Source organism: Miniopterus natalensis, chromosome 10 (assembly GCF_054644295.1).
Source record: "Miniopterus natalensis isolate mMinNat1 chromosome 10, mMinNat1.hap1, whole genome shotgun sequence".
NCBI lineage: Eukaryota > Metazoa > Chordata > Mammalia > Chiroptera > Miniopteridae > Miniopterus > Miniopterus natalensis.
In genome coordinates, this window is record NC_142090.1 from 558,233 (window position 1) to 1,084,813 (window position 526,581).

Genomic DNA, 526,581 nt, shown 5'->3' on the forward strand with positions numbered 1-526,581 from the left:
TCTTTCACTTTCACAGAAACCATAAGATTGTTTTTGTGTTTCAGATCAAACATGTTTTTGAGGGGAGAGCACATTACCCAGCTGTCCTAAAAGCCACTACTTATCACTGTTCAAATTTAATCCAAGCCATCTGTTCTGTTCCTTCCCTTCCATTTATTTTTGAGGCATAGCCCAGGAAAACCACTTCTTGACTGTCACACTTAGGCCACAGAGAGGAAAATATGTCAGAAACTTTAGGTACGGTTTCATCTGTGCGTTTTGCATAAATAATTAAAAGCAGTACTCCATTTAGGTTCAAAAACCCAGTGCTTGTTTCTCCAGTCTAAAAAATAAGTTTGGCCTGGCCTATGTGGCTCAGATGGTTGAACTGGTTGAACCAAGAGATTGCTAGTTCAATTCCCAGTCTGGACACATGGCCGGGTTTTGGGCTCGAACCCCAGTAGGGGGCATGTGGGAGGTGGCTGATCGATGTTTCTGTCTCTCCCTCTCCCCTTCTCTCTAAATCAAGAAAAACACATTAAAAAAATAAGTTTGAAGACTCCAAGAAACAAATCCTACATTCATATTTCTTGATAAGGTGGGTCTCAGTCATACGCAACAGGTTAGGTTCTTCCCTCTCAGAGTGATTCTGATCTGAAGACCTGAGACTGAGCTAACGTACCACTCACTGGTCAGGTAGCTGGTAAATGGCACAGCGGGTCCATTTTTATTCTGAAGCCTGAGATTAAAGACCTGGGCCACACAGGCTTAGGGAGGTATATGTCACTCCAGAAATGAACTTGAACTGAAATGCTGATTTCATCATCAGATGAAGTCAGCAGAATTGGGTGTGTGGTCACTTTCTGGAAGGTGTATTGGCTCGACAATGACAGGAAGACAGTGGGCGGCATTTCTCTCTGTGGCTCTTTTGGAACCTGGGGTGCTTCATCCCGAGGGCTGCAGCCCCCATGACACAGTCGTGCTGGGGATGTGGACAGGTCTCACTAATAGGGACCGGGAGGAAACTAACTCAGATGGCCACACCGTCCAGTCTAGAAAGGTGGTTTTGTTCCACGTTTCCTAGGTGGGGGTGCAGGAGAAGGGCGGTGGGAGCAGAGCTGAGAGGTTCATTTTTCTGGAAGCCCATTGCATCAGGGTGAAGGCATTGTTTTCATGACTCACATTCATGACAGCCCTTGTCTTTGGGAAGGAAGAACTCAGAAATAATGCCTACACGTGAAATTGATTAGGCATAGTGTGTGTGAAGCTTGTCCTTGTTGGAATGCCTCTTGTTTGTTTTTACTTATTATTTTTTAAATATGCTTTTATTGATTTTTAGAGAGGGGGAAGGGAGGGGGATAGAGAGAGAGGAACATCAATGAAAGAGAAACATCATCTATCGGCTTCCTCCTGCACACCCCCTACTGGGGATCGAGCTCGCAACCCCGGCATGTGCCCTAACTGGGAATCAAAACGGTGACCTTCTGGTTCATGGGTTGACACTCAACTGCTGAGCCACACCGGCCAGGCTGAAATGTCTGTTTAATGAAAAGCATAAGCTAGCCTTGCAAACATTTGCTGTGATGAAGAGGTGTTAACCCTTCTGCTGGAAGCAGTCCTGGGCCCCCCATCTCCAAAAAGACAGACTCAAGACTTCTGAGAACCCCCAAGAGAGCTGAAGGTGGGAAGCTCGAAGGGAGCCCCTGTTTCCAGTGAGTCGTCTTCCCCAGGGTGGCAGCCTCTTGTCTGTACTTCCTCCCATGGCTGCCTTCTGAGCCCCAGGTCAGGCTGTCTCTCCTGAGATGAACCTGTTTCCTGCTTTGGGAAGAAAACAAATAGTAGCCGTTTCGGGAAAGAAAATGCTTTCTCTGTTCTTTGCTCATTTACCAAAGTGCGTGTACACGAATGTGGCAGAGACATTACCACACGGCTCATTCCCATGTAGCTTTGGAAATGTAACGGACTAGTCATGAGCACAGGAGCATAACAATGACCAGCATACTGGACTTTCAGCAAGTGTTTGTTGCATAAATAATAGTGGGACTGAACCTGGACCCAGTTCAGTGCCAGCATCTACACAAGGAGCTTTCTGTCTCAAAAGCCATGTTGGAGCCCTGGCCGCTGTGTCTCAGTGGTTAGAGCACCAGCCCACTGACTGAAGGGTCCCAGGTTCGATTCCTGGTCAAGGCCATGTACCTGGGTTGCAGGTTCAATCCCTGGCCCAGGTCGGGGTGCGCGCAGGAGGCAACCAATCGATGTGTCTCTCTCACATCGATATTTCCCTCTCTTTCTCCCTTCCACTCTTAAAAGCAACGGAGAAAAGATCCTCAGGTAAGGATTAAAAAAATAATAAAATAAAAGCAGTGTTGTAGAGGCCGCCTCTTTCAGGAGTAGCCTTTGAAATAAAGATTGTACCTGCTTCTGGATTTGGAGATGGTACAGTAATGAAATGCTGAGCTTCTGAGTACATGAAAACATTATTTGCAGTCTTAGGAATCTCTTGGTGGTGAGTGTTGGCAACATAAAGTGATAGTGGGCTTGTTAATTGGACTGTTTACCCCTGAGTGCTCAAGGCAAATACATCATTTTAATTCCCGTTGGCAGTACATTGCCGACTGGCCTCTTGGCACGAAGTGGACGGGGTAGGTCTGTGCAAATCATATCTATTCTTTAGGATAATGATTGGGAGAGAAAGAGCTGATGCTCCTCTGAGTTTCCACATTAGGGTTTTTGTGAAGCTGTGCATTTTTTGAGTCTTAAGGGCCCCCCTAAAGAGCTGGCTGTAGACTTCCTGTGGACTTCTCGATTCTGTGATCAGTAATTAAAGCAGTGAGGGGATTTTGGCTTGTTATAGCATGTGTGATGTTTGCAAAACAGCCATTTCCTGAACGGCAGCCTTCTTGGCCAGAGGTGCTTTATGTTAAAAAAATTCACCAGCCCTGGCCGGCTTAGCTTAGTGGTTAGAGTGTCAGCCCTGAGACCTAAGCGTCCTGGGTTCAATTCCTGGTGAAGGGCACATGCCTCAGTTGCAGGCTCAATCCCCAGCCCCAGCCAGGGTGCATGCAGGAGGCAACCAATTGATGTGTATCTCTCATATCTGTATTTCTCTCTTCCCCTCCCTCACTTGCTTCCACTCTCTCTAAAAATCAATGGGAAAAAATATCCTCGGGTGAGAATTAACAATTTTTCAGGCTGTACTGTCTTCCCAGGGATATTTCAGAAAGGTGGGTGTGCACTAAGATGCTCATTGCCAGTCAGTCATGGGAACCAGCTGCCCAAGACATGTGCTTTTATGCCGGACAGTCTCTCCCTCAACACGTGGCTGGGCTTAAACCCACTGGGTGCTATACTAGGCGGCAAGAGGACCAGAGTCACTCCCAGAGCCAGTACCAGGCGTCCCCACTCTGCCCTAGAGATAGCACAGGGATGGCAGGCACAGGAAGGTCGGCTCCAGCATGTGGGACCCCAGAGAGCAGACATCATAACAACCAGTGGGGATGACTTCACTGGTTTCATGGCCTTTAAACTGTTTGTAAAAACATTAAAAACTCTCTTAGTGTGCCCTGACCAGTGTTGCTCAGTGGTTAGAGCATCGGCCTGTGTACTGAAGGGTCACCGGTTTGATTCTCTGTCAGGGGCACCTACCTGTGGGAGGCAACCAATGAATGTGTCTCTCTCACACCGATTTTCTTTCCCTCCCTCCCTCTCTCCCTCTCTCCCTCCCTCCCTTTCACTCCCTCTGAAAAGCAATGGAAAAAATATCCTCAGGTCAGGATTAACAAAAACAAACTCTCTTACTGTTGGTTATAAATGTATAGGGAAATTAAAAAGCACAGTGACAATAATGCTGGCGGGTAGGCTGTAACTCAGAGTGTTGGAAACATGAGGTTCCAGGCTGAGTCTGGTGGGCACACTGCTCCTGAGCTCCTGCCGCTCACCTCAGCCCTTGGGTGGTCTGAACACATTTCCACCACATGCTGAGCGCCTGCGTTGCGCCGTCCCAAGTTTGGACCCGCTCCCGCATTCTGTCCTGTGCACGTTCGGGGCGGTGAAAGAGCTCCCAGTGCTCCTGGGGAGTGAGTGTTCTTGCTGACATCGCCTCCCCGTGTCTTCCTTGTTCTTACATCCACATCCCGCGTTTACGCAGAGGATTTGCCTTCACTGAGTTGCTGTGGCAGCAGGTCCACCTTCCCCTGAAGATGCTATGGAGGGAATTTTAGAAACTGCTCTGGGGTCACCACTTGTGACTAAATCTAACCACCATCACCCTGATCTGTTTAATTTTTCTTAATAAAACTCCTGTGATGCAATGAGGACAATGAGCGCTTGGCCAAGGAGCCTTGCTGGGGTCTTTGATGGGGTCTCCTCCTCAGGTGGGGGATGGTGACAAGTCACTGTAGGGTGGGGGTAGGAAGTTGTCTGAAGTTATTCTGGGGTTTGCTGCGTCCTGTAATTTGTGCCCACGGGATGGGTGCAGGACTCTAGATCCTCATGGCTCATACAGCCGCCCGGGGAGTTTTCATTAAGCCAAGGCCCCCCCCCGCCCCAGACCGATGGCCTTGGAGCCTGGCAGGCAGGGCCCGGCACCTGCATCCTGAAGGTCCCAGGTCGCTCTGGTGCAGCCAGGGCTGAGGGGGTGCATCTCCTGCGTGGTCTGCTGGAGGGTCTGTTTGTCTGTTTGGCTGCATCCACTGGGTTTTCAGCTACCTACCAATGTGCTGGAGTGGTCGCCGGGCAGTAATTGGAGAGGAAAAATGAATCTGGAAACGTGGAGTGGAAGGTGCGATTTATGGCCGTGCCAATGGGTCAGGAAAGTAAACGGAACGCTCGACCTGTTCGCAGAATTATGCCGAGAGCGCCCCATTAATTTCAGCACGTGCGGCCCCCGTGGCTGACAGCTTCTTCCTTGCCCCTTGAAAGCGGACGACTAAGGACATTTTCCTTCCAACAAGCCGGCCTTTCAATTAGTGTGATGGATTTGTGAGGATGGAGCCCGCATTGCGCAGCCAGGGTATTGGGCGCCCTCCTCCTCTCTTCTCCCCCTCCGTGGCTGTGGTGTCAGTGGGGACCGTGGAGAATCAGGTGTGGACCAGGCAGGTCAGTGAGGCCGAGCAGACAAATACACTGGATTTAGGACCTGGGCAAAGGCTCTGTGGGCCATTGGGGGCTGCCTCCAGCATACTCCCAGCTCCCAGCCAGCCCATTCTTCATGGGAACTCTCCGTGGGTGGCTGACATATTACTTACCGCTGAGCCCCGAGAGCGCCAAATTTCTCTTGCAGTTCCCTTCCTCACAGATGCAATTACTGTAGTGAAATTTGGTCCAGGAGGATGTGATGAGGTTCTATTTTAAGGTTATTTCTTCTCAGGAAGGAGTGGAGAGTCTTTGTTAGCACACAGCTACCTCCCGGTCGGTCCTGTTGGGCTTCCTGCTCCAGCCCATTAATTTGATCTCTAATTTTTCCCAGGTGGGCATGTCCTGCAGCTCCTTCGTCTTAACTCCATGGTTTACCGCCAACCTCCTTACTCGGGGCGCCAAGACGCTCGCCTCGTGCTGGCCCCACTCCGTGCAAGTCCTGCTCCCCGAGCTCAGGATTTAGCAGCCGGGTCCGGCCATTTGCAAGCCCCCTGGTATTTCCTCCCTCACCTGACCAGAACCACCTGGGTGGGGCCCTGGCTTCACACCGAGGTGCTGCGGGGCTGAGAAGCACCAGGCTGTGCTGTGTCGGGAGCAGGATGTCCTTGTCCACCAAGCACTAGGCTGTGTCTTGGTGCGCTGAGTATTGTGGCTGAGCCTGCGAGGCAGGCGGACTCTCCCCAGCTGACAGGTAACCCTCTAGCTCAGGGCTCGGAGACTGCAAGGAAGTGCCCGGTCCTTGGCTGGTTACTCTCACCTCGACCTGCAGAGGACGCCCCATACCGCTTTCTCCAGGGAAGACAGCCCTCTTGTTGCCAGGTGACCGTGGGGGGCCTCTGTGGCTTGTCTTGCTGTGGTTGGGGAAGGGGGCTGGAGAGGCCACCAGACAGGTCCTGGTGGGCGAGGGAAGAGGAGGCAGCACATGGACCGTGCAGGTGCACGTTGTCTAGTAACACGTGTGTTTAAACACAGCGTAACATTTTGTTTTGCTTTTGCCTGTATTTGGGTACAGATACTAAGTGAGCGGCACAGGAAATCCAAACATATACCAGGAATGGGATTATCTTTTTCCTCATAATCATTTTCAACGTATTATAGACAAGATGCAAACAAGATACAAATGGTTATTGAACTAAGCTTTATTATTTATTATTTTTGTTAATCCTTACCCAAGGATATTTTTTCCATTGGTTTTTAGCGAGAGTGGAAGGGCGGGGGAAGAGAGGCACATCGCCTGGTTGCCTCCGGGGCAAGGATCGAACCCTCCGCTTTCAGGCCGATGCTCTAATTGCTGAGCCACACAGGCCTGGGCTCCTGAACTAAACTTTAGTCCAAAGCTTGTCTTTCTTGCTATAGATTTTCTCACAGGTCTTTCACTAGTTTGCTTGCCTGTACTGGATTGGAGTTAGAGAGCAGACGTCTGCTCTGTGACAGAAAAAGGACTTGTCCTCGCCCTGGAGGGGAAGGTGTGGTGGGTGCCGGCAGGGCCCTCCACCAAGTCTGAACACCCGTGATCTCATGTCGCCCCCACAGTGCCTCCACAAGATGTAGACATGGTCCTCCCAAGTCCCAGACTGAGCCTGAGGGGCCCAGCACTGCCTTACCCAGGGCCACGCAGAGGGTCCAAGCAGGGTTGCACAGAGCCCTTGCTCCCGCCTACCTGCCAGGAGCTCAGCCCAACTTCGGGGGTGGGGGGTCCCAACCTCCCGGGTGCTGGACCAAGGTGCGAGGCCAGTCCCCCTCACAGGTGACCTGCAGACCAAAAGGCTGCAGACCCTCACTGCTGTCGGTTCCTCGTTCGTGACTCAGACGAGCTTCAGAGACAGACACAGTCTGTTTAAGAATTATCACCAATTCAAGTAAGCAAATTAGGAAAAGAAAAATTGAGTGAGAACCAAACTGTGTTTGGTGTCTGTAGGAATAGACAAGCAGATGAATATCGACGTAGCCGGGAACCCAGTGTCTATGTTAGCAGCTGTTTATATAAACACGTGACCTTCGATTAACTGAAGTTTCAGTCTGACCCTTCCTTCCCCATTGCACACAGTGGTCACCATGGTCAGACTGCAGAGGGGTGGTCAGACGTTCATGTGTTTCTGCAAACACAGGAACATATATTACAATCACCTGGTCTTATCTTTTGGCTTTTTCCTGAGCCCATTGCATTACCCATTTTATTAATTTAATTTTGACACAGTGTTAAATCCAGTTTTTCAGAACAAATAGTGAATATCTCCTTTCTCCTGATTTCACCACGAAATGTAGAAGGAACATCCCGCGTGTGCTAATGAAGCTCAGTCCGCCTCCTTGTTTGCAGTTTTCACGGGAGCCAGGCCTGGTTTGATGCTGGGACTGATTTCCGCTTCCGCTGCTTTTTAAAATTGTTTGAAAAGTCCCCTTGGGAGGGAGCTACTCTAATCTAAGAAGTGTGGTCCCTAAGAAGGTGTGGTCTGGGAAGAGGAAACCCATGCTTTATTTTTTTGGTTTATTGAAATTAAAAATAAGCATAAAGATGTTATTAATTTCTTATTTTATTAATGTTTTATACTGCCTCTGGTGGTGGTTGCTTTTAATCCCAAAGACAGTGTAAAGATGTGTTTTGGTGAAATGTATGCTCACAGAATTGACACAAAAGACCACCAGATGTCAGTGTAACTTAATGGATAAGACCTCACAGGCCACATGGGGGCCTTCGTCACCAGGTCTGCAGGTGACCTGTTTCTTTCCTGCTGACTCCCAAAACCAGAAGGGGCACGTATGCTCCTCCAAGACTCGAGCTGTGAAACGTTGTGGGGAATGTCCTCTTGTTTCACTCCCTGGACGGTTTCCAAATAAGCATGTTGCTGATTCAGGTTCTATTGCATTTGGCAATGTGACATTTCCCTGTTGTGGTTTTATTAAACCACAAGGACAGCCCTAGATCAGGGCCGTTGCTCTCTGTCTGGGCCCTCAGGGACTTTTGTCTGAATGTTGGGCCCAGGACCCAAAGGGTTGAGCTTGTCCAAAGTCTGACCTCAGGCTGGAGATGGTTTCTCCGGTCAGTTCTGATTCAGGGCCTCTGCTCACAGCCTGAGGACACCCAGTTGTTTGCTTCTCAGGGCCTGTAGCTGAGTTAACCATGGACAAGGAGGTCCCGTGTGGTATGTACTGTGTTTGTTCCATGTCGTAACATTTCCCCCATGCTCTGTTTGAGGGAAGTCACTTAGTTTGCCTAAAGTTACAGTTCTGTCCAGTTCTGTAGCCTGGTTGGCCAGGCTCTGTTTGCTATCAGGTGAAAGAAGCAAAACCAGCTGAAACATAAGCCCGAAACAAAAAACACAAATCAGGAACGTTTTTTGAGTACAGAAGGCATTCATGGAAACTGAGGTTCGGAAGCAGCCAGCTGCTTGCTCGGCAGGACCACGGACCAGACAGTGACCGTTTCAGGGTGGTTGGTGGACAGGGCAGGCATGGGGAGAAGGAGCCTGGCTCAGACATTCAAATAACTGGGAGTCACACAGCAGGTGGCCAAGTAGGAGTTCAACAGGGCGACCTCAGGAGGTCCTCTGCAGGCGCTGCTGCCTGGTCGCTGTAGGGACAGTAACAGCCCCTCAGTGCCTCAGGTGCACCCGCCTCTTCTTTCCTGGGCTGCACGCCAGCTTTCAACCAGGTGTCTCAGGAGTCTTGTCCTTCACTGCCTGGCATGCCGCCTGTCGCTTTGCTGCTGGAGAGGCTCCATGGTCAGCTGTTCACTTTTAAACATGAAAAGGGCACACGTTGGAGTTCAGAAAATTGCATTCTGAACACATCCAGAAAACACTGGACTCCCCGAACTTGATGGCTCACATTTTGCAGCAGGACAACTGTGTAGGTAAAACACCATTTATCAGGAAAATCCTCGAACTTCGTTGTTTGCTTCCTGACAATTAGGAGCCAGGAGCCAGTGCCTGAGGCTCATTTGTGTCCCTGTCAGAATAGCACTGATGCAGAGTGTCCTCCAAGCCTGCTCTGGAGAGGTGTTTCAGAGGTCTTGGTTAGGAAGCCCTCAGTCCTTCGGCACCAAGCCTTGGTCAGGGCAGCATCCACCCTCAGCTCCTGGTGCTGACATTGCAGAGACCCAGGCCTCCTGGGGAATGGGACACTGATGCCCTCACTGTGGAGGTTCAAGGTGCCACCTTCTGGGCAGCAACCCAGCTTCCTGGTGGCGAGTGTGGGGTTGGGCCTGTCATTCTGCCGGCCTTCTTGAGACAGGTGGGCTGTTACAGTGTCCCCAGTGGAAATCTTCATTTCAAGCACTCCCCTGGGAGCCCAGTCCTTGTATGGCCACAGAGCCATCTCCTGATCCGGAGACATCTGGCAAAGGCGGCCGCGTCCCTGCGGACTTGGGAGGAGGGTCCCTCTCATGAGTGGAAGATCTTCGGATATGCTCCATTCTCAGGCCTGCTAGGGGCCATCGCCATCCTTATGGGCTGAACTGTCTCCCGGTAGTGACTTCTGTCTGACGCTGAGCTCACAGCTTCCCTGTCTCTGATGCTCACAGGCCCTTAATCACGAACCGCTTTTAAAATCTGTCTTCCACTGTGCTGCTCCGTCTCTCCTCCCCCTGCCCCAGCGGCACACCCCAGGTCAGAACAACCCATGCTGAAAATTTTGGAGAGATAGTGCACTCTGATGAAGTGATTTTCATAAAATTTGTTTTTCTTATCACAATGATACCTTATATTAAGATCAGAGGGCAAAGTAAGAAGATGATACAGGCCACTGTGACCTCGCTGTCCAGCATCTCCTTACTGCCATGTATGTCCTGTCAGCACTTCTTGCCTTTGGAGCACAAAGGGTCATAAAAGTGAAACCACAGTGAGCTTTGTGACTCTAACCTGTGTATGAGACTTTATGACCTCGAGTTGTTGCATTTTCAGGTTAGCCTGAGAGGTAACACGTGTATTTATTTCCAACTTTTCAATCGTTGTTGGTTGTTACAAAGCGTGTTATCCTAGAGTCAGAACCTCAGAACACGAGAAGTATCGGTTCTATGGGACACTCTTGTCCAAGCCAGTCTGGCTCCCAGTCTGTCCACACTACACTGTCCTCACCCCAGTCAGTCCATTTCGTTTAAGTGGGTCTGTGGTGAAGTTCTCTCAGGAGTTTGGGCCAAACCTGCACTTCATAGGCCCCTGGATTCACAACCTGCTGCTCAGGACCCTGGTGTGCCCTTCCCCTGGCCTGGTCGGGTTGGTCTGCACGTCCCAAAGCAGCCTCTTTTTAAAAATTCTGTTCAGTCATTCTTGAGTGACAAAAACAGGAGAAACCTGTGAACTTCTCTCCAGAGCAGAAGTGATTGCTTGACACACCCATCCTGGTCTGAGGGGACTAATCTCTACAAGGATGTTAAACAGGTGTGTGCTGAGGCATGGTCTCAGGAGGGAGGAGGAGCTGCAGGTGAGGCACTGGGCTAGATAAAAGCACACGCTGTCTACAAGGGAATCACCTGAGATCCAAAGACACAAGCTGGTGCAGGGCTGATGGCTACTCTCAAAAACCAGAAAACAAGGGCTGGGGATGATGTGGAGACGTTGGAACGCTCGTGTGTTACTGGTTGGAATGTGAAATGTGTAGTTGCTGTGGAAAACGGCATGGTGGTTCCTCAAAAAATTAAAACTAGAATTACCATACGAACCAGCAGTTCCACTTCTGGGTATGTATCTGAAGAAAGTGAAAACACCAACTCAAAAAGATACGTGCACTCCCATGTTCAGTGCAACACTATTCACAGTGGCTAAGACGTGGAAGCAACCCAGGTGCCCACCGAGAAATGAAAGGATGAACAAAGTGTGGTCCATCTGTACAGCGGAATATTACTCATCTCAAAAAGAGTGGTTCCACTTCTGTGAGGTACTTAGATTCGTCAAAACCATAGAGACAAAGGTAGATGGTGGTTGCCAGGGCTGGGGAGGGGACAGGGGGTTACTGTTTAATGGATACAGAGTTTCAGTTTTACAAGATGCAAGAGTCCTGGAGAGGATGGTGGTGATGGTTGTACAACAGGGCAAATGTATTTAATTCCACTGACCCGTACCCTTAAATGTGGTTAGGATGGCACATTTTATGTCCTGTATATTACAGCACAGTAAAGACGACAGCGACAGAATCGATGGTGCCACTGTGAGGTACTGAGACATTCAGATGTGGAGAACAGATTTTGATGAATTGCAAAAGCAACAAAGTCATTAGGGAGGAATCGATTCATCCCGCTTAATCTGATACAAGAATGACGTCCAAAATGGTCTTAAATAGTCTTGAGTGGCTTGTCATTCATGGGCAAAGACGTGTGGACAGAGAGGAAGGGAGAGCAGGAGTGAGATGATCTAATTAGTGCTTATGCCGGCAGGGACCCACCTGGCCGTGTGTGATAAGGGGTGCACGCACCATCAGCTGCACGCCCTGCACGTGTGCATCCTCTCCTCCAGGAGGGACAGCCTTTACTTAGAGCTCCTAAGCATTTATTTGCAGGTGGCGGGAGACTTTACAGAACAGAGCCAGTGTGCCCCGCCAGCTCGTTGGTAGGTGTAGTTAATGAGACAGATCTTCAGGCCTGCTTGTGGCTCAGGTCCCAGTTATCTTCCAGGCAAAAGGGAAGGCGCTTGGGTGTGGGCACGCACACACACACACACACACATGCACGCACGCTCGCTCGCTGCACCACTCAGGCATGGTCACTGTGGCCCGCCGACCTGCCTCCTCTGCTTCAGGTAAGTCTCATGGCTGGAAGGAAAGGCTGAAGTTTCTCAAACTCATTTCATAAACTCTACCTCGTTTCTCTCCTCTAAGGCGGGCATAATCGCATTTTCTTTTCAGTAAGCTTTTCGGGTTTATCTGAGCGAGCGTGGAAGGACCGCGTTAAGAACTGGGGTCTGGACGCCAGTTCAGAAGGGGCATCCAGCCTTTAATTCAGTCCTGGAAGTTGGGAGCCTGGCCCCCCAGCATTTGTCTGCCCTTTCTCCCTAATAGCACAGTTTTGCAGTTATGCGCCATTCACAGCTCTCAGGGGAGCAGGCCCCACCCACAGTTGTCTGGTACAGGTGACCCTTCTCACCAGGAAGTGCTCAGGGTTGCTTGCTGAGGCCTCCATGAGGGGTCCCCCACCCCCTGAACTTCTAGCTGCGAGAGCTGGGCAATGCCTTGTTGTTTAAACCAGTTAATGTCTGAGTTTGTTACTAGAACAGGGAGATGCTCTTACTGATGCAGTTAGTTGTGTGCCATTAATGTGCATACAGTTTTGAAAAATCAGATGTGGACAAGCCATTCAGACAATAGTCCCCCATCTTTTCTCCAGGTAAGAAGTGGGGGATGCTGAGACTTCGTGAACAATTCACACTAAGGAGCAGGTTGGCTTTTCAGGGCCTTGCTCAGAGCCAGACACATCGTAGCAGCTAACACCCTGCTGAATAAACAAAGGAAAGAACGAGCCATTGGATGGAAAGCTTGAGAGCTGAGCAGGAGCCGGAGCTTTAATGTTTGTGGTGGCCTGGGACAGATGCTTGGGCCAGTCGAGAACTTGTTCTCAGCTGCCTGAGGCTCCTCTGGACGTTTAAGTCCATCAGCAGATCATCAATGTTTGAAACCCCGGGGAGGTAGGCCTCAGGTACCCTGCCCAGCCCAGGTGGGACCTCGGGAGGCTGCATGACTCCCCTGGGGTTGTCTAGCCCTCGGTGAGCGTTCCCCCCACCAGGCCCTGTGACTCCATCCGCTGTCTTGCATGTCCTGCACTTCCCACACTCGTCTCCACCATCCTCAAAAGTACGCCTGCAGTTGGCAGGTCTTGCATACTCAATGCTTGACCCCACCCCTCCAGCCCTTTTTGTGATGGACCTTTGGGCCCAAGTGCAGCTTGGAGGAGATCCAGGTTTACTGCCTGTTCAGCTTTTACTCATGAAGAGGGAGTATCCTAGGTCCAAGGTATTTTTCCAGGATATGGGGGAGTGCAAGGGGAGGATGGGCGATACGGGTGGTATCTGAGGCACTCAGCCAGAGCCAGGAGCACTGAGACCCTGCCTGGCAGAGAAACAGGACACTGGTGTGGGCCTCTGCAGAACTTAAAGCCCAACTCAGACATGCTTCAGGGGTGACGAGAAGATGCCTCCCATCTGCATTCAAGGCTGGTCAGGACTCGGGGCTTGGCTGCTGGAGAGACACTGCCCACAGCTGGAAAGTGGCAACTTGCAAGGATAGCAGCTTCCATCCGATCATTCTTTACTTTGGTCCTAACTGAAACCAGAGGCCAGAGGTTCATGCAGCTCCGCTGCGTTTATTAGATTTACATCTACTGACCCAGGCGACATTACGATGTCGAGACTCCTTTGCATCTCAGCGGAACTGACTTGCGTGGTCATGGAACGACCCCACTGATCTCTATGGTTATTTTGTTGAGATGTAAAGGGACTCTCCTATCAGATGTTTGAGGAGATGTGTGTGTGATGAACATGCAGCAATAAATCAAAACAAAAACCAAAAAAATCTGCACAAACTCCCAGTGTGAAGATAACAGCACGAGTTTTGTTTGAAAGCACCTGCTCCATCCCTATAAAGTCATATGTGGGTCCCTGCGTCTGTCAACACTGTGACTCGCTCAGTCCAAAGGGCATCTAGACGTTGGCTTCAAAAGAGATATTGGTCAGTTGTGCCTTTTCTTTTGGTAAAATTCTTGAAAGTTGGGGTATGTGTGTCTATTAAGTGTGGTCGTGTTGAGTGGAATGCCCAGAGGTGAAGTTTCAGGCTTACGAGAAAGAGCAGTGGAACACTTTGGGAATTTTTTCCTGTTTGGCCCTTTGCCTCTTGGATTACTCATGTAGAGGCATCTGTCACATGAGAGAGGCACTTCCTTACTGATACGAAAGGCAGGATAAGTGCAAAGCAGGCGTCGTTTTAAGTGGAGTATTATAGTCAGAGCCAGTCTGTAATATTACAGGTAGTTGCCAAACCACTAGGGATACTTGTTGGGTAGATTCTGGCTCCCTGGGCCTGGCCCCTTCAGGACAGCCCCACCCTCTGGTCCTTTGGCTTTGCTCCCTGGTTGGGACTGAAAGTACCAGACACTAAGGAGCCCCCTCCCCGCCCCTCTCACAACAGGAGCCCCAACTCAATGGCAAGGGAGGGTGTGTAAATACTGCAACCACCCACCCCTGTGCGGATGGCTCTGAGGTGCATGGTTGCTTGGGTGCCCCGTTTCCCCATGGGGTCAAGCTCTAGACACCCACCCACAGTGACTCCCCCATGTTCTCAGGTTAGGTCTGGGGGAGAGCAGTGGGGAGGTGGCCTGCAGATGGCCCTGATTTCGCCATGTGGGGTCACAAGTAAGCGCCCCACCTAGTCCTGGGACATCTGGAGGGGGATCTCAGGAGCATCTATTAGCAGGACTGCCCACAGCAGTGTTTCCTGTGGGGCCAGGTGCAGCCCTGAGGGCAGGCCCTGCCTCTGGAAGGTGAGGAGGTGTCCCTGGCGAGTTTCTAAATCTTGCTGGGCTTGCAAAGTACTTAGGGAAGGAGAAAAAAGCCGAAGTTTAAGTTTGGAGAGTACTCAGGGCCGACCCCTTCCGTGGGAGGTGGACACATGCAGGGGGCATAGCTGTTCCCAGGCACTGAAAGCCCAGTCTTCCCAAAGGCATCTCACCTGCCTGTACGTTCCGTCTTCTTGGGGACTTCGGCTCATGAGGGCTCTTTTGGGGACCCTGACATTTTGTTTTGGGAACTGCTATGAGCTATTTGTTGTTGTCACAGCTGTGAGGGCAAAACCTGGGCTTTCATCTCAGGCGTCTGAAGTCAGGGAGACCACAAGGTGACAACATACGTGGCCAGTTTTAACTCTTGTGCGCCTTTCTGAAGGACTGTCTGTTTTGGTCCATTTCACATGGTTGGAAGAAAAAATATACGGGTGGTAATTATTATGATACTTTTATTTGTTTTAAACAGATTCTTTTTGTGGTGAAAATGCTCAACAGGCCTTTGATACTGATGGTGAGAGAATCAACCCTGGTAGACAGCGTCTCCCCTGGCAGAGTTGCTCTTGGTCCCCTGGGCCCCAGTGACCTGCTGATGGCCCAAGCTCTGTCCCTGGGCTATCCCCAGAGCATCGTCCTCATGCTGTTCAGGGCTGTCCCTGGGCTGTGAAGGGGCAGCACCTGGCCTCCTCCTCAGCCTGAGGACTCGGGCAGCTCTGTCCTGGTGTGTGGAGGCCATGGCCAGCCTGAGGGCAAAGGGTATCTGGGAGGGAACTGCCCACCCTCAGCACTCACCTTGGACTCTCTGAAACCATCTGAGCAGCTTGAGACTGTCCCCTCCTGGGCCCCTCACAGAGGGTCTGCCTCGTGACCTGGGTGGGTGGGGATGGGGACCTGCCCGCACCCCTGTGAAAGGCCAGAATTCCTCTGCCTGCAGCCCCGTGCTGTGCCTTTGGGGGGGGGGGGGGGGGGCAGCCACCTGAGTCCCACTCCTGCTTCCCTCCTCCCACCAGCAGGAAGGGGACTGAGGGGCAGGTTCACCTGGACCCATGGGGGCGGGACCCCTCTCCCACCCACAGGAGTGCTGGGCAGTACCTGGGATTTGGGGCAAAGGCCTGTCTTTGCTGCCATCTTGTGTTCACTGTATGGTACTGCAACCCTCCCACCTGCCCCAGAATCCTACAAAAGGGGGTAGAATTAATTTCACTGGAGCCAGAGCTCCTGGATGCACTGCGGAAATAAACCACTCAGATGAGAACAGGCTATTTCCTCTGAGCTGGCTGTACAGGTGGGGCAGGGACAGCTCGTGGTGGCCAACGGGAGGCCCCTGTAGGCCAGAAGGAGGCTGCTGGTCTGGGAGGCAAACTGGGAGCAGCATCCTATGATGGCTTGGGGAGCCCAAGGGCTTCCTCTGGCTGATCCTGACTTGGAAGCTGTGTCACTGACCAAGACCTGGCTGCTCTGGGCCATAACTGTCCCACCATCATTATTGTCTGGCCATCCCACATTGATTCAGCCTGTGTGTGTGTGTGTGTGTGTGTGTGTGTGTGTGTGTGTGTGTGTGTGTGTGTGTGTGTTGGGGGGGCTGCACCTGTACCTGCCTTCAGTCAGGGCTGCGTGTGGTGCCGGGGCTCCAAGTCGTAGTAAGGGAATGGGTGAAGGAGCAGTCCCCCCATGTTTGTCAGTCCCACAGCCTCGATGCCTTTCTGGGGATCAGCAGCTTTCACATTGATTTTTCTCCCCAGGCAGACATTCGGGGCTCCCCTGTTCCATGGTGGGGGGGATTCCTCTCTACTCCCAACTCCCAGTCCTGCCTGGCTGGTGGTTCCACTTTACATTTTTGGGGAAGGCAAGTCCATTTTCACAAAGTGAATTAGTTTGACTGAGACGCTTTCCTGGCTCACCATGGCCTCAGAGAAGTTCTTAGGAGAGACTCCTGCTCCCCCCAGGCTGCTGGGAGCATTGGCTCGGAGGCCATTTCCACTTCACAGCCACAGCCAGGCTGCAGGACAGGGGAGGAGACGGCCCCGGGGTTGTGTGGGAGCCAGGGCGATGCTGCATTAGACACGTTTAGTGTATCGGCAGCTGGGGTGATGGCGTGGAACAGGAGGCTGAGTGGGGGCAGGAGAAAATGGGTTTGGACGAAAGTGGCTGAACGTTGAATAGCGTTTCAGAGACTTGATCCCTCTCAAGTCCCCTCATGTCAGGAGGGACCCTGACTGAGATGGCAGCACCACCAGCACCCCCTAGAGTCTCAGACCAGACTCGGCTCCTCCTGAGGAAGCCTCTCAACCTTGCAGAAAGGCCTTTCCTGTGTGAAAACAAGGAAGACAAGGCAGGAAGGAGGAAGAGCAGCGAGTCTGTGGATTGCTTCCATCCTAGGAACGATAAGCCGCATCTGTAAATAACAGAGCGTGTGTTTGATGCAAATCACTCATGGGCCTTCCACAGCCACAGAGACTGCAGCTGTCCCTTCTAGGAGCCAGGCCCAGAGTCGGGTTTGGAATGTGGCATCTCTTTATTCAGACAGGTTTTTTTAATGTATTGATCCCTCATAGATCCTATTATTTTTAACTTAACCGGAGGAGCATTTGTTTCACAATTCAGAGTCAAAACTGTGATCACTCACATATACTTCAGAGGCCTGTGGGCTGGTGTTTTCCACGGCTCAGTGACCAGAGAATTAACTGAGGCGCCACCACAATGCATCCCTCTGTAATGAACTTGCACCCAGAGTTTAAATCCAGACTAATGACATGTTGTAGCCAAAGTGCATTTTACTTTGTGTGGTGAGTGAATGCAGCGATGTGTGTTCTGCGTGTGTGCTAACATGCTTGTTGATCTGAAAAACAGCTTCACAAAAAAGAGGCGTGTTGTGCTTTGCTTGATGAGGAATTACTCATTGAACGGCGTGTCCCTGCCCCTGGCCCACGTTTGGGCAGTGCCATCAGCTGCCACTGTCCCTCATGCTGGGCTAGAGCCTCTTCTGTGAGGGTCTGGCCACCCTTGGTAATAACCCCTCCTTCAGGCAGATCACAGCCAAGCTCAGCACTGAGAACTGGGGGGAAAGCAGAAGTTTAGTTGGTTCTGTGTGTGCTACAGTACAAAAAGAGAGATCTGGTCTCCTTTTGAGTTAACAGGCTTTACTTTTTAGAGGAATTTCAGGTTCACAGCAAGGTCCTGTGACCGTGCAGAATCCCCACACAGACCCCTGCAGCACCCAACCTCCCTCTGCGTCCTTGTCACGCATCAGCATGGACGCGCCTCAGAGGCACCTATCAAAGCCCACAGAATGAACAAGCACAGGGTGGATGGAAGGTAGACCTTAGGCCATGGAATATTCAGTCTTTGTTCAGCAGCTCCTAAAATCCTTGGACTCTCAGTGATAAATAAGTGTGTCTTGTATGCTAATGGAATGTCTGGAGGAGTCTGGGGGCCCTGGCTGGCTTCAGGACGGTCCCCAGAAAGACCTTGGCATGATTAGAGGGTTAGAACTGTCAGCCCTACTACTGACCTCCAGGGAGGGAAGAGGGCCTGGAGGTGGAATCTGTCACCAACAGCCAATGATTTAGTCAATCATGCCTACATAAAAGAACTCCCGTAAAAAACCAAAAAGCCCCTAAATGATGGGGTTTGGAGAGCATGTGGTTGTGCTGGGAGGGCGGAGCTCCCTTGGATGGATGTGCTGGGAGGGTGTCTACCAACTTTGAGGGTAGGAATCCACAATGTGGATACTTTCGAGCACACTGAGCTCTGGGAGCAGATTTTTTAAAAAATATATTTTTTATTGATTTCAGAGAGAGGAAGGGAGAGGGAGAGAGAGAGAAACATCAATGATGAGAGAGTCATTGATCGGCTGCCTCCTGCACGCCCCCAGTGGGGATTGAGCCTGCAACCCGTCATGTGCCCTGACCAGGAATCGAACTGCGATCTCCTGGATCATAGGTTGATGCTCAACTGGTGAGCCACACCAGCTGGGCTGGGAGCAGATTTTTGATAGGAAATAGGTGACCTGTTTTCAGGAGAATGGCCTCAATTTTCTCTTCATTTTCCAATGTAATCCCAGCTCCTCCCTTTCTTGGGTGCATGTCTGAGGAGATGGGGACAGAGTTACCTCTGATCTCATGGTCTTCGAACTCCTGGGGAGTTGGGGACACCCCAGATGTCACCATACTATAGGCATTGTCACTTCAACATGGCGGGCGGGGCCAGTCGTTTTGGAAAAGGACATTTTCTGAAACTTGAAAATTAACAATGAAATGATTTGGCACCTCAGTCACTAAGAAAAATATTATGGTCCTGATGGTGGTGGCTCTGGGTTTAGTTCACCAGGATTTTGACACTTGCCCTGGAGAATCTGATTTTCCGTTTGAGCACCTCCAGAGAGCTCTCTTTGGTTGCTGTGTGACGAGGTTTCCATGGGAATCAAAACAGGAGGAGCTCTGCTTTGCTGGTCTGTTTCCTTTGGTGTTTCTTCAGATGCCTCTAAAGCCGGAATTCCATCAGCAGATTTTCATGGGCACAAGTAAGAGTCTCTGGCACCTCACCTTGATTGAAATGCACAAAACATAACTGGTCGGGACCTGGTCTCTGGAGCTGCCCCCAGCACTTTCTATTACAGCAGCTTCTGTTACTATGGGACTCACAGAGCCCTGGCTCCCATGGAGGTTAGGGCCTGGTCTGTGTTATCCGCAGAGAATAGAGTCTCATCTTGAGCATCCAGTGTCCCAAGGGCTTTGTGGGGAGTGGGGAACGGAAGTCTGATTCAGGAATGTTGAAGTCCTAGATGGAAGCATCCTGGAGAATTCCACTGCTGGGCAGATGTGGAGGTGGTGTTGGTGGTCAGCAGACCCACTCATTGCATAGCCACACGCTAACATGGACCTGTGCCCTGCTGGGCTTGGGCGCCTGAAAATGCCTTCTGAGCACGGATACCTCTGTGCTTGTCCCTTTGGTAACTTTTCCAATAGAGGCATATTCCAGAGTTAAATATAGTCACTTTTTGGTAAATTAAAATTTTTATAAACCGACAGAAGGGCCTTACTTATGTATATACAGTTGGTGTGATTTTTGATAAAGTGAAGGTTCACTTTGTCCCACAAACTGAACCTCTTTTCTCTGAAATGAGGCCCTGCTGTTCAGGGCTCGTGTGAAGACTTCAGCTGTGTCCTTCCTCAGGACTCAGATGCACATGTTCGCTCGTGTTGCAGAGATCTCTGTTAAGAAACCACCCCCTTGCCCTGGCCAGTGTGGCTTAGTGGGTTGGGCATCATCCGATGCCCTGAAAGGTTGCTGGTTCGATTTCCGGTCAGGGCACATGCCCAGGTTTGGGGCTCGATCCCCAGTAGGGGGTGTGCAGGAGGCAACTGATCAATGTTTTGCTCTCACACCAATGTTCTCTCTCTCTCCTTCCTCCCTCTCTAGAATCAATTTTTTAAAAAAGAGACCGGCCCCTCAGTGTAGATAACTATCATCCGTGCTCAGCTTTAGCTCAGCTCAGCAGGAAAACCCTTTAGAAAAGGGATCACTGCTTCTGCAATCTCAGCTTGCTTTTTTCTATGGCCTATGGTCCCAGCAGCTGGGGTACTTGCTTCTGGTGTCTCTGTCTCGTAAGCTTGTGCTGCAGGGACATGGTGGGACTAGCCGAGAGGCCCTTTCCGGTTTCCAGTCTACCATGAGTCCTCAGAACTAGTGACCTCCTCTGCTTGAGCGTGTGTGATGATGTGTGACGATGCAGACCCTGGGCCGGACGGTCTCCTACACAATGGCCCGTGGACACATATGTGTCATATAATGTTGAATGAGAAAGGCCGAATTCGAGTCAGTTGTCACATGTGACTCATGAGTATAGAACATGAGTGATGATAGTGATGGAGATGGACACTTAGAGTGAGTCCAACAGATTTAATTTGCTACTATAAAAGCGTCTATGTTCTTAATTTAAAATACCTTTTCTCTGAAAATAGTCACAGTTCTCAACAGAACGTAAAATCCAAAACAGGGAGCCTTTTCAGACCAAGGATTTGGTGTGCTCAGGCTTTCTGGATAATAGTTCTCATGCATCAAAGGATTCAGTGTTAACGACCACTGAGTCTCTGGCTCTCTTCCTGAGCACATTGGATGAGAGAGAAGGCGATTCCCCGGAGAGAGCACGGCCACCGTGGCCCCCCTCTCCTGCCGCCCTGGTCTCTGCAGGGCATGTCTGTAAATCACGCTCTCTGGCACTTGAATACAGATCGATACCTGTCTTTCCTGACCATTTAAGTTCTTCCTTTGCCCTTCTCTTTTGATGACTCTATTTAGAGCACTATCTGGGCTTTTGAACTTTGAATTAAATTTCTGACACTCCGGTGAGTTAGCTTTGAAAGTCATTTCTTGGATCCTCTGTAGGCTGTTTAATGCCTTTGATCCCACGTAATTAATGAGAAGTTGAGAGCACGCTCATGGCAAGACTCTGCAACTTAAATTGGCACCTTCAGGGGACTGGGCTGGAGTCCTCTTCAGAGAGAGCTCTTTAAAATTTTAAGTACATGTTATTTCTGTTTTGTCGATAGGAGTGATATTATTTACATCATGGCTGTGTTCTGCAGCAAATGTTGGTTCTGTAGATCGTATCAAACAGAAACGTCAGATAAAGAAATGCCTTTATCTATCTGCCACTTTTGCCTCTGATCATCCCCCCCCCCCCCAAATGGCTTATAAAAATAGTTCTTCAAAGCAGTTTAGTAAGAATTTTACATTAGGCCTGTCTTTTGAACTCTCGTCAGATGTTCGATTCAGAAGGTGTGTCTCAAGGACACCCTGCTCTGTTAGCGTACACGCTCATGCTCTCTAGGTAGCATGGCGCGATGAAGGTGAGTGTGCTGTAGGGTGTGGAGGAGCATGTGTCGTTCATTCATGAATGCCGTTAGAATAGACGGAGGGCACGCGCTTTCTCCAGGAAATGGGTCATACAGTTCTTCTCTTTCGGGTGAATCCCGAGGGAGGGGTAAAGGAAGGAGAAGATGAGCATTTGCAGGGGACAGTTCCGTACAGTTTCATCTACTTTATGTTCAGGACTTAGGAGGTTGTGTGGCTTGTCCAGGTCACAGCTCCAGGGCACAGTGGCCCTGGGTCCTGCCTCGTCCATATCCCAACACCTCTGGTTGCCCTTAGAGGGGCTTCCAGAGTCCCTAAGGCCATGGCCAGCCACCCACAAATGTGTCCACCCCGAGGGCCAAACATTGGGCCCAGCTCACCGTTTTTCCTCTTGGGACATGGCTCTCTGGGAAGTCAGAGAAAAGGGGCCTTGGGATCAGGTTCAGGGGTCAGCCTGGGATGAGCTGCCTCTGCCCAATACTCCCCTGGTTGCAAGTCTCGTGGGGTCCCTCAGAGTTTAGGAGATGTGTGCCTGTGGGGGATGAAATGGGGGAAGAAATGGGGAAAGGGAATGGCGGGGGCTGCTCCCCAGAGGGAGAGCATACACTGGGTCCTTTGTCCTGAGGCTTTTATTTCTCTCTTGCAGGTAGGAATCTTAGGGGAGCTCTCGGGAGGATTTCAGCAGAATAGGTATCAGTTTTCCAAGTGTGCTCCTTCAGGTTCATGGTCTCCACTGATTGGTCAGTGTTAGGACAGGGAGTCATTAGTCATTGTAGCTGGTCCTGGTGTCACCCACCTGGCCCTGCTGCCTTTCTGGGCCTGGAGCTGAAATACAGCTGAGGCCTAGATGCTGTCTCTAGAGAGGTGACCTTCTGTATCTGCTGTAAACTGCTCTGTCAGTTTGCTCAGCTACTTGTCTCAGGTTCCCCGCTCCACTTATCCTGGCTTACTGGCCTGTCGCAGTGCCACCATCACTATTGGTTTGCTTCCGGGTCCTACCCAGCACCTCCCAGGAGCATCTCACTGCTCTCATGTCCCCACAGTTACGGCTGCTGCCTCAGGCAGGACAGAATGTCGGACTAGGTCACAGGGAAATTCTTCACATAGTTCTGGGTTCGAAGGGGCCTGGCATTTGCCCAGGTGAGGAATATTTCCATTTCTTTGTTGCCGAGCCTGCCTCTCCTCTTCAGGTGACTGGTCTGAACACGGTTGTTATTTATCTGAATGTTCCCTAGTCTCGCTCCTTCTTTGGCTCTCATTTGTTCAGAATTGGCTACACTGCAATATAATTCTCCTCAGAGATGGATGAATCCCATTAATTCCACAGAAAACAGCCAAAAAACAGCCCAATGTCTGTGCCAGGGGAGACTTTATTTGATTCGTGGTGGCCGGTGTATTTTTCCTCTGAAGATATTAAGTAAAGGGACTCTTGCTAAATGTGTGTGTGCTGCAGATATGGTGTCAGAGCCTTTGGGCCCCCTAGTTGACTCAAAGAAATCCATTTTTCTTTAAATCAATATACCTATACTTGCTGGAGATAACCGTATCTGAGAACATGCTGGGTAATGCTGGGTTATTAATGCTATTCATACTCCGTCAGGACAGAAATGCCTCCTACCTTTCAGCAGGAGCTAGAGCAAATCATAGCAGAGATTTCACTTCAGAAGCTGCCTTCCTCTGCAGTGGGCTGGGCCAAGGTCAAGCCATCCATTTGTGATTGTGTTTCCATGATGCCATTCATGCTTGAGGATGGCCCATGTTCTCTCACATTAGTTTTGTAAATGGCTATATTAATGCTCCTTCCCTGACAAAGCCGCCTTTGGTTCCTGCCCCAGAAGTTTCTCCTACATGAAGATACTTGATTTAAGATGCCACTGGGTCGCCTTCTTTGTGGCTTCAAGTCTGCTGAGCGCTGGCCCACAGCTGCCTGCGAGTGGCCCTGGTCCAGCTCCGCATTGATTCCCTACAGGGCTGTCCAGACAGGCTGCACGTGTCCCCACCACCGCGAGGCCTCTCAGCAGCCAGCAGGTTTTGGGAATCTGGGGGTGGGGGCATGTTCAGAGGCTCAGGTCCAGGAGAATGCCACGCTGCTCACGTATATGTTCTCTGGGTTGTCTTGTTTAATTTTTTTATCTGCTCTTAAAAATAATACAAACTGGCCCTGGCCAGCATGGCTCAGTGGTTGGAGTGTCACCGCCCACAAGCCACACACCCCCCGCCAAAGGGTCACGGGTATGATTCCCAGTCAAGGGCACGTACCTGGGTTGCAGGTTAAGTCCGTGGCTCTGGTGGGGGCATGTGCAGGAGGCAACCAATTGATGTGTCTCTCTCACATCGATGTTTCTCTCTCTCTCTCCCTCTCCCCTCCCTTCTTCTCTTCCACTCTCTCAAAAAATCAATGTGAAAAAATACAAACTGTTTCAAAATCGAGAACTAAAAGGTGGGACTCCTCAGGAGGACAGTGAGAGAGCGCTTGGAGGTAGTGCTGAACTCGGGCCCCACAGGAAGTCGGTGCCTGAGCTTGGACCAGCCCTGATCTTCTAGCCTCTCTGCCCAGTGCCGCAGGTCCTGGTTCAGCTGCTGGCACTGCAGGTGGAGGATTCGCTGCGTCCTCGTCTTCAGAGCAGCAGGCCTAAGGGCGCCACTGTGGCTGTAGCACAAGTTTATCCCCTTTCCACACAAACTCTGATCCTGGTAGCTGATCCAGGACTCTTCTGATGAAGAATTTAGCTCCCCCTGAACCCCTAAAGCTGTCCTTTCCTATCCTGAATGGAAGGAGACAGAACTTTCTAGCAATGACATGCTTCTGGCTATGGGAACGGGAGATCAGGAAGGGAACTGCTTTGCTCTTTACTTTCCGTGCAATTTTTCAGTTATTTCCAGGGTTTATTTTGCTCATCACACCCCTGGACACAAACCCGTTAGACAGAGGCAGTGTTTGGAGGTCAGGTGACCAGAGGCAAAGAGAAAAAACCGGGATCCCCGGCTGTAAATGGCGGTCAGGTTTCAGAGGAGTGTCCTTGGGCCACATCCACCAAACATGCCAGGAGAGCACGGTGATGACGCTGCCCCATCCCTCACGTAGTTGTGTCAGTCGGTGGAGAAGCCGTTATGGCCCCGTGTGCAGGGAAACGGGTGCGGGTGCTTGTTCAGGGGTTGCCATGGTAATCCCTCATCACCAAGGAGGGGTGTTGACAGTGTGTTTATCCTGCTGCTGCTTCCACTGATTGTGTGTGTGCAGGTGTGTGTGCCCGTGGCCCTGCATGGCTGCACTCACTGGGACGACCCCCACTCAGCGCTCCTGAGAGGGAAGGGGAGGAAAATCACCCCTGTTGGTTGTAATGCATTTAGCATACTTCCATTTTCAAAGCGCCCATTACATCTACTTGTAGCCTGCTGACCGTGGGAGCACTGGACAATTCCCAGTGACCATGCTCACAAGAGGAGGCTTCATTCTACAGTGGGGTTGCACCCAGGGCTGTCTCCACCTGCACACTTTCTGCCCTAACACCTTGGAATCCAGTATTTTGCAGATTACATCTGCCAAGTGGGGAGGGTGCCTGTGGGGGCAAACCCCCCAAATTGACCACACCTCAGATCCTTTAATGGGACAGGAAGCACTGACTCTGTACATCCCATATGTCTGCTTCAGGGTGACTGGAGTGTTGTTTCCTCCGTGGGAGCTGAGCCTGTGAGCCCTCGGATGAGAGCTCCTGGCAAGGGTGAGCATTTAAAGATGGCTGTGTGCTCCGTTAGCGACCCCGCGCACATCAACGGTGTGGACAGTGGCTTTCAGCAGTAGGAGCCAAGCTCCATGGTCGATGCAAATGCAGAATCCTGCATGGCAGCCTTGCGGTCCTACATTGCGAGGTTTGATGTTTAATTGAACGTCTATCAGGCTTCCGTGTGAACCTCGGTGTTGAACTTACACGTGACTCTCTACCTCTGCGCATCTAGGCTCAGATCTTGGGCCATGTTTAAAAATTCATTTGCTATTATAAACCAGAAGAAGAGACTCCTGGCTAAGACAGAACTGAGTATGACGTTAAGGTGGGAGCTTGGGGAAAAGCTGCTCCCATGTGGCAGGTAGATTTATGACTGTTCAGAAGGGTTAGGAAAGCAGGTCTCTCTTGGCCTTAATACCTCGAGTCACCTCTTCAAGTCCCGTTGACTAGAATGTCACCAACTAGGTTAACTTGCAGCTTCTAGAGACCTGAGGACCAGGATAGAGGCTCAGTGCCAGACATAGTACACCTGGAGAGGAAGGTGTCAGGGTGTGTGTGTGTGTGTGTGTGTGTGTGTGTGTGTGTGTGTGTATCTGTATGTGAGTGTCTGTGTGTATGTGTCTGAGTTAATCTCACTTCTCAGTGTTCTTAGCCTGAGTGTAAGTGGAAACAGTGTCTGAGGCCCTGTCATTGTGGCTGTGGGTGGACACAGTGTTCATGGCCCCATCATCCTGGCTATGGGTGGACACAGTGTCCGTGGCCCCAGCAGTGTGGCTGTGGGTAGACACAGTGTTTGTGGCCCCATCATCCTGGCTGTGGGTGGACACAGTGTCTATGGCCCCCGTTGAAGGGACACTGCTGAAGATTGTGTCATTGAGACCTGCACCTGGATAGTGTTGCCCTTGACACTACATGGAAACGTCTCCAGGGCCCTGCGGTCCAAGAGGACATGAGCATCCATCAGTGAGTCTGCTTTGTATTAAAGCCTGTCAGGGAAGGGAGAGCAATTTCACCGGCTCCTCAGGCAATGAGAGCCCACTGCACGTGAGGCGCTTTCCTCGGGCATCTGGGCTCTTGCAGAGGCTGCCACTCTTCATCATATTTTAATTTTCAAATAAATTGCTTTCATTATCCTTCCGTTCACAATGCTGCGTGTGCCTCCCTGCTCATTAATGTTTCTCAGCGCTCCGGCGAGGTCGGCTTTTAAGCAGCCGTGGCTGCAGTGCAGTAATTAAGGGTGATCCATGTTGGCTTACAGGAATTATTATTGTTTAGTCTCTGAGAAAACCACCTAGAGAGTTGCTGAAATTGGTCCTTTTGATGGAGACACTCAAGGCTGTCTGAGGACTGCGACAGTCCTTGGCTTCGATCTGGAAGAGCCACCCTGGTTCTCGCCACTCCTCTGTCAGAGGTCATCAGAGGTCGCCAAGGGCTGGAGGCATCTGCTGGGTCACTGCCGGCCTCTCCAAAGCCTCACAACTTAGGTTGTTTTTGAAAAACACTCTTTAAAAAACACCTCTCCCCCTGGCCCAAGTGGTTCAGTGGTTAGAGCTTCGGCCTGCACACGAAAGGGTCAAGGGCATGTACCTGCGTTCAGGTTCAATGCTGGCCCTGGTCAGGGCAAGTGCCAGAGGCAGCCAATTGATGTCTCTCTCACATCGATGTCTCTCTCTCTCTCTCCCTCTCCCCTGTCTATCCCTCTCCATTCTGCTTTCTAAAGTCAGTGGAAAAAATATCCTTGGGTGAGGGTTAGCAAATGAACAAAAACACACACCTCCCACCTTCTAAGAGCTGATCTTGTCCCAGTTAGAAACCAGCCCATTTTCAAAGGTGAGTGGTGAGCTTTTCCATTAGATTTACTGGTTCCTCATGAAAATTTGGGGTATGGATAATGCATTTCAACCTACGCATGGATCGCTTGGGACTGTGGGGTCGGAACACAGGTCCATCAGGGACCTGAGAGCAGCCGCTCCTGCACCTGCTGCTTGTCGCCCAGAGATTGCAGGTTTCTTGCCCCATCACACGCCTTAGGAGTGGGGAGCTTCTCTCTCCCTCTGTTCCTCGTTTATTTGCTAAATGTTTTATTGCTCCTAAAAAATTGCAGTAAAATACACATCACATAAAATTTACCGTCTTCCTCATTTTCAGGTGCGTTGTTCAGTGGCATTAAGTGCATTCCCATGAAGTCTGTCACCTCCGTTCATCTCTGGAACTTTCTCATCTTTGCAAACAACCTTTCCCTCCCCCCCCCCCCCCGCCCCTGGTGGCCTTTGTTCTAGTCTCTGTCACTGTGAATCCAACTCCTCGAGGGACCTCACGTGAGTGGAATACACAGTATTTGTCCTTTCGTGGCTGGCTTAGTCCATTGAGCACAGTGTCCTCAAGGCTTATCCATGCGGCAGCAGGTGTCAGAATGCCCTTAAAGACCAAATCGGATTCCAGTGGATGGAGAGAACACATTTGCTTACCCAGTAACCCGTTGCTGGACACCGGGCTTGCCCCCTGGTCCTGTGAATCATATTGTATGAACCCAGGCGTACAAATACCCCTTGAGTCCCTGCTTTCAAGTTCAGTAAATTCTTAGTCATTTCCACAGGCGAGCAGTGTGCAAAGTAGGGCTCCCCCTTTCCCACTTGACAGAGCAGCTGGGCAGAGGGGTGACTCCAGAATTCAGGGCTCAATGACACCAGTGGGGCAGAGGGGACAGGAGAGTGGGTCTCGGGAGAGGGCTGAGCGGTTTTCTGCGTGTTCCTGGCCTCACAGAAGAGGTGGATGAATCAGGCCCCAGGGAGGGGACGAGGTAAACAGGAGTGGGGGTCTTCTGTCCACCCATTCCCTACTCCACGCATGGCAGGCTCACAGTGGCTGAGGAAATGGAGAGATGAGTGGCCGTGGCACTCCAGATCCCCGAGCTTCCAGCGTGAGGGCAGCACTAGTGTCTCCTGGATTTGGGGGGCCGTGTGTCCTGGGTGCTGGCTGGACCTGGCATCATAGAGTCGCCTGATGCCTTCTCCAAGCACATGAGGCTGGCTGCTCACAGAGAGCCACGGGCTTAGAGGTCACACAGGGTCTGCAGGGGCAGGACGCCCACCTGCAGAGGGCTGGGCTCCCTGTGGGCCAGAGGGTGGGACTTTGAGGCAAGGCTCTGGCCTAGGGGGCCACTGTCACTGGGTGGTCACCAGGCAGGCTTATGTCTAAGGAGCCTGTCCCCGGGACCCAGGGCCTCTCCTCTTGCCTCCCTGGCCCACTCATCCTGTCTCTCCTCCCACCAGCTTGAGAAAAGAGCTGTGGAAGAGGCAGGGAGAGGCCTCGGCTGGGTGATGGGGGTAGGGATGTCCTTTTGAGGTTCCTGCAGGAGGAGGCCCTGCAAGGTCCTTGGCTCAGGGCTGTGGGTGCACCCGGCCTGCTGGGGTCTCAGCTGTGCCCACCCTGGGCTGAAAGGCACCTGTTTGAGTAACCAAAAGGTGAGACCTTCCATTCTGAGGAGCGCCCTTAAGTCTGTGATTGTGGGGGCTAGTGGGGGAGAGGGAGAGAAAGAGGGAGGAGGAGGAAAGGGTTCCCACCATGAGCCTGGTCATGAATAAGGCCCCTCTTCCCTCCCTCCCTCTTCTCCTCCCCTCCCCTCCCCGCTGCTCCTCTCCCCTCAGGAAGGAGGGGTCCTGCTCTCCTGTTGGAGGAATAGGAATGTATGTGAGGCAGAGATGGACGGCTGTTTTGAGTCGCTGTCACCATGCAGATAAGATGGGGCTCACAGATTCCCTTTTCCCTTGTCCACGTAACGTGCCATTTCCATTCCGGTTGCTTAGGGCCTTAGTGCCAGGCCTTTCTATTCTCGTCTGAATAGTCGGTGGAACATTGAGGGCTGATAAGAGGAGCGGCCTTGGTTACTTGGCAACGGGCTGGCGCAGAGGGCTGCTGATAGGGAGATCGGCTGTTGGAGATAACCCGATAACCCGCCTTTCTCCTTCCTGCTGCTTATCTCCAGGTCCACAGCAGACGGCACCAAACATTGTGGAGATTGGGTGGGATCCGACCTCCAGGCTGAGTGCCCTGGAGCCCACCTCGGTCCCCCTGTCCTGGACCTGGAAGGGCCTGGCAGGGCCTGGCTTCCTGGATGCTCACGCATCCAGACCTGGAGATCAGAGCTGGCCATGCCTCACCCTGAGAGGGACAAGTAGCCTGCCTGTTTATCAGTGACCAGGCTCCTCCTGTCACCTTCATGAAAAGAAGGGAAAACAGCACTGACATTGCCGGAGTGTTGCTAGTCTGTCAGCCCAGTGTAGACCAAGGGCAGGAAACTGGCCCTCTCCTCAGGCAAAGTCACACTGGAGCAGTCACAGACTGGAAGGGAGCCATGCAAGACAGGCACACCTCTGGCTGCTGTGTGGTCTTGTCATCGTTTAATTCAGGCTTCCAACGAACTCCCTTCATGGAGATGCAGCCCCTCACTGCCCGCCATGCTAGGGAAGCCTGCCGTCCTGCAGAGAGAGGAGCCTGGGGTTCCCCTCACTCGCCTTTCCTCGCCCTGGAATCCTACTTGATAGCATCAAATTTAGAATTGATGTTCAGATCATTTGGCTCCACTCTGTTATTTTCAGAAACAAAAACAAACACCGAGGCCCTGAAGACCAGAGAGGTCTCAGTTGCAGGCAGAAGTCACACAGCAGAGCTACCCTGCCAGTCGGGCCCCGAACGCACTTTCTGCTGCCCTGCAGCAGTGATGAGTTTTGGTTGGTCCACCCTTCATGCTGGCCGCCAGTGAGGACCAGCATCCTCACTGGTCGCAGGTGGAGGACACTGGGTTTTGGATGCGCCCAGCAACTCTGCAGAATGTTGAATTTTAGAGATTCTTCTGGTTCTAGGAGAAGCCTCTGGCCCTTAGGTGTCTCTGCCCAAGGGCTGTGCTGTTGGCTGGCCCACATCTGGTCTGCAGCCTCAGCACAGCAAGGAGGGCAGTCCCCGCAGCTCAGAGAAACTGGGATACAGACAATCTCACCCATGCCCTGGGCATTTTCATGCAAACCCAGAGTGTTTGAACTGGATAGGGTCTTAGAAAACATCTAACTCAGCTGTCATATTTTAGGAAACTGAGGCTCAGAGGAGGGAGGGGACTTGCTTCAGATTACACAGCAGGCTGGTGGCAAAGCTGGGACTGGAACCTGGTCTCTTTGGGCCCATTTGGTGTGGTTTCCTCATTGCCCTTCGGCAGAACTCAGAGGACAACAGCTGACAGGTGTGTGGCAAATGCACTTTCCCGCATGAAGCCACGTGGAGCTGTGAACACCATCCTGAGCAAAGTGAATACCCTCCAGCCAGCATCTCCTTAGGACTATTTATTCCCAAAGCGGTGTGTGATCTCTCGACTCCAACCCTGCATTTCATTTCATTGTTTTCTGTCAAAAGAAGCTGAGAGTGCTAGAGTGTCATAGCTGGGCCGGCTGCTGCAGGCGGAGAGAGGAGAGGGGAGACGGTCTCCTCAGCGGCAGGCAAGGATGTGGGACAGACGACCCGACCAGTGGGGCTTCCACCCCTCAGACCTCAGTTTTCTCCTCTGTGAAATGAAAGGGTCTGAATAAAGCACACCGCCATTCCCTTCGGCTCTGTGAAAACCCAATTCTAGAATCCTGGGGCGTGACCTGCTGGTGCATGTCTAGCTGGGGGCTGGGCCAGGGGGACAGAGAAGGACAGGCAGAGCCGCTCCACCCAAGTTGGAGAAAAGCAGTTCAGAGAGGTTAACGTCTCCATTTGAAAATCTATTACTGCTCTCACCTGAAACATTTAGATTCAAGTGATGGAAAGCCAGGGTTGATAATATCGAGAGGCGCATTTTCTTTGCGGGAAGGGCTAAGTGCTTTGAGGCTCAGGTGTGATTCGCTTTTGCCAATCAATGTTGTGCTCGGGATTGCCAATGCCAGCCCTCCCCACCGCCCCTCCTGGAATGCTCACTGCGCTCCTAGCACTCGAGCTGCCAGACCTCGTCTCCAGGGGTCAGGAGCCAATAGACGCTTAGAGGCTGCCTGGGATGAGTGGCCGTGTTGTGCAGACCTAATCTGGCTTCGGTTATTAAGAGGAGGAGGTGAAGGAGCTGTTCTAATGGCCGTCCAGACATTTTCGGAGAACACTGCCTCTCTGCCGACTGTGGGGGTCAGTGGGAGAGGCCCAGTGGATGCTGCTCAGGCAGCCGGGGGGGAGCAAGTGCCTCGGGGTAGCAGCTCTTCCACCTGCCTCAGTTCTGACCATTGCTAGGCACAGCTTCAGGTCACAGACACTGCCACATGAGGGTGTCCACACATGATGAAGCCTTTCCTGAGGAGGGACTGGCGGGCCCTGTCTGCCCGAGAGTGAGCCCCTCTGCAGGGAAGCCATGGGGGCAGCCACGTGGGGCATGGGTGGGGGTGGAACTCCTGCTGGCCTGGGCACCCACCATGATGCCGGTTCTGCCCCGGCTGTGAGCGCTGCCCTGGCCAGCCCCATCTGCCCATCAAAGTGAGATGCCCACAGCAGAGCCCAAAAGTGCAGTTTGGGCTTTCTGTTTGTTTGTTTTTATTGATGAGAGAAAGGGAGGGAGGGGAGGGGAGGGGAGGGGAGGGAGGGAGGGAGGGAGGGAGGGAGGGGGGGGAGAGAGAGAGAGAAGGAGAGAAACATCAGCGTGAGAAACATTGACTGGTTGCCTTGTGCTCGACCAGGGACCCAGCTGCAACCTAGGCATGTTGCCTGATTGGGAATTGAACCTGTGACCTTCTAGCTTATGGGAGGATGCTCCAACCACTGAGGCACACTGGCCAGGACTGGGGCTTTTTAAATGGGTCCTGGGAACTGGTTCTGACTGTCCCCTGGAGGGATTTACAGACCCAGGTGGCACAGCTCACACCTGAGCATGGCTTTGGCTGACATCTGACCTGCATCTCAGTCCCCAGGTTGTGCTGGGAGGAGGGACTGGACAGCTGGCAGCTAAGTGATGCTGGAAGGAGGCTCTGCCTCTCTGGCTTGAGCAGCAATAGGCCAGCAGCCCAGAGTCGTCCTCTGACCCAGCCTCCTGCCTTCCTGCGGACCGTGCACTGCAGAAGCCCTCTGTTGGCAGGTGTTTTGGGGAGGCATGGAATGCACCATGCACTTCCCTGAGCACCTTTGTCCTGCTGACCTGTGAGAAGCAGAGGAGTCCCCCACAGAGCAGAGCCTGAGACCCGGGCTCTCTGTGGCATAGACCTTTCTGGGGTGTGGTGTCCTCTTTCAGCTGGGTGTTCCCACCTCACTCAGTGCCATCCCACAAATGACACATGTAGACAGAGCGGGGTTCCAGGGAAGGACGATTTCCCGTGAGACAGGTACGTGAGGCAGGCATGACATTTCTCATCACGAGTCTTGGATTTCTCCAGGTTCCATCTCAAACACACTTACGAATGCCGCTCATGCCTGCTCCCTGCATCCCTAATCCTGTGCCGTCAGCTTGCCCTTGGGGTTCAGGCTGAACAAAGAGGAAAACATTACCTCTGGTGGTACAGTCTCTTATTCCCTTTCTGGTGCCTCTTTGATTTTTACTTTCACTTATTCTAGAGCTAGCAGGGTCTGGTTTTCCACGTCAATACGCAGCTCCAAATTCCTGCTCAGCATGTCAACCAACATTCCAAAGTGTTTCTCGTATTAAATTCCAAGAGTGTAATTAGCATTCGAAACCTAGATGCAAACCCTGGCTGGGTAGCTCAGTTGGTTAGAGCATCGTCCCGATGGGCCAAGGTTGCAGGTTCAATCCCCAGTCAGGGCGCATACAAGAATCAACCAGTGAATCATAAATAAGTGGAACAATTCATTCTCTCTCAAATAAAACAAACCCAGATGCAAAGTGTTGCAAGAATCACATAATTGTAAACGTGTAACCGTTTTGATATGGAGATGTATCTTGTTGGGTGTAAACAGGAAACAGTCCCCCTTTGCACCAAGTCCTCATGCTAAGTTGGCCCACCTCGCACTTTCCAGTTACTCCCAGGTACTAAGTCAGTCTGTGCTGCAGAAACCAGCCCTCCTCGGGCTGGTGTGGACAGGCCGTCTGCATTGGCCCAGGGCACACAGTGTCACTCCACCCTGTGGGCAGGGGCCGCTCCACCATCCACAGCAGCACAGCCACGTACTGCCCTGGACCCGCCTCCTCCAGAAAGCCTTCCTTGATCCCAGCCCTTCTCCAGGGAGCCAGGCCTGTGTCTGGCCTCTGCTCCGAGGCACTGGTCTTGGTGACCTCATAATGCCCGCGGGTTTCTCATGTTACGTGTGGGAGGGGTGGTGTGTCCCGAGTGTGAACTGCTGGGCTGGAGTCTGAAGGCAAAGCAGGCACCAAATGGGTGCTCACTGGTCTGAACTGAACTCAACTGAACTGAACTTAAGCTCCTCCTCACAACTGCAAATGCATGTGCCCTGGGTGAAAGCCTGCTGCCCGGGCGGGACTGGTTACTGACGGCAGAGAGCCCGGGCCTCCAGCCCACACGGCTCCCTGCTGCCCCTGCTGGCGGCGCCCAGGAAGAGCTGAGCATGTGTCCACACCCCTCGCTTCTCGCTAAGTGTCCTGCTGTGTCATATTCTTTTAGTTTTATTTTGAATTGCTGCTTTTCCAATTTTTAAATTATGGTAAAATATGCATAGTTTTAAATGTAACATGTTAACCATTTTTAAGTGTACAGTCCAGTGGCATTAAGTACATTCATATTGTTGTGCAGCTGTCACCCCCATCATCTCTGGAACTTCCTCATCTTCCAAAACGGATACTCTGTTCCCATCGAACAGTAACATCTCCCCCTCCCCCAGTCCCTGGTTCCACCATCTACTCTCTGTAGAAACATGCACACATGTACACATGTGAATGCATGCACATATATTCAGACACATGCGTGCAGACAGTGCACACCACATGAAAATGCAGTGCACACATGTACACATGCACATATACACGTGTAGCCACACAGGCACACGTTTACACACATTTGTCCCCATAAACACGGACACACATGTAGCCACACGTGGACATGACATGTGCATGCACGGTACACATGCAGACACACCCACACACCCATATGCGTACACATGTACGAAAGATATATACATGTACATACACACGTGTATACAAACCATGTACACACAAACAACACATACCAATCAGAACTCCCTGAGAATATATTTATAACATTGCCCACCACAAACCACACTTAAAGCATGATGCCGTTAGCTTCAGAAGGGAGATAATTTACCTGGAACCTTCCAAAAGGGATAGGCAATGTCTTCGGCCATTTTTCTCTGAGAACCTGAGTGATCTGGTGCCTTTCCTGAGGGAGGTGATTCTTGGGTTCATCTCTGGCAGCCTGGATACCACGGAGGTTAGGGGGAGTCCAGGAGCCTGATTTCCTTCCTGCTGTTCCGCTGCTGACCCCTCGTGGTCTTGGTCCCCACACTCCAGCCTCAGTTTCCTCATCTGTAATGAGGGGTTGGACCATCTTGATGCTCCTTCTAGTCCCTACACTACAATTCTACTTTCAAGATATTTCCATTTGCAAAGTAAAATGAAAGTTTCAGGTGCATTCTAAAGAATTCTTCATTTTCTCCCTTCTGCCCCCTTTCTCCCTCCCCCCTCTTTGCCCCACACAAACACACCAGCCACCGGCACGGAGTTCTTGGCGTGAAACCAAATCAAAGAACAGGGACACTTATTGTCTGTGTGCTCCCTGCAGACAGTCCACGGGAACGAGACCCTCCCTGTGAGAGAACTGCCACCGAATCCCTCTGGGTGGAGGTGGCAGATGAATGAATTTGGGTGAGGTAGTCAGGCAGGGGCAGTGCCAAGACCCCCGCATGGCTGAGGTGCCGGCCAATGGTGGACTCCTCCGTGGCCACTCGTCTGCTTCCAGCAGCTGGTGGGTTATCCTCCCGGAGTCTCGGGACTTTGCTAAGAGCCATAGAAATCCATGAGGTGCTTGCAACACTTAAGATGATTCTCTGCTAATCACGGGACTCCATCATCCAAGCCCATGTGTGATATCAGACTGGCAATTACCCACCCAGCCAGCCTGCACTGGGCAAGTGCGTGTCTGCTAATTAAACCTGTTGCATTTGAATGCCTTTCCTCAGCTACACTGGGCAGTGAAACTTGGGTACAATGAAAGACATTTGCCCCTTCCCCGCCCGAAGTTGCAGATGGCCGCTCCGTGTGTGAAGCACAGCCCTGAATTAGTCTTTTGTGTGCGGGGAAAGGCCGTCATTTGAATGTTTGAAGCCCCACAGGAAGCTTGTCTCAAAGTGAGCAATTCCCGAATAAAGACTCACTGGGGCCTCAGTTAATTGGAAGGTGTGGTTTGGAGGGACGCTGGTGAGCAGGGTCTGTCATTTCAGACAAACGGGGAGGAGCTGTGCGAATTGTCCTGTTCACGCACCCTGTTCCGCGAGCAGCTCCTTAGCTGCGCTCTCAGAAAGTCCCCTTGCACCCACTTGGATGGCGGCCTGGCCACCCTCGTGCCAGCACCTCCCACGTGGCACCTGCATGGGAGATAGTCCACGGTCCTTGTGGCTTCTGCAAGTTAACATGATACTTCCTGGGTGTTCTGTTTCTCATCTGGAAAACCTGCCCTGAATGTTACTGACTTTTTTGTCAAAAGTGTGAAAGTCACAGCGTGGAAATTACAAAAAGTGAGGAGTGGGTAGGGGCTGGGGTGGAAGGGATGGGAACGTAGAATAAAAAATCCATGTGGCACTGGGTTCCCGCATCTCTCCTCTCCAGCTTTGCCTTTGTTTTCCTCGGCACACTGTTTTTATCTGAGTAAATCATTGCTCTCCCAGTGCCCCTGACTTCTAGCAGCTTTGATGACTTGCTGAAGCCGTTTCTAGTCTCTCTGTGGTGCGCAACTGGATATATTGCAGGGATGTGTGCACTAGCTTCCCCCTCTCTGAAATGAGACATCACTTTCTCTTCTCTGCCTGCCTTTTCTTACAGACGGAGTGTTTGGAAGGTGCCAGAAGGTTCCCACAACAGACATCTACCGCTATGAGGTGTCGCCTGGGGTCCAGCAGCGCCTGAGGGCCACCTTGCAGCAGCTGTCCCGAGCAGGTAGGCAGGTGCCGTTGGAGCCGAGAGGGCGTTCTGGTGGCTGTCATTCCACTGGGCGCTCAGCCCAAGCTCTGCTTCTCAGAAATCGGAGGGCATCTTCGGTAGAGAGATGTAGAAACAGACTAGATGAGCCAGTGTGACTGTAGAGAGAAGCGGCTGGGAGCAGGTGGCCCTGGTCATGGAATTTCCGGGACAGGAGCTCCCTTGAGGGGGAAAGGTGGTCGGGTGGCTGCTGTGTGCACAGGAACCACCGCCCCTCCGTCAGTGCTTCCAAAGGGGTGCGGCACCCAGAGCTCACGGGGGCAAGAAGGCAGGCGGGAGGCTCACCTGGGTGACCAGCCCCCGCCCCACCCCCATCAGCCTTGAGAAAATCAGTCATCTCTCCCCACTGCTGTTTTGTAAATTGTTGTCGTACAACTTTTCACAGGAGCATCCTGTTACGTGTTTGCTTCATGGGGTGCTCAGATAATTTTTACAATTTTAATAATTTAAACATTATTATATATAACTATTATTTATAACTTGCATTATGTATATAATTTTTAAATTGAAGCGTGTGTGTGGCCTGCCTGTTACTGAGGTAAGGCCTGGCCTCCTCCTGCCCCCAGGGCCTGGACGAGAGGCTGACTGCGATCACAGGTGAGCAATGAGTGAAGTGCTTGCAGGGGAAGCCATGTGTCGTGGTCAGGACATAAAAGGGCCAGCTTGAGGGCCAGACCTGGAGGTGAGGGACCAGGAGCCACAGCCGGGCCTCCACGTTCACTCTGGGTCACGGGGCTCCCACAGACTGTAAGTTGCTCCATAAAGAAAATGTCTGTGGTCCAGTGAGTGGGAAACGGAGCTTACTCTGTGCCTCCCTCCCACAGTGCGCATTGGCTTGATAAGGCCCCAGGAAGTTCTGAGGAGGGGTTCAGCAGGAGCGGACCCACAAGGGAACCATGTCTGTGATTAGTTACATGATTACATAGAGGACTTGGCCATTGCAGGAATGGGAGCCGCTGAGCGTCTCTGCCAGGCTGTGGTCAGTGCGCTGGGGCCTGAAGTCTACAAGGCAGGCGGGCGGGGGGAGAGCATGGACACGAGGTGGGTCATCAAGGACAGGGGGGTGGGAGCCCGTCTGCTCTCCTGGTAGAAGCTGGACTGAGCACAAGGTGGTGGTTGTTTAAATACTCACTTGAGGATATGCTTTTATTGATTTTTTTTGATTTAGAGAGAAAAGGAGAGAGAAAGAAACATCGATTGGTTGCCTCCCATACGCACCTAGACCATCCCAGTTTCTCTTAGGGCACCCCAGTCTCGGCCTGACAAGGAATGTACAGTGGGATCCTGTGTCTATTCTGTGTTTTCAGGAAGCACCAGACGAACCCTGTGAGGCAATCAGCTGCCACCAGAGCCAGCCTCTCACACAGTTTTGCCACCTTTGGGGCTAATCAAAGTCTTCCTTATTTACATGTGTTTGAGGGTCATGTTTCTGTCCTTCTGAAGATGCTTAGGTACTTGTGTAGGCTCCAGAAATACTTGTGAACTACATCCTACCCTTCCAATTAAACTAGATTTCCTGACTGCTTTAAAAGCTTGCATTTTGCCCAGCCGGTGTGGCTCAGAGGTTGAGCATCGACCCATGAACCAGGAGATCAGGGTTCTGTTCCCGGTCGGGGCACATGCTCGGGTTGTGGGCTCAATCACCAATAGGGGGCTTGCAGGAGGCAGCTGATCAGTGACTCTCTCATCATTGATGTTTCTGTCTCTCTCTCCCTCTCCCTCTCCTAAATCAATAAATACTTTTTTTTTTTTTTTTTTTTAAAGAGCTTGCTTTTTTTTTTTTTTTCCTGAGGGAAACTACGGATTTTAATTTTAATTTGAAGGAAGGGGTCAGATAGACTTTATTCCTGTTAGAACTTAAGCTGACTGCTCAGTGTTAATGAAACGGCATGTGGGAAGGAGGCCAAGCGTCCACTCTGGGCAGCTTGGAGGCTTCATGTCAGACACGACAGAGTCAGATGTGTCAACAGAGGAGGAAATTGAGACCTAGAGGAACCGGAAAGCTTCCCAGATGGCATGAAAACCCTGCCTTTCTGAGAGAAGCAGGAGGTGGGGAGAGGGGACCCATTTATGGGCTGTATGGGATGTAATTTAGCCTGAAACCTCACTAAAAGCTACATAGGTCATAGAGAGAATCAGGCTTTTATTCTCTGGAATAAGTCACGTTATGGGCATATGTGGTACTTGCATTATTAAATAAAAGCCTTCAGACTCGCTTGGACAGATAATTACAGATTGACTCCTGGGCACCTCACTTTGGAAATGGCGTTGACTCTCCTCTTCTCTCCTTCATCGCCCTCCTCCTGCCCTAAATTGTCTTGTGGTTTCGTTGTGTTCCGGGATGTCGACTGGAACTCTGAGTAAATGGCAAAGCTGCGTGAAGATGCCCCTTTTATTTGAAGTCAGGGATTGAATTGCAAAGTGCAGGGACATCCGGTGCAGGCAGATAATTTCTTTAACACTGTATTCATCCCTGAAAGAATTATTACAGCCCAGAGCCATCAGCCAGGCCCAGAGGTCCCCACTCTGTCCAGTGTCTGTCTCTGCTCTTCCTGGGTCACATTCTCGTCACAAATTCTGTTTTACTTGACTCAGTGAATCTCAAATTTCAGGACAACAAGCAGATAGAGAAACAACTTTTGTACAACATTGTAAGCCAACCAAAGTCTAGTTTATTCACCAAAACAAACGGGAGGCACCCCTAGACCTTAGAGTGAAAAAACAAAACAAAGTAAATGCATGCAGTGAATGATGCCCTCATTGTCTCCCAGACCCACACATGGGCCGTTCTTTGCCTCGAGTCTGTCAAATTGTCCAGTGTGAAGACGGTCAGACATGGTAAATAAAGCACAGTGACAGAGCTGGGTCCACACAGAAAAGTGTGGGGATCGAATGGATTAGCACTGGTGAAGCATTTAGAGTTACAGATGCCACGTAACGGAAGCTGGTACGGCACCACCACTCAGACCAGAGAGAAGAGGAGCTTGTCCTGTCACATGTTCGATGCCCCCAGCTCCCGGGGAAATGCCCGTTTTGGAGCTGCTCCCTGCTCTGGGTGCAGCAGACCTCCTCTAGGCCAAGAGTGCCCATGTCTTACCACAGCAGGACAGAGATGGGGCACAAGCTGGTCATCCAATGCTGGGGCTGAGGGTGGAGCACAGACCTGCCGTGGGTGCGTGATGGGTGCATGGACGTGGCTGACCCCCCGACAGGCCAGAGCTCCGCCCCAGCCCTCTTGCTCACCGCCTGCCCTCCTGCACCACACTGACTGCTGACTGGGACGTGGCTCCGGCGCCCTCACCGCTCAGCTCTTTCCCTCTGCTTCTCCAGCCTGGCTGTGGACTGGGCGTCCGGGCCCTGAGAGGCAGGGAGGCCCCGACTAAGGAACGGGGAGAGCAGATGGGCACCTTCCTCGCCCGGCTCCCGCCCGACCCCTGCATCGGGCAGCCCGCCTGAGGAATGGAGGGTGCGCAAGAAGTTGGTAGTCGCGTCTGCTGCGTCCTCACACTGGTGCTAGTTTCTGCGGGCGCCCTGTGGGTGTGACAAACACCCTCGCTCAGCTCAATGGCCACCCCGGCCATTGGGTCCCAGGCCTGCTTACTCTTCCCTCTGGTCTCTTCATTCCACCCTCAGTGAACCTTCCTTTCTCTAATTTTAACTTGGCACTAAACTCTGCAGAAAGCACTTCCGTGGCTCAACATTAGGGAAAATCTTAGAATGGATCACATGGTCCTCCAAAAGAGAGGCATGCGACATGTCTCTCGTTCAGCCAGTGACCCACTCGGGGCATCTGGGGTGGGGGAAAGCCCAAAGGCCGTGTCTGGGCCTGTGTGGGTCCTTCCCCTGCTGTCCCCCTCCTGTCGTCCATCACCCCTTTCATCTGCTGCTTTTTTATCTGTGCTTTTCTCTCCGTAAACCCCTGCTCTTGCTGCCTTTATCTCAAGACCATAATGAAGGGTCTTCAAAGACCTGGTTTCAAATCACAGGCCCTAGAAAGGGCCAATTAAGTACATAAAGATGGTTTGTGTGTGAGGACTGGAGACTAAAGGGCCAGAGATTATCTTGACTATCCAGGCGGGGTGTGGAAGCTGGGAAGAACCTGCAGCTCCCCCTGCAGCCTCCCTGCAGCTCCCGGCTCCTCTTCTGCAGCCCCCCCCCCACACACACACAGGTTCTCTGCAGCTCCCCCGGCATCCCCTGGCGTCTTCCAGCAGCTCCCTCTGCAGGTCCCCCCACACGCCTCCTGCCTTCTCAGTGGATTGTCACAACCCTGCAGGCCTCTGACAGGGGGCCTCCTCCTCCGAGCAGCACTGGTTGTTAGTTGTCCTTTGGCTGGTTTTGAGAGAGCGCCACCACTCTGAGCTTGGGCTTCCACATGCCCCCTCAGGGCTGGAATGAGATGACGGGGAAGCTTCTTGTGCATCCCTTTCCCCGAGGGCGGGTCAGCACAGAGAGGACACATGGGTGCCCCTAGGAGCCCAGGACCCACGAAGGGCCAAAGGAAGGAGGACAACATGGTTGTCTTCTCTTTTCCAGCTCAATTTGGAGATAGGAGGTTAGAGACAAGGCATGCAGTGGCATAGGGTACCAGTAATAATCACTGAGCCCCCCGCGTGAGCACTACAGCCAGTGTCAGCTTCAGAGCTGACCACCACCCTCAACAGAAGCGCCCACAGGTGCTCTGAAGGTGTGCTTTTGTCCACATGGCCTGCCCAGTGAGGTCGGTGTCCGAGCACAGGCCAGGGCCAGCTGAGCCTCCTGACCAGGCAGGTCCACTCGTGGTCCAGAAGTGGGGCTGGCAGTGACCAAGGATGCCGACTCCTCACAGCTCCAGGCTCTCTCTCAGCTGTGCTGTCCCAGGAACTTGATGGGGCATCAGGTGGGTCTGGGGGGCACTCTTCCAAAGTGACGCCTGCTCAAGCTCCATCCTTAAAGCAAACTTAAGGGAGGTCATCACTGCGCCTGAGGTGCACTTTCCTGTCAGGTCTGGGCATGAGAGTGTGTTCCTGTGCACACGTGTGTGTGTGTGTGTGTGAGAGAGAGAGAGAGAGAGAGAGAGAAAGAGGGGGGGAGGTTGGGCCCAGAGGAAGGATCTGCCATTGGGGGGTCAGGTCAAGGCTGCTTTGATTCTTGCTGGTGGGGACTTGAGGGTCAAGCTGCTCAGCAGGCATTGTGCCCAGCACAGCTGCCTCTCCGTAGGTCTTGGGTCACAGAGGACTTGGCGGCCAGGCCGGACTCCCAGGTAAACAATCCATCCACGGGGCGTGTCTCTGAGGAGGGTGTGGAAGCCTCACTGTGGGCCAGGTTAATGAGGAAAGAGGTACCAACCAGGTAGCAGTCGGGCAGGTGTGGAGGGTTCACCGGGCTCGGGAGGCACCCAGGGAAGGAACTGTGCCCTGCAGCAGAGGACGTAATGCAGGCGGGAAAGAGCCCTGGGGTGGGAGGGCTGCATTGGAGAGGGACAATGAGAACCTCAGGAGAGACCCCTGTGGCTGAAGCAAAAGGCTTTGCCAGGTCCGTGCCAGAAGGTAATAGGACCAGAGGCCAGTTCTGGGGATTTAGGGTGATGGATGCTGACCATCACGGTGGTGCTTTCTAGAGAATCTGGGTTTGATTGAAAACAGAGACTCTTTTTTCTCAGAACAGCAGGTGACTGGTGCCCTCGTCCCTGACCCTTTGGGGAAGGTCTCTCTGCCTGTGGCATGGGAGGGGGAAGAGGCAGCTGCCCCCTCCCCGCCTCGCCTGGGCCCAAAGGGCTCTTCTCTCTCCAGGAGGCCAGGCTGTGGCCCTGAGAAGAGAGGGGAGCCCGGAGGTGGGGTGCAGCCTGGCAAAGCATCCTGGGTAATGCAGCACCTTGCCGCTCACCAAAGAACAAAAATTACCAACAATTACACGCAATTAGCAATTTTAAATTATTAACGGTGGTGAAAGAATGTGTCTATTCAACAAGTAATTTGTCGTAATTTTTAGTAATTGAGAGTAATTTCTAGCAATTAAACCCTAATTCGGTGTGTTTTCTGGGCGACGCCTTTGTTCAGGGGCGCCTCCCGGTTGCATTGTTGAGTGCTTTTCCCAGCACTTTGTTCACTAAAATGTGCTAGGCAGGGCCCTCAGGGGAGCCAAATAACCAGGCTCTTGGAAGTGCAGCGAAAATAGAGTGATCCAGGCTGGCACAAAGGGGCCATTTCATTGGAGATGCTGAAAAGACCGTCTTCCCGCCCGCCCATCCGCACAGGCTCCCCGCTGAGGCACCCCTTGTTCAGTTTCTTCAGTCACTTAAAGGAGCTCCACTGGGTGAAGAGCTCCAGGGGTGTGTCTCATCCAGACCACTGCACTGGGTCGCGGGACCCTGGCCCGAGTGGGGGACAGGCCTGGTTCCCCCATTTCCTTAGCTCCCTGAAGCCTGGCTCAGAGGGCAGATGCTGGGGGACAGCGGGTGGGGGGCCCGCCTGGAGAGTTAACCTAATCACAGTGGATTTGCATATGAAAAGCAGCCTCCACTGTCTTTGTCTGCAGAGGAGGGCATCTCATCCCCGACGAAATCTGTCATCTCCTTTGTCAAGTAGCAAATAAATATTCCAACTAAATTCTTCAGAAATGGAAGGGCTTGGGTTTATCAGGGAATGTGCTTCATTCCCCTCGCAAATTAGCCGTTTTAACGATGCGGCTTCTTCCCGCGGCCCTGGAAAGGTTTTCATGATGGGAACCTCAGTGTGGTTGCGACCTTCCCATATTTATTTTCTGTGGGAAACGCTGGATTCCAGGAGCCAGAGACATAGAGATGAAAGGCAGGGCTGGCGCAGGGTGACTCCCCACCCCTGGGGCAGCGGCCCCATTCAGGATGGAGGATGATCCTGGACCCACCATCCCTGGGCAGCTGATGTGAGGCCATCAGCCAGGCACAGGGGTGAGTAGATGTCCACAGGGTCCCACCTGTGCTCATCGCCTCCTCCTGCTCCGTCTCCAAAAGCCCGTCTGGGCCCGCTGCTGACGCCTCGAGGCCCACGTCCACAGCCACAGAATGTCGCTGCCAGTATCAGCCTTGTCAGACTTACTTTTTATTTATTGTTGTTAACCCTCACCCGAGGATATTTTTTCATTGATTTTTAGAGAGAGTGGAAGGGAGGGAGGGAGGGAGGAGAGACACACTGATTGCTTGCCCCCTGCCCCTGCACATACCCCAGTTGGGGCTGGGGATCGAGCCTGCAACCCAGGTGCATGCCCTTGACCTGGAATCGAATCTTTGGCCCTTTGGTGCTCAGGCCAACGCTCTAACCACTGAGCCACACCGGCCAGGGCTCCGGGCCCTTCTATATAACCCATGTTTTGTAATGCCCCCTGTGCTACCCTGACATGAAATGGATAAATCACGGGATTGCCAGCACACAGTAATTTTAAAATGAATATAATGCAGTGGTAGGGAGGACTGTGGGAAGAAGTGTCTGGATGTGTGCACCGTGCAGGGCGCGGCGAGGAGAGAGTCAGGCACCGAATCTCAGAGATCAGCAAAACCAGATGCAAACTGTGTGTCTGCCGTGGGGTCTGGCCCCGCGTCTGAGGCACAACAGGTGCTCGCTCAGTAGATAGGAACAGAAGAATGAGACCAGGCCCCATCACAGGCCTGTGGGTTTGCTGCAGTGACCCTCCCTGGGAGGGCTGTGTCCTGCCCTGAGCGCCTGCTCCACCCCCAGGGCTCCCCAGCGGGGCCACCCTGCCTCCGGCCCCCTCTGCTCTGGGGCTGCTGCTCTGTGGGCTGTCCCGCTTCCTGGCAGCAGCTGTGATTCCCAGAGCTCAGGCGCCGTGGCTGGTTTTAGAGAGCAGTGTGTTGGTAAATTACGCCAGCAGGGAGGCCCCGTGACCCACGGAGAGCCCATGGTGTTGCGCTCAGTTCCGATTGTTTGTAAGGGCAATTCTGAGCGGCAGTCCAGGGGCCACCGCTGACCTTTTCAGCTTGTGCAGATTTGGTCTCTCTGAGGGAAAACAGCAAGCGTACCTGCGGACATCTCTGCAGGCAGAATGGTGTGGGGGTGGAAGGGAGGCAAAGGGCAGGGAGCGCCTTCCCACACGTTTAGCCAGAGAAGCAGAGGTGGAGTTTGAAGATCAGGGTCAATCTGTACTCTAAACAGAAAACAAGAAGAGAGGCGGTGACAGCTCCGTGGGAAGGGCTCACAGCTATTTAGAACGCTTTCCACGAATGCTGAGAGGACAGGAGAGCCTCATGCTCCGGGTAGTATTTACCAAATGCCACAGCGTGCCCCTCTCTGGGCTCCTTGAGAGGGGAGGGCTCTCCCACTCCCCAGCCCTGCTGCAGGAGGCCAGTTCTGGCCAAGCCTCAAGTGAAACTGGCTTAGTAGGTGTCCTTTCCTCCCAACCCTGCTGCAGGTTGGAGCTGTAAAAACCCTCCCCTCCCCTCCTCCTGCCCGGTGAGCAGAGCCTCTAGGTGGAAGCAGCTGAGCCAGGGGAAGGGGCGCCCTGCTTTGTGGTGTCAACTGCTACAGTGTTGGCATTGTCACTATAGTGTCACCAAAGTGGGAGAGTCTCAGCCCCAGGGAGGCTGACACAGAAACAACTTAATAATGCTGTTTGTTTTGTGATCCTTGGAGCAGAGGCTTGGCGTTCACGATGGGCATAAAGTAAGATTTTTGTGAATGCCAAAATTTATTAACTCTGTAGCAGCATATAATCTGCTCCTTAAAATGGTAAAACATAATTTAAGGAATTAAGGAGCGTGTCAGAGCCCTGATGACTCTGTGTGATAGAACTGAGGAAGTCAATAGAGATACATGTGGCCACTAAAATAATCCACGGGCACTGGTCACGCTGTTGGGTGGAACTGCCTGGCATGGGAGCTGCGGTGATGAGGGGCTGAGCGAGGTGCCGTCTGGTTTGTTCCACGAGTGCAGGGGGTGGGTGGTGAGGAAAGATACTGCACGTTGACACTCTCAGAGTTCAGGAAAAGCCCAATCTTCCCAAATCAGCCAGCCCCAGGCAATGGGGCAAAGGACAGAGGGCCAGACAGGGCCATCTAGGGAGCAGGCTGGGCATCCGTTGAAGTTAGTTCTTGTGCAAAACAGAAACTTTCCTTCCTCTGATTACCATAGGAGGGCTTTTCTGGAGCAGTTTTAAGAGTCAATAGCTCATAGGGTAGAATCGGCAGGTGGCACGCAGTGAGGCGTTTGCTGTGGTCCTCGAGGTAAAGTCCCTCGTCAGCCCCACAACTGATTTCCTCTGGGCCAGCCCTCCTGCTCCCCTTCAGCTCACCTGTGTCGACAATGCCCTCACCTGGTACTCGGGGCTCACTCCGTAGCTCAGTGAAGGGAATCCCACAGACAGGCCTCCCCATCACAAAGGGCTCGCTGACCTTGCCACGCCTGGCACACCTTGGTCCTGCAGGGATTTTGTACTCTGGCTCAAGTCCAGACTCGCATTTCGTTCCGCTGCTGTGTTGCTGTGTGAGCCCCATGCACCCCTGGAATGGCGTGAAGGTGGGACCGCGTGCTCCCAGAGAGCGCAAGGGAACCGTGGGGATGGCGAGAGGCTTCTTGACCTGAGCATGCACAGCTGTGTGTTTTCTGAGCAAACCTGTTCAGTGTCTTTGATAAGCAATCTCTAGAGCCCAAAATTCTGTGATTCAAGCTATTTCTCTACTTCTGATAAAAGCCACCTGTGAAACCAGCCAGTAAAGAATTACTGTAGGACCCAGGCTTTCGGAAACGCCGTTCTTACTCTTGACACCAAGGGGTCTGCAGAAGGTGGAGTGAGCAGCCTCTGCATGAAGGTGGCCGAGGCCCAAGAAGTGACCTCCAGGGACCTGGTCACTGTCACTCCTCCATGGCGGGACTTCCCCAGGTGTGTTTTCACGAGGACCCACTCTGCTGGATGGGGGTGTTTCAGCCAGACCCTGCCCCCCTCCACAGTGTCAGCTCTCCCCACTGGCTCCTGCAGGACATGCTATTTCCCACTTGCCTCAGTTTCCTTTTTAAAAATTTTGATTTCTTGATTTTTAGAGAGAGAAACATCGATTTGTTGTTCCACTTACTGATGCATCCTTGGCTGATTCTCATACGTGCCCTGACCCGCACCTGCACCCTTGGCGTATCAGGATGACGCTCTAACCAACTGAGTGCCCAGCCAGGGCCTCAGTTTCCTTTATGCCCTTTGTCCTCAGTAAAGGGGACCCCAGCCAGGACTCACCAAATGGTAGAGTCGGCCAAATTCACAAGAACTGACTAAAGAAAATTATATGAAACAAGGCAATTACCACATGAGAACACAGTAGCCGAACTACGGACAGTAAGCACTGTAGGAGGTCAGTGGTATGGACAATAGGCCTGGGCCTGCAGACACATGAGTGGCTCAGGTGGAGAGAGCCCAGCTCCCGTCGTCCTCCTATGAGGCTGGTGTTCGCTCCCGGGGGCTCCTTACAATGCTCCCCCCCGCGTGACGCCAGGGCCCAGGGACCATCCTGACTGCAGCTCCTTCCTGATTAGAGTCTTTGAAACACACAGCACGGTGTAAACATCTCTGAGCCTCTTCAATTAAAGAGCTTCCTGAGTGTTAGGCGGAAGCTGCAGCAGGTGTATAAAGTATAAATCATTACAAAGGAGGCTTGAAAGTAAGTTAGGTGTCTGTGCTTCAGCTCCTCTGCCCTTCAGCAGCAGAGAAAGTGGGAAATACCAGCACCTGGAACGCGGAGGGGAGTGGGCGCCTGGGCTTGGCCCCGTCTGGAGGGCAGCTGTCCCTGCCCGCTCCTGTGCCAGCGCCCTGGACATTTTAATAATGTCACTGCCCTTCAAACAGTTTAGCCAACAGATAGCATTTTTTAAATCTGGTCCACTTTTTGATGGTGTCCAACAACGATACTTTGAGTTACTAAATGACGAATTCAGTCTTCAGAAGTAACAGAGCTTTGCCCTGACCAGTGTGATCAGTGGTTAGAGCGTCAGCCTGCACACTGAAGGGTCGCAGGTTCGATTCCCAGTCAAGGGCATGCACCTGGGTTGCAGATTCGATCCCCGGCTCTAGAACGGGAGGCAACCAATTGATGTCTCTCTCACATCAGTGCTTCTCTCTCTCTCCCTCTCCCCCTTCTGCTCTCTAAAAATCAATGGAAAACTATCCTCGGGTGGGGATTAGCAACAACAAAACGTGGCAGAGCGCCCGCCTGCGCTGATGGGACACGGGCTGTGTCCACGCCTGGGCCCCGTCTGTGAGGCCCTCTGCACAGCCTGCCTCCCTGAGCTCGGCACTGCCCGTAGTCTCTGCTCACGGTCGCCTTTTGCCAGATGTCCCCCTGTGATGGGTGCTGTCCGGAGTCCCCAGGACAAGCTAGCTCTGGGCCCTGCCGTCCTCCCCGGGTGACTTGGGTCTGATGGAATTTCTGCTTTTCCCTGTTCCCTGCCTCCCTCTCTCGCCTAGTTTGAGCAGCCCCCGAGCCTGGCCTCCTCTCCTTCTCTCCGAGGAGCGGGGACTGCTGGGGCGGGAGCTGAAGGCCCCCTGCGTGAGCCCTGGGCTGTTACATGGTGCTCGGTTCAGGGGCAGCGGCTTTGACCATGGCCGGAGCAGCTGCACTGCCCGCGGGTGGCTCCTGGGACACCCAGAGGTGGAAATGCGGCTCTGCTGGAGCAGGCGCGGCCCTCAGGTCCCCGTTCGCGCCGGCTGCAGTGTGGGCGTCCATGGAAACCAGGTGAACTTTGTGCCAGTGTTTCTGAATATCACAAAAAGCCTGTTTGAGGGTAGGTTTCCATCCAGCTGATCGTTTTCTTTCTGAAGTTGGAGGCAGGGGGTTAGGCAGAATGGGCCGGGATGGGGGGTTTCTGCCAGCACCCACCTGAGCCCCTGAAACCCCCGGCTGAGTGAGCAGGGTGGAGGAGAGGACTGTCCACATGGAGGGAGACAGAGGGAGGCAAAGTTTGGGGCCTAGAAACAACTCTTAGGATTCTGAGGGATGTGCCCAGAGCAGATCTTGATGTAAGCAGTACACTGGTCCGACTGAGAGGGCCACGTAGAGAAATCCCCTGGTAGAAGTTACTAGGAGATAATAGGGCCCCCAAACTGGACAGCGTGGAGTTCAGGCGCTGCTCCTGGTGGGGCAGATGGCGCTGCTCCTCTCCAGGGTTCAGGAGACAGAATCCGCCTCGGCCAACGCAGCTTTAGTGTCAACAAACGGATTGAGCTGGGCCTGGGCTGAGTCCAGCTGGTCTTGCTGTTCTGCAAAGTGGTAGAAACAGACACTTTGTATCTGCAAGGATTTTAACCTAAGTGTAGCAGTTTTAACGTCTGTGGGATGCAGTGTCATGGTTGTTTTGCTTTGGGAGTTGCCGGGGGCATTTTATGGCCCTGCTGGGCTTTATTCCAATAGACTCTTTTTAGGCTTCAGAAAAGTCTCATCCATTGGGATTCATGGCTTCCTTAACCGTGATTTATGGATGTACGTATTACTATACATTACCTGCAAATTATTTATAAAGCAGAGTTTTATGTATAAAATCTTATTTCCCCATGGAATTACTTAATAAAATTGGAGCTGTGTGCTGAGAAGGCAGTCTTGCAGGCGCTGATATGAAACTCTTTGTCAAGCCGGCACAGATACGGGACGGCAGCCCGCAACAGCATCCTGGCTTGGGAGTGCTCGGCACTGGTAATTTGCTTTGCTTTGCTGGGTTTTAGAAGGTCTGGTGACTGCGCTGATGTGCACCTCCAGGCCCATGGACTGACAAACAGGCGTCTCGTGTGTCAGGCATATAGCCATTTGCCTTCTCATCCTGCCAGAAACAGGGTACAGGAGAGTCTTGACTGAGCTGCCATGGGGGCGGGTCCCTTGGGTGGAGACACAGGAATGCACAGCGGAAGGACGGCGCAGCGTTACATTTCTGCAGCAATGAATGGAAATTTATTCCCATGAATCCAACAGGCAGCACCTGGGATGGGGCTTTCCCATTCTGGGTGTGAGCGATGGGGGCATGTGGCTAAATCACTCGTCCTTTCACTGTGGACAGCCACGTGCAGGGGTGATGCTTTTGGAGGTCACAGGCCACTGAGGTGGGGCAGCAGGAAGCCCTTCTGTGGGTTGGAAAGGGAAGAGAGAGAGCCGTGGGCTTCCCTGTGGTATCATGTGGCACCGATGTCCTTGGTGACATGGCACCGCTGTGTCTCCTGCAGAGACAGCCCATCCTCCCTGGGGACGACACTGGCCGTGACCTGCTTCGCTCACTCGGTGGGCAGAAGTGATGCTGCACCCGCTCGGGGCTCCATGTCCTTTGCCTTCTGGGACCCTGAGGCCACCGAGCAGCAGGGGCCAGACTGGCCTCCGGGAGGAGAGAACTGACCCTCCCGGCCAGAAGCCAGCTCGAACCTCTGCACACGGGAGAGAGGTCACTGTGGACCCTCCAGCCCCCGAGCCACTGGCTGACCAAGGCCAGAGGTGTGAAGCCAGGAGAGTCAGCAGAACCGCCCACGGCCGACACGGAGCAGTGAGGAGCGCCTTGTTCCCGCAGGTGTGCGTGGGGTCCCCTCGCTGCGCAAGCCTCGTTACCTGTTCTCCGCATCGGAGCTTTCACCTGTCCTCATCTAGGCTCGTCAGAATGTCACTGTCCACGGTTTTGCCTGTTTTTCCTCTGGAAAAATTTCCCACAGACACTTGAAGACCAGTTGAATTGCTAATACTTCCAGAGAGCAAGGTAACTGAGCTTGTCTTTCCTGACAACACAGTGGAGGAGGCAAATTTATGAGTGGTTGGAAATGGCATAAAATGACGCTGAACAACATGCTAAACATCCGTCGATACCAACTTGACATAAAACATCAGGAAGGTGGCTCAGAAAGCACATGTGTTTTGTGTCACATCCAAAAACAGACAAGAGGGCGAAAATCTTAAGACTTTAGTTTGAGATTCATCATAAGAAATAAAATTCTCTTTCCTGTGGCTCTCTTGTCCTCAGTGTGGGTGCATGAGAGTGTGTGTGTAGAAGTCGGAGACAAGGCTCTCGGGCCAACCCAACTCGCAGGTGGTGTGCATGGGTGCATGCGAATGTGTGTGGGTGTACATGTGTGTCAACGTGTGCACATGGGGCTTTTGTTTTCTTTAGTTCGGTCTTACACGGGGTTTTCATTGCAAACACTTAAAACAGAATCAAACAGAAACCCCGTATGGGTTCTCTGGAGAGAGTGGGAAGCCTGGCCCCTGAGGCTGGGCTCCTCCACGGGCAGGCGTGCCCTGTTCGGTGCGGCCCCCTCCACTCCCTGCTGGGTTGCGTCTCTGAGGCACGTGTGTGCTCCTTTCTCAGAGGACAGCTAGGGGGACAGTGAGCCATGTTTTCAGCTTTTGTTTCTAGCAACATGGCCTCGGTTCCAAGACTGAAGTTGGGGGGGGTGTGGCGTGTGTTGGAAGAAGAGCAGACCGAGCGTGTCCGTCGGGAAGCAGAGAGTGTCCTGCTCACGCTTTCCATGGACCCGCCGGCTCCGCAGGCACTGAGTTGAGCCCTTGATTTAGGACTTGACCTGAAAAGCATATTAGGGCATCACTGGCTCCCTCCTATTTTCAGTGGGATCCCTACTTCTCTACCCTTTGAAATAATGTAACTTATTAGGTAAATTTTTATTTCCCTAATTATAGTCGGTGTGGTGGTAAAAATGCCCCTCCCTCCCTTTCCCCGCCCACCTCTGCAGGTTGGCGCCTTGGGCAGCGAGTAGGTAGAACACGGAGGCGGGAGCTGCCTTCTCAGCCCGGCTCTCCAGTCACTCGCTATGTGCCTTTCAGCAAGGTGCTCCTGTCTCTGTCCAGTTTCCTCGCCTGGACAGTCCCTGTTCACCCGTGTGAGGTGTTGGGTGTGATGCCTGATGCTGCTGGTGGGGTGAGAGCAGGTGCAGATCGAGTTTGTGTCCTGAGCGGTGGGGCAGCTCTTCCCACCGACGCCCTTGGCTCATCCTCTGCTTTTTCTTAGAGACATTTCCCGTGACCACGGGCTCCCCCCTCTGCTCCTCCTTCCTGCCCTCATCCACAGCCTCCTCCATCCCCCAGAAGGGAGGCTCTGCTACGCATCAGACATCGTCCCCCAGACAACACGCCCTAAACTTCCTTCCCCCTCAGCCAGGACGAGCTCAGTGTTGGCTTCCGGGGCTGCTCAGCTCCTCTGCCGTCTCCTGAGCACGCATCTCTCCGCGTGTTGCTGGCTGGCCAGTGTCCTGTGCAGTGAGGGGCAGGAGTGATGTTCAGGAGCCTCAGGGATGAGGTCTGGGGTGGACACCCAACAATGTTGCTCCGACCACTCTTTAACCTGTGTCACACGTCCCCGGCTCAGGCCAGCCCTGCAGCGTGGTCCTGGGAGGAGATGGGTTTGGAACATTGGCGCTAGGCCTGCCCCTTCTCATGACCCCTCATGGCCACCCCACCTGAGAGCTCTGCAGGGCAACTGAGGAATAAAGCTGTACCGTTTCGGCCACGATCACTCTCCATGTAAATCCTTTAAAAAGTCAAAAGGAAAAAACAAGTTTTTTATGTAGGTTGTGCTGCTTTGAAGTCAGGTGAATAGGACAATCGGGACCCAGGGTGAACTGTGACGTGGCCACACTTCCAGATCCCGCTCTGGAGTTCACGTACCTGTCGGTCCTCCTGGCGCTGACGGCATGTACGCCAGAGCTGAGGTGAGCTTAGCCGCCGCCTTGCATCCAGGCAGAGACCGGACTCTGAAAGACGTCACCATGGTCAGAGATGAGGGTCCAGGCATCTCTGTCTCAATCCTTTGGGCTGCAGGACAGAATCCCACAGCCTGGGCTGGATCGACAGACCTTCGCTCCACACAGTCCTAGAGGCCAGAGTCCAAGGTCACGGTGCCACAGGTCCATGGCTGGCAAGGACGGGGCTGCTTGTCTTGCAGACCTGGGTGCTCATAGGCGAAGAGAGGTAGCTTTCACAGGGCCCATCCTGGGGCCAACCTCATGGCTTCAGTGAACCCCAATTACCTCTCAAAGCCCCCTCCTCTAACCCCATCCCACGGCACCCAGGCCTTCAGCGTGTGGATTTTGGGGGACGCAGGCATGCCGTCAACACTGCCCTCTCTCCATCTCTCACCTAGAAGAGCCTTTTCCAGGTCACTGGGAGACACCCCCATGCACCTGCACTGACATTCCCACAGTGCCCTTCCCCCATCCTGCAAGTGCTGGCTTTAGTTTAATCTTTGTGGTGTGTTTATAGTTTGCTATGTGGACCCAGACGCTTTGGAGAAACATGTACTTTCAATAAGTCTAATCAGTCAGTCAATCAATCAATCTGCGAACACAGCCGAGCTGGGAATATCCATTTTTAATGAGTATTGATGTCATACAACCTGTGTCGTTACTGGAAGAAAAGGGCCGTCATGCAGAATTTATTGTTGCAGGGGGAAAAGGTATCTCGGAGAATCTGGCCGCTGCCAGCCACGCCCTGATTTGGGCTTGGCCACAACTGGAAATTGTGTGAAAACTACTTTCCAATAAAGTTCTTTCATAGCAGGAGTCAGGTGGGTGCCCAGTAGAGGACAATCATGTTACCAGGTGATGACAATAGGGACCTTGCACTGAGGACCTACTGTGCGCAACCCTGTGCCAGCTGTTTTGTGCTCCATGCTGTCTATCATCCCTGCAGCCTCGTGTCCGTCTGTCTGATTCGTGGGTTTATGAGACTTCTTACCACCATGGATCTGGTGGTGCAGGGTTCCACTCAGAGCCACCTGAGTAAGACCTGTCTGAAAAACTCACTCAGCCAGTTCACTGTTAAGCTGGGACTAGTCCTAGTCTTTATATGGAGATTTAGTTCTGTTTCAAGAGCTCTGCTTGGATGGAAGTTCTCTGATTTGCCTGGGGGCAGGGGGCACAGGCTCTCTTTTGTCCTTGAACCCGAGAGCCTGCCTGAGGTCCTGGATGCTCAGCTGGTGGTTTTCTGTCTCAATGTGAATGAGGTTTAGGCGGTAGTGATGGACCATTGTCCCTTGGTGTTTGGAGCTGCAGGTTCCTGCACTGCAGGATAAAGCCCCCACTGTGAAATAGGATGTGCCTGTCACACACCTCCTCAGGGACCGGCGGGCATTTGCAGAGCCTCCCCAGGGCGTGGGGAAGCCGGGCTTGCTCGCCTCTCGCTGTGAAACACCTGGCGCCTTGTCTCGGCGGCACCCAGAGGTGGGGAGTGCAGCCGTCACTGGATCTTACTCTGTGCGACCGCCCAGGCACTAGGTCACCAGGAGGAGCACGAAGTGCCGCTGCCATCACTCGATGTGTCCTCGAGCTCTGGAAATGAAAGTCAAGCGGAGAACGTGTGGTGGCCGAGCGGGGAGCAGAAGCTGGCAGACAGTCACGTCCCGTGTGGACCCAGCGGCTGTGAAAGGGGAAGAAGCTGACTGCTCATCCTGACAGTGGAGGGAGGCGTGGACAGTGCGCAGCACAGTGCGGGGCCAGGCGCCAGGCGCCAGCTCCACCGGTGGCAGCTGCTCCCGACAAGGAAAAGCTCAGGTGTCAGACGAAGCTGAAGCCGAGGGTTAATCCCGGCCACAGCTCATCACAGCCGTGATCGGAGCGCAGGTCTGAGCATCCTGGCAGTGCCGTGTGTGTGTGTGTGTGTGTATGCGTGAGAGTATGCATGTTATGCATGTGAGAGTGTATGTGTATCTGTGTGTATTCATTGTGTATGTATATGAATGTATCTGTGTGAGTTTATGTGTATGTGTGTGTGGGTGTGCGTGGGTGTGTGTGTGAGTGTGTGTCTCCAACAGAGCAGCCGCTCACTCTCGTCGGGATAGCAAGTTTCTCTGCCTCTTTAAAAAATGTTTTCAAAGACAGTTTACAAACCACACAAGAAGCCAACCTTGCCATTACATAGTCACACTTCATTCTCACTTTGAAAACTGTGTGATAATCTACTTATTGACTTGGCTGTAAATCTCTTATTTATTGCACCTGGTACCAAACAAGTTCACACGCTTTCCCAGAAACCGGCCCCCAGGAGCCGACAGTCCTTCCTTGGAACGTTTGCAGATGCCCTACACACTCTAGTGAAGGAAGACCCCACGGAAGAATGTAGATGTTTTGAGCAGACATCGTCCCAAGGTGATTGCTTTGAAAAGAAAAATATTTACACTGATACATCCCACATGCTGGTGTACTTGTTCTGAAATGCCCAGGGGCCCATTCAGTCATAACACGCACTCTGCGAAGAGCGGAACAGGTGTGGTCACCTGAAAACCAGCTCAGCATCACACGGAGAGTCTTGGACGAGCTCAGACCTTCCTGATGGACACCTGTCGTTTACAGACATCTTGTTCTACACATCTTAAATCTGACCACCAGTGAAATAAAACGGGAGCCTATTTGTCACTGCAGAAGGCAGGCCAGTTGAGTATTTTTATCTGCACTGTTTAGTTTTAAGATGGTGGAACACAAATGGAACATAAGATTCATGTTGACATCCTGGGCAGAGCAAATTCCACCAGTGTTATTAGTCAATGATGAAATACAAGCTTTATTCAACAAAGAAAAATTGAAACAGAGCATACGGTGGCTAAACTTGGTTTCCACCTGGGGGGTGCATGTGTGTACGTGCATGCACTGTGCCCGTGTGCCTGTGTGCGTGTATGAGTGTGTAATTCCACACTTCCCACCACATGGCTCTTTTCCTTTTCTCCCAAGTATGACCAGTTATTAGTGCTTATCAGCCTGCGAATGAATTACCTCTCAAACCACCCCACCGTAGTCTTTGCTCTCCACCCTCGCCGTCTCGGTCGTGACTCTTCTTACAGCTTTACCAGCTGCTCTTCCCTCTCTTGTGTCTTCATTACTCACAGGTCACAAGGAGTAGTGCGCCTGGCTTGCAGTGAAGGCTCAGCAGGCAGACACCACTGCTGTTGCTGCAGTTCCATGGCGCTGTTTTGTGTCATCTTTCTGAGACCCAGTGGGTAGTTCTGTCGCACTCAGTAAGTTTAGGCTGGCCACTGCACACAGGGAAGCCGCCCTTCCCAGGGTGGCACGAGGCCTCCGGTTGGGGGCCGCCCCCTCATCGCGGCCCCTCTGATATGTCTGTCTGCCGTGGGCACCACTCGCGTCCTGGTGGCTACGGGTGCTGACCGACGTTTCACGAGCTCGTTGCCACCTGTGTGTCCCCTTTGGTCAGATGTCTCCTCATGTCTTTTGCTCATTGTGAAACTGGATTTTTTTGTTTACTTCTGAGAGTTTGTTTCAGACACGATCACTGGTTGGCTCTGTGGTTTGAAATGTTTTTTCCCACTTTGTCTTTGCAGCCTTCTTATTGACAGGGACTTCTGCAGAGCAAAACTTAATTTTGACAAGGCCCAGTTTATCGACTTTTATTTTTTGTGGATGGCATTCGGTGCCAAGTCTGAGAACTCTTTGTGTGTGGGTGTGTGATGCAAACGTTTTATTTTATTTATTTTTTTAAATTTATCTTTATTGTTGAGAGTATTACAGGTGTCCCATTCTCCCCCCCAACTGACCCCCCCACCTCGCTCCACCCCCTCCCCAGGCCTTCACCCCGTTACTGTGTGCATGGCTTATGCGTATATGCATGTAACTTCTTTGGTTAATCTCTTCCCTCGCTCCCACCGCCTCCCGGGCCGCCGCCTCCCCTCCTGCGCTGGCTGCGGCTCTCAGCTGTTGATTCTCACCTTGCTCCAGATCTTCAGCAGACAGCTGCTGGTTTCTCACCTGGAGCTTCTGGCCTTAGAGCGTGTGGGACGCTCTTCAACGTTCCTCGCCATTCCTGCTTCTCTGGGCGTTTCCATCATGAATGGGTGTTGGATTCTTGCAAATACTTCTTCTGCATTGATCTGATCACGTAGTTTTTCTTCGTTGGTGTCTCAGTACGGTGTGTGACACTGATTTATTTCAGAATATTGAACCAGCCCCTCATCCCTGGGATAAACTCCAGGATGTGTAATTATTTTCACATATTGCTGGATTTTATGTGCTAATATTTTCTTAAGGATTTTTATGTGTTCATGAGGGGTATTGATCTGTAGGTTTCTTTTCTCTTTTTTGCACTGCTTGTCTTTATCTGCTTTTGGTATCAGGTGAATATTAGCTACTTAAAATTAGGAACTATTTCTTCTTCGGTCTTCTAGAAGGGAGTGTGTAGAGTTCACGTTAATTCTCCCTTAAATGTTTGGTCGAATTCTCCAGTGAAATCATATGGGTCTGGAGATTTCTTCTGGGGGATTTCCCCCAATGCATGGCTTTTATTGCATCTTTAAAATGTCACAAAAAGGTCTGAGGAGTCATTTGGCATTTGTCATTCATCAGCCTGCTGAACTTTCCTTTTTCAGAAACATAGGAATCACTCTAAAACTTTCCAATACTCTTATTTATAACCGTGTGGCTTCCTGAACCAAAGAGCTGAATTTGATACAAGTTCAGTGTCGTTTCCTTTTAAAATCAACTCATCTTTCTGGGCTTGAGATACTGAACAAACAACGCCTGACCTCATCCGAACCCTGTGGACCTATTTTTCACCCAAGAAATTTCTGATTTCAGCAAGCAAACCATTGTCCCGAGTAACGACATTGATGGGGACCGGAGTGTGCACAGCCCTCACCTTGCGAGGGAGCCCGGTGTGACCCTTTGATCATGTTCCATACGTGGCTGCGGATGGTGGGAACCTGGCCAGTTCCTTTCTATTTCCCATCATTTGTCAACCCGGAGCCTCCTCTCTCTCTCTCCAAGGACACTGAGTTCTGCACTGATGTGACTGAAGTTTCTCCCGAGGTGCCTCCAGGCCCCTCCCAATAACTGTTCGTCCCTCCAGAGGGATGTCCACATTTCCTGGGATGTCGACAGTCTGATTGGTGAGAATGGTCTTTATCCCCGCAGTAGATGCACCAAAGAGCTTTCTTGGGGGATGTTTTTAAATATGAATTCATGCCCAGCCACTGTGGGCCAGTGGTTGAGCGCCATCCTGTGCACCTAGAGGTCACTGGTTTAATTCCTGGTCAGGGCACATGCCTGGGTTTTGGGCTCAATCCCCAGTAGAGGTTGTGCAGGAGGCGGCCCGTCAATGTTTCTCTCTCATCAGTGCTCTATCTGTCTTTCCCTTTCCTTTTCTCTCTCCCTAAAACATCAATAAAAATATATTAAATATGAATTCAACTTTCTTAGTAGTTATGGCCTGTTCCGTACTGGGTGGTAGTGGTGGTTTGTGCTTCCAGGGAACAGTCCGTTTTCCTCGGCAGCCGTAGTTATGTGTTTGCCTGTTCTCCATGGCCTGCAGGGTTGGTAACGATCTCTCTGTTTCATTACTGATATTGGTCATTTGTGACTGGTCTCTCTTTTTCTTTGTCAGTCTTGCTAGAGATCTGTCAATTTTACTAATCTTTTCAGAGGACCAGCTTTTTTTGTTTTTAATGACTTTTTTTCCTTCTGATTTCGATGTTATTGCCTTCTGCTGTTCAGTATTGTCTTCCTCTACTTGCTTTGGGTTTACTTTGCCCATCTTTCCTAGCATTTCTTGTTTTCATACCAAGGGCCCAGTTCCTGCCTACTCCCAGGAAAACTTAGAAGTCTGGCCCGGGGTTCAGGGTCCCCCTCACACATCCATTCAGGACCCTTTATCCATTGTCCATCTGTGGTCCAGGAAGGACAGAGCCCTCCTCACAGGCTCCAGAATTGACATAGCTCAGACTTCTGTGCTCCTTAGATTAAAAAATAATAATAAAATTATTTAAATTAAAATTTTTTTCATGGGAAGTTCCACTTGGCTCTTGATTTTTTCTGTTTCCAGATAGATGCCAGTACCCCAGTCCTCCTTTGGGAATGGCGTGGTGAACACTGTGCTTATTTTCAGTGTACATGGTGTTGGGCATTGTGCTAACATTTCAGCTGAGCCTCGTGCCAGGCAGGGACCTATTATAGCCACAAAAACATACATTGCATATGGGATGGATTTTAGTTGCTTTTAGCAAATGGAACAGACTTGCATGCTATTAAGAATGTTTAATCCTGAACCAAGGGTAACGGTGACCGTGGGGCCAGGTCTCCCTGCGGCAGCCCATTCTCTAAATGTTATGTTTCAAACTGAGCACTCAGAACAGATCGCCATGGGAGGCTGGCTGACTGGGTATATTTTCCTATCAGCTTCCACATTGGGTAATGCCGCTGAGCCTTCTGAAAAATGTTAGAGTTGCATTTGAAATAAGTATTCAAGAGAGTTCATGAAGGAGCTTGTATCTCCTCAGCCATGTTTTTATCCTTCCCAGGATGTCTGGTTCTCAGCAAATCTGAGCCTCCTTGCACGCACGCACACAACACGCACACAACACGCACACACATGCATGTGCATACACACATGTACACACACACGCGCGCACACATACATGCACACAGCACAGAGCCATCCCGATTTGTAATGTGTTTTTTTACAGGGCATAAAAATATATCTCTATAATTACATGATATTTAGTGATTAGATAATTATGGATAATTGCACGGGGTAGTTCTCAGTGCTAAAGTGTTACCCTAAGATCTAAAATGTACAAATTGCATAATAATGATTCTGGGGCGTTATTTGGTAATTCTGAGCGTAATTATCATGTGATCCGCGGCGCGTGTAATTAACGTGTAATCACATGGATTTCGCCAGCGTAACCACTGCGCCCTTGTTATAAATAAGGCTCTTTGTCATAACATTTGAGTATAAATATAATGTAATTGGCTCCCAGATACAGTACATTAAGCCCCGTGATAATTGCTTTCACAGTAAGAATACCCCTTATTTCATTCCAAATGCAGGGCTCTGCAGCGGGGTGGGGCCAGAACTTGTCGCCGGGGGCAGTGGCAAGTGGGCAGTTGTGCACGCGGGGTGAAGACTATTTGCCGTGACCAGAACCATCCCATGTAGACAGGTTTGCATCTTTCACAGAGAACAAAATCTCTCTTCTACCGAAATGCTAAGCCTGATTTTTTTCACGTAGCAGAGCCCCCACCACACTCCTTGCCACACTCGTCTCCAGAAGCTGGAGCTTCTATAAGGAGACGACCTCATCAGCAAAGTGCAGGGGCACAGAGCCTGGCTTACCGACCATGCTGGGGACAGGGGCTCCTCGTGACACTGAGAGCTTTGGCTGAACTTCTAAGCTCATACATGGTTTTCTCACCTCCCCACAGGTTTCACATGGCAGGATGACTACACCCAGCATGTGCTGGCCCAGGAGCTGTCACATGTCCCCAGAACCTACCTGCGGCGTCCGGAGGCTGCCCATCTGGCCAGGTGAGTAGACTTGATTCCCCGTTTCCGTGCTGATGACAACAACCAGCAGCCACCAAACCTGTTTTTCTGTTAGTGTAGCACAAAGCACTCCCTGTCTTTCTGGTATAGAGGTTCCAGAAAGTGGGGATGTCTTTGAGGAAGAGGGGTGCTTCCTTTCTCCACTGTGTCCTAGTCCATGGGAAGAAGATGCACAGGTGACCCTCCTGCGAGGTGCCCTTCTCACCCATGGACACTCCCAAGGGTCCTCCCCATTCTCCCCCTAGACCTTTGTAAAAGCCCTGTGTCTCCTGGTTGAGAGCAGAGAAGTCAGGAATGAGAAGTCAGGCTCATTTTCCCATAAGAATTTACATTCACATTAGTACAAAGAGCAGAATCTATCATGAAAGTTCCTGTTCTCCAAACACAGCGATCTACACTGGAATATTTTATTCCAGACTGTCTCGCTTCATCCCCACTGCTCACAGGTAATGACGGAGGTCTCACCCCATCTTGCAGGGGAGGAAGTTGCAACAGAGGTCGAAAACTGAGTCCAAAGACAGACCTCAGAGGGCAAGCAGGGCTCTCGCTGCTGAGCGCTGTGCAGTGTTGTTCAAGTTCAGGAAAAGTGAAAAGGCCCTTCCCTAAAGTCTTGGTTTAGAAAGCCTGCTTTTTATCTGAGAGTCTGTTCTAAATCCACACTTGGGCATTTAAGCACCAGCCGCTTCTCCTTCCCACTCCGTGAAGATTCACTTGTGGGTCCTGCCAACGTCTCCCTCCCACAGGGCATGTCCGGGGCATCTGGACTTGGCACATTTTCCACTGTCTACACCAGCCAGTGCAATAGTCCTTGGCGATTTTCAAACAAGACAGCTGGTGGTTAGGTTTGATTAAGCCTCAAACCAGGGACCCATCAGGAGGCAGAGGGGAGTTGAAGTGCAGTCTTCAGGCTGACCAGAGGAGGCCCCACGTGGAAAGTCGGCAAAGTGCTGATTATGAAAGGAGCGGGGCTGGGAGCTGAGGGGACACAAAGGGCCTAAGAACCTAAGGGTGCCCTTTGTGAAGCTCCTGAGAGCTGGAAGAGGGGACCTAGAGGCCAGCAGGACTCAGTGAAGCAGTAACATCACAGAGAATGGGGACCAGAAGTGTGGGGTCAGGGTGGTTTTGTGTGACAACTAGTGGCCCCAAATGATTAGTGCATGAGGTCAGGGTAACTGAGAACAGGAGTGAGAACAGGCTCACTGGGTCTTCTGGCCAAGATTTTGTTTATGATATGGATTTTTTATTTCTCCAAATTGTGTGAAAGCTTGAAGCATCTCCCATTATTGGGAGCCTGAATGTCAGTGCATACAAGTGGAAAAGAGAGTAAGGGAGACCCGAGCGTAAACCATTTTTAGTCTTTTTGAAGTAAAAAACGTATACTTACAAAGTTTTGACCTACTTCATGCCTAAGGGCAGGGGAACGTCCATCTGTGAGTTAATGCTACAATGTTGCTGAGTTAATGCTACAATGTTGCTCAGCACAGCGATGGACACTCTCACCCCAGTAACTGTTACAAACAAATCGGAAGTGAACACAGGAAGATGAATAAGACTATTTAAAGGCACATTCATGGAGCGGTTCTATCTGTATTGATTAGCAATTAGTGAGAAACAGGGACACTACCAGAAAAGTAAATTGACTTCAGTTAAATTAGACTCTAACAACACAGGACATGAAATTCATCCATTAAAAAATGGTCAGGGAAACAGTAGCCATGATTTGAGATGCAAAGAACTGTGAGTTGTTGATAAGTTATATGCCTATTAAGAATGAGCCGATGTAACTTAAAAAGTCATTAAAATAAAAATAGGACAGTTTAATCAATGGAGATAATGAAACACAAATATGAGGGTTTTGCAAAGGGACAGAACAGCAGGAGTCAGTGACTCAGAAGTGAATCCACAGGTCTGTGGCTCAGCAGCCCGTTGATCGAATGGTGTTACCACTGACAGAGATGTGGGGTGTGAGAGACTTGACCCCGGTCAGGGAGAGCTGCCTGGCCCCACGCCTGGTGCTTGCAGGGCCTCTGAGGCCTCCCACGTGCATTTTCCCTGGTCTAGCAATGACGCCCAGCAGAGAACCCTGTGGCTGACCGACACCCAGCAGCTGGCTCACAGCGCCCTTTTCTTTGCAGAAGCTGGAAGCCGAGTGTCAATGATGAAAGGAGGTATGGTCTGGAGGGCGACCTCATGCTGGCCAAGGCCCTTGAGCCCTACCTGCCGTACCTGGAGGCCCTGTCCAAGGCTGATGCCTCAGATGTGCTCCCCAGGATGAAGCCAGACAGACGGGCAGCTCAGGTGACCTTCACAGCTCACTCCAGGGTCTGGGTTCGGGGAGGATTCTTTTTTTGGGAGAATTTTTTAAATTAATTTTTTTACAAAATGTATTGGGGTGACATTGGTTAATGGGATCGTGTAGGTTTCAAGTGTACATTTGTACGACACATGATCTGTATATTGCGTTGTGTGCTCACCACGCAGTCAGTTGGGATTCTGGGGCTCACACAGGCATGTTTCCTAGCCCTTCGCTGGCGTCTCCCGGTTCTCCTCCTGCTTTAGCATTTTCATCAGGCTGGTGGGCAGTACAGTGAGAGGTGAGGGGCACCTGCAGAGAAGGGTCCCCAGAGTCCTTGTACAGTGACACTCCCCAAGTTGAGCGGTGGCTGCCCACCCTCAATGCTGAGCCCATCTATGCTCCCCACTCACCTCGGGGTGGGGGTCCTCAGGGTGTCTTTATAGGACAGGCCTGGAGCTCTAGAAAGCCCACCATTCACCATGCAGCCAGGACTCCTGAGGGCAGCACAGAGCGTCGGGTCCACATTTGGGGAAAGGATCCAGGACAGCAGTGGACACTCAACTTCAAGGAAGGAGGACAGGGACCCTGGGTTTGGCTGGGATTAGGTGACCCAGGGTGACCAGCTGTCCTGGCTGCCCAGGCCTGCCCAGGAAGAAGCCCTGCAGCCCCACGTCCCAGAAATCTCTCCTTCCCACGCCCCTGCCCTCACCTCACGGGTATCCCGTGTGGGCTCCGGGGTCTGGGCACCCCATGTGCCAGCTCCCGGGTAGAAGTTCACTTTGTGTCGACTAAAACCTGCCCTAGAGACATCTCAGGATGAGAAGCACATTTGAGAACATTTTAAAGAAACAGAAGCACACCCAACTGCAGTGGTATTCTCACTATCATTAATCAACTGTCCTTTAGCAACACAGTGGAATTAGGTCAAAAGTCTGAAACCATCTGCTGGACTCTTAGTAGGGATGCCCCCTCCACCGAGGAGGATCGGAGGAGAGCAGGGGTGCGCAAGAAGCAGGCCAACCCTGTATCGGGGCCTCGGCAGCCGCCGCCCAGGCCGCCCTCCAGCCCTGTCGCCTCGCAGTGCAGCTTCATTTGTCTGGCCCACATGCAGCGGAGAGGCAGCACCTCTCCCATTCTTGTGAATATCGGCAGTTTCCGTGACACAGACGGGAAACTCCCTTTGCTGCCCCCGTGTCCCCTGTCGTGTCTTCATCAGGACCGAAATGAGGCTTCCCGCTTGGCCTCAGCTCCTGCTGTGGGATTTCTCCTGTGATGGAGACATCGCATCACTTCCCTGGGCCTTGGACACAAATGATCAATAAAGACAAACCTGTGTGGGTCCAGAGGGAGTTTTAGTAACCGGGCGGGAGGGGGTTTTTAAAAGTTCCACAGACTCAGAAGAAGTCAGAGTGAAGGGAAGGGAGCTGAAATTTCTCTGGGGAGCAGTGGATCACGTTTCCACATCAGGAGGGTGCCACAGACCCCAGATTCACCATCACTGGCTTCCTGGGCCTCAGAAATAGGGACAGGGCAGCTGAATCCTCCATGGTACTTCTCTTTCAGTTTTGTTTTTTTATGAACTTGGAATGAAAAAGATTAATATTAAAAGTTGCTCCCTGGAGGAGTGGCATGAAGTTCACCTGGAGGGGTGCTAAATGGGTCCCTCCATTCTCTGCCGTGTGCCCTGCTCTTTGCACCCGACATGAGTGGTGCACTAGGGGGTGTTCACTGCAGGAGCCCAGAAGTGCTGTGGTCATGGGCAAGAGCTAGGAGTTATAGCAGGAGCCCTGAGGTGCTGTGGATCAGGCAGTGAACAGCTGCAGGCAGCTACCTGGAAGACAGACATGCTGCTTCTTACAGCAAAAGCCTCAGGCAGGGAAATAATCCAGCTGCAGCTACAGCACTCAACTGGTTATTAGTGGGTGGGCCAGGCTGTGATGAGTTCATCTTCTCTTCACTAGAGGGTCCAGGCTGGCCGTGGTACACTAGGATTCCAGCCCTGGGACCCTTCCCACTGTGGAAAGTGTGTTTCTGGTATCTGTGGGACCTTTCAGCCCTTCAGGAGCTTACAAGGGGCGTGTTGGGAGGGCTGAGCACTTGGGTGTGGGTTCTTTGGCCCTGATGTCACCCCGGGGTTGCTGGGGAGTGTGGGGGAGGGAACAGCATTCTATCCCTGCCCAAAGCCCGGCCTGCTCTCTAATTCAAGCAATGGAATGGGAAGAGGACCGTCACTGGTCCCTTCAGCAGCCACTGGCCACCTTCCCCCAAGTCAGCTTAGGTGGTCGGATGCTCACACCTGGCAGGGTGACCGACAGCGTGTCAGCCAGGACAGTGTGGTTCATGCCTGTTGCCCCATGACAGCCACTGAGGAGCCATCCTGTCCCTCTCAGAAATGTCCATTTGAATGATGAGTTCCCGGGTCACTACAGTCCACCACAGCCATCTCTTCACGGAGGCCGCAAGGATGACTCAGAAAAAGAGCACTTGGGGGCATCTTTGCTCAGGGATTTTTCTCCTGCCTTAAGATGGATGCTTCTCAACACTGAAAAACGCACAAAAACCTAGAACTCTGTATTTTCTGTGTCCAGTGTTGGAGTGGAGAGAGAGCTCTTAGTCACCTCTCAGACAGAGACTTGATAACGTGTGAGAAGCACATAATCAGATGCAGCCACAGCTGCCACGTGGTTCCTGCCGTGTACGCCAGCCAGCAGAACATGGGCCATGTGTTCTGATCCCCCGCCCCGTGGATGACATGTTTCCCTAGGGGACAAAGCTCTGCACATTGCTGCTCTTTAAAGGGGCAGCCAGTTTTCATCACATCATCTTCTAAATCACCCTTTTCTATGTATCTTTCATCAAAAACCTAACTCTTGCATAGTCAGAGAAAGGCTGTGAATTTATTACCCTGAGGGGCTTTCGGGGTTAACAGTCCATGACAGAGCCAGAGGGAGTGAAACCTTGGCCCTCCTGCACCAGCCAGCTCAGGGCCTGGAGCATCCACCAAGCTCTTACTGACCACTTATTGGTGCCATTAGCCCTCCTGTGCTGTTAGTGGTGGAAACCGGCTCCTGTGCGTATCGACCACGGCCATGCAGGTTCAGTCCTGTGGTCACGAGAGAGGACCCTGCGAACCCCCATTTACTCCACACTGTCGAGGAGGGTGAAACCGAAATCCACCACTTGGCAAGGACAGGAATTAACTGAGCCCACAGCTCCTGTGGCACAGCCCAAAGCAGATGCCAGGGGCTGCGTCCAGCGCTGCTCCTTCCTTGCAGATCATGGTGTCTCGTCTAAAATGGGGATCCTGTGTCCACACCATAGGGTTGTTTTCAGGGTCAACATGGACAAGAGCAGGCAAAGCCAAAGCCCAGCCTGGCACAGCCCACGCTTACCCACGGTGCACAGAGAGAGGGACGCAGCTCTGCTTCAGTCCGATCCCTTTGCTTACTGGCCAGGTACGAGGCTGCAGGTGCAGCTTCTGCAGAGGGCAAGGTGCAAGCCAGGAAGTGTCATGAGGAGAAAGGCAGTGCAGAGTCAGTGGGAAGGAGAAACAGTCTCCTCACATCGCCAGTTGTCTCCTTCAAGCAAGTCCCAGCCAGCATAACGCAGCATCTGTGCAGAGGGCCACGGTCTAACATCGTGCCTCATCCGGCACTCCCTGCAAAAGACGTCGGTCCTGGAGTTTAGAACTTAACACCTCTTCAAGCTCATAGATTTAGTGAACTCTGTAAAAATGTATTTGGGGAGTGACTCTCTTCTCTAACTGAAAGCTCTGTATCTCGGCTGCAAAGATAGCACAGCTATCTCGGTCAAACATAGACCAGCGCGAGGCTCCTCCAAATGCAAAAATTTCTTTTGTCCTGGTGACAGCACTGTCAGTACGAGTGACACCTCCAGCCTTCCTCTGCACGTGGGTGGGACTCCTAGAGCCTGAACACTGTCGAGCACTGACAACCTTTCACTGTTGAGAGAGAGAAGTGGGTGGAGAGGGAGACAGGAAGTCAGAGAGCGAGAAGGTGGGAAGGAGGGAGGGAGAGGGAGAGGGAATAAGTTGCCCAAGTCGCCCCCATGGCCTGAGCACGGGACGGCAGTAACCCAGACTCTACAGTAATGAGCTGGAGGCAGGGGGTTCTGAGCTCCCCACCAGCTCCCAGCTCTCGCTGTGCCCAGTGGCATCGCGGGGCCATCTCATTAGGAAACCTGTGGACAGCCCCACTGCTCTGTGCTCTGTCACGCCAGCCACCAGCACCTCTTGATCAATGTGCTTGTCAATGCTGCCTTCGGGCTGTGAGACAAACTGGAGAAAATGTTTGCTATGTGGTCAAAAGATGGCCCAGTTTGGGTTTCCTAATTTGTTTTGGATCCTTGGCTCAAGAGAATATCTGATGAGCATGAGTGACCAGTGTGTAGACAAAAGTTTCATCCCCTCAGTGTCTGCTAGCATGTGGGGCTGCTGGGGCCTGCAGGCCCTCCTGGCAGCCTGAATTCATAATTGTGCAGGCCGGGACTGGGGCAGGTGGCCTTCCAGGAGAGGGAGGTGGCCTGACTTTCAGTTCTGGGACCCAGACCCCAACGAAGCTGGGAGCAAGGGGTCCACTCCGATGAGTATCTCACTGTTTGGGAGGCAGGGATGCGATACAGGTTGCAGCTCCAGGATGTGTGCCCTCTGGCTGCAGGAAGCTGCCCTGATTTCCCCCAGCTGAATGTACTCCCTTCCTTCCAACCCGTCACCGAGCTTCTTTAATAACACACTCCATTTACAGTTACTAATGTCTGTGACCTAACCTGCATGTCAGTCTGCAGTTGTTTGAAGGCACGTCAGTGTTTTTCCCCATAGAATATAGTCCAGAGCTTGGCACAGAGCAGCCAGAGTGGTGGTGATGGTGGTGACACTGAGAGAGGACATTATGCTGATGGCAGTGATGAACACCTGCTCTGAGCCATGTGCTAAACTAGGCACTTTTACCTATATTCCCCCAAATCCTCACAACTGCTTTAAGAAAAAACAAATTATTTTCAAGTTTGGCAGGTGGTAAAAGTGAAGCTCAGAGAGGTCAGACAACTTGTCCCTAGTGGTACAGGTCACACAGAGCTGCGGGGACAGGATGGGCCCTCCTCCAAACAAGCCTTCTCTCCCTGGCTGTCACTTTTATTCAGCTAACACTGTGGAATGTGTGGGTGAACAGACTCTGCTCCTCTTGTGGAGTTACTGTGGGTTCAGGATGCGCCCACAGCATTTCCGTTTCAGTGAGAACGTCAGGAGCTTTGGCAGCTGCTCTCAGACACTCACACACGCAGGTGGACCACGCCACAGCACCCAGACTGGATTCCCCTGACACACTGTTTAAGGAGTTAATGTGCCAGAAGCGGCCATATCGCGTGCGGGCAATTGGCCAATTTTCACGCTTTTAGGTGACTAGTTTCCATATTTGGGCAACTGCAGTCTAAAAATTATTCACCATTACCTTGGGAAACCCGACATCATAGGTTTGTTGAATTAAGGCTTTAAACCATTTTCAAAATAGAGGGTTTGAAAATGAGTCATAGAATTTTAAACTCAGCTGAAAGTGGAATAAAAGTGCCGTGGACAGCTTGTCCCCAGCGGGGCTATGGATTTCCTGCTGCTTTTAAGAAAATGAGGTGTGAGCAGGTGAAGTCAATAATAGGAGGGGTGCCACCAGCACCTCTGAGATATCACCCCCACTTTACAGGTGACTTAGACGTCAAACACATCCCCAAAGCAAAAGACACTAAGCTTCAGAGGTGGGAGTCACACCCGGCAGCCCTGCCCCAGAATCCACTGTGGGCTGCTCTCCAAGATGTAAGCCACACGGCAGGGAGCAGCCAGGAGAACCCTCCCCTCTCTGGTCATCTTCCCAGCTCCTGGCCTCTTGGTCATGGGTGGGCACCCTCACCCTGAGACCCCTGTAAGCTCCCTGAGGCCACCACCCTGCTGGCCGTTGTTTGCAGGGGGCCTGGTGTGAGAGCTGTGCTCTTTGTTCCATTGTCTCTGTTGTTTGTGCCACCTGCTGAAATGCACGGTTCCCCTCTTCACCTGAATGGGGTTTGGAGCATAAACACCCCAGGAAGGTTGTTGATCCCCATCTACTGTGCAGATTACATTTCACTGTGATCCGTCATGTGCTGCATCCAACTCGGCGTGTCCCCGCCCAGGAGCCCTCCAGGTCGGCTCTAATTAAAGGCCTTGAGTAGAAGCTGCAGGTCAACTGCATTTATACAGAGGGAAGAGGTGCTCGTGGGCACGTTAATGAGGGGCTCGGACGCGCTCCCAGCCCCCAGCGCAGTGACCTGACCAGGTGTTTGGAGATAGCCTTTCTGAGCCGAAGATTGACACTTACACCCAATTTGTGGGAACAGCTGGAGGGGATGTTTGTGGAGGGAGTGTTTTATATTTCTCTCTCTCATGAATCTTAATTACTCTTTTCTAAGGGAAAGCGGTTGATTTCAGCTAGTAGTTAGACAAAATTAAGCAATTTGGAGGACGGCTAAAGCCTCAGCATTTTACAAATAAGGCAATTCTAGATATAATATCTAGCCTTCTCCTTTGACAGAAGAAAATCGTGTCTCAAAAGGGTCAAGTGATTTGCCCAAGTTCAAGGGTGAGAACAGAAGCTGGAGCCCATGTCACCCCATTTCCTAGTGTCCAGCTGCTACATCGAAAGCCATCCTGGGAGGCTGGGCCCAAATGTTTTTGAAAAGAGCCAGACTTGGCAGCCTGAGCCGCTTGTCTTCAATTCAGTGATGGCTATTAACTAGGTCCCAAGGCACGTGCCCTGTGGACTCCACATTGACCACGTGCCCCGGGGGAGGCACGTGTAGGAAATATCAACGGGCAAGATTTTAATACGTGGCCCGTGGACCAGTCCCACAGCATGAGGGCCGCTCTGAGGATGCCTCCGGGGCTGCTGCTACCTTTCTGAATCCCACAGGTGGAAGTTACTGTGTGTCCTTGCAATTTTGATGGTGCTGTAGTCAGAGGTGGAGATTTCTTGTGTATTTATAGCTGTCGTAGAGGTGAGAACAACTTGGCCTCAATTTGCCTGGTAGCAAAACAAAATATGATGAGAACTCGTCCTCCTGGGAAACTTTACAAAATGAGTAAGGAGGAGACGTAGGTGGAGGCTCCATGAAAGACCATGTCGGCCAGGCCGCAGATTCGATATGTGCAGTTATTAAACCCGACACCCTGGCAGTTTCCTTGGTGCAGAATATTGTTGTTAAAGGAGTAAGGTAGGAGGGTGATTTAAGTAATCAGTTAAACCACTTCCTAACCACTGGGATGTTTATAATAAAAAAGGTGACCAAGTAACACCTGCAGCTGAGGAGGTGGAACCATCGGAACACGCACGTGTTGCTGGTGGGAATGTAAATGGTGCAGCTGTTCAGGAAACACGTTGGCAGGTGTCCACCTAGAGAACTGGAACACGTGCCCACATAAGCACGTGCCCACGGGCGTCCACTGCTGTGATTCATTTTGCCCCAACGTGGAAACAACCCAAATGCCCACCAGCTGATGAACAAATAACCAAAATGTGCTGTTATCCTTCACATGGGTTATTTTTCAGCCATAAAAAGGAATGCAGCCCCGACACGATGCCCCTTGAACACTATGCTACATGAAAGAAGCCAGACACACAAGGCCACCTGTTGTAGGCTTCCATTTACGTGCACTGCCCAGAGCAGGCAGAGCCACAGAGACAAGAAGTGGGTGAGCAGTTGCCCAGGGTTGGAGTGGGGTAAGGAGAAATGGGGAGTGGGTACAAGGTTTCTGTCTGGAATGATTAAGATGTTCTGGGATGATCCCTGGCCAGTGTGTCTCAGTGGTCAGAGGGTCAGCCCACTCACCATAGGCTCACTGGTTTGATACCTCATCAAGGGCACGTACCTGGGTTGCAGGTTGGATCCCCAGCCTGGTCGGGGCGCATGCAGGAGGCAACCAATTGATTTTTTTTCTCTCTCTCGCTCTCTCCCTACCCTTCCCTCCCTCTCCCTCCCACTCTAAAAATCAATGGAGAAAAAGTTTTGGGATCAGTGTGATAGTGGAATAGTGTGTGGTGTTTGCACAACTCTGTGGCTGTACTAAAAACAACCAAATTCAGTACATTTCAATGGTACATGAATTCATCTTAAAGCTGTTCTTAAAGACCAATGAAACAATGAGCATAGACGAGGAATTTGGTGCATGACCATGCCTGTGATGGGTGCACATCTCAGGTGCCTGGGGCTGTTCAGTGCCTTGAAAGTCCAGACCAAGTGCCATTCTAGACTCACCTGCTGCTGTTTTCTCTCCCCTGCAGGGTGAGGACCCTCAGGACAACAGCATGCTGACCTATGGGGCCCAAACGTCCGCTCTAGCCTACGCCCCTTCCTCTAGGCCTGGGCACCACTCGGGCCTCCCACTGCAGACCCTCAGCCAGCTCCAGCCAGACGAGCTCAGTCCTCAGGGGGACAGCCGAGTGCAGAAGCGGACACTGCTCCTGAAGCTGATGGCCTACTTGTCTATGATCCCTGCCTCGCCCACCAAGGCTGGCCCCCTCACACCCTACGATCTCATGCGCATGCCATGGAGAATCTCCAGTAAGCGGCTTTCACTTCCAGAAGACCCCAATGACCCCCCAGGCACAGGTGATGGTAAGTCAGCCCTACCACCCTCTGGTATTTTTGTTGTTGACTCCATCTGTCTGTCCAGCACCTGCCCAGGGCTGGTCCTCCACTGTGTCCGGGCAGGGCAGATGCCAGGTACCTGGGAGACAGGCACCTTCAAGGTGCACACTTCCCTGTGCATCCAGAAAAGGGAAGGTGTCATGTCTATGCCAGGTGAATTCAGCAGCTGGTACTGGAGGGAGAGGTGGGCGGCTCCTGGGTGATGGCTCTCAGTGCCTAAACCCCTTCTCTACAGTTCCATGGTTTCATGACTTTATTGAAAGTGATGGAATGGCTGGGGGCCATGGCCACATCTGGCCCCAAACTGTCAGCTGCACAGAGCTCTGGACGGTGGATTATGAGTATATTTGCTTTGTCACACGCCTCACCACTACTGTGGTCAAACTCACCCAGCTCCCACATTTATGCGTATTTGTCCTTCCCCAAAAGCACCCCGCCTGAGACAAGTACCACTCACAACATGGTGTGTGCACTGTGTGGCCTCTCACGTGGCTGACTCTCAGCACCGTGGCTTTCAAGGTCGTTATTTGAGTTATGCCCCTGTTGTGATAGTCTGAGGAAGGAGGGGTGTTGACTGGTTTGTGCTCCTCTGTGAGACGTGGATGCTCTGAGCTCTTCTTTTCCCAGCAGCCTTTTTCTAAAACCATTAAATACAAAGTAAGATCCTGATAAAATAGGGCTTCCCCTTGGAAGACATGCAGACAATAAAATCAAGCTGCCGACAGGTTTTAAATGGCACACTGCCCGAGTCACACTCACATTAGTGCTCTGTTTTTGTAAGTCTGCCCGCCCATTGCTGCTCTTCAGGGAGGCAGCTCTCTCGTTCTGTCTCTGCCCGTATAGCCGCTATGGCACCTTTTAAAGGGAAGAAATGCAGAGTTGTAATTAGAGGGAAGGAGTGTGGCCGTTAATGCTTTCTCCTGTGCCAGTCTCAGAAAAGAGAGGTGTTGTGCAGTGCACCTAAGAACCGTCTTTCTGCACAGAAACGCTCCCTCAGTGGGATTGGCATTTCCACAGGAGTTGCTCCCTGGAAGGGCACCTTTCCCACCAGCATTTTTCCCTTTGGGGACAGTTTTCTCCACTTTAAACCAAGTGCTACTCCGAGATCTGCCTGTGGGCCTGGCTGCTGCCTTCTGCGCTCTCATGGTCAGTGCACTTCACCTGCTGGTTAGGCCTTCCTATGGCTGTTGTACTGTCTGATCTCAGCTCAGCATCACCTCATGCCTCTGCCGTAAATAAGATGCTGAAGCTCACTTCTGCCATCTGATACCCCACAGCCGCCTCTGCTGACTCCCTGGCCCTGTCCATGGTGCTGACTGCCCATCGCCCTTCTCTGCTTCTGCACACCCAGCAATGCCAGGCACCCTGTCTCTAACCACCCTTCTCCCCTCCTATGCCGTCTCCCATAGCTTAAAAATGGCACTGTGGACAACCTCCATCCTCGTTATTAGGAGAGGTAAATGCTGCTGCCCATCGACCGGACTTAAATTCCCCAGAGCACCACCTGGTGCCGGACAGAGGTGACTTGCTCCTCTGTCTCTGCTCGGGCCACGCTGCCCAGAACCCGCCTCCCCACCACATGGTCCCTCCCCACCTTTTCATTTCCTCTCTGCAGATGCTCCCTCCATTGCCCCATGACCCCTCTGAACTGCACAATTTCGTTGGTGTTTCTTCCTGGGCTACGTTGCAAATTGGTCTCTTTTTACATATAGCATTTTCCCAGATGCCTGTGTGTTTTGAGAGGAGTCACAGAAAGTGTCCACCATGAGGTAAATAGATTGTGCAATGAGCCCGCCACGCATCCCTGGCCTTCAGGGAGCAGCACCTCCTGGCCTCTCTCGCTGCTTCTGTGGGCCCACCACCTGCTCTCCCTCCCCGGTCATCAGATGCTTTCACCTGTCAGTATTCCAGAATTGCCTCGTTGAAAGATGGCTCTTGCGTGAGCCTGACCACAACAGCTTTACCCCATATTAGAATTAACAGCAATGTCTTAACAGCACTAAATATCTAATCAGCATTCAGATTTCTCAGTTGTCATAATTTCCTTTACAATTGGTTCCTTTTGGATCAGGGTACAAGAAGGTCCATTGAGTTGGTGTATACATCTGTTAAGCCCCTTTTGTTGTTTTCTTTTAAATTTTTATTTATTGATTTAAGAAAGAGAGAGAGATCTGTTGTTCCACGTAGTGATGCATCACTGGTTGGTTCTTTACATGCCCTTACAGGATCGAACCCGCAACCTTGGCATCCTGGGATGACGCTCTAGCCAACTAAGCCACCGCCAGGACTCACCCCTTTTGATCTACAGGAGGTTTCTCCTTCCTCTTGTCTCTTTCCTTACAGTTTATTAATTTATTTACTGTAGAAACGAGTTTACTTGTCTCGTAGAGTTTTTCACATCCTGGATTTTGTTGGTTGCCTCCCAAAGAAAACATGCAGCTCCCAAAGAAAACATCCAGTTCCTGCAAACTGGGTCTAGTCCAGAGACTCAACCGTTTGTGCTCAGTGTTTGGCAAGAAGGCTTCAGAGACATGTCCTTCTGAGAGGGAATGCTGTCCAGCCGTGTCCCATTTTATCACGCCAACAGCATGGGCCACTAACCTGTCAGACAGATTTCACCTTAACTGTTGGAAGGGTGCTGGACCCCCAGCGAGATTAGCTGCCCCCCCCCCCAGACAGCGCACTGTCTTTCCCCCCAGAACACGGCCAATCGCCCAGTAGTCTGCAGTTTCACACTTGTTTGATCATCTGATCAGTGCCCATCTCCCATGTGGACCATAAGCTTTGGGAAGCCAGCAACTGTGTCTCTTTTCCACTGTTTGCATCCTCAGGTCCAGCAGGTGCCGAGTGGATGAGTGAATGGGTTCTTCCACATAAAGGGTCTCGTTTGCTTTTCATACCAACCTTAAAAGATGGTGCTATTTTCAACCTCACTTTTCTGATGTGGAAACAGTGGCTTAAGAGGGGGGATGATGGCTGACCCAGCATCAGGTCACTGGAGACTGAGTTGGAGTTCTTAAGAGCCAACTGTCCAAAGTGCAGATTTGAACACAATTTACTTTGTTAGTCTGGCTAATTGGTCCTGGACACTAATGTTTTAAATGGCCATTTAGCTCCAGATTCTAGCTTTCTGTTTATTGTGAGCAAAGTTCTATGTTGAACCTGTAGGGGGAGCAGTGGCCTTGATAAGATCATCTGGAGGTAGGGGTGTCTGTTGGCCAGGGTAGGAGGGATCAAGACTTCTCCCCTTACATGTTTAATGAAAACGGACAAGAAAAGACCGACTAAATGTGCAGTCCAGGGCTTCTCAAGATGACCACTCTGGCTGAGTTCACTGCTGGGATTTAATCGATGTTCACCAATAGCAGAAACCCACTTCACTCCACTCCACTCCCTAGGCAGTGCTCATACCACTCCGTGTGGCCACCCCAGCCCTCATGAGAAGTCCAGACAGAATTGCTGTGCCCAGCACAGGATCCCCAAGAAGGCACAGGGTGCCACAGCCCTCTCCACGAAACCCTTTCCCCTTCAAAGTAACCGCAAGGGAGGTGGAGGAAAGTAGGACAGGAGGGCTGGAGGGCAGGTGTGCTCTGACTTCTCTGGGTGGGGAGGCCCTGGAGAGCCCCAGAACCGGGAGGGAGGAGCCTGTGAAAACCTCCATGTGACCCACACGACCTTGACCTTCAGAGCTCAGGCTTCAGACAGAACTCCAGGAACACCCCACCCCTCCGTGCTCCCAGATGTGAGCAACGCATGAGGCTCTGGCTCACTACCTGTGCTAGATGTTCACTCGGTAAAAACTCTGTGGAGGAGAGACCATTGTCCGTCCGTCCTTCCTTGTTTACACCTCGCCCCCTTCCAGAGTGTTGAAGCAACATAAACTCAAAGACCCACGTGAGGTGGGGCAGTGGACAGGACAAGGCCACCGTGCCAGGGGCAGGGTCAGACTCAGATGCCTCGGGTCCGGCCCCCCAGACTCGCTCCCTGGGCCCACCCAAGTGGAGCTCCCCTACTAGAAGCCTGTCTTGTCATTTTGTCACCTGTTAGCTTATGGGAATTAGAATGTGCAAATGGTTGGTGGTTGTTTTACTCGTTATAAATGTAATAAGTGGTCATCTGAATGCTGGATATAAAGATAGAAACACAGTTGCCCGAGGTGAGTGCTATTGGTGCTGGGAGTGTGTCCCTTTCCCTTGGGTTCTCTTGCTGTTGTGCCTCTCACTGAGCAGGGCCAACAGGGGCAGGCAGTGTCAGCTGCTGCATCTTCCCCTCCAGTCCCTTCAGTGTCCTCATGGGGACAATTCTTCCTCCAACTCAGGATTAATACGCAGGCCAGTTCCCATGAACTTGGCCCCTCCTAGGTAACGAAAGGTGCCACATCCACTTTTTATATTTAAATCTTTAAGCATTGTGGTAAAATATACATTGTTTTGGCCCTGAACATAAATTGAGTTCCTAGCTGCAGATATGTGTTAGCCTTCCATGCTGGTCATCTACCTTCTAGAACTTTCCTACTAATAGGAAGTTCGTCAACTCTCACAATGCTGAGGCTATTTCTGTGAGTCAGGTCCCACTACTCTGCTTGTTCAGCCCATTTTGTTAATGTAGACAGATTTCAATTACTGCCCGTGGTAGCCATCCCCGGACAGTTGCATATTCCAGTCTGGTGTTTGGCACCAGCATGTGTCATCATCAGTTACCATTCTGAGTGTGCAGACTCAGGTTAATGTGAGTCTCCCAGAAACATCCTTTAGAGAACGATTTGAGTGCCAAACCTGCCACCAACTGAGTCATAATTAATGTCAAAGCTTATTTGATACTTTCTGCCCTTCGCCTCACTATCACCTGTAATGGAGGGTGAGTTGGACTGGGTGCAGAGTTCTACAAGAACAAAGAAGACAGCCCTCCTGAGCAGGGCCTCCTGACACCCAGGTGGCAGTTCAGCACCTCTCATTTAGCCAGTGAGCAGTGCACACCACTTAGCTGTCAAGCCCTCAGCCCCTCAAGTTGGAAGGAGAACATGTTTTACTGTACTTGTGTTGTTTGCAGTGAAAATAGACAGGAAGCTGACATATGATTAGGCCTGTATCTCCAGGGTGGAGGCCCAAATGAAGACAGAATGAAATAAGCTCCTCCTGAATTTATCCAAATTGTTTACAAATACCTGAGAGTTGTTCTCCAGAAATTGAATGAACTATGTGATCTCTGAACAAAAGGAGCACAGTAAATTCTTCCTGATGATAATGATGGTGGTGGTGATGATGATGATGGTAGTGATGAAGATGGTGATAATGATAGTGATGACAAAGATGATAATGGTGATGATGATAGTGATGAAGAAAGTGAAGATGATGGCAGTGGTGGCGATGGTGGTGATGGTGACAATGGTGGTGATGGTGGTGGTAATGATGGTGATGGCGGTGATGATGGTAATGATGGTGGTGGCGGTGATGGTGGTGATGATGGTAATGATGGTGATGGTGACGGTAATGGTGATGGTGATGGCAGTGGTGATGGTAATGATGGTGATGGTGACGGTAATGGTGATGGTGATGGCAGTGGTGATGGTAATGATGGTGGTGGCGGTGATGGTGGTGGTGATGGTGATGATGGTGATGATGGCGGTGGTGGTGGTGATGATGGTGATGATGGTAATGATGGTGATGGTGGTGGTGATGGTAATGATGGTGATGGTGACGATGGTGATGGTGATGGCAGTGGTGATGGTAATGATGGTGGTGGCGGTGGTGATGGTGGTGGTGATGGTGATGATGGTGATGATGATGGCGGTGGTGGTGGTGATGGTGGTGCTGATGATGGTGGCAGTGGTGGTGGTGATGATGGTGATGGCAGTGTTGATGGTGGTGATTAGTGTAACTCTATTCTTTAGAATGTGAAAATGCCTGTCTTTCACTCTCAAGTTTGAAGGATATGTCACTGGGTGTACACCTCTGAGCTAAACACTTTTTGAACACTTCAAATATGTCATTCATCTGCATGTTATCAAATATGTCATTCTTGTGAGACATTCGATGTCTTTTGGCCTCCAGTTTCTTAAGAAGTCAGCTCCTGCTCGACCGTTTCTCTCTGTCAGTAATGTGTCCTTTGCCTCTGGCTGCTGAGATACCATCCTCATGTTTGTCCTTAGTGTTTTGACTGTAAGAGCTCTTGTGCGCCTCTCTCGCATTTATTCTTGGAGTGGACTGAGTGTCCTGAATCTCTGTATTCTCCAACTTGGGGAAATTTGGGGAGCTTGCTTTTTTTTGGCCCATCCTGTTTTCTTTTGCTCTTGGACTCCAGTTACAGTGTCATGCCTGGTACCCCTGCAGGTAACTGGGTTCTGTTCCATCCTCCAGTCCATGTCACTGTCCTCCAGGTCACAGTGCTACCTGTCTCCACATTCAGGAACCCTTTCTTCCCCGCCGTCCACACTCCCTTAAGCCTGTGCAGTGAGGTCCCACATGTCAAAGGCTGTACATTTCACTCACCGGCTTTCCCTCCTTTGTGTCATGTTTATAGCAGCTCCTTGTCTTTGTCCCTCACTCTCATATTGGCTCCTTTGGTCTTCATTGCATGTCACATTTTTCTGATTCTCACATGTCTATTGCTTTTGCTGCCCACTGGACACTATGTGGGGGTTTGAGAATGTGTCACCTCCCCCTAAACAGTGTTGAGTTGTCATCTTTTTCTGGAAGCAGTCAAATTCTTAGAGGATCCTTATGATTCAAGTCCTATCAGGACAGGTTTTATATTTTGTTTGAGTTGGTTTATTTTGGTGGCTTTTCTGCATTTCCAGGAAATGTTGGAGTTCAGCAAGGTTTCTGCTGTGGGAACCTTAGTGACCTTCAACCTCTACACAAATGGCCCCACCCTCTGCTCAGCCTCCAGGGGTTGCCCTGCACGTGGGCAGCCATCCCTTGTCCAGGGACCCATGGGGACCTGCACACAGATTTTTGGGCACCTCTCTGCACAGCTCCCATAGAGTGCTCCGTTCCTCAATTCTAGTCACCTCACCAGCCCCCAGCCCCGAGCTCTGGGGATTGTCCTGCCCCTCCTTCTATCTGGCAAGTAAGGCACCTCACATGCCTCCCTTCCTCAGTGCTCACAGGTGGCTCAGCCTGCATCTCAGTGTTGGAAAACTGTTGCCACGTCTGTCTTGTCCATTTCATAGTTGCATGTCTTGGGAGATAAGCCTGTTACTTCACCCAGATTGTGTCCCTAAATCCACAGAAGAAACCCTAGCTGTAGACAGAAGGCAGGAGCAATTCCGTGTGGACAGAGGTGCGAGGACTCCCTTCTCTCAACCATCCCCATCTCTCCCGCCTTTGCCCCAGAGCCCCCGTGGTTCAGCCCAGGACTCTCCTCACTCATCATATTCCTTCTGCACAGTTTGTTTATTTCTCTGTTTATTTGTTTGACCATGAAAATGTATTTTATATTCAGAGTAACCAGTCAGAATGCTACCAACCACTTAGGAGAAATGCCGAAGGGGCACCCCCCCCCCCCGAAGGAAATTATTCTATTGTATTTTCTAAGATAATAAAAGTAATGCCCTTCATGGTCAAGTGAATAGATGAGCAAACCACACAGACACTCCCTGACGGGGTCGCATGCATGTGGCAAAGACCTCCCACCCCGTGGCCCCACACCCTCCTCATCGCCGGGGTCCCAGTCTTCCTGCACCCGTCGAAGACTCGCCCACCACTTGCAGGCACAGCTTACATTTCAGGGGTCTTTTTGGAAAAGAGACTTTCTTACCCTTGTTTGGTGCTGTCATCTCCAATCTGTGTTGTCCACTAGACAGCTGGTGCCTTCCTTGCAAAGACAAAGGTGGAAGCTGCAAGGGAGACATCACCGGCACTGGTCCTGCCCCCCCCAACCCCTGCCTCCCTGGCCCCAACAGAACAGCGTGAGCCCCTTTGCCCCCAAAACAGTAATTTCTCCTTATTACCTGCCTTCCGGCAGAAGTGTGAGGAGGGAGCTTTGCAGCTGACCCTGCGTCTTGCACTGTTTCAAGGAGAAACATCTGAGTTTCATGCTGATGCATAAATCAGCCTCCGACACAGCACGTGTGAAACTTGTGGCTGCGTGTGTTGTACAGATTCCACACTGGCCACGGTGCTGAGTTCACACGGGCTTTCCTGGCCAGCGCAGGCAGGAAGGGACGTGGGAAGAGGGACGACGTCGGTGTTCATGTGTTGCTGTCACAGTCAGGGTGCCCTGGGCACTGGGCTCGCAGGTTAGACTTCGTATCTTTCTTGCAGGCAAGAGGGGAAAAGGCTCATTATCATTTCTTTACGGACTAAAGACAGATGAAGCTGCTCAGCCTCCCTTTTCCTGGCTCGTAACTCCAGCTATCTTACCCAAGGTCCTGTTTCCCATCCTTATCGGCCCACGTGTCTGCTCACAGTTCCTCCGTGGGTCCCCCGTCCATCGCTACTCTTTAAAGACTGAGCCATGGTAGTGGTTAGAGGGTCACGTGTGATTCAGATTCAACAAACATAAGTATTTAGGAACACCGCCTGTGCCTGTCACTGGTGGGAGGGTTGTCGCTCAGGCTCCAGACACGTCAGTTTATCTGCATTTGTGTATGTGCCTCTAGGAGCACGTGTGCAGAATCTCCTGAAGGACCCGAGACAACACCACGTTGATGAGGAGACGCTGGGCCCCCTGGACCTCGACGAAGTGGCCCGTGTGACTGCTGGCACCGTGCACGGTGTGGGCACAGCGGGGGAGTGGGATCCCTGGAGAGGAGCTGGAGGGAAGCCAGGGGAGCCGGCAGGCAGCTCAGAAGCAGCTCTGTTCAAAGTCAGCGACGAGCGCGGGGACAGCATTCAAGGTGAGCGCCCAGGTCCTGGTCTTTCAGACTGGTGGAAGGGAAGCACCAGGCTGCAGAGCAGCGGGAAGCCAGCTCCCGAGCTGCAGTGCATCCTCTCTGCAGGGGGCGGGGGCTTGTATCCGTGAGTTTGGCTGAAAGCTTTTTTGGCAGGCGGCCCGCCAGAGCCATCATGTCGAAAGGCAAACTGCTGTCTGTGAGAGACGGAATTCCTGTGCTGAGATTCAGAGACAGCGGAAACTAGACAGAAAGTGTTTTTGGATTGTGTGTGAGGGATCGTCATCAAATATTTGACTAATAAAGTGAAAGGGGTTCATTTGAATGTCTACCTGAGGCTGCTCCAGGGAAAGAGCAGAGGTCCTCTGACTCCAACACACATACACATGCATGCACACACGCGTCACACAAACTCATGAATGTGTGCACATGCACACACATGCACACACACATTTGCACAGAGTGCATATACACGTGCACCATGTGCACACATGCACATACTCACACACACCCCACAGCCGCCTGACCCGTGGGTGGACTTGGGCTCCCCTGACAACTGGCCTTCTCTGTGCCTTATTGCTTCTCAGAGTTGGAGCTACATTGAAGCATGCACACAGTAGGTGCACAAAGAGCGTGTGCCAGAAGCACAGGTGGAGGGTGCATGTCTGTCTCTGTGTGTTGGGACAGAGGCTGGCATGGAAGCTGGCATGTCGCTCGACTCGAAGCGAGAACGTAGGAATAGGTACCGGCTCCACCAGGACAAGGCGTTTGCGAGGCAGTCAGTGATCAAGAGGACTCCCACCCACCCTGAGGGCTGGAGGGTCTGGAAGGTGCCTGGGTGGGGTGGTTGTGTTCAGGAGGGCAAGGTGAGTGGTGCTCCTAGTGTATCGCAGGCAGGGTGTTGGTTTCGGGAAGCGGCCGCCACAGAGAAACAGCTGTCAGTGCATTCAAGAGACACCTTCACAAGAAGGCTCAGGTCAGACGCTTCACTGCCCTTTTTCATGACTACTCACTGTGCTGGCGCCATGGCTGTTTCCTGTGTGAGCTGACACTCGGGAAACACGCAGGTCCAGGAACTAGAGTGTGCTTCCGACTGGCTTCACATTTACTGTTTAGCCAGAGCCCCTCCTCTTCCATGCAGTTTATAGAGTTTAACAGGAAGAGGTACTTTCTAGTAGAAATGAGGATGGTGACATCATGCCGAGAAGGCCCCTCGGTGGCTACGACACCCATGATGACATCCCAACCAGGACTTGGATAACGCCCCTGTCTCCCACAGGCACCAGAGTGCAGGACAGCCATGCTCGAGTTCACGGAGAGGTAAGATGCACGCCTCTGCACGTTGCCTCATGCTGAACCCAGCGCTCTACTGGTCTTCGTTTCGTTCATGGCTGGGGAATGTTCATGAAATACAAAGTTTTGTTTCGCTTTGATTTTCAAGGAAAGGGTGGGAAACCCTCATAATTCCAAAATTTAGAAAAGTGTAAACAGTACATGCAAAATTGTGCATGTTTAGATACATACTAATATCTGTTTTCCGATTTTATAGTAATATTGATCCATTGTAGAAATATGAAAAAATGGTGAATAAAAGAAGAAAATTAACATTCCTTGGAATTTCCCCACCCAAGGGTGTGGATGGTAACATGATACCACCTTGTTATAGGTGAGACTGTCCCGTGTGCTGATCTCCAAGGTTCATTTAACAGGGACGTTGACAGGCTCTGGATCATTGCACCTGCACCACTCAGTGTGGCAGCCACAAGCCACGTGCGGCTGATTGAACTTAAATTCATTAAAATTAAGGAAAAATCCCATTTTCAGCTGTGCTCACCACATTTCAAGTGGCCTTAGTAACACGTGGGTTGTGTGGCTCAGAAACAGATCCTCTCTGTCCTGTGAGAAGGGAATTTGGAAAGGGGTTTAGACACAGTTAACACCTCACTGAGGGGCTTGTTGGTTTTTCCTACGTAAGACCCTTTGCTCATTAGTACAGGTCTTAAGGGTGCAGAAAAGAAACTCGTAAGCAACGACAATGGCTTACATGGCTATATGACTCAGTTGTGGTGGTGTGGAAAAAAGAACTGTGGTTAGAACTTCTCTTGCCCATTTATCCGAGTGGTTAGGGGTAGGGGTAGGGTTACTTAATAAGTTTTCTCACACAACACCATTGCAGTGAGAATACCATTTCCCTCCCCTCAAAGGCCCGAGGATGTGCCTTTTTGATCCTGATACGCTTCCTCCGCTTGGTTGAAAATTTCTCATCTAGATGTGATTCTAAACATGGGCTGCAAATGCTTTGCACTTGTTAACTCTCCGTTTCCAGTGGCCTGTCATTATCCCATGTGATGACCTCGTCACAAATGTCCCTTCATTGTTAGACGTCATCTCATGTGAATTTCTTTCCCACTAGGTCAACCTTGCGAGCCTTGGCCTTGGGGACATCCTGCAGGACCCTGGGTCTCGACTCCCACTGGGAGCCCCACCTGCTGTGGAGACCAAGAAATCAGAGGACCCCGAAGCCTCCTTGTCTTCCGAGGAGGACACTGCCGGCGTGGAAAATGTGAAGAGTCAGACCTACTCCAAAGAGCTGTTGGGGAGGCTGCCGCATATGGAGTCCCAGGTTGACGGATTCGGGGAGTTCCCACACTGGGTCCCCGGGCCCTCGCGGGAGGACTCGCGCCTCAGAGCAGGAGCTCGGAGCGGCCCCAATGAGGGCTTGAGGCTGGAGGTCAAGTCTCCCGAAGAGGAGCACGGCTACATCGTGACAGACCATGAGTGAGTAGAGCTCTGGTCTTTTTTCCGTGACCCACCGAGTGGCTGTGTAGTTTCTGTCTTGCTTGTCTGGTAGGTCCCTGGAAGCACCTCCCGTCAAAACAGTCTAACAGTGGCATTCACATGCTGCTGAGCTTCCAAACGGGAACGTGTTAGAGGAGACACTGCCTGGCTTCTGAAATCCTCCCATCACCAGATGCCGGGCCGGCAGTGAGGCGCCCTCCAAACACCCAGCTCTGACCCGCGCCACTAAGTGCTCATGTCTCTCTTTCCGCGGCAGTACTGGGCGTCAGGTGATGGGGGTGACAGCTGTCACAGGCAGACAGATGAAACTGCACAGGTCTGATCCATCCATTGATTTTGGAGATTAACTCCAACTGCTTCCTAAGGAAGTTCAGGCCACAAAATGACAGATGATGGCCATGTATTTTAAAAATAAAATAGAAATAACTGCATGCTCGTTTTTAGCACAATGAGCACCATCCATTTGTCCAACTCTCTGCCTGGAGTCCTGACAGCCTGTGACGGTGAGGGGGGAAGGGCCAATGGCTCGCACCGTGCCGCAGATGTAACCTTGGTACGCGGCCTAAGGTCCCAGCGTGTGAGTTCTCAGTGGTACAGTTCAACCCACAGCAACACTTTCAGTTTCACTCATTGATGACTTTCTGCCTGTGTCCTCACTAAGCAGGGGCTCGGTCTTTGTTTCCCTTTCCCAAGTCAGCGCTGGGCCCCCTGGGCATTCTTACACCTGCTGAAGGAGTGAGGAAGGACGGAAGGACAGTCGCTAGGATGAAACTGGGCTGTGCAGTGTTTATATCACCATCCAACTGAATGTGCCTTCAAGGTGTCCCTAGCAGCCCCTCCCAGGCAACGTGTGATTCACAGAACTGGGTGCTGGGATTTGGGATTTGTCACTGGAACATTGAACAGCCTCTTTACGTGGTGCTGCTGTGCTGGGGGGTCATCCTGGAATGTACACCCCCTTTCAGTGAGCCCCTGCAGGTGGGTCGTCCACCGCGCCATTGCCTACCCTTTCAGGGGCACTTAAACACCTTCTCATTGCCCTGTGACTCACTTTAGAAATGAATCCATTTAAAAATGTGTCTCCTTTGTCCACTTGCCTTCCCACCTGAGGCCTGCTTTTCAGCATCTGCTTCTGTCCCCTCCCCTCACCCCTCCGTATTATGTTTTTATTGAGGCTGAGATGAGCCCGCTGCTGCATCTCTGGCCCCTTTCATGTCCTGACAATCCCATTTGCACTGAACTGTTTGTCTTATTGCCGGAAAATCCAGGTGATTCATGGTGGCTGAAGAAGCCCCTGATGCCTGTGGCCTGAGCCGGTCACTGTGACAGGAATACAGCAGGGGGCAGCTGTCAGAGCCCCAGGCGGGTGGGAGCATGTGGGGCCCTCAGCTCCTCAGGTGTTGACGAGCTAGTTCCCTATGGCGACACTGCCCCCTCTGTTCCTCCACAGCCCCCTGAGCCTGGAGAAAGGGAAGGAGTTGCTGGAGGACATCGCACGTCTGCTCGAGATGCCGACCAACATCGTTGCAGACACCGAGTGAGTGTGGGCACAGGCCTTCGGGGTTTATTCTCAGCCATAGCAGGTTCCACTTCATAAATTGGTTTGCGAGGGAGAGACCTGTGTGCCTGTGGTTCCTGTCAATTACACCAGCAAGAAACTGTTTCGGGAAGAAATGAAAGGAAAATTCCAGTGGGGTTGGTGAGTTATTTAAACACAGCTGTAACCTGAGTGTAATTATAGGAATTATAATCAGCAGGAGCGGGGCCCACCGGGCCATGGCTCCCAGCCCTGCGGCTCCTAGAATCACCCAGGAGGCTCCGGAATGTTCTGCCCTCACCCGCCCCTCTGCACACGAGTCAGAGCCTTGGGGATGGCACGTGCCAGGGAAGCCTCAGTCAGCACCTAGTGGGCCTGCAGGGTGCCGGGCCCTGTCGTGTTTCAGTGACATAAGGGTGGAGGGGCGCAGGCATGCTGCCAGGTCACGTGAGGGCTGCCTCTTCCTATTTCTTGGCAAATGTGGGGAGCACTGAGGACAAGCATCGCATAAAGGAAACCTGTGAGTGGGGCCACCGAGTGCAGGTGTAGACAGCGACAGGCCCAGCCCAGAGAGCCTGAGCGTGGGCAGAGCCAACAGCGGCAAGCGTTGCTGAGGACTAAAAGTAAAGCTGAACTGGGCTCACGTCCACAGGAACCTGGACGTGGAACATCACCATGGCCTGCAGACGCTCAGGTATCCCTGTGGTTCACAGGCAGGTGTTTACTGAGCACCTGCTGTGACCTGGACATGTGCCAGGAGCTGGGGTACTGCGGGGGTGACACCGCCCTGCACAGATATCTCACCATTTCTGGGAAAGGCAGACCATGTGCAAGCAGCTAGTGTGGAGGGCCCAGGAGACATGAGTGGGGAAGCACCTCACCCAGCCCGGGGCCCGGAAGCTTCTGGACGAGGAGGGCTGAAGGACAGGTCGCAGACAGGTGCCCAGCATGGAGTGTGGGGCCCACACAGCGAGCATGGATCTTTCCTGGGAGGGCCCAGAGACGCTGTGTATTCATCTCACCTGCGTGCATACACCTGGTGCACAGAGGGGGCTGTGCAGGTGAGGAGTGCTGAGCAAGGGAGAGAAGGCAGACTGTGTGCTCAGCAGGGCCCAGAAGAGGGGCTGGGGCAGGTCGGTGGTGAGGAGGGGCCCTCCCCGTTCGGGCAGGATAGGAGCTAAGGGAGGAGGACCTGGTGTGAGGCGCCTGCCCAGGAGGCAGAGCAGGATGGACACAGGGACACGGGGGGGGGGGGGGGGGGGGGCGAGGGCAGGACTGAGTCACACCTGCAGTGACCCGCAGGCTCCTCCTCCACAGTCAGAACAGACATTTGGACTGAGAGGACTGGGCCTCGGGGCTGTGGCGGGGCAGCAGCTGTCCCAGCAGGCGGAAATATTCCGTTTCATCATCGGATGGCTGCTGTCTGGCTTGGGGCTGGGTGTGTGCAGTGGCATTCAGGGAGCCAGGGACTTGGGAGGGGAGAGGGTTGGGGAGCATCCTGGAGGTTCTGATGGAATGGACACGGGAGGACTTCCAGGAAGCTCCGTCCAGGTGGCTGGGGTGGGTGTGGGTAATGAGGCTGCGTAACCCTAATGCAGTGGGCAGTGGAGCCGTCTGTGGTGGGGATGGAGAGGGGTGTGTGGAGGGGACGTGGGCATGGGGGTGTGTCTCCTCACATGTGTGCTCCAAGAACTGCACAGACAGGCACGTTTCCTCAAGATGAAGCTGTGTGGTCACTGCTTTGGGTCCCCAGGGACGCAGTGTTACCTCTATCGGGACTGTGCACAGAAGTTGGCAACAAATCTTACTTCCAGGACTTGAGTGTGTTCCAATGCTTCTGGCATCTCAGCACATCTGTCCCATGTCCCCATGCTGCTAGGACAGAGACACACAATCAGAGGACCTGGGTTTGGGTGGCCATTTGCGTGGCCAGGAAGTGACTTTCCCTTCAGGGTCTCACTTGTATCGTCTATAAAGCAGGTGTTTACCTGTTTTACCTTCAGGGCTTGTCCCAGCTACGCCCTCCTGGGAACATGTAACCAGGGCAAAGTCCTGTAACAGGTACCATGTTGAGCACCTGGGGGCAGAGCAGACTCTGTGTCACAGGCTCAAGTCCCCACCCAGCCTTCCCCAGACAGGGTGACTGAGTGTTCATGAAATGACTCTTCCTTCTGCCCAAATCTCTCCCTGCCCTCTCCTCAAGTTGGCTTTTCTGCTATCTCTGGAGCTGGAGCAGGAGGGACCTCTCAGGAGAGGCCCAGCTCCAGCCAGCTGCTCGGTGGCCAGACCAGAGCTTTTATTAACATTACTCACCAGTCTTTTCCCTGCTTTAGGACACTGGGGGCTTCCTACCTCCTACGGAGCCAAACCTGACACCACTGCCCTCTCTTTAGGCCTCCAGGAATCTAGTCCACAGCTCTCCTGCAAGCACTCAGGATGGTCCTTCCCCAGAGGCCTTGCCCCAGCTGGGGTGTCCTCAGCACCCCACTCTTAGGTATGTTCATGTTTCAGACCTGAAGTCTGGGGTCTTGGTCCAGAGGCTCCTCTGAAACCCCCTTCCCCACACTGTCCTGGCTAGTTAGTGTTGGTACTACACCCCAGGGTCTTAAATTACTGCCCATATGAGTACGCACACGTGCATATGCATACATATGTGTGCATGTGTGGCGTCAGCTTTGTCCCTCCTGAGCCCCAAGTGCAGGTCCCGTGTGTCGCCCAGCACTGATAGGCAGAGGCTACCTGAGGAGGGATGCTGTGCGGCCCCGCATGGCTCTGTGTGGCCCATGTGGCTCTGTGTGGACCCACGTGGCTCTGTGTGGCCCATGTGGCTCTGTGTGGACCCACGTGGCTCTGTGGAGGAGCCAGTTCTCAGCCATGCTCATTGTTCCAGGAGAGGGAGCGGCTGTGCTGGCACTTTGAGAGATTGTCTGTGTTTTCATGGAAGAACTAGTTATGCCTAATATGCTTTGTTAATGGTTATGTAGCTGTCAAGTAAATCCCATTATTTCTTATTACATCATTAGAGACCATTAAAACGGCATTAGCATGCTGATGTAATTATGCCAGCAGACGCACAACGACCGCAGTTATGACTTTATAATCTAATCACGGCTGTCCGCCCGGCTGATGGATGTGGGGCTGCTCCGAGCGCTCCATCGGGTGGGTGGCGCCACGGGACCTGCTCCTGAGCAAGGTGGGGATCAAGTTGCCGCTGCTGCTAACAACCTCTGCTGAGCCCCGATCGGCCCAGGACCTGGCTCAGCTGAGGGCAGCCGGACAGCCTGATTCTGTGATCGATCTTCCGTGTCCTCCCGATGCACGAAGCAGTTTTGTTTCCGCCTGTGTGTGGTTCACCGAATTGATGAGAAGACAGTGCTCACAGTGCTCTTGTTTTCCAGGACAGCTGCTGAAGGTGCAGCGGTGGGAATTCACAGCCCTGACACTCGTTAGTTCTCCGTGCCCAGGGCGGGGCTGCCCGAGCTTAGCTCCATCCCTAACAGTCTCAGCAGCCCTGAGGTCCCCCCATCCCTTCCCCTGGTGCCCACCCCCTCGCCCACTCCCACACCTCCCTCCACCTGTGAGAGGATCCCTGGGAGCTTGGCAGTTTCCAGAAAGTGTGCTTTAGTCTCCTGGCGCAGAATTGTGGTCATCGGCCTCCTCCTGTCGCCCTGATTTATGAAGACATTTAACATGAGGCAGAAGTAGGAAGAAGGCTCAGAGTGGCCGTTAGCCCACTGGGTGTCTTCAGAGAGGACTTGGGCACCAGAGGGAGACTTCAACTTAGGGAATGGGGTTTAGGTGGGAAGGGCCCTGAAAGTACCTGTGAACCTGAAGTCCTGTGGCTGGGACGTTAGCGGATGAGGGTGCTCCCGACAGCCAGGAACCCCCCGATTTGGGAGATGCAGCCTTCGGCTGTCACCCTGAGCATGAGGCCCTGGAGGCAAGGTTGCACTGCCCTGAGAGCCCACTATCCACTCCAGAAGTTTTGAATGATCTGTAAAATAACCTGCAATTTAAATGCTAAATGTCAGGTGCTTAGAAGATCTTGGAGAGACAGAGGTGCTGCTGTTGTCAGAGGGCTTATGGGGAAGTCAGGCCGAGTGGGGCTTTGGGAGGGGGGGCAGGTGTAATGTCACCGTGGGGAGGAACTGAGGTGGAAGTACCATCATTCCAGGGCCAGAAGAGCTTCCGGTGGGAGTAGAGGGTCAGGGCTTGGCTGGGTCACTTCAGATGCAGGACCTGCAGATGTGACAGGGACATTAACCTCGATGTGAGCAGAGCGAGGGACTTTCCTGCAGAGGGTATTTGGGGAGGTCAGTCTGTGAAAAGCTGTTGTCTGTGGGTGGGGTCACCTGCCTTTGAGACCAACCCTGAAATCCTGCTCCATTCTGAGAGTTCTGTGCATGTAACATACATTTCTGAAGTATACGAGGTCTTCAGACAAGTCAAATTGTTAAAATAAGTGATGTGTTTTTCAAAATCATGTTCAATATAGTGTTTAAAAGCTTTGGAAATTTTGGATAATTCCTGTCTGCCAATTCCCTGCCAGTTATTTTTATAGTGAATGTTTCTTAACGACTTTGATAAGTTTTTTAAACGGTTGCTGTCAAAGATTTTTAAAATACTCGTGTCTTTCCTTTCTGCTTTCGATTCCTTCTGCTCCCTTGAGAACCAAACACTAAAATCTGTTTCCATAACATTTTTTTCGATCGCAAGAGTATCTACTTGTTATTGTTGGGCTGTTGGGGCTGAATTTTTTATAAGAGCACCGCTGTATGTGTTAGAAGAGCAGAGGCTGTCAGCAGAATCCCTGGGAAATGGAAACAAAGTCAGTGTCAAGAACACGGTGGCCCTGGCGTAGGTGTGTAGGACATGGAGACCCGGCGAGGTCACGCGTGGGGAGCAGTGGCCCTGGGTGCACGTGTCTGTGAGAGTGTCATGCTGTTGTGCATTATCAGAGGTGGCACTGACCCTTTTCTGAATGGTCTCTTCCAGTGTCCTGGGACCAGCAGTGACCTTCAGAGTGGGCGCCAACATCCAGAATGTGACGACCGCGGATGTGGCGAAGGCAGCAGGTAAGGTTCTTTCAACATAACTACACATGTGCGCACACGTGCACTCGCGTGCACCCCAGGCAGAGGGTTTAAAGTACAGTTTCCTGGGCACCCTGATACTTATGGGAAGATGGTGAGGTGATAGCACATCAGTTAACATGACTTCAGGTGGACGGTGGTCACAGTGCTCTGAGGCACTGGGGTACAAAGGCCCGTGTGTGGGAGGTGGTGGCGTGTGGATGGAGCGGGTGCGGTTTTGCTCCTGGTTTCCTGTTTCATACCTGCCCACAAGCTCCAGGCGCATGTCTGTCACCCACATAGAGGTAACATGAGGAGCTTTCAGCAGAAACAAGCGACTCAGTCATAGCTTCCCAGTCAGAACCCAGCCCTATCAGTCCCCCTCACTCAGCCGGGACCTGCAGGGTGACCCCAGTTATGAGACTGGCGTTTGTCACTGAGTGGAAACCCAAGGTCACGGAGGAAAGTGCTAGGGGGGGGGGCAGTTTGCGTTGCCCTCCACCTGGAGTCTGGTTTAGCTCACTGAGAACTTTGTGAGCTGTGTGCAATCTTTCTGCCTCGTGAGAAAACAGAAGACATCACAGAGCCTTGGTCTGATGGCTCCCAGGCCTCTGCTCAGCTCAGCCACGACCACCACACCTGCTGTGTGGTTGCTTGTGAGAGACGTGGCCGATGCCATGGCCCAGACACAGCAGACGTGATGCTTTGTCTCGCCCAATGCCGTGATTGCTAAATGTATAGACTATTTTTTAATGAAACGTATATCCTATTTTCCAATGTAAAATGTGGCAGAGTATTTGGCTGACTTAGAGGTTTGATTGCTTGGTTCTCCTTGTTGAGACGTCACGTGTCGACATCTAAGAACATGGTCTCTACCCGGTGACTGTGGACAGGTGTCAGTGCAGCTCTGTCCCATCAGTGGGATGAACTCCTGCTCTGATCCATTCTGGTTCCTGCTGGATTTTACTGGTAGGAAATTTCGGTGCCCTTAATAACTCCCGTTTGCTGAAAGTGTTGATTTTGGGCCAAACATTTTTAGTTAAAGAAGGATTCATAGCAAAGTTGACTGCACTCGGAAAACCTCACTGATATGATCTCTGGAGAGCTGACTTCCCCCAACCACCCCTCCACTTCCTTCACTGTCGTGTTTCATCGCAACTCAGGCCCAGGGTGTAGTTCTCAGAGCTGCAAAGCGTCGTCACTGCCTCGAAGCAGCCTCATGGTCCTGGCGGGCGGAGTCGGCACCTGTCATTGTAAATGCTCAGAATTTAGGACTGGGATCTTGTATTTGTGGCTCAGCCCCTTGTGGCTGCAGGCTGTACCCTTCTCAGCACAGCATCCATTTTACAGTTTCAGGTCCTTCGTGCAAGTGATCAGTCACTGGGCACATATGAGGTCAACTTGGGCATCAGTTTTTGTGCACTGACCATTGCTCCACACTGGCCATTCATCCCAGGGCTGGGACATAGGACTCTCAGAATTGGGTTTGCTTAGGATGCTGTGAATGGACAAACAGAATGAAGTGTGTGCTGTTTTCTTAAATCCTCACCTGAGGGTATGTCCATTGATCTAGAGAGAGGGGGAGAGAGAGAGAAAGAGAAACATTGATGTGAGATGTACCGATTGTACCTGCGACCCGGGTATGTGCCCTGACCAGGAATCGAACCCTCAACCCTTCAGTTTATGGGACAACACTTCAGCCAACTGAGCCACCCGGCCAGGGCAGAGTCTTTCGGCTTAATCATGACAGCACACTCACTGACAGTGGCCTTTCGTTGACCTTATTGCTTCCTGGGGAAACGAGGTGGGTTATCTGAAACCTCGTTTCTGGTCACTGTCGCTGTGTTCGTGTTGTGGACTCCCTGCTGCTCCAGAGGGAGTCAGACACGAAACATGGTGTCTCGTCAGCAACTTCCCAGATACCGAATCTGCTAAATTATACCAATGCTTTCACGTCAGCTGTCATAGCTGCTTCTCGTATGTGTGAAAAATTAATAACGTTCATACACAGTTAAAAATTAGCTCCTTTGTATTTCGAATAATTTTAAGATGTTATGAATTACCTGATGCTGAGTAGGAAAATGATCGTACAAAGTAAGCTTGTGACATAAGGATCTTATTTTGGGGCAGTAGAAATACCCCAGCCCTGGCTGAGCAGCTCAGTTGGTTAGACCATCATCCTGATACTCCAAGGCTGAGGGTTCGATCCCCAGTCAAAGCACATACAAGAATCAGCCAATGAATGCATAAATAAGTGGAACAACAAATCGACGTATCTCAAAAATTAATAAATAAAATTTAAAAAAAGAAATAACCCAGAGCAGTGGTGCCTAGACCACGTCTGCCTGGCGAGAGTGTCTGGGGCCATGGGGAGAAGTGGCGTCCCTGAGGGCAGTGTCCACATGAGGCCGACTTCCTCACCTGCCAACAAGGGAGAATTGCGAACTCACAAGGAATTTATTTGTGGGTTCTCACTTTAAAAGATGGCGTGGAGTCCCAGCCGTGTTGTTGCAGCTGGCCTGGCAGTCTTGTTTGCACTGGGTTCCCTCTCGGCTTAATGACCCTGCTCTGCAGCCGTCTTGTGTGATTATTAATGAAGGGAGACACAGCCCTGTGGAGGGAATTGATAGGGTGTTTATATTGCTAATTTTATACAAAATGATACAAAACGTAATGAATAGGCACAAGGCTATTAATCCCCATCGAACATCTCGTGGTGGAGATGCTGAGCGATGAAGGCGCCTGTCCCCATTGCTCAGAATCTGTTCCGCGAGGTGATTCTCTGGAAATCCTGCCTCACTCGCGGACATGGGCACAAGCATGAAGTGCTGGTGGACAGGACAGTAAGTGGTGTGCGCAGAGGTGCTCACCAGATTGTGGGCAGGTACTTTTTAATTTTTATTTTTTATTAATCCTCACCTGTGGATATTTTTTTCATTGTTTTTTAGAGTGGAAGTGGGGGAGGGGGAGAAAGAGACACATCGATTGGTTGCCTCCCACATGTGCCCCAACTGGGGATCAAACCTGCAGCCCAGGTAGGTGCCCTTGACTGGGAATCAAGCCCACGACCCTCAGTGCTCGGGCCAACACTCTAACCCCTGAGTGCACCGGCCAGGGCGGCAGGTGCTTCTAGTCTTTGTAGCGGAGGCCAGTCTCCCTCTTACTCCCACTTAGTCTTTCAGCGCTTACCTGCTGGAGGTGTGCAGGTGCCAGCGCTGAAAGGTGGGGTGCTGGGGAAGCAAGACAGAGCTTGGCCCTGCGGGGAGGGTGGAGAATGGGGAAATCAGCGTGTGATGCAGGGGAGGGTGGTGTAACGTCACATAGCAAAATAAACTATATGCTGCGTATCAATTATGTTACATATTATGCATAATGTTATATAATGTAAGCATTACTGTTCCATAACCTATAATACATGCAGCATGACCTCACTTGTCATGGTCGTCAGGGTCACCTGTGCAGGAATGCGTGGCAGACGCTCAGGGCGCGGTTAGGATAGCGGGTGGACTGAACGCTAGGAACTGTGTCGTTCCACGCTCGCTGCGTACACAGACAGGGACCGGAGGCAGTGGGTTGGTGAGGGGCCAGCTGGAGGGCACCCTGGTGTTGGTGACAGGTGGGTGAGGGGAGGATGGGTACACTTTCTGGCCTGGTCAGACAGAATGCATTTGGGTAGATGCACAGAGGGGAAATGGGACCTGCATTTGGGCCTGTGCATCTCTAGGAGATGGGGGTATGAAGGGCTTGACCCCACCTCTAATCCCAGTCAAACTTCCTCTTTGCTTACGCCCAGTGGGCTCCTGTGTAAAAGGTATGGGAATACTGGTCTGCGGGACTGTCTAGTGTCGGGTGAGTGTCCATCCAGGCGGGGGCGGGGGGACGGGTGCATGTGGACACCCAGTGAGCAACGCTGTCCTGGGGGTCTGGTGCCCACATTCTGAGAGCTGCTCCTCCTTGCAGGCCGTGATTGTGCCCCATGGGTCAGCGGCCAGCTTGAGGAATCTGGGCTAGCTCGGTGGTTGGACACCACTGGCCGCCCCATTGGTGACTGAGGTGGTGCTGGGGGGTGAGCTGCACGTGGGAGTTCAGACGGCAGCTGTGCCCGGTGATGGGAGCACCCCTGGGTGCGAGCCAGCGTCAGGCTCTGGCCTCACAGTGACGCTTAGAACTCACCACTGGCTCTCTGCACCCTGAGCTCTCCCACTTAGTAGGCGTGTTGAACCTAAGTCCTTCCCAGACACGGGGGACGTAACTGTTTCCATAGTCATCGTACCTCTATCTGCACAGGAGTGGCACTTCTCCTTTCTCCCACCATCTTAGCGGAAGATCTTTGTGCCCAAGTAGGGCCGCTCCTCCTGAACACAGGCTGTGGGCTACAGCGCGGCTCTTACAGACCCTGCTTCCGGATGGACCTGAGGAAGGGGCCAGGGCCGGCCACCTAGGCAGTGAGCAAGGGGGCTGGTGTGGCCTAAGGCCAGGAAACCAGTGTCTCCCCTCCACCCTGCCAACCCTACCCATAGCGCTGTCCTCCCCAGCGCGGGGCTGTCTGAGCTGAGAGAGTAGTGTCTGTCAGCAGCCGCCTCTGGGACTCCCACAAGCACCAGTCCCCATGGCAACCGGCAGGCGAAAGCAGCAGAGCCGAGGGTTTCCTGCGGCTGCTGCACCCAGGCTTGGACGTCGGTCTGGGCCTGGGGCGTTGGAGGGTCTGAGTGGCCGGGCTCTCCCACAGCCCAGCCGCCCCTGACCCCTGACCCCTGGCCATCCTCAGGACCTCGTCCTGCAGCCTTGAGGAGCATCTCAGGCGGGCCTTTCTGCTGGAGGTGCACCTACCAAGCTCAGGACCCTGACCCAAGAACTGTTCTGACGTTATTATTGAGAGGCTTCACAGCACCCAGCCACGTAAAGACACCCCCCCTCTGGGCCCACCAGTATCTGCGTGCACTTGTTACTCCTGGACACGTGTGCGTCTGACCTTGCCCTATTCACTAGCTCCCACTGCACATGGCGTCTGCGCTGAGTTGTCCAAATTAATGAATGGTACCTGGCCTAGGGGGGTAGGGGGGACCTGTGTGGGTCCTGGCACTGGGTCAGGAAAGCCCTGGGGCCTGTCTGTGGGGAAATCTGTTGTCAGCAACCCTTGTTGGTCAGGCAGCCGAGGACATCTCTGCCTTGTCCAGGCTTGGTTTCCTTCCATCACCCACGTTTTCCTCTGGCACAGGGACACAGAGGCTCTAATTCTGAACCTGCTGATTGACACGAGGCTGGCGGCTTGGCCCTGACACGTTTCTCTATGAGGGAGTGCAGGCAGGGACACCAGGTACACCTCCAGGGTGACACCATAGGCCCCACTTTGTGGGACAACATTCCTCAGTAGTAACTGTATCAAGTGCAGATCAGTCGGGAACAAAAGGGGCTCCACTGGATGAGTTTAATATGTTTTTACTTTAATTTTTATTGATTTCAGAGAGAGGGAGAGAGAAACATCAATGATGATAGAGTCATTGATCAGTTGCCTCCTGCACACCCTCTACTGGGGATTGAGCCTGCAACCCGGGCCTGTGCCCTGAGGAATCAAACCACAGTCTCCTGGTTCATAGGTTGACGCTCAACCGCTGGGCCACACCGGCCAGGCTGGATGAGCTTAAACCTGGCTCCAGCAGCTCCACCTTTCCCTCCACACAGCCCAGTCTTGTCAGTGGGGCTGAGAGTCGACCTGAGTCCTGACTTGGAGGCCGGCACCTGTGTCCCTGTTTTGAGTGACTGGCTGTAGTGGATCAGCCCAGAGTGATGAAGAATCTGGACCTGTCTGGGTATCTGTTCTGGGGGGTCAGGAAGCTGAGGTGGAGGCAGAGTGGGCGGGGGGGCTGGGGCCGAGCCTAGTGCAGGCTCAGGGCCACTACTGTTTTTTTCTTAATCCTCAGCTGAGGGGCCCAGGTTAGAGGTGCAGGCAGGGGAGCCGCCACTTCCCGCAGGTGGGTGCTGCCCAGGGCCAGGAGGCCGAGGACCTGTCCAGTCTACGCTGGTGCTCAGGCCGTACAGACAGTAAATGGCCTGGTTTTCAGGGAAGAAAAGAAAACTTCTTTATGCAGATTTACTTGTGGTAGAAACTTTATTTTCAGACAACTGCTTATGGGGACAGCACTTCCTTTTTGGGCTGGGAGTTGTGGGCAAGGACTGAAGAAAGCTCTCACATAAATAATGTGGGATTTCACCTGGAGTTTTAAACAAGCTGGAAACTAGGAAATGTGATAACATTTTACTCCTAGACCCCAGGAATTTAGTAACTGTTTGGGGTTTGGGTTTCTCTGGAAGGCGTGGTGTTTCTTGCCATGTCAGACAGTGTGTGTAGGTGTCGACAAGGTCAGGGGAGCGTCGGGCACTAAGTGATTTGAGCAGCTTTGATGCAGGTGGGGTCCTGCGTGTGGCAGGGACTTGCTGGCACCCGCCTGCTCCTAGAGGACAGAGACTCGATGCTTCCCCTGGAGCCTGCATGTTTCTCGTGGTGAAAGGCTGAACCCAACTCATGTCGCTTTGTTACTTTAAGCATTTCCCCCAAATCCCCCACAAACCCTGTGGTCACTGCTTTTAGAGGGACGCAGTTAGGGATTTCCCTGTTCCTGTAACTTCACAACCTAATTTCCACACGTGTATGTTCACCATCTTCTAAAAGTCAGCAACCCACAAGCAAATGAACACATCAGAGGCAGTTGCTCGTGGTAAGAAACGCACAGGAAACGTCGGCGCACATCCTATAGGAGAACTTGTTCCCATGTTAATTCCGCTGTCTGAGATAATCTCTCTGAAACAGTCTCAACGCGGGTGCCCAGGGACTGTTCCTGGATCACAGGCTGCCTTCCCGTCACCTGACAAGCTCGTCTGACGTGACAGCCTCTCGTGCGGAAGGGGGGTCTCCTGCCGACAGCTTTCAGCAGAGACAAAGGGGACGCACATCCCTCTCTCCGTCCCTTCTGCACGCGTGAGCAGCAGCGGCCCTTCCTCCCTGTTACCTGGTCGCCAGGCAGATGGAAGTGCAGCTTTTGTGTGGAGCTGGCTGTGCCTGCAGAACTGTGGGAGCTGGAAGGTGATTCTGCCGCCACCTGCCCGTGGAGCTCTGACCCTTTCCTTCATCCCCCCACTCCGCCACCTGCACGTTCAGGGTTTCAGCGAGTGTTTCGAGTGAATGAAAATTCATTCATCTCTTACATTTTAGGAAATGGTTATATCCTGGGCAGTTACATGGGCTTATTTGTGGTTCTTCGAGACGGCCTAGTGTCTGCCTCATGGCGAGTGACCTTTGCGAGGCAGCCATGGCTCTTTTCTGAATGGTCCCAGTTTCAGGGCGGCCGGCACCCTTTGCTCCCTGGGCTTTAGCACAGAGGTTTGTGGGCAGGTTGGTAAATGTCAGTTTTCCCTCCCTGGGAACCTGCTCGTGCTCCAAAATGGGCCTGTCCCTGGCGGGCGGCCTCGGAGGCAAGGTCACACCTTCTGTCCTCAGCAGTGTCTGTGGCCCAAATGCCACCCTTGCCGTGTGGATATGGTGGGGACACAGTTGTGCTAAGGAGTGTTTTTGTTAAAAAGCGTAGCACCCCTTTAACGTCAGGCAGCAGGCATGAAAGCCCTGACATCCCCATCCCACTGTTGCTGGCCAGGTGGGGCTGGCCACGTTTCTGTCTAGGACATGTGATTTAACTGGGGTGGTGGGGACATCATCAGGGATGATGACTTGTGTGCACAGGGCATTAACACCCAGATCAGAGGCCGCCTCCCTCGCTTCCCCCACGGGCCCCACACCCCTATCTCCACCTTAGGGTGGTTCATGCTTCGATACTGGAGGTTCCAGAACCTTCAGAAACATGTTTTGGTTTGTATGGAAGCATGCAATTGACGGGGGAAACCGGCCACCTTTCCTTTCAGTAACGCTATACTGAGCATAATACAGGTACATTCGTAGGTAAGCCCTCGCTCTGTTCGATGTGGTACCGGCCGCAATCTCCTGAAGCTGTTCTTTCTCCCCAACGTTCTTACAGCAGGTGCCCATCGCTGTGGCCCATGGTGCCAGTTGGGATTCTTGACCACAAGTGTTTGTCAAGTGCCAGTTGAGCTGGCGAGTCCCTGTCCTTGGGAGTTTTCACTGGGGAGACAGCAGCAGCCCGGAGAAAAGTGAGCTAGTGTGTAATCGGTGGTGAGGCGATGTGACCAGACACTGACAGCCACGGGTGTCACTAGAAATAGTCACAGTGTGTGAATCTTCACCTCTCTCTGAATTACTGATTCGGGTACTTGGTGTCTCCCTCCCCTCCCCGACGTGCCATGGAGAACACCAGGGGTCCTGCCCCATGTGTCCACCAGAGCTCGTGTGGCGTGTGCTGCTGTGCTTTGCACTGGTGACTCGCCTTTGACTAGATTACAGAGTTGGGGAACCTTTTTTCTGCCAAGGGCCATTTGGGTATTTATAACATCATTTGAGAGGGCCATACAAAATTATCAACTTAAAAATTAATTCTGAAACATGCACACACGTGCACACACACACTTAACACACACGCATTGTGGATTCACTGAGCTGACGTGGTTACCTGACTTGCTCCTACCCCATAGCACCTCCCCAATGCTGAAACTTTTCAAGTGGCCTTTCTTACTGTTTTCCTCTAGAAATAATTACGGCTTCTGAAATTAAATTTGAGGCAACCTGGACACCTGAGACCCATAACCTGGACTTGAAGTTGCCCTGGCTGCATGTCTGATGCCCCAGGAAACTCAAGGCTACGTGCTTGCCTCCACCTCGTGGGACAGGACAGGTTCTCACTGTCCACGACCCCCCGTCTGGCTCCATGCCCAAGTGTCAGTCTGGAGGTATTACTCTGGTAAAAATGTTACACCGCAGACACTCATAGGGCCTTGTTTAAAAGACATAATGCACACTTTTGGTTCACTGACACGTAGCGCTGTATTTTATATGTAGATAAGCACATGGATTATATGTTTGTGCGTTTGTCCTGTTGGGAGCTGAGGGTAAACACCTGTTATGTGGCCTGATCACTGTGACACAAAATGGGATTTCCTGCCTGAGTTCAGTGCGTCCAGTGGGAACCATGTTTCCCATGGACAGTGGTGTGGGCGCCCACTGCGAGCGTGTCCACGTCGAGTCCTGGGCGCTCTCCAGCATAGAACTCTCTGCCTCAGGGCTTGAATGTGTGGGGCATCGTAGGGTGGTCGGTCCCCCGTTCATCACGGGAGAAAGCAGCCAGAGGCCCCCTAGGGTGGAGGCTGGGTGGCTCCCGCACCTCCTGTAACAGGAGTGAGAAGCAAAGGGAACAGAAGCTTCAAGGGTCTCCCTGCGTCCAGAGCGTCCGGCTTCAGAGCCCCTTCCCGCCTGTCGTTTCCTCTGACGATAATTAACACCCTTTGCGTATCACACTGAACACCTCCCTCCCTCCTGCGCGGTTTAGTTGTCTTCCTGCCGCTTTGTCTCCTGGCTCCGGACCTGTCCCTCTCTCTCTCTCTTTTATCAGATGAATAGCACATGCGGAGACCAAAGTGCCTCTGGAAGTGTAGTGAGAATGCGGTTCCTAGGATGTATCTTTGTCCTTCATTTGTTTATTTTTAACCAGGAAAAGACATTAATTTCCCAGTTCCTGAATATGTGTTGCTGTTATATTTTTCTATTTTAAAAACAAACATAAAGCAGCTTCAATGGTTTTTTAAATTATTACGTCTTTATTGACTTCAGAGAGAGGAAGGGCGAGGGGGAGAAACATCGACGAGGGAAACATCGATCGGCTGCCCTGCACGTGCCCTGACCGGACGTCAAACCCGGGCCCTTCAGTGTACCGGCCGACGCTCAGCCACTGCGCCGTGTGGCCAGCGCCCCAGGGCTCTTCTTTACACCACTCGTGTGACATGTTTTATTGCCAAGTGGCCGCATGTAGCACAAACGTCTGGTTCTGAGTGACCCTCTGATCATGGTGACATGTTTCTAGGGCTTTTCTGTTTGTCTCTCTGCCCTCAGGTGAGACCCGTCTGTCCTTAAAAAAAACAAAAAATAGGCCCCGAAGGTCAGTGTGGGGACCTGGTGAGGCAGGAGCGGGGGCACTCAACCGGGTGAGCGTGGCTGCCGCAGCGTCGACGGCCCGCCGGGGGGCTCGTGGTGCCCGCAGGCGCGGCCTCCAGAACGGGTGGGCGCTCCTGTTAACCCGGCACACCCGCAGACCAGGGCAACGGTGAGGCCAGCAGGGGCCTGGGGGGCTTCGGCTTCTCCACCAGGCCTGTTGAAAGAAACGTTATCTTTGCCTCATCAGCACGTGGTACAAACTCAACAGCCACACAGTGGAAAAGAGAGACTCCCAGAAGGAGACCACATGCAGGTCCTGGGGAGGGCCCGTGGGTGTGGCTCCCTCCCGAGCGCCCTGTCCACCGAGAGTCACCCCGTCACAGCAGAGGTGCCGCATCAGCCCTACCACTCGGAAATGCAGGGCTTGAGGAGTTCTGCCCGGAGGTGGGGACAAGGACCCGCATCGCTCTGGGATGCTGCCGGCAGCCCTTACCATTCGGAGGCCTGGGGGTGAGAAACGGGGCTGGTTGCCTGCCTTGGGCTGCGGAGAGTGGGTGGGAGGGACGTCACGTGATTGGCCCACACGGTCGGAGGGGCCCCAGAGGAAACAGGTGTAGGCACCGAGGATTTGCCCTCCTGAGAGGTGGTAGGACGGCTGTTGCAACAGGACAGATAGCTGTCTGCTGGCTTTTCCACCTGTTTCTGAGTGTTCTGAATGGAGCTTGGAGCTAATAACCGATGCTGTGACTTAAAGACGCTGTTCTCCCCGGTCGACAGCTGTCCAGCCAGGTGCTCTTGGCTGTGCGGCAGGCGGGTCCTCCACCCCGCAGGCGCTGCTCTCCTGGCTCCCTGCAGCGCTCAGCGGCCGCTCTCCTCCCCCGGGTGTGGGTTCCTCCCTGCAAGGTGCTCACTGTGAGTCCACGTAGGCCGGCTGCCCCCCATCCCGTTGTGGGTGGCGGCCCTCAGGCAGGACACAGCTGTGCGGGGGGAACAGCCCCTGATGGGTGTTCCAGAGACTTGGGGCCTTCCCACAGCTACGATTCAGAGCTGCAGTCTTCCCTGCGACTAGCATCCGTCCCTCTTCCGTGTTCCTAATTTTGCTCGATTCCTCTGTGATCTCTGTGTTTTCAGGCTGGGCTGTTCTGCCTGTTGTTTCTTTGTCTGTTTTTCCTTCTCTGTCTGTCTCTCTCTGTATCTCTCTCATCTAGAATGACTTTCTCCCTAGATCTAGGGGAGAGAGGGGATTGGTGATTGTCACTCAAAATACGATGCAGATCTAACCAGTCCCCAGAGAGTTCAGGAAAGTCCTGTGAAGGCAGGTTCCCTTGTGGGGTCTTCACCTGTGGAAATGTCTAGAGAGTTTTAATATGACGGGAGAGGAAATGGTTGCCCTGGCCAGGTGCTCGTTGGTTAGAGCGTCAACCCGAAACGCCAAGGTTGCGGTTCGACCCTCAGCCGGGGCACGTACGAGAATCAACAGTGATGCCTCAGTAAGTGGAGCAGCACACCCTTCTCTCCCTTCCTCTCTCTCTAAAATCAATAGCTTTTATTTGTTTATTTATATCTTTATTGATTTCAGAGAGAGGAAAGGAGAGGAAGAGGGAGAGAGAGACAGAAACATCAATGATGAGAGAGTCATTGATTGAGCCCGCAACCCGGGCTTGTGCCCTGACCGGGAATCGAACCCCTATCGCCTGGATCCCAGGTTGATGCTCAACCGCTGAGCCACACCCGGCTGGGCGTAAAATCAATAATTTTTTTAAAAAGATTGAGCAGAAGGACCGTAGCAGTCATCAGAGTTGTTTGTTGCTGGCTGATGTGGGCTTAGGACCCACCCCAGGTCACAGAGAGGTGCCCACCGAGGTCTCTGATTTTCTGTGCTCCCCAAAATCAAGCCCTGCCAGGGCAGAGGGCTATGCTGTTTACAGGAAACATCGCTGTCATTGACCTGGCCTTGAGTGTATAGAAAGTTTACCGTCTTCTCGTGGGCAGTGCGACCCGTGGGCCGAGCCATCTCTGCCACAGTCTAAACAAGGGCCGGCTCAGAGCAAGGCAGCAGTGTTCCCTGCGACGGGGCCTAGCAGCCCTGGCTCCCCCGTCAGGAACCCTCAGTGCCCCTGCTACTGGCAGATCCTTGATTGTGTCTTTCGTCGGTTCTCCGTTTCAGTTTATGATTGTGTAAGAACTGTGAACAGAAGCACTACCTGAGTTTGTGTCTGCAAGTTCTTAAGTGGGGCAGTGTTAGGGATTTTAACCAACACCAAGCGTGTAGCGTCTTTAAACAGGTCCCACGTTAATCTGCAGATGCTCTGCTCCCTGGAGTCCAAGGCAGGTCCCAGTCCACCCACTCCACTGACCCCTGACCCTGACCCCTGACCCCTGACCCTGCACTGCAGCACAGAGTCAGACCAGGCCACCTCCGCTTGGATTTTGTGCACATGTCAGTTCCACATCCCTGGCGTTTTAGTTGGAAATTGATATTTTAGGGAATAGGTCAGCATCCAGGGTGCAGGCACGTTGGGACTGGAACACACACCACCCGGTGCATCCAGAGGCCAGAGGAGTGTGTTCTAGTCCTGTGGTGCCCACAGCCCCGGTGGGGGTGGTGACCAGGACCAGGATTGGAGCTCAGGACGGAAGCTGAGTCAGCACGTCAGAGTGGGGTCTGAGCTCTCCAAGGCCAACACTGAGCATGTGCAGACTTCAACCCGCCAGAGACCCTTCGTGGCAGAGGCGGGAGGGTGGGGGAGTCTGTTCTACATCAATCGCTGATGTAGGTCCTTCTGTCTGTGTTCTGTAAGGACGCCCTGCTCTTTCTTGAGGCATCTCCTTTACACGTTCTCACCAGCTCCCTGAGCGAGGTTCTGGTGTCTCCCTGGGCTGGGAGGGTGCTCGGTCCATTGGCCTTCGTCCTGACCCTTTCTCTTCCTCTCACTGCGGTCTTCACTCAAGGCTTTGAACTTGTTTTCCATGGTAATTACTGTGGCTTGAATGACATCCAGCTCCTTCCTGATACCTGCTGTTATAACAAAGTGAATACAGGCATTTAAACCAGGGAAGCCAGAGGGTGTCAGCAGATTGGAGGAAATTCAGAGGAAAGCACAGAGATGGTTGAGAGGCTGAAGGGGTATATATATATATGTGTGTGTGTGTGTGTGTGTGTGTGTGTGTGTGAGAGAGAGAGAGAGAGAGAGAGAGAGAGAGAGAGAGAAGAGAGACGTGTTTGTAAGTCTGTCTTTGGCAGAGGGGTGTCTGAGGTGGGTACAGATGCAGACAAGGTGGTCAGTGTAACAGTCCCAAGGAGAGAGAGAGTTTTGGGTCACATCCGGCCAGAGATCACTGGAGTAAAAGTCTCCCTGTGAATCTGGGCCCAGGGAGGGGAGGGAGGAGGTGGACGGAGCAGCCCCGACCCACCAGGTACAGCAGGAAGGAAAGTCAGGGAGGGAGGAGGGGAGTTGCCACCTTGAGAGCAAGCCCCACTGTCCTCAGCTCAGCTCCTTGAGGCTTAAGATGATTTTCTGTCCTGCATGGTATTTACCGGCATGCAGCTCCTCCTCGGCCCAGACCTGGCATCAAAGTCCCGCTGTCTCTATCCCTTACTCCCTTTGAGCACCGATCTCTGCCGTAATCCTCAGAGCACTGGCCAGATGAGGTTTGGGGACCTCAGCAGCCACACCAGCCATCACCATCTGATTTTACCTCCAAAGTGGTTCTGAGGCCAGGCCCAACCCCTGACTGCTGACCACATCTTCACTGCTGACCCTGCTCACAGGCATCCCCATCCCTCAGCCAGTCAGCATGTCCTGTGGGACCCCTTCCTGGGGTACAGGGAGGTCCACACGTGGTATCCCAGAGCCCCCTCCTGGAAGCGAGCATCCGTGGGTTCTGAGGACCTGGGGTGTGGCATGGACGAGTAGGGAGCACTGTGCTGTGCACCTGGAATGCCTCAAAGAGCTGATCTCGACTATTCTCACCAAGACAAAGAAAAGAGGTAACCTCTCCGAGATGGCCGGGGTGCTAATTATGTGATTGGATGGATCAGTCTGTGCATGATCCAGTCACCATGTTGCACACTTCAAATGTACTGCAATGTTGTCAATTATGCCTCTGTAAACTGGGGGGGTGACCTGGGAATGGACAGGAAAGGTGTGAGGGATCAACCTGGCACCTTCAGCTCAAGTGGCAGAAGGAGCAAACAGCACTGTGAACCTACCATGTGGAAGCCACCAGCCACCTGTCCACTGCAGGGCCTGCACTGCAGGCAAGGCCTCATGTTTTTTAACTGAACAACCAGCATCTTAAGTAGCCCACCTGCTTGAAATGCTAGGTAAGTGGCAGACAGGTATAAGAGGAAGGAGCCTCAGGGATGGTCCTGCCTGGACTTCCCTGGGCCCCACAAGGGGCTCCCACAAGGACCTGTGGCCTGGCCAAGGGACAGGGCTTCATGCCTCTCACCAGCTCTTCTTGTGGCTGCTGGCTTGTTCATCGATCGCTGAGAGTTTTAACATGAACTTAAGCAGAATCTGGCAGTTCATATAGAAATGAGACAAAGAATGTTCATGCTTTTGGGGGACTTTAAGACCAAACCTACCCCCAAAGTGGCCACACCCGTTCAGGACTGCTCTGTGGCTCAGCCCTGGGCTCCCAGATTTAAGTGTTGGCCAGCACCTCTCCCCAGTGCAGCCACGAGACCGAGACCAAGACCGAGGTTAGAGACGCCTTTGTGCCCTGGGCCTTTGTCTCAGCCCGTGCCTGGGTGGTCTCTACCGTGTCCCCAGCCCGGCTGCTGGCACTAACCAAACACTCTGAGCCTCTTGTCTCCCTTGATTGAGGACGGCCGCCTTGTTGGATGTTTCTAGTCAGGAAAATCAACGGTGGCTAATTATCGTGACCCTTTCTCCTCTAACGAGCTTGTTCCACGTGAGCCACACTTGTCAGAATATGCTGGTGGTTATTTGCAAATGCACCTTTCTATCAATTTAAAGCAAAAATATATATATTTCAAGAAACACCACCTTGCTCTTTGCCAGAGTGTTTGTTAACATTATTAATCCGATTTAAGTGAAAATTACTCTTTATATTGCTTCCCAGAAATACAAGCCTTCCCCCCCTTTAAGATGGGAAGGTTATGCCCAATGCTACGTTTCCCTCTCCTGCAAAGATGCATGGGGGCTGTTTCAACACAGATTAGTGGCAGAGCCACAGCAGGGCCCTGTAGGGGGTGAAACTCCGTCATCATTTATATGATTAGTTTCACCTTGTAGCCGTGTCTCCCAAAATGCAATTAACAGTTTCATAGTCAGCGCAGCTACCTTTTATTCCTGCTGCAAGCTGTGCAGCATTTGCATCATAAAAAAAAAACTAATTGGTAAACACAGTCTCGCCGGTCTCTCCTCGATCCACCCAGTTCTCCTCCCGTTAATTGGCTCAGCTTCAACACACGGGATGGAATTTCAAAAGGAGGGCAGATTAGAAAGCCGGCAAGCACTTGTATCTCAGAGAACCGACTCCAAGGAGACTGGGGGAAAATATTCTAAATTAATGCCAAATTGCAAGCGACTCTCTTGTCCAGCCGCTGCCATGGAAACCGTTTTGTCTGCTAATCCGATGGGGCTGTAGTGCTTATTGGGATTCGTCCTAATGACCTTCACAGAGGAAGTCAGAGTGGTGGGCTCTCCAGCCCTGGTCAGCAGTAGCTGAGAGGACGTCCCGAGCTCCCCTTTGCATTTCAGCCTGGCCTCTCATGTTCTCCTTCTCTGCCCCAGCTCAGCCCCAAGCGTGTTGACCCATCCCTGCGTGTGTGACCCCAGGGGGCAGTGGTGTGAAGCTTATGTTACTGGAGAGATGAGGCCTCGGTTCCTGTCTCTTGAAGGAAAGATTTCAGTCAAGAGACAGTGTAGTCAAGAATTTATTGGCTGCAGCAAAAATATATTCAGGACAGTGAGATAAGGAGGGGCCCAGAAGAAGCAACAGGAGAGCCGGGCAGGGCTGCATTGGCTCCCTGAGAAGTCAGAGCGAAAGGGCCCTGGAGACAGGCTCAGGGGGCTAGCCTGGGACGATCTGCTGCTGCCCATTGCTCCCCCGGTTGCAAGTCTCCTAGGGGTCCCTTAGGGGGAAGAAGGGAAGGGGATGGTGCTGGCGGCTCCCCTGGGGAGAGTGCACTGGGCCCTTCATCCTGAGCGTATTTCCCTCTCTCTTGCTGGTGGGAATCTCAGGGGAGGGTCTCAGTAGAATATTCATTAGCTCATGTCTAACTGCCTGCAAAACACACACACACGTGCCACAGGAGAAACCCGTGGCTTGTGAAACGTGGACACGTGCCAGTTCTCCGTGTGGAAACGTCACTCAGCCCCTCCCACACGCAGTCCTCCTCCCTCCTCAGTGATTCTGAACAGCCGGCGCCGTGCAGACAAGCGTAGTTTTCTGGGATGACCTGGTGTTCTCTGAAGTGCTGAATGTTGGCCTGAAAAAAAAGTTCTTGGAAGTGGTCCTTGTCCCCAGAGTGAGGAGTCATCGTCTGTGCTGGTCTGTGCAGTGCTTTCCACGGAGGCCCACGGGGCGGGGAGGCTGTGTAGGTAACGAGCCTCGTCGTTCCTCAGCCGCTCCCTGTGACGTGAGAAGGAGACCCAGACGTGCTCTGTAACGTGGCGGGGGGCTTACTAGCCCAAGCCTTTTGTCGTCTTTCCCTCGTCCACTCCCCTCCCCTCCCCTCCCCTCCCCAGCTCCCAGGTGCTGTCTCTGCCGGGCCTAATGAACGGACGTTTTCCCCAGTGTTGAACATGGCGACTGTCCGATAGCTGTAATAGACGTGTGTGTTTTGAACTCACATAGCTATGTGCTTAATTGCAAAAAAAAAAGACCTCATGTTCTTTGCTGGTAGCAAAAGGTTGCTCTTTTTAGTTAAAAATTAACAAAATGAACCGTGGTAGGTAAGGTGGACATGGCAGTGCTTTCTCTCTGAAAGTTTATTCAAATACGTAGATGGCGGGGGGGGGGGGGGTAGGGGGTAGCAGGTGAGGCTAGAGAAGGTGGGACGCAGAACTGGGACTGGGACGGACAGAGGGGCCTGGAGCGTCAGTGCTTAGAGGTCGGGTTGCCCAGGGTCACGCCCTGACCTCCAGCCCTCAGTCATGTTCTCTCTCTCTCATTCTCATTCGGTCCAAATGATCTGAAAGCACCTTGTTTTTTTATCAGTAGACTAGGAATTTGTTTATTTGAAGGTTTTAGGTTAGAAATAAAATGAACAAACATAAACAATGAGAACAAACGGAAAGGAGGTAACTGAAGACACTGCGGCTTAGAGAAGCTCTGACGGCCGACCCAATGGTCAGATCCAACACGAGCACCCTCGGGCCCAGAGGGACGCGCGCCTTGCTGGAGGGGGGGGTCTGCTCCGCATGGGCTCCCAGGGCGTTTGCAGCTGGAGTTGTTCCCTCCCCACAGTCCGGGCTCCCCTCCCAGTGATCCCCTCTCTCTCTGGGATTTGCAAGATGAAAGGGAAGAAAAAAGAGAAACAGATGAGCTGGTGGAAGGGGAAGAAAGACGTTCTGGAGAGATTTGTATTCTCTAAAAAATTAGAAAATGAAAGTAAGCTTTTGAAAAGAAAAAGACTTGGCATGAAAACGGCCTAAAATCCTTTTTTTTTCCCCGAACAAAGGGAAAGATGGATGGATAGAGGTAAATGATGGATGGTGGGTGGGTGGACACGCGAATAGGTAGATGGATGGTGGGTGGTTGCACCCATAGTTTCAGTTTGGGCATGTGCACCCCATATGTATATCCTGCATCCCCCAGCCCCCCTTTCACCCAGGTGTGGCCACTGGACTACGTTCTGGTCAGTCATCCCTGCTTCCAGCACACGAGGTGATGGCTGGGACTGAAGCCACACTATTGCCCGTGACATGACCTGGAACTGAGACCACGTAACAGCAACAAGAGGAGACGGGGCGGGGCCGCTGTGGTCAGACTACCTGGATTCCGCAAACTGCGCACTTCCCGATTCACACAAGAAAGGTGAATGGGCCGCGTGGTGACGCTGTTCTCGTTGGGGTCTTTCCCGTCACCCTCAGCCACAGTCAGTGCTGCCAGGAAGTGCACTATGTGTCCCCAGCATGGAGTGGGTGCAGGGGGAACCCCGCTCACCCCGTTCCAAGTTAACTGCTTGACATGTCTTAAAAAATATCTCCCTTCTACAGTTTGTGAATTTTGGCAGTTCTTCCCTGTGGATTCGTTACCCCCTTTTCCTTCATTTATTTTCTCTTTTTGTTGTTTGTTAAATAAGGCATCATTCATTGCAAAGGAATGTATGCTATCCTTTAAAAAATACATGTAGGTGCCCTGGCTGTGTGGCTCGGTTGTCTGATACACCAAAAACAGGTGGCGAGTTCAATTCCTGGTCAGGACACGTATCTAGGTTGTGGGTTTGATCCCCAGTTGGGGCGTGTACGAGAGGCCATCGACTGATGTTTCTCACATCCATGTTTCTCTTTCTCTCTCTCCCTTCCTCTTTCTAAAATCAATAAGCATGTCCTCAGGTGAGGGCTATATACATATATATGTCGGTTAATTTTATATTTGCTGCTGAGGATACCAGCCCCCAGCTGTGGGGCAGAGGGACATGAGGGGGGACACGCAGGATCTATTAGGCGCTGCCCTGTCCCTCGCTGGATGGGGCGAGTGGGCATCTCCACCCCTCATCCCCAGGAGACGTACAGCAGGCCCACAGCCCACGGAAGTCCTGTGTGCTTTTCTCAGGCAGAAACTCACTAATGGTCTCTTTTTTGGGTGATAAAATCCACCCTTTACCCCCAAATTGGACACCAGCAGCATTAACAGAACAATTTCTGCTTTTTCCATGGCTGCAAGTCACAAGGCGTCTTAAACGAGGGACTAAAAAAACAGCGTGGAACCGGCTCACACTTAGACTGGGTTTATTCTGGCTCTGAGGAGATTTTCTGAAACTTGGTGGAATGAGAAACATCGCAGTTTAACAGGCGCGGACAGGTTTCCTATAATGATGTGACAGCAGCGAGTGATTTTTGCAGTTTATAGAATTGCAAATGAAGTTGGCTGATTAAGTCGGCAATAGTGATGGAATTAATAGATACTCTCGAAGCAATTAGACAAGCAAGCTGTTCTTAAAAAGAGAGCGAGCGAGAGCCTGGAAAAATTTTATTCCATTTTATCGATGACCTTAGGAGTGCTGGGAAGGGAAGGGCTGATAAGCTCAAATTAAAAGCTGTGGCCACCACGGAAAGTGACCCCCACTAACGACGCACAGAGAGAAAGACCAAGTGAGGCCTTCCCTCCCGTCCACTCAGCATGGGCCCCCAGGCAGAATCCCACAGCCGGGGCTTAAACACAGACACTTCTCTCTCTCAGGCCTGGGGGCCAGTAGTCCAAGGTCAAGGGGCAGGCCAGCCGGCTTCTCCTGAGGTCCCCGTGGCCATGCAGGTGGCATCTCCTGTCCTGGTCCTCATGTCATTCCTTTGTGCAGGTCTGTGTCCTCACCTCGTCTTACATGGAAATCAGTCCTGTTGGGCCAGGGCCCTTCCACTTGACCTCATTGAACCTTCCCCACCTGTGTAAAGACCCTGCCTCCAAATACAGCCACATTCTGAGGTTCTGAGGGTTAGGGCTTCAACACATAAATGTGGGGGTGCAGTTCAGCCCAGGTCCATTCGACTGCCCTCTTCTGTCTTTTCTCATCTGTGTTCTTGTTTCCAGGTCCTACCTTGACTTTAAGGTCCCTGTAGTGGACGTGGTCCTGGGACACCAGACCCCCCAGGCCAGGGTGGTTCCAGGGCACCCTACCAAGTGTGCCAAGAGGGTTTGTGCCCATGGCTCACAGCTGAGCATCTCCATTGGCTCTAACCCACCTGGGCACCGAGTCGGGAGGGTGCAGAGGCTCAATTCAGGGCGTCTCTGCAGGGCCCTGCAGGTGCTGGGCTCCGTGGACTGGCTGAGGCCTTGAGGGGCCCTATCCTGGGTGGACTTCTCTGTCTGCCCGTCCGTTTCTCTCACTCCCAGTGAGCCTGCCCAGTGTCCTCAGGCCTGCTTCCAGTGGGCAGAGCCCAGACCTTGCTGTAATGTTTATTGAAAGAAACTAGTAAGGAGACGCATAGGGTGTGGTTGCAGCCAATGAGGCTGGAGAGGTGGGCAAGGTGGCTTGGAGCAGGTGCCAGGACCATGAGCGGTGCAATTCCTCCTCCCCCGCAGTGGTGCGTTCTGGTGGCCCCGGGCTGAGCATTGCGGAGGATGTTCGAAAAGGAAGAACCTGAGTGATAGGTTAGAGCACCCAACACTATCTGGTGACATTGGGACCTAGCAAGACATTACTCAGCCACCATTCCCTGTAAATTGTCATCATGCATGTGGACATGAGACAGGACAGTAACGCCCAGGAGTGTGGTGACATGTGACGTGCTCTTTGGAGAGCCTGGCAGGATGGCCTGGGGATGGTCACCTTAGTTTGGTCTCCCACTGGCCACAGGTACTTTTTGGGGAACAGGCCTCTGGCTCCAGACCTTTGTGGTCACTCCTGCGTCCCTCAGTTCCAGTGGTGGGGGCATGAGTTACCATGGAAAATGGTAGTTTCCAGCCTAGGATGACCGGCCCCTGGTCCTGGGGCCCTGGCGGGAGAGGGGGGCTCGTCCTGCGTCTGGGGACATGGGAGGGGACAGCTTTTCTCGGTCAGTGACTTCTCTATAGGCCAGCAATGGTTAAAATGGCATCTGCCCTCCCTCCCCTGAGGATTTGGGGGCTTTGCAGGCTTCCTGCTGTGCTTTCTCTCCCGCTGGTTCCTGGTCCTGTGTGGACATGTCGTAGAAATATCTTTTCAAAAGGAAAGGAAAATCAGCCTCCCAGGGAGCGTGTCAGCGCTGACCCAGTGCACGGCAGACTTGTAGGTTTTCTCACCGATGCTCATCGCTGCTTAGATACTAATTTTTTTTTTAATTTTGTCAAATCACCTACCTAGGGAAAAAATCCGTTTCCTGTTATGTCCTCGGACTTAACCTTGACACCGACACGGGACCCTGCCCATCAGAGAAATCTGAATCTGTCGCGTTTTGGTAGACGGTTTCGCAAGTAGCCCCTGGTATATTGTGGGAAATGAGACTGAGCTACAGCATCAGAAAGTGGACATTGCAATGCATGGCCCAGTGGAAGCAAACCAGCAAATCTCTGAGAGCTGGGTGTGCTGGGCAGGAGCGGTGGTCACCTGGGCCCCACGTGCTGGCCAGTGATGGACCCCCAGCAAGATAGTGCTCTGCAGGGAAGCGCCCTCACCCACGGGGAATCACTGTCTCCTGGTCTGTTCATCCCCTTTCAAGGGCACCCCAGTGGATGACATGGAGGTGTTTTCTTTTTAAATCCTCACCTGAGGAGCGAGGATATTTTTCCCCATTGATTTTTAGAGTAGAAGGGGGGGGGGGGAGAGAAACATTGGTTGGTTGCCTCCCGCAAACGCCCTGACCAGGGCAGGGAATGGAACCTGCAACCCAGGTGTGTGACCTTGACTGGGAATTGAACCCGCAACCCTCCAGTGCACAGGCCGGTGCTCTAACCACTGAGCACACTGGCCAGAGCTAGAAGGTATTTTCTAATGTTTCCTTAAGGAAGGCATCAGAGGATCTTTTTGCTCAGTGTCTGTCCCTAACATTTAGATGTTTGTGTTAATTAAGTCTGGACTCCAGAGGTGCCTGCAGAGATGATCTGGAAACCCACGGAGATAGATGCTCCTGGCCCCGGGTCTGCTGGCTCCTGGTCAACCTTGGTCTCCATCTCCTGCCCCTGCCCCTGCCCCTGGGCCCACCTGCCCTGGAGCCTCTCGGCCCTGGGGCTGAGAGCCGAGCCCGAGATAAAGGCCTCAACTATTGTCTTCCAGAGAGGAAAGCTGTGCATCACTGTTACTTTAGCCCGTGTATCACTGTAATTCATTATTAAGAACCATGATTTCACAAGCACTACTCTCTGGAACGAGACAAGCCACAGAGTACGTGCTCTGCCTCCGACGATGCGTCTTCATGCAGATGGCTCAGAGGCCACAGGGCCTCCTGCTATTCCATGACCCTCCCTGCCGGTCGGCCATCTCACAGCTACTGAAACAGAGCCTGGGAGGCGGTTAGAGCCCTGCATCTGCCCCACCACCCACCGGGACCAGCATGTTTGCTTTCTTGGCTTTCTCTTGTCCACGCTCGAATCACCTGGTACATGCCCGCTCCACATCCCTCCACAGGGGCCTCGTCCTGGGCGATTTCCGGACACGGACTGTGGAAGCCAGCGAGGGCTCGTTCCATTACCCGAGGGGCTGTGTGGCCTGTGGGTCCTGCTCAGCACTTCGACGGATGGCCTCTGCCGCCCGCCTCCCAGGAGCTGGCTCAAGGGCAGCCGCCTGTGCAGTCTGGGGAACTGCGAGAAGAAGGGGGGGCACAGGAGGAGGGGGGGCCGCGAGACCAGAGATGGGGCGGGGTGGCCGCGTCACAAGCACCGTCGTCTTCCTGCCAGCCGAGGGGTCCAGAGCATCCCTGCCTCAGCTCTGCCCCCAGTGCTCCACGTCCACATCTTATTCCCTCCCCTCTCTGAGTGACACAGTGTGATATGCCTAATGACAGCTAGAACCAATTCTGGTAATGAGGTCACCTTGGGCCCGTATTACTGTCTGGTTGCTGTTTTCCATAGAAATTATTTGCGAAAGCGCCTCCACGTGCTCAGAATAACTTCCTCCGCGAAGGCGTGGGCGTTGCCGGGCAGATATGTTAAAACTCGCAAGAGAGGAATGGTGTGCGGTGGCCTTTGTGGTTTAGACCCGTAAATTGGCCCGTAATGAGGCAGATTCTGGTCTCATCGTGAGGAAAGAGTGATTGGTTATGGTCACATTATTTAGCTTCCTTCAGATGCAAGCTTTTTAAGCAGAATGTAGGGCTGTTCAAAAGTAAATGGGCCCCAAATATCTTACTAATTTTTTTAAAGGGAGCTTTTAATGAGCTCGTACGATGTTCCTGGAACTGTGGAGAGGATTACTGTCCAGATGGTTGTCAGGAAAGGCTCGTGGAGCAAAGAGGAGTTGCAGGTGCCTGGGTAGGTGGGTGGCACCTGGAAAGGTGAAAGAGGGGTGGGGTGGGGCCCCCTAATTTGCATTTCTAACGATTCCCAGGGAACACCTGATCTGGGGGCTGCACTGGGAGAACCATTGTTTTAGGAAACCTTGGAAAAGTTTCATTTGATGGGGGAGCTACCATTATATTAATGTGAGGTCTTGTACCCCCTGAAAGTGTCGATTAACTTGGAAATGGATCCTTCCTGATCCCCGAAGGCAGTGTTAGAGCAGGAGTTGCTCATATGACAGACGTGCATCCCAATAGTTCTGAGCCAATAGAACTATGGCGCTTGAATCATTAAATCATCCGGCACTTTGAGTTTTTTTTTAATTTGATCAGCTGAATTATTAAAAAAACAGACCTGAAACAGCTGCCTGGTTAAATCAACTCAAAGGGAAACATTCCTTTTAAAGCAGGGAATGAATTACTGTTCACAAAAGCCGCCTCCCTCTGACGAGTCACTGTCTTGTGCGTCTTTATATTTACGCATCAGCTGTTTTATTGGAGTGAGCTCTGTCTGTGCAGGGGTGGGATTCTGAAGCTGCAGGGAAGTGTCCCCATTTTTCATCAGTGGAGCAAGTGCCCTTCAGACCACGGACCCCAGTTCTCTCCTGAACTTGTACGAAGACCGAGAGAGGTTCAGGTTCTCTCCACATGGATCTCTCTAGGGGAACAGCCTGTTTCGCCACAAGGCTGATCTGAACCTGGTGCCTGAGGAGTGTGCAGTGAGGTGTGGGGTCTCCGTGCACCAAAGGTACGAGTGTCCATCCCCAGCTACCTGCCTGGTCACTGTGCACAAGGCAAGCTCCGGCCAGCCCCGGGCGTGGCCCCAGGTGCCTCTGCTGTGCCCTCTTGGTGCTCAGAGCCCATGCTACAAATCCAGCAGTTGCCCTGAAGGACCCACAAGCATCCTCTGCCTTTCGGACGGTGTCAGCCTGCTGGTGTCCTGGTGTCTATCAGCACTGTGAGGCATCGCTGTGAGTAAGGATCGTCCCTAAGATCTGAGACATCATCCCTGCATCGCACATGCCTGTTGTCCCCAGAACTCCAGGCATCTGAACCAGCAGAGAAAAAATGGCGTGATTGACGTGACTTTTGACGCAGTTTTTGTTGAGATGTGAGCACTGCCGTTTACTGGGAATCTGCTCTAGCGAATGCCTTTTACCCTTGCAAGGTGCTTACATCCCGAAACACTCCCTGCTGCCACCTCCGCCTCTGAGTGCCTATCGTCCAGAGGGGATTTTGCTGCACTGAGGCAGATGCAATTTACCTGCTAGGAGTCTGGCCTTTACCTTAAGTGGTAAAAGGTGTTTTCTGTACTGCGATGCGAGTTGGCCTGTAAATCCCTGCCTTCCCGCATCGCGTTCATGCACCCTGAGCACGTGTCTCTGCACATTAGCCTCGTTTCGATGGGATGTTGAGTACACATTTCCTAGTTGCGTCTGTACATGTGTAACAAGTTAGAGTGCAGGAACGGCGTCTCCGCCACACCTCGTGCTCTCTCCAGGTCACGTGGTGGCTGGTGTAGCCGCTGGCAGCGCAGCTCAGCGCTGCCAGCTCTCCCTGCATCCGATGAGCTCTGGTTTTTTTCTTTCCCACGTTCTCTCTCTATTGGCTCTGGAGCTGCGTCTTAATCAGTGTGTGAGAGACGCACCTCATTGCAAGGCAGGCAACTGTTCCGCACGGCAGTCCCTTCATCAGCGCAGTCGCCTGGGAGTGTGCGGGAGGACTCCCAACTTGCCAGTTACATCGAACGGTAGCCGTGGTTAATGCTATCTCAGGAAGTACCAGAGGAATTAACAGTGATTAGGCAGTTCCTCCAAGTGGTGCTAATACTCGGAGATCCTCACTCATGACAACAAGAACTCAGAAAACATCCCCAACTTTACCTTCCCTGTCCTGACGTGTCGAACTCGAGTAAGCTGGGTCCATAGACTCACCAATGGGCATCTGCTTTTCAGTTCATTTTCCAAGTCTTCAAATTGGGGTTCTTGATGGGTTGGGAAAGAAGAATCTTGATTTGTGGAAGTTACTGGTTAAAAAACTCATCTGTTCATTCCAGAAAATATCCAGTACAAATACAAGTGAGTGTGACACACAAGGCCCTGCTTGGGGCACTCCGGGTGAGACCGAAGATGGACATGACAGGATCCCTTTCCTTGGAGAACTAAGGGAGAGAGTCATGGGGACAAGATGAGCCACCTGGTGTGGTGTGGAAGCTGCACCAATGCCCAGAGGTGTGGCGGGCACAGGGACAGGAGTGGTGGCCTTGGACTCCACACGACATTTAAGCTGCTTCTAGAAATGCCAAGGGGTTTGCCACGGACAAGAGGGTGTTCAGGGGGCACGGTGACCTTGGATGTGTGGGGGCAGCTTGACCACGGAGAGAAAGGTGAGCTCACCATCCTCTGAACAAGAGTGGAAAACATGGGATGAACCCAAATCACACAGCACACAGCTGCCACCTTCCCAGCCCCCCAAGGCCTGGGTGTCCTGCTGCATCGAAGCCAGGAGCCCCGAGGAGGGAGGGGGTCCAGGAGGCAGCCTGGGGGACATGCAGCTCCCTGGACTGGACAGTGGGAACCAGTCATCAGTGAGCAGCCTCCAGATGGGACGTCGGTGTTGATGGCGGTTTCCCTCAGGCTGTGAGAGCCTGTCACCCGAGGTGACTCAGCTGAAGACGGTCAACCTGGGCGTCTGTGGCAGGGATGGCGTCATGGCCCTTGGTCTTTCTCAGACATTGCGTCCTCAGACGGAAGGTGAGACGGTGCTTCCTTGGCCGAGCCTGTTCTGGCCCTGCCTCTGCAGCCACCCGTGGACTGTGCTCCTAGGATCCCCACAGTCCATGTCCTCAGTGGGCCCTGCTGGTGCCTGCGCCTCCCGGAATCCTGCCCGCCTGGCCCCCACTCTGCTGGCTCCTCCCGCCTGCACTGTGGTCCTCCTGCTTCCTCCCCTAGCTCCTCTTTCTTCCACAGGGGTCTTGTCCCCACCCCAGGGTTCAGGGCCTCCCCCCTCAGCCATGGCTCCCCAGGCCTCCCACCCCTTGGGCCACAGGCCCTTCTTGATCATTTCCATGTGGGCCCAGAACCAGACTCACCGGCATTCCCGCCCATCCTGGATACTTTTCATCCACTCTGGAGCACAGGGTCAGCCCCTCGCTCCCCTCCACCACCTTCCAGGCTTGTGTCAGGCCTCTCTAGTCAGGCCTCCTCGTTTCCATGGTTACTGTATCCCTGGAGGTCTCAGGAGGTGCAATGAAGCCCAGACTGCCCACCACTGGCCTGTCAGCTCTCCCATCAGACCATCCCTGCTGTGGCTTTGCTTCAGGTTTGAAGGAGGAAGAGTGTCGGGAAAGCACAAATGTGATGCCAAGGGGTTGCGGACTCCACATCCACATACGTGGTCTTTGGAGGCTCTCTGAATTTAGCTGCGTTAAAAGCCTGAACACGTACAGAGTTAGGAAGGGAACGACTGTGACTACAGGACGGGGAGATCCCTTGCTTTTTCCCTGTGGCCTCCAGTGAACTCAGGACTCGAATGGTGATGTGGCCACAGGGCCACACTGCACCGTGGCCTGTGCTGTGACCTGCACAGCGTTACTGAGTGAACTGTTTGATGAAATTAATTGCTCATTAGGGTGGAAAGCTGCACATCTGATCAGTGTAAACCAGGTCAGTTCATCTCAAACCCAAACTGTCTCCCAGCTAAATCAGGATCCTTCTTAGAATCTTTTCTGGTAGGCCAGCAGCCACCTCAGCGTCTCCCCACCAACTGTCGGCCAGGAGTCCCCACTCTGGCTGCCCATAGGAATCACCCAGGAAGATGTTTAAAGGCTTAATGTCCAGGGCCACCCCAGACCATTGAGTCAGACTCCAGCCATGGGGTCCAGCTTCTGTCCCCTAAAACTCATGTGATCTCACTGTGTGCAGAAGGGCAAGAGTCCTGACAGAAATGAGGGTGCTGAGGGCTGGGAGCTCAAGCACAGTGGTGGGGACCCGGCTAGCCCTCAGCACCCCTTCTCCGCCTTGTCCCCCCAAGTGTGCTAGGGGAAATGGTGAGTCCCACGCAGAGGGCCCTGGGCGGGATGGGTTAGTTGGGAATGAGAGTTCCCTTAACAGCCTCTTGCAGATGAGTAAAGTCCACCAGGGATGGTCTTCATCCAAGAAAATAGGTTGTTTGAACTTAACCAGGACAAGGACCTACTGATAGAAATTACACAACATCCCTGTGGCAGCCACTTCTGCTGCATCGGAACTGGAGATGGAGGTCAGTTAGTGACCAGAATTCATATCGATTGGGCACCTTGAACCCTGGCACAGAGGGTGTGGCTCTAAATCGGGGGTTGTCTGTGGAACCACATCGGGGGCTTTGGGAACAAGTGCGAGGACCCTACCAAGGCGCTCAGTGTTAGGGCTCGTGTCCCAGGTTGGAACTGTCTCAGTCAAGGCTGGTGGGTGCCGTGGGGAATATACACTGTGGAGCTCTCTGGGAGAAAATGGGAAGTAATTAAGTCCAGGCTAATGGGCTATTTAGCAGCCAAACTGATGTCCATAACACGTAACCTGTGTAATTCTTAAGAACCGACTCTCAGCCGTGGCCACGGTGCATAAAGACAAACAATGAAACTACATCGATTCTTAATCATTCAGTCCTGGAACACAGGGATGCTCGCAATAAATAAAATCCGTAGACCACTCAGAAACCTTGTATCTGTCATTAGTTCCAGTATTTTGCACCCTACGTCTCCCAGGTGACGGGTTTGTCAGCTTCCCATTCTCATTGCCCCCCACCGTGGAAACGCACGTGTGGGCCCCGTGGCCACACCTGTCCACAGAAGCTGTAGGGGTGAGGGTGGCTCTCTACTGAGCACGTGTGAGCTGAGCACCATGCCCTGGGCTTTGCGTATGTTAAACTCGTTTGTCCTCACGCGTTCCTGTGAAATGAGGACATCAACCCACTCGAGAGAAAAACACTGCAGGGGGCCCCTGTGCCTCTCTGGCTAAACAAGGACATCTGTCTTGTCAACATAAGAAACATTCAAACCTGTAAGAATTTCTATGAGTTTATTTGAGCCAAACTGATGACATCTTCCGGGAAGCAGAATCTCAACAGCCTGAGAGAATGCTCTGGAGACTGGCAGTTCTGCCCCTTGTTTTACACATTACAGTCAAAGGGGGAGACGTGCGCGGGGTACGTGAAATCCATGGGTGACAGATGAGGGGGCGGGAGAAAGCAAAGCGGGAAACCTCTGGGATCGGACAGAAAGTAAAACGAAGGACACACACTTTTACTCAGGTGGGTGCAGGAGAGTTAACAGTCGGCAGTTAACTCGGTAACAACGAGGGGATGTGTGGTCTCCGCAGAGCACTGCCTCTGCCCTGGGGGGTCCGGAGAAAGGAAAATTCCTTTGACTTTCCAACGATATGTTATCATAGATGCAGAAAGACAATAGGCAGGCTCGGTTCAGGTAAAGATGGACCTTTGTCAGGGGAGATGCCGGCCTTGGACGTGACTACAAACCACAAACTACTTTCAGTTAAACAGTTTTAACTTCAGACCCTCCTCTGTGGTTGCTTTAGGTCTCTGAGTTTGCAAGGCCTCCTGAGCTCGTCAGGTGAGCTGTGGCCCCTTTTTGTCTCTAGGCCCCTGCCTAAGGTGGGCGAGGGCTGCTCAGGACCCTCACGGGGGGGCTGTTGGGGACAGACGGCAGCCTCTGCACCCCTCAGGCAGGCAGGTCCTACCGCCTGCCAGGGACCCAGCAGCACGGGCCCGTCCCCCTCACTGTACCAGCCCCCTCCCGCTCTCGCTGCCCACACCCTTACCTGTGTCCCGGGGTCGCCTCCCGGGCAAGTTACTTGCGTCCATGTCCTTCATCCATGGTCTGTTTGGGGGGATCCAAACTAGACCAGCCTCTGCCTTCCTGCTTCAAAGCGTTCAATCCCTGGGTGCTGGCGTCTGGGCACCTGTGGCTCGTGAGCTCGACCTTGGCCAGCATCGTTCAGCCGGCAGGTACTTAATAGGGCAGCGGGGAGCCGCCTGTGCCCGATCCTCGAGTCTGGGGTCCCCAGCCGCTGGTGTCGGCCTCGGCATCTGAGTTTCACATTAGAAATTAAAAGCCTCTCGTTTGTGTGCAGATGTGACGGGGGGGCTGCTGAGCACTCGCCTTGGGACAAAAATAGGACGTGTGAACTGGAGTGGGAAAATGACAGCATGTCTTAGTCCCCAGTGAGTAAGCAGTGTTTTCCTCACTGAGTTTCCCAGACGGAAGATGCCGTCTCTCTGAGGATTAGCAGGACCTTCCTTTTCTTTCACAAGTGTCTTCTCAGGAAGAAGACCTATAAAAACTCCCTCGAGGCTCAGGCCGCTGAAGCCACTGCCGATAGCTGCTCCGGGTATTTCATGTGAGCAGGAGAGCGGTTTTTCCACATCCCCTGAAATGAGTCTCGGAGGTCGGGGTCGCCACCCTTCCTGGGTCACTCTGAGAAATGATCGACTTTCTCTCCTTTCCGGTGGCTGCTGCGGGCTCTGCTCGGACCCAGGCCGGCCCATCCCAGAGGCCAGCAGAGACCTGTTCTGTTCTTTCCTGTTTCCCTGGGGCTTGTACGTCCCACCCTGAGCCCTGGGTTCACCCGAGACGGGGGAGCAGGGCATGGGCTGGTGGGCGGTGAGGCCAAGGGGTAGAGACAGACTTTCCAGTGGCTTTTCTTCAAACTGTGACCCTGGACACAATGTCCCTAACACTGGGACCAGAATGAGGGCTCGTGACGGGCAGAGCACCCCTCGGGTGGGAGTGGAACACCTCTCAAGGCAGGGATCACGAGCCCGGGGTCAGCAGTCCCTGTTGCCCCTCTGCTCTCCCGTCCAGCTCACCCTCCCCACTCCCGCCCCCCACTGCACGAGCCTGTGCCCCACACGCCCTCTGTGCCCCAGCTGTGGAGCTCCAGGTAGAGGCTCCGGCCCACAGTTCTGCTGGTGGTTCTGGCAGTTCTGGTGGCAGCTCCGGTGGCTCCTGGGGACAGGCAGTCGGCTGTGACTAGACAGAGTTGGTGTCTCGTGATGTTTGTTCTGACAGGGTCTCCTAAGAGCAGATGGTCCCTGTGGAGCAGCGAGAGCTGCAGCTGAGCCCGGTGTTCACAGGGAGGGGAGGGCAGGAGGGTGAGCGTAGGTGGCATCTCGCGTGGTGTCTCCCCCACAGAGCATCCCCTCAGCTCCCTGCCATCTCCACACAGGCCCAGGTGGGGCCAGGGGTTGACATCCGGGCCCTGCCAGGTCCTGGGGAACCAGATCGGGAATCTTACTCCATAAATCAACCCTCCAGGCTCCACTGTGGGGACTTAGAGGGGGGTGGACAATGGAGGGCGGAACCTCCTAGAGCCACGGTGAGGCTTCTGCATGTCCAGTGCCCGGTGTTGGTGTCTGTGTCTGACCCCGAGCCCTCTCCTGTGCCATCCCGGGTCCCAGTCCTGGCCCTGCTGGGATTTGGCTGAAGCCACCTCTCAGGAGGGTCTGGTGGGCAGAGGAGCCTGAGCATGTGGACCCTTGTGCAGGTTGGAGTGTCGGCTAGAGGACAGGGACCCTCAGCCTCCAGGGAGCGTCTTGTTCTTTCTTATCACCATTCCCTTCGACACAGCCTGGTCCCACGTTCTCCACCCCGATCGCCTACGTTTATTTCCCGCCTAAAGCTCCCCTTCCCCGGCCGAGCCTCTCGAGGGGAGGAGCAGACAGAGGGATGAGGGCTGCTTCCCGTGGCTCCAGCGCTCTGCCCCCAGCTTCCCACCCGGACCCGGCAGATCCCCACCAGCAGGGCTCTGGCCTGACAGTGCATGTGCATGAGAATGAGTGTGAGCGTGGGGGGGTGAGTGTGTAAGTGAATGTGTGTGAGTGTGAATATGGGGGTGGGGGTGTAAGTGTGTGTGAGTGTGGGGGGTGGGTGTGTAAGTGAATGTGTGTGGGTGTGAATATGGGGGGTGAGTGTGTAAGTGAATGTGTGTGAGTGTGAATATGGGGGTGGGGGTGTAAGTGTGTGTGAGTGTGGGGGGTGGGTGTGTAAGTGAATGTGTGTGAGTGTGAATATGGGGGTGGGTGTGTAAGTGTGTGAGTGTGGGGGGTGGGTGTGTAAGTGAATGTGTGTGAGTGTGAATATGGGGGGGTGAGTGTGAAAGTGAATGTGTGTGAGTGTGAATATGGGGGTGGGTGTGTAAGTGTGTGAGTGTGGGGGGTGGGTGTGTAAGTGAATGTGTGTGAGTGTGAATATGGGGGGGTGAGTGTGAAAGTGAATGTGTGTGAGTGTGAATATGGGGGGTGAGTAAGTGAATGTGTGTGAGTGTGAATATGGGGGGTGAGTGTGTAAGTGAATGTGTGTGAGTGTGGGGGGGTGAGTGTGAAAGTGAATGTGTGTGAGTGTGAATATGGGGGGTAAGTGAATGTGTGTGAGTGTGAATATGGGGGGTGAGTGTGTAAGTGAATGTGTGTGTGTGAATATGGGTGTGTGTGTAAGTGAATGTGTGTGAGTGTGAATATGGGGGTGAGTGTGTAAGTGAATGTGTGTGAGTGTGAATATGGGGGGTGTGTAAGTGAATGTGTGTGAGTGTGGGGGTGAGTGTGAATGTGTGGGTGCGAGTAAGTGAATGTGTGAGTGAGTGTGAGTGTGGTAGGAGTGGGTGTAAACAACTGTAAACAGCTAAAAAGAATCCAGTTTCCACAGCTCACTGCAAAACTGGAGGTTGTCGTGGCCTTTGGTGCCATGTGACCATGTTGCCGTGGCACATGTTCTCTTTGTGTGTTTAAAACGCTCATTTCACTATTAGAGGTTGGGTCATCCTGCGTAAGTGCTGAACCCCCAAAGGAATTATTTTCATTTTAAAATGATCGTGTTTAGAGCATCAGAAAGCTGTGCCTTTGATATTAAATAGAACTTTTGAGAAAAGAGTTGCCCATGATTCCACCCTAAACTTAAATTTCTAATATTTAATGTTTTGATATGGGAGGTCTAATACTGAACGTGGTGGTCTCTGGTGCGAGACAGACTTGGGTTCAGATCCCCCCTTTAAAGGCCTCTTGTCCTCTGGCATCGTGAAGAGAGACAAACTCCCTGGGTCCCGTTTTCCCATCTGTGAGGGAGGAGCCGTCTGAGCACCACACCTGGCACGTGGCAGGGCATGGACGGTGGCTGAGCCTGGCAGTCTGCTTGTATTGCGGCTGGTTTCTCACACCTGCCCCACCCCACTCCTGTGCTGACGTGGCTGAGCGATCGCCCAGACAGAACCAGGTGTCCCCGAGAACCTCACCGGATGACGCTCGTCTGCTCTGCGCCACACACGCCCTCCCCATCCTGGCTCCTGCTCCACTGCTGCGTTTCCCCTGCGTCTCCAGTTTTTAGTTAACCCAGTGGGTGCCCCAGCTTTTCTGAAACAGCAAAGGAAACCTTTTATAAGACTCACTGACATGCATCTGGCAGCCCCGTGCAATTAGCCCAGCCTGCTTTGGAGGCCGCCTCAGCCCAGAATGCTCCCTCCACCCCGACAGCGGCTCCGTCACTCTAAGCAGCCGCGGTCACGTTCTGCATAAAAACATATCAAGACGGCCTTTGCTTCTGATCTGAGAGGTTCCGTATGTCACACTGTTTCCAAACTTTACCGTGGTGTTGTCAGAGGAAAGCGAAGCGAGAGGCAGAACAGGGGACGTGTCAGACGGTTATTAACTTCCAGCGTCACCGCGGTTGTAAATGGTCCTGCCGAGCTCAGATTATCGCTGGGCTGTCATCGTCAGCGGGGAGGACAGATGAAGGCAGTTAAACGGTACACGGGCTTCCAGGAGGACTCCACGGCTCCTGTATTGTTATTAGTCCATTCGTCTTCCTCCGGCTCCTGGGCTATTAGGCGGCGGGTCGTTTCCAGGTCTTGACGCCCGTGGAAACTCAGGAGGTGCCTCCTTCCCGTCGGTGAACGGACCTGGTGACAGTCGGGAGTGAAACCTTTGCACTAATGAGTCCAGCTCCTCTCTGGCTTTTTACCCTCCCCCCCCCAGTGCAGGAGGTGACGGCTCAGTGTGAGGCCCTCTCACCTGAGTCACTCCGGAGCCTGATTCCAAAACACGAAGCCAGCAGCGCCGTGCGGCAGGGGGTGCTAGTCTCTCTCATTGGACCCCTTTGTGAGGCCCTGGACTGGACGACAGGGACCTAATTGTCGCTGCACCATCCCCCCAAAATCGAGGGTTAGCATCTCTCATAGCTTTTTAAAATTTTTTAAAAATTTATTGATTTGAAAGAGAAACCTCGACTTGTTGCTCCACATATTGAGGCATCTTTGGCTGATTCTTATATGTGCCCTGGCCAGGGATCGAACCCGCAACCTTGGCGTATCGGGACGATGCTCTAACCAGCTGAGCTACCCGGCCAGGGCCTTCTCATCAGTTTTCATCTCTTCAGTGAAATCCTTGGGTCTCCTTGGCCCAGTAGGGACAGATCAAGCATTGCCCTCGCAGACCTTTTTGGGTTTAGTCACCTATACATGATTAGTTCCAGATTCATGCAGTCTCTCGTGTGAGGGGCTGGCAACACTGATGCAAAGAACCCCAGCTCTGCAGACGTGGAAGAGCATCCAGGCCTCCTCAGTCCTGAACCTCTGCCCTCAGGCACATGGGTGCCAGGAGGGCTTCCAGGAGGAGGCACGAGATGAGCTCTGAAAAGTGAGGAGGAATCACCCAGGTGAAGGAGGCAGGCAGGAGAGTGAGGAGGATGGAAGACGTCCTACAGGAGGCAGATGTGGGCAATAGGATGCAGACCTGAGTGGGACTAGAACATGCTTAAGAAAATGGGAGAGTAGAGCAAGGAACCTGAGGGCCGGGGCGATGCAGCAAGTTTTGAACTTGCTGGAGGACTCGGAAATTCTCAAAAAGGCAGGGGAAGCCTTTGGAGTTCTGCACAGGTTTTGTGTGACCAGATTTGCATTTTAGAACCTCACCGTGGCTTCCAAGAAGAGCTGTTAGAAGTGAGAATGACTGGAGTTGGGGAGAGCAGTGAGGCGTCAAAGTGATGGTCCAGGTCGGCAGAGCCCCTCAGGAAGAGAGAAGGGACGGGGTGACGAGAGAGAACAGGCAGGATGCTCAGGAGGACTCAGGGAAGGGACTGGACGTGTGGAGAAGGGAGAGGAAGCAGGCCAGCGGGTCCAACATGGGAAGTCACGTGGATGGGGTGGTACTCACAGGGCCTGGCATCCAGTGACTGTCCCTCAGGAAAACAGCTTAGCCCAGTGAACTTAGTCTTTTTAAAAAATTAGTTGAGGCAAAATACCTTTTCTTATCAATTCAGACTTTCATGTAGTAATGTGGTGGTCGTTGCAGTAAAATTCAGTGATGACTGTTAAGCATCCCTGTGCCAGAACTGTGGTAACAGGTTAAAGCAGGAACTACGTTGTCATTTCTTTTAGTAACGGGCAAGAGCAGGCACTTTGGATTGCAAAGCACACGTGTCAAGACAGTGTTGGTGCAAGTTCTAGGGATCACCAAACAGCTCTAGAGGAAGGAAAATGGATACTAATAAATGTAGCTACTAGCAATGAGGCATAAATACGTTCCTATGATGCCCCAATCAAAATGTCCAGCATTCAATCAAAAATCACTGAACAGCCCTGGCCGGGTGGCTCAGGTGGCCCAGGTGGCCCGAGCATCGTCCCGTATGCCAGAGGCTGTGGTTCTATCCGTGGTCAGAGCACGTGTGGGAGGCAACCAGTTGGTGTTTCTCACATCGATCTCTCTCTCTCCTTCCCTCCCTCCCCCCTCCTCTCTATAAGATTAAAAAACACCTCTTACTAAACATGGGAAGAAGCAGGAAAATGGGACCCATAATTTAAACAAAAAAGAAAAAAGTAGCTCGTAGACACAGGCAAGGACCTTAAACAGCTGTTACAGATTTGTCGAGAACTTAAAAGGAAAACATGGCCCTGATGAGGGGACACGTGGGGAACCTCGGCAGAAGAGCGGAGACTGCAGAAGAACACAGAGTTTAAGAAAAGCCCACCGTGTTGATGGGAGACTCTGGGTGGACTCGCCTCAGGTTGGAGGCTGCGGAAGGAAGGGTCGGCAGACCTGAGGCAGACGAGTAGAAATTATCCGATCCAAGAGCAGGGGCATACTGAAAAAATAAGCAGGGCCTGGAACTAGAGTCCTCGTAAACACTGGCCACTTACTAAGTTCAGTTTATAAAGCTAAACGTTTAGCAGTCTCAGCAACTTACTGCAAACAGCCATCAGTCATAGACAAAAATGAGAGTTTATGGAATTACCCATAAAAATCTTGCAAAAGGGCTTGCATTTTTTCATTCACCTTGAGTCGCGGAGATAGCCCTCAGTGCTCCCGCCCCGGGCGTGGGATACAGCTTACGAGCCCGTGCTTATAGCGGTGCAGTCCCGTTTCTTTACTTTTCCCTTGTTTCCCTTCCCCTCAGAGAGAGAACGGTGGAAATTCTGCTACGTTGAGATGCCTGAGATTTTGCCGCCTACGTTTTCTTCTAGGATTTTTATGGTTTCATGATACATTTAAGTCTTTTATCCACTTGGAGATGATTCTTGTGTCTGGTGTAAGTTGGTGGTCTAGTTTCGCTTTCTTTGCATGTACCTGTCCACTTTCCCAGCACCATTTATTGAAGAGACTGTCTTTACTCCACTGCGTGCTCTGTCTCCTTTGTCAAATATTATAATTAACTGTAAAGGCTCTTGGGGTGATAGGCGCACGACGCAGTGTGCAGATGATGCTTTGTGAGTTGTACACTTGAAACCTGTATGGTTTTGTGAACCAGTGTCACCCCAATAAATTCAATTGAAAACAAAGAATTAGTGCTTTAGCCCATGTGAATGCATATGCTTCCTGAGAGAGGAGTGGACTAACAATCTAGCTCCCATTAAACCACCTCTCTTTAATCACCTGTTCAACACTTATTTGGGAAAAGACAGGATGCTGTCGGGAGAGCAAAGAAACCGCCCAATCCCCCTTGTCCTGGCAATCCCACTCACCCCCAGACTTGCATGTACCTTCTTGGCGAAGCCAAAACTCTCTCTGGACCCACCTTTCTTAGGAGACTTGGTTATGTGACCTTTCCCCTCTGGAGACCTCACCCTCACCCACGCAGCTTGTGTCAGTCAGAATTCATGTGGATACTCAACAGAAGCCTGGTTTAAGCACCAGATCTGTTTTGGAAGGTATTGGCCAGCTCACAGGCACACTGGGGGAGCCAGGGAACCAGGCTCAGACAGCCTGGAGGACCCGACACCGTGTCCTTGAACCACAGCCATTCCTGTGAGCCAGGCACAGCTGCTCGTGCCACTGATGGCTGCTCCACGGCACCTAGAACCCCATCTGGCCGCCGTTCCGCGGAGCATGGAAGGGAGCATGGACATCACGCACCTGCCCCTTGCTGGGAGGAGAGTCACTGTGTGTCCCCGCTGGTTCTGCCTCTTGCAAAAAAAAAATCTCTGAACATAGGAAGCCAATCAGATATTTTGAGCAACAAAACAGCTTCTAATGTTCCGATTAAAATATTCATTTCATCCACGAGTAGCGATTGCCCTGTGCGTGGTCTTGGGAAGTACCACGTGGCCCATCCCTGCCCAGCCAGCGGGAGGCAGGGGGAACAGGTCACTCTCCACAGACACCCCCAGGGAAGGCTGGTGCCCCGCAGCCTGCCCAAAAAGTCCCACCTATGAGAGCAGGGAGCCCACTTTGGTGAATTGTGGAGCATAAATCCACCCACAGACATTCTGGGAGAGGGTTCAGACCGTGAAGGGGCCGTGAGGAGCAGCGTTTGGAGAGCTGAGTGCAGCCCCTCCTCCCCAGCTCGGCTGGGAGAGGCCATGGGGACGCTGGATCCCGCTGCCTTTCTGATCAGATATTCTCCAGAGCCACTCTAATTGCTATCATTTAACACATTGTCCCCTGTGAATATTTTAGAGTGTGGGCAAGGGAAGCACAAGGGGGAGGGATGACTCTACCTGACGCCCAGGACGGGGTTCCTCTGAGGCCAGCTTTCTCGTCAGGAAGGCCCTGGGTTTGCCTTGAGAGGAGCCAGGAATTGAATTTCTGTGTGAGTCATCTGACTTCCCCTCATGTCAGGGAGGGCACTGTCTCCATCCCCGCTCACCCACGCGGACCATGCCATGGCCATCCCCGCTCAACTATGTGGACTGTGCCACGGCCATCCCCGCTCACCCACGCAGACCTGCCACAGCCATTCCCACTCATCCACATGGACTGTGCCACAGGCATCTGTGCTGTCCCCCTCGGAGAGGGTACAGTGGGATGGCCGGTCACTTGGATAGGATAGAGGCCCCAGAAAACAGACTTCTGAATAGCATGTCCATCATCACAGGAAGTGTTTACGGTCCATGTTTCTCTCTTTTCCACAATCCCCTGGATTCAGGGGGAGGCACCAGAAAGGTTCCATCTCTCTCAGGGATGTGGGACATGTCTGTGGGTGAACGATTACCAAAAGACCAGGGGGCACAGTTCTGGGCGCAGTCTGACCATAAGGATTAGCCTGAACAAGGCAGTGATTCTGTGGACGTAGCCACGACTGTGGCTGTGCATCTGAGTGTGGGTCCCCCAGCGTCATAACCTGGGAAATCCCCAGTGTCCTTGCTGGCTCCCTCCTTCCCGAGTTGCCGTAGACTCACACAGAGTGAATTCACAGCCAGCACTGGGCAGCCCACGTCCACGGTGAGTGCTCAGTTAATGCCCCTGCAATTGTGGCCATTCCCTAAAGAACTGCACTGGCCACTCCCAACTTGTAAATGGACATAATGACATCCCCTCACATCCTCACGAGGGAGCAAGGGCTGAACACATCTTCACACACACGTGTGGCTAAATGCTCAGCCTGGTGACAAACCCACAGACATGGCAGCAGAACCACATGGAAACATTAACCCCTGCTCTGAGTAACAGGGACACGGAGCAAACACCCAGCCCTCCTCCTGTTCCCCACCCAGCACATCTGCCCTCCTGCCGTTGGCCTCCCCTGAGCGATCCCCTGGAGCCAGCCCCACACCCACTGACCTGACTGAGGATGGCAGTGTTAGGGCTGCCGGCACAGATGTCCCTCCCAGGACTGAGCCATAGGCTGTGGGGTTGGTTAGTAGAAGTAGCGCCCAGTTTTTAGGGGGGCAAAGGGTACTGCAGGGCACTCAGAGAACCAGCTCTGAGGCCACTCTGCTGCTGAGACCAGGTGGCCACCGGGCCCTGTTTCCCTTCTGTGGAATGTGTGCATATATGTAATGATTGCTAAGATCCCTTCTTACTCACTTAGTTTTTTGTTGAGCAGTTACTATCTCACATGATTCGGGATTTGAGATGCTGTTTGTAAAAGTCCTGCTACAGCACCTGCATGTAGTGGATGCTCCACGAAGCTGGCTTCGTCTTTCAGCACGTCGTGATGTGACGGGGGGTGGACAGGTGATGGACTCATAGATATAAAGTGTAAACGTAAATCACACCCACTCATTGTGCCAGTGTGTACTCAAAGCTTAACAAAGTCTACACCAACATGCCGTAATTATAGCGCATTTTGAAAATTACAAAAAATACCATAAAATATGTTTTGTAGGGAAATAATTCCCTCATCTCTGGGGGATGGTTTTAGAATTACCCAGAAAAAGAGAAATCTGTGGATATGTTTTCCTCCAGTTTCCCTTGTTTGTTTAACGCCATTTCACTACTGCAGGGTGCGAGGATTAGGGGCTAGTCTCTCACTGCCTCAGCTCTGTGGCCCTGACCAGCGTCCCTGGCTTCAGGGAGAGTGTTGGGATGAGGGTCTCAGCCCCTCCTGAGTCTCCCCCTGTGCATATCACAGCTCGAGAGGCCCCACCAGGACATGGGCTCACCCCCAGCAGGCAGCGTGTGACTCCTGCCACCAAAGGGGAGTCCAGCAGCCTGAGCGTGGAGCTGAACAGAGAGCCGAACCCCCACGGCCACTCTGACAGCAGCAAATGCAGGCAGTTAGACAGTCAGGGTTCCGGAAGGTTCTGGAAGGTTCTGGAAGAGATTTAGCAGCTAACGTGAAGTGCTAAACGCAGGTGCCCCAGGCACATCTGCAGCCACACTTGCTTGTTTGAACTTCAGCTGCCTGTCTCTGTCGCCGAGACCGTGAGCGTGAAGGTGGTGACTGCCTGTTGGGCGCATCTGGTCTTAAATCTGCTTACAGAGGGCGCATTCCCTGGCGTTGCCAGGATAAACCGGAGGCACCCTCTCCGCAGCGTGTGAATCCCATGCCCCATATTCTTCCAGCTCAAGCATGAAAATCACCATCACAGGGTGGCAACAAATGCTGTTGGCCTCAGGTAACCAGCTCTGACGCGGGGCCTCGGAGGTTATCCTGGGAGCAGGGGTCCCCGAGTCAGAGCAATGGTTTCTCTGAGCCTAAAGGCGGAGATTTCACTTTGTCCTTCAGAATTTCCTCTCGTTGGCTCTTGGGATCAGCAGTTCTACCTGCCAGGCCATTTGCAGAAGTGGCAGCCTCCCGAGTTCCCCCTGAAAGACAAGTTACCTCCACACGGCGTTTCCTGTGGGTGGCTCCAGTGGGCGGGGACCCACCCAAGGCTTGATGGTCCCCCAAGGGCTCCCCACACATCCCTGTTCTAAGGATCGCAGAGAAGACTTGCCCTTTGCTCCCACCCATCCTGGCAGGCAGGAGACTCCTGGTGACCTACCTGATTGGTATAGTTGGGGCTGGAAAAACTTCCCCGTGGGCTGCTCTAGCACTGCAGCTGCAGAGTGCTGGGAAACAGCTGAACACCTCAGACTGATGTTTTATTTATAGACCTGTATTGAAACACACAGTTTGGGCTAAATTTCACATGAAACCCCGGCTACAAACAAATGCGTTTACCTGAGTAAACAGTCTCTGGGGCATTTATCCAAGTTGGCTCAGGAGAGGGAGGCGTCCTGTAGCCGCCAGTGGAAGGGAGCCATGGGATGGCGTCCCGGAGCCCGGGTGGCACAGTGGCCTCGTCTGTAACATATATTTTCATTCTGTGTTGAAGCAGAGCAGATAGGTTTTTGTACGTGAACGACCTTACGGATTAGCTGTGTTATTTGCAACTTAGTGAAGCAGTCAGGTGAAATAGGGAAAATGTTTTCCCAATTCAGGCTGATCTCAGGCAAGGAGGGTGTCTCTCCCTCAAGCAGTAAAGACGCTCCTCTCAGGTGTCAGGAGGGAACAGAGCCTGACCTCATCACAAATGCCACCTCCCCACCCCCAGCCCCTAGCAAGAGGGGCTCACGTGGAGAGAGCCGTGGAAGCAAAACCTCACTTGCCACTTGTCCACGACTGAGACAGTGCTCACCTCTTTAAATCAGCTGTAGCCGTGGATGCAGGTTTCCTCATGTGGTGTCCACCCATTATTTTCTGTGTAATCCCAATTCTGCGGAGTTGGTGGCATGGCCCACCCTGGCTCAGTGCTGAGGACTGTGGCCCAATGTCGTCTTTGCCACATGTCAGGACACAGTGCAGGGCCCGTGGCTCCCTGGGGAGGAGCCAGCCAGAGCTCTGCCCTCCTGCAGGTCACCCCCCTCCTCTGTTTCCTGGTCTCTAAAAATTAAAAATCCCACAGTGAGATGTTAGACACAGAGCACCAATCAGTTGAGCTGGAAAATAATTGCTCTTCGAAATTCTGCAGTAATAATCTTCCTGCAATAGGAGCCCTTAACCTAAAGTCCTTGCAGCTTTCAAACACCTGCCCAGGGATGTCACTTCAAATAAGAACAACTGACTGCTTACCTTTGCTGTTTATGGTTTTTATAGGTGTTCTTTTTGGAGCAGTTTTATGTTTATAGGCCCATATGTTTCCTCCACTCCCTGCCCCACAGTTCCTCCATTGACATGTTGCAGTAGCAGGTACACTAACTGCACTTGATAAGCTAATATCGATACATTGTTATTGACTAAGGGCATTTGATGAGCCGATATTGATACGTTGTTATTGACTAAGGTCCGTGGTTCACCTTGGGGTTCGCTCTTCGTCATACCTTCTGTGGGTTCTGATAAATGTGTCATTAATGATGTGTACCCACCGTTGTGGTAATACTCCCTCTCCTCTAAAAATCCTCTGTGTCTTTCTGAAGTGCTTTGTTTTAGATGCATTTCCCATAGATAGTGAGTTTGTCCTAACAGGATAATTTAACCTATTTACATTTATTGCAGTAACTACATCCTCATAGTTTATGCTTCCTTACTATTTCTCCTGTTGCTGGTCTTTTGCCATGTAGGTAATATTCTAGTTTGGTTTTATGTGGCTTGGAGAGTAAATTCACTGATTCTAGCTCTTCAGACTTTTCAAAAAGAATTTGGGCCTGCATATTTCTACTTATCAGCTTCAAGAATAAAACTAATTCTCTTGTTGTAGAAGGGCAGCTGAGGAACCTAATTTAAGTTCATGTTGGCTGTTATAAAAGGCATGTGTTTACCAGAATCTGTACCTATCTGAGAGAAAAAAACACCAAAGTCTGACAAAATTCAGAACCTAAAACTGCGACAATATAGAGGGGAAGAAGGATCTTTTAGGGACAGGTTTGAGGCTTCCTCACTGAAAATTATCAGAAAATGTGTTGGTGATAGAATACGGCTGTTTATTCCAATGCCTTGTAATTAAAAAAGAAACAAACATCAGATGTCACTGAAATTTGCACTGGGAAAGCCAATTACACAGTGAAATTGGGGGCAGATATAATTATTATGAGCCTCTGGCCTTCCCCATGCAGTCTAGAGACAAATGATAAGAAGACAGGTTTCCATCCGTGTCCCCAACCCCGGGGCTCCCGCCTCGTCACTCCTATTGGGCGAGGTAGCTGCCCCGCCCCACTCGCTGACAACGTAAACATTGCATCTTCAGTGACTCCAGGCAACCGGGCAGACTGGGGAAAAATCATTTGCACAAATTGGAAACTGAAATGTTGATATCAGATATTAAATTAATGTAAGTGAGATTGAAACAATATCTAATTAAAATAATTTGAAAAATGACTTGAAAATTGAAACTGACATTTGCCGTCCCTGCCTGTCACCGTTGTTACCTCGCAGCTCAGCTCCGTGTCCGCCGGGGCCCCGCCCGCTCTCGGGAGACTTCACAGGAGCCCCACAGATAAAAGGCTCGTTTATTTACTTGGTTATGGCTGGAAAACAGGAGGAAAGGGCCTTTCTCTTTTGCCCAAGACGTGGGCTTGACAAATTGACCTTTCAGTTTCCAAGGAGAGAGAGCCTTTCAGACCCTGTGCTCTTGGGTAAACATTTGCGTTTGAGGTTCGGATGTGCTCGGAGCCTCCCCTTCAGACAGGGCATCACAGAGGAGAAGCCTCGGGTTTGGAGTGGCAGAGAGAGTGCAGCAGCCCTGGCCGATCTGGCTCACTGGTTGCAGCGTCGGCCCAGGCACTGAAGCGTCCCAGGTTCAATTCTGGTCAAAGGCACGTACCCGGGTTGCAGGTTGGATCCCTGCCCCGGTCAGGGTGTGTGCAGGAGGCAACCAATGGATGTGTCTCTCTCACATCGATGTTTCTCTCTCTCTCCCCCTCCCTCCCTCCTTCCCTTCCACTCTCTCTAAAAATCAATGGAAAAATATGTCCTTGGGTCAGGATTAACAATGTGCTGCTGACGTCCCTCAGCCACCCTGGGAACCTGCTGTGTCAGCAAACTCGGCCTCTTAGAGGGGCCTTGGCTCTGCTGCTCTGGGACTGGGCCCAGGTCTTGCTTCGCTCCAGGAGCTGTTGGACACAAACTTAGTCTACAGAAAAGATCACAGGAAGGAGACCTGCGTCCCTGCTTGAGGAGGCGCTAAGCAGAGGGAAGATCTCCTGGTATCTCTCCCAATAAATGAGTTTGTACAGCAAGTGGCAAAAAAACACACTAAATAATCTACCAATTTTATACACACATTAATGTTTAGTTATGTTTATATAACACGCACTTGCCAGCTTATTTAATGTTTTACACACTTTGTACTTGGCTTGCCACGAGGTTTGGCTCCGTGAGCACAGAGCAGCTGGGATGGGGGAGCTTCTCAGAGGGTTTCTGGGGTCTCCCTGTTTCCATCAATGCACCCAGAGAAGTAGATACTGGGACCGACCCTCATTTAGAAAATAACCAAAAGTGCTGGAATGTGAAGCTGTAGAGATACAATTTTAAACATGTTGGTGTCTGGAGATGTTGAAATTCTTGGAGGTCCCCGACTACGTGAAAGCAGAACCCCTAAGTGGATGCTGATGTTGACCTTCTCTTGAGGGTATTTCCAAACTGGGGTGAACCTGAGCTTCAGGGTGCATGACCTCACGGACTAGGGGGCCAGACCCCGGGTGAGGCTGATGGAGGACCTGCCACATGCAGCTAGAGTCAGCTCAGGATGCAGCAAACCTCCCCGTGGACCCAGCGGCTGGGAGCCGCCTGTGTTCGCATTGTCACTGGTGTGTGGGGCGGGAGGGTGTTTGCCCCCAGGGCTTGAGCACAGGCATGCCTCACAGGAACACGCCGCCCAGGTGTGCACCACCCATGTGGTCCCAAAACCCCAAGCGAGGAGTTTCGTGTGAAAGAGGAAACATGTCCTCATGGGAAGAATCCACCTCTTTCTCCGTCCGCAAAGGATCCCCACAGTTAAAATCCAAGGAAAGAGGAGTTTACAGCAAAAAATCAGAACATGTGGGGACAAGGTCTCATGAGCAAAGATCGGCTGAAGGAACCGACAAAATAAACCTCAGAGAGTGTGGTGAATGGACCTAGAGCATAAATTTATGTATTTTTATGTGTTTCAAGGCATCCACAAGAGGGAGGCAAAATACGACCCAAAGATTAAGAGCCTCAAAAATGACCAAGAAATTTAAAACAATAAAATTTTTTAAATGAAAGATACAATAGAAAGTTTAAATTCAAGGGATGAGTGTAAAGACAGATCAGAGTCGCAGAGGGAATTCGTGAATGGAAAGATAGAACTGGAGAAATCTCCCAGAAGGTGGCCTAGAGAGAGAAATACAGGGTGTCCCAAAACATGTACACACCCCCTGTGGGTAATTACAAGGCTGTGCTTATTACAATACATCTCATTCTCAAAGTTGAGCTTTCAGCTGTTACAGTGTGTATACGTTTTGGGGGACACCCTGTATATGAATTTGAAAAGTGAGGAGTCTTAGAAGACAAGGTAAGGAAACCTCACATACATTTATAATAGAGTCCAGGAGAGGAGGGTTGTCCGGAGACAATATCTGAAGAGACAGTGGCTGAAAATTTCTCACTGATGGAAGACACCAGTTCTCAGACTCAGTAAGTCTATTGGAGTGGAAACGACTCTGCATCTAGATTCATATCAGAGAAACTGCAGGACACCCCAGACCAAGAGGGAATCTTAAAAGCAGCCAAGGGGAAAAGACAAGCTATCGGGAAAGGGGTGGAACTGGACTCCTGGCTCACTTCCCGGCAGCCAAAATGAAACCAGGAGGCAGGAGAGAAATGTCCTTGTAGGACCAAGGGGGAAATGTCAACCTAGGGCTGGCCCGAGAGAAAATGTCTTTGAAAAATGAGGACTTAAAGAAAAGGAGTTGAATAAAGATACTTTACAAAGGATGAGCTTGTCACCAATAGACCCTCGTTTAAGCTAATTCTAAAAGACTACTACAGACGAAGGAAAATAATCCCAGGAGGAAGGTGTGAGATGCAGAAGGAACGGCGAGCAAAGGAATCAGTACGTGTGGAAGCGCGTCCACGTTTCCACGGGGGGATGGCCACGGGGAGGTCGAGACTTCAGGGGAGGAAGTCACCACAGAAGTGGCGGAAACTGCAGGGGAACTGGAGTTAGACGTGGAGCCTGGAGACAGGGCCGAGTTGCCGTAGCCCCTTGATAGAAATCTGTTGGATGAGGGGTTGCTTCTCATGGGAGAGCAGAGAAAGGGGTTTCTTGAGATGGAAACTACTCCTGCCCAAGATGCTGTGAAGACTGTTGAAAGGACAACAAAAGATTTAGAATATCATATAAACTTATTTGATAAATGAGTGGCAGGGGTTGAGAGGACTGACTCCTCTTTTGAAAGAAGCTCTCCTGTGGGTAAAATGCTATCATACAGCCTTGAATAGTACAGAGAAATCGTCCACGAAAGGAAAAGTCAGCTGGTGCAGCAGCGTCATTGTTGCCTGATTTTAAGAAATTGCCACAGCCACCCCTGCCTTCAGCAACCACCACCCTGATCAGTCAGCAGCCACCGACATCGAGGCAGGACCCTCACCAGCAAGGACACTGTGATTAGCTGAAGGCTCAGATGATGGTCAGCATTATTTAGCAATAGCATTTTCAAAACTGATTTTAGAGAGAGAGGAAGGGAGAGGGAAAGAGAGACATCAACATCGACTGGCCTCCCCCTGCACACAGCACCGGAGCCCAGGCATGTGTCCTGACCAGGAATCAACCCAGCGACCTCCTGGTGCACTAGATGGTGCTCAGTCCTCTGAGCCACAGTATGTACATTGTTGATTTTACATAAGGCTACTGCACACGTAATAGCCTCCAGCAAAGGATAAACACAGCTTTTATATGCACTGGGAAGCCAAAAACTATGACTCGCTTTGTTACGATACCTGTTTTGCTGGGGTGGCCTGAACCAAGCCCGTGGTATCTCTGATGTACACCCAGAGTGCAAACCTTATATGTATAATGTGATGAGTTAGACTGTAGTGAAATTTCCAAAAGCTGAACCACACACAGGCGAGGTAGTGGTAGCCCATGTGACTGACAGTATTCGTGGGTGGAGTGTTTAAAGACTCCTGCAAAGCAGCAAGAAAAAGACAGCCCTGCAGAAAAATAGGCACGAAGCACTGACAAAAATTCCACCTAAGAGGAAGCAGGAATGGTGGTAAGCACAAAGATTAGTAGCCTGATCAGTAATCACAGGAATGCATGTTGAAGGCACCGAGATACAAAGCTACGATACAATGTTGCATCTACCAAACTGGCAAAGATGTTTAAGTCTGACAAACAGGGAGGATCTGGAGCAACAGAAACTCTTAGAAGTAACTCATGGGTGAGCTCGAGGTGTGGCGACTGCCGGGGAGGGGGTGGGGAGGCGGAGCAGCTGCGGGGGATACCTGGTGATGGACGGAGACTTGACTTGGGGTGGTGAACGCACAGTATGGCGTACAGGTGCTGGAGGGTTGCGCACCTGAACCTGTATGATTTCATTAACCAGTGCCACCCCAATAAATTCAATTTAAAAATTTAAATGAATTATTTAAATAAAAAGAAACTTATAAGCTGATGGCAGGAGTGTAATTGATAGAATCACTTTGGGACACCTGTGTCCTTGTGATTCCACCAGAGGAAATTTCCTGCGTGTGCCTGGAGACGTGGGCAGGATGCTCTCGGCAGCACCGCTGAAGGTGGCAGGAAAGGGGAAGCAGCCCAGCTGTCCACTGAACCAGACAGTTGGCTGGAGGAATAGGTCATATAACACAGCCACACAGCAGAGGAAACGAGACCCACAGGGATGTGCAAAACCAGGAGGAGCCTTGGACACAGGGTCAGGAAGGGAAGCAAGTCAGAGAGAAGCATGTTATCACTTCCTCTTAAGTTCAAAATAAGCAACGGACACACTTGCGAAAAAGTCCACAGAAAAGGAACCGAGCGACCCAGGATCCAGGGGAGGAGGGGTGGGACCACAGGGCTCACGGAGTAGCGAATGTAATTTGTTGTTGTTTGGGTAATCCCCACCCGAGGATATTATTTCCATTGAATTTTAGAGAGAGTGGAAGGAAGAGAGGAACATCGATGTGGGAGAGACACAGTGATCGTCTGCCTACCGCAGGTGCCCCAGTGAGCGCCAGGGATGGAACCTGAAGCCCAGGTACAAGCCCTTGACAGGTAACCAAACCTGTGCTCAAGCCGACGCTCTGACCACTAAGCCACACCGGCCAGGGCTGGATGCACATTTTGTGGAAATCTGTACGGATGCTGATCTGTGCCCAGGACAGTTCAGCTCCTCCAGGAACCAGGCTCCAGATGTACAGACCACAAGCTCCTCTCGGGTCTGGAAGGAGCCAGGTGCCCGCCTCCCTGCCCCCTCTCCTCCTCGCGCTCTGCCCCTAAGTGGTGCCCACGGCCAGGTAGACACAGAAGAGACGCCTGCTCATCCTTCCAGGTTAGAGTAACGGGGAGAGGGGCAGGATCACCCCGCCACCGCGACGTGCTTAATTGTGCAGGATGCCACACGAATTGTCAAGTGCAGAGAAGTATTCTGATAAATTAAAACATTAATTAAATGGACTGTCGCAGAATTTCGAGAACGTCGCGGGGCTCTGCTTCTCCGGGTAATTTGCATATCCTTCATCTAGCGGCTTTAATTTTAAAGGGCTGCTTCTTAGTGTTTGGAAACCCTTTTGTCTCCGTGAAGATAAAACGGGCTTTATGCACTGTCCTCGCCTCATCAAAGCCGCTCTCCCGTCTCCGCGTCCTGCCTGCCTGCGCTCACCCCCGCAGCTCCAGATCTGCGCCCAGCCCTGACAGTGAGTCAGCGGCATTGGGTGGAACGTCTGGTGGAAGCCGGGCTCACCTTTCCCCCAGAAATGCCTTGGCAAAGCCTGTCACTGTCACCGCGGAGGCCACCAAAGGTCACGGTGACCCTCCGCTCGGCACTTCAGAGAGCACAGCTGTGTCTGCAGGTCGACACGGACCCGTCCCCAGGAGGCGGATCCCGTGCCTGAGGGAGGCACGCGTGGCAGGCGGGACACCGTCCGTGGGAGAACGTGGACATCCCGGTTCCACCCCCAGAGGGCTTTATAGAAACAGGTCCACGTGGCTGTGCAGGGCTCTTGGAGGAAACAGTGACAGACGTGTGAGAACAACCTCAGAAAAGATGTTGGATGGTCCAAGGTAACAGACATCAGATGACTACTGGGCACCTTTTTTATTTTAGGCATATTTGAGAGAAAAATAGAAAGGCCATGCATAGGATAAACCGTGTAGCTTTTGCATATGCTGGAAAAAGGTGAACTCACACCGAGTCTCTGCTTGTTGTCACCAACGAGATGATGTCATGTCTTCATGGAGCTGAGGCCAGTGGTGTGTTTCCATCTGGGACAAGGCCTGCCGAGGGCCTGGGGCAGGAGGCCAGCCTGGACCGCGGGGACTGGCCAGGCGAGACCAAGTTTGTGGGAGACACGGGGGACGGGCCTGGAGGCTCTGGTGGGAGCCTGGACCTCACCCTGCAGACGGGGCACCGGGGGGTGTGCAGGAGAGGAAGGGCCAGCACCCAGCCGTCTGCAGGTCCCGGCCATCACCTGCTTGTGGATGAAGTTCGGCTGGGGCACCACCAGGCCAGCTCCCTGTCCCCCATGTATTGGCCTGAAGTCCTTGCGCTGTCCGGCCCGCCGACCCTCGCCTGGCCCTTCGCTGGGAATCTGCAGACCCCGCTGTTGTCAGCTGCTGTTCCTGTTCCTGAGCCTGAGGCACTCGTCACTCCTCCGTAGCCATAAATGGGTTGTTTTTAAAATCCCACGTCCCTGTACTTTCTGTTTCTCCCCTATTTAAGAATTCGCTGCCATCCCCCAAAGTAGCTTTTTGTTTGGTAAAATGTATTTCTGTTCCCAGCAGGACGTGAAACCAATTGCTTTACTCTCTGTCTCTGAGGTGAGTTCTCTCCACTCTAGGTCTCCGTTTGGGCCACGACCCGCTCCCCCCCCAGGGTCAGGTGTTTTAGGTTCTGTTGCTCCAACCAGAGGGGCTGCGTCGGCCTCGATCTTTCAGTGATGGGTAGTTAATTACCCAGATGTGGGAAATGTGCTCATCTCGCCCTGGCCGGTGTGGCTCAGTGGTTAGAAAGGGTCTCAGGTTCGATTCCCGGTCAAGGGCACGTACCTGGGTTGCAGGTTCGATCCTGGCCCAGTCAGGGTGCGTGCGGGAGGCAGCCAGTCGATGTGTCCCTCTCACATCGATGTTTCTCTCTCTCTCCCTCTCTCCCTTCCACTCTCTAAAAATCATTGGAAAAAATATCCTCAGTTGAGGATTAACAAACAAAACAAACAAAACAAAACAATGTTCATTTGAGGGAAAAGCCTCCCCCGAGACGATGGGGAGGCCCCGGAGGTGGGAAGGAGGCGATGGCCGCACTGCTCCGTCCCGTGAAGGTCCTGTGATCCCCACGATTGACACACCTGCCCCCTGAGAGGCGGCTCCTCGCCATCGCCCTCTACATGAACCATGTTGTCAGGGTCCAAAATAAAACCCTATTTTTCCTGGTTTTCATTTCCAAAATGACAGGCTCCATCCAAAGGACTATTTCTACAGGACCGCAGCCAAGGCCATTGCTTCCTGACGCCTTCCTCCAACAGCGTGGGGGCGGGCGGGCTTGCGGTGTGAGCCGGGGGGACCTGTGCTCATTGCTTCCAGAGCTAATCGTCCTCTGTCCAACATGGGGGCGACTTGTTCTGTGAAAGCCTGGTCATCCTGCGTCAGAGGCAACTAGGGTGAGGCCTGTATCGGAGCTAAATTATTACAGTTTCTCGTGGGGACAGGAATACGGGGGAGTCTAACAGCCCCCAGCAGGAACGGGGTGAGCGCACACCCTGTCCTGTCTCCCAGGGGTGCTAGTTATTGGGACTCATTTCCCAGTGAGTATTTAATTAACAACCATCATCTTGTTCTAAAATAAGACTTCACAGTTTGCAACCATGTCCACATACAGTTTCTCACCCAGCAGTTCTGTGAATTTCCCGCGATGGTGTCTTCGTGAAGCTGAGGGGACGCCGGCCCGTCCGCCCTCGGCTCCCAGTGGGAAACGGGCCCCGGCTTGAGGTCTCCCCCCCCAGGCTCGGTCCCAGCACTGCCGTCCAGCTGGGCGTCCAAGCTGTGATTTAATCAACGTTTTCCGTGGAGGAAAACGCTCAGTGTGTGTTGGGAACAATCCCCGCCCCGAGCTAACTAATTCCTGTGCTTCTCCGTTTCTCCCAACAGTCGACAACAAAGACAAGCTGGAAAGATCATCGGGACTGAAAATCCTTCAGGCCGGAGTGGGGTCGGTGAGTGACCGGGAGGGGGCAGCTGCCCTCTGGCGAGATGCGTCGGTGCGTGGTGGCAGCCTGTCCGCGTCGAGGTTTGCCGAGCGATGTGGTTGGTCCAGTGGTGTCGTGACTTAGGGCGGCCGACTGGCTGGTGCCGGGGGAGCTGCCGGACGGTTGAGGCGCCGACGCTGGTGTCTGGGGAATGTGACTCCGTTCATTGCCTTTGGAATCATAACTCACATCTCCCTGGGAAAAGCAGTTGTGGGTGAAAAAAAAAACGGAAACCGGCGGAAAACGGGTACATTGTTTGTAATTGTTAAATTTGTGGACCTGAGCAAGCCGGGGAGCTTCCTTCCTCCGGGGACTCAGTGGGGCGTACTTGTGCCTTAATTACTTAAGAGCCGCTCTGGCCAGGTTGGCTCGGTGGTTAGAGTGTCGTTCTGCGCACTGAAGGGCCGTGGGTTCGATTCCCGGTCAAGGGCACGTACCCGGGTTGCAGGTTCGACCCCAGGCCCTGGTTGGGGCGAGTGCTGGAGGCAGCCGTTTGATGAGTCTCTCTCGTATCCGTGTTTCCCTCCCTCCCTCCCTTCCACTTTCTCTAGAGAAAAATCAGTGGAAAAAAACATCCTCAGGTGAGGATTAACCAAAAAAAAATTATTTAAGGACCCACTTGGGGGAGAAGCAACATAAGAATAGATGCTTCCTAATAGGATTTAAATCTGTCAGAAGTGGTCACGTCCGGACATCGCTGTGTTGGTGTCGGAGGAGGTCCTTGACCTAACTCTCCACCTGCAATTAAGCCGACGGCTCTCAGCTCCCGAGGCCTGGCCGGGCCGCGCCCCCGTCTCCGGGCACTTGAGTGAATCGCTCAGGGGTCCCTCCCCGGAGGGCGCGTTGCCTCTGAGGCAGGGTGGACCCAGCCAGCCTGTGCTCGCCCTGCCACTGTAGAAACTGTAGGCCTCACGGCCCTCGCCGTCTCGGATAATTAACCATCGGGGCGGTTCGCTCCTGAGGGCTCCTGGCTGACGGCAGAGTGTCCTCCCTCTGTGCAGCCGCTTAAGGTCCGCCGCCTTCGCCTTCGCGGGGAAGTCTCTCCCGCAGCCCGAGTCCTGCTCTCCACACAAGAGCCTGTCTAACTGGCCGTCTCCACAGTCAGCAGCTCCGTGCTCACCGAGGAGCAGGCGTAGGGGCGGCTTACAGGGGAAACGCACATGCCTTGCAGACACGCGTGTGCCCGCGAACAGCACGCAGGACAGGGGCCCAGTGACTGACAGACCTTGTGGGAGAATGTGGGGGGGTGACTGGGTTAGCAAAGCGTCTGAGGGTGAGGCCGTCCTGGTCTCCTCCCCGTGGACCGGGCTGTACCTTCAGCAGCCAGTCAGGGCGAAGACGTGGGGCCCCGACACCAGCTGCCCACGGAAGGGTTGTTTCTGCAGGAACCACAAGCAGACCTGAAACGGGTCCTAGCCTGGGGTTGGTGGCATTATAGCAAGTTACCCGCTTTTCCAGAATTTCCTTCATCGTCATTTTTAACTTTTTATTTTGAAATCATTATAGATTCACAGGAAGCTGTAAGCACAGTAGAGAAATGTCCTGTGGACATTCCGCGTGGTCTCCTCCTGGGTTACATGTCCGTAGCCACAGCACCGTAGCTAAACCGGAGACCGATGGTTGTAGCACTGTCAGGGTGTGTGTCTAGTTCTCTGTCGTGTCTTTAATGCCACTTTTGACAGTTTTAATAAACGTAAGTCGTGTGACCAAAGTAAACTGGTGCATATTCACGTTGACAAATGTGCGAATGTGAGAGGAAACCCCACCCCGTGTGGGGGCGGAGCCAGTCCCTCGCTCCCTGTGAGCTCACCTGTGTCTGTGTGAAAATGTCGACAGGAACTCGGCCGTCACTGATTTACAGGCACCGTGCTGAGCCCAGGCAGGACGTGTTAGTAACTGAAACATCCCTGGCGTGTAGACAGGGCGCGTGCTGGAGCTGACGAGAAGGAGCCTTGGGTGTGGATGGTGACCGTGGACAGCAGAGGCTCACGAGGGGGCTGCTCTGAGCTGAGGGGGTGACGGGTCCCACGTGTGCAGGGGAGTTCGGAACATAAATGGAGCATGAGCCATGGGGACGCGTCGCGGTGTCTGTGATTGACAGGCAGGAGAGGCGCGCGTGATGCCGCGGTTGCTATGGCAACAGATTCCATTTTTATTCTGTATCAGAGTCAGTAGTCACACAAGATGAAATAAGTAACGTCTGCATCTCACCCACCCCACCCCCTGCCCTTTTCTCGCATTTTCACCTGTATTTTTATAGAAATGCATTAGATAGGCTTCCTCCCAAGGCCTGGGCTGGCCTGGGCGGGGGCCTGGTGGTGTCCCTGTGAGTAAATGGAGGGACATTTAATAAAGTGTGAGCTTGTCCCCCGGCCTACCTGCAGAGCCGGGCACGTGGCATCAGGGTGGGGAAGTCCAGAATCCCCCTCTCAGGGCTTCAGCCGTGAGACGTAGAATGGCTTGGAAGTGAGGAAATCAGAGGACATACGTCACCTCCACAGCTTCCTGAGAACACGAGGCGGCCAACACTGCCTACCGGTCAGTCAGCCGGGCTCTGTCCAGACACCGTGCGTCTCTCACCCTTGTCCCTGCGAGGGGGACACGGTCGCAGACGAGCACACAGACCCAGAGGCTGAGCGACACAGCGGCTCCCGCTCACCTGCAGGCATCTGACGCGAGCCGGTGACCTTGTCCCTACACCCCACTCGGGCCTGAAACCAGAAGGACTGGGCTCTGCTCTCCCGTGGCTCCCAACAGGCTCCAGAATGGCTTAGGGTCTGCGTCAGACATGCTGGTGTCCACCTGGAGACCCCCAGTGCCGCTGGCCCGAGCCCTTCACTCCTGCCTCAGTGTCACTGGGGGAGGCCCAGCCACTGCTGGGCACAGCTCTAGTTTTTTGAGAACATAAAGCAAAAGGAATGTTTTTAGGAAGTAACTGTCTTCCGTTCACCAGTGGTTAGAATTAACACCACACCGAAAATGTCAGATTTCCTCCTGCCACGTGGTGGGCGCATCCCTGTAATCACGGGAAGGGATCGGCGGCAGATGTCGGACACGTAGTCAGACCTCGGTTCTCAGACGTCTCCCGTCGCCAACAGTTTGGTTCTCGACCAAGTTGTTCATGGATTAAAAAAATGTCTCAGTTGTCGAGCAAAACTCTGGTTCTTGACCCAACAACCCTTTTATGCTGACACCTGTATGACCAATCACGCGTCTCCCAGGCGACAAGCGAGAGGATGCGCGAGTATGAGTCAGTTTACGGCCAAACCTCACATTAACGTCTCAGGAAACTGTGCCGTGATGTCTATTGAGCAACGTCACCCTGACAAGTAGCAAGCCCTGCGATACGCTTGTTCAGTGACAGTGCAGCGAGTCACTCCAGGCCCATGTAAAACGCAGCGAAGCAGACACCTGGAGGGGTTCTTAGTGAGACGGGGCTGGCGAGCCTGGGCAAGTTCCAGCGGAGCAGACAGAAGAGAGAAAGAACCAGAGCAGCTGCCTGACTCCCCTTCCAAACGATGCCATCCCTGCATCCCGGCCCCTGCATCCCTGCCCCTGCATCCCTGCCCCTGCATCCCTGCCCCTGCACCCCTGCACCCCTCTGTCCCTGCACCCCTGCACCCCTCTGTCCCTGCACCCCCACCCTTCTGTCCCTGCACCCCTGCACCCCTCTGTCCCTGCACCCCCACCCCTGCACCTTCCACCCTCCTCTCCATATTCGTCATCAACTGCCCTCAACATTAAAGGTGAGCTCTAGTGTGTACGTAGAATTTCATTTTTTACTGTACATTTCATGTCCTTTTTGATTTTAGAGTTTATTTACCGAGTGAGCAGTACACGCAACGTGCACTGTGTGTAAGAAAGGGCTAAACGGGGAACCATTGGGGTCTGGGATGGATCAATTCGAGCTACAGGATCTCTAATGGGGGAACAGACTCAGTTCTTGAACAAATCGCTTCTCAAACTGGCTTCCGGAAGGAATTATGTTCGAGCACCGAGGTTGCTCTGGACTAGGGGGTGTTTCTTTGGCAAATACATTGTTCCCCAGAACTCCCAGTGAGGACCACAGACCAGGTGCTTGAACACGTGAGTGTGTGCTCCCCCATCCTTCCGGGTGTGGGCGGCTGGGCTCCTCCCGAGGCCTCTCTCCTGGGCGCGTGCCCGGCCGTCCTCTCCCTCTGTGTGTCTGTGTCATCTCCTGCTCCTGATACCAGCCACATTGGATCAGGGCCACCCTAGTGACCTCATTTTAACTTAAATCACGTCTTTAAGGGCCCCATCCCCAGCCCTGGCCAGTGTGCTCAGTGGTTAGAGCGTCAGCCTGAGCACCGAAGGGTCTCGGGTTCAATTCCCGGTCAAGGGCACATACCTGGGTTGCAGGTTCATCCCAGGCCCAGGTCAGGGTGCGTGCTGGAGGCAACCCATCCATGTGTCTCTCTCTCCCCTGCCCTCCTTCCACTCTCTCTGAAATTCAGTGGGAAAGGGTTAGGGTTAACAAAATAAGAAAGTAAAAAATAAAGGCCCCATCTCCAAAGACAGCCTCATTCTGAGGTCCTGGGGGCCTGGACTCCAACATATGGATTTGGGGGGGCAGTCAGCCCACAGCACCGACCCTTAGTGAGATCTGTCCTGTCAGCGTCCCCTTGAGCTCTGGGTTCCTTCATACGCTGGTTCCAGAAGACAGTGTCTGGACAAATGCCTTCTCGGGAACACACCGGGGCTGTCGGCTACACTCTGTCAGACAATTAATGGAAAATTAAAAAATTCTACCAAGTCAATCGGGGAGATTAAAAAATGAAAGAAAATGTAGTGTGTTATTTTAGAAGCATAATGGGACACTTTTGTCCAAAATCCCATCAAGGCCATGGTTCAACCTGCAAAAATTACCACGGTGCTTCCCCAGGGAGGGTGTTCGTATGGGCGGGTGGGCCATTGCTGCAGGTCACAGGTGGGCTGGTCCCTCCGGCAACAGGGCCTGACACCCTGTAGCGTGGGGCCCAGAAAAATTCCTGACGTTGAAACAGTGTAAATGGTGTCGCCATTTATTTCTTTGGCAAAGGGCTGTGTTTCCTTTGGCTGATTTGCCGATGGAGCCTTCTCCTGTTGGCGTTCGGCAGGTGGGCTAACGCATTTATTTTAGGAGCGTCCGTCCACAGCAACATACAGGGAACTGATTGTTAAACGGCTAATTCACAGATCTCCTCTAAGCGAATGCAAACAAATTCTCGTCCTCAAAGCCCTGCTAATGTACAATGTTCGATTTTTAATTTCCAGTCCATCTTAGATTATGGGGATGAAAAACAATATTTAATCCCTCGTTAACACATGAATGAGCGGAAGCCGTCATTTTCAACCAGACAATAACGGGATTATCTCGAGAACTGTCAGTTTATGTGAAAACATTATGTTGCCCAAATTTTCATAAAAATTAGCAGCGGATAATATTGAAGATCAGAGCGATGGGAGAGGAGAGTCTGCCTTCCTGGTAATAAATATTCATATTTGTCTGCTCGGGAGATGAAAATCTAATCAAGGGGCTATTGATGCGCTGGCTTTTTTTCTTTTTAACCCAAGAGTTTTCATCTAAATTGGGTTGGATATGGAGATTAGTCCCACCGGGCCCTCCAGGCCAGGAGCGTGGGGGCATGGGCTGGGTGTCCCCATCGTGTCCTGCTGCTCAGGTGACAAGCACGGCCAACGTGGGACGTGGGACGTTACCCCCTCGCTTCTCTCAGCGTCCTAAGCATTTCACGGGATGGAGTGTTTTGGACCCTGTTCCCTTTTTTTTTTAGGAGAAACACAATATAATTTCATGCCAGTTAACTCCTAGCTCCTGCAGGGTTAAAAATCGTCTGTGTTTTCGCTTTTATTGACAATTACCATAAATCAGAAGACACCCTGCATGAAGCTTAATGAAATATGTATGATTTTAGAAAGGCTGGGTGGTGACGGCAGGATGTTCCTGTGTGTGTGTGTGTGTGTGTGTGTGTGTGTGTGTGCATGCGTGCATCTGTGCTCATGTGCATGTCCATGTGTGCATCTGTATACCTGTGTGTGTGCACCTCTGCATGTGTGGCGTGCGTGCTTGAGGGCTGTACTTTTCCCTTCACGTCAACAGGATTTGAAAACACTGGGTTTAACAGCCCCTCCTTAGTAAACAGGTGCAGGTGGCTCCCACTGACATTTTGGTCCTCAAAGGACGGGTGTTCCGGTCCCTGAGACTCCCCTCAGTGCTCAGGGGCTCCCCTTAGACCAAGGGGAGCCAAGCCTCTCTGGCTACACTTACAAATTCCCTGAGAGCAAGAGCAGGACCTGCTCCTCCCGGCCTAGCCAGGGACCAGCTGCAGGCGCCAGCACCAGCAGTCGAGCCTCGACGCGACCTCGGGGAGCATCGGACGCCGCTCACCACAGACAGGGCCCCCTAGTTCACTGTTAGTTACGCCGGAGAGCAGGGCGCTTGGGCTAAGTATGTTTGTGACGCAGGGCCTTGCTGACCAGTCACTTCTACCCCGGCTCAGCAGCGCTCATTATGGGATGGTCGGATTATTTTGGAAAAGTACATGGGATGTTCACTTTCTGAAGACAAACGGTTTCCGGATGGAAATCCTCTCTCCCAACTCCTCTGCGACACAGGCGGAGCTGAAGGAAAGAGAAGCAGAAGGACCAGGGCCGGGAGGCGTCCCTCCCTTGCATGTTGTGTCCAAACTCAGCACGTGTCGCTGGCGCTGAGGCCTCGAGAGCTAGGCTCACACCCATCCCCCCACCTCTGCACCGCGGAGCCCTCCCATTGATGCTGGGTCGAGACACTTCATTCCTCACTGGGGTGGGGTGGGGTGGGGGTGGGTGCCGAGAGGACGAGGGAAAGAACACAGGAGACAGGTCATCTCCTACGTAGGTGAGGAGTTGGTCAGGAGAGGACAGTCCCCCTGCAAGTCAGGTTGGCGCGCATCCCTCGACCACTCTCCCCTTGGGGTCCCTGACAGCTGTCCCTCGGCCCCAGCACACAGACCTGGGAGAGCTGCTGTGTGCACTGCCCAGTCCCCCACCCTCGATCCCCAGCCGCTGCTGCCCTCTCGGGGGGAGTCGGGTCTTCCACGCACATGGCAGGTAAAAGGGAGCTAACCCGTCCCAGCCATCAGGTGCCGGGCCAACAACCCCAATCCTGCTGTGTCAGGGCTCCACAACCAGCGGGACACAGGCAGGTAGAGAGATTTATTACGAGGACCGAGAGGCTGAGAGGTCCCACGATCACCCTGTGCAGGCTGGAGGCCTAGGGGAGCTGGTGGTACAAGTTCAAGATCAAACCCAAAGGCCTGGAAACCAGGGAGTTGATGGGGCCCCAACCCGAGTCTGAAAACCAGGACTTCAGAGCACCAATGACCGAGCACAAGAAGATGGGTGTCCCAGCTCAAGCGGGGAGCAAGCGGCCCTCCGCCTTTCTGTTCTGTTCAGACCCTCAACGGGTTGGACAAAGGCCCATGGGGGGGGGATGACCCTACTCACTGAGTCTATGGATTATAATGCCGATCTCTTCCAGAAACCACACAACCCTGGCCGGTGTTGCTCAGTGGTTAGAGCGTCGGCCGGAGCACCAAAGGGTCATGGGTTTGATTCCCAGTCAAGGGCACGTACCTGGGTGCAGGCTGATCCCCGGCCCTGGTCAGGGCTTATGTGGGAGGCAACCAATCAATGTGTGTGTCTCACATCAGTGCTGCTCTCTCCCTCTCCCCTCTCTCTAAAAAAAATCAATGGAAAAAAATCACGTGAGAATTAACAAATTTTTAAAGAAACACCACACAGACTCACCCAAAAATAGTGCTCACCAGACGTGCCAGGGGGCATCCCTTAGCCCAGTGAAGGTGACACAGAATTAACCATCACAGCCCTGACGCTGGTTCTCTTCCCAACCGCCTCCCCGCGAGGTGTAGGGAGACTTCCTCGCTGCCTCGTGAGCGAGGGCGGCGGGGATTTGCCTTGTCTCACACTACGCTGTGTCCACGGTGGGTCCGGCTGGGGAGCTCCAGGGACATCCTTGGAGTGAGGGACGGATGCTCCTGAGCCCAAGGGACAGTTTCCTGTGACCTCCAGGTTGGCCTTTTCCGGGAAGTGGGAACCTGCTAGCCTGCAGCTGTCTGGCTTTCTGCTGAGAGCTGTCCCCACTGGCGGGACCCTGCTCCCCACGGAGGAGGCAGAGCAGGCAGGGGCTCGGGGGAGCGGCAGGTGAGGGATGGAGGGCGGGGGCCTTGCAGCCACCTGCGGGGTGAGGTCTCCGGGGCCTGAGACGGGGACTCGTCCGTAACTGCCGCGATCGGCTGTGTTTTAACATCAACTCCAGTTTTCCTAGGAAAGAGAGGATCTGCCACAGCAAAAGCTAGTGTAGCGTCTAGACACCCACGAAGCACAGCAGGTGCCGGCGTCTGTCCTGGACCACAACCCGGGCGTCTCTGCCTGGTGCCGAGAAAGGCGGCTGTCCTCGAGGTGGGCACGGCCTTGGCACCTGGGACGCCTCGGCCCAGAGAAAACCCAGGGTAACTGGCATTTTCTAGCACAGCAGAGACAGGGAAGGGCGTTACTCTCAGGGGCGAGTATTCGTGGGTCTCCCCCTCAGGTGTTGGGTGAACGAAGGTCGGGACAGGCAGGAGCAGGGTGGGAGCAGGGGCTCCTGTTCCGGAATCCGGGTCGTAGATTCAGACCCTTGTCAGGGAGCCTGAGCAGAGCCAGCCAGAGAACTTGCTCAGCGAAGCCGGCCAGACCCCCAGCCAGAACACCCTAGCCAGACACCTAACTGGACCCCTAGCCCGAACCCCCCAAGCCAGCCGCCAGCCACACCCCAGCAGCTGGAGGAGTCGCCCTGCCCCTCCTTCCTGGGGACCCACCAGCTGGGCCTCTGCTGACCTGGGCTGGACCCAGGGCCGGATGGCTGTGTCCGCTGTAGCCACTAGGGGTCACACTTACATCTTCTCCAGAGCTAATGGGATCCTAAAATTAGGGTGTCTCCTCCGACCAGGGTTGGCAGGGATTTACCAGGATTTAAAGGACGGGTTGGAAGGGACATGAGGAGGAGACAGAGAAGCAGGAGTCTCTGGGGTGACCTGCACCCCAGCACCACGCCCCCGGGACCACAGAGAAAGGGTTACCGTGACTGATCCCTGATGTCGCTCGGAATTTAAATTCTCTGTCACCACATCGGAAAGATGCATGACCTTGAGCAAGGTTATCCGAATGGCAGGCATACCCTTTCCCATCTGCTGCTATAAATAGCTGAAGCCGATGTAGAGAAGGTGGGCACGGGCTCCCTCAGCGAGTGTGAGCCAGTGTGTGTGCCCATGAGCGTACCCGTGTGAGCTTCGTGGTCACGTGTGCTTGTGTGTGCGTGAGCCTGTGTGGTGAGCCTGTGAGTGTGTAAGCAAGTGTGTGCATGTAGTGCGCGCTGGGGCTGTGGTGTGTCCTTAGCAGGGAGAGCAGGGAGTACTGGGGGGCAGGAGCCTGTGGTGCTTGAAGGTGGGGGAGGGAACAGAAGGAGCCTGGAGACCAGCCGTGTGGGTCCGATTCCGGGGCCCAAGGCAGGGCCTCAGAACGTCCCCATGATACTCTGAGCACCTGGGTCTTGCAGGTGAGATGAGAGGGGAATTGGAACCTGATTCAGAGCTAACAAGAGGACCTGAGAAGCCCAGCCTCCTCCAAGGGCACAGTGATGTCATATGTAGCCAAGGGCACCTGTGGCACAGGAGAGAACCCCCCAGAGGGTGCCGCCCCCACCCATCGCACAGAAGAGCCCCCTGGTGGGGACATTCTTGGCATCTCAGAGCCCAGCTTAGCCTGTTCCGTGTGTAGCATCAACCATCCATCCGCAGGGCCTCGGAGAGACCGGCTGTGAGGTGCTCTGAGGAGGTACCCGCCGCAGAGGCTCTACCGCAGGCAGCTGGCGCCCCGCTGAGGACCAGAGGAGGGCGTGCGGGTGGGTGGGGGCCAGCTGGAAAGCACCAAAGTGTCCCGGCCCCCCCACTCCTCTCTGTTCCTTTTCTGAGTTTATCCAACACTGCCATCATCTAGCTTTATGACATGTTTGTCCACTAACTAAGGGGAAATGTAAACTGCTTTTTATTTACGTTGGGACGAGGTGTAGAGCCCTAGACTCTTGTCAAATGAAACACTTCACAGGATTCTATAGAAAAAGTGACAGAGTGAGAGGCACCGAGTCCACAGGCCCAGGGCTTTCCTCCCAGCAGGGGCCCCTCGGCCCCTCAAGACTTCCTCCAGGCCAAGGCCCTGCCGGGTGGCCTAGAAGGCACCCTGGTGCTAATTTGGGGGCCTGGCAAAGTGGAGGTACCAGGAATTGTTTGTAGAAACAACTTGATATTTCAATTAAAAATCATCTTGGCATCAAGGGGGAAATCAGAGCTTTGACTTCCTTGCGCTCATTTTGAAAGTTAATGCTTATAATAATATATAATTGCATGCAGTAGGGTGCCTGGGGGTGTTGGGAGGTCTGTAATCTTCATTTCAAAGGCCTTTATGAATCTTAATTTAATCCTACAATGGAGCCTAGTCTGAAAATGACTGCTCTTGTGGCAGGAATGGTGGATGAGGTGTTGGGAGGCCTGGCCTCGCCACCAGCTCCCTGATCGTTTTGAACTAGTCACTGACTCCTGTTTGCCTGTTTCCTCATGTCTGCAGTGGGAGCAGTGGGAGGAGGATCCTTAATTACTCCTCCGGGGGAACATTTAGACTCCACTGGCCTAGGGACCCTGTTTGTCTCAGGTGTCTTTGCATCTCGAGCATCCAGCATAATGTGCACCCAGAATACGGTTTCCATCCGTCTCTTTTGGATGGTGGATGGATGGACAGGTGGATGGATGGATGGATGGATGGATGGATGGATGGATGGATGGATGGATGGATGGATGGATGGACAGGTGGGTGGATGGATGGATGGATGGATGATGGATGGACAGGTGGATGGATGGATGGACAGGTGGATGGATGGATGGACAGGTAGATGGATGGATGGGTGGGTGGGTGGATGGATGGATGGATGGATGGATGGATGATGGATGGGTGTATGGGTGGATGATGGATGGATAGATGGACAGGTGAATAGATAGGTGGATGGGTGGATGGACAGGTAAATCGACAGATGGATGAATGGATGGGTGGATGGTAGATGAATGGATGATGGATGGACAAGTGAATGGATGGATGGATGGTGAGTGATGGATGAGTGGTGGTTGGATGAGTGGATAATAGATGGGTAAAGAAAGCATTTTGTGTTTGATGAGAAACCCTGGGCATTTTTGCCCATTTGTGACTATTAAATATTCATTCATCCCATAGTATTTTGTTAACTTCAGGGACTATGCTTGACTCTGGAGATGAGATGGTAAATGGAACATGGTTCTTGACCAACCGAACACTCACCTGAGGTTCCATTCTCAAGGCATCTTGAGAGGTAACAAATATTTGTTGACCTTTTGGGTGCCAATTTCTGTTCTAAAAATAGAGGTAAATATAAAAATGAAAAAGTAATGGATTTTGCCTTAATTAGCTTGTAGTCTAGTGGGAGAAATACAACAAATGCTTAAAAATTAAACAAGTCGGCAGTGTATGGTGACAGCCTACGAGTGAAACGGGCAAGGGACTCTGTTTTCAGAACAAAGCTCGGTGCTGTGGCCTCTGGGCCATCCAGGGAACTCCCGGAAGGGAAGGAAGGGACTGCGGCTGGTGCTGTGGATGGCGTTGGGTCCGCCAACAAGATAGGTCAGTGTCGTAGCCTCCAGCACCTCAGACTGTGACCTTACTTGGAAATAGGGTGGTTCCAGATGTAATTCAGTTGAGGTGAGGCCATGGTGGAGGAGAGTGGGTCATTGACACAGTGTGATCTGTGTCCACGTAAGTGAGGAGGTCGCCCTGTGAAGTCAGACACACAGGTAGAAGCAGGGACTAGAATGACGCATCTACAGGCCAAGGAACACCAAGGGCGCCAGCAGCCCCTGAAGCTGGGAGAGGCAGGAAGGACCCTCCCCTGGAGCCTTCAGAGGGAGCACAGCTCCGCTGACAGCACCTCGATTTCAGACATGGGGCCTCCAGGCTCTGTTGTTTTAAGCCGCCCATTTTGTGGGTTTGTAACAGCAGCCCCAGGAGACAGCTGCAGCTGGACTGAATACTATGTAGTGTCTGAGGGTAGACACAGGAGGAAACCATAGTCCCCTGTGGGCAGGTAAGGAAACAGCCTAGAGCCAAGGGCTGGTTCAGGGAGGTAGCTGGAGAGCAGACTCCAGAGGTCCGGAAAGCCACGCCTAACGAAATCAGGAGCCAGGCACAGAGCCCGTGACTGCCAGACTGAGACAACACAGCTGAGGGACCTGCGGTCCCTCCCTCGCCAGCCGTCGAGCCCCTGGACCAGCTCCCGACATGACTCTGGCCTCCCCTCCTCCCTCAGACTCCTCGCAGAGACCCCCGAGGCAGTTGCCTGATCTTATAAATTCCACTTACTCAAGAACTATGAGGACTAAGCTCTTGGACCCCACAGGGTGACGTCACAGTGACCCAGACAGGGCGTTTGGGAATCAGCACCTCCCCTGTGGTGGGAGCATCGTCAAGGTGGGAGCATCGAGCTTTCTGCCCACATCCCACACCCTCTGCTTTCCCCGCCCCGGGCTCCTGCCCCTTTAAAAACCAGAGCCCGGTGCCCCCTTCCCTCCTGCAGCCCCCGGACGAGCCCCCGCTCCTGACTTCTAATTAGCCCTGGGCTGGTCCAGCTGTGCCTGTTCTGGACTCCAGTTTTGACAACCATTGGCTGAACTGCCTGGTCAGGTCCATGAAACAATAAAAGTGAGCCCGGCCAGCCAGTTGCTGATGGAATCGACCAGCCAGCGCCATTTGAAGATGTCTCACGTCGCCTGGTGTGGACGGGCCACCAGTGCAGCCGGCGTGTTTCATTCAGAGCTTGTGCGTCTGTATAAGTGTGAGAAATGGCCAGCTCCCTGCCCACAGAGCCATTGTCTAGCTCCATCCCCTAATCATCTCCACACGTTTGGGGAGTGAGATATGAAAGGGGAAGATTCGACATTAAAAGGCATCATTAAAGCACAGGAGTGAGATTTGAATAGAGAGACATCTAATTACAAGCCGGAAATGCACTCACCGAGCTCAGGCGGAGGGTCCAGGCCCTGCTTGGAGGCATCATTCAGAGAACAAAGATGAAGTCATTATGTGTCCAAAAATGTGAGCCCTGCCACTTTATTAAACAATGCAGTGTAGGGATCTCCAAGGATGTTTGATGACACACCAGGTGTGGGATCCTGTTTGCAGATGATGGAGAGAGAGCAGGAGGCTGTGGGGGCAGGGCTGCTGCGAGGCGGTCACGTCCCCGGCGTCGGGAGAGGTGCCCGTCGTGCTCGGCCCTGGGCCTCCTGAGTCCAGTCGTGTGCAGCCTGACTGTGTGCTTGCAGCCCGACTGTATGTGTGCAACCTGTGTGTGTGCAGCCTGACTGTGTGTGTGCAGCCTGACTGTGTGCTTGCAGTCCGACTGTGTGTGTGCAGCCTGACTGTGTGCTTGCAGCCCGACTGTATGTGTGCAGCCTGTGTGTGTGCAGCCTGACTGTGTGCTTGCAGCCCAACTGTGTATGTGCAGCCTGACTGTGTGCTTGCAGCCCGACTGTATGTGTGCAGCCTGACTGTGTGCTTGCAGCCCGACTGTATGTGTACAGCCTGTGTGTGTGCAGCCTGACTGTGTGCTTGCAGCCCGACTGTGTATGTGCAGCCTGACTGTGTGCTTGCAGCCCGACTGTATGTGTGCAGCCTGACTGTGTGCTTGCAGCCCGACTGTGTGTGTGCAGCCTGACTGTGTGTGTGCAGCCTGACTGTGTGTGTGCAGCCTGACTGTGTATACAGCTCCTAACAAATGGAAAGCGATGTCCCCTTTCAGCATTGATTTCCCTACACGTAGCAGGGAAGGGAAGGCTCCACACGTTATTTGTGTGACTGTTGATGGCAACACCAGTTTTATCGGGGAAGCATTTCCATGGAGACCCCTGTCCTGGCTTTGTCCCCCGTCTGATCTCCCCACCCGCCTGGCACAACTGTGGCCCGGGGCTTCTGGTGGCAGGAAGGGCTCAGGTGTTGCTGGAGAGGGTTAAACATGGTTCTGGACCAACCGAACACTCACCCGAGGTTCCATTCTCAAGGCATTTTAAAGCAAGGAAACAAGTATTTGCTGACCAGTTGGGTGCCGGCTCCTGGTCAGGGAACATGCCTAGGTTGCAGGTTCGATTCCAGTCGGGGCACCTATGGGAGGCGGCCAACTGATGTTTCTCTCCCTCCCTCCCTCTCCCCTCCTCTCTCTAACCATATCCTCGGGTGAGGATTTTTTTTAAGTAATCTTTTATTCATGACCAAAAACACCGTCCTCAGCTGGCCTGTGTTTGCCGTGTGGAGAAATCCCACTTCCTCAGCGTTGCTTTGGGATTCCAGCGCCCTGTGGTCTGGCTCCTGTCCGCCTGCCCAGACAAGCCCTTCCTGCTGGACACCTACCACCCTCGTGGCCAGTCTGCTCTGGCCCCAGGCCTCCACGCAGGCCACGCCTCTGCCCGAAACATGTCCTTTCTCCCCGAGTTTCAGCTCAAGTGTTGTTTCTTCTGCCTGCCATCCTCCACTTCCTGATGGCCTGTCCCCTCCTCACTGGGTCAGGCACCACTGAGCCTAGGGCAAGCGTCCCCCATGTGGTGACAGGCTGGGTCTAGGGACTGGACAGCTCAGCACAGCCCATGTGGTTGTCCAGCCTCATCTCTGTGCCCAAGTCCCTGCTCCAGAGCCCCCAAGCCCCAATCCCGAGCCCAAGCTCCAATCCGGAGCCCCAATCTCAAGCCCCAGTCTCAAACCCCCAATCCTGAGCCCAAATCCTGAGCCCCCATCCCAAGCCTTCAGTCCGGGTGCAGCACCTACTCACAAGAGGCCCAGATTCCTGGCTCTGCAACTTTCTCTCTGGACGGTTCACCGAGCCTTCAGCCCTGGCAGCTGTGGGAAATGGCCTCAGATGAAAAAAATCTCTAATGGGAGACACGTGAAGCAGGCAGTGATTGCCCCACGTCCCCCTCCTGCCCTCCCCGCTTTGTCAACAAATTAGCAGCCTGTGCATTAAGCCTCGGTCCCTAAACCGTCCGGGGCCGAGTGGAGATTTCCTTTTAAACTCTGTGTATGAGACAAAGAGCTGTGTTTGTCAGCAAGTTGTGAGAGGTTAGCAGAGAACCCGAAAGATGTTTTCGGAAGCTGAGGTGAGTTCATTTTCTGCAACACCTGCCCCCAGGGATCCGTTGCTCAGGGTCCATCCCTCTAACCTCTGCCTTGAGCTCAGGTGCCCTCCCCAGAGCGTCCATCCGTCCTCAGTGGCCGAGACGGTGGCTCTGAGGACAGGGGAAGTCCTCATCCACTGAGGGGGTAACTGCTTGTCCGGGGCACAGGCGGAGGAAGGCGGGGCCGAGGGGCAGGGGGCAGAGCCGCTGACTCCACACGCCAGGCCCTGGGGACGGCTGACGCGCTGAGCTGCAGACCAGCCCGGCTTGTTGCCTGCCGATTGCACACCCTTACCGCCAGCTCCGGGAGACATTAGTTGCATGATCGGTTTTATGATTTCTTCTGATTACCCATTAAGTTACCTTTTCTGCCTTTCACACCTACCATTAGAGTTTATGGCGCGGCTCCTTTAATTTCTCACCTAGCAGGGGCTCCCGCGCATCCGAGGGCTGCGTCCACCACTCAGTAAACAGAGAGGGCTTAATTTTCTGTGTCAAGTCTCAGTGTGGACTTGGGAGGACGATGCTTCAGATGCTGTGCTATCAGGAGTGACATTTAATTTTGCAGGGGGGAAATCCTGTTTTTCACTGTCAAAACGATGTTCACAGAGCGTGATTCCGGAGAGGTGTGGAGACCGGGCGGCTCGATGGAGCCGGCACGTCCTCCTGCTCTGAAGGAGATGCTGCCGGTCACGCTGTCTCGCGTCCTATTTGCCGAAATCTTTAATTTGCTTAGGCCCTGCCTCTTCCCAGAGAGGACTCTGACGCCGTTTGGGGCCTTCAGTGTCCCACCCAGTTGTGTGTGCGCCTGTGGGTGGGACGTGCCTGCTGCATCTGAGAATCGGGCTGGTTCTCACAGTGAGTCCCAGCAAGCGCAGACCTCGTGGGGTCCCGCCAACTGTGTGTTATGAGGTCGGGTGAGCAAGCCCAGTGGCCGGGCTCCTTCCTGCAGCTGCTCAGAAAATGACACTCGAGCCGTGGACCATTCTTGCTCCAAAATCTCCTCCCTTCCCCCAGGAAAAATAAGAGCAGGTAGATCTGTAATCAACAGAAGGTCAGGTGGACAGGATGCCTAATTGGATCTCGAAGAAATTACTCCATAAATGGGGACTGTACAGGAGGGCGGCCTGATCCTTGGGAGTGTTGCTGCCCAGCTCCGGGCACAGGGGCCGGCAAACACACCCTTTATGATATGATGTTTGGGCTGGAGACCTTCCTGGAGATGTAAAATGTGTGTCTGGTCCAAGGCTCTGACAGCCAGGTCACCCTGAAGGGGAAACCCTGGAACATCTGAAGTACTCTTAATTGGATGTGGCTAGAAAGAGAAAGGTCCAGTCTGGATGTTGATTCGTCAAGTGTTAGCCCCCAGAGCTTCGTATTTTGCTGGAGAGAGAGGAGGGAGGAAGGGGAGGAGCCGTACACAGGCCACACACTCTCCATGGGCCACACGCTGTCCACGAGCCACACACTGTCCACGTGCCACACACTGTCCATGAGCCACACACTGTCCACAGGCCACACGCTGTCCCTGGGCCACGCACTGTCCTCGGGCCACATGCCCTCCCATGGGCCCCTGCAGCAAAATCAAAGGCGCCCCCGAGATAACCACAGCTGGCCTGGCCCCTCAAAGCTGCCGCTTCTCATAAATGAAGGGAAAGTGGCAGGGATTCTTGAGGAACCTTTCTTTCCTCCTGCGTCCCTTTTTAACCGTAGTTCCTCTTTCTTTTCCCAGTCGGCTTCATTTGTTGTCCCTCCTGCTCCTGAGTGATATGTGAGCCGGGTACCCGTCCAAGAGGAGCGGCGGCCCCGGGGCTGGGGCTGGGGCTGCGCCTGTGCCGGGGTCTCGGGACTCCAAGGGAACCCCCTCCCGCAGCCTCCGTCAGCACTGTTCCCGCCCTTGGTATATTTGTGTCTATCAGGGGACCCTGCAGAGGAGCTTTTTTTAAATCCTCATCTGAGGATATGGTTTTTTTTGTTGTTGTTTTTAATCCTCACCTGACAATATTTTTCCCGTTGCTTTTCAGAGAGTGGAAGGGAGAGAGGGAGAAACGTCGATGTGAGAGACACATCCATTGGTCGCCTCCTGCACGAGCCCCGACCGGGGCTGGGGATCGAGCCTCCAACCGAGGTCCGTGCCCTTGGCTGGAACTGAAGCCAGGACCCTTCAGTCCTCAGGCCGGTGCTCTAAGCACTGAGCCAAGCGAGCCAGGGCTGAGAGTATGCTTTTGTTGATGTTTAGAGAGAGAGAGAGAACCGGATGAACTTTCACTTTGGTGCTCTACAGGCCGGGTTTCGGGATGTACTGTTGGGCTTAAGGTTGGCTGAGAGCCGTGTGTGTCCTGGGGGGATGCAGAGACGAATGAGGGAGACAGCCGAGGTGGCTAAGGAGAGGGTGCCATGGGAGCCGAGGGCCGGGGAGCCAATACTGCGGAAAATAGTCCACGCCCCCACATTCCATGCCAAACACATCACTAACACCCACAACCCTGCGAGAACCAGGGTCTACACCTCCCTGCTCTTTGCAAACACACCCTGTGCCTGGCTCATCGGCAAACTCCTGCCAACCAAGACCCAGCCCAGGGGGTTCCTCCGTGAGGCCGTGACGCTCTCTTCTTCGTGTCCAGACTTCCGCACACGGTCCAGATGGCAGGACGGCTGCAGACCAGGCACAATCCCCTCGTCTAAGGTTTCGTCTCTTGTGAAGGCAGCTTCTCGTCGATTTCATTTGCAGTCTGATTCCTCGTGAACGTACCGTATTGCGCTCGGTCAGTCGTTGCCTCGCTTCTGGGAAAATTTACCCCTGAGGCTTGTCATCCCCTCGTGGCTGATGCTCTGCCTGCGCCGGCGGCATCTCGGTTTCTGTCGTGCTCTCTGAAGTTCGGAACATCCAGCTTTGGTTTCGTCCCGACATTCAGTCATTTCTGCTCAGATTCCGTGGCTGCTCTCGCGCGTGGAAAGTCCTTCGTGGCCCCAGGGTCGGTTATATAGTAGTTTTTTAGCTTTTCTGTGGCTCATATTGTTCCACTTCCTCTTTTCGTGCCTTTGGATCATCTTCAGTTGTTACATGTTGTGACGTGGATTTCCCCCCAAATACGCCACCGTTTGTGGAGCACCGGTTACCTGCCCACCAACGTGCATGTTCCCTTCAGTGTGTCGTTAGTTTTGCCTAAAACGCGGGTCCTTGCGCAGGGAGCTGTGCTGGAGGCGCTCGCACACCCTGACGACGTTCACACGGGTGGTTTCTCAGCCGGGGGCGTCGTCTTCGAGTGAACGTTTGCCGCTGTCCCTCTGTCGCCTGGTCTCCCCCGTCCACTTCCCCCAGGCCCCTGGGGCCACTGAGTTGCCTCATCACCTAGTCCTGCCTTTTCTTAAATGTCATGGACTGTCGTCCTCCCTTATCCAAGTCCCCCAGGGGACACCTGAAACTGCAGACGGTACCAAATCCTACTGACACTGTTTTCCCTCGGCACGCATACCTGTGATGAAGTTTCACTTATGAATTAGACACAGTGCGAGATTAATAGTAAGACAGTGGTAAGAACAGACAGCAGTGAAGTTTTGTGACCGTGGTCTCTCTCTCTCTCTCTCTCATAATACCTTGCTGTCCTGCACGCACCTTCCTTGTGACGACGTGCGATGACGAGGTGACAGTGTGAGGTGACGTGAGGTCCTGGCCGCAGGTGCTGTGACTTCACACTACACACTTGACCTCAGGACACGCCAGGAGGGCCATTGGCTCCGGTGATACTGGACCATCGGCCATGGCGAGGTCGAAGGCCGGGTGCCAGGAGCTGACCCCGTCCGTGGTGCAGGACCCTCGGTGGTTAAAGGCTTTCTTGTTGAGACCTTTGGGAAGGAGGCTGCGACCTGAGGCAGTTGTCTCTCCCCTTTAACTCATCACGGTGCCGCCGCCGAGGTTGTGACCCTCCCGTGATTGTCCGGGTGACTTTGGCGCTTCGTCCCGTCCCAGGGTCATAATCTCTAATCTTTGTAGGATAAGAGTGACCCGAACACAGGCACTGAGACACCAGGACAGTCGACCTGATCGCCGGGACAGCTCCTAAGTGACCGACAGGCAGACTGTCTACAGCGTGGAGACGGCGGACAAAGGGCTGGCTCCCGTGTCGGGCAGGAAGGAGCGGGACGGGAGGAGATGCAGTCACCCTACTCAGGACAGAGCAGTGCACAGCTTACAGCCTCTGAGCTGTTTATTTCCGCAATTTTCTATTTAATATTTTCAAACTACCTCTGACTGCAGGTAGCAAACAGTGGAAGTGAAGCGGCGGAGAGGGCGGCTGCGGGACAGTGCGGGAGGCGGTCCTCTGTTCCTCCGATTTCCGTTTAGCACGTGGTCTGGACAGGCCACGAGTTTTCTCCCCTTCATGGCTGCACAGGGTGCTGTCCCATGGACGTGCCACGGTGTGTCCCTCATGGCTTCACGCTGCCTCGTTCCGCTCGACACCATGAACTCTCCTCTCTCCCTGTGGGGTGTCTGCCACTCTGAGCTCGTGGGAACCTGGGGACCTGACGGCAAGAGAAAGCTCCTGTCCGCCTGTAGCAGCACCTGGGGGGACGCCAGCTCCCGAGCGCCAGAGGGAACAACCCAGCCCTCAGGGCCTCCTCCCAGTTTCCTGCCCGAGACATTTTGTGGAAACTGAGGCGGATTTGCATGGTTTTTTTTCCCTCCTCACCCCCCACACGGTTCATCTCCTTGTGTTTTTCGATTTCTTTTTTAATGAAGATCTTGTGATGTCCAAAAGCAACACAGAGAACATCTGGGCTGGAGGAGAGCGTGTGCGGCGAGCAGTCGGGCTCCCTACGGATGACCTGAAATCGTGGTGTTTCTCTCAGCTCCCATGGACCCCTTGCCCCCACTTCATCCTCAAATTTACATTTAAAATAAAAGCAGAAGTATTCCAGCTCCAGCAGACGAAAATGCAGCCATTCTCCCCCCCCCCAAGTGGATTAGCACCGCTGGGTCAGCCAAGCCCGCGAGCAAGTGTGAGGCAGCCACGCTCACGGTAATTTGCAAAGTGTGGTTCCCCCACCCCTGGGCAATCAAAGAGCAATCGCCCTGAAATAATCCTCCTGTTTATTAAACAGCACCGGAGACGCAGCCCCAGCCAACACCAATTACACTGTGACGGTTTTAAGTGGCACCCAGCCCCCAGGCCAGGCCTCTGAGCGGTGGCTCCCAGGGCCATTCCCTTTCCCGTCCTCGAGCCCCCTGGGAGCCATTTCCATCCCGGGATATAACGGAGACACCAGGCTCTGTGAGCACTGTTAATCCTGCTGTGCTGGGGCCACAGCCACCCACATCTCACGCAGATGCGCCGGGCACACCCCTCCACCCAGTGTGTGGACAAGCTCAGCTCTCTGTCTTTGCAGAGCTGACCTCCCCGTGTAAGGAGTCTGGTGACTCAAACCTTTGAACGTCACTGTGTCCCAGGCTTCAGTTCTAGCTCCACCCCGACAAGGGACACCACCTGCCTGGTAGGTGGTTGGCGGGATCCCGGGGTCCAGTGTGGAAATGTCAGGAACAAGACCTGGGCTGGACTAACATGAGGCAGCCTCAGGCAGCCCCTCCAGCCCTGGGGGCGGCTCCGGACACCGTGCACGGTCGCTGTTCCAGCCCCAAAGCAGAGGAACTCGACTGGAATATTTGCGCAGACAGTTATGGGGCTGTCTTCCTCCATCTGCCCAGCTGAAGATGGCTCTGGAACGCTGTCCCGAGCAGTCTCTGACCATCGCTGACCTTCCTCGGTCCCTGCTCAGGGGCACATAGGGGCTCCAATGTCTCCGCCCCACCCCGAGGTGAACCTCTCGACGTCCCAGCCCTGTCCACGCCTCCCTGGAAACCCTAACCACAGGAGAAGGGCCCCCGGGCATGGCCTGTTTGAGCAGCAAAGCTCTCCTTATCATTTTTAAAGACTTCTACCCACCAACCAACCTCATGAATCGCCAGTAAAATCTAATCTATCTTTCCTGCGCCACCAAATCCCGTGTGGAGGTCGCACCTGCCGAAACAATTACTCTGGGAGTGGAGTCCTTGAATGTTTGCTTTAGACTCTAAATGGCTTCTCTTTGTAGAGGAAACATATTATCAACTCTTTAAAATACATTTCTGAGGAAACAAATGTGGCCATCCTTATTAAAAATGTATTGCATGTTTCAGAATTGTAGCCGTGTCCCTGAGCCAGCTGGGCTGCGCTGCATCCGAGAACGGACACAGAAGGAAACACTGTGGATACATTGAAATTAAAATCGTGTTTAGTTTCAGATGGGGATGTAATCAATTTCTCTTAGAAAATTGTAAAAAAGTGGGATGCGGGAAGAATGGAGTTTGGAGAAACAGTGACGCTGCTCTTTACTGAATTCATGACTCCCAACGACTCACCCCTTGGTGATAAATTTTTTTCAGGGGCTGCACCAATAAAACTGAGTGACATCAACAAATTCAATTTTCTTTTATTTTTTAAAATATATTTTTATTGATTTTAGAGAGAGGAAAGGAGAGGGAGAGAGAGAGAAACATCAATGATGAGAGTCACTGACCAGCTGCCTCCTTCACGCCCCCTGCTGGGGATGGAGGAGCCCGCAACCCAGGCGTGTGCCCTGAGCGGGAATCAGTCCCTGACCTCCTGGTGCCCAGGATGATGCTCAGCCACTGCACCCCACCAGCCGGCTAGACCCCCTTTAGCTGCATGGGGCCTATTCAGGAGCCCATGACCCAAACAGGTCCCCTGAAATTTGTCATCTGTTTTGCAGGAAGTTGGCACCTTGCTGTCGATTTGAGGTGCACGGTTTGTTTAGCTTCTCGTAGACAGGTATTCAATTTGCTGATTCATCTCTGCAGTGACCGGAACCTCCACTGGGGTCTCCTCGTGAGTAACGTAACGTCTCCGCGCATTCCCTCTGCTCAGTCCTCCCAGTGCTGACGACATGGATGGCCACGGGGTGGGGGAGCCATGCTGATGGACACACAGGTCCCTAAAACCTGTCCCTGGCCATCCACCTGTTCAGGGCAAACATGGGGCCAGATCGTCTGGAGAGCACATTCGACTTGGTGCCCCTGACCTGTGAGCCTCTGCCGTTATAGAGCGTGACTAGGAAATTGCCTTGGTGTTGGGCTGATCTGAGAATAATCCGCTTACTGGCAAACACGTGTGTGTTACTCGGGATTAATGTGGCTGAGTGTGACAGAAAATCCAAAATAATCGTGGCTGAAACAACTAGAAGTTTATTTTCATTTCTTGGGAAAAGAAAAAGAAGTCTGGAGTCAGGCAAGCCAAGAACTGCGTGGCATTCTGAGGCGCTTGTCATGCCGACACCCTGGGCATGTGACGGCCTCCTCATGGCGCAACGTGGCTGCCAGGGCTCCCACCATCACATTCACATCCCAGCCAGCAGTAGGCAGGGCAAGGTCAGGAGCATGAGTCTCCTCACTGTGAGGCACTGCCTGGACTCACCCACAGGGGTCTCACATTGTATTGACCAGAACCTACTCACATGTAGCTGCAAGAGAGGCCAGGAAATAGAATTTTATTCTGGGTAGTGATGTACCCAGCTAAAGACCAGGGTTCCAGGAAGGATTGGAGACTGGCAGGTGGGCCTGGTGAGTAGCCCTTGCTTTCCTCGGGCCAGGCCACCTTGAAGTGGAGGTGAGGTCCATCCAGAGCCTCAAGGGATATCAGTGGCACAGTAACATCGTGGGAACCCCAGGGGCCCAGGCCTCACTCTTTCCTCGGTGAAACTCAGGGCACCATGCAGACCTGCTGTTCTCCTGCTACTTGGTGGCTTCGTTCAGTGTCTTTGTCCCACCAAACCGCCACTGGCTCTAGGCAAGGTGACAAGGGGTCAGGGGTCAGTGCTGGTTGGGGTCATTGAAGTGACCATCCAGCGTCACAGGCAAAACCCTCCCAGCAGACAGACACCAGTGACCCCACAAGAGCCCAGTCTCGTCTCAGCCTCTAGTGTGGGAGGCAGCCTTGCTCTCTGCATCATGGGAGCCGGTCACCTGCCTACTGTCGGGCACTCGGGCCGAGTCCTGGAGTCCTGCTCTACCATGGGGGGTGGGAGTCTCGAATGGTATCACTCATGCCCTGTCCCATCTAGAATTCAGATTGTCCAGCTGCAGGGGGCCTGCTGGGGTGTCCCCGGACCCTTTCAGCAGGGTCACCGATGCAGTGTGTTCTTCCCAAGTCGCCTCCAGTCACCTGCCTGGGATAGGTGCCCAGACCGAACCCTTCCAGCTCTTGGGAACAAAGCCAGGCCCTCCCAGCCCCTGGGTCTGCGGTCACCAATGGTGGGACTGAAGTTACATTGCTGAGCTGATCCGTTAATGTTTCCCTCTTACTTAAGTATTAACGCAGCCCTGCCCGCCCGGCCCCTCACCTGGTAACCGAGGGAGGGGGACCCCATGAAACAGTCCTAACCCCCTGAAATGCTGAGGCCCATGCATCTGATTTTCCTCCATCCCATTTAAATTCTTTTCATGTTTAAAAATCGTATTTCTTCCTTTCCTATCTCCCTGAATTTTACTCTCGCCTAATTTAAAAGAAAATGGGCTTGAACTTCCCACGAGGACGTGGGAGCCGCCCCCCACTCTCCATAAGCCCACAGCCTTCCCTTTGCTTTAAACCCTGAATTGCTGACGAACAGATATTTTTTCTTTACTTCTTAAAGAAACAGCAGTGTTTAAAAAGGCATTCAGAACGCAGAGTGTAAAGCGCACTGCCCTGGCCGGCGCCTCAGTTGGTTAGAGCGTCATCCCCACACGCCAGGGTTTCGGTTTGATTCCCCAGTCAGGGCACATCCGAGAAGCAACCAGCGATGCCTCAGTAAGTTGAGCAAGTCGATGTTTCTCTCTCTCCCTAAAATCAATCAATAAATAATCAATAAATAACCACAGAGGGGACAAACGGAGTCCTCACCCTGGACAGTGGGGAGAAAATGAGACCTGGGGCGGGGTGGGGAGAGATGGCACCGTGCTGTCTACAGAAAGGGCCACTGTGAAGTCAGGTCTTCAGTTCAGATCCAGTGATGGGCCGTCAGTCTCTACCTTCACCTACTTGCCCCTGACAGGGTAAGAAGGGCTCGAGGGGAGACAGAGGAGGGGGGGGGCGAGGCTTTGAGACGGAGGAGGAGCTCGGACCCAGAACCAGCTCCGCAGGCTGACGGGGGGTGTGGTCCTGCCCACTCTGTGATGCCAGCCCAGCGAAGTCGGCCTGGACGTCTGCCTGCAACACCAGGAGAATAGCTTTCAGGAGTAGAAGTCGCGCTGGTGTCCACCGCGTCTGCCCTTATTCAGAGGGAGCCCCTGGAGCGGGCGATGCTCTGTGTGGATCCGCCCCGGCCAGCACCTCGCTGCCTCTGACACCGAGGCGTCCACTGCGTGCGCTGAAACACCAAGAGCACGTTCCCCCTGTGCCCTCAGGTCTCTCAGCCCAGGGACAGGAATGGGGGCTTTTGCTGTTTTTCTGTGGCAAGTGACCTTTAAAAAGCCCGAGCATCTGCCCCCGGGGAGCACAGCATCCCCCTCAAACGGATGGATCCGGGACTCCTGGCTCATCCCCGGGTGTGAGGACCCCAGGAATAAATCACTACAGTACTTCCTGGAAATGGGAAAACATCGGTCATCGGTAACGACATTTATTCGGATTCAATGATGTCGCTCCGGAGGGAGATGGAGGGACAAGTGTCTCAGGGACAGAAAGCACAGTCACTCCTTCCTGGTCTGAGCTCAGGTCCCACTTTGGAGGGACGTCCACCTGCCTCACGGAATCAACTCAGACATGCAAACGCGTCGTGATGTCCCGGGAACACCACTGCGCAGAGCAGGCTGTCAACAGATATTTTGTAAGTTCTTTTAGAAAAACCCTTTTTCTTCAACAAGGTCTTGGTTAAACACTAAAGGATCAAGGCACAAGAAGAGCAAAACCAACATCTGTCTCCACAGAGCGTCTCCCACGGGGCGTTCCTGTGGGCACAGCGCAGGACCCGGGCACCCAGACGTGGCAACTGTGTGCACATCTGTGTTCAGGGGGCCAGGGCCCAGTGGGGAGCACACCTGGTGAACCGGCCTCATGATGGAGCCCAGGCTTTAAATTACTAAACAGACACAGGTGTTCTAGATGCTGAGTGATGATGCGACAGATGTCGGCTGTGGGCAGAGACCTCGAGAGGCGACCTGGGCGGACCAGGCATGGTGAGAAGCCCGCCTGGGAAAGATCTAGCAGAGAAAATCCAAAGACCAAGTTGGCGCCAGCCTTGGCATGGCTGAGGCCCAGCTGGGAGAGGTGGACCTCGTGGGAGTTTCACACAGGTGCCGGCCGTGTGCATTGATGCCACTGCAGAGCTGAGGGCAGGAGCTTTGAGAGCCTGGATCGGAGTCCCCAGATGTACAGGTGTGGCTCGTCCTGGCAGCCCGAAGGCAGGTGCATCCTCACCCTTTGCCAGGTGGGCGTGGCGCTGCCCCAGGGGCTGACAGGTGCGTCAGGTAGTGCTGGTTTGCGGCCTGTGAGGTGAAGGGCTCCGTTGACGTGGCCACCAGCACAGCACTTGAAAGCAAAGTAGGAGGGCCAGGCTCCTGCGTTACGTCCTGGCAGGGGCTGGGTGCCTCTCATTTGGGGCACCTGAAGGAACCTGAAGGAATGGGGGTCACAGGCCTTGGTGGTTTCTTTGGGCTAAATTGGGAGCTTAGAGTAAAAGGACATGGGGCTTGCCCTCGGCGTGGGGATGGGGTTGAGGGCCATCTGTTCCGTGGCCACCTTTGCGGGATGGACTGGAGACCGAGACACACGTGGCAGGAACGTGGGCCCACACCCAACCCGCCAGCACCCAGTGGGGGCTCATCGCCCTGAGGCAGGAGGGGGAGCAGAGCCTGTCATGCTTCAGAGCCTCGGAGTCTCTTCATATCCGCAGGCAGGAAAGAGTAATTAATGATGAGCCTGAAGCTCTAATTACAGGGTGTAAACATCTCCTCGGCGTCGCTGAGAGAAGTGGGCTGTGATGAGCAGGAGGAGGAAATAACCTACTTGAGGGCTGGAAGGGGCAGACGTCCTCAGGCCAGGAGAGGGGACGTGCGTGTGAACGCGTATCTGCCTGTGTGTGCACGTGTGTGCATATCTGCCTGTGTGTATGCACGTGGGCGCATATCTGCCTGTGTGTGCACGTGTGCACGTATCTGCCTGTGTGTGCACGTGTGCGCGTATCTGCCGGTGTGTGCACGTGTGCGCGTATCTGCCTGTGTGTGCACGTGTGCACGTATCTGCCTGTGTGTGCACGTGTGCGCGTATCTGCCTGTGTGTGCACGTGTGCGCGTATCTGCCTGTGTGTGCACGTGTGCGCGTATCTGCCTGTGTGCACGTGTGCGCATATCTGTGTGTGTGTGCATGTGAGCATATCCGCCTGTGTGTGTGCATGTGTGCATATCTGCATGTGTGTGCACGTGTATACCTGTCTGTGCGCATGTGTGTGTACCCGTCTGGGTGTGTGCCTGGGTGTATGTGCCCACCCGTGTGCTTGAGTGCCTGTGTGTGTATGTATATGTTATTGCCTTGTGTGTGTGCCCATCCGTGTGCGTGTGTGCACGTGTGTGGATGAGTCAGCACTAGCGACCGTGCGGTCAGAGGGTCGGGCTGCTCTGTCCTGATGCAGACGAGAAACCAGCGTGGTGACAGGGTGTCGGTCCAAAGGCACAGGGGTTGGAGGCGGCACAGCCTGGCACCTCCAGGAGGTGAGAAACCACAGGCCTGTGTCAGGCGTTTCACGTCCTGAAAGACGGGAAGATAATTCTTAAAAGCAAAGTGGGAAGACAGACCTGGGCCACAGAAATGAGAAGCACGTCCCACGCTCTCGGGACTGGACGCTGAGTGGCTCTGGGGGGTTGGGAGGGTCTCGAGAATGGTTCTGAAGAGGCAGCGACGGTCCCAGGGGAGAAGAGGAAGAGGGACCCAAAGAAAGGAGCTGGGGTACGTGGGAAACTTTAAACAGAGACAACCCAGCCTGGCCCGGCGCAGCCCCTTGGCCACCCGATCAGTGGTCTGAAGTTAGGGAGGAGAAATTGCTAGAAGGAAACCTCCCTGTCTCACAGCCCAGCACAGCCAAGGCTCCAGCAGGGGGTGCAGCCCCCAGTCCTGGTCCTGGCCCTGGCCCTTGTCCAGCCACCTACAGCCCATCCCAAGGGCACCAGGGCATCGGACAGGACCACCGGTTACCCCTGGGGCAACGCGATGGGAGGCGGGCAGGCGTCAGGTCCCACGGGGCAGGAAGAAGGGGAGAGGCAGACTGCCCCTGACTGGCTCCCAGGAATGGCTCCAGGGCATTGTCACCAAAGAGGCTCTTCTCTTACAAGGACCCTCCTGGCGTCAGCGTCTGGGAGAGGCTGGTTGTCAGTCCCACCCCTGAAAGTGAGGAGGGACATGGGAAACCCACCCATACAGGGGAGCCCAGACTGGGTGGGACCTGTGCAAAGACCTGAAAAGCTTTTAGAGCTGTGGTCAGAGCAAGAAAAAGGCAAGAGGAGCCTCTGCCGAGGGCCACGCGAGTAAGAGACAAAGAAATGGTGCCATCCAATCTTATTTCTTCTGCCAGGAAACGAGAGGGCAGAATAGATGTGGCCGGAGGTCACAGACGCTTGCAACAGGTGGAGGCACCTGGACAGAGCACCTGCGTCTCCCAGGGCTGCCCGGGGCTCCTGTCCTGCGGGAGCCGGGCTGCGAGGGGCGAGGTAAACTGTCGACAGAGTACTGGACGATTCTGGGGGATCGTTTAGACATTGTGGGGAAGGTGCTCAAACACAGACAAGTAAACGTCCAATTTCATGAGGGGGGAGGGAATTTGGTGACTGTGGCTAAGACCTTGGGCAAAGGCAAGTCCATAAAACCAGGCGCTGAACGGTGGCCGGTGAGTTTTAGGAGGGAAGTGTGAGCGTGGGCACCGGTGCGCTTGGAGTCGTGTCAGGGGCTCTTTCTTGTGTTCAAGCTGCAAGGCAACTTCCTGGGATATTTGGACGTTTTGAAGACATTTACAAGATCTTTTTTTATATTCTTGAGGGAAACCGAATCGTGTGTACAACTAAGTCAACTTACAGCTGGTTGAATAGCTAAAGTGTCCAAACCCACGGCTGAGTGTCAGTAATTGGACGTTTCCTGTGGGCTCATTACGGGACGGGCCTGTCTGACGGCTCATCACGGACAGATGGAGACAGAGTCACTCTTAGCCGGCACTCGAAGTGAGGCAGGGACTCGACTTCCGACAGTGAAACCAGGATCTTGGGTCATGAGTCAAGGAACCAAAACTGAAGGCTCCTATTGGCCTCCACTCGGCCCCCTACCCTGAGCCCCACCCCGAGGTCAACCGCGGACCTCAAGGTCAGCCCACACCTTCTCCAGCTGCTCTCTGGTGCCCCCTCCTGTCTGATCCTGTGGACTACTTTGGTCCCCCGTCTCTGGGCCCATGGGGTCAATCCCACAGCCTCCGCCCCACAGACACCATTTCCCAGCCAGCCGGTCTTGCCGGGGTAAACCTGGCACCCACATAAAACCTGCGTTATCACACACGGTCCCCTTACGGTTCCACCACAGGCCAGGGGTCCTCAGAGGTGACTCACGTGTCTGCAAGAGGACACACCCTGGGACTGACTGCATGATTTTGCATAGTTGCTGACTTGATGTCACACATTAAATTTCATCCTAAAGTGTCACTGGCCTTACATATTACAGTAAACCTGGGGGGGACAGTCTTGTTTTTTGGTTTTATTCTAAGTCCTCAATGGTGCAGCTGTGAACAGCATTGAAGGTTGGGATGTGGGTGCTGTTTAAAGCCCAAGCACGTTAGCTCAACCCCCAGCCCCCAGGACAGGCCCGCCTTTCATGGTGTGTCCTGTGCACATCCACATATTTACTCCATTCACTACAACTCAGGCCGGGTCGCTTTCCACTGTCCAAGATGGTTCCAGTTCGATCGCTTCCTCGCTCCGACTGGACGGTTTCCTTCCTAGAGCCAGGTCACATCTAACTCCCTGCCGGTCCCGGGAGCAGGACAGTGACGCCCACTCTGAGTTCTCAGCACTCCCTGGTTGGCTCCACTCCCTGCGTACGGTCCCGTGTTCGTCCTTGTAGACCGGCAGCCTCGCTCGGACTGAGTGATCACGTGGACCGGAAACCCCCCCAAGGGACGTTGCTGCTCCGGTCAAGCCCATGAGCCGTAACTATTCCGCCGGTGAGGTGGTCACCCAACCCACCACGGATTCTTTCCTTTTCAGCTGGGGTGTCTTCGGGCCCCTCGGCTACTTTGGTGTAAATAACACCATAAAAAATAGAAAATGCGTCAGAGCCGACTCTACCTGTGATGGTTTTCCTGGGTGTTCTGGAGCAACGTGCAGGCACAGGTCTGACGTGAGGGAGGGGCACCGGCTGCCAAAGAGGCACTGCTGGGGCTCAGACGCCAGGGCCCCAGGCCCCTCCATGATGTGTCCTCGAGGCTCAGGCTGCTCACCTGATGCCTAAGGCACCACAGAAGCCGCTGTCCGGTCCCCTTGCAGGACAGAGGTCTGTGGGTCTGTCCACCAGAGGGGAAATCATGAGAATTTCACATGGAGTCGACTACAAGCCCCCGATACCCCCTCCAAGGGACTGGACTAGGAGACCTCTTGGATCCCTTCCTGCCCCAAATTCCTGCGTTTCTGTGATTGTCATTTGTTTGCACAATTTGAGAGTGAAATTCCACCTGTAGAGACAGAAATGTCTGCAGGGCTGGCCCGGGAACCCCAAATAACCCGTCACTGCCATTGTCCTTTGGCGTAGGTACCAAGGTCTGTGGTCTCGAGGAAAGTACCAGCTAAACTTCTCTGTGAACCTGTGACATTCACTTTAGGTGCAAATCCAGCCCCAGAGACTGACGGGTCAGACCCAGGCCACCCCCACACAGCGCACCAGCCACGGAAGGCTCCCATTAATTGGGGTGAAAAAAGCCTTAGGAGACCTATGGAGAATTTATCTCATTTATTTAAGCTCATTGCTGTTGATTAATCCCAAACCCAGGTCCCTAGCCTCAGCTTAAAAAAAGAGATGAGTTTTAAAACTGCATCCGTGGCCGGTGAGCATGACAGAGAAATTGATCCGCCCGGGCCTCACTCTGAAGTTAAAAGGGAGCGTCCATCGATCTCTTGTGTTGAATGACCGGCGATGCTTTGAAATGGAAAGCTTGGGAATGAGAACTGGCCACACACAGTCGCTAGAGTTCCCGTGGTCCCACAGCCATGGCACATCCCCCCGTGGCAGCAGAGAGGAGCATCGTTCACTAAGAAACTGCCCCGGAGCTCCGGGGGGCCCCAGGGCCCTGTCCGAGGTCTGCCCAGTGGGCTGGGAGGTGGGGAGGAGTGGAGACATCACAGCTGCCCCGGACCTGACGGGAAAGGGGGGCCATGCCCTGGCCGGGCCCCTGCCCCAGCCCCTGGAAACCCCGCCTGTGCCAAACAGCAAAAGATGGTCCAGCCGCAGAAACTCCCAGAACAATAACCTGTGTTTTCTGCAAAAGCAGGAGCTGTGGAGGCTCTGACAGAGCTACAGCTAAACCTCTTCTTGTCACCAAATCAACGCAAAGGCTCGGAGGAGGGTCTTGGTCAAAAGGGCGGTTCTAGTGGGGGAGGAAGCCCCGTGGAGTGGCTGCCATCCTTCCTGACCTGTGCATGGGGTCAGTGGTGGAGCCGGGGGTGTGGAAGGAGGAAGTGGGTCCTCGGGCGGCCCCCGTGGAAACGTGGGTGTGGCCCAGTGGGCAGATGTCTGGGTCCCACCCACCCTGTGCTCCCCTCTGTCCACGCTGGGTGCCACCCAGCTCCTCCGTGAGGGTGGGCCCCACACATTCCCTCCCTCTCCCAGGGCCCCCACGCTGTCCCCCCATCCGCACGCTCCGTCTTCGCTGCACGGGGCCGCGAGTGAGCGAAACAGAAAAAGACAGAAACGGGCAGAGCCCTTCCTGCTGCCTCCCGACCGCGCCCTGAGAAGTACCCAAAGCGCCCAGGGTCTCGCCCACTCGCCCCCAGCGCCCCGGAAGCTGAGTCAGGGCACCGGCCCCCACACCCACACCCTCTCAGATCCCCCCTTGTCCTCCTGCGACTTTGTTCTGTTTTCTCATCAGATGTGAAATGGGGAGTTGGCTGTTCCATGATTTGCTTAAAACCGGCGACTTTCAACCAATGCGATGCAAGAATTTTTAAACCGTGTGCATCTGACTATGAGTCAGGGGCCCTGACCTCTTTCCTCTCGACTGTCAAACGAAAAAATGACCACAGGCAACAGCACAGCCGCCGTCCGTGTGAACGAGTGAAAACTGCACCGATTGTCAGACCAGCAGAAGATGCGTTTCTGGTGTGCGCAGTCTAGTAATTACGGGCCGTGAGATGGGCGAGGCTGGAATCACTGCCTAGAACACTTAACAATAAAGTAAAGTGAGCTCTGGCCGGTGTGGCTCGGCGGCTAGAGCGTCGGCCTGCACCCCGAAGGGTCTCGGGTTCGATTCCGGTTGAGGACAGGTACCTGGGCGGCAGGTTCGATCGCAGGCCCCGGTTGGGGTGCGTGCGGGACGCAGCCAGTCGATGGGTGTCTCTCACATCGACGTTTCTCTCTGTTCCTTCCTCTCTCCCTCCCTCTAAAATCAATAAAAACATACCCTGGGGTGAGGCTTAACTAAAAATAAATAAATGGATGAGTAAGTAAATGAACTCCCTGAAGGGGGCTCGCCTCTCCGCTCCTCCAGACTCGGGTCCCCGGGTCAGGCGTGGGGCCGCCGAGCCCCCAGGCCCTCCCGGCGACGTGGTGTCCCCGTCCTGACTTTCTGAGGGACGCCCTCCGTGGGTTCCGGGGCCACCACTGAGGACAGTGTCCACTGAGATCGGATTTGCATTTTTCCTGCAGACACTGTGAATCGTGAGGCTGGTCATTCTCGTTTCCGCTTCTGGCCCCTGGACGCTCAGGCCAAGTTCGGAGCCGAAATGGACTCGAGACCGGGCGCTGCAGCCTGACGTCTGGCCTCCTCCATTTTTACCACTATTTCCCCTGGGCTAGCTTTTCGTTTATTTTTCATTTCACTGTAAGCTGTCTTTTGTTGAACGAGAAGATATCTAAATTAACTTCCGTGCGCGAATAAATGGGTCGGTAAACATAAAACGTGGGCGTGGGCTGTGTGAGGAGTTGGGGAGGCCAAATCCACATTATGCCTTTAATTTTTTTTTAAGACTTTTTGTTGATTTTTAGAGAGAGGAAGGGAGAGGGGGAGAGAGAGAGAAACATCATCGATCAGCTGCCTCCTGCACGCCCCCAGTGGGGATCGAGCCCACACCCCAGGCCTGGGCCCTGACCAGGGATCGGACTGCGACCTCCCGGATCCTAGGTCAGTGCCACCACCGAGCCACGCCGGCCGGGCCGCCTGTGATGTTCTCGATGTGGGCGTTCAGTTAGTGCCGGGCGGGGAGCATGCTCTGTGTCCGTTCAACACACGCTATCGGGCGTCTCCTCCGTGCTGGGCCGGTGCCGACGGCCGGGTCCCCGCTCAGTGTCCGGCGCAGGGGACAGGCTTCAGCCCCGGACTAGCTGCTCTGACAGACTGAGCGGGAGGGAAAGCTGAGCCCCGAAGCTGACAGGAGGCGCTGGGCAGGTGGCGGACAGTGAGGCAGGCAGATGGGCAGCGTCTGCAGGGGACACGCAGCACATCCCGCAGGAAGGGCCGGCGAGGCCCAGGGGTCACGCGGACACCGAGCGTCGGGCCGGGGAGGCTCCCCGGGCCCAGGCGTGTCTGAGCCGTGTTGGGGTGCAGGGCCTGCACCCCAAAAGCAGTAGCAAACTGCTGCAGGTCTGAGCCGGAGGCAGCACCGTCAGATGCTGTTTCGCACCGGCTGGCTGGTGGTGGGAAAAATAAATCGGGTGGGGGCGATGGCGGAGCGGAGGGAAGCCAGGCGGGGTCTCCACAGGGTCCGGGTGCCGGTGGGTGGCAGCAAGAGCTCAAGACGCAGAGTCCGGGCACCTGGAGAGGAGAGGCCGTGGTGGGCGCGGGCGGCAGGAGAGTCAAGGACGACCCTCGGCATCGGGCTCACGGCCCTGGAGGGGGCCCCGAGGGGGCAGGCGGAGACGGCTGGCTCTGCCGTTCGGAGGTCGCGGGGAGCAGTGGAGTGCGGTGCCGGCCACAGAGCCGGGGCCAAAGCCCTGCCTGTGCGCCCGATTCCGCTGAAGACTCGGGGTGCCCCGGGCCTCAGGCTGCCTCTGGGAGGCCCGTGGGGTTCGTGGTGGCAGAATCCCCAGACTCTGCGGCGCTGTGTTCACTTCCCGATGTCGTCCTGAATGGACAGCTCTCCAGCCCTCAGAGTCCACATCGGCTGAGTCCCCCCGGGACCCCAAGCTCAACCCGCCGCCCCCAAACCAGGTGGAGCTGTGGGCGGGGCCCGGGGGAGAGGGCGCCAGGGGCCCGCGGGGCGCGGTGCCTGGCTGCCGGGACTGCTGGCAGCTCATTAGCTCTGCCCCTTCAGATTAGCAGTAATTAAACTGTGAAATCGGACCAGCGTCGGAGCCCGGACGCCGTGCCAGGCTGTCAGGGGATAAATCACCGGCCCGTGCGCTGCGTCTCCCCCTTGGCACGGGCGCGGAGCGCGGGGCGGAATAATGGGGACATTCAGCCGCTCCTCTCGGGTGGACAGTGGGCAGCCGGCTCTCGGGGCGTTGTCATGACGATGGCGGGGCGCAGGCCAAGCCTTCCCCTCGCTCAGTTAATGAAGACGGTCGTGGAAAATTATGCCAACGCTAGGCCATCTTTTGCAGGTCGACTGGCACACACAGCCACACGCCCAGACGGCGCACAGTGGTGACAGTAATTGTGTGGTGACAAATGGGGCAGAGGTGCCGGAAACGCCTGGCGGGGAGACGTGGGGCCGCGGGGCGATCTCCCCCAGAGAGCTTGGCTCCCTGGACCCTCCGTAGGTGGCCCAGTGCCGTGGGCGCCAAGACCGGTCTCTAATCACTTTTCATTGTTTGCTAAAGAAAAGACTCTGCAATTAACGTGAAAATGGCCCCTCAGCAGAACGAAGGAGAGTGAAAGTTAAGTGTTTTTCAAATTGAAGGACGGCACTGTCATCCCCAAGTGATTTCTCTTGTGGACATTTTTACGTTTATTTTTTATAACTGCTTTTCTCTCTCGGCTGGAACACTTGGAGAGGGGCGGTCAGCCCTCGTGGCACACGGGCCCCCAAGCGTCTCCATGAGCCCGAGAGCCCCCCTTCCTCTCCACGCAGGGCATACGGCCGCTGTGGCCGGGATGGTGGGTGCCCAGGCTGCGCTGTCCCTGGGGGGGGTCACTTTGCTCCCAAGACGAGTCTGGTTGAGAGTGTGAGCCCTGCAGGGCTCCGAGTTTTGGCCACACGCTCATGTTGCACAAACAGTGCAGGGAGCCCTCAGAGGAGCAGTGAAGGCTTATTTACCAGCAGCGAACTCACTGGACCTGGTCCGAGCATCTTCCATGAAGCCCCAATAGTTCGGGGGCCTGGTAGAGACACACACGGGCTCTGGCCTCATCAGGAACCTCGGTTGCCGGTTGGTTGAAGGCTTCTCAGGGGCTGCACCTCAGGTGGGGGTCAGCTCCGCCCGTGTTTCTGGTTCCGAGTGGTTTTGGAAGCACAGCTCCGGCTGCCACACGTGAGCTCATGACTCGTGGTAGCAGCTGTGTCTGGTGCTCGGCATCAGCAGTGAGCAGGGTGTGGGGGACCAGCTTTCCATGGCCGTGGCTTCCAGTCCTCAGCACCCTCCTTGGAGCCTCCCGCGTGTCCCACTAAAGCACAACCCACAGCCGGACCCGGGTTCCAGGCCACTGCTCGGCCTGCGAGCCAACGTGACCTGGGCTAGGGCCATGCTGGGCTTTCGTGGGGGGGATTGTCACTGCAGGGATGTCAGGGGGGACTGAGGCCACATGGGGACCCACCTCCAGAGGGCCCCTCTGCCAGGTTTGCTTAATGGTGCCCAGACCCCCACTGATCACAAGCCACTTGTTTGGCTTTTAAAGATTTTTCCAGATTCCAGACGCCGCTCCTTCCCTGGAAGACAGGAGACTTAGATTCAGAGAGTCCCCACTCTGCGGAGCGGCACCTGGGGCACCCCCAACACCGTCTCCGCCACGCTGGGGACACCCAGCGTCTACGAGTTGGTGTCTCTGCCCTGGAAACAGACAGCGTAGCCGGGGGGACAGGCGGGCGGATTGCAGACAGGGGCCCCCGGCAGACGCACCGGCTCTGTGGGAAGCGTCCAGCCGCCTGGGGCCTGGAAACTGGAGTCTCTAGCACGTCTGAACCCCTTTGGTCAGGAAATTGGCTGGGAAACCTCGCACAGCTGGCTTTTCCCCCAGGGTTTGGAGTCCCGTGTGGCCGAGAAGCACTACGTGGTCCACATGCGGAGCCAGGGGCCGGGGGTCCCCTCCCTGTGTCCCCTACCCTTCCTCCCGCCTCCTCCTTGCCAGTCCCCTCAGTTTAAAAGCGGGATGTGGGGGGTGTTACTGGAAAACTGAAAACAAAGGCCCGTGGCCCCTGCCCCTGCCGGCTCACCCTCCTTTGCTGGTGCCCACGCAGGCAGGCTGCCCTCCTGGGTCAGACGCGAGCCCCTTGGTCAGACAGCCCTGGGGGAAGGGGAAAGCGCCTCCTCCACACAGTCTCGTCTGTTCAGCAGCCCGTCCGGTTGTCACCTTTGCAGAGACCCTCCCCAGCGGGGTCTTCTCCACGGGCCTCGCCCGAGGCTCAGCAATTACCGCTTGGGAGGGCCTGGCCCACCTCCGCGGGTGAGGCCTCGATGCTAAATTGTATCTGACATTTAATTTAGATTCACGGCGCTTTCATTCAGAAATAGCCTGGCCGCCTCCCTCAGGTGCTCTGGGATACGTCCCCCTCCCTCGCCGCCCACCCCCGGGTGCAGATCACACAAGCCGGAATTCAGCTCCTCTTTGCAATGCCATCCTCAGAGCCCCCACCCCAGGGTGTCCCTTTGCATGTCAGGACATCTCCGTCTGCAATTTGTAAGCAAGAGAGAAATCGATTTCTCGGCATGGCTCTTGCACGTGGCCCCCAGCCCATTAGTGGGCACAGGAGGCCTCTCCCCTTCACACCTTTGCAACAGGAAAGCGGGGGGCCCAGCCCACAGGCAGGTCGATGGTTTTGCCCAGAGGGGGGCAGGATGCTTATTGGCCAGTAATTTGTAGGGAGCCCCTGGTGCAGTAACCCTTTCCACGCAGAGGCGGACGTGGCGGGGACATTCGCTGCCTGAGGGGCCAGGTCCCGTCCAGCAGGACAAGCAGGTGCCCCCACCCCGCGCCCTGCGTCACAGTCTGGTTCCCCACAGAAACCACCAGGGCAGCTCGGGGACCGTTTGTCTGTCCGGACACTTGACTCAACGCAGCGGAGTGGGGCAGCACGTGGGAGGGACGCCAGGACCCGGAGTGCGGGAGGCCGTTAGCCCCACCAGCCCGAGGCCCAGGTGTGGGCGTGTCCACTGCGGTGACCAGGAGAGCCTGCGACGGCCGGCCTCACAACCGGTTTCTTGCTGGGACTTTAAACTGTTATACGGGATTCCCGATTTCTCCCCTCAGGAGAGAACAGATGAAACGCAGGTCCTCTGGGGCCAGGTGACACGCGGGCCGGCCCACCGGGCGTGAAGGGCTGATCGCGGACACCTCCCAGGGCTCATAGGCCCTGGTGCCTGGAGGTGGGGGTGCAGGACAGGAGGCCGGCACACACGCCTCGGGCTCCCCCGGCTGGTCCCGGGCAACGTCACAGCTGCTGCTGCTGTTATAGGGGGTCCCCAAAAATGTGTACACACTTTAACACCTGATAGCTCAGTTAATGTTCAAGCCTTTTCAGGGTTAACTGATTTGAAATAATGGGTGAAGCCAGACTAAGCTTTGAACAAAGAAACTTTACCCTAAAGTGCCAATAGGCTTTTTATGGGGACACATAAAAAATAAAGTTTACGGTACAAAACCCGCAACAGTCGACGCACTGAGGGCCCACAGATACCGAACGAAATGATCCTTGATGTTTGCGATTCCACCGCTTCGCGTTATCAGCAGGGCCTGGGCCAGCACGGCCGTCAGGCGTTGACAAAAAAAATTACTCATTTCTGTAGATTCTTTTACATTTTGGAAATGAGCAGTGTGTGAATAAATGAGGACTTTATAATCATTCCAAAAGCATATACATTTTGGGGGGACACCTGTGTGTTCAAGCTGCTGTTACTCAGGCGATTCAGGGAAGTGAGCTTCCAGGCCCTGGGAGTGCGCCGTAGTCGCGGGACATCGCGGGTTAGCTGAGTGACCTCGAGCGGGTCTGGGCTTTGCTGCTCCGTCTGTAAATAGTTTACGCAGCCGCCTCGGGTTCCTGTCTCCCAGGGACAGGGACAGGGACGGGGACAGGAGGTGAAAACTTAGCATGAAGTGTGCTGAGCTCCCTGGGTTAGAGATACTGTCTGAAAGGGAGGAGCCCATGGAGAACCTAACATGAAATTACACCTCAAATTCAGAGGGTTGAGGGGCGTTCCCCTCCCGGCTTCCACCTCTGCCCTAACCCCTCCCCGTCTCCTCCAGACCCAGGTAGACACCAGGGAGAGCAGAGAGTCGGTCCAACAGCTGTGTGTGTGTTTTCTTTTGTTAATTCTCACCTGAGGATATTATTTCCATTGGTTTTCAGAGAGAGTGGAAGGCAGGGAGGGAGGGAGACAAACGTCGATGTGAGAGAGACGTCAACTGGTTGCCTGCCACACAAGCCCTGACGGAGGCCGGGGTTGAACCTGCAACCCAGGTGCGTGCCCTTGACTGGGATCAAACCCAAGACCCTTTGGGAGCAGGCCGACGCTGTAACCACTGAGCCACACTGGTCAGGGCCAACCCCCATATTTTGACTTGTGATCATCTCAGGACCTGGTCTCCCTGCCCTTCGTTTAATTAAAACCAACACAGACGGAGCCACAGATGCCCCAGAAGCAGCACCGAGCTCTGCTCTTTCCCAGGATGACTTAGGATCCTGACTTTGATGCTTAAAACGGCAACGATCCAATTATTTCATTTAAAATAAAAAGGTGTGGGTGTCCTCCACCTATGAGTGACGCAGCCTGAGGGTCACGGAGCCAGCCTGGAGCCACCGCAGGCAGAGCCTTGCTCAGGCCCTGCCCCGCATTGTCGGTATCTTGAGCGTGGCCCAGGCGGGGGGAGGCTGGCACCGGGCACAGACCTTCCCCGAATCCCACGTTCCGCCTGTGAGTCCCAGGCCGCCGTCCTCATCGGCTGCTGCTCTGATGACCCCTCACGCCACAGCCAGCTCCTGCCCCACCCGGTGCCTCCTTCCCCGAGACTGTGTCCTTCCCAGAGTCGGGTCTGCGGAGAGCTCAGATGCGACGGCTGAGCGCCAGCCTTCCCGTGTCCGTGGTCGACACGTAGTTTACTGTGGAACCGCCACGTGCCAACTGGCTTACAGTTCACTGACCACGAAACCCTTATTCTAATTACTGCAATAAAAATAGATTTTTAAAAAGAAACACAGTGCCAGGAAGGCTTAATATTGTTTAGAAGTGAAGGTGTTTGTGCCCTGGCCAGCGTGGCTCAGTGGTTGGAGCGACGGCCCACAGACCAAAGTGTTGTGGGCTCAATTCCCGGTCAAGGGCACGTACCTGGGCTGCAGGTTCGATCCCCGGCCCCGGTCCATCCCCACGCAGGAGGCAGCCCATCGATGTCGCTCCCTCACATCGATGTTTCTCTCCCCTTAATATCAATAAAAACATGTCCTCAGGTGAGGATTTTAAAAAATGGGCGAGAGATTTAAAATGCGTGCTGAGGCTCAGGGATTACCTGTCAAATTAACTTTTCAACGAATGAGCGGAGTACACAGCCGGGACCGGGGCCTCCGCTGACTGGTGTTTGTCCAGACGCCGCTGTGCTGCTCGGGAAGGTTTCTCCTGCTGAGAAGATGTGCTGCCCAGGGATGCGCCCCTCCACAGCCTCCGCAAAGGGCGGCAGAAGCCAGACAATGTATTCCACCCTCTGAAAATGTCACCTCCCGCCCCACCCGTGTGGGCAGAGCTCTGCTGCCCCGGCCCACGCCAGTGTGTCCAGCCTGGCCCCGGGAGGGTCATGCCAGCTCTGGTTCTCTCTCAGAGGGGGGACTGCACACGACGCAGGAAAAACTGTGCCCTGGGAGTGGAAACGTGAGGCCCCACAGGGCCTGAACGGTCCGCACTCTCCCTCCCCGGAGGGGGGTGGCTGTGTCTGTCTCCACCAGCTTGGCTGCCTGTAACGGGGGCCACACACGCTTACCGTCTCAGGACTCTGGGGGCTGAAAGTCCGAGACCACAGGGGAGCGGGGGGAACCTCCCGAGGCCTCGCTCCTTGTCCTACGGGTGTCCGTCTCCTCCCTGTGTCCTTCCCTCTTCTTGCGAGGTCACCTGTCCTACCAGGTTAGGTCCCAACCCTTAGGACACCAAACCTTAATTATCTCCAAATACAGTTACATTGGCAGTTAGGGCTTCACCATGCGGATTTGGGGGGCACAATTCACATAAAACCATCTAAAACAGCAAGGCCAGAGTTGAAGCCCAAATCCTGCCCAGGGTGAGCCTGGAGGACGTGGGCCTCCCAGCCGAGGGCCCCCTTCCTCTAGCAAAGGGGAGGCCGGGTCTGACCAGGGGAGGCCTCCCGCTTAGTGGCATCACGTGGTCACTTCACACTTAGAAGGATCACGTGGTCACTTCACACTTAGAAGGATCATGTGGTCACTTCACACTTAGAAGGATCATGTGGTCACTTCACACTTAGAAGGATCATGTGGTCACTTCACACTTAGAAGGATCATGTGGTCACTTCACACTTAGAAGGATCACGTGGTCACTTCACACTTAGAAGGATCACGTGGTCACTTCACACTTAGAAGGATCACGTGGTCACTTCACACTTAGAAGGATCATGTGGTCACTTCACACTTAGAAGGATCATGTGGTTTACCACCCAACCTGAGAAACTGCTGACAGAGCAAGGGGGCCGTCGCCCATTCTACAGGGACAGCAGGTACCAGGCCCGACCCAGCAACCCCAGGGCATCGCTGTTTCCCCAGAACACCGCTCCCAAGGCGAGGGTCCCGGCTGTCTCTGCTGAGGATGGGCACTCAGCTCTCATCCCAGCTCCACATTCAGTCCTCTCTCTCGGCCATGGATGGGCAGTGTGGTCATTGTGATCCACTCGTTTGGGACTCGCTCAGCATTCGCTTCCGGGACAAACAGATGAACCGAGAAGTCATCCGTCGCCGGCACCGGCTGCACACCTTCCACGTACGGGACATAAGGTTGGCAGGCGGTGCTCCGTGTGCCCCGTGGAGTCGAGTCTGTCAGGAGCTGGTCACACCTGTGATTTCGAGTGTGCTGTCCCCCTTGATCCCGTCGCCTGTTTAGAAATAACCCGTTTGTTTTGGCCCAGCTGCTCCTGTAAAGAGCTCACTGTGTTCTGGACACCTAATCACTTCTGAGGGGCAGACTCAACCTTGTTTTCAAAACCAACTCACACACACTCTGCGTTCCCTGGGTGACTGTCCCCAGCCGACAGAGCCCAGGTAAGATGCTGATCGCCCAAGAGATCAAATCACTCTGAGCCTGGAGCCTGGACAGAGGGACAGCAGGCAGAGCTGCCGCCCACCCACAGCCGGGTGGCATTTACCCAGCAGCTCGCGGCTCAGACACCTTGACTGATGTGCCGGCCAAGGTCAGCCCCGTGCGCACGGCCAGCCGCACCGAGGGCCGGCTGTGGGCTCCGTCCACCGTCCACCAGCACGGACACGCTTGAGATGCTGCGTGCGTCGCACACGGTCCCGGCTGCACAGCCGGTTTCCAAACTGCAGCTAACGTAGGGAGACGCCTCTTCCTCCACAGTGGCGACAGGGCTGCTCTTCAACAACCTCAGGTGGGCCCCGCCAGTGGTTCAGTGGTTAGAGCATCGGCCCAGGCACCGGAGAGTCACGTGTTCGATTCCCAGTCAAGGGCATGTACCTGGGTTGCAAGTTCGATCCCCGACCCCAGAAGGGGGCGTGTGGGATCTCTCTCACATCGATGTTTCTCCCTCCCTTCCTTCCACTCTCTAAAAAAACCAATGGACAATATATCTCGAGTGAGGGTTAACAAAAAAGTGTCAGATGTGTGTCTCCCAAGAGCGCCCCGCGGCCCCCACGCCCACATCAGCGCAGGAGGGCAGAGCAGGCCCGAGTGCTGGGCGGCCGGGTCTGCCCCTGGCAGCTGGCCTCTGCGCCCACTTTCTTCGTCGACGCCGTGGGGGTGAGTGGGTATCTCAGCGGCCCCTGTGGTCCCAGTCACCCTGACAGCTCCCTGTTGGCACCGCTGAGCCGGGAGAGCGTGGCTGGGTTCCAGGTGTCCGCGGGGCGCCGAGGTGAGACGAGACAGCCACTTACTCGGGGAGCCTCGGCTGAGTCGTTGCTTAGTGGCCAGGATGATGTGGAGATGTTTGCTCATGGCTGGGACCAGGAGGCGTCGAAGCGCCGTCTGCCTCCCTCCTTCCTTGTCTGGAACCCGAGGAGCTGAAGTCACTGCCCAGGCGAGCCTGCCACGGGCGGCCACGCAGCCTGCGCCCAGCCGGTCGTCACTGGCTGAGCCTCGTGCTCCTGGGACGGAGACGCATGAGCGTCCGCGCTGTGCCCGGTGCCCAGGACGCAAAGACGATGGCAGTGCCCGTCCCCGAGGAGATGGCGCTAATTAACTCATTCTGCCAATAACGTCGTTGTCGTTTACGTCCAGTGCCATTGTCGTAGCCACACAGTCACTGCAGGAAGCAGCCATATCCCGTGTGAACCCGTGTGACCCTGTGTGAGCCCGTGTGAGCCCGTGAGCTGTGTGACCCCGTGTGATTCCGTGTGACCCCATGTGAGCCCGTGTGACCCCGTGTGAGCCCGTGTGATTCCATGTGAGCCCGTGTGACCCCATGCGAGCCCGTATGACCCTGTGTGAGCCCGTGTGACCCCGTGTGATTCCGTGTGACCCCGTGTGAGCCTGTGTGACCCCGTGTGATTCCGTGTGACCCCGTGTGAGCCCGTGTGATTCCATGTGACCCCGTGTGAGCCCGTGTGATTCCGTGTGACCCCGTGTGACCCTGTGTGAGCCCGTGACACTAGAGCTTTGCACTCGGCTGGGAACGGGGAGGGGCTGTGACCTGGGTGCGCAGGGCGGGCTCTGAGGTGCGTGCGCCGGCTCCTGAACACGGACACGGACTCGGCAGGTGCACGGGGCTGGCCGAGCTTTCTGGGCAGGATGCCGGCAACGGTCAGTGACGTGAGTGGTGACGTCACAAGTCAGCCTAGCGTGTTACGGGAACCGGTAACTACGAGAGTTTTACTCCAAAAGGGTGTAAGCTTTGAGGTGGAGCCAGCTCAGACACGACGGCCAGAGACGGGACTAGACCGGCCTCAAGGTCCACTCCCGGGCCCGGCGTCCGGGTCACGTCGAGAGCAGGGACGTGGCACTGAGGTTTTAGCTCGCAAAAGTAATTTCAACAGCCCGGCTGGTGTGGGTCAGTGGTTCGAGCATCGGCCTGCACACCAAAGGGTCTTGGGGTCAGTTCTGGTCAAGGGCATGCATGTGGGTTGCAGGTTCCATCCCTGGCCCCGGTCGGGGGTGCGTGAGGCAGTCGGCGTGTCTCTCTCATCCACGCTTCTCTCCCTCCCTCCCTCCGCTCCCTAAAAATCAATGGAAAAAATATCCTTGGGTGAGGGTTAAAAAATAAATTAAAAATGGTATGAACAGACTCGCATCTTGGGGGGACATCTGGAGGCTGACTTGAAATGGGGAAGGCCGGGGGCGAGGGGGCCCCCCGGGGGGGTGGAGTTGGCCGCGAAGGGAACGGCTCACCTCGAACAGTGTAGTGACATGGAGCACGTGACCGGCACAGGCTGGAGGAGGGACACGGGGCGCAGGCGGGGCGAGCCACTGGGCCGGCTCTGTCCCCTGGTCAGGGACCCACGGCGCCGGCCCCTCAGGCACCAGGCAGCAAAGCTCAAGCCGGAGTTGGCGTCGATCCGGGAGACGGGTCGTCCGCAGGTGCGGGGGGAGGTCGCGTAATTCTCTCGGAAACCGAGGGACCGCGGACGGGGCGGGGGTGAGGGACGTGAGGAGCCAGACCTCTGGCTGCTGCCCTCGCGGGAGCCGGCGAGGAGGCCGAGCCTCCGGGGGGGCTGTGCTGGGCAGGGTCCCGGGTCAGGCTCACGGCTGCGGCAGGAGGGTCCCCGTGCTCAGGGCACCCGAGAGCCCCTCAGGGCCCCTCTGGCCCCCCGGCTCCCTGCACGGGGCAGGTTTGGGTGCGTGGAGGTCTGGCGCTTGTTCCGTTTCGTTTCCCCTCCGCCTGCGTGTGAGGAAGGAGCGGCTCCGAGCAGGGCAGAGGCGGGAAGAGGACCGTGGTCAGAGGGCAGGTCTCAGAGGGGACTGTGGGTGGACAGGGGCTCAGCCAGGTGGTCGGGGCAGAAAGGGGGCTCCTTGACTAAAGGCGGGGTGCCATGGGGGAGGAAGACACGGGACTCGGGGTCACCTGCCAGGAGGAGGGGCTGGCGGTCGGTGGGAGTCTGGGAGACGTGGGGACTCTGGACCAGCCCAGAGGGGACTGGGAGGGGACGCTCACGGGTCAGGGTCCTGGCAGGGGTCCCGCCCCCAGACCCTGGGCTGCCAGCACCCCCACCCTCCGCCCTCCACCCTGGGAAACGGGCTCCAGGCGAGTGCACCTCCCACCAGACCCAACTTTCTTGTCGCCAAGGAAACTTCCAAGAGCAGGGCCGTGACTGAGGTGTCGCCCCCACCCCCGGGCTCGGGGGCTCACGGACGTCCCTCCTGGGGCTCCGAGCCTCAGGCCCGGCTGGGATTCTCTCCTCTTTGTTCCGGTTTCATTAACCTCCCACAAGAGGCTGGTGAGCACAGTTTATACAAATCCTTTCTCCAGTTAAGACTTTACCTCCTGATAGCTGGCCGCCAGCCAGAGACACAGACAGGTGCATTTTGAGGCCCAGTTTAAAACTCGAGCCCCTTTTCTGGGCGTAAGATAAGAGTGTAATCCCCGGGTTGGTGCAAGTGTGTTGAGACTGTTTCTAAAATCCAATTGGAATCAGGCGTGAACTTAAAAGCCGTGTGTCTACTGAACCGAGGACTCGTGTGGCCGTGAGATGGTCCCCTCCCCGGGCTCCCCTGACCTCGCCGTGTCCAGGAGAATCGTCCCCAGGCAAACGCACAACTTCGGGAAGCTGCCCCGCCCGCCCTGTCCAACAAAGACTTTCGAGCTTCCTTCCCGCAGACCTCTGGGTCTTACGGCCTCGTAGCCACACACGACCAGTGCCGTCAGTGCCCTCGGCCGACCTCAGGCCTCACAGGGAACGCTGTGGCAGAAACGGCTCCACTGCCCTTTCCCGAGTGGGCTCTGCCTTCGCCTGGGCCTCCTTGCAGCTCTGGGCAGCATGTGTCCCCTCGAGGGGCTGGCTTCCCTGCAGGGCACTCGCTGGGGGCCTGCTGGGTCCCAGGTGCCACCCAGGAGCCTGTGTGGGCCTCAGGTGTAGAGTGAGGGCCCCCAGGGCTGTGTGGGGTGACCGGTGCCAGTGGAGAGGGGGACGTCGCTGGCTGAGCAGGGCTGCAGCAGGGCAGGGTGGCCTGGTGCCAAAGGGGATGGACGCCTGCTGGGCACAGGGACAAGCAGGGGCTCAGGATGTGACCCCAGGGACTCGGGGACAGGAGGGCGGGGCAGTGGCAGACGAGCCGGGCCCGGGTCCCCTTTCCACCCCCTCGCCGACGCCTGTCATCTCCGGTCTTCGATGGCGGCCACCCTGACAGGCGTGTGTGGCACCTGCACTGGTCTGACCTGCGTTTCCTGCTGACGGGGGACACTGAGCACCTCTCCAGGGCCTGTGCTCGGAGCGCAGACAGCGCTGACTTTCTTCAGGGCTCAGACCAGTTTCCTGAGGAAGAGAATAGTTGGACCCTGCCCTCGGCAGCAGCTGCAGACCACGATTTCTGTATTCGTGCATTTTTAAAAATTTATTTTACGCCTTGTTGTCCTCATGTCCCCGAGCTTGTCACCCCTGCCGGCAACTCTACCTGACAAATGGTCCCTCACTCCATAGGGGTCCGGCCGACTCCAGGGGTCACAGCCCCGCCCGAGGGTCAGAGGAGGGACCACTCTGTCCCAACCTGAGTCACCAGGCAGCCTGGAGCCCACAGCTCATGGAATAGGAGCACGTCTTGGCCAAGAAGCCCTGCGTGGGGCCCAGACCGCTGAGCACCTGGGGCCTCGGTGACGCTCCTGGCGAACCGTGAGAGGAGCCAGGAGCCCCGAGTCCACGCAGCCCCGGGTCCAGCAGGAGCAGAGAAGAAGGGGCCCCTGCCGGAGGAGCAGAGCAACACGGACACCGTCTTGGGGGCGAGTGCTGTCCAGGGCAGCCTCGCCTACACAGAGGGCACAGGCTCTGGGCGGAAAAGTACCAAAGGCAAACCTGCCCCTCGGTCGCTGGGACTGGCCATTTCCCTTGGCTCCCGCGGAGTAAATGTCACCTCTCAGGACGGGGGCTGCACCACCTTTCCGGTGACATTTGCTGAAATCGGGATTTATTTTTGAGAAGCCGAATTAACGGTATTAAGTCTCTTGCTGTGACTGTTTTCCAAGCCGAGCAAGGAGCTGCCTCCGCTCTCGCCCTAACCTGGCTGCGCCTGGCCTGTGGGACTCCCGCTGCCTCCTCAGCTCTTCACCTCGGACCGTCCCTGGTCGCTGCCGCCACGTGTGTCCAGGGAGTTCGCAGCACCAGCAGCGCAAGACAGCAGAAGCCGGGCAGCCCAGAGTGAGGGGCTGCGTCCCCAGGATCCGAGTAAGCACCTGAGTCAGGACGGAACTGCTCCACGTTCCCGTCAGACGCAGGCTCGGGGAGGCTTGTTCTGCAAGCTTGTGGGGAACGCGCTGGTGTCAGACCCCCCCGTTCGAATCCCACCCTGACACTGACCACAGGACCTTCACTGAGTTACACAGCAACTCTGCGCTTCGGTCTCCTTGCTGGGAAGCGGAGATGACCCTTGTTCCCTCTCTGTGGGATCTGGGGGTTGAGGGGGCACCTCACTTGGCCATGCACTGGACTGGCACAGGGCACAGAGCTGGGGTTCCCAGCGTGGCCCTCAACGGGCATCCAGTTGGGAAAGGGCTGTTCTTAGGCACACACTTGGGATGCGGGAAGATTGCATTGAGTGTTTAGCATATTTCAGTTCTAAAGGAAACAGTTTTGCTTCCAAGGCAACGAGAATGACAGAATGGATACAGTAACCACAACAAGTGCAAAATGCTGCCCCGTGCCAGACCCCAAATGCCTGTTCCTGTGCCTTCCCGAGAGGCACCAGGGAGCTGGACTGTCCGAGCCCCCCTTCCCTCTGTCCTTCCCCGTGGCCCCAGGCGATGAGCAGGGACCTGAAGTGAAACCACAGTCCGACCGTCCGCGCAGCTCCGACCTGGTGCCTGAGACAGCACGTCGGCCAGGCGCCCTTTATTGGGGACGGTTTTTCCCCTTTGCATATTTATTACCAAATTGTATCATCTTAAAGTGTAGCTTCGGTGTTTGTCTGGAAACAGAGTTTCCATTTGCTTTGTGGAGCTGAAGGTGGAGAACAACCTGGGAAGCCCGCTGTGGACACCACTTTGTCCCACGCTGTGCCACGCTGTGCCTTGCTGGCCTGGGGTCCCTTCAGTGAGCCCCATGAGACAGGACCATGCTGTCCCGTTTCCAGACAAAGAAGCTGAGGCGCAGGACCATCAAGCCACCTCCTCGGGTCACAGGATCAGTAAGTGACAGAGCCAGCGTTTGAGTCTCTTCATGGATTCACTGCGCCTCTGAGCCCTGCAATGTGAGCAGAGCAGGAGCCGTTTCTCTACGGGGAGCCTTAGAAATGCAAAGAAACTGACCACAGGTGCCGCCTTAACCACACACAGGACAGCCGTGGAAACCAGCTGGAGCATAACATGGCCCATCACTCAGCACCAGGTGAGACTGTCAGAAGATGCTTGCCGGGGATGATGCCTACAGACCGGCCCCTGCGCTCGGCCACAAGGGCATGTGCTGAGAGAGCATGTAGTGGATTTGCAGAGAGGCAGCCTGCCAGCAGCTCCCGGGCACCTGATGTTGGAGGGACCACGGGCAGTGACTGGCCTTCCCACGGTGCTGATGGCTCAGCAGACAAGGCTGCTGGGCTGGGGCAGACAGCTGGTCACTCCCCCGGGAACCTCCTGCATAAGTGGCCCGGGACTCACAGGTGGCCCAGGACTCGCACAGGTGGCCTTGTTTAGCTGGGATGAGCACACGGCCTGTTGAGGAAGGTCCATTTGGGACATTCCTAGCTGGTCCTCTCCCCACAGCATGATTCTGCTTCAAGGTCATTCCCAGCTTTACAGTGACCCTTTGCTGCCTAAGAATTATGCCAAAACTTAGCAGCTGAAAATAACAGGCACATCCCCACAGGCTGCAATCCGGCTGTCACCTCAACGCGGGGCCACTGCCCTGAGGCATCTTTGCTCAGCACGGGGGTCTCTCCAAGAGCAGCTGCCTCTGGGTGCTGTGTCCCTCGGAACAAGAAAGACCTGTAACCCATCCTGGGAGGGGCCTCCCTTCACTCTGCCACACACCACCTGCTCAAGCCAAGAGAGACAGCCAGACAGAAAGAAACACCAATGTGAGAGACACATCGACTCGTTGCCTCCCGCACGTGACCCGACTGGGGCCAGGGATTGAGTCTGCAACTGAGGCACGTGCCCTTGACTGTGAATTGAACCCTCAACCCTTCAGTGCTGATGCTCTAATCACTGAGAGCACCGGCCAGGACACCTGTTTTTATTCGATTGCTATGTGGCAGCTATAGATGGGTTTGTAGGGAATTCGGAAGTTCCGGGAAGGACTTTTCAGGGCAATACCTGACCCCGGACCTCTGGGCCCCATGTTGGGTCAGAATGAGAAACACCTGGCTGCCTCCAGAATTTCCGTCCCCATTACCTCTAAGCACGCGGACACGTATTTGCAACATAAAATCACAGCAACTCCTACTCAGCTGCTTCGTCGGGCCCCGGCCGCTCCGCCGTTTAATGGGAGCCTGTTTTGCTGCATTAAAACACACCGGCGCTTTTCTTAAAAGTACGTGTGAAGCCTGCAATGCTGGATTATATAATTGTGCAGTAAACGTTTACTTTCATTGTTGTTCTACTTTTAATTCCAAAGCCATTTAAAGGGGGAAGAAACTGTTTCCAAACAATTATAATGGACCTGTCGTGTGTAACTGACAAAATACGGGAAAGAGCTTTTAACCAAAAAACAGAGCGAACCTGACGGCTTTCGCAGCAGGATTTTGTTCCCTTTCCTCTGACGGTAACGGTGTCGTGTACCCATTTCCAAAAGTTAGATCCCCATACACGTGGGGACGAGCCTTCCACAGACATCACACTGAGGAGCTTGGCTCCATTTTGTGAATAAAATCTCACGGTGAACCTGCAGCAGAGACACTGCTGAACATCAGCGTTTACATGTGCGTCCGTACGGCCTCAGTTAGTAAATAATATAAAGGTCCTACCTTTACAAAGAGGGAGACTGAGCGCAAGGCACCGTCGGACCCTGGGACCTGCGGGAGGCAAAGCAGGTCCCTCCGTGGGGAGCCGGGGTCCCGGGAGCAGCGGGCTCTCGGGACAGGCAGCTAATAACAGTGAGTGAGGCCGGAGGCCTTGTCCTTTCAGGATCTGTCATTTCAAAGCGTGAGGAAGGAAGTCGGCATCCCCCACCTGCCTCTCCCCCGTCCTTCAAGCATCAGCTCTTGCTGAAACTTTTTTTTTCAATCCCCACCCGAGGATATTTTTCCCATTGGTTTTCAGAGAGTGGAAGTGGGGGGAGAAACATGGATGAGAGACGTGGGCGGGTCGCCTCCTGCCCGAGCCGGGACCAGGGCTGGGGATCAGACCTGCAGCCCAGGTGCCGGCCCTCAAGCAGGAACTGGATCCGAGACCCTTCGGTGCTCAGGCCGACGCTCTACCCACTGAGCCACGTGGGCCGGGCTGAAATGCACCTTTTGTGGTTAATAAAATGGTTTTGGGGGTCATATTAAGCCGTTGGAAGGGGTATCGACCCTGTTTCATCGGAGAACCCTATTTTTTATTTCAGAATCCCTAGACAATCTGAGTGTGAGCCCGCACGAGAACCAAAGGTAAAGCCTCAGTCAGGTCGCTCTTTTTTTTTTCTTTTTCCCAAAACAAAAAGCTGACTTTTTTTTTTCCTGTTTCAAGTAAATAGCTCACATTTTTCTTGAAATAAAGTTAAAACATTTTAACCAATAATTTCGCCATTTCTCAGTTCCTCTCCATTTTAAAGTGAGGCAACGATTTTCCAGCCACATCTTAAAGCTGGTGCCAGAGGAGCTGCAGCAGAACCTTGTCCTGTCGAATGTCCCCCGTCGGGAATGTGGCCTCTCCCGTGGGCTAAACTGAGCGGGTGCTGAGGAACTGACTAAAATGCAGGTCCCATGATGATGACCATGGTGGCTGGGGTCCAGTGCTCTTCCAAACAGTGTCCTGGAAAAAGTAGCTGTTTATTGGCAATTGATGGATTTCAATCTAGAGGCATCTCTACGGGCCTGTGCACGTGTCTTTTTTTTCAAATTACCTTGGTGCCAATCACTGTGTTGCAGCAGGAGGCTGGCCAATGAAAACAGCTTGCTTTTCAAAATTCACCATTCATATAAAATGCCATTTTCTTTAACATTACAGGTGGATGAAGATTCCACATACACGTACCAGTGTTCAAAGGATCCAATTTCATTTTTATAATTTAAAATCACTTAAGTGGGCTTACTGATCAAAAGTATTTTTTAATCAAACATATTTTCAATACAATTTACATGCCATTATTATAAAATTGTTTTATTTTTAAAACAAAACTGGTTCAGGTTTTCTGAAATCAAGCAAGTGTCCCATAAACAGTTTTTATCGATCTGCCGAGCACGTAAGGGTCACAGGTTTGGTTCCCGGTCGAGGGCACGCACCTGGGTTGCAGGTTCAGCCCCAGCCCCGGTCGGGGTGCATGCGGGAGGCAGCCCATCGATGTGTCTCCCTCTCTCCCCCTCCCTCCCTCCTTCCCCTCTCTCTAAACATAAAAAATGGGAAAAATATCCTGGGGTAAGGATTAATAAAAAATAAAAATACATCTTCTTTGATGACTTAGTACCTTGGAAATGTACTCTCGTCACTAGCATGTGTGATCTGTAACAGCCTGGTTTCCCTACATTGAAAATGAGGTTCGTAACACAGAACATTAGCTTTTAATGAAACGAGTGTGACCTGCACTTTTAAAGACGTATTCGCAGGACCCACCACCGTCCTGAGCGTTCATGTTGCTCCGCTGCGTCCTGGGTCTCGGGGAGGCTGCACACACGCCACAGTCCTCACTGGTTCGCGCACAGCCCTAAGCCCTGCAGGAACGGTCTCGTTTCGCACCCGGGGCTCCACCCACAGGCCTCTCAAGAGCCGTTTGGGCCATCGGTTCACAAGTTTTCTCTGAAAGTGTCATCGAAATCGTAAACTGAAGTTTGTTATTAAGTGAATTCTAAGCTCTCGTGACAAAGATTCCTGGCGTCATTCATCCCTCAGATATCCCCCGAATCTCGTTTTACAGTATCGTCAGGACGCTTTTCTGAGGCCTTTCCGAGAACGAAAAAGTAGAGAACAGCTTCCTGCCCCGGAAGTAAGAAGGTTTTAAATAAGGAGACTGGGCGGCCGGCGTGGCTCTTTCCGTGGAGCCGGGCCTGTGCACCGAGCGTCGTGCAGGAGGCAACCCATCCCTGCTCCTCTCTCCCTCTCCCTGCCTCTCTCTAAAATCAGTAAGAACGTATTTTTTAAAATAAACAAAGGAAAATAGAATGAAAATCTGGTGGGTGGATGTCTCAGCGCCTCAAACAGTAGAAGGACCGGCACCTACAAACGCGCGGTTCCAGTGGCCCCTGGGCAGCCCTTGTTTCCGCTGTGAGTTGGGGCGAAACAGTCAGGCTGAGGGCAGGCAAACCTGGGGTGTGGGGGGGCCGGGAACAGGCCCAGGCGGGGCGCAGAGAATAGCATGTGGGGTGCACCGGGCACCCTGATGCGAGAGACTTTCCCACTTGTGCCTAAGAGGGTAACGCCCATGGGGCTGTTAGAAAAGTGACCACATCAAAGGCAGACAGTGTGGCCTCCGGCCCTCCGGCCGGGAACGTTAGGAAGGCAGGTAGTCATGGGGGGCAGATGAAATGGGGGGGGCTTTGGTGTTGGACATGAGAAAGCCTCTGGTCAACTGAAAAACCAGCTAAATAAACGTCTTTTTATTTATTTACTTATGTCACATTCCTGAGGGAAGAGGAACCGTCTCTCCGGCCCTGGGCTGCACCCCTGTTCTGTGCTCCCACTTTCTCTGGGGCCCGGGACCCCAGGACTACAAAGCCAGGGTGCTCGCTGCCCTAGAGCCAGGGTGGCCACCTTGGTGACTCAGGGGCTGGCCGGCCACAGGCGGCCAGGGCACCCCGGGGGCCTGTCCCTGCCCAGCCGAGCAGGGCGCGCACCTGGCAGGGGCTCCCGGCGGTGGAGGCGAGAGACATCGAGCCTCAGAGGTCTAGCCTCAGAGGTCGAGTCTCGGACCCGCCTGGCCGCTTGCAGGCTCCCGGGCGTCGCCACTGCTGGGCGCTCCGGGTTCCCTTCGTGAGCCACGCGGCGCAGGAGCCCGGCCGCTGCCCCCGCCGCCGCCCCACGCGCGCCTCTGCTCCAGGTGCGCCTGGAACCCGCGCTCGGACGCAGCTGGGATGGAGGCGAGGCGGCCGCGGGGCCGGGCTCCCCCAGCCGTGCCCAGCGCTGGGCCGTGGTGAAGACACACCGCCCGCGCGGCTCCCCAAGTCCCAGGGCCCTGTGACCAGTGCAGCGCGTCCAGGGCCAGGCGCCTGGTGCTCCGACGGCGGAGCGTGGGGCCCGGGCGGGTCCCCCACCCGCGCCCCCGCCTTGTATCTGCGCCGCCCGGAGCCCCACGATGTCCCCAGCCTCTGAGGCCAGCCCTCGGGTCCTGGAGGGGACTTCCCAATTCTTCGCCCCAGAGTTCTGTGACCCCCCCCGGGGCTGGGGAGGCGGCGGGGCGCCCGCCGCACGCGTGCGCACTGCACTCTCACAGGCTCGGGAACACGCGCGCGAGGCCGTTGCTATGGAGAGGCCGGTTACCAGCGAGGCTGAGGGCGCGGGTCCCCTCCTCCCCGCCTCCCTCCCTCCCCTCGCTGCCGCCTCCCTGCCGTCCACCCCTTTCGGCCGCGGGGCTCCCAGGCCTCGTCCTCCCCCTGTGCACCCCCAGCCTCCGCGCCACGACCCCCCTTTCCCCACCCAGGGTACTCCAGGGCCCGAGGAGGGTGGCAGGGAATGACCCGAACCACTGCCGCTCGGGCCTTTGCGCGAGGAGGGCGCTCAGAGGGTGGCCCGGGGCCCAGCGTGGGGCGGGCCCTGGGTGGGCTGGCAGGGGGAGGGGCAGCCGCGCGCCCTGCCCGGCAGGTCCACGGGCCCGACCTGGCGCCGGCGCGGGGAGCCTCGGGGGCTTCCTTTCTCCCCGCCTGCCGGGGCAGAGGGGCTGCGGGTGGGTGACTCGAGGGGAGCCGCGTTCCCCGCTGTGGCCGCCCCGGACTCGGTTTCCCCTCGCGCTCCTCAAAGCCGAGGAAAGCGACCGGCGGGCCTCCTGCCCCCGCGAGCTCGGCCCGTGAGGCCCCCGGGAGCTGGCGCTCGGAGGCGCTGGCCCCGCCGGTACCAGCGACAAGCGGGACCCGGCCTAGGTACACCGACGAGCATTTGCGGGCCCTCGAGACGCGTCTGTGGGCGACCTGCCCCGTGAGCCTGGACCCGGGTTTCGGAGCCTCGGTTTCCAGGAGGGAAGCGCGTCGGCGAGGCCCTGGTTGGGCGCAGGCCTAGGGCAGCGGCCGGGGAAGGGCGGAGGGAGGAGAGCCACAGGCCCCGCCCGGTCCCGCTGCCGGGGTGCGGGGCGGGGTGCGGGTGGGGGTGCGGGGTTTGCCCTGGAGGGGCCGAGCGCGCTCAGGGCCGCCGGGTGTGGGGCCTGAGGGGCGTCAGGTTAGGAGGGGCCACCGACTCCAGCTGTCCCGGCCGCAGGAACAATGGGGAGGCGGTGGGAAGGGGACTGGGAGGAGGGCGCCAGGAGAAACTAAAGAGCCCTCGGAGACTGTCATCTGCATGTGACAAGATCCCCCGCTCCTTTCTTCCTTCCCCTTGTTCCTGCAGCTGTGGGTCTCGGAGGGCGCATTGTGCACACAGATGTTGCGTTTCGGCTCTCCACTCTCCACTGCTCGGCGGGGGCGCCGCGCACCAGGGGTGCCCAAACCTGTGGCTGCCACGGGGGCCTTGGGCTTGGGGAGGGAGAGTGGGGGGAACGGGCGGGGGGCGACCGCGGGGCGGAGAGGCTGCGGGAACCAAGCCCAGGGCCCGGTCGCTCCGCAGACTCTGCGCGGCCTGACCCGCGGCCAGGCCCTCGCGGGGCTCGGGGAGCTCGGGGAGGTGCGAGCGACCGAGGGCCTGGCCCTGTGCCCCGCGCTGCTCCTCCGTCCGCGGGCAGCGGTCCAGACCCGGCCTTGGACCGGTGGAGGCGCGGACACAGCTCGACTCCTCCGTCCCGCGTTTGGGGCTGCGGCCCGCGGGTCGCCTGGACCTAATGGTGGCGAAGTTCTCAAGTTCCCGCGTCTGGCGGGCGCTTTGTGCGCGCAAGTGAGACTTGAAAGCTCGGCCGGGGTTCGGGCGGAGGGGGAGCGGGGGCGTCTACTCGCCGGCTTGCCCTGGGTAATTGGCTGCTTCAGTTTGGGAAGGGGGAAAAGGCCGCGACGCGCAAGTGGAAACGCTGACTCGAAAGCGCGACGCGGCGGGCTCGCCCGTAAAGAGCTGCGAGGCCCCCGCCCCTCCCTCGTGCGAGGCCACGCAGCGCCGCGCGGGGGGCGCTTCTCGCCGGTCCCCTCTCCTCGCCGCGCTCCCCTGAACTTGCCCAGTACGAAGTGCGGCTCGAACCGTGGAAGGGAGAAAGGCCGGGGAGAAAAGGCGACCGCCCGGCCGCCGCGCTGCGCAAATGACTGACACAGCCCGTGTCCATTCATAGTCTCGGGCGGGAGAGGGTGTACCGAGAGCCACGGCCCCTTAGCCAATTGCTGTCAGCAACACGTGGGGGGGGATCGCTATAGCAACCGGTGGCTGGGCCGCGAGCCGCGCCGCCGCCGGCCGGGTGCGCGCGGGGCCGGATATAAGGCGGGGCGCGGCGGCCGCGCAGGATGGAGCTGCGCGCGCGGCCGGCGGCCCTGTGGGGACGGTCCCGTGCCCAGCCCTGCGTCGGTCCTCACCGCGCCCCAGCCCCGTGCGCCTCGCCCCGGGGCCCGGCCTGGGCGGAACGCGCTGAGCTGCCCGCGCGCCCGCGGGCTCGGAGCGGGCGCCGCCGCCGCCGCCGGAGCTCAGCGCTCCGCACCTTTGTCTCTGCCGGCCGCCCGAGAAGTTTGTGGTCAGAGGCAGAATGGCCCCGCTCCGCTCTGCCTCCGGCTCCGGGAGAGAGATGGCCGTGGTGACGGCGCTGCCGCCTCCCTCGCCCACCGCGCCCCGAGGCCGCTCGGCCCGGAGCCCACCCCACCCTCCTCCGGCTTGGGCGCCCGGCACCGGCGAGGCTGCAGGTAACCAGGGGCGCCCAGTCGGGGTGCGGGGCACCAGTGGGCTGTAGAGAGGGGAGAGGGGCTGGGGTGGGGGCGGGAGAGGGAGGGAGCAGGAGGGACCTTCCGAGGGCATCGCCAGGCGCGTTGATGGCAGGGCGCAGAAGGGGAGCCTGGGAAGGTAGGGGGTGCGCATGGGGGCGGGGGGCTCGGGTGGGCAACCGAACGTCGGAGTGCCCAGTCCAGGGGCCAACTCGGACTCGCCCCAGGTCACCTGCCAATGGCTCTGGCTGGCAGGGCAGGGAAGGTCTGCCCGGAGGTCATTCCACTAGTGGGTCTAGGTGGGCGCCCACGGTGATCCAGTTGGTGGCAGCTCTTACTGGGCGCAAAGATTAAGAAGGGGGCAGCTGTCCGAACCCACAACACCCCCAGGAGACATCCCAGGTTGGGCTGAGGACGTTGCCTCTCGGACTTCTCTTGTGCCACTCAGGGCACTCCAGGCCCGGGGGGGCGGGGGGGGGTGCAGCTGGGAGGAATAAGGGGGGGAAAGGACAGGGGTGAGCAGTCAGGATGGAGAGGCGCCAAAGTGTAGGCCTTTCCCTCCCAGACCATTTTGGGGTGCTCCTTGCCCTCTTAACTCGGGCCGGGAGCGCGCCTCTGTGCCTTGGGGGTGTCCCAGTCAGAGGACCCTGGATAGACGCAGGGAAGAGCGTTGGAGGGGCAGGTGGGGCAGCGAGTGAGATTGCGGGGTCCTCTGAGCCCCCCGCCTGCCGGAGAAACGCCTCGGAGAGGCCCCCTCCACGCCCCGAAAGGAACCTGCGCTTTCTCTCCCCTCCCCCAGGCGAGGGGCCGCGCGCTGGCGGAAAGAAACTTCTGTCTCTGAGCTGCTTAGGGGGCCTTGGTCTCCTCCTCCCGCGGGAACTACCTGCGCGGCTCCAACCCGCGGCTCGGGGCTTGAAGGAGCCTCGCTCGGCTGTCGGGCGACCTCGAGTTCCGGCCGGATCCTCGGCGGAATCGGCTCTTAGAGCCGGAGCGTCTCCCGCCCTTTTGTGTCCTCGGTGCGCAGAGCCCGCGGCGCTCCACGCTGGACCTCCCGGGGGGGGGTCTCCGTCGCCGCCGCCAGGGCCCCCCACCCCCACACGCGCACCCAGAGGGCCACGAGGAGCCCACCCTGCTCCCTCTGGGCGCCGCTGCCCCGGCCTCGCCCGCAGCCTGCTCGGGCTCCAGTGGCTAAATCCGCCGACAGCGGTCCCTCCTCGCCCCGGGACCTCCTCCCGCCCGGGGTCGGGGCTGGCGTGTCTAAGCGGCCTCCCCAAGCCAGCCTCCCCTGGATTTAGACGCGAGCCACAGTGCTAGGAGGTAAAGGTTTGTGTGCAGAGGGGAGTTCTAGCCACACAGGAGGAAACGCCCCCGCCCAGCTGAGTGCCCCCCACTTGGCTCTCGAAAGGGGGTGGCCTTGCTGGGCTAGAGCGGCAGAGGTGGGCAGCGCCGAGCCCGTGCGGCTCCGGGGACCCTGGTGGACGCGGCGTCTTGGGGATATCGGTGCGCGCCCCAGGCAGTCGCGCTCTGGCGGCTGGGGAGGCCCGGCCGCGGCTTTGTCCGGGCGGGGAAGGGGCCGGAGCCTCCGCGCTGTGGATGCCCGCGGCTCCCCGGCACCTTCAACCCTTTGTGCGCGCGCCGCGGTCTGATCCTCGGACCTCTGTGGGATCTCAAAGAAGTCCGGGGGCGGGCCTGGGAGGTCGGGGAGCAGCGGCCCGGGGGCGGGGAGCGGCCGGGAATAGAGCCCAGAAGGCGCGAGGCTCCCCGGCCGCGCTCCCGGGGGCGCCCAGGCGGCTCGCGACCCGCGACCTAGGCAGCGAGTCCTTAGGGCCCGCGCTCGCCTCCGCGAGGCCGGGCGTCGGAAACCCCGACCCTGGGGGCTCGGGGGGCTGCGGGCGGCCTCGGTCCACGCGGCCGGGGGATGTGGGAGGCGCGTGTGTGCGCGGCAGGCCTTGGGGACCAGTGAGGTGCCAAAAACGCGGCCAGGGGCGGGCGCGCCGCGGGCACCCGCGCAGTTGGGGTCTGAGCGCCATGGAAACGCCGCCAGGGATCGGAAGGGCGGCTGGGGCTGGGGCTGGGGCTGGGCCTGCTCTGGGGCCCGTGCTTTTGGGGCTCTTCTTAGCTGGCCGCGCTCCGTTCTCCCCGAGACAATTTGCTGTTTATTAAGCTCTACTGAGAATCAGTTCACACGAAGGTTTTTTTCCCCCTTTTACACGTAAATACCTTACATCTCCCCTGATATTTTAAAACAGATTATTTCCCCAAAAGTGATGTTCTAGGAATGCTTAAAGATGGCAAATAGACCATTTATTATCTTTTGTATGTTTACTTTTATGCCTATACCTGAAAAAAAAAAACACCTCAACAAATAGCCTATGTTAAAACTGTATCCTAACTATTTTCATTACAGTTTATATTTAAGAATAATTATTCCTTGGAGATTCTTTTCTTTTGCCCAGATAGGCTTTTTTTTTTTTTTTTTTTTTTTTTTTTTTTTTTTTGACTACTTGAATGGCAGATTAGCAAGTACAATTTCATCTGCAGACCAACAATAGCTTTCAGTCGCACAAAGGGCTTCTCCCACCCCGAATTCAGACCGCAGTGCCTCTTGCTCTGATAATAGCTTCTGAAAAGATTTTGTAATGCAGAGAATTAATACACGATTATTTCCGCCTGACTTCTCTCATTTATTAGAATTCTGTAGCGAATTCCAAATTAAAAATAGTTCAGTTAACAGCATTAAAAAATACTTTTAAAATATTTTAAGACAAACCCTCCTCCCATATTTTTTAAGTTGGTCATCCCCATAGACTGATAACTGTTTTAAAAATTTTTTTTTGACCAGCTTTAAAGTGATAGTATATTTTAGTAGATATATTTTAGTAAATTTAGCATGAAATTTCCAAATATTTCTAAGACGATTCATCTGGGAAACCAAAAAACAGACTTGTTATAGCAACTCATTAGCAGTTTCTAAAACTAATTTCTAAATGTTACTGGGGAAATGGGCTTCACATTATAGTAGCTGTAAAAGTGCCGAGGAACACAGAATAAGACTGTTTGCAAATCAGATTCTTTAGAAATGATACAAACAAAACAGTCCATGATAGAAGTTTAATATTCATGAAATTGAATGCCTGTGTCCCTAAGTTTTTTTGATACAAGTATGTTTCAGAATTGAACTCAGTTGCTTAGATACTGAGTAGCTCTTGTTAACTGGCTACATGCGCAGCATTGGGAAGGGAAAATGCTACATTTTGCTACCTGTTAACAAATATTTGTTACCATAAAGTTTCTACTTTTTTGTGTGACTGCCTCAGTTCTCACAATCCGGTTTGGGTATAGAATGTTCTTTTCCTGTCTCTCTTCTTTTCTTTTAAACTTTTCACATGGACAGCTGACACTGTTTTTTGAAGATATTTTTCCATAAATGGCTCAGAAGATAATGTAAGGGGAGCTCATGTACCTTTCACTTATAAGCACAGATCAAAATAGTTTAAATAGGTCAGGACATTATCTGTAGATTCTAATCTCTAAGAGCAACTACAGGAATCATCTCTCTGGTCACATTTATTTCAATCACAGCTTTTGCAATATTTTATACTCTAAATTCGAGGAGCTGCAGGTGGAGATGGACGAGTGGAAGAGGCAAGCAAATTGTACTTCAGTTTACTCTCGAGATACATCGAACCTGATCTAAAGTTGACTCAATTATTCCTGATTGTCTCAGACGTCATACTTTTCCTGCATCTGAAAAACGGCATTAAGTGCTTGTCTGTGTGTCCCTCCACCCTGAGGTCCACAGACACCCCCTGCTCCCTGCCGGCCCTGCTTTTCCCAGGGGACTGCTCCCCCCCCCCCCCAGACTTCCAGGGAGCACACTGCCGCTGTACAGGAGGTGTTCCACTTGTAAAAGACGCCTGACTGTAAATGTCAGAGTCATAAATATTTAAACATTATTTTCTTTCAATTTCAAGTTGAGACTGGCAAGATGCCTCTAATTAGTCGTGGGCCCTCTGCAAGGCTCAGCGACAGGAGGAGGTTCAGGAGAGCACCTGTGGTTTAAGTCCTGCAGCCTTGGGGAGCAGGGACCCGTGAGGGGAGGGGTCTTGGGCCCAGGGCCCACCCATATCACACATGGGCAGGAGTGTGGACCAAACTCACTTTTGGGCTGTTAGCAGACATTTCTTTCTCCTCAAGCTTCTAGTTAGTAGGAATTTGAAGTTTTGTAGGTTTTTTTAACTCCACGAAAATAAATAAAATAACGATAAAGTTATTTAAACCCAATCATTATGCCAAGAAGGGGAGTTCATGCTCTATTTTTTCCTTTTTAAGAAAAAAGAATTTCTGTAAATTTTTGTTCCTTCCGGGATTCAGATCTGACTTACAGACAACAGTGCTTCCTCCCTCCTGACCTTCCATGCAGCCCTAGGTAGGACATTGGAACTATTAGGGGGAACCCCAGGGGAGACTTTTGGGGTTCCCCCTGAGTTGCCCCTGGACCACCCATTGGGACAGAGGGTTCCCAGCCCGGGCCTAGGTCATACTGGTGGAACCCAGCAGACTCCTCCTGTCCCTCACCCCAGGGCTGCCCACCGTCACCAAATGTCCTGGTGCCCAGACCACCTCACCCCACCAGAGACCCAGTGTCTGAGGTCTCGGGGACCCCTCCCCTGGCTGAAGGAGGGGCTCTTTGCGGGTGGGGCTGCAGGAGGTAAATGGTCCCACCCGGCCTGGGGACCATGGCCATCCCTTCTCTGCCAGGACAGCTCAGGCCAAGGCGGGGGGGGGGGGGGGGGAGGGCGGGGGGGGCGGGGGGGGACCATAGAAAATGGGACTCATTGGGGTGGGGTCTCCTCCGCTTCCCTCCCCTCCCTTCTCCTCAGGGAGCAACTTGGACCCAGCCGGGACTGGGCAGCTGGGCGGAGGGAGGAGGCCCGGCGGGGGGCCCGGAGCTCTTTGGGCAGCCACTCTTCTTGACATTTTTCTTTGACCTTTGAGTAAATTCCAAGCGCTGCGGTGAGGGGCAGCCAAGGAGGCTCCATTAAGCTCCCCGCGCGGCCGAGTGCACTGCGGGTCACGGTGACTGTCGGTTTCCCACGACGAGACCATCCGGCCCTCGCCGCGTCACTGCAGCCGCCCTGCCTCCGGGAAGGAGCTTCGGCCTCGGTGCGCGCCCGGCCCGGGGCGTCTCCTCCGTGCGGCTCCCGCGCTCAGGGCCGCCCACCGAGAGCCGAGCGACCACCGGACCGCGTGGGGCCCGGCTCCCGGCCTTCGCCGCTCTCACGTGCGACCGTCCCTCGGGTGCGCAGTGATGCGTCCGACACACACCGGGCACTGCATGTCCCCGCGGAGCCGGGATGGTCGCCGAGCGCCTGTGAGCCTCCGGTCGCTGGGCAGGAAGGTTGGGAGTCGCGTTCCCAGGCGCAGCCGGCCAGGGCGCGCGGGGGCCTCCGGTCGCCGGGGCGAGACCCTAGGTGGCAGCGCGGGGCCTCCGGTTGCCCGCGCAGTGGCGGGATGGGGCGAAGTGCGGCCCCGCGGGCGGGACCGTGAGGGAACAGCGGGTGCCCCTTGCCCCCTCCATCCGCCGCGCTGCCTCCTTTGTTGTCGTTTGGCTCCGTCTGCCGAGGCTCCGCGGTCCCGCCGGGGGTTCGGACGGTGTGGGGGCGCAGGCCGTGATCCTGGAGACCGCCCCCCACCCCGGTGTCACTCGGGCCTCCCTCCGGGGGTGCAGGGATGGCCCCATCCGCGAAATGCGACCCTCGGCGGAGGCCTCGAAGGTGCCCACCGGGAGCGCCCTGGGCCCGGGCTCCCCGCCTCGCGCTGCGGTCCCTCGCGCCGGCCAGCCGGGAGGGAATGGGGGCGCTTCCCTCCAACCCGCCGCCACCCGGGGGGCGCGACCCCCAGCGCCACGCGCGGCGGAGGAGCGGGCGCGGAGGCCTCTCGGCGTCTGTGGGTTTGGGCTGCGCCCGGCGCAGAGTGGGGACTGGGCACCGAGGGAGCGGAGGCGCGAGGGCGGGGGCCGCCGGCCGCCTTTGGGGTGGGTCCCCCAGTGACTTATTTCTGGAAGCTGCTGTGTGGCCTGGAGGGAGGGGCGGGGATGGGGAGGGGTCTCCGGTGCTCCCTCCACGCCGAGGGCACCGCCACCCAGGCCCCGCGGCTCAGCGCGCTGCGCGCCCCCGCCCCCCGGGCCGCCCGCCCCGGGCCCCCCCCCGGCCCCCCATCCCCCACTTCCCCCGGCCCCCACCCCCCACCTCCCCCCGCCCGCAGGAACCTCGCCGTCCTCCGGCGGCGCATCCAGGCAAGAAAATCCAGCGTCTTTTCTCATTTAACCCGCGTTTTCATTAACTCAGTCCGGGCACCGGCTAATCCGCGGCGGCGAAGGCAAAAGGAGGCTAATTAATGACCAGCTTTTCCAGTCGGGACCGGCGGTAATTGCTGCGGCGCTTTGTGGTTCCGAGACGGACGGGCGGCCCCACGCGAGGCCCTGAGCGCGGAGACCTCGGGCAGGAGGCCGAGCGCGGAGCAGACCGTGGAGAGACCGGGCGCCGGGCGTGGGGGCCGTTGTTACCTCGCGGAATTGCGTGGCGGCTGGCGGTCGTCGTGTGGCCACGGGGCGGGGCGGGCCGGGCATCCCGGTGCCGGTGCCCGCGGGGCGCGAGCGCTTTTCACGGTCGCTAATGCGCCTCCGGGCGCCGCCAACGAGGGCGCGCGCCAGGCCGGGTTTTGCACGTGGAGACCAGAGAAATGCGCCGAAAGGACCCCCCACCCACCCCCAGAAAACAGGGAGAGTTTGAGGGCCTTGGCTCCTTACTTTTCCCGCCCCCAGAAGTGAGCTCCTGGGCCACTGGGTCCCCAAGGTCCTGCGGTCCCTTCCAGGGAAAGTGCCGAGGTGCTCGGTGCCCAGTCCGGCCGGCCAGTCCCGGGAGGGCGGCCCCCAGGCGGCGACCCCGGAAAATCCCCGTGAAACTCGCGACCAGCCCGCTCCCTGCTGCGCTGCGGGGGAGCCCGCACCCCGGAAAGTGCCGCGCGCCCGGGGGCAGCCGCGCCGCCCTCCCGCCTGTTGAAGGGGGACCGACGCCTGCTTTTACTGAAGGCGCCAAATGTCGGGTTTCCTTAAGTTTGAAAAATGCCCACAATTAAGGGGGAAAGGGACGCCTTACCTCCCCTCCCCGGAACACTGCGTCCTGTGCGGCTCCCCGGCCCTCCTGGCATCTGTTGTTGTTAATCCTGACCCAGGGATATTTTTTCCACTGATTTTTAGAGAGAGTGGGAGGGAGGGAGAGACAGAGAGAGGGAATCAAGCCCGCCACCCTCCCGTCAGGTGCTGGGCCAGTGCCCTAACCACTGAGCCACTCCGGCCAGGGCCCTCCTGGTGTTTTAATGCCAACACGGTGTTGTCTCCTGTTTACATTTTAAGCTTTGTTTGAAAAGGGTGCTGTGTAGAGGCTCCTGGTTCCTTGGGTTCTAACCGGCCCCTCTCTCCTGCTCCACAGAAAAGCAAACTCAGGCTCCTGCCCCACCCGGCAGAGCAAGAGGACTCCACCAAGTTCGCGGTGCTCACCCTGCTGTCAGTGGCTGTCATCCTGGGTGTCCTCCTGGCTTCCGGCGTCATCTACTGCCTGTGGCACAACTCTCACCACCGGCTCAAGGAGAAGCTCTCCGGCCTCGGGGGGGACCCCGGCCCAGATGCCACCGCTGCCTACCAGGTAAAAAGACTTTTCTGTTACCTGTGGCTCCGGGTTCTTAGCTGAACAGACAAGTTAGGGACCTGGTGTCGGCCCCTCCCCGGCCCCAGCAGTGTCCGTTCTTCCTGGTCCCCGCTCCCCTCTGAGGACAGTTTAGGAGTTCTCCTTAGCACTCTTGTGAACACCCCCAACCTCAGTTGCCCTGCTCTGTGTCAGTCCTCGGCTGCTCTTGGACAGTCTCCCGTTAGCCGTGAGCGAGGTTTGCTCATTAGGAACGTGGAAGAAGCACAGTACGTGGATTGCAGGTTCTCTGTTGCTTCACTTGGCAACCACCCATGAAAACGCCAGAGCTGGGAGATGGATCAGTTGTGTGGACGTCGGAGGTTGTCCTTTAAATCACCGACGTCCTGGGTGTCTCGTATGAGAAGATCCTTGACCTGGTCCGTTGGCACCCTCTGCTCTTATTTGGATAAAGTGGAATCTAATGCTGGAAATGGAAAGCAAACCAAAGCCGTCTCCATGGGAACAGGCGTGCAGCTGTGTGCTGCGGATGCGGAAACATGACGGGCGCCAGCGAGGATGTGAGGAAGGCGGGGTCACACCGACTGGACATAAACAAATTCACGGCCATTCTGGAAGCTGTACCACATCCACGCCCACGTTTAGTCGTCCATGCCCACGTTTAGTCACTGCCACGTTTAGTCACGGCCACGTTCAATCATGTCCACGTCTAATCACGGCCACGCCCACACCTAATCATGTCCTGTGAGGAACTAAGCCTTTAGCATGAGCAGCGGCACCAGCCCAGAATGTAGACAAGTTAGGGCATCTGATTTCTTTCCACATAAAATATCATTTCACTCCAGTATATTCCTCACTTGGGAAAGTAAAATAATTTACTTAATCATTGTTTTAAAAGTCTAATCAGGATACACTTGTCAAAGGTTTTCTCCCCCTGGACTAGCCTGTGTTTTCTCTAATCACGTGATTATGATGTGTAATAGGTCTTGTAAATAATGCATCATATTTTATAACCCTACACAAGTTAGTTATTATTATTCTATCATCAGAGTTCCATGCGGTGGGGGCCTTTCAAGTTTTTTCTAGAAAGTGCTCCCAACAACTGTCCTTCAAGGCGCCTCCGTGACTCCTCCGAGCCGCCCCGGCCCCATCCCCACAGGGAGCAGGATGAGCTCATAAAACCTCTATGCTCAAAAGAGACCAGGACTTAGCTTTCTTTCCTCATTTCAAGATTCTTGGTACTGTCTTTGAACGGGCAAAAACCTCTCTTTTTCCGGAGGGGGTCAGGGGCCTGGTCACCGTGGTCTCTTTCTTACAAAGAAATGGCAACTTCAAATGTGTGGGAGATGGCATTTCAGTCACTGCGCATAGCTTTGCTTGAAAGCAAAAGAAAAAATCACGTTTGAAGGAGCCTGGAAAAAAAATGTCACTTAAACTACTAAGAATTTACCCAGAAATTCTACTGAGTGAGGCCATCCGTGGAGGGCGCCGGCCCTCTGGGCCACGTCTGAGCAGGACATAAATAAATTATCACACCCGCTCTCTCCTGTGGCAGGGAGACGGCCGATTTTAGAGAGCGTGGCATCCTTTGATACACTTTGAAATTCAAATATAAAATATTGATAGAGTGGAAAGCTCGGACTTGCATGCAGAAGTAGCTAATTTTGACCAAAATGCAGGTTGAAAATGCGTACTTAGAACTGAGTTTCTGATAATTAACGGGGGGGAAAAATCATCCCGGTGACAGCGCTAATTAATAGTATCTGTAATTAAAATCATGCCCTTCCAGCAGGAAAACTGTTTGAATTTCTCGGAGTGACCTTTACGAGATTCCCCTGGGGGCATGGTGGTTAAGTTGATATTGATTTTATAATGAGCTCTGGTTTGTTTATTAAGAACCTGTAATCCAGACAATAAATGAAATACGGGCGTTCCTTCAATCCAGATTCATAAAAAGAAAAAAAAATTTCCTTTAGAAATACCATCTAGGAAAATTTAGAAATGAAATTACTTAAAGGTTTTTCTGGCCAGCTTGGTTCTGAAACCGCTGTGAGGTGCCTTTTGGGAAACACTCCGACTGAGCGCGGAGGTTTGCCCCGTCAGCGAGGACTGTTTGCCGGGGAGAACGCGAAGGCGCCGAGCTGTTGTGTGGCTTCGATTTATTCCAGCTGAGCAGCGTCAGCAAACAAGGTCAGGGGTTTCTCGAGTTTGGGCTCTAAGTTGAGCTGAGTCATGTATCTCGTACAACACAGGGGTTGGGGCTCCGACCCCCGGAGGTCAAAAGTCCATGGATAACTTTCTACTCCCCCAGAACTTCAGTCGTCCTCAGTATCCACAGGGGTGTGGTTCAGGCCCTCCAATACCAATATCCACACATGCTCAAGTCCTTTATATAAAATGGCCTAAAACGGCCCATACAGCCAGCCCTCCACATCCACGATTCCCGCACTCGAATCAAAAATTCTCTTTCAAACCTGGCCGGGTACCCGCCCAGTTGCTTAGAGCATCGTCCCGATACGCCAGGGCTGGGGGTTCGATCCCGGGTCAGGGCACGTTCAAGAATTAACCAGTGATGCGTCGGAGCAGCGAGCCGAGGTTTCTCTCTCTCCCCCTCTCCCTTCCTCTCTCTCTAAAATCAATAAAAGCGTATCCTTGGGTGAGGATTTTTTTAAAAAATACTGTTTCCCACCCGTGGTTGGTTGTATGCGCAGATTTGAAACCCGGGGACATGGGGCCGACCGTCCAGATGTCTGAGCGGCCGGGCTCAGACCGTGTCGCTCAGGGGCAGCTGCAGCTGCACAGAGGGATGTTCCCATCTGTAAACAAAGCCCGTGTCCAGCAAGAACCGCGTCTCGTGCTCGGTCTCTGCAGCTGCCACTGAGACCCCTTCGAGTTTCAAAATGCCTCGGAGAGGTCTTCTCTTTAAATATTGGAAACCTAAAACCATCATTTCTGGAAAAGGTATCTTATTGCCTCGACGCTTTATTTCTTTTTAAGTCTTGGAGCGTCTGCGCTTTGCTAACTCTGACAGGAGTGAGGTTACGGAGGACCTCGTGCCTCATCGCCGGGCCACAGGGAACGTCGAACGCTCAGTATTCTGCTTTATTTCATGGGGACGCGACGGAATCGCTCAGTTCATTTTAAAGATGATGGTGTGAGCTGGGTTAGACGCGAGTGCCCTGGAGTGAGGGCGTCCTCGCTTACTGCCAGGATAGGAAGTGATTTTTTTTATTTTTATTTTTTATAAAAACACCCAAGAATATTTTTTCCATTGATTTTCAGAGAGAGTGGAAGGGAGGGAGGGGAGAGAGAGAAAAACGGTGTGAGAGAGACAGCGACTGGGCCGGGGATCAAACCTGCAACCCAGGCACCTGCCCTTGACCGGGAATCGAACCCAGGACCCTTCAGTCCGAGGGCTGATGCTCTAACCACTGAGCCCCACCAGCCAGAGTGAAGGCAAGTCTTTCTTGATAGACCCTGAGACTTTGACACTTAAGACGTCACCAGGTAACCTGTCAAAGTTTAATTTGTTCAAACTTGGAAGAGCTGCGTATATTAACTTTCTGAATAATTGAAGCCCATTTTTAAAGGCCATTTTCTTAATGAAATACTGCCACCAAACTTTTCTCCATTGTTCTAGTGTTATTTTTTTCTCCTAAATATATAAAACATAATATGTTTAGATTAAATTTGTACTTCATTACCAAAAAGAGAATTTCTTTACTTCCTTTTATCCTCAAATTGGCAATGTCATGATAGATAGAGATCTAGATAAATATAGGTATAGATCAGATATAGATATAGATGTAAGTGATATAGATTATAGATATAGATGATATAGGTATAGATATGGGTGATATAGATATGGATATAGATTAGCTATAAATACAGTTAACCCTTGAATAACAACCCCACTTTGAACTCCCAAAAACCTTAACGACCAATAGCCCACCAATGACCAGAAGCCTCACCGGTAACATAAACAATTGATTAAAAGATATTTTGTATGTTACGCGTGTTACACATGCTATTCTCACAATAAAATTAGCTAGAGAAGCCCGGCCGGCGTGGCTCAGCGGTTGAGCGTCAGCCTAGGACCCAGGAGATCGCGGTTCGATTCCCGGCCGGGGCACAGGCCGGGCTGTGGCTCGATCCCTGCTGGGAGGCAGCCGACTCTCATCGCCGATGTTTCTCTCTCTCTCTCCCTTCCTCTCTCTGAAATCAGTGAAGATGTATTTTTTTAAAAAAAAAGAAAAAGAGAAATAGCTAGAGAAGACGAAATGCTATTAAGAAAATCCTAAGGAAGGGAAAATAAATTTGCTGTATTTATTGAAAAAAATCCACGTAGACGTGGGCCCTGCCATGGAAACCCGTGGTGCTGGGGGGTCGGCTGTCTGTGTGTACACACGTGTGCAGCTACGCGCTCACCAAGGGCAGCACACAGGCCGTGAGGAAGGGTGACACTCGGCGCACCGTGCGGGTCACGCATGTTCACGGGGGCGCCCGCTTCTGTGGCCGTGGTCGGGGGACCTGCAGGAGGAGGTTGTTAGGCGGTCGGGAGGCACTCTCCCTCCTTCCGCGTCTGAGTGTTGCGTGCCCTGCTCCGAGGCTTTGATCGCCTGGGGGCAGCATGTTCCCTGCCCCGCCCGCCCCCCCGCCCCGCCCCGGACGGGGGCACAGGCTCCTGAGGAATCTCCAGCAGTTCCCTCTCTCTTTTTTCAATCCTCACCTGAGGATGTTTTCTCCTTTGCTTTTCAGAGAGAGAGGAAGGGAGAGAGAGAGAGAAACATCGATGTGAGAGAGACATCAACTGATTGCCTCCCGCACCTGCTCCCACCTGGGGCCGGGATGGAGCCTGCAGCCCAGATACGTGCCCTTGGCCAGAACCAAACCCGGGACCCTCAGTCCGCAGGCCGACACTCCAACCACTGAGCAAACCAGCCAGGGCTTTTTCTTTAATGTTTTATTATTTACTTTTATTAAATTTATTGGGGTGACATTGGTTAATAGGATCACACAGGTTCCAGGTGTGGGCTTCTATGTTACCCGATCTGTGTGTTGCACCGTGCTCACCACCCAAAGCCAAACCATCCTCCGTCACCACAGATTAGGTCCCCTCCAAGCTGTTCTCCCTGGGCCCTGAGGACCAGCAGCTGCTGGGAGGAGCCCCAGTGGGGAGGGTGTCGGCCTCTCTCGTGCCCTCCCCTCTAGTCTCTCTCTTCCTGCTGCACTTTCCAGTCTCTAAATGCCTTTCTTTCCCAAACGGAGCTCATGGGAGAGAGACGATGTCATACTCCCCAGCCCAGAGCTCAGGCCAGGCACCTCCCTGCGCCCCACGCTCCCTGCGCCCCGCGCTCCCTGCGCCCCCCGTGTCCAAAAAGTGGAGGGAAAGAGCTCTGTGCTCCTCACTGGGCCACTGAAGGTCAGTCAAGGTCACGCAGGTACCAGGGTCCTCAGCTCTAGATTCTGCCCGGGGACCCACTGTCGGTGGCTATCAGGGGCTCAGAGATGTTTGCCGGTGGATTCGGGTTCCTCTGACTTGCGTGGGCCCTGGTCCTCCCGGCCCCTTCCCAGGTGTCTCTGCTCCATGGCCGCCTCACACTGCTCTCTCCTGTGGGCCTGAGTCAGACAGGTGAACACGTCTTCTAAACCAGGCTTAGGATGTACTATCTGCAAAGCAAGCGTGTGCTTCTAGGGAAAACCAGAAACCGAGCCTGTTCTGTGAGGAGCAAAAGCTTTGAGGCAGGTGCTGGAGGAGGGACGTGTACCCAGGTTTGTGGCGATGTCATGTGGTGCTTATCCCGTCTCTTGGGGACCCGCAGTCAGACCAGTCACCCCAAGGATCCGCGCCCACGGTGGGGAGGGCTGGAGGGTGCAGAAAAGTCGAGGTCATCACCTGTGGCTAGGATCACCCACCCCCCACCCGTCCCCGGGGGAGGGTGTCGCTCACTCACGTGGAGGACGCAGGCGGGAACCCTCAGTGGGGAGAGGCGTGGTGTGCGGGCAGGCGGACTGGGACCTTCTACGGGCAGGCGGACTGGGACCTTCTACGTAGGGAGAGATGCTGAGCTGCCCTGACACCACGTGCCATTGGGAGGAGGCACTTAGAGGAGCAAGGGGGAGGTAAAAAGTGGACGAGACCGGGACTCAAGACAGATGGGGGGAGGGGGAGGGACTCTGGAGGGTGGGTAACGGTGCTGAGGATGGGCCTGGGTGAGAGGGAGACGCTCCACTGTGGGCGCAGCAGACCCAGAAGAGGGGCCTCCAGGTCCAGGGCTCATCTCCAGCCTCCTCAGCCCCAGGCCTGGCTGGGAGGGGCGCCCGCGGCCTGAGCTCTCCCTAGGGGGCAGCCCGTGCCAGCAGCTGTGAGCAGAGCCCCACAGGCATGCGTGGGGTGCGGGCGCCGGGAGGAGGCAGGGGAGGGGGGCTGTCCCCCTGCCCACTTCACCACGAGCCTCTGAGGGGCATGGAGAGTGTGCTCTGTGCCGAGAGCGGTACCTGCACTGAAATGCATCGGCCAGGCCAGGCTCTCAGCGCAGGATGTGCCAGGACATGAATGATGTGAGAGAGGACAGGAGGGGGTGGATGAGGGATGGTGGCTCCATCCACGGGGGGGGGGGGGGCCTACAGGAGCCGGGCGATTGCAGGGAGAGGAAGCGTTGCAAAGAGCAAATGCACAATCAGACCCAGGAGAGGTGGGCAGGTGACAGTGGCTTCCAGATGTCAAATGAAGGACATTGAAGGACATGAGACTGGACCAGAGGACTCAGCACGGGAGCCCGAGTACAGGACAGACCCTGGGTGCAGTGTAGTCCCACGGGTCTGGCCAACCTCCTGCCCAGGGACAAGACTGACCTTCACATCACTTGACCTTGACTAACCTTGACATCACTTGACCTTTTACACCCGAATCTCTTTGGTGTAGAGTTCTCTGTGGCTCTCAGCCCCGAGACCTGCACTCTTCCTTCCCCACCCCTGGGTGGCAGCGGTGTTGGGTGTGGAGTTTTGCCTAAGGACCCACATGGGTGTGTGTGGAGGCCCAGGGCTGTGGTTGCGGGGGATGGATCCGTGTCTGCAGAAGATGGATCCGTGTCTGCATCCATGTGGACATATGGGTCACCCTGGAGAGAGCCTTGGAAAGGCTGGATGGCCAAACTTAGAACTGGCCCAGCAAGTCTCTTTCCAGAAAGCTTATTTCTCCTAATGATAGAAAGAACTGTGTTTTGCACTAGAGTTTACACTGTGATAAGTGTGTGGTCGAGACAAGCAGCACTGTGATCGTCCTCAGGGAGGCTAGGGTAGTCAGGGAGGGCTTCCCAGGGGAGGTGAGCAAGAGGGCTCAGAGGGAGAGAACCCGAGGTGGGGGCGTCAGGGAGAAGATGGAGCCCGCGTAGCCAGAAGGACAGAGCAGCCTTCTTGGGGCTGAGGTTTACACCGAGGAGGCCGGAGATTAGCCTGGAGAACGCTGAGCCCAGGTCCGAGGGGTCACGGATTCCAGGCACCAGGCAGGGCTGTGTCTGTCCTGGGTCTGTCTGCTGAGGACGTCTGTCTGTGCAGCTTCACAGCCATTCCTGCAGGAATGTAACAGTCGCAGCTTCTTTGTTACATTCGAAATGCTACATAATAGGGTTTCTCTTCCCCAGTAATTAGCTGTTCTTAAACTTAGTTGCTAAAATATCAAGCTGGTCTCATCAGGGCCTCTGCTTTGGGAGGATGCTGATGATCAGGGAGGGAGTCCTGGCCAGTTCTTTCTCTGTTAGGAGTGTGAGATATTCAGGCAAACCGTCTCCCTGGGAAGGAGTCAGTTGTGGAAAAGTATTCTCCCAAGGATCCTAAATGTAAACAGTAATGCAACCAGCAGAATTAGGCGTCTGGGCGTGTGTCTGTGTGTGTGATTATTTGTGTCTGGAGAGCAGGAAAAGGAAGAGTCACAAATAATTTTATCTTATTTTTCATTTCTTAAATTTTTTAATTATTAATTTTAGAGAGAGAAAGGAAAGGGGAGAGAGACTTGTTGCTCCAGTTACTGACGCATCACTCGTTGGTTCTTGTACGTACCCTGACCAGGGATTGAACCCGCAACCTTGGCATATCGGGACGACGCTCTAACCAACTGAGCCGCCCGGCCGGGCACTCACCAGTGATTTTACTAGCAAGTGAGGCCTCCGGCTCTGGAATGCACAGTTCTGAGTGGTGTCTGAGGAACATGGACACGAGCTCGGGGTTCAACTTGGATCAACTTTATGATGTTTAATCACAAATCACTTAAAAGAATTTATGGGGTAAAGTTCGGGATTATTAACATGCACAGAATGTCAGTGTCGATATGTACCCGGACTTAAATCCTCTAAAAGGGCCGGATTTGTTCTAAAAGGACATATTTTATCATTTTTCACGCTCTGTAAAGACAACGACGTAGACACAAAAGCCACAAAGGAACATTCCTGGGGTTAGTTTCCATAAACCCGCAAAGCACAGACTTTCATCAGAAACCCAGGTGCCCTTGAGTGGGAGGGAATAAAGTGCAGGTTTGTTGGTTAAAAACAAAACAAACGAGCAGTCGGAGGGAAAATCTCAGGCAGGCGACAAGCAACCCAGTCTGCGCAGTTCAGGATTCGCCCCTCCCCAGCCGCCGTCTCCATGTCCACAGAGAATAAAGCACCACATGAGGGACAGGCGAACTCGGACGTGAAATCCAAGGGGACCAGGAAGCACCTCAGATTCTTCTCTTGGGTGCTTTCGAACTGTTTCTTTTCTGACCCGCCCCCCCCCCCCAATGCTTCTAAAGATGGAACCTCAGGTCCATCTTGAGTCTACAGGTTTCAAGTCGACTCCCAGCAGAGCAGCAAAGGAGAGCTGGTCCTGTTGTCCCTCCACCCCCCGGTCAGCAGGGTCCCTGTGGTCTGGTCCCTCTGGGGTCCTCTCCCCAGCACGTTTTCCAGTCTCCAAGCTCACCTCCCACAGCCCTCTCCTGGGTCGCACGATGCCCACCTTGCGGTCTCACGCAGGGGCCATTGGAAAGGGCAGCTTTCCGTCCAAGCTCGGCGTCTGGCTCCCTCTCTGTGGTGAATGACAGACTTTTAGAAACTCTTCCAGGCCTTGGAGGTCAGAGCCCTTCAGCTCACAGCTGAGGAAAGGGACACTAAGCGTGACTTCCCCACGTCCCCGGCTGGCCGGGCTCCCGAGTTCTGCCAGAGGCCCTCAGAGCTCTCCGGGGCCCCGGCGGCCTGGTCGCCACTCACATCTGCTTCAGATGGAGTAATTGGGCCCCAGAATGACCTGCAGTTTCTGGAAGCTCAGAGGCAGCTGCTGGGGACCTCCCCCGTTGCCCCCCCAGTCCAGACCTCGGCCCCTCCCCCCTCCTGCCCTTTGCCTTAATTAGGCCTCGGCCGGAATGAAAGACCTGAATACCTTTTGTGTTGCTCGCTGGGCCCTCTCAATGCTGGGATAGCCCTTGTGCTTTTCCACCCCTGCACCTCTGTGTGGGCTGCCCCCCCGCTGTCACCCGGATCACCCATCTGCCACCTGCAGACCCCACACTCTCCTCCTGGTCGCCCACCAGGACGACCCCGCAGCTCCAAACGCCAGGGCCCTTGTCCTCCTGCCCGTGTCTCACACTTAAACCTGGGGCGGCTTCTCCATCACTCGTCCTGTGTGTGGAGCCCCTTGCTCGTGACTGTGGGCCAAGGCAGACCTGGGTTCAGAGCCCGGCCTGGCCTGGCCTGTTCCCCCGGGTTCCCTGCGAGGCCTGATTGAGTGATAAACAGCAGCACCCAGCAGGGCACCTTCGGGTGCTGGACTGAACCAGTCGATACTTTGAACTGAGCGACTGTGAGACTTGCCAGGTTGGGACAAAGCCACCAGAACTCTCAAGGACCGTGGCCTGTGGCTGCTCCCACGTCCTAACAGTCGTTGCTCCGGAAGCCACCAGTAGATGTGGGCATCATGGGTGCTGACAAAGGGACAATGAAGTGATGATTCCTTATCTTTTGAGCAAGAAGGAAACCAGGGATGGGACAGGAGTTCCTTGTAGAAGCAGCTGCTCATTCAGGGCCCAGGGCCCAGGCCGGCTGCTCAGAGGGGGTGATGATCGGTTTCCGGCTGACTCAGCCGATGCAGATTGGCAGCTGTGACACTGGAAAGGGAAGCCGTGCCTGTGGGGCTGGGCACTGGTTGGCTCAGGGACGTCAAGCTGAACCCCAGAAGGTTGAAGGCGTCGCTGACTTCCTAGGAACCCTTGAGGCTTAGTTTTGGGGTGAGTCACCAGCTGTAGGAGCCCAGGAAGGCAGGGTCTCACAGTTGGCGGGGGCGTTGGAGCTGCAACCAGACCCCGCAGGGAGCCACTGGACGTTGTGCAGGACCGCAGATCAGAGATGCTCCCTTGTGCTCCTAAAATTCAGCTTCCCGCTAAAGCGTCACGGGTAATGGCAGGAGCCCGAGTTAACTACGGGTTGTAGAAGGGAGACGCTCGTTGAGATTTCGCGCTTCCTTCCTGTTTCTATTTCGAAAGCTCAGCCCTGGTCTCCTTTCCGATCTTCATCAGGGCAGCTGAAGCAAAGAGAATGCGCGTCCTCGGTGTGTCCTTGGTCTTCCGTGGCTGCCGCCTGTTCCACTGAGGCTCATGGGGTGCATTTTGGGTGGAGCTGAGCTAAATAATTCTCCTTCCCAGTCTCACCTGCCAGCAAATGCCAACAGCAAACCTGATGAGACTAGGTTTTTCCTGCTCCTTAAACCCGGGTAGAGTGAGAACACGTTAGAGCCATTCCCCGGGGGGTCCCAGGTGATGGGGGGCGGCCCTCACCATGTCAGAGGAGGAAGCCCGGGCCTTTGGTGGCAGGAGACGAGATTCCGGATCCCCAGGCTGCACATCCTGCGAGCCAGTGGCCTAGTGGCCACTGCCCAGGAGGACGCCCCTGGGGCCCTAGGCTGCCAGCTGACGGGTGGGCACAGCAGTGAGCCAGTGCTATTGCAGCCTCCGATCTGTGCTTGAGACTGAGGTCGATGGGAAATACACAAAAATGAGCTCTGTTCTCAGGTTTGGGAGACGGTGTTGCTGAGGTGACCGCAGCTGGGGACAGGGCAGCCTGGCGGCGAGGGGCTTGTGTGCAGGGGGGCGCAGAGGGAGCCCCAGGCTGGGGAGACGCAGCCCTTCTCCCCCGACTCCGGGCTACTCGAAGCTTCTAGATTTAGATGTGCATGGAGAATTGTTTTCCCTTCGTTAAAATGTGTCTCTATCGCTAAGTTTTATTTTGAGAAAACATCTTGCAAGATGGGGGGAAATTACTCACCACCGCTTGGTAAACAGTGTTTAGCTGTTTGGTTCGTGTTTGAATGTTGTGGATGCAGCACTTGGCGGAAAGCAGCTGGGTATTCGATGGTATCCGGGCGTGGGTGGCAGCCCCGGTGGTTATTAGGGCGTCAGGTTGGACGAGGAGCACTCGGGCCTCCAGGGGAAGGTCACAGTGAGCAGCCTCCCTGACCAAGGTCTCAGCTGGCTCAGGGGTCACTCTGGGAAACGCTCCTCCCGTGTGGGCGTGGGTGTGTCCACGTGTGTCCTGTGTATGTCCATGTGTGGGTCCGTGTGTGCACGTCTGTGTGCATGTGTGTTCACGTGTGTCCATGTCCGTGTGTGTGCATGTCTGTGCCTGTGTGTGTTTCTATGTACACGCATTTCCGTGTGTGTGCGTGCATGTGTGCACATGAGTGCGTGTTGTCCCGCAGTCAGGTTTAAGTGTTATCCCGGCATCACTGAAAGGCCCGTTGGAGGGGGTGAAGCCACGACTCAAGAACTTAAAGTGAGAAGGCTGTGAACAGACCTCCATCCAGGGGCCGCCTGCCTGGTTCAGGTCAGGCACAGGGTCGCCCGGTGGATGTGGTGTGGCTGTGACCTCTGGGGGGTAAGGATCCTGCGTCCTACTCAGGAGTGGCAGTGGCCCTGTGGCCCCGTGGCCCCACCTCTGGGAAGGACGCGCAGGGGCCCAGAACACGGGGGGCCCTGGCTCATGCGCCCGTCTGTCCCAGGCCCACGGACCAGAGAAGCTGGCCGTGGCCGGCGCTTGTGCGGCGCTGCTCCCCAGGCCATCCAGCGGCCCCGCCCGCGCCCAGCCGCGGAGCATGCGGGGCTCCTTCTCCCCGCGGCCTTTATGATGAAACACCCGCCTGAGCGAAGCTGCGAGGACGGGGGTGGCCCGGGCGCTGACCGCCCCAGGCCCTCCCGCGCCTCCCACACCTGCCGGCACGCGTGGCGCTTCAGTCCCATCCGCGCAGATTTTACGTATTTCAGACACGCCCTGCATCGGCCCTTCCCACAGAAGGGAAACGCCACGCGGAACACCCCGGGGGCGCCGGGAATGGACCGCCGGCCTCCTCCCACCGGGGCCGCCCGCGGCTGAGCCCGCGCCGGACGGTCTCTGCTCGCGTTCACCGCGGGTCCCGCCCCGTGGCCGCCCCGTGTCCCCCCCGTGTCCCGCCCCGTGTCCCCCCCGTGTCCCCCCCCGTGGCCGCCCCGTGTCCCCCCCGTGTCCCCCCCGTGTCCCGCCCCGTGTCCCGCCCCGTGTCCCGCCCCGTGTCCCCCCCGTGTCCCCCCCCGTGGCCGCCCCGTGTCCCCCCCCGTGGCCGCCCCGTGTCCCCCCCGTGTCCCCCCGTGTCCCGCCCCGTGTCCCCCCCGTGTCCCCCCCCGTGGCCGCCCCGTGTCCCCCCCGTGGCCGCCCCGTGTCCCCCCCGTGTCCCGCCCCGTGTCCCCCCCGTGTCCCCCCCGTGGCCGCCCCGTGTCCCGCCCCGTGTCCCGCCCCGTGTCCCCCCCGTGGCCGCCCCGTGTCCCCCCCGTGGCCGCCCCGTGTCCCCCCCGTGTCCCGCCCCGTGTCCCCCCCGTGTCCCCCCCCGTGTCCCGCCCCGTGTCCCCCCGTGTCCCGCCCCGTGTCCCGCCCCGTGTCCCCCCCCGTGGCCGCCCCGTGTCCCCCCCGTGGCCGCCCCGTGTCCCCCCCGTGTCCCGCCCCGTGTCCCCCCCGTGTCCCGCCCCGTGTCCCGCCCCGTGTCCCCCCCCGTGGCCGCCCCGTGTCCCGCCCACGCGATCCTCCCGGGGCGCCGGAGCCCCGCCTGCCGCGCGTCGGGCCCTGGCAGCGGGAGATGGTCCCCCCCCCCCGAGAGGCCGCGCGTCCCGTTCGGGGCCCCCCGTTGCATCCCGTCGCAGCACAGGTGCCCCCCGCACCTGATGACCGTCTCCCTCCCGTCTCCGCGCCCCGCGTTGGTCCCGGGGGCGCGGGGCCCTCGGCAGAACCTGAGGTCCCGGCCTTTCTCTCCCGCGAGTCCCCGCCCCGCGCGACGAGGGACTGAGAGGCGGAGGCGGGGCCTTGCGGGCGCGCGTGGGTCTGCGCCCCGGAGCCCCGTCCCGCGTGTCCCGGCCCCGCGCCGAGAAGCGGGCGTTTCACAGAAAGTGGCGGCCGTGGGACGCGACGCGGGGGTGACCCGGGGGGGGCGCAGCGGGGGGCGCGCGGGGGGCGCGCGGGTCACCCCCGCGGTCGGCGCTGGGGGCTCGGCCCGTCCCCGCGGGGCCCGCCCATTTGGGGCGCCGACCTTGGGGCCCCGGCTCCCTTCCTGCGCGAGCAGCGTGGGGTCCGCACCTCCCGTCGGGCTGCGCGCCGGCCGCTCGCTCACCCCTCGTGCGCCCTCGGGGTCGGGCCGCGTCGGGAGAGGCCCGGGCGCCCCGCAGCCCCGCACCTGCCCTGGGCTGGGCCTCGCCTGGTGTCCCCGCTGCCCCCGCCCCCCGGGAACCTGCGGGGGGGGCCGGTCCAGCGAGGGGACCGCTCAGGCGCCCAGCTCCCCGCGTGCCCCCCGCAGCTGCCCAGCGGCCCCGCTCCACGCGCCAGCCGAGTCCGCGCCCTTGGGTGGCGGGGCCGCGGGAGGTGCAGCCCGCGGGTGGCGGCCCGTCCCCGCCCGTCTCCCGGGCGCGCCTCCTGCCCCTGGGCTCCTGCTCCCGGGGGCAGCCAGTCCGTGCGTCTCCCGGCAAGGCCCGTCTGTCTGTCTCCCTCCCTCCCTCACGCTCCCTCTGAAAATCGGCGGGGAAAGGCCCTCGGGTGGGGATTAACCAAAATCAAGGTCACTTGGCGGACCTGCTCCGGAACCTCCCCTCCTGGTGCCCAGTCCCACCAGCGGCCCCGGGGCCTGGCCGCCTCCATCAGCTCCAGGGCCTCGGGCTGAAGGCTCAGGGCCGCTCTCCCTAAGTGGCTCTGTCTCCGCTCCGTTAAGGGGGAGTCGGCCTGGACCCCAAACATCGCACAGATTTGTTTAATGGGGGACCCGGGAGGTCCTGCACCTCCCTGTCCAGCCGAGAGGAGACACCCCCTCCCCGGGGCCAGGACAGGCACTGGGTGGGCCTGCGTGGCCTACGCTTCCTTTTGGGGTCTCTGGAACCTTCACCCGGGACTTTCCGTGGGTTTTACCCCTTTTCTTGCTGCCAGGATTATAAATTAGGAAAATTTTAAAACAGAATTGGGCCCGCCTGCACGTTTCCTCCGGCCTGCGGTTTACCCCACAAGTGCTCGTTGTCTTTGGCCTGAAGGCAACGCTCTCCCTCGGTGATCACACCTCTGTGCTTTATTTTTTTAAAATATGTTTTTATTAATTTTTTTAGAGAGAGAGGAAGGGAGAGGGAGAGAGAGAAACATCAATGACGGGAGAGTCATTGACCGGCTGCCTCCTGCGCGCCCCTCACTGGGGATCCAGCTGCAGCCAGGCCTGTGCCCTGACCGGGACTCGAACCCTGACCTCCTGGTTCATAGGTTGATGCTCAACCGCTGAGCCATGCGGGCCGAGCTCGGCTCTATATTTTAAACTCAGCAAACAGACTATTACGCACAGAACATGCACCTTGGAGGTGGCCGCATCTGTCACTCGGATGCATTTCCTGTCCTGGGAGACACGTAATTTGCGCCCCCACGTAAGTCGGATAACAAATGTCGGCCACTAGACGCAGGGAAATGCGTGGATCCGAGAGCAGTTAGTCCCCAAGTAACAAGAACCAACGTCGTAAACTTCAAATTACACTTTAAATAAATGTCCAGGCCCAGCCCATTCGTTCCCTCGCTGCCCGGGGGTTGGCGGGATCCTGCCTTCATTCGTCACTGTGGGGACTGCGATTGCCTTTCAGGGGTAGGTGGCACTTTTTAAATGGATGTGCCGCCCGCAGTGCAGGGAGGGGCCGGCCCACGGCTTGTCTGACAAGCTCTCGCCCGTCGCTGTGTTCAGAGGTCAGCTGTTACCCAGGGACGTCAAACCCATGGTCTAGTCTCCTTGACCTGGGCAGACTGTTATCAGGCACTAGTCTACATTTGTTCCCTGTTTTAAAGACAAGTTGGGCCCAGCCGGGCGTGGCTCAGCGGTTGAGCATCAACCAGGGATCCAGGAGATCGGGGTTCGATTCCCGGTCAGGGCACAGGCCCCAGTTGCAGGCTGCAGCCGATCAATGACTCTCATCATTGATGTTTCTCTCTCTCTCCCTCTCTTTTCCTCTCTGAAATCAATAAAGATATATTTAAAAATAATAATAATAAATAAAGACAAATTTGTTTTTCCTTAGACATATTTATTTTGTTTTGGTTAATCTTCACCTGAGGATGTTTTTTCCACTGATTTTGAGAGGGAGGGATGGGGGGGCACATGGACTAGTTGCCTCCACGCTCCCCGACTGGGGCCAGGAATTGAACCTGTAACCCAGGTACATGCCCTTGACCGGGAATCAAAACCCTGACCCTTTGGTGCTCAGGCCGACACCCTAACCACTGAGCTACACCAGCCGGGGCTCCTTAGACATTTTTAATTATCAAGTAATAGCTCAGAGAATGTGCAGAATGTGGACGTTTTTTGTTATTAATCCGCAAACTAACCAACCCTACGGACTGACCAGAAGGACCGCGTGGCGATGTCCCTCGGGGGTTTCTGCAGAGGGGCGGCGGTTTGCCTCCTGCCTGCGCCTCTGGGGACACTGGGGGCTCCTGGGACGGCCGGGGGGACGTGGCTGTAGGGAGGAGGTGAGACAGCTTCCAGCCGTGAGGGAGCGAGGCTGGTCCCCGGGTCGCGGCCGCACTGTGTGGGGGACTCCGTTTGCTGGGTGATGGGCCAGGCCGATGGAGAGAGCGCTGGGGAAATGCCACGGCACTGCCCACAGTGAGGCCTCCAGCGCCCCGGGTTCCGACTCATCTCTGCTGCTGTCGCAGACACAGCTGTGGCCTCCCTGTGCCCGACCCAGGCGGGACTGGCCCCTCTGTACGCCGTGTGTGCACCTGGCCACCAGCACCATTCTGAAGCCAGCGCGGGGAGTGGCCGTCACTGTGCCCCCAGCATCTGTGTGAAGCTCGTGCCACAGCCTGGGACGGGGCGAGCACGTTGTCCATTCCCACGTCCCAGGTCAGGACGTGAGGCCTGCTCACAGGAGCGGCAGAGGGAACACAGCCGCCTGCTGCATCTTCCCACCTGGGGTGCTTGGAGCCCAGCCTGTGGACGTCCTAAGGTGTCCTGAAGTGCCTCCCTTGGGTGGGTCCCGGGAGAGCTCAGCCACGAGCCCGCAGCCGGAGCAGCAGCTGGGATGCACAGAGGTGCAAACGGCCGGTGACTACGTGGTCCTTGGACACAGAAAGCCCGTCATTCGGATGGACCGTGAGACCCTCCGACCCTCACACGCACCAGAAGCTTCGTCAGGAAAGTCGTGAGTCACCCACACAGATGACCTTGGTGTTCATGGTGCGGACACTCCGCGATCCCACGGATTGCCTTTTGTGGACGCTCTCTGTGGCTCAGCCCTTTACACACGTGAGCTCTCTGCCTGCCCAACAGCTGTGCTGCCGCTAACATTTTACAGTGGAGACTCTCACCTTGCTCCGTCCGTGTTCAGTGGACAGTCTGGCCACTCAGGTCCAGGACACTGTGCCCACGAAGTCACGAGGGGGAACAGAAACTCGGGTTCCCTTGTCCTGCACCCCTGGCGGTCCCAGGACTGACAGGAGCTACTTGGTGTTTTATTTTGAGTGAGGAAACCTCACATCTCCACCGTCTCCCCAGAGGAGCCTTCTTGGGGGGCACGTCCCGAGCCCCTGCCTGAGCCGGGTGTGTTCACACCCCGGTCGGACGTGTTCTTCACCTAGATGAACGCACTGAGCCATCGGAGTGCCCGCAGAGACACTTTTTGGTGTGCTTTTTCCATAATCAGGTAACCTCCCCTGTGCATAAGTGGGAGATAAATGCGAAATGTACTTGGTGACTAGAACCATTCGCCTTATTAAATTACCCACAGTGTCTGGGCTTTTTTGTCTTAAAGATTCTGAGAAACCTTGGGCGAATGTTTTATACAAACCCATTGTTGAAAGACCATCTGTGAGCCCCGGAGCCCTGCAGGCGGCGGGCAGGGGGCGGTGGAGCCCCGAGCCTGCTGTATTCTTCTCGGTTCTTCCCTTTTGTTGGAGACGCCCTGGCCTCGCAGGCGCCCCTTTTCACGTCAAGTTCACCTTTTCGCCCTTTGTCCCCAGACGCCCACAGTGACTTTCCACAACCAGCTGCTCCAACGGGGCTGAGGGTTTGTACAGGACACGTCCCCAGATGGGGCTCCTCCTCAAAACACCAGAGGGGCAGGGCTGGTCACCGGGCCCTGGAGAAGGGCACTTGGGGTCACACCTGTTCCCAGGAAAGCCGAGCTGAGCAGGTGTTTCTATGTGGCGTCAGCCGGCTTTATGAAATCTTTAACACCAAGGAGAAAAGCAGCAGCGAGAAGGGAGGAGGAGACCGTGTCCGTGTCCGTGTCCGTGTCCGTGTCCGTGGTCCTCAGCTGCTGCACTGCACACAGGCCTCTGACAGGTTTCCTGGGGGGCAGGTGGGTGTGGCCTCCCCTGGGTGGCACCGAGACGACAGGGAGGGGCACATGGGACCCGCGGCTCTCCAACGCTGTCCCTCTCTCGTGACACGTGTTTACCTCCTCCTGAGCTCCGGTCCTCTTATAACCTTTTTCTTGACAGTGGTTTATTTTGCTGGCCCTGGTGACAGTGATACTGTCACTGGGAAGAACAAGGAATTCATGTCACGACTTTAGGATGCTTCCAAATGACATGTTGTTATGGAGACATGCTGGGGAGTGTCGGCTAAACCCCGAGGTGACAGGAGCTGGTGGCCCTCGAATCTGAGCACTATAGGCCGGTGCTGTGCAGGGCCACGGCCTTGGGCCACGGCATGTTTGAGTATCACCTGTGGACAAGGCCCAGGACACTCCGTGGCCTGTCGCTTCTTCAGGCCGTCACCCTGAGAGCTCCCCTTGAACCTAGAAACATTGTCTTTGGTCGTCTAGTCAGAGAAGCAGCCCCCTCCCACCAGGTACCTTCCTCCCCACACGCCTCCAATCCGTTCTCTCCTGTGTGGGCTCTTACCAGTTTGGTGGTGTTTTGGGGGGAAAAAGAACCAAAAAGGATATTTTCCCCGAACATCTGTGTGGGGTGTGTATGTGTGTGGATGTGTCACGGTGACTTCCCCACCCACACTGTGGCTCTGAGGACAAGCAGGTGGGTGAGAAGATCCACAAAGCCCACAGCGCCGGGTGGGCACTGACTCCACGCCTCCCTCTGTCTCCCAGGAGCTGTGCCGTCAGCGCATGGCCGTGCGCACGTCCGATCGCCCGGAGGCCCCGCACGCATCCCGGGTCAACAGCGTGTCCTCGCAGTTCAGCGATGGGCCAATGCCCAGCCCTTCCGCTCGGAGCAGCACCTCCTCCTGGTCCGAGGAGCCGGCACCGCCCAACATGGACATCTCCACCGGCCACATGGTCCTGGTAAGGCCCCGCCTGCGCCGCCAGCCCCGTCCCCCACACGCAGCCTGCGCGTGTCCTGTCGGTGACCACCGCTTGGTGACCAGCCTGAGCTTCCTGGGCAGCTGCCGAGCAGGGTGCAAACCCGATGTCCAGCCCATCTGCTGGGTCTTCTCAGTGTGAGTGGCCAGTGTGGACCCGGCGGCCTGTTCTCCTGCCCCTGGTAGGAAGCCCGAGGGGCTGGTGCAGAAGCCTCGCCCTGGGGACACGTCCACTGGCCTCTTTGCAGGGTGGACCTGCTCCCTGCCCCGTCCCACCCTCCTCAGCCGTGTCAGCCTCAGAGGGACCGTGATTGCCCTGGCTGTGTCCTGCCCCTGGTGTATAATTAACATCTGAGTTTTATTAAGCGAGGCTTTCAGAACCCGGCTCTTCTCACTGCCGTCTCCTCAGGGCCCTCGATCCTGCTGTCTGGGTCTCAGGCTGTGTCCTCAGGGCCCTTGATCCCAGTGTCTGGGTCTCAGGCTGTGTCCTCAGGGCCCTTGATCCCAGTGTCTGGGTCTCAGGCTGTCTCCTTAGGGCCCTCGATCCCGCTGTCTGGGTCTCGGGCCTCAGGCTCCTTCCTGTCTGGTGCTTGTACAGCTGGAACACAAGCACCTGGCCGTGACCTGTGACGCTGATGATGACAGGCAGCCCCACCCTCCTGGGTCTGGGATGGTTCCCACTGGACAGTTAATTCCGCAGGCTCGGTGTGAGATGCGCCTCCAGGTGTCTTTGTTGTTGTTAAGCACTTAGTCTCAGTGGAAACTGTTGTGAGTTATTTATTAAATAACAGTATAGACGATACAGTTGAACCACAGACAGCTGGGGTCTCAGTTTGCTCGGCTCCTACAACAAATACCACAGACATTTGATTTTCACGATTCTGGAGGCTGGAATTCTGGGGCAGAGGCACCGGCAGAATCGGGGTCCTGCGAGGGCGACTCCTCACTCCGTCCTCACACGGTGGAGGGGTGAGGGGCTCTCTGGAGTCCCTCTCAGAGGGCACTAATCCCATCCTGAGGCTCCACCCGCAAGACCTAAGATGTCATCTCACCGGGGGTTAGGTTTCAACATATGAATTTGGGGGGACACAGACATTCAGCCTGTAGCTGCCAGGAAACCAGGCTTTCGCTTAAAAGTCTGACTGCAGAGCCCAGAGATGGGGCCTGGGGACGCCCTGAGGACCCCGATGGGGCTATGGTGCACCCTGGGGTGCTGTCAGTCTTTGGGTGCCCAAGTCCGAAAGGCAGAAAGCACAGGATGCCAGACCGTTTGGACCAGATGAGGGAGTTGGGTGAACACAGCCGCTGGCTGGGAGGTAACCTAAAGTGAGGCAAAGTCAACAAGTTCAGCCCGGCCGGCGTGGCTCAGTGGTTGAGCGTAAACCCATGATCCAGGAGGTCCTGGTTCGATGCCCAGTCAGGGCACATGCCTGGGTTGCGGGCTCATCCCCAGTAGGGGGCGTGCAGGAGGCAGCCAACCAACGACTCATCATTGATGTTTCTGTCTCCCCCTCTCCTTTCCAAATCTCCCTAAAATCGATAAAAAAACATTTTTAAAAAATAAAACTTAAAAAAAAGTTCAACTTCCTCATCAGCTGAGCAGGAAACAGCACATCTTTGCTCTGCGCCCCCCCAGCCAAGGGCCGTGCGGGGCGGGAGGATGCCCGCGACAAGGCTGCCTGTCGTCACGCTCTCCTTTACGGCACATACGTGGCAGGATAGCGAATCCACTAGACTGTTTTCAGCAGTACTTGTCCCTTCTAGAAAAGGAAACTCAGCCGAAAGTTCGGATTTTTAATGAGATTCTTTCAGAGAGCTTTTATACAATAAATGTTCCCAATATTTTTATATTTCAAGACACGAGTTACGATTTGATGGTATCTCACGTCCAAATGGGACGCGAGAATATTGTACTTTTCATAGAGAATCGTGTTTGGCGTTTGCAACATGAGAGCAAACGTAGTGGTTAGTTCTTCAAGGAAATCCGCAAGCAGTCACGTGGCCACGGCACTGCCGAGCCTAATAGGAGGTGTCCCTGCAGGAGGTTGGTAGCACTGAGAATCTGACACCGCGTGTTTCTGAGTGCACCCCACACACGCCTACCCACCCGTCAGGCATGAAGTGTGCTTGGCCTGTTCCCCGGACGCCCTGCACACACAGTGCAAATTCAAGGGTCTTTCTCATGAGCCAGCACTTGGCCTAAGTGGGATGTTAGCAGACACATTCCGGCAGGAGGAAGCTGGGCAACGAAAAGGAAGCATGTGCTCCATGGGTGCGACCACGTGGACCTGCATGAGCACTGGGGCCTGGAGGTCTGTCCTCGCTCCGGTGCCCTGACCATCTGTCCTTCTGTCCACTGTGCAGACAGGTTCAGGTGCTGTCTCCACCCCATTTGCCCCAATCTTCCTGTGATTTCTGAACAGAAAAATTCCTGTCTTCCAGCAGTTCTAGAAAATGACAAACCACTTATAGTCTAAGCGTGGCTCCCCCCTTCTCCCCTCTCTCCTGTAACGGAAGCGTGTGGGGCATCCTTAGTCCCGCCTCTTCACTCCCTCCATTTTCTTCTTGTCTGTCTGTGCCGCATCCCGGGATTTCCTCAGGTCTGTCTTCCAGTATGCATTGCCTCTCTTCAGTGGTGTCTAATCTACTATGTAACCATCCATTGCATTCATCATTTCAAGGCGTATATTTTTCATTGGCAGTCGTTCTATTTATTCTTTTTAAAATCTGCCTGCTGTGTTGGTCTTGTCATATTGTTGATCCCCACTTTAAGATTTTCAGTCATTATAAATGCAGTTCCTCACCCAGAGACTCCCAGACCACGCGTATATTGTAAATCTGAGCCTCAATCAACTAGATGAGGCTGAGGGTCCAAACATCTTCCTATTCTGAGTCCATGCGGAGACAGATACGCTTGCTTGTGTCCTGCACCAACCCTTTTACCAAGAGTGTGATCTGCTGAGAGTCCTGATTTATGTGGGGGTCTCACATCCAACCTCTGCCTCTTGCATGGCAGGGTTTCCCCTGGGGCCTCACATGGACAGAGAAAACCAAGGTCTTGCCCTGCCCCCTCCCTGAAGGACTTGAGCAACTTCAGGTCACATGGCTCCGACTCTGGTTTTCACTTCCCTCTCATTTTGGATTCCTGAGGATTTTCTGTTGATCCAGCAGCTCCAGGTATCTTGCAGAGGAGGCTCTTCAGGTCACTCGCTCTTCATGTCTCTGGGGACATAAGTCCATGCAAGTCAAACAAAGACAATGGTGCAAATGGTGAGCTGCCATTTATTGCACCTCCCTCGATGGCCACATCTAAGAACCGACTTCATGTCCTGCAGAATAAAGACAGACGTCAGACAGCTGACTTCCCCCACTTACCTTTCTGGAGGCAGGCAGAGGCTTTACCTTGCTTCAGGGAGCACCTGCATACCTGTGTGTCTAAAATGAGCCATCTGGGCCGGGCCAGTGTGGCCCAGATAGTTGGGCACCAAAAGATTGCCAGTTCAATTCCCTGTCAGGGCGCATGCCCAGGTTTCAGGCTCGATCCCCAGTAGGGGGCATGCAGGAGGCAGCTGATCAGTGACTCTCATCAATGTATCTCTCTCTCCCTCTCCCTTCATCTCGCTCTTTTAAAAAAAATCAAAACATTTTAAATAAATAAGTAAATAAATAAATAAAATGAGCCAACCAGGTGAGTGAGGACAGGAGCCTAGGCCGGCAGGCAGGTGGGCAGGGGGCCGGACCCTAAGTGCTCACAGCTGGTGGCCATGGAGAAACTCCAGGTGACACGTTGCGATGGTGCTGTCCGCTGGGTGCAGGCTCCGGGTGCTGTCCCTGCTTTGTGCTGGGACCGAAGAGCACAGAGGGTGACACCTGAGAACCACCTTCCACTCCCACAGCACCCACCACACCTGGAGAATACGCGGGCCTGTCGCTCAGTCCACAGCATGATTGACAGCTGAGCTGGAAAAAAGATGAAAACTGTATTTGCTGGTCTTCTCTCTGACTTTTCACCCTAAGAGTGAAAATGATTTTTGAGAGATCAACTCTCTTCGCTCTTCTACTCCGAACTCCATGTCAACGCAGTTGGATGAGGAATGTTCGCCAGCCGGTGATCGTGGCTGGCACTTGAACCCTAATTTTCCCGCTTTCTCCACGGTGTTTTAGCCGCTGACAGAAGGTCTGGGAACCAGACCCAGACCTCTAGGCTTTGTTCCCTCCGAGCAGGTGTGGTGGCTGAGAAGATAAGTGTTTGAGTCTTGTGTGAGCTTTTCCGGTGTTGCTGCATTTCTGTCCCCTCCCGTTCTTGTCTTATTGCTCATGAGCATGTAGCTCGTTGGTTTTAGGAAATTAAAAACCAAAGCACTCTGCCCGGGCCAGGCCGTACGCTGAAAGGTTGTGGGTTCGATCCCCGCTCGTGGCACGTGTGGGAGGCAAACAATTGATGTTTCTCTTTTACATCAGTGTTTCTCTCTCTCCCCCTTCCCCTCTCTCTAAAATCGGTAAACATATCCTCAGTGAGGATTAAAATAATAATAATTAAAAAGCCAAAGTATTCTAATTCCAATGAGCACTTTTAGAGTTTCTGCCAATATTTTCTAATGTGTGTGGAATCCAGTGTTTCCCATCTGGATACAGGAGAGAAAATTCCTGTCTGTCGCTCTCCTAGGCACCCTCACAGCACCCGCTGGAATCCTTTCTTCTTAAAATCTTCATCGGAAGATCGTAATGAGCACATCACTGGTACAGGACATAAAAGGCTGCTGCTAAGAAAAGATCAGTGCTTCATAACGGGCGAGAAGCTGTCTGTGTCGCTAGGCAACCTCCCTCCCCTCCTCTCCCCTCTTCCCTGAGGCCCCCCGATAACCGCTTTCGTCATCTTTCGAGTAAAAATTGCCGTCTCTGGGCTCCTTCCTGTCAGTGGGTGACAGTGACGGTGGTGGGTCTCTGAGAGGATCGGCTCCTACGACTGTGACTTGGAAACGGCCGCCCGGATTCCGTAGGTGACATCAGCCGGGGGGAGGGCGTTGAACACGAGTGGGCTGGTGCACAGCACACAGACGGCTATTCGCGGCCTGCTTGCGAACCAGGCCCTGTAGCAGCCGGCACCGCCCAGTCGCCCGATGCCAGAGCAGGCCTGATGGACGCGCCCTCGTTTCCCCATCACGCGGCGTTTCCTCGCCCGGGGGCACCGCCGGCCCCTCGGTGCCTGGGGTGCGGTGATGCTGTTTGTTCTGGAAGATCTGGTTTCCCCCTAGAATTTGTTAACGTCTCAGAGGCCTTCCCAGGGGCTGGTCTCCGCAGCTCTTCCCCCCACATCCCTGCCTTTCCCATCAACTCTCGAATCCCAGGCTGGTTTGCAGCTGAGTTTTGTACATAAATGAGGGGAGCTCTGGCTTAAAAGTAAATTTCATGTCAAAGGGACATGGTTGAGGCCAGAATCAAATTTTTTTGTTTGGTTGCTTTTGGGGGTCTTTTTGTGTTAATCCCAACCTGAGGACATTTTCTTCCATTGATTCTTTTAGAGAAAGTGGGGGGGGGGAGCATGGATGTGAGAGACACATCGATCGGTTGCCTCCTGCACGCACCCCGACCAGGTTTGGGGCTCGAACCTGCAACCCAGGTACGTGCCCTGGACTGGGAATCGAACCCTGACCCTTTGGTGCACAGGCTGATGCTCGAACCACTGAGCCACACCGGCCAGGGCCAGAATCAAGTTATTTTCTCATTTAATAAGGACTCTGTGTTCATTTATATTAGTAACATTTACTGTAAGACAAATACTTGCAAATGCATCTTTCCTCTTTCCAAGTCATGTGTGAGAAGCAGGCAGACATGGAGCTTTTGCCAGTTCAACCACCTTGCTGTCTGTTCCACATCAAAGTCCTGGAACCGCCCCCTTTCCCCGTAAAGCTCAGCGGTCGTTTCTGTGCTAAAAGTTCACAGACTTGATCCAGATGGAAGGAGGGGGTTTCACTGTTGCTGAGCAGCCAGGTGTGACCCAGAAAGGACACAGTGAGAAGAGTTTAGTCCAATGGAAGGACTGGATCGGCCCTGGCCAGGCCGCTCAGTGGTCAGAGCATCGTCCCACGGCTCTAAGTTTGCAGGTTCAAGGCCCGGTCGGCACATAGAAGCAGCAGCCAATGCAGCAGCAGTAAGTCGATGTCTCCCTCCCTTCCTCTCTCTCTAAAATCAATCTTTAAAAATTAGAATGATTGGCTCTGGCCACCGTGGCTCAGTGGTTAGAGCATTGGCCCTCGCACCACAAGGGTCTCGGGTTCGATTCCCGGTCAAGGGCACGTACCTGGGTTGCTGGTTCGAATTGGGCCCGGGCGGGAAGCAACCAAGCGCTGTGTGTCTCTCACATCGATGTTTGGGTGTCTCTCTCTCTCCCTTCTACTCTCTCTGAAGAGCAATGGAAAAAATATTCTCGGGTGAAGGTTAAAAAATAAAAATAATTCTAAAATTGGAATGATTGGATGTAGCACATCATCTTTCCTGGGGTTTCTTCCGAGTTTTCCACCGTTTCCCTGTCATCCGTGAAGGTGAGCATATCGTTGGTAGAAACAAGACGCCTCACCTGTGATGTTTTGTTTGAGAAACAGCTAGTTCGGGAGTTTGAGATGCTGCGGGCAGAGATGTTAAACTTTTAAAAGACAAAAATTAGTACAATTATCATAAAATCTAATGAATTTTCCTCAGACCTGTGTTCATTAAGGTAGCTGCAGGCTGCTGTTTAAAACCACGCACTGTCACTGACGGTGTTTTTTATAGTCTGTGGACCACATCACAAAAGAAGAGAGGCCCAGGAAACGTATTTGGTAAAGGCAGGTGGCCTGGATGAGCAGCGGCCCTTTCATTAACACACTTCCCTTGTTAGCTGTGTAATTAATTGTACGCAGCCCAGGGAAGCTGTGGAAATTGCATTCTGAGATGTATCAAAGCTGACTTACGCTTCAGACGTCCACGCAATTTGCCATTAATGAATTCGAGATGGAAGCCTCCAATCTATAATTATTCCTTCCCGTTTGAATGACAAGCGAAGAATTTTATCAGCAGACTTTTAAATGAAAGGGGATTAGCAGCTAATGTGGAAACTGTTCATCTTCCTAATGAAAAATAATTCTGAAGAAAATGTTTAGTGCAGAGAGAGGTTTGATGAAAGCATTTGCCATTAAAATGGCCATTTTCTGATGCTCCGTATGAATTTGTCTACGTTTGTCAGCAGGGTGCAGATATTTCTGAAAGTGAATGAATATTTTATAGGATCCAGAGCTGCTCGTGCATCCCAGGAATGGATCCTGCGGTATTCCCAAATAGTCCGTCCAAGGTGAGAGAGTCTAAGAGCCAAAGCTGGAAAAATTAAAATACGTAAGAATGCTCTAGAAGAAATTAAAGTTTGTTGCTTAGCCTAGAAAGCTGCCTTTAGCCCCTTCCGAGCACCTATTTAAGACTGTAGACAGTACATGTTGTTTTTTAAAAAAAAACTGTTAAATGGCCCTGGCCAGTGTCGCTCAGTGGTTAGAGCATCAGCCCTCCCACCAAAAGGATGTGAGTTTGATTCCCGGTGAAGGGCATGCACCTGGGCTGCAGGGTCGATCCCTGGCCCAGTCGGGGCACGTGCAGGAGGCAACCAATCCATGTGTCTCTCTCACATCAATGTCTCTCACTCCCTCCCTCCCTCCCACCCTCTCTCTAAAAGAATCAATGGGAAAATATCCTTAAGTGAAGATTAACAAAGAAAACTCTTAAATGAAGCACTGGCATCCATTGGTCCAAAACGTTTCCACTGGCATCACTGCCATGGCTCAGTGTCTCACCTCCACCTGCAGTGACCCCGACCATTACCTTTGCCCTCATGTCCGACACAGAGGACACACGGAGATCAAGTCAGAGGCCAGGGAGCTGCCCCCCTTTCCTAAGGCGGTTCCAGGGGGTGGTCATACCCTTGATTCATTCAACAGATATTTACTGACCACCTCGGGTGAGCCCAGCTCTCCACCCAACACTGGAGAGACCTCAGGGACTAAGTAATGGGCTTTGAGAAGTGCCTGAAAACACACCTTGTGTTTATTTCTTTGTCCTGATTTTTCCCATGGCGTTAAAGGCATGGACCGAATCCTGATTTAAGGCCTCATCTGGTTAGAGCCCCATGTCACTGTGAACAGGAGAAAGATAGCGTCCAGGTTTCTCTGGAAACTTGACCTGGGAGGGACGGGCACTTCTATGGACCTTGAATGTGTGTCCCAGGGCAAGGCTGGGCTGGAGGCAGGCTGCTGGTGGGCACAGCGGGGCCCTGAGCTCTGCCCTGGTCTTTCCCGAGTTCTGAGCTCCCCCTACACTTGGCAGCCAAGGAGGTGATGACGTACGGTGCAGATACACAGTTTCATTTCTCAAAGATTTGTTTTCTCAAGCCCAATATCTTGTTGGTTTCAGTCTGAATGTCTTTTTTTTTTTTTTTTTTAATATGTCTTTATTGATTTCAGAGAGGAAAGGGGAGAGAAAGAGAATAGAAACATCAATGATGAGAGAGTCATTGATTGGCTGCCTCCTGCACACCCCCTGCTGGGGATCAAGCCTACAGCCTGGGCATGTGCCCTGACCCGTAATCGAACCATGATCTCCTGGATCCTAGGTCGATGCTCAACGGCTGAGCCATGCCGGCCGGGCTAAATGTGTCCCGTTGGCTTCAGCCTGAATGTGTCCTGTTGGTTTCAGCCTGAATGTGTCCTGTTGGCTTCAGCCTGAATGTGTCCTGTTGGTTTCAGTCTGAATGTGTCCTGTTGGTTTCAGCCTGAATGTGTCCTGTTGGTTTCAGTCTGAATGTGTCTTGTTGGTTTCAGCCTGAATGTGTCCTGTTGGTTTCAGTCTGAATGTATCTTGTTGGTTTCAGCCTGAATGTGTCCTGTTGGTTTCAGTCTGAATGTATCTTGTTGGTTTCAGTCTGAATGTGTCCTGTTGGTCTCAGTCTGAATGTATCCTGTTGGTTTCAGTCTGAATGTATCTTGTTGGTCTCAGTCTGAATGTGTCCTGTTGGTCTCAGTCTGAATGTATCTTGTTGGTTTCAGTCTGAATGTGTCCTGTTGGTTTCAGTCTGAATGTGTCTTGTTGGTTTCAGCCTGAATGTGTCCTGTTGGTCTCAGTCTGAATGTATCTTGTTGGTTTCAGTCTGAATGTGTCCTGTTGGTCTCAGTCTGAATGTGTCTTGTTGGTTTCAGCCTGAATGTGTCCTGTTGGTTTCAGCCTGAATGTGTCCTGTTGGTCTCAGTCTGAATGTATCTTGTTGGTTTCAGTCTGAATGTGTCCTGTTGGTTTCAGTCTGAATGTGTCCTGTTGGTTTCAGCCTGAATGTGTCCTGTTGGTCTCAGCCTGAATGTGCCCTGTTGGCTTCAGCCTGAATGTGTCCTGTTGGCTTCAGTTGAATGCGTCTTAGTGTGCTCAGCCTCCTCCAGTCTGTCTTCCTCTCACAGACGTCTGTGTCACGTGGAGCCCAGTTCGTGATCTTGGTAGTGATTCCGTCACCGGACCCCAGGGGTCTGCAGGGCTAGTACAGTTTTCCCCACCTGCCAGGGGTAATCTTGCCAGGACTGCGTTTTTCACGGGGCCATGTGCTTGTTACAGACACTCATGTGCTCTCACACCTCTGTCTTTCCAATCACCTGAATAAGTGTAAAAGTATATCAAAGCATCCCAGGTTAATTGAGTTGTTTGGGGTTAAGCTACTGACTGTTACTTTTCCGTGATACTTTGGGCAAACTTATCTTCCGTGAGATTTCATGGGGTGGCTGAGAAGAGTGATCAGATATCCAGATGTTTCTGTCCATGTAACGAAAGACAAAAGCTGTTGGCACTGGTGGGTTGTCGATGGAGTTTTTCAGATGTTGATGCAGACCTTTGGCTTCAGGTTAGAGTTAAGGCTGTGACTGAGATCTCTCCCGGCTGTGGCTGTCGGAGGGGTAAAGAGCTGAGAGTTATGGGATAGTTTGCAAGCTAAAGGGTTGCAGAAATTTAGGAGTATAAGCAAGAGCAGGTGCGACAATGAAATCAGCTGAATCTATATTCAATAAACAAAATCCCCTAATTTACTCTATAGCCAATCCTGGCAGCTCTGCCTATTTCTCCCCCCCACACTCTGTCCTGGAACCTCAGTCTCTGGAGTCCACATGGATGGTCCCAGCTTGTGCCGTCGACTCCGCCTGCAGCCAGTGCCTTTTAAAAGCATCTTATCGCCACTTCCTCTTTGCCTTGAAACTCTCTATGGCCTCCTGTTGCTCTTAAAGTAAACGTTTCCTTAAAGACGACCAGACTTGGGTGGGGAGCACACAATAGAATATACAGATGTCATATTGTAAAGCCGTACACCAGAAATTTATACGATGTTATTAACCAGTGTTACTCCAATAATTTAAATTTTGTTGTTGTTAACACTCATCCGAGGATGTTTCTTTCATTGGTTGTTTTTTTGGAGAAAGTGGAAGGAAGGGCGGGATGGACAGAGAGAGAGAGAGAAACATCGATGTGAGAGAGACACATCCATCGGTTGCCTCCCACACAGGCCCTGACCAGGGCTGGGGACTGAACCTGCAGCCCAGGTGCATGCCCTTGACCGGGAATCAAACCTGAGACCCTTCTGTGCTCAGGCCGATGCTCTAACCGCTGAGCCGCACCAGCCAGGGCCCAATGATTTAATTTTTTTTAAAAACTTCACACTTCTCCCCTGTCTGACAAGCTCCTTTTGCTCCATCGGCCTGGCTGCCTGTTTCTGGAATGTGTAGGGTCCCTTCCTAACCTGGGGCCCTTGCCCCTGCTCTCCCGGCCCCCTGCAGCCCCCCGACAGTCCTCTGTGTTATGAGTCCCTCCCCATCTTTCCAGATGAGCTCAGGAATCAGCTCTCGCCCCCAGTCCCGTTTTTATCACTGTCTAAGCTTTCTCATGGATCCTGCTATCTGACGTTGTCTTTCTCAATTAGGCTTATTTAGCTTGTATGTTGTCTGTTCTCAGATAAAGAAACCAGCCCCAGGAGGGTCGAGTCTTTCAGCAGGAACACACCACAGCCCCTGACACATACGATATACTTAATAAAATTAGTCGAATGAGTGAATAAATAACTAAAACCAACACTTGAACAGGAATCTGAGATTCTGTGCAACTCTTAACTCTTCCAAAATTAGAGGCGGAATCCAGCCCTGGCCAGTTTGCTCAACGGTTAGAGTTTGGCCCAAGGGTTGTGGGTTCAATTCCCAGACAAGGGCACGTATCTGGGTTGCAGGTTTGATCTCGGCCCAGTCGGGGCAAGTGCAGGAGGCAACCAATCGATGTGTCTCTCTCACCAATGCTTCTCTCTCCTCTCCCCTCCCTCCCTCCCTGCTGGCACCCAAGGGTGGCCCGGTGTGGGACTAACAAGTGGGGTTACTTCCTTAGTGACCCTGGAAGCCGACCTTCAGTGTTGACACTATAAACGGTGCCCAGGACAGTCTTGGTTACGGCGTGACCTTGGGGGCCGTCAGGAGCTCGCTCCCACGTCGTGTCTTACACCAGCATCTCCCAGGAATTCCTCGTCTCAAGACTGGTCTGAAATACTTCCCCCTCCAAACAGTAATAAACACAATAAATAAGCGGAGAGCGTGGAGATGTTCCAGAACCACCCCTGGTTCCACGGAGGGCCGTCGAGCCCGCTCGGCTCAGCCACGCGCTCACGTGTTGGCTTCACCCGCACAGGGAGGCGACGGAGCCTGGGGCAGAGACCAGCAGCCCGGAAACCACGGGCCTCACGGTGTCGCTGGTTCCTGCGCCCCTCACGGGATGACCGATGCTGTCACCCGGTGACGTCTGGCGGAGGAGCCTCCACAGCGAGGGCACTCCTGCCGTCGCCCTTAAGTTCCGCGTCCACACCGCGGCCGGTGGCGCGTGTCTGTGGGGACTTAATGTGCCACGTTCCCCAGTCGGGGGGAACGTCCCCAGGACTGTAGTGCAGCCAGGACCCGGGAGAGAGTGTCGGTTCCTCCTCGTCAGTGAGAAGCTGAGACCTGCCGTGACCACCGCCCCTCCCGCGTGGGTACTTTGCATTTATGAAAAACGCGTCCTGAGTCACCACTGTCAGCCAGCTTCACGAATACCTACGCGACCCATGATTTCTTTCTTTACTTTGGCTGGTCCTCACTCGAGGGTGTTTTCTTCCCATTTATTTATTTTTAGAGAGAGTGGAAGGGAGGGAGGGAGAGAGAAAGGGAAACACCGATGTGGGAGAGACACATCCATCGGTTGCCTCCCGCGCTCGCCCCCCACTTGCTGGGGATTCGAACCTGCCACCCAGGTACGTGCCCTTGGCCAGGAATCGAATCCACGACCCTTCAGTCCGAGGGCCGGTGTTCAAACCACTGAGCAACACCAGCCAGGGCCGATTCCCATTTTACGAAGCCGTAAATAAAGGTTCGGTGAGGCTGGATGGTTTCCCGCAGGTTCATGGTGGAGAAATAGCCATGAGGGGACCCAGCCCTTTTGTTTATTGAGTTAAGTCTTTTGGATCAAGCCCAGTGCCATCTCCACTTTATTAGAGTTGCTCCTCCAGGCACCATAAAGGCCTGTGAATAGTGTAACATTATCCAGAAGATACAATGTGTTCTTGTGATTATTAACAAAACCCTGTTATGCTCCAGAGCGTCCCAAATGCTCCGTTTTCCTGGCAACCGCTTTCCTGTCCTCAGGGGGTTGACACTCCAATCAGAAAATATTGAGGCCAAATCAACGCATCGTGGGTTCGTCTCCGTCTTGGAAAGGCAATGACACTTTTGTTCCAAGGGCCTGGGACGCTGTGTGAAATGACGTGTGTGTGACACACGGGGACTGTTTCCTGAAGAGTCATCCCGAGGCATCCAGTCCTCATAGGTTTTCTGCCCAAATGGTCCGATCCTGTGGGCTAGAAAAAGGCGGCAGGAGATGGGGGGCTGGAGGGAGGAAGTGTTTGGGTTGGGTTAATATCTCATAAATGGGGCCAATGAAAGCTGATATTATTCTCAAGGGGCAAAAAAAGCCTCAAAGAAATTCAAGTGCGTCTCGGCTGTTGTAGAAGATAATGCCGCTCGATCTGAGGGCAGAGTGTGTGTTGGTTTCTAATTCAGAAACCTTGGGCCTTCCCCCCCCCGCAAACATTTTGAGCTGAGGATGATCCTTCCTGCGAGCGCAGTGAGCCCAGGTCCTTGGAAGGGACCAGAATTCAAGGTGTAGACCCTTCCCACTCAGGACTCGTCTGGAATCAGCGGGGGCACCGCTCCCCTGCTGGGCCTCACAAGTATGAACATGGCCCTGGACGGCGGATGGCATGGCTCAGTGGTTAGAGCATCGGCCCACGCACTGAAGGGTCGTGGGTTCGATTCCTGGTCAAGGGCACGTACCTGGGTGGCAGGGTCCATCCCCGGCCCTGGTTGGGGTGCGTGCAGGAGGCAACCAATCAATGCGTCTCTCTCACATCGATGTTTCCCCCCTTCCACTCTCTCTAAAAAAATCAATAGAAAAAATATCCTCAGGTGTGAGGATTAACAAAAATAAAATAAAATAAAATAAAATAAAATAAAATAAAATAAAATAAAATAAAATAAAATAAAATAAAATAAAATAAAATAAAAAAACAGGTGGAGATCTAACAGGTTGGTGACAGGCGTGTCTCGAGAGGAGGTGCACTGGCACTGACCCTGAAGTCTGGATGGGCTCGCGCAGGAGGATCAGCATGAACAGGCCAGAGGGTGGTGATGGGGGGAAAGTTACTGGGACAGTCGGAGGTTAGCAACAGGACGTCTGGACAAAGGCCGGGGCTCACCTAGGCACTGAGGGTGGTTCCAGAAATGGGTGGTATTTTTAACCAGAACTGGTTACGTGGCCGCCCGGTGAAGGAACCAGGAAGGTGCCAGAGGTGACCTGCAGCAAGTGGGCTGCACACGTGTGAGATGAAGCCGGCATCTCGGACTCGAGCCCTGTTGCCTTCTGGGCTGCTGGGGACTCTGGGTGCCCTCAGCGGAGCAGGAGGGTCAACATGGTTGGTTCTGTTGTTTTTGCCTCTGTTTTTTGTTAACACCACCCACTGTTTAATATTTTGCACACAGCGAGCAGCTCGGTGTCTCAAATACATCACACCCAGAGGATTCGGAAAAGCAGGCCAATTACAGGGCAACTGACATCTGTGCAAACAGAGGCGGGAACGAGGGACGGCCGATCCAGAGATCGCCCGCACTCGGGCCCTGGAGTTAACATATAAGACGTGACGAACACCTACCTAATATCTGGGGGTGGGGGATATTAGGACCAGGGCTGTGGTGTCCCCATTTCCTCTGTTAGCATGCGCCCCAGGAAATGGCATCTCTTTATTAAATAAAAGCCATTGGCACCAACCGGCGTGGCTCAGCGGTTGAGCATCGACCTGCCATCCAGAGATCGCAGTTCAGCTCCCGGTCAGGGCACGTGCCCGGTTGTGGGCTCGATCCCCAGTCGGGGGCGTGCAGGCGGCAGCTGACTGATAGTTTTTCTCTCCCTCTCCCTTCCTCTCTCCCTAAAAATCAACAACAAAAATTAGTAACAGCCGTCTGTCTGACAGGGTGACGTGCCTTCCCCGGCCGGGGCTCTCACCTGGCCCCTCCAGCCGCCCCCTCAATGCTCTGCCGAGCTCTGGACGGTCTTGTGCGATCCCCACTCCCGACCTGACCTGCGGGGCTTTGTGAATTAACTGTCTCCGCTTGGTTCCGACTGGATACATGAAGTAGTTTAAAAGTGTGTTGTATACTTGCAGTGGAATAATTTCAAACGATCGTTGCAACATAGTATCTGTTTGTAACTAGTGGTTCTCTGAGAAAAAGGAAAGGACTTCCAGTGCCAAACACTATTTACTAAGGTGTTTCCATTAGCGGCTTCGTTCAGCCCTATTTCTTTAACCCACCCACCGCCTGTGTCCCCCGCACGTGACATTGTTTGTGCGACTGTATCTGCCACAAAGCAGCCTCCCCTGTTCCCAAGCCCAGGCCCTGCTCCCAAACGCCCGACACCCCAGCCAGAGTGAGCCCCACGCCCTGAGTGCCTGACGTCCCCTCCAAGACACCCCTGCACCCTCGCCTGTCCTCCCGGCCTGCGTAAACCCTGTCACCCCTCCAAGTACATGCAGCGAACCTCCCCGAAGCCTGCGCCCCACTCGCTTGCTCCTGGCTGGGCACGTTTTCCGCCCAGTTTTCGGTGGCTAATCAAACCTGGTCTGCTGTGGGCATGTCCGTTCCCCCTTCACATCGCAGTAGCCGAGGAGGTGCCATCGTGGTCTGCGTGTCCTGTCGGCCCAGCCTCAGCACCAGCACCGTCGTGAACGGGGACGGACACCTTTGCCCCCCCGACAGAGTCTGAGCAAAGCGTCTGCGTGTTTCGTGGGTCTGGGGAGTGTGTTCACCTGAGCAGACCTGGGGGAACCGGCTCCCTGACTCGCGGGCAGGTGGAACGTGGGCTCCGCCCGCACCTGCCACCAGGTACCCGGGCCCCGCCGGGGGCCGGCTGCTGCGGACGCCCGACTCTGTCTCCCTTGCAGGCCTACATGGAGGACCACCTGAAGAACAGGAACCGGCTGGAGAAGGAGTGGGAGGCGCTGTGTGCCTACCAGGCGGAGCCCAACGCCGCGCTCGTGGCCCAGAGGGAGGAGAACACGCCCAAGAACCGCAGCCCAGCCGTGCTGACCTGTAGGTACCCGGGGGGCGTGGCGGGGGGCAGGCTGTGCCCCGCCCTCATTGTTTTCTGGCTCCCATCCTCGCCCCGCCCCTCGCTGCAGCGACCTGTCCTCCCACTGCGAAGCCCAGTGCGGACGGCCCCCCGTGAGGCTCCCCCTAAAAACACAGGATCTGTGCCTTCCTTTGGGGTCAGGACAGGTGCCCCCGCGTGCTGGCTCCGTCGGCTCTCGCTGTGCGACTTGAGACTTGTTGCTTCACCTCTCTGAGCCTCTCCTTCGTCTGTGGAAGGGGTCCTCCCGTCACCCTGGCAGCGTCACAGCTGCGAGGGCCGGAGGGCATTAGCGTGGGCGCCGGCACCCTGTGGCCACGGGGTGCATAGTGGTCACTACGGCAGCGGTCTCCAGCCTCACAGTTATTTCAGCAAGTGTCACTGACGACCAGCTGTCCGGCCAGAAATCACTGCCAGAGAAAAAAACACACAAAAAATGAGTCCATTGGACCAACTAACATTTATTAAGCACCTACTGTGCGCCAAGGACTCCTGACAGAGACACCCAGTGAATCAAATGACGCCTTTGACCTAGAGGGGGACAGGGAGAGGAGGCTGGTTGGAGCAGGCCGACCCCAGTAGCTCACATGGCAGGTCTCCCGTGGGCTGGGTTGTCTCCTTGGAACATCGGGTCTCGTGTGGTAAATGTGAACAGTCGGAGCCTCTCCCCGAGCTCCCCCTCCCACGTGGAAACCAGAGCACAGCAGGTGGGGAGGGGCGTCCCTTCCACGTGCTCACGGCCCACGTGCTCCACGGCCGGGCTGGGCGCTGGGCTCTGCCTGCCGTGTCATCGGTGGGTCCACAGCCAGGACCTCGGGGACAGCAGAGTGTCCTGTCCTCAGCCACGCAGGGACAGGGCCGGTTCCCGTGACAGCCCCTCTGACCCGAGCAGGAGCCACCAACAAAAGACACTTTCTTCCTGGGACAAGGCCGGAGGATTCTCAGCGTCAGGCTGCCCAGGAAACTCAAGAGTGGTGAATCATCTCAAACAAAAAATGTTGGGTTCTGTGTTATAATGAGAGAGAAATAGACAAAGACGCAGAAATTCTCACAGATGAGACAGAGGGACTGAAAAGCGAAGGACCCAGACACGTGAGGACGAGATGACCGCTCAGGCTCGGGCCCAGGCACGGCTGTTGGCTGCCCCCCTGCAGCCCCGGCCAGGGGAGAGCCCACAGGACCTGGTGGCACCAGGCTTCAGGTGACCAGCCAGCCACCAGGACCAAACGTATCGTGTGCCGCCAGCGTCCCCGACGTGCCCCGTCAGCTGTACCTCCCGGGCCGCCCCTGTGTGGGGTCACCCCTCTAATTGACAGGCGAGGGCATCAGGAGTTAAACCCGGGTCCCCTGTGCTGATGGGGCGCTGCCTCCAGGGCCCTTAGCGACTCACCCAGAGGCTTTCCTGGTGGGAACCTTCCAGCTGCACAGGTGACTGAGACACACACAGGATGCAGCGGGTGGCTGAGCACAGCTCTGCTCAAACCCAGAACATAATTTCTTCCCAAACAAGCCTTTGGCTTAAATTCTTCCCAAACTCTGAGCAGGATCCCCATGCAGGACTCTCCGGTTTAGTCACTTCCGAGGGACCACAGCTTGTGCCAACAGAGACCGTGCCCTGGAAAGTCCTACGTCTCACAGGTGAGAGGGGTTTTCTCCTCTCACCTCCCAGGAGAGGTACGTCCCTGGCTGGCTGTTTTCACCTCCTGTTTTGTTGATAATGCTCACCTGAGGATATTTCTTCCATTGATTTTTTTAGAGAGTGGAAGGGGGAGAGAGAGAAACATGGATGTGAGAGAGACACATCCATTGTTTCCTCCTGCACACGCCCTGACTGGGGCTGGGGATGGAGCCTGCAACCCAGGTGCGTGCCCTTGACCAGGAATCGAACCCAAGACCCCTCAGTGCTCAGGCTGATACTCTAACCATTGAGAAACACTGTCCAGGGCCACCCCCTCTTTGGCCTCAGCTGAGTCTGCTGCAGGGTCTGGGACGGCTGCTGGCCTGTCGGTGCAGGACATACCAGCAGGTTCCATGGGGACTTTTCTCTCTGCTGCATCGCCGACCAAAGCCGCCCTGCGTGGCTGAACTGCTGAGACAGAAGGGTTTTCTTCCTAAAGAAAGCGGCAAAAACTGCCCGAGAAGCAGAGTCCTCCTCGTAGGCCCCGAGGGGGAAGAGCACCTGCGCCTGGAGCCATGAACTGTGGTGGCACCTGCACCACCGGGAGCCACGGTGTGTCCAAGATGCAAGGTGGCCGGTGCTCGGGGTGGACGCCACGTCGCTATCTCGTCTCTGAGCCCCCAGGAGTTCAGGTTCTTCCTGAGGCTGGACCGAGAGACTCACGGGATACCTGGCCTCGCGCTGCCCAGTTGTCCTCCTCACCACGGGTGTCCCAGAGTCACCTGTGGAACCTGGGAGTGTGCAGACAGGACCAGCCTCACTGGACAGGCCCGGGCAGTGGACACAGCCCTCAGGCGGCGGTGTTTCCTCCTCGCCGGGGCCTTCTCACCCCTCGGGGTGAGTTTACACTCACAGGCTGGCCCCCTGAGCTCGGGGTCTTCCGTGAGGACCGAGGGTAGACCAGACGCCCCCACCCAGCTTCAGCAGAGCTCACTGCCTGGTCTGGTCATGACTGGTCCTTGTGACTATCAGGAAGGTTTTCATTCCTGGTTCCCAGTTCCACCCTCAGTGCCGTCCATCGGCACATTTTATAAACACATTTCAGCATCTTCCAGTCGTTGATAAAAAACACCCAACAGGATAAACGCGGGCCTCTGACCTGGAGCTGGAGGGAACATCCTGGTGGCTGCCGCGAGCACCAGGGCTTCACGTGGCTGCACCTGGGCTAAGACCTGTTTCAGACTCTGAACTACAGCACTCACGGCACATCTGTGGTGTTTAAGCAGCGGCCACGGGACCTTCCTACACTAAGGGCGAGACCACAGCTAGAAGGTCACAGCCATGTCCCCGGGACGTTCACACACTGTCGTTTCTGCCACGACTGTGAGAAACCGATCAGGAGAATGTTTGTTTCTGACTGAAGAAGCGCCCTGGTTAGGATCCCAACAGACCTTCTTGCGGGGGCACAATTCACCCTTTGACACCAGGTGCCTCTGCAGAGCTCAGTGGTCAGCGGGCGGTGCCAGGCCACAGCCCCCAACCCTTTGCAGCAGGTTCCCACGCGCACACTGCTCAGCCCACAGGCTGTGCCCGGAGCCCAGTCGCACAGCCGTGAGGTGAGTGTGCGGTTAGAGCAGCTTGGAGCCTGGGCCCTTGTAATCCACCTACACGGCCTCGCGCCTGCCGAGCGAGTTGTCAGTCCTATTGTGGGATTTCTTTTTGAGAGATCTGCAGAGGTGCTGGTGAAACTAGTTAAGAAATGAGACACACCCTGGCTGGTGTTGCTCAGTGGCTGGGCATCATGTGCAGCAGGAGGTCACCGGTTTGATTCCCGGGCAAGGGCTGTGCCCGGGTTGCAGGCTGAATCCCCAGGAAGCAGCTAGTCAGCGTTGCATTCTCGCATCGATGGCTTTCCGCAGGCGGCCAGCTTCCTGGGCGGGGGACTGGGGCCGGTCTCGTTTTCTCACCATCTTCAGATGTCTGGGGTGCTCCGAATCCAGGACCTCAGCCCTCCCAGTTTGCCCAAGTGCAGCCTGGTTCTGACCCGAGGAGATGGTGGATGGAACCCTATTGCTTCTCTTCTTAAGTGTTTGATGATCTTTATAGTTTGAGCCAAGAGTTTCCCAAAAGCTTTGCAAAGGGCAGAACATCTGCTCTCTCACCCCGAGGAAGGGGCGCTGGGGGGAAGCGGGAGAGGGAAGCCTTCTCTCCAAAGGGGACGCCCCCCTCGGAGCACACTGCTGCCTTCAGGCCCCAGGTCTGCAAGTAAAATGACGTCCCTTTAGCTCTCAAAGTCCCAAAACAAACATGATATAAAAAAGCATCGCTCTGTCCCAATACAAGCCCAGATCATTGAAGACATTTCTGTGTGTAATGGGCTGGAATCCTTAGACCGCCCTGCACAGCCGGAGACTGACCGTGGTGGAGAGCTTCAGGTTACGTTTTTGCAGGGCAGAAACCGTCTATGGACCGTGAAACGTGGTCACTGGTGTCATTGAGCTGGTCCCAGGACACAGGCCTCCAGGAACGGCTCCGAGCCCTGACCCTGCAGAACACTGAGGGTTGTGGGTTCAATTCCTGGTCAAGGGCACACACCTGGGTTGCAGGTTCAATCCCTGGCCCTGGTCGGGTGCGTGCAGGAGGCAACCAATCAATGTGTCTCTCACATCGATGTCTCTCTCCTCCCTCCCCCCCCTCACTTCCACTCTCTCTAAAAATTAGTGGAAAAATAGCCTTGGGTCAGGATTAACAACAAAAAAGAGAGAAAGAAGAAAGAAAATGGAGGCAGCGGGAAAGCCCTAAAGGAGCTCTTGGCAGACCACTTGGACGACCAGTGATGCCACAGACGCCTGATGCCACCAGCATCACCAGGTCTTCATCTTCTAGTGACATGAAGATGACAGGCCCACATGTATCATCCACTTAGTCAGTGGGAGCCACACGACCAGTTACGTTGAAAACACCGTCCGTAGAGATCCGTGATATTAGCCTCAAAGGCAGCTTTTGCTCACTTTCCATGGGTGAACTCAGGTGGAATGTGGGACGGTTCTAGACGATGGCCAGTGCTGGCCTAGATCCATTAATGACCAAGCCGCAGTGGCCTCCAAAGGACCCTCGCTCGCCTGCCTTCCAGGGCTCTTTGCCCTCATAATAATCTCAAAGTTTCTTCCCTTGGCATTTAGGAAAATCATCTTCTGTTTACTGACAATACCATGTGTCCTAAATAAGTCTTGTCAACTCAACTGCCTTTTAATTGGTTAGGTAGGTATTTACCTATAATCCTGACCTTGTCCCTAAATCCCTTGCTCCGTGATGACAGTGAGCTTTATATATGCCATTTATCACGACAACCCTGGGAGTTAGACACCATTATCCTACACTCTGGATGACAACTCTGACACTTTAAGGTATTGAATAATTGACCCAGACATCACCTGGTTAGCAGGCAGGGGGGTGGGATTCCAATCTGGACTCTTAGCTGCTGGCCACGTGGCTTCTGCCAAGTCATTCGTGGTCTTTCTGGGCCTTCGTTGGTGTTTTTTTCAACCTAAAATGGGGGACTAGTTCCTGTTCCATCTGTGGCACAGTGTTGCAGGAAGAAGGCAGATGATATATGTGAATTATTCTTAGAACGGACAGAATGCTAGAGAAACTAGAGATATTCTTGGACCAGGCGGTGGTGCAGGAAGAATGCTTCGGTTCATTCAAGTGTGTTTGGGTTTTTTTAAGAATATGTTTTTATTGATATTAGAGAGAAAGGAAGGGAGAGGGAGAGAGAGTCATGGATCCGCTGCCTCCTGCACGCCCCCTACTGGGGATCGAACCCGCAGCCTGGGCATGTGCTCTGATGGGAAATTGAACCGGCCACCTCTCGGTTCACACGACAGTGCCCAACCCACTGAGCCACACCAGCCAGGACTCCAGGTTCTTCTTGAAAGGTGTCCTCTTTCCCTCCTTGACAAAACTGAGGACCGCTGATCTCTTTAAAGTTACTGGGGTGACGTTGGTTAATAACACCGGATCATACAGAAGCCGGGGGTGTCCCCACCACAAGGCCTGCATCACAAGAAATGCTGAAAGGAGCTCTTCCCCCTGAAACAAAAAGACAAAAGGATCCAGAACTGTGAGTAAGGTGACAAATGACAGAAGCAGGACGTTGCACCTCTTGTTTGGAACAGGTTATTAAACACTTAAATATGACGTAACGGTTATAGGAGATAAAAGCATTCTTTAAAAAGACAATAGCTACTGCGGATCTTGTTAGAGGAAAATAACTGAGTTGTAGGGCCAGGAAGACACTGCCTGAATTTCCACGTTGCTTGGCCTCCGCGTGAGGTCGGACTAAGCCCTTGACGAACACGCCCACTTCCTAATGGAACCGTAAGTGCCCAGTGGTTATGAACCCTCACTCGTGGCTGGGGCCCCTGGGTTGTATTTGCTCCCGGGGCAGGTGTGTGTGCTCCCGGGGATTAGGAAGGAACAGTATCCAGTCCGTGGGGCACAGGACAGGGGATGAGCCCGCTCCACCTCCAGCTCGCCTTTTGACCCTGAGTGAGTCACAGCGATCCTGCCGGGCTGCCCTCCCACCCCCATATCACCAAGGACACCGGCAGCCACTGTCAGAACCCAACGTCATCACGCCGACTCTAGTGACATCTCTTCAAGAACCGTGAACAGGGAGAGTGAACCACAGAACAGCTCAGAAACTTGCTCAGCTGAGTGGAATGTCCACAGACTGCCCCTGCCGAGTGCATCCAGCCTCCGCTGTGCTCTGGCCACTGGCAGTGGGTGGGGGCGGCTCCAGGTGATTCAAACGTAGGTTCAACGTGGCCTGATATCAATAACTAAGTAAGTTCACTGTTCATTTTAAAATCAACATGTTGCCATGAAATCCAGTCTGCGATTGGAAGGGAGCAGAGCTCCGAAGCGTGAGAAGCCCCCATCGGGCTCCTGGGAGGCCCCTGCGACCCTCCAGAAGCTGTTGGAATTCTGCCCAGGCTGGGACCACGGGCCTTGCAGGAAAGTGCATCTGCTTCTGAGCGACTGTCCCCGCAGGCCTGATGTGTTCGCTTGAACTTACCTCCAAGGTTGTGTTTATAACATGGCAGGTGTCAAAGTTGACCGATTTTCCTGGTAAATTTTATTTTGATCTCCTGCCACTGCCCATTTTCACACTCTCAACAATAAACTTGTGCAAGAGCCCAAAGCCATTGCACCCGCCGGGTTTTTGCACCCTTTTTCCTGCTTTAGTGGGTGGTTTGTCAGCCACCACCGTAAATTCTGCAGACCACTCACGCCACACCTGGGTACATGCAGCAGACGCGTCAGTGAGCACCATGCAGTGTGACCTCGTCCCAGACTCTGGGCGTTTCTTACCTGTCTTGTCTCTCCCGGGAAGAGCCAACACTGAGATCTTAGTAAGACCAACAGGACAGCATCCGGCCTGGTAGACGTACTTCCCAAGTTCAACCAGCTATAGGACTCACCCATGTCCCAGGATCCAGAATTGTGAAAAAATTAAGTAAAATCTCCTAGAGGGATGAAAGAAACACAGACCACAGCAGCGTCCGTGGCCTCCCCAACCCCCGCCCAAGCTGCTCGCAGGGTCAGCAGCCATTCCGCCGGGAGACCCTGTCCGAGTGCAGGGAAGTGGGACGAGGGGTGAAACCCTCTCACTCGCCGAAGACCCCGGCTTCCCAGGCTCCAGCCAGGTGGTCATTACCTTCCCAGAGAAGAGGCAGGTGCATGTGTACCTCCAGCAGGCAGTCACGGAAACGCAAGGTTGCAGAGCCAAGTGCTCCTTGAGCCCCGTGAATCTCTGTTCCCAACTGCACCTGTAGAGGGGAGAGAGATGGGGCTGCAGAGCCAGGGAGGCTGGACAGAGAAGGGGTGCTCCATGGGTGACCCGCCCTGCCCCCCATGATCCATCCTCCACTCCCACAAGGTCCCACTTTGAAAGTTCCTGAAAACAGGCAAACAGGGATTTCACTGTGTGCAGCGGGGTGGTTGTTCCTGACCAAAGTTAAGAAAAACTCGTGTATCAAATGTGTTTGGCAAGTTACATGACCTCGATCCCCATGGATGTTCTGGTTTCAACATTAGTCACAATATTTTGCCTGTTTAAGGACATTTTTTGTGTCAGAGAGGCATCTCTCTCCTCTGTACATCTCTCCTCTGTTCCCTCTATCTGCATTTTCTTTTTCTCTTAATCGCCTTTTAAAATGAAATTCTGTAACCTCAAGGATTTAGCTGTCTGTAGACAACAAAACTTTATATATTGAATGGTGGCCTAATAGTGTGTGTTGATATTTATTTACTATATGTTGCCAAATATGTTTAAAGGCAGATACTATGTCAAAACGTTGCTGAGGATACCTAACCTTGGTATATGAATTTCACACAGAAAAACAGGAGCCTGTCCAGGTTGTACCGAATGGGACTTAGCATCATGTCCCCACACAGCCAGATTCTCCTCTTCTTATGGTGACCGACCATAAATGGGGGGGGAGAGAGGAAAGGTCACATTCATCAAACTTTGGGAGGGCTGGCAGCCTCCGAGGGGGACGCTGAGTGGCGGCGGGCAGCCACAGGGCACTTACAGCCATCATTCCACACACACGCTCCTCGGCTGTGCGAGCTGTGCAGACCTGACTCTCTGCTCCGGGCTTGTTGCAGATGACCACTCCAGGATCCTGCTGAAGTCAGAAAACAGCCACAGCAACTCGGACTACATCAATGCCAGCCCCATTGTAAGTACCTGTCTCTGTGGAGGCCACCAGCCTTTCCCAGGGCACCACCATGGGCGAACCACGTGAGGTTTTCAGGGCAAAACAGGCCCTGCCCTATTCCCAGTACACAGCTAGTAACTAGTCTCAGCTGAGTAACTAGTCTCAGCCAGTAGCCAGCCTTAACCAAGTAACTAGTCTCTACCAGGTACGCAACTTTAAGCAGGTAGCATGTCTCTATGAGTTTACTAGCTTCAACTGGATAGCTAGCCTCAACCAGTAACCTACCTTAACCAGGTAACTAGTCTCAGCTGGATTACTAGTATCAACCAAGTAACTAGTCTCAACCTACTGGTTGAGGCTTACCCAGGTAAGTAGTCTCAGCCAGGGTACTAGTCTCAACCAGCAACCAGCCTTAACCAGATAAGTATTACCTGGGTAATTAGTCTCAACCACGTAACTAGTCTCAACCAGCGAACTAGCCTTAACCAGGTAACTAGTCTCAGCCGGGTTACTAGTCTCAACTAGCAACCAGCCTTAACTAGGTAAGTCTCACCTGGGTAATTAGTCTCAACCAGTAACCAGCTTTAACCAGGTAACTAGTCTCAACTGGATTACTAGTCTCAACTGGGTAACTAGCTTCAATCAGTAACCAGACTTAACCAGGTAACTAGCCTCAACTGGATTACTAGTCTCAACCAGCAACCAGCCTTAACTAGATAAGTCTCACCTGGGTAATTAGTCTCAACCAGGTAACTGGCCTCAACCAGTAACCAGCTTTAACCAGGTAACTAACCTCAACTGGGTTACTAGTCTCAACCAGCAACCAGCCTTACCCAGTGAGCCGAGCAGCTGTGTCCTGGGCTGGAAGTGATGACAGGGAGGGTGCCAGCCACCAGTGACCTAAAGATTCACCGACTGGAACCCGTGACCATAAGGGGAATCCAGAGTTGGTTGCATTGCCCTTTTCTAGGCCTGGTTGTGTCTGGTTTATTCAGGGGAGATAGAAACATTAGAGCTGCGCCTGGCACTGGGAGCTGTGCCCTCGGGGAGATGGAGTGGAGGTCAGGTGAGGGAAAGGTGGGTGCCTCCTGTCTCTGAGGGATCCAGCACAACCCCTCAACCCCTCAGTGTCAGACCCCCATGACCAGCAAACCGTCCCAGCTCCTGGGGGGCTCCTCACAGCCCACAGCTTCTGGCCTTGTCCTGCCCCGTCTCTGTGTGCGGCCCCAACAGTCCTGTCCTGGACCTGGAGGCAGGGAGGGCCTGAGAGGGGCTGCAGCTGTGGGAAGAGGCGATGTAATCACCCAAGCAGAGGACACTAGAGCCTGGTTGATGGCATTTAAACCAGCAGCAGGGAGGAGGGGCTGGGTTATGAGGGTGGGAGGCTGGGGCGGGCTCGCTTTAGACATGTTTCTCCATGTTGGTCTCAAGGGAGGGGTCCAGACGTCTCCCCAAAATCTCAATTTGCCTTGCGTCAGGGACAGTGCGTGTGGGGTGCTGCGCCAGCTGTGATTCATAGGCTGGGACGGAGGTTTGGGTGGGACGGGGGTCATCTCTGGATTCATGAATGGCACCTGCGTGCTAACAGCCCCTCTGACTGCATGAGAGCATTGCCACGTGATTTCAGGCAGCAGCTGCCGACGGTTGGCCATGTTGACTACTTTTGCTGGTTCCGCTCATTTCAAAGGCCCTGTTGTATAAATGCTTATTATTAAGACTCCGAGTGCCGGGGGCCACACCCCACCTCCTGACACTTTTCACGCACACTGGGCGAGCACAGCGCAGAGTGAAGACGGGCCCGTTGAGCCTTGTCTGCACCCAGCCGAGCCAGGACCTCGGTTTGTGGTTCTGTGTGATAAGATTATCCGTAACTGTTTCCTCCGGCAGGGGTGGCCTCCAGACCACGGCCATTTGTGCTCCCACGGTCTCACTGCGGCCGCTCAGTCTTTCTCAAACGCACTGCCATGTGTCTGGTATTTTCTGGTCAGCTCTGATTCAAACAATCAAGCCAGAGCCTCACTGACTTGCTGTCCCTCTCTTGATGGGGGAGCATTGTTTCCGGGGAGGCCAGGTCTGTAGTTGCCGGGACCCAGTCCCAGCACGATGGACCATGGCGACGGAACCCAGACCACCTAGGGGCAAGAGGAGTCACATTCTGCTGTTGGCCCCTCGTCCCCGGAATGATCCACATGAGAACTAAAGCAATCGACCCAGGTCTGAAAGACATGGGGTCAGAGTGGCGAGCCCCCCTCATCCCCATTCTGTGGGTTCCCAGTTCAGGTCAGCCTGGGCTGAAGTCCAGCGTCAGTGTGAACAAGGCCACCCGGTGCAGAAGCAGCATCGTCCTTAGAAACCGCCCAGCAGTTTCGTGCACACACATCCAGCACCAGAGGGTTTGTCCAGGTCAGGGGCTCCACGAACCCCGAACTTCTGTGCCATGCCCAGGCTCGCTTCTTCTTGTGAAATTCAGAGCAGCCCCAGGCCTCTGCTCAGGGACTTGGGTCAGAAGGCGACACCAAGAGAGAGAGGTGGGGGTTTTTGTTTTCTCCTTTATTTGATACCACAAGTCTTTTTTTTAATTTGAGTGTTAACAATAGAAGAAATCCGTGGTGCATCTTCCTTCTGAAATAACAGAAGGTCGGGTGATAATGAGCTTCCTGGCAGCAGCTGAATGAAAAGCCTACAGTTAGAGCCCAGAGATCCCTGGCTGTGCAGGAGGAAACCGATAACTACACCTGTCATATTTGTGCTTCGTCTTCATTAAATTCCAGGGATGTCACCCGTGGGCAATAGTGGGCAATCTTTGCTTTTAAATCAGAGGTCAGGAAAGTGAAGGAGAGCCCGGCTGGTGTTGCTCAGTGGTTGAGTGTCGGCCTACGAACCAGGAGGTTGCCGGTTTTATTCCCGGTCAGGGCACATGCCCGGGTTGTGGGCTCGATCCCCAGTCGGGGGCGTGCAGGCGGCAGCCGATCCATGACTTTCTCATCATGGATGTTTCTGTCTCTCTCTGCCTCTCCTTTCCTCTCTCTGAAACCAATAAAAACTTTTTTTTAAAAAGAAAGTGAACAAGAGCCCTACGTTCCCGCACGGGGCATCGGGGAGAGCCACCAGCTGGGTGCTCGCCGAGGGTGAGGCTGGGCGATATTCATGAGAGCCTGCTCCAAATAGCCCGACCTCGCTGTGGGAACGAGGCTGAGGTCTCCAGCAGCACCTGAGAATAGCCTTACTCTTTACTTCTCAGTTTATTAAGGGAGGAAAAACCAGTCAGTCTCACTTATTTAATAGTTGTGGTTCTACAGCTTAAGGCAGATCACAGGGGGTTAAACTGTGCATTTAGGAATCCACAGGAACACTCCTCGCTGGTGCCTAGTTCATCTGGGCCCTTCATAGACTCGGTCAGCCCCGTGGACAGTGGGTTCCACGCAGAGGGTTTTACCTTTTCTGAAAAAGCCCGGAATCCGGGATTGAAAGGCACATAGACCTCATGTTGTCCATGCCCCTCCCCTCCCACCCATCTCACAGACACAGGGACCGAGGCCCAGAGGCAGAATCTCACCTCTTCCAGGGTCACAGAGCTTGTGTTTGTGAACTTGGCATTTTTACAAATAAAAAGTGTACTACCAAAAAAACACACCAAAAAACAGAAAATAACAAAAAAGAGCAGGGGAAGATGAAGCACAGAGGCCATAAGAGCTGCAGATGCTGCTTTTCCCACCGGGAGCCGGAGACAAGGACACACGTCACCATTTGGGGCTTGTCAGCCACCTGCACATTTGTCCTAAGAAAAGTCTTGTTCACCAAGACTTGCTTGATTTCCTCTAATTACACTTATCCCGCCTTGGAAATCTCAAATGGAATGAAATTTCTGTTCTTTTAGTTAAGTGTTTGCTTTACTTTTATTCAGCTGAAAACAGAACAAAACCCTGGCACGGGTCCCGTGGCCTGACATTTGCCGCACACAGAGCTCCTGCCGGAATTGTCGTCTGTCCCACAGAGTGTGTGTGGAAGCCGGTCGTCGTGCTTGTCTTCCTGGCTATTGTTCAACTGAGGACTCATTCCCCCACTGTGACCCTTAGGCTGTTCGCTGCCTTCCGCGTGGCAGCCACGTGATGGCCACGTGGCAGCTATGTGGCAGTCACGTGGCAGCAAGGGGGATGGAGAATGATGGCGTGTCCCATCCTCTTTGGTGTTGGGGGCTCCAGCAGGCAGGTGACAATAATTGAAACACCATGACAGTTAACAATGTGACAATAGGGGGCCTCCATTACCCTCCTGAAACCAATTTGAATTTTTACTTTTAGTCACGTTTCTCATTCTGAAAGTACCTAAATGCTAGTTTGAACATACTAACAGTTCAAACTGTGTTACTCTCTAAGTGACTTCAGGCAAAGAAGCACATTTGGGCAGGAGGTGGGGACTGCGCTTGTTGGGAAACCTGTCCCCCAACACATGCGTACATCGAAAATCAACACTCATTCCTGCTCAGCATTTTCCTGCTGAAACATCTTAACCAGGGCTTTCAGCAAGAGTGACACCATTTTACCTATATTGTGTATTGTGGTGAATTTCAGAACGAGGTCCGGTTTTAATTCCAAATCACTGAATTAGGTGCACAAAAGGCATTTTCCTGCCCCCAGCCCCCAGCTAGCATCAAACTGCAGTTCCCTTGGAATGACTCCAATCTGTTCTTTCGTCCCCTCCCTTTGTGGCGTGAGTAATTATAAGGTGCTTGGTGTGAGCTTTTATGCTGACAGCCACCATCTCTGCAAGTGTTGACAGGCAATGCCCTAGTTCTCCAGGTTCCTGCCCAAGGAGGTGGGCCTCACACGTTGCCCATCAAACCCAAATGCCTGGCAGTTGTGTTAGGGTGACACCAGAGTGACTATCTGATGTCCTCAGGTGTCCCCATAGAATCACCTGTGGTTGAAACGCTCTAGCTTCTCACTGGTTTGGGAAACGTATTTATAACCATGACCTTTAAAAACAGAGCATCTTTAATCCTGGGCGTTGAAACCCTGGCTTCCATCGCGGGGTGGAGCTGGGCTCGGGGGGTGTGGTCCAGCAGTGAGCAGCTGTCTGCATGGAGCAGGGCTCCTCCGGCTCTGGGGTGTCTCTGTTGCCCCGTTGGGCTGTAGGAGGGTAGAGGCAGGGGCAGGTAGCTGACACCAGCCTGCGTGGCCCCGTCCTCTCTGGGTGGCCAGGGCGTGGCGTTGAGGGGACGGCCTGCCCCTTTGCCAGCCCCGGGAATGTGTGTAATCCTCTTTGCTTCTCCAGGCTTTGTTCTCGTGGTCTTTTCTTTCTTTTTCTGCTTAGTCAGTCTTTCAATTAAATGTGATAATTAAGGCCTTTTGAGCACAGCTTCCCCTACGGAGGCCCGCAGGCGGCCTCGGACAGATCTGCGAGCCAGGGAGCGGGGCCTGCGTGCCTCTTTGTTTTCAGTCCCCTGTCTGATAGGAATTAGCTGCTGGGAGGCCGGGCCCCTCTCCCAGGATGTGCCTGCCACTCAGAGCTTCAGACCCCAGGACTTGGCTGTGCCCAAGCCCTTCGCGGTAACAAAAACAAGTGCCCACATGGGCGTGTTAATGCTTCCTGGAGGTGGAAGCAGCCGGCTGTTCATGAGTGCTTCCCGGACCAGAGATGGGTCCGGGTGACCCTGCCCTCCTCTGCCAGGAACGAGGCTCTCCTCTCGCCAGCCCAGCACCTGTAGGTATGGCAGCCAGGCTGGTTATTTGAACCCTGACCCTCCACGTGGCCTGTGGTGGCATGGAAGCCGATCGCCCTGCTCGTGCTGACCTGCTCTGGGATCACGAGCATCCATGGAAACATGGCCCTGGCTGGCCCCACCCGTGTCGTGGTTCATTTATTGGCGTCTGGTCTTTGGCTGACTGGGCCTCACCTCTGATGCTGCTCCCATTACCTGCATGTCAGGTGTGAGAAAGGCACTCAGACGTGACACCCAGGCTCTGTGGCTCTGCTGTTTGGGTCAGGGAGGGGCAGTCGGGGAGCAGCCGGCACATAGGCGTGGTCACGTGGCCTTGCGTGCGGGATGTGCCCCCTCAACCCCCCTTCACCGATGTTTCCCTTCCTCGTTCGGACCCTTTTCTGAGCTAACCTTTGTGAATCTGGTCTCCACAGATGGATCACGACCCCCGAAACCCTGCCTATATCGCCACCCAAGGACCACTGCCGGCCACCGTGGCTGACTTCTGGCAGGTGAATCATTTTTAACTCATTTATTTTTCTGAAAATAAGATCTTCCATTGATCATGAATAATATTGTGGGTTCAATTAAGCCAATTCTAACTTGTTCACAGGTTTTATCAAATCTTATGTGATTCCAGAATTTAGAGGAGGCCTTTAATATTTTTATGATCAATCCATTTTTCAAAACTTGAGTATAAAAAAAATTCCTCCAAGAGATTTAATGCTTTAAAGACACTTTTTTAGTGATTCTAAGCGACAACTCTCCCTGGGGTCCAGGGGCCCTCTTGTACAAATACTTGGGTGAAAATGTTACAGCCGGTGGGAGACGTTCCCGAGCCTGTGGCTGCTGTTTGTGTGTCTCAGATCCTGGCTGTTTGACGAGTTGGGCTCAGGCCTAGTCTGAGCATTTTCTCTTGCTCTGGGCACCAGCCTCCAAGTCAGCACCCCTGCAGTCACCAAGTCCTGCCTCTGAAGGGAGCCCACGCTGACACCCATTTACTAAAACGTTTTAATTTACACAAATGTTTTTATTTATCCTGGTTAGGCAGGGGTGTCTGAGTCACCCACAGAAGATGGAACGAAAATCCCTGCCCTTCACTGAGTTAGTGACCAGCCCCAAAGTTTGACACAGAACCTGTGACTCCGTGACAGAAACAGGACCAGAGCCTGAAAGACTGACGGAGTGATGTCCCCCTGGGCTCTGTGAGAGTAGGCTGGGGGGGTCTCCCCTGCAAGAGGGGGTGCAGGCACTGTCGCTTTTTCATCTTCAGTCTAAGGCCACTCAGTTTCAGTGGGCGACAGTGGCGAGTTCACAGGAGTGACATGCAAGTGTTCACAGGCGCATGAGCTGACTCCTTACATTTTGTGTTGGTAACCCTCACCCAAGGATATTTTTTCCACTGATTTTCAGAGAATGGAAGGGGGGAGGGAGAGAGAAACATCGATGGGAGAGAGACGCATTGACTGATTGCCTCCGCATGGGCACTGACCGGGGTGGGGGGTCAAGCCTGCAACCCAGGTACGTGCCCTGACCGGGCCACCTCTGGTGCTCCATGTGGGAAGCTGCCTATCCCAGTGACTCCACCGAGATCGGGCAGGGCCTCTGGGCCGATAGTCACTTCCTGGGAGAGAGGGACTTGGATCTCTCGGAGATCTGTTGCAACAACAGCACCTCCTAGTGTTGGCACCACCCTGCAGAAGCCAAGCCACGTGGACCAAAATACCAAAACAGGTGCCTGGTCAGAAACGGAGCCTTAGTTGTCCCGCCAGTGTGGCTCAGTGAGTTGAGCAATGTCCCTGCACCAGGAGGTCACTGGTTTGGTTCCGGTTCAGGGCACATGCCTGGGTTTCAGGCTCAGTCCCCAGTAGGGGGCGTGCAGGAGGCAGCCAATCAATGTTTCTCTCTCTCTCCAATGTTTCTCTCTCCCTCTCCCTTCCTCTCTATCTAAAATCAATTTTTTTTAAATATTTTTTAAAAAGAAAAGAGATGGAACCTTACTTACCTGGGATTTTCACAGGCACACTGCGTACCCACCAAAATCCACGTTCCGGTGTTTGCTGATAGCCAGCCAGGCCCGGGGGTGAAGGTAGAAGGCTGGGCATGCCGTTGTCCTCGTGCCCGGGCCCCAGACAGGTGCTGGCGCCAACGCGGGTGCCCAGGCCAGCTGCCTGTGTGTCTCAGTTAGTAAATTCCCCTCTCTGCCTTACATGCGGTGACCTACAAAGAGATATTACCCCCAGGAGTGCCTTTGGAACTGTTTGCTTCAATTAGTTTCATTTGGATTTAATCTCACCCAGATCTTCAGAGAGCCGGGGACCCCTGAATGGGCGCGCGGCCCACCCGGAAGCGTCCCTGAGCGAGGGGGCTTCCTGATGTCACACTTGGGTGGCTCGGCAGAACGCTGGGTGATTAGTTTATGGTCATGATCATTGTGTTTTTATTACACTCATAAAATCTGTGTTCCTCCTCATTTTCGTAATGGCTTCCGTGAGCCCCTCCGCCTTCCAGAGGCACATTACGCGGTTAGAAGCTGCGAGGCCCATTAGCGGGCCAGCTGCAAAGCCCGGACGCCGGGAGTCCAACTCGGGCTCAGTTCTCATCTTGTAGCCGCATTGGCACCGAGGAAAAGAGTGTGTGGGCTGGAGCATAATTCACATTTATTTGTGGACTCTTTCGTAAACACGTCAGCGGGTTCCATTAAACTCCACTATAAACGATATTCGGCGAGGTGCCCAGGAGTATTGACGATCTCTGTCACGTGGGACCATAAATCAATATTAAAGGGGGAAAGTGTTGTGCGGTGTCTGATTTTTAAATTATAATTTAAAGGGAGGGGTTTAATAGCATGAACTATAAAGAGAAAGCATTTTATATTTGAGACATGTGGATGTTTTAAATAACAAGATCTTAATTGGATAGTTATGTGGGTGTTTAAAAGAAGCAGACGCTCTCTTGCTCAATTTACATCCGAGTGCAGTTGCTTGTCAGTGTTTCTGTGAGCTGCACGTGCCCCTGCAGGGACAGCAGGCCCCCCTTGCCATGACTTAGATGCTGATACAGTCCAGGCACCCAAAGGACCCTGTTCAGCCAGGAGTGTCCTTTTCTGCTCAAGTCACAGAGCTCAGGCTCCCAGCCCAGCCCTGAGAGACGAGTTCGAGGGTTTTCATGTCTTTGGCATTTTTGCCACATTTCATGTGTGTTTATGTGGTTGCTGGATCTCGGAGTTGTCTTGAATGTGGCCATTATGAATTATTAAATCAGTTTTGAGTGTGTTTCCGCTGGAGTAGCTTTGCTGCATTTTGGGATGAGTCTGTGAAATTCCCGTGGTGAAACGTGGCTTTCCCTAATGCTTTTTCTAAAGCATCATGGCATTTGTCTCTTGCGTCACACAGAATGATGACAACCCTGAAAAATGAGCATGTCACCTGACCGAGTTGGCGTGGCACGGGCGTGGCACCTGACCGAGTTGGCGTGGCACGTGCATGTCACCTGACCGAGTTGGCGTGGCACGTGCATGTCACCTGACTGAGTTGGCGTGGCACGGGCATGGCACCTGACCGAGTTGGCGTGGCACGGGCATGGCACCTGACCGAGTTGGCGTGGCACATGCATGTCACCTGACCGAGTTGGCGTGGCACGTGCATGTCACCTGACCGAGTTGGCGTGGCACGGGCGTGGCACCTGACCGAGTTGGCATGGCACGTGCATGTCACCTGACCGAGTTGGCGTGGCACGTGCATGTCACCTGACCGAGTTGGCGTGGCACGTGCATGTCACCTGACCGAGTTGGCGTGGCACGGGCGTGGCACCTGACCGAGTTGGCGTGGCACGGGCGTGGCACCTGACCGAGTTGGCGTGGCACGTGCATGTCACCTGACCGAGTTGGCGTGGCACGTGCATGTCACCTGACCGAGTTGGCGTGGCACGGGCGTGGCACCTGACCGAGTTGGCGCAGCAGGGAGAGTGTCATTCCCTCCTGCCTATGTCAGCCAGAATGGGACGTGGATGCCGGGTCTGTTTTGTGTGTCTTTGTGGAAAGTTTCCTTTGCAGAGAAAAACTGGGGTGTCCGATTGCTGAACAAGAACTGAGAAGGTTTCAAAGGCACAGATTCACCAGATTCTTTTAATATTTCATGGAACACACACGCCTGGGCGAGGTGCTCAGAGCTGGGAAGTACAGAGCAGGTGTCTGATGACAGTGACTCGGTGTCCTGGGACTGCAGTAAACGCGGACGTGTCTGTGGGTGACCCACTAGTCACGCACGGCCACGGCCCTTCTCGCTGCAGATGGTGTGGGAGAGCGGCTGCGTGGTCATCGTCATGCTGACCCCCCTGTCAGAGAACGGTGTCCGGCAGTGCTGCCATTACTGGCCCGACGAAGGCTCCAACCTCTACCACGTCTACGAGGTACTGGGCCACAGCCCCTGAAGCCACGCTGTGCGGCCGGGTCCCTACAGGAGCTAGCTAGTGGGCCGGGTGTCCCCTGGGTCCTGTGGTCAGCACCCAGGCCTCTGACTGTCTACCCTGCTAGAATCCGGACCCTGGCGTCAGTGGCATGCTTCTCATGTTTAAAGTTTTATGAACCCAAATGCAGGCAGAAAGGACGAAATGACAGCCTCGCAGGTGGTCCGCTCAGGCAGGCCCTGAGAGGAGGCCAGGTAGGGGCTCAGTTTCTAGACAGAGCCTGCCCCTGCTCTCACTGTTTACTGACCCCACCTGCCACCCTGTGGATCTTTTTATTTGAGGGGAACCTGCTGGTGAGCATATCGCTCTTTCTGGATTTTCTATCTACATCCAAGATGAAGCTGGTAAACTTGGACAGTTAAATAAGAACCATCCTTTGGCTCTGCTTTGCATTAGAATTGGTCAGAATGCTCATGTCCCAAGGTGGGAACCACATTAGAAGCTTAAAGATCAATCCTGAGTCACATAGTCATGGACCCTGGGTCACCAATGGGCTTCCACCCAAGAAGGGCCAGCGCCCAGGCCATGGTGTGTCTGTGAGGCCTCCTGCTCCTCTTTCCACGTCCACGAAACGTAAGCTAGCGTGGAACCCACTGGTCTTTCTGTTCAAAAGTGGTTTTCCTCTCTGGTGATTTTTCTGGAAGGTTTATATGGCCTAAAATACAAAAGACAAAGACACTGGAATGGTTTTGGATTGTAAACCATCTTTCTAATTATTCGAGTATTATGACCCTATAGGACATTAAAAACGAACAAAAAAGTTACCTTTTGTACGAACCCTGTTAAACTGAGAAGGTGGGAGGGGCCTTTAAGCCAGCGGTCCACCCTTGTGCGATGTGAACCGTGTGGCCTTCGTGTCGCCGACGCCTGCCTGTCTGTCCCCTCTCCCCCTGTCCCCTCCCCAGGTGAACCTGGTCTCCGAGCACATCTGGTGTGAGGACTTCCTCGTGAGGAGCTTTTACCTGAAAAACCTTCAAACCAACGAGACGCGCACAGTGACCCAGTTCCACTTCCTGAGCTGGTATGACCAGGGAGTGCCGTCCTCCACGAGGTCCCTCCTGGATTTCCGCAGGTAGGACCAAGGGCGCGCCCGCAGGGTAGTGCGTTCAGTGCGACACAGACAGGAGGGGGCCGGTCCCCCGGGCCTGGGATGCCGCCCGCTGTGAGGGGGACCCTCTGTTTACATGTACAGATTATAAGTATGTTTTACAGAGGCAAGGGGACTGGAGAGGAGGGAAATTATAGTCACTACGTATGAATTACCGGAAGTTTTTTAGTTTTAAAGATGTTAAAACGAGGGGAGAATCGGTATCTTAGAACTGTAGAAAAATCGTCATTCTGGGTTTTTTTTCACTTACAGTTGCCGTTCAGTTTGATTTTATACTAGTTGCAGGTGTACACATCGTGGTTAGACGATTATATAATTTACAAATCAGCCCTCCCGATAAGTCTAGCACCCGCCTGGCACCATCCGCAGTTGCTGCAATATTATTGACTCTGTTCCCTGTGCTGGACTTCGTTCATTCTCTCTCTTTTTTTAGACACACTTTCTTTTTTAATTTTTGTGTTACTCCTTACCTGGGGAGACTTTTTCTGTTGCTTTTCAGAGAGAGAGGAAGGGAGAGAGAGAGAGGGGGAGAGGAACATGGATGTGAGAGAGACACCGATTGGTTGCCTCCCGCACGCACCCCAACCGGGGACGGGAGCGAACCTGCAACCCAGGTACCTGCCCTTGACTGGGAATCGAACCCGAGACCCTTGGTGTGCAGGCCGACACTCTAACCACTGAGCCACACTGGCCAGGGTGACATTTTTATTTTTTTTTTTTAAATAACTTTCCAAGTGACTCAGGGTCCTAGCCTATTTCACAGGATGTTGATGAATAACAACCAGATTTTTAGTTTAGATACTTGTCTGGTTAGATCTGATGAGGAGACTTGACGAGCAAGCAAAGGCCCAGATTCTAACGTGGACCATCTTGCCCGAGCGCCTGGGTCTAGTCAGCACATGACTATATGTATTTTTAGTGCAGTTTTGAAACTAACGGTCGAAAAACGTCCAGTCTCATGCTCACGCTCCAGTCACCCCGTGGGCCGTCTGGCTTTAAAGTGTGTGTATCGGGCCGTTGGGATGAACGCTAGACTGTGTCCATCTCGTGGGAAGATACTGACCATGCAAAAAAAAAAAAAAAAGCAAAATTTAAGACAAAAGTTCCTTGTGCATCAGATTCGATGACGAGAATTTAAATCACTAACTACAGAGAGTAAGGCTGAGCAGCATCGACCGCCGAGTCTAAGTTTTACAGAACCTCTTACACGCAGCCGCCGGGACCGGCCTAGTGAGGAGGTCAGATGACCGTCCGGAGCAGGCGTTCGAGGGCGTGGGCACAGGCACGTGACCCAGCGCCTCACACGGGCGGAGGGGCGGGCGGTGTCTGCGCAGCTCCCCAGCCTACGGGCTACACGTCCGGATTTCCTGATTCGCGTTTTAACAGATTCTCAGGTTCTGATGATACTGCTTCTCTCGCCTTTGAGTCCACTTTGAAAAACAAACGGATTTCCTCCCGTGAATAGCTCTTTGGACCTCATAGCCTGTGAAAGAGCCGCAGGGGAGGCATGCATCTGGTGTCACGGAGAGTGACCCGTCCCTCCCAGGTCCTCTCCGGAAGAGGCGGGGACGCGTCGAATCCCGGACGCACCCTGACGCCGTGGCTGTGCAGCGTTCCTTCCTGACCCCCTGCCGTCCCAGGCATTTCCTTAACACAGACTTATGTCTAAAGACCTGCTGTCCAGAAATCTTACCCAGGGGGTCTTCAAACACTGGACATTGCTGGCAGGTGGATGTAGCTACAGAGAAGGGAGCTCGCATCACCCTGGGTCTTCGTGCTCACCCGTGGTTGCTCCTATGTGCATATGGACACATTTCTATATCCATGTCCACATACGGAATTAACAACACACAGCCCACCGTCCGCACTTAGAATCCATCAGGAAGAAACGCTGAAAGATTGGATTCTCCAAATTCCCTTCCTCTAGCGTTAGGAGATCGGACTCGAGAAGGATTTTGTTACTTTGAAGGGAACACGAACCCCCAGGCCCAGTTTTGAAGTGTCATTAGGACGGAAAGCGTCCCCTGCCGGCCTCCTTGTCAGCGAGGTCCCGTTCCCGTAGGAACCCGACAACGGGTGTGAATGATCTCACTCTCGGGAAGGCGAGGCTGCTTCTGGGGACACTGGTCACTCTCACACGACGGAGGTGTCACCTTCCCATGAACACCTCCCGCCCGTGTGCGCGTCAGGCACCAAGATGTGTCGCTAAATAGCTCTGGAGCCCAGAGGGAGCCCATTTGCCCTTTAAAGAGAAGCTGCTCAGCCCAGGGACCGTTAGCACCGCACGCGAGGGCCTGGCTCTGAAAACCTCTCTCTGTCTCTCCGATCCGCTCACTTCTTCCTGTGTGCCATGGCGCTCGCTAACGCTGCTCACTCTAAAACTGGACAAACCCTTACTTTTGCCAGCTAATTAGCGGTGGCCGGTGTCATTTTTGTGACGTTGCAGCTAGTAATATGAGCCCAGTTGCATAGTCACAAAAGTGATCATTGGAAACTGTGACTTTACTGCAGGGGACAGTGTGGGGATCCCTTTCTGAGCCTCTAACGACCTCTGACCTTGCTTGCTGCTCCTTGCCGCCCAGTGACCCGAGGGTTGGTTTGTATCACTAACCCTTCTTCCTCCGCGAAGCCCTCCTGTGTCTCTCCGTGTGCGCGGCCTCTGCTTACTGACCGTTTGTTCTAATAGCGTAAACCGACACAGCCGCGCCTTGCTCGTCCTCACAAATAACCCGCCTCCATCTCGGGCCGACCGGATGAACGCTTCTGTTGACTGTGTGATGCCATTGCCTCTGTGTGTTGGTGTTTTACTCTGTAACAAACCGAGCACTCTGTAAATAAAATCCTAAACCGTAGCAGCACCTTGCATTTGCCCTGGTGTCTCCTGGCTCTTTGCAAATAGGTTTAGCGTGGGCCGGGGCTGGCGTGGATGGGCAAGGCAGGGATGGAGCAGCATGTTGAGCCGTGGCAGCCAGGGAGGCTATTCTTGCTGCATTTGCCAGACATACTGACCAGCCGTGAGGGACTGTGTCCCAACAATGCCCTACGTCCATGTTTTCTGAAACCACCAGTTTAAGGAAGGGCATCTGGTTATGTTTACTCCTTTTTTTAATGTTCATGTTTTGTGCTTGGTCCCATCAGAAAGAATGACCAAGACCTGGTGACTGGCCAGTATGTGAAAATGGAAAAGTTGAGTTTAGTCCTTGCAAATGAGGCTGGGCTGCTGAGCAGAAAGGTGGAGGTGCACAGCTGAGCCAGGTCACGTTGGAAGAGCCAGCAACCAGGAAATTTCCAGTAAAATCTTCTGTTTGAAAGTGACAGGCTTGTAGAAATAGTGCCGCCCTAGCTCTGGTCTGACCAGTGAGCCTGCTCGATCCTGCACACGCACACAAGCACAGTGTGTATGCACATGCACAAATGGACATGAGCATGGTGCACAAACATGCACACACGTGAATAAACATACACGTGAGCACAAATGCACAACATGCACACAAGCCCCGCACAAATATGTGCACATGTACAAACATGCACACATGTGTATGCATGCACATGCACAAACGCATGTACATAAACATGCACACATGTACCAGCACACGCACAAATGTGCACAGGACCATGGAGAGCGCATGTGTGCGCATATACACATGCATGTGCATAGACATGTACACAAATGCACACGTGCATACACACATGCGTCTGCATAAGCATGCACCGGCGCGTGTGTGCACAGGCATACACACTTGTGCACATGTGTGCAAGCATGCACGTGTACACAAACATGCACATGAGCGTGTGAGCGCATGTGCACAAATGCGCACGTGTGAGCACATGTGTGCACAAACATGCACACATTGCATGTGTGCGCGCGCACGCATGTGCTTATAGTCTGGCATCTGTTTTGTTGGAGATGATGCTCACGTTGCCCTTACATCCCGAGTCAAGAATGGGAGGTTTTAGGAGAAGTGAACGGATCTTTCTTCCAACCTGCTTTATTCTCAAAGGGCCAAGAGCCTTTAAGGCCTCCGGCTTACACGTGCCATGGATTTTAATGGGTTCACCTTGACTTCCCCACCGTTCCCCCCAGACATAAGGTTGCAGTGTACTCCAAAAGCAAGGAGGGCTCTGCAGGCATGCGGACGGGGCCACGGGGACACTGGGCAGCTTGTTCACCCACATTCCAGAGTCTCCTCATTTTTAATCCTCCTTTGGGTGGCCTGCAGGCTTTAAACGCTGCGTGTCTTCAGAGGTGAGCAGCCCGGTCCCAGAGGGGGCCTATGCGGGGCATGTGGCCTGTGCAGGGCACATCTTGTCTGTCCAGGGGCTGGGGCCTCACCTGAGAAACACCCCACCTGCTCACTCCATAGAAGAAGGAAAAAGCACTGATGCTCGGGCTGCACGATGTCATGTGGTTGAGCAGCCAGGCGGTTGAAATTTTTTTATTGATTTTAGAGAGAAAGGAAGGTAGAGGGAGAGAGAGAGAAACATTGATTGTTGCCTCCTGCACACCCCCTACTGGGGATGGAGCCTGCAATCAGGGCAAGTGCCCGACCAGGAATCAAACTGACGACCTTTCGGTGCACGGACGACACCCAATCGCACCGAGCAGACAAGCCTTTGCAAAGAAACGTGATACTTTCCCGTTTCTGGGCCGAGGGACAAGATCCTGGCCTGTTGTCCTTTTTCCCCTTTGGCCTCCCGTCTCCTGAGGCACATTTCAGACACCCCCTCACCCCTTTCCTTCCAATAGCCAGAGCGGCCTCTTCTGAATTCAGAACCATTTTGCTGAGAATTCTCATGTGATTCTTGCACAGGTTGACTTGTTTCACCGACATAGATTGTGGAGTTTGTACAGTGAATTTCAGATGAGCCTCTGTTTTGATGTAGTTACAAAATCTTAATTGATGCTTATGGTTGATTTTCACAAATTTTGACCTAAAATCTGCACAGTGAAGTTGTTTCTGAACATCCCCAAGTTTATAAAAACGGGAAGACTTGTCCTGAATACAATTGAGGTCTCGTATTTAGATAACCTCTGAAAACCCACATATCAGAAAGCATCTGCGTAAGGTACTGTTGGGAGAGAAAATAATAATATTGCATTCCAACATGATGTCTAGATTGTAAGAAACTATGAGCATATACTGTAAAACTCAAAAAATTCAGTAAAGAATCTGGACACTCATATCACAACCAAAAAAAAGTGAAATTAACTGTAGGAACAAGAGAAAGGGGCCTGGAGGCGAGTTGATGGCCCGTTGACCTAAGGCCTTGAGTTTACACCTGTGAAGGGAAAAGAGAAATTGTGAAAGTGCAAGAATTGTTTTTAAAGTTGTGCTTAACAACTGAATATTGAAAAGAAAGAGACACCTCTGAAAATGTGTGTGTAATCTTGATTTTCTTTGTCAAAACAGGCTGTCACCAAAGGATGTCCAAGCTACGGTGTATTTGCTTTGGTTTATTGGTGGTTTTGGATAACACGGCAGAGATGTTGTCGTGCGTAACCGTAATTTCTGTGTCTCTTTTTATTTCAGAAAAGTAAACAAGTGCTACAAAGGCCGCTCTTGTCCAATAATTGTCCACTGCAGGCAAGTACAACTTTTCACGTGGGTTAACGAGAGTTCGCTACCTCCAAAAACAATGCAATTAAAGACAGAAGTCGACCTTCCTAGTGGCTTCATAATCACACCAAACCAGTGCTTATAAAGGAGACCAAAGATATAAACTGAAATTTCCAGCCACTTAACTAAACAAAGTCCTGTATTTACCTCACGGTACCCGTGGCACCTGCACGTGGCCCATGTTCTTTCTGGCAAGCCGCTGTGCGGGGTACTCCAATCTGTCTCCACATGCTCGTGTCTGCCACCCTGGTTTTTCTTAAGCCCCCGTGGAGCCACCGCACAGACACTGGGAGGCGGTATTTTCAATCTGTTGAGCTGTCTCCGCCAAGGTTGGGACCCGGCGCAGATGGTGAGAAACACTCGGTCCGGTTGTGAGCAGGACAGGACCTGTGATTATACGAGGAGTGACCGCTTCTGCTCACTGTGTGCGTCTGGGCCTTTGGGTGGAAATACAAGGCTCGTGCCCTCATGGTGGCCACATTCAGGCCAGTGAGAACAGCCACGCACAGCAGACCCCCCGTGAGGCCTGAGAGCACCTGCCTTGGTGAAGAACCACATCCATTCCCTAGAGTGGCTGGTAGTTTCCTTTCTACCTGGGAGACATGTCTCCAAACGCCAAACACCAAGCCTGTCGACTCAGTCAAGAAGTGTGTGTCTGTGTGTGTGTCTCTGTGCATACCTGTGTCTGTGTGTGTGTGTGTCTCTGTGCATACCTGTGTCTCTGTGTGTGTGTGTGTGTGTGTCTGTATGTCTCTATGTATGTCTGTTTGTGAGTCTGTGTCTGTGTTTCTGTCTGTGTCTGTGTGGCTCTGTGAGTCTATGAGAAGAGGGAGAGAACAGAGACGGTTTGGTTTCTTGAGAGACTAGAACAGGCCATTTTTACCCACAAGTGCCCTGAGACAGGGAGCAGTTAGTTGGAAGGTTCTGTGGTAGATCTCGAAACACTCGTGTGAAGAGAAGTTTGCATAGACGAGAAGTCCCTGGCCCCTGGCCCCTGGTCCCACAGGAGGATCAGACAGAGGCCAGCTCTGCCGCGCCCCCAGCCACGCGGTACAGGTGGGGTGGGGGAGTATAGTGTGAACAATAGTCCTCCAGCAGCAACGTTTTCAACCATTTGTTTGAGAAAACATGTCAAAGCCAAACACAGTGAGTCTTGATGATAAAAGAACATCTACGGGCACACCAGCGACTCTCAGGATCACCAGCTGCCATTCTAACCCGACACTGAAAACGTGGTTTCTCCTTTAGCCACGTAATTCCTCAGGCCTTGCAATGGGAACATCCATTTTTTCCCGAAGTCACCATTGGTCTTACCAGGAGTATAAATGTAAACCCTCCGTTGGAAGCAGCTCACTGGTGGGAACACCTCTCGGGGACACGTCGTGTGGGGACAGAAATGGTCTTATAGGAAAGGGTGACGCTGGGCTTCCTGTCTCCAGAAAGGGAATCTCGTTTTCTCCACGTGCTGTTGTCGAGGCCCCATTCAGACATGTTCACCTGGCCCAGGTGGTAGACAGTCCGATGGCAGCGGGGGTGAGGAGATGAGAGGAAGTGCTGCCGGAGGGACCAGGGACATGTCTGCCCTCTGCCGAGAGCAGCGGGTCCTGTGTAGGTAGCGCCCCCCCCCCCCGCCCCGCCACTCATATGGACGCCCAGGCCCCACGTACCTGCCACAAGGTTATGGGCCTCACAGAGCACGGTGCAGACGCTGCGAACCGGACGCCCTCAACGCCGACGCAGCCAGAAGTCTCCCTGTTCACTCTCCTGTGGCAGCATCTACGTCTGTGGTCAGAGGGGATAGAGGAAGAAAGGGACAAACCTGCGCAGGCCCATTGGCCAAGCCCCACACTGCCGGGCTCAAGGCTTCCTGGTCCCTTCCTCCTCCTCCTCTTCCCCTTCCTCCCCCTCTTCCTCCACTTCTTCCTCCTCTGCTTTCTCTTCCTCCCCTCTTTCAGTTCCTCTTCCTCCTCCACTTCCTCCTCTACTTCCTCCTCTTCCACTTCCTCTTTCTCCCCTTTCAGTTCCTCTTCCTCCTCTACTTCCTCCTCTTCCACTTCCTCTTTCTCCCCTTTCAGTTCCTCTTCCTCCTCCACTTCCTCCTCCACTTCCTCCTCCTTTCCCTCCTCTACTTCCTCTTCCTCCTCCACTTCCTCTTCCTCCCTTCACTTCCTCCTCCACTTCCTCTTCCTCCCCCTTTCAGTTCCTCTTCCTCCTCCTCTTCCTCCTCCACTTCCTCCCTCCCCCTCCTCCACTTCCGCTTCCTCCTCTTCCTCCTCTTCCACTTCCTCCTCCTCTTCTACTTCCTCCACTTCCTCTTCCTCCTCTACTTTCTCTTCCTCCTCCACTTCCTCTTCCTCTACTTCTTCTCCTCCACTTCCTCCTCTTCCTGCTCTTCCTCTTCCTCCCCCTCTTTCAGTTCCTCTTCCTCCTCCTCTTCCTCCTCCACTTCCTCTTCCTCCTCCACTTCCTCTTCTTCCTCCTCCTCCTCCCCACTCCCACCCGTGATTCCCCCCGTTTCCCCTTTCTCTCACCCACAGCCGCGCTCCCCCGCGAGCCCCGAGACACAGAGGAAGTGCGCTGCCTTGGCCGGCTGCGTGGGGTGACCGAGGCCGGCCTGTTCTCACCTCTCTCCTTCTGTTGACAGCGACGGCGCAGGCAGGAGCGGCACCTACATCCTGATCGACATGGTTCTCAACAGGATGGCCAAAGGTGAGGCACGAGCGAGCTGCCGCTTTGTTGTGCGCGGAGCCTGGGATGGCGTTGCTATGGCAACCTGGAGCCGTGCTCACAGAGGCCTCGGAGAAATTAGCCGTTGTCCCTGTTCTGAGTGGTGTGAAAGCTGTTTGCAGCAAGCACGCCGGTTCCTGAGCTCCCTCCTTTGTTCCCGGCGTCCGTAGTGTGAGCGCCGGGCTTGGCGCACAGTGGCCGCTGGAGAAGCACTCGCCTGACACACTGTGCGATGTCGGGACCACAGACAGGAGGCCTTGGGTCTCTCGGCCCTAAAGCAGTCCAGAGCACCCCTAACGTGTGTTGCCTAAACCTTCCCTGTTATGAACTGTATTTGCAGGAACACTAGAGTCACCCAAGACCCCTGGTGGCAAGGTTGTCCCACTCAGCCACCTTATCTCCCATGAAGCTTTGCATACCTGTTTCCTTCTCAGCGAGGGCATGTGCCCTGCGTCTCTCCCAGTGTGCCCTGGACAAACAGTGGGTGTCTCCTTAGGGACCAGATTCATGGTACCAGTGGGAAAGGGGACTACTGGGCACGCCTCTCAGATGACCCCGTGCCTTTGCACAGAGACTCACGGGTCCTGTGGGGGAGGGAGGCTTGTCTAGATTCTCTGACCCAGCATTTCCCAAACGTATCTGGAAGACACTGTCATGACACGGTCAGCATCCCAGGCAACTTGGGAAAAAAACACTGAGATGGTGACACACTATGGTGTCTTTTTGCCTGTGAATAAACCATTCTTTCTCAACACGTGCACACACGCACACATGCACTCACACATGCACATGTATGTTCTGTTGAGCCTCCCGCCTCCCAGAACATTGTCTTTTGCCCAGATTCTAATGACAGAAATGAGTTTCTACACATTTTCACAGGAGCACCAGCAACTCTAAAATAGGCATTTTCCTTACTCCATTTTTTTCTGCCTTAAAAAAAAAATCTTTAGCCCAAAGATACAGATGCATGAAGATGAAATCATAGCCCATTTTCCACCTAAGACGGGAGAGCTTGAGTAGTTGCCCAGTACCCTACGACCTCTGCCCAGAGCTCTGCCCTCCCACTGGGGGGAATGGTAGGTTTACTTTGAGCCCTGAGTGAGCTTAGTGCTGGCGACCAGCAAACAAAGAAACAACCAGCACAGATGCATAAGCTCTGATCCTGCTTTTACCAGATTTTTTTATTTTAGATCATAAAAAATCCAACATTTTTAGTGGAAGGTTGGTTGTTCCCTGTCCACTGATGCCACCAAATCTCATCACACACATCTTTTCATCGGGAATTTGCAGAACTGGGACTCTGAGCTCTCAGTGGAAATCGTATTTCTTCCCTTACCATCCACCCTCCCTGCTCCGTCGCCTCACACAAGTATTTGCCTTCTGTTACACCAGCTACTTCCAAAGACAGTCAGCTGGTCTGTTGGAGATGCTGCCTGTTTGTCAGACAGGGGACATGGGAACCCGCTGGGCACACGGCCACGTCTGAGGGAAGGTGCCCACAGTGGGACTCGGCTGGCAGCATCTCAGTATTTGTGGGTCCGCCCTGGCGTTTACCCAGTGGGTGGGATAGAGCCTGTATTTTAGGGGCGCAGGTCTGCTGCACAGAGAAGCACCCTCAGGGCGGCTGACCATTGTCCTCACGGTGCTGGCTCAGGTCCCTGCACTGTCAGATTCCCCTGCACGTGTGGACTGCATGCACAGTGCCAGCCCAGCCATGCAGAACTGGCCTGAGAGGACAGTCCCCGGGCCTCTCCTGAGGTCCCTCACCCCCATTCTGTTCTTGACCTGCTCCCCTCAGCCCGGGGCCTGCAGTGTCAAATCCCCTGACCCGGGCAGCCCCGGTCTCAGGGGAGATCAAAGGGCAGAGCGGCCCCTCCGAGGAGAGGGGGCCTTTCCCAGGCCGCCACACTGAGCTGCCGCCAGGGGTTTTGTTCTGGCCCAGGCTCGGCTGGCCACTGCGGCCCGGCGCCTTTGTCTGGCCTGAGAAGCTGGGGGCCCTCCGAGGACCCCACGTTCATCCAGTGATCAAAGGCCCAACGCCCGGACACGAACCCTTTCTTCCCATTTCCTTTTCTGAAAAGGAATGAATTGCGTGCGGGCCAAAGAATGTCTTTGCAAAGCCTTCCTGCACCCAGCCCAGCTCAGGGCCCTGGTCCAGCGTTCAGAGTGTGCAGCTGGGCCAGCAGGCGGCCCCTCATTCACACAGCCCCCGGGGATTAAGGCCTCGAGCTCCTTTAGGGCCTTTGAGAAAAAAAGTCTAGTTTATTAGCAAGTGGGCGATGAGGGGGAAATAGGCTCACGGTCCAGTCTGGTCAGTCGCACGGGGCTGGTGGCAGGGAGATCGGCACCAACCTGGGAGCGTCTTCGGCACGTTTTTTTCATGGCTGCAAACACGCTTCTGGCTCGTCATTAATATTTTGCATCAGGATTAGTGTTTGGGTTGCATGCTCCTCTCTCATGGAAAGACTTAGCTACGTGAAGCAGTAATCTCTCTGCAGCAGGGAGGTTTCCAAGGTTGCGCTTTTTAGCTTTTTGTCAGTGGCATCTCTTTATGCAGAGTTTTCCTTTGTTGTTTCATCAGTTTGGGGTTTTTTAAGGAATGGATGGTGGAGCTTCCCAAATATCACGTTTGTGGGTCACCCCAGGTGGCACTGCCCTCCGCACACCCAGGGCCACCCACCCCACCGCCGCCATTGGTACCAGAAGCCAAAGTGCGCCTGGGGAGGCGTTTCTTTTGTTGGCAGGGCCCAGGGACGGTGATTTCACTTCAGGGTGTGAATCACCTGTGAATCGCCCAGCAGGTGTGCCCGGAGTTGCCTTTTAAGCTCAGGCTGCTGGAGGTGGTGCTGCCCTGGGGATGTGAGCAGGTGTGGGGGTGTGGGCGGCCTGGCCCTCTGTCCTGCTTCCCGGTCCCACCTCAGTGATCAGACCTGCTCTGGCCCAGCCCCACGGCCCCACGGCCCCACGGCCCCACGGCCCCACGGCCCGAGCATCTCCTGTATAAGACGTGCTAATAGGTCTGACGACTGTAGCTCCCTCGTGCAAGTGGACCATGCAGGACTCGTCCTAGGGGCCTGGCTTATTTCACTCAGCCTAATGTCCTCAAGGCCCGTCTGTGCTGCCGGAAGGGCCACGGACGGGTCCTCTTTAAGGAAGGTCAGATTCCGTTGTGTGGAGGGACCCGATGTTGTCCCCTCACCTGTCATGGACACCTGGGTGGCTTCCGCCTTTTGGCTGCGGTGAGCGTGGCTGAGCAAACCTCCCTAGGTTTCCGCTTGCGTTTCTTTCGGGGTCCACCCAGCCGTGGAATTACCGGGCTGTATACTAATTCCACGTTTTACTTTTTTTTTGTTGTTTGACCCAGATCCGGGTCAAACCTGCAACCCAGGTACGTGCCCTTGACCGAAAATCAAACCCGTGACCCTTCGGTGCTCGCGCCGATGCTCTAACCACTGAGCCACACTGGCCAGGGCCAGGCGTTAACTTTTAACGGCAGATCAGAGTATCGGATGGGGACCAGCTTTGCGGACTGAGAGATTACAGAGCAGACTCGCCCAGCAGCACCGCCCGTCACTGCGCCGGTACCTCGCGACTCACCGTCTCCTGTCCGTAACGGGGTCAGACGCCCCTCTTACTGCCGTGTGGCTCGGCGTTTACACCCAACACTCCTCCAGAGCTGCCCTGCTCAGGGCTGTAGCCACTACCACACGGGGCAACTGAAAAGAATGAAAATGTAAAAATCAGCTCCCGAGCCCCAGCCAGCGGTGCTCAGTGGTTCGAGCGTCGGCCCGCACACCAGAGGGTCCTGGGTTCGGTTCCCGGTCAAGGGCACGTACCTGGGCTGCAGGTTCGATCCCCAGCCCCGGTTGGGTGAGTGCGGGAGGCAACCGACATGTGTCTCTCCCACATCCATGTTCCTCTCCCTCCCCCTCCTTTCCACTCTCTCTATAATCAGTGGAAAAGTATCCTCAGGTGAGGGTCAAAAAGTAAGTAAGTAAATGTCAGTGCTAAAATGGAGGTGCTAATTTTTCATTTCTCTAGTTAAAAAAAAATCCTATGCCATCAAAATTAAAGCCCCTGTGCTACTTTCTGGGATTTAAAAGACTCTTTAAAATGCCTCAAAACACGAATTTATCACCTGGTGGCGATGGGCTGCCGTTGGTAAGTTTCGACAGAGGCTTCAGATACCATTGCTCAGCCCAGGTTCCCGGATTCCCAGGTACAGAAGCCCGGGCCTTGCCTTCCTGCGTGAATGTGGGGCCTGCTGGGGGACCAGCACCAGCACCAGCACCTTAAAGTGGCCTCTTAGCCCGAAGGGGACCCGATGGCACAGGAGAGAGGCAGCTCGGGGATTGTCTTGTGTCTGAATTCGGCCCCATTTGTTTCTTGCAGGCGCTAAAGAGATCGATATCGCTGCCACCCTGGAGCACTTGAGGGACCAGAGGCCAGGCATGGTCCAGACAAAGGTACTGCCCCTATCCTGGGACGGGTAGGACGAGCCGGGCCCCCTGGGGCTGTCTCCCCCACCCGGGAACTGTGCGGCACGGCCCGTCTCGCCGGCTCCCTGCCCTGCCGGCAGCTTCTCTGTGCCAGACGTGAGGCTAACACCACCAGAAACCCCAGGAGTGGCAGGGTCCTCTCCTGTCCACAGAAATCCCCCCGCCCCGCCTGTCCTTTTCTGAACAGTGTCCTTCTGCCACCCTAAGCCGGTGTGGCTCAGTGGTTAGAGCGTTGGCCTGCGCACTGAAGGGCCCTGGGTTCGATTCCAGCCAAGGGCACGTACCTGGGTTGCAGGTTCCGTCCCCGGCCCCGGTCAGGGTGCTTGCAGGAGGCAACCAGTCGATGTGTGTGTGTCTCTCTCTCCCTTCCACTCTCTCTGAAAAGCAATGGGAAAGAAAACTTCAAGTGATGATCTTGGCCGGTGTAGCTCAGTGGTTAGAGCATCGGCCTGTGGACTGAAGGGTCCCGGGTTTGATTCCTGCAAAGGGCACCTCAGTTGCAGGCTCCATCCCCGGCCCCAGTTGGGGAGCACGCGGGAGGCAACCAGTCCATGTGTCTGTCTCACGTGGATGTTTCTCTCTCTCCCCCCTTCCACTCTTTCTGAAAAGCAGTGGAAAAAATACCCTTGGTGAGGATTTGAAAAAAAAAAAAAACCTAAAAAACAAACAGAAAAACATTTCCCCCTGCCCACGTCACTCACGCCTCCCTCTCTTGTCCCCGCAGGAGCAGTTTGAGTTTGCGCTGACGGCCGTGGCCGAGGAGGTGAATGCCATCCTCAAGGCCCTCCCCCAGTGAGCGGAGCCCCGGGCGGCCTCGAACCTCGTGGGGAGACATGATACCGATTACGTGTCTTCAGTGTAACTGCTTAGTAATAGGTCCCGAAACCCCCATAGTCACTACAGCTTAGCAGTTAAAATGTGTATTTTTGCTCAATCAAATAATAATGAGAGGGTTATGGGAATGTCCAGTTCCGGGGGGGCGACCAGTCCATCCATTTTCACTGTCTTAAAAAGAATTCAGTTTTTCCTTAAAGCTCAACTCGCATTCTCAACTGCCAACACTATTGTGTTACAACTGCGTGGCTCACGCATCCGTGTGGTCCTGGGAGTCGGCCTGTGACCTGAAACTCCTGGGGTCGGATCAGCCACGGGGAGGGGCCCAGGGGAGGCCGCCAGGCGTAGAAACACATTTGCCATTTGTCTTAGGACGACTCGTCCCAGGGAGAAACCACCGGCTTAGCTGGGAGTCAGATGGACAGAAGCAGCTTTGGGACCAATAATGAAATCGTGGCAGCACCTCCATTCTGCTCCTATGGGGGCTGCTGACACCCTCCCCCAAGCACTGCTCACCGCCCAGCACCCTCCACACACACCCCAGGATGGGCATCCTGGGGGGGCACATGCTTTCCCACCCTGGGGGGGGTGGCCAGCCACCTCAGGCGATGGTGAGAGGTCACCTTGGCGAGGTTGCAGGTGAGCCCCAACCTTGGGACAGATTTTTAACTGTAGAAGCGGATTTGCACGTTGTAGAAACAGATGAAAGTTTTCCTGCAGGAAAACAGAAATCAGGGGAACCAGTCCGGGCGTGGCACGCTCTGCGAGGCTCCCCGAGAGCTCACGTTCCCGACATGTGCCTGTGGCCCGTCTCAGGCCTCCTGGGCCCTGCTGGCATCCCGAGAAGACCACGGGTGCTTCACCCACTCCTAGGAAAGGGAAACGCAGGGACGCCCATGATTTTTCTTCAGCTAAGTGGGGTCATAGCAACTGGGGGAGAAGTGGGAATGCAGAGACGGCCCCGGGCCTCCTCGTGGGGTGTCAGACCCGGTCACTCAGGTCGGCCACCCGTCTGACGTCACGTGGACATGAGCAGCTAGAGGTGGTTCCGATTTGTCAAAATGACCTGCGAGCGTCAGACTGACCACCCCACACCCTGGAAAGAGAAGAATTTGTCTCATTAAACTCAGAAAGATCCCGCCTAAGAAGGGGGCTCCGTGCGCTGCGGGTGTCATTTGGGGTTGGGCCCAAAGGGACAGCGCTGGCCCCTCTCCCCCCTGCGCACCCTTCTCTCCATGCTGAATAGATGCGACACCCCCAAAGCGGGCAGGCTGAGGAAGGTGACCTGCTGAAGGGGGGAAAGATGCCAAAACACTGTCTGTGTCTTAAACGACATCCTGTGTGCTGTAAAATCCCTGTCATTTCCCCAAAGCTGTTTCTCTTTATCTGCAAATCTAAATAATTAATAGAAGCTAATTTATCTGAATATAGGAAGCATATACCAGCTTGTAATTTCTAACCTCTTATGTTGCAAAGGAAACCCTGCGGTGTGAGGTATATAAATATATTTAATTCTGCCAGATTAAAGTTCCAATTTCACATCTGAATGGTCTTCATTTGGGGATGAGAGCGCGGCTCCTCCCACCCGTCTGCGTCCTGGGCTGGGCTTCCGGCCGCGGAAACATCCCGTGTCCGAGTGTCCGGGGGCCTGGGCAGGGGTCCTTCCTCCCTCGGTCGTCCCACCAGAACAGGGCCGGCCCAGGGAGCCAGGGGACGGGCCACCGACACGCCTCCAGCTCACAGGAGAGCACGCTGGGGACATTTGCGCCCTGACCAGGGGCCGGGGGGGCACCACTCGACTTTTTCCAGCTGCTAGAGGCAGACGAGGGTCAGTGGAGCAGACTTATCCAAAAACTTAGTAATTCCTGAACAGTGCCCAGGAATTTGGGGGCCGGTTGTCCGTCAAAACCCTGGTGGTCGTTCCCCAACCCGTTACACTCGCTGGCTCAGTGCCTCTGAGACCCTCCCGCCCCAAGTAGCTTCCTGCCACGGTCCTGCCGGAGCAGCCACGAAGCTCTGCTTCCCACGTGGTCACTGGTGCAGGTGACACTGACGTCCCTGGGGGCGCGAACCACAGAGGTAAAGCTGCTCGGGATAAACCTGCGTCAGGTAGAGCCCCTCCCACCATGGATACGGAGGGACGCTGGACAGATTGTACTTTTTAAAAAATATTTTTATTGATTTTCAGAGAGAGGAGGGGAGAGGGAGAGAGAAACACCGATCAGCTGCCTCCTGCACGGCCCCTGCTGGGGGTGAGGCCTGCAACCCGGGCGTGTGCCCTGCCCGGCACTCGAACCAGTGCCCTCTCGGTGCCTGGGACAAGCCCCAACCAACGGAGCCGCACCAGCCAGGGCTGCTTTGGGGTTTTGCGTGGAGGTTTTCATGACATACACGGGGCGTTGTAGGTGGGCCCTGCTGATGAGCCGCCCAGAGGCCGTCGCTCCCCGGCCTCCATCACAGCTTACACCCGGGAGGCTGCCCCGGGGCGGAGGCTTCGCGATTTCAGCAGCATCCTCCCCTGGGAGCAGGAGCATGGGCACCGGGAACCCCTGGGCTTTGGGGCAACCTGGACTTGCAGAGCAGAACGAATGCAGACAGACCCCCACCCCAGCTGAACAACACCGGACCCCCAAAGCTTCAGCTTCTCCCCGTAGAGCCGGTGCCTCCCCACTTCTCCTGTCTTTGCTACGTGTCTGCTGTCCTTGAGTGGGGACATGGCCTGGCCCGTTGTCCCCTTTTCCGCCCTGGCACATGCTGGGGACATTTCTGGGTGCGTCTCCAGGACCCCACCTTCAGGTGTTCCTCTTACCGTGTGGGGCCATGGACTCCTCTCGGGCTCCAGACAAGCTGTGCCCGAGCTCCACCAACCCGTGTCCCCCGGCTGGGCCCAGGGCTCCCGGGGTGGGTCTAGAATGGACACCCCCTCCCACTGGGTCCCAAGACGCTGGGACCTGGACCATGTGGTTCTGACCCCAGGGGCGAGGAGGAGACGGCACCTTGAGGACCCGCGGACCCAGAGCCAGGAATTCTGTTCTCAGCCCGGCCTGTGGGGCCTCGTAGGAAACGGGGAGGAATGGGGATAGCGGGGAAATGAGGGACTTACGACCACGGCTTGACTTGAGTGCCAGGAATTCCTGGGACTCGAACAGTTAAGGTGTAAAAGGTCCTTATACTTCCACAGAAAAACAGCAAGTGGCAGCCCGGCCAGTGTGGCTCAGTGGTTGAGTGTCCACCCACAAACCAGGAGGTCAGGGTTCGATTCCCGGTCAGGGCACAGGCCCGGGCTGCAGGCTCGATCCCCCGTCGGGGGCGTGCAGGAGGCAGCCGATCAATGACTCTCGTCATTGGTGTTTCTCTCTCTCCCTCTCCCTTCCTCTCTGAGATCAATAAAAACATTTTTTTTAAAAAGCAAGCGGCATTTGTAAGTAGCATCGTCCGAGAGAAGAGAAATCCCCCTCCAGTCACCGCGCGATCTCCGCTCGTCCTTGCACACAATCGCGTTTCGTTCCTCACTGAGAGACGTCGGGAGACACGTTCTGCACGCTCCTCCCCAGGCGCGTCGGGGACACTTCTGGCATTTAGCTTGTCATTGTCATCATTGCCTTCCACGGGTCGACCGGTCCAACCCCAAAACCTCACGCTGTCGCTCATCACAAGTGAATTTATCAACACGTACGTAATGGGAATGCTCGGGAGAGTTTTAACTGTTTGCATATGAAATTACTTCTCCACGCTTCAAAAAAACTCAGTTTTGCATAATCAGTGATGATAAGGGCAGTTGACAGTTACGTGGGTGGGAGCGGAGTGAGGGTGCGAGTGGAATCTCAATCAGTTGGGGGAGTCTGTCCAGAGGTTGCGAGAGGAATCGGACGCGGGGCTGGTCCCTGGTGTTGGGGTTAAGACAAAGCTCTTCAGGTCCTATTAGCAGCCTCCCTCCCCTGCATGGAAAACTGGCACCTAACCTGTTAACGTTTCCCTCGTGACACATCCTCCAAATCACCTGGATGCACGGCCGAGCAAATATTAAAATTAATGAGGCCATTATTTTAATGCAGGGGAAGCAGCTTGTCTCAAAAAATATCTTACAGGGACACATGCATGCACACAAATGTGCACGTATGAACACACGTGCATGAGTATATACTTGCACGTGTGTTTACACGCACACTCATACACATGCACACATGTGAACACGTGGACATGCTGACACGTGTGTGGGTGTGTGCGCATGTGCACACGCATGCACACACATGTACGCTCACCACCCCAAACAAATGCCACTGCCGCCTGGCCCTGCACAAAGGACAGCAGCCGCCGCCTACAGACGCGCCACCAGGCCCAGACGCTCTGAGTGACGTGGGTGGGAAGCCACCACATCCAGGGAGAAAGCAGAGCAAACTGCATTCTGGGAGTTTCCGTGCACGCCAGTCCCCGCAACACACGAGAAGTCGTGCTTCAGACGTGGCTTTACTTCCGATGACAGCGGTTCAGGGACAGGGCTGCAATGTGGCTTGTTAATTAGACGCCTCTCAGGTTCTAACCTAGTTCCAGCATCCAGTGAAGGGTTCCCAAAACGTACACTGTCCCCCTAGACTGTGTTCCCCACCCCACCCCACTATCAGGCTGAGAACCAAGCGCATGGGTCCCAGAGGCGGTGACACCGACAGTGGACATCAGCCCTGCACCCCAGATGCCCATGGCTACTGTGAGGGGGGTTCTGGGGGCCTCTGGGAGAAACTAACTTTATTTGTGGTCAAAAAACAAACCCGTACACGCTTACGTAACCTACGTGGTGACCCTGAGCTATCTTTCCCGTTGAATGTGCACTGTCTGAAGAGCTGAACTGTCTGTTCTCACCTAAAAAATGTCTTGGTCCTGGCTGGTGTGGCTCAGTGGTTAGAGTGTCGGCTGAGCACTGAGGGGTCGAGGGGTGGACTCCCGGTCAAGGGCATGTACCTGGGTTGCAGGTTTGATCCCCGGCCCAGTCAGGGCGCGTGCAGGAGGCAGCCCGTCCGCGTGTCTCTCACATCGATGTTTCTGTCTCTCTCTCCCCCTCTCCCTCCCTCCCTTCCACTCTGTCTAAATATCAATGGAAGAAATATCCTCAGGTGGGGATTAGCCAAAAAAAAAAGAGAGAGAGAGTCCTGGGATTCTGAAGACAAAGCATCCATGCGATTCCCTCAATAAAAAGAGAGAAAGGTCGAACGTCTGCCGGCCACACATTCTGGGAGGAGCGTTAATAGCTTATTCGGTTAATGCATCACCTCATGTCCTGTGTCTGAAATGCCTTGTCCTGCCCCAGCCACCACTCAATAAACACCCGGCTGGGGGGTGACAGACGCAATTCTCACCTTCGCGGCTATTCCATCGTCCTGGAATGAAGATGTTTCTCTTTGAAATAAGGTTATTTTCCTCCCCTCTCTTTCCTGTCCCAGCCCCGGTCTCTCTGTGGGGTGAGAGGGCCTGCTGGGTGCAGAGCTAAGACCGGTGTGGGAGGGCAGACCCGCCTTGTGGGAAGGGACAGGAGGGGAGCCCGGCCCTCTGACCCCTCGGGCCCCTCGGGCCCAGTGCCGAGGCCACCGTGCAGATGACATCTGAGCCCCACAGGCCCTGGTGACCGGGGTGGCCCCGGGGGAAAGGAGCACAAAGCCCCTCCCAGCTGCAGGCGCCAGTGGTCTCCACTCTGGGCCATTTTCCGACAAGTATTTCTCTGCCTCTGGGGTGGAGGTTGGAGCTGGGGGGGCCCTACCTGCTGTGCCAGCCAGAGACGTGAGCCCCCAGCCCCTGGCCCGGCCCAGAGGGAAAGTGTCCAATACTCAGAAAATGCCACGACTCGTGTTTCTGTCCCATCTCGCCTCTGATCACACACACAGAAAAGGGCGCCCCGAAGGGTCGCGGGGTTCAGTGGCAGTCTCACAAGCTTTTCCAGAACAAATCGCAGACACCGACCTCTGGCCCGCTCTTTGCATAAGAATTAACGCCCCGGCCCGGCCTCTGCCAGTGGCACCTGGGGCTTCGCAGCGCAGCTTCTGATTGAAAACTCGGGGCTTTTTCTCTGTCGTAAGAAGCGAGAAGAAAGGGGGACGCGGCTCATCTGCATCGCAGATCAGCCCGGCGGAGAAAGCGGAGCCTCCGCGATTCCGCGCACGTCTCCCGGGGCTGGGGCCGGCGCCGTCCTAGCAACGGGGTCCTGGCAACCGCGCAGCCAATCGCGGCGCTGGCAACGGAGTCCTGGCAACAGCTCAGCCAATCGCGGCGCCGGCAACAGAGTCCTGGCAACCGCGCAGCCAATCGGAGCGCCGGCAACGGAGTCCTGGCAACCGCGCAGCCAATCGGGCGCCCCCGCCCGCGCGGGAGGGACAGCAAGAGCCGTGCGGTTCTGTCCACGCATCTGCACCGGCCTTTTATGAAGAGTCACCGGGCGGACTTGGGGACCGGGGGAGAAACACGGGCTCTGCCGGGAGGAGGTGACTCCGAGCCGCTTGAACATCAGCTACAACCCGGAGCAAGGCCGGGTCTTCTAGAGGCGCGGGGGCTGCCGCGCGCTCCTGTGATGGCCGGTGCGACGGGCCAGGGTCTGAATTTAAAACACCATCGCTCTCCCGCAAGTTTCTTGCCTGTTGTTTGGTTTTTGTTTTATTAATTCTCACCCAAGGATATTTTTCCCATTGATTTTCAGAGGTGGGGGGAGGGAGGGGGAAGGAGAGGAAGAGAGGCACATGGATGGGTTGCCTCCCAAGGGGGGCTGGGGATCAAACCTGCAACCCAGGTACGTGCCCCTGACCGGGCATCGAACCCTCAACCCTTCGGTGCTCGGCCGACGCTCTAACCCCTGAGCCACACCGGCCAGGCCTCTGCTGTGTTTTAATGAAATTCGTCCCTACGCAGACATGCCCGGGGGGTGAGGACCGGCAGGCGTGGCCTCTAGGGGTGAGGTCGTCAGTGCCCTGCTTTTGTCTCTCAACCTCCCGGCGTTTCCAACTTTTCTTACATGAGCATTTGCCTTCTCGGGGGACCTGCGCAACCAAGGAGGAGCCGCCTCCCGTCAGAAAGCTCTAGATTATGGCCCAATGGCCGCGGCTGACAGAAGGTTCTAGATGGACGCTGGATTTTCAGAACTGAGTGTCTTGCAGCGGAATCCACGGCCCTGACGGCAGGATAGAGGGACACGGGCTCTAAGGGCATCTTGAAGTCTCCAAGGGGTCGTCAGGAGCCTCAAGGCCTTGCCACCCTCAGATTCTATTTTCTAAGGAAAAGAGGCCCCTGGGTGCCATCCCCTTGAAGGAGGCCCATGAGTGCCTCCTCCCAAGGGCACTAAGGGAAGTGACCCCGATGACCCTGCTCCTGCAGGCGGTGACATGATCGTTGGAGGGGATGCTGTGGTCTCTTCCTTCAAAGGCGCAAAGACACGCTCACCGCCCTGGCCCCGTCTGTCTTCTCAACGCCATTGCTTTCTCTCCCCTCCCTTCCTGTCTTCCAGGCTCAAAGCTGACGCACCAGCACAGGGCACCCAGGAGGTGTTTCCTCCAAAGACAGACAGATGCTGACTCTAGGCACTGAAGGCCTCCTGCCTTCTGTCCTTGCTACCAGGGCCATGAGGAGGACACTTCTCAGAGGGGAGCTGAGAAAAGACCCCAGCCCTTGGCTTGGTGTGGGGGAGAGGTTCCAGAGAGGTCAAGAAAGGCCCTCTGGCCCTGGCCTGCCCCTCGAGGTCGGGGGCGTGCAGCATCAGGGGGAATGCCAGCAAGTGGGATTTCATGGCTCTGAAAGGCAGGACGCCCGTCCGTCCCCCCGCAGGGGAGCCCCACCCAGACAAACCCCCAAGCCCAAGCCCGAGCCCGAGCCCGAGCCCGAGCCCATGGGAAGCAAGAGTGAGTCTCAAAGGCTCTGACCCAAAAATCAGGGAAAGAGCAGAGGAATTAAATAAATCACGGACACTCCGGGTGTAATCAGGACTCCAGGCCTCGAATTGTAATGGTTTTGATTAAAGAACAAATTGCCAAAGTGTAACTACCGCCTGGGCTCCTTGCCTCGAGTGACATGATTTCCCCTGGTGGCTCATGGCTCGGAGGGGACACGGGTGACAGGAAGGGGAAGGGGCAGTCGCCTGCCCGCCATTCACCCGTCCCTAAAGCAGAAACTTAATTAGAGCTGCTGAGGCCCCCTCAGCCAGCTGGGGGGATGTTGGGGCAACTCACTGACCATCTGCAAGCCTCGGTTCCCCTTCTGTACAATGAGGGGTGAAGGTGCCAGTGCACAGGACTTTGTGAGGATCGAAGATCACACGTCGGAAAGCGTCACCAACAGCAGGTGCTGGGTCAGCTAAGGAATTGCTATTATTAATAATCATAATGTAGAAACAGCTGCTGGCAAAGTGCAGATGGGATTTTTATTTTGGGGGCCATCTCAGGGTCCAGGGAGTCACAGAGTTCTGGCAACTCTGGAACTTACAGAGGACGATGCCATTGATTCACTGAATTACATGTTTTACTGGACAGGAGGTGGGCGTAACCACCTCCAAGGAGGGTGTTAATGGTTTGGCCTAAAAGTACTCTGGGCGTCTTGGCAAGAAGGTGAAAATACTTTCCGAAGGAACCTCACAGCCAAAACTTTGGTGGAAGGGGTGGATCCTAGGACATGCAATACGAGAAAACATGTTGACCAGGGTCCCAGAGACCTCGCTTCCCAGAGATTGGGAGGGTTTGTTGTTTTGTTTTTAATCCCAACCCAAGGATATGTTTGTTGATTTTAGAAAGAGGAAAAGGGAGAGAGAGAGAAACATGGATGTGAGAGAAACACCCACTGGTTGCCTCCCGTACTCGCCCGGACCAGAAATGGAACCCGCACCCCTTTTGGTGCACAGGACAGTGCTCCACCAACCACAGCCAGGGCAAGACTGAGAGTTTTAAAGAAAAGAATATGAGCGTGTGCATGTGCCCGTGTGCATGTGTGTGCATGTGTGTGCATGTGTGCCGTGTGTGCATGTGTGCCGTGTGTGTGCATGTGTGTGCATGTGTGCCCTTGTGCGTGTGTGTGCCCATGTGCATGTGTGTGGCTGTATGCATGTGTGCGTATGTGCCCCATGTGTGTGCGCACATCCATGCATGTGTGCCCGTGTGTGTGTGCATGTGTGCATGTGTGCCATGTGTGTGCCCTTGTGCGTATGTGTGTGTGTGCACATGTGCGTGTGTGCGTGTGTGTGGCTGTGTGGCTGTGTGCATGTGTGAGTATGTGCCCCGTGTGTGTATGCACATCCATGAATGTGTGCGTGTGTGCCCATGTGCCTGTGTGTGCGTGCACAGCGTGGTAGAACATTTGAGCTACGACTGTGAAATGTCAAGCACACTATCTGTCAGCACACTCGGTTACAGGTGTGGCCCCTCCTGGAGGACGCTGGGATCCCGTCACAGCCGGCACACTGCTGAAACTCCCTCCTCAGACACAGTCTTTAGAAAACCCAGCTCGGTGTTGGTTCGGTTGAAGCTTTTTGGATTAAATGTCTTCTCACTCACATGCCCTGCACATAGTACCAGGCGTTTCTCCATCAACTTTGCAGACTTGACCGGAGCCTGATCGTTGCTGAGGCTCCAGGCCAGCAGTCACGCTACTCACAGAGACTGGCCTCCAAATAGCTTCTGGTTGCTCCCAAAGGGAAGCACTCTCACCAGACAACACATTTCCCCTCCTGATACTAATCCAAAGACTCTTTAGTTGACACATCACTGGGCAAACACACGCCCTCCCAGGGTGGCTGCTCTGAGGGGCAGCAATTTGGGTGGGTAATTTCAGTCTCGACACCACGGCTAGGCCAGAAGTAGCTTGTCCCTGCAGCAGCCCCAGCGTGATGGGACTGAACGTAAGGATGGCCACTGGTCCACAGTGCGTTTCCTGGACCTGATGCTTTACGCAGATGAACCCCGGGCTCCGGAGGGACAACTGGGCGTCTGAGGACACCAGACACACCTGTATGAGCTTGGCTCCCACTTCAGTCACCGCCATCAGCTCAGACCCACAGGCAGGTGCGACCGTATCCCCGTGGCTGCAGACTGGGCTCTCGGTTTCCCTGTATGAGTCTGAGCACCATTCATCCAGGGACAAAGCTCGGCTCTCTGGTGATGAGCTGCTTTCTAAACACCGTCCACACAGGCCCTGGTCACCTGCAGCCTTATTTTAGGCTCCTGGCAGACGGCACGCACCTGACCGCTGGGTCTGACTCCTCCGTGGAAACATGGAGCAATCAATGGAGCGAATTAGAGCTACGTGCTCAGCCCTTCAAAGTTAGATGCTGTTCTAGACACGTTCCTTGGACCCGCTGCAGAAACTCCCTCCACCCTGAGAAAAAGTGCTTTCCGCTCTGGCCGGTGTGGCTAAGTGGTTAGAGTGTCGGCCAAGCACTGAAGGGTTGAAGGTTCGATTCCTGGTCAGGGGCACATAGCTGGGTTGCAGGTTCGATCCTGGCCCCCGTCAGGATGTGTGTCTCTCACATCAATGCCTTTCTCTCTCCCTCCTGCCCCTCACGTCCCTCCCTGCCTTCCACTGTCTCTAAAAATCAATGGAAAAAAATATCCTCAGGTAGGATTCACAAAACAAAAGAGAAAGAAAACAAGTTGCATCGCCCCCCAGACTCGCCACAATGTATCTGATGAGAGGAACGTTAGCACCTCAAAGCAAAACTGTTTCTGTGTCATCAGATCAGAACGACTTGCAGAAAGGAGACAAGATTCTCAGTTTGGGGAAATCTCTGAGCTTGTTGGTAACCAGCTCCCTCGTTAGTCACCACAGATGGTGTGTGACAAACGGGAAGCTGGCGGTGTCCCTGCTGCGTCGTCACCCAAGCCGACGGCCCAAGGTCACCTCACACCACTTGGGTCGTTTATTTCAAAGAAAGTTCCTGTGTTTTTTTAACTTCGGCTTTTAATATTTGCCACATTGTTTAAAAATAGGTTTTTATTGATTTCAGAGAGAGGAAGGGGAGGGAGAGAGAGAGAAACATCATTGATGAGAGAGAAACACCGATCGGCTGCCTCCTGCGCGCCCCCCTCTGGGGATCAAGCCCAGCGTGTGCCCTGATGGGAAATCGAACCCGAACCTCCTGGTTCACGGGTCGACGCTCACCCCCTGAGCACACCGGCCGGGCTGGAAGCCATGGTAAGGAGAGTGTCACTTACTCCATTAGTTGGTGACCACCGGGAGTTTTCCTGGGTTTTGAGATAGTGTCTTAGTTTGAATTAGAGATTTTGTTTTGACGCAGTGGCTGCAGCAGGCATGTCGAATATTCCAGAGCCCTCTCTGCGTCTGACGCAGGACACAGGGGCCCTGGCTGGGCGGCTTAGTTGGTTGGAGTGCCATCCCATGCTCCAGAAAGGTTGCAGGTTCGATTCCCGGTCGTGGTGCGTGCAGGAGGCGGCTGATCAGTGTTTTTCTTTCTCTTCTATCTCTTTCTCTATAAAAACTAGTGGGGCCTGGCCGGTGTGGCTCAGTGGTTGAGTGTCGTCCCATGAACCAAAAGGTCACCGGTTCGATTCCGGGTTGTGGGTTGGATCCCCAGTGGAAGGCGTGCAGGAGGCAGGTGATCGATGTTTCTCTCTCATCAGTGGTTCTTTTCTCTCTGTCCCCCCTTCCTCTCCCTAAAAATAAATGGGAATATATCCTCAGGTGTGGATTAAAAATAATAATAAATAAATAGGACACGGAGGGTGAGGGTTGCCGGTGGCGCCCCCTGGAGGATTCCCGGGGCGGGACAGTGCGGGCGTTCCCCTTTGCTTTGTCTTTCTTTTACTGCCCAGGCCCTTTGAGATTTTTTTTACCTCGGTCTCCATAGCAATTTGTCAGAAGTAAAGGACAGCAGGAGACACAGAGGTCACACTCTTTGATGTTGTAAAGTGTCAGCAGAGAGAGACACCATAGGCTTAGGCGAGAAGGAAACTGGGAGAAACAAAGACCCCGTTTGTCAGGATGTTGCTCTGCACCTGCAGAAGCTGCTCACAGTAAACGTCTGGGCTGAGCAAACACCCGCGTGTTCCCACCGAGAGCTTCGGAAACAAAAACACGGGTGAGGTGACCGGCTTCCCTCCGTCCCCGCGGTGGGACCAGCTCACTCCTGAGGGCTCCGAGCTGAGGCCGGTGGGCTTGCCGTGAGCTCCGTGTGACAGGGACGGGGGCCATGCACGGCTCGGCTTAGCTGGGAGGTGCTAGAAATATTAATAGATTTTTCTTTTTCTCTCTGAGCCCAGGAAACCACAAATCACCATTTGTCATGTTATGTGAGTAAAGGTGTAGAAATGTCCTTGGCGTGTGAGTGTAGAGAGGAAAATGCTGAACTTTTGGTGGAGCCTAATGTTATTACTGAAACTTGTGTCCTCGTGAACCCTTATTTGAAAGGGTACGGACTGGATGGCAAACTCCCCACGGCCCAGCGAGCGTAATTACCCACCAGGGGGCAATGTCCGGGCTCGGGTGCCCTCCCCCCACAACTCATTCAGCCTTAATGAACATAATTAGTAAGACTAATTTACTTTCCTGCACGCATGTGCATGTATGTGCACATGCGTGTGGTGCGCGTGTCTGTGCACACGCGTGTGGTGTGCGTGTCTGTGCACATCTGTGTGCGCCGTGGGTGGAGGTGGGTCTCCTGACCACAGCCCTGGTTTCTTTTGTAGAGGCGCCCTCCTGTGGCCACAGGGAACATTGCACCATGAAACGCCACCTTGCCCAGGCGGACCCCCAGCAACTGATTTCCATGCCAAGACCTGCGGTAAAAAAATTCCCACGAAGCTTTTTCCGAAAATATTTTATTTGGGGTTTGAAAAGTTGGGACACTGAAATACTAAGGCACAGAAACCCCATTGAAGCTGGATTTCTGAGAGCAGGGTCTGCGTGCCAAGACGGTGCTGGCGTCTGGGGCACTGCAGCAAATCGCCACACGCTGGGGCTCACGACACGGACACTCGTCCAGAGTCTAGAGCAGAGGCCAAGGTGCCACGGGAGCTACTGTTCGTCCCACAAACTACTCTGCTTCTGGGGTCCCCTTCTCTGCAGAGTCCCGCTAGGCGGCGCTGAGCACGGACTTCTGTCTGTCCTGTAGCGTGGTTAGTGAGGTGCTGTCCCCTTCTGGCAGGCTCATGGTTGGCTCTTAACTGGCGGCTTCCCAAGGCATGGTGGGCGAAGGGGGGCGGGGGGTGAGGACAGAGAAGAAAGGGCCACCCGCAGGACCCGCACCTGGTGTCCAAGGCCACTAACACCAAGGGCGACCTGTCAGATGACGTGGCCCTTCCAGGCCATCAGAAGACGCAGTGGTCTCCCGCCCTGAAGCAGCGGCACCTCGTGAGTGTGGCACCCGGGACGTCACCTCTCTGGACTCCACCCTGGTTCCAAGCGTGGGGGACGGTTACAGGTTTACTTAAATGTCATAGTCATGACTGCCTATACTAGGTATGCATGTACCTAGCGCATTTATTCATATGTGTAGTAACATGCTTGTACGCACTGACATGAGACGAACCCAAAAGCAGACAGCAGGAGCCCGGAGGCAGCGCCACCTCCCCGCCGCCCTGAAACGTGGCGCTTTGTGCAGATCCGCCAGCCTTGTGCAGACACCAGTTCTGTGCTCAGAGTGGCCGCAGGGCCAGCTGTGTGGTAGCAGAAGCCTCCCATCGACTGGCCAGAGCTCGGGCCCCACGCGCACTCCGAGGCCCGGAATGTACATGATTTCCTGGGGCCTGTGTTCTCAACGGTGGCAGGTCAGTGACACAGCCGAGCTCAGAGGACGGAGAGCTGAGGTCACAGCGCTGCCCGAGCTCCTCAGCCTCCAGGAGCCCACGCACTCCCTGCCCACCACCCGGGTTGATGGAGGAGATTAAGGACATGTTGGCAGAGGTGTGCCAGGCCAAAGGGCACAGCCTGGGCCGCCCCCAGGACAGGCAGGGTTCCAGAGGCGTGGGAAGTGGACTTGGGGGCTCAGCCATGCCCTGGGCCCTGTCCTGTCCCATCTAGGGCCCCATCAAGCAGACCTTCCGGACCCAGGACTCCATGAGCTGAGCCCCAAGGGTCCAGACCCGGACAGCTGGCCACCTCGCCGTGAATCCGATACACTTTCTCGAGACGGAAGATTCACGGGCCGGTGTCATCCGGGGCTATCCCGGGTCGCTGTGTAATGTCTTGTCAGAGAAACAATCATTTTTATGCCATAAAACCCGGGTCCTGTCTGTCCACTGAGAATGAACGCAGTCAAGCGGAAACCTATAAAAAAACCCCAGGGACAGAGGCAGAGTCGCGGCTGCTGACCGGCCTGTGATCAGCTGCCTCCACTGCGGTGTGGGGGTCACCGCTGCTCGGCCAGAGCCCGGCTGGTGTCAGGAGAGCGCGGGCGCTGGGGCCTCAGCAGACAGGACTGGCCTGACGGAGCAGCTGCAGCTCAAACGTCTGAAACGTCCCCGCTGACCTTGCCACCCAGTGCTGCCTGGTGCCCGGTGACACCCCCTCCCCAGGACAGAACTTTTGGTGGCATCACTTCCTAGCTCCCCTGGGGAGAAGCTGGGAATTCTGATAAACACTCGGCGATTTTCTAAAGTTAGGGTTTATCTGAGAAGCTAGCCACTCGCTCAGGGTCACCTGGCCAGAGGTGAGGAGCTAGGCCGTCCTGTGTGTGCAGTGACAGTGGTCACTGTGATGAGCTCCAGCCGTCAGCCACAAGAGAAGGTGAAGATGCCTTAATTCCCATCGCACCCTGGGCCGGTCCCAGAGAGATGCCCATATGGCGCCTTCAGTGTGACCTCAGGGAGGGCCCCCGGTCACCCCCACCCCAGTGACAGCCGTTGACTGGAACACGCTGATGGGACCATGAGAGTAAGAATGGGACAGAGGGGGTACTGGGTGCCAGGCAGGTAAGTGTACTCCGGGGGACCCTCTGTGGGTGGCCAGTTGCCAGGGGACCTGTGAAAGCTGGAGGGGACAGGGAGGGAGAGGATCTGAACTAGAGCCTGGAAGGGGCCCAGCACCCAGTGTTGTCCCTCAACAAAGCCACTGCTGGGGCCAGGGGCACCTTCCTGTCTGCCCAGCACCCCCAGCAGCTTCAAGATGGGCAGGGGACGTCCCCGTGGTGGTGACATTGTGGTGGGACCTGCTTAGGACAACCCCTCCTCACAGCAAGGCCGGGATGTTGGGACAGAGCTGGGACACGTCCATGGCCAGGAGAGTCCGGAGTTCGTCCCCTCAGTGTCCCCCCACCCCGTCCAGTGTCCCCCAAGAGGGTGGTTTCCCACGTGTTCAGTGGGGTGTCAGTTTTAAGGAATTTCCTCACCCAGCACACAGCTCAGGACCCAGCCTTCTGCCCCAAACACCAGCCTTTCATAACTGAGATGGTGCAGAACTGCTTTTATTTAACAACTAATGACAGGGCAACTCACAACATGTGTAAATGATGGCACGTGAGCCACAAGTGACACTCACACTTTATTTACGCTGGTGGCAATACAGGTCACGCTGTCACGACTACGTTCCCACAACAAGCGTCACACCAGGGGCCCCGTCCTGCAGCCCCCCCCCCCACCAAAACCAAACAAACAAAAGCGAACGTCCCTGGGACAGTCATGTTAGAACCACAGACATCAGCTTATCGGGCGGCCCGGCCACACGGCTCAGCCACAGCACCCTGGCCTCCACGCTGCGGGTTCGAGTTGCTGGCATTTTTATGTCACGTCCACGCTTTGCGCACCCCCTTGTTTCCACGAGAGAGAGGAAAAGGCGGGTGAGCAGCGGGCTCTCGTGTTAGTGGAGGAAGCGTCACCGCAGGGGGCAGAGGGTTAGGCGGCAGATCATGCAAAGAAAGCACCACAGAGACGGCGAGAGTCTGGCTACAGCAGGATTCTCGCAAAGGAGCCGATGTTTACAGACTGAAATACTGAGTCCCGAGTACCTGCTGGTACCTCTGTGTGTGTGTGTGCGTGAGTGTGTGTGTGCGTGTGTGTATGAGAATGTTTGTGTGCGCGCGAGTGCGTGTGTGAATGTGTGCGTGAGTGAATGTGTGCGTCTGAGTGTGTGTGAATGTGTGCGTGAGTGAATGTGTGCGTCTGAGTGTGCGTGTGAATGTGTGAGTGCGTGTGTGTGAATGTGTGCGTGTGAATGTGTGCGTCTGAGTGCGTGTGAATGTGTGAGTGCGTGTGTGTGAATGTGCGTCTGAGTGCGCGTGTGTGAATGTGTGCGAGTATGCGTGTATGAGTCTGAATGTGTGTGTGAGTGTGTGTGTGAATGTGCGTGAGTGCGCGTGTGTATGAGTGTGAATGTGAGTGCATGTGTGTGCGAGTGTGTGTGTGTGAGTGTGAATGTGAGTGTATGAGTGTGTGTGTGCAAACAGCCTAATTTTCCGCGGCACACCCTAAACTCCGAGCCAGAGATGGTTTTAAGGAACAGAGTTTTGCAGAGCCCTGCACACATGCTACAAGGAACAACTATGGGTCCAGAGGGAAAAGGTGGGATTTGGCAAAAATTAAAGAATACTTGAAGTCAAGCTGGGCGACTCAGAGACGACCAGATTTAAAACCACAGATACAGGTGACCCACGAGGCCAGGCGCTGAGGCGCGGCTCTGCGACCTGAAGCTAAGCACCTGCCGGTCATGGCTCAGGCGTGATGTGCGACACCTGGGGGTCCCCTACACTCCGCCGCCTTCCCATCCCCGACGCCGCGCAGCCTCGGGGAAGGAGCCGTTCTGCGGACACTCACCCAGGGACCTGTCTGGACCTCACTGTCTCGCCTCTAAAGCTACATCAGGAGTTTGCACAGCAGCTGAACCGCCGAGAAGAATGAGCTAGAGCCTCACCCGCGCTGCAGGAAACGCTATCTTAGTGCTGGGAGAAACGCGGAAAGAACGGGCGGCTCACGCCACCGCCACCGTGGTCGTCAGGCCCGCGGCTGCCCGCTGGCCTGATCCAACAGCCACCGGCGTCCAGGTGCTGTGGGGAGGTGTGTCCCGGCCGGGCGAAGCGGTCGCCCCACCTAGCGTGGGCACCCCCGCACAGCGCCGCGACGCCCGGCGGCCCCGCCGCTCTAGTGCTGCCCCTTGGCCGATTTCTTCTTCTTGGACTCGTCTCTGTGCTTCTGCTTCTTCCGCTTGCTGCCTTCTTTCAGTCCTAAGGAAACACGGCGTGTGAAACACTGCGCAACGGCAGCCGGCCCCCCACCAAGAGCCAACCATGCTCCGATGTCCCCACGTTAACAAAACACACGACGAGGGAAAGTCACGCATCTTCACGTCTCCAGGGTCCCCGCCTAAAGCTCAGCGAGACACAACCGACTTAAATTGTGAGAAAAACCTTGAACACAGTTCACAGGGGGCCTCGGCCGTCACGTGACCCTGTCCGGGGTCCCACCTGGCACCCCCCAGCTTCCTCCTCCAGGGTCTGCTCCGCGGGAGAGGCGGCGCCTCCGTGAGGACGAACCGCCCCCTTTCTCCCAGGGAGCCTGACGGAGGCCTCGGGACAGACAGGTGACTGTCCCCGCTCACCCTCCAGTCTAGAGCCAGCACGAGGACCTCTGAATTCAGTTCTGCAGAAACGGAGCCAGGCCGGGGTCGCTGCGGCTCCAAGGTCACCTGAACGCATTCTCAAGACTAACTTTCAAACTAATTTTACAGCTTAACCTCTGGTCCTGAGCTCACCCATCCTAAGGACTCAGCTCAGGGTCACAGTCACGTGTTCCCCACAGGCAGCCCGCGTGACCCGTGCCCACACCTGGCTCACGCCCGCTGTCCCCCTGCTACCAAGTGGAGGCCAACAGAGTGGGGCCCTCTCGTGCTGGGACAGCCGCAAAGACGAGGCGCCAGGAGCCCCTCGGTTCTCACCCGTGACACTCAGGGCCCTGCTTGCCAGCCTCCGCCAACGACTCAGAGAACTGGCCATGCCAACTCCCCTGCGAGGGCTCCGAGCGCCCTCCCAGTCCTGCCCGCCCTCGCCATGCCACCCAGGCCACGTGTTCAGGGGGGTTCCTCCCAGCGTGCGTGGAAGAAAAGGCGTGAGCTGCGCAGATGGCGAGGGTGGGAGGACCCGCTCACAGCCCCAGAGCCAAGGTGACGCCACCGGACCTGGGGCCAGGAAAGGAGAACCTGACAGAGGGAGACGGCGGAACACGCACGGGACCAGGGCCGTTTGGGAACGTGTGGTGTGTCCTACACCGGATGTGATTACTGGTGGCAGGTGGAATGGAGGCGACGCCAGGTGGGCCACGGTCGGGCCCACACAGATCCTTCTTCAGTGAAGAAAACTGGGGACCAGTCCGGGTCGGCTAAGAGGGGGGCAGGTGAGGGCCCACGGCTTCCCGTGGGGGGTGGATGCCCCAGGAGTTGGGAAAAGGGGTGGATTCCTCACCTACATTCTTATTAAATAGGACCCCAGACTAAAGGGGTTCAATGGCCAGACATGGGCCTCCCCCGGCAGGTGCCAGATCCCTGCGTCTGGGCAAGTCCCAGACCCGCAGCCCCAGCCGCAGACCAGCCAGACCAGCGGCCCAGGGAGCCGGGCGGCAGCAGGCGCGGAGCCTCGCTCTGGTGGGGAGGTTTCTTCAAAATCGTGAGAGGAAACGGACGTCTGACCGAAACCCTGTCCCTGTCTGATTCCAACGGGCCGGACCCACAACTGCGTTTGTGTCCAACGTCTCAAACTGGGGGAGCGCAGTGAAAAAAGCTGGTGTCTGGGTGCGTGCCCACCCCTAGGCGCACGCACCAGGCTCTGCAGTGACCAACGGGGCCGCTTAGGGTCTGAGGCCTCTCGGGTCCCCAACCCTCCCGAGCATGGCTCGGCCACGCGTGTCGCACACCCCACGCCTGCCGCCATCTCGTGTCCCTAACCTTCAGCCAAAACAGCGCCAACCAAGGCCGCAAACCAAGAAATAAGGTGCTCGTGGGAAAACCCGGCCTGTCTGACGCGGAGGAGCCTGGAACTGTAGAGACGGGGTCCAGGTTAGGATCCCAGGGACCCTGGGAGGTGTGGGGACACCCTCATGCTGCCGGGGAGGCCACGCTGTCGGGTCTGCGGGCGGAGGGGAAACGGGGACGGGGGTCTGTTGTAAAACAGAATTACTCTGCTAGTTCCTTAAAATGTTCAATGTTTAAATCAAAATAAAAAACACAAGAAAACGTAGGGCCTCCCATCCTCCGAGCTCCCTGGGAAGGACACGCCTCCGCCACTCTGGACTGTGGGTGTCACAGCCGAGGGCCCTCACCGGGGCCGCCCCTTCAGGCCGATGCTCCCTCTTTCAAGGTCCCTTGGGGAAGGCGGCTTTGTAAGGAAAGCAAGTTCTCAGCGGAGAAGCAGAGACAAGCAAGTTAGTTTCACTGAAAGACAAGCTCCCCAGCCTCTCAGCAGCTCCTGCCCGGCCGTTAGTCCGTGAGTGGCCGTTCGTTAGTCCCGAGAGCGAGGGGAGCGTCTGCAGCATCCCGGGAAGTGCTTCTTCAAGTCAGAAAATAAAAGAGTTAAGGAGCCCGGCAGGGTGTCTCCGTGGTTAGAGCGTCAGCCTGCATCCTGAAGGGCCGCAGGTTCGATTCCGGGCAAGGGCACGTACCCAGGTGGCAGGTTCAGTGCCTGGTCCAGGTCCGGGCACGTGCAGGAGGCCACCAATCGATGTTTCTCTCCCCAACCCCTCTCTCTTCCTCTAAAAATCAATTTAAAAAAATTTTTTTAAGACTTAAGGATCAACGTCTTTCACTCCCAAGTGTTTTTCACGTGGAGTGATTTCTCACTTCCCTCCTCGCAGTCACGCCTGCGGGAAGCTGATTCACAGAGGAAAAGCACCGACCCTGCTCAGCGTCTCACTTGACGATCTGCTGGTTCCTGGGCCGGCCAAGGACACACGGACGTGCCTGTGACGTCAGGAACGCAGCAGGCAAGTCTTACAGGGTTAGAACGTAAGTAAGGCAACAGCACGTTAAGAAACCAAATGCCAGCAACTGACGCCCGGGTCCCTTCCACCTGCCGCCTAGGCCAGGCCAGGCGGCCCAAGCCTCGAGCTGGGGGCTCGGGCTGCCCGGGTCCCTCCCGTCACATCCTGATGCAGCTACGTGGGCCGTGAATGCAGGACCTGCTCACACCAGCAGCGAGCTCAACGTCGGGGGAGTGTACCTCATCCGTTTTGGCCTAAACTACCGCTCTCGAAACTGCCCGGCTGCCTCCACGCGTCACTGCTCCCCAAGTGCCAGGGGCACCTGTGTCCGGCGGCCGGTCAAGTGGCAAAAGTGGGGACACAGGACGCCCTGGGTAACAAAGTCCCTCATTCATACTTCTTTTTAAGGAAAATTACCCGAGACTTTGAATAGGGCGGGAAGGTGACGGGCCACCCTTCCAGGCCACACGGGAGCCACCCAAAGGCTACCTAAGTGGAGGGCCCCCGACTAAAGCAGGAGCATCCCGCGTCTGCGCAGGGCGAGCCCGGCCCACGCAGACCCTGTGGACGGTCGTTCTACTTGTAGGACGGAGACCCGTGGACACCAGGCCCCCCGCCCTGCAGGCAGCAACAGCTCAGAACCACACTTGACAGTTTCCTCCACGTCTTCCCCTCCCTGCCTGTTTCGCGAGTCTTCCTTCGGGGCAGCTTCCACTGTCTGTGACACCAGCTCGCTGTGTGTTTGTGGGAGAACCACGCCTTTAAACCCGTGGTCGCTGCACACGGACGGTCTTCTCAAGGTCTTGTAATTTGATTTGAAAAAAGGAAACGACAAAAAATAGTCTGACTCCAACGCCGTTCAGAAATGCTCCCACTGGTGCTCCAGTGCACCCACGGCACCAAGGAGGCTCCAGGGCGTGAGGCAGCCCCCCTCCCCAGCCACAGAAAAGGACCCGGGAAATGGAGTCACTGCCGCGGGAGGACTCGCGCCAGCATCCCCAACTCGATGTCCCCACTCAGTAACGGTGGCAGATGACTCCAGTAGGTGACAAAGTGTCCTTCACTCAACAAGGCAGGAGCCTCCTGTCGAGCTCAGGATACGGCTTCAGGCCCAGGCCGCTGGCACTGGCCCTTCCTTCCGGGAGGCTGGCTGTGCTCAGGCCCGGACCACACACCTCACTCCTAGGAAGCGGGGCGTCCCGACCTAGGAGGCTCAGGGTGCCCCTCCGACCAGAAGGTGTAGCCGGTTAAATCCCTGTCAGACGGTGTTTGTTCAGGAAAACAGAGCCTACAGCCCTGGCCTGGCCGAGACTCCTGAACGTCAAGGTACCTCCCCAGCCAGCCCAGGGCCCCTCCGTTCCAGGCGAGAGTGAGTCCAGTCAAGGCCACACGGTGCTTCCCGAGTCACACAGCCCTTCCAACTGCCTGTCTCCTACTCCGCCACACAGAAAAGGCTCACATCTCCACGGCCCATCTGCTTTGCTGGCAGCAGCCGGGCCCGGGGGTGGGGGCTCTGAGCCGTGGCTGGAGCCCCAGGACACCCACCTCAGGGTGGATGGGACATTTCCCCTGTCCTGACACCTGGGCTTCACCTAAGAAGGACCAGAAGGAACCCTCAAGGGACAGATTTCAATAGAAAGTTCTGGGAAATGAGCTTATTTCTGAGACGATGCTGCTTTGCCCTAAGTCCACGGAATCAACCTCACCACGTCCCTGGACACAGAGGACCGAGGACGAACCCTGTCCTCCGACACAGCCTGTGACGGGGAACTGGGCAACGCCCAGGGGCCGAGCCCTCGGAGACCACCCGGGGCCTGCTATGGGGAACTCACGTAGAAGAGCCACCCGGGCCCTGTGACAAGTCACAGGTCTGGAGGCCACAGAGGCCACCAGGTCCATGGGAGACAGCGTGGCTCAGCAGCCACCCAGCTGGTCAGAGGAACCCAGGGAGGGCCTTTTTTTTAACCAAACACGAGGAAAGGCACAAAGGTAGAAGAAAGAGAACGCAGGACAGAACACGTGGCACGGAGGCTGCCGGCCGGTCTGGTGAGCGGCCCGGGGCCCGTGTCCCACCTGAGTCGCGAGACCGCAGCAGAGCCGGAACTTACGAAGGGATTTAGGGTAAAAGCAGCACCTGGTCACTCCGGGGCACCGTCCCGTGTGCCCGAGACAACACGCTTCATACCGTCACAGAAGGCTGGCGCCCCGTTTAATGTGGGGGTCTCGCGGAGGCACTGCCCCTACCTGCCGGGCGGCTGACGGGCCCCGCCCCCGCCCCCGCCCGTCAGGTGAGGACACAGCAGCACAGCAGCGATTTCTGTCCTTGCTGGTCCCGCGGGCCTGGCGGGCCTTGGGCAGCAAGGGGCGCGTCCCCGGGAGGGCGCTCCGCCTCGGGTTCCCTCTGCACACCTGCTGAGAGCGCGGAGGGGTCCCAGGTGCTGGCGGCCCGATGTCGGCCCGAGTCGTCCTCGTCCTCACAGACGGGAGGGGACACGTGTCTGGGCAGCGGGGCGGGCTTGCTCGGCCTCTGCGGGCGGGCGCTGGCGCTGGTGCTGGCGCCGTGGGAGTGCGCGGGCAGTGCCTGCTGGCCCCTGAGCCGGCACGCCTCCAGGAAGGCATCCTCGTTGGCCACACCTGGAAGGACAGAGGGAGACAGGCGTGAAGCGGGCGCCGAGGGAGGGGCGCGGGGGTCTGCCGGGACCACCCTGGCTCTGGAGCGGGAGGAAGGCATCACTTCGTCTCGCCGGGGCCTCAGCATCGCCTTCTGAGGGAGGGAAAGGCCGTGAGAACCCTCCCCCGGCCCCAGGGCCCGCGAGCGATTTCTGCAATCGGTCAGGACTCGAGCCCGTCCTCAGAATCAGCCCAGCGGTACAACCCTGGACAAGGCTCCGGGTCCAGCCTTCGGGCTCATTCTCGGGCGACGCTGATTCTAGAACCCGCACCCAGGAGACGCTGCGCCTCCAGCGAACGTTCAAATTGGTGTTGGGAGGGCGGAGCTGGCCGGGGGGGCCTGTCCCTGTTCCTGCCAGAACCCACAGCCCGGCCGTGTCACATCAGACACGCACCCTACACGGGACGGCCCCCGTTGTTCCCAGAGGTGTGTTTCTGTTGGAAGTTTTGCCCATTAGGGGGATGCTGGGAAGCAAAGAAGGAAACATAGGGTAGTACCCGCTGACTTCAAATTCCCTCCCTTTAGTTTCTGACAAAGCCCCACACCCTTTCAAGTGTCCACTGAAGGCGGGACGCCCACGGGCTCTGGCCAAGCACAGCACCAAGTTCGTCCTGCACTGGCCGAGCCTCCGTCAGTCCCCCCTGCCCCTCTCCCAGACCAGTAGGATCCTCCTGTAACCCTACCTGTTAAGAAAGAACCGCACCCTGAGGAGCTCTGACAATTAGAATTGTTTACACACCATTTGTTAGTGGCCGAGCACCAGGCACAGTGCTGGGAAGGGGTGGGTGGCACCGTCCTCTGCAGCTGTTACCACAAAACACAACTGAACAGTGAGCACAGCCCCTAAGTCCTGGCCCTCAGTCCCAGGGCACGTCCTCAACAGCAGCCCTGGCCGCTGGGGACCAAGGGCGTGCTCCTCTGAGAAGGGCGCCGTCAGAGGACGTGGCCCACCCACACCAGGCAGGAAAGACTTCGGTGGCCTCCAGTTTGGGGCTTGCATTTTAGGGGTTTTCCAAATTAAGTCTCAGTTTTATAAAACCTCTGATCTGCGCAGAACAGGGCAGGGCCTGCAATCCGCAAACCTGCTCGTGGGTCTTACAGCTCAGGCCCGGCTCTGTGGGTGACGCACTCTACGCCCCTGGGCCTCACCCCTGCACCCGTAACAGCCCCACCTCTGCACGTAAGGGAACCGACGTTATTTTGAGGGCTTCCACCAAGTGGACCTTGGAGCTGGGAGGGAACCCCCGGTGCTCCCAAGCACGTGGCCCTGGCAGACATCACCAGGTCAGAGATCACGATGTCACACCCCAAAGTTAATACTTGACCTGAGGACACCTGGCCGCACCCACCGCAGGTTCCTCAGCACCAGATCTAACTCTTGACGGAGCAGAAACCAAGCCGGGGGCCTGGAGGTCTTGGAGACAGCCCTTCCTGGAGGGCCCGCTGCCCACTGTCAGATGAGCAAGGGGCCTGGGGCGCCCAGGACCTCACATCTCCCAACACTGGCTGCTCAGGGAGGCAAAGCAGTAACAGCACTAACTGCCCCAGGCCTCACTCTCAGAGCAAGCCCCAGGCACACATCTGTGGGGGAGAGGCCAGGAACGGTGCCAGGACTCAGGCCACTCCAGGAGGCGATGAACTGCTGGGCAGACAACACGGAAGCACGTGTCCCAAACACTCGGAGTGGTAATCAGTTATGTGGCGACTTCAACCACCACGTTCGAGGGGGGAGGTGGAGAGGAGCTGGGAGGAGCATGAGTGGCCGTGGTGGGCGCAGGTGACCTGGGGCTGCATCCTGTGCTCAGAGGTCCGTCACCACGGCGCCCAAGGAGGGCAGACACCGGGAGAAACTTACACTAAAGCCTACCCAGGTCACACGTCGTCCCATCCCCCCTGGGAGACAGAAAGCAGGTCCCACGTGACAGCAGGGGGTGCGGCCCCTTGGGTTGAACCTCGGAGGGTTAGTCACCCTCCCTGCCTGAGGCAGTCACACCTAGTAACTTACAGGATCCTTCCACGTGTCCCTGCCCACCCGAGGGTGACATTTGAGAAAAGAATTCAACATCCTGTACATGGCACTGAACATGAAGGTATCGGACTCTAGATCCGAGTTTCCGTCCGTGATTCCGACGCCCTGGGCAGCACACAGGTGGATTCCCGGTGTGTCCACCTGTCCACTTACCTCACCAGCAGGGGTCCTGCTCCTCAGGTGAACTGGGGACCATCATCCCTGCAGCCCTTCAGTCACGGACAAGAGGGAAGGGGTGGCATTTCCCCCACTCTCCTTGGCGGGAACTCAGTGTCCACAGGCGCCTGTCACCAAGTTCTGCACAAGCTGTGGCTGCCGGACGGGCCTGGTCAGGCTCGGGGCCGCACGGCCTGTGATCAGAGAAGGGGGAGGACCGCGTGCCCTGGACATCCCCACAGAGCCAGCACCCAGGGCGGGAGCTGCGGGCAAGCTGTTGTTGTGGGTTCGCTCATTAGCCTGGGTCCCGCGAGCCACTGTCTGGAGGAGACGCCTCAGGGTTGGGGGCAGCTCTGACATCACCATCCCCTTGCTCAGCCGCTTACTCCCAGGGGCCCAGGATGAGCTCCCTGGGCCACTATGTACGTTGTGTTTCTGTTTAAAATTAGTCACTGCAATGTTCAGCTTGATGTTCTAAGAAAAAAACACCCCGAATACACAAAAACACCAGACACTCTCCACGTTATGTCCCCAGTGGTGGGCACGGGTGGGGCTCGCCTGTTCCCCTGGGTCCTGAATGCTCTCAGCACTCCCAAGGCAGCCAGATCACTGGCCAGAAATGACAGGCACCAGGAGCGACAGGTGCACCTTCCTCTGGAGCAGCCAGGTCTTGGGGACGAAGGGCAGTGACACGGACGGCGGGGTGTGCTCAGCCCTCTGAGGGCTCCTCGGATCTGACCTGCTGTTCCACCTGCCTGTGGACAGCCAGTTGCAGCCAGAGGTCTAGCAGTGATGGGGGAACTATGGCGTCCCCTCCCTCTGCTCCTGGGCAGCCCACCCAGGCCACCCCAGCCTTGCCTCCATGAAGCCTTCCTGTGGTGGAGCCCTACAGAGCGTGCAGCAGGGTTTCAGAACTGGGCCTGGGGTCTGGCTTCCACGGGAGCCAGAGGAAGGGGGGTGGGACACACTGAGTGCCCAATGAGAGTCCCTGACTTACCTGCACGGTCAACCTTGAGGACACCGTGGCCTCTCAGAGCCCCAGGCCCCTCCCAGCCACAGGATGAGGTCCAGGGTCTGGAGCAGGACCAATTATGCCACTTGCCCCACAGGGACCCCGTGAAACGTTAGTGTCTCAAGTACCAGGAGAAACTACTTGAGGAAAGGAAGTACCAATGCAGAAGTGAGAACCATAGAGTAAACCATTTCCCTCCTCACCCAATGCTCTCGCTGGGCACCCTGCACCAGTCGCACGGATCCCAAGCCCGCTTTAACCCACTGCATACGCGTTACTAGGTGTGGACGGGTTTACAAAAGAGGTGGCCACCACCCTCAAGGTGACACTGATAGAGCACCTGAGTTTGAGGAAAGGGTCTTAATGAGGACAACTTCCACCACTAGTGTCCAGGGCCAAGAGCGACTATGGCAGCCGTGGGCGTGGCAGTGTCCTGGTCTCACAGTGAGGTCAGTGAAGCTGTGGCCCAGGCCAGGCCTGCATGGAGTGAAGCTGTGTACCACCTCCCACAGTTCCTGAACAGGAGAAATGAGAAGGGGCCCACGGGAAAGAAACGCTATGTGGCCACCACTACAGCCCAGGTCACCTGGAGGTGCTGGTCTTCCCACCCCAGGACACAGCCTGGCACAGACATCTCATCTGTACAGACCCCCAGGGACTCCCAACAGCTGACCAGAGACGCCTCTCAAGCCTCTTCAAGAACAGGTAAGCCCAGCCGGGCGTGGCTCAGTGGTTGAGCATTGACCTATGAACCAGGAGATCGCAGTTCAATTCCGGGTCAGAGCATTTGCCCGGGTTGTGGGCTAGATCCCCAGTGGGGAGCACGCAGGAGGCAGTGGATCAATGACTCTCCCATCATTGGTGTTTCTCTCTCCCTCTCCTTCCCTCTCTCTGAAATCGAGAGATATTTAAAAAAAAAAAAAAAAAAAAAAAAAAAAGGTGCGACCAGAGCAGAGGCGGCTCTGCCTCCAGTGCCCACAGTGCTCACCTGTGGCATAATGCTGAATCCCAGCCACTGTTCCCTCATACTTAGGGAGGTGCTGGGGCTGCTGGGTGCTGCACCCGGGGGTGAGGAAAACCTCCGCCAGCAAGACTTGAGACAGGCCACACACAGCAAGGACAGCACAGCACTCAGCCGCCCCCCCCCCCCCCGCCCCGACAGTCACACTTCTGATGGCAGAGTCGTCTGGGGCAGACACCAAGACACAACGGGACTCTCCAGCGTCCTCCTTTGACTGTGTCTGTTACGAATCCCCCACCACACTGTACTTGTGGCCTCCGTCCATGTGCCTCAGGCCCTGCGGACTCCCAGGGACTAAGGAACCTGCCCCAGAGACAGGTTTCTGCTTCAGCTCCGATCATGCAGCCTGTCCTCTTGTGTTGGAGACCACCCGACACCACAAGGGGCCACAGGAGCTGGGCCATCTGCTATTTAACCAGTGACCAGGGCTTGTCCCAGCCCTGCAGGAGAGGGAGGTGTGATGGGAACTTCCAGAATGGAGCCTGAGTTGGGGCCTCCCTTTGTCCCTCTCGGAGCCTGGCACTCAGCAAAGCACCTGCAAATTTAGAAGGCAACCTACTTTTCAACGCACACTGGGCCCGAGTCCAAGGGGCCCCAGCAGGAAGGATGGTTAGGGATGGGACACCTGCTCCAGGTCGTCCCGTTTCAGATGACCAGCTGTGCAAGATGAGCTGAGAGCTCAAAGGGCACAAGACACTGTGGCCCCCAAACAGACCAACGATGGAAATCTACGTCCAACTACCGGTTCCCACATGGAAACACTCACTGTTACCTCCACAATGACTGGGTGCTACAGGTAAACAACAGAGGTTCTCCTGGGCAGAAGCGCTGCCCAAAAGGTAATGACCACCAAGGGAGACAATGCTGCCTGCGAAGATCGCAGGCTTACAGACTGACTGAAAACTCAGACCAGCCATGCCCACTTCACAGCTGGGCACTGCTTTTCTCCAGTCCCTTATTGGGCACTCCTCCCACCTTGCCACCAATGCAGCCTTCACGCCTTCCAAAATTGACCTTCCTCGTCTTTGTGATGAGAATTCCAGCAAAGCACTTTTTGAGATGAGGCACACCAATGTCACAGCGACCCGATCCCTGTCCTTTACAGATGCAGGGCCCTGTGACTGCAGGCCCCATCACAGCCCCATCACAGCACCTCCGGCCCATGGGGCATCGAGCACACAGCTTGTCCCCTGTGATGAGGGCATCTGAGTCAGGGCCAGTGGGAGGAAAGGTCCCTCAGAACATGGACAGTGGATCCACGTCTATAAACTGCTCCACGAACTTCCATTCAGTTCAGTCTGGTTCCTTACAGACATTAACTACATAAAAACACAACTGACACCAGTCAAGAGACAACCCAGGAACAGTGAGGACTCAGTTCCTAAAACAGGCAGGGCAATGTTTTCCTCGGGTCAGAACAAGTCGTGTCACAACCACACAGTTGAGACGCTGGGGAGGCAGCTCCAAATGCTTGCACCTCATGGTGACAACACAGGGAGCCGAGAGGAGTGAGCCCCATGTGATCAAAACGAGATTAATCCCCCAATTTTTTTTTTTTCCATTGAAAGAGAGAGATTGAGAGAGACACATCAATTGGTGCCTTCTCTACTCGCCCTGACCAGGGCCAAGATCAAAAACCTGCAACCAAGATACATGCCTCTGACTGGGAATTGAACCCGGGATCCTCTGGTGGTGCACAGGCCGATGCTCTAGCCACTGAGCCATGCTGGTGCCTGGAGACCACAGACGGTGCCTGGAGAATGTCTGGAGTCCCGGGGACAGAAGACCTGCCTCCCATACCATCTCCAGGAAGGCTCTTTGTGCCTCACAGGAATCTCATCTCAGCAAACAAAGCTAAATGACATCTGAAGTTTCACCAAAGTGTGGGGACCTCTGGCTGACCAGCACAAAGTCAGTCAGCGTCCCTGGGGCAGAGACCCTTGAGATACCAGCCACAGCGGCTAGTTACTACGGCCGGGATGAGAAAGGAGGTAGAGTGCCAAGAGAAAACACTTCCATCCGCTCCGAAAGAAATTTAACACCTTAAGCCAACCCAGAGCATCCAACTGCATTTTCTCATTAGAAGCTCCTCACTATCAACCTTACACCCGTCTATCAAATTAAACGCAGTAGACGGTGGTGACAGCAGTGATGTGACATAAGTGTGGCCCAGAGCAGACATCCAGTGGGTCCCCAGCCTCTAGGGCACCCCAGCCACCAGGATGATGGGAATGGAGCCTGTGGCTACACCTCATCCCCACACTGAGCACTTATCAGAGTGCCCGTGTCTAGTACATGCCCAGAGGTCAGCTCACAGGGAGTTCAGGTCTCTCCCAACAGCCCCCTCCCTCCCCTTTAAAAAGGTTGGCAGGTTCTCTCTCTTATCCCTCTCCCTTCCTCTCTCAAAAAATAAAAACTTTTTTTTAAAAAAGAAAGAAGTGCAACATATTCCTACGTTCTGGCAAAAACTCTCCACACACCGCCCCATGCAGGCCCCACCCCAGGGCAGAGGCTGGGAGGGTATGTTTCTGCAACTGGGCCCACCCAGCCCTGGCACCAACAACCCCCCTGCAGGCTAACAATGACCTTACTTGATTTCTCTGAATCAAGACTGGAAACCCACACGGCACCTCTGGGAATCACCGTAAACTCCAGGACTTAAAACCACTGATCGCCGCCACACCCGGCACCCACTTTTTGGCGTCTTTTACAGCCTTTTCCAGACTTTCTATACTGTCCCACTGACCACTAAGTAATTCCTTCTATGAAAACTTAACCATTCATTAAACCATCTGAGGTTGGCAGCCTGTACCACATCAAGGCAATACACGTTGGAAAAGCAAGACACGTCTAATTCTACAACCATACAGAACTCACTGTCATGGTGTTTTTCTACCAGCCTTTCCTTGTGTGTGAACTATCCAAGCCTGTCAGGTTTACGTCAGTTGCAACAGCTCAAGCATCCTTTTTACCTGGAAAACTAAATATATCAGGAAACATCCTGCCCTGAAGCACCCAGCTAAGTAAAACAAAAATAAACCCACGATCTGCCGTGGCCAGGCCAGAGCACACTGAAGTCACCGAGAAGCTATGAGAGGAATGTCCCAGCAGCTGTCACATGTGCTGGGGCACCACAGCCAGCGTCTCCCTTTCTCCAAATGGAGTCCAAACACAGCGTTGGAGCCTGGCTGATAACATGAGAGTGAAAACAAACTTCCACAGATAAAGTCACTTTTCCCAAATATGTACAATCTGAGCGCCTCAGTTGTAGATGGATCTTCGTTATTGGGGGGGGGGGGTGTTGTCAACCCCACATGCACTCAGATCCCTGACTACCACCCACACAATGTGAGATTACTCAAGTGTCCAAAAATGCATCCCGGGCCCATCAGGAGATGCGTCCAAATACTGAGGGCTGGCCATGCACCAATGCTGGGACTCCAATGAGGGACACTCTTGCTCACATGGAGCTCAGTGATCCCACACACAAACAGAACTCAGCAACAGGATGAGGGCTATGGCACTGATCGCGGGCTCTGCAAACACAGGCTGGTGGCTCAGCGGCCAAAGGGTAGAGAGGAAAATGAAGCAGATGCAGGAGGAAGGCCAGCGAGAGCCTGCCAGGGGATGGGCACAGGCCACAATGTGACTTTGGACACAGCGCAATGAAGACACAGGCACAAGACCAATTCTGACCGGTCTCATGAGCCAGGAGAGAAGGGGCGATTTAACAGGAGCATGCTTTAAGTTTCTAGCGACCAGATCATGGACACGACAGAGGTCAGAAGTGAGGACGGATGCCATCACTGCCATGACTATTGTCAAGGGCTACTGACAAAGACACGTAAGGACCAGTTGTCAAAACAACTGGAGAAAGATAATGGGAAATTACATGAAGGGGAGAGGGTAGAGAGGGTGCCCAGGCCTGGGAGAGGGCAGCGGTTGGGACAAGGCGAGGAGGATGGAGGTTAAGAACACTGAAGAAATCCTCCTGTCCGGACCCCCCAGCACCTGCAACAAGGCATTAAAACCCATGCCAGGGCCACAAGGAGGCGTCCACAAGCTTCCCCAGCAGTTCTTCAGCTTAAGTGAAAGGTGTCCCTTTTGTTGAACACCAGGACACCAACTCCTCAGCCGTTGCGGGCACATGCATCAGGCCTGTGTAACCATGTCCATATCTAGAGCCGAGGAGACTTCCTGTCTGTCCTGTACTTCATGGGCATCCAGACACCCAACTCTCACTCGTGGGAAGGCAGGTGTTGATTATGAAATTGTAGACAGTTACTCCTCAAGGCGGTTCATGAAGCAAAGGGCTGGGGACACCTATGCAGCAGCATCCTGGGAGGAGGGGCAGGAGGGCTCTGACAGGCTGCCCTCCAAAAGGCTGAAGGTTATAGCTCCACCTGAGGGGTGCTGTGCTAAGCAACGTTAACAGTGCCTGGAACACGGGTAACTGCCGACATCCCATGTTCACATCCTGGGGGCAGGTATGGTTTAAGGACAACTACAAACCAAGGAGTGGCCCACCAGCCTCCACTTCCTCGCTGGAGTTCATTCGCCTACAAAGCTGGACACTGGGCTTGTCTGAGGGCCCCCCAGCTTCAGGCCCTGCCTGCTCTTCCCTGACACCCAGCACACCCAGAGGCAGCAGAGGAGGCAGTAAAGCACTGAGAACACGCCGGGACTCGGACCCACACCCTCTCCCTACAGGGACCTTAGCTGTGGCCTTGGGGCCACTCACCCCTACTTAAGATGACCCAACCCAGGGCCTCGGGACAGAGTCAGGATCAGTTAGAGGAAGGAGGTGGGGAGAATTTCTGTGGGCAAAGGAAGAAAAACCAGTTCCCATCGACTACAGGGACTGCAGTACAATTCACATCCAAATGTCCCTGGAACCCAAGTGCCAACACCCACAGGATACCTGCTAGCCCAGGGAGGCCACCCACATCCTCAATGGGTGTCCAGCGCTGCCACAGCAAGGGGACTGTATGTAGGCTGTCGCCATAAGCAACTGAAACAAATCTTGAAAAGGCACGTGGCAGAACAGAATGGACTCATTTTTGCAGGGTCATGTTCATAAAACCTGTCTTTTCTGAAGACACAGCTGAACCCACATAAAAATTTCATGACAAGTGCTTCTTGTTTCTTCTAAAATCTTCCATCTTCTTTGAAATATTAACATTGGTTAAACACGATTTTTTAAAAAATCCTCTATAGGCCTCTTTAGACTAAGCAAGACATGTGCCAAAGAGCTCCTGCAGCCGTTTTGATGAAAAGTGACCCACCAGGAGCCAACAGCAGTGAATGTCACCCCACGTGCCACACGTCACCGCGGGATACCTGGGAGCCCAACCCTGTGTCCATAACAGAGCGACAACTACTCACCTAACAACATCCCTGTGAAATCCTCTTCAAAATTAAAAGTCAAACAACAGATTGTGTCCAGTGAAGGTTTTACACTCGGGCCTGCTGCAGGTCGCACCACAGGCTGCAGAGGCTCCTCTCAGTACAAAGGCAACCCACGGACAATCCCCCCCCCCCCCCCCCCCATTCTGCACTAGGCCTTCCCATGACACTTCACCTGTGGCTAGTCGGGAGACAGCTCACCACACCTGTGCTGGTCACTGCATACCTGTAGATGGAGGAGGGCATCTTCCTTTGACATTAAGGGCTACGGTATTCTCTCCGTCTTTAAACCTCAGCCCTTAATGAATTTATTCACTAAGGGAGAACCTGATAAGCTGTACACACACACCCCCCTCCCCAAAAAAATAAAATCCAAAGACAGGACAATTAAGATGTCAGTCACACTGCAGTGGGGCAAGGTCAAAATAACCATCCAAATAGGACAATAAACATTAGACTCCACACTTCACTGGAAAATTCTAGCTGGATGTGGCTCAGTGGTTAGAGCATCAGCCAGCTGACTGAAAGTCCCAGGTTCGATTATGACCAAGGGAACGTACCAGGGTTGCAGGCTAGATCCCAGCCCCAGTCCAGGCACATGCAACCAATCGATGTGTCTCTCTCACATCAATATGTCTCCGCCCCGCCCCCCCGAAAAGCAATGCGGGGAGGGGGGACTCTAGGTGGATTAGTATTTTCTATACCATCAGGAACTTCTAACCAACATAGAAAAGCCCAGCAGAAAGTTCACAAAAGTTACCAGGTAAAAACGTGGGTTCCTGAACCCTTCATACTCCGAACAGATTTCCATGGACCGTGTTTTTGGAAAGAAAATTAAAAATTACAACTGACTCAGAAATCAACCAATATGAAGACCATCTCCTAAGTCAAACTCAAAAGTAATTTCAAAAATTTGCATTGGTGGACAAGAGGGCTACAAATATTCTGCAGAAGCGCAATTAACAAAGAGAAGGAAGGAAAGGGGTTAAAACTAGATGCCGGCTAATAAAGAGGCTTGAAATATGAAAAGCTACTGCTTGGAGAGGGACTACACAAAACACACAGATGCGCTCTTTAAACACGCTGACAGAGGATAAGCTAGTAAGACAGAAATCCATCAGACCAACCAGCACTTCCCAATCCCAACAGCGGACACATTTGGTTGAAACAGAACTTACTACCCTGATGACAAGAGAAAACCTGCACAAACCAGTCCTAACAGGCAACTTTTAAAGACAGTCACTAGACACCACACCATGCCGAGACCAGCTGACTTGGGGACAGGAAAGCTCGAGGATTCTGAGTGGTAAGATGCATGCTCACTACCTGCCTGAGCCTCCTGACATGAAGAGGTCCTGCCTGGCCCTGAGGTTTTTTCCACAAGAAGAAACAGCAGGAGGCCAAGGGCATAATTCCCCAGTGGAACAACTGCAATCAGCCTCCTGGGGAGCAAGGGAAAAGGTGCCTAACACCTGTATCAATGATTAGGTAAAAAAACAGAGTGGGGAGGGGGGTGTTGGAAAAAGTGTGCGGTTTTCTAGCTATAAATACCTCTTTCCACTGTGACATGAATTTGAGTGGGCCGTTTAGAGCTGGAGTTGCATTAAACAGTAGGGAGGATCCCAGCATGTTCACAAATGGGAAAGCGCGATTACAGTGAAATGCTTCCTGGGAAATCAACCACCACGGGGTAGACAGACCTCTTAGTTCCCCAAGTTCCCTCGGGGACCATCTGGCCTCTCCATCAAACGGGTCCATCCCACCTGCTCAGAAACACAGATAAAACTCTTTAAGGTTCAGGCATCTACCTGACTTTCGCACACGACAGAGAAACCACCTACCCTCACAGCGTATGTGAAAAGCAGGCTTCCTGGTGCTGAAGTTCCAGCCTGTGAGACTAGGCCTTGCAAACACACAAGCATTTTTCATGGTTTCCTGAGTTCAATTGCCTTTGAATACTTACATTAAATTTGGCGATGCTTTATTTCTATAGCTTCTATGATATTCTAAAATACTTTGGCTCGTTCTCAATGACCATACATTCAGGTTCTTTACAGACTGAAGGGAACAGAACTGCAAGCCATTTCCATATGCTTCCCACGAAGCCATGTCTGGTGGGGAAACCCTTATTCTAACAGTTCCATCCTTCCCGTGTTCAGAACAAAGCCGAGTGGGCTGGTTTAAATCCAAGTCCCAGCACCCCTCTGGCGGGGATCCTAGTGATCAGGAAGAGGTAGTTGGGACAGATCTCACAGACTGGAAAACAGAAGCAGCACCTTCATTTTCACCACACCTACATCATTCCGCGACGTCACTTGCACAGTCTTGATGGAGCTGGCGTCAGACATAACCCAAAAACCCAGGACATACTTTGAAGAACAAAACACTAGAGTTGTTTCTTCCCTCCCCGTAGGCGTGTCACCAGGTTAAAACGTTCAATAAATTGTGAGTCATTATTTAACATAAACAGGAAGTCTGCACACACTCTTCAGACAACCTGAAGAGAACGAGCCCAGTTTTAGTGAAGGTGGGCGCCCCTCGGTGCACAGGACGAACAGTCAGGAAGCGACAGAGCCCAGGCACAGAATCACACAGACACAGGAGGCTACAGCCACGCTTGGGAAAGAATGCACCAAACACATCGCATTTATTTTCTTTTTTTTTTTTTTAAAGCAAATAACAAAGACCCAGTTTACCAACTTTACTTTTTAAACCTAAGCTTAACATTACACATTTAAACAATTGTCAAAACTTACTAAGTAGCCAGCATTCATGCAGAACTAGAAAACATCCTCAATTTATATTAAACCAGAAATGTATTACCATTGATGCATTAGTATCTTTCACTACTCAACACTGGGAAACTGAAATTATGCGGGAGACCGTCCTGGCAATGTTAACTTCACAGCAGGCCGCCACTGCCCGGCTCACGTGTCAACACAATGGAAGCAGGTCCGTGCTGGTGTTAGTGCATGAAGTCACGGCCACCTCGATTACGTTTAATAAAAATCAAAGTGCATACAGAGATTTACAACAATTTCAAAGACCAAAAAAAAATTAAAAAATGGTCCTATCATGTGGTCCCAACAATAAACTCAACAGTCTATGACAAACAGGCTCCGACGAGCTGTGTATAAATACTTTAGATTAGGTACAGTTATACTGAAAGTCGAGTTCGTCTGAAATCTTCAAAAAAAGGTTCCTGTTAATCCTCAAACGGTGCTTGTTACAGTTAACATGTCTGTTACATGCGTGCGTTGAGCTACTTGTTATCCAAGCGCAGCAGCTGCTCCTTACCATTTATCGTTAAGGACTTTAGCTGGCCGTCTTCTTCAACTTCTACTCGTTCCTGACCGTTCTCGACAATTCTGGAGAATAAAATGCACCTTAAACTAGTTTTGTAGTAAATACGTGTGAATATGTATGTATTTTAAAAACATAATTGCCCAGACATACATGAAATCACCAACTTTGAGGCTGGAAAACAGTGGAAGCCACCCTGGGCCATCCTTCTTAAAACAGACTTACTCTGACAGACAGCACCGCACAGCTGCACGCTAAATGCAAGCGGACACCAGGAATGGAACAGAAAAGCTCTCTGGGAGCATCTGAGAGCGGGCTCCCCAGCATACGTTGTCAGACTCGCTCAAAAAAACTGATAATTTTTTTTTTAAAAAAAAGGTAAAGCTTTTACTACTAATGGTGTTTTCCAGTTACATTCTAACAGTGCCAGCAAACGGATTACACCCTTATCACATTACTGCACATTAAAAAGGGCTCTAAATGGAGATGGCTGCGAATATGTAGCATTAAACAAAATCTGAAAGGAAAAGCCCTAATTCTGAGATTAAGATTCTCAGGTGCCCAGTTTAACATACACCCTAAACTTCACACTCAGGGCGGCAGGGGGTGGCAGGCATACATCATTACACTAAGTAAGAACATGAAATAGACAACTAGACAACTGTACCTCTTTGTAGTGATTTTCCTTCCATTAACCATTTTGGTGGAAGTCGATACAGACTTGAAGTTGCCCATCCCACCACCACCAAATGACGTGGAAGAGAATGAAGTGAGGCCCCCGTGACCTATTGACCCGAAGGAAGAAAATCCTAGAGGGAAAAAAGAGAAAAAAGATCAGACACTAGCATGTGCTGCATTTAGTGCAAAAACTTCCGAGTGTCAAAATCCCGTAGCAGACCTCTCCTGGAAGCACGGTGCTGGCCTGGGGCAGCAATGCCGGGGCCACAGGAAACGAGGGGGACTACACAGAATCCAGGGGATGGACAGCAGCTCCTGCTTCCTGTCACCCCCCCACCCTTACACCTGCTGTGCAGGGCCTCACTGCGTTTCCCCTGTTTATGGGGATCCACTAGGCAACATGCGCCTCGGAGGGACTGGGATGGCCACACGCATCTGCCTCTCACAGGAACACACGACCACTGGAGAATGGCAAACCGGACCCACTGACCCTCCCCTTGCAATGTGACCACAGGGGACAAGAATCTGAATTAAAAATACAGCTGTGTGGTTCCTGGACAACATTCTCAATCACGTGGACAGTACACCCTGCTGCCCACAGGTCCCATGGGCAAACCGCTCTGATGCTGAGGCGAGTTTCCTCGTTCCTTAGAACACACACCCAGACCCCACACGGGACTCATCATCTAGGCTCTATAAACACTAGGCTCAAAAGGAACAGAATGAAAGTAAAATATGTCATTTAAAATTTTCTAATGGCCCCACTAAAAATCACAAAAGTGGCAAAATTTAACACTATTTAATCCAGAATAACCAAAGTATTATGTGCGATATAAAAAACTGAGTCAGTCTGCACTCTCATATTCTGTCTTTGAAATCCAGTGTCTATCACACTTTAAGACATGTGGGTGTGGATGGGCCACATTGGGAGGCTCAGCAGAGCTCCACATGGCTGTGGCCACCATCTGGGACAGCCCAGGACTAGAGGGAGCCTGGAGCCACAGCACACGTCTGCAAGGCCCCTCACAGTAAGGACTGCTTCCCACACATCTCTGATTTTTACCAGCTGTGTTTTCCTCTCCCTGAAAATTGAGCACAACAGTTAGCATAATGTGTGGTATCTGAGAATCGGCTAGAGAAAAGCGTGTCAGAACAGCACTGTGTTCAAAACCCAATCAACCCCCTCCACTAGATGCTATTAGCACGACCCTTGCAGGAGGGACCTTCTGAGCTGTATTACACAGGGAGCCTGTGTAACAAGCACTCCCGATACTTACCACAGAGAGTTCAAGACAAAAACAAGACCCAAAAGACAGCAGGAACTAGGGAGCTTCCACAAGATGCTCCTTCTTGGGGTAAAGCAGTCCATCATGCCACCACCCATCCCTGAGCTGCTGGCCTGCCTTACTGAACGCTGACACTGTGCACATGGCTGGGTACGGCCCTCATGGCTGCACAGGGCACGTGGCATGGGCTGTGTTACTGCCCTGCTTTGGCCTCCATCAGTGGACTCACTGCCCAGTGGACTTAACTGCCCAGGGGATTAGGTAAAGGAAGACTTAGTAAGACTGAGTTATTTTGCAAGTATTACCCAAAAACATTACTCCTTAACCAGGCATTTCATTATTTACTAGTAAGAGGAGAAATGGATTTTCAGGTATAATGTTCTTGGGTCAGTAAAGCAGAGATCTGCACATGTAAAAAATACCTGCGAATCTACAAGGCTGTTCTGCTGAAAGGAACACACGTGTCAAACTGTTGATCAGCACTACTTTCTGTTCAGATTCAGAGATTAAATCTGAGAATTTGATACCTGTATCAAAAGCAGGAAACCCTCCTCCAAAAGACGGAAATCCGGTGAAGGCAGAGAAGAACGAGCCCGAGCCCCGGTTCCTGCTCCCACGGGAGCCCCGCCGAGTCCCAAAGAAGTCATCAAACGGATCTTCTGGAAGCAAACAAACACATTTTATAAAATCTTTGTTCAAGGTTATTGCTTCATGGGAAAGCTGCAACAAGGGAAAATGGGTTAACGCCTTACAACCTACTATTTACTGTTCCACGGGGAACAGAAAGCCTAGGAGAAATCGTGGTCACGTAGCTCATCATCTAGAGCAGCGGCGCCTGTGACTCAGCCAGAGCCAGAGGCACTGGACAGACACCAGCCTGCTGACCCATGGCCCCCTCGCTGCTCGGAAATGGCCTCCTCTGAAAGCTGTCAGACACCAGGCGCAAGGTCAGCACGGGTCACTCAGGTACTTAGGAACCAGTACTCCTTATTGCCTGGGCCGCCTTCTCCAACATAATTCAAACATAAAAGCAAAATGGGTTAGTCATTTCATAACATGTTATGTTGTAAACATTCATTTACAACGCCCAGGGAGAGGCTGGTAATTCTGGGCCTCGGATTTAAGAACTCCTTTTAACTTTTCTATAAACTTGACACCTCAAAAGTATTTTTTAAAGGTTTGGTCAGATCAAATCTGACTACATGTGAATTGCAGGCATGACACTGTGCTTTAACAGGACACCACTAGCACGAATTGATGTCATCTTGCTACTGAAGATACCAAAATGCCCCTGAAAATAAAAGGCAGACTACATGAGTTTAGAGTTCTCTGGTTATCAATAACTTACTAAAAACACAAATCATAAAAATTTTTTAAAAACACATTTTGCTGAACTTCATCAGCACTACTCTGAGGTAAATGGGAATTCTTTGAGAAACAAAAAAGAAATCCCGATGTACGATCAGCTAGAAAAGCCTGCAGAGAAAGAGAAAACCAGCCCATCAAGGAAACGGTTTGTCTGGTGCACCTCTAACGGCAGGGTGCCCGAAGCAGGGAGCAGTGACAGGGAACAGTGGCATGCATCCCAGCACGAGGCCCTAGGCCACGTTGTTCTGCGCACCACACACATCACGCTGAAGCAACGCTGTGTCCTTCTGCAATGGCCTGGTCACTGCTAGAGAGATCAGTTATGATGTCTATAGGTTCACACAGCAACTAAATCCTTATACGCCGTTTGCAAGGCTTTCAGGTGCATGCCTGTGGGACATGTTGCTCTAGCTGAATTAAGACTTCCCTCGTTATAAAGTCACCCTCTTTAGAAACTACTTCGGAAGTTGGTTTAGAAGTATGTTATAAGAGGAAGCTCAGTGGCTTTCCAGTGACATTTTCCTGTATTTTAAGTAAATAATACTTGCTTATTTTTCTGTCTGTATTGTGTAACCTAAATATGATGTTCAGGTATTCACAGAATTTTAACACATCATTTCAAATATTAAAGTCACAAAAGTTAACCCTGAAAATAAAAAGTCTCATTTATAATAGCCAAGTAACTCTAAGAAACACTTTTTTCTAACATCATAATGAGTTTGTTAAAAGGTGCCACTGTGAGATTCAAGAAATCCTCCTTAAGAGCTTCCTATCAGCCCCGGCAGGCAGCTCAGTTGGTTGGGGCATCATCCCCATGCACCAAAAGGCTGCGGGTTCAGGTCAGGACACATGCCTGGGTTGTGGGTTTGATTCAGGGTCAGGGCACATGCGGGAGGGGGCAACTGATCAATGATGCATTCTATCCTCAGGTGATCAAAAAAAGAGAAGGAAAAAGGCTTCCTATCCCTGGTTCCTACCGGTTTCTGCCATTTTAAAAAGCAGCCTGGGAGTATGTCTTATGAGCTTTTAAAATCTTCAACCCCAAAACTAAGTAATACTTTTGAAAAACCCTCAACCCAGGAATTCTACTTCAACGGAACACAACTCATCTCAAACTTGGAGATAACTCACCACATTAAGAATTCAAAGCAGCATTTATAGTGAAATAATTTTCCAACAGAGGAGGAGATACAGAAGTGTAGTGTGTTAGATGCACATTTTTACATGGGCATAGCGTTTAAGCTTTAGAAAAAACAGGAGAGAACTTGAATGCACACGACCCAACCAGCATCTCTGAAAAACGCTAGCAGAGCCTTTCACAGCCGGGAGCAGGACCAAGGCCGATTCCTCCCTCCTCCCTACTCACTCTATGTTCCAAGTTATCACACTGAGTGCGCATGTTATTTTTAGTGTTAAAATGGTAATTATTATATACTGATATTTCAAAAATAAATCTGAGTAAGACACTTGGAAATAACCAAATGTGCTGCCAAGTCCTTTTTCTCCCCGACTGGGTACAGGGCGCCCCACCCACCAAGCCGCCACCCCCAGGGTGAGGGGATGGATGTTGGAGAAGGCAGATCTCACACCAGCTGAGACCATCACAGAATCAAGGAACTAATCACCATGAGCATCCCTCCTCAATGTGTCAGGAATGTGGTTTGTACAAACACTACCAAACATCTGTTTCCCTGCCTATCCCCCATATTGTGTAAGGCACGATTGAGACCTGACATCACAGCTGCCACCTACGGGGAACCTAGAAGAGGAAGTCAAGGCCACACCTCCGTGCCAGGGTCTTGACACAAAGCTAAGTACAGTTTAAGGAAACGGTGAGCATGGGTGCCAATCTGACAAGGGGTAGACTTGTAGTGGTAATTGTATGTGTCAAGTTGAAGGGTTTTAGGATGAAATTTAACATTTAGGTCAGTAGACTGACCCTCCCCCAAGGAGAGTGTCTCCTACCTCCAGGCTTCTGAACTGCAACCCCGGCTTGTCCAGCCTGGTGGCCTCTGGACTGAGCTGGGGCCTCAGCTCATTAGGTCCTTGACTTGTAGCCAATCACAGGAGTCAACTGATGACACTAAATGTCTTCAGACACAGAAACAGAAATGGAGGCAGAGATACAGACCCTGCCATTCTCTCTGGAGAGCCCTGATGCAGAGTCTAGAAAGTAAAAATGTACTTTTGATCATTTTACAAGTTTTCTTAGTAATGATATTATTCTAGGATCCATGATATTAGCCAAGCATAGTAATTCCTCCCTTTATCTGAGGTTCTGCTCTCTGAAAATTTAAACGGAAAATTCCAGACATAAACAATTCATAAGTTTTCAATCACAAGCTGTTCAAAGTTACACAATGAAATCTCGCTCCATCCTGCCTGGGACGCAGATCACCCCTTTGTCCAGCATGTCCACGCTGTACGTACAACACAATGGACACTGACAGAGACCATTCACAATACTTTTAGTACACTATATTGTTACCATTGTTCTCTTATTAGAGTTCATCTCTTACTGTGCCTAATTTTCATATGAAACCTTTCAAATAGATAGGATGTGTATGTATATACGGTCCATACAGGGTTGGTGCTGTCTGTGGCTTCAGGAGCGCACTGGGGTTTGGAACAAATCCCCAACAGATAAGGGGAGACGACTACTAAGTTAATCGACTGCCTAAGTCAAACTTCCGACGAAAAAATACACTGAGCTGAAAGGTGTGAAAAAAACTGAGCATAGAACACCAGTGTTTACACGCACACTCCAACGCAGAACAGCCTTTAAAAAAGTTATGAGCGACAGACATTTCAACCCATACATCCGTTTTCCTAAGTTTTACCAAGATTCAGTATCTGAGAGCAATGCAAAGGAACCAACGCACATGTAGTACTTTCACCCCACAACAAATGTAAGCACCACCTGCCCCTCGACACAGGCCTGCAGGCATGGTGTCAGGCCTCACGCCGAGCACACAGAAAACTGGCACAGAGACAGAAATATAAAAGCATCTAACCCAGAGGTAGGGAACCTTTTCTGCCAAGGGCCATTTGGATATTTATAACATCATTCACAGGCCATAAAAAGTTATCAACTTAAAAGTCAGCTAGGAGCCCGGCTGGCATGGCTCAGCGGTTACACACCTGCCTATAATCCAGGAGATTGTGGTTCGATTCTCCCCATGCATCCCATTACAACAAGCTAGAATTACAACACTGCACTACAACTCCAATTTTAAAAATGTCATTTCTTACATATTCAGAAGGAGAAAATCTATTTGGAAGGAATGTGAAATAAACAGAAATGGCAGCAAATTCAGAACGCAGCCATTAAATTGGAGCTCCCAGGAGAATGAGCTAGGGGGTGCCTGGCACTCAACAGCAGGCTAAATATCCGCCAAACAAGTGAACGTCGCACTTTCGACTCACGACAATGCCTGTTACAGAATATAACTTCTAGTTACATCCCAGGTCTGGCTGCAGCACTGTATTTTCTAAGAGTTACAAAAATCTATCCAAAGAACCAAGATACAGGCACTGGACCCCAATAGTCCCATTTTAAGCTCCATGAACTTGACTCCCGCAGAAACGACCTCCTCACAGAAGGAACCCACAAGGAAAACCGTGTCTCACCTTGTGGGTGGCCCTTTCTGTCCCCTCCTCTCCAAATTACAGGATTCCCCTCCTCCTGCCTCAGATCTGCCTTCACTCTGTACCTGCAGCCACAGGACACCTGCACCACCTTCCAGAAGTAGCTCCCTCAACCACGGGGACCAAAATTCCAAGACATGAGCCCAGCCTACAAGGGATTCAGGAAAATTCCGACCCAAGAGTCAACTGCAAACTACAGAAAAGAATGAGGACCAGCCCTAGGCAAGTGCTGGCTCCCCAGTGGGGAGAAACAATAGCTGAGGGCAGAGGGCTGGGCTGCCCTGAGACTTAGACACACCGGCTGCGCTGTAGGGTGGCCATCACTGCTAGTCCCATGGTCCAGGAACCAGCCCATTCTCAGGATGAACAACCTTCCCCAAAACCATCCATCTCCCTATTTTGGAAGGAGGGCGGTGTCAGGGGAACAAACATCTAGAAAACACAAAGTACACACTGGCTACAACTGAAGAGCAGCTAAGCATCACAAGCACAGCATCCACTTCATTCCCCAGGGGGATCACAAGTGAAAAGTAACTATCTTCAAGCAAAGTTCCATGGTCTCACGTGCGCAGCCATGTTTCTGTTCTGAGATAACATCTCACCAGAGCAATGACCGCACCACCAGTGAGAGAAACAGGTGAGGCTGCAGAGGGGCATCTGTTCCCCCCACTGCTCCCCACACTCACGACCGTGGCTTCGCAGGAAATGACTAACACTTCTACTTGGCCTGTGTATCTCCCACTGTGTCCTCCACATCCCGTGTACAGCGCATGCAGGTGCCTTGTTGCAGACAGGGCCACGCAGGCACAGGTCACTCCTGGGCTTCCTCCCCCCACTGTGCCCACCTGGCATTGTCTGGGCTCCTGATTCCTCTCCAGTCTAACTTAAACATTCCCCTATGATTCCTTTTCAATCCACAGTTTCTGAGCTAAACGAACAACTTGGTCAGGAAGACAACATTCTAGGATGGACTGTGGCCCAAATATGCGCCTCAGGCCGACCCCAGGACCAGCGAAGTCACTCACTTGGAAAGAGGTCATAGCATGGGGCCTAACCCACCACCCCTGGCGATCTGGACAGAGGCAGCCCGCACAGAAGGGCCATGGTTCGCAGACATCTACACACAGAGGGGCCCTGAGGCCAGCAGAAGCTGGAGAGGCCTGGAGGGGACTCTCCCTTACACCCAACACCTTCAGGCCCTGACCTCGGGCTCCCCACCACCAGCACTGTAATCCTGGCCCTGGGACCCCAGCACAGGAAAAGACTCCTGTACAACAGCTGTTCCCAGCCCCCCACCAGCGCCCGATGTCTTCAGCTGTCGCCACACCAGCGCCATGTCTGAGGAAGGGCAGCAGTAGCAGAAACTCTTTATTCTAGATACACTCTCCACAGCCGGCCCTGTGTAAGCCGGCTGTCCCATCCCGGGTGCGCCAGCAGCACCTCCAGCTCTGGACCACTGTCCTCGCTCAGCAGCTCCTCACAGTCCTCGCTGAGCTCCTCCACATCCCCTGGGCTGGCCTCGTCCTCCTCGCTGGACATGAACTCCAGCTCCTCACTGGGCAGCTCAGCCTGGCCCAGGCTACAGCCCTCGCTCAGCTCGTCTTCACTGAAGCCCTCGAGCTCCTCACTGGAGATCACTTCCAGTGTGTCGCTGTTCCCCTCGCTCGGGGCATCCTCCGCTGGCTGGTCCCTGCCAGGCTGCTCCAGCTCCTCCCGGGGCTCCAGCTCCTCACTGTCCACCTCCTCGAACCCTGGAGAGCAAAGTGACGCTCACTACACCACACGGGCACCAGGCTCAGCAACACAATTAGCTTCCTCCAAAGGCTGCTTTCCCGGGTCTACAGGCCATATTATTTCTCCATTAGTTTTTTAATTTACCAGGGCTTACAAAGACAGATGCCACTATGAAGGGAAAATGCGCTAACATTAACAGGCTCTCTGGGAACAGTTTTGGGTTTTCGAGTCTGGCCGTGGCTTTCCAACATGAGAATGCAAGTAGATAAAATGTCAGTCTACACCCAGACAGTTCTCCCAAACAGCACGTCCTGCCAGGACTTTTCTGTGAGAGCATCATTTTACTGAGTGCCCTGTAATGATACACAAATGAAAGGGGTCCTCTTTCAAACTATGCAAACCCTGCTCATTGTGCCAATTAACGTTCTGGCAGGGCTGGTGCTTGTGCCGTACTTATCTGGGAAGAACTGCCAGTCAGCAGCCTCAGCATTCAGCTTGTACCGTGTGTCCTTGCTGGTTTGAGTCAGCCTCCGCTGCTCTCCTGGGAGAGCATCTACCATCCAGAAGGGCTTAACATCAGATCAGCAGAACCCAGGCCAAAGTCCTCTCTCTGTCATGTGACCATTCTCGCAGCTTGGTCCTCAGGCACAGAGCTGCTGTCTGTCCAACACCCTTCATCCCTCCATTCTATCTGGGGAATCTAGGTCCCACCTGAGACTTAATATTCTAATAAATAGTAACTTCACCTCAGAGTGTCTTATAACAGATATTTAACTACTTTTTTGGAAGCCAGAATAGGCAAGAGAAACAGTCATATGGAAAATTGAGACTAAAAGACAATGTGCTGCTATAAATGGGATTACTACAGGGCTGAGCCCATGGGAGTCAGATGCTGATCACCGTCCGCAGACTCCCTGCCAGTCCCACATACCGCCAGGAGGCTGCAGTGTCACTCCGTACATGAAGTAATCGTGGAGCAGCTCCTCCTCCTGTGTGTAAATCCTGAGAGCCTGAAAGTGGAAGTCCCCTAGGACACCTACAAGAACGGATTGAAGAGGTGTCACTGCCCCACCATGTGTGGGGACACAGCAGTCCTGCTGCTAACGTAAGAGCATCGCCCTTGACACACAGCCTAGGAGTCTAGAATCACAGTGGGACCAGCCACCTCCAAAACTGGGCTGAGGCCCACAGGAGAAAGTGCCAACAAAGTGCGCCATGTGGCCACAGTCAATAAACTGTCTATGTGAGACACACAGGCACATAAGGATTTCTTTACATATACAAATCTCCGTTTAGGAGACGTGATGGTCAGAAGGCTTGAACAGCTTAGGGTGGAACAGCTTGGGGTGGTTAAAAGGACATGTTCCTTATCATTCGCATGTAACTGGAAGCTCTAGAGAGAGCTGCTGAGGGAAAAGCACCTCAACAAGGAAGCTTGGACTGTCTATCAGATTTTTCCCAACAACACAATCTAGCCACAAGCACTATGGGACTCCTCCCTTCCACTCTTTCCTTTAAAATATCATGAGACATACATGTTCAAGTAGTCCCAGGATGCTTCCTTCTCTGCTGCCTCCACCAGGTGTACCCGAGACCCCAAGCCCAAGGTGGCCAACGGTCAGGCCCAGCCCTAGCACAGAATGTCACCAATACTGCCCTGTTCCCCAAAACAACACACCTGGAGTTTGCTAAGGGCTGTACTGAGGCACAGGAAACTTTCAGATGGGACAGATAGCTCTACATCCACTTACAGGGAGTAGTTCCACACATTTTATATTTAAGGCAGCAGTAACCAGAGCAAGTCTTCAGAAGGACCACACAGTCCCATCCCGTCCCATCACGTCCCGTCCCGTCCTCCCCCCCAACTTCCTCTGCTTAGCTTTCACGGTCCTATTTGTGAATTAAAAGGCTAATAAACGAACACTAACATAAGCTACCTTCTTATAGCCAGGCCACACACAGCAAGGGAAGTCTCTGAATCCCCCTCGGCAGTGAGCAGAAGGAAGGCCCAGCACCTACCGGCCACAGCAGCAAGTTGCTCCTCTTCCAGCCATGAGGTCAGGGGTCTACTGGTCCCCGTGTGGTCTGCAGACAGAGCTGCTCTTCGTTTGTCCCTCCTGGGGGCCTGCAGGTACTGTTCCGTCCCATCAACCAGGCTCCAGGAAAGATGGGGTTCACACGGGATGTGTTTCCCCCTCAATGAGCCAAAAGACGAAAATGACATTGGCGGCACGTATCCTGGCCTCACGGTTGCCCGGCACAGACGCTCCAGACATGGCTGGCTAACAAGCATCCCCAACACTGCCGGTGTCTGAGACACTCGTGGACACAGAGAGGTGGCGGGACGAGCTACCCCGCGTCTGTGAAGTAGTGGCAACACTACAGCCTTCTCTAGAAAAACTGTCCTCTGGATCAAGGACGCTGTAAGGCCCTGACTAGAGCTGGCTCTTTTGAATCCTGAGTCACCATGACACCACCACACCACACCACACCACACACCACTGAAAAGGCAGGCAGGCGGGCGGAGAACCACCGTCTTCCACACTGTGCACTGTGACACTTCAGGTATTCATCAGAACCTACTCGCGAACTCAGAGTTCAGTTCCTACAAACAGGAAAGAGCATTCCGAGCCCAGGCAACCACGCTCAGACCACTGTCTAGGTGGCAAACAGAAGTTAATTAGGACCATACACAGTGAAAGAATACGTGAAAACCCTCATTTTTACGTGAGAAGCATGGATTCAGAAACATCTTCAAAAGAGAAAACGAAAGACTTGTACAACTCCTGTGCTGCTTAAACACAAAGTTAAATGACACACTGCACAGTGATTACACAGAGGACGAGCTACCAGCCTCCTGGGAGGCACAGGCACCACGCAGGCGGCAGCCCAGGCGATGAACTTACCAAAGAAGTCAAATGAAAACGGGTCCCTTCCACCAAAGAACTCCCTGAACACCTCCTCTGGGCTCCGGAACGTGAAGCCAAACTCGAACTGGTGATCAAAAGGACTTCCACCTGCAAAAGCACAGCACACTTCAGTTTATCAATCCTTGTGCTGCTCCAGGGCAATCATTTGTCTACAGAACATTATATAAATCAAGACCTTAAAAAAAAACATTTCAGCCCAGTTGGTGTGGCTCAGCGGTTGAGCATCAACCTATGATCCAGGTCACGGTGGGCACATGCCCAGGTTGTGGGCTTGATCCGCAGTAGGCAGCCGATCCATGACTCACTCTGATCACTGAGGTTTCTCTCTTCCATCTAACACTCAAAACCTAAGCCCCTTCCTGACTGGAAGCACTTGTGCCTTGAGCTGACACGTGCTTGGACTTTGGGGTTCCAGAACGTCACAGCAAAAAGGGGACGCTGCTTCCTCACCATCAGTGTGTCCTCAGCACACAGCCTCACCCGTGCTTGTTTTTGTTAGGAAACTTCATGTAAACCAAGTGTGTCCACAGCCCCTCACAACCTGTCTAGGGTTGGTTTGGAGCACTGATTTCCAAATGCACTCTGTGGAGCTGGCTGGACCACAGACCGTTACAGGAACGTCTCATCCAAGAGCACACCTGTCTAGCCCTGGTCCAGCGGCTCGGTTGGAGGATCCTTCTATTCACCAAAAGGATGGCAGAATCAATTCCTGGTCAGGGTGCCCAGGTTGGGATTTCCATCCCCAGCTGCGTCATGTACAAGAGGCACCACTTCTCTCTCAGTGAGAATAAAAAAGGTATACCTGTCTAGGCCTTACCACCCGAGGAGGTGAGCCGTTTCTCAGTAGAATCTCTCTCTAAACCCTAAGGATATTTTGACATAACGTCAGGTATACGAACTTGCTCACAAGATAGTATTACTTTATATCTAGTCTAACAAGACTCCCAGTAGGCTCTGTAAACGCCGTCAATCATCCTTCCACTCCCCACTCAGCTCAGGGTCTAGGCTGCACCTGTACCTACTCGAGCAGGACTCTGTCCAAGAGAGCTATCAAATTCATCCCCCTCTTTCAAGACCTTTTGATGACAAAAAGAAAAATAAGCATTTACGTACCTACACCTACACCTCCACCATTTAATCCTTCTTTGCCGTATCTGTCATAGATGTCCCGTTTTTTAGCTGTAAATTTAAAAAGAGAAGTCACTAAAGACCGAGCTCCCCTCCCGTCGTCCAAGTCCAGTAGATAAAGGAACCCTAGGTGCAAGTGAAAGGCCAGCACAGTTCTCCGTGTTCACAATCACTGGTAAGAAGTGGGCCTGGCTCACTTCAAATCAAAGGGGTGCCGGGAAAATCTAAGCACATCTCTCCACAAAATACTCAGGAAAATATTTAAGTATTATGACGTTTAAAACATGATTATAAACATTAAATATTTCACTCCACCGCCCACACATGCTACACATGCTACATTAAATCACAAAATTATTCCTAGAAGTGAGGGTACGAAGTACATGTACTGAAAGCCAGAAAAACGCCAGCCCGGGCCTGCAGGCTCAGGGCCCCTGGCGACAGCCCGGCACAGCCAAGTCTTTGTGATCTGTTGCGCTGTCCTCTTTACCTTCCGGAATGGAAACAATGACAATATAGCCCTTATTTCCACAGGTAGGTTCTTCTGATACAACATGTGTTGCCCACATCTCACATTCTACAAAATCATAGGGTTGTAGGGAAATCGGGCACAGGAGCAAACCGCTCCCCACCAGGTTTGGGAACCAGAGTCCTGGTAAGAACAGTAACTGTTCCGTTGAAGGTGATTCCGGCATCCCGGCTGGGGATCACAGCCATGTAGGGACTATACTATAAAGACTAAGCTATCAAAGAGAAAGCAGCCATGTTCCTATGGGAGTTTAAAGTTCTCTTCCTGGTAATTGCGAGTTTGGGCTCAGTCCTCACTTTTTCTAGAGTTCCTGGTCTATGAATCCCATGACTCCGGGAGGGCGAAGTCAGCACACAAACGAGACACTGAGGCCCGGTGTGTTCACATCAGTCCAGCCTAAAAGCGCGACCACCAGTGTAAGACCTCAGATGCTGCATTATTAAGATGACAGGCATCAGTGCTCTTGTACTTTGGTAAATAACAGAAATTACTTGTGAAAGATGCCTGGTCCTTCCTTTAAAATAAAGGAGGGAGATGTTAATGGACACAAGGATGCTCATGTGTAACTACTGACATGGGTGGTGGTCAAATGGAGTTCATTCCAAAATCCGAAATGTCTTTCAACAGTGCCCTGAGCTATGCAGGCACCCAGAGCAGGCGAACACCCCGTGGTCAGTGAATCAGCCTCTACCCTTTCAAATGCCTACACCTTGACTCACGCCGGGTCATCTAGCACTGCTTCCTGGCAAGGAGGACCCAGTGGTTTTACAACTTCCTTACAGAGCTGCACACTGTCCTCCCTACCCCAGCACGTGGCACGAGTCTCCCCTCCACCAAGAACTTCGGCTGGATAAGCTTCTGCATAGCTCATGCAACTAGGCTAATGGATCTGACTTTCATTAGCACTCAATACCTATGCACGAGACCGGGGGTGGGAAAAACACACCTGAAGTCTCCATCTCAGCTGTGTACTCAATTCCTTAGGTGCTTAAACTAAGGAAGATCTCTCAAGTGGTGAAAATCATATATGAGCACAGAAGTTTAAGCAGGGCATAGGACAGGAGCAGTCCTTACACAACAAAGGATGCACTATGCAGTGACTCACACAGATGTCTGATTTCATCTGCCCTGTCAGCCCTCAGACCAGGATATCAGTCCTGCTGCCAGCACCTAGAAGTCACTGGAAGCCCAGGAACCAGGGTGCTCCCAGCACTCATGGCTAGGAACACAAGAGTCAAACCTCCCGAGGAAAGTCAGAGGCTTTCTTCTCGGGCAGCCATACTACTGCCTAGCAAGATGCTGCCCTGCGTCACTCACCATCTGAGAGCACCTCATATGCCTCGGCTACTTGCTTGAATTTCCTTTCAGCTTCTTCTTTATTCTCAGGATTTTTATCTGGATGCCACTTCAACGCCAGTTTCCGGTACCTTAATAAGAGTAAAAGGGTATTCATCTAAAAGTACAAAAACCCAAAGGGGCCCGGCCGGGCATGACTCAGCGGTTGAGGGTCGGCCCAGCATCCAGGAAATCGCGGTTCGATTCCCCGTCAGGGCACATGCCCGGGTTGCGGGTTCGATCCCCAGTCGGGGGGCATGTAGGAGGCAGCTGATCAATGACTCATCATTGATGTTTTTATCCCTCTCTCCCTCTCCTTTCCTCTCTCTAAAATCAATAAAGATATATTAAAAAAAAAAACACAAAAACTAAAAACCCAAAGGGCTCTCAAATGGAATGAGGCAAGAAAATGGCCTCAGAATTGCAAACTGGTGACATTAATGGTTTCAGTTATAAAATCTCCTTTCCCCCCAGAACAAAATAAAGAAATTCTAAAATCCAGAGATCATAATACAAATCCTAAAAAAGTGTTAAATGTTTGAGAAAGAAGTGTGCACAGCATGAGCTTGGGTGTTGAGGCAGGAAAGCACGTGGGCGGAGGGCGGCCCTGGTCACTGAGCAGGAAGAGGCCCCACACAACTGTCCTGCCCTCACGTCTGCATCTCCTCAGCAGCCACGGCTTCACCATCAGTGTGGCAAAGGTGGGGCAGTCTGGGCCTCAACAGTCAGGTGTTCCAAGTCTTTCTCAGAGCCGCCCCACTCTGAATGCAAGTCTATGACCAAGGTCACTCATTTCCAAAATACCAGTTAAGATAAAAATCAAGTGCTGTTTGAAATCAGGAAAATCCTCTCTCCTTTTTAAAAAAAATATGTCTTTATTGACTTCAGACAGAGAGAGGGAGAGAGAGAAAGAAACATCAATGATGTGAGAGTCATTGATGAGCTGCCTCCTGCATGCCCCCTGCTGGGGATTGAGCCCACAACCCGGGCATGTGCCCTGACCGGGAATCAAACTGATATCTCTTGGATCCTAGGTCAATACTCAACTGCTGAGCCACATCCTTCCAGACCAGAAAAACTCTTCTAATTAGCTAAACATAAGCAGAATATGTTACTACTAAGACATTAAATGGAGAGGGGCTTGCCCCTCAAAATCTAAGACTAAAACAAGAGCCTTGCAGTCCTCTTAACACTGGGGAAGTTATTAACATGAGGTTGCTGTGGTTCAATTTAATTTCATCATTTTAACCAAAATCCTCATCTTAACTTACTAAAATCTGATTAAAGCTGAGATATGTGATGGTAAACAGTCCTTTATTCTCACATCTCCAGGACCTGACCATGGAGTAGCAGATCTCAACCCCTAAAGGGCTTCCAACCCTCCTCAAGAAATGACAGACCACATGGAGGACTAGAGAGAAGAGCTGTGCCAAATGTGTGAGGTCAAGAAAACACACCAGCACCCGGACAAGCTTGCCTACCCCCACCCAGTAGATGTTTTGAAAAAACATCTAATGAGGCCAAAGTGGCTGTGGTAGAGCGTCAACCTATGAACCAGGAGGTCATAGTTCCATTCTCAGTCAGGGCACATGCCCAGGTTACAAGCTCCATCCCCAGTAGGGGACATGCAGGAGGCAGTGGATCAATGACTCTCTCATCATTGATGCTTCTCTCTCTTCCTCTCTCTGAAATAAAAACACATAAATAAATACATGTATACAAAAAAACATCTAATGAATCAAAATAGATCCAGGTCACCTGGACCATGCCCTGGTCAGAGGTACAGGCCGGGGAGTCAGTAATGGGGACTTTAGGTGTCCACACAGGAGGCTGTGGCAGCTCAGTCCACTCCATTTCAAAGTCCAATGTCAGGGCTCCCTGAGATTATCTCATTCTTTCAGCAGAAAGAGAATCCACTGCCCCAAGGCAAGGGAGAGAGGAAACCATGTGGCCTTATTCCCCACCCCACCACCACACCGGGAAGTCTGAGAATACAAAAACTAATTTGTTAGGTTAGAATTAAACTGGGCATGCAAACAGAGACTGCTGCTCTACACTGAATGCCAGTTTTACAGGCAACACAAAGTTATACTGCCCAATTACCCGTGTCCAACCCAATACTCATTACAGAAATACAATTACTTACGCCTTTTTAATATCCTCGGCGGAGGCATGTCTCTGCACGCCTAGAACTTCATAGTAATCCACCATGTTTTACAGGCTGTTGGAACGAGTCCTGCAATTAGAAATCTAGGGTCAGTGACAACAGGGCAAGGCTGAGTTGTCATGGAGTGGGAGTGGCGCAGAAGGGAGTGGAGGGGCCATCCCCTCAGCTCTAGCTAGTAGCCTGTCCAGCTGTGGCCTTTTCTGGGAACTGATTACAAGCCTTGTACCCTAATAAGACCCTTTTGATACAGGGGAAAAAAGCCCTGAAAACCATAACTTAAACCAGCAATTTCCAACCTTTTTTATCTCATGGCACATGAACTACTAAAATTCTGCAGCACACACACAAAATGTTTTTTGCCAATCTAACACCCCCGCCCCCAAAAAAACAGGTATGATTTTGATTCATTCACACTGGAAGCCTAGTGTTGTTGGCTGCTGTTTATTTGACAATCTAAGGGAAGAGGTCAGTGCCCTGACTCAACAGTCAGGTGTTACACGTTCTAAACATTCTTGAAACCCACCAGCTGAAAACCACTGACCTAAATGAAATAAAACAGGTGATTCTGGCAGAGACATGGTGCCCACATGAGCAACCGCTGACAGGACCCTGGTGAGCCTCCTGCTTTCCCACCTCAGCACACTCAGAAGCTTACCTTGACCCTTCAGTGCATCCCTGGGCCAGCCACTGGGGCCACCACGAAGAACAATGTCCTGCCCAGAGGAACTTGGCATGGAACCACACACATCGCCCTCGTCACATCCCGGGAGGGGAAAGGAGGCTTTCTCTGACTACGGGCTATCAGTGTGATCAACTGTCTAAAGTGAAATTCAGAAAAGAATGTATACCCTAAAGTACACTAATGAAAGTTCCAAATGTTAGAAGGTTAAGAAACTCAGTAACAGACTACAAATTTTCCATTTAGAATACCAAAATATGGCCTGGCCATCGTGGCTCAGCGGTTGAGCATCGACCTAGGATCCAGGAGATCATGGTTCGATTCCTGGTCAGGGCACATGTCCAGGTGGCGGGCTCAATCCCCAGTTGGAAGGATGTTTCTGTCTCTCTCCCGCCCTCTCTCTGGAATAGACATATCTGAGCCCTAGCTGGTTTGGCTCGGTGGTTAGAGCATCGGCCCTTGTACTGGAGGGCCCGGGTTTGATTTCAGTCAAGGGCATGTACCTGGTTGCAGGCTTGATCCTCAGCCCCCGCCAGGGCAAGTCCAGGACTCAGTCAATCAATGTGTCTCCCTCACACTGATGTCTCTCTCCCCATCACTCCCCTCCACTCCCTCTGAAAAGCAATGGAAAAGCATCCTCGGGCGAGGATCAAATAATAAATTTTTTTAAAGGCCATGTTTTTTAAATATTATAAAAAAATGTATTTCTCAAGTATAGTCCAAGAATGTGTTTTAAATTACAAATTAGGGGGGAAAAACAATATGATAACTATTTTCTATTAATTCCTCCAACTTGACATTGAAGCCCAATGAGCTATGAGAAAGACACCAAAAGCGGCACAGCAATCAGGGGAGAGTATGCCTGGGTCCATGGTTGTTCACAGTAATTTTTCCCCATGTTCAAATATGTTCAACGCAGAACATTAGGGAAACTGTTTTAAATGCAATCAGAAGATATGGGAGTGAGCAAACAATTATAAAAGTTTCTCGCTGGTAGTTACATCACTCAAAGTGCAGTGGCCAGCGGGTGAAGTTCAGCCTGGAGATTACTACCACAGAAGAGGTAGGTAGCTGGTTCTCGTGACCAGAGGCACAACAATCTGAAACCTTCAGAAACTAAAAACACAGCCACTGGTCACAATACTGCAACGGCAGCCTGAAAGCAGAAAACCAGCATCCCTTCAGCTAGGCTCAAAGGGCTAAGAACTACATATGGCTACTTCCACTTGGGGCTGCTTGTTGCCACATGGGTCTGCGAGCCATCTCCACAGTGACCAACGGGATGGTGCCAGCCCACTGTTACAACAAAAGGGAGAGGTCTCTGCACAAAGCTCCCACTTGCTAACAGCCGGACCACTGCCTGAGCCACATGTGGTGAGAGATCATCTGGTGTGTCAGAGACCATGCTTAGGCATCTTTGCCACCAATCCAAAGCCCATGCCCATTTCTCTGAAGTCCCAACAGTTTGTCTTGTATTTACAATAATGTGCCGTGTTTGTGAAAACAATCATGGTTGTATGGCAGCCAGATCCTCAAGGCAGTTGGTGCAGCCATGGGAAGATGGGTGGAACTCAGGAGGCCATGACTGCCAGGAGGTGCATGTGTGATTGCTCAACCACCTACCATCCCCCTGGGAAGAGTCCTCTAACCCCGGGGATTCCTGTGAGCATACCGGCAGCCCTCCAAGGGTCTTCTTTCCAAAGGAAGACCACCCCAGGAAGAAAATTGGAGTGAACTGCATCAGACCCAACGTCTGACGAACAGCCTGACATCATGCCCTGCTGCCCGCCCCTTTGCCAATGCTGACCCTTCTCTACTCCCTTGGCCAGCACTGGCCAGCTCCCACCCAACACCTGAAGCATCTTATTTAAGGTCAAAAGGAAGAGCTAGCCTCCCCCATTGGCATCCTACAGACATTCTGGGGGATCATACTGTGTGACTTTCCAAAACCCTGAGCACAATGGGGCTCTTTCTGGTCACGGTAGTCTCCTGGTTTACTTTCCTTGCCATGCCAGCTCACTTCCCTCAACCAGCCCTCCCGTTATTTAAATAGCATTTATTTAGCAACGGTTTCCCGATTTTAAGTTCCAATCCTAAGTCTCTCTTGGATCTGTCACATGAATAGACAGATGGGTGCTTGACATAGCCACCTGGACATCTGACAGACATCCCAAATAGAACATGACCAAATCTGACTCTTGACCCTCCCCACTCCCACCTGGACTTTCTCTTATTAAATTCTACCTTGAGCTCCCAAGCTGCAAGACTGGAAATTTCACCACCACTAATATCACTACACAACCCCCCCCCATACAAAGTGAATTAACCCAGTGTTGCCTGGTCTCCAGCAAACTAGCTCCGACCCCTTCCCTTTTCTCCATCTTCAATGGCACCAGGCCCCCCAAGCGCACACACTCTCCCTCCCTCTCTCTGCAGGTACCTGCTGATTCAAGTACATCCTCCCCTCTCTCAGCCGAGGTGAGCTGACCAATGCACAGATGGCATCACCCACAGCACTGGACAACCAGCTGCAAAGGGCACGGTCAGTTCCAACTGCACTGTGAGCACAGGACTCCAGTGCTCTGTGCTACAGGACAGTCTGTACACCTCGATGCCCTCACCTTGACTGGGGAGTAAGCAGATGGAATAAAATTAACTGTCCTGCTCATGTTACGTCTGGGGCAGGAGAGATACAAGACCAGCCTAGAACATGGGTCAGGTGAGAAAGGAAAGAAGCTGCAAAACTTACAGGCCTGGTCAAGAGACACAAGGAACGGCTGCAGAAGGTGACTAAGAATAGACACTAAATGCCACCTGGGCTCCTGGAGCAGAGAAGGGACATGCATGGACACATGGTGGGATGTGAATGAAGTCTGGGTCAACAGTTCTGTAGCAACATTAACCCTTTCACAAGCTGGTGTAGTGAAGAGAGCTGGGTGAAAAGCACACAGGAAAGCCCTTACAACTCCTCTGTAAATCTAAAATGATTTCAAAATGAAAAGTAAAAATAAGTCAAAACAAACAAGTACGGCCATGTCAAAAGGACATGGGAACAAAACCGATGGAACAGCCAGGACCAGGAGTGTGTGAGAGCATGCACACCAGCCACAACCAGCAGGGCTACCTTTTTACTTTTTTAACAAGAGCCAGTGCCCAGCCGGTGTGGCTCAGCGGTTGAGCGTCGACCTAGGATCCAGGTGATCGGGGTTCGATTCCCAGTTGGGGCACATGCCCAGGTTGCGGGCTCGATCAATGACTCTCTCATCATTGATGTTTCTATCTCTCTCTCCCTCTCCTTTCCTCTCTCTGAAATCAACAGATATATTTGAAAAAAAGGAGCCAGTAAGACAACTGTAATATAAACTCTAAAACAAGCTTTATAAAGAGATTAAATGACAATACCCTGGGGTCTAGACACTAAAGTCCTGGACATCTCCTAGGACACCTTCAGCGCTGACATAAGTACTGATACCACTACCATGTAGAGTGGCCACAGGGTCACTCATTTCTCATTGCTTCAGACTAACCAGGGTCAAAAGAAACAATTAAAATTTGACAAAATCCACCAGTGATGGGCAGGGAGGGAGGAGCGAGGAACTCCTGTTTTCATGAGGCGCCTGCCGGACGCTAGTGTTCCGAGACTGTACAGCTGGATTAGCACAAACTCTGACCACCAGATGGAAGGTTAAAAGGCCCATTTTATCGCTAGTTCACTTGACTGTGCTTCACAGATTTTTTTTTTGCAAACTAAAAGCAAGACCCTCACTAGCAAAACGTTGACTGACTCCCTTTAAGGCAATGCTCACCTTACTGCAGTGGTCTGGAACTAAACCCCCAATATCTCCAGGTCTGCCTGTGTAACAAATGCTAAGAAAGGACAGAAAACGAAACTGTATGAAATGTTCAATTAAAACCCAAAAGTCAGCCCAGCTGGGCACGGCTCAGTGGTTGAACATCAATCTAGGATGCAGGAGACCATGGTTCGATTTCCGGTCAGGGCACATGCAGGCTCGATCCCCAGTTGGGGGCGTGCAGCAGGCAGCCAGCTAATCAATGACGACTCTGGTCATTGATGTTGCTCTCTCTCTCTCCCTTCCTCTCTCTGAAATCAATATTTAAAAAAAAAGTCAGAAAAAAATGTGTAAGACAAAAATAGCAACAAATAAGAAGAGCTGGTGTGGCTCAGTGGTTAAGCATCTACCCATGAACCAAGAGGTCACTGGTTTGATTCCTGGTCTAGGCAAATGCCTGGGTTGGGGGCTCGATCCCCAATCTCTATCCCTCTCTAAAGCCAATAACAGTATTTTTGAAAAGAACAAGGGCCACACGTAGTGAACAGGAACAAACATGGGAAAGGGTAACCCAGCTAAATCAAATCGCTACCAACATCAATGGTCTGAAATGTCGACACAGCTCCCATGACACAGAGGACACACCCCACCGAGGATCTCCTATACTCCGTGTTCCAGCCACATCACCCACTCACCCAGCTGACCCAATGAGAAACCTAGGGGTGCCTAATATATACCCTTCCTCTAACCTACATAACCAATGGCATATTCCTAACCAACTACCCCTGTACCCTGGTTTAGACCCTCACATCTGTCAGCCACACCACTGCCAAACAACACACATTAGGCAAGTCTGTTATTCAAACCCTTCAACAATTTCCTAGTTTAGTAGGTGCTATCAATTTCTGGTCTGATTCTTACTCGACATGCCTATCTCCTTTACTTTCTTTTACATTTCTGAAAATTGATTTGTTAATGGGCACACTGTAATGCCCACAAGTCACAAATTACAAACATCAGTTATTTGTCCTGCAACAACATGTGACTATTAAAATGAAATAAACTTCCTTAGTGTACTCCCAAAACCACATGTGGCGCCTTCCAGGCACCAGCAGACTCCCCGGAAGAGCACCAACACTCCACCCTCCCACTGCCTTCCTGTGTGCAGATTCTGCCACCTGCTGACTCCAGACTGGGCCATGTTCTGACCCTCAACCCTCACCCTACCTGGAATGCCTACCTGTGCACCTCCCACGTGCGTTCTTACCCACATCCCAATGTAAGTTACCTCACCTCTCCTGAGGACAGACTGCATGTACCTTTCCTTACGTGGTTGGCATGTTCTACATGCCTCCATTATAATAATCATATGCATTACACATGACACTGTGGTTTTTAAAATGTTTTTAGATCAAAAGCTCCTTGAGGTCAGGACCCACACCATTCAATCTTTAATTCTCAGGAACATAATCCCTGGCAAAGAATAAGGGAGCTTACTGAATTAGTGGGTAACACAAAAGAAAGCTTTTGACTACAGAATGCCCAAGAGCTACTAAAGTCCCCTCATATTCCAGTGGGTGAACAAGCTCAAAAAGGCCCATCTATACATCAATGTGCGTTTACGGGTGTGCTGTACTCAGTGACGTTAACAGTGGTGCATGAAGGTTTATACAGTCCCAAAATCTTCTTTAGCAAGTTAATGAATATTCTGATTGACCTGTTCCTGCTATCTTCATAACCCTTTCACTCTGTTGGTCACTAATTCTCTCTCAGGACCTCTATGGAAGCCACCACTACCTAGTCTCCTGGTGAGTCAATTCCTTGCTCACTATCTGAAACATGCTTTTAAAGTCATTCTATGTTTTCTGTTCAACCATAAGGATACTACACATGGCCTGAATGCACCTACCGCCTATGGAAATAAACGGCATCAGTGAAATAATGAGCTTTAACTGAAGCCATTTAAAGTAATATTGCTCTTATTTTTTAAGCCTTTGGTAGACCAGGCAAAGTTGAATTTGGCAAATAAAAAGCATATGAAATAAAAAACACACAAAAATATAATTGTGCAACATAATAAAGGTATTAGCTTAACTCCTGTAGTAATCATGTTGTCATATATAAATGTATCAAACCAACATACTGTACACATCCAACCTACACAAAGTTGTATGTCAAGTCCACCTAAATAGAAAAAAAGAATGCAAGATTAAGTCATCAAAATAAAAACTGTGTACACACACGAACCAAAAAAATGTGAGAGCAGAGACAAGAGAATTGGAAGATGGAAATTAGGTACTAGTTCGGTACACTCATACACTGCAGAAGCCCTTAAATGGCTTAGGGATTGGCAGGGCAATTTCAGGAAATACTACTACTTACAGACCACAATTTCCCCTTTAAAGTAGGCAGAGAGCATGGTGAGCGGGGGTGTCCACACATGGCTAACACTTGAGCCCTTACTGTTCCGGCACCTCCTTCCTTCTGCCTGGGGAAAAGGGAGATCCGCGGCCCAGGAATGGGGCATCCAGTGCAAGCTGCCCTCTTCATCACTCCAAGCAAGTTGCAGAAATTTCTGCATCAAAAATGTACACATTGGACCGGCCTGTGTAGCTCAGTGGTCGAGCATCAACCAATGAACCAAGAGGACCCTGGTTGAATTTCTGGTCAGGGTACATTTGGGGGTTGCAGACTTGATCCCCAGTAGGGGGCATGCAGGCCTCTGATCCATGTTTCTCTCACCAATGTTTCTATCTCTCCCTCCCTTTCTCTCTAAAATCAGTAAGAACGTATTTAAAAACGTACACATCACACTGGCCAGTGCGTCTCAGTTGATTGGGAGTCGGCCCGAGCACCAAAGGTTGCTGGTTCGATTCCAGGTGAGGCCATGTGCCAGGGCTGCAGGCTTGACCCCCAGTAGGGGGCATGCAGGATGTTCTGCTCTCACATTGATGTTTCCCTCTCCCTCTCTCTAAAAATCAATTTTAAAAAAATCTTTTTATAAAATACACACATTTTTTTTGAAGACATTGTCTGGCCTGTGTGGATCAGTGGTAGAGCATCAGCCCACAAGTCAAAGGGTCACAGGTTTGATTCTTGGTCAAGGGCACATAGCTACTAGGTTGCAGGTTTCATCTCCAGCCCCGGTCAGAGCACGTGCAGGAGGCAGGAGGGCAATCAATGGATATGTTTTTCTCACATTAATCTCTCTCTCTCTCACACTGAAGCCCCCCCATTTCCTTCCACTCTCTCTAAAAATCAATGGGCCCTAGTCGGTTTGGCTCAGCAGTTATGAGTGTAGACCCGTGGACTGATGGGTCCGGGTTTGATTCTAGCCAAGAGCACATACCTCAGTTGCAGGCTCAATCCTCGGCCCTGGTGGGGGAGCAAGTGGGAGGTAACCAGTCAATGTGTCACATGGATGTGCCTCTCACATCGATGTTTTCATCTCTGTCTATCTCTCTCCCCGCTTCCCTCCCTCCCCCTCTGAAAAGCAATGGAAAAATATCCCCTTTCCGTGAGGATTAACAACAAAAAGAGAAAAGGAAAAAAAGTGCCTGGCTGTGGCCCAGAGGCTGTGACTCCCACTGTGCCCAGTACTCCCAGCCCTCAGAAGCCGTCGCTAACCTGGGCCTGTCCCGTGTCCCTCATGTTCAGGTGCTTCCTGCCAACTGCTTGCTCCTCTATGGCCTTGGTCCATTTTCCATCCAGCTGTTGGCCTTTCTGAGTTTTTCTGACCAAACCTCGCAAAGCCTTTGTGGGGACTAGTGAAAACCAAACCTGAACTGTTGTCTACTCACAGTCAGTCTTCGACACGGGGGTGCCCATGGTGTCACACATTACTAGGACCAGAAAAAAGTGGTAAGTCAATATACTGCTTCTACGGACATGACTGGGAACAACTCAGGCCTCAGAAATTACTCAGGGCCAGCACAGAGCAGGTCCACAACCTGTGAGGTTGAGTGCTGTGGGCACGGCCTCCAAGAACACAGGAGCCTGTACAAACACAACCTACCAAGGTGGCAGTCTACAGATTAGCACGCATGAAAAATGGAACTTGTCTAAACGAGGATTCCTAGGCCCACTGGAAAAGAGGCCATTTCACCCAGTGGTGTGTTAGCCTGTGCATCTACATTTTAAATTAGCATTTCAGGTGACTGATGCAAACATTTACCTAGAAAGAGAACCCACACCTCTTGTCCACGTAACAAGATGAATTTAGAGTAACTGCCAGATTCTACATGTCCTAATCGAGTCTCCCCTTACCAGAAGCTGCAGCCACTCACTGTCCCCACAATGAGCACGGACTGGTTTTCCCTAGAGCTCCACTTCAGCAGTCGGCCCTACAGCGCAGCAGTGAGCTGGGTCTCAGGCTCGGGCTCATGTGTGAGAAGCTGCTGGAATGGAGAAGTCTATCCTCACAACACAGCAGACCCATCCCACCAAGTGGGAGCACTTAATGAATTAGCATATCTACTGTGATTACTACACAGGTGAATTAAACTGCTATTACTTGCATTTAAATGTTTTATTACTAGTTCTTAAGGTAGAACTCTGGGGAAAATTAGTCTAGATCACTCTTGCTAAGTCTCTGAGAGAGAAAAAGTGCCTAGATCTCCAACAAAATCACTGTCACTAACGTCTATTCCGGAGATCACTGAGGATGTACTAGAAAAGCATGTACAGGACCCCACACCTCCTGATTACCTTCATGCCCCGTGCTCTTAATGAAACCTAAAAGAATACAGTATGAGCCCAAACATACCACTCTCCCAGACCCTGCAGAGTCCCAGAGTTCCTCAAGCATGGTGGGGCTCAGACAACTCCATATTCCGAGGTCTTCTGCTCCTCTACATCCCACATCTTGGTCATCCACACAAAAAACAAAAGTGACCGTCTCTCCACCCACAAGACCTTTCTCAAATCTCTCTCCATCTGGACTCAAAGAAACCTTGCTCTGCTTGCAGAAACAACAGAACAAACTCCTTATAGCTACTTTCCAATCTGAGGTTGCGCTTTGAAAATGGAGGTGAAGCCCGGCCCGGCGTGGCTCAGAGGTTGAGCGTCGACCTAGGATCCAGGTGATCGGGGTTCGATTCCCGGTCAGGGCACATGCCCGAGTTGCGGGCTTGATCAATGACTCTCTCATCATTGACGTTTCTGTCTCTCTCTCCCCCTCCCTCTCCTTTCCTCTCTCTGAAATCAATAAAGATATATTTTAAAAACAAAACAAAAACGGAGGTGAAGTGGGGAGAAGTTCCTTCTTCCACAAAGCCTTTCACTGTTATCCACCCACAGACTTTTACTCATCATATGTTGTGTTTGTTTTGTTACTTAGTGATTTGAGAGAGGGGAGGAGAGAGAGAAACATTAATTCAAGGAAGAAACATCAATACAGGGGAGAAACATCCATTGGTTGCCTCCTGTACACCCTGACCAGGGATGGAACCTGCAACCTGGGTATGTGCCCTGACCAGGAATCAACCAGAGAAATTTTGGTGTATAGGATGACATTCAACCAGATGAGCCACACCAGCCAGGGCTATACATTTTTGTAAAATATATATATATATGTCTTTACTGATTTGAGAGAGAGGAAGGGAGAGGGGGAGAGAGAAACATCAATAGTGAGAGAGTCATTAGAGAGAGAGAGAGAAACATCAATGGTGAGAGTCATTGTCCGCTGCCTCCTGCACACCCCCTACTGGGGATCAAGCCCGCACCTGGGGAACTGAGACGCAATCTCCTGGATGATAGGTTGATGCTCAACCGCTGAACAACACAGGCCAGGGCTATGTAGTTTAAGTAACATAATTCAAAAGATGTTATGTCGTCAATTTGAAGACATTCCCTATCTTTAGCTTAAAAAACAGCAAATCAAAAATACGTATTACTTCTAGAAAAGAAGCAATTTTAAGTAAAATGTCTTTTAAGTGTTTAACTCATGTTGTGGCATCACACTAATTTGTTACACTACTACTGGAATGGAAGCAGGCAAGAAGTTTAAAAAGCAATGGCAAATCTGGAGCAGCTTCCCAGGTGCCCTTTCATTACCTGACAACTTCCCAGAACAAATACACCGGTGGGAGAAAGGGACTGTCTACTTAAACCTTTTGTTCTTACGCAACATCCCCTAAAGCATTCCTGAAACACACAAGGGAAGTTTTTCCTCTGACTCAAGATGGAGACAATCGTCAATCTAGGTTCCTTTCCTTGAAATGAAATAGAGCACACCGGTAAGTACTCAGTCTCTGCTCCTTGTGAACTTAAATTGGATGTTTTATATTAACTGCGAAAGGGAAATCAGAATGCAAACAAAGAAGGGTCCAATTCAACCGGTATTTTCTGAGCACTCTGGCTGGGACGAGGCTACAGGCACAAAAGAACACAGGCACCGAGGCCCACCCTGAGGAATGCACAGGGTTGCCGAGCACCCGCACACAAACACAAGACAAACTCTAAATGCCTCTGGGGAAAGGGAGGAGGAGCATTTTAAAGGGCACAAACCACATTCTTCCTGAGGAGAATCACCCTTCCAAAGACAACCGACACTGGCAACTGAGCCTAAGGATCCACTAGGCAAGAGACGGACGCAATCTCAGTGCTCACCCATAGATGAATGGATATGGTGGTGCAGACAGACAACGGGAGCTTACTCAGCCATAAAGAGTGAAATCTCTGCCATTTGTGACACAGAAGGACCTAGAGGGTACTGTGCTAAGTGAAATAAGTCAAATACCATACCATTTCACTGAGATGTAGAACCTAAGAAAACAAAACAAATGAATGAACAAAACAGAAACAGACCCATACAGAATGGATCAGATGGTTGCCAGAGGGGAGGAGGCTGCGGGGGACAAAAAAACACACACAAGAAAACACAAAGGACCCTAAGACAGCCGTAGTATTTGGATATACTACTAACAGTTCTACTGCCTCACAGCCATAAGCAATGGTTGCCATTGTTTTTCATTTAGAATGGCAGAAAATTCCTTACAAACTTTATATAAGGTAAAAAACTTTAAAAGAAAACCAGGCTATGCCTAGATAAGATAAAGCTTTTGAAACAAGATACCAAGGGGAAAGGGTATAAATACAGCACCTTCTCTGCTTTGATGTACACCGTGAGCCATAGAAACATAACTGCTCTTATTTTTCAGAAATTAATTTCCCCACCATAAAAAGGCTTTTTAAATTTACTTCTTAGGTAGGCTATAACAAAAGGGGTCAGCTGTGATTTCTTAAGTCCCCTAAAAATACAAAGTTTGGAAAAACACCTTATAATCAAAACATAATAAAATCATCAAATTTTCACTACCTGACTTACCCAGTAAGCCATTTCTCTGATCAGGCTTTAGCACTGTCTTCCCGTTTCCATATTATCATTTCTATCACTGTTCTTTTCTTCACCAGCTTTGCTGTTGTTCTCATTTACCTCTTTTCAAGTTTATAGTTCTCCCAAATTCTATCCACATTCCAAAACCGTTTGGGCTGGGGTGGTCTGTTTTTTTAACTACAAAATGTTAAATCTTGTCACCGATCCCATCCCAGTTCACTAATCAGCCTGCAGTTACCTGCCTTGCACCACGAGGTGGTGTCCTGGACACGTTTAAATCAAACAAGATGTTTAACACACCACCATTCTAAATTCTAGACTCATTTCCAAGGCAAAAAAAATGAAATTTCTAAAATCCTGTTAAAATAATCAGCTTACAAGGGCTGACTGTGCTCACTTACTCCTCAGCAAAGACACTGAAGTGCCACACAATCACCCTTAAGCATCAACCAACAGGGGAAGGGACCGGTCACACCAACTAAGGTGACAGGGCATTACATGACAATCCTGAAAAAAATGAATTAAAAATATTTGCCAAGTTTTAAAGTGCCCTCTAAAACTGTTTTAAAAAAACAGACCACCCCAGCCCAAACGGTTTTTGGAATTTGTTAAGTAGGAAACTTGATAGTGGTGACTAGTACGATTTTGTTTGAAACTGTCTAAAACAGTTATTACAAGAGAGAATGTTCTTGGTTCTACTGCTTAAAAATAATGGGCGTGCTTACCCAGGAAAGCTATGGTACACGCCACTTAGCTGCAGGTGTCAGACTCGAAGTCCCTCTCCACAACTCAGTTCACAGTATTGCTCAACTCCCCACCCCTGGCCTGCAGCCAGAAATGCCTCCACATCTACCACTTCCAAATCCAAAACACTGACATTCTGAAGAAAATGCTGCCCTCATCTGACCTTCTTCCTGAAGGCTCTGAATTCCCCCTTCTCATCTGCAGCTCCACGCTAAACCCGTGTCCTCCCCTCCCACTTCCTGTCAAGTCATTCACACCTCCCCAAATTCAGGTTCTGCATAATCCAAAAACCCCCGGCTCTCAGTGGTGTGCAGAGCACACACAGCCTAACCCCACACAGGGCCGACATCTCTTACTGGAAACAAGTCGGATTAAACTTCCCAGAGAACCCGGTGGGGGGTTGGACTGGGGAAGATTGGGGGGGTACATAATCCACAATGGATATTCACAACTATTTTTTAAAAACAGACTAAACCTTAAGGACAAAGCAACAAACAAGTTCAAATTAAGGGTTTATCTTTCCCTTGTGTATGAAAAGGGCCCACATACTAAATCTGACCAGCTCACGGGAGGCCTGACAAATTAAGAGACTTAAAGTTAACCACACAGGATGGTCTGAAATTAAAACTTTTTTAACTAAAAGCAGTTCACGGTGGGTTAGTCATATACCCTGAGGCAATATTTTTCCCTAACAAAGGTCAATCTTCACCTTAACTGAGCCTGTCTTTTTGTGCCTACAACAACAAACCTGATGAACAAGCCTTCGCAATAACAAAGTGATTTCCTTTCTTCTGGACCCCTCAAAGCCCAGGAACCGCCCCGGAGCAAAGGTGGCAAATCCCCTCATTGTCATGACCATCGAGTCAATTGGCTGTTAACTACCCAGCGCCCCTCGGTAGGAGGAAGTGCACATGCTACTTCTCGCCCGCTCCCCAGGTTTCCCACTCGGCTTTCTCTCGCCCATGGGTGTCCCGTAACCCACTTACGTCTCTTTCCATTGTCATGTACAAAAACGTGTGAAAAGCTGCCATTTGCCAGAGCATTTGCTCAATCCGTGGAGGTTTTGCTTCCCAGCAACTGTCCTCAGTTTGACTCAAACAAAACCGTAAAAACCCTCTCCAGGCCCGAAGGTCGCTTACGCTGACGCCCCCCTCGCCCACTTAACTTTCCTGCCAGGTCAGCCACGCCAGCCTCCAAGCCTCCGCGGCGCCCGCGGCCGGAACGAGAAGGCCGGACACCGCCGGAAGCGCGCCCGCCGCCCGGGGCAGCCCTGGGGGCGCACGCGGCCCGAGCCTCTCCCGAGGCGGCGCCGAGCCTCCCGGCAGCTCCCGCGTCCGCCCCGCGCTCGGGGAACGGCGGGCGGCGGGTGCGCGGCCGCGGCGCAGGAAAGCGACACCCGGGCGGCCGGGCTGCGGGGGAGTCCGCGCCCCGCTCCGGGACCGACGCGGGCCGCCGGCGGGGAGCTCCGGACGCCGCTCTCGCCCTGCCCGGGCCGCCGGCGGGGTCTACGTGCGGCGCCTGAGGAAGAGGAGCCGGCCTCTCCGGCCCAGGGCCCGGGCGCCGCGGAGGGCACGGGGCGGGCGCGGGCGGGACGGGCTGGGACAGGGACAAGGAGCGGACAGGGACGCGGCCCGGCCGCCCGAGTCCCGCTCCAACCGCCGGAGCGGGCTGGGACCCCGGGGCGGGAAGGGGCGGCCTAGGCTCGGAACCGGCCCTCCGTGCCCGGGCCCCGACTACCGCCCCGGGCCCGCCGCCGTCGCCCGGCCCGGCCCCCGGCCCCACACCGACCACCGACCCCCGGCCCCCGGCCCCCGGCCCCGCCGCCCCATCCAGGCCGGGCCCCGCCGCCCGCCCGCAGCCCAGGCCCCTCAGCCGCCAGCCGCCCGCCGCCTGCCGCCCGCCTAGAGCCCCGGCCCAGGCCCCTCAGCCGCCCGCCTAGAGCCCCGGCCCCGGCCCCTCGCCGGCCCGCCCCCCGGCCCGGCCCACACGCCGTCGCAGCGCCGCCTCACCAGCACGCGGAGCCGGCGGCGGCGGGAAGCGCAGCGCGGCGGGGCGGCAGCCCGGTCTCCTCGGCTCCTGCGCGGCGGCGCTGGTGACGGCGGCGGCTCCTCGCGCTTTCCTTTCTCCTTTCTCCAACAACAAACAGGAAGTGCGTCACGCGCCGGCGGCGCGCCGCGTCCACTTCCGCCCGGCTTGACGCCGCGCATGCGCCCCGCCCCCCCCAGCCTTCCCGAAGGTTCTGGGCCCCTGGCCGCGCGGCGCCGCCGAGCGCGGCTTCCGGCCGAGTCCCCGCCCCCGGGCCCGGCGGCGGCTCCGCGAACGCTGGGGGGCGGCCGGGGGTCCTGCGCCCCGGCCTAGGGCGTCGCCACGCGCGTCCCGCCCCCTCTGGGCCCCCTGGGTCTCCATGGGTCCCACCCCAGACCCGCGCGGAGCATGCGCGGGGGGGGAAGGGCGGGCCAAAGCACGACCCCTGACCCCGGGGAGCTGGGGTCGGACTCAAGAACGACCTCTGACCCTGGGGAGCTGGGGTCAGAATCCAGAACGACCTCTGACCCTGGGGATCTGGGGTCCGACTCAAGAACGACCTCTGACCCTGGGGAGCTGGGGTCTGACTCAAGAACGACCTCTGACCCTGGGGAGCTGGGGTCAGAATCAAGAACGACCCCTGACCCTGGGGAGCTGGGGTCAGACTCAAGAACGACCCCTGGCCCTGGGGAGCTGGGGTCAGACTCAAGAACGACCTCTGACCCTGGGGAGCTGGGGTCAGAATTAAGAACCGCCTCTGACCCTGGGGAGCTGGGGTCAGAATCCAGAACGACCTCTGACCCTGGGGATCTGGGGTCCGACTCAAGAACGACCTCTGACCCTGGGGAGCTGGGGTCTGACTCAAGAACGACCTCTGACCCTGGGGAGCTGGGGTCAGAATCAAGAACGACCCCTGACCCTGGGGAGCTGGGGTCAGACTCAAGAACGACCCCTGGCCCTGGGGAGCTGGGGTCAGACTCAAGAACGACCTCTGACCCTGGGGAGCTGGGGTCAGAATTAAGAACCGCCTCTGACCCTGGGGAGCTGGGGTCAGAATCCAGAACGACCTCTGACCCTGGGGATCTGGGGTCCGACTCAAGAACGACCTCTGACCCTGGGGAGCTGGGGTCTGACTCAAGAACGACCTCTGACCCTGGGGAGCTGGGGTCAGAATCCAGAACGACCTCTGACCCTGGGGATCTGGGGTCCGACTCAAGAACGACCTCTGACCCTGGGGAGCTGGGGTCTGACTCAAGAACGACCTCTGACCCTGGGGAGCTGGGGTCAGAATCAAGAACGACCCCTGACCCTGGGGAGCTGGGGTCAGACTCAAGAACGACCCCTGGCCCTGGGGAGCTGGGGTCAGACTCAAGAACGACCCCTGGCCCTGGGGAGCTGGGGTCAGACTCAAGAACGACCCCTGGCCCTGGGGAGCTGAGGTCGGACTGGAAGCCGTGACCCCTGACCCGTGGAAGTGGGGTGGGGCTGGGAGCTGTCGCCAGGCCCCAGGAAGTCGGTCAGTGCAGAGCAGAGCGGGGTCTGAGTTCTGCTCCTGGCACAGGTGTCCGCTGTCCCCCCGCGTGACCCCGGGCACCGCGGCCTAGTCAGGCCCCTTGGGGAAGGAAGGGCTGGTGCATCTTCCCCTCGCCCCCCGGGCGCTGCCGCGGCCAGCCCCAGCCACCTCTCAGCTGCCACCCCAGCTGCTCCTCAGTCCTCCGCGCCCTTGGCACCTGACACTGTACAAAGGGTGACAGCACCTTCGTGTCCAGCGTCAAGGACGCTTACGTTGCCATGGCTCTAGCCTAACCTATTTCGAAACAAAAGGTGCCTCCCGATGCTGTCCACCTGAAACTGACCCACTGTATGTCAACCGTGATTGTAAAATAAACTTTGAAAAAAGATTGCTTTCTATTGTGTATATTTATTCCTCACGTTTCCTGAACTCTTCTTGTATTACTTAGGTCGTTTTTAGCAGACGACCACTTAGCAAAAGAAATCAAAATTTACTGGAATAAATTCTCTAGGTTTGATAAACCCGTGGTCAAAAGGAAGGAATAACTCAGTATCTGGTTTCAGTATGGACATCTCATGACAAAACCGAAGAGAATCCCAGCGGAGGCTGGAATTTCATTCAGATATATGCACTGTTTGGCGCGGTCACATGTAACCATATCTCCCAGCAGGTTGATGGAGTTTTATTTCCCTCCCGGTGTTGACAGTACTATCATGTGACACTTTGCATTTAAACCAGTCCCTGCAGCAAGTGTGAGCTAATCTTGAAAAGCAGACAGCACAGACACATGAATTTTAAATAGCAAGCGGCAGGCTAGCCACAAATAACTTCTTCCTCCCAAAAGAAAATAAAAATATTTACTGAAACATCTGTCAGTGGGGCGAACTGTACCGTGAGGAAAACCAACTCGAGTACAAAACGGGGTGCCACCCCTGGTGAACGCACATGGTATCCTGGATAGCACGGGAATATTTAAGGAACTCTGAAACCACCCACGAGCTCTTTTGAGATAAGATTAAGGATTTATTTCAAAATTAATGTCAGCCGGGAAGGTGCTACTGGAAGCTCTACTTCAGAGGATAATCATTTTAAATGGAACAGCAGGTCCTGGCCGTTTTCGCTCAGTGGTGAGAGCACTGGCCCTCAAACCGAAGGGTCCTGGGTTCGATTCTGGCTAAGGGCACGGACCTCAGTTGCAGGCTCAATCCCCGGCCGCAGTCGGGACGTGTGCGGGAGGCAACCAATTGATGTGTGCGTGTGTGTCTCTCTCTCCCTTCCACTCTCCCGAAAGCAATGGAAAAAAGAATATCCTTGGGTGGAGGTTAAAGAATTAAATAAATGGAGCAGCAGGATTTAAACGGGGGTGTCAGTCGACGTGTGCCTAGGGAAGGTGAGGATGTCAGTTTGACAGGAGCAGAGACTATGAACCATGATTGGAGAGACAAAGGTTGATGGGTGGGCCCTGGCCGGTGTGCTCAGTGGTTAGAGCATTGCCCTAGCTCAGAAGGGCCCAGGGTTTGACTCCCTGTCAAGGCCATGTACCTGGGTTGCAGGTTCTATCCCAGGCCCTGGTCAGGGCACATGTGGGAGGCAACCAATGGATGTGTGCCTCTCACATCGATGTCTCTCTCTCTCTCTCTCTTCCTCCCACTCTCTCTAAAAAAAAAAAAATCAATGGATAAAAATATCCTCAAGTGAGGATTATCAAAAAAAAAAGGATAGAGGCATTTGGGGGCCAAGGACTTGGCATATTCTCTGGTCAGGGGGGGAAGCCCAGCAGTGACTCCTCTGAGGTCCATGGGACGGATAGTAGACGAGTCGGGAGACTGTTTCTGTAGAATGTGGGTAACAAGCTGGCCGTGAAGGTTAATTACATGTGCTTCCCTCCGTGCCTGGCACTTACACTCAGTAAATAATAGCTCTTGTGTGTCATGCCCCTTTGGGAAACTGATAGAAGGTACGGGCTTCTCTCCAGCAAAATGTGCCAGTGATACGCAGGAGCCTGCAGGCGCGCTCGGTACACAGCAGCCAAGCCCATCGCCCGTGAGCGCAGGAGCCTCCGATGAGGATCCTTCCCCAGCGACATCTTCTCAATTTTTACCCAACTGTGAAATCTGCCTTTGACCCAAGGGTCACGTTTATAGAAATTTCCCCTGAAACAATAAATGCAGTGTTAAAGGGGAAAAACACAGGCCCGAAATGGCCTCACTTGCGCTAAAGCCCATGAGACAAAACCTAGACTTAATGCCTGACCTAAGTAAGTGATATTTCAACCTCTCCCTGAAACATAATCAAGTATCTGGAATTTTCTGGCCAACACCAAGGAGATAATCTGTCCTGTGGGCCTTCTCCATCCCCCCACGTCCCCATAGAAAGAAGAGGCAACCTGCATGAGACAGCCCTGGCCGCTCCCTTCTCCCCAAAAGACGAGCTCCTGGCCTAAAAATAACACTTTCTTTTCTTTTGCTCCCTTACCCTACTTTTCTTCCTATAAAAACTTTCTATTTTGTACTGAGACGGGACAAGCGGAAGAGGGAGACTGAGGCAGGCAGTTAAACAGCAGTTTGCAGCCATCTAGAAAATCCTGCCTTCCCTAAACCAGGGACACTTAAGAATAAATGGTTTGCATTTCTCCTCCGTAGGCAGAGAGTAAATAGCTCAAATCACCCCACTCAGGGAGGCAGAGAACAGAAACCCAATGAGTGCCGTCTGCCAACCACCCCAAGGACAGATGAAGTTAAGGGTACAAACCTCATTTGGGTACCAACATAAAGCTGATGAATGTTCTATTGGATCCTCCCTTAAGACCTCCCCTAAACGCCCAGCCTTTATTTTATTTTATTTTTATTTTATTTTATTTTATTTTTAAATATATCTCTATTGATTTCAGAGAGAGAGGAAGGGAGAGGGAGAGAGAGAGAGAAACATCCATGAGGAGAGAGTCATGGATCGGCTGCCTCCTGCACGCCCCACACTGGGGATCGAGCCCGTAGCCTGGGCATGTGCCCTGACTGGAATCGAATCCTGACCTCTTGGGTTCTAGGTCGATGCTCAATGGATGAGACACACCCCGGCCGGGCAACACCCAGCCTTTAAAAACCCTCAAAACCAAGGTCCCAGCACAGGCTCTTCCCCCCAGGAGCACGTCTGTGCCTCCCCCTGCCCCCTTCTTTCCCCACAGGCATCTCCTAAATCCTAAGGGGCCCCAGGAGACTTGCAACCAGGGCAGCAATGGGCAGTGGCAGTTCATCTTGGGGAAACCCCCGAGCCTGCCCCCTTTCCTCCGGCTTCTTAGTGACCCAAAGCAGCCCAGCCTAGGCTCATTCCCCAGCATCCTCTAAAATTTAAAAAAAAAAAGAAGACGAAGAAGAAGAAAAGCGGCCTGGCCGGCGTGGCTCAGTGGTTGAGCATCGGCCTAGGATCCAGGACATCGAGGTTCGATTCCCAGTCAGGGCACATGCCTGGGTTGCCGGCTTGATCCTTCAGTCGGGGTCGTGCAGGAGGCAGCCGATCAATGACTCTCATCATTGATGTTTCCATCTCTCTCTCCCTCTCCCGTCCTCTCTCTGAAATCAATAAAAACACAGTTAAAAAAAAAAAAAATGCTGGGTGGGGGAGGTCTGTTATCAGGAAAAGTGAAGTAAATGTGGACGGAAAGGGGCCACGTACTAAACCTCACAAGCTCAGGAGAGGCCCGGGTGGCAGCCTTACAAACTCAGAGGCCTAAAAGGAACCACAGAGGACCGTCTGAAATTACAACTTTCTAGCTAAGAGCAGTTTATGGCAGTTAGTCAAGTCCTAGGCCGGTATTTTCCCTGACAAAGGTCCATCTTTACCTTAAGTGGGCCTTTTGCATCTAGCTTAGCATACCTTTGGAAAGTCAGGGTAATTTCCTTTTTTGCAGGACCCCTCAGGGCAGAACCAACACCCCAGAGCAGAAACCACAAATCCCTTCATTGTTACTGTTATTGTGTTAATTGTTGGCAGTTAACTATCCCGCACCCACCTGTGTAAAAAAGGTCCGAGTCTATTAATTTTACTTTTTACCCAATCCCAGGGATTTCCCCCGCTTTGCTTTCTCCCGCCTCCCGAATCTATCACCAATGCATGTAACCCACACACACCTGACTGTGATGTATAAATCAAGGTGCAAAACTGCCTTTCTCTGGAGCCTGTTCTCAATCCTTTGAGATTTTGCTTCCCAGCAATTGCTGACGGTTTGGCTCAAATAAACTCACAAAAATTCTTACAGGTTTGGGCATTTCTCACACAGGTAGTTCTGCAGTTTTCGGCAGGGGCTGCCTTCCCCGTCGAGAAGACCCTCCTGGGATTTACAACGGTCCCCCTCTTCCGGGCACCGAGGGAGACAATTTACAAACGGAGATTTCCCCTCCGAACGTAAATTTCCCTCGCAGAGGGTAAACGTCCCGGCAACTGCCGACAGCTTGGCTCAGATAAACTCACGAAAGCCCTTTGCAGGTTTGAATGTTTCTTACGTGGACACATTACGTATAAAATATATTCATTGTGTTTATTATTACTTTTCACGACCGATAAAATAATTTTTATAAAGTTGAAACCCTGAGTGACGAGCGGTCCCTTTAGAATTAGCAGCCATGCCCGGCCGGGCGTGGCTCAGCGGTTGAGCGTCGACCTGGGATCCAGGCGATCAGGGTTCGATTCCCGGTCAGGGCACATGCCCGGGTTGTGGGCTCGATCAATGCCTCTCTCATCATTGATGTTTCTGTCTCTCTCTCTCCCTCTCCTACCCTCTCTCTGAAATCAATAAAGATGTATTAAAAAAAAAAGAATTAGCAGCCATGTGGTGCAAGAGGCTGAAGCGTGAACAGTGTATTTACATTTATCTGTTTCTCGGACATGTATTAAACACCTACTGTGTACCAGCACCCTGCTGGGCTCCGAGCGCCGCTCCGAGAAGACGGGCCTCCTTCCCTGGAGGGGGCGCTTAGGGTCCAGTGAGGAAGACGGTGGGTCCAGTGTCAGAGGAGGGCATCCAAATTGGGGGGGCAGCAGGGTTAAGGAAAGCTTCCCAGAGGAGGCAAAGCTTGTGTGAGTTGTTTTTTAAAAATATATCTTTATAGATTTCAGAGAGGAAGGGAAAGGGAGAGAGAGAGAAACATCAGTGATGAGAGTCACTGACTGGCTGCCTCCTGCTCGCCCCCTGCTGGGGATCGAGCACACAACCCAGGCACGTGCCCCGACCCGGGATCGAACCTCGATCTCCTGGATCCCAGGTCGATGCTCCACTGCTGAGCCACACCGGCCGGGCAGTGTGTGAGTTTGAAAAATGAGTTCACAGTCGAAGCCCTGCGTGGGTGCAGAGAATTCCGGACAGAGGAAACATTTCCAAAGATGGCCAAGGCAGAAGGGAAAAGAGGGGCTATTTTTAAAGCTTAACCTTTTCTACGGTCCAGTGAGACAGGCCCGGAAGTCTCCTTCCCAGGCAGAGGGTAAGAAGCTCAAATCACCCCACTCAGGGCGGCGGAGAGCAGAAACCCACTGAGTGCCGTTTGCCAGCCACACCCAACGACAGGTGAAATTAAGAGAATAAACCTCATTTTGGTGCCAGCATAAAGCTGATGAATATTCTATTGAGATCCTTCCCTAAATGCCCAGCCTTTAAAAACCCTCAAAAGCCAAGGTCCCAGGTGTGTTCCTCCCAGGAGCATGCCCGCACCCTCCGCCTCCCCTTCTCCCCCCACAGGCATCTCTTAAACTCTAAGGGACCCCAGGAGACTCGCAACCAGGCCAGCAATGGGCAGCAGCAGCTCATCCCGGGCAAACGCCCCAAACGTGTCTTCTCCGTGAGCCAAAGCAGCCCAGCCGAGGCTCATGTCCCCAGCCCGCTTTAATAAACATCCTCTAAAACCCACCTGGACTCGTGCCGGGAAACTTTTACTGCATGAAGTCAAGAACCTGCACACTACCCGCTGGCCCTCGGCAGACCCACTCAGGGCCAGGGGCCACAGTTTCCACATTTTTTCATTCCTTCTGTCACATCTCAAACCTTCAACCTTTACAGCCCAGTGGTATCATTTTTTTTTTTTTTTTTTTAAGCCAAAGGGAACCTCCCAGTCCTTTCTTTCTTTTTTTTTTTTTTAATATGTTTTTATTTATTTCAGAGAGAGAGGAAGGGAGAGGGAGAGAGAGAGAGAAACATCAATGATGTGAGAGTTATTGATCCGCTGCCTCCCTGCTGGGGATGGAGCCCACAACCCTGGCATGTGCCTTGACTGGGGATCAAACTGGGACTTGAACTGGCAAATACTTTGGTTCATGGGATGGCGGTCAGCCACTGAGCCACCCGGGCCAGGGCTTCTTCCTGGTGTCTTTCAAAGCCATGGCCTCAGCATGACTCCCGGACCTCCTGACTGACTTACAGGTTCCTGCAGGAGAGGGAACAGCGGTGAGTCAGGAGCAGATGGAAGGAGAGAAGTCCACTGTGGCTGCCATGTGTCCTCCTCAAAGAGCAAGCCAGCTGCTTGTAGGTGGTGACCTGATTCACCTCTGTGCCTGGCGTCCCCTGAACACCCAATAAAATGTCAGTGTTGATGATGCCCCGGCTTTAACCACGCACAAGCCTCAGTCTCCCTGTCTGTAAAATAGGAATCGTGATCGCTGCAATATCTTATGTGGTCACTGGGAATGATTAGCTCGTTGAGATCCCCAGATAAAAGGTGTGAAAGCACGTATTCTATGAGAAATGGGCCATTGCACATATTTCACAAATATTTAAGGCGTTTCTCTAATGAAAACACGGCCTCCCAGGCCTCAGAGGAATATACGTCAATCAGAAATCCCAAAGGAGGCCCGGCTGGTGTGGCTCAGTTGGTCGAGCATCATCGGTGCACCAAGAGGTCCCCGGTTCAATGTCTGATCAGGGCACATGCCCCAGGTTTCGGTTCAGTCCCCAGGAGGGGGTGTGCAGGAAGCAGCCAATCGATGTTTCTCTCTCTCCCTCTCCCTTCCTCGCTCTAAAATCAACAAAAACTTATTTTATTTTATTTTTTAAACATATCTTTATTAATTTCAGAGAGAGGAAAGGAAGGGGAGAGAGAGATAGAAACATCAATGATGAGAGAGTCATTGATTGAGCCCACAACCCAGGCATGTGCCCTGACCGGGAATCGAACCCCGATCTCCTGGATCCTAGGTGGACGCTCAACCGCTGAGCCACGCCCGGCTGGGCAACAAAAACTTATTTTAAAAAAATAAAATAAAAATCTCAAAGGGTACCAAGATTTCACAGGATCCTACATTAATAGGTAGTGTATGTTTTCAAAACAAACTGCCCAGCTCCGGCTGGGTAGCTCAGTCGGCTGGAGCACCATCTAGATTCGCCAAGGCTGCCGGTTTGGTCCCGGTCAGGGCACATACAAGAATCAACCAATGATGCATCGGTAAGTGGAACAACAAGTCGACCTCTCTCCCTCCCTCTCTCTTCCTCTTTCTCTCTCTTAGACCAATAAATAAAATTGAAACCAACAAACTGCCCAGAGTTCATACTAGAGCCAGCAGTTTAGTCCCTGACAAGTGAAACCCATTAAACAGAAACTTTCTCTGTGTTCCTGTCCCACCCACACATATATTCCTAGAAATCACGTTGCCATAAATAACCTCGGGCGTGTGGCTCAGTGGGAAGAGGCCTCGGTCTGGGGCAGTGTGTACACTAGGCGGCCTTTTCTGAAAAAAGGGGAAAACATAACAATAGTTTGGGTTTGCTTAAGGAACTCTGGCGTTTCACCCCAGACACTGGGGAGGGGGGTGTGGGGGGTGGATACGGATGTCGGGGAGGGGCCGGGGTAAAAATGAGACTTTTCTCAATTTAGAGTTTTCAACTATGTGAATATGTTATCGATTGAAACATTTTCCAAATTAACTTTTTAAAAATATATCTTTACTGATTTCAGAGAGAGGAGAGAGAGAAACATCAATGATGAGAGAGTCATTGATCGGCTGCCTCCTGCACGCCCCCCACCGGGGGTCAAGCCCTTAACTGGGGCATGTGCCCTGACCGATAATTGAACTGGGATCTATGGGATCCTAGGTCAATGCTCAACCGCTGAGCCACGCTGGCCAGGCCTCCAAATTAATTTTTAGATAAAGCACTAGAGCCCTGGTCGGTGCGGCTCAGTTGGCTGGGTGTCGTCGGTGCACCAAAAGGTTGCTGGTTCGATTCCCGGTCAGGGCACAAGCCGGGGTTTCGGGCTCCATCCCCCGGAGGGGGCGTGCAGGAGGCAGCCGATCCACGGTCTCCTCTCACATCAGTGCTTCTCTCTCCCCTTCTCCCTTCCTCTCTCTCTAAAAATCAATAAAAATAAAAATAAGAATCAGAATAAATCACTAGAGAGGTTGACCTGTACGTAGCCAGGCAAGGGGCCTGGCCAGCGTGGCTCAGTGGTTGAGCGTCGACCTATGAACCAGGAGGTCAGGGTTCGATTCCCGGTCAGGGCACAGGCCCGGGTTAGAGGCTCGATCCCTAGTAGGGGGCGTGCAGGAGGCAGGGGATCGATGACTCTCTCTCTTCCCTCTCCCTTCCTCTCTCTGAAATCAACAGAACATATTTTTTAAAAATATAAAACAATAAAAAAACAAACAAGGAAAGAGGTCTGCTGCTGGGCCCAAGACCTACAGGAGACAAATTAACATTAAGTAGCGATGACAGTGAGTGGTTAGAGGTCCCCGGGCCCTCCGAACAGGCTGGTGCGCGCTCCACACGCCACTTGGCGTGACTGTAAATGCCCCGGAGAGAAACCACAAACCACCTCCGGAGACGAAAGAACAGCTCGGCGCCCGAACTTCGCTGTAGGTTCCTCTTAATCCCAATCGCTTTCCTTTGATCCCTGCATGGCGGCCCCACGCCACGGCGGTCACGGCGCCAAACCAGGCGTTAGTTTCAGTGACGAAAACACCGTAAAGCTTTTCTTATTTAGTTCACCCTGCTAAGCGATGGCCGGTGCACCTTCGGCAGCCACAGTGACCTTCTCGGCAGGTGCTCAGTAAGGTCAGTGATGAGTGAGTCCCAGAGCTCCCTCCGGGACAGCGGCCGGGAGAGTCACCTGGGGTGGGCAGAGCCCGGTTCCCCTCAGCCTGCCTCCCCTGGTGGTCTGTGCACACCTGCCTGGGATCTCAGTCCCTTTGTAAATCAACCCTCCGGACTTCTGGTTGGGGCCAAGCCTTTCCTCCTGGGACACCGGCTAAATGGGCCCCTCCTTCTGCACCGTGCCCGAGCCTCCACGGCGTCGTGGCTCCTCCAGACCACGTCCCCGCTCCCTCGCCTGCTCCACAGTTGGAGACGCATAGTAGGTGCTCAGCAAACACATGCACTAATGGGGTGAGGGCGTGGGTGGCTATATTCTTGGATGGTGGTTCGGCTCAGCTGCGAGGCTAGAGATTTGTGTGTGAGTCCCAAGGGCTGGGAGCTCCTGACAGTTGGGAAGGACTGACAACCAGCAGGGGCCCACGAGAGCAACCAGGAGCACAGGACCGGGGTTCCTGCCACGCTGTGCGGGACAGAAGGCCGGGGAGGAGAGGGATGTGGGAAAAGCCCTCCAGTGTGCACGGGGCAGCCTGCTGAGAGGGAGCTGAAGGCCCGAGGACCCAGAAGGTCCCAGGGCAGCCCTCGGGGGGAATGCGGGTGGGGGATCCTGCTCCCCTGTCCTGAGACAGGTAGCTGAACAAACTAGCCCAGCGATTTACAGCCAGGTGCAGAAGATCACAGCCCTAAGGACAACATCTAGGCCTCAGTTGTATTTCTGCTCCAGGCCCAGAAAAGCAGCAAAACCAGGTGGGTGACACCAGGACCAGCTGCAGTGACCAATGACCCCCTGCCCTGGCTCTGACCAATCCATGGAGACCAGGACCCTAAGAGAGCACACCTGGAAAACTGATGAATATTCGGCTGAAACCCTCCCCTGAGAGCTCCCCTAAAATCCTTCCTGCAAGAGAGATAAAACCCTCAAGACAAAGGACCCAGCGCGTGCTCTTCGCCTGGGAGCAGCCCCACCATTCCCTTCCCCTTCTCCCTCCCCCACTGACACCCGTCTCCTAAACTCTAAAGGACCCCATAAGGCCTGCAACCGGGGGAGCAATGGGCAGCAGCAGCTCGTCCCACCCTGACCCCCTGACCTTGTCTCCAAGGCCCCTTTGCTCTGACTTCCCAGTGAGCTAAGCCAGCCCAGCCCAGGCTCCCCTGCTGTTCCTTCTATGCTAAGCCCTTCCCTGTTTCACTGTCCCCAGTTTTAATAAATGTTCCCTCATAGTCACCCGGACTCGTGTTGTGAGGGTTTTTTTGTGTTTGTTTTATTAAATATGTTTTTATTTATTTCTTTTTTAAATATATCATTGATTTCAGAGAGAGGAAAGGAGAGGGGGAGAGAGAGATAGAAATGTCATCATTGATGACCTGGGCATGTGCTCTGACCGGGAATCGAACCTCGATTGCCTGAATCCTAGGTCGACGCTCAACCGCTAAGCCATGCCCAGCCGGGCTTAAATATGTTTTTTATTGACTTTTTCAGAGAAAGAGAGAGGGGGAGAGAGAGAAACATCAATGGGAGAGAGAAACATTGATCGGTGGCCTCCTGTACAAGCCCAGACCAGGGCTGCAACCCGGGTACGTGCCCTGACTGGGAATCGAACCTGCAACCTTTCGGTGCACTGGACGACCGTCAACCAGCTGAGCTACACCGGCCAGGGTGTGAAGTTTTTCCTGCACAAACTCAAGAACCCGCACGCGAGCAGCCGGCCCGAGGCAGGCAGACCCGGTGCTCAGGGCCAGGGCTCCCGTCCGGTAACAGTTGGACAGACAGGAATCCCAGACTTCACAACAAAAAGTAGGGAAAGGCCTTGTTTGTCTCCATTTCTTCAGAGTAAAAATAGTTCCAAAGTTGGAAAATCGTAGCAATTATGCTCTGCATTCATGAGAAATGAAATCATAATGTCCTCATTGTTAGTTTGCCCCTGGGGCCAAGTGGTTCTCGTTCAGTTAAGGGAAACGGAACAACGGCTGCCTTTCTGTCTGGGTCAGGCCACCAGCGTCACGGTTACCTGGCAGGTGAGAAAGCCCAGCCCTCCCGATGCCCTCCAGGGGCCTGGTCGCCTCGGTGCCCCTGGACTCAGGCCACATCATTTCGTATTTCACGGGGCCTCCCAGCAGCTGCGCGGCCTCATTTTTCCCGGGGGGCCCTCCTCACTGACGAGGCAAATGTTTACGATATTATCAGGACCGAGGGGTCAGGACGGTCGAGTCTCAGGAGCAAAATCCCACTGGAAGAGCCCTGGCCGGTGTGGCTCAGTGGCTGAGTGTCGTCTCACGCACCACAAGGTCGCGGGTTCGATTCCAGGTCAGGGCGCATGCCCGGGTTGTGGGCTCAATCCCCAGACGGGGGCGTGCAGGAGGCTGCCAAGAGATGTTTCTCTCCTCTCTCTAAAATCAATAAAAACATTTGAAAACATCCAACTGGAATAGATGATGAGCCAGAGTGGCAGCCCCGCTTGAGGCCACGCAGGAAGTCAGGCAGAATCCTGGGGACCTGGGCTGGCGTCCTGGGGACCCAGCCTCCTCTGTGCTCTCGTCAGCTGGTGGCTGCTCCTCCTGGGCTGAGGCCTTCCTCCTGGGATTTTCTGGAACCCAGGACCCCAGGAGGGAGGCCTCAGCCCAGATGGGTTAGAAGATAATTGTTTCCGGAGTGGATTTGTCCGAAACTGCCACTGTCCCCAGCACCCATTTCCCTTGTTCCATAGGATAAACCCTGAGTCCCAGGTCCTCGGCTTATTAGAACAAAGTCTGCATCCCAGGATTCCTGGGGGCCGTGCTCAGGCCAGGGTCAAGGTTAATAGTTGTGGGACAGATTTCCAGCATTTTCTTTTTTTTGTTATTTCTCACCTGAGGATATTTTTTCCATTGCTTGCTAGAGAGAGTGGAAGGGAGGGAGAGAGACAGAGAGAGAGAGACATGGATTGGTTGCCACCCGCATGTGCCCCGACTGGGGTAGGGATTGAACTTGCAACCCAGGTATGTGCCTTTGACCAGGAATCGAGCCCACAACCCTTCGGTGCTCTAACCACTGAGCAACACCGGCCAGGGCTCCAGCATTTTCTTTAAAACGTAGCCTGAAGACCTGGGACAGCCCCCCACACCCCCAACCTCCGTGTGAGAGAGGAGTGCGAGCTGTGTGCAGCCGGTCCTGTGGGCCTCAAACTCCCACCTGGTGACTCCCGTGGGCTGTGCCTCAGGATCCCAGAGATGACGGCGACCAGAACCCAGGAATAGGCCGGGCACCGGGGACAAGTGTTGGGGAAAGTAATTAAGAGCAAACTCTCCTCCCAACCTCGGAAACAGAGGCGGAAAAGAAATCAAGCATCAAGTCGGAACAGCTGCACGGCACAGGCGGGGAGCAGAGTGGAGTCAGAGCCCCTGCGAGCGGCAGACACACCCCTTGTCGGGCGGGCTTTGCACGCGGGACTCGATGCCCCTGAGGTCAGGAAACCGTGGCTTCGCTTCCTGGGTGATCCCACCTGGAAGACGTGCTGTGGGTCCCGGGAGCAGCTCTACAGGTGAGACGGCCGGAGGCTACGAGCCACTGAAAGATCTACATACCTTTGAAGGTCAGAGGAAGGACACGGACGGGACCAGAGACCACCATCTCCTGCCGGTGGCTGGAGAAGACCGAGTGGCCGAAGAGGGGGCCGGGGCAGACTGGTTGTGCTGGGGAGGCTTTTACACAGCCAGGAGGAAATGCTGAGCAGGCAGGTAGATGTTTGGATCTGGAGATGGACGTGTCGGCGAGTCCTCAGCAGGCGGGCTACAGGTGACGGCGGGTAAAGCCTTGGGCCTGGATCCGCTCACCCGGCCTGAGCCCTCACTGTCCTCTCAGAGGTGACAGGGAGCAGCCCCCAGGGACAGTAGGAGTGGCCTCCCAGGCAGGAGGGGCAGGAGAGGGCAGGAGGGGGGGCCCCTGGAGCCCAGAGAGGAGGCTGATCCTAGAGGACCAGGAAAACGGCCAGGGTGGCGAGGCAGGGACGTGACCAGGACGGGAGCACAGCCCCTGGGCTGGGTGTCTGGGCTCAAAGGCCTGCCTTCCATCAGCAAGTTGACTTTTAGGAGCACATCACAGCCGGCTTGCCTCGCTCTCAACCCCGGAGGGCCCCGGTCACACCCAGACCGCACCTGTCACCTGTGGCATCGGAAGCCCCCTCTGCCAGGCCCCTCACGTGGCTGTGGAGGGCCACCGGGTTCGTGCCCCATGAGCCACAATTTCTATGAGTGACTGTTCACTGTCCTGAGAACGCACCGAGCTGCTGGACTTACCTCGGGGTTGTCCTGCTGTCGTCGTGGAAACAACCCCTATTTAAAATGGAAACAACTCCTATTTAAAATGGCAATTTAGCCCAGCCCGTGTGACTCAGTGGTTGAGCTTGGACCCATGAACAAGGTGTCACCGGTTTGATTCCTGGTCAGGGCACAGGCCTGGGTTGTGGGCTCCATCCCCCCATCAGGGGCAGGCAGGAGGGAGCTGATTGATGTTTTCCTCTCTCATCAATGTTTCTCTCTCTCTCTCTCTCCCCCTTTTACTCTCTCTGAAAATCAATAAAAACATATCCTTGGGTGAGAATTTTTTTTTTTTTTTTTAAAAGGTAGCCCTAGCTGGTTTGGCCCAGTGGTGAAAGCATCGGCCTATGGACTGAAGGGTCCTGGGTTCAGTTCTGGCCAAGGGTGTGTGCCTCAGTTGCAGCTGGATCCCTGGCCCTGGTTGAGGTGGGTTGAGGTGCTGGGGTGCGTTTCGGGAGACAATCAATGTGTCTCTCTCACATCAATCTCTCTCTCTCTCTCTCTTCCATTTTCTCCCTTCCACTCTCTCTGAAAAGCAATGGAAAAAATATTTAAATCCTCCAGTGAGGATTTAAAGAAATCATTTAAAGAAATAAGAAAGAGAATATCGTAAAAGACGTCGGAGTGGGTGGAAAGTGATTCCAGGGTGCCCTGAAGCTCACTCACCAGATAGTTAAGAGATATTTGGTGACTATAATTGTAGAAAACTCATAATGCAAAGGATTTAAGCCCACAGAAATGCAAATTAATTATGCCCAGTGGGGTGGGGTTGGTTACTGTCCTGGGATGGACCAGGCAATTCATCTGGGAATCCCAGTCTTGCTCTGTGAACCTGGTTCCTGGATGTCTCTCTGGAACCAGCTGTAACGTCTTCGTGAGTTAGATACAATCTGGACTCATTAATTTTATGTCTACATGAGTCATGATTGTATCTTCTTTTAAAAATCACTTTTTACTCTCTCCTAAGAGTAAATTCCTAAAATAGAACCACTGGGAGGAAACACAGATACACTTTTTAATACATATAGGGTCAGGTTGCCTTCCCTGCAAAGGTTCTGATTTACAATCCCACCAAACAACGCATGAAAAGCCCGCTTCCTCGAACTCCCAGCAAGATCCAACCTGTTTATCCTAAATCTCTGGCAAGCTGATAGGTGAGAAATACTGCTTAGTTTTATCACCTGGCATAAATTATTTTTATTACTATTATGGGCGTTATGAGTATTGTACTTTTTTTTTTTCCTAATCTTCACCCAAGGATATTTTTCCTATTGAGTTTTAGAGAGTGAAAGGGAAAGAGAAAGAGAGAAACACTGATATGAGACACGTGGATTGGCTGCCTCCCATACAGGCCTCGCCCCAGGCTGGGGATCAAACCTGCAACCCAGGTGCATGCCCTTGACTGAGAACCGGACCTTTGACCCTTCGGTGTGGGTGCCGACACTCTAACTACTGAACCACGCTGGCCAGGGCCCTCCCAGACTCTTTTTAAAAAATATATGTTTTGCCCGGCCGGGCGTGGCTCAGCGGTTGAGCGTAGACCTGGGATGCAGACGATCAGGGTTCGATTCCCGGGTCAGGGCACATGCCTGGGTTGTGGGCTCGATCAATGACTCTCTCACCATTGATGTTTCTAGCTCTGTCTCTCCCTCTCCTTTCCTCTCTCTGAGATCAATAAAGATATATTTAAAAAATATATATATATGTTTTATTGATCTCAGAGAGAGGAAGGGAGAGGGAGAGAGAGAGCAACATAATTGATGAGTCATTGATCCGCTGCCTCCTGCAGGCCCCCTGCTGGGGATCCAGCCCACAACCCAGGCCTGTACCGTGACTTGAACCTTGATCTCTTGGATCCCAGGTGGACGTTCAACCGCTGAGCCTCGCCCACTGGGCAGCACAGGCTCCGATTCTAACCAGCCCTTCGAATTCCTCATCGCTGAGTTCTCCCACACACAGTAACAGACTCTGTTTCTTTTCCTCCTGTTAATCTGTCCATCCTCAGTTTAATTTGCAGGGTCTCAGAGATGGAACCTAAGAGGGTAGAGAGACAAGTTTCCCTTCCCCAAATAAAGACAAAAATAAAATAAAGTAACTTGAATGTTATTAGCCTCAGCGGCATCTGCATGTATTTGAATTAGTAGCAGGTGTCCCTGTGAGACGGATGACTCAACCGGCGCTTAGAGGAAAAACATAACCTTTGACCCAACAGTCCTACTGCAGGGGAACTTACTCCTCAGGTGCATTTGCACAAGGGGCAGAGCTCTGTATGTTTTACATGTGCTGAGACATTAAACGAACTGGGATTAACCTAAGAATTCATTATTGGAAAACTGGTGATATAAACAATGGGAGAGCTGTGTTGTGGAATACTATGCAGCCATGAAAAAGGTAGATCAGCCTGGCCGGGCGTGGCTCAGAGGTTGAGCATCGACAGAGGATCCCCCATCGGGGGCATACAGGAGGCAGCCGATCATTCATGACTCTCTCATCATTTATGTTTCCATCTCTCCCTCTCCCTTCCTGTCTCTGAAATAATATATTTTAAAGTAGATCAGACCCAGCCACTGTGCTCAGTGGTTAGAGCATTGGCCTGAGCACTGAAGGGTCCCGGGTTCAATTCCCAGTGAAGGGCAAATACCTGGGTTGCAGGTTCAATCCTGGCCCAGGTTGGGGTCCATGCGGGAGGCAACCAATCAATGTTTCTCTCATATCAATATTTCTCTCTCTCTCTCTCTCCTCCTTCCCTCCCTTTCTCCCTTCCACTTGCTCTAAAAAAATCAATGGAAAAAATATCCTCAGGTGAGGATTTAAAAAAAATTAAAAAGGCAGATTATTATGTCCTGACTTGGAAGGTTGTCCATTTTTCGTTATGTTATAGAAACATATTTTTTAAAACTAGAAAGAAAAACCAAAGCAAACACAAGGCCACAAAGCCCCACATGCAGACGACCAAGGAAAACCACACAGGATGTTCGTCTAGAAACCATGGCAGTAGGTGCCCGTTCAGGGTGGCCAGAAGCCCGTCTCTGAGATCAGAGCCCGACCGCTTCCCGGTGTCGGGCGTCCCAGGACCTGGTGCACAGTCATCGTTGCCGGGGGGACACCGCCCCGAGCAAACGGAAGTGCCGGCTCTGTTGACTGTTGCTGCTGAGTTTGTTTGGTTTCCAGAACCACAGGGTTTTGTCTCCGGGCCCCGGAAAGACAGAGGCTGGACTCCCTCCCCAGCACGAGCCCAGGGCCTTAACCATGCGCGTGCCACCCGGGTGAGGCCCCCTCCCCGCTCCCCTGGAGGCCCCTTTCCCAGACGCAAGGATCACCCCGCTTCCCTTCTAAGGCAAAGTCTCAAACTTTCCGTCTGAGGCTGTGTCAGGGGCTGACCTTTGCCCCCTCAACTGTGTTATGTGTTAGGAGCCTAACCTTTGATTCTTGGGGTGTGACCAGAGACAGGTCCACAGAGGTGACCAGGTTAAGAGGAGTCACTGGGGGTCTTAGGTCTCCAAGGGGGCCCTAATGCTGTGTCCACTGGTGTCCTTGTGAGAAGGGAAATACGGACACAGGGACACACACTGGGAGGTGATGGGGAAACACGGGGGGAGGTGGCCACGCACAAGCCGAGGAGGGGGGCCTGGAACCCGTCTCTTCTCACTGTCTCAGAGGGAACCAGCTCTGCCACCACCCGGATCCAGGGTGTCCGGCTTCCAGGCCCGTGAGGCAGTCACCCGTCGCCTAAGCTGCCCGGCGCGTGCTTCCTTGCAACGCGGTGCCTCTGACCTGCGCAGGCCCCACCGGCGCAGGGAGCAAGTGCCTCAGCTCTCGTGTTGAGTGTGAATTCCCGGGATGTCTGCCTTCGACCCCGACACGGGCACGGCTCTGTGCCTAACACACCAGCAGTGATCTGCATCAGTCACTGGCTGCACTTCCTCCCGGGCATCCTACGGTTTTGTCACTCCCCGGGGGCATGCCGCCCAGCGCCGGGCAGTGTTTGTCTGCAGACACGCGTCTCTGCCAGGCTCTGACATTACTGGGTGTGAGTGTTTCCTAAATCTTCTCAGAATTTTTTCCATTTTTTGCTGACCTCACAAGTTTAGAATAACCCGTGTCCGAGTCTGTGGGGCTGCAGACGGCCCCTCGGCGCACTGGACGATGCCAGGACTGCAAACTCATTTTAAAAAAATATCTTTATTGACCTCAGAGGGAGAAAGGGAGAGGGAGCGCGAGACAGAAATATCAGTGAGAGAGTCATTGATCGGCTGCCTCCTGCACGCCCCCGACTGGGGACTGAGCCTGAAACCTGGGCACGTGTCCTGACCGGGAATCGAACCCCCACCTCCTCCTTCACCGGTCGATGCTCAACGGCTGAGCTGCGCCGGCTGCAAACTCATTTTTAAATGTTACTGAATTTATAGTGGGTTTTGAGCCCCTTGGAATTCTCTCTGTCAATAAATAACCAGACTATAAACGCTGCTGCTCGAGGAGCCGTGATAATTTTGGGTGTTAAACGTGGTTCTCACAGTCAGAATACGGACGTGCCGTGTTCACGGTGCCCGACACGTCAAAAGCAACCATGTTATGCCATAAATGCCTTGGCAAGACAGCTGGGGGCCCAGGGGCCCGAGACCGTGTCCATGACCGTGACCGTGACCATGACCATGACATACCCACAGGAGGTGGCTCCTGCCTGGAAGCGGCTCTTTCCCCAAAGGTGTCATCGAGCTGGTGGCCCAGATGTTATATAAGGGAGGCTCCCGCCCAAGGGAGTCAATGTTGCCCAAGTAGAATTTCCTTGGTGGAGACCTGCCCGTCCGTGGAGCCTGGAGGGGTTTTCCGCTGGAAGACGCTCTCGTTTTTTGGCTTCACAGATACTTCCTTGAATGTTTCTGGGGAATTCTGAGCTTGCCGATGGGGAGATGGGGGGATACCGCTCAGCGTGGGTTGCTGGGGGTTCCCTCGGAGTCATTAATAACCTCAATCACTGGTGCATCCGCCATCCTGCCCTGCAGTGGCCCCAGGGTGCTTCCCTGTCACAGCCTGCGGAGGCCGGGCACCCGTGACCCACTCTTGGGGCAAATGCCCAAGGCTGTCTGCCCAATAAATGGCTGGAAATGGGATTTGGGGACTGAGACGACAGGCATTTTAATTCCGGTGATGCCAAATTGAGTCTTTAAACATGAGCCGTGCTGACGGCTGTGGCCCAGGCCAGCCCAGGGGTCGGAGCTCAGGTGGCGCAGGTCCCCGCAGCACCCCAGGGTCCCCAAGAAAAGGCAGCAAGCTCGCTGCTGCTGCTTTGCCACGTTGACCTTGCTGAGGCGCACAGCTCCGCGGCATTGGGCACGTTCAGGTTGTGGAGCTGTCAATGCCATCACCTCCAGAACCTTCCGTCTCGATTAACTGTTTACTCCCCTCCCCTCCTAGCCCGGCACCACCCACCACATCTCGTCCCATGGGTCTGAGGACTCTGGGGACCTCATTCATGAGTGGGATCCCACAGTCTTGGTCCTTCTGTTACTGGCTGAGCTCACTAAGCATCGTATCCTCAGGCTCATCCAAGTCACAGCAGGTGTCCGAGTGTCTGTCCCCATTAGGGCCGGGTCACCTGGGGACCTGAGCCGATTCTTCCCCACGTCCTCCGAGCCCATCTGGCACGACTGCCCTGTGGAGATGGGTCCCTGGAGTCCTTGCAGGCTCCTATCTCTTCACCCCCCCCACCCACGCTGCAGCTGGGTCAGCGGCCTTCCAGACTCGGCCAAGAACAGCCACGAAACAAGACATCGTGTATGACCCACACTTGGCGGCCCTGCGTCTCCCAGCACCCTCATCTCACGGTGAGAGAGCCGAGGCTCCCGGGGTCGAGGCCTTGGCTCCACAGCTGCATGGGGATCCCTCCCCCCAGCGAGCTGAGGTCCTGCAGGCCCCAGCCCATCACCCGCACCTTCACCCGACCCCACCCCTTCATCCAGAGGGGCTTGGGGCACCCACGGGTCTACCTCCAGCCGTGCTTGGCAGGCGCGCTGACCTCCCCGACCTCTAGCTGCAGGCTGTCCAGGTAAACCAGCCGGCCAGGTGGCTTGGCTGTGCTTCCTGAGATCACATTGGCATCTCACCTGGAGCCTCTGAACCCTCTGGTCCACGTGACTGGTAGGGGGGGGTGTTTAGGCATGGAGCCTGCAGATGGGGCGATAGTTGGGGACAGAGGTTCTTTCAGGCGGCCCTGGCTTCCCAGCTCTGCTGAGTGACATGCCCCACCCGCTGTGCCTACACTGCCATCGCTCCCCGGCAAACCTGTCCATCCGCTGGCCTGGCCTGACTCACTGCCACTGTCCGGCTCCACCCTCGGTTCCCAAACCAGAACTGCTGGGCCTGCCTCTGACTCACCTGAGCCCCTCCATCCCTCCTGGCCAGGGCGGGAGGGGCAGCCACCCGGCCAATACCCTGGGAAATATTTCCTAAGCGCCCCTGGAGGAAACCCTCCCATGGCCGGCAGGCTGGAGGGAGGCTGTCAGTCATTTACATGTTAGCGAGAACAAGCCGGCTTTGCTTGACAGAGGGACCCCTTCAGGCCAGGGGCTTGTCCCTGGAGCCGGGAGGAGCCGCGGGAGGGAGCGTGGGGTGCGGCACAGAGCTCGGGATTTCCCAGAGAAGTGTCTGGACACGATGAGCCCAGCGGTTCTTGGGAAATATGTGTGTTGTTCTGAATCCTGAGGAAAGATCAGTTGAGAAACTATAAAATGGGATCAAGGACGATCGTTCTCCTGCAAGAGTTAGAACTTCATCACTGATGTAAAGACACCCCAGCTGGGGGACCCCCCCCATGTCCGTCAGGAGCTGGAGAAGGAAAGTAGAAGTGGGGGGACGTTTTGGGGGAAGTGGGGCAGTTAGAGAGGAGCCAGCCGGCTCCGGGCACCTTGCTGGGAGCTGGGAGTGGGTGACGGACTGTCTGCCACTGCGGGTGAGTCATCCCTGCACATAAAACCTGCCCGAGTCAGCCACCCACCTGCAACACCCTTCAGGTCCTGACAGGTGTCCCCCGAGGACACTGCGGGGCCCCTCGAGGGGTCTGGGCCGGGTGCTCCCTGGCTGTCGGATGGAGCGTCGCGTTATGTGCACGGTGCCCAGGGACGTTCAGGCGCTGGCCCCGGGCTAAGGGTCCTTGTAAACACCAGAAACTCAATTTTCCTTATGAAACAACTTCTTAGACATCCAGAGTCTGAGAACTGGGAGCATTTTAAGAAAGATAAATAAAATCAACCAACTCGTGGCCGGAGCTGCTTCGTTTCTTTCTTCCTTTTTTATATGTTTTTATTGATTTCAGAGAGAGGAAGGAAGAGGGAGAGAAACATCAGTGATGAGCCCGGCCGGCATGGCTCGGAGGCTGAGTGTCCCCCACCTTTCTCTCTCTGAAATCAACAAAAACATATATACGCATAGAAGTATAATGTTCCTAAAAACAAAAAAAACATCAATGATGAGAGAGTCACTGACTGGCCGCCCGCCTCCTGCATGCCCCTGACTGGGGATCCCCCGGAAACGGGGGGCGTGTCCTGACTGGGAATCGAACCTGTGACTTCCTCGTCCAGAGGCCGACGCTCAGCGACTGAGCCTCACCGGCCGGGCCAGAGCTGCTCTTAGTCACTGCTAACCAAGCGTTTATCATCGTGTTTCTTCTATTTATTTTTTATTATTTTTTTATACCATCGTGTCTTTGTAAAACAGACAAGCCCCAAACTGCTTGTGTGACCCTGTCGCAGAAACACGTGACGGGCGATGGTCCGGATGACTTGCGGCGGGAACGCGAGGTGGCAGAGGAAGGTGACGGACGAACGTGTGATGTCAGGAACCTGACCCCGGTCAGGAATCCCGGCTTCATTCCCGAGTCCTGAAGACGCATCGCTGTCTGGGCTGGTGACTAAGGGCCACCCACGTCACCGCCCCACCTCCAGCGACAACAGGCCCCTTGTTCATTCGACAAACGTTTCTTGAACTCGGACCACGTCCGGGGCTGGGTGAGGCCCCTCCTCCGGGACAGGCAGGGGACGTGCAGTGACCAGGCATTAGAACAGGACCCGTGTGCCGCAGCCGGGGGCAGCAGGGTGAGCTGGGTTATCCGCTCTGTCCCCAAAAAGCCGTGGAGAGCACCAAGGACACCGGCCTGGAAGGGAGGGTGTCCTGGGCACGGGGCGGGTGCAGAGCTGTAGGAAGAAGGGGACAGAGAAGGTGGGGTCGGCCTGAGAACCCCACGCCCGGGAGACGGCCTCCTGGATGACCGCCTGGTCGGGGACGCCCACCGCCTGTGGGTCCGGAGTCCCGGGCCCGTCTGCGTAGCAGAGGCTGAAGCCAACGCCATGAGGTCATGGAGTCTGCGGCCCCGCCCGGCCGGCTGCGGCCCTGACTCAGGTGCGGTGTGCCCGGCCCGAGCAGCCTGCAGGGTTCCCACCTGGCCAGGAGCCTGGGGGTCCCTTCCCGACAGGGCCACAGCCGCCGCGTGCTGTGGTCCAGGCTCAACAAGCCTGCACGTGGGTCTTCTCGTGGCCGGTTTACAGAGGGGAAACTGAGGCACGGAGCAGTGGGGTGACTGGCTCGGAGCTGATACGCTCGGGTGTCTGGCCCCAGCTGCGCTCTCCTGCTGCCCCAGGGTGGACCCCAATCCTGTGGGGACTGCGGACGAGGCTGGACCTTTGGCTTTCAGTGCAGCCCCCCAACCCCCGTCTCCTCCCGAGGGGGGCCACGCCCCAGGGTTAGATGTCCTGAGAGCCACCTGGGCACAAATGTTCTGGAATGTTCTAGAACCTGCCGGGGCATTTCCATCTTTCTTTTTTTAAAAAAAAAAAAATCTTTATTGATTTCAGAGAGAGGGAGGGAGAGAGAAACATCAATGATGAGAGTCACGGATCGGCTGCCCCCTGCGCGCCCCCCGCTGGGGATGGAGCCCCCAACCCGGCCTGTGCCCTGACCTGACTCGAACCTCAGCCTCCTGGATCCCAGGTCGCCGCTGAGCCGCGCAGGCCGGGCTCCACCTTTCCTTCACCCTCCCGCCAGGCATCCCGCGGCTCCCATCGCAAGTTGGGGGCCTTCTCCCTGGTCTTGGGTGTTCAGGGACCGTTGGCTGGGACACGAGAAATAAGCCAGCCTGTGCTGCTCCGTCCCAGCCGCCCGCCCACCGTGCCGGGCCCTGGACCGGCCGTGGGGGCCAGCTGGGCCTCGGGTGTCCTGGCTGTGCGCCCAGCTTTGGCCTCCAGGTAAAACACAGGACACCGGTGGCGTGAGCATTCCAGGTAAACAACTTGGGGCGCACGCGCCTGGGCTAACAGGTAATAGTCAGTGTCTGCCTGAAAGGCCCACCTCGCTGGGCGCTGGGCTCCGTGGGTCTGCGTGGCCCTGACCCGGCCGCCTGAACCCCGTGCAATGGGCCTTCGAGAAAGGCGCGGACCCACAGCGGGGCCCTCAGGGCGGTGCCAGCATCACGGGCCCGGGGGCCACCCGCGGCGATGGCTGCAGAAGCCAGGCTCGGCCGCGCCCCACCCCCGTCTGGACCCGCTCTCCTGGCCCACAGAACTGTTGAGCAGGTTACTTAACACGCCCAACGGCCTTGCCAGAGATGTAAATAATTAAAGCTCCGTCTTAAGTTACCGGAAGGATTAAATGTGTTTTACGCTCCCACATGGCCTGGCCTCGGCCACCTGTCCATAAAACGAGATGCCGCACCCGAGGGGACACCTCTGGGCAGGGGGGCGGATCGGGTGGAGCCGGGGGCGGGGGGCACTGAGGCCCGGGATCCAGTGTCTCCCATGAGACAGTCGTCCACCATTCAGTCACCCATCCCTTCAGCCAAGGGAGCTCAGGGCAGTTCCGGCCCAGGACAGGCACTCAGGTGACCCCCCCGTTTTGTAGGAAGGTCTCAGCACCCCTGGCTCCCACCCACCGATTGCCAGGAGCTATGCCCCCTCTGTGTGTGACAACCTGAAGTGTCTCCAGGTGGCCAGATCGCCCCCCCCCCCCCCCCCCCCGTTAGAGCCTCTGTCTGGAGGGAGAGACTGGGGAGTGGATGGCGGGTTGTGACATCGGGGACTCAGTGCCTGAGGCAGTGGAGATGCGACTGGAACTGGGGTCCGGGGAGGCCCCACTTGGCTGGGTCTCAAGGGAGCGCAAGGCGGGTGCCTCGCAGAACCAGACGCAGAACAAGCTGAGGGACGGTGGGCCTGCGCAACCTGCCTCCAGTCCCACCCCAGGAGTAGCCTGGTTCCCAAGTCCCTAAAACACCGGGGGCAGCCCTGCCCAGTGCCTGCCTGGCATGGGTGTTCCTAAGTGGCTTGGGCAGCCACCCACAGCCCCAGGCAGCTGTGTTGACGTTGGGGCCCTGCTGAGTGTGGTCACTAAATAGCTCCCAGTGCAGAGGTGACCTCAGCCGGTTACTCGGCTCTCTGTGCCTCAGTTTGCCCATCTGTCGGTGCTGCTCTAGACAGGTCTGTGTTCTGGGGTTGCCGTGAGCTCCCCCTGGGAGCGGCGCCTGGACCCTCCGGCAGTGGGACGTCGCGGGGTCCTCGCCTGCTAACTGGTCCCTCTCCGTCTCCCCTCACCTGCTTCCCCACTGCAGGGGCCACCGCATTGCTTGAAACCCCCTCCCTCCCTCTGAATCCTTCCGTGGCTCCCCAGTGCTCTCAGCTGCTTGGTGGTGTCCACCAAGTCCTGTCTCAGGACAGTGTCTCCTTGCCCTGCACAGCTCCGGCCTTCCGCTCCCTTGGGCAGTGCCGGCTGCCACCCCGGTTTCAGATTTCAAATCCACCTTCCCTGGAAGCCCCGGGACCCTGGAGAGGCGATGAGGCTGCTGTTCCCTCCCTGGACTTGACCCCCCCCCCCCCCCGCCATGGTGTCTCTTTAGCTCGTGGTGGAGGCGGCTCAGCGCCTGGGGCAGGCAGACAGGCAGGCTCAGTAAACGTGCGCTGAGTGGACGCACGGACAGGGACTTGGTCGGCCCCGTGCAGTCCAGGGGCAGGCAACACCTGAGCAGGGCTTGCTGTGCGGGGGGGACCTGGAAGGGTCCCGGGGCCCGTGTCCCACAGGGAAAAATGGCCCACGGGGTCCCGGCAGCACCTGAGACCCCGGCGGGGACCCGGCTCCAGGTCAGGTGGTAAGTTGTTCACCTTACTGGGGCTCCGGGGGCCGTGCCTGTGGAAGAAACGGCTGGACGCCAGGCATCCCGTCCAATACGAAGGCCCGGTGAGGTGAGAGTCCAGGCTCGCCGCGGACCGCCCGGTGGTGAGTTTTTCCCAGGCGCTGCGCGGACAGGCTCACCGAGGGCACCGGCTGCCCACCTGGGATCCAGCCCTGCCCAGTCCTGCGTCGCCCTCTGCTGCCCGGCTGGGGTGGCCGAGCCCCAGGCCCCAGCGCCTGCCCCTCAGTGTCGGTTTGGGAACCACCTTTGACCCACGTGTTGGTACAAAGATTTTTTTTTAACCCTCACCTGGGGTCATTTTTCCCATTGCTTTTCGGAGAGAGTGGGAAAGAAACCTCGACGCGAGAGAGACGCTGACTGGCTGCCTCCCGCACAGGCGCTGACGGGGCCCAGGATCGAGCCTGCAACCGAGGTGCATGGCCTTGGTCGGAACTGAGCCCGGGACCCTTCAGTCTGTGGGCCGATGCTCTAACCACTGAGCACACCGGCCAGGGTGGTGCAAAGATTCGTTTTATAACTGGGGAAACTGAGGCCCACGGGGCCTGAGGCTCTGAAAAAATGAATTAAAACTTAAAATCACCAAGAGGGTGTCCTAAGGGGTGCCAAAATAATGTAAGGGGCGTGGTGACCTGGACGGTGCCCTGGAAGGTGCCCGCCCCCCGGCTTGGAACCTGTGGATGTCCCTTCACACGTGACGGTTCTGCTGGTGGCCTGGTGAAGCTGAGGGCTTCTAGGTGAGGCGACCACAGGGGTCCTGAGAGAGACAGCAGAGGGAGACAGGACAGGCCCAGGAGGCAGAGCGTGGGAGCGGCCACTAGCCCAGGCCACAGGGCAGGGAGGGGAGGGGCCCCACCAGCTGGGCGGGGCCGGGGGACCGGCTTCTCCCCTGAGCACCTACAGGAGGCAGGGCCTGGACGTCCGGACTGTGGTCCTGGGAGCAGGGTGAACTCTGGTCTCTAGAAGCGAGAGAGGCCAGGCTTTGCTGTCTCAGGCACCGGGTCCGTGTTCTCGTTACAGCGCCAAGGAGGCGCGACCCAGGCTCAGGGGAGACGGTGCAGCTGCAGGAAGCGGGGGCGGCCTGGTGACCGGCTCCTCGGTCCCTCAGAGCTGGACAGATGTGACTCCGGGCTCAGCACACAGTGCACGGGGTTCTGCTCTCGTCCCACCAGCCAGGCGCCCCTGGCTGGGCCCCTCAGTTGGGAGCTGGGGCAGGGCTTTCACGGTGTCCTGTAGGTCTGACCTCCCTTCTAAAGGCCGGGCGACCCCAGCCCGCTGAGCCCCGCGTCCCGGCCGCACTTCAGGTGTCTGGGCGGGGCCTCACCCGTCCTCGCGTCCTGGGTCCGGGTCCAGTCTCTCCCCACGCTGGGCCCCTCATGGGCGCTGCCAGGGACTCGAATCCCTCTCTTGGCCTGTCTGTAGTCACCCTCCCACCTCATCTCCCAGGCAGGTTGGGGACAAAGGATGAAGCCCCTCCCCACCTCCACCTGTCCGGGTCTGCAGGTCTGGGCACCTGTGCAGGACGCACGTGTCCCTGCTCCCTCCCCGCTGCCCAGTCCCCACTCCTCTGACGTGGGGCGTCCTGCAGTTCTGTCTGACACTACACGGCGTTAGTGCAGACCCCCCGGGGGCTCCGGCCGCCTCGGCAGTCCCCCCGGGAGCCGGTGTGTCGCATGTACACACGGGTGCGCCTGTGTGTGCAGCCCCAGCGCCTTCCACTGGCCACGCCGGGGCTGGGGAGCACATGCCCAGGGCAGCACACGCAGCGGCTCAGCGGGGCAGCTGCCGGTCTGCAGGGACAGGCTGCCGGGTCCCCGGGACAGCGTCTATCAGCCACGGGCTTTCTCCTCCACAGCTGTCCTCGTGGAACCACGTGGCCTGCACGGCCCAGGGCAGTCCTGCTCGTCTCTCCAGGGACCCACCTCCGGGGGCTCCTCCTGCCCCTGGTACTCAGCAGCCGAGCCCGGGGAAAGCACCCCCTTGGAACGGAGCCGGAACGGTGCAGACGTGGGCTGCACCCCAGCGCTCAGGAGCTGGCCGTCTCCTGCCCCTTCTGAGCCTTTGAGTTCCTGGGCAGAGCTGTCTGCAGTGTCCCCCCCCCGTTGTCCACAGACTCCGTGTGGCCTGGCTGCCCCTCCCATCCTGGGGAAGCTGGGCCTGGCCCACCACCTGGGCCGCGGGCTGCTCACCCGTCCCTCTCGGCCAGGCCCCCCACCAGCCCCATGTGCAACGGGCATGCCCCAGGGGTGAGCTCCAGCAGTATTTCGTGAGATGTGCCCCGGCTCCGTGGCCCCAGGGACACTGAAGGGGACGACCCTCTGCTGCCCAGCCAGGAGCCGTTTCCTGGTCATTTCCCCATTAACGACCGCACCTCCTCACAGCACCCAATCGTTACCATGGTCTGAAGCCTGAGCGACAGCCCAGCCAGGCCACCGACAGTCAGGGCTGTCCCTTGCCTCTCCCCAGGCAGGCTCAAGGTCGGTCAGCAATGACTGACCTGTGGGCTGTTGTGCAGAGGCGGCCACGTGGGAGTTATTTATAGGTGGTTGGTCTCCTAGATCTGAGTCCCATTTAGACGATTCAACCCGTGCAGTGGGGTGTTGGAGCCCGACCCCTGCATGGCCCACGACCCTCACGGTGAGGGTGACGCTTCTCCCAGTCTTCCTGTGCGTCCCCAGCCCTGCCCACCTCCCCGACCTCCATGCCTCCTGCAGGGGCTTCATTTCCTGGCGCCTCCCCACCCCCACCCTGCTTGTTGGAACCCACACACCCTGCAGGGCCCTCTCAGGTGCCCGCCCTCCCTCCCTCCCTCCGGAGCCTGGCCTGGCCTTTCTGGCCTTGGTCCAAAGGTCTGGGCATTGGGAAAACCTGGCAGCTCTGGAACCTCCTGCTGATAATCACCTTCGTGCCGGAGGCCAGGCCCAGCGCTAACCCTGTGACAGGAGGAGCCGTCTCGGGGACATCTGGGTTTGTCAGGGGCTCAGCCTGCTGCACCAGTCTGCTCTGAGGGGCTGCAGACGCCGGGCAGGGCTGGCCAGCGAGGGGGCGTCGTGCACAGAGGTGACTGACCCCAGCAAACACCCGGGACGGGGCTCCTGGTGGGCCCCTCTGCTGATTTGACCGGCACCCTTTCACTGCACAAAGTGTAGCCATGAGTCCTGGAGAGTCACTAAGCCCAGGGTGGTCTGGGGACCCCAGGCAGTGGGGACTGGAGATAAGTCTGAGTGGTCACGATGTGAGGGGGAACAGGGGAGGAGCCCACGAATGTGGAGCTGAGCCGCTCAAGTGTGAGCACACCGTCCATCTGTCCATGAAATGAGACATCACTGACCAAACTGCGGGCCTCCCCCACGGTCACCTTCCAGGAGAAACACAATACCTGTCACAAACGTAAAATAAACGGGGAACACACGTCTCATCCTGTTTACTCCCCAACTGTTTCTCACTCCGCCCGCCTCTCCCGGACGGTGTCTGCACAGTGCTGTGCCCCCGACCAAAAGCCTGTCCACGTACCTGCTGTCCAACGGCACGTTTTCCATGGAAAAGCATCTATTGAGGTCCCCTGTCCGTTTTTTTGCTGTGGGTCCCTGCACATTCCGGGGCGGCCACGGGCAGGACCAGAGGCATCCCTGCTGTGTGCAGCGGGCCTCTGACCTGCACCCGGTGACGCTGAACCTGGGAGCTCGTGAGGCGCTCACATGGATGCTACTTGGCTGGGGACCTTCCTCCACAGATGGAGCAGATCCAGTCCTGTGCCCCGGGCGGCAGTCCGGGTGCCTGGCGTACAGGTTTAGGAACAAACTCCCGCCTGAACGACACTTTCATTCCAGTGGGGGTGGGGGGACCTATTCGCACGAAATGAATGAAGGACAAACCAGTGCCCCGGAGAGACGTGGGCAAGGACGGGGTGCTGGGGACAGCGGCGGTAGGAGAGGTGACACCAAACGAGGAGGGGCCTGGGGACAGCCAAGAGGCAGCCACGTGCCTGTGGCACAGCGAGTGCCGGGGCCCTGGGGCTCTGGAAAGAGACCAGGAAGCCGAGGAGCCGTCAGCACAGAAGGTCCGGGGGAGACGGGCCTCCCGACAGCCCAGGGCGCCCGCTCTCGGCGATGCAGGCGCTGGGGGGCCGCGCTGGGGCTCAGCCTCGGCGGCAGGGCAGCAAAGCGAGGCTGTAAGGCTGCTCTGCGAATCACACGCGGCGCTGGTCCTTCCCACAGCCGACGACGCAGGTTCCATCGCCCAGGAGGGGCCGCCCCGGGGCACTCGAGTCGCCCCCGAAACAGCGGGGTGGGGGTGCAGAGGGGTGAGCACTGAGGGTGCTGGTCCCGAGCCGGCTCTGCGGGGGGAGCGCCTTTGCGAGGGCGCCGGTCGCCCTGCGGTGTGCGGGCGGCGCTCAGGCTACAGGAGGGACGTGTGCAACCTGACGCCACCCTGCGGTAGGGACGCTGAGGACTCTGTCACTCGCGTGACATCCTGTGTGGTGCCCCCAGACGTGCAGCGACACAGCCCTCGGGCCTCACGCTCGCCGCAGAGCCTCGGTCCCTTCAGCTGCCTGCGCTTTCCCAGCTGTCCCCGGCCTCCGAGGTCACCAGCTGTTGCCCCCCGGCATCGCCAGCACCAGGAAAAGGCCTCTGGAGCCAAGAGCCAGCCGGCCCCAGAGCCGATTCCAGGACCTGCCGTGTGGGGCGGCTGGAGCCACTGCTGTTCCGACACCATCACCAAGCTGCTGTAACTAACTCTTTCCGACCTGGAGCTGGTGAGTGTAGGAGCCGGTTGTTTTACATTTGTTTTTTGCTTTTTGGGGGGCGGGGTGGGGGGGTCTCGGCTGTAAGAAATCAGCTCCTAGCTGTGGTGAGCTTCCTGGAGTCTCCGACCCCGGGCCCCGAGTTTGTCTATCCGCCGTTTGTCCTTTAGCCTCGGCAGCTTCAACGCTAGGTTATCCGAGCTCAGGGCCCTCGGGAGCTCCCTGCGCGGTTGGTTCCCCAGCCCCAGCCTCGGCTGCCCTGTGGCTTGTGGTCCAGGCTGTGGACCCAGCGCTGCAGGCTGAGGCTGCCAGGCCCCCGGGGCAGCATCTGCACCTGGTGAGGTAATGGCGCCTGAGTGTTCCCAGGACACCCACGAATGTCCATGTGCAGTTAACAGCCTGTGAGAAATACCTGGAACAACCTCCCCTTAAGCTCAGCATTTGGGTTCAAGCACAAAATCACCAGCAATGAGCAGAAAGCAGAACAGAACGGAGAAAAAGACAAATGGCGAGGAGAGGACTCTCCCTTTAGGAGACTTTTCTCAGCACTGTGATGCTAGCAGCCCCCAAGAGCCCCGCTGGCAACTGTGAGCCCTGCAGCCCCGGCTCTCAGCTCCAGGCACCGAGGGAGGGGACACAGGGCAGCCTGCACAGCCTTGCCCAGCGCGCCCCGCACAACGGGCCTCGCCGCTTCCACCGCCTACCTGATGACAGGTAACCGCCCGTGACAGGCCCAGTGGACACTGAGAAGCTGAGGCTTTATGAGGTGAGAGAACTACCTACAATGACAGGGGTTCCAACACAACCTTGGAAAAAACATTTAATGCAAACATTTACCACTAGAACATACACATAAATAAATAAGCTCAGGAGAGCTGAGGGAAAATAAAACCCTAAGTGTAACTGCCGTTTCTCTCCAGCCCCAGGTGCCCCCAAACACTGGAGACAACCGCACACATCAACCAGGGAGTGAAGGACATTCAACGTACAACCACCTGAAATAAGAATAGAACCAAGGACAAACCCTAATCACTTTATTTCTGTGTATCAAGACTACAAATAGCATTTAACACTTAATTTATTATTCCAATTAAGAAATTATACAGGTTTTGATAATGGTCATTGTCTTAAAAGTGTCGCTCAGTCCCGCATTTAAAAGCATATTGCTAATCTGGTTGTTCAGTGGGACAGCCCGGAGCCCCCGACGGGGAGGAGAGAGTCTGAGCCGGACCCGGCCAGCATCAGAGAGGCGGCCCTGCCTTCGCAGCCAACGCACTGGGCGCGTTGTTTCCAGAGACTGAAGTCACCCAGCAACCAGTCAGGTCCTGATAAAGTGCCTACTACGCGGGAATTACCGACACTCCTCCCCTGGATGCGCGTCCGGGCCTGTCCTGTCTTCCTTCAAAGCAGCACCATTGAGGAAGCAGAGGGAGCAGAAGCGTGGCGAGTTACCCCACGTCAGGGAGACGCCGGCCCGGGGCGAGGGGGACGGCCTGCAGGGCCAGGGTGCAGCCGCCACTTTGGTTCAAGTGACCGGATGGATCTCAGTGTCTGCTCTCCCGAGCCGTCCCTTACTGTGGGTCACACACAGGTCAAGGGAGCTGGACAGGCCCCTCTCCCGAAAGCCCTCCAGGCACAGAGTGGAGACACATGGGGAAGAATGAAGCACCCTCCTCACCTCCCGCCCAGCGATGTCCCAGCGCCACGGCGAGGCCAATGGTCGCCCAAAGCGAGCGCGCCGTCCCCTCGGGAGAAACGGCTCACAAAGCACGAATAAAACACCACATGTATCTCCTCCAAACCTCGCCCCTCGGGGAAGGCAGCAGGGAAAACGCCTCTAGTTTGAACAATCAGGCTTGTAAACAGCTCAACCACACGAGCAGCAGAGGCCCTGAGTCAGCACCCACCTCCCAGACCCCGCGTCTCTGCAGACCAGAGCCACTCCCACTCAGCAGCAGTGCCCGGGCGCCCTGCCCAGGGACGCCCAGCCCAGGGGCGCCCAGCCCAGGAAGGCCTGGAACCCACCAGCAACGCCAAAGCTGCATCTTTGGTTAATTTCACTGAGTTGCCACTAGTCTTAAACTGTGCTCTTGGCAAAATTACTGAATGAGCCGCGTGGCACATAACATCTGTTGTTTTAAGTTATTTGAAAAGCATGTCCACCTAAATGCTTGACCGTGACTGAAGTCATTTAAAGATGAAGGGAATGACAGACGGGGGGAGGAGAGCTGCGGAGTCCAGCCTGAGCACCCGCGTTGGCCTGGAGGAGCTACTTACGAGGGAGGCGGCGAGCTTCTCTGCGGAGGGTCAGCCCCAGCCGCTCGCTCGCTCGCTCGCTCAGCTCAGCTCGAAGCCGGCGGCACATTCGATGGCGTAGAGCAGCTTGCTTCGCAGGAGCGCCTCGTCCTGGAACTCGGGGAGCTTCAGCAGGTTCATGCAGGTGCTGGCCGTGGGCAGCCGCTCCAGGTCGGAGCCGCCGTTGTGGATGCAGAAGGCGGGGTACAGCTCCTGGAAGACAGTGGCAGCCAGCTGGCCCTCAGCAGACGTTTACACACCGAGCACACAACGCAGCCTAAACGGCAGAGACGCACGCTGCACGGCGCAGGCACGCGGACAAACAAGGACCTGCGGGCCAGCGCAGGGAACCCGGGCACCTGGACCCAAAGCCACCGTCCTGCTCTGACCGGGCACCTGGGCCCATCCCAAGCAGGACAGGCTGCCCCGGCCGAACCCGCGTCAGCCGCGTGCGGTTTCCCAGGCGTGGTGAATGGAACACACGTTCCGCGACGCGGGCAAACCGAGCGGGAGCACAGCCCAGGAAGCCTTCGACAGGGAGACTCCCGCGCTTCTTACCGCTGGCCCTCGCACTTTCTCTACCGCTGCACTGAACTCCACGCAGACGACACACGTGGCAGGCGATACGGGCTAAAGCCCAGCCCCTTGTTCTGTTTGTAGTTTACACGCTACTTCAAACGTCGCATGAGCACGTCCGAGCAGAAGGACAGGGGGCCGGGGCACCCCTGCCTGTGTCCTACGTGGCCTTGAGCACACCGAGGGCAACGCCGCTCGGCCGCTCAGCGAGGGCCTGCGAGGGCGGGTCGTGCGCACAGGGCACACACACGGTCGTGGGACTGGCTGGGTCGAGGGGAGCTTGAACATATTTTGCAGCTAAATGCCACATTTCTGTGTTTCTCTCATAATGCTAATTGAATTTCCTACTTGGAGCCTTAAAAGTAGGAAAAATGAAGCTCTTTGCTGAAACCGGCATCAAGGGCACCGCCTCATGCATAATTAAACAGCGAGACGGGAATCTGCATTAATTCAGGGAGAAAATCCTCCATTCATTATGTGGCCTGATGGCAACTTAACAATTTTCTACAGCACTTTAATGATTTTTTTGTCTGTAACAATCACATTCATTAAACACATTAAACTTTAATTAGCTTTAGCAAATGCTACTCTTCAGTAACTGGCGCTAAGGAGCGTCCCAGCTGGAGTTACGCAGCCGCCTCCTACTTGTGGAGCTTCCGCGGAGACCGGCTCCCCTTCCGTCTGAGCTCCGCCAGCCCTTCACGGGCACCCGGCCGACTGGGAAGCACCCGTATGAGGGTGAGTTTCTCAAATGTGAGGTCTAACTTATGACGACTGCAAAAACCTTTGAAAACTCTTAAATTTCACATTTAACATATTTTAGATCATTGAAGAAAATCTAAAATAGGAAGACAGTCTTATGGCTTCTGAAAAAGTATTTTTCAGCCCTGGCCGGGTAGCTCAGTAGGTCAGAGTGTCCTCCCGACACGCCAAGGTTGCGGGTTCAACCCCTGGCCAGGCACATACAAGCAGCAACCAGGGCTGCACCCACCAGTAAGTAGAGCAACAAATGGATGTCTCTCTCTAAAATCTATCAATAAATTTTTTTTAAAAAAGTACTTTTCGTAACACAGTGACACTCTATTATGGTACAGGGGTCGCCACCAGGGGACACCGTCCGGGACTGCTCAGGGGAGTCCAGTCCCACATGTCTAGACCAGTCGGCCTTTATCACCTGCCGGGCACTGCACCCAGCCCTCCTGCCCTCCCACCCCTCCTGCGTTCTCTGCCCAATTCTTGCAACTTGTCCATAGGTTTGAAGTGCACAATAAGGCCAGGTAACAAAATACATCACCGTGAACCAGGACAAATGTGCTTCTGCTCACACACATTCCCCCCCACACCCCCTCCACTTTCAGACCGTGTTTCCTCAGCTGGGGTAAAAACAGCCTAAGACACAGGACAGACACCATTCCACCAACAGGCGGCCTGGGAGCCCAGGACAACACCGGACAGATGGATGGTACCAGGGGACAGAGGACACCAGGGACGTAGCTGAGAGCCTGGGCCCACGAGGCTACCCACAGTGCCAAGCAGCACACCTGCGGCCAGCTGCTGCAGGTCCACGTCCTTCCCTGACACAAAGCCCGACGCCACGTGCCCCATGTGGTCTCCCGCAGCCTCTCTGTCACAAGGGGTTTTAAAAGCAAATGCACAAAGTGGTACCTTAAACCCTAAGAGCGGGGGCCGGGAGCAGCTGGTGACGAACTTGAGCAGCTTGCGCTTCTCCGAGTCCGTGAAGCCCTCCACGACGCGCCAGAAGACTCTGATCACCGGGTGGTCGGCAGAGTAGCCCCCTGACAGAGGGAACACGTTTCATCAGAAACCAGCCCCGTGCACAGCGGGTGCTCCCAGGGGCCAGAGCACCATGTGCATTGTCTCCACGGAGGCGGGCGGCCACCTCTACCAATGCCTGTCACTCTGTCCCTGGGGTGGTGGCAAGTTCAGAGGGGAGACAACCTCCGGAGGGGTCAGCGCACCAAAGGCCAGACAGGGAACACCCTGCTGTCCCAGGAGAACCCTGCGAAGGGTCTGAGCTCCAGGACCTCTGCTGGGAGTTCACGGGACCCCACTGAGGAGCAGACCCTACGTGACAGGAGTCACACGGTGGTCGCTGTCGGAAAAGGGCAGGTGTGGGGACGGCTGAAGAGCCAGCAGCCCACGATCTCAGTGTCGACGTGTCTCATCCCCTGTGCGACACTGCGGCTCGGGTGTGCCCATGATCACTGTTCTATTTTCCTTTTCTTTTTTTTTATATCTTTATTGATTTCAGAGAGAGGAAAGGAGAGGGGGAGAGAGAGAGAGAAACATCAATGATGAGAGAGTCATTGTTTGGCCGCCCCCAACTGGGGATCGAGCCCGCAACCCGGGCATGTGCCCCGACCGGGACTCCAACCCCGATCGCCTGGATCCTAGGTCGATGCTCAACCGCTGAGCCACGCCCGGCCGGGCCAGACCACTATTCTAAAGCGTAGCATCTGCTACTTACAGCTTTTAATCTGCTTAAGTGCTTCCTAAAACTGAAATAATTGCCCTATATTGTTTCCTCATTGTTAATATACTACAGAAATAACATCAATAAAGTATCTTAAGTGCATTAATTGGCACCAGAGTGAATACGGTAATATTTTAAACCTATTTACTGGAACAGCGGCGATCAGAGGTAGAAGCCTGTGCAGACGGGCAATGCAAACAGCCGAGGCAGCTCCTTGGCAGAGGAGAGGCTGGACTGATCTCACTTCTTAACACTTGTGACTGGAGAGTGGGGACAGTGTGACCGTAGTCTCCCTTTACATAAACACAGGTTCAAGTTCAGAGCGCTATGAACTAGTTAGAGGGAGATACACGCACACAACTACGTGTATATAAATACACACGTGTGTGAGAGTGTGTGTATACAAGTAAATGATTTTAGCAAATTTATAGCCATCGCAACCATCGCCACAACCCAATCTTAGGACGTTTCCTTTCCTCCAGGAAACCATGTGCCCCACACACAACCGTGGTCTGTGGTCTCTAGAAGTGGGCCCTTCGGGGCACTTCACCCACACGGAGTTACGCCCACACGACCAAAACCTCTTTGAAAGTTACCCTGGAGGAAAGGCTGGGAAACAGCGTCCAAGAGAACAGAGGCTCCAAGGTTGGATTCATTTTTTTAAAACGGTGGTAAAATAATATAAAATTCACCACTGAAGCCATGTCTAAGTGAACGATTCAGCGGCATTCACTAGCCACAGTGTTGAGCAGCCATCAGTGCTGCTTCCAATCAACTCCCTGGCCCCCGCGGCCTCTAACCCTTTCAGCTCCTCGGAATTTGCTATTCTACTCATTCCACAGCGGCTGAACCCTGCAGCAGGAGTCACCTGGTGTGCGTGGCTTACTCACTTAGCGTGACGTTTCCAAGGCTCATCATGTTGGGACGTGACGTACTAATCTCCCACCACATGCACAGACCACAGACCATGTTTGTCTACCCCTTATCCGGACGGACATCGGGGATGCTTCCACCTCTGCCTATTGTGAGCCACACAGGTAAGAACCAACAGGTGCGCCCAGAGGGCGTGGCTCAGCGGTTGAGCATCCACCTAGGATCCAGGAGACCAGGGTTCGATTCCTGGTCAGGGCACATGCCCGGGTTTTGGCTCCATCCCCAGTCAGGGGCGTGCGGGAGGCAGCCCATCACTGACTCTCACCAGTGATGTTCCAACTCTCTCCCCTCCCTCCCCCTCTCTGAAGTCAATGAAGATTTCAATGAGGTCCGATTTTTAGTTTTTCTTTTCTTACGGTGGGATTTTGGGGCCAGCACTGCTCTTAAAAGACTGGAAGAAGCCCACTGCCCGTGAGCAGAGACCTAAGGAGACCTGTTGCGAAGAGGAAAACCCCACAAGGTGCAGAATGTGTGTAAGAACAAGGAAAGGAACGGAATCTGTATTTTCCTGTAAACGTACAGAGGCAGCAAGCAGAGTCGTGAAGAGGGAAGGGAGGAGCGGCAGATGGGACCCAGAACGGGGCTGTCGCCTGGGCCCCGCTACACACTCTGGGTTTCAAGCCCACAGGGCTAAAAATGTGTACCTACAGCCTTGGCCAGTTTTGCTCAGAGGTTAGAGCGTCAGCCTGTGGACTGAGGGGTCCCGGGTTCGATTCTGGCCAAGGGCACCTCCCTCGGATGTAGGCGCGATCCCCGGCCCTGGTCAGGGCGAGAGCAGAAGGCAACCAATCGATGTCTCTCTCTCCCCGCCCCCCCCTCCATCAATGGAAAAGACATCCTCAGGTGAGGATTAATAAATTAATAAACAATAAATAAAAATATGTCACCTACATAAAAACACACTGAAAATCACTGTGGGAGCATGATCACCGGTGACATTTTCAGGAGTAAACAGCGAGCAGCCGAAACAAACCTGAATAGTTGGTAAAGGATTTCAGGTCCTCTAGGCTTATGGGAACTTGTGCACCAGAAATCAGTACCTGAAAAAAAAATGCAATTCATAAGCCTGGAGGCAGGTGTGCAGAGCAGTGTGGCCGTGCCCAGTGCCCAGGCCCCAGGCGCAGCGCACCTGGATCTCCTGCTGGTCGAACATGCGCAGCCACTCCAGGTTGACCACATTGGCCAGGCCCTGGCGGAAGGCCAGGCAGTGCTGGCGGATCTGTTTGTTCAGCCTGTAGTCGGCCACCAGGTGGATGTACGCAATCCGGTTCGCGCTGGTGACCGGGATATCCTTCCCGCCAAACTTCAGTTCAACTACCTGGGAACATGAAAGCAAAGATGTAAAAACTCTCGAGGTAGTTCGACAGGGTCAACAAGAGCCAGAGAGAATGTCTCGGGGAAACCGGACGGTGAGCTTCGTAAACCTGGGTCTAAGCAGCAGGCGGCCCACCGGGCCCACCCAGTCCACGTGACTGCCCTGTAAACGGCGTAAGTAACAGCCCCGCACCCGCACCCCCAGCCACGTGACTGTGGCCCCTAGGGCTCAGCGTCTCAGCCAGGCGTCAGGACCGCTGGCCACCCCGCTCTCTCCACAGCACTAAGAATGGGGCTGGGCAGTCATGGCACCTTCACTGGAAAACCAGAAGCCCCACAGGGCCAAGACACGGACCCGTGAGGGACAGAGTCAGAGGGATTTGCTTTGGGGAAACGGCTCAGGCGCTAAGGCTGCAGTGAAGGGGTGACCCACACTGGGGCGCAGAATACATGTGCCTCTCTCTCCAGTGCCACTCCTGCTCCAGCTGAAAGGCGGTGGGAAGGTCATGGGAAGGATTAGAGAACTGACCCGTCACTTCTGTGCATGTGAACAGAACCGGGAAGAAGAGCTGGGTCGCTCTGTGACGCTCCCAGAACCTGCAGGCCTGACGCTCGGTCAGGAGCACCTGTGAGAAAGTGTGGGGCCCATGGGGCGCCCATCCTGGCTCCCGGTCCTTACTTCCACATGTGGCCACACACGTCCTCCCCCCAGCCTGTCGTTAGTAACATGATGACGTGGCTCTGCCTACCTTGGACCTGTGACTGCGTGAGCTCCTATCAATGACGGTGACGGACAGACACCAGGGACAACTACACACCCCTACGCCTAACGCCCAGTGCCTCGTCTGCTGGCACCGCAACAAAGGGAGAGCACCGTGGGTGCTGTGACCTATGCCAAGGATGGAGACGTGCCCAGGAACCCCAGACGCACTGAGCACAGCGCCGAGTGACCCACAGAGCAGGAGCGGTAACTGCCTGCAGGGGGGGGGGGACACACGGCAGGCGTCTGGGGTAAAACCAGAGAGGCTCGGGCTGTGAGCGGTGGGAAGCCATCACCGTGCAGAGCCATCAGGCCCGAGAGGAACAGGACAACAGGGTTCGCTCTGGGCAATGGCTTTACCCCAATCCCCCCTTACAGAAGGTACCCTGAAATTCGCTGGAGAGCTTCCCCTAACTAGGCCACCGAGTCCGACGGTTACGGGAGCACCTGCGTTGTGATGGGACGCGGCCTTAGCAGGTCCCGACACCCCCCAATGCTGCCCCCGCTGCTCCAGCTGACAGGCCATCCGTTACCAGCTGCTGCTGCTCCCTTTCAATATGGGAAATGCCACCCATCCCTTAAGTGGATTAAGGGCAGGTAACAAATGCTGATGTTCCATGTGATTCAAAGACAAAGGACCCTGGAGCTGATCCGTTAAAGACCCTCCCCCACATCAGACCCAACTGGACAGCACTGACTTTTCCAGGAACTTTAACTTGATCCCTCGGTCACTTAATTCCTCTCAGGCTACACACACCTAAACAACTACAACTACACAGGTTCACAATCGTGTCAACTCTCCCGAGATGTCTGGGGGGGTGTCTCTGCATCTCTACGCTTGGACCCGAGTGGTTGTACGTATAGCAGAGTGGTCTCCTCCACACCTGGGGGAGTCCGAATTTCATGGTGGCTCAGGAGGCACCGGCTCTCCCACCGCTCACGGGGCTCACCCGTCCCCGGAGCAGCCTCTGCCCCCTGACCTGGAGGAGGGGCCTCTGACTAGTCCAAGGTCACACAGTGAAACAGCAGCAGGAGCTACACCAAGGTCTCCTGAGTCAAACTGTTCACGGGATATGATTATGGGCCCATCGTAAACCCTGAGCTCGCCTCAGGGAGATGTGGACATAATCAGCCTGAAACTTCCGAAACGTCACGGTCTCCGTTCAGCAGGCTCACAGCCGCGCTGCTTACGGAGGAAAACACGCCTGAGAGCAGAACCGCTGCCTAACGGGATCACCTAACAGAACCCTCCCCCCGATGGAGGGTTTGTGCGTCAGACCTTCCCGTCGTCAAGGCCGACAAACCAGGCCTGCAGAGAGGGCCACGGCTTCACACCTGTCCACAGAAACCTGTGAGCTCTCCCAGCGGCTTCTGAAGTTTCCCCGCTAGGTCGTCGGTGTCATTCCTCTTACGCGTCATCACCTACAATCTCCTCACTCGGGGAGATTTCCGCGAGTAGCTGGAGCACCCTAGCTCCACACTCTGCTCCGACAGACCCCAGCGCCGTCGGGCGCTTTAAGGGGCTCTCACCGTCCCCGGCTCCTCCGGGAGAAACGGGCACTGGTCCCACCAGCACGGGCCTCCCCCTGCCCTGAAGCGTCAGCCCCGCTCAGCCGCCACCAGGGGGAGCAGCGCCACCGTGTTCAAGTGTCTCAGGACCGTCGCCAACCTCACCTTCAGAACACCCCAACACTGCGGGTGAAGTTTCAGCTCGGGGTTCAGAAGGAAGCGAAACAAAGCAACCAGGTCACACCCAAACGACACGGGTCCGTCCTCCTGGCCCTTACGTCACCTCGCAGTGCGGGGTGTTCCCAAAACCGCCTCAAGATGAACACGTGCGGGGAGGGGAGGCCGAGGCAGCGGTTTCCTTTATTCCTACCGAGGGTCTGACCCACACCGATTTCTGAAAACAGCAGCTCTAGAGGCCAAGAATCAGACTGAGAATTCAGGTGCCTCAGAGATGACTATTTAAAAGCACCCAGAGCCCTGGCTGGTTTGGCTCAGTGGCTGGAGCATCGGCCCAGGGACTGAAGGGTCTCAGTTCCGGCCAAGGGCACGTAGCTGGGTTGTAGGCTCGATCCCGGGCCCTGGCTGGGGCGCGTGCAGGAGGCAACCAGCCTGTGTCTCTCACATCGATGGTTTTCTCCCTCCCTCGCAGTCTCTCTGAAAAGCAATGGGAAGAATACCCCTGGCCTGGCGGGTGTGGTTCAGGGGCTGAGAGCTGACCCATGAACCAGGAGATCGAGATTCGATTCCTGGTTGGGGCACATGCCCGGGTTCGGGCTCGATACCCAGTAGGGAGCGTGCAGGAGGCAGCCCATCAATGACTCTCTCTATATATTAAAAAAAAAAAGTGTTGACAGGATGTGGAGGAAGCCCGGACGCCTGCCACGGCTGGAGGGATGTAAAGTGGTGCAGCTGCTGTGGAAACAGTGGAGGGTCCCCGAAAAGACAGAGCTGCCACGTGACCTGACAGCTCCACATCTGGGCGTCCACTCAAACAACTGAAAGCAGGGACAGTCATGGCACTAAATTCATGACTCCTGACGTCCATCGGCAGATGAATCAACACATGGCCGTACCTGCAGAAACATTACTCGGCTTCAAAAAGGAACAAATTCTGGTACCTCCTGCATCTTGGTGAAGCTAAAGGACACCGTGCTCAGTGAAATAAACCCACCACCAAGGACAAACGCTGAGGGTTAGAAGAGTCGATTCAGAGCCAGGAGGTGGGCGGCAGAGCCGGGGGCTGTGCAGCTCAATAGTGTCCTGGCCCTGACCCCCTCGGATGCACAAAAACCCACTTAGGTTACGACACTGCCCTACAAACATAACGTAACATGACCATGACAGAAGTCACGTGTCTCTACTCCTGGAACCACCCGACCCATGAACAGCCAGGGGGCTTCCAGTCCTGCCCGACTTCCCCAGTCAGAACCGCAGCCTCCTCTGAAGCAGCTCAATGTTCTCTTCCTACCAGGCGTGGAGAGGACACGGGCCGTTCTGAGCCTCACACCCAGGCCCTGACACACCCGGACCAGCTGTAGAAGGGACACAGGCCTTTCTGAGGACAGGGTCAGCCTTTCTCAAGTCCAGGGCCTTAAATGCTTCTCCACGAACCACAGGCTAAAGCCCAGACATCCTGGAGGTCATCTAGCCGCCCGGCTACACACCCTCTGAACCTCAGCTCCTTCTAACTCTCCCACCGACCGAGGCAGCGTCTGGCCGCAGTCCTTCGGCCTCCGTGAGCGTCCGCTGCGCCGTGTCTTCTTCCACACACACCTGCCTCCTGCTGGCACGCGGGGGCTTGCACAGGCCGGCTTCTGCACCGCACAGCGGCTGCACACGGAGCCCCGTGGACGCCCCGAGTGAACCAGGAGGTGCAGCCAGGCCTGGCGGCCACCACACATGAAAAGAGCCAACTCGTTAGAGGTGCGTCCATCCCGGCGAAACCCCTCTGCCTCGCCTGAGGCAAGGTAAGGAGGACCCCGTGTGGGTCGAAGCCTTTTCAAGGGTGAGTCCACCCAACGCCAAGCCTATCTGATACGCACTTGCTTTAAACGAGCAAAGCCAATGATTTCTGAAAGCCTGGGTCGGAAGCCAAGCAACAGTGAAGATTCGGAGAAACAAAGTTTAAAGACAACCCTGTTTTTGTACTGAAAATCCAACTTCTAGATCTAGAAGGTTACTGATGGACATGACAGCAGGGAAGATGCTCCTTCCCCGTAAGACACATTTGTCTGAACACAGCGTAAGTGAGGAAAGCACACTGGCTGCCTGGAACCTGAAGGACGGCGGGCTGCAGTGCCCGGCACCGGAAGGCCCCGCCCCGCCCGCCCCGCCCGCACCTGGGCCTCCCCGAGATCGTTGTTCACGACGGTGAAGTTCAGCCCCAGCTCCTCCACATCGCCCTCGTAGCTCTTGAGGAACAGCAGGTTCCTGTACACCTCGGGGTCCAGGGACGCCAGGTGGTGGATGTCCACGTCGGCGCTGGTGCCCAGCAGCTTGGACAGGAAGAAGCCGGCGAAGGGCAGCTCCACCAGCATGTTTTCGTAGAGAGCCTGCAGGGGAACAGGGCGGGGTCAGCACCTCACAGCATTCTCTCCGTGCCCCCGGAAGACAAATACACGCGTGCACGCCGGTGTGTAAGAGGCTAAGACAGCAGACGGCTTCCCTGTCGTGAAGGGAGGACGTGGCAGCTCGTATTCGGTATATTTAGTGAGTGTTTAACTTACCACGTGCCAGGCGCAGTCCAAGCACTCAATGTGCTCAGGATGTGGGAAATTCTACAGCGGACTGCGTAAGAATTGAGGGCTGAGGTCACAGAATGTTAATACCAGGGGAGATTTTTAGGGGCTAACCCCTCCTCGCTACCACGGAGGTGGTAAAGGGCTTGGCAGGTGTACCGGTCTCCTGGGGCTGCCGTGACAAAGTACCACTAACTGGGAAGCTTAAAACAAGAACTTATTGTCTCACAGCCTGGAGGCCAGAAGTCCAAAGTCAAGGTGCCTCAGGGACACGTGTGTCCCCGAAGGCTCAGGTGAAGGACCTCTCCTGCCTCTTCCAGCCTCTGGTGTTGCCGGCGTCCGCGGTGAACCCGGCCCTGTAGGGCCTCCCTCCGACCTCTGCCTCTTCCCGTGGCCTTCTGCCCTGTGTCGTTCCGTGTCTGAACCCCCATCCTCCTCTTATAAAGATGCCAGTCCCTGGATTTGGGGACCCACTCTAACGCAATGTGACCTCGTCTCAGCTTGACTACAGAGTGAAGACCTCATTTCCAAGTGAGGTCGCACTCACAGGTACGGGGTATTAGGATCTGAGCTTATCTTTTGTGGGGGTCACAATTCAACCATCTCGTGCCCCCCTCCCCCGTGCCTTTGCCACACAGAGGACGCAGCGCAAAGCAAGCGAGGGCGAAAGCTGGAGAGCTCACATAGCTTCCAGTGGGAAGAACGCCCCCTCTCCACGTCTGTTTTCCAACCACCAAGTGGAAAGGCACCCTCGGCACACCAACCCCCGCTGCCACCTGCCCACCCCACTCTCGGACGAAGGAGCCGGGTCCTAGGGCCCCGGGGGACGGTCCAGACACTGAGTTAGTAGGTGCAAAACTGGTACCAAAGCCCCACCCCGATGCCAGACACACGACGTTTCCACTCTGGAGTTGCTGTCCACCTTTACCTCTAAGGACTGCGCTGCACAACTACTTTTGCATTTATTTACAGTCAAGTATAACTTACATACAGTAAGAAACGTACAACCCACAAGTCCAGCGTGTACGTGGCCACAGCTGTGTCACGCGCTCTCTGAGACACAGCATCTGCACGCCTCCCACAAGCCGAGGGTTTCCCCCTCCAAGCAGCACCCAGGCCCCCCTCCTGCCGTTACACAGGCGAAAGTGCTCGCCGCGGGGCCTCTCGAGGGATGCGCAGGGCTCGCCCTCCACACCTCCTCGTGACACACTGCTCCGGAGACGCATGTCGTCTGCCTGTGTGGGAGCTCCACCTGTCCACCGGACAGCTTCTGACTGTAAGCAAAGCTCTGTGGGCAGCCACGCGGCCTCCCGGGGCCTCTGCTCTCACATCTCACTGGTACCCGCCTAAGGGAAGGTCTGTGGACGGGACGTTCTGGGTCACCGGGCTCTTCCCAGGATGCAACGCAGGAGGGCTGCACCTGGTCCCTCTCCCCGCCAGGGACCAGCGCTGTCACTCGCTCGGTTTGCATGTCCCGGTCGGTGCGCAGGTCTCCCTGACGACCAGGGGTGCCGGGTGGCATTAAGTGTGGGTCTCCTGGGCCAGCCTCCAGGGCCCTTCCAGCACCAGTGGGCGGGAAGGAGAAGTCTGCAACTTTCCCAGCGTGACACCAGGTCCCCCGCACGGTCTGTGCTCCTGTGGCCCAGGCTGCACCAGGGACCCAGCAACGTGCACAATTTCCAGAACATTCCTATTACTTCACTCCAACAAAGGGTTGAGCGGGAGGCCACAGCAAACCCCTCTGGTCAGACAGTGCTACTGAGCCCGGCTGGGTGAGGCTCAGCAGCTGAGTGTTGGCCTGGGACCCAGGGGATGGAGGTTTGATCCCCGGTCAGGGCACATGACCGGTTGCCAGCTTGATCAATGACTCTCTCATCATTGATGTTTCTCTCTCTCTCGCCCTCTCCCTTCCTCTCTCTAGAATCAATAAAGATATATTAAAAAAAAAGTGCTGCTGAAAGCACCCTCCCCCCCCACCCCACGCCCGCGTCCCTGCGGTGCTGGTGCTGCGCTGAGCTCGCGCTTCAGCTGCCTCGCTCCCCCCTGCGGCCTGCGGCTCCCACGGTCAGGGCGCCTCTCGCGTGGGGCTGGGCGACCTGGGCTCCTCCACACGGCCTTTCTGGAGACATGTTTACCACGACCCCCGACACGTTCCTCACACCTCGGGCAGTCACCGGGCAGCTGGAGGCGTGGCCTTGTGCCCGGGGGCCATGAACACAACGCTCTGTCTGGGGACAGCCCGTGACTCCTGCCTGAGACGGCGCGACCCCAGAGGACGGGGCGAGCGCTGCAGGAGCCCCCCGAGGGGGGTGAGGTCAGCCGCGTGGGCGCCGCGGTAACGCTTCCTCAGGCCGCCGTTTTAAGGCTCAACACTATTGCGCTGCACACGGAATCCAAACATAAAACCAGCACTTGCTCTAAGGTAACCCTTCGCAGGAAGCGGCGCCTGACTTCAGACCGCTCCTCCCACACACCAGACGAGGCACGAGCTTGGGGACACGGACGTGTGGGACTCAACGCAGCTGGAGCTCGGCGCCTCCAGCCCAGCCGAGAGGGAAGAGCAGCCAGCACAGTGCTCACCCCGGCCCAGAGAACCGCTCCCCAGCCAGCTCCACGGAGGCACCGGAGGCAGCGTTCCAGTGGCGCCGTCGACGGAGTTACTCACTGGCGAGTGTCCCCGCCCAAGCCCCCGGAGTGCCCACACGCCCTGAGATCCGTGCTTGAGTCTCACACTAACGGACTGCAGGGCACTGGACCCGGCTGGTAAGCGTCCCCTCGAGCACACACCAGGTGCACGGCCTCTGGTTCCAGAAAGGCTGCGAGGCCAAGACTCCGACACACCTGCCACCCACGGGGCTGAGACTCGGGAACGGAGCCCCTAGCTCTTATTTCTGACCTGAAGACTAAGGACGACCCAATTACTTCTGAAAAGACAGCAGCAAAGGACTTATTCACGAGGGGCACATCGGCAGTGAGGCCACTGAACGCAGAGAGCGGCTCTGCTGAGTCGAAGCCACAGTCTGCTCAGTGGCGCGTGGCTGAGACTATGGACCTGCAGCACCTGGACGCACGATGTCAGAGCCAAGGAGACCACTTGGCAGAGACAAGACGGATCCCAGGTGCCGAGGGCACCTCATCCGCACCGTGACTCTGAAGTGAGCACAGGTGTAAATCATCCACGGTCAACGCTAAGGTCACTGTTTGCCATTTCTGCATTAGTAACAATAAGCCGGTGAAATTCGTCACACAGATCTGAGCTACCTGAATTTTAAACAGAGTCCCACTGTGACTCATAAAATGCAAATGCATAGGTATAATTTTTTACAGAAGGCAGCTTTAAACCTTCAGAGCATTTAATATACAAGCACTAATAAATGATAGCACTAAAAACTATGATCGCATCAGCTAAATGGATTATAAATTAAATTTCCATAATGTATGCACCCGAGATACAAATGTAAGCATAAATCAAGGTATTTTCTAAACACAGGTTAATTATACAACTTCAAAAACTGCCTATTTTTTATGCAAAATAATCCACTTAGCATTTTTCATCTGGCCTTCATCGCAGCCAGCTGGCCACGCGGGTTCCCGAGGCCCATCAATAACCACCTGTCAGGGGAGGTAGCAATAGGTATATGGAAAAAACCTGTAACGGATTTTTCAACTGTCTGTCTTTTATGAGGGTTTATAGCTAGAAATTGTGCCAAAATGATCTGAAGTAGAAAGGATTAATTATCGCAGAAGCCTTTTAGCTGAGTGCAGCTGGTGCGACTGATGCAAACCGTGGCTCCTCCAGGAGCACAGACGCGAGCCTCACCACGGCCATTTCTGTTTGCTGCCAAACAACGCCGGTAATTTACTACATTAAGAATCAATAAAAAAATAATGCTTTTCAAATGCATCTTTATCAATCTTCAGGTGGTTCTAAAGTGAACATTTATAACTTAATCTGAAAACTATATCAGAGATGTCTTCTTTAAAGGCCGCCTGGTTGAGCAAGAAAAGCTGACTTCAGATCCCACTGCCCTCGGAGAGCAAAAGATGAAGAAGTGTAGAAAGAGGGGGCCGGCTGAGAGCAACACACTCCCCCGTTCAACAGCTGAGCTGCCCACGAGCACCTGGGACTGGCCAGCAGGGTCTCTGGCTGGACTGCTGACACTGGACCGCAGGCTCCCGGAGGGCAGGAAACCTGCCATCGCACACGGCCCGACCATTTAACAAGCCCTGACTAAGGCGGCTGTGGGCAAGGGGCCACTTCACGCCCTGGAATCTGCACCTGCAAATCCTTTTGCATAAAACATTTATTCTGTTTTGGGAAGTTTCAGGCTACAAAAATCACCTACCTGTCCGGATTCACTGCAAATCTGTGGCCTTCCCGACCCAGCTCCAGACACCCCCCACACTCACCCTTTAACCCCTCTGCACAGCCCTGCGTACGGCCCGTAAAGACCTGCGCACGGCAGGGCGGGGTCCACGGTGCACGTGCGCAGCCACCCCCAGGACCCCGAGGGCCTGGGCCAGGCGCAGCCTCCCTCCCCTCCCTGACTCACCACGCACAGGGCACACGCAGGCTCCCTGGCACTTCCTTAAGCGTGGACGGAGCTGAGCGGCCCGCTCACGTGCGACTCAGCAGCGCCCACTGGCACGCTGCAGCAGGGTCCGGAGTCCAGGGGTGACAGGAAAGGCGCCGCTGGAGGCCCCGAGGCACCCAGGACGCTGGCCTGCCTCCCCCAAAGGCCCCCTTCCCCGGAGGTGCCCGTGCTCTCCTCCGAGACCGGGGCGCAGGGCAGGCCGAGGGGCCGCGAGCGAGACCACCCGCCAACGCCGCAGGGAGGCTCCTAGGACAAGAGCTGCTCCTGGTTCACTGACTGACAATCGCACTTTGGTCTGACAGCTTGCTTCTAAAAACAGCTCTTTCCCGTCAGAAAATCCTGGGGATGCTGAGGGGAAATGACAGCTCACTGGTCACACAGCCTGTGTCCCTCACGGGAGGTCCAGGGGTCGGCCCCCAGGATGACACTGCTGCTGACCAGCCAGGGCCAACCCTCAGAGGAGAGACGGTCTCGGCCTCCTCCCACCCTGCCCGCCACCCCTCCGAGACGGCAGGGACCCGCCTCGCATGGCCCCCGTGCGGCCCCCCAGCGGGGACCGTGGGGTCGAGAGCAGCTGGCGCGGCCCTGCTGGAGAGGAGCTGAAGAGGGAGGACGCTGGGCCCAGGCAGGCGCCTCACGGCAAGGACACGTCACTAATGAAAAAGAAACACTGTTGCCCTGGCCGGGGGCTCGGGCGGTTACAGTGTCATCCTCACACCAAAGGGCTGTGGGTTCCATCTGCGGTCAGGGCGTGTACTGGATGCAACTGATCCATCTCTCTGTGTCTCTCTAGAATCAATTAAAATATATATATATATCCTTGGGTGAGGATTATAAAAAAATTTTTCTGAAAAGTATGCCGTTGGCCCGCCAGCTTGGCTCAGTGGTCATAGCGCAGGCTGAAGGGTCCCAGGCTCAATTCCGGCCAAGGGCACCCACCTCCGTTGCAGGCTCATCCCCGGGCCCGGTCGGGGCACATGCAGGAGGCAGCCAGTCGATGTCTCTCTCACATCCATGTTTCTCTCTCTCTCCCCTTCTTCCTCTCTCTCTGAAAAGCAATGAAAAAATATCCTCAGGTGAAGATTTAAAAAAAAAAAAGTATGCCCTTGACCGACAAGCAGACCTGTGATTGCTTTTCTTATGGAAAAGGCCGTAAATCGTGGTAACTAGGACGCTACAAATGCAGGTACAATTCTCAGAAGGGGTCAGACTCAAGTAAAGTATCATCTGTAAATAACAATCTCTGGCTTTTCTGCTTACAAAAACCTTGAAGGTCAGTCAGAGCAGGCTCACAAGGCACCAATCATTGTAACTGGGAGGCTCCGCAAGGGCGAGTGTGAAATCTGCTGGCATTGGAGAAAGTCTTTCTGTGTGTTTTTTTAAGAATTTATTAATTTTAGAGACAGGGAGAGACATCGCTTGGTTGTTCCACTTGGTTGTTTCTCGTATGGCCCTGACCGGAGATCGGACCTGCAACCTCGGCGTGTCAGGACGACACCGAACAGCTGAGCTACCCCGCCAGGGCCAGAAGTGAGAAAGTCTTACCGCTGATGGGAAGGCTTGTGCTAAACACAGAATGACTATTTGCTGAATGTTGTGTTTGAAACCTCAGGGAAGAGATGCACTGACTTCGGCGACCACAGTGCTCGGTCTGAGGACAACCCAGTGGAGAAGCCCGACCGTGCCGATCACGCGTCAACAAGGCACAAGGAAGGGGCAGCCTCCCCACTTGAGGACCAAGGTGACCTAAATTACTAACACTCGCCTGGGTCCTGTTCTAAAGCCTCCGTAGATTCAGCAAGCACCGAGAAAAGGACACTAATGACGCTGAAGAACACATGTCCCAGCTCTTGGGACACACGGCTACCCACTCTCTGTGATCCACACGGGCGCACTGAGCTCGCTAACACACGGGATTATAAACTGCACCGACGGTCCACAGCCTGCTAATTAAAACCCTGAAATATATGAGCAAGGTTTTATCAAATAACTTGATTTATAGGCAAGCCGCTGTTCCAATTAGATCAATAGTCTAAAGTAAGGAGAAAAGCCGTTTCCAAGTAGAATTCAAAGATGATAAAAGATTTCCTTCAATAAATATTCTGAACTTAATTGGCTTAAATGGACCTAGGTGCTTCTGTCGGTAAAAACAAGTTTGAGATGACATTACCACATCCCCGAGCTGTTTATTTATCCCCGGTCGGGCTGATTTACAGGCGATAAATGCGTCCCAGCCACGGCAGGCACAGGAACCGTCGCTAATGGAACTCCTCACTGAGGAGCGGCCACCCGTGAGGCAGCTCCTCCCGGGCAGACTGCTCCCGGGACCCCGCCGCGCTCCATCACAGCAAACAATCACTAACCTATGCATTAGGGAAATTTAAATACATTATGACCCAATAAATACCACAATCCATCAGTACACAATTTCTCCTCTTGAGATTTAGTGTCCAGCACAGCACTATTAGTACGGCCGTCACCCCCCCTCAGGCCCCACGTCTCCAACACGCCAGCCGTTCGTGCAAATGACCACCCGAGAGGGTCAGAAGCTAGTACCCCTCAGGAATTTCCACGCAGAAATCTATGGAAGTCTCAAATACGGGGGAACCGCCACACGCTAACCATCACCCTCAAACAACTATAGTTTTGTTACTGGTTTTGTCTCAACATCATTATTTTACTTAACTTGTTTTTTTATATGTTTTACTGACTTCAGAGAGAGGAAGGGAGAGGGAGAGAGAGAAACATCATGATGAGAGTCATTGATCGGCTGCCTCCTGCGCGCCCCCTGCTGGGGATCGAGCCCACAACCCCGGCATGTGCCCTGACTGGAAATTGAACTGTGACCTCCTGGTTCATAGGTCAACATTCAACCACTGAGCCACGCCATCTGGGCTGAACATCATTATTTAAATAGCTCGCCTGGCCGGGCGTGGCTCAGTGGTTGAGCATCAACCTAGGATCCAGGAGGCTGCGGTTTGATTCCGTCAGGGCACAGGCCCGGGTTGCGGGCTCGATCCCCAGTAGGGGGCGTGCAGGAGGCAGCTGATCCATGACTCTCTCATCACTGATGTTTCTCTCTCTCCTTCTCCCTTCCTCTTTCTGAAATCAATAAAGACATATTTTAAAAAAATAAAAATGAAAAATAAATAGCTTCACTAAGAGAATTTACATAACTTCATTGCTGGGAGAAAGGCTGAGACTACAAATTCTCCTGCCTGGAACCTGCTTTAAAGGGAGGAGTGAGAAGCACCTACCGTCCCCCGAGTCTAAGACACCCCAAGACATCACCTTCAGCCCCATGACAGCCACCAGGTGAGCACACATGAGGGGGTACCGGTTATGAACCAGGAAGGGGGCCCCCATAAGATGACACCTGTGGCACCCTCATCTTGAATGCACGGCCTCTGGAACTGTGAGAAAAAAGTTTCTGTTGTTTGTAAGCCTCCAGCCTGCAGAATCTTGTTACAGCAGCTGAACGGGCTGAGACAGGCGAAGGCCCATCCAGAGGTCAGTGACGAGGGGTCGGCATCGGTGCACACCCTTGTCTGTGTCAGAATCTAACGGGGAGTGTTTTGAAAATTTCAACATTAAATAGGAAGTTTCCACCAGGCTGTGTAATGTTTTCCTTCCATTTACAACAGGTGAGTTGCACCTGTATGGATGTGGCAGGTGCAGCACCGTGGCCACCACAGTATCCTCGAGTAGCCCATATTCACGGAATTGCTGACAACACCTGCAGCACCAGCCACACCGCACACCTGGGTCTTCCCACTCCCAGCCTGTGCAAGGTACAGAGCCTGACGAGAAGCCGTCACACCGAAACCAGAGGGAGCACCGTGAGAGGACCCCGGTGCACCACACACCGCCTGTGCTGGGGACCTAAGTGCACGCTATGTCCCCATGTCCCCTGCACCAGCCCAATGCTTTTCTGTGTGTACATCAGGTATAAAGATGACCTGCAGTTGTCAGTGGAAAGTGCTCTTCAGGGCTCAACAGGGTAAGTTGATGAGAATCCTGAACAGAGACGTCCACTAAGGCCGTCGACAACCACGCAGACACACAGACCGTCAACCTCTGTGGCCAGAAACCACTCTTGCGTGCCAGGGTTACCTTTCCGAGCATTCTGCCCAGGAAGTAGTAATGTCTGGCGAAGGAGTCCCCCACGAGCATCTGCGCAGCGGGGTTGGGGTACAGGAGCCCCTCATTGGTCGTCTTGAAGAAGCCCTGGTTGGGGTTGAAGCCTGACTTCAGCAGCTCGTTCAGAAACTCCCTGAAGATGCCACCGCCATCGATGCCGGCCTCATCCAGCCCATGTGCGTTGAGCAGGTGGACACGGATGCGCTTCTTCAGGTCGGGCTCTGGTGGGGGTGAGGGAGAGGTTTTAAATGAAGCAATGCGGTAAGGTGAGGGGAGGAGGCAAGGAGAGGAGAGACCCTTTAATGCAGGGCTGTAAACAAACCAGTGCCCCACAGCCCACGGGGGAGAGGTCCCTCTGCACCCACAGACGAAGAAGGCGGGGCTGCGGGCGGGAGGTGAAGAAAATAGCCACCAGCATATACCCAAGGGCCATGCAAACAGGTACCAGGAGAGGAGGTGAGTGGAATTGGGACACAGGATCACCGTGGAACAGAGAATTACTACCAAGAAAGGGGAAAGGGTGAGCGAGTCAAGATGGCAGTGAAAGGACTTTCTACACGACCTGTGGATGAGGCACACGCTACAGGAGGAGAGAACAGACTCTATGCCCCATTCACAGCTGATATCTGGCTGAGAACAGGACACGCCACAGAGACTGAGAGGCCCCCACCCAGGGCCCTCAAGGACAGCACCGGGTGAGTGGGACTAACGTGCCAACAGGCCCCCACAAACACAGGAGCCTCCATCCCGTGTCAGCATCTGGTCAGCACCCAACACAAGTCCTCCTCCCTTCCCACCACTGTCCTTCGGGTGCTGTGCAGAGGAGGGGAGCGGGAGCCCCCAGGAGTGCGCACCCAGCAGAGCCTCCGACCCCATGACCACAGGGTCAGGCACTCTGAAGTCAGGGAACCCAGCAAATGTTCTGCAGTTTCACACACAATGTGCCACGTGGGTCCTTCCTGCACAGCAGTGACGACCATCTCACTGAACGGGTGCCCTACCCCACCAGGACTAAGGTGCACCAGGTGTGCCAGGTGAGGCCTGCCTTAAAGCCCAGGTGCCCACGGGGAAGGTGAACCCAAGCCGCCTGGCCACAGCTTGCTCCTGTGCTCAGTAAGGGAGCCACCATCACTGAGCGGTCACCCCACCAGAATCCATGCTACAATTTCACATCTGTCGCTCCAGCTCCTTTAACTCCTTCTGGGTGAAGAATCCCGCCCCCCCCCGCAGTGAGAAACTGAGGACGGACAGCCGAGTTATTTATCTCCAGACTCACAGCCAACACGCAGGGCAGCACTGTGCCTTAGACACACTGTCGCCCACAGAGAGGGGCGCTCTTCCCATTTATTCTTAAAATCTAACTGCCGTGGCCAGGCCCGGGCACAGCCCTGGCTCGGCTCAGGGTGCCTGGCTCCGAGGCCGCAACACAGAGCGTGAACGACGCACCGGGCGCCCGCACGCAGCACCTGGACCAGAGCCCAGGAACAGCCACGGGAGCCCTCCTCACGGGCCCCACAGGATGACGCTAGCTCTTTGTGGAAAATACAAAACAGAACCACCCAAACAAGAGGCTCTGCTTTCCTAGGAGAAAAGGCAGCTGTTATTCCCACCGACAGCCTCTATCACCTCCCACGCCTGTGACCCGTCTCCTGCACTGATTTAACATCGATTTAATGCAGCACCACACACTCCACATTCTGAAGCTAAAATTATTAAAACATAAATTAATACTGAAACTTCTAACACTGGGTGTCAGACACCAACCCAAGACAGCGCATGTCACGACCTCTAGATGCCACACAAATGACCTGACAGCAGTGTCATCAAAGCCCACGATCTTCCTTAGAAACCTGGGGCAACGGTGTTTCCTCCAGGGCACAGATCTGGCTAACAACTGACGATATTTACATCAACAGGTGATTACACAGGAAACAGAACTTAAACGGCCAGAATCTCAGGGACGACGCTCAGGTGATCAGCATTCGAGGCCCTGTTGCGATCACTATTTGTCAACCCCAGCAGTCTTACTTGACAACATGCACCTCCCAAATCTGAACTTCTACATTTAGTTTTAAAAAGTCATTAGAGAACAAGACGGTGGAAACTAGTTTTTAAAAACAATTCCCCAGCCCAGCCGGGCGTGGCTCAGCGGTTGAGCGTCGACCTGGGATCCAGGCGATCGGGGTTCGATTCCTAGTCAGGGCACAGGCCCGGGTTGCGGGCTCGATCAATGACTCTCTCATCACTGATGTTTCTATCTCTCTCTCCCTCTCCTTTCCTCTCTCTGAAATCAATAAAAAATATATATTTAAAAAAACAAAACAAAAACAATTCCCCAGCCCGCCCCCCCACATGCCCACAGAGGAATATGCATACCGTTTTCTGGGGAAAGTTTGTCATAAGCATCTTCATAAATATAATTCCTTCTTATTGTGACATTAATTCCATCCAGAAAGGGACCTTCTCCTTGGACTTCCTGCTTATCTGCGTAGATCAACCTCTGAAAGATCTAACACACAAGGGAAACTGTAAGGTTACTTGACACAACAGACCTTTTGTTATAAACATAAGCTACCAAAAAAAACCTGCTAAATAAATTTTAACTTTTGTATCTCCATAAACCCTAAAGCCAATTTTAAAGGCCAAGGTATCAAATGCTGATTTTACGCCTTATCTATAAAGGTGTGATACTTATGCATTTGTAACAATGCTCCTTCTCCCCATTTCACGACTAATTTTAAAAATTCCATCCTACACTGTCTTTGCAGTATTTTCTTTTGTAAACCCTTTATAAAAACCCAGGTGGTAGAGGGAAGGGAGAAAAACAGCTCTGTACAGCTGCAAGTTAACATGAGTGATAAAATTTAACTTTTTAACGTGAACCAGCAGAGGGAGCTCGGGACCTGTGCACGTCGGTGCCCGTGGCCAGGGCGGGCGGCCTAATGGAGGCGCAGCAGTGGCTGCAGGAGCAGAGCAGTGTCCAGCCGCGGAGGGGACGGCAGCCCAGAGCCCTCCCTAGTTGGTAAATACGGAGGAACATTTAAAATCATACCTGGAAACACGTCAGTATAAACAAAGTTCTGTACATTAGTCAGAAGTCAGATATAAAGTACAAATATCTTTAACACAATGTACAAAAAATTGCATTTCCAAAAATAATGCAACAGTCACTGGACAAAGGGCACCTACAGCTCCCACTGCAAGGAAACAGCAGCCCAAGAGGCCTTTTAAACAGTACAGCTAAAGAAAAAATATTTCCAGTTTGTACACAGGGATATCTGGTGGGATTACACGTTTACAGATCACCGTTAACTATTACAATCTAATGGGAAAAGTATACATTATGTGATTACCCGGGTACCAGGCTACTGCAGAGACTTTCCCTGGTGTTACCTTTCACACTGCAGTGACACAGAACACCGCAGTCCCCTTAAAGAAAGCCGGCATACCTTGACCCGCTCCTCAAACGGAACCACGAAGGGCAGCTCCGTCAGGATGGCAAGCTGTCGCTCCTCAGACACAGAGAGCGGCGGCGACTCCAGACCCACTGCAGCACAGCAAACCTGCGTTAGGTGCGTGTCCTTCCCAGACTCCCAAGGACACGCACTGTGTGTTTCAGCTTAGATATCCCAGGAAGGGCAAAGTCATGGGACTAACCCAAACCCATGGCGGCCGGGGAGGGGAGGGTTTGGGCTGGGATACAATGGAGCTTGATGTGGTTTGTGGTGCAGGTTCATCAAAAATCACAGAGCAGGACAAGGAAAAGCTAAGTTCCAGGGTCTGTGAATGGCCCCACTGGACCGGAGGTTAGAGAGCGCTCACCATCCAGGGTGGACTGCAGGGGGCCGATCCTCCCCATCCGCCGGAACCTCCACACGTGTCTGGCAGCTGGCACGTACAGCTGGGTGACCTGCAAGACCAGCAACCCTGCTTAGGACTGCACGTGAGCTGGTCCACACCCACCTGTCCCACGTGAGCTAATGGGTGTTGATATTTACTGGAGTTAGCTAGGTCCCTCTCTGACCTCATGTCCTTTTCAGGTGACCTGTGCATGCCCTTGCACACCTACTGTGTGACTGTTCTAACACACACCAGGGAAATCTCTGCTTGTTCCATTTGCTGATGTGTAACACTGGACACCGTGACCACCATTAATAAGACTGCTTCACAAAGCAAACATGTCACACTTAAAAAAAAATTAACAATTTCTTACTGTGACCAAATAGTCACTTTTCTGTAATTTTGTAAAAAGTTAATTTGTCTGCATTATGTAGCATCCAAATAAAGCTGGTCCAGTGTCCTGTCCGGTGAACCCTCCAGCCTGACCCGTCCCGTGACAGTGGTGAAGCTGCAGCAGCTCCGTCGGGAGTTTGCCGACCGCACCTTCCTGGTGTCGTCCACATGCATGTGTGGCCCGCTTCCTGCACACGGAGCCACGTCTGGGTCACCCCAGTCGGGTGAGGAGCGTGCGTGGTGGCTGCAGGTGGGTGACGCATCGACAACTGTGCCATCACGTGGACCAGTGATGTCACTAGACACCCTGTCCGTGGTCCGAGAGCAGCAGTGGCCTGTGTTCTGGCCCCAGACCCTCATCTCACAGGACCTCCCACCCGCAGCCTCCACAGACCCAGTGTGTGGATGGCGCCCTGAGAGCATCACCTGGGCTGCTGCTTCTCGGAGCCTGTGGAGAGGAGGTTCCAGCTTGGAGAGGCCTTTGTGTGTTATTAGCCATTAGCGGGAAGAGGTCTCTGTGGAGACGGAGCTCCGTCACCTGAGGCTTGGTTAGCCCGAGGGCGGGTTCATAAAGGAAACACAGGCCAAATGCAGGATTACTTTTTCCAAACAGTTTTCAAAAGAACAGGGTTGGTCCTTAGCATCTGCCCCAGTGGCTGGCAGCTCTGTTCCTCTTAGGCTCAGAGCTCGCAGAATGAGCGTGCCTGGGGCCTGGTCGGCTGCACCTGTTCTGACCGAGGCTCACTGTTCACCTCTGCCTGGCTGGAGCCCCTCCCACGGTCCCAGCTCTCACACCTCCTTCTGCACTTCCTGGCCCCCCAGCAACAAAATGCTCCACACCAATCGCGTCAGGCCTTCCCAGACCTGGGTCCAAATGCCGGGCGACGATGGCTGTTTTCTTTTTGGTGGGAGATGGTGTTTAGAGGCCAGCCCCGGCCCCGGCCCTGCTCACTGGCACAGGACCTGTCATGGTCTTGACCCGGCCAGTGGGCAGGGACAGAAGCACATGCTTAGTTTAATTTCGTGGGACACAGTGACGCTTCTGAAACTGTCCCAGACACCGTTTCTTCACTGTTTTGGTAACGTCCTTGTATCTCCTACACCCTCGGCTCCGCCCCACCCATCATTCTGAAAGGAACCATCACGCCTGCCTCTCACAGAAACGAAAACAAATCACGTCCTCCGTTAATGTTACTTAGTTTTTTAAACTATAGTATTGAATCTACTTTAGACCCAAATGTCAGTAATACTCAAATGTGTTCCTTTAGAAAAGCAAGGATACACTCTAAGTCCTAAATCTGATATTAGTGACACCAGTAAAAGCAAAATCTTCTCCAACCCCCACAAAGAATTGCCAGGGTTCAATACAATTTGTGGTTAAAACATCAAATTAAAACCAATAAACTCAGGATATGTGTCTCAGTCAATGAAACTGCTCTATATGTCATGTTACCCAAGAGTTAAAATGAAAAACTCCGCTGTTACTATTCAGCTACATAGTAACAAACCAACCATGACAAAGGGTTTATTCTTTTCCCCAGAAAGATGGGGGCTGAAAGCATGTGTTTAAAGAAAACATTAAGAAGGTCTCCCAGCAACACCTTATCTGCTCTGATGTCCTCCTGCTCGGACAGCCAGTGGTTCGGGGGACAGAAGTTCCTCCTCGTGTCTCTGGACTTCAACATCTTCACCAGGTTGGTGATGACCTGGGGAGCAAGAGCAGGCCCACGTCACACAGACAACCCGGCACTGCCACCGTCGGAAGTCAAAGGACCCCGAGCGTGTGGGCTTCGGTGACCACGGCCGGGCTGGGCCACCAAGCATAATAAAGTTATATGTCCAAATTTTAAACCTTTACCACCAGTATTTGATCACACAAGTATTATGTAAAGTTAAGACTATGATGGTGTTTTCTGAAAAAGTCAGCCTGCCTTTTATTACACCCCGCCTCTAATTAAGTAAAAGGTAATTGGGGCCCAGCCGGCGTGGCTCAGCAGTTGAGCACTGACCTAGGATCCAGATCATCAGGGTTCGATTCCTGGTCAGGGCACAGGCCTGGGTTGCGGGCTCTATCCCCAGTCGGGGGCCTGCAGGAGGCAGCCGATTCATGACTTATCAGTGATGTTTCTCTCTCTCTCCCTCTCTCTCTCTGAAATCAATTAAAAATATATATATTTTTAAAAAGGTAATTAGGATAAAATATAATTTGGATAGGAATGGTAAAATTAGAGTAAGGTGATAAATTTCCAAATATACCCACCAGACAAGCAAGACTAAATCATCTCAATCGTTAATAACAATTTCCCTTTAAAACCCCACAATTCAGCATCCACACAATAGAAACACAGATGCTTCCCCTATGACATGACATCCCAACACCCAGGATACCAGAAACTCTGTGCCCCGTGAAAGTGGCTGGTACCTCCACCAGGGTAGCAGGGACACCACCTGGATGACATGCCCACGGACAGAGAAAAAGCCATCCCTGACCACCGGGCCACGCAGGCCCCACGCATTAGGGAAAACCTCTCCGGGTCTGGAGCACAGCTCTTTCACTGATGGGTATCTCTTGCCAATTTAGCCATGACACCTGGTGGCATCTTTAAGCCCACGTAATGCCATGGAGTGCCCTTTCCAAACGAGCAGACATCTTAGGTAAGGCGGCAGGTGGCCCCTTCGCCACTGGCTGGTTGTGCAGGGGTTGCTCAGGGGCGAGGTCACCCAGATGCAGGGTTTTTGGGACCACTGCCTTCACGGTGGCCCAGGACACAGGGAGAGCCTAGGTTAGGGTTCCCCCCAGTTAACTGCTGTCAGAACCAACCATGGTCGTGACCACACGCTGCACCTGTGGAAGCCTGGGCTCCACGTCCCGCAGAGGACTGAGCGCAGGGAGCTGCACTGCCCCTGCTGCCGTGGTCGGGGGTTCAGGGTGCTTGTCCGGTTCGCTGTGTAACGACACTAGAGGCCACGGAATCAATCTGGCCTCAGTTCCAACCCTAGCACAGGGTGCAGTCAACGTTCCTGGGGCAAGTACTGTATTTATTTATTTAAATATGTTTTTATTGATTTCAGAGAGAGGAAGGGAGAGCGAGAGAGAGAAACATCAATGATGAGAGTTATTTATTGCCTGCCTCCTGCACGCCCCCTACTGGGGGCCGAGCCCACAACCCGGGCCTGTGCCCTGACTGGGAATCGAACCGAGATGTCCTGGATCCCAGGTCGACGCCCAACCCCTGAGCCACACCAGCTGGGCAATACCACGAGTATTTAAATAGTGACACCCTCACCTGTAGTCACAATGCATCTGATGTGGACAACTGCTGTCAGAGGCCCACCGAACTTATCCAGCCCTCAGGTACCACGTGCTAAAGACAACCGTGTTCTCCAACGTATTTCCATTCTACCTCGTAGTCACACACAAAGCAGACAGACCCTTAAGACAGGAAGGACGTGCACAGCTGCACCAGGACATAGGCCACTGCTCTGTGCCCCTCAGTGAACAGACAGCTGATGGTGGCATGTGAGGCTCACAGCTAGAGTCTGCTGTCGTCCTGATTCTTAACTTTTTAAGAAATCTTTTTGAAATTGAAAAACACAAACCACTCACCAGGACAGTGAAATACCTCGTACTGTGCCGTGTCCAGACAGCTGTGGTAAGCAGGGCACGAACCCCACCGCCCCAGCACACTCCTACCATGGGGGAGCCACACACATGCATGTTGCCCAGGAGCACACATGGCAAAGCCATCAGAGCTACAGATGACACGTCAGGGCAGTTTACAAATCTGATAAGTGCATCCATTGTTTTAGCAGCATCGATGCTGGTCTGAGAAACTGACCTCAGTTCCCAGAGTGACAGAAAGATGACTCTTCCACTTAAAGTTCTACAGCCTCTCCCAGAAATTAGTTCGCGAGGACCAGCAGGACTGAAAGAATGGCCAGCAGCCGAGGAAGTCAGGTCTCATCACTGCAATTCCGTCAGGTCAGCGGAAGACAGGAAGTCACTGGAAACGCTCTTACCTTCTTGGTTGATTCTACCACGAATTCTTCAACTAAAACGTGGCCGTGCGACGTATAACAATCGCCGACCGTTTATCCAGTCTTTCTACCCACAACCTGCGCGACCACGGCTGTAACTCGGGAGACCTGCGGTATCTTCCTCAGTCTCCCCACTGAACCCACCAATACACGCACACTCTGAGGACACTGTCTGGAGCAGTCACCGCGGAGGGGAGTTCTTGTTATTTCATGGCAAAGATCATCTTTTCTGCACAGAACGCTAATAGCAGCTGAACTTTCCCCCTCAAAGATTAGGCCTTGACCTGTTTCTCATTTTTAGGCCTCAGCTCAATGAACAGGTAGTATAATTTTTTTCCCCAAAGAAAAGAAATCCTGCTAAAAAGAAATCTTCAAACAATCCTGTTCCAAACTCAGAAGAGCTTTGTAACAACCCAATTTCAAATCTAAAATAATCGTTTACCAAAAAAGTGAACTTTCGCCTTGGTTCTCAAAAACTCTCAATCCCAACAAAGTGCCAATGAGTCATTTTGAGGCATAAGAAAAAACTCAACATGAAATTTCCATTAATGCTTAAACAAGGGGAAAATACACAGCATTATTAAAGCCAGAGACGCCTAGGTCCAAAAGATAAGGCTGTCGTGAAGATTATTAAATTCTCAGTAGGTGCCATAAATAGTGAGGTTATCGGACACTGTACACAATGCCTGATATCTACGAGATGGAAAGCTTTATTAACCAGATCCCAGGGTTTAATTAAACACTTGAAGGAAAACACATCTGCTACCACAATACACATATCCAGGAAAAGTTTACATAAGAATTATGGGTTTTAAATGGGTGAATAGCTTATTTTTAACTTAGAAAAGTTGCAACATTGTCAGTCTTTAAGAAAGGATATATACCAAGGGCTCAACATGTGACCTTCATAGTTTACTTAGGAACACAGAGACAGGTAATTAAAATAAATTGTGCAAACACATATTACATCAATCTGCACAAATTATAAATTCAACGATGCATTAGGACTGTATTCAGTGCAATCAAAACATTATCAGTTACTCTCTCTGCTGCTAATGCCTGTGCTCGTAAGTGAAATGTGTTGTAAAATCAGGCGAATGGGCTGGACAGGGACTGCTCGCTCGCAGGATGAGTAAGCAGCCCTTAACGAGCCCATCGGGTTAAGTGCGAGCATTAATGGGCCTTTCCTAAAGTCTAGCTCGACATCTTTCTCCAAACACGGCCAAGGAGAAAGCTCCATTAGCAATATTAATACAAGCTTAGCTGATCATTTTCATTCAATTAACTTCTTTCAATTAAATAGATAGCTTGACAAAAGCAGTGATAAAAGACCTGAAGGGACAGCTGATGACTCGGACGGAGCATTAGTGCGCTCGAGGTCGCCAGTGCTAAACGGACTGTAAATCTAGCATCCAATTTGGAAAATGCGTTTCTTCTGCTCTCACTCCTTTAATGAGCGATTTTAGCTGACGAGATGTGTTTGCTGCAGAGATTTCATGGGAAGTCAAGCACCCTCTCTCTTTTCTTTTTTCTGCCCTGATAGTTACAGGCTCTCTCGGTGGCGGTTTCCTGCCAACATTCCAGCCTCAGAAACTCCATCTCTACGTGGCTAGAGATGGAGATGGTCTAAAATAATTTATACTCAACTTCCATTAAATCGATGACCTTACTCCACCTGTTAATCAACTTCTTAAAAGATTAAAAAAGGAAGTGTGTAAGAGAAATAAAAGCGAAAACATTAAGCATTTTATTTGTATTTTACGTTGTCACCAAAAGTAGTTACTGCAACTTGTAACAGGTGCATTTAACAACTAAAACTGTGGTTTTAAAAGAAGGTAAGCCCTGGCCAGTTTGGCTCAGTGGCTGGAGCGTCAGCTGAGGACTGAAGGGTCTCGGATTCGATTCCAGTGAAGAGCACGTACCTGGATTTTGGGTTCACTCCCCGCCCCCCAGTTGGAGCAAGTGTGGGAGGTAACCAGTCAATGCGTCTCGCTCACATCACTGTTTCTCTCTCTCCCTCCCTCCCCATTCCACTCTCTCTAAAAAAAATCAATGGAAAAATATCCTCAGGTGAGGATTTAAAAAGAGAGAGAGCGAGTGCGCAGAAATGGCAAACGCTGGGGGCAGGAGAGGCTGAAAAGGGTAAAGGGCCAAGTACGTGAAAAGGAAGGTGGTGGGCACAGAGCGCCACGCGCAGGTCGCTACCACAGGCATGTACCAATATGGTACTAGAACCAATATGATGTTATTAACCAGTGTTACCCCAACAAATTGAATAAAAGAAAAGTAAAAGAAAAAGGAATAAAGAATATCTAAAACAGCAGCAGAACAGAACAAAAGGGAAGGAGAAGCGAGCTGTCTCCAGGCCTGTGACTGCGCGTCCCGCCCACCGAGGGGCACCCCTGCCCCACTGACCTTGAACAGCTGGATCCACCGCTTCTGCTCCACCTGGACGCACTGCTGCACCTCGGCGCTCGCGGTCACCCCGATGCTCTGGAACGCGGTCGCGTACTCCTCGCGCACCTCGGGCCTGGTCTCGGGGTACGCCAGCTTGATGATCCCGAGGCAGGCGTCCCGGAGGCAGCGGGACAGCACCACCAGCTCCTCCAGAGTGAAGGGCATCAGGGACGACGGCCTCTGACCTACGACTGGAGAACAAGCCCAGGCCCGTCACAATCTTCGGAAGCTGCCCACACACTAACGCCTTCAGAGGATGCAGACCTCTGTCCCCCAAGGGCCGGCACCAGGGGGCCCCTCAAGTCTCACCATCGATGGGGTCCCCGAAGAACTCGTTGTCGTGTATGGAGATCAGCGAGTGACTGAACAAGGAGCTGAACAGGTAGAAGAGGGGGATGATGCGGCCAGAGTCCTCGAAGGACATGGGCGAGCCCCTGGATATGACCTGCAGCAGCGGCACCATGGACCTGGGTGGGGAGAAGACGTGACGCAGACAAGAGTCAGGGAACCCGACATTCATACGAGCAGTGCACCCACGAAGGGCGGGTGAAGTCCTAACAACACAGCTAACAAACAAGTGAAAAACCAGGAACCGCCGGCCACTCTTCACTCATGGCCTGAGCCAGGTCCTCAGATGGCCCTTAGAGGAGCGGCACAAGGAATGCCGCGATTACAGACACACACTTTACTTTTACGCTGAAACCCCCCTATTTGACACATTCAATAAAGGCAGACCACTCTGGTGCCATGAATTCGCGCAGGGGAATACAAACTCCGGTCAGAAGCTTCAGGAATGAAGCCTCCCCTTCTCTACCCTCGGTCTGTTCCTACTGTCCAAGTTCATCCCCAGCTGTTACTGCTCCTGCTTCTACGAGGAGTCACTGACCACACAGGGCAGCCTAAGGTGAGGTGGTCCCGAGCTCTGGAGTCCCCTCATCTGTCAAGGGCTGTGATGTGTTATAGTTACTTCTCCCACCTCTAATCAGGTCCCTTTCTCTTGTGGTTAATGTGGTCTTTTGTATTACTGAACTTTTAGCTAACACAGGTTCACCCATGAGCTCTTTCCAAACTCTAAGGCCCCATGGTCCCTAAGGCATGTCCAATCAATCCTGGGGTAGTCGATGCTATGGGCACCATGAACATCTATTTCCACAAAACCACACTCAATGAGATGTGACCAAGAGTCAGGAACACCCGTTATCACCTGGCTGCCCAGCAGGCCCACAGTTCTACAAGAGAGCACAGCTGGTGAGGCCAGCAGATGGTCAGTTATTCCCAGGGGGCTTTGCTGGGCTTGGCTGAAGCCCTGGAGCTTCACGGTCTCCAAGGTGCACAGCTCAGGGGAGAGCAGGGCTGAGGACAGGGACCCAGGTGAACTCTGCTCCCATGAGAAGAAACACTCTGGCCATTGTCCCATCTGAACATGCCCAACTCCACAGGCAGTCCTAGCATTGAACACTGAGCTCAATGAATTAATGAACCAAAGGGATTGGTCCAAAACTGAACACAGTGAGGATACTACAGGGCCAACTATCCCACGTCATGGACAAAACCAGCGTGACAGGAAAAGGCTGTGCATGTGCAAGATAAAGAAGGGTGGGGCTGCTTAACTGCATGACAGCGGCTACCTCCACAGGACCGAGCCCTGTCTCCCAACTTAGTCCCCACCAAGTCTACTGGGCCATCCACTCAGTAACATTTCACTGACATACGGAAAAAAAAATTTAATGTCATGTTTTGTTGATACTAGTAAAAATAAGTTTTACTTGCCTTGCCACTAAATGCAGAACTACAAAAATAACAGATAATATTGATGAATAAATATTATTAGGGGAACATGGTATAGGTTGAATTAACCACTTGTAATGTGAAGAAAATATTTCCTGAGTCTAGAAAAGTGATAGGCCAGCTTTCAGCTATTATTGCAGTCAATAATCCTTGTACTCAAAATCACCATCACCACCGTCCTCACCATCACCACCATCCTCACCATCACCACCATCCTCACCATCACCACCATCGCCACCATCCTCACCATCACCACCATCCTCACCATCACCATCACCACCACCACCACCACCATCACCACCACCACCCTCACCACCACCACCATCCTCACCATCACCACCATCCTCACCATCACCACCATCCTCACCATCACCACCACCACCATCACCACCACCACCACCATCCTCACCATCACCACCATCCTCACCACCACCATCACCACCATCCTCACCATCACCACCATCCTCACCACCACCACCACCACCACCACCACCACCACCACCACCACCACCACCAGCATCACCATCACCATCATCACCACCACCACCACCATCAGCCTCACCATCAACATGGGTTTACCCACATGTCTGTCAGGATGCATAAAATTCTTATATTGGTTCCCTAAAATAAGACTGGGGCAATTCTTTAGCATTAGCTTCTTCGTTCTCTTTAACCCACTGTGGGGTTGCAAGAAATTAATCATTTTCATTCTATTGACAAAAGCTGTGCCTGGCAAGAAGGGTCAGCTATGTGCCTGTGTTGTGATGCAGCCGGGGCATAAATGAAACATGTCTCTTGATTCTCTGCTGACTGCTCTTTCTGCCATAAACACTAACTCAAATATTCCCCTGAAAGCAGGTCAGTTTCAAAGGCTTATGTGCAAATGAAAAGCCTATGACTTTACTGTAATGGAAAGCACTGAGTGGTAACGAGCGGATCAGGAGCACCGACGAGACCTCAGGCAATCCCGGGCCTCTCTGTATCTGCCTCTGAACCAGGGGCCTCAGGCTGGGCCTGGCTACCCTCCCCCACCCCCCAAATGGAAGGGCCTCTCTCCCACCTGGCAGAAGCTTCTACGGAACGTGTTCCTGCCTAAACTGCTTGGGCTGCTGGAAGTTCCACTTACTACCAGTGACAATGACAGGGAAAGCAGCGGTCACATGCGACAAGTGCAGTCCCTGCTGAGGGAGACACAGCAGGGGCCACGCCAGCCTGGGCCGAGGGCCCGCCTGCTGGTTGCACACAGAGGGTCCCCCACCTCCGTGTGGTTCAGCTAAAGGATGTCTGACGGAGAGTGGAAACCCCTGGCCCTGGTGCCTCCACCTTCCCCTGCACCCCAGTCACCAAGGAGCCCATGAGGAGTAGATCCCAGGCCTCCAACCCCATCCCCGAACCCAAGGCTCGGGTGGGACAGAAAAGGAACAGCAGACCCGCCCTCGGACGTCTCACACCCACTGCAGCTCAGAGGCCCCAGCTGGGCTCGTCTTGCTACAAAACTGCTTTTGAGTTAAAGTCATTGCCTTTTCCAGAAATATCAGGCATTTTTTCCAAAAGTCAATATGATAAGATATAATCTAGGATTGATTAACACACTGAGTTCGAGAGAGACTTTATTTTAATAAATTAAACAAGTAAAAAGAAACTCCAATTCTCACATTGGCTTTTTAAAAATAATTAGTTTTTTAAAAATGTGTAGAGTCTCTCGTCTTTCTCTCACACACCACGACTCCATCCGCTCAGGAGGAGACAACTGGGGAAACAAGCAGGCAGCCCGGGGAAGGGCCTCGGTTGCTAAGCGGAGACACTCGCAGGTCAGCGGTAATTTCCTGTCCCAGTGACCCCCAATCTCCCTTTGCCTAAACAAACCTGTCACTCAGGAAAGCCAAGGCTGAAATGCACCCAAAGTGAAACAGAACATCCCTCAAACAGTACACTCCAACCGAAAATGCAGAGGACGGAGGACACCGCCCGGCTTCCCTATCTCGGCTTCGCAGCCCACTGTGGACACAAGACAATGAAGCAACCTCTGAAAGCTGCCATTCAAGTAAAACGAAACAGAAAGAACAGTTCTGTACAGAGGATGTGGACCATGGCTCCTCGCAGGGCTGACTGTCCCTGATGCTAAGGCACTAAAACGGCCTCCTTTCTCTACAAACCACACTGACCAGCTCGAGGCCAGAGCCCTCAACACAGACTCCACCGAAACGTCACACCCCCAGCCCCAGTGCCAATGCCCACGCCCACATTCTGGACACTCCACCCTCACCCCCAAGCATCCCTTCTTTCAACTGCTTGTCCCTCTCCTTCAAAAAAACATAACACACCAAAGAACAAAAAAAACAAAACAAAACAAAAAGAAACACTCTTCTGCCCAGTCTCGCTCTCGGCCTCAGTCCTGCTGAGTCTCGGCCTCAGTCCTGCTCGGCTGGCTCCCGGCTGGGCCCCAACAGCAACACCGTCTCCAGGGCAGGGGCCTCACAGCAGCTTCATTCTGAGGTTCCATCTCCAGGAGACCGAGCCACACAGGCCTTTCTGGGGCCAGTGCAGAGGGACCCTGCAGACCTCTGAGGGGCCGTTGCACACGGAGCCGGCCATGGCACTCTACACACACATTCATTCTGTGCCTGCTGCTCATGCGATTACAATGTGTAAAGAAACGAATCCCCCCCCTCCCCCCAGCAACACAGCGATTCAGACAGGAGAAACCAAACTGCTTCAACATGAAGTTTCAGCCCAGCCGGCGTGGCTCAGTGGTCGAGCATCACCTATGAACCAGGAGGTCAGGGTTCAATTCCCGGTCAGGGCACAGGCCTGGGTTGCAGGCTCCTTGATCCCCAGCAGGGGACGTGCAGGAGGCAGCCGATCCATGACACTCTCTCATTGACGGTTTTTCTCTCTCTCTCTCTCTCTCCCTTCCTCTGAAATAAAAACATAAAAAAAAGTTTTAAGGAACCAGCTTCTACAATATTTGACATCTTTTAAGGTTCGAAATGGTGTGAAATTTGCTTCAAACCTTGTTTTCACTCTCAAAAGCACAGGAAGATCATGAGGAGCAAAGAATTTTGAAGCCTCTAGTTTCCAAAATGACTAGATTTTTAAAACAAATTTACCCTCAGATGAAGCCATACTCTTAATAACATGTACAGATAAACAGCTGCAAAATGGGCATTATTTCTTCTTGTGAAGTTCGGACCATCTAGAAGTTATCTTCTAACATGGAATGAGCCAGATCTGAGCAGGACTTAAAAACACCTCCCGCTATTCTGCATTCACTGGCCGCTCTCCGTCCTCAAGCTCCGTCCAGGAGACCCGGGCACCTACCCTGTGACCATCCGTGTTGTCATGGACGATATGAGGACCCAGAGGTGCCGCAGGAACCTGGCGTTGAAGGCTAAGCTGTAGAGGAGCCTGGAAAGGAGCCGGGAAACGGGAGTCAGCAGGCCCTTGCCCAGCGCATTCCCTCGAGACGGGGGCACGCCGAGGACGCTGCCCAGCCCGGAACACGCCTCTGTCACCACCGCCAGTGCGCGTGCCCCGCGGGCTGCACCACCCGGGCCACGAGCAGTGGGCCTCGCAAGGACCCCCGCTGCGCCCAGAGAGCCACCAGGACAGCCGAGCCTGCCCCTAAGGTACAGCTCGAAGCACGCCGACACCCTACGCTGTTACGTGTCACTACTGTTACTGCCAACGTGCGTTTAAGGAACTTCAAATGTTTAGTGACTTTGAGTCGCCCTTCTTGAAACAGGACATAAAAATGTTTTTTGTGTTTTTTTGTTAATTCTCACCTGAGGATATTTTTCCTATTGCTTTTCAGAGAGAGGGAGGGAGGGAGAGAACACTGTGAAAGAGACCCAGGAACGGCTGCCTCCCACAACCCCGACCAGGCCGGGACGAGCCCAAAGCCCAGGTGCGTGCCCTTGACCGCGAATCGAATCCTTGACCCTTGGGTGCGCAGGCCAGCACGCTAACCGCTGAGCCACACCGGCAAGGGCGGTTCCATATTTCTTTATACGGCCTAACAATCAATGTTACACAGAGATTAAAACTTCAAATCCCACCCGGCCAGGCACAGCTCAGCGGCTGAGCATCGACCTGGGATCCAGGAGACTGCGGTTCGATTCCTGGTCAGGGCACATGCGCGGGTTGTGAGATCGATCCCGTCGGGGGCGTGCAGGAGGCAGCCGATCCATGACTCTCTCATCACTGATGTTTCTCTCTCTCTCCCTCTCCCTTCTTCTCTCTGAAATCAATAAAGATATATTTAAAGTACAAACAAAAAACCTGCAAATCCCAACTCTGGGAACAGAGGGACTGAAGTGAGCCTGGGAGAACTTGAGAGCGACCTACCGGCCTGGGAATCCACTAACCCTGCTTTAAGCACCTTTTAAAAAAGCTAAGACCTGGACGGTTGGCTCAGCTGGTTGAACGCCACCCTGTACACCAAAAGGCTGTGGGTTTGACTCCAGGTGGGGACACATGCCCAGGCTGCAGGTTCGGCCCCAGGCTGGGGTGTGTGCAGGAGGCAGCGTATCGACATATCAGTGTTTCTCTCTCTCTTTCCCTTCCTCTATAAAATCAATGAACATGTCCTCAGGTGAGGATTACAAAAGGAAGTTGAAAGCAGTTAAAAATCCTCAGCTGTTAAGGAAAGCCTACTTGCTCCTTTGTGAACTATGGGGAACAGTCTCAATATTTAAAACCTAATACATTTAAAACAAAAATAAGACTCCTGGAGCAGTTTCTTGGAGGAAACAGGCGCTGTGCTCACAGCCAGCCCACATGGACACCCGCTGGACAGGGCTCCCTAGGAACCCAGTGCAGTGATCACGGCCCAGCCGGTGGACTTTGCCCTGCAATAAAAGCAAGCAGCCCACCCCGCTCCAGCGCCGTTCCCTCAGATCTCACATCCTGCTCTCATGCAATTAGCCCCAGGAAGCTAATCACCTAATCGAAGATCACAGCTCCCTAGCACCTGACTTCCTCCGCAGCAATAAACACCAGCTGGCTAAGACAGCACCTAATTAGCTGCCCGCATCGGTGCTCACAGGCAGCTTCTGTAGGTGACGCCCCTACACGGTTCATTCCAAAGACTGTCCTCACCAGAGCAGCGGCTCTTTCATGCTGTGGGCCAGCGACTGATAAAGGGGACGCAGGTCACCTGACACAGCATAGGACCCACTAGAGACAGCTGTCCAGCAGGTGGCCTGTGGCCTGTCTCTCAGTTCCTACACCTGCTGCATATTTCGGCACTTAAATATTTTTCTGTTGAATTCCTAAGAAATTGCTAAACTGTCACTTAAAACAGAGGAAAAAATAGTTCAAGATTTCAGTCACAGTGACCCTAGCACAAGTCAGCCATTTTAACAGGTACATTTTGTTCCTCGTGAACGTTTAATTCAAAAAAACTTCTAATATATATTCTATCTATGTCAGAGAGGAAGGGAGAGAAATACCACTGACGAGTCACTGATGGGCCGCCACCTGCTCGCCCTGCTGGGGATGGAGCTGCAGCTCCGGCCTGTGCCCCCACCGGGCATCGGGCCCCGACCTCCAGGGTCCCAGGAGGGTGCTCGACCGCTGGCCACGCCGGGCTGCGCACATTAGGAAACCAAGCTCTCAAGTGCCCGAGCACACTGCCAGGGGCGTCTGATAGAAAGCATGGAAAGGCCTAAAACAACATGTCATATTTGGGGTAACTACAGGCATGAGCCCAACTTTTAAAATGCGGGCTAGGCCCAGACTTCGCATCCCCACGACAAGGCGGCTGGTTCATCTGCTACCCGGACCTGGCCCCCCGGCGCCTGCGGGCCTAGAAAGAGACCCGAGTCCTCCCCACGCATGCCAGGGTGACCACCCCGCACCCCAGCGGGGGCCCACAGGGACGGGGGCCCACAGGGACAGAGGCCCACAGGGATTGGGGCCCACAGGGATTGGGGATCCACAGGGATTGGGGCCCATAGGGACGGGGGCCCACAGGGACGGGGGCCCACAGGGACGGGGGCCCACAGGGATTGGGGATCCACAGGGATTGGGGATCCACAGGGATTGGGGCCCACAGGGATTGGGGGCCCATAGGGACGGGGGCCCACAGGGACGGGGGCCCACAGGGATTGGGGCCCACAGGGACGGGGGCCCACAGGGACTGGGGACCCACAGGGACTGGGGACCCACAGGACCGGGACCCAGGCGCTGACGGGATGGAACCGCCCCCGGCCCCGCCGCGCCCCCCACGTGCCTGACACGCGGCACCACGAGGCGCTGCTGCACCAGCAGCGAGTGGCAGATGCCGGCCATGAGCGCGAAGGCCTCCTCGCCGGCCGTGTCGCGCCGCACGAGGCTGAGCAGCGTGTTGGTCTGGCGCTTCGAGTCGAGCTTGCGCAGGCACTCCTCCGTTATGTGCGGCAGCGACAGCCTCCCGTCCGCCTGCAACACACGGGTCTCAGCCGCCCGCCCGCCCGCCCGGCCCTGCGCAGCGCCCCGTGACCCGTCCCAGCCGGGGCTCTCGGCCCGAGTGGACAGACCCCCGAGGCGCCCTCTCTGCCACAGCCCCGCGGCATGGAGGCCGCCTCACCCCCGCTGATGAGCGCCCGGCCCTGTCCCTCCACCGCACCTGCTCCGCTGCCCTGGCCCCTCCCTGAGGTGAGGCTTCGTACTGACCCCACAGAAGACGTGACGCCTGTCAGAGCCACATCCCAAGTCACTTCAGTTGTGTGATTAAAAAGAGAGAGAGATCGGTGGCAGACACACCGCTTAAGACACACAGAGGATGTGTGTGTAACTGGACACACAGCGGCAAGGCTGGGCAAGACGGGTGTGACAATGCGCTAAAGTAAATCGTGACATGTGCCATCCACAGTGTTGCCTGGTGCTCACCCGACAGCGTGAGAAGGAACGTAACCTGTTCCCTCCCAGGGGCTGGGGCCAGGGGCCAGGGAGCGATGCTAATGGGCCCAGGTTCTCCCTGGAATGGAGAAATGTTCTAAAATCAGGCCGTGGTGGTGGCTGCCCAGGGCTGTTACTATACTGAAAAAACCCACTGAATTGTACATCACTTAAAAGGGTGAATATTATGCTCAGGTGCACCTCAAAAAAGCTGTAATAAAAAATTCTTATAACAACAGAGGACTGGCTGGCTGCCTGGCACACAGTAAGGGCACCTCCGAGAACTGGGAACTAAATTCATGTACAATCCGACCCTACTGTGCACAGGAACCAAACCCAGAACTCTACCCCGCACGAGTCCTCGTGTGTGGCCTGCCAACCGCAGGACGGCCCCTCTGGGAGAGGAGAGCGGGCGTGTGCAGGTGAGGCTGGAGTGCCTTCATGCACTATGTACATCCACACTAAAGCAGGTGGACACAGAGTCAAAGACAACTTCCCAGTCCACTGCAGCCGGGGCTCACCGGCACGCTCCTCCGCTGGTCGGCCTCCCCGCTCTCATCTTCCGAGTCACTGGCTGAGTCCTGGCAGCTCGCACTGGCAGGTGCGACCGGCAACTGGGAAAGGAAGGTCTGGAGCACACGCAGGTACAGCAGCAGCCCTTCCTCAGAGAGGGTCCCTGCGTGAGACAACCAGCGGTAACGTTCAATCAGGACGACCCAAGAGAAACGGAAAGGAGCACTTTCCTTACACTCAGGGGGTGCTGACCAAAAGTCACTGAAGCTCTAACGCTTGTGTGGACGTGTCAAAGCGTGTCGGACAAAGAGGCTAGAAGCTCGAACATTACAATTTAGCATAAACGGGAGGCACCCTGCACACATCCCTGTTCTCCCACTCGATGCTGACATCCTGCTACCATGTGGCCCGTCAGGTGTCTAAGCCTGACATCTGTGCCGTGCCCGGAACCTCCCCAGGGACAGGGACGCTGTCCTGACAGTCCTACAGCCAGTGTGCCCTCCCAAGAAGCTTCACTGCAGAGGCCACGCCAGCAGTGACCCTGCCCGGCACCGCCCTCTCCCGACCCACCTGCCAGCACCACCTACGCGTGAGCTCAGGTGAAATGCAGCTGCTATTCGTACCCAGATAATTTTCACCAACAGTTAAGACGAAGTAGAAGAGCCATGGCGCGTGCCCCCTGGTCCTGGAGGCCCCGCTCTCCACCGACAGCAGTGCATCCAGGAAGGGCTCGAAAGGGAACGTGGCCTGGGCGTCCGCCAGCGCGGGGATGAGGAACTGGAACACCTGGTCGGTGAGAGGAGCCGCCAAGCACTCCCCCGTGAAGGCCGCGAACACCTGCCGCCTGAGAAGGAAAAGCGCGGCTTACAGAAACCACAGCACACCATTCCCAAAACCCACGGTCAAACCACCCTCCACACTAATCAGAGCTAAGCACTCGATACCCACGGGCTGCCCAGGAAGGAACCCCTCGCTGTGTCTTCTCTGCTAAAAAACCTGCAGTGACTGTATCTTTGGAAGCTGCCAGAAAGCGGGAAACACCCAGGTCTTCAGAATTATAAGTTTATGTTAGGGTCCAGGCCACACAGAAAGTAATTTTCCTTTAAACCAATCACATGAGTAATGAAGACTCGGACTTTCAAGTCTATTATTTAAGATAGCACCCTGTGTCAGAGTTACTGGTAGACTCAGATCTCGTGAAATTACGAAATAAACTACCCCGCTCTTACCTGGCGCCTTCAGGGCAGGAGTTGTAGGTAAAGTGCAACGGTTTCAGGACATTGTCTAACAAAGTTTTCGCTATAGGAACTCGAGATAAATCAGAATACTCAATACTTGATGGAAGCTTGCTGTTAATTAACAAATAGAGAGCTCTATAATACCCTAAAAGAAAGGAAAAAGACCTTCAAAATGTGGTACCTTTTCTTATATGAGGAAAAAAATGTCAGTTTTAAAATGCTTTTTATAAAACTCATCTGTCCAAACTTAAGTGAACTCTTCAACATTTTATTAAGGAAAGCTTTATAAACAAATACGAAAGTCGCCTGAAAGGTATATAAACTCCATGCACCCAGCACCTAAATGACGGCCACAGCCGCCCCCTAGCCCCAGCCATCGGAAGCAAGTCCAAGACACAACCGCTTCCCTGCGCTGTCCAAGACGAGGGCTTCATCTTTCTCAAAAACACCACTATCGCAGCTAAAAGAGATCAACAGCAATTCCTTAATATCACAAATACCTAGTCAGTGTTCAACTGCCTCACGTTACACATTTTACTTAACTAGTTTGCTTGAATCAGGATCCACATAAGGCCCACATAATGGGATTTTAAAAATCTATCTCTAAAGCACCCGCTGCGCTGTCCTCACTGACACTCAGACTGTCCTCTCTCCGGCCAATGGAGTGACTCTGGGGGGCTCCTGGGACCCAGTGGTCACCAGGGGCATCTCTCCTTTCACTCATCCAGTCTCACCTTGTCGCCTCCTCACTGGGACCTGGGTCGGCCTTGTCTCCAGGACTTAAGTCCTTTAGAGGAACCTGTATCTCTTTGGGTCACAGACAGGCACCGAGGACTCAACTGTTTAGAGGCAGAAGCAACGACGCCCACGGCCTGTCTGAGCAGTCGGTGGGAGTCCTGGTGGTGTCCCAATGACTCAGATCACACAGCCTTTTAGACACGCCTGCCCTTCCTCGGACAGGCGCAGCCTGTGGCCGCCTCACTGCCGCACAGACACACGGGTGCGCCTGAGAAACAGCCACTGCTCCGGCTTGGAAAGCAGCCCGTCCAGCTGTGCACCTGGGTCGTGCTCACTAAGCAGTGACCCCTCAGCGCTCTATCCTCAGACCCACTGTGCCAACCTCACGGACAGTGATGACCAGTGAAACCCAACAAGGGAGCTCCAGAGCTTTTCTGCTGTAAAACTAAGAAGATGCCAACACAGTAAGAACGAAACGTGTGCTGCTATACTGAGGACACACTGAGGGTCACGGCAGGAGCACCCACGAGGTGCACGCAGCTGATCTGCTGGAGCACGACACTGCCCGGCTCAGCAGCAGCCCCATGCGATGTCAGCACACGAGGGCGGAAACCGTGCGGCTAACCCCGGAGCTGTAACAAACAGGCTGGGGTGCCAGGGAGCAGTCTAGCGACACAGCTGGGGGCCGTGCGTGGGGATGGAGGCAGCGGCTTCAGTGCCTGGCTCTGGAGCATTTCCAACCTCTACACATTTCAAGCCAGGGCGTGTTTAGTTACCTTTACACTTAGAAATGAGAAAAGTAAACATTCTAACTGAATGCTTAGCTTTAAATCAATATACTTGGTACATCAATAAATACAATGGACCATTTCTAATGATCACTAATTTGTTTTAAAAAATCAAATTTCAATTTACTTTTAATTAATTCCCCAACCTTTCAGCAAACTAAGTAGCGTTCCTTTTTTTTTAAAAAACCTAAGCCAAACAGTAAGGTTGGGGTGTATAAGAGTTTCATGTTTACAGTTTTAACCCTGAGGATTTAATTAGTAGATTTAACTTAGATTACCCTATCACTTCAAGCAAACAAAAGTGAACTTACTTAAGCTTTTGTCAGCAACCACTGCTTCCCAGAAGTACCACAGCTCGTCTTACAACTAAGAACAAGTATTTTTAATGCTTACTACACTCTGTAGTACAAGCCCTGAAGTATTTGACTTTCTACCTGGGAATAAGACTTAAAATTTTTTGTTTTATTTCATATTGTTTAATTCATCATTAAACTCTTAAAATCATAGGCATTTCATAGTCTTTCTCCAAAACGGCGTCACCGGTGTGTCATCAGCGCCCTCATCTTAGGAAGAGGGTCCTTGCATAACAGCTTTAACGGTGGGCTGGGAGAAAACCCAAGTAAACCAGTGTCTTCCTCTCCTCTGTGAACCGAGGTGATGGCATATCTCCTCCCGCCCGGTGCCACCCAGTCACGGAGGGCTGGCGGCTGCACCGCAGACAGCAGGACCAGCGTGCCGGGGCCATGGCTGGCAGCAAACTTACACTAACCCGCCTCCTTCACAAGCGAAGGGACAACGTAAGTGCAGAGACCAAATACTAGGCCAGGTGGATAGGAGGATGGATATCAGGGTGTGCAGCCCCAGCAGGCACCCCGGCTGAGCACACGCTTCTGTGCCAAGTCCCATGCACTGCTCAGAGAAAGTGTGGGAACCGCACCCTCACCCAGGCCAGCCCGCCCCGCCCGCCCCGCCCACCACTCACCATTCTGAACCATGTAGTGCAAAACTTGCTCAACCACTGACACCACGTAGCTAGCATCTGGTAAAACAGACGAGTAAGTCTTCTCGGATGAAAACACCTCAAGCATTCTCATGGGAAGTGCAACATTCAAACTGTCATCGTTACAGCTTTGCAGCAGCCTGTAAAAACGAAAGTGTTCACACGCTTACTGGGTGGCAAACGTCGCCCAGTTTCCTCCAATCACTGTCACTCAGTACAGTGAGCGTTCGAGCCCCTCAGCCTGGGACCGGAACATCTCTGACAACGGGCCCCACTCAGTCAGACAGGAGCATAACCAAACTTACCGTCGTTCACACTTTATGAGTCCTAATTTATTACCTGTGCCACACAGCACGTTGGCACTGGGTTTACAGAGACGACAAGCACACAACCACTAGGAAAGAGACAGACGGGAAGCGCGAGGACCACGGGCGCAGCGTGAGAGCCGCTGTGGGCGCCCCTAATGCCAAGCAGAGAGGGCCTCTCCTCTTAGATGCTCCATCCCTGCAATGTCCCCTGCAGGGAAGTTAACATATTTTTGGCCCTAAGTTATTATTATCTTGACTAAAGAGAATTCTATGAAAGTGACAGGCAAAAAGGAAGGCTTTGCTGTCACATAATTAAGTCTCATTTAAATCAACTTTCCACAGACAGAATTTACACACATCAATGTACAGACACAGAAGCAGGCGCTGGGATGAGTCCTGACGGACGACTCTGGGCCCCTCGCGTCAATCCCTCCCTCCAACTCCCACCAACCAACTCTGCCTACAGACCAGCCTGCATTTTCTACTAGTTTATACAGAAGGAGTCGTACGGGGTGGACACGTTCACGTCTGGGTTCTTTCTCAGATTCGTCTCAAGTGTTAAAACCTGGTCTTCCTCCCGGCCGTGCCCACTGCACGGACCAGCTGCAGGACCTGCGCACGTGCTGCTGGCACCTGGCCACTGGCTGCTGGCTGCCGCAAGTGAGGCTGCTGCGAAGAGGCAGGACGGGCCTCTGTGGGAACCTACGTTCCACGTCTCCCAGGGAACTCCTGGGTGTGGAGCCGCTGGGTCCCACAGGGCAACACTTAGCTTCACAAGGAACCACCAAGCCCGGGACAGCCTCCTGGTTTCACGCTGACCATCTCAGCCACTCTAAGGGGTGTGGCTAAACTTCAGTGGGGCCTGAATTTGTATTTCCCTGGTTGCTCATGGTGAGACCATCTTCTCAAGAGTCTACTGGTCACTCGTGTCTCCTTTCGAAGGTGCTCAACCTTTTACCTGGGTTGTTTCTTCAAAATAGGAGTGAACTGCCCTTGCCCCTATCCAAGGCCAAGCCCTGGGCCCTCCCCCTGCTCCTGGGGGCCCCTCACACAGAGACGGGGCTCCAGCACCCCGGTGTCCGCTCATACTGGGCCACCCACAAGCACACATCAATTTTCCCACTTACAGATCATCTGCAGGCCTCACTGCTTCCCGAGTTCAGCTCCACCGCCGCTCCCTCTGCGGGACTCCCCATCACCCACATCCCCCCTGCCCCCGGCACTCACTCCCTAACACTCACCTCACCTGCGTAAAGACGTTCCCCTTTCACTCACTGACGCTGCTCTCAGTCTCCCAGACAGCTGTCAGCTCCAGGAGGGCATCACCCTCCTCTGCCTGTCAACCCCGGGACTGAGGACAGCGTCCAGCACACAGCGGGAGCCACGCAGTTCCCTAATCAATGAAGAAACTAAAAGCCGACCCATGTTGTGAATGTAGGCTCACCTACGAAGAGATGCCAGTAATACCAATATCCACTAGCCTCTAAAAGTTACCTTTATTTTCAAAATAAGGATTTAAGCAGGTAAGTGGTGTGTGCAATGCCAGTGGCAAATACAAACGCCCCGAAAGTGCATACTCCAAGAGCTGCGCCAATGCCAGCCCCACCCTGCCCGCAGTGCAGAGATCTGACTTCCAGGCCGACTCCTGGAACATGCAGTGCTCAGGAAGAGGAAACAGGACGCTCGAGGACCAAGGTGACCGGAGACCAGCCTTAGGGTTAGCCACCAGGCCAGCTGGCGAGCAGGGCACTGAACTATTGGACGAGAAGGACCGCCTTGCCCGCACCCCTCCCTTTATGATGACGGAGCACGAGACCCTGTACCCCACACCCAGCCCGCTGGCTCCCCAGAGGCAGCGAGTGCTTGCAGCCCCAGCCCTGGCCTCGGCCTCAACACAGCACTGCCCAGTTCTGCTTATCCTAATGTGACGTAGCACCAACTCCCATGCTATCCAGGAATTCACGTATCTCATACACAGTGAGGCACAGGACCTCGCAAACAGAGCTCTCCTTTCCTCGCTCTGACAGTGACCTTAACCTCCCAAGAGAGGGGAGCTCCTCAAGAGCGGAGGCAGCACACGCCCTCTCCCTGGGACCCCAGAGCACCTAACGCCCCACGTCCGTGTGCAGGCAAGGCTACTGGCTTGTTAATACTGCACACCGGAAATAAACCTGCTAATTTCACCTTGGTCAAGCTTCATGCCTCATCAACACAGCCAGGTTCTTCCGAGGAAAGAGCCCTGGGCCTGGGCTTCCCGGGGAGGACAAGCCGAGCCCAAGACAAGTGTGGTCACAGAAAGCAAAGATGCTCCCAAAACAAGCTTGGGGCTGCGCCAATAGGACCCAGAGCTCCTTGCAGGGCTCCCTCTGCCTTAACATCACCATCAGAAAGGTAACTGTCTGTCACATGCTGTATTTTTAAATACACGAGGCCTTACTGAGACTAGAGGGGAAAGGCACAAATACTGCCAACTAACAAACCCTGATGAAAAACAGAACGCAGAAAACCGTTTTATAGCCACGGATGTTACAATGGACTCAGGTACAGATCATCGCCATATGCCACACCCACAGGGGGAAGGTGGTGTTGCCATGAGGCCAAGCACCAGCCCGGACCCCACTTCCACAGGAGAGTGGTTTCTGCTCCCAGCAGCCTAGTAATCCCAGGATACCCCCCGGAGTGTGTCTCGGGGTGCTACGCTGCAACTCACACACCTGCCGTGACACGCTCTTAACAGTGTCTACACTGAACCAAGCAGGGAGCCACCTGGCAGTGTCTGAGACAAGCCTGGTTGGGCGAAGGGGGGGCCGCACCACCACCACCTTGTGGGTAATGGACAAAGGGCAGGAAGCTGCCCATTCCCCTGCAAGGCAGAGGACTGTGCTCACAACAGAGATGTTCTGGCCCCAAAGGTGCATGGGACAGGCCAAGACCTCTGATGCGAGACCAGTCACACCACATTCACGCACACTGCCAACTTCAGGGGCGTTTACCTGCAACAGAGGCTCATCAGCCTCTTTATCTGATATAAGCATGTAAGCCTGTCAGGTCCATCCAACTGCTGGACAAACAGAGAGCTGTGTTTAATTAGGTTCTGATACATCCATATCTGAAACAGCAAAACACACAAATTACAACTCAACCACAGAGCTAGTTGTTCACCAACCACCACCATTTCAGATCCCTCTGGCAGCAAACACATAACCAACACTGATCAGACGTGGTGAGAAGTGAACCCTCGGGGCAGGTTTACCGAGCAGTGTACACACACTGCCAACTGTTCCCCTTAAAATGGCACGTCACGCCTTGGCCGGTGTTGCTCAGTGGTTAAAGCGTTGGCCCGTGCACCAAAGGGTCACAGGTTCGATTTCCGGTCAAGGGCAAGTACCTGGGTTGTGGGGTCGTGCCAGTCAGGGGGTGAGCAGGAGGCAGCCCATCAATGACTCTCATCACTGATGTTTCTCTCTCTCCCTCCCCCTTCCTCTCTCTGAAATCAGTAAAGACATACATAAAAAAAATAAAATGTGTGTCGATCTTTAGGAGGTAAAACACGTTACCACAAAGGGGCCCCACGCCAGCTGGCCGAGGGAAAGGTCACAGGGCGAGTCACTGGAGGGGCTGTTGACCACGTTTTAAAAGCCTGGGATCAGGTAAACACTGACACGTGAAGATGCAGGTAACACTCACCAAACGCTTTGAGTCTTCATTCTGTTTGTAAAAAAACAGAAGCTGCCTCACCAACAGGGTGAGGTTGGGACCACTGGCAACAGGAAAAGTGCCCCCAGACTGAGAGGAGCTGGCCCCGCGGTCAAACGCAGCTCTCTGGATGCAATACTGAAAGCAAAACAGCGCACGCATCAGGACACAGCTGTGACTTGCGGTCCAAGTGGGCATGAAATGTTCCCACAGGAGGGGAGAAACCGACAGCCGTGAGTTACCGGCCGCAGGTTAAGGGAAACCCAGACGCCTGGGATGTAACACCCGCTAAGAGCCTCCTGCCACTCACCCTCTACTGACATCTTTACCTGTGGTCTGGCCTGCTTGTATTTTACTATTTAAAAAACCCTCACCTACCTACAGGTCTTTACATAAATCTAAACTAATAAAGTTAGTTATTGGGGGAAATACTATTACCAACGCTAATGCTCATTACACAGGTATACAAAACTATACACAACACGGGTTCCACGCCCAGGAATCCAAGGTCGCTGTTTGAAATAAGCTCTCACATGCCTTCCCGGCTCTCCTCGGGTTATGGACGGACTTACTTGCTGTTTCCTGTCTCGATGGCCTCGAATAAATGACTGAATAATTATTGCGTTTTTCAGTCTTCGCCTTTCTTCCTGAATAGAGGAGGAAGGAGGGAGCGACCAGTCAGATCCGTGAAAACGACACTTGGTAAGACTTCAAAACCACAGCCGCGTAACTCACATACACACAGTTCACTCTTCTAAGTACACCACCAGCAACTCTTAATGTACTGAAATGTGTGTGACCATCGCCACTACTGACGTTTAGACCACGCCCACCACCCACGCCCCAACACCAGGGCACCCATCAGCAGTCGCCCTCTTCCCGCCCGCCCGCCCGCCTCTCACGGCCCTGGTGGCCGCCTGAATTTCCCGTCTGTATGAAACTGCCTATCTGCCACTTCCTGGACTGGAATCTCAGGCTGTGGGGCTTTTTATGTTGGCTCTTTTCACTTAGTGTGACATTTTTAAGGTTCACCCCCAGTGTATCACACATCAGGGTCACGTCCTTGTTTCAAAGGGGGAAAACTCCAATTTTTATTGGCTCGAGACCGTCCTCAGTGACCTAGAGAAAATATGTCCTCTTCACCATCATTTAAACACTGCAGGTGCACGTCCGACAGGCGCACTGCATGCCGGCCCAGGAGACCCTTCACGTGCAGCTGGACAAGAGCCTGCCGGGTGAGAACTGCGCTTGTTTTAAAGATGCAGAAACTGAGGTTTCCATAAAGATTAAACTGCTGAAAAATTGAGAGTCGGGATTCAGACAGGGTGGCACTGAGATGGGCACCCGTCCCCTGCGTGGCACTGCTGCACGCCCTCTGCGAGGGCCTCCTAGCCCGCAGGCTGCCGTCCGCCCGTCTCTCCTACACTGGCATCAGGACAAAGGCCTCCCTGTAAACTCCAACAAACCCAGGAGACGTTCCAGGCTCCATATACGCACACAAACAGACACGTATTCCACCACACTGAACACACACCTCTCTGCCACACAGGACAGCCCAGATTACTAAGCGGGGTGGGAAATGCTTATCTACGGACTATCACAAGCCTGTCTTTACCTCTCTCTTTCTTCTTTCTTCCTGAGTACGATGTAAGAGAGAAGCCTTTTCCTCCTAAACACAAAGAAAGACAAAAATTATAGAACGTTTTGACCCAAAGAGGCTTCTACAGATCATCCAGTCAAACGACCTGACTCAGTGAGAAGCCTGACGCACGACAGGTTAAATGGCCCCTGAGGCCACAGACCCGCTCGAAGTCAGTGCTGCAGGAGATTTCTAAGAACGAAACCAATTTCTTCACACAGTGAGCTCCTCTGGAACTCCGCCCCCCTCCCACTCTCACTGAAAAGCAACGGGGAAAATATTCTTAGGTAAGATTTAAAAAACAAAAATCACTTTCTTTATTGTTACCAAATTAAATTTTCCCCCCCAAATTTATGTATTTTCTTCATAAGTAAAACTAAATTTTGAACAAAGTTACTTGGTATGTAGAAGAAACTAAATAATAAATGGGAAAGTTAAACATTTCAAATAAAGTAAAAATACGCTCCCATCCACAGAAGGGTTCCAGACTAGAGTATCGACGTTTTATTTTTGTAAATTTAATCCAAAATAAAAATCAAAGGTCCAAGGCATTATAAGTGAATCATTAGAAAAATTAATAAAGCTGAACTTCTTAACAAAACCATACACCCCATCGGAAGACTGTTGGAAAGCAAGTAATTACCAATTTAAAATTACACACTGATACGTGAGCGCACACAATGCTGAAAATGCAAAGTTGCTCACTGACAAAACGTAAAGTCAAAGAAATAAAACCTCCAGATATTTTCCATTGTAGAAAATTTCATTTCTTAAATTTCAAATAAAAAGCCTTTATCTACCACATGTCCAAAGTCAGGAAATACTTTGTTTTGAACTTTAATTAATTAAGAGGAGGGGGGGAATGGAAAGTCTAAAGTAAAAAGTACAGTCACGATGTCCAGGACTATGGAAAGCTTACAGATAAAATGGTCCTATTTCTGGTCATTATCTTTATTTATGAATAGAACTGGATGGCATGTTTATATCAATAACAGTTGCAATATTTTAAAAATCAAAATAGGTACTAAGTATCAAGAAGCTAACAGGGCTCTAACGGAATATTGGACTTTCTCGGAATTTGAGCTGGAAGCCCATGGTCCATAACATAAGCCTAGTAAAGTCGGAGCAGAAGCTGGTGGGAGTGGGACACAAATTGGGAAAAGCAACCACGAGCTGCACCTTTGTGCAGTAACGAGGGCAGAGGGTGGACAGTCGGAGGACCACCTACCTCAATGCCCCTGGAGAGGGAGGGAGGGGCAGTGATGGGGACCCCCAGGCCTGGAGACCCCCTGCTCCTCTGCCTACACCCGTGCCTCACAGACGTCTCTTTGCCACCTCCACAAGGTCTACCAAGCCTCTACCATCTGTACCACTACCTACTTAATATTAGTCTTTAAACTGACTTTCGAAACTTTTATTTTGAATTTTGACAAAGAAAATTTGCAAAATGATCCATGAGTTCCCTAACCCCTTTTCTCTTTTACCCATTCCCCCCATAACTGAAGTGAAATTAGCAAGAACAGGAAATTAACATTGGTACAGAATTACTAACCACACTACAGACTTTATTAGACATCCACCAATTTCCACTGATGATTTTACTTGTTCTAGGATCCCATCCAGATCCTCACTGGACTTAATTACTATTTCTCCTTAATTCACACCAATCTGGAACAGTCCCTCCATCTTTGTCTCTCATATCTTGGACTCTGTCCCTCGATTTGGGTTTTTCTGATATTCTCACGATTACAGGTTATGCGATAATGACAATACTGGATTTTAATCACAGAATGAAACATATATCCGTGCCTCCAGTTACACAAACAATCAGATCCATAAACAAAAGAGCCCAGCAAGGCCTGGCTCAGTGGCGGAGCCTGGACCTAGGATCCGGGAGACTGCGGTTCCATTCTGGCTCCATTCCCGGTGAGGGCACAAGCCTGGGTTGCAGGCTCCATCCCCAGTCGGGGGGGGGGGGGGGGGGGGGCAGGAGGCAGCCGATCAATGACTCTCACTGTTGATGTTTCTCTCGCTCCCCCTCTCTCTGAAATCAATAAAGATATATTTTTTTTAAAAAAGAGAGAGAGAAGAAAATCCTCTTCCTCACAGAATTTACTCAGTTAGTGAATGTAGAGGAAAGAGGCAAATAGTCACCAAACAGCCCAGTAATAAATGTGGCAGCAAGACCTACTTCCCTGTGCTAAAGCCAGTGGGCCAAAGCCTGAGCAAAAACAAGAGCTTTCTGATCTCCAAGTATCTCCCTCAAGACATTTAGCAGCCACCAAAGGAAAGACAGTAAGAACCAAGCTGACACCAATCGAGAGACCAGGGGCATCTCACCAGGAACAAGGCACAAGGCCATCGGGCACCACTTGATAGACGCAAAGGATACAAAACTTCTGTGTTAGTCTTGACAAAAGACTCCTTTCAACCTAACTGTATTCATCTCAAGAGGAAACCGTGTATCCACCCCTCACTACACTCAATGGAAAAACTGTAACTGACTAAGCTGAAGGTACATACTCCTGAAAATAAACACAATGAAAACAAAAGTGCAGTTACATTTTCAATTAGCTAAATTAAAAAATAAACCCTGATCACAATAAAAACCTAATACATTTATTTCTGAAAAGCCTCATCTGAAATTAAATTCCTCAAAGCAAAGGACTATGAGGAGCTACATAAAGTTTAAGAGAAAAACACACTAATTTTTTAAAATTTTGATATTAATTTACTTGTTTATCATTAGCTCAGGCAAATGGTATTTAACGCCCTTCTCCTACACAACTGGATTCTGAACATGACCTGCTAACCAAAACACTAAGCTGATTTTGGTTCAACACACTTTTGTTTCAGGAAAGCATCCGGGATCTGACCTTTGGAATGTGTCCTTTACTCAGCATCATTCTCAGTGACATTTAAGAGGAGGTGGGGCTTGTGTCCACCCACTCCCCACACTCATGGAGAGCTCACTCTCAACTTTGTGAATGTGGGATGCAAAATGCCCTCTTCAAGTTTTTCACAGTCAAGGTGTGTATCCCATGGCTCTAGGGGAAAGGTTTTCGTGATGATCCTCTCGAAGCAACAGTCACGGGAGACCTCCCTGCTTCCAGCATGGGGGGCCCGCCCACATCCTCCCAAAGCTGGAGGAGGAAGGCCGCTCCCTGAAGAGGACGGATGCACCGACACTCTATTAGGTGCTACTCTGAACTTACCCTCGCATTCGTGAGGTTCACAAGACTGCGGTCTGGACACAAAAGGTCAAGCTTCTGGTGCTGGAACCACTGGATCAAGCCCCCTTATTGAACCACCATGGCGTTTTGGACCATGTCTGCGTCTCCCGTGACATCACACGTGTGTCTATGTTACTGTTTTTCATGAAGCCATCAAGAGATTTCCTCTAATTTATGAGTTAGAACAGGTCCTTAGGGACTTGTTTACTCAGCTCATGGCTGATAAACAGCAAAGAATTATTGGAATTAAAAACATCAGAGGCTCCTCAGTTTGCAGGGAGCCGAAGCAACCCCATCTCCTCTGGGGATGAACAGCTGCCCCACATTCCTAGCCTCTCTATACGTGGACAAGGCACTAAATTACTGAAGGAGCTTCATCAATTATGCTATCTGCTGTCATCAGTCACCACAACTTTTATGCCTTTGGCCACTGGCAGCTCCAGACTGCAGTCAGACACAAACGGAGGGAGTGTTCCTGGCTTTCCAATTCCTGTCACACTGTGGACCTGCTTCCAGGCTGGTTCCAAGTCTTTCCTGTTGTTCCCAAGGGTCTAACAGGTTTTCTGTGCTATGCCTATCGCTTTAGCATAAAGCCTGAGGGATGGTTTCCCACTGGAATTTTGCTCCTGATGGGATAGCTTCACTCTCTCAGCTAGTCCTTGAAAAATCGGATTTCAAAATCGTCATCACACTTGTTTGTGATTTCTATGCAGCCAGTAAGTTCACAAGACTGAAAGCCCACCCAGCAGGCCCAGCCGTGGTCCTCATTACACACGAAGACAAAGCCACAATGGAACCATCCTTGGCACCCTCCCTCCCGGAACACGCCCGCCCTTCCCTGCCCATCTCCTCCCCCAGGCGCCTGCCTTTTACCTTTCCCTTTCTCTCTCCTAAGCTCCAAGGGTCCTTCTTTTACCTGTTACTTTCTATATAAACTCTGTCTTACTAAAAATAAAATTGTAACTAACCTTAGTACCTTAATTTATAAGGCAGCCTTCACCTTTAGGCTTTAAAAAAGACAGGTTTTTTTTAAGCCCTAATCCAGGTAGGGCCCAGCAGTCAGGTGGAAAAAACTAAGGCAGAGGCATGATCCTAACTCGAAACTACGGATTCCTACATGTGGCTCACACTGGCGAGGAACTGTCAGCTTATGAAAGTGAAACCTCACGGCGCTGCTAATAAGATGAAGGAGGAAATGAGGCGGCACAGGAGATGCAGCCACGGGAGCCCACACCAGCGACAGGGCCGGGCACACAGAGCCCACGTGGCGCCCGCACCCTGGCTGAGCCAAGGCGCCCTCGCTGACCTCCATGAGCAAGCACCTCAGGGAAATCACAGGCCTCACATCCTAGCTATGCTTCTCGGACACTGAAATAAGTGCCACCGAATTTTAAAGATGTTTCTTCACACACCACCTCACTCAGCACACACAAGACTTTGGGACAAACACTGACCTGCACTAAGGAGGTCAACCCTGAGTAGAGAGGTCGGAGGTCTCCAGGGAGATGCAAACAGAAATGGAGATAAAAATATGAATCTACAGAGAAAGGTGTACGATTCAATAAGCAGTGCTGGACAACTGAGTGGCATAAACAAAGGACATCATATACCCAGTCTTCACATCCAATGGCTTCCTCATGAACCTGAGGCTCATGTGCACACACAGCACTATGCGAAGAGCACATGGAAATAAATAAATCTCAATGAGGAAGAAGCTTTCTAAGAAACATTTCACACATTAAGTCCAGGTCAGTTTGTCATTAAGTTATTTAAGCCCTTAAGTTACTTAAGAATGACAAATTTGACCACATAAAAATTAAAACTTTCTGCACAGGAAAATATCAAAACCAAGGTTTAAAAGAAGTGACAAGTGGTAATAAATATTTGTAACACTGCAAAACCAACTACTTGTAAAAGCTCTCAATCATTTTAAAAGAGTGACAATTAAATAGAAAAATTAGCAAAAGTTATAAACAGTGCGTAGAGAAATAAACAAAAATATCTTTTAAACATAAGAACTTTATCTTTACTCATTTTAGGAAAAAAATGCCATGAAACACAGTGAAATCGGCTTTTTTACCTATCTAATTGGCAAGCTTGGCCCCTCAGGACAGGCGGTGAGGAGCAGATGGACAGCAGCCACTGCCAGCACAGACAGACACCCCCCAGCGGGCAACCCGGAAACGTCCGTTAGAATCCACAGCGCACAGCCACCGCCCGAGCACTTCCAGGCACTTACTACACAGGGCAGGCACGTGACAAGGACACGCACTCAGTGCTGTTTAAATCAGCAAAACACCGAAGCCCCCTCAATGGCCACCAAAGACGGCAGCTAACGGAGCTACGGGCACTCACTGCAGGGAGGGCCGCAGCTCCTTCCAAGCAGCCAGGGGACCTGCGTGTGCGGGCCTGGAACTGTCCGCAACTGGTCTTACCCAGGGGAGGGGGAGCAGCAGCCTGTCCTCAACCCTTCTATGTGCAGAAAACCGCTCTGCGGGGATAGCGACAACCCGGTGACAGTCTGACCGAAGAGGACAGGAGGTTGGGGGATGCGAGCGGGGTGAAAGGCAGGGAGACGTTTATTACTGTACTCGAATCTTTTCTACTGCTTGAATTATTACCCAAGTACATAGAATACCTTCTCACTTTTTTAGAGTAAAAAACTAATGAAGCTGTATAAAACATAAATTTTAAAAACATGTCAACATAACCAAGAATAAGCTCATAATTAAGTGGCTGTGAGGAAAAGAACAGTAAGGTGTCAGCAAAAAGCAAATTCAGGTTTTGATTCTTAACAAGTTTTTGGTTTCAGTTTATAAGAAAACATCTCTTACCTTTAAAGTTCCACAGCCTAGAAAAGGCAGGGGTCCTGGCAGCCCTTAGAGACCCTTCCATAAAGCACACTGACCAAGTGTTTTTGGATGACGAAGCCTACGGTCCTCCCAGCACCCACGAGGCTTCCCACGATACTCTCTCACCTCCCTGGTGTGGCTCTAACCCTACCCATCAATACGTAAACAACAGTAAACAACAGCAAACTTCTCTACTTGATCTTTGAGCTTTAGGCACATTATCTTATCTCCTCTGAAAATCAAATATGACCAAACTTCACAAATACCATGAACAGAGATGTTTTTATATGGGAGAAAATACTTTCTTCATGCAAATAAACTTAGTGGTAACAAAAAAGTTTTCAGAAAAGTCACATATAGTTTAAATTAGATTTAATTAACCATCAGAATAAAAAAATTATGGTAAAAATGAGTATAGGTCAAACTAAATTTATATAACGTAACAATTTCCATAAAATCAAATGCTCAAATTGACTGCTAACCATTTATAAACAAAAATACCTTTATCACGTTTATCGTCTTGATTTAAAACACAAAACAAAAACAGCTATGAGGTTTCCACTGAATCATCTATTTGGGTTTTCATTAGCAATTTCCTCCACTTACCAATGTAAATAGAATGATCAGTTTCACATCTGTTTCAAGTTAGTCTTTTTCAAGCACTGACAAGATACTAACAGTTCTACACAATTCAAAGAGCATTCAAGTAAAGCACGTCCCTGGAGCTCATTAGAACAGCCGTGGGGGGGGGGGGGGGGCGTACCGGTAAACGGAGGACCTTCGCCAGCCTTCATCAAACCCAGAGGACGGCCAGAGCAGCCCAAGTATCAATGCTGGTTCACCCACTGTCACAAATGACCCACACTGTTGCAAGATGCTGATGACGGGAAATGTGAGGTGGGGGAAGGCGGGAAGGAGGAACTCTACCATCTGCTTTACTGTCTGTAAACCTAAAAAAGCTCTAAAATATAAAGTCTATTCATTTCTTTTAAAAAGCAATGGACAAACATTAAAGAAATATAAATTCTGCCACTTTTACCTCAGCTATCTATGAAAACTTGGAGAAGACGCTTATTTTCCTTCCTATCTATAATGTCTTCTGCACCCACATCCATTTCTTTCCTTAAATCTCAAAAGTATTTCCCTCTTCTGCTCACCGGATTCTTCCCACTGTTGCTTCCACCAGGACCCTGAGAGCCTTCAACCTTCCCTCGTCTAAACTTGCTCAAGTTTCTCCCCCAAAACAAAAGCCTTCCTTAGACCCTGGCTTCCAATCACCCCTCAATGTGCTGCCATCTGATTTCCAACTCCTACTGCCCTCCAATAAGCTCCCTCTAAAGTCACCAACTCTTCCTGTTGGTTGGTATTCCTCACCACACCCCTGCAGCACTTGGCTCTGTGGTCACCCCATCCCCACCCCACCCCATGCAACTCTTTTCTAAGGGTTCCCCTTACATTAAATGTTGCAATGCTCCGCAAGTTCCACTTCGTCCTAAACTGTGCCTTCTCTCTAGGTGACTTTATTCTAAGCCTCCCTTCTGCTGAAAAGTCCCAAATCTGCACGTCTATCCCAGATTTCTCCTGAGTCTCACACATGCACAGTCAACAGCCAGCTGGACATCCCCACTCACGCCCTTCATTCAGCAACCGCTCCCCCTCTTGGCGCAGGGACCCCCCACGCCTTGCACTCTAGACTGCTCTCTGTGCCCAAGGCCCCAGCTCCTGCCCAGACTCAGCTCATCAGGTAGAAACCTGCCCAGGCCCATCAGATTCCCTCTCTGAAGAAATGGAATTGAGATCCAGCTGTCTCAGCTGACACCTGTACTGGGAAATCATACTTGGCCAAGATCATTTGCAGGTGAAAGAAGAAAGCCAGTCTGCAGAGAGCCAAGAACACAGGAGATGGCCCAGTCCAGGGAGAGGAACCGCCTTGGTGCTGATGGCCTGCTGTCTGGATGTGTTTCCGTCCCATTCTGTGAGCTACTGTCCTGTCCCCCCATACACTTTTGTTTTGTCTACTAAGCCAGTCTGGTGGATTCCTATACTTGTAATCAAATGGCCTGAGATATGCTTCAATACGCTACCAAAAATGGAAAAAAACGACTGCCAACAAACTATGTCACGCCACCATGATGTTATCCGGATTGCAGAAATGTTAAAAAGGAGAACACGGTGTGCACTTACTCCATGCACACCCTTCCACCTGCTGGGATACCCTTCCCGTCCCCCCCCACCCCGATCTGACCTGCCCCCCAAGACTAAGCCCCAACCAACTCTACCTTCTCCTAGACCAGTCCCAAGGGAGACTCAGATGCTGTAACTACTCTCTCCTATAATTTCACCTTTACCTCTCTAAGCCTTACATCCCCCACAATATTATAATGACAGCACAGATGTTTCCTCATGTTTCAGATCTCACACAGAGCCTTTAGAAATAACCACTAAGCCTGGCCTCTGAGGCTCAGCGGTTGAGCATGGACTTAGGATCCAGGAGATCCCAGTCTGATTCCCGGTCAGGGCACATGCCCGGGTTGTGGGCTCGATCCCCAGCAGGGGGCGTGCAGGAGGCGGTCCATCAATGACTCTAATATCCATGTTTCTATCTGTCTCTCCCTCTCCCTGAAATCAATAAAGATATACTTTATTTATTTATTTATTTAAATATATCTTTATTGACTTCAGGGAGAGGAAAGGAGAGAGAGAGCAATAGAAACATCAATGATGAGAAAGTCACTGATTGGCTGCAGCCTGCAACCCGGGCATGTGCCCTGACTGGGAATCGAACCCTGATCGCCTGGATCCTAGGTTGACACTCAACCAATGAGCCACGCCCAGCTGGGCAAAGATATATTTTAAAAAAGAAAGAGAAAGAAAGAAAGAATGAACCACTAAAAATACCAGTTTATTTTGGGGGGGAAAAGTATGTATCATAAAAAAGGCGACAACTATTCAGTTTCCCACTAAACTCAAGAAAGAAGATTTCCAATAACTTACGGCATGGGAAAGGTCATCGTAACCTCTTCTCTAAATAAGGGAAAGGGCTCAGAGAGAATTAGGGGAATATGCGTGTGCAGGCATCACAGCTGTCAGGAAGCAAAATCAAAACTACAACGAAACTACATCCCCACCAGAATTGCCAAAATTAAAAGGACTGGAAGCACTAAGTGTTGGCGAGAAGCAGAGGTGCTGACACCCTCAGGTCCTGCAGGGGTGGCCCACAAGGAGGGCGGAGGGTGCCCGCGGCCAAGCCCACATGCAACCAACGACCGGGCATCTCAGTGTGTCCACCCTCAGACCGACACAAATGCCCATAAGAAGAATGGGCCGACTGTGGTGTGTTCGCCCAACGCACAAAACCAGGTGCATGGATTCCACCTCTCAGACAGAACCCCGAGGGAGCCAAAGACGCCAAAAAACGGACAAACTGTACGAGACTCCGTTCACATGACCTTCAACAGCGAAAACTAATCTGTGGCAACAAAGGTGGGAATACAGTTATCTCTGGGAAAAGCATGGCAGGGATGGGGCAGAAGGGAGCCTAGGCATGCTGGGCTGGTGGTCACACCGGCGTGTTCATGGGTAAAATCTTTCAAGCTGATCCTAGTCGATCCAAATTCCTCCAGGAGCCGGCGCACCCATTCCCCAGGACGGCAGGTTACTGCTACCTCCTCAGGAGACTGGCCTCCAGGGGAGGGGCCAGCGGTGGGACACCATCACCCCGGGGCAGCCCGCTGCCAATGACTAATATGGGGATACAAGATGCCAGCCTCCCTCCAGAGTGCTCGGTCTATACCTGAGAAGACCCCTCCCCTGCCCTCCTTAGGTCCACCTGTACAAGGAGGGGCATGTAGTGACCCTGAGTGATGTTAGGTCTATATCTCAATAAAAAGGACAACTGTTTGCACAGCTTAAAAAAAAAAAAAAGAAAAAGAAGCAAGACATGCCCCAGCTCCTTTCCTTACAGGCGAGATGTTACCTGGTGATAAAAAAGGGTCAGACCCCTAGCGCCAGGGCACACCTGTCAGTGGTGCTTGTCCCCAGGCGCCGCACAAGCGGGGGGCACGGATTCTGGGGCGGGGACCTGCCGCTGGCTTGCTGTGTATGTGCCGTTACCATAGCGGGCCCGCCCTTCTTCTAAACAACTGTAAGAATCGTAGCAGAAATAAAGCCCTAGGGTCTCCAAAATTACGTTTCCAGGGGCCGGTTGAGAATAACTTCGGAGCCTCGGACCCGAACGCGCGGCACACGGCGGGGCCGCCGGGCCCTCGGAGGCTGCGGCCGCGGAAGAACGCGGCCCGCGTCCTGCCCGCCACAGAAGGACCCCGCGGGCGGCGGCGCCGAGGGAGCGCGGCCCGGGTCGCGGGCGACAAAGTATCGAAGCTCGTCTCCAGGAAGCAACATTGTGTCCTTCGCTGCGCGCCCCGAGCAGGCTGCGCACCGCCCGCCTCCCCGCGGCGTCTGCGGCGCGGCCCGCGGGCTCCGCCGGCGACGCGGCCCCGCCGCACCTGCTCAGGCCGCGGGCAGGTGACACAGCAGCGGCCGGGCCGGTGCCGGTGCCGGTGCCGCCCGCCGCCCGCCCCGAGGCCCCGACCGCGGCGCCGGCGCGCTTACCTTCCTGCTGGCGCCCCCGAGGGACACCTTGGGCCTGGTTTTGAACTCCCCTTCAAAGCTGAACATCTTTACAGCCTATCCCATCTAGGAGGGGCCCGGGCCCCGAGAGCGCGGGCGGCGGGAGGCCCGGGGAGGGTCCCGGCGGGGAGGACGGCGCCGCGCCGGGAGGCGACCGCGAGCCCACCCCGGGGGCGCTGCCCGCCGGGCCTGCCCTGGCGTGTGGGGGCGGCGACACTGAGGGGACGGCTCCGCCTCGCCTCCCCCCTCATCCACGCCCCCCCGCTGCTCCGGCCGAGGCCGCGGGCGCCGCAGGGAAGCCGAGCCGCACAGGCGCCGGGAGCAGCCGCCGGGAGGAAAGATGGCCGCCGGCCGCCGCCGCCGTGCGCGCGCCCGCCATCGACGCCACGGCGCTCCTCCCTGCGCCCCGGCGCCGTGCGCGCGCCCGCCATCGACGTCGCGGCGCTCCTCGCGGCGGCCCGCCAGCGTGCGCGCGCCCGCCAGGGACGGCGCGTCGGCGCTCGGGCACGCGCGGCAGGGACCCGCCTGGGGCCAGAGCGCGGAGGTCGTGGGCGGGGCCCGGGCTGGACGCCGCCGTTGCCCCCGCACCTTTCCGGGAAGCGGGCGGGGAGGTCTCCCGGGAGGTCGGAGGGCCCGTAGGGAAGGAAAAGGGCGAGACGCTTAGTGCCCGTCGGGTGCGTCCCTGTTCCATCGCGACCTGGTTTGCCTGTGTACTTCATACACACGCACACGTGTGCATGCACAACGTATACAGGAATGCATACCAGGTACACGTGTGTGCACATGTGTACACGCACATGTGTACATAAATCTCTCTCACACACACGTGCGTTATGAACATATGGGCACGTGCATATACACAAATATACCACACATAGATATCACATACATGCGCACAAATGTATATCATAGACACATGCATATGTGTTACGTACACAAGACAGAAACTGACATTTTAAAAACGGATCCTTAGCATTTCTGTGAGGGATGCACTGATTTTTTTTTTAATGCTACGTGCAAATTACTAAGTACATTTAACAACCCACTAATGGATTTCAATCTCAGAAAAATCCTGCCACACGCACCCACACAATGTATATATATGTGTGAATTAGGTCACAGTACAGCGTATATTTTATTATAAGTAAAGATCAAAAAACTTTGAAAGCTGCTGGGTTACTGTGCTGTTTCCCGGTTACTAGATACATCCACTCCGATATGTCAAGAAATCCTTGATTCATCAGAAATGTCCAAATTTTACCAATTTTGAAATCTCACAGATTTTGTAAATAAAATATGCTTTTTAAAAACCTGTCGGAGGGGCAAAGGTTAAAAATATTGGTAATGTCCATTATGTTCTCTCAGTAACTGATTCTGCTCTGAGGTCTCAGATTTTGCCTCCAGCTCTCCCGAGGTCTATTCCAGGAGTGGGGCGCAGGGAAGCCCCATCGGCGGGAACACCTAGCCCAGCTCTCCAGTATCCGCTGTGTTGGTGATTAAGGTGTGTTGTCTCCATCTGCTGGGTATTATTCCAATTTTCTAACTGGCCCAGGACATGGGCAGGGAAGAGGGTACTATTTGCTGGGCCTCTGAAAATCCCTCACTGCTGAGCCTCATTTGGTCCTAGGTCCCCTGGACGGTGGCGTGAGCATCCCTGTGCTATTTCGGGGCTTTAACTTCAGGCCTTTCCACCTGAGGCTCACTCCATTGAAGAATTAATAACCTGCCCTCATGCTGGAGGGAAAACTGGCTTATCCAAAAAGCATTTGTCTGTAGCATGATTCCTACTGAAAGATTTTCAAGGATTTTTTAAAATACCTTTTTTTTTTAAATATATCTTTATTGATTTCAGAGAGAGGAAAGGAGAGGGAGAGAGAGAGAAACATCGATGATGAGAGAGTCATTGATTGGCTGCCTCCTGCACGCCCCTGACTGGGGATCAAGCCCGCAACCTGGGCATGTGCCCTGACCGGGAATCGAACCCTGATCGCGTGGATCCTAGGTCAATGCTCAACTGCTGAGCCATGCCTGGCAGGGCTAAAATACCTTTTTTATAGACAACTTCAAGCCTAATAACTCAGAAAGAGTAGTGTAATCAGTCCCCATGACCCATCACCAAGCTTCAACGGCCGATTCTGCGTAACGTGTCCCCCACCCATTCTTCCTACTCCCCTTCTCCAAATGAATCTCACGTAAAATATGCAACATATTCCTAAACTATTGTTTTTGGAAGCTTGTGAGATCCTCTTGTGAGTCATCTGAAGATTCCAGCTGAAAATCAGACACTTCCAGAAGTTCCTCGCCACCCGCGGGAGAGAAAGGAGAAGCGGCACTTCCATCAGGAGAGCCATCTGCTCACCTTCTCTCTTCCACACTCTCTCGTCTTTGCGACCTCACAATTCAAACCTTTGGAAAACATGGGTCATATTTTTACTGTAAGAATTTATTATTTAGAATAGTCATGCATGTTCATTATTAAGAAAAATTAAAATACCAGCGCAGCGACGTATACAAAACTTTCTATCTGCCCCACGTCCCTTCATCTCTCTGCCATTGATTGAATCATCTATCATTTATCTATCTTAGTTTTCTCTCACTGCTGTGAGAGCAACGACCACAAACTCAGAGGCTTGAACAACACACATCTGTTATCTCCCGGTTGTGGAACTCGGAAGTCTCAGTAAGCTAAAATGAGGGTGTCTGCAGAGCTGTGTTCCTCCTGGAGGTTCTGGGGAGAGTCCATTTCCAGCTCCTAGAGGCTTCCAGCGCTCCATGGCGCACGCCCCTTCCAGCAACAACATCACTCCTGCCTCTGCCTCTGTCCTCACATCTCTGACTATAACCCTCCCGCCTCCTGCTATAAGGACCCTCTGATGACGTGGGGCCCACCTAGATAAGCCAGGGTACTTGCCCTACCCCAAGATCCTTAAATTAATCACATTCGAAAAGTCCCTTTGCCATGTAAGGTAACCTGTTTACAGGTTCCAGGTGTGAGGATGCGAACATTTTTTGGGGGGGAGGGGCATTATTCTGTGTGGTTGGAGAACATACTTGTATAACATCTGTCCTTTTGATGTACCAAGATTCGTTTCATGGCCTAGCATCTGGGGTCCCCTGGAGAAGGCTCCATGAGCACCTCCTGGGGGGCGGTCTCCTGAGGTCTGCCAGTGGGGCTGGCTCAGAGCTGTGTTCGAATCATCTCTTTCCTTGTTGGTCTCTGTCTAAAGGTCCTACCCACTATTCAAAGCAGGGGACAGCCGTCGCCAGCTTGGCTCAGTGACTAGAGCATCAGGCCTACGGACTGAAGGGTCACGGGTTTGACTCCCAGTCAAGGGCACGTACCTCAGTCGCAGGCTCAATTCCCAGCCTGGTCGGGTCTCCTGCAGGAGGCAGCCCATCTGTGTGTCTCTCTCACATCAGTGTTTCTCTCTCCCCTGTCCCCTCCCACTCTCTCTAAAAAGCAATGGAGAAAATATCCTTGGGTGAAGATTGAAAAAAAACAAAACAAAAACGGGGCTGACGTCCACGACTATTGCTGTCAAATTGTCTGTTTCTCCCTTTGTTTCTGTCCGTGTTTGCACACTTAATTCTTTTGGACTTCAACGCCTTTGGATTTTAATCTTGGAAAGCGATTTAAATTTTTTACTTTAATGTCTCCTGGCAAATGTTGATGGAAGAGGAGTGTATGTTCAAATTTTGGGCATCTTATTGTTGCCATCTTTTTTTTTTTAATCCTTACCAGAGGATATTTTTTTTTTTCCAGAGAGAGTGGAAGGGAGGGAGGGAGAGAGAGAGAGAAACGCTGATGTGAAAGACACTTCAATTGGTTGCCTCCCGACCGGGGCTGGGGATGGAGCCTACAACCGAGGAATGAATCAAACCCGGACGCTCGGTCCGCAGGCTGATGCTCTAACCACTGAGCCAAACTGGCCAGGGCTGTTGCCATCGTAGTAATGACTGTTACAGACTGTGTCCCCCCATCTCCAAATTTATATGTTGAATCTAACCACTAAGGTGATGGTATTAGGAGGTGAGGACTTTGGGGGTGATTAGGCCACCGGGGTGGAGCTGTCACAAATGAGATCAGTGCTCTCATGAAAGGACCCACAGGGCTTCCTCACCCACCCGCCACATGAGCACATGACGAGAGGGTGCCGGCTATGAAGCAGAAAGCGAGTCCTCACCAGACCCCGAACCTGCCCGCGCCTCAATCTTCCAGCCTCCGGAACTGCAGGAAATAGATGTTTGTCTATTGATGTCTGTTATGGGTGCTGGAACTCAGAGACAACGAAGTTTCTTTTCCTAAAAGAAACATATCATTCAAATGATACACACAGAAAGTGTATTAAACATATGTCTACATTTTAAAGAACAATACCAAAGTATACACACTCACACCCCCCCTGGAAAGACCACACAGGTTGAGAATCGATGTTGCCAGCACCTGGAAAACTCCCTCCAAGACCTTCCCTGATCACAACCAGCATCCCCCAGGCCTCCCCACCTGCGTGACATTGGGTAAGTCATTTAACTTCATTGCCTCCATCCGCCAAACAGGCAAAACGCGTCCCCGGGCTGAAGGCCTAGGCCTGGCCCTATGGCTCTTGAGACCTGTAGTTGGGTGATACAATGTATCGAATAAGCCTACACATTTTAGACTTGGTGTTAGCACTAAACATCTGAATTCGAAGGGCATTTGCTAAGTTCATAGGCCACAAAAAAAGTTCAGCAATCAACACTATAAAAAAACACACACAAGTACTGAAAATAGGCTGTTAACATTCTGAAGATTCTATTTTTATGTGTCATCATCATCATCACGGTTTTAATCATCTAAAAAGGTTAGACAATTAAGAGTGTGTTTGGCCGCCAGTCAGCGGGTGGGAAGCAAGAGGCCAAACTGCAAATGTCCCAGATCCCCTAGGACGTCAAGGACAGCTCCTCCTCACGCAGCTCGGCTCGGGTACTGACTCTTCCAGCGCGCTGGGTTTTGGAAAGACATACACTTCTGTTCAAAGTCACCTAGCGATAATTAAGTGCTGGACTGTACAAGCACTCGGGAGACAATAGAAGCTTCTGTTTCCTGAGCGCTCGCTCTCTGTCCCGCATGCACCGAACGCTATCCAGTCTTCTGCTTAATTCTCACGGCAAACCTATCAGGTAAATATTATTTATCTTCCACTTAAAAAAAAAATTCTCACTCAAGTATATGTTTTTATTGATTTTGAGAGAGAGAGAGAGAGAGAAACATGGATCGGTGGCCTCCCTTACAGGCCCTGACCGGGACTCGAACCTGCAACACTTTGGTGTACGGGCCCAACCAGCTGAGCCACCCGGCCGGGGCTGTCCTCCACATTTTACAAGTGCAGAAACCGAAGCCGAGAAAGCGAGCGAACAGGTGTGACAGCTGGGACCCAGACCCACGGAGACGGTGTACCCAAAGCCCGCGTTTTCCCCCTAAGATCCATTGCGTCCTGATCGACAGTCGGCCAGGGTTTAATTTCTATCGATGCAGATGAAGCCTTGCCTCAAAGATTTCCATAAACCTTTTTTTTGTTTACTCTGAGGGGGAAAAAAAACACTGCTGGGAAACACACAATGCTGTAAAGACTAGACTGTAAAGAGGACCGCCCCCCACCCCCACAGCCCCAGTACTTCCCACAGTTAAACAGCTGCTGCCAGACGATGGAGACATTGTATCTAAAGTTACACAGGTGAAGGCCATCAGAGTATCCTTAACATTTTCGTTACACAGAGACACAGAGATAGTTGGGTAGTAAATCTCCTCTGACACAAGTTGTTCACTTGAGGGCCTAGGTTCTAGGTGAGCAGGAAGGAAAACCCAGACCCCCCAGGCCTCTTCGGAGCTGTCCACCCGCGTCCAGGCCACATGGCCTCACTGCAACTGGGACAAGGCCTCGGCTGTGTCCTCACTGATGTCTCACCTGAATGTCTGGGGCTCATGCATCATGAGTGTTTGGGGGGGAGTGGGGAGAGCCAGGCTGGGCATCTGGTCTACCACACAGCAGCCCAGTGAGGCCAACAGATCAGGAGACCACCGCCCCTGGAAGGACAGTGTTACTCTCAGGTCCAAGGGGAGGGGCCAGGCCACACCGTGGGGGACACATGGATAGCACCAGGTGGGGAGGGGGGTGAGCGAGACCCTAACGCTGTGGCCTCTGCAGGAAGGAATGGGCCAGGCGGGTGAGCAGGCTTAGGACTGGCTGGTTTGAGTCCTCAGCAGGCTCTGGGCCCTGGTCGTTGGGGCCTGGCCCTTGGGTGGTTCGTGGCCCCGAGTGAGAGCTCACAGAGAAGGTGACAGGGGTGTGGGTTCCACGTGGGCGGCTTGGCATTTGTAAGGTGCACTCACGCGTTTACTGTCTCGGGTTTTTCCCGACCGTCTTTTCCTCTCTCCCCTTTGCTGTCTTGCTTGCTTACAAAATGTAGGCATGGCCGTATGTGCTGCATTTTGAGGACGGTGTTTGCTCTTAAGATACTGTCCAGGTCTAGGGTAAAACCTGTCCCTCTGCACATCGTAGCCAGTGTTCCCGCCCCCCCAGATTTCCAGCTCAGGCGGGGAAGGGAGCGTGCCCGTGGGAGTCTCCCTCCTCTCCGGTTGTTGGAGAAGCAGTTCTCTGTCCCCACCCCGGAGGGTTACAGGGACACGGCGGAGAACCACGAAAGTTTCTCACAGGCCTCACGTGGGGTTGCATTTCAGAGAGAAGTCGTCCTGGAAACGCCATTCGGACCTGCACCTGCCTGTCTTCGGACCTCGCGCAGAGACGTGGTAGGGTTGTGAATGGCGTGGCTCCGCTGTCGGTGGGACCTGGGGTGTCACTCAAGGTGGCACCTCTCTGGGGGGCCCACCACCAAGCTGTCGCAGCCCCCCAATCTTCTCCCCATTAGCCCCCTAGCGCCCTGCGCCTGTCCCGTGGCTCATGACATTGTTGTCACAGAGCTTATTTACTGGGGTTCCCTCTCCATTCCCTCAGTGTCCCCTCTTTCAGGGGCACGGAGCTGACCTCATCTCTGGGCACCCAGAAAAATGGAAGAAATGCTCTTGACTGTCCAGTTAACAAGTTAAGCTGAGAGCTTACTCAATGGAGACAACACATGCTCAACTAGCAGACGGCTAGCGGACAACTACCAGCCAGCTAGCTGGTAGACAACTAGTAAACAATTAGCACACGGCTGGTAGAAAGCTAGTAGACAACTAGTAGACAGCTGGTAGACAGCTACTGGACAACTAGTAGACAGCTGGTAGACAACTGGTAGATAGCTGGTAGACGGCTGCTGGACAACTAGTAGGCAAGAGTCTCCTTCGAAATAAGGGATTCGATCCTAACTCCTACCTGCTATTATAATCTAACTTAAAGCAAGAAAATTCTTAGTGACAGATGATGACCCTTGTGGCACGTCTACGCGAAAACGAGAGTTCGTGATAAATGAATGCAGAGCCGCAAACGCACGTCTGATCGTCAAACGCGGCTCCGGGAAGCGAGCCTCCGCCACCCACTTGAGGCTCCCCTTTCAAATTAAATTTGGTAAGTAGGTTTATGATTGTATTTTTCTGGAGGGCACGCGCTCCCTTGAAAATATTTTATGTATTTTGAGACGCGAAGACTGACGTACAGATTTGAAATAGATCAATATCGAGCAAAACAAGGATGGATCGCGATGGACGCCGTCCAGCCTCTCATTTTACAGATTGCAAACTTGGAACTCGGAGAAGTTGAGAAAATCTACCCGAGTGGGTGCCATTTCCAGTTCTCATTTTTTACATTAATATCACGAGGCCTTGTTTATTACCCTAAAATTATCTCAATCGTGTTCCAAAAGAGAGACTTTTTCTTTCCGTTCCGGGACTGGGAGGACACTGAGCAAAACACAGCCAGGCCTGAGCGGCAGACGGCCAGCCGCTCCCTCCCTCCCTCCCTCCCTCCCTGGGTCCCTCTCTGCCCAGGACCTCCAGCCGATGCCCCGCCGCTCAGCTGCCCAGGCCCCTGGCAGCACCCCCACCCCTGGCCGGTATCCACTTCCCTTCAGCAATGACAGTGAAGTCCCCTCTGTCAAGGGCACCCCAGTTCCTACACCCCAGTTCCTGGATCCCCCGCCTTGGCCGCTGATCCGGAAACGAGTGAAAGTGAATTATTGCTTCATCTGCCTGGGGAACATCATGGGATTTATTTATTTTTTTAATTCTCACCTGAGGGTATTTTTTTCCATTGCTTTTCAGAGACAGAGGGAGGGAGAGAGAGAGAGAAAAACATCGATGTGAGAGAGACACATCGAGCGGTTGTCTCCCTCAAGCGCCCCTACGGGGAATCGAGCCCGAGCCCTTCCAGTGCATTGAAAGGTCGCGGGTTCGATTCCCGGTCAGGGCACGAGCCCAGGCTGCAGGCCGATCGATGCCCAGCAGGGGGCGAGCAGGAGGCAGCTGGTCGATGTTTCTCTCTCACATCGATGTTTCTCTCTCTCTCCCTCTCTCTCTCTAAAGCCAATAAAACTATATTTCAAAAAATACAGTTTCTGAAAGATTTCAGAATTTTGAAGGAAGAAGGAAACATCTCCAACCCTGTTTCGGGCAAGGCCTGAGTCTTCCTGAGCTCCATGATAAAGTCACTGACCCCAAGGAGAATTTCATTTTCAGAAATTATTTTAAAGATCCGTAAGCTCTTCCAGGAGTCTCAGCGCATAAATCACGTCTCTCCGGAAAACCCATAAAATACACTCAGCCTGTGAGATTAAATGAAATCAAGACAAACCTAGTAATCTTCACAGCCGGGCTCTGTGCCTGTGGACAAACAATTCATAAACCACAATAACAACCTGGTTTTTTGCTCTAGGCCAGCAATTTCTAACCCTTTTCGTCTCATGGCACATAAACTAATTACTCAAATTCTGCGGCACACCAATATATATAAATATATATATTTTTTGCCAACTTGACAAAAAATATATATAATTTTAATTCATTCACACTGGACGGATATTGTTGCATTGGCTGTTGTCATTTTTTAAATTTGACAATCTAAGGGAAAGAGGTCAGTGCCCCGGACTAAACAGCCAGGTGTTGCATGTTTTAAAAATTCTTGGCGGCTCACTGGTTGAAAATCGCTGCTCTAGAAATTGCCGTCCCCGACACCCTTCAACCGCCCCTGCTCTCTGGGACACATCTGTTCCCTACACCTGTGACGTGTCCCACTACAAAGCAATTTTCATCTCATTTCTTATTTTCCTGATGCCGAGAATTTGTCCAGACCTACCTCATAACAATTTGAACGGTACTTTGTCACCGAAGCAGTGCATGTTTCAGATTTTCCCATAGTATATTTGTTGTTGTTACCGTTGTTAAGTCTCTCCCCGGGATCTTTTCCGTATTGATTTTTTAGAGAGAGTGGAAGGGAGGGAGAGAGAGAGACACATCGATGGGTTGCCTTCTGTTTGTGCCCCGACCAGGGCTGGGGGTCCAACCTGCAGCCCAGGCATGTGCCCTAGCTCGGGAATCGAACCCGAGACCCTTGGCTGTGTGGGCCGCCACTCTAACCACTGAGCCACACCGGCCAGGGCTGCAAGTGTATTTTTTATTTGGAGTATTTGGGAGACTGTCATACTGAAGGAGAGTTTTCTGAGGGGCTTTTGGGGGGTAGAATTTAGTATTTGGCGGAGTGAACGCCTGGTGATACTGTGTCAGGATGTGTCGCTAGGGCCGCCCCTAACCCCAGCCAGGGGACGGCGAATGATTCCGCCCCAGACCCCTGTGGGTTGTTTCACAGTAATGTCTCACCAGAAGAGCCGTCAGGGTCTCAGACCAGGAACAGTACCGCTCAGGGGACGTCGCCGAGCAGACCTACTGTGTGCGATGACCGCGGGACACCCTGTCCCAAAGAAGCTTACCAGACTCGTTCAAGGTCGCACAAGGTCGCAGCGTCCCGAGAACCATACACAGAGAACTACAAAGAAACCAGCCTGAGAGGTGAGGTCAGGAGAGGCTGCCCTGGGCACAGGGGGACAGCCGGGAAGGAGCGGAAGGAGCAGAGACAGAGGGGAGACATGGTCCTTGGGGTCCTCCGGTGGCTCCTTTCCCGCCTCCACCCGGGGCAGCCCCCGCCTGCTGGTCCAGCTCAGGGGCCTCCGAGCTCCAGACACAGCTGCCCACCTGCCGGGTGCCCCCCGGGGCCTCGAGACTCAGCGTGTGGGCACCAGGGCCATGGGTGCTGATCCCGGCGGCCCGGGCCTGCTCCCGGGGAGGGGCGCCTGCTCTTGCAGCAGCCCTGCTGGAGCCCAGCCCTCAGCCGCGTCCTCCTCCGGGTGCGCTGGGGGGAAGCCAAGGTCAACACCGATGGGCCCAAACGCGTCCAAACAACTGCCGCCTGAACGGTCAGAAGAAACGCCAAGTGCCGTTACAAAACTTTATTTTGGCCGTGGCTGGTTTGGTTCAGTGTGTTGGCCTTGGACCAAAGGGTCTCAGGTTCAATTCCCGGTCAAGGGCATGTGCCTGGGCTGCAGGCTGGATCCCTGGCCTGGGCGTGGGAGGCAACCAATCAGTTCCCATAGGTATTTCTCTCTCTCTCTCCCTCCCACTCCCTCTCTTCTACTCTCTCTAAATTAAAAAAAAAAAAAAAATCAATGGAAAGGAAAAAAATATCCTCAGGTGAAGATTAACAAAAAACGAAACGAAACGACTTTATTTTGAAATACATTTTCACGGCGCACGCAGCAAGAGGAAACCGCGGCTCCGGGCACCAGGCAGCCCCCTCCCGGCTCTGGGCCAATATTCCACAGTCGGGTTCCGAGCCGCCCGCAGCCACCTGATCTAAGGACCCTTCGTCGGGGCAGTTTTGGGCTCACCCCAGCGGCCCTCCCGAAGCTAATGCATCGAGCTCCCGAGCGAGCAGACGGGGCGGATGCCAGGGCGATGAATCAGTTTGTGCACCACCCGCGGGATCACAAAAGCAGAGCAGTTACAATTAATGGGTTTAATTTTCGACGCAAGGGCCTCCGTCTCCAAGTGCTGGGGAGTCCATTTCGGCTTCTCATGGCTCTTTAATGGTAATTGATGTACCTGGGAAAGATGTCAGCAGCGCCCGATTTTACACAGGTGTCAGCTGCCCCCCCCCCCCCCCCGGCCGCCGATCACTCCCCATTCTTGCCGGTGAGGGCCCGTGATGGGCAACATGGTTTTGACAAAATCCAAATTTATGAGGGTGATTAAACTCATTAATTATTTGGCACCATCTAGATTTCATTTGCTTTGCCCTTAATGAACACTGGCAGCTTTATATTTTTAGGTGTAAAAACTGGGATTTTGCTTTAAATGCTTCCTGTCCTGTTCCCACGGCTGTAGCCCCCCTTCCTTCCCTCACTCCTTTCCCTCGCCTTTGCTCCCCTCTTCCCCCTGCTCCCCTAATATTGATTTGTATGCCTTCTCCTTGCAAATAAATGAGGAATTCATCTCCCCCCCCCCCCCCCCGCTCCTTTTCACCTCCCGGTAGAAAACCCCTCCAAACCCAAGGCCGATGGTTTCAGTCCAGACGCGAGCTCCCTCCGAGGAGAGAGGAGAGAGCTGAGAGTCAGCGGCCTCGGCACCCAGAGGGGCGTCACCTCCCACCTGACCTGCTCAGGGAAGAATGTGGCCCAGGCCGCGTTTACCCCGAAGAGTGTCTGTGAGCCCTGGAGGGTGTGGCTCAGTGGTTAGAGCGCCGGCCTGCGGACTGAAGGGTCTCGGGTTCCATTCTGGCCAAAGGCATGTACCTGGGTTGCAGGCTCGATCCCAGGCCCAGTCAGGGCGCGTGTGGGAGGCAACCAATCGATCTCTCTCTCTCTCTCTCTCTCTCAATTTCTCTCTCTCTGAAAAGCAATGGAAAAAATATCCTCAGGTGATGATTAAAAAAAAGTGTCTGTGGAAGGCGTTGGCTGGAGACGGACACTCTGGCTCACATGGCGCCCCCACGTGTGTGGGCCGGGTCAAAGTCCCCTCTCCTTGGCCGGCCTGGGCCTCACCCAGGTCAAGGAGCGCAGCCATCGGACCAGGGTGGTTGGCCCCGGACAGGGCACAAGCAGCTGGTGCTTAACCTCCTCGTGGGGGGGGGGGGGCGGTGCCTGGCCGGGGCCACAGCACCACGCAGACCTCTCTGGGGGACTTGTCAGGAGACCCCCCAGCCCCGCTAACCCCGCGGTTAGGGGTTCACAGCAAAGCCACGAATTCTGCCAGACCTTCCAGAGACGTCAATCGAATCACGTACGACCTGATTCCTACGTATCACCCTACGTTTCCTAAACATGTGCTCACAGACTCAATTTCAAAACCATCCTACAGGGTAAACAACATTCGTCCCATTTCACCGACAGGAAAAGCCGCAGGGCGGTCACAGTGACTTCCCTGGACGGACAGGCAGGGACCCTGTGAGGCAGCGGGAACCGAGCCGCGCGGACATCGGGCAGCGTCCACGCGACTGCGTCCTGTGACCACCCAGGTGCAGACAAGAGAAAGGCCTTTCTAGACCTTTCTAGACCTTTCCAGATCGGCCCCCAGTGTGGCCGTGTTGGCTGTCACTTAGGGGGAACCCAAAGAAACATTGTCGACGTGCGTGTTTCCACCACCCGGAGCCCGGGCTCCACCCGCTCCCACCTGCCGTCTGGGCCAAGCTGGCTCCCGGGCACTCCCGTGATTCTCCATTAGGTAGAAATTTTTAGGAGCAACAGAAATTATGAGAGAAATGCCGCTTCATTAGTCATTTTCCTGCGAGAACAGTGGCAATTTGAAGAGTTTTAGCACTGTGAGGGTCAGGAGTAAAACCCGAGCCATTTATTACCACTGATTTAGAGATTAACGTGGTGCCAATTAATCAATTACTCAAGGTGACGAATTGACAATTAATTGACATTCCAGTTCCCATCTGGCAGAGCTTTCTGGTTTCCAGAGTGAATCATATAAAAGTCTCTACGGGGGAAGGTTAGGAGGGTTTCTTCCAAGACCAAAAGGAAAAGGAATGCAAGGGGACACTTGAGAATCACCGTTCGCAACGTTTTGATGGACGAAATGCAGGTCACTGCTTTACCAGCAAGGACGTCAATGTCACCGAACACGTCTGCTTGAGCAGCGTGACAATGGGGACCGTCTCTTACTGCGCCGCGTTTGTCCTGTTCACCCCTTCGGGCGCAGGCCCTGGAGCTTGAGTGGCACCCACAGCGCCCGCCGCTGCTTAGACCCCCGTGATCAGCTCTCTCCATGCTCATTGGAGTCAAGGTCGGGTCAAGGTCATCGGAGGCACGGCCGGGTCAAGGTCATCGGAGGCACGGCCGGGTCAAGGTCCCGGCAACCGCACTCTAGCAGCTGCTCCCTCCAGCGTGGGAGGCGACAGGTTTGCAGTGGGCGTGGGAGGGGCAGGTCCGAGAGCTCGGGGAGGTCACAGCGAGGGACGGCCACAGCCCAAGGGCTGCCGTGGCACAAGGAGCTGACCGACACCTTGATTCTCAGCAGACGGGCAGACTGTGCTCCCCAAGGTCACGTGAGAAAAGGAGGAACGGGGAGGCACCTGGAGGGATTTTTTGGTAAATCTTCACCCAAAGATATTTTTTCCCATTGATTTTAAGAGAGTGGAAGGGAGGGGGGGGAGAGAGAGACAGTGATGTGAGAGAGACACATGGGTTGGTTGCCTCCAGGGTGCAGGATCGAACCTGCAGCCCAGGCGTGTGCCCTTGACCGGGAATCTAACCCTCGACCCTCTGGCGCTCTGACCACTGAGCCACACCGGCCAGGGCAGCACCTGTCGTTTGGAAAAGCCCTCTGCTCTCTCCTCTGGTTCCTGGGCTCCCTTCCTGTCCCGGGTCACCCGTGTTCCCAAGCTTGCCTGGCAACGGCTGTGTGACCTCTTTGGCTGCTGACCTTGACTTGCGCCCGGAGCCACAGCCGGGAGTCCAGGCTGAGGTGGGAAACACAGGACTGAGATGCTGTGGCTCAGTCGGTGCCTCCTGCTCGCCGCCTGCCGGGGATCGAGCCCACACCCAGGCCTGTGCCCTGGCCCGGAACTGAACACGACCTCCTGGTTCATAGGCCGACGCTCAGCCGGCCCTGCCTGTCCCACGGAGCAGCCACCCTCCGGGAGGGCGCAGGACGGAAGGAAAGGAGCGGGAATCAGCAAGGCCTTGCCCCAGAAAACCGTCACGTGGGACCCACGGCCGAAATGACATTCAGCTTCCAAGAACCTGAAGTGCAATGAGGCAAAGGGATGAGTAACTCCGTTGCAGGGAAAATTAAATTCTTGACAAAAATAGCAGGGAAATAAAATTAAGAGAGTCATTTTTAAACGTGCGCCGCAGTGAGCACGGTCTTCCTCCCAGTTTCAAGGCATTGACCTGAGACCCCAAAGGACGCCACAGCCAGTGGGGTGCAACAGCCGTTTTCTGCCCCAGGGCGCTCTGTTTCCTCAAGATCCGCTCTTTCCCTCAGATGAGCCGAGCGAGTCAAGTTCCCAGACGGGGGCTCGGGGAGGAAGGAAGCCACGGGAGGGCTGGGGCAGTGCTCTGGGTTCGGGGGGCACAGGGGGGGCCCGAGAGCACCCACTGCAGCTCTGGGTCGTCTGCTCCTTCCCTCGCTCTGTCTCAGCCACAGCTTTGCCTTAGATGGGTCGGCTGCTGGGGAAGGCAGAGACCGGGGGTCCCACCTCCCTCAACCATACAGCCAGGACTGTCCGGCCGGCGCGGCTCAGTGGTTGAGTGTCGACCTATGAACCAGGAGGTCGTGTTCAATTCCGGGTCAGGGCACAGGCCTGGGTTGTGGGCTCGATCCCCAGCAGGCGGCGAGCAGGAGGCAGCCGATCCATGACTCTCTCATCATTGATGTTTCTCTCTCTCCCTTTCCCTTCCTCTCTCTGACATCAGTAAAAACATATTTATAAAAAAATTTAAAAAAAGATACAGCCAGGGCTGGAAGCTGAGGCTGGAACATAAGATGCTGGGGAATGAGAGAGGCCCCAACAGAAGTTCCCGTCGGGGGCTCAAGAGGTGAGTTATTGCCAGGCCAGCTCGGGTCAAGGGCGACCAGGACAGGAGGAATGGAGGCCGCAAGAATCAAGTTCATAGCACAGCGGCCCTGGCTGATCCTCGGTCCTATGTCCTATCCAGTCTTGTAGAGTGATCGCTGTTCCTGCAGCCCAGGAGAGATCAGAAAACCTGCCCAGCCCTGGCCTGTGTGGCTCAGTGGCCTGGGCATTGTCCTGTGCGCCAAGAGGTCACCCGTTCCATTCCCGGTCGGGGCACATGCCCGGGTTTTGGGCTGAATCCCCTCGTAGGCAGCCGATTGATGACTCTCATCATTGATGTTTCTCTCTCTCCCTCTCCCTTCCTCTCTCTGAAATCAATAAAGATATATTTAAAAAATAAAAGTAGCCCGGCTGGACGTGGCTCAGCGGTTGAGCATCGACCTGGGATCCAGGCGATCGAGGTTTGATTCCCGGTCAGGGCACATGCCCGGGTTGTGGGCTCGATCAATGACTCTCTCATCATTGATGTTTCCATCTCTCTCTCTCCCTCTCCTTTCCTCTCTCTGAAATCAATAAAGATATATATTAAAAACAAATAAATTGAAAAATAAAAATAAAATAAATAAAAAATAAATAAAAACATCTGCCCAACAGTGTCTCCAACACCTGGGGACCATCTCACGCTATGAGACAGGTGACCTGAGCAGGTGCAGCAGCTCAGAAATGCTACCAGAGACTCGGCTCCTGTCTCTCTGCTCTGTCCTCTGGAATCTTCCTACCAGGAGACTCCAGACTCAGGCCCATCACCCAGCGGCTTCGGGGTGCAGGGGGCCTGTCCAGAGTGCAGCTGCCCTCCTGCCCCGTTGGAAGAAGGGAGGGAGGGAAGGCAAGGGCGGGGCAGGAAAGTGCCGTCTGGGTCAGGCTGGTTGAACTTCCCCAGGAGTCGCACCCAGGCTTCTCCTTGCGTCTCCCTGGTCAGAACCGTCTCACGTGGTCACATAAACTTTCCCAGGAGCCTCCTCCGTACTTCTGTTTCCATCTCACTGGTCAGTCCCGTGTCACACGGCGACACAACCTGCCAAAATCAGAGCTCTTTCTGTGAGGGAGGGCCTGGGTTAGGAGTTCGAATCCCGCTGGCGTTAAAGAGTCTGGTTAAAGCTGGCGCGGAAGGCGGGGCGGTTACAGAGGACGGGCAGGGGCCCCCGGCGTGCGGGGCGTCCCCCCAGGCCCGCGGCTCGGCCCGTGAAACATCCCAGTCATGCCCACGGTGGGGACTGTGACCTGGAAATGACAAGTCTCCGCGGGGACGCTCAGCTTCTGGATCAAACTGTTCCTTAAGCAAATTAGAGACAGAGGCCAATTGCATCATTTCTCTTAATTAGCAAACCGATCTCTTCCAGGGGCGAAGAGTCCAAAAGTGGAATCCGTCATTCCAAGCTCTCGCTCGGCTTCGCCCCCAGGCAAAGAGGGAAAGGGGTGGATGTGACCCCCCCCCCCAGCATCCCCGGCTCAGCCCAGGAGGTGGGAGGCGTCAGCGTTTCACGAGCCTGTTACCGGCTGGAAACCCAGCAGGCGCAGAACAGCCATAAAGGGCTCTTCAGACGCTGCTGGGGGGCGTCCGCGGGGAGGGTGGGATGCGCAGGACTGCCCGAGCGGGCGAGGATAACACAGTTAATGTATTGCTTCTTTTATTATTTTATCATCTCTCATTAATTGCTGGCGGCGTGCCTGCGGGAGTTGGTTCTGTGGAAAGGGCTTTTAGTTAAATGTCTTAAATGAAACGACCACTTAGAACCTGCGCACAAGGTTGAACCAAGGTTCACTGACTTCAGTAAATCTTGTCTGGAGGTGGTGCCGAGGGGGGAAGGGGGGGATTCTTTCTGGGACAGCCGAGCAGGGCAAGGGCTTAGGCACCCCCAGCCTCTCAAGATTGGAAGCACAAGGCCCCCCCCCACCGCCCCCTAACCCGCTGTGTGGCCCCGGAGATGTGACTTGCAGCCTCGGAGCCTCGATCTCCTCCCATCTGCACCTCGCTTGGCAAAGACGGCCCCTGACACCAAGCCAATTATCTCGCTATTTAAGGGTCCTCGGATCACTGTTAATTAGTGGGAAGGCCGGGAAGGTCGGGGAGGGGTGCGGGGTGTCACCCTAGACCAAAAGACGGCCCCAGAACACGGATGCGGCTGCTCAGGACAGCACCACGCCCCCAAACACTCACGACGCTCCCCACACTGCCCTGGTCTCCCCATGTGCTCCGTCCGGCCTGGGTGCCCTGACCTGGGCGGGCCCCAGGTGCCAAGAGGCTCTGGCCACTCGGGCCCTTGGTAACCCATCAGCTTCCTGGTCCCACCAGCCTGGAGACAAAGTATAAAAATGCTGCCGACTCCCAGTTTCAGCAACTTCACGCCCGCCCCCCTCTTTGGGCACATCTTGGCTACGGCTCCTGTTCGCGTAAAACAAACATTTGTGCAGCGGCTCCTGTTGCCTCGCCTGGGGCGTCGGAGCTGGACCCCAGGGGGGGGGGGCGAAGGAGGGAGGTTGGGGACCCGTGTCGGCTTGTCAGGAGGTAGACGTCACCCCCCCGGGTGACCACGTAGACGGAAAGGTGGAGGGAGAGGAAGGACCTGAGGAAGCTTCTAGACTAACTTTTCCGGGCTTGGCCTCCGGGTCTGCTGGACGTTTCCCCTCGGGTGTCCCAGCAATACCACCAGGTTCCAACCGAATGACCGAATTTCCCCCCAAAAGCAACTCTCCTGAGACATGCCAACTTCATCCATTGGCACCCGAACTTTCTTATTCACCGGCCTTTGTGCGCCCCGTAATCTCTGCCCTCCACTCCACCGGCTCCACCCAGACACAGAAACTACAATTCGGGGGGGGGTGGGGAATAACAGGGTGGGATTTGGTGTCACAATGAGGTCACAGGTGGGGTTAACCGTAGGCAGAGGTGACATCAGGAAGGTGCAACAGCCAGGCCTCCACGCCCGGGCCCTGTCCCCCCACCCCGGGCCTGCTGGCCTCCAATCTCCCTGCCCCTCACCTCCCGTAGCAGCGCACGGTCCTCAGCAGGCTCCCGGGCTCATTGATTTTTAGAGAGTGGAAGGGAGGGGGAGAGAGAGAGAAACATCAATGCGAGAGAGACCTAGCAATTGGTTGCCTCCCGCACGCACCCCCACCGGGGCCGGAGATCAAACCTGCAACGTGGGCTCAACCCCATGAAGACGACAGCAGCGATGCGTCGCCCTCCCCAGCCTCCCCGATGGGGACGCCTGACTTACATCACTGTAGCCCAATATTAAAACCGGGAAGGGGACGTTGGCACAGCCACAGATGTCACCAGTCGCGGTGCACTCGTATGTGTGCACGTGTGTGTCTGTGTGATTTTTATCACACGTGTAGCTTCGTGTAACCACCACCATTGAGACGTTGGATTGGCCTGGCCGGTGTGGCTCGGTAGTTAGAGCGTCCGACCCGCACACCAAGGGTCATGGGTTCAATTCCCGGTCAAGGGCACACACCTGGGTTGCAGGTTCGATCCCCGGCCCTGGTTGGGGAGCATGTGCAGGAGGCAGCCGATCAATGTGTCTCTCACATCAATGTTTCTCTCTGTCTCCCTCTCCCTGTCCCCCTCCCTCCCTCCCTTCCGCTCTCTCTAAAAATCAATGGAAAAAATGTCCTCCGGTGGGAATTAACAAAACAAACAAAGACATTGGACTGGATACCACCGCAAGACCCCTCCATGTTACCCTCACCCCGCCCCTGCCTCCTCTCTAACCCCTGGAAACCACTAATCTGTCAATATGTTACCTCACAAGCCACGTGCATCCTCCATGCAACGTAATGTCCTGAGGTTCGTCCAGGTTGCCCCAGGTGGCAACAGTCTGTTCCTCTTTGTTACTAAATCCTGTTGCTTGGTGCCCATGGACCAGCTGTGTAGCCATCCACCTGCTGAAGGACACCTGGGAGTGTCTAGTTTGGGGGTATCACAAATGAAGCTGCTATAAATATTTGTGTACCTGTTTCTGTGGGAGAAAAAGCATCTATCTCCCTGGAGCATATGCCCAAGAATCCCAGTGCTGGGCTGCAGGAGAAGCCCGTTTCCAGTGTTAAGCTGTGTTCCCCAGCAGCACTCCCACCAGAAGTATATGACCCAGGTTCCCAGCGTCCCTGTCAGCATGTGATTTGATGGCCTTTTTTATTTATTTTTATTTTTGTTAACCCTCACCTGAGGATATTTTTTCCGTTGACTTTTTTTTTTTTTTCAGAGAGTGAAAGGGAGAGAGAGAGGCATCGATGAGAGAGACACATTGGTTGGTTGCCTCCTGCATGTGCCCCGATGGGGGCTGGGGATTGAACCTGCAACCCAGGTACGTGCCCTTGGCTGCAAATCGAACCCGAGACCCTTTGGTGCGCTGGCCGACGCTCTAACCGCTGAGCCACGCCGGCCAGGGCTGGATGGCAATTTTTTACCTTAGTCGTTCTGACAGGTGTGCAGGGAAATCTCACTGAGGTTTTCATTTCCACGTCTTCAACGGCTGATGACGTTGACCAACCTCCCACGCGCTGGTTTGCCACCTCTGCGTCCCACGCGTGGACTGTTTGAAAACGTGCGCACATTACCGTTACCCCTGCAGTCCCCACCCCCGCGCACTGGTGCAGCCTCTGTGGAACGTCGGCTGGCAGTTCCTTTAAAAATTCTGGATCTCAAGTCTTTTCATCTAAGGTCTTCGAATGACTTCCGTTCTCTAACCCTCTCCCGCCGACCACGTTTCTGCCCTGAGCCCCTTGGGGGACCCAGGTGTGGATGAGATGCATGTTGCAGCCTGAATATGGCTGATGGACCTCCCAAGGTCAAATCCGTTTAGAACGTGGGATACATGGGCCTGGATGTGGATTTCCCTTTCTCTTTCACAGACAGATGTCCCTGGGTTTCTCGGCTGGAGCCCGAGGAAGCTCTGGATGCTGAGGGATCTCAGTCTGAGAGGGCACCTCCGGGGAGAGGGGGACCACCCCGGGACCACCCAGGACGTGGGAAACTGTTTGACAACTCCGAGGTCAGTCGGGGAGAGCAGAATTCCCAGCAGCCTAAGCAGTTGGACCCTTCTCACCGATCCCTCTGCAAGGTGTCCTGCCCCGGGCACAGACCGTGTAACCCCGAGATTTCTGCGCCACCCCCACCCCAACCCCCCCACAGGGCCAGCGGTGCTCTTGGTGAGACCACTTTCCATAGCGACGGCCCGCTTGAGAGAACCCAGAACAGGACTCACAATTGAAGAGACTCGCAGGGAGAACCAGCCCAGACCCGGAACTCAGGGTTAACGGCTTGTGCTTGTCCCTCCTGACCCAGAAGCCCGAGATGTGACATTCGCAAAGTGCCCAATTTATGAAGTTGAAAACGGGGACAGGCTCATTTGTTTGTGCCGTGTTGACTGCCAGCGGTTAATCACCAAGGGTAAGTGCAAGGAATCATTCCTGTTCATTTGCAAATGGAAATCAAATGAGGACCCAGCTTAAATGCATCAGCGGTTTCCCTTCCAAAGGAGAGGGTTTCAGAGAGACGGCTGACCTTGGGTGCCTGGCAGGCAGGCGGCCCGGCTCCGAGCGGCTGTGGCGTCTCCAGACTCCGCCGGGCTCCGCGCTCCTGCCGGTCGGGGAGGCCGACCTGCTTAGTTTGGAAAGTACGAAGCATTTTGGGGGGGCAGCCGCTTCCTTCCCTTTTATCACTCTGCAGAGACTTGGGGATGCGTAAGGAGCCCCAATAAATTATGCTGAAATCTCTACAAGGTTTGAACTGTGTTTATAAACCGTCCTTCCTGAACCGTTGGCCCCAAGAAGTCTTACAACAATAAGCTCCTACGTGGTGGGTGTTGGTTGGGTTCTTTCCCCTGCCCCCCCCCCCAAATACGCAATGTTCTCCGTGGACAGGCACGGTGTTCACACCGCATCTGACGCCCCCGGAGGAAGGTGGGAGCACCCGGCGCTGGAGAGACAGCCCCGGGATGGGACCTGTAATGAATCTCTCTCCGCGCCGGCAGATCCGACTCCGTGATTTACGGCTGTTTTAATGTACACAGCCTCTTAAACAGGGGACAGGGGACTGTGGTGGAAGTGGATCTGGCCTCTGGTCCTCCCTGGAGCTGTGCCATTGTTGGGGGAAGTTATTGGTGTCCCCGGGCAGGTAAACAACCTTGGATCAAAGGCTGTAGGGCAGCCGCAAACCCGGAGGATGGGAGCGGGGAGCCTGTTAATGGGGACGGGGCTCGGTGCTAATGACCCTTCCCGGCGGGCGGGCGGCCCAGAGCAGCAGGGAGGCCAGGCCCCAAGCGGGCAGAGGGCAGAGCGCCCTCCTCTGCAAGCTCAGGAGATGAAGGTGCAGCTCAGGAGGGGCTTTCTCGCGTCTAATCGGGGCACTTCCCCCACTCCCTGGAGAGGCCACAGAGGGGAGGGGACCGGAGCCAGGACCCAGCTCTGACCATCCCTGGAGAGAGCCCACCTGGCTCATACACTGCAACCAGGTCCCCTTTATTTAGAAGTGACCTCTTGACTTGGTCATCTTTCTAAAACAATATGTTTTTATTGATTTTTAGAGAGAGAGGAAGGGAGAGGGAGAGAGAGAGACACGGATGAGAGAGAAGCATGGGCCGGCTGCCTCCTGCACGCCCCCTACTGGAGATCAAGCCCACAACCCGGGCCTGTGGCCTGACCGGGAATCGAACCTATGACCTCCTGGTTCCTAGGTCGAGGCTCAGCCACTGAGCAACATCAGCCGGGCTCCTGGGTTTTATACACATGAAAGGATCCCCCTTCCTCCCTGATAATAAACACATTAGTGCCAATTTGGTATAAACTGAGGCACGTTTCTCACCTGCCTGTCTGGCGAAGATGACGTCTGGGTGGGGGGAGTAGAGAAATGAGCCCTCCCCACGAGGCTGGTGCAGGGGCGAACTGCTAAGTCTCTTTGGAGCATGATTTCATGTTATCCCTCAACATTCTACATGAGCACACCCTCTGATCCAAGAACCTTCTGCAAACATGGGCCAAGACACCTGTATCAGGGTGTCCACTCTGGCCCTGTTTTTAGTAGCATCTTGGTCAAGGGCTCCTCATCTTGGTTTGGTATGAGACACAACCTCGAAAAATATTTAGCTTATGCAGCTTTATCATCAAAGGCATCAGACAGGTGGGGAAAGGTCAAAGTAGGGAGTGGGGGGGACCTGAAGACAATGTCCACCTCCCCCGAGAGGTGGCCCCGAGCAAGCCTTGCCACCACCCAACCGAAAGACAGCAGGGCCCAGGGTCCCCGTGCACCCAGCTGGCCTTGGCCCAGTGACACCGCTCAGGGGACCTACCTGTCCAGGGTCAGCCGTGCTCTTTAAAGTACATTTGCCCGGCCGGCGTGGCTCAGCAGTTGAGCATCGACCTAGGATCCCGGAGATCACAGTTTGATTCCAGGTCAGGGCACAGGCCCGGGTTGCAGGCTCAGTTCCCAGTCGGGGGCGTGCAGGAGGCAGCCGATCCATGACTCTCATCATTGAGGTTTCTCTCTCTCTCCCTCTCCTTTCCTCTCTCTGAAACCAATAAAAACATATTTTTAAAAAACACACACAAAAACCACAGCACATTTTCTCTGCAGCCTGTGGCCACCCTTAAGTCGCTCATTCAAACAACAGTCCTAAATGCCAAGTACCTGGGGGTTTTGGCTACAAGAAGCAGGAGCTTTGGTTAACTAAGCAAAAAACAAAGCAATTTATTGGAAACACATCCGATCGTTCATGAGATGGACAGGAGGCCCCAGAATAGGGGCAGCAGAATCTCAGCCAGTCGGGGGCAGGGCCTGGCTGGGGGGCTCCTCACGACTACGGATGCTGGTCTGTGGACCTTGCCCCTCATCACTGCGCCACCTCCGCCAGGCTCAACATGTGCGGGAACATCCCTTGGAGCAGCCTGGGCACGGAGGCTGGGCCTGGGGCAGGGGGAGCCCTCTCCCCCAGACTGGGGGGGGTGAGGCCCTGTTAGGAACCACAGGTACAGGACAAGTGGGAGGTGTCAGTCACAGCCCTGTGGTTTGTGGACCTGGAATATCATGGCCTTGTCCTGATCGTTGCACCAGTAACAGCGTGTGGCAGGCGCCCGGGCCGCAGACACTGGTGGCGGGGATGAGACGGAATCTTGAGAGGCTGCCGGCTGGCTGGACCGGAGGATGCAGGGAATATTGGGGGAGGGGGAACTGCACGCGTTAGCGTTTGGCCCGGAGCTCCGACGGGATTGATGCCGGGGCTCCCTCCTCTTATCTGCTTCACAAGCCAGCTCTCTGCCTTCCTGGTTTCGTAGGAATCACAGCTTTACATCAATTACATCTCCATTAGCGCGGAGATAGCCCAGCATTATGGGGCTGCAGACACACAGTGTCACTGTCTCCTCCCCTTCATCACGCTGGTCGCACCGCCCGGCGCAGCTCCTAAAGGGTGCTCAGAGGCCGCCCTCACACCGCCCACGTCTGCAGAGGAGCAGCCCCAGCAGGTGGCCGGAGCAGGGGACGTGTCCGCCTGACCCGAGTGACCTTCTCTTCACTGGGGAGACCAGGACCTGTCGCAGGAAGTCACCCCGCTTCTCATCTGCTGGCTCATCAGCGGCTTTCCCCCACCGCAGTCAGCGCTCCTGTAGCCCGGCCGGCGGGGCTCAGCGGTTCAGCACCGACCTAGGATCCAGGAGATCCTGGTTCGATTCCCGGTCAGGGCACAGGCCCGGGGTGCAGGCTCGATCCCCAGTCGGGGGCGTGCGGGAGGCAGCCGATCCATGACTCTCTCATCATGGATGTTTCTCTCCCTCTCTCTCCCTCCCCCTTCCTCTCTCTCTAAAATAAATTTAAAAATAAATGGAGCAACAAATTGATGTTTCTCTCTCTCTCAAATCAATAAAGAAAAAATATTTTTTAAAAGGACCCCTGTAAATGCCTAAGGAAGACCGAATGACAGCGTCGGATTGTGGCCGGCAAGCCCATCTGTGCCTCGTGTTAGATTTTAACCTGCTCTTCCTGTGGCTGGAATCAGTTGCACCCACAGAGCACAGGTGTCAGAACAGCTGCACATCGCCAGCAGCCACCCAAACAGCCACCTCTGACTTTCTCAGATGACCCAGGAAGCAGCTGTTTCTTTGACCAGAACGTTCTGTGAGCACCAATCTTTGTAAACAAACAAACGAGCAAAACTCTTCTTAAAATACTTATGTGTGTTTTAAAAATAACAAAATAGAAAAGCAGATAAAAATCTGGGGGAAAATATTTGCAACATACGTGATAATGACAAGTAAGGTCTTTCATATATAAAGAGCTTTTATAAATGAATAAGAAAACGTCGAACATCCCATGGGGGGAGGGAAATGGCAAAAAATGTTACCTGAGAATGTGCTTTTTAACCACAATTTCAGAAAAAAAGAAAGGAAAAAAAGAATAAACTCCAACGGTGGGTCAGGAATCCCAGACGCAGAGCAAGGGACACCTGATGTGAACCCCAACAGTCATCAGAAAGCAGCCCCGACTCTATACCCCTTTGCTCAAGCAAACCTGACCTCAAGGAAACCAAGGGTCGTCCGTCACCTTCCAACACCTTCTCTGCCGCCACCCGTGAGGCAGCGGGGACAACGTCGAGTAGGACTTTCCCTCACAGCAAAGGTGGTCCCCAAAAGAACGTCTCCCCCCAGCGTAGGCATGGCCACTACTTCAGGTCACAGCGAAACCGGGACAAGGTCCCAGCTTAGCCCAGCAATTCTTCAAGGACCAGAACGATCCCGGGGCAGAAGACCTGGTTCTGCAGGGAGGGTCCAGCGTCCACTAGCTAGGAGCAGGGTGGAGGCACAGTGGCTGGTGGAGGGCCCACCTGACCAGTCCCCTCACCCACCTGGGCAGGTGCCAGGCAGTGAGCTCGGCCGGAGAGCCAGGAGGAGCAGAACCGGGGCAGGGCAGGGACGGCTTGGCAGAGCAGCCATCGACCCGGACCACGGAGGAATGATGAAAGTAACATTGGCGGCCTTGCTCGTAATGATAAATACGCGTGCGGCCCTTCTGATAAATGCTGGTGGCACCGAGCGATGCAGGTGCAGCCCACAGTGCTCCTCACGCGCTCCAAGGCCTCTCTGTAGAAATTGCCAATTAACAGAGTGCTCCCGGGGAGATGTGCTTGGCCACTGGCTCGAGCCCGGCTGGAAGCAGCGTGTCCAGCCAGATGCCAGCGGAGCGGCTACTGACCTGCTTCTGACCCCGAGCGGCCGCGGGAGGAGGTGCTCGCTCTGTCCCCGCGAGAGGCGGCCTCTGCCGGGCTCGCTAGAGCACACGCTGGCCCAGCCACGCGGCCCTGGGCAGTCACCCTGGTCTGCCTCTGAAATAAAGGGCAGCCCTGCGCACGCCACCGCGTGCGAGGAGGTGCCACCGGGGTGGGAGTGGGCGTGCCCGGCGTCCACGGCCTCGGACCTCACTGTGACGCGGGGCGAGTGGGTCTCCCGCGCTGTGGGCACCCCTGGACCCCCACCATCCATGTTTAACCACCACCACCCAGGCCCGCATAAGCTGGAGCGGCCCAGGCCCCAGGACGTCCACCCACAGCACAGCCCGCTCGGCCACGCCTTCTGCACAGCCCTGGGAAGACACAGCGTCCACTAACAGAGGAAAAAAACCTTCCCATTTGGAAACTGGGCGGCTTCGTCTCCTAGGGCTACTGGAACAAGCTGCCCCACGCTGAGGGGCTTCAGCAACAAACAGTGATTGTCTCAGTTCTGAGGCCAGAAACGCGAGGTCACAGGGTCGGCAGGGCTATGCCCCCCCACCTTGTGCCGGGAACCAGACTGTTCCCTGCCTCCTCCCCACACCCAAGGGCCCCTTGACTGTCCTCCGGTGGCGCCTTCCTGTGCTCATGGCTGCGTCCAAACGTCCCCTTTCCTCGGGGACACCAGTCACGTGTGATTAGGACCCACCCCAGTGAGTCACCTTCGCTTGACCCTCAGTAAAGTCCCGCTTCTCAAGTCAAGTCACATTCTGAGGTCCTGTGGGTTAGGACGTCAGCGTATCCGTTTCATCCGGACAAATTCAAACCACAAAACAGAGCAAGTCTGAGCCACGAAACGGTGCCAACTGCAGGCTTTGTTGTTGTTGTCGTTAATCTTCACCTGGGGATATTTTTTCCATTGATTTTTTGGAAAGTGGGAGGGAGGGAGGGGGGGAGAGGGAGAGAGAAACATCGATGTGAGAGAGACACATCGATTGGTTGCCTCCTGCACAAACCCGGACGGAGTCTAGGGGATCAGACCTGCAACCCAGGTACGTGGCCTTGACCAGGAATAGAAACTGCCGCCCTCCAATGGGAAGGCCAATGCTCTCACCACGGAGCCACCCCGGCCCGGGGCCAAACTGCAGACTTTTATTTAAAAAACACACATGATATAATCCAGATGAATTTCAACCTGGGGAGGAACAGAAATGTGCCGGGCGGGCCTCGTGCCCCATGCCGACCTCCGAAGAGAACGTGGGGAAGGCCGGACAGACGCACCTCATCCCTACCCCGCAGGTCCGCTCACAGAATTGAGGCCATCGATTAGCTTTGCAGCTTCAGGAGAGCTTGGTATTAAACTGTCATTTTGTCAATAAAACGTCATTTCATCAATATAACGTCTGCGTGCCTGGAAGTTTCTGCATAATTAATTCTGCCGGTGCATTAAGGAATGTTATACACAGTATTAATCAAAAAGTCGTGTCGATGGACGGGTAATATATAAACCCAGATGGAAGGATTACAAACCCCTCCGAAGGCCGTATTCCCACCGAGACACTTCTCGTCTGGAGAGACTTAGATCTTTTTTTCATAAAACTGCTATTTAAAAAATTAGCCAGTCAAGGAAAAGCAATTAGAGTAATACAGAGAAACCTCTTGGGAAATTAATATTTTACAAAACACTTTTTAATAAATTGCATTTAGTGCTTAGAAAGTCCCCTAAAGATGACAGGGCCCCGAGAAGCCCGTGTCCGTGTGCACAGAGTTACGGCCCCTCCCTGAGCCACGCTAACCCTGGAGCCCCCCTCTTCCCACTGAGTCAAAACACGCAGAGCGTTGTCACCTTCAGACGACCCTGAGGGCTTCTCCCATCCCTGTCCGAGGTCAAGGTCGAATGCTGAGCCCGAATGTCTTGGCAGGTGCCTGGAAAACCCTCCACCGGCCCAGGTAGCAGGAAGCTGTGGGGAAGGAGCGACTGGACCCTACACCCCACTGGGCCCTGCTGTCCCCCCCTTGGCTGGGCTCCCAGCTCCTGACTCCGTTAACCCCTGTCAACCCTGCTCCCCCACCTGGCTCTCCACGGCCACAGCTCTGCACAGCTCTTCTCTCTGCCAGGCCCCTGTCACGTCAGCGCGAGCGGCACTCCCTGGACGGCCACACAGAGAACTGGCCGTCCTCACCTGGAGTCACCGTGGGCAAGAGAGGCAGAGTGGGGGTGAGACCCAGCCGGAGAGCAGAGAGAGGTGCCTGCTCAGAGCTCCCAGGTGCCTTTGTTTTTGGTTAATATACCGTGAGCCTGTTAGACCAAAGATCCTGTCCTGGCCAGGCCAGCATGACACCTTCGAAAGGACATTTCAAGCCCCAAACCCAGCACAACCTGGACACCAGAGGCCCCGAGGGCCACGGCCTCCCCTGTCACCTCACTGGCTCCCAGCTGGATCGGCTGCGATCACTCACCAGCGGGAGCTACCCCAGGTTTGGGCCCCAATGTGCCACCTGCAAACTGTTCCTTTGGGCAAGCTGCTTGTCTCGGTTTGCGCTTCTGAAAAATAGGGACCCAAAGGAAGCCACTTCCTCTGTGGCTGCAAACATCAGAGGCATGTTATCAAGTACTTCCCACTGGGCTCGAATGCAGCAAGCCATTACCGGGCATCGGCCAGCCTTTGGGTTGGGGACCAGACACCCTGATCCAGCTCCTGCTCCCCACATCGCCCTGGGGACCCCACTCCCTGCCCAGCACCTGGAAGACTGTGCCGCTTATAAGCCCACTCTCATCCTGGCTCTGCCACTCACCAGCCCTGTGGCCTGGACAAGTCACGTCCCCCAGCCACTCACTCTGAGCAAGGTGTTTTCTGTGACCTTCTGACCTTGGGAAGGGTGAAAAGTCATGGCCAGCGGTCGGCTTTCTGAAGATCCTCTGCCCCGGGGTCATGCTCCCCTGAAAAGACCCCCAAGGGACTGAGGTGTGGTGACTCAGGATCACCCTCCAGTCACACCTGAGTGGCCAGACTGTGGAAACGGAGGCTCAGGCCCCCGAGACCTGGACTTTCCCGGGCCTCCCCATGGCACCTGTGTCTCCAAAGACAGCCCAGCCCTGTGATGGATGCTCCACTGTGGGGCCTGATCACCTCCGGTCGCATCGGGGTTGGGGCTTCAACATGAATTTGTGGGGGACACGGACATTCAGTCCATACCAGGCACACACACCCTCGTGCAAGTTCCCGCCAGCCTCACCGGTCACGATTAGTTGCTACCAAGTGTCACACGTCCCGGTGGAGCCATCCTGTGTTACGGCCTATTGTGTGGCCCAAGCTCTGTGCGTGTCCCGCCATCAATGTCCCCAAGGATCGACAGGTATTGTCCCCATTTTGCAAGTAGGGAAACTGTGACTGAGACGGACCGAGTGACTCTCCCCGGGTCACAACAACACGCAGCGCAGGAGGCGCCCCAAAGCCAGGCCCCTGCGCGTAGACCGCCTGCCACTCTGGCACCGCCTGCTCCCTCTGCACGTTACGTGGGAAGCACAGAGAGGCCCCGAGGTGAGAGAGACACCCCGACGGGCTGCCTCCCGCACGACCAGGGCCAGAGACCCAGGTACGTGCCCTTGACCGGGAACCAAACCCGAGGCCCTTCAGTCCCCCGGCTGGTGCTCTAACCACTGGGCCGCACCGGCCAGGCCCGAAAGGTGTTTTAGCACAGTTTGGGAAAACCGAACTCTCTTTACCTCTGGAGTGATAGGGCTCAGTTGGTGGAGCGTCGCCCTGAGCACCGAAAGGCCGCTGGTTCGATTCCCGGTCAGAGCACCCGCCCGGGTTGCCGGCTCGATCCCCAGGAGGGGGCGTGCAGGGGACAGCGGATCGATGTTTCCCTCTCACATCGATGCTTCTCTCTCCCCCCTCTCTCTAAAAATTAAAAAAAAATCTTTAAAAAATAATAAATAAGGGGCAGCACAGAGACTGAAATTTGCCTGAAAACTGTATCCCGTGTCCACCGGCACATCTGAAAGGAGCTGAGCCTCCGTGACGAAGGAGACAATGGCTTTGAGAATCTCCTGAGCGATTTCACCAGTGAGGGGGACCAGGCCGTGGCAGGTGGTCCCTGGGCACAGACACCAAAGGCCATGGGCCCTGCGGTCACCTCCCCTTAGGATAAACCTTCCAGCCTGTTCTGCGACAGCCGGAAACCCAAACAGAACGCACGCCCGTCGAGACCGACTGGACTGCTGAATGGCTCAGGAGGTCTTCACATAATTCTGAGCTTCGAGTCCTGGAAGCTAAAGACAGAACCGCCAAAGCAACTCCCGGGGCGTCTCCCCGGGGCAGCTTCTACCTCTGGCTCTCTCAAGCCCCCTCCCTGCCAGGTGGCTGAGGCCCGGGGGCGTCGGGTGGAGGCTCAGCGCACTATCCGCTGTTTATACGGTAACCGAGGCGGCTGGGGACGGATGAAAAACGACTTTCCGATCCCGGGGAATAAATCAGGGCCGGCAAGTGATTCCACTTAATAGTTAACTGTAGCCAGTAAAATATTACACCTGTTATTATTCAAGGCAAACACAGCTCCTTCCATTTGTTTATTGAGGAAACAATTTATTTGAGGACATTTAATTGCAACAGTGAAGCCTGACTTGGGGGTTAATCCCGGTTTATCGATGCAATTAAAAGCAGTGTGTGCGCGGTGCCGTATTTATTATCCAGGGGGACAATGTTGACACAACCCGGGGCCAGCGCGCTATCTGGGCTGTGGGGGCTCCGTGGAAGCGTTTGCATAATCTAATTGGGGCAGGGCATCTAATTTGATTTTACTTGGAGCGATAGAGGCTCAAATTGCCCTATAGATCCAACACTGTTTGGTTTCTTGTCAATGATTCATGGCATGTTGATGTCCACCAGGCAAACACGGGGCTCCTCCTCACACCTCTGGCAGCATTCCACAATTACCTGGGCCCCGTCTCCACCCCGTGTCCTTCCCTGACTGCGGGACACCTAGTCCCCCCCTCTCAAATTTCACTAGCTCATGCCTAAGTCAATTCCTGGGGGCCTGCCCCTCGCACAGGGTAACAGCCTCCCCACAGCTTGGGGGGACCTGTCTCCAGGGAAATGCCCGGAGTGGGGAACAGAGAGGCTGGAGCCCCCAGCCCCCTGCCCCCTCTGTGGTCCATCACTGGGGCCTGTCCTGAGACACGGCCCGAGGCTCTCCATCCCTGCCCCTCACCCCCACTGGCTATGATTTTCTTCTGGTCATATGTCTGTAGTTTTTGGGGTTTTTTTTTAAAGCCTCACCTGAGGATATTTTCTCCATTGCTTTTCAGAGAGAGAGAGAGAGAGAGACATCGATGTGAGAGAGACGCATCGATTGGTGGCCTCCCACACATGCCCCGACTGGGGCCGGGGGTCAAACCTGCGACCCAGGTATGTGCCCTCGACCGGGAATCAGACCTGAGACCCTTTGGTACTCGGGCCAATGCTCTAACCACTGAGCCACACTGGCCAGGCCGAAGAGGTATTTTAAGCTAACCCCTTACGCTTTAGCATCGCACTGGTCATGCAAAGTGCCTTCGTAAGTACTTGCTGACTTGGATCCTGTTAAACAGTCTATCTGGGGCCAAAAGAGCAGAAAAGGCACATGTGAGTGTCACTCCGGGCTGGGGAGGGGATGCTGACTTTTCCTCCCCAGCCACAGGGTGACAGGGGCCCACACAGTGTTTCAGGGGGCGGGTGACCCACTGTGGGAGGCTGTGGGCTCCTGAGCCCTTGGCCACTGCTCTGACCAAGGTCAGACTGGGCAGCAGAGAGGAAAAAAAGTCCATTCCTCTTGCCCCAGGCACCGCCTGACCGCAGGGCGCCCGAGGGAGCCGGAGATGCTGCTCTCTCATTGCCAAGGACTATTTCTCCCCTTCACCTGCCACCAGACAGTCCTAGCTAATGACCAGACAGAGGAGGGGAGCTAACTGGAACTGGGCCCCACAGCCGGGTTAGGGGTAAGGAGCCAGCCTGCCCTTTACGCCCCCTGGGGAAGCTCACCTGCGGTTTCCACTGGTTGCAGAGATTTTTAGAAGCCCGACAGCCTCACTCAGATTGCAGGGCCCTCCCCTCCCCTCCCCTCCCCTCCCCGGCACAGGTGCGGAAGGAATGGGCTGCCTGCTCCCCGACCTAAATGCTCATCTCCCCCCAAAGAATGCCACTGCAGGACAGGTCCGCCTCCCCAGCTGCTGTCTCCCTGGGAGGGGGTCACAGCAAGTGTCCTCTGCACAGGGGCCCCTGGTACAAGGGCCCTGGCTGGGCGCCGCCAGCAGGCCCTCCACCTGCGGGGACACCCGGCAAGACCCTAATTTCCTCCGCCCAGCTTCTCATAACCTGTAGAGTCCACACTTAAAATAATTAAAATTTCTCCTCCCAAAGCCAGCCTTTCCCCGGCGCCAGGGACCCCACCCGGCGGCTGAGAGGTCAGGGGCCTTGAGCAGGAAACGCCCGGGTGAGGGGAACTGTTTGGGGGAGACCGTCCCACTCCAGGGAGCCTGGGGAGGGAAGGGTCAGGGGCTCAGAAACCCCAAGAATAGGTTTATCACTTCTGTTCCCCTGGAGGGAAGGGCTCTGGGGTTCAGGCGGGGAAGGAACCGCCTGTTGGCTTCTAGAAACAAACGCAGTGAGTGTGAGGCCGAGTGGGTCTCCCCAGGGGCGCGAGGGAAGGAACAAGGAGGGCCACCGCCCACCGCTCCAAACGCAGGGAAAGGTCAGAAGCGAGTCAGAATTACCCTCAGGCTCTGGACACCCCCCATCTCCCAACTTGCAGGGGCGCCAGGGCGCCAAGCCATTGACCCTGGGGGCAAATGAGCGCCACTGGGAGCGGGCACAGGGGAGCAGGGACCGCAGGACCTGGCAAGGGGATGGACCCGGCCCTCACCCCCTGCGCCCACCCCTCTTCGCTCCAATGGGTGGCTCCCTGGCCCCCACCTGTTGCTCTGCAGGTGGAGGGGGCGGGGAGTGGGGGTGGGACAGGGGTGGGACCAGAGCGGGCTGGGAGAGGGGCGAGGTGGGGGGCACACGGGCTGGGGGCGGCTCCTGCACAGGGGCGGGGGGGGGGGCCGCCGGCACAAAGCAGCAGCCCCATAAATCTTCCTGAGAGAACTTAGTTAATTTGTCAATTAATTAAGGAAAGGAGGGTCCAGCCCCAGCGAAGCTAAACCCTCGGGCCCACCCTTGGGGAGGGACCCCCGTGGTCCAGGAGAGGCGCCCCGCAGCCCCGGAGCGCAGGCCACTTCGGGGAGGGCGCGGCACCGGGTCTGGGGACGCTGGGCGGAGGCCGCCTGTCTAAGAAGTGACTTCAAGGCTCGGAAGCCGGCGAGGAGGGAGGCAGGCGGAGAGGAACAGGCGGGGGACCGCCCTCCCCATGCGCCCCAAGCGCCCCCTGCGCGCCCCCTGCGCGCCCCCTCGGCCACGGGGCCCACCCTAAGGGGACCAAGAGGCCGAGCTGGAGACCTGGGGCCGCACCTCCTGCCTCCGCCGGCAGCACAGGGCTGGGCTCCTCAGCCAGGGCCACCCTCAGGGACCAGGTTTTAAACCTAAAGAATCTCTATAGATACGGGCGGGGCAGCGGGAGGGCCCGGCGCGCGGAGACCCGCGGTGCCCATCCGCCCCGAGGCGCGGCCCAGCGGGGGTGCGCTCCGGCCAGATGTTGAAGACAGATGAGAAGCAGTAGTTAAAACCCACATTATATAGTTCTGTCGGGTATAAAATTGCATGTGCTGACCCATATATTCTAACTGGAAACGGACTCGAGTCACTTAAAATATGGCAACGTCGATAGGACTAATTAATTGGAAATAAGAAACGAAAGAATACAATTAAACGAGAACAGAATCATTTTCTAATTTAATAGGGGGACATTTATAAAGATCACAAGCTAAAAGGCATCGAATGATTCTATCGACATGCTATTAAATCAGGCCCTGCGCCCCGGGGCGGAGGCCGGCGGAGCAGCATCCCGCCCCGCTCCGTGGGGTTTCTTCTGCCCCGCGGGGGGCACCTGTGCCTGCAGCCCACGCGCCGCAGGATCCCGCAGCGCTGACCTCCCACTGCTCCGGCCTGGCCACGCCCCGCGCCCCAGGCCAGGGGAGCCCTGCCTCTGCACCGGGAGCCCCGAGTTCGCAGATATATTGCAACAAAATTACTAATTGGAAAATGAAATTGTCAATAAAGTATCCCCCGACCCTGCGTATACAATATCCTTAAATATTAAGATATTTTATTAGACCCATTTCCTAACAATAATTTATTGCAATAAAACAGACACCACAGGTCCCCTTAAATTGTCTTTTCATAATGAATAAATTTAAGCAGGCTAATTAATATATAAACTAGCCCAATTTGTCAAGTTGATTTGTATTTTAGTTAATTGTGAAAGTAATTACCACATGGTCAAATTAACAGCTTTCTGGAAATGACCGAGCCTGAGGTTTTATTTCCTTCCTGGGTGAAGAAAATTCATTTTTCCAAGCTCTTGATGTGATGAATAAAAGTCATAAATCTGGGTGATTGGTGCAGGCAGAGTCTAAATGGCTTCATATTTCATTTTAGGTTTAATAGAAATATTCATGCTCTGTTTTAATGAAATTAAATTGAGGGGGGATGGGGCCGGGAGGTGGCGGTGGCCCGGGGCTTAAAGGGACAGAGCACGTTTTCCTCCCCTAGCAGCGCCCAGGTCACCTCCATCCCTCCTGCCTGCAGGAGCCCAAGGCCTGTCAGGCGCAAGCGGAGGCAGCAACTGGAGAGCCCCAACCCCGGCGCATTCCAGGAGGCCCTGTGCTCTGTCCCCTACGCTTGCTGAGGTCACTAAGCAAGGTCAGGTCACCTGGGTGCAGGTGCCATTCTGCCTATTGTCATCACTCAGGCCCCAGCTGCGTGGGGGGTGGACGGGTGGAAAGGGGGTGGAATCAGTGTCCTGCTTTCTTCCCCCTTCTGTTGCCTGGGGGACACACACAGGAGGACACGCAGCCTCAGACAGACACTTTGTGGACCCCCAGGCCCCTCTCTCAAACCCTCTGCCCCCTGCCTCCTGCAACACCCCACTCGCTCGACTCTGCGGCTACCTCACCTTGAGGGTGGCTTGGAGCAAACGGAGACCTCCTGGGCCCAGGACAATTGCCCCAAGGCCCCTCCTGGTTCTCAGAGAAAGAGGAAAGGATGCCTTCAGACCAGAAACTTTGCCACATCCCTTCCTATCACAGTTTGGGGGGGCACGTAGCCAGCCATCTGGGCCCCTGGTGGGGGGGGGATGAGTGAGGTCCCTGGGGCATCCCTGGGCCCCAGGACTGTCCTGGCCCCAAAGCTCCTTAATGGCGCTGATCTGTGACTTGTTGATTTCCCCTGAGCAAATAAGGCTTTGATGCAGTTCCAGCGAGAGTGGTTAGCTGATGAATTGACAAAAACTAATCAGCTTTATTGGGAAACAGGTTAAGGGCACAGGCGTGTCGATAATTCTCAGCCTGACCTTCCCATCCATCCCCCGCGGCAGGCTCATTAGCGTAAGAAGACCCGCTCGCATTTCGCACCGAAATTGCTTTCATAAACTCACCATTATTAGCAGTCGATGCGAGCGGCTAATTTAGAGAAGACATCCCAGGCATGTCACATCTATCACCCGGGTTTATGTATCATTATCTCATTTACAGAATGTCGCAGTGTAATATGTGTTTTTGGCAATAGGCTTGGCCGGGCGCCTGGGCTGCGGCTGTTTTTAGCAGCACAGCGGGGAACCTCCTGCCCCCTTTGCCGCCACCAGCCCTGGGCATCTGGGTGGGCACGGACCGGAGCCGGAGGAGGCTTCTTCTCTTACCGGGTGGGCAGGACCGACGGGGACCCCCCCCCTCGCACGCACCCTTGCGCACACAAACACCCAGAGACACTGTCTGTAACACCCCGTCTCCCTCTTTCGTGTGGCCCTGGCTCAAAGCCCAGCGTCAGGATTTGCTCCAACCTCGGAGCCGGCAGGGTTCTGTTCGCGATTCTGCCCAGGGACCCCCTCCAGAAGCCTGGCCAGCGGCGCAGGTGGCGGGGTGTGGTCTGTTCCTCTGCTCTGGGGACCTCAGTCTCGCCGAGCACCATCCAGCCCTCAGTCTGGGTGCCCAGGGACAACTCACCGACCAGAAGGCCCCTCTCCACCCTCCGGGCTCCCTGGGAGGGGGCCTGACCTCCCCTCCCCTGGGCGGGCCACCGTCCTCCCCTGGCGGTCTGGGTTCTGTGGCCCAGATGCACGCGGCTGCCCGGAGTGGGCCACCTGTTCCGCTGGGTAATTAGTTTAATGTAAGAGGCCCCAGTCGCTGGGTTCGCATCTCGTGCAGTGACAGCCGGTGGTGGGCAAGGAGCCGCTCTGGCCTTTCAGTGGAATTTCCCAGATGGGCTGAGGGGAGGCCAGGGCGGGTCACCAGGGGCCAGTTAACGAGTTCATTAGCCAAATTATCTTGCCCAAAGTGCTGGGCCCCAGGAGAGGGGGCAGGAGGGGTTCCTGGGTCTTCCCCACCCCCGTCACCTCCACCCTCCTACACCCACCTGGACAGGGGCCAGAGTGTAGGAAATGGGAGAAAAGACACCCCCCCAGGTATCAGGAGGGGGGACCCCAGACCCAGTGGTTTCAGCTGCCTAATTCCACCTCCCGCCACCTGAGGCTCCACAGGTAGGAGCCCAGCAGGGTCCAAGGCCACGGAAAACGGTCAGCAGAGTCAGCGAGGAGATTATGACAAATAATGACCGTGAGTGTGGTGGTGGGACTGGAAGTCAGAGCCTGGCCCTTCACTGAGGGTTCTGAGCAGAGAGCCTCGGTTCCTCCAAGCCTGAGTCTGGCCCTCTGTGGCCGGGGACACGGACATGCTTTTCACAGGTTTCCTAACTAGTGGATGGCTCTCTATGGGTAGGCCCATGGAAACACACTGACTATGCTGACCAACAGCTTGGGGCATCCTGGGGGGTCACTCAGGCTTGATCCGTCAGCTTGGCTCCTGGATCCCCACTTCCTATGTGTGTGCCGGTGGGCGCTCAGGGTCTCGGGTTCCCCTCGGGTGAAGTATTCCCTGTTCAAATGGGCGGGGGGAGTAAGCAGGGGGCTCTGGACCGACCTGCCCCTGTCTGCTCTCCAGGCTCCACTCCCCACCAACCCCAGTGGGAGTAAGGACCCCGGCAAACCAACCAAGACTTGCATATAGCACCCCCCAAGTCCACCCCAAGCCTGAGGTCTGTCCCTGGGCCTTGAGGTGCACCTGAGGGAAGGGGCAGGGGTGAAAGAGGGGAACTTGACCGCAGGTTCTGTTTGCCCATCTCGGGAGCAGATCCAGTCTCGTCTCCGGTCCCCGGCCCTGTCCCTCCCTCTCTCCCCCTCTCTCTCTCCCCCCCTCCCTCCCTCCCTCCCTTCAGCAGCCTCAGCTTCTGCCACCTCAGCAACTGCTAAATAGACCAATTAGCAACGACTTCCTGCCATTACCCGCCGTGGACTTGCACATTAGTGCGAGGATTGGGCCGTAATTTCGAGTCAGGAGGCACTAAGAAGTTCACGCACTGGAGCACCAGGACGTCTGAGTCCGGCTGTTGTCATTTCTAGTTCTTCCCTGCGAGCCCAGGAGGGGTCACCGGCCAGGCCACCCTCTCCTCCTCCCCCTGGGGGGTGGGTGGGGGAGGGGATAGAGGAGCAAGTCCACACACCCAGAGAACAACTCGAGCCCTTGGAAAGCGAGTCCTCCCGGAGCGGGCACAGTCAGGTGGGAATCCTCCTCGGTTTTAAAAACACACACAGCCCCTCCCCGCCTGGCGAGACTCACCAGAGCTGTGCTCGGACCCAGCGCTTGTTGGGGAGAGGGCCACACAGGTTGCAGCCGCTGGAAAAGCCGACCTGGGGCAGGTGTTATCAGCCTCTTTCCTGACAACAGTAGGAACCTGCAGCAACATAGAATTAAATTAAATTTTAAATCGTGCAGCAAAATTTTAGTCTCCTTCTGGAAGTTTTTCACATCTCTGTTGAGGGTGGTTGTCCCCCAATGTAATTAAAGGGGCTCCTAGGACCTTCCCCTTGAATTCTTGGGGGTGTGTGGAAGGGATTTTTTTTCTCTTTGGAACCCAGGAGCTTCCAATCTGTGGCTAGGAAATGCTTTGGGGCTCCAGGGTGGGAAGGAAAACCCCCACCCCTGGGGGGACCAAACGTTGAGGCACCCATGTCCTCGGCCTTTCCGTGGACATGGGAGCAGGGAGACAGCCCAGGGTCTGAGCATAAAGCAGAAATTTTTGTATCTGAAGGAATTTTCCAAAAATAGGAGGCCCTGGGTTCCTGGATTTTTAGGCATTTAAATCCTGCAGCATCCGTCCCCCTGACCTTTGACAAGTCCCAAGAGTGAGCCCCGTTTGGGCTGGTTGTCTGCAGCCGGGGCTGGGCCGGGCGCAGAGGGACAGGCCCCAGAACCGGGGACCGCGGTGACACAAACCCAGGCGCAAAGGCCGGCACGGAGGGGCCGAGAGAAAGGCGCCCAGGGGGCCTGTGGCGGGGGGTGGGCAGTGAGGAGAGGGGGGCCTGGGCTTGGAGGAGCGGGTCTTCGGGGGTCCCATCCTTTCCCAGCTCTTCCTAGGGCGCGCGCCCGGGTCACGGAGGTCAGCGGATCAAAGCGCATTGCTAACAACACGATACCTTCGGCCCCCGGGCTCGGCCGGGGCGGGGACACCTGCGCGGGCTGCCCCTCCCCCGCGCTCGCCTTCCGGTGACCCCAGCGCGTGGCCCGGCCCGCGCGCCCCGGGCCCCCGCACCGGCCCCGCTCTGGGAGCCGAGACTCCCCCGCGCGCCCCGGGCCCCGCACCGGCCGCCCCTCTGGCAGCCGAGCCTCCCCCGCGCGGTCCCGCGCGCTGCTCCCGACCCGAGGCCCGCGGCGCGCTCAGCGGCATCTCCGCTGGGGACGCGCCGCCCGAGCCCAGGCCGGGACCCCAGGCAGGTCACGTAGCACCCCTGGGCCTCGGTTCCCCGAAGCAAACCCCGGAGATTACACTGCACTGTACCCGGGCCCCCCAGGGCAGGGACCCCGCAGGTCAGGCTGAGACAGCCGCGTGGGGCCCCGGCTTTCGGGCTCAGGGAACCAGGGAGGGTGCGCTTCCCTCCCAGAGCCCTGCCTCGGGCGCCTCCCGCGTGGCCCGCCTGGCACCCTGCGCGCACCGCCTCTCCCCGGGGAAGGGAGCCGTTTGAACGGCAGAGACGAAGCCTGCGTCCGATCCCCTGGCCCGGGGAGCGCACTGGCCGGATTCCCAGTTTCATGTGCATGTATCTGGAAGAAATGTCCAAAGACAGAAGGCTCGTAGGGTGCCGGGTTTTTACACATTTGAGTTCTGCGGCACCCCCCGTCCTTTGGACAGATAACTGTACATCTCCCGCCGGGAACAGGCGAGGGCTACCGCAGCGTTTTCTTTTGCCACTGTTTGTATAAACCCCTGGTTTTCCTTTCTAAGCCGTGGGACAAAGGCTGCTGCTGCAGGAAGTGTCCCTTAGAGCCTTAGCGGAAGCCGGTCTGGGAGAGAGAGGGACACCGAGCGGCAGGGAGGGCTGGAAGGCCAGCTGCCTGAGGAGAGGCCACCAGGCCTGTGCTGCCTCCAGGTGCCAGGGCTGGAGGCCACCCCCAGGGCCAAGGGAGACAGGAGTCACCGGAGACCCGGTGGCCGAGCCGCTGGGCCAGACCTTTGATCTCCAGCGGCGGCCCTTCCCAAGACCCCAGCCCCGCTCGGTCTGCCGGAGCCAGCCGGGCTGGGTCAGTACAGATGCTGTGAACTGGAGCAGGAACCCCAGCTTCCCAGACGGGCCGCCTCCTCTCCCTCCAAGCAGCTGCACAGAGAACCTGCGGCCTGTATTCATTTATTCTTGACACAGACTGTGATGTGACCCTTGTACGGCCCTTTAGCACCATAGAGTCCACGGGGTCTCACGCCGGTGACTTCTCTAGACAGAGATAGAAATTCACCAAAATATAGGAGCTTGGACTTCGGGGTCTTACTGCAGCTGGAGGAGTGGCCGGGACCAGGGCCCATGGTGGGCCTGGCTTGGGCCTCTCCCAATCGATCGGCAACCCGGGACCCACGGGTGTGGGCTGGGGGTTAACTCAGGTGAACCTGAGGTCGGTGCTCCAGGAGCTCCAGGAGCGCTCTCAGCTGGACCCAGGTGGGTAACGGGGCAGGTGGGATTTTGAGGGGTTTGAGAGCGAGGTTACTGTGGAACAAAAAGGGGTGGAATGAATTCCTCTGGGAATTATGAAAAACAATGGTTTTGTTGAGGAAGAGGGGGTGTTTGGTGAGTCTAGACTGCATGCTCCGGTCCCCAACGAAACCGGCCCTGGCAGCCGTTGTTTGGGGCAGGAGAGAGGGCAGTGAGCGCTCCAGGGTCAGTCGTGGGGTGGGAGGGGATGCAGTTGGCAGTCACTTCCCGCCCCGGCCTCCTGAACCTGTACCCTGGGGACCAGCCCACCAGTCTCAGCGGATGCAGAAAGGGGGAGGTGATGAGGCTGGAAAAGGGGAGTCAGCCTGGGAGCTAAGCCTAGTCCGAGGTGGGGGCCACCGCTGCTCTCGCCATTTGGGGAGTCAGAGGGACAGGCTCCCTGGACGGGTGAGGGGTTTCCCGCCCAGCAGAGGTGTCTCAGGATCCCAAAGGCAACGGATCGGAGGGAAAGGGGCCGGGGACCCCAAAGCTGAGGCGTAGCAGCCGCCTTTGGAGGGCAGTCCCACCCCCTCCCAGCCTGTGCTCTGCGAAAGGGAGGCGACCCAATCCTTGCTCTGGTGTCATCGCGAAGACCAAGGAAGGCGGCTCTGGAACGCCCGATCCCGGCACATAGCAGGTGTTCAAGAAATGGGAGTGTTCCCCTCTCCGCACTCAGAGGCAGGACCGCGTCTTAGCTTCCTCACGAAGACGGCACCCCGCGAGGAGAGCCTTGTAAAGGCCGTCACTCCCCTCCCCGGGTACTGTTGGTCTTCGCCCCTGCCAGCCTCCTGACGGCCCGGGTAGTTCTGTGTGTCTCAGAACCACCCTGTGACGGTGGAAAAGAAACCTGACGGTGGCCAACAGAACCCCTGCCGTCGACTCTCACGCAGGTAAAAGCCTTTTGAAGAAAATCAACACGGTTCCTGCACAGTATTTACCTTTAAAAAAACAAAAGCCACAAACCCTTTTGGAGCAACCTGACCTGCTCACTGTAACGTTTTCGGGCCCTGATTTCGCCTGGGCGCTGGGCCCCTCCCACAGCCCCTTCCTGCCCTTTATTCACCTCTCACCTGCGCGGGGAAGCCGGGCTCCAAGCACCTGAGACTCCTTCCCCCATCCCCACACCTGTCTGGGGAGATAACTGGGGCTAATGGAGCTATTGACAAAGCCTGGGGTCGGGGCCACCTCCGTGTTAATTCTTCCCGCTTAAAAACAGCCCTTGAAAGTGCTTTTACTGTAAATATTTGAGGCGTGAGCATGGGGGAGGGGTCTGGACTCTCACTCCAGGTCTCCGCTCAGCCTCCTGGCTGATTTCCGGGCCACCTACAGGCCTGGGGACAGGGACAGCTTTTTCCGGCCTGGGGCCTGGCGGCTAGCCAGGGTCAGCGGCCAGCCTGAAGATAACTACTGCCCACGAGGTGGGCACTGTCTCCTGCAAGCCCATGGGGATGCCCTGGCAGAGAGGCAAAGAGAGCTGTCACCAAGGTCCACGCAGGTGGACGGGTCTCCGGGCAGACCTGGTTCTGCAGGCCGCGGGCGCTCCTCCGCGCCCTGGCCGTGCGGGGGGCTCACGGCGACATCTGTGGAAGGCACACTCACGCGCGCCCAGGAACGCGCCCCACATGCGACGCCTGAAACGCACGGTGCTTCCCAGGGGAGGTGAGAAGGTGCCACCTGCGGAGGGTTGGCGCCAGGGACACAAACCGCTCCCGCGCGGGGCTGGGGACCCGAATGGTCACCAGGCAGAGCTAGTTCTGGACGCACCGCGGGCATCCCGACGCAGCAGTGGCCAAACTCCAGCGCTGACGAGGAGACGCGAGAGGACGCGCTCGGCTGGCTCCCGGGGACGCGAGCCCAGAGCCCCCCGGCGCGTTTCGGGGGCCGCATCGGGCAGTCGCGGGGCCCGCCACCCTGCTGGGTACCCCGCAGAGGGCGGGCGGGGACGCGGGGTTGCGCCGCAGCCTTCCAGCCGTGTCGCTGTCCCCGCCCTGCCCTCGCGGCGGCGCACCCCGGGCTTAGGACCCCGCGGCGCAGGGGCGGGGCGGCGGGCGGCCGCGACGGTGACAGGTGCGCCCGACGGCCAATGGCCAGGCGCGCGCCCCTCCTCGGGCCCCCGCCGCGCGCGCCAATCGGCGGCCGCGCTGCGCTTCAAGTGCGCGCAGGGGCGCGGGTCCCCCGCACGGCGCCAGCGGCCTCCGCCCGGCGCCCCGGCACTCGCGGGGAGTTTGTGCGAGCGCGTGTGAGCGCGGCCCCGGGCGGGGCGCTCGCCGAGGAGGCTCCGGACATGGTGGCTCTCGGCTAAGTTTCCGGCGGCGACTTTGATTGGCAACTAATCACCGTGACGATCGCGAGCCCTGGGGCTTGCCGCGCCACGCACGGGGCTCCGCGAGCCCGCACACGGCCGCGACGCTCACCGCCGGGTCCTGATCGCCAGCCCCTAGCAAGCCGATGGAAAAATCCAAAAATTTCCGCATCGACGCGCTGCTGGCGGTGGACCCCCCGCGAGCGGCCTCGGCGCAGACCGCGCCGCTGGCCCTGGTCACGTCGCTCGCGGCCGCCGCCTCCGGCCAGGGCGGCAGCGGGACCAGCAGCGGGGCGAGCGGCAGCTGCAGCCCCGCGTCCTCAGAGCCGCCCGCGGCGCCCGCCGACCGCCTGCGCGCCGAGAGCCCGTCGCCGCCGCGCCTGCTGGCCGCGCACTGCGCGCTGCTGCCCAAGCCGGGCTTCCTGGGCGCGGGCGGCGCGGGCGGCGGGCCCGGGGGTCCCCCGCACCACGCGCACCCCGGCGCCGCTGCCGCCGCCGCCGCCGCCGCCGCCGCCGCGGGGAGCCTGGCGCTGGGGCTGCACCCCGGGGGCGCGCAGGGGGGCGCGGGGCTCCCGGCGCAGGCGACGCTCTACGGCCACCCGGTCTACGGCTACTCGGCGGCGGCGGCGGCCGCGGCTCTGGCCGGCCAGCACCCCGCGCTCTCCTACACGTACCCGCAGGTGCAAGGTGCGCACCCCGCGCACCCCGTCGACCCCATCAAGCTGGGCGCGGGCACCTTCCAGCTGGACCAGTGGTTGCGCGCGTCCACCGCGGGCATGATCCTGCCCAAGATGCCCGATTTCAACTGTGAGTACGGCGCAGCCCTCGGGCCGGGGAACGGAGGGAAAAAATGGGGTTTGGGGGGGGTCCTGGCAGACGGTTCTCTCGCGCATCCATCCGCCTCCGCCCGGCACCTTCCTCCCCTCGCTCTGTGCTCCGAGTGAGCTACGGAAACGCCTCGAAGCCGCCCGGCTCCGCCCGGGGCCTGCGAGGACTCGAAGGGGCTGCGCGGTGTGGGATCGGCAGCGAACCATGAAAATGGCCACGCGCGGGCCTTGCCTTCTTTCCCTCTCAACGGCTGGGGGCAGCTGGAGGTGTGAGACTGGCATCTAATGATTAACCCGCAGGCCAGGGGGGGAGGAAGTGGCGGAGGAAGGAGTGCCCCAGGGCTCCTGAGTCAGGCGGCCTGGGCATCGGGAGCCAGGTGCTCAGACCCAGGGAAACGGACGATTCTGTCCACGTTCTGGTTCTGGAGAGACCCCCCCCCCCCAGCTCCTTCCAGGGCAGGGAGAGACCCAGGAGCAGGGAGGAAGAAATGGGCTCCAAGAGGCCCAGGGCCGAAAGGCCGGAGCCGGGGCTACCTCCTGGCCCTTCCCTGGGCTCTGCCTGCCTCTGGAAGGGCGTGAAGCCCAGAAGGCGGGTGGCCTGATTTGAACCCAGCGGTGGTGCAGGGGCACCCGTGGGCAGGGAGATAGATACACCCTCCCTTAGGAACCCCACGGCAGGGACGAGCAGCAGGTGCCCGTTTGGAAGTCGGGGCGCCCAAAACAGAAGCGAACCCCCTCCTCTAGGTAGGAGAGAGGGAGGGCCGGTGGACTGTGGGCAGCCTGCTTGGCACCACCCAGGCCCCACTGCTCCCCAAGGCTCCCCAAGGCCTGGGCTGCTTCTGGCCGCTGCCGAGGGGCACCGGGCTGCGTTGGGGGGTCTGGGTCTCCATCCGCGGACCCCACCCTGCTAGGCTCAGAGGAAGATCCTTTATGCTTCCCCGTCCCCAACACCCAAACAAAGAGACCCCATTGTTTCTGTCTGAGTGGGTTTGTTTAGACTGAGGAGATGCAGGCATGGTAGAGGGGAAAAGCCAAAAAGAAAACAGAAATAAACACTTGGTAGAATTCGGATTCCTCTGTTAGGAGCCACGGTTGTGGTTGTGACTAAACAGAGAAAAGCTGGGACCCCAGAAGGCTGCAGAAGTCACAGCCCCGTGAGAAAATCCCAGCATGCGCACTGTTTGCCCGAGGCCACCCTGGCCTTTTCCCAGCTCAGCTCCTGGAGGGGCCTAATGGCCACCCATCCCTTCCTGTTGGAGAGTCACTCCCTCCTGAGCCCCCACAAAGAAGAGGGAAAGCTCACTCTCACCTCTCAGTTGGGGGGCTGCCAACTACAGACGCAGCTGATCCCGGGTCAGTCAAACCCAGGGCTCCCTTCCGGGCCCAGCACACCCCTTCCCACGGATTTCTCATCACGATCTGCGTTCCTCAGGGCCTGGGACGCTCTGTCTCCCGCGTGGGGTGGGGGTGGGGTGGGGTTTCCACACAGGCCTCCGCTGGGTGCTGGGTGCTGCAGCCACCTGCCACCTGGGTGCCTTCTCCAGCCTTCGTGGAGCCCAAGGTCGCTCAGGAAACTGATAAAGGGCACATTTCTTCGCCAACCCGTGTTTCCCATCTGTGGTTCCAAATTTTGACCCCAAAGTAGCTGACTTAAAACCCAGCCGGCTTGAAGTCCAGAAAAGAATGTGACCACTGAGCCCTAAAGGGCAGTACCGGGCCGGCCAGGGTGCGGAATGCGTCCCGAATCCCCCTCGGGTCGCTGCCGGAAAACCTGCTCGGTTCCTTTAATGGGCTGTCGGATGGCATTTCCCAAATGGTCCCTCCGGAGCCAGTGTTTTAATTAAAGTTCTAATGTATTGTCAAGTTGGGAATTCGGGGCCCTGTTTAACTAAAGCGGGGGGCGTGGGCCTCCCATAAAGCAAATTGCCCATCCCCGGGGAGCTGCTCTCTGCCGGGCTGGGCTCTTTCCTTCTCTCTCTTTTCTTTTATTGTCTAACACTTGTCAGGCTCCTGGGAAATCAAGGGAAGTCTCGTTTTGAGGTCATAAAATTCCCTGTGATGTAACCGTGTGAAATTATGTAAATAAAGAGACCTCCTTGAATGCACAGAAAGCAAAGTCCCTTCTGCCAGGGCCTGTCATTTGCATAACGAGAATTGTCCCCAAAAGGCTTCCAGTTTCCTCAGGCCGGCCCCTCAGTGCCCTGGCCGGTTGTCAAGAAAACATTTTAAAGCGGGGACAGTCTCTGATGAATGCTCCTGTTTAGGCCCAGGATTGGGTCCCCTGCCTCCCTCCCTCCCTCCTTCCTTCCTCCCTCCACCCTTTGTACTTAAGGAGCCTGCAGGCTGGGGGGGGGGGGTGTCGGGAAGAAGCAGGGGTTCGGGGAGCCTGTTTGGATCTGGGCCTGAGTTGGGGAAGCCGGGTGACGGGTGGGAGGTGGCATGTTCCTCCAGTCTCTGCTCCAGCCTTTGTCACCCTCCTTTCTGCCAGCGCCCACCCGGGTGGAGAGGGCACCCCTGGGTGATGGCTCTCTTTAATCAGACACCCAGGCCCTGACATAAAAAGATTTGGCCCCATGAAACAAACCCAAACCCTCTGGTTCCCCGTGGGCTCCAGGGCCTGTTCTTGGGAAGGGGTCGCGGGCATTGAGGGCAGAGCGGCGACTCCGCGGGTCCCAGGAGGGGAGAGCGCGGGGCGCGCGCGGGGGACCCAGCCGGGCCGGCCTCACGCCCTCTCCGCGCCCCGCAGCCCAGGCGCAGTCGAACCTGCTGGGGAAGTGCCGCCGGCCGCGCACCGCCTTCACCAGCCAGCAGCTGCTGGAGCTGGAGCACCAGTTCAAGCTCAACAAGTACCTGTCTCGGCCCAAGCGCTTCGAGGTGGCCACCTCGCTGATGCTCACGGAGACCCAGGTGAGCTGCCGCCTCGCCCAGCCAGCCCCGGGGTCACCGTCCCCTCTGCGCTCCCGGCCCTCCGCCCTGAGCCCCGGGGTGCTCCTTCTCCGCCTCCTTTGCCTGCGGATTAGCACCGAGGAGCGTTCACGGCCCCCGCCCCAGGGGTCAGATTCAGTAGGTTGCGGTGAGGCCCACGAACCTGCGTTTTAACGAACCCTTCCGCGCGCCCCCCCCATTCTGAAGCAGGTGGCCCCCCAGGCCATATCCCAGAAATTTTGTTCCAGAAAGAGAGGAGGGAACATCTCGAGATCCACAGCCACACCCGAGCCGCCCTGGTCCTTCCCGCGCGGAGGCAGGGCGCGGGTGGAAAAAGGCCGGGCGCGCGGACGCGGGCTCCCAGTCCCAGCTTCCCCGGAGCCCCCGCCCAGCTCCTGGCCTGGGCGCAGCGCCCCTGGAGCTTGTCCTTGGATCTGAGCCCCACTCGGGGTGGGCGGGGGGGGACGGAAGGGTCCGGAGGTGGCCGTGTCTGACCCCCCCCCCCCCCCGTGCCTTCAGGTGAAGATCTGGTTCCAGAACCGGCGGATGAAATGGAAACGCAGCAAAAAAGCCAAAGAGCAGGCGGCGCAGGAGGCGGAGAAGCAGCGGGGCGGCGGGGGCGCGGGCCGAGGCGGCGCGGAGGACACGGGCGAAGAGGAGCTGCTGGGGCCGCCCGCGCCCGGGGACAAGGGGAGCGGCCGGCGCCTGCGGGACTTGAGGGACAGTGACCCCGAGGACGACGCCGACGAGGACCGTTTCCCCTACAGCAACGGCGCGGGCGCGCACGCCGCCGCCTCCGACTGCTCCTCCGGGGCCGACTCCCCGCCCCCGAGGCCCGGGCACCAGCCGCCCCAGTAGGACCCGGGCCACCGACAGGGACGCAGGGACCCCTGGACGCCTCTGCCCCGCGCGCCCTCCGCAGCCTCCACCCCCGGGCCTCGGGTCCCACCCCAGCCCTGGGGCTGCAGGTTTGGGCCGCTGCACCTGCCTGAGCTTCTGAGCCAGAGGGACGGAGGCCCGGCGGGCTCCAGCTTGGACTCTTCTTAGAGATTTAATTTCCGACAGTCTTGGCGGGGGCGGTGATGGTGAGAAGAGCCGCCGCCGCCCGGGGAGCCTCCCCAGCGCCCCTTCCCGTTTGGAGGAACCTGCAGTGTTAACCCACCTGGAAACTTGAAACCGGCTCTGGAAGCGCCGTTCTGCTGAGTCTCGCGAGGAAAGAAAAAAGAAAAGTGTGCTTATGTATCTTAGGGGGGGAAAGAATTTATGTCACGAGCGTTCAGACTGCTGGAAACCTCAGAACTGTGCCGTCTTTATTTTTGTACATTGTATTTATATATAAAAAGGAGCGTCTACTTATGCATGCTAAATTATTATTTAGCTTCTCCCATCGCCCGCGATGGAATGTAAAATAAACCGTTTTTTTTTTTTACTGGAGGACCGTGCAAATGTCCTGGGGGGAGTTAGGAAAGCGGCTGCGCACTTTTTTGTTGTTGAAACATTGGGGGGGGTCTCCCCCTCCCGAAGCAATTCACAGCAGGAGGTGAGAATCCGAACTGCAACCGGGTGTGAGGACCGCCTTCCCGAGCCGAGCCCCGAGCGGGGAACTGGATTCCGCTGCTGGGCGGACGCAGGTGCGAAGTGTTGGGAAAAGCACCTGAGGCCAGGTGCGCGCGCGCGTCCCGGCGCCTGGCTCGCAGCTGTTCCGGATGCCGGGCCCCAGGCGAGGGACCCTGGGCCCCGGTGTTTATTTTCCCGTTTCCTTCGGGGAGGGGGGTCACCTTGCTCCGTTGCTGCTCCAGAGGTGAAAACACTGACGGTTTCAGAAAATGAGCTTCAACCGGCTGCAGTGGGTCGGTGCGTCCAGGGCGCGGCGCTTCCCGCGTCTCGCGCAGCAGCTCCCTGGTCCTGTTTTCTAGGATCTGCGCAAAGATCCGAGAGGACAGCAGAGGCGACCGGAACGCTTCAGGCCCGGACGGCAACGGCTCTGGGTTCATAAACCGCGGCCGCGCGCTCCATCAATCACCCGCCAGCCTGCCTGGCCCGCGCCATGTGCTGCACACATGCGGGCCTCGCGCGCTCCCGCCCAGCCGGCCTCTCCGGGCCCCGGAGGAAATCGGTGCTGGGGCCACTGCTCTTTCTCCCACCGCCCTTCCGCCTTATGTTTTCCAGTCTCTCCCCCCTCCCCCCGGGCCCGGGGCGAGCGCCCCTCCCCCTCCCCCCTCCCCGCCCCCCCTCCCAGCTGATAAATGAGTTCAGAAGGGCCTGGCGTTTCATTCGGGTGATTACTGCGCAGGCCAGCGGGGCCACTCCTCCACCTCGAGGCCCGGGGGAGATTAATATCCTCTCTGGCAGTTCATTATCACCCCAGGCTCCTTCCATAAAATCCAACCCCAGCCAAGGCCGGGGGCGCGACCGCAGGAGCCCGGCGGGAGCAGCTGCTGGGTGCGGGCCCGGCCGCCTCGGGGTCCAAAGGTGCTTGGGGGGACGGGACTGGGTTTGCAACTGGTGGGAAAGCCGGAGGGCCCTGCGGAAGGGGTGGGAGCGGCCGAGGGGAAAGACGCGCCTTTGGGTTGAAAGCAATCCGCAGCCTGTGTATAGCTCGTTTTAATTTCTAACACATTGGTGAGTTCAGCCTGAAGCTATCGCTTCCCGGGCTGGCTCCACATCTGGGGTTTATTCCTCGCGCCCCTGCTCGCAGGCGCAGCCCCGGCGCCCCCACCTCCAGGGCAGCGCTGGGCAACCAGGGACGCGGCGCTGGAAGGGGGGGTGTCCGCCCTGGAGTCGGGCCTTCGGGCCTCTGTCCCTTCGCCCAGGGCGCAGACCCGCTCCCTCTGCGACAGGAGAAAGGGGGCACTGAGGGGCATAATTATTAGACGTCCCCCCCCCCCCCCGCAGCCGAACCAGCCTGGGCTTGGCGCGGGGACTTGACTTGGCCGCGGGAAAGGCCTGACCGCCCGCGGCCTCCCCGGCTCCAGCCAGCTGCTTAATCGCGGCGGAATTTATCTCGCTAATAAATTTAATGCTCAATTCGTTCTTGTCACAGTTGCTCTTCCCCAAATCAATTATAGCAAATTTAAATATAATCACTGGCTCATCCCCACGCACTCCGGGCACCGCGAACAATTCATTCCGCGCACTGAGCGCAGCCAGCCCGGCTCGGCCCCGGGACCCCGCGCGCCCCGGAGGCTTTGCAGCCCCGAGGACCGGTCCTCGGGACCCAGTCCAGGTCTACGCAGCCCGAGGAGCCCCGAGGGAGGCGAAACGTTGTTTTCAGACAAGCCCAGGCCTCTGGGCCACGACAAAGCGGGCCTCTGGCTTGGAGCCCTGGTGCCCCCCGGGGGTCACCACTGTGACCCACCTGAGGCGCTGGGCCCTCGGGTATCCCGAGCCCAGCCCCTCCCTCGGGCTCTTCTCTGTATAGGGAGGTCCCCCTCCGTTTCCAGAATGGGTGTCCGGCCTGTGCGAGTGTCCCCAGCAGAACCAAAGGATGGAAAGGAAACCTGTCTGTGACAAAGAAACCAAGTACACTCTCCAACCCAGTTCTCCACGCCCCCGGTCTCCTGCCCAGTCCTGGAGGAGCTGTGGCCCAGGCTACAGGGCCCCGCGGAGCCCGAGAGGAGCATAAACGACCAGAAGGCAGAGCCACCGCCTGGTCTTCCCCGAGCTGGGCTTCCCCTCCCTGGTGCCCAGACGGAAGTCACTTGGCAAAACTGGCTTAAGAGACTTTCTCTGACACCAAAAGCACAGACCACAAAAGCAAGAACAGATGAAGAGATTCCATTAAACTTAAACACTTCTGAGCAGCAAAGGAGACAATCAGCAGAATGAAAAGGCGGTGGAGCCATGGGAGGTGGTATTTGCAAACCACGTGCCTGATAGGGGGTGAATATCCACAATATAAAGGAGGCACGTGCCCAGCTGGCGAGGCTCAGTGGTCGAGCATTGACCGAGATCCAGGTTCGATTCCTCAGGGCAGGTGCCTAGGTTTCGGGCTCCATCCCTAGAAGGGGGTGGGCAGGAGGCAGCCGATCAATGACTCTCATCATTGATGTTTCTCTCTCCCTCTCCCTTCCTCTCTCTGAAATCAAGAAAAAATATATTTTTAAATGGGCAAATAACATCACTAGACAGTTCTCTGGAGAAAAAACACAAGTGACCCACAGCCCACGCCGGTGCTCAGCATCGCCGCTCACTAGGGACGGGCAAGTCAGCCCACCTGGCACCCGCTAGCACGGCTGTTCCAGAAACAGCCCAACATGGAAAACAAGCTTTGGGGAGGGCTCGGAGAAGTCGGACCCCTGTGCACTGTTAGAAGGAATGTAAAATAGTACATAAATACAGCCGCTACGGAAAACAGTATGGAGGTTCCTGAAAATAAAAATTCAAACACCAACTACAAGTACCATAGGAGCCAGCAATCCTGCTTTTTGGGTGTATATCAAAAATAATTAAAAACAGGACCCAGAAGAGAGATTTGCACACCTACGCTCATGGCAGCATTGCTCACAGTAGCCAAGAGCTGGAAGCAACCTGGTGTCCGCCGGCAGATGGATGGATCGAGAAAATGGGATCCACACATAAAATGGAATATTATTCAGCCTTAAATAAGAAGGAATCCTTTTATATGCTACAACACGGGCAGACCTCGATGACCTTATGCTGAGCAAAACAAGCCAGTCTCAAAAATATTGCTTAATTCTATGTATAGGTAGAATCTAAAATAGTCAAACTCCTAGAAGCAGAAGGTAGAAGGGGGTTGTCGGGGGCTGGGAGGAGGGGAGAGGGGAGTTTGGGGTTTGCACAGTGAAGAAATTCCAGAGATCTGTTGCCCAACGAAATGCATCTAGTTAACATTACTGTGCCGGACACTTAAAGTGGTTAAGATGCTTAAAACATCTCTCCCTCCCTCTTAGAGGTAGAGCAGGCTGGGTGGGGAAAATCCAGGGAAGGGGGACCTGGCCCCCAGCCCCCCACCTGAGCAGCTGCGGGTCCTGCGCAGTACTGGGCATGCAGGCCGGTTCCCTGAAGCACCTCCCAGGTTTGAGGATTAACTGCCCCCCCACCAGGCCTCCCCTGGCCCTGCTTCCCTGGCTGGAGGGCAGTTCAGAGTCCCGGTGGGGACTGCGCTAGGGAATGGGAGTGGCCCCCAGACGCAGGGCCGTGGGGGGGGGGGGCGCCGCTGGGAGGGGCCCTGGGGGGAGCAGACCGCACGGGGAGGGAAACCCTCGGGGCGCAAAGGGCTGGCGTGGTGGGGGTGTCCCGCAGAACTTGGTCCCCACCCCATATCAAAGTCCTGCGCTCAGGGTGTCTCCCTCAATAAAACTAATCCCCTTGGAGGCGTGACCTGCACCAGGAATGCTGCGTGTTCCAGACCACAAGGGCAAATATGTTTTTCAGATTTGGTTTTTATGGTCGGATTAAAGTTTATTTTCCATAATAGGGCACCTAATAAAACCCATAAAGCGGGGTCGGGCCTCCAGCTGGTGGCCTCGTTTAACACTTTCACTTCGTAAATCACTTTACAACGTGCCAGGTGCGTCCCAACCTGGACGTCAACGAGAAACAGCCCCCGTTCCCGCACCCCCGACGCGGCCCTCGCCAGCCCTTTGGAGCCGCGGTCCAGCGGGGCTGGGCTCCTGGGCTGGGGGATCCGGGGCTGGGGTTCGGGGCTGGGGTTTGGGGGGTGGAGACCTGGGGGGGGGGCGGACCAGGTGGGTCTTTACCTCGCGGGATGCGAGCCCCCAGCCCCTCCTGTCCGCGCAGCCCTCGAGGCCCGGCCACGCTCCGGAGAAGGCGGGGACCCCCCTCGGCCCCGCGTCGACCCTGCATACCGAGGCCCGCGCACCTGGCCGCCCCCGCCCCCCAAGTGCACACAAACAAGGTGTCGGACTCCGCGCGGCTCCTCTGGCCATTGTCCGTGGCGCTGGGCAGGACAAAAGGTGCCGCCGCGAGGGGCGCGGGCGCGGTTTACCCAGCTGGGGGAGGAACAAAGGCCGCCGCCTTATCTGGGCGCGGGCGGGGCTCGGGGTCAGGCCGGGGGCGCTGCGCTGGGGCCCCTCGGCTGTCCCCCGGATGCGGCGACCTGTCAGGTCCCTGATGCTCAGGCGCGTCCCCACCTCGCCACCCAGCGCGGTTATGGTCAAGCTTCCCCATTGCCGTTACACCTCTGATTTTCCTGTTTGTCGTTTTTTTAATATTCCAGTTCACCTAGTGAATAATATCCTTTCTTCCCAGCGAAAAATGCTGCCTCTGTGCTGAAAAACACCCTGCAGGGGGAGGGAACACAAAGGAGAGCGCGCGCGGCGCTGCGCAGGGGCCGGGAGCCGGCGGGCAGGGGGAGCTCAGCCGCCTCCTGCGAACCGCGGCTCCCCGGTGGTCCCCACGGAGGCCCACAGTCAAGGTCAGAGGGGCGGCGCCGCGACAGGAAACCTGCAGGTTATTTTTTAATGGATAAATCTGTAAAGGAAATGCAAATGGTGTTTTTTTCCTGCGTCCGCAACACCTACTTCTTACCTTTCCCCACCTGGCGCATTTACCCTGGTGATGAATTTACTCCACAGCCTTGCCGGTCAGGTTCCCATATGCCCCGGGACTAGGGACCTGTGTGACCCTGCAGCCTTTTCAGCCCACTGGGAAGTCCGTCCACGCACTCGTTTGTTCAGTTGGTCCTTTCAGAACACCTGCTACTCTTCTAAGCAGGAGGATACATTGTGAAGGAAACAGACAAAAATCCGCTACTGTCTGGGGTTACATTGTAGCGGGGAGAGAAAGATGTAGCAAACAGTAAACACCTGAGTTCCAAGCCTAATGGGCCCACAGGCACACAAGGTTGTGTTTGGGACTGCACTTGATTGTGAAGCAAGACTAAGGGGGGAGCCCGGCCAGTGTGGCTCAGTTGGTTGAGCGTCACCCTGTACACCCAAGGGTCACCGGTTCAATTCCTGATTGGGGCGAATGCCCGGGTTGTGGGATCGATCCCAGGTCCCGGTGTACCCGAGGCAACTGATCGGTGTTTCTCTCTCACATTGATATTTCTCTCTCTCTCTCTTTCCCTCTCTCTAAAATCAATAAAAACATATATCTAAAAAAGAGATTTTTAAAAAGCCCTGGCCAGTTTGGCTCAGTGGTTAGAGCATCAGCCCATACACCGAAGGGTCTTGGGTTCGATTCCCCATCAAGGGCATGTACCTGGGTTGCAGCAGGTTTACCCCCCCCCCCCGTGCATGCGGGAGGCAACCGACTGATGTGTCTCTCTCACATTGATGTCTCTCTCTCTCCCCCCCTCCCTTCTACTCTCTCTGAAAATCGATGGAAATAATATCCTCAAGTGAGGATTAAAATAAATAAAAAAAAAAAAACAGGTTAAAACTTAAAAAAAAAGCTAGGGGAGGAAGGAGGCCTGAGGCACTTAGCGTGGTCGTCACCCAGGTAGCTGTCATTCTGTCCCCAACCATGTAGGACTCCGCTGTTGTGCTGGGTGATGGGAACATGAGAAATGGGGTGGCAGTGCAGGCTGCCCGCCTTTAAGGGGTTGGGTGAGGGGAATTAGAGACTTTTTCCCCCAAACTTTTTTTAAAAAAATTCTTACCCGAGGAGAGAGAGAAACATCAATGTGAGAGGGAAACATCAATGGGTTGCCTCCCATGCACACCCTAAACGGGGAATCGAACCCACAACCTTTAGGTGCACAGGATAAGACTCCAACAAACTGAGTCGCCCGGCCAGGGCAGGAATTGGGGACCTTTAAGGATTGTGGGGGGTATTTATCATGAGCGCAGATGATCGAACATTTACGTACTGATTCAAATGTTCGTAATCGTGTGGTGGGATGAATATTCCAGAAGAGAGAAGAGACAGGCATGTGTGGCTGGTGGGAGTGGAAACTTTGAGACAGAAATAGATTGCATGTATGATTTATTTCCCCTTTTTATTGAGATATAATTCACAGATAACATTACATTCATAGTTAGGTGTGTGATTTCTTAATTTTAATAATTAAAACACACATCTGAGACCCCTCTGGAAAATAAGAGAGAAAAAATTTTCACATAAAAAGATGCAAATGTTAGAGACTTGGGGAGGCTCTGGAAGAGGGGGCTGGGGCACCACCAGGCACAGGACACTGACTGTGCCCACCTCTCTGACCTTTCAGTGACATCAGATGCCCTTCGAACCTGCCTGGCATCTTCACAGTCCCCTGCACACAGTGTGTCTACGTCCACACATTTTCCATTCTCTTTCCCTGGTCCTATCCATCCTCCCAAATGGGATGCAAGCCTGTCACCCCCTTGAAGTTCCTGTGCCCAGAGCAGAGGGCCGTGGAGAAGGGCCGGACCCTGAGCCTGGCCACCGGGGACTGCGTTCCGCCTCCCCTGGGGTGCGTCTGGGATGTTCCTTGACCTGTCTGTGCCCAAGTGTCCCCGTCTGTATGTTCCCGGTCACAGGCTGCTGTGAGTGTTAGAACAGGATGCTTGTAACCTGCCAGGTGCCACATACAGGCTCCCGGGATAATTCAACAAACAGATGAATTCCTGCCCCTCCAAATGCTACCTCTCCGACCCACAGTGTCCAGTCCCCTGTGGCACTCAGGATGCCCACACGCTCTAGTGACGGTCCTTGCAGTCGGAGCTCAGGTGGGCCTGGGAGGAAGATGCAATGAGTGGGGGTAATTTTTTACAGATTTTTTTGGGATGCACAGGGATCCAAGGACAGGAGCCAGGAGGCAGAGGTGGGAGTAAAACCCTGGCTCTGGCACTTACCGACTGGGTGGCCTCAGGCACATGATCTGACCTCTCTGTGCGAGGATTGCCCTCCGTCAAGTGGGGACTTGCAGCACCTGTCCTGTGGGCTGGTGCGCAGAAGCCGGAACACCTGAGTCGGGAGGTAGCCCAGCGGCAGCCCCTCCTGCCGGCCCCTCAGGAGCCCAGTGCATGTCCTTGTCTCCTTGCTCCACTCACTGCCCTCCCGGGACAGGCCCGCTCCCGTGTCCACACCTGTGGTCACTTCTCCATTCATCAGCCTCCCCGGCCCAGCTCTGGCACCTGCTGCTGTGTGTCCCCTCCCTCTGAACCTCACATGTGGACGTGTTTCCTGTTTCACGAATGGGACTTTCAGAAATGGGACGTGCCTGGAGCCCTGCAAAATGTCAACGGCCAGTGGGCTGGACGCTGGAGACCTGCGGGCCAGCTGACCTGCAGCCCCAGCATGAGTCCGCTGAGCCCCATCCGCACTCCCAGCCCCCAGAAAGAAGAGCGAGTGAGTGTTGTGGGTCACTGTGTCCGGGGCGGCGAGTGGCACAGAAACAGCCATGCGATCCCACGCGCGCTGTTTGGCACAGCCCATCTTTTTTGCTTGTTAATCTTCATCTGAGCATATTTTTTCCATTGATTTTCAGAGAGAGCGGGAGGGAGGGAAAGAGAAAGAGAGAGAGAAACATCCATGTGAGGGAGACACATCAATTGGTTGCCTCCAGCACCGGCCAGCGGGCTGCAAGCTGATTGCCCGGGAGGTGACTGAGGGGCAGCACCCTGGAGAGGCCTCGCAGCTCTGTCCACGCGGTAACTACGTAGCCTTTGCGCCTACAGTCCCCGTGCCTGACCCACGCTGAGCTAGCCTATCTGTCAGGATTAGGATGGGCTCAAAGGACAGAGAGACAGACCCCAGTGGCCTTCCCAGGCTGCATTCATTTCTCTCCTATAAACCCAGCCACCCCGGGCCCCAGGCCCCTCATCTCTGGCTCGTCTGAAACACACGGCCTTTCCTCCAAGGTTCAGGACAGCGGCCTGGGTCCACGTCCCGCCGACAGAGTCGAAGGAAAAATAAGTGCCTGTCCCTCCCGGTTCAGAAAGTGGTCTCTTCCCCTCCATCTGATCAGCTGGAGCTCTCAACGCGGCGCAGTAAGCTTCACGGGGGCGGGAGGGAGTGTTCCCAGGGGACCACAGGCCTGACTAGGATCGGGGCTCCATTCCGAGGGAGAAAGGCTGAGCGGACATCGGGAAGCAACAAACAAACTGCCGCAGTGTCTGCTTTGGTTCCTTTTTTTTTTTTTTTTAAAGTTTCTATTGATTTAGAGAGAGGAAGGGAGAGGGAGAGATGGAAACATCAGTGATGAAAGTCATTGATCGGCTGCCTCCTGCACGCCCCCTACTGGGGATTGAGCCTGAAACCCCTGGCTGGCAATAGAACCGTGACCTCGTGACCTCCTGGTTCATAGGTCAATGCTCAACCACTGAGCCACAGCAGCCGGGCTGGTTCCTCTTCAATTGTAGTAAAATGTAAACTGATTGTTTGAACCATTTGTAAGAGAACAATTCAGTGGCATTAAATACACTCACAGTGTGTGTTCCCATTACCATTAGACTTCATCCCAGCCCACACCGTCCCCATTAGACACTCCCCTCGCTCCCCGAGCCCTGGGCACCTACACTCTCTCTAATTTACTGTTAGGTATGCTTTGGCTCTTTTTAACTTCCCACGGTGTCCAGTGTTGAGATGAGCAAATAAAAAGGACCCAGTACATTAAGCTGATTTGCTCTCCCCTTCAGCAAAGGTACCACTTTCCACCCAGGTGCTTCAGCCAATGACCCCGAGTCGCCTCAATCCCACCCCCTCAGAGCCCATTGGGTGCTGAGTCTGCCGCAGACACACCCAGGCTCGTCCACTGTCCCCAGCTGCCATGGTCTCTCCGCTAACCGTCCAGCATGCTCCTAACTGTCCATGCCCCACCTGTGGCCAACAGTCCATTTGCAACAGCTGGGTGACCTGCCAATACCTGCCCTCAGGTATACGTCATGATCAAAGAGCTCAACACACCACGAGGACGTACCTTGTTGTCCCCGTTACAGGCTCTTGCAATTCTCAGTGTAGCTCGAACAAGTGAGTCCTGATAGAATAACCCCAGAGAGCCCCAGGGGTGGGAGCGAACAGAGAGAGGAGAGAACTGAGAGGGCGTGAAGAGTTATCTTCCCTGCCCCACAGCTTTCACTTTAAACAATAAAGCCAGCTTGGCCAGCATGGCTCAGCGGTTGAGCATTGACCTATGAACCAGGAGGTCACGGTTTGATTCCCTGTCAGGGCACAGGCCGGGGTTTGGGGCTCAATTCCCAGTAGGGGGCGTGCAGGAGGCAGCCGATCAACAATTCTCATCATTGATGTTTCTCTCTCCCTCTCCCTTCCTCTCTCTGAAATCAATAAAGGTATATTTAAAACACACACGCAGACAATAAAACCAGCATATCAACAACAGAAGTCCTCTGCTAAATTTAAACCCAGAAATAGAGGCCGATCCCACAGCTCTCAAATCCCCCCCTTTCTTGTCACAGGTAAAGAAAACACCGGAATCCTCACATGCATTTTCGGCAGCTTTCAAAACTGCTTGAAAAAACCTGAGAGTTTTCCCAGAAGCTGCCAGGGGAGTCACCAGCTGCCCTAGTCTCTGGTGGCTGCCCCCAGGGCTTCTCTCTGCAGGTGGGCCGAGGGTCCCGGGTGTCCCAGCCCCTGCCCTGAGGCCCACGGAGCCGCCCAGGCCCCACCGCCAGGCTGCGGAGGCCTCCAATCTCCTATCTTCATAAAACACAGTAATTTGCTTTTAATGAGAGCCGGTGTTTTCGTTCCCAGTTCTGCTCCCGCTGATAATGTGTGGGAGGCCTTCCCAGCAGGTTAAACCACTGTGACCTTCATAATCAGAGAACAGAAACAAATTATATTTACTCATAAATGTTACCGAGTCTCCAGGGCCCAGCTGCCTCCTATCGCAGATGCTGTGATAATATCCCACTTTTATCAGGCCTCCGGAGGGCAGGTAACAAAGTACTTTATTATTCCACCCGGAAAGGCGGGTAGGGAGCCCGCAGGCTGGAGGCCCTTCCCACTGAGGCGTCCACCACAGGGAGCGCTCAGGAGGCAGGTGAGAAACAGGACTCCCTGCCAGTCGCCCCCTTGGGTGCCCTGAGAGCCCAGAGCCTTCAGAACTGGTTGGAGAGGAGGGTAGGCAGGCTCCTGGCTTCCCTGAGTCTTGACTGAACAGATGCTGTGCAGTGAGTGACATGGGACCCTCTGCCCACCCTCAGGGGACAAGTCAGGGGCCTGGCTCCCCTTGACCCTGCCGCATCTGATCTCCAGGGGAGGCAGCGAGATTATTCTCTACTGACTGTCCCACGGGGATCCGTGCCTCACACACTTCCCTACCCCTCGGGGAGCTTCCGTTTCCCTGCAAGATTCTCAGCTCAGCCAGGCACCAGCAATGGGAGGCCACCCGGGAGGGGCTGGGGCCGCTGGTGTCTAAGAAAGTGCAGCCTCTGGATTCCTCCAGGCCCCGCAGTAAAGCAGCCCACTGTGGGGAACAAGGCCAGGGAGGGGCGGCCCCAGAAGGCAATGAGGGCAGAATGGGATTCCTCCCTCCACACTCCCGACAACACAGCCAAGGCTCAGGGCTGGGCAGGCGGGATGCTGTTCAGGACAGACAGACTCCTGCCCCTGCAGAGCTGCGCCAACAGGGCGAGGCTCCCGGTTCATTCTCACACAGGCCCAGCTCCCAAAGTCCACCTGGACTGAGGATCCTCTATTTCCCAGTTCTGGGAGAATTTTCAGCGGTGTGTGAGGAGCACCAGTGTCCAGGTCCGGGCAGGACAGCAGGGCCGGGCCGGGTGGACATCCCCAGCCCTCTGCTGGCCCAGCCCCTGCGGTCCCTCGCCCTCGAGGCCTCTGTGGCTGATTAGTCCCACAGCCGCTAAAGTGGAAACGCAGACGCCGTCTGGCCTATTAAACCTGATTGAGGAAACAGAGGGGGCTTTCAAATTCGATGGTCCATTTGAGTCGAGAAGCGCAAGGGCGCTTACGACGCCTGCGTGGTCCTCACCCGCCAGCCGGCCTCACGGAAATGTGCTTCAACGCTAATCGGAAGTCGGAGGGCAGGGATCAAATAAATCTCAAATAATCACGTTGTATTTCTGAGGGCTGAAATAGGTGTGTTTTATGCCCCAGACATGTGAGTCAGCATCGCGGCCCTTGGTGAGCCCAGGACAAGCACTTACTCCGGAAGCTGTGGTTACAGTGTATCATTTCTGCATCTGCTCTGATAACCACACCCCTGGGCACATCTGCACAGTCGACCCCAGGAAAACACAGGTCTGGCTGAGGCTGGAGAAACAAAGTAACAACCACACTAGACCTAACCTCAGCCCTCAGTGTCCACCAGGCCCCCTCCGCCCGTGACTCTGAGGTCGGGAGCTAGCCTGGCCCTCAGGGCCGCGGCTCATTCCGAGCTATTTTGCAAACTGTGCTTTAGTTTCATTAAGGCTAATTTTCTCAGGCAGTTAAACCGCCCTGGATTATCCACCAGCTGCCAGGAGTTAGGCGGTAGATACTAAGTAGCACAAGCCCTGGGGATGACGCTCCTGCCGGGTGGGGGGGGGGGCTTGAGTATAGAGACCCTCCTTCTGCTCAGGGAGAGGCAGCCAGGCTCCGCTCCCCTGGATCTTACGGGAACCTGCCTGGTGACTAACACAGCACTCGGGACTTTGAAGGACACAACTCCTTAGAGGTCGTAAACCCAGAATCAGAAGTGCCCTATTCCTGCCAGTGTTGGGCTGTCAGCAGAACTGATTAGCATGCTTTTGATCTCTTTGGCCAAGTTATTGATAAAAATATGGGGAGGCATGCCCTGGCTGGTATGGATCAGCATCATACCCCCGACAGGTAGGAGACCAGGCCACCGGCCTGGCAGGGCCGAGAAGCGGTGCTCACCGGATGCCCCCGTGCCTAGCCTGGCGTTGCCTGCTGAGAACACATCCTTGCAGGTACCAAGGCCAATGGCGGTGATTCTGGCTCCCTCATCACCACCCCACCATCTAAACCGGCTAGTTTGGTCTTTTCTGGGAAAAGCAGAGAGGGGGACAGGAATGCAGCTCACAATGGAGGAGAAACGACGGAATTAGAAAATGAGCATTGGGCAACTGCCAGGCAGTGACTGATTCTCACAGGATTGTCAGGGCTGCCTGAGCCACAGGTAAAATATTGGTGAACAGGAAACCCACATTTTGCCACATTTCCCTTGTAAAATATCCTGGACTTGTGGTGATTAATTGCCCTTAAGAATGACAAAGATGCCCTGGCTGCTGTGGCTCAGCGGTTGAGCACCATCCCATGCACCAAGAGGTCACTGGTTCGACTCCCGGTCAGGGCACATGCCCGGGTTGCGGGCTCGATCCCCAGTGGGGGTGTGCAGTAGGCAGCTGATCGATGTTTCTCTCATCAGTGTTTCTTCTTTTTTGTTAATTCTCACCCGAGGATATTTTGTCCATTGGTTTTTAGAGATAGAGTGAAGGGAGAGAGGGAGGGTGGGGGGCTAGAGAGAGAAATATTGATGTGAGAGAGACACATCCATTGGTTGCCTGCTAAATGTGCCCTGACCAGGGCAGGGGATCGAACTCGCAACCCAGGTACATGCCCCTTGACCGGAGGTTAAACCTGAAACCCTTCTCTGTGTGGGCCAGTGCTCTGACCACCGAGTCACTGGCCAGGGCTGTAGAGGATAACTTTTAAAGAGCTTTTAACCATTTTTACTCAGACCAGAGCCAAATCCCTTCCTTCCTGGGTCTGTGTTTCACTCCTCCCTGTGGCAGGTGGCAGGTCCATGCTCTGGACACGGGGGCTGGTGGGGCAGCAGCCAGGTGAGTTGGCCGCCAGGCAGACGGTCACAGATGAGGAGAGGGGTGGAGAGCTGGCCCCCTGGAGCAGGAATAAAGGCAGGGACCACACTGGGGTAGCCAGTCTTCTTTGGAAACCTCACTCCACACCTGGGGGTGTGGGGTGGGAAAGCGTCGACCTGATAACCTGCAGAGGTCAGTGCCCATATATCCTTGTCTGGACATGCTCAAGGTCAAATTGCTCAGCTCCGGGAGCCCCTGGACACACGAGGCATTGTTTTCCGAGCACACAGCCCTTGGTGTTCTTGAGGTCACCTCAGAACATTCAGAGCCGTCCCCATTTCCCTTTCATCGCCTTATCAAGCAAACACCATTTCTCACCATTTATCCAGCCTCCTCAGGTAAACGTCACTTGTGAACGGGCCCTTCCCACCAGCCCTGTGAGCCCCGCGCAGGGTATGAACGTCAGGTGAGAGAAGGCACAGCTCCGTTCCCAGGCGGCATCACCTCCCAGGAGAACCCAAGTCCCACCAACCTCCTGTGACGCCCTCTGCACCCGCCGTAACACAGCCCAACCCTTCAAGCTCAGACACCAGGCTCCCAGCGTGAAACCGCCTCCACAGTCACAGAACTGCTGAGCCTGGGGTTGATTCCAGGCTCCCAACACCAGGTTCCAAACCTGTTTCCAGCTCCTTCCTGGGCTCCGCCATCTCGTGGTTGGAGCCGCCCTGTGTTCTGCTCTTGGCCCCCCTTCCTCACGGCACTCACCCCCCTCCAGGGTCCTTAGGCTGCATCGAGAGCTGGTGGGTCTGTGCCCCTACCCCGACCTCCGCAGCTCCACGGAGCCAGATCCTGACGTTGATGAAAGCACCACCGTCCTGGGCAGCTCCCCAAACTCCCTTCCATCCCCCTCCACCTCTTCACTTATTCTATACACACATCTTGGAGACTTTTCACAACTGAAGGTGACATTTAACGCAGGTTGGCAGCACTGCAGAGAGGGAAGTGTGTCCTGAGGCTGAGAAACAATGAGGTTTGTGACTGGTGGGCAGCGGGCACAGGACACACCCTCCTTCAGACGCAGCAGGTGGGCGAGTCTCGCTGGGCACATACAGGTTCCTGGTGGGTGGCTGTCCTGCTGGATTCCTGTCACCCCACCCCAGGTCCCAGCTCAGCATGAGCCCCGGGAGGTCCCTAAACATTGTTTAGGAAAGTGCATCATGACCTGCCATAGACGGTGTAAGTGACCAGCACACACAGGGAGGACATCCCAACGTGTCACAGCCTCAGTGGAGGGACGGGAACACCCCACAGGCACTACACGCCCGACGTTGGCTCAACTCACGGTGATCGCTGACTTTCCCAGGACACTTGATTCCAGGTACTTAATCAGTTAATTAGGCACCACATTTAACTAACGGTTTCTGAACTTTTAACCAATGTGTAAGAAAAAACCGTGTCTATTTCTTTGTAACGGCACCCTCTGGTGGCCCACCTTGTCTGTGAAAAACAAGCTCCGGGCACCGTGTACACACCTGCACACCCACCCAGCTTGTTACTCAGAGAACACTGTCCAGTCTCTGCCCACACAAACACACACACAAATGGTTTACAGCACAAACACAACATAACCTTGCATCAAAAACTGTATCAAAATACAATATTTTAAATACGACAGACTAGGATACGGCTCTCCTAGCTACTACAGTCAGCAGAGTAACAGGCCTTTGGGTTCAGAAAGGGCGCCCGGCAGACAACCCTCCCTACATTCTCAGCGAGGCCCTCCCCTGCAGGGCCTTGGTGGCGAGCTCGGCCCTCTCCCGCAGCGCACTGGCCTCCTCGGCACTGCAGTGCGCCCGTGCACTCTTCAGCAGGAAGTGGCTGATGAAGAGCTTCAGACCCTCGCGCAGCATGCCCAGCTTTGGGTTGTCTGACACCCTGGAAAGGAATCGTACCACTGTTAGGCATGGTCATCTACCTAGGTCTCTAGGAGGCTCGGAAGGGGAGACAGAACCTAGTTTCTTTTAAAAAGAGACTTCTCACACTGGCTGGTGCGGCTCAGGCACAGTGTTGTCCCCTACACCAAAAAGTGGAGGGCTTGATTCCTGGTCAGGGCACGTACCCAGGTCGCAGGTTCGATCCCCAGTTGGGGCACACGTGGGAGGCAACCAATCGATGTCTCTCATATCAACGTTTCTCTCTCCCCCCCTCCCTCCCTTGCCTCCTCTCTCAAATAATAAACAATAGAGAATTCTCAATGAAGAACTTAACATATCCTATTTGCTAAAAATCATTATTAGTTTGCTATTAGACAGGTTTCCTGTTCCTGAAATCTAATGTATGACACCCTAGCTTAACATGAAAACGGAAAATGATTTAAGCTGCAGACAAAGTACTGTAACAGCCTTGCTCTTACGAATCGACACCAGAGAAAATAGCTCCCTCCATCACTTCCCCACGCTGTACCAAGCCGGCTGGGAGCATACCTTGTGAAAATTAGACCAAGGTCCTCAACTTCTGTTTCCATTAACAGCATGTGTAGCACTTTCCGTAAAAAGTTGACTCTGGGTTTATCCAATTCGCTGAATTCAACCACCTAATGGAGTCAGGACAGAAAGGGGGAAAATTACATTTATTTAGCCAGCTTTTTCAATAATTTCTAAATATAGTTAGAGTAAAAAAACGACCCCCCTTTAAATAAGGCGATGTCCAGGTTTATAAAATGACCAGTGCTTGCAAGGATGTGGGGCCACAAGGGTGTCCAACAGGCCTTCAACTTCTAGAACTGAGCGAGTTGGAGGTAAGATGTACTGTTTTGAGGTCCCAAATACGAACAATCCTGCCACCATTTTCACTGCTTTTAGTAATTTCATCTATTATACAAACCTTTAAAATGGAAAGTGGGAGGGATTTGGTCTTCAACAAGTGGGCCACCAGGTGCACCAGATTGGAGAAGTTGCTGGCCGGCAAGCTCTCTAAGTCTCGAAACTTGTCCCATATGCTGAACTGGAACGTCATCTACCATAAGGGCGAAGAAGAAAAGCAGTTTAAGTGCAGGATTATCAGAATCAGCGACGGAGTCACAACCTGAAGGTCCTCTTCCTGTTCGCTCGCGGGCAGCCTCCTATAACTGAAGGCCCGAGGACAACCACACCGTCCTCCTGACAGCAGCATACAGGTGCAGCCGCACGCGGGTCCCTCATGTTGGCAGGGACGCCAGGGAAGGACAGCAGTGCTGCATGAGAGGCACTCTGCCGGTTACCAGCCGTGACAGGCCCTCCCATGACCAGAAGGTGACATGGTGGACACGGCTCCAGCTGTGCCCAGCTGCTCTCCCTGGGCCCTGACTCAGGACACCACCCGAGACGGGCCGAGCCAGAGAGAATGCCTAGAGGACAGTGGAGCGGGGACCTGCTGGCCTTCTAACCCATTACCTGGAACCTCCTCTCATAGCCGCAGAACTTGCCGGCCAGGAAGGCGTAGAAAGGGTTGTACGTCTTCTCCTGAAGGCAGCAATCCATGAGCACGTGGACGATCTCCCGCTCCTGCTGATCCTTGAGGCCAAGCCTGCAAAACACAAGCAGCAGCCTTGAGGAAATCTCCAATTTACTAAATCTCAACAGGTGTTAGGCAGAGATCTTTCCAGGGCCACGCCTGTCTGGCAGTTTGGTTAAAATGCAGCCAAGCAGCCCTGGCCAGTGTGGTACACTGGAGGGTTGTGGGTTCGATTCCCAGTCAAGGGCATGTATCTGGGTTGCAGGTTCGATCCCTAGCCCTGGTTGGGGTGTGCGCAGAAGGCAACCAATCAATGTGTCTCTCTCACATCCATGTTTCTCCCCCCCCCCCCCCCCCCCGCCACTCTCTAAGAATCAATGGAAAAATATCCTCAGGAGAGGATTAACAAAAAAACAAAAACAAAAACAAAAAGGGAGCCCAGCAGAAGAGGTGGGGTAACGAGACAGAAGCAACAGGCCCAGCCGTCCCCAGCTTCTCTGGCCAGAGAATAGTGGAGGCAACACTATTCTGAGTCCTGTGCCAGCTACAAAGGCCTGTAACTGGTTCCGAAGCAACAAGAAATAGGACAAGCACTCGACTGTGGGCCCCGAGTCAGGTTCCTGCCATCACCCCACTTCCCACAGTAAAACACTTCCTTCTAGTGTGGGGCTGAGACTGGACAAGTGGCTAGTCCTGTAATAAATAGTTCCCTCTATTTCACTCTGAATTTGAAGCAAATGAGGAAAATTACTATCAGATATGTTTACAGTACCTTGTAAAAGTACACAGGCACTTAAAAAAAAAAAGTCTTTATTGATTTCAGAGAGAGGAAGGGAGAGGGAGAGAGAGAGAAACATCAATGATGAGAGTTATTGATCGGCTGCCTCCTGCCCGCCCCGCACTGGGGATCAAGCCCACAACCCGGGCCTGTGCCCTGACTGGGAATTGAACCATGACCTCCTGGACCCTAGGTTGATGCTCAACTGCTGAGCCACGCCAGCCAGGTCACAGGCACTTTTGAAACCTTATTGCAACTAACTATAAAACTATAACAGGCAGTTTAAATTTAGAATTAGAAAGATATCTTTAGTCTGAAGAAATGCCAGCAGGTCAACTAACAGTTTAAATGAGCCCAGATGCTGAGTCCAGGGGAGGAACGGCCGGCCCGGCAGCCTGACCCCACACGCAGCCTCAGCTCCACTTTCTCCCTCGACATCAGTTCAACAGGGTCCAGCGTACACACAAATGCTCACTTTAGAAGCTTCTCAAATGCGTCCAGGAAATCTTCACTGGTCATAATTGTACAAAATATGTTTCTCCTGACATCGGTGTTCATCCTCTGCTTGCGGGCAAGCTCCAGCATCTTCGCGCTAACCTGCAAAGAGGGACAACAGTTCTAATAAGATCTGTGACTTTGGTTTAGTCATGGTCACTAGAGTTAGGTTTCTAAAAACATGTATATCACTTTGTGGCTTGCCCTAAGCATAACTGTAAATTACGGTACATATATGTAAATGCACCTTTATTCTTGAGCAACTCCCCAGGAATAGAATAATCCAAGAACGACAGAGCAAGCCCAGGTGGAGAACACTGCTGGATGTGGGAGGCCTCTTGTGGCCATTGGCCTCTCAGCCTGAGCCACAAGGAAATAAGACAGAGGCAAGTGGTCACAGCCAGGAGAGGCAGCACCATGAAGTGTGAAAGTGTTACAGGGAATCCTGGGATAGGAAAAGGGCATTAGGGGAAAAAAGAAACTGAATAACATATGGACTTGTAATAAAACACAAAGTTAAATGCACAGAATTGTGCCAATCTGAGACCCAGTTTAATGCCCAGTGGCCACATATCCTGGGAGCAATGTGCCTGTCTCAAGAGCTGGTCTGTCTGCAACAGTGTTGGTGATCTGTGCCCTCACCCAGTCAGCTTGTAACTCTTTTATGTAATGTTTTGGGACTTGAAACAAATCCTTTACAAAGTAACAACAGAAATGGAATTAAACTGCATTGCAAAACAGTAGCAATTTCTACAAGGTCCTCAAATGGTCCATGTCTGCCCATTTCAATAACATCCAAAAAAGAGTAAGGTGGCCACTCCAGGAGAGCCATAGTGAGGTGCAGTGGGGACACAGCAACACGTGCAGTAGCAGTGAGCACAGGTCACATACTGTGCCTGTAAGCGGCTTCTGCGGTGCCTTCTGCTGACTGCTGTCGATCATTGGGGCCCCACTCCAGGCGGACCCCACTATCCACCAGCGCCCAGTCTGCTCAGCATTCAGGACGCTGTCCCAGGACACACGCAGTTGAGATTCTGTGCCCGAGCCGGCACCGCGTATCTGCCGGAAGGAAAAAAAGCTGGTGAAAAGCTATACCTGGGCCAGTCTGCCCACCAACCCTCACCCCCCACCTTCTCTGTTTCTGATGATGGCATTTCTGCTGCATGCACACTGTGATGCACACTGACAGCTGGGATGTCACCGTCTGGAATAATGCCAGGTATGAGGCATTCTCCCAGGATATGAGTCTGAGGCCTGTGGGTCCATCCCCCCAAATATGCTGTCTCTGGAAAGTCGCCACAGCAGGGGAAGAGGCTCGGGCTCAGAGGCCACAAGGGAAGCTGTTGGTGGTGGAAGCCATCTGGCTGGTGGTCGGAACGTGACCAAGAGGGGCCTGGGATCTGCTGGAGTCAGTGATTCTGGATCTGACTAAAGATAGGGCAGAGGACTCGCCCTGACTGGGGAGGGTAGTGGGTCTCAGCTGATATTAAAATACCTGGGGAGCCTAAACAGACAATCCCCTCTCCTCCCGAGCCAATGCCTATGGTCCAGGTGGGGACCCTTCCAAAACGATCAGAAGGTTCTACTGTGATTCTGCTTTGCAGCCAAGTCCAGCACCACAGGCCAAGTGTAGGGATGCTTGACTCACGGGAACCCCTGCACACGGGTCACTCACTGGGTCTCACCACAGAAACAATTGCCATCCGATCCCCTGGAACTCTTACTGACCAGGCAGGGCACCTGAGTCAGCTCCAACCACCTTCCAGACTTTCATGGTGGTTCATGATGACACCGAGGTTCAAAAACAATTAGAAGTAGGAGTGACTCACCAAGGCTCTTTGCAATTTCCTTAGTTTCTCTACAGGCTCAGGGTCATAGCCCGGAATCTTCCGCATGTCATTGTTCTTCAGGGCCAACATCGTCTCCAGCATAAAGCGAATCTTAAAAGTAAAAACAAGAGAGAGAGGGATCCATCATTTCAAACTGTCTACACAACTGACCCTTCACTTTCGGAGCTCTGTGCACGTGGCCATCACTGCAGGTAAACCAGAAGGTCTCGGGCAGACTGTCCCCAGCTAAGCATCTGCAGTATTTTAATATAAACCCGGCCTTGACCACTACCCACAGATCCTCCGTTCCCTCTCCAGCTCCCCTCCCAGCACTCTTCCTTCCAGGCCCTGTGCTCTGAGTCACCCCTCTTCTCCACTACAGTTGCCATTCCTTCCTTTTTACCTTTTCAATTTTTAAATTGAAAATAATGTCATACTTAGAAAAAAGCTGCAAGAATAGTAGAGATTTCCCAGATAACTTTTTCTGAAGTTTCTCCAAACACTGACTTTTTGTTGACATAATTCACATACCATAAAACTCACCCATTTGAAGTGTGCACTTAGTCTATTCAGGGTTGTGCAACTATCTCTACAACTTAAAAACATTTTCACCAACCCCCAAAAAGAAGCTCCAAACACATGAACAGCCAGGCCCCGATTCCTCCAGCCCCCTTGCCTTAGGCAGCCAGGCGTGTGCTTCCTGTCTTTTCAGACATCTGTGGTTTAAACTTGACCTCTAGGCATTCAGCATGGGGGCAACTTCTCCAGAACACTCCGGCCTGGCTCCCTCGACCTTCCTCCTGCTCTTCCTCCCCCATGTATGACTATCGGTGCTCCGTAACCCTGAGGCTCCCACCTCATGGCCTTAGGACCTCCTCAGGGGGCTCAGACCACACCTCGTCCCAGGGAACCCAGGGACCATCACTTCAGGATTTCAGAAACGAGCCAGTCTTCCCTGTTGGGCCTGTGTCTCCTCCTGGGTGTACTGCTGCCCACTAAAGGCCCAAGTTGAGAGCATGGACAGCCCCGCCCCCTCCCCTCCTCCATCCCATCCTTCCCTCCCGCAGCACCACACCTGGTCAGTCCTAACTCCTACACCCACGTCCACTTCAACTGAGCTAACCCTCCCCACCACCTCTGACCCCTACAGGGCATCTCCCCGCCTGACCACCTCCATCTTCTCCACTGTAGCCACAGTTACCACTAGCATGGTCACTTCCATGTCATTCCCCCACTCAGAGCCCTTCGGGAGCCTTCAGGATAAAAGCCCAAGTCTTTGTAACGGCCTCTGCCCTGCTCACCTGTGGGCCCCACATGAACCCTCTTCCTGCTCCTCACACCTCCCTAGGGGCTTCCCTCACCCTCCCATATCTCTGAATCTGCAGAACAGGAAACAGGTAGGAGCCATGATCAGCCCTGTTTTCTAGAAGGAGAAACTGAGGCTTGGAAGATTCGGGTCATGTCGCTGTCCAATGGCTGAGCCAGAACTCCAGGTGGGCTGGCACCTGAGCCCCAAGCCCATGGCCCTACCTCAGTAAGCACTTTCTGAACAGATGAGTGTTAAATAAATCGATCCTTAAACTCACAAAATACCCGAGTTCTTGGTAAAGAAACAAGGTTCATTCACATATTAAATATAAAACTATCCAATCACAGGAGCAGAAAAGATTACTAGGAAGTGAAATGTGATATTTACCCACACACTTATTTTACGTGCTGGCCAGTTTCTGAGCATTAGCACCTAGGAAGCAGGTTGAGTGACCCATCGTACCCTGGTCTGGTCCTGGAACTTGCCACCTGCCCCACTGGCTTTGGCCTGTGTCTCTGCGATCAGCTCCTTAAGTGACAAAGCATCGTCTTTTCTCAACGAAAAGCCCACATTTTTCAGCATTAACAGGATCAGTTCTATGTCTTTCTCTGTGAAAGTTCCAATAAGTTTTTTCAGAATGTCAAAGATGAGGAGAGACTGAACCACGTGGAAGTTGTACAAATGGGCGATGATGGTGAACAGGTTGTCACACTCTTTGCCTTCGCCTCCCTTTTTATAGACGTCGTCAAACTTCCTCACCACGGCCTCCAGAAAGTGAGCTCCAACCTGGAAAAGGAAACAGACCAAACATCATTGCAAAAAGGCAACAATCGTGCTGGCCAGTTACTCTCAGGGATCCTTCTTTTCAACAAACTTGAATGTTTACGTTGAAAGAGTCTGTGCTTTTAAAAATTAATGCATAAACATACACATGGTAGGGTGTATACTACAACAAGGCATACGCTTTAAAACCCCAAGTCTGAGTGCACAGTATTTATACATGAGACCACGGACTGGTGAACAACAGCACAGAGCATCCGCCACAGCACTCGACCCTCCCCGGTGAGTACACCCTCTCGTCTTCTAAATCAAGGTGGTTCCAGCAGCCATCCGGATCCTCGGAAAATGAAGACAATGTTAGAGACGTTCAGAAGGCATCCCGTCTGTCATGCTGCACCACTAACAGCGCTCGTTCTGAAGCACAGGCTGAGACTGGAGGAGGCAGAAGCAGGATGGTACTGGTCTGGAGTGACACTGATGGTACAGTCGGGAAGTGAGACCTGCACAATCACAGCCAGGCCAGACCAGGGAAGAAAGACTGGGCACAAGAGAGACCTAGCGACATACCAGCAGGTGTGACCAGCCACTCAGCCACTGGATGTGAAAAATTAAGCTCTGGGGAACAGGAAACCTAGGAGGAAGAGCAGGTTAGCAGGGGCTGGTTAAAGTGTGGGTGCAGGTGAGCTCGATCAGACAGGTTAAGAGTATAACAGGCATCTGTCATTGCCAAAGTGCAAAAACTAAATGCTGGACTCCAGAGAAGGGCACAGATGGGCAGGAGGGAATGATAACCTCACAGAGGTTGTTTCTGAGAGACCGGGGATGATATTCCTTAGTTAATAAATAAATTTAAACTGTAAACTCCCCATTCGAGCCCCTTCACTAAAGATCGACCTGAAGAACACACTATGACCACAATATTATGTTCAAATACAACTTAAAAAAGAGAAATCAGAATCCTGCAGACATCAAGAAAAATTCAAGCATAAAATACACTCAGGTATGTTTTCAACACACAAATGTAATTACTTAATTAGACAAAAATTTCTCAAATTTTAAATCTATTAATGTCTTCAAAATAAAATATAACTTAGTATAGCATTTAAAAATAGCAACACCATTCATGTTGAAGTTATTTAAGACCATACATGAACTCTGACTTAAAATTTTAACACAAATATGCAGAGACCTGATGTCTGATTTCTAAATGACTCAGGAGCCACTTGGTGACTGATGCCATGGGCTTCATGGCACACTCTAGATGTTCTTGTCTCCACAGAACTGGAGTTTAATGGAGCTCACTGTTCTGGCACATGTTTCAGGGGATGCCATTAGCTGAAGCATCATAATGACTTCCCTGGAACAAGTCATTTCTGGTGTCCTTCATGCCATTAGTGAAGGTTTAGTGAGAAGTGAACCAATAACCTCACGTTTCCAAGTCCAGTGAATTCCTGACATGCTGTAGGTGGTGAAGGTCTATGGCTTTTACTACAACTCCATGAAATTCTGTCTAGGCAAAAACCATTTGGTTATAGGGGATCCTAGTCTGACACAGGAGGACTGGGGGGGGAGGGGGGGGCTAGGAAAGCCCTGGAACAGCACCAAGCTGGGAACACAGGGCACAAGAAATAGCACCCATGACTCCATCACACTGCAGGGAAGAGCGGGACTCGGTGGCATGTGTGAGGATGAGTGTCGCTCTCAGGCATAAAATCCTTACTGCAGAAGACTGACGCCCTAAGCAGCTGATGCCTGCAGAGCCAGGAGTTGCAGAGCCAGGGGTCCTGGGGCCTGTGCCTGTCCTCTGTCCCCACCCCCAGTGCCCAGTATGTTCTACACTTTCCACCTGTCATACAAAAAGTAACCATAATGACCATAATGAGCACTTATCCAGGCTCCTGAATTAGACCTGTTCCTTCAAAAACCCTGGGATCAGCTCCATGGAGGGAGCAGATACTGACTGGGAAGGTCATGATCTCATCGTAGGGGCCTCCCTGATGCTAACCCAGAAAGAGGGTCATGGAGCAAGGACAAAGTGCAGAAGAGGTGCAGGCTGGGGACAAGTACATTTGGGGCCCCTACTAGGCACCAACGTCATGCAGGAGCCCTACCTGCCGTCTGGCAGAGAGCCCCCCCTCCCCCAGGAAAAGCAGCCCCGCATGGACATGGCACCGAGGTCTGGGCTGCCTGCTGGCTCCAAGCCTAGGCCCTGTCACCGTCTCCTCACTGCAGGGCCAGCTTTACTCGGCATCCTGGTGGTGGTCTTACTTATGAAAAAATGGTCTTCCACCCAGTGCAAACACCTCGGTGGTAAGCCCACACCCCCTGGCACCTCTGAAAGTCTGAAATAAGTCAGCGTTCAAGAGGGAAACAACAGGAAGCAAGTCTGAGATGTCAGTGCAGAAGATAAACTAATAAATAACACAGACACGTTAGGATGGACTTAACACAAAGGCAACAGTTTACCACAATCAAGCATTTGCTGGATGTGGTTAGAAGATGACACAGGTGGAGCTGTGTTGTGCCGTCTCTGGCTGGGCACTAAAGCAACCACGGTTCAGACGCCGCTGCAGCCCCACCTCTGTCCCCACGGTGCGGTGCAGGATGCTGACAAGGAGCACGTGCTCCATCACCAGCCGACTGGGCATGGCCATGCCCGGAGCACAGGCGCTCACGAGGATGCCGGTCAGCGTGTCGTTCATGTCCTTCCTGCTGTGGGCCATGTACAGCTCCTCCAGCTGCCCGCTTATGGAGGCCATGTTCGGCTCACTCAGCCTGCAGGCAGGAGTAGACAGAGAGGCAGCGACATTTCACATTAGGAAGTACTTTTTAGGTCAATTTAAAAAAAAGGAAAAGCTATCAATGCTGCCAATGTCCACGTCCTGCTTTATGTATATCCTGCCTCACAAACAATCCTTACCTTGCCCCAGTAACCCATCCTATGCTACGCAGGACAGTCCTCTGGAGCCCTGTGATACTGTAACTGCCATCTTCCCAGCTGGAATACAGCCACAGTGAGGGACACACAGAATCCCCCTTAAGACCAGAGAGGGAGCTATGGATGCTGCATGAATGCCCTGGCCCAATGCCCCAGGGAACGATCCTTGCACGTCAGTATGTGCCACTGGGAAAAATCCCAACTCCCCATTTTTCTGCTGACATAAAAATCTTGCACTCCTGCCCTGGCCAGTTTTGCTCAGTGGTTAGAGTGTCGGCCCACAGACTGAAGAGTTCCGGGTTCAATTTGGGCCAAGGTCGTGACCTCGGTTGCAGGTTCATCTCCGGCCCTAGTCTGGGTGCATGTGATCGACGTGTCTCTCTCACACCAATGTGTCCGTCCCCCCCCCCCCCCTCCCGCTTCCACGTTCTCTGAAAAGCAATAGAAAAAATATCCTTGTGTAATGACTTAAAAATCTTGCGCTCCTGAGCACAGAGGAAAGGCATCCTGCTTCCAGGGTGGGAGGGAAGGATGCACATGCACACAGAAGCTATGCGTTGCACCTGTGCTCGCCCTGAACATTAGAAAAAATTTTAAAAACAATGGGGGGGGGTTGACCACAAGGGGTAGCAGGAGAGCTGTGTGGTGCTGGGCCAGGTCCGTCTTGACCTGGCCTACAGAGCTGCACACACGTGGACAGGGTGAAGGAGCTCCGGGATGGAGGACCACGCTCCTGACCAAAGGGCCACCTTGGGCCTCTCTGCAGGGAGGAGGGCCAGTCCTGCTGTCCCTGCTTCTGGGTGGTCTCAAAATAACTACGTGGGTACCTGCGTGGCTTTCAAGCTCTGAAGGGCTCAATGTACCAAAGAGAAAAGGTGGGCATTCTGCTCGTCCGGGTCTGGGTCTGGCTGCATCAAGATGAGAACAGAAAGGAGCCAATCGGCTGCCACAGCCCCGCCCCCTCATTGTGTTTTAATTCCTGGACAGTCTCTATATTTTTGGAAAGCAGACCATTTCTTTAAATGACAACGTAACAGGGTTCGGAAGTTACCTGTTAATTAGACCTTGGACATGCTTCCTTAGCCTCTCCCTCTCTTCTCTCTTCTGAGCATCCACTGTCTCCTCAGTGCGCCGCACGTGAGGGGGGATGTACTTTTCATCAAGACTCTGCTGAAAAGGACAGAAATAAATTACAAAACTCCATACTGAACAAATCCCACTTTTCTCTTACTGTGTGCACTGTTAGATGTTCAATCCCCAGGAACTGGCAGAGCTGTAACCACTGACCACGGCAGTTTAATAAACATTAGGGGCTTGCTGAGTGCCCACAACAGCCTGGATAAGCGCTCCCCTCCGCATCTGTGGGCTTACCATTTGTGGTGATGTCAATACTTTTCCCCATCCTGTTTTCCCCTGTTGTTCTTTGACCAGGCTGTGTCCCTCTGGGATCTCACAACACAGTACTACATTCTACACTTTGCCCAGCTTTAATTTCCGGGGCTATGGCACAGTGGCACATAAACACCAAATGTACCACCAGTTTTTGGAGGGAAAGTGTCCTAAAATAATATCAAACTTGTTGAAAACTAGTATCTAAATTTACATGTTAAAGTAAAAATCAATCCACTGCTCACTATCTCCTAGATTATCAACTATGAGGATTACAAATCGTGATCACTGACCAACACTCCCTGGACACCTGAGTGACAGGTCTTTAGGAAGCACTGGTAAGCATGACCCTTGCTGTGAGTTTAAACCTGGTTGGAGAAAGCACACCGATGGACATGGAGATAGTCGCTCTTGAAACACCCTTATTTCACACTGCATGTCAATTACCTCAACAGGCTGTGGCAGAAAACTAGGAAGAGTCAAAGACAACGTTCTAAGAGGAACTGCAGCAATAAAGAATTGCTCACAAAGTAATAGGTACAAAGGAACCAGGAAGAGAAGAGAAGGCGGCTCCTTTACCAAAGATGGGAAGAGTCCCTGAGACGCCCGACATGGACAGGTAAACACCACAGCAAGAAAGTGAGCAAAGGCTTTGCAAGCAGGGTAACAGACTTAGGGGCAGGTGATAAAATACAGCAGCCCCCGCTTTCTGCAGGGGACCCGATCCAAGCCCCATGGATGCCTGAAACTGCAGGCAGTACTAACCTTCATACACAGACCTTGTCACTTAAAGGAAGCACTTTATGGCTTCTTTTTGGCAGATCCAAATTGCCAGCATCACTACACTTACGCTTTGGGGCCATTATAAGTGAAGTAAGAGCTATCTGAACACAAGCAATGCAGTGCAATGCAATGACAATTGATCTGAAAACAGACATTAAGGCTGCTTAGTGACCCAAGGGCCGGTAGCAAAAAATAAATAAAAAATCAGTGATTCCTGGACAGAGCAGGACAGCATGAGATTTCATCACGCGTCTCAGGACATCGTGTCACTGAAACTCATGAACTGTTTCTTCCTGTAACTTTTCATTTATTTATCTTTGGACCACGGTTGACAACAGGTGACAATCCACAGAAAGAAAAACCGTGGATAAGGGGGACCACAGTAATGACAAGAAAACAAGCAATTCCATTGGCTGCCTTCAAGGTGCCTGTTGGGTGAAGGTGGTTTGAAGTGCGGGGGAGCCCGTGCAGGCCTGGACCGCTGTGTCCTGGGCTGTAAACTTGATCTTCAACGTGAGACTATCCAAGTGAGTGTTGCAGACTAGCTTAGCATTTTAGACTCCCTCCAGCCCTGGCCAGTGTTGCTTAGTGGTCAGAGCATCGGCCAGAGCACCTAAGGGTCATGGGTTCAATTACAGGTCAAGGGCATGTACCTGTGTTGCCCTGGTTAAGACGAGTGCAGGAGGCAACCAATGGCCGTCTCTCTCTCACACTGACTTCTCTCTCTCTCTCTCCCCCTCCTTCCCCTCCATTATCTCTAAAAAAAAAAAAAAAAAAAATCAATGGAAAAAATATCCTTGAGGGTGAGGATTAGAAGAAAAAAAAAAAAAAAAGACTCCAGGGGCAGTCCGACAGGAAAAGGCCTAGGCGAGGAAAGGGGGGGTCAGGAACAAAGTAGGGGGGGGTCACAGTCAGGTTTGGTGACTGAGGCAGTAAACACCGAATGGAGACGTCCCCTTAGGACAACCGGCGGGGGTGGCCGTTTAGGCCATGGGATGAAAGGCCTCTGGAGAGGTCTTTCCTCCTTAACTCTTCATCATGGAAACTTAAAAACATAAAAGTAGACAGAATAACCCACTTACCCACACTCCGCTCAAACACAAACACATCAACGGCAACCCCGTGCCCCACGTTCGGTCCTCGTCATTATTTCGAGGGGCGCCCCAGAGGGCTGAGGCTGCCCCCACAACGCCAGACCCCCGTACCTGGTCCGCTGCGGCAACAGCCGCCGCCGGGGAATTTTCACTCCCTCCCGTGTCCTCCGCAAAACGGACTCTCCGGTTCCTCCCCTTCTCCTTCGCCCTCCCGCCGGCTGGTTCTTCTTCCCGCTTGTCCTCCAGCGCCTCCTGCTCCTGCTCCTGCTCGCTCCGCGCTCCGGCCTCCTGCTCGTCCAGGTCCTCCTGCTCCCCGCTCCCATCCTCGGCGTCGCTGTCCCCGTCGCTCTCGGCCTCGCTGTCCCCGTCGCTCTCGCTGTCCCCGTCGCTCTCCGCCTCCCCGCCGCTGTCCCCGTCGGCCTCGCTGTCCCCGCCGCTGTCGTACAGGCCGCTGCCAGCCCCCGACCCGAGGGCGCCCAGGATGTAGTCGAGCCCGTCGCGGGCGAAGCTGAGCGGCACGGCGCTGGCGTCGCCCCGCCTCCGGCGCTTGCTGAGGCCCAGGCGGCGCTCCAGCTTGCGGATCTCGCGGTCCTCCTCCTCGTTGGCCGCCAGCAACGCCCGTTTCCGCGCGGCGTGGGCGGCGGCGGCGGGCCTCGTGCCCCCGCGGGCGGCCCTGGCTGGCGGGCGGGCCGGGGCGGCCTCGGCCGGGGCCGCGGGAGGCGGCGGGGCCCGGGGAGGCGGCGGGGCCTGGGGCTCCCGCCCGCCGTGCCCCTCGGCGCCCTCCGCCCGCGGCCCGCCCGCCGCGCCGGCGCCTTCGCCCGGGCCCTGCGCGGGGCCTGCCGTCCTCCGCAGCCGGCGCGCCTTCCGCAGCTGCCGCTTCTCCTTCCTCAGCTCCCTGCGGCTCTTCCTCCCGCCGGGGCGCGCGCGCCGCTCCGCCTGCGGCCCCTCGCGGCCGCCGGGGGACTGACCCTCCGAGGTCGCCTGCACGAACTCCGCCACCGCGAGCTTCAGCCGCTTCAGGGCCCCCGCCCCGCCGCCCCCAGGCCCGCGCCCGCCTCCCCGCTTCCCGCGAACCGGGCGCCGCCGGCAGCCGCCCCGGCCCGAGGCTCCCGAGCCCGTGGACGCCGCCATCTTCCGGACGCACCGACGCTGACTTCCGGCAGGGGCGGGACTTCCGGGCGGAGCGCGGCGCTCCCCGAGGGACGGAGCAGCGTCCCCTGCCGGCGGGAGGGCGGTGGCGCAGGGGGCCGCGCAGCCGCAATGCGTCCGCGCTCAGAAGGCGGCGCGCGGGCGTCGTGGGGGAGCGCAGAGCTCCGCGCGCCCCTAAAGCCTAAAAACCCCGCGGGTCATGGCAAAGGGGCCCCTTCGCGACCTGCCACGGAAGGAGCCGTGCTCCTGGGCAGGGCGTGAGTCTTCGCGCGCGGGCGCATTTCCCTGCGCGAGCCTCCCCTAGGAAGATGCGTGGTGTGGTTCCTGCGCGCATCCTCCAGTAATTACAGGGAATTTCCTGCTCCGCCGGCGGGTCTGGACCCCGTTTCCGCTCAGCCTCGGGCCTCGGGGTCTCCTGCGGGGGAGGGGGGTGCACCGTGCATTCCGCCGGGGAACCAGTGTCCCCAGATCCGTGCCTGTGGGAAGCAGGGCCTCTGCGGACCTAATCAGAGCCGGGAGGCGCCGGACGGGGCGGGTCCTGGCGGCAGGGACACGCGTCCTCTAAGGGGGACCTGGGGCCACGCCCGGGGAGAGGGTCGTGTGGCCTGGGACGCGGAGCTGGGGGGCGATCTCCACGCCGAGGAACCAGGGACAGCTGGGCACCTGCAGGCGCCCGGGGAGGCCTGGCCCGGTTTTCTCTTGCACCCCCAGAAGGAGCCCATCCTACCTGCACCCTGATTTCTGGCAGCGAGTGTTTCAGAGGCTGAGGTGGGAGCCCCCGAGGCTGAACGAGCTTCAGTGTGGAGAGCTCTGGTCACTGTCCACCTGCTCTGGTCACTGTGCACCTGCCCGGCCCCTGGAGAGAATCGGCGGGGCAGGAAGGGGTGCCCACTGCAGCCTCCAGTCTGGGGGTGCGGGGGTGCGGGGGGCACTGGCCCCTCCTGCCTGCGCGGGTGCCTCCCATCCCATGCCCTGGCTGCTGTGGCCCTGGCTGGCTTCTGCCCAGGAGTCCTGGGGACCAGTGTGCGGGGCTGCGCAAGGGAGAGGCAAGAGCAGGGTGACCAAGCCCCCGCCTGCTCTGTCCCCCCCTCCAGTGCCGCAGGTACTCAGCAGCCTTGCCACCCCCCGCCCAAGTCTCTGCAGGGTCCGGCTTCTGTGGTTACACCCTGGGGCCCATGCCTGTCTCTCATTCAGTGATTTCTCTCCTGCTAATTGAGCAGAGGGCGTCAGTCACCCTCACTGCCACCCCACGTAACAGGAGCCAAAGGAACGAAGTCCATGGATTCCCACAGAGTGCTTAGAAGGGCCTGGCACACAGTAGCTGCTCAGTAAATATCAGCACCCTCCCCAGGCCCCCAACCCAAAGTCCCCCCCCAGAGCCCCTCCCCAGGCATTCAGGGCAGTTGGTGGACAGGACGTTCTGTTTCTCTGGTCCTGGTGAAAGGGCTGGTTGCAAACATAAAGCAGTCCACCAATGCGTGTGCAACAGGGCCAGCACGCCGGTGCATCCCTGCGTGAGTGTGCGTGTGTGCCTGCGTGTGTCTGTGCGTGCAGGAAATGGGTTGGAGAGGTGGCCAGGGCCAGGGCGGAAGGTCTGGCGATTTGCACTTTATTTCATGCTTATTCTGGGAGCACTGGGAACCTGAGAAGTGTTTTAGGTGGACAAGTGGGTAAGAGTGTGGAGGGCAGTGGCCTACATCGATCTGCGTTTGGAAAAGATCTCCCTGCTGGGTGCAGGACCGACCCAGGCGGGGCAGAATTGACGGGCAGACCAAAGGCTGTGGCCTAAGACACTTGTCCCCCGGCCTGGAAAAAACTGTCCGTTGGGGCTTCGTCTGATGGCTCTTTAAAAATAATAGCGTGAATGATCTATTAAGGGTAATATAATATACAATTTAAAGCGTAACCTTGAACTCAGTGTCTTAGTCTGTTCGGGCTGCTGTAACAGACTGTGAGGCTTAAACAGCGGACATTCATTTCCCACTGTCTGGAAGCTGAAGTCCGAGACCAAGCTCCCTGCAGATTCCGTCTGGCGAGGACCCTCCTCCTAGTTCACAGATGGAGTCTTCTCGCTGGGTCCTCTCGTGGTGGAAGGGGGGGGGCTTTCTGGGGTCCCTTCTACATGGGCACTAACCCCATCCATGATGCCTTTGCCCCCATGACCTAGTCACCTTCCAAAGTCCCCACCTCCTGAAATCATCACCTTGGGCATTAAGATTCAACAAATGTCCCTGGCCAGTGTGGCTCAGAAGTTCGAGCATCAGCCAGTGCACCCAAGGGTCACTGGTTTGACTCCCAGTCAAGAGCATGTACCTGGGTTGCAGGTTCCACCCGCAGCCCCAGATGGGGCGGGTGTAGGAGGCAACCAATCAATGTCTCTCTCTCACATTGATGTCTCTCTTTCCTCCCCACTCCCTTCCTCTCTCTCTAAAAAATCAATGGGAAAAAATAGATTCAACATATGAATTTGGGGGACACAGCATTCAGCCCCCAGCATTCAGCCCATAACACTTGGGTTTACAAACTTTTTAAAGATTTAAATGTATCAGTTGATTGATTAGTAACAAGATTTTTTTTTCTGACACAAAAATTATCTGACTTGTCATGAAAAATGGAAATATTATAGTTATCTATGTAACGTAGAGAGGGGAAGTCCTCCATATGCTCTTCCTTCCAGGAACACCAAGGCCTCTGGATGTGTGGTGCAGACATTAACCTCGTTACTGTTACTTTTTACCAAAATCAGTTACATTGTTTGGTTTCCCTTTTGCTCTGGGTGGTAGTGCTTAGTTAGGTCTCCTTCCACATCCTAGTGTGATCCTGCAGCAGCCTTGCTGGAGGCCTGTTAGGAAGGCTGCATTTCAGGGGGCCCCCCAGGCCCCCAGTCAGGATCTGCATGGAAGAGCCTCCCAGGTGACTGGGGCAAGTTGACATCTGAGCATCACTGCTTCCGGGCCCCTCACTCTTTTCAAGGGCTTTATGGGCGTAATTTATGTAACCAATCTGCTAAGGGTATTTGTTTCCTTTATAAAATGTATATATTTTTTGCAGTATTAAAACATGCTAGAGCCAGCATCCCTGTGTGTGTGTGTGTGTGTGTGTGTATCCCTGTGTGTGCGTGTGTGAGTTTGCAGGACATGCCTGTGTTTCGCAGGCTAGCATCCTAGAAATTGCTTAAGGAAACTGTACAAATATATATTTTTAATTAACAGGTAATTCCAAATTTCCAACCCCCTCTGTGCCAGTTCATCCTCAAATCGGGAGTGAGTGCCTGTCACCACCCCCCTTCATCGACTGTCTCTGGGTTTTCGTCTTTGCCCATCTGCTAGGAGAAAGGCCAGCACAGAGCCGCCCTTTGGGGGGCGGGGGGGGGGGCTGGGCTGCAAGGTCATCCAAACCCCCTTCTTCAACTCCCTTCACCGAGCTGCAACCCAGCCATCTTCCCTCGCATCCACCCCGCCCACCCTGGCAGAGAACATTCGGTCAGACCCTGGGTGCTGCCCAGTCTCTTCTTCCGTCCTTCTGACCACGGTCCGGTGCGGCCCCTCCTGTCGGTGCCTCCAGCCCACTGGCTGTCAGTGCTCACTCTGGCCTACGCCTGTCCTCGCCGCTCCCCCGCCTGAGATGCTTCCGTGGCTCCCTGGACCCTGCAGAGCCAAGTCCGCGGCCTCTCCTGGGACTCGAGACCCCTCCACAGGCACTTCAGCCTGTCCCCCTCCCCGTGGACCCTGGATTTGGCAGGAGGGACGGGCCTCACGCTCCCTGACTTCTCACCCGCCCTCTGGCTGGAACACTCTCCCCTCTTGGGCTTGACCAACCCCCCATTTGCTCAGAGACAGTTCCCCTGCCTCCGGGATCGCCTCTGTCTCCCACATCTGACTTTGCGTCTGCCCCGGGAAGAGCTCAGCTTCTGTCCCGTCAGCTTCCTGCAGCATGTTTCTGCCCCCAGGGCCCAATTCCTGGCGTGAAGTAGGCACTCAGGTGTTTGCTGAATGAAAGAGGTCACCCTGGGGCAGCAGTGAGGTTCAGAGCCCCATGTCCTCCGTCTGTGCCTCCCAGAGTGTGATTATCCACGGAGCAGCTGAGCCAAGAGCCGCACGGTCCAGGCGGAGCTCGGACAGCTCTCACCTCCAGCAACCTGTCCGGTGAGGACGGTTCTGTGGGAGAGGCTTCCGGTGAGAAGCTTGGCCTTTGGCGGAGCTTGTCGCCAGGCCCTCGAGCCGGTTGTTTATCAGACGGGAGCTGTCGGTAGCTCAGCATTTGACCTTGTCCACCAGATGACTAAAGAGATGCCGCCGGGTCGTAGACCTGTGTTGACATCTCTTGCCCGGTAAAGACAAGTTAAAAAAAAAAAGTCATAGTTCTATGTTGTGATTTTCAGTATTTTTACTTTACAAACCAACTGTTTATCACATTAAGACACTGATCTATAAATAAATTTGAAAGGAGTGATTCGTCTGGGCCTCTGTGGGCCCCCAGTTGAGGCAATGATCTGTAAATAGATTCGTCTGTGTCATCGATCCCCCTTTTATTAATGGCGTGGCTTTCACTGTGGCTATCCATCTCTTTCCCGATTACCCAAGTCCCTGCAGAACCTTTGTCCCGGGGCGCAGGCCCGCCGGTCAGCTCTCCCGCGTCCGAGCAACATGAAGTCTCATCTCTGGCTCCAGCTCAGCGGCACTATTGATTTTCATTAGCCTTCCTGTTCCTTTCCCCCGTTTTCAGTGCCTTTGTCCGTGAGGGAGAGATGCTGCTCCCATTTGCCTTGTATGTCAGCTAAATGCTCTAACCAACTGAGCTCCCTGGCCAGGGCCTCTGAGTTACTATTATTATTATTTTATATGTTATTGACTTCAGAGAGAGAAAGGGAGAGGGAGAGAGAGAGACAGACACATCGATGATGAGAGTCATTGATCGGCTGCCTCTTGCTCGCCCCCTGCTGGGGACCAACCCCGGGCATGTGCCCTGAGTGTGAATCGAACCCTGACCTCCTGGTTCACAGGTGGACGCTCAACCACTGAGCCACCCCGGGGGGCTCCAAGTTATTTTTGAAAAAGAGATTCGCATGTTCTAGATGGCAGCATCCCAGGCACTGGTATTTAGGTAGCAAGAGTGCAGTCGTGTCTTAAGTGTTCAGCACCCTCATTTCTATTCCTGTCCTCACGAAGTACAGCTTCATCTTCCCACCTCATAGGATTGCCAAGGGGCCAACGGCAACTGGAAATTTAAATACCCAAGAAGGCGTGGCCAGCCTGCTCAGGGGTTTGAGCATCGACCCATGAACCTGGAGGTCGCCGGTTCGATTCCCGATCTGGGCACGTGCCTGAGTTGTGGGCTCGATCCCCAGTAGGGGGCCTGCAGGAGGCAGCCGATCAATGACTCTCTCATTGTTGGTGTTTCTCTCTCTCTCTTCCTTCCTCTCTCTGAAATCAATAAAAACATGTTAAAAAACAAACAAACCAACAAGAGCCATCATTCTGTTCCACTGGGGGGGTCATAGCTGACACTTACTGAGCAACAGGTTGGAGCCCAGCGCTGAACCCTTTGAAGGCTTGATAAGGAATATCTAAGGGCACGAAAGAACTGAGGGAGCCTGCTGGACATGTATACCGATGGGCCCCCCAAATAATCAAGTACGTCCATCCACTAAGGGCACGCACTTAGTGTTGTTCAATCAGAGGCCAGCGTTAGTCTGACGACTGTCCCGACGCCAGCTGACTGACAGCTTCCTGTGCCTCTGACACCAGCTGACCCCGTGGATTTGGTTGCTTCTCGAGGCCTCTGGGAGCATCATGGGTTCTGCCTTCTCAGGATGAAGGAGGACCTCCCGCTTACTTAATTTTAGAGGCCTTGCGGGCAGATGGGCCAGGAACGTTTGGGCATAAGGGCTGTGCAAACCGGAGCCGTCCTCGCACAATGAGACGTGGGATTTGATGTCAGAGGGCCATCCCTGCCCGCGCTGGTTTTCTCAGAGACATCATGATAAAGGCAAAGGTCCATTAAAAGCTTTGGATCTATATCGAGGTCGTAAAATCTCGCCCAGAGACAGTTCCTGTCCGGGGATTCGTATGCCAGAAATTGATCCATAAATGCTGCGCAAAGGTAGTTTGTCGCATTTCCCACCAGCGGCTCTGTTAAGTACAAGCCAACGTCCGCTGGTCAAACGCTGGAGCGCTCCTGTCATTCCAGCGTCAAACACACGACTTACCCAAATAGAGGAATCTGCTTTCTGTTTATTTTCTTGGGGAAATTAATGGGGAAATGTTAGACTTGTGTTGTTTCTCAGGGTAAAGTTCTGACAAGAGCGCTGTTCCAGCCCGGCCGGCGTGGCTCAGCGGTTGAGCATCGACCTAGGATCCCGGAGATCCCGGTTGGATTCCCGGTCAGGGCACAGGCCCCGGTTGTGGCTGGATCCCCAGTCGGGGGCGTGCAGGAGGCAGCCGGTCAATGACTTCCTCTCTCTCCCTCTCCCTTGCTCTCTCTGAAATCAATAAGAACATATTTTTAAAAAAATGGTGTACGCCAACCCCAGTCAGATGCCCTTCCCCACCCCCACCCCCACGTTGGAGGCTTTCTCTCCAGTTGCTAGGTTGAGACTTGACGTCATAATACCTCAGTGATATAATCAGATAAATGCATTTTCACGGTAGAAGCCAGCTGTTGCCCACCGGCCAGGAAGCAGATGAAACAGGCAAAAGTGTCTTGGTATCAGTGTCCGCTCTTGACAACCTGCCCGAATTCACCCTGAGTGACCGGCCTGTACAGGTTTCCGTGGCACTCGCGTGGCAGGTGGGTCAAACTAGCGCCAACCAGCATCCCCAAGTGAGGGGACTTTCAGATTCATGCCCCATCTTGCCACCAGGAAGGATCACTTTGGCAACAGGAAGATTAATCACACATTTCACAAAGGAGACTCGAAGTTCGGGGACGTGAGACCCTGATTTACAACGGCCTCCTGCCTTGTGTATTTTTAAACCACATTATTTAAAACACAGCTAATTGAAAGCTAGCGTTTAGGCACCGTTTGATTGTTGCTAAAGATTTCTCCATGCTAATAAGGAAATTATATTATCCCAGGTCACGATCCAACCTCCAATATGATTGCTTATCGGGTGAGAGATAATTGGTTTTCTTTTGGGCAGTTACTGTTTGTCTTTTTTTTGTCTTTCTCAAATGTAGTTTAAATGTTGCAGAAGCAACATAAGAAAGTTTGGCTTTGTCAGTGTGGCTCAGCGGTTGAGCGTCGACCTAGGACCCAGGAGATCTCGGTTCGATTCCCGGTCAGGGCACAGGCCCGGGTTGTGGGCTCGACCCCCAGCAGGGGGCGAGCAGGAGGCAGCCAATCAGTGACTCTCATCATTGATGTTTCTCTCTCTCCCTCTCCCTTCCTCTCTCTGAAATCAATAAAGATACATTTTTTAAAAAAGAAAAAAAAAAAAGATAGTTTGTAGCTGGGTGAACATGAAATACAAGTATCTTTAAAGGAGCCCTTTCTGGATTAAGCAAAAAAGCAAAAAGGAAACAACCGATAGACACAGTGTGGCGATTACCAGGTGGAAAGGGGGTGGGTGGGGGGAATAAATGGTGATGGAAGGAGACATGACTGGGGGTGGGGAACACACATATACTATACAGATGACGATTATAGAATTGCACACCTGAAACCTATATAAATTTATCAACCAATGTCACCCCAATACATTTTTAAAAAATTTAATTAAATGTAAAAAATTAAAAATAAAGGGGCCCTTTCCACCTGCAAAGGACCATTTAGATCGTAGCAAATGTCCCACCTGGTGGTGGGGGTGCTGTTGATAACGGGGGAGGCTGTGCGTGTGTGTGTGTGGGGGGGACATATGGGACTCGTACCTTCCTTTCAATTTTATTGTAAACCTAGAACTACTCTAAAAAGGGAGAGTCATTAAAAAAAAAAAAAAAAAAAAAAGCTTAGCCTAGACAATGGCTATTGGAGAGGAATAGCTTAGAAAATTAAGTTTTTACATCCTTTGAGCTTCATTAACCCCTTTTCAGGAAATGGCACACGCAGAGGTTCTTACTCCAATCTCCCCCCCACAGAAAACTCTTAGACCTGACGGTACTTGTACATTTTGTTGATAAAGGCCCGTGGCTCACTGCGCTTCTGGACGCTTTGCCACGGATGCGCTGTGGCCGCCGCAGAGCTGGCCGACCCGATGCTCCTTCGGGGTGGGCCCCAGCATGTGTGTCTCTCTGCCCCTCTCCCCCCACCCCCGTTCTCTGGTTCACGTCCTTGAATAAACTCCCTGGGAAGCGGAAGGAGAAAACCAGAAGCAAACCCTGCGTATGTGCATATCTGAAAGTGACTCTATTCTATGCCCCCACTTGGCTGGCGGTGTGGCCGGGGACACAATTTTAGGTTTGCACTGGTTGGTGTGGCTCGGTGGTTAGAGCGTCGGCCTGCACCCCGAAGGGTCTGTGATTCGATTCCCGGTCAAGGGCACGTACCCGGGTTGCAGGTTCGATCCCCAGCCCTTGTCAGGGCCAGTTCGGGAGGCAACTCATCTCAATGTGTTTCTCTCACATCAATGTCTCTCTCTCCCTCCCTACCTTCCACTCTCTCAAAAAATTCAATGGAAAAAAATATCCTCCGGTGAGCATTAACAAAAAATAATAAATTTTAAAATAAAAAAAAGAATTTCAGGTTCAACATAATTTCCCCCCCGAACTTTGAAGGTGCTTCATTATTTTCCGGCATCTAGTGTCGTTTATGGAAAATCAGCTGCGAACCTAACGCTTGTCCCTTTCTGAGTTCGGAAGAGATGAAGGCCTTTCCCGTTTATTGTGCTGAGAACTTTGCTATTTTCACTGTATTTTAATTTATACTGATACACAAACATGCAGGTAGAGATGGAGGAGGATCATTCGGTCGTCGTGGAGACAGGACATTTTACTTACAACCCCCCCCCAACCATATCCCTGACGACCAACCCCAGTCGCCCTTGCTGGCCGGGCTCCGGGGGAATGTTGGCTGGTGTGTCAGTGGCGTGTGGTGGCCTGTGGCTCCCCGGTGGTCAGGCAGTCGCTGTGCGATGGCCCACGGAGGGGCCGCGTCCTCTGCGGAGCTGGGCTGGAGCCCGCCCTTGGGAAGCTGGGCGAGGTGGCCGAGTCCACGCCTCCCTGTCCAGGTCCTCGGGTGGGAGACACGGGCGTGTCCGCCTGCCACGGCCTCCTGGTGGGTCTCGTATCTATAGTCAGACCTGTTCGGTCATGTTCATTTTTTCTTTCTTTCTTTCTTTCTTTCTTTCTTTCTTTCTTTCTTTCTTTCTTTCTTTCTTTCTTTCTTTCTTTCTTCCTTCCTTCCTTCCTTCCTTCCTTCCTTCCTTCCTTCCTTCCTTCCTTCCTTCCTTCCTTCCTTCTTTCTTTCTTTCTTTCTTTCTTTCTCATTAGAGGATATTTTTTCTGTTGCTTTGCAGAGAGAGTGGAAGGGACAGAGAGATCGACATGAGAGACACATAGATCAGTTGCCCCCCGACCGGGACTGGGATTCGATGCCCTTGACTGGAATCGAACCCGAGACCCTTCCGTCTGAAGGCTGACCCTCTAACCACTGAGCCAAACCGGCCAGGGCTGTTCATGTTTGTTCCTTTTTTCATAAAACATATAACTTGGTCCATTTTGCAGCAAGGACACCCGCTCAGCCCCCTGGGGCTGCAGAGTAGCTGACGACGAGGTTGCCTCGTGAGTCTGCACCTGTCCCTCCGGGCAGCAGGGCGGCCAGTGGCCTTCGCGAGCCGCTCCCTCCCGCCCGGTGCCCAGTCTTCTCCGGTTGGCCGTTAACACCAGGCTCTTCCCCGAGAACCAGGCTGCCGACGGTTAATATCTCCAAGCCCCACGATGTAAACCTGTCAGGGGGAGTCGTCGGCTGCTTTACGGCGAGGCCTTTTTGAGCCATAGGTTAATATATTAATGAAGACGGCGGCCGCTCCCCTACATTAAATAACGGCCGTGAATGATGGGGAGAGAAGCCCCCCGCGTCCCCCCGGCCGGGAGAGATTGATGAGAATGGATTACTCTGCCAGGAAAACGCGAAAATATTACAACCTTTTATTCCCCCGCAGCTCGGACGGGTGTGTACTCATTTCTACGTTATTACAGAAAAACCCCGCTCGCCGCGACGCTGAGCTACAAACACACTAAGTCATCACGTTAATTATATCGAAAGGGAACGCTGGGATCCTGCGGCTAATTCAGCTTAAACTTGGCCTCTTCAGCTCGCCCAATATTTTATTTCTAGTCGGGTCGTATGAGTCAACGGGGCAAGAGCGGCTGTATGTATTTATCTCACTCGTTTATTTTGGCCGCGTAGTAAATTATGATGGAATTATAATAATTCCTCCGTTTGTATACATCTCACAATCCCACGCAAACTCGACCTTTGAAAACGCGGTGGAAGCGCGACATAAATATGAACGCTGCCCACGGCCGCCCCCTCTGCTTTCCCAGGGGGTGTAAGTGGCTCGGCATATTCCGGGTTCTGTGTTTTTCTCGGAAACATTCCCATTTCGTGGTTTTTGTTGTTGTGAATCCTTAGCTGAGGGCAGTCTTCCCATTGATTTTTAGAGAGAGTGGAAGGGACGGAGGGGGAGAGAGAGAAACCTACGGATGTGAGAGAGACACGTCGGTGGGTTGCCTCCCACCTTTGCCCCGACCGGGAACCGGGCCTGTGACCCTCGGGTGCTGTGCGCAGGCTGACGCTCTAACCACGGAGCCCACCCGCCAGGGCTCCCGTTTAGTATTTTGTCTGTGGCATCACCTCTAGGCGCAAGCACGTGTCTTTCCTGCGTTCCTCTCGCTCACCCCTGTCTTCCTGCCCTGGTGAGGACCTGCCGCAGGACGGGAGAGGCTCAGTCCCGGGCGAGCCTCTCCCCAGGAGGCCCCCGGGGTCAGACTCATTCACTCGGCACATTTGTCACCGTTCAGGCTCCTGCCCTGAGCCCCGCAGGTTCCGAGAGTCAGTTTCAGCAGAGGACCTGGCGCAAATCCGTCCGGGCGCAGGTCACGGAGGCCACGTTCAAGAAGGTGGCGCCGGAAACAGACTGTGGGTCTATTTAACGCACAGGGAGAAGGTCACGGGACAGGCGGTCGGTTCCCAGGAGGCGGGCGCCACGGGAGGGAAGCCACGGTGCCAAGGCGGGGGGCGTCCTGCGCAGGAGCAGCGCTGCCTCCAGCCCCCCGGTGCCCAGGCCCACTCACGGCCGCCTCCGTGCCTGGGTGCCCGGGGCTGTGCTGACCTGAGGTTCACTGCGAGTGGCCAGCGCGCGGGCAGGGCCTGCGCAGCTCACCCCGAGGCCTTTGCTGACCCCCTGTCCGATGAATGGTTTCATTATTTAGATATATAGGGTCCCCCCGCATGCAGACACACTTTGAATGGGTTTAAAGTCTGTGTTCGTGCTTCAATTGCATTTTCAAACTTCCAGTGGCATTTTTGGATCAGTTGCCTTTGTTCAAAGCTTAGCCTGGCTGGAAAGAAAGAAACATCCATTGAGCGATCAGCTGTCAAAGTGCATATAGGTGTTTGGGGGACACCCTGTATTTTCACATTCAGTTAGATTATAGTTGCCTTTACTGGAAGACTCCTCCATCTCCTCCATCTGGCCTACGTGATCTGACCAGAAGGATTCATAAGCAGGTGTAGACACAGCACAGCCCCACACAGACCCCCCCCCAAACACCCTGAACCCCGAGCTGAGTGGAGGCAGGGAGGCCACACCTGGGCCTCCGCTTCCCGCAGGAGACAGGGGCTGCAGGTTTCCTGCAAGCCGGGGGGAAGCTTATCTTTTCTCACACCAGCCATGCACTGATTTTACTATTTAACCCTGAAATCTCACCTCCCTAATTTCCGAATCTTCAGGTGAACCTCTCACTCTCTAACAACTGTCCTTTATGCAGAGCAAATAGATGATTTGTGGTCATCGGTGAGACTGCTTTAAACAGGACTCCCGACCTCAGAGTTGTATCCATCTCAGGCGCTACATTGAATCGCAGGGGAATTACAGAGGAAACCTGTTTTGAAAAACAATAGACTGAGCCTTCTTCCATTTGTTACAATATACAAAGGTAGAGCCCATCGTTTAATTAACCCCGAGTGCCCACCACGCAGCTCAAACATAACCCACCTTGGCTCATTCCCGCTAGAACCACTGAGCACACCACCCAGGGCAAAATACCTTTTTTTTTTTTTACTGTTATAAAATGCAATTATAATTTAAGAGCTCCAATACATCCCTAACGGTGGTAGATTTTAAGGTAATTAAGTGTCTCTTCGGTAATATATTTGCTATCAACTTATTGCATAAAAGGATTGCTTGTGAATTCAAGATTATTTTTTAGATTTATAGCCCTTTCAGGTGAAAAGGGGGGTTTTCAGAAGCACTTCCGATCTCCAACGCCTGGCGAATCTTCATCTGCCATCAATAACGCCGCCTGCACAGATCCCGCTCCGCGTAAATCCCACGGAGGGTCCAAACCACACAGTGTGAAGCTCTTCAGGCCACGCAGTGTCTGCGAATGACATCGGGGCAGCGTGTGGGAAACAGCCATCGGGGCCTCTGAATTCCGATGCTCCCAGGACACGGTCTGGTTTTCTAAAGAGACGTGTTTTTATACGCGTCGGCTGTCTTGACCGATGTCTACCAGTGTTTATAGTTTCTTCACAAATTAAATAGTGAAGCTATATTTATTTATTTAAAAGACTTTATTGATTTTTCAGAGAGAGAGAGAGAGTGAAACATCCATTGGCTGCCTCTTGCACGCCCCCTACTGGAGATCCAGCAGGAAACCCGGGCATGTGCCCTGATCGGGACTCGAACTCGCGACCTCCTGGTGCACCAGGCGATGCCCCACCAACTGAGCCACACAGGCCAGGGCGCCTCTGCCATTTATGGGCTGTGCGACCTTGGGCATGTCATTTAACACTGTATTTTAGTTTGTTCCTCTGTTCAAAAGGTGTGACACCCCTCGTTTACCTCGCTGGGTTACTGTGAACGTAAAGAATGGGCAACCCGTGCCTTGTGGACTATAACATACCTCGTAGGGGTAAAACATGATAAAGACTTTGGGTCCAGTCTCGTAAGGACCCTGCTCAGCCAGTGGCTGTTGATGACGCTTCGCTCTTTGGGACAATCGGGGAGGCGGCGGGGCCGTGCGGTGGACACGCGCGGGGCCCTCACGCCTCGCAGCCGCAGTTTCCTCTCGGCAGCATCCTCCGTGGATTCCATTAGAAGACATCGCCCTGCGTCCCTGATGAAGGGAAAGCAAAGCTTAGAGATATGTAAGACACAGAGCATCCCCTGTGGTCCCAAACGGGCCGGCACGCATTCCCGATAGACCCCTGGCTTCTAAACCCAAACCCGGCTCCGAGAGACCGAGGCCCGGGAGCGACACCCCTGAGCCCTCGGGGTCCTGCCGGCTGCGGGTGTCAGGACGTTTCACGGACCGTTACTGCCCCCTAGCGGCCGGGCGGCCCAGGCGCAGGACGGGTGCGCGCGGCTTCTTGCAGAGCCAGCAGGCGGGGCAGTGGCAGCTTGAATTTTAGAGAAAAAGGGGGGAGAGGGAGAGGGAGAGAGAAACATGGATGTGAGAGCGAAACATTGATCTGCTGGGCATCGAGCCGGCAACCCGGGCCTGTGCCCTGACCAGGAATTCAGCCTGCAGCCTTTTGGTGCCTGGGCTGATGCCCAACCAACTGAGCCACACGGGCCGGGGCTCACTTGGAGATTTCTTGCCGAGGGGAACAGATAAGGCGTTTCTGTGAGCCTGTCACTGTGACCCCCAAATTCTCGTCTACTGCAAGCCTTTGTGGAGAAGCAGTCTGAGGTCTGTGCCAGGGTCTGGGTAGAGAAATGCGGGGGGCGTGGTGTGGTCCCTGCCCTCGGAGTAGGGACTCGAAGGACAGGAGTCATACGCACAAGAAGAGAAACAGTGACAGCAAGGATTCCTGCTGTGCCAGGTGTCATGTCACAACACAAAGCAGCTTGAAGGACTTGGGGCATTTTGTTCGTGCGTTTCTGTTTGTCTTGATATTTTGCAGTCCTAGGAACCTTCCAGAAGGCAAACTCTCAGGAGATCAGCAAGCCCCCCCCAGGTGGAGTCATGTCTCTGTGCCCCCACCAGGTCACAGTGCTCCAAACCTAAGGTGCCCCAGCCCCAGCCCAGCCCGTGAGCAATTCTCAGCCACGTTCCTGGCGTGGCTCTTCACGTCCTGATGAGGTTTGTTAACAAGTCCCCAAATGTGCCGTGTGAAATCACAAATGATGGCTGGGCATCCCAGAGGCATCTTACGTCTTGCTTTAAAAATAAAATTTTATCTTTATCGTTGAAAATGTTACAGATATGCCCTTCCCCCCACATTGACCCCCTCCCCCCGCTCCCCCCTCAGGCCTTCACCACCCTATTGTCTGTGCCCCTGGGTTATGCATATATACATATAAGTTTCTTGATTAACCTCTCTCCACACTCCCCCCTCCCTCCCTTCCCTCTGAGATCCCTCAGTCTGTTCCAGGCTTCTATGTCTCTGGACCTATTTTGTTTATAGGTTTATTTTATTGATTAGATTCCACATATAAGAGAGATCCTGTGATGTTTGTCTTTCACTGCCTGGCTTATTTCACTCAGCATAATACTCTCCAGGCCCCACCGTGCCGTCCCAAAGGGTACGGGATCCTTCTTCTTCACAGCTGCGTAGTATTCCATGGTGTGAATGTCCCACAGCTGTTTCATCCACTCACCTACTGATGGGCACTGGGGCTGTTTCCAGATCTCAGCTGTTGTAAACTGTGCTGCTATGAACATCGGGGTGCATAGATTCTTTCTGATTAGTGTTTCAGGATTCTTAGGATACATTCCTAGAAGTGGGATCATTGGGTCAAAAGGCAGCTCCATTTTTAATTTTTTGAGGACCCTCCCTACAGTTTTCCACAGTGGCTGCCCCAGTCTGCATTCCCACCAGCAGTGCACCGGGCTCCCCTTTCCCCACACCCTCGCCAGCACGTGTCATTTATTGATTTGTTGATGGAGCCATTCTGACAGGTGTGAGGTGATACCTCATTGTGGTTTTAATTTGCATCTCTGATGATTAGCGACCTTGAGCTTTTTCTCAGGTGTCTCTTGGCATCTGTGTGTCCTCTTTGGAGAAGTGTCTATTTGGGTCCTTTACATCTTGCTTTTAGCATTTATGTCGTTGGGATTATGGAGCTGACTTCCTGGAGAGAGTGATTTTTATGACAGTCACTTGAAAATTGGTTTAAAACTGCTGTAAACGAGGGGCATTAGGGGCAGGATGTCTCCAAGTGCCACCGCTCCGGGGAGGGGCATAAAGGTGAGAAGATATTTCTATTGTGTTTTACAAGCTGCCTAGATCCGCCTTCCAGCTCCTTAAGTAACACTTGGCGGAGGCACCTCTTCGAGCCTGTGAGGCTGCAGCCGACCGCTGGGGCTTCTGCTTTCCCACATAGCTCACTGTGGCAGTGGACGTGGGCTGCGTGGAAACCCAGGCCACCACCGTGGCAGTGACCTGCCCCTTGGCAGAAAAGACTCGAGAGGGAGGAACCCTATTCCAGAAAAATTCTCCAAGTGCTTTGTCTGTTGGCGGGGCTTGCAACCCGAGAGCTGATGAAATGGCGTCTGTTCACTTAGATACGTATAGAGACACCCCCTCTTGGATAGGTGTCCTCGAATATTGTAAAAATGTCAATTCTTCCCAGCTCAGTTCCAACCAAAGGCCAAGGGGACTGGGAGGGAATGACAAAGGATTCAAAGTTCACCTGGAAAAAGAAATGTTTGAGGGTAACCAGGATGTTCCGGGGAGGCCAAGGGCATACTCTCAGTGGACCCCCCAAGCCAGCCCTCTGCCCCTCCCGCCTCCACCTCCTTCCTTCTGGGCCATTCTCAGCATGTGGCCTGGGCCCTCAGGGGTTAAATCGTGCATGTGGCCAGGCTCGAGTCCCAACTGCCCCCTCCCCAGACATTGCTGACTTTATTTCCCTCAGTGGGCCTGTTTCAGGGCTCTGACAGGAGGCCTGGCAGCCCCAGGGCCGGGGGAGGCCTGGTGAGGCTTTTGTTCCCCGGGGGTGAATTCCCCGAGGTTCCTCCAGGCACTGTCTCCCCCACCAGGGGACCCAGCTCCTTCCCAGCCAGCTCTGCCTCCGTCCGGATAGGTCCCTGTCAGACCCCTGTGCTGTGGTGGGGCTGGGCACCCCCAGCCTCCCCTCAAGCAAAGGAGAGGAAACTCCCACGCAGAGCCAGCCTCCAAGGTGTGCACAGGCCCACAGAGAAACACGTGCAGGGAGGCACGGCATGGTGTTTAACAGGAATCCAAAACAGAGTGGAAGCAATCTGAATGTCCGTCCACACAGCACTGGCTAAATAGTGTGAAAAGTACCAGCCAGGGGGCTACCAATGAAGCCGTGGAACACAGATCTGTACAGGATCTGGTAAGGCAGCCATATCCTATTAAATAAAAATATCAAGTGGCAAAATAGATCCCAACTGCGTAGTAAAAATGCTTATGCATGTGTAGAAAATTCTGGAGGTGTGGCTAGCAACCCTGACCTCCTCAGTGCTCCCAGAGAGCGGATCTGAGGGTGAGGGGAGAAAGATTAACGTCTTACACCTTCCACCGCTTCCATCTTTTTCCTCCTTAGGAAATGTTAATTAAAAAGCTGGCTTAAAACGGGGAAGTTCAGCATCCACTTTCCAAAGCTCTTAACTCCCTCTCCTGGAGCAGTTTACAAATTGCTTCTCCAATCAGAATATTTTCTCAATCACACAGCTCTGGCTCTGAACCGCTGACTCCCACGACCCAAACAAGACTCGCGTGGATAGATCCAGGGGCACTGGCCCCATCTCTGGCTTTTTCCACAGAGCACGTTTTCAGGGTTCATCCACATTGCAGCACGGATCAGTACTTCACTCCTTTTCATGGCTCAGTAATATTCCGTGGCACGGCTGGAAGGACCACCTATTGTCTATCCATTTACCAGTTCATGGACACCTGGCTGGTTTACACTTTCTGGCTATTATGAATAATGCTGTTATGAACATATTTGTTTCCTAGGGGATATATGTTTTCATTCTCTTGGGCACACACATAGGAGCAGAATTGCTGGATCATCTGGAAACTCCGTTTAACTATTTGTAGAGCTGCCAAACTTTTCCGTGGTGGCTGCACCATTTTACATTCCCAACAGCGACGGATAAGGGCTCTAATTTCCCCAAATTCTTGTGTGTGTTTTTTGCTTTTAAAAAGAAAGCTGCAGCAGATTTTATTTTATTATTTAATTTATTTTTAAAAAATATATCTTTACTGATTTCGGAGAGAGGAAGGGAGAGGGAGGGAGAGAGAAACGTCAGTGATGAGAGTCATTGATCGGCTGCCTCCTGCACGCCCCCTACTGGGGATCCAGCCCGCAACCCGGGCCTGTGCCCTGACCGGGAATTGAGCCCCCATCTCCTGAATTATAAATTGATGCTCAACTGCTGAGCCACACATGCTGGGCTGTTTTTTGTTTGTTTGTTTGTTTGTTTTTAAATTCTAGCCATACTAGTGGATGTGAAGTGGTGTGTCATGGTGTTTCTGACTTGCATTTCCCTAATGCTTAATGATGTTCACCATCTTTTAAAAAAAATCCTCACCTGAGTATATGTTTTTATTGATTTTGAGAGAGAGAAACATTGATGTGAGAGAGAAACATTGATTGGTTGACTCCTGTACTCACCCCAACTGGGAATCGAACCCACAACCTAGGTATGTGCCCTGACCAGAAATCAAACCCACAACCTTTCCGCAGGACCAGGAGGGGTTGGCAGCCTCCGTGGAAAGAGGAGGGTGGGAAGTATCTTCAGTGCAGGGTGAAGCCGGGACAGCAAAGGGACCCAGCTGAAGGAGTGGGTCAGGGGCTGGGCAGGTGGTGAATTTCCCTGTCGTGGGGCTGAGATATGGTGGGAGAAATGCTGGGATGGGCGTCAGCAAGCCTGGGTCTTCCAGTCACTGACGGTGTCTCTTTAGAAAAGCCCCTAACTTCCTCTGGGTCTTGGTTGCGATGAGACTAGGTTTCTAACTCCTGGCGTCCCACACCTGCTGCTCCTTGGGTGGCCCCCAGACAGTGTGCTCCGTCCGCAGCAAGGCGAGGCTCACTTGACTGATGGTTTCTTTCCCCCGCTTGGACTCATTTGCCTCCTAAATTCTGTGTGTTGAAGTTGGAAGAAAAAAAAAAAGAGTTAAGATGGGTAATTTAAGCCAAGAAAGATGGTATGTGATGGAATTCATTATAAGCCAATAAAAATGATTGAAACCAACCTGCCGTAAGTTAATGTATATTTATGATACCGCCTTTAGAAATTGTGCTAAGTTGTCTCTTAGTTCACCGAACCCAAGGGGTACCGGGCATAATCGCTCGGAAGGCATGACACCCTATGTGAGGGCCAGGGGTAGGTGCTCTCCTAAGACTGGGTGGTGGTTAAAACACAAGAGACTCATTTCTGCTTGGGCCGAGTGACGAGCGGAGTGGAGACGTCAGGCCCTGCCTGTGAGGGCTAATTCCGTGTCAACATGGCTGGGCCACGGGCACCCAGAGGGCTAATTCCGTGTCAACGTGGCTGGGCCACGGGCACCCAGGCGTCCGGTCTGAAGTTATATGGGGTGTGTGTCTGGGAGGGTGTTTCTCTAGATGAATTAACGTTTGGATCCGTAGACTGAGCAGAACAGATTGCCCTCTCCAGGGGGCAGATCTTATCAAACCATCTGTCCCGGGTCTAAATAAGACAACAGGGGGTGACTATCTTTTTAAAAATATATTTTTATTGATCTCAGAGAGAGGAAGGGAGAGGGAGAGAGAGATAGAAGCATCGACGATGAGTCACTGATCGGCTGCCTCCTGCACGCCCCCGACTGGGGATGGAGCCCACAGCCTGGGCATGTGCCCTGACTGGGAATTGAACCCTGACCTCCTGGTTCACAGGTCGATGCTCAACCCCTGAGCCACTCCGGCCAGGCTGATTTTATTCTACAGTTAATGAGATAATTGCATTGCAGTGCTTTGAGCAGAAGAGAAAAACTGTATTTTGGGGAGGTTCATGTTTTAGAGGGATGCAGAAAAGAGGGTGCTGGCTGGGGTGAGAGACATAAGGAGGCTGTTCGTCTCTGGCTTGGTTGGGGTGTATTTACACAGTGGCAGGTGGAGGGTACCCAGGGGCTGTAAGACGGGACAGGCCCGAATGCACAGCACTTCTTAATAGGTTCCCATTTTCTAATGTCCCTTTGGTCAAAGCAGGTCACACGTCTAGGCCCAGACTCGAGGGGTGGAAAACAGACTCCACTTCTTGCTGGAGGAGCAAAGCCATAGGCATAGGGGTGAGTGTACAGGGAGGGGTGAGCTTGTGGTCATTTTAGGCCAAAACCTGGGCTAAGTGATGTAGGTACCAAAGGCAGGGTGGGAGAACTGCACGCCCCTGACTGGGGATGGAGCCCACATCCTGGGCATGTGCCCTGACCGGGGAATTGGATCTAAGTACTAAGTACTAAGATCAAGGTGGGAGAACCTCCATAGACAACCTTGTAAAAGAAAAAAGCCCAGTCCAGATGGCTGGCATGTTGGGTTAGGAAACCCAGAAGGGCCACAGGCATCCACCTTCTGAAATAGGTGACTAAATACCACATATCTTAAAAATCTAATCTGCCTACACTCTGGTTAGAAAGAGATTAACCTGGAAATTATCCAGCTCAGTTCAGGAGGGTATTTACCCAGCTCTCGGACTCCATGCGCCCAGAAAAACAGGCTTGGACATTTCTCTGACTTTTCCTGGTTCTTTAGGGCTCTGGGCATTTTAAAAATAAAGGTGAACAGCCCTGGCTGGTGTGGTTCAGTGGTTAGAGTGTCGGTCCGCACACCAAAGGGTCCAATGCCATAAATAGGTCTCTGTACTTTTAGAAAGATCTAAGGCCTATCAGATATGTTCTCTGACAACGATGAGATGAAACAGGAAATCAGCGACAGACGCATATCCGGAAAATCCCCCAAGTACAGTGGAACCTTGGCTCTCCAACGTCTCTCATCTCGAACAATTCTCTTCTTACACTGACAACCGTTTCAGGCTGATACCTGTGTGATCAGTCACACGTCTCCCAGGAGACAAACAAAGCAGAGAATGTGTGAGTATGAGTCAGTTTACCACTAAACCTCAATTTGTTAACATCTCAGGAAATTGTGCTGTGAATATTTTTGTGGTTTTTTACTTTTGTTGCTTATTATTAAATTTTCATTTATGACTGTACATTTCATTTCCTTTTTGTTAAATTTTCATTTACATTTCATGTCTTTTATGGTTTTATAGTGCTTATAGATTACACAGTACATTAGACATGTCCTGTATATAAGAAACGTTAAAACAGGGAATCATTTGGGGTCTGGAATGGATTAATTCAATTTACCTTATTTCTAATGGGAAAAAATGATTCAGTTTTTCAGCAGCTTTCTGGAACGAATTAAGTTAGAGAGCTGAGGTTCCACTGTATTTGGTAACCAAGTAACATACTTCATAACACACACCTGGGTTGCAGGTTCAATCCCTGGCTCCGGTCAGGGTGCATGCAGGAGGCAACCAACCAATGTGTCTCTCTCACATCGATGTCTTTCTCTTCTCTGCCCTCCCTCCCTCCCTTCCTCTCTCTAAAAATCAATGGAAAAAATATCCTCTGGTGAGAACCAAAAAATAAAAAAAATAAAATAAAGGTGAACACTGAATTTAACCAGCTGAAAGTCATTCCTGGTTTCTTATCTGCCCATGGCAGCAGGAGCAGTCACTCAGAGCATGCCTCATGTTCTCCAAGTCCGCCCACTACCAACGTTTTCCCGCACACGGTGTCATAGCTTTGCACAGTACTTGGGGGCCTACACGCTTTTCAGGGGCCATAAAAAAAGTTTGGGCCGTGAAAAAACAAAACTTTAACTCAATATCGCAAACAGATACTACAGAATCTAAGTTAACATATACCATAAAAACCATTTGAAAGCAATTTGTAGATTTTCTTGCTTCCTAATAATTCTCAGAGATGCCAAAAAATAAAAATCACAGCCAACAGGAATTTAAATGACTTCCTTATAGTCAAAAAATCCAAAAGTAAAATGATAAATATTCCTTCAAATGCAATTTTATAGCAAAAAAATAAAACATCCTTCGTGCAGAGGGGGGTGATTTGCTGTGTTTGGCGGCCCCCCAATAAACGTGCAGCCGAGGTCTGCAGAGGGTCCTTACAGGCCCTGGGCGCAGGGCTGCTTTCTGCAAGGGCCTCGCCTTCAGGCTATCTGCGTTCTCCAGGCGGGCAAGCCCCTCATCAGACCCGCAGGAGCCAGGTTTCTGCCCAAAGCGTGTCCTGAAACAGCCGACTCCCGACCTTGGCTTACTTGGCAGAGTCAAGGTTTGCGTGGGCGAGCCCCTGCCTGACTCTGCCCAAGTGCTCTGCAGGCTGAGCTGGGTGCTACAGGCTGGATGCCAGGTGCTTGGTGGGTGCTGGGTGCCAAGTGCTGAGTGCTGCGTGCCAGGTGCTGGGTGCCAGATGCTGGGTGCCCAGTGCCGGGCATTAACCGGCGGGGCGGTAAACGATGAACTCGGGTGGGGAACTGAGCGCCCACAATGAGGCGGGCGCACCTGCACCGCCCGGAGCGCGCAGGGGGGAAACAGCCTCCGCGCACCCGTCGCAGCTGCGCTCACCCTGCTCCGCGCCGCCTCCGCCCTGGGGGCGTGGCCTCAAGCGCCGGCTCCG

General features: G+C 54.2%; 5 protein-coding genes across 13 annotated transcripts; 2 read left to right on the top strand and 3 right to left on the bottom strand.

Moving 5' to 3' along the window:
* Positions 1 to 21,435: 21,435 nt before the first annotated feature.
* On the top strand, positions 21,436 to 269,556 carry PTPRN2 (protein tyrosine phosphatase receptor type N2). The gene is made up of 22 exons (XM_087821303.1): positions 21,436 to 21,441; positions 36,100 to 36,250; positions 59,429 to 59,531; positions 61,685 to 61,847; positions 70,164 to 70,497; positions 79,133 to 79,369; positions 80,051 to 80,229; positions 81,777 to 82,141; positions 83,613 to 83,699; positions 88,695 to 88,774; positions 138,880 to 138,944; positions 201,528 to 201,740; positions 220,348 to 220,542; positions 236,110 to 236,257; positions 244,588 to 244,661; positions 250,776 to 250,853; positions 254,632 to 254,751; positions 255,714 to 255,880; positions 261,448 to 261,501; positions 264,179 to 264,243; positions 268,654 to 268,727; positions 269,485 to 269,556. The coding sequence occupies exons 1-22, from the start codon at positions 21,436 to 21,438 to the stop codon at positions 269,554 to 269,556; spliced, it is 3,030 nt and encodes a 1,009-aa protein (XP_087677429.1).
* Positions 269,557 to 286,621: 17,065 nt separating this feature from the next.
* Positions 286,622 to 336,529, bottom strand: DNAJB6 (DnaJ heat shock protein family (Hsp40) member B6). Of its 4 annotated transcripts, XM_087820897.1 has the most exons (11): positions 336,423 to 336,529; positions 321,843 to 321,932; positions 319,679 to 319,788; positions 317,818 to 317,883; positions 316,681 to 316,791; positions 314,706 to 314,810; positions 307,552 to 307,683; positions 305,728 to 305,869; positions 305,055 to 305,125; positions 291,872 to 292,096; positions 286,622 to 286,719 (listed from the first exon to the last, which is right to left on the bottom strand). In XM_087820897.1, exons 2-11 carry the CDS (start codon positions 321,905 to 321,907, stop codon positions 286,637 to 286,639), a joined length of 1,110 nt encoding a protein of 369 aa, XP_087677023.1. In that variant the 5' UTR covers positions 321,908 to 321,932; positions 336,423 to 336,529; the 3' UTR covers positions 286,622 to 286,636. The 4 variants fall into 4 exon arrangements, with proteins under 4 accessions (XP_087677023.1, XP_087677022.1, XP_087677021.1 ...); XM_087820896.1 differs by lacking the exon at positions 314,706 to 314,810 and having other exon boundaries at positions 307,552 to 307,680; positions 336,423 to 336,528; XM_087820895.1 differs by lacking the exon at positions 314,706 to 314,810 and having other exon boundaries at positions 336,423 to 336,528.
* A 33,019-nt stretch (positions 336,530 to 369,548) lies between these two features.
* UBE3C (ubiquitin protein ligase E3C) lies at positions 369,549 to 428,704 on the bottom strand. Of its 4 annotated transcripts, XM_087820901.1 has the most exons (23): positions 428,585 to 428,701; positions 417,865 to 417,918; positions 416,822 to 416,896; positions 416,241 to 416,387; positions 415,547 to 415,662; positions 412,228 to 412,385; positions 409,711 to 409,864; positions 409,105 to 409,325; positions 408,490 to 408,644; positions 407,322 to 407,509; positions 404,408 to 404,494; positions 399,608 to 399,765; positions 399,257 to 399,489; positions 394,405 to 394,509; positions 392,393 to 392,480; positions 392,020 to 392,117; positions 390,947 to 391,079; positions 388,544 to 388,791; positions 379,437 to 379,649; positions 374,644 to 374,832; positions 374,488 to 374,554; positions 371,753 to 371,883; positions 369,549 to 369,724 (listed from the first exon to the last, which is right to left on the bottom strand). In XM_087820901.1, exons 1-23 carry the CDS (start codon positions 428,648 to 428,650, stop codon positions 369,554 to 369,556), a joined length of 3,255 nt encoding a protein of 1,084 aa, XP_087677027.1. In that variant the 5' UTR covers positions 428,651 to 428,701; the 3' UTR covers positions 369,549 to 369,553. The 4 variants fall into 4 exon arrangements, with proteins under 4 accessions (XP_087677027.1, XP_087677025.1, XP_087677026.1 ...); XM_087820899.1 differs by lacking the exon at positions 369,549 to 369,724 and having other exon boundaries at positions 370,371 to 371,883; positions 415,547 to 415,614; positions 428,585 to 428,704; XM_087820900.1 differs by lacking the exon at positions 369,549 to 369,724 and having other exon boundaries at positions 370,372 to 371,883; positions 415,547 to 415,614; positions 416,292 to 416,387; positions 428,585 to 428,703.
* A 41,791-nt stretch (positions 428,705 to 470,495) lies between these two features.
* MNX1 (motor neuron and pancreas homeobox 1) lies at positions 470,496 to 474,959 on the top strand. The gene is made up of 3 exons (XM_016196979.2): positions 470,496 to 471,156; positions 473,923 to 474,083; positions 474,621 to 474,959. Exons 1-3 carry the CDS (start codon positions 470,496 to 470,498, stop codon positions 474,957 to 474,959), a joined length of 1,161 nt encoding a protein of 386 aa, XP_016052465.2.
* Positions 474,960 to 490,379: 15,420 nt separating this feature from the next.
* Positions 490,380 to 504,767, bottom strand: NOM1 (nucleolar protein with MIF4G domain 1). Of its 3 annotated transcripts, none has more exons than XM_087820903.1 (11): positions 503,748 to 504,767; positions 501,422 to 501,537; positions 500,012 to 500,207; positions 497,115 to 497,438; positions 495,344 to 495,454; positions 494,406 to 494,573; positions 493,495 to 493,616; positions 492,181 to 492,313; positions 491,633 to 491,764; positions 491,233 to 491,342; positions 490,380 to 490,684 (listed from the first exon to the last, which is right to left on the bottom strand). In XM_087820903.1, the coding sequence occupies exons 1-11, from the start codon at positions 504,765 to 504,767 to the stop codon at positions 490,510 to 490,512; spliced, it is 2,607 nt and encodes an 868-aa protein (XP_087677029.1). In that variant the 3' UTR covers positions 490,380 to 490,509. The 3 variants fall into 3 exon arrangements, with proteins under 3 accessions (XP_087677029.1, XP_016052466.2, XP_087677028.1); XM_016196980.2 differs by having other exon boundaries at positions 501,422 to 501,540; XM_087820902.1 differs by having other exon boundaries at positions 503,733 to 504,767.
* Positions 504,768 to 526,581: the final 21,814 nt, after the last annotated feature.

Excerpts from the sequence above, each read along its gene's own strand:
- MNX1 (XM_016196979.2), top strand. The coding sequence starts at position 470,496 with ATGGAAAAATCCAAAAATTTCCGCATCGACGCGCTGCTGGCGGTGGAC. Across the intron at positions 471,157-473,922 it reads CAAGATGCCCGATTTCAACT|CCCAGGCGCAGTCGAACCTG; the intron begins GTGAGTACGGCG and ends CGCGCCCCGCAG. Across the intron at positions 474,084-474,620 it reads TGATGCTCACGGAGACCCAG|GTGAAGATCTGGTTCCAGAA; the intron begins GTGAGCTGCCGC and ends CCGTGCCTTCAG.
- UBE3C (XM_087820898.1), bottom strand. The coding sequence starts at position 428,650 with ATGTTCAGCTTTGAAGGGGAGTTCAAAACCAGGCCCAAGGTGTCCCTC. Across the intron at positions 417,919-428,584 it reads TCGGGGGCGCCAGCAGGAAG|GAGGAAAAGGCTTCTCTCTT; the intron begins GTAAGCGCGCCG and ends CTTTGTGTTTAG. Across the intron at positions 374,833-379,436 it reads ACGATCTCGGGGAGGCCCAG|GTAGTTGAACTGAAGTTTGG; the intron begins GTGCGGGCGGGG and ends TCATGTTCCCAG.
- NOM1 (XM_087820902.1), bottom strand. The coding sequence starts at position 504,767 with ATGGCGGCGTCCACGGGCTCGGGAGCCTCGGGCCGGGGCGGCTGCCGG. Across the intron at positions 491,343-491,632 it reads TCCCACTTTCCATTTTAAAG|GTGGTTGAATTCAGCGAATT; the intron begins GTTTGTATAATA and ends TGACTCCATTAG. Across the intron at positions 490,685-491,232 it reads CTTGGTCTAATTTTCACAAG|GGTGTCAGACAACCCAAAGC; the intron begins GTATGCTCCCAG and ends ATTCCTTTCCAG.
- DNAJB6 (XM_087820897.1), bottom strand. The coding sequence starts at position 321,907 with ATGGTGGATTACTATGAAGTTCTAGGCGTGCAGAGACATGCCTCCGCC. Across the intron at positions 314,811-316,680 it reads GTTTTCATTTGACTTCTTTG|GTGTCCTAGGGGACTTCCAC; the intron begins GTAAGTTCATCG and ends CCGTTCTTGTAG. Across the intron at positions 292,097-305,054 it reads AAAGTCCTTAACGATAAATG|GTGTGGCCAACGAGGATGCC; the intron begins GTAAGGAGCAGC and ends CTGTCCTTCCAG.
- PTPRN2 (XM_087821303.1), top strand. Across the intron at positions 201,741-220,347 it reads ATGCCACCGCTGCCTACCAG|GAGCTGTGCCGTCAGCGCAT; the intron begins GTAAAAAGACTT and ends TCTGTCTCCCAG. Across the intron at positions 264,244-268,653 it reads TCTCAACAGGATGGCCAAAG|GCGCTAAAGAGATCGATATC; the intron begins GTGAGGCACGAG and ends TGTTTCTTGCAG.